General features: G+C 45.3%; 7 protein-coding genes and 1 long non-coding RNA gene across 14 annotated transcripts in view; 5 read left to right on the forward strand and 3 right to left on the reverse strand.

Moving 5' to 3' along the window:
- Positions 1–27,116, reverse strand: part of srp72 (signal recognition particle 72) — a 134,462-nt gene extending 107,346 nt beyond the window's left edge. Inside the window, exons 1-4 of one of the 3 annotated variants that reach the window (XR_011885306.1) lie at positions 26,917–27,116; positions 17,898–18,018; positions 14,602–14,725; positions 451–594 (exon numbers count right to left, since the gene is read on the reverse strand). Coding sequence is in view for 2 of the 3 variants with exons in the window: in XM_072252140.1 (XP_072108241.1) it covers positions 451–594; positions 14,602–14,725; positions 17,898–18,018; positions 26,917–27,013 (486 nt within the window). In the remaining variant the exon portion in view is untranslated. Of the gene's footprint in view, positions 1–450; positions 595–14,601; positions 14,726–17,897; positions 18,019–26,281; positions 26,372–26,916 lie in introns of those variants that run through there. The other 2 variants (XM_072252140.1, XM_072252142.1) reach the window with 2 other exon arrangements.
- Positions 27,012–47,268, forward strand: LOC140194836 (uncharacterized). Its single transcript, XM_072252110.1, has 5 exons — positions 27,012–27,045; positions 27,081–27,851; positions 35,884–36,863; positions 44,335–44,502; positions 47,103–47,268. Exons 1-3 carry the CDS (start codon positions 27,012–27,014, stop codon positions 35,961–35,963), a joined length of 885 nt encoding a protein of 294 aa, XP_072108211.1. The 3' UTR covers positions 35,964–36,863; positions 44,335–44,502; positions 47,103–47,268.
- A 1,804-nt stretch (positions 47,269–49,072) lies between these two features.
- Positions 49,073–61,378, forward strand: smim19 (small integral membrane protein 19). Its single transcript, XM_072252144.1, has 3 exons — positions 49,073–49,317; positions 55,965–56,089; positions 59,998–61,378. The coding sequence occupies exons 1-3, from the start codon at positions 49,223–49,225 to the stop codon at positions 60,054–60,056; spliced, it is 279 nt and encodes a 92-aa protein (XP_072108245.1). The 5' UTR covers positions 49,073–49,222; the 3' UTR covers positions 60,057–61,378.
- Positions 61,379–66,528: 5,150 nt separating this feature from the next.
- On the reverse strand, positions 66,529–115,739 carry LOC140194864 (uncharacterized). 3 transcript variants are annotated; one of them, XR_011885309.1, is made up of 4 exons: positions 115,474–115,739; positions 114,935–115,010; positions 83,816–83,991; positions 66,529–66,755 (listed from the first exon to the last, which is right to left on the reverse strand). It is a non-coding gene; the product is annotated as an uncharacterized lncRNA (long non-coding RNA). The 3 variants fall into 3 exon arrangements; XR_011885308.1 differs by having other exon boundaries at positions 114,935–115,739; XR_011885307.1 differs by lacking the exon at positions 114,935–115,010 and having other exon boundaries at positions 66,530–66,755.
- LOC140194862 (uncharacterized) lies at positions 75,109–94,019 on the forward strand. Its single transcript, XM_072252143.1, has 6 exons — positions 75,109–75,177; positions 84,875–85,155; positions 88,235–88,402; positions 90,780–90,879; positions 91,549–91,679; positions 91,793–94,019. The coding sequence occupies exons 2-6, from the start codon at positions 84,880–84,882 to the stop codon at positions 92,066–92,068; spliced, it is 951 nt and encodes a 316-aa protein (XP_072108244.1). The 5' UTR covers positions 75,109–75,177; positions 84,875–84,879; the 3' UTR covers positions 92,069–94,019.
- A 38-nt stretch (positions 115,740–115,777) lies between the features above and the next one.
- On the forward strand, positions 115,778–192,443 carry wdr32 (WD repeat domain 32). Its single transcript, XM_072252145.1, has 7 exons — positions 115,778–116,066; positions 116,164–116,277; positions 144,852–145,049; positions 169,969–170,171; positions 186,193–186,309; positions 189,991–190,136; positions 191,474–192,443. The coding sequence occupies exons 1-7, from the start codon at positions 115,825–115,827 to the stop codon at positions 191,840–191,842; spliced, it is 1,389 nt and encodes a 462-aa protein (XP_072108246.1). The 5' UTR covers positions 115,778–115,824; the 3' UTR covers positions 191,843–192,443.
- A 41,074-nt stretch (positions 192,444–233,517) lies between these two features.
- Positions 233,518–473,737, forward strand: LOC140194866 (diacylglycerol kinase theta). The gene is made up of 23 exons (XM_072252146.1): positions 233,518–233,921; positions 273,412–273,491; positions 291,524–291,626; positions 298,679–298,764; positions 306,036–306,161; positions 310,002–310,155; positions 311,964–312,050; positions 336,299–336,399; positions 342,942–343,159; positions 353,464–353,554; positions 355,980–356,034; positions 376,844–376,905; positions 383,333–383,483; positions 385,580–385,618; positions 389,465–389,580; positions 420,274–420,425; positions 435,705–435,853; positions 438,413–438,594; positions 442,671–442,771; positions 451,425–451,571; positions 453,453–453,564; positions 461,644–461,796; positions 468,902–473,737. The coding sequence occupies exons 1-23, from the start codon at positions 233,720–233,722 to the stop codon at positions 469,001–469,003; spliced, it is 2,769 nt and encodes a 922-aa protein (XP_072108247.1). The 5' UTR covers positions 233,518–233,719; the 3' UTR covers positions 469,004–473,737.
- Positions 473,738–514,399: 40,662 nt separating this feature from the next.
- The window catches only part of LOC140194867 (solute carrier family 49 member A3-like), a 75,527-nt gene continuing 13,210 nt past the window's right edge, over positions 514,400–576,716 (reverse strand). For 2 of the 3 annotated variants that reach the window (XM_072252148.1, XM_072252149.1), the window contains exons 2-10: positions 571,833–571,991; positions 552,408–552,627; positions 550,906–550,982; positions 550,671–550,808; positions 533,619–533,735; positions 532,275–532,427; positions 525,708–525,865; positions 519,934–520,043; positions 514,400–518,459 (exon numbers count right to left, since the gene is read on the reverse strand). In XM_072252148.1, coding sequence (XP_072108249.1) covers positions 518,320–518,459; positions 519,934–520,043; positions 525,708–525,865; positions 532,275–532,427; positions 533,619–533,735; positions 550,671–550,808; positions 550,906–550,982; positions 552,408–552,627; positions 571,833–571,991 — 1,272 coding nt within the window. In that variant the 3' untranslated portion in view covers positions 514,400–518,319. Of the gene's footprint in view, positions 518,460–519,933; positions 520,044–520,770; positions 521,280–525,707; positions 525,866–532,274; positions 532,428–533,618; positions 533,736–550,670; positions 550,809–550,905; positions 550,983–552,407; positions 552,628–571,832; positions 571,992–576,716 lie in introns of those variants that run through there. The other variant, XM_072252150.1, reaches the window with a different exon arrangement.

The raw sequence follows: 576,716 nt of genomic DNA on the forward strand, positions 1-576,716 counted from the left end.
AACATTAGAGCAGCGGACTGGATGTCAATCAAATGGAATAGCATAATGCCATAGATCCATTACCAAGCTACAGCCTCCCACAACCACCTTGCTACTCCTACCACATTGGATCCTGAAAGAGCTCCATCCCATCCTCTCAGTCTCTCCACCTCTATCAAGTGCACCATGCAAATGCATGGTCAGGCATTTTACACAAGAGCCTCTGAAATGTCATCATTCTTTCTGAAATATGGCTTCCCTCCATCAGGGTTAAGAAGACTTGACCATATTTCATGCTTGTCTAACATCTCTGCTCTCACCCCTTCTCCTCCCAGACAGAACAAAGATCAAAATGCTTTGCTCCTCAAGTTCATGCAAAAAAAAATTACACACAAAATCTCAGCATTAAACTATAAAAGATAGCAATAGAAAGCAATACAGTTCTTTAAAGAGGTAAATTCTCGTACTTACAGGGTATGAATCTTGCCAAGTGCTTAAAGCTGCCACAACTGCAGAAAGATTGGTTTTCCTTTCCTCTTCATAGTCATCTTGTGAATTCCGAATTAAATCACGATAAATTGTTAAGCAGTCTTCATACCGTTCCAATCTGTACAACTGAATTTGCAGAAGAGGTGAAGTTAACTATAGAAAATAAAGATGCTTTTATTCCAGTAAAGATCTCAACCTGATTTACTAAATAAATTTTCAAGGGATAGGAAGGCATTTGGTAAGAGTTGTGCTTATTCTCTGTCCCTATTTGCTCCTCAACAAGGGAGAAATCAAAAATCAACCATTTTGACAGGCCTGCAGCCACAACCAGACTAGAATAAATCATAGAGCACGAAAGCCCATTATATCCATCTTGGACATGTTAACCAGCCACACTAACCCATTTTCCTGCACTAGGTTCATTGCCTATTTCATTCTCTGTCTAAATAGCTCTTATAGCAATTAGATCTTAAGAAATGGGAGCAAAATTAGACTGTTCAGCACATCAAGTCTGCTCTGCCATTCCATCATAGCTGATTTATTATCCCCCAACACCATTCTCCTGCCTTCTCCCTGTAACCTTTGACATCCTGTCTAATCAAGAAACCTTCAACCTCTGCTTTAGATATACCCAATGACTTCACCTCCACAGCCATTTGTAGCAATGAATTTCACAGATTCACCATCCTATGGTTGAAGAAATTCCTCCTCATCTCTGTTCTAAAGGGACATCTCTCTATTCTGAGGCTATACCCTCTGGACCGGGACTCACCCACTATAAGAAACAATGTCTCCACGTTCACCCTATCTAGGCCTTTCAGTATTCGATGGATTTCAATGAGATCCCTCCTCCCCCACATTCTTCTGAACCCAAGCAAATGCAGGCCCAGAGCTATCAAGCTCGGCTCATGGGTTAACCCTTTCATTCCCAGAATCATTCTCATGAACCTCCCCTGGAACTTTGCCAATGCCAGTACGTATTTTCTCAAATAAGGTGCCCAAATCAGCTCATAATACCCAAGTGCTGTCAGACCAATGCCTTATAAAGCCTCAGCATCACATCCTTGATCTTGTAAGACCACAAGATAAAGGAGCAGAATCCAGCTATTTGGACCATCAAATCTGCTCTGCCATTTCATCATGGCTGATCCAAATTTCCTCTCAGCCCCAATCTCCTGCCATCTAATAGGCAGTTAGCTAAGAGTACCCCCATGGCCATTCCCCTCAGAAATAAATATACAACTGTGGACACTGTTGTGGGGGATGACCTCCCAGGGAAACGCCATGGAGAGCAGGTTATTGACAGTAAGCATGGGTCCGTGGTGCAGAAGGGAAAGATGAAGAAGGGAACAGTAGTGATAGGAAACTCGATAGTCAGGGAACAGACAGGAAATTCTGTGGACATCAATGGAACTCCCAGATGGCATGTTGCCTCTCAGGTGCCAGAGTCGGGGACATCTTGATTACACCCACAACATTTTGGAAAGAGTCAGAGGAGCCAGATGTATTGGTATATATTTGTACCAATGACATAGGAAGGGAAAACAAAGAGGTCCAGAAAAGAGAATTTAGAGAACTAGGTAGAAAGCTGAGAAGGGCCTCCAGGGTAGTAATTTTTGGATTGCTGCCTGTGCCATGCGCTAGTGAGGGTAGAAACAGGATGATTTGGCAAATAAATGCGTGGCTGAGAAGCTGGTACAGGGGGCAGGGCTTCGGGTTCTTGAATCATTTGGATCTTTTCTGGGGGAGGCATGACCCGTTCAAAAGTGATGGGTTGCACCTGAACCTGAGGGGAACCAATATTCTCACAGGCAGGTTTGTTTGAGCTGTCAGGGAGGGTTTAAGCTAGTCTGGCGGGGGGGTGGGGGGGGTGGGAACCAAAGTGAAGAGACTCAGGATGGTAAAAAAGCAAAAGAAAATGTGCAGGCAGATGATAGAACATAATGACAGTCAGCAGAGTGAGTATCAGTGCAGAATCAAAAAGGGTAGCAAATACAGTACTCAAAGTGTTATATCTCAATGCATGGTGTATAAGAAATAAGGTGGATGGTCTTGTTGCACTATTACAGATTGTCAGGAATGATGTGGCGATTACTAAATTGTGGCTGAAGGATGGTTGTAGTTGGGAGCTGAATGTCCAAGGTTAGAAACATAGAAAACCTACAGCACAACACTGGCCCTTCAGCCCAGAAAGCTGTACCGAACATGTCCTTACCTGAGAAATTACCTAGGGTTACCAAAAGCCCTCTATTTTTCTGAGCTCCATATACCTGTCCGGGGGTCTCTTAAAAGACCCTATCGTATCCGCCTCCACCACCGTTGCCGGCAGCCCATTCTCACCATTCTCTGCATAAAAAACCTATCCCTGACATCTCCTCTGTACCTACTCCCAAGCACCTTAAACCTGTGTCCTCTCGTGCTAGCCATTTCAGCCCTGGGAGAAAACCTCTGACTATCCACACGATCAATGCCTCTCTTTCGCTTTTAGAACAAAGCAAACATTAGTGGGAAGGCAGAGGATTGGTAAGCTTTTAAAAACCTACACAGAGCAACTAAATGAATCATTAAGAGGGAAAGCATGAAATATGAAAGCAAGTTAGCAAACAATATTAAAGTGTAAAGTAAAAGCTTTTTGAAGTATGTAAAAAATAAAAGAGGTGTGAGTGGCTACAGAACTGCTAAAAGATGAAGCAGAAGAAATAATAACAGGGACCAAGGAAATAGCAAATGAACTAAATAAGTATTCTGCATCAGTCTTCACTGTGGGAGACACTAGCAGTGTGCCAGATGTTGAAGGGTGTGAGGGAAAAGAAGTGGGTGCAGTTACTATTACAAGAGAGGTGTTCAAAAAACTGAAAGACCTAAAGGGACGTAAGTCACCTCAGCCAGATAAACTGCACCCGAGGGTTCTGAAAGAGGTAGCGGCAGAGATTGTGGTGGCAATAGAAATGATCTTTCAAAAATCATTGGACTCTGGCATGGTGCCAGAGGACTGGAAAATTGCAAATGTCAGTCCACTCTTTGAAAGGAGGAAGGCAGCATAAAAGAAATTATAGACCAGTTAGACTGACCTCTGTGGTTAGGAAGACGTTAGAGTCATTGGTTAAGGATGAGGTTATCGAGTACTTGGTGATAGAAGACAAGATTCAGGATGTTAACAGACCTGAACAGATTAGATATGGCAAAGTTATTTCCCATGGTTGGAGAGTCCAGGACAAGAGGGCACGAATTCAGAATCAAAGGATGTCCATTTAGAAATGAGATGCAGAGAAATTACTTTAATCAGAGGTGGTAAGTCTGTGGAATTTGTTGCCACGAGCAGCTGTGGAGGACAAGTCAGTGGGTGTATTTAAGGCAGAGATAGACAGCTTCTTGATTAGCCAGGGCATCAAAGGGTATGGGGAGAAGACAGGGGAGTGGGGATGACTGGAAGAATTGGATCAGCCCATGATTGAATGGTGGAACAGACTCAATGGGCCAAATGGCCTACTTCTTTTCCTATATCTTATGATAGGACAAAGTCTGCATGGTTTCCTTAAGGGAAAATCTTGCCTGATGAACCTGATGGAATTCTTTGAGGAGATTACATGTAGGATAAAAGGGATGCAATAGATGTTGTATATTTGACCTTTAGAAGGCCTTTGACAAGCTACCACACAAGGCTGCTTCCCAAGTTAAGAGCCCATGGTATTACAGGAAAGCCACTGACATGGTTAGGGCATTGGCTGATTGGTAGGGGGCAGCACGTGGGAATAAAAGGATCCTTTTCAGGTTGGCTGCCAGTGATTCGTGGTGTTCCACAGGGGCCAGTGTTGGGACCGCTTCTTTTTATGCTGTATATCAATGATTTAGATGATGGAATAGATGATTTTGTTGCCAATATAATTGGGCAAGAGAACAGCAAATGAAATACAACATTGGAAAATGCATGGTCATGCACTTTGGTGGTAGAACTAAATTTCCAGACTATTTTCTAAATGGGGAGCAAATGTAAAAGTCTGAGATGCAGAGGGACTAGGGAGTCCTTGTGAAGAACACATAGACACACAGAAAACCTTCAGCACAATACAGGCTGTGCCGAACATGTCCCTACCTTAGAACTACCTAGGTTTTACCCATAGCCCGCTATTTTTCTAAGCTCCATGCAGTCATCCAGGAGTCTCTTAAAAGACCCTATCATATCCGCCTCCACCACTGCCGCCAGAAGCCCATTTCATGCACTCACCACTCTCTGCGCAAGAAACTTACCCCCGACATCTCTTCTGTACCTACTTCCAAGCACCTTAAAAATATGTCCTCTCGTGCTAGCCATTTCAGCCCTGGGGGAAAGCCTCTGACTATCCACGCGATCGATGCCTCTCAATTATCTTGTACACCTCTATCAGGTCACCTCCCATCCTCTGTTCCTCCAAGGAAAAAAGGCCAAGTTCACTCAGCCTATTCTCATAAGGCATGTTCCCCAATCCAGGCAGCATCCTTGTAAGTCTCCTCTGCACCTTTTCTATGGCTTCCACATCCTTCCTGTAGTGAGGTGACCAGAATTGAGCACAGTACTCCAAGTGGGGTCTGACCAGGGTCCTATATAGCTGTAACATTACCTCTCAGCTCTTAAACTCAATCCCACGATTGATGACGGCCAATACACCATATTCCTCCGTAGCCACACAGTCAACCTGCGAAGCAGCTTTGAGTGTCCTATGGACCCAGATCCCAAGATCCCTCTGATCCTCCACACTGCCAAGTGTCTTACCATTAATAATATATTCTACCATCATATTTGACCTACAAAAATTAACCACTTCACACTTATCTGGGTTGAACTCCAACTGCCACTTCTCAGCCCAGTTTTGCATCCTATCAATGTCCTGCTGTAACCTCTGACAGCCTCGACACTATTCACAACACCCCCAACCTTTGTGTCATCAGCAAACTTCCTAACCTATCCCTCCACTTCCTCATCCAGGACATTTATAAAAATCACAAAGAGTAGGGGTCCCAGAACAGATCCCTGAGGCACATCTGGTCAGTGGCCTCTATGCAGAATATGACCTGTCTACAACACCACTCTTTGCCTTCTGTGGGCAAGTCAGTTCTGGATCCACAAAGCAATGTCCCCTTGGATCCTATGCCTCCTTATTTTCTCAATAAGCCTTGCATGGGGTACCTTGTAAAATGCCTTGCTGAAATCCATATGCACTACATCTACGGCTCTACCTTCATCAACGTGTTTAGTCACATCCTCAAAAAATTCAATCAGGCTTCTAAGGCACCACCTGCCCTTGACAAAGCCATGCCGACTATTCCTAACCATATTATGCCTCTCCAAATGTTCATAAATCCTGCCTCTCAAGATCTTCTCCATCAGCTTACCAACCACTGAAGTAAGACTCACTGGCCTATAATTTCCTGGGGGACCCCTACTCCCTTTCTTGAAAAAGGGAACAACATCCGCAACCCTCTAATCCTCCGGAACCTCTCCCATCCCCATTGATGATGCAAAGATCATTGCCAGAGGCTCAGCAATCTCCTCCCTCGCTTCCCACAGTAGCCTGGGGTGTAAGTCATCTCTACAACCGTCAAGGTCCTTTTCCATAGTGAATACTGAAGCAAAGTATTCATTAAAGTACCTCTGCTGTTTCCTCTGGTTCCATACACACTTTTCCACTGTCATACTTGATTGGTCCTATTCTCTTGCGTCTTATCCTCTTGCTCTTCACATACTTGTAGAATGCCTTGGGATTTTCCTTAATCTTGTCCGCCGAGGCCTTCTCATGGCCCCTTCTGGCTCTCCTAATTTCATCCTTAAGCTCCTTCCTGCTAGCTTTATAATCTTCTAGATCTCTAACATTACCTACCTTTTTGAACCTTTCATAAGCTCTTCTTTTCTTTTTGACTAGATTTACAACAGCCTTTGTACACCACAGTTCTCGTACCCTACCATAACTTCCCCGTCTCACTGGAACGTACCTACTCTGAACTCCATGGAAATATCCCCTGAACACTTGCCACATTTCTTCCATACATTTCCCTGAGAACATCTGTTTCCAATTTATGCTTCCAAGTTCCTGCTTGATAGCTTCATATTTCCCCTTACTCCAGTTAAACGTTTCCCTAACTTGTCTGTTCCTATCTCTCTCCAATGCTATGGTAAAGGAGATAGAATTGTGATCACTATCTCCAAAATGCTCTCCCACTGAGAGATCTGACACCTGACCAGGTTCATTTCCCAATACCAGATCAAGTACAGCCTCTCCTCTTGTAGGCTTATCTACATATTGTGTCAAGAAACCTTCCTGAACACACCTAACAAACTCTACCACATCTAAACCCTTCACTCTCGGGACATGCCAAACAATATTTGGAAAATTAAAATCTCCCACAACAACCCTGTTATTATTACTCCTTTCCAGAATCTGTCTCCCTGTCTGCTCCTCTATGTCTCTGTTACTATTGGGTGGTCTATAAAAAACACCCAGTAGGGTTATTGACCCTTCCTATTCCTAACTTCTACCCACAGAGACTCCATAGACAACCCCTCCATGACTTCGTCCTGTTCTGCTGCCGCGACACTATCTCTGATCAACAGTGCCAAGCCCCCACCTCTTTTGCCTCCCTTCCTATCCTTTCTGAAACATCTAAAGCCTGGCACTTGAAGTAGCCATTCCTGCCCCTGAACCATCCAAGTCTCTGTAATGGCCACCACATCATAGCTCCAAGTGCTGCTCCACACTCAAAGCTCATTCGCTGTAACACTCCTCACGTTAAAATAGACACCACTCAAACCATCGGTCAGAGCACGTCCCTTCTCTATCACCTGCCTATCCTCCCTTTCACAGGGTCTCCAAGCTTTCTGTATTTGTGAGCCAAACTCCTCTTCCCCAGTCTCTTCAGTTCGGTTCCCACCCCCCCAACAATCCTAGTTTAAACTCTCCCCAGTAGCTTTAGCAAACCTCCCCGCCAGGATATTGGTCCCCCTCGGATTCAAGTGCAACCCATCCTTTTTGTACAGGTCACACCTGCTTCAGAAGAGTTACCAATGATCCAGAAATCTGAATCCCTGCCCCCTGCTCCAATCCCTCAGCCACACATTTATCCTCCACCTCATTTTATTCCTATACTCACTGTCACATGGCACAGGCAGTAATCCTGAGATTACTACCTTTGAGGTCCTGCTTCTCAACTTCCTTCCTAATTCCCTGTAGTCCGTTTTCAGGACCTCCTCCCTTTTCCTACCCATGTCGTTGGTACCGATATGTACCATGACCTCTGGCTGTTCTCCTTCCAACTGCAAGATATCGTGGACGCGATCAGAAACATCACAGACCCTGGCACCTGGGAGACAAACTACCATCTGCGTTTCTTTCCTGCGTCACAGAATCGCCTGTCTGACCCCCTAACTATAGAGTCCCCTATCACTGCTGCAATCCTCTTCCTTTCCCCACCCTTCTGAGCCACAGGGCCAGACTCTGTGCCAGAGGCACGGCCACTGTTGCTTCCCCCAGGTAGGCCGTCTCACCCAACTGTACTCAAACAGGAGTACTTATTGTTAAGGGGGACAGCCACTGGGGTACTCTCTAGCATCTGCCTCTTGCCCTTCACTCTCCTGACTGTTACCCACTTTTCAGTCTCCTGGCATCCCGGAGTGACCACCTGCCTACAGCTCCTCTCTGTCACCTCCTCACTCTCCCTGACCAGACGAAGGTCATCGAGTTGCAGCTCCAGCTCCCTAACGTGGTCTCTAAGGAGCTGTAGCTCAATGCACCTGGTGCAGATGTGATCATCCGGGAGGCCGGGAGTCTCCAGGACCTCCACATCTGACACCGAGCACAGAACACCAGCCTCACACACGTACTTTGTCTGTATTCTGAACAGATAACCTACCTTGCCTCGACCTTTTATCACTGAAGCCAAAGCCTTCCTACTCTGTCTCCCTCTACTGCGTCGCCCGCTCTGTAAATCTGTCTTCTTTTTAAACTCTTCCTGCTGTTCTCACTGGCCAACCTTCACGCGCTTGTGCAGTCGTGCCTCGTTCAAACCTCAGAAGTTTAATTTGCAGGTAGAGTCGATGGTGAGGAAGGCAACTGCATTGTTCACATTCATTTTAAGAGGTCTAGAATACAAGAGCAGGGATGTGATGCTGAGGCTTTATAAGGCACTGGTGAGGCCTCACCTGAGTATTGTGTACAATTTTGGGCTCCTTATTTAGAAAGATGTCCTGGCATTGGAGAGGGTTCAGAGGAGGGTCGAAGAATGAATGGGTTATCATATGAGGAGCGCTTGATGGCTCTGGGTCTATACTCACGGGAATTTAGAAGGATGGGCGGGTGGGGGGGCGGATCTCACTGAAATCTTTCGAATGTTGAAAGGCCTAGTTGTGGAAAGGATGTTTCCCATGGTAGGGGAGTCTATGACAAGAGGGCACAGCCTCAGGATAGAGGGGGATCCATTTAAAACAGAGATGTGCATAAATTTGGTGGTGAATTTGTGGAATTGATTCCCACAGGCAGCTGTGGAAGCCAGATCACTGGGTGTAATTAAGGTGGAGCTTGATCAGTTCTTGATAGGACACGGCATCAAAGGTTACGGGGAGAAGGCTGGGAAGTGGGGCTGAGGAGGAGAAAAAAGGATGAGCCATGATTGAACGGCAGAGCAGACATGACGGGCCAAATGGCCTAATTGTGCTCCTGTGTCTTATAGTCTTATCCCCCCTTATCCCTCAGTGCCCTGACCAGTCAAAAAGCTATCAACCAAACACTTGGCCTCCATAGCTGCCTCTGGCAGAAAAATATCCACAGATTCACTACTCTCTGGCTAAAGAAATTCTTCCTCACCTCTGTTCTAAAAGGACGCCCTTCTATTCTGAGCTGTGTCCTCTGGTCTTAGACTCTCCTACCTTAGGAAATATTCTCTCCATATCCACTCTGCCAAGCTCCTTCACCATTCAATAGGTTTCAATAAGGTCACCCCTCATTCTTCTAAATTCCAGTGAATAGAGGCCCAGAGCCCTCAAACGCTCTTCAAATGACAAGCTGTTTAATCCTGGAATCATTTTTGGGAACTCCCTTTGAACCCTCTCCATTTTCAGCACATCCTTTCTAAGATAAGGGGCCCAAAACTGCTTACAATACTCCAAAAGAGGCCTTGCCAGTGCTTTATAAAGTCTCAACATTACATCCTTGGCTTTTATATTCTAGTCCTCTTCAAATGACAAGCCGTTTAATCCTGGAATCATTTTTGGGAGCTCCCTTTGAACCCTCTCCATTTTCAGCACATCCTTTCTAAGATAAGGGGCCCAAAACCACTCACAGTATTCCAAGTAAGGCCTCACCAGTGCTTTATAAAGTCTCAACATTACATCCTTGCTTTTATATTCTAGTCCTCTTGAAATGAATGCTAGCATTGCATTTACCCTCTTCACCACAGACTCAACCTGAAAATTAATTTTTCGGGAATCCTGCACAAGGACTCCCAAATCCCTTTGCACCTCAGATTTTTGGATTTTCTATTTAGAAAATGGTTAACCCTCTCATATCTTCTATCAAAGTGCACGACCATACATTTATTGACAATGTATTCCATCTGCCACTTCACTGTCCATTCTTCTAGTCCTTCTCAGAATCAAAATCAGGTTTATTATCACTGGCATGTGTCATGAAATTTGTTAACTTAGCAACAGCAGTTTGATGCAATACATAACATAGAAGAAAAATAAATAAATAACAGTATACCTATATTGAATAGATTAAAAATCTTGTAAAAAGCAGAAATTTTATATATTAAAAAGGTGGGGTAGTGTCCAAGGGTTCAATGCCCATTTAGGAATCGAATGGCAGAGGGGAAGAAGCTGTTCCTGAATCGCTGAGTGTGTGCCTTCAGGCTTCTGTATCTCCTACCTGATGGTAACAGTGAGAAAAGGGCATGCCCTGGGTGCTGGAGGTCCTTAATAATTGTCGCTGCCTTTCTGAGACACCGCTCCTTGAAGATATCATGGGTATTTTGTAGGCTAGTACCCAAGATGGATCTGACTCAATTTACAACCCCCTGCAGCTTCTTTCAGGCCTGTGCAGTAGCCACACCCCGCCCCCCATTCCAGACAGTGATGCAGCCTGTCAGAATGCTCTCCATGGTACAACTATAGAAGTTTTTGAGTGTATTTGTTGATATACCAAATCTCTTCAAACTCCTGGTGAAGTCTAGACGCTGTCTTGCCTGTCTAATTACTCAAAACTACCTGCCCCTCCAACTACCTTCGTTTTGTCTGCAAACTTTGCAACAGTCATCAACTCCATCATACAAATCATTGACACGTAGCACCAAAAGAATCAGTTTCAACACAGGAAGTTAAAAAAATACAAGGAGAATGGGATGAATGTAACATTAAGGTTAGTAGGTTAATCCATTGTTTCTTCAGGATTCTGGCAATCCTTCCAGAAACCAAGGAAATATCGGGAAGACTGGGTCCTCCTCATTGTTAGGCTTCCCGGGTTTTCTGCCAGCCCAATTGATTTCCTTCACCCAGTAGACATTCTGGGGGAACGTCATGCATAATCATCTTATTTTCTTGAGTAGACGCTCCTGGTCTGAAAGTTTTCACACGGGTAATCGAAGTAGAAAGAACTGCTCCACATTGGGAAGCATGATGGTGGCTGTTATTGTTGAGATTTAAATCCGTGCAGGTAGGTTTCTGATAGACACCATGTCCTAGGCTAGCATCTGGTTTTCATCGTATTAGAATGTCCAGGAACGGGAAGCAACCATTCTTCTGCATCTCCATTGTAACTTGAATGTTTGGATGTATTCTGTTCAGATGGTCAAGGAACTGTTGGAGTGCCTGGAGTCCATGAGGCCACACTACAAAGGTCACATGACATCGAGGTATCTGAAGAAGCATTTGGGGTGTAAGGGCGATGAACTCAGAGCCCTCTCCTCAAAGTCCTCCATGTAGAAATTGGCAACAGCTGGCAACAAGAACAATCCCATGGCCAATCCGTCTATCTGTTGATAGTAGTTACCCTTATAGAGGAAGTACGTTGAAGAAAGAGTGTATCCAAAAGGTCAATGGTACCCGTATCAAACTGTGACCACAGGAGGACCAAGCTGTCCTTCATGAGAAGTCTCGTGAACAGGGACACCATGTTGAAACTGACCATTATGTCCTCCAGGTTCAGACGGATGTTGGTTATCATTTTAACGAAGTCCGTCGACTTCTTGATGCGACGCTCACAGCCACCAACAAAGGGGAGCCGCATGGTTGTTAAACGCTTAGGGAGGTGGTAAGCCGGAGAATCTCTGCCACTGACGATAGGCCTCAGGGTGGAACCCTCCTTATGTATCTTAGGGAGCCTGGTAAGTCTTGGTGGTACTGACCCTGGGGCGTAAGACTATTGTGCTGTGCTAATGGCTTTTCGGACTGCCTGGTAAAGGAAGCCATTGAAGTAAAACTAGAGGAGAAAAATTTTAACAAAGATGAAGGTCTCGCCCCAAGTAAGAACTGAAATTCCACTGTAAGTAAGGTGGGAGAGCAGAAAACTGATTGGATGAGGACTAACCAATCAGGAGAGACAGACTACAGGGAAATAAATGGGAGGAGAAGATGGCGGCATGATGCAGCTCGTAGCAGCCACTCCGGTGGTGATGTCTGTTATCTGTCAAGTGGAGTGCCGTGCTCAATCCTGACTTGATGGAGACGGACGTGAGAGCACGGAGGAACATCAGGTGAAACTTCTGAAATGCCTGCGTCGCTGCCACTGCTACTCTGTGGTCCAGAATCTCCGGAGGGAAATCCCCGAGTCCTCGGCTTTGCTTGTTGCTCGGCGGCCGGGGTGGGGTCAAAGCGCTCAGCAGAGATGGTGCTCGGTGTCGGAGGGCTGGTCGGAGTCTCGAAGTTTTCGGACGGACTCAAGAGTCGGCTGCGGTCGGGTGCTTCCAATGAATCGGCAAGTTTGCAGCGCCTGGAAGTTCATGGCAGGGAGAGTTTCTCCCTTCTACTGTCTGCGTGAGCTGATGGGGCTATCAGGACTTGAGACTTCTTTTTTTACCGTGCCCATGGTCTGCTCTTTATCAAATTACGGTATTGCTTTGCACTGTTGTAACTATATGTTATAATTATGTGGTTTTGTCAGTCTTAGTCTTGGTTTGTCCTGTGTTTCTGTGATATCTTTCTGGAGGAACATTGTATCATTTTTTAATGCATGCATTTCTAAATGACAATAAACGAGGACTGAGTGTCCTCATAATCTAATCTAAAAAATAGCACCACACTAGACATGCCCAGGCATCATCCCTGATGAAGATGACGGAGTTTGTCATCGAAATGTCAGTTACAATTGACACTTGTACCTGGCCGGAAACCCAGCAGTTTATTCATCATACACGCTGTGAAAGCACTGGATCCATTTTTAATCTGAGCTACTTAAAGCAATGGCTCAATTACTCCAAATTAATCTAATCCCTCTTCCCCTGCACATTGACCATGTGCTCAATTCTCTGCAGGAGCGATTAGATTAACTTGGAGTAATTGATAGCATTCCTGTGCTATGCCAAGAGGCTTGGCAACGCATTCTAGCCCCCACCACTTTCTGTGTAAAAAAAATCTTGGCTTGTATATCTTTGTACTTGCCCCCCTCACCTTAAGTGCATGCCCTCTACTACTAGACATTTCAATCCTGGGGAAAAAAGATACTATTTATTCTATCTACACCTCTATTATAAACTTCTATCAAATCTCTCAGCCTCCACCACTCTAGAGAAAAGAGCTCCAGCTTAGAACATAGAATAGCACAGGGCCTTGGTCCATGATATTTTCATCAACCAAAATAAACCCACTCCATGATCGATCTAATCCTTCCCTCCTACATAGCCTCCTTTGGATCTGATTGAAACAGCACCCTCAGTCCCACAATCGAACGTGCATACTAAATGGGGAAAAAATGTAATGATCAAATCAGTATCAAATTGGACACCTACAAAGGCCTTCATGAAAACAATGGCCCTGGGTCTAATTTACTTCAATTTCTCGCTTAATTTAAATTCAAAAACCAAAATGACTTTTCAAAGGCAACAACTGTCTAATCTTCCACCCTAACTCTCTGTCAACTTGATGATGTTCCTCCAGCATTTTGTATGTGTTGCTGTTGATTTGGATGCTGTATTTAAACAAAAAGTAGTAGAGCAGTGAGGAGTGTGGGGAAGCAAAGGGCTCGGGGAATACAGGTCCAGAATTCATTGAAATTGCTGTCACAAGTAGATAGGTCATAAAGAAAGCTTTTGGCACAATGGCCTTCAGAAATCAAAATACTGAGTGCAGGAGATGGGACGTTATCACAAACAAGAGAAAAATTGCCATTGCTGGAAATCAAAGTAATATGCACAAATTGCAGGAGGAATTCAGCAGGCCAGGCAGCATCATACACTGGCCTGCTGAGTTCCTCCAGCATTTTGTGTAAACGGGATGTTATTTTGAAGTTGTCAGACTTAATTATCAGACTTGTTGTCAGACTTGTGAGGCTTAATTTGGAGTATCGTGTGCAGTTTTGGTCACCCACCTACAGGAAAGATGTAAATAAGTTTGAAAGAGTACAGAGAAAATTTAAGAGGATGTTGGCAGGTCTGGAAGACTTGAGTTATAAGGGAAGAATGAACAGTTTAGAACTGTATTCTCTAGAACTAGAACATAGAATATTGAGGGGAGATTTAAAAGAGGAATGCAAAATTATGAGGGGTATAGAAAGGGTAAATGCAAGCAGGCTTTTTCCACTGAGGTTGGGTGAGACCACAACTATAAGTCATGGGTTAACATTGAAAGGGAAATATGAGGGGAAACTCCTTCACTCAGAGGGTGGTGAGAGTGTGGAATGAGCTGCCAGTGCAAGCAGTGGATGCAATTTTGATTCCATCGTTTAAGTTTGGATAACTACGTGGATGGCAGGGGTATGCAGGGCTATGGTCCAGGCGCAAGTCAGTGGGACTGGGCAGTTTAAATGATTCAGCGTGGTCTAGATGGGCCGAAGCTCTACTTCTGTGCTGCAGTTTTCTATGACCCTAATATTGATTTTTAGTAGCAGTGTCAGTCACACATATTGTACAGGGACAACAGTAATTTCACTGTCAACATGGAAAAATATATTTAGATACCACTTGTGCATAAAGCTCCTTTAACTTGTTGGTCCTTTGCTCAACACTTTCGATGGTCTTCAATGCCGTTTCGATCCGATTCAGTCTGTATTCACAGTAAGCCTTCTCAAAGGCAATTACATCACTAAAGAGCAAGAGGAGATAACCAAGGTTAATTTTGATGGGCTCAGTGCTATATGTTTATCTTGAACTATTATTTTCACATTTAGAATTTCCATATCTCTCAACCATAATTTCTAAATCTGCTGAAATACATGTAGGATGCCCTGGCTGCAGTAACTAAGGACAGGAGACAGCAATTTGCCCCATAACAACCAGAACAGCTGCAGAAGACCTTTTAGTTCAAAGTACATTTATTATTATCAAAATATGTGCACGTTACACAACCTTGAGATTCATCTCCATAGGCGCAGCCACTAATCAAAGAAACCCAACAGAATCCATTCAAACAAAAGACGACAGAATGTGCAGAGGGAAAAAACCAAATCGTGCAAACCAGGGGTCCCCAACCTTTGTTGCACCGCAGACCAGTTTAATATTGACAATATTCTTGCGGACCAGCCGACAGGCGGGGGGGTGGGGTGTTCAAGTAGGGTTGCCAACTTTCTCACCCCCAAATAAGGAAAAAAGTAGCAGTCAAATACGGGACACATGTGTTTACCCCGAGAAAGACTACCATGACCATGAAGCCTTGCACAGGCACCTGTGGCAACATGCGTGACATGCGCATGCGTGTACGTGCCTTTTTTTTTATAAATGGGTTTTGGCTTAATCTTCCCGACCCTGTTCAGTGAAACTACACAGTACATATATTATTTCTACTTTATATAGGCTGTGTACTTATCATATCATTCCTGCCTTTACTGTATGTTAGTGTTATTTTAGGTTTTAAGTGTTACTTGGTATGATTTGGTAGGTTATTTCAAGTTCAACAGTGCGTGACAGGGAATGAGGAAAGCTGCAGCTGACTCGTATCATTTCATATCGCCAAATCATATCGTTTCCTCGCAGCCCGGTAGCACATGCTTTGCAGCCCGGTGGTTGGGGACCACTGGTGCAAATAAAAGTTAGCAAACTGCATTCAGGACTGAAGTTCATGAAAGTAAGTCACAGACTCCAAGCCAGGCATCACCGCAGTCCACTCAGAAGCCCACTAGTTCCAGGCCATGGCCTCAGTTCAGCTCACAGACGAGATGAACTGGCCTGTCCCTCACCTCTACCTTGACACCCTGACCTCTTCAATCTGGCCCAGCGTTTAAATCGCTCAAACCTCAAGTTAATCCCACTTCTACATTATAGCATTTCATTCGAAGCAGGAGTTAACCATTTCAGCCCTCAGCCTGTTCTGCTATTCATGAGGTTCACAGATGACCTCCCACTTCCATGACTTTTTCCTTTATTTCTTCATATTCCTCTATTCCCTCAATTTCCAAAAGCATATTCATTACCAATGTGAATGCCCTTGATGACTGAGCCTCTCCAGTTCTCCGGGATAAAGCATTCCAAAGACTCCTTACCCTCTGAAAAATGAAATTTCTCCTCAGTGCAGTTCTAAACCATCAACTCCTTTTTTCTGAACCCTGGCTGCCAATCCCTCAGTCATCGGAAACACTTACCTGGCAACTAACCTGTTGAAGACAAATCATTTTTCAAGTTTTAATGGACCAGCCTACTGTGAGGAGTTTGTTTGAACAGTGGGGAGCTGCACTCACTCTGGCAAGTACATATTTTTTAGGAACAGACACCAAAAGTGTTCAAAATACTTAGGTGCATACTCATCAAGACCAAAAATAATGAAATTCAAAGTACATATCAAGCATTCTTGAATAGCATGAAATGTACTTTAAGAGGTGCTCAAAACTCAAGATAAAGATTATAAAAGATTAGCTTTATTTGTTACATGTATAGTACACTAAACGATCAAAACACGCAGTAAAATGTGTCCTTTGCATCAATAAGACCATAAGATATAGGAGCAGAGGTGGGTCATTCGGCCCATCAAGTCTGCTCCACTATTCAATCATGGGCTGATCCAATTCATCCAGTCATCCCCACTCCCCTGCCTTCTCCCCATACCCTTTGATGCCCTGGCTAATCAAGAACCTATCTATCTCTGCCTTAAATACACCCAATGACTTGGCCTCCACAGCCACTCGTGGCAACAAATTCCACAGATTGACTACTCTCTGACTAGAGTAATTTCTCCTGGCTTTAGGGTGAAAGGGGAAAGGTTTAGGGGGAACATTAGGGGGAACTTCTTCAGTCAGAGAGTGGTGGGAGTGTGGAACGGGCTGCCATCTGGTGTGGTAAATGCAGGCTCACTCTTAAGTTTTAAGAATAAATTGGATAGGTACATGGATGGGAGGGGTCTGGAGGGTTATGGCCTGGATGCAGATCAATGGGACTAGCGGAATAAAGTTTTGACACAGACTAGAAGGGCCGGATGGCCTGTTTTCTGTGATGTAGTCTTCTACGGTTCTTCATCTCTGTTCTAAATGGACTTCCTTCAATCCTGAAATTGTGCCCTCTTGTCCTAGACTCCCCTACCATGGGAAATAACTTTGCCATATTTAACCTGTTCAGGCCTTTTAATATTCGGAATGTTTCTATGAGATCCCCCCTCATTCTCCTGAACTCTAGGGAATTCAGTCCAAGAACTGCCACACATTCCTCATATGGCAACCCTTTCATTCCTGGAATCATTCTTGTGAATCTTCTCTGAATCCTCTCCAATATCAGTATATCCTTTTTAAAATAAGGAGCCCAAAACTGCACACAATACGCCAAGTGTGGTCTCACGAGTGCCTTATAGAGCCTCAACATCACATCCCTGCTCTTATATTCTATACTTCTAGAAACGAATGCCAACATTGTACTTATCAACTTCACAACCAACTCAACCAAGAGGTTAACCTTTAGGGTATCATGCACAAGGACTCCCAAGTCATCTCTACATTTTGAATTTTCTCCCTATCTAAATAATAATCTGCCCATTTATTTCTTCCACCAAAGTGCATGACCATACACTTTCCAACATTGTATTTCATTTGCCGCTTCTTTGCCCATTCCCCTAAACTATCTAAGTCTCTCTGCAGGCTCTCTGTTTCCTCAACACTATCTGCTCCTCCACCTATCTTTGTATCATCGGTAAGGGTGTAGTCAGTGGGTTTGGCAGATTAACAGTCGGCATGGATAAGATGGGCCAAAAGGCCTGTTTCGGTTCTGTAGAGCTCTATGACTCTGACTCTAAATGCTGTGGAGTTTTGAATTTGCATTTCAAGGTATCTGCATCTTACCTGGAAAGCACCTTGGTGTGAGTGTGAATTATATTCAGTGCTTCTTTGAAATTTCCATTGTGCACCAGACAGACGACTTTACAATGCAGCGCAGTGACATCATCCTTGTCATCTTGCAGTACTACAATTAAAATTACACTTTAATTAGCAGTAATAAATTTACCATTATACCGATGTGTGAACAGAAAAAAAACAAACTAATTTACAGCTATTTCAAAATGCTATGGTAGTTAAAACTATACACCCCTAACTTTGCTAAAATTAAAATTTGTCATTTATCTCCTCGATGGACAATTGTAGGTTCCAATGAATCCATCTACACAGTCTCTGCAGAATGTAATATTCTTGCCAACTTTAGCCAATATATCTCTGTTACACTCAACAAGTTCAGTTTGTTGTCATCTGACTGGACATATTTTCAACCGAAGTAACAGCATTCCTCTGAACCACCGTGCACCCACACAACACATAATACAAGCTATAAACAAGTTAAAAAATATAATTAAAATACAAGTAGAAAAGCACAGCACAGGTAAACAGTAAACAGCTGACTGTCCGAGTGATGAGACCTCGGTGGTGGCAGGGTATTCATTAGTCTCACAGCCTGAGGGAAGAAGCTGTTACCCAGTCTGGCAGTCCCAGTCCTGACGCTCTTGAACCGCTTCCAGATGGTGATGGGTCAAAGAGATTGTGATATGCGTGGTGGGGATCCTCAACAGTGCTTCTGGCCTTTCGTCTAGAATGTAAATGTCACAAACCGTAGGAAGACCCTGGTGATCCTCTCACGTTTTTACTATCCTCTGTAGGTCTTGCAGCTTCTGTACCACACAGTGATGCAGACAGACGGGACTTTCTTGATGGTGATCCTGCAGAAAGTTTTTAGAATAGAGGTGGTGAACCTTGCACACCTCAGCCTTCTCAGGAAGTGTAGACGCTGCTGTGCTTTCTTGACTGCTGAGGAAGTGTTGTGGGTCCAGGTTAAATCACCTGTCATGTGCACATCAAGGAACTTTGTACTCTTCACTCTCTCCATGGCAGAGCCATTAATATGCAATGAAGGGTGGACGACCCGTGCCTTCCTGAAATCCTCAATCACCTCTTCTGTCTTGTCCACATTGAGACTCGGGTTGTTGTCCTCACACCATTTGACAAACCTCTCTACCTCCTCTCTGTGAGCTGACTTACCATTGTTGCCAATGAGGCCAACCACTGTATCACATCAGTGAACTTAATGATGTAAACTGAGCTTAATGATGTAATCCACAACCCTCCAATCCCCCGGAACCTCTCTTGTCGCCATTGATGATGCAAAGATCATCGCCAGAGGCTCAGCAATCTCCTCCCTCGCCTCCCACAGTAGCCTGGGGTACATTTCATCCGGTCCCAGCGACTTATCAAACTTGATGCTTTCCAAAAGCTCCAACACATCCTCTTTCTTAATGTCTATATGCTGAAGCTTTTCAGTCAACTGTAAGTCATCCCGACAATCGCCAAGATCCTTTTCCGTAGTGAAGACCGAAGTAAAATATTCATTAAGTATCTCTGCTATGTCCTCCACCATTCTTTCCATCTCATTGAAATATACCTATGCAGAATGCTACGCAAATATCCCCGAAACATTTGCGACATTTCTGCTGTATATTTCCCTGAGAACATCTGTTCCCAATTTACGCTTCCAAGTCCCTGCCTGATAGCTTCACATTTCCCCTTACTCCAACTAAACGCTTTCAAACTTCACCCCATCTAAATCTCTTGCTCTAAGGAGCTGCCAATCAATATTGGGGAAATTAAAACCTCCCATCACGACAACCCTGTTATTATTGCACCATTCCAGAATCTATCTTCCTCTCTGCTCTTCGATGTCCCTGTTACGATTGGATGGTCTATAAAAAACACCCAGTAGAGTTATTGACCCCTTTCTGTGCCTAACTTGCACCCACAGAGACTCAGGAGACAACCCCTCCATGACTTCCTCCTTTTCTGCAGCCGTGACACTATCTCTGATCAACAGTGCCACACCCCCACCTCTTTTGCTTCCCTCCCTGTCCTTTCTGAAACATCTAAAGCCTGGCACTCTAAGTAACCATTCTGGCCCCTGAGCCCTCCAAGTCTCTGTAATGGCCACAACATCATATCTCCAAGTGCTGATCCACGCTCTAAGCTCATCCACTTTGTTCATGATGCTTCTTGCGTTAAAACAGACACATCTCAAACCATTGGTCTGAGCGTGTCCCTTCTCTATCACCTGCCTATCCTCCCTCTCGCACTACAAGCCTTCTCTATTTGTGAGCCAATTGCCCATTCCTCTGTCTCTTCAGTTCGGTTCCCAACCCCCAGCAATTCTAGTTTAAAGTCTCCCCAGTAGCCTTAGCAAATTCCCCGCCACGATATGGGTCCCCCTGGGATTCAAGTGCAACACAACCTTTTCGTACAGGTCACTCCTGCCCCAAAAGAGGTCCCAATGATCCAGAAATCTGAATCCCTGCCCCTGCTCCAATCCCTCAGCCACGCATTTATCCTCCGCCTCATTCTGTTTCTATTCTCACTGTCACGTGGCACAGGCAGTAATCCCGAGATTACTACCCTTGTGGTCCTGCTTCTCAACTTCCTTCCTAACTCCCTATATTCTCCTTTCAGGACCTCCTCCCTTTTCCTACCACGACCTCAGGCTGTTCACCTGCACACCTCAGGAAATTGTGGACACAATCAGAAACATCCCAGACCCCGGAACCTGGGAGGCAAACTACCATCTGTGCTTCTTTCCTGCATCCAAAGAATTGTCTGACCCCCTAACTATCGAGTCCCCTATCACTGCTGCCTTTCTCTTCCTTTCCCTACCCTTCTGAGCCACAGGGCCAGACTCTGTGCCAGAGGCACGGCCACTGTTGCTTCCCCAGATAGGCTGTCCCTGCCAACAGTACTCAAACAGGAGTACTTATTGTTCAGGGGTACAGCCACAGAGGTACTCTCTATTACCTGACTCTTCCCCTTCCCTCTACTGACTGTTACCCACTTGTCTGTCTCCCGTGGCCCCAGTGTGACCACCTGCCTATAACTCTCCTCTATCACCTCCTCGCTCTCCCTGACCAGACAAAGGTCATCAAGCTGCATCTCCAGTTCCCTAACTCGGTCCCTTAGGAGCTGCAGTTCAACACACCTGGTACAGATGTGGCCGTCTGGGAGGCTGGGAGTCTCCCGGGCATCCCACATCCGACACCCAGTACTGAACACACATACTTCCAATTCCTATTTTTCACAAGTACCTTAGCTCGCCTTGACCCATTATCGCCCAAGCCCCGTTGAGCCAAAGCCCTCCCACTCTGACGCCAGCTCTATAAAACTGTCTTCTTTTTGAACTCTTCCCGCCCTTCTAACTCACCAACATTCACGCACCTGCGCAGTCATGCCTTGATCAAACTGAAGAAAAAATGCTCTCCATTTAAATTCTTCCTGCTGGTCTAACTCGCTGACGTCCACACACCTGCGCACTTCATGATTGTTGATGTCACTGTTGCTGATGGTAATGATTTAGGCCAGTTATTGGTACTCTCTTGGGCATCAGAACGATCCTGTCTGCTCTGAGCCTGCACGGACAGTGGACTGTTTCAGAAAGATATTAAAGATGTCTGTTAGGACCTCTGCTAGCTGGGCTGCACAGTTCCTCAGCATCTGACCAGGTATGTTAACCAGCCGGATAGCTTTGTCTGAGTTTACCCCCGCTAGGATCCTCCTCACCTCAGCTGCAGCCACAGAGGGTGCCTATTCCTCAAGAAGAGAGGGGACGTTTCCTTGACGCCACATAATTCAAGTCATCAAATTGTGCACAGAAAGTATTCAGCCTATCAGGAAAAGAAACAATGTAGCGGCTAACACAGAGAGTGGATTTACCATCAATTATGGTTAACATGGGCTGGCCGGTGATGTCGTGGCATTAGCACTGGACTTCGAGGCGGATGGCCCCGAGTTCAAGTCCAGCCAGGTCCCCAGTATCTGCATGGACGAAAGGCCTGGCGATCTACTTCCATATCCACACTATCCATAGGGTAGCCACGAGTCGAAGACGACTCGACAGCAATTAATAACAACATAGTTTAATCATAGCCATAGTCATAATCATACTTTATTGATCCCGGGGGAAATTGGTTTTCATTACAGTTGCACCATAAATAAGTAAATAGTAATAAAACCATAAATAGTTAAATAGTAATATGTAAATTATGCCAGAAAATAAGTCCAGGACCAGCCTATCGGCTCAGGGTGTCTGACCCTCCAAGGGAGGAGTTGAAAAGTTTGATGACCACAGGCAGGAATGACTTCCTGTGACGCTCTGTGTTGCATCTCAGTGGAATGAGTCTCTGGCTGAATGTACTCCTGTGCCCACCCAGTACATTATGTAGTGGATGGGAGACATTGTCCAAGATGGCATGCAGCTTAGACAGCATCCTCTTTTCAGACAGCACTGTGAGAGAGTCCAGTTCCATCCCCACAACATCACTGGCCTTACGAATGAGTTTGTTGATTCTGTTGGTGTCTGCTACCCTCAGCCTGCTGCCCCAGCACACAACAGCAAACATGATAGCACCGGCCACCACAGACTTGTAGAATATCCTCAGCATCGTCCGGCAGATGTTAAAGGACCTCAGTCTCCTCAGGAAATAGAGACGGCTCTGACCCTTCTTGTAGACAGCCTCAGTGTTCTTTGACCAGTCCAGTTTATTGTCAATTCGTATCCCCAGGTATTTGTAATCCTCCACCATGTCTACACTGACCCCCTGGATGGAAACAGGGGTCACTGGTACCTTAGTTCTCCTCAGGTTTACCACCAGCTCCTTAGTCTTTTTCACATTAAGCTACAGATAATTCTGCTCACACCATGTGACAAAGTTTCCTACCATAGCCCTGTACTCAGCCTCATCTCCCTTGCTGATGCATCCAACTATGGCAGAGTCATCCGAAAACTTCTGAAGATGACAAGACAAGACTATGTGCAGTAGTTGAAGTCCGAGGTGTAAATGGTGAAGAGAAAGGGAGACAAGACAGTCCCCTGTGGAGCTCCAGTGCTGCTGATCACTGTTGGACACACAGTGTTGCAAGCACATGTACTGTGGTCTGCCAGCCACAGTGTTGCACAGACGCTCAGTGCTGCATCTTGGAGGAATGAGTCTCTGGCTGAATGTACTCCTGTGCCCACCCAGTACATTACGTAGTGGATGGGAGACATTGTCCAAGAAGGCATGCAACTTGGACAGCATCCTCTTTTCAGACACCACCGTGAGAGAGTCCAGTTCCATCCCCACAACATCACTGGCCTTACGAATGAGGTAAATTGAGTGGAAAAGCAAATTGTGCAGAAGGTATGGAGAGTCTGCAGAGAGATATAGATAGGTTAAGTGAGTGGGCAAGAGTCTGGCAGATGGAGTACAATGTTGGTAAATGTGAGGTCATCCACTTTGGAAGGGAAAATGAAAGAGCAGATTATTATTTACATGCAGCATGCTGCTGTGCAGAGGGACTTGGGAGTTCTTGTGCAAAAATTGCAAAACGGTATGCAGGCTATCAAGAAGGCAAATGGAATGTTGGCCTTCATTGCGAGAGGGATTGAATTTAAGAACAGGGCGGTTACGCTGCAACTGTACAGGGTACTGGTGAGGCCGCACCTGGAGTACTGTGTGCAGTTCTGGTCTCCATACTTGAGGAAGGATATACCGGCTTTGAAGGCCGTGCAGAGGAGGTTCACCAGGTTGATTCCAGAGATAAGGGGGTTAGACTATGAGGAGAAATTGAGCCGCCTGGGACTGTACTCACTGGAATTCGGAAGAATGAGAGGAGATCTTATAGAAACATAAAATTATGAAAGGGATAGACAAGGTAGAGGCAGGAAAATTGTGGTACTGGTAGGTGAGACTAGAACTGGAGGACATAGCCTCCAGATTCAGGGGAGTGAAGAAGGCGAATGCGATGTTGGTATTCATTTCTAGAGGAATAGAGTATAGGAGCAGGGATGTGATGTTGAGGCTCTTTAAGGCACTGGTAAGACTTGTCCCCTTGTCCTCACCTACCACCCCACCAGCCTCCGGATCCAGCACATTATCCTCCACAACTTCCGCCACCTTCAACAGGACCCCACCACTAAGCACATCTTTCCCTCTCCACTTTCCACAGGGATCAGTCCCTCCACGACTCCCTGGTCCACACATCCCTCCCCACAGATCTCCCACCCAGCACTTATCCCTGTCAGCATAGGTGCTACATCTGTCCCTACACCTCCACACTTGCCATCATTCAGGGCCCCAAACAGTCCTTCCAGGTGAGGCAACACTTCACTTGTGAGTCTGTTGGGGACATCCGGTGCTCCTGGTGCGGCCTCCTCTACATCGGTGAAACCCGACGCAGATTGGGGGACTGCTTCGTCCAGCACCTCCACTCCGTCCGCCACAACAGACAGGATCTCCCGGTTGCCACCCACTTCAGCTCTGCTTCCCACTCCCATTCCGATATGTCCATACATGGCCTCCTCTACTGCCATGATGAGGCTAAACTCAGGTTGGAGGAGCAACACCTCAAATACCGTCTAGGTAGTCTCCAGCCCCTTGGTATGAACATAGAATTCTCCAACTTCCGGTAATTCCCTGCCCCTCCCTTCCCCCATCCCTATTTCACTCTGCCCCCTCCCCCAGCTGCCTATCACCTCCCTCATGGTTCCGCCTCCTTCTACTACCCATTGTGTTTTCCCCTATTCCTGCTTCACCTTTCCTGCCTATCACCTTCCTGCTTCCCCTCCCCACCCCTTTATCTTTCCCCTTACTGGCTTTTCACCTGGAACCTACCAGCCTTCTCCTTCCCACTCTCTCCCCACCTTCTTTATAGGGCCTCTGCCCCTTCCCTCTACAGTCCTGACGAAGGGTTCCGACCCAAAACATCGACTGATCTTTTCCACGGATGCTGCTCGACCTGCTGAGTTCCTCCAGCGTGTTGTGAGTCCAACATCCTTGTAAATCTCCTCTGCACCCCTTCTATGGTTTCATGTCCCTCCTGTAGTGAGGCAACCAGAACTGAGTACAGTACTCCAAGTGGGGTCTGACCTATGTTTCTTCTAAGCTATGCGTGCACACACACGTTTTTCAACCAGCGCACAAAGGAAATTACTGTGCACAAAAGGTCAGTTACCTAAAATAATGTAATTAATAATTATACTTCTTGACGAGAATCTTTTAGCTAACTGTTTCGGTTAACTAGTTAGTCAATTTTTGAAATACCACAATGCACGTCACTAACTTACGTCACCTCACCTTTCCTGTTCCAGTTTGTACAGCTGCATATTGCGCGAGGCAAAATGAACAAGATAAGAAAGCAGTATCTGTGAGATAATGTTTCGTGGAGTGAAAAAGTTAAAAGTTTTGCTAAGCCAACAACGTGAAGAAAACATCACCGTAGATACAAGTTCGCTGTTGACTTCTATAAATGGACTTTGTGTTCATTTAGAAGAAAGGTTTCCTGAAGAAGAGGTACAAGAATGGTCAGCTTTTGATTTCTCCGCAATTGCAAATTGTGACTTCACATTTGGCGATGAACAAGTTAATGCCTTATGTCTAAAATAGCATGATTTCCTAGCTGAGAAATACTGTAATAGTTAGACAGTTTAATGATTTCAAATTTTCCGTGCAAGAAAAAATTAAATCCAAACTGATTTCAAACTTTGCTCAAATGGTGGCATTTGTACTTCAAAATGAACAGTTTTGCGACCTTGCACAGTTGATGGACATTGGGGGAACCTTTCTTGCGTCTATTGTGGACTGTGAGCGAGGTTTTAGCCTAATGAATCAACTCAAAACAAGCTGAGAAACCGTTTAGGTGAATGTCATTTGGATATGTTAATGAGAATCAAAAGCTATCAATTGGATGGAAGTTCTATTAGTCCAGACAGAGTTTACAAAGGATGGGTAAATGCCAAAGACAGGAGAGAGGAAAAATACTGAGTGACTTAAATATACATGTTATTTTGTTTGTTATTCTGTGTAGTTTTATGTCAAATATTTTGTAAACCTACATAAACTGTGCCATGTGTGCATTCGGTGCGCACATACTTTTGTCACAGGAAAAAAAATTTGCACAACATAAGATTTTTGCACACACTGAATACTAAAAATTAGAGGGAACGTTGGGTCTGACCAGGGTCCTATATAGCTGCAACATTACCTCTCGGCTCTTAAACTCAATCCCATGATTGATTACGGCCAATGCACCATATGCCTTCTTAACCACAGAGTCAACCTGCGTAGTAGCTGAGACTGTCTTATGGACTTGGACGCCAAGATCCCTCTGATGCTCCACACTGCCAAGAGTCTTACCATTAATACTATATTCTGCCATCATATTTGACCTACCAAAATGAACCACCTCACACTTATCTGGGTTGAGCTCCATCTGCCACTTCTCAGCCCAGTTTTGCATCTTATCATGTCCCGCTGTAACCTCTGACAGCCCTCCACACTATTCACAACACGCCCAACCTTTGTGTCGTCAGCAAATTTACTAACCCATCCCTCCACTTCCTCATCCAGGTCATTTATAAAAATCACGAAGAGTAAGGGTCCCAGGACAGATCCCTGAGGCACACCACTGGTCACTGACCTCCATGCAGAATATGACACGTCTACAACCACCCTTTACCTTCTGTGGGCAAGCCAATTCTGGATCCAACAAGCAATGTCCCCTTGGATCCCATGCCTCCTTACTTTGAAGGCTCTACTTTCATCAATGTGTTTAGTCACATCCTCAAAAACTTCAATCAGGCTCCTAAGGCACGACCTGCCTTTGACAAAGCCCATGACTGAACGGCGGGGCAGACTGGACGGGCCGAATGGCCACGGTGTTACGGTTTCCGCAGAGGGACTTGGCCAGACTGGAGACCTGAGAGAAGACGTGGTGGACGGAGTACGATGTGCACTTCGGCACGCCGGCCCAGCCGCCAGCTGGGACATGTCACCACGGCCTCGCACCACCCACACCCGCCGCTTACTTCTGTTCAGGGACTTCAGAGCCCGGCTGTAGTCCGCAGTCTGCCCGCAACGATTCACTTCGGTCCACAGCGCCGTTAGCGAGCCGCCACCCGCCATGGCCAAAGCAACACCGGCAACCCCGGTCCTCTGTCAGGCCCAACTGCCCGGTACCGCCTGCGGACAGCACCACCACCGGCCACCGCCGCCGCCCGCGCCACCTGCCGGCCGGAGATTCGACAGCCGCCGCCGCCGCCCGCGCCACCTGCCGGCCGGAGAGTCGCCAGCCGCCGCCGCCCGCGCCACCTACCAGCCGGAGATTCGACGGCCGCCGCCGCCGCCCGCGCCACCTGCCGGCCGGAGAGTCGCCAGCCGCCGCCGCCCGCGCCACCTACCAGCCGGAGATTCGACGGCCGCCGCCGCCGCCCGCGCCACCTGCCGGCCGGAGAGTCGCCAGCCGCCGCCGCCCGCGCCACCTACCAGCCGGAGATTCGACGGCCGCCGCCGCCGCCCGCGCCACCTGCCGGCCGGAGAGTCGCCAGCCGCCGCCGCCGCCGCCGCCCGCGCCACCTACCAGCCGGAGATTCGACGGCCGCCGCCGCCGCCCGCGCCACCTGCCGGCCTGAGATTCGACAGCCGCCGCCGCCCGCGCCACCTGCCGGCCGGAGAGTCGCCAGCCGCCGCCGCCGCCGCCGCCCGCGCCACCTACCAGCCGGAGATTCGACAGCCGCCGCCGCCGCCCGCGCCACCTACCGGCCGGAGATTCGACAGCCGCCGCCGCCGCCGCCCGCGCCACCTACCGGCCGGAGATTCGACAGCCGCCGCCGCCGCCGCCGCCCGCGCCACCTACCGGCCGGAGATTCGACAGCCGCCGCCGCCGCCGCCCGCGCCACCTGCCGGCCGGAGAGTCGCCAGCCGCCACCTTCAACATTCCATCCCTTCTCCTGTACCCGATACGGTACTTTGTTTTATAAAGGCCAATGTGCCAAAACTTTTCTTTACGACCCTTTCTACCTGTGCTGCCACATTTAAGGAATTATGGACCTGATCTTCTGTTCTACCACACTGCTCAGTGCCCTACCATTCTACCTGACTGGCCCTACCAGAGTGCAACACCTCCCACCTGTCCGTGTTAAATTCCGTCCGCCATTTCTCCAGCAGATCCCTCTGCAAGCCGTGGTAGCATTCTCGCTGCCCACTACACCCCCAATCTTGCTGTCATCCGCAAATCTGCTGAGTCAGAATCAGGCTCATTATCAGCGGCATGTGGCGTGAAATTAAATTATCTCATAGTAATGCTGTTTCATTTGGCTGTCTGTGCAGTATTCACATGACAACGAAGCTTGTGCTTGTTTATCATCCAGATCATTGATCCAGATGACAACAGACCCAACACCAATCCATACAGCACTCCACTAGTCACCAGCCTCCAGACAGAGAGGCAGCCACCGACTACCTTTCTCGAAGGCACAAATTGGCAGGAGATGGGCAAGCCCATGTGACAGGGGGAAGCTTTCTTATTGAAAAGCTTCCCAAAGCATTTCACATCCTTTTAAGTATTAATTCTGCAGAATGTAGTTCTCACTGACCAGACCAACATTTTTCATTAGTTGCCCCTAAGAAGATGGCAGTGTGCCCCCATCTTGACTCACTGTATTCTTTGTTATGAAAGTAAATGAGGTATCTATCTATCACTGAAACATACTCCCGCACAACCTAACCATGCGCTGGGTGCGGCCTGCAAGCATGCAGTGCCAACACATATGCTCACAGTACAACGAATCCTACGGTGAGTACTTTCTGGGTTGCTACCATTCTTTAACTTTCTTTACAAATGTACACATTAAGGTAGGAATTTTAGTAGGTCATGTTAAGGTGGAATAATGCCTGTGCTGTAATACTCCCTCTAATTTTTAATGTCATCGCTAGACCTCTTCAGAGTTACGCAGCAGAGAACCAGTGCCCCTGCTCAACCTGTCCAAGCTGTGTCAGAATCGACAGCACATCACAGGCCCTTCAGCCCACAAAACAGTGCTGACCATGTAACCTACTCTGGAAACTACCTAGAATTTCCCTACCGCATAGCCCTCTATTTTTCTAAGCTCCACGTACCTATCTAAGGGTCTCTTAAAAGATCCTATCGTATCCACCTCCACCATTGTCACTGGCAGCCCGTTCCATGCATCCACCACTCTCTGTATTAAAAACTTACCTCTGACAATCCCCCCTGTACCTACTTCCAAGCACATTAAAACTGTGCCGTCCTGTTAGCCATTTCAGCCCTGGGAAAAAGCCTCTGACTATCCACACGATCAATGCCTCTCATCATCTTATACACCTCTATCAGGTCACCTCTCATCCTCCGTCGTTCCAAGGAGAAAAGGCTGAGTTCACTCAACCTATTCTCATAAGGCATGCTCCCCAATCCAGATAAAATCCTTGTAAATCTCCTCTGCACCCTTTCTATGGTTTCCACATCCCTCCTGTAGTGAGGTGACCAGAACTGAACACAGTATTCCAAGTGGGGTCTGACCAGTATCTTGTATAGCTGTAACATTACCTCACGGCTCTTGAACTCAATCCTGCAGTTGATGAATACCAACACACCATACACCTTCTTAACAACACTGTCAACCTGCGCAGCATCTTTGAGCGTCCAGTGGACACGGACCCCAAGATCTCTCTGATCCTGTGTTGCCTACCTGAGACAGTCCTAGTGACCTGTGTTTGGTTCATTTCTTTCTAAAGTATTCAAATATGATGACAGAACATAGTATTAATGGTAAGACTCTTGGCAGTGTGGAGGATCAGAGGGATCTTGGGGTCCGAGTCCACAGGACACTCAAAGCTGCTGCACAGGTTGACTCTGTGGTTAAGAAGGCATACAGTGCATTGGCCTTCATCAATCGTGGGATTGAATTTAGGAGCCGAGAGGTAATGTTGCAGCTATATAAGACCCTGGTCAGACTGGTCTTGGAGTACTGTGCTCAGTTCTGGTCGCCTCACTACAGGAAGGATGTGGAAGCCATAGGAAGTGTGCAGAGGAGATTTACAAGGATGTTGCCTGGATTGGGGAGCATGCCTTATGAGAATACATTGAGTGAACTTGGCCTTTTTTCCTTGGAGTGACAGAGGATGAGAGGTGACCTGATAGAGGTGTATAAGATGATGAGAGGCATTGATCGTGTGGATAGTCAGAGGCTTTTTCCCAGGGCTGAAATGGTTGCCACAAGAGGACACAAGTTTAAGGTGCTGGGGATTAGGTACAGAGGAGATGTCAGAGGTAAGTTTTTTTACTCAGAGAGTGGTGAGTGTGTGGAATGGTGATGGTGATGGAGGCGGATACGATAGTGTCTTTTAAGAGACTTTTGGATAGGTACATGGAGCTTAGAAAAATAGAGGGCTATGGGTAACCCTAGTAATTTCTAAGGTAGGGACATGTTCGGCCCAACTTTGTGGACTGAAGGGCCTGTATTGTGCTGTAGGTTTTCTGTGTTTCTATGTAAAGTCAAAGTCTAATTTATTACCTGAGTACATAAGTGTTACCACATGCAACCCTGAGAATCCTTTTCTGCGGGCATACTTAGCAAATCCATAGAACAGTACATGTAAACGTCAGGAACTATAAACTGTAAATTAACTGTGCAAATGAAGCTATAAATAAATAACTATAAATAACAAGGATGAATTAACAATATAACTGAGTCGTTAAATGAGTGTAGCTATCCCCCTTTGTTCAGGAGCCTGATGGTTGAGGTGTAGTAACTGTTCTTGAACCTGGTGGTGAGAGTCCTGAGACTCCTGTACCTCTAACTGATGACAGCAATGAGAAAGGAGCATGGCTGGGTGGTGAGGATCTGTGCAGGTGAGTATACAGGTAGAGTGAGTGTACAGTGAGTGAGTGAGTGTACAGGTAGAGTGAGTGTACAGTGAGTGAATGTACAGGTAGAGTGAGTGTACAGTGAGTGTGTACAGGTAGAGTGAGTGTACAGTGAGTGAGTGTACAGTGAGAGTGTACAGTGAGTGAGTGTACAGGTAGAGTGAGTGTACAGTGAGTGAGTGTACAGTGAGTGAGTGTACAGGTAGAGTGAGTGTACAGTGAGAGTGTACAGTGAGTGAGTGTACAGTGAGTGAGTGTACAGTGAGTGAGTGTACAGTGAGTGAGTGTACAGGTAGAGTGAGTGTACAGTGAGTGAGTGTACAGTGAGTGAGTGTACAGTGAGTGAGTGAGTGTACAGTGAGTGAGTGTACAGTGAGTGAGTGAGTGTACAGTGAGAGTGTACAGTGAGTGAGTGTACAGGTAGAGTGAGTGTACAGTGAGTGAGTGTACAGTGAGTGAGTGTACAGTGAGTGAGTGTACAGTGAGTGAGTGAGTGTACAGTGAGTGAGTGTACAGTGAGTGAGTGAGTGTACAGTGAGAGTGTACAGTGAGTGAGTGTACAGGTAGAGTGAGTGTACAGTGAGTGAGTGAGTGTACAGTGAGTGAGTGTACAGTGAGTGAGTGTACAGTGAGAGTGTACAGTGAGTGAGTGTACAGGTAGAGTGAGTGTACAGTGAGTGAGTGTACAGGTAGAGTGAGTGTACAGTGAGTGAGTGTACAGTGAGTGAGTGTACAGGTAGAGTGAGTGTACAGTGAGTGAGTGTACAGGTAGAGTGAGTGTACAGTGAGTGAGTGTACAGGTAGAGTGAGTGTACAGTGAGTGAGTGAGTGTACAGTGAGTGAGTGTACAGGTAGAGTGAGTGTACAGTGAGTGAGTGTACAGTGAGTGAGTGTACAGGTAGAGTGAGTGTACAGTGAGTGAGTGTACAGGTAGAGTGAGTGTACAGTGAGTGAGTGAGTGTACAGTGAGTGAGTGTACAGGTAGAGTGAGTGTACAGTGAGTGAGTGTACAGTGAGTGAGTGTACAGGTAGAGTGAGTGTACAGTGAGTGAGTGTACAGGTAGAGTGAGTGTACAGTGAGTGAGTGAGTGTACAGTGAGTGAGTGTACAGGTAGAGTGAGTGGGTATGAAAATGGGTACGGTAAAGAAATGGTTAACAAGTAGGAATGTATGCTGTTGGACAGATTGACCCTTGATACTAAGTAAGGCCCCTGGTATACCGGATGACATGCATGAAAACAAAGCTGATTTGCGTAAAAGCAATCAATTACCTTGTCTCTAGAAATGTTTTCTATATTGTTTGATTGTAAGTTAATAGGATGCATTGACCCTGGGGAGGCAGAGGCCGACTGTTGAAGGCCACCCAATTGTGGGACGTGCAGTGTGAGGGACGTATGTTGGCCTGATACGTGACCAGGGCTTGGAATTGGCCCAAGATGGGGTCGTGTAGGTGTCGGATTGGATGTTTAGCCCCTTCCAGCTGGACTGGGAGGGGGTGATAGGGCTACGAAAGTGGGCAAGTTCTTTCCTGGGCAGACCACTCGCCTGGGTCCCAGCTTTGGGCCGAGCAGCTGAACCGGCTCCAAGGGTCAGTCCACGGTCGATCGCCTGCCTCAGGGACCATGCAGACGTTGCTAAGTATACTCGGCGGTGTAGACTACCAGGGGTTGTTTAAGTTAGCCCTACCTATTAGTGGTGTAGGTAGTGCACAATATAAAGCATTTCTCGCAACTCTCTATCAGATCTAAAGAAGTTTGACAAAGATTTTTGATGACATGCCAAACCCCTGCAGACTCCTGAGAAAATAGAGGTGCTGTTGAGCTTTCTTCAGAATAATATTTATATGACGGGTTCAAGACAGGTCCTCTGAGATAGTGACACCAGGAATTTAAAGTTACTGACCCTCTCCACCTCTGATCCTCCGATGATTACCGGCTCATGGACCTCTGATTTCACTCTCCTGAAGTCTACAACCAATTCCTTGGTCTTATGGACATTGAGTGAGAGGTGGTTGTTATTACACCACTCAGCCAAGTTTTTATTCTCCCTCCTGTACGCTGATTCATCACACCCTTGATACAGCCCACAACAGTGGTGCCATCAGCAAACTTGTATCTGGTGTTGGAGCTGTACTGAGCCACACAGTCATGGGTGTAAAGTGAATAGAGTAGGGGGTTAAGCACACAGCCCTGCAGTGCTCCGGTGCTGATGGAGACTGTGGAGATGTTTTTGCCAATCCGAACTGACTCAGGTCCACAAGTAAGGAAATTCAGGATCCAATTGCACAAGTGGCTATTGAACCCAGGTCTTGGAGCTTACAATGTCCTGACAAAGGGTCTCAGTCCGAAACGTCGACTGTACCTCTTCCTAGAGATGCTGCCTGGCCTGCTGCGTTCACCAGCAACTTTGATGTGTGTTGCTTGGAGTTTACAGATTAGTTTTCAGGGGATAGCCCTTTTAAATTCTCACTGTCTACAATACCGATGTAAATGTCAGGAAGGTTATAATCTCATCTGTCTTTACTACTTCCTCAAAGATCATCACCAGAGGCTCAGCAATCTCCTCCCTCACCTCCCACAGTAGCCTGTGGTACATCTCATCCGGTCCCAGCAACTTATCCAAATTGATGCTTTCCAAAATCTCCAGCACATCCTCTTTCTTAATATCTACATGCTCAAGCTTTTCAGTCTGCTGCAGGTTATCAATACAATCACCAAGATCCTTTTCCATAGTGAATACTGAAGTAAAGTATTCATTAAGTACCTCTGCCATCTCCTCTGGTTCCATACACACTTTTCCACTGTCACACTTGATTGGTCCTATTCTCTCACGTCTTATCCTCTTGCTCTTCACATACTTGTCGAATGCCTTGGGGTTTTCCTTAATCCTGCTCACCAAGGCCTTCTCATGGCCCCTTCTGGCTCTCCTAATTTCATTCTTAAGCTCCTTCCTGTTAGCCTTATAATCTTCTAGCTCTCTATCATTACCTAACTCTCTGAACCTTTCTTTTTCACCAGATTTTCAACAGCCTTTGTACACCACGGTTCCTGTACCCTACCATAACTTCCCTGTCTCATTGGAACGTACCTATTCAGAATGCTACACAAATATCCCCTGAACATTCGCCACATTTCTGCTGTACATTTCCCTGAGAACATCTGCTCCCAATTTAAGCTTCCAATTTCCTGCCTGATAGCCTCATATTTCCCCTACTCCAATTAAACACTTTTCTAGCTTGTATGTTCCTATCTGTCTCTCCGATGCTATGGTAAAGGAGATAGAATTATGATCACTATCTCCAAAATGCTCTCCCACTGAGAGATCTGACACCTGACCAGGTTCATTTCCCAATACCAGATCAAGTACAGCCTCTCCTCTTGTAGGCGTATCTACATATTGTGTCAGAAAACCTTCCTGAACACACCTAACAAACTCCACCCCATCTAAACCCCTCGCTCTAGAGAGATGCCAATCAATATTTGGGAAATTAAAATCTCCCACCACGACAACCCTGTTATCATTACACCTTTCCAGAATCTATCTCCTTATCTGCTCCTCGATGTCCCTGTTACTATTGGGTGGTCTATAAAAAACACCCAGTAGAGTTATTGACCTCTTCCTATTTCTAACTTCCACCCACAGAGACTCCGTAGACAACCCCTCCATAACTTAAACACGAGGAATTCTGCAGATGCTGGAATTTCAAGCGACACACATCAAAGTTGCTGGTGAACGCAGCAGGCCAGGCAGCATCTATAGGAAGAGGTACAGTCAACGTTTTGGGCCGAGACCCTTCGTCAGGACTAAGTGAAGGAAGAGCTAGTAAGAGATTTGAAAGTGGGAGGCGGAGGGGGAGATCCAAAATGATAGGAGAAGACAGGAGGGGGAGGGATGGAGCCAAGAGCTGGACAGGTGATTGGCAAAAGGGATATGAGAGGATCATGGGACAGGAGGCCCAGGGAGAAAGAAAAGGGAGAGGGGGGGAGAAAATCCCAGAGGATGGGCAAGGGGTATAGTGAGAGGGACAGAGGGAGAAAAAGGAGACAGAGAAAGAATATGTGTATATAAATAAATAATGGATGGGGTACAAGGGGGAGGTGGGGCATTAGCGGAAGTTAGAGAAGTCGATGTTCATGCCATCAGGTTGGAGGCTACCCAGACGGAATATAAGGTGTTGTTCCTCCAACCTGAGTGTGGCTTCATCTTTACAGTAGAGGAGGCCGTGGATAGACATGTCAGAATGGGAATGGGATGTGGAATTAAAATGTGCGGCCACTGGGAGATCCTGTTTTCTCTGGCGGACAGAGCGTAGGTGTTCAGCAAAGCGGTCTCCCAGTCTGCGTCGGGTCTCTCCATAACTTCCACCTTTTCTGCGGCCGTGACACTATCTCTGATCAACAGTGCCACGCCCCCACCTCTTTTGCCTCCCTTCCTGTCCTTTCTGAAACATCTAAAACCTGGCTCTCTAAATAACCATTCCTGCCCCTGAGCCATCCAAGTCTCTGTAATGGCCACCACATCATGACTGTAAGTACTGATCCACGCTCTAAGCTCATCTGTTTTGTTCATAATACTACTCGCATTAAAAAAGACACATCTCAAACCTTCGGTCTGAGCATGTTCCTTCTCTATCACCTGCCTATCCTCCCTCACACACTGTCTCCAAGCTTTCTCTATTTGTGAACCAACCATCTCTTCCTCTGTCTCTTCAGTTCGGTTCCCACCCCCCAGCAATGCTAGTTTAAACTCTCCCCAGTAGCCTTAGCAATCCTCCCCGCCAGGATATTGGTCCCCTGGGATTCAAGTGTAACCCGTCCTTTATGTACAGGTCACACCTGCCCCAAAAGAGGTCCCAATGACCCAGAAATCTGAATCCCTGCCCCCTGCTCCAATCCCTCAGCCACACATTTATCCTCCACCTCGTTCTATTCCTATACTCACTGTCACGCGGCACAGGCAGTAATCCCGAGATTACTACCTTTGTGGTCCTGCTTCTCAACTTCCTTCGTAACTCCCTGTAGTCTGTTTTCAGGACGTCTTCCCTTTTCCTACCTATGTCTTTGGTACCAATATGCACCACGACCTCTGGCTGTTCTCCCTCCCACTGCAGGATATCGTGGACGCCATCTGAAACTTCCTGGACCCTGGCACCTGGGAGGCAAACTACCATTTGAGTTTCTGCAAAGATGAAAAGAACCTGATGGGATTTGTATAAGCACTCCTCAACAGTCAGAAGGATATGGTCTACAGATTACAATGCGAGCTAGAAAATGCATACCAAAGGGCTAGATTACAATAGTCATGGGGATTTCATTATGCAGGCAGATTCAGAAAATCGGGTTCGTGCAGGATTCCAGGAGGGGGAATTTGCAGAATGCCTATGAGTTGGCTTTTTAGAGAAACTTGTGGTTGAGCCTACTAGGGGACCAGCTCTTCTGGATTGGGTGCTGTGTAATGAACCAGAACTGATTAGAGCTGTGGTCCCCAACCACCGGGCCGCGGACCGGTACTGGGCCACAAAGCATGTGCTACCGGGCCACGAGGAAACAATATGATTTGGCGATATGAAACGTTATGAGTCAGCTGCACCTTTCCTCATTCCCTGTCACGCACTGTTGAACTTGAACCCCCCCCCATCGGCCGGTCCACAAGAATATTGTCAATATTAAACCAGTCCACAGTGCGCGAAAGGTTGGGGACCCCTGGATTAGAGAGCTTAAGGAAAAAGAACCCTTAGATGCAAGTGATCATATTATCAACTTTGTCCTGAAATTTGAGGAGAAGCTAGAGAGGTGTATCTGTATTACAGTGGAGTAAAGGGAATTACAGAGGCATGGGAGAGGAGTTGGCCGGAACTGATTGGTAAAGAACACTGGCAGGGATGACGGCAGAGCAGCAATGGCTGAGATTTCTGGGAGCAATTTGGAAGGCAAAGGATATATACAACCCAAACAGGAAGAAGCATCTAAAGGAAAGAACCCCAAGGCTTTCTACAAATATCTGAAGAGCAAGAGGATGAACTGTGTGAGAATATGACCAATCAGGTGTGATTGTGGAAATGTGGGCATGGAGTCGGAGGAGGTAGCGGAGGTACTTAATGAATGTCTTGCTTCAGTATACACCAGGGAAAAAGACCTTGGCAACTGTGGGGATGACTTACAGCACACTGAAACACTTGAGTATATACACATCAAGAAAGAGCAGGAGCTTTTGAAAACCACTGTTAGATAAGTCACCAGGACCAGATGAGATGTACCCCAGGCTACTGTGAGAAGTGAGGGAGGAGATTGCTGAGCCTCTGGTGATGATCTTTGCATCATCAGTAGGGACGGGAGAGGTTCCGGAGGATTGGAGGGTTGCAAATATTATTCCCTTGTTCAAGAAGGCGAGTAGAGACAACCCAGGGAATTATAGACCAGTGAGTCTGACTTCAGTGGTGGGCAAGTTGTTGGAGAAGAACCTGAGAGGCAGGATTTATGAGCGTTTGGAGAGACACAACCTGATTAGGGATAGTCAGCATGGCTTTGTCAAAGGCAGGTCGTGCCTTGCGAGCCTGATCAAATTCTTTCAGGATGTAAAACACATTGATGAAGATAGAGCAGTGGATGTAGTGCATATGGATTTCAGTAAGGCATTTGATAAGGTTTCTCATGCAAAGCTCCTTCGAAAAGTAAGGAGGCATGGGATTCAAGGAGACCTTGCTTTATGGATCCAGAACCAGCTTGTCCGCAGAAAGGAAAGGGTGGTTATAGATAGTTTGTATTCTGCATGGAGGTCGGTGATCAGTGAAGTGCCTCAGAGATCTGTTCTGGGACACCTCCCCTTTGTGATTTTTATAAATGACCTGGATGAAGAAATAGAAGAGTTGGTTAGTAAGTTTGCTGATGACACAAAAGTTGGGAGTGTTATGGATAGTCTGAAGGGTTGTCAGAGGTTACAGCAGGACATTGATAGGATGCAGAACTGGGTTGAGAAGTGGCAGATAGACTTCAACCCAGATAAGTGTGAAGTGGTTCATTTTGGTAGGTCCAATTTGAAGACCGAATATAATATTAAGCGTAAGACTCTTGGCCGTGTGGAGAATCAGAGAGATCTTGGGTTCCATGTCTATAGGACACTCAAAGCTGCTGTGCAGGTTGACAGTGTTGTTCAGAAGGTGTATGGTACGTTGGCTTTCATCAGCCATGAGGATTGAGTTCAAGAGCTGTGAGGTAATGTTACAGCTATATAAGACCTTGGTCAGACCCCACTTGGAGTACTGTGCTCAGTTCCGGTCACCTCACTACAGGAAAGATGTGGATACTGTAGAGAGAGTGCAGAGGAGATTTACAAGGATGTTGCCTGGATTGGGGAGCATGCCTTATAAGAATAGGTTGAGTGAACTTGGCCTTTTCTCCTTGGAGCGACGGAGGATGAGAGGTGAGCTGATAGAGGTGTATAAGATGATGGGAGGCATTGACCGTGTGGATAGCCAGAGGCTTTTCCCCAGGGCTGGAATGGCTAACAGGAGAGGGCACAGTTTTAAGGTGCTTGGGAATAGGTACAGAAGGGATGTCAGGGATAGGTTTTTCACACCAAGAGTGGTGAGTACGTGGTATGGGCTGCCGGTGGCAGTGGTGGAAGTGGCGACAGTAGGATCTATTAAGAGACTCTCAGATAGGTACACGGAGCTTAGAAAAACAGAGGGCTATGCCGTAGGAAAATTCTAGGCTGTTTCTGGAGTAGGTTACACAACATTGTGGGCCAAAGGGCTTGTAACATGCTGTAGATTTCTATTTGCTATGTTCTATGTTAAGACACAACCATGGCTACAAGAGAAGTCAAAGCCAACATAAAGGCCAAAGAAGGCATATAATAGAGCAAAAAACAGTGGGAAGTTAGATGATTGGGAAGCTCTTAAAAACAAGAGGAAATAAGTCATTAAAAAGGTAAAGAGAATACAAAAGTAAGCCAGCCAATAATATTAAAGAGGATACCAAAAGTTTCTCCAGATACATAAAGTATAAAAGAGGTGAGAGTGGATATTGGACGGCTAAAGATGATATTAGAGAGGTAGTAATGGGGCCAACAAAATGGTGAACAAGTATTTTGCATCAGACTTCACTGTGGAAGACACTAGCAGTATAGTGGAAGTTCCAAGTGCCGGGTCATGAAATGCGTGAAGTTACCATTACTGGGGAGAAGGTTCTTGGTGAAGCTGAAAAGTTTAAAGGTAGATAGGTCACCTGGACCAGATAGTGAACACCACGGGGTTCTGATAGAGGAGGCTGTCTCTAGATAGAGGAGCCCTTGTGCAGGATACCCTAAAGGTTAACCTCCAGGTTGAGTCAGTGGTGAAGATGGTAAATACAATGTTAGCATTCATTTCTAGAGCTGTAGAATATAAGAACAGGGATGTGATGTTGAGGCGCTATAAGGCACTCGTGAGACCACACTTGGAGTATTGTGTGCAGTTTTGAGCTCCTTATTTTAGAAATGATATACTGACTTTGGAGATGGAGTGGCCACTCTCCACTGAACATCGATGACTCCTCCGTAGAGATTGTTAAGAGCACCAAATTTCTTGGTGTTCACCTGGCAGAGAATCTCACCTGGCCCCTCCACACCAGTTCCATAGCAAAGAAAGCCCAGGCGCGTCTCTACCTTCTGTGAAGGCTGAGAAAAGTCCATCTCCCACCCCCCATCCTCACCACATTCTACAGAGATTGTATTGAGAGCATCCTGAGCAGCTGCATCACTGCCTGGTTCAGAAATTGCACCATCTCGGATTGCAAGACCCTGCAGCGGATAGTGAGGTCAGCTGAGAAGATCATCGGGGTCTCTCTTCCCGCCATTACAGACATTTACACCACACGCTGCAACTGTAAAGCAAACAGCATTATGAAGGACCCCATGCACCCCTCATATAAACTCTTCTCCCTCCTGCCATCTGGCAAAAGGTACCGAAGCATTTGGGCTCTCACGACCAGACTATGTAACAGTTTCTTCCCCCAAGCCATCAGACTCCTCAATACCCAGAGTCTGGACTGACACCAAACTACTGCCCTCTACTGTGCCTATTGTCTTGTTTATTATTTATTGTAGTGCCTGCACTGTTTTGTGCACTTTATGCAGTCCTGGGTAGGTCTGTAGCCTAGTGTAGTTTTGTGTTGTTTTATGTAGTTCAGTGTAGTTTTTGTATTGTTCATGTAACACCATGGTTCTGGAAAACGTTGTCTCGTTTTTACTGTGTGCTGTACCAGCAGTTATGGTCGAAATGACAATAAAAAGTGACTTGACTTGACTTGATTCAGAGAAGATTCACAAGAATGAATGCAGGAATGAAAGGGTTACTGTATGAGGAACGTCTGGCAGCTCTTGGGCTGAATTCCCTGGAGTTCAGGAGAATGAGGGGGGGATCTCCTAGAAACATTCTGAATGTTATTGAGGACCAGTGAGCCTTACGTCTGTGGTGCGAAAGCTGTTGGAAAATATTCTTAGAGATAGGATCTATAGGCATTTAGAGAATCATGGTCTGATCAGGGACTGTCAGCATGGCTTTGTGAAGGGCAGATCATGTCTAACAAGCCTGATAGAGTTCTTTGAGGAGGTGACCAGGCATATAGATGAGGGCAGTGCAGTGGATGTGATCTATATGGGTTTTAGTAAGGCATTTGACAAGGTTCCACACAGTAGGCTTATTCGGAAAGTTAGAAGGCATGGGATCCAGGGAAGTTTGGCCAGGTGGATTCAGAATTGGCTTGCCTGCAGAAAGCAGAGGGTCATGGTGGGGGGAGCACATTCAGATTGGAGGATTGTGACTAGTGGTGTCCCAAAAGGATCGGTTCTGGGACCTCTACTTTTCATAATTTTTATTAATAACCTTGATGTAGGGGTAGAAGGGTGGGTTGGCAAGTTTGCAGACGACGCAGATGTTGGTGGTGTTGTAGATAGTGTAGAGGATTGTCAAAGATTGCAGAGAGACATTGGTAGGATGCAGAAGTGGGCTGAGAAGTGGCAGATGGAGTTCAACTCGGAGAAGTGTGAGGTGGTACATTTTAGAAGGACAAACTCCAAGGCAGGGTACAAAGTAAATGGCAGGGTACTTGGTAGTGTGGAGGAGCAGAGGGATCTGGGGGTACATGTCCACAGATCCCTGAAAGTTGCCTCACAGGTGGATAGGGTAGTTAAGAAAGCTTATGGGGTGTTAGCTTTCATAAGTTGAGGGATAGAGTTTATGAGTTGCGATGTAATGATGCAGCTCTATAAAACTCTGGTTAGGTCACACTTGGAGTACTGTGTCCAGTTCTGGTCACCTCACTATAGGAAGGTTGTGGAAGCATTGTAAAGGGTACAGGGGAGATTTACCAGGATGCTGCCTGGTTTAGAGAGTATGCATTATGATCAGAGATTAAGGGAGCTAGGGCTTTACTCTTTGGAGAGAAGGAGGATAAGAGGAGACATGATAGAGGTGTACAAGATAATAAGAGGAATAGATAGAGTGGATAGCCAGTACCTCTTCCCTCGGGCACCACTGCTCAATACAAGAGGACATGGCTTTAAGGTAAGGGGTGGGAAGTTCAAGGGGGATATTAGAGGAAGGTTTTTTACTCAGAGAGTGGTTGGTGAGTGGAATGCACTGCCTGAGTCAGTGGTGGAGGCAGATACACTAGTGAAGTTTAAGAGACTACTAGACAGGTATATGGAGGAATTTAAGTTGGGGGGTTATATGGGAGGCAGTGTTTGAGGGTTGGAGCAACTTTGTGGGCTGAAGGGCCTGTAATGTGCTGTATTATTCTATGTTTTATGTTCTATGTTTAAGGCCTGAACAGATTAGATATGGGAAAGTTATTTCCCATGGTAGGGGATTCTAGGACAAGGGGGCATGGACTTCAGGATTGAAGGACATCCATTTAGAACAGAGATATGGATAAATTACTTTAATGAAAGGTTGATAAATCTGTGGAATTGTTGCCATGAGTGGCTGTGGAGACCAAGTCATTCGGTGCATTTAAGGCAGAGATAGATAGGTTCTTGATTAGCCAGGGCATCAAAGGGTATTGGGAGAAGGCAGGGGAGTGGGGCTGACTGGAAGAATTGGATCAGCCCATGATGGAATGGCCGACCAGACTCAATGGGCTGAATGGCCTACTTCTGCTCCTATATCTTGTGGTCTTATGGATCTTATGGTCTTATGGCTGAAGAGATTGTAGAGGTGTTAGTAATGATCTTTCAAGAATCACCATATTCTGGAATACTGGAAAATTGCAGATGTCACTCCACTCTTCTAGAAGGGAGGGAGGCAGAAGGAAGGAAACTATAGGCCAGTTAGTCTGACAGTGGTTGAGAAGAGGGAGTTGATTATCAAGGATGAGGCATGGTTTCCTCAAGGGAAAATCTTGCCTGATAAATCTGATGGAATTCTTTGAAGAAATATCAAGCAGGACAGATGATGTCGAATCGGTTGATGTTGTGTACTGATTTTCAAAAGGCTTTGAGAAGGTGCCACATGATTTGGATGATGGAATTGATGGCTTTGTTGCAAAGTTTGCAGTCGGTATGAGGATAGGTGGGGTAGCAGGTAGTTTTGAGGAAGTAGAGAAGCTACAGAAGGGTTTAGACAGGTTCGGAGAATGAGAAAATAAACGGCAGATGGAATACAGTGTCGGGAAATGTCTGGTCGTGCACTTTGGGAGAAGTAATGAAGGGTTGACTATTTTCTCAATGGTGAGAACATACTAAAAACTGAGGTGCAAAGGGGCTTGGGAGTCCGTGTGCAGGATACCCTAAAGGTTACGTTGAGTCTGTGCTGAGGAAGGCAAATGGGATGTTAGCAGTCATTTCAATAGGACTAGAATATAAAAGCGAGGGTGTGATGAAGTTTTTAAGGATATTGCGGATGCAGGGGTTAATGACCTTCAAGGACTTTGTTAGCATAAGTTGCATCCTTGTTTTTGCTTTGCGCAGCTGTGAGGTTGTGAAATAGCTAAACTACTTCTTTGTTCCAATCAATGACAGAACTGTCTGATTCTGTGGAGTAACAGATATGTGTGTCTGACAAACACTCCAAGGCTGACTGGCCCTCTGTGTCTTGTGGTTTGACAATCTTATACTAAGAGTTGGAAAACAACTCCACATATGGATAATGATGGCTTCTTTGAACTGAATAAACGTTGCTGTATGTAACCTGCTGACAGAGGTCCCTTACGAGCCACCAGAGACAGAGGGACACTGTCCCTCTGGTAACCTGCTGACAGAGGTCCCTTACGAGCCTCCAGAGAGAGAGGGACACTCTCCCTCTGGTAACCTGCTGACAGAGGTCCCTTACGAGCCTCCAGAGAGAGAGGGACACTCTCCCTCTGGTAACCTGCTGACAGAGGTCCCTTACGAGCTACCAGAGAGAGAGGGACACTCTCCCTCTGGTAACCTGCTGACAGAGGTCCCTTACGAGCCTCCAGAGAGAGAGGGACACTCTCCCTCTGGTAACCTGCTGACAGAGGTCCCTTACGAGCCACCAGAGAGAGAGGGACACTCTCCCTCTGGTAACCTGCTGACAGAGGTCCCTTACGAGCCTCCAGAGAGAGAGGGACACTCTCCCTCTGGTAGGCAGCTCCAGAGCCTCTCACCAGCTGAGTTCCAACAAATGAACTGGTGAAAAGCATAAAGAAGTTTGTGGCATGATTATTGGTCCAGCAAATTTAGGTTTAGAGATATACTATTGAGACTTTGTAAGGCACTGGTGAGGCTTCCGTTGAAGTGTTGTGAGCAGTTCTCAGCCCGTTATCTCAGACCGGACTCAATTTGCTCACTTCTATTGTCTATACAATCTGTTTTGTTTTTTTTCTCTGTGGGCACTGAGGCATTGGTGTTATTTTTTAAATTGCGTTCTTTCAAATTCCTTGCTTTACAATTGCCTGTAAACAAAAACACCTTAAAGTTTTATCATTTATACATTCTTTGATGATAAATGCACTTTGAAGCTTTGGATGTCCTGAAACTGGAGAGGTTTCAAATGGGGTTCACGAAAATGATACAGGATTGAATGGCGTCATATGAAGAGCGAACGCTCTGGGCCTGTACTCACTGGAATTCAGAAGAATAAGGGGTGTCCTTATTGAAACAGTGAATGGTGAAAGGTCTTGACAGAGTGGATGTGGAGAGGATGTTTCCTATGGCGGGAAAGTCCAAAACCAGAAAACACAATCTCAGAATACAGGGGTGTCCTGTTAGAATGGAGATGAGGAGGAATTTCTTTTGCCAGAGAGTGGTAAATCTGTGAAATTCTTTGCCACAGGCAGTTGTGGAGGCCAAGTCTTTATGTACTGTGGTGCTAGAAAGTTGGTGAACCCTATAGAATTTTCTCTATGTAAAGAGTTGTGAAGATTTGATCACATTTTATGTTATATTTATGTAGAAATAGAATTTGAACCTAAAGTGTGATCAAATCTTCACCAGATTCCTAGAACTAGATTAAGATTACCCAATTAGTAAATAACACAAAACTTGTTCATTTATCTTTTGAGTGCAATGAACCAATATTACATCTATTTGTTGGAAAAATTATGTGAACCTTCACTTTCAGTAACTGGTGTGACCCCGTTGTACATTTCCGGTAACTGTTGATCGGTGCTGCACATCTGCTTGGAGGAATTTTAGGCCATTCCTCCTTACAAAACTGCTTCATCTCCGGGATATTGGTCGGCTTCCTTGCATGAACTGCTTGCTTCAGGTCCTTTTCTACAGGATTAAGGTCAGGACTTTGACATGAATTTTCTTCTTTTTAAACCACACTTGTTGATTTACTCTTGTCTTTCAGATCATTGTCTTCCCGTGTTATCCAACTTCTATTAAGCTTCATTAAGTGACAGACTGCTACTCTGACATTGTCCTGTAAAATGTCGATGCAATTTGAATTCATTGTTTCTTCAATGATGGCAGGCTGTTCTGGCCCTGAGGCAGCAAAACAGCCTCAAACCATCAGGCCATAAGACCGGAATCTGACCCACCGAGTCTGCTCCATCATTCAATCATGGCTGAACCTTTTTTTATCTATCTCCTCCTCAACCCCAGTTCCCAGCCTTCTCCCTGTAACCTTTGATGCCATGTCCAATCAAGAATCTATCGATCTCTGCCTTTAAATACACTCAATGACCTGGCCTCCACAGCTACATGTGGCAACAAATTCCACAAATTCACCACCCTTTGGCTAAAGAAATTTCTCCAGATCTCTGTCTTGAAAGGGCGCCCCTCTATCCTGAGGCTGTGCCCTCTTGTCCTAGACTCTCCCACCATGGGAAACATCCTTCCCACATCTACTCTCTCTAGGCCTTTCAACATTCAAAAGGTTTCAATGAGATCCCTCCTCATCCTTCTGAATTCCAGCGAGTACAGACCCAGAGCCATCAAACGTTCTTCGTATGATAATCCTTTCATTCCTGGAATCATCCTTGCGAACCTCCTCTGGACCCTCTCTAATGCCAGCACATCTTTTCTAAGATGAGGAGCCCAAAACTGTTCACAGTACTCAAGGTGAGGCCTCACCAGTGCCTTATAAAGCCTCAGCATCACATCCCTGCTCTTGTATTCTAGACCTCTTGAAATGAATGCTAACATGGCATTTGCCTTCCTCACCACCGACTCAACCTGCAAGTTAACCTTCAGGGTGTTCTGCACAAGTCCCTCTGCATCTCAGATTCCTGGATTTTCTCTCTGTTTAGAAAATAGTCCACACTTTTATTTCTACTACCAAAGTGTATGACCAGGCATTTTCCAACATTGTATTTCATTTGCCACTTTCTTGTCCATTCTCCCAATCTGTCTAAGTCCTTCTGCATCCTAACTGTTTCCACAACACTACCTTGCCCCTCCATCAATCTTCGTATCATCTGAAAACTTGGCAACAAGGCCATCTATCCCATCATCTAACTCATTGACATACAGCATAAAAAGAAGTGGTCCCAACACCGACCTCTGTGGAACACCACTAGTCACTGGCAGCCAACCAGAAAAGGATCCTTTTATTCCCACTCGCTGCCTCCTACCAATCAGCCAGTGCTCTAACCATGTTAGTAACTTTCCTGTAATATCATGGGTTCTTAACTTGGTAAGCAGCCTCATGTGTGACACTCTGTCAAAGGCTTTCTGCAAGTCCAAATATACAACATCCACTGCATCCCCTTTATCTATCCTACTTGTAATCTCCTCAAAGAATTCCAACAGGTTCGTCAGGTAGGATTTTCCCTGAAGGAAAACATGCAGACTTTGTACTATCTTGTCCTGTGTCACCAAGTATTCCATCAGCTCATCCTTCACAATTGAGTCCAACATCTCCCCAACCACTGAGGTCAGGCTACCATGATGCTCCTTGCACCATGTTTCACAGTGGGATGAGGTTTCGGTGTTGGTGTACAGTGCCCTTTTTCCTCCAAACATAGCAATGTGCATTTCTGCCAAGAAGGTCAACTTTTGTCTCATCTAACCACAGAACATTGTCTCAGAAACATTGTGGAACTTGGGATGTGCAGCATTTTTTTTGAGAGCTGTGGTTCCTCTGAACACCATTCTTGTGATTTTCTTATAGTGGACACCTGAACAGAGACTTTAGCAATTTCTAGAGATTTCTGTGGGTCTATTAATGTTACCCTTGGGTTCTGTTTCACTTCCTTCAGCGTTGTACATTGTGCTCTTTCTGTGATCTTTGCAGGATGTTCTCTCCTATGGAGAGTAGCAACAATACTGAATTTCCTCCACTTGTAGACAGTTTCTCTTAGTGTGGACTGATGAACACTCAGGTCTTCATAAATGTTTTCTGTAGCCTTTTCCAGCTTCATGCATCCCTACAGTTCTTCTAAGGCCCTCTGAAAGTTGTTTGATCGAGGCATGGTGCGCGTAAACAGAGCTTTCTTGAGAAGAGCAGGCTCTGTCAGTAACCTGACTTTGTGTGTCTTTTGTATAGAACAGGGCACCTCTGCAACCCATACCTCCAATCTCATCTCATTGATTGGAACACCGGACTCCAAATAGCTTCTGTAGGAGGCATTACCCCAGAGGTTCACATACTCTTTTGAACCTAGACTATGAATGTTTACATGGTGTACTCAGTAATGATGAGAAGTAGTACAATTGTTTGTGTGTTGTTAGTTTAGGCAGATTGTGTTTGTCGATTGTTGTGATTTAGATGAAAATCAGACCACATTTTATGAGTAATTGATGCAGAAAGCCAGGTAATTGCAAAGTGGTCATAAGCTTTTTCTTGGAACTGTAACTCCACTTTTTATGAAATTGGTTACTCTAATTGATGATTTGTTTTGTGTGTTGCATGTTGCACCCTGACCAACGTACCACCACAAGAATCTCCTCCAGGAACTCTCCCAGCCCCTGCTACAGTATGATTTTCTTCCCCAATCTTGCCACACAGACCTCTCACTCTTGCAGGAACCGGTTCCCTCATTTAGATCCAAACCACCAGATCTTGTCCTCAGGACATCCCTGACTTCACCCCGTACTATCCCTGAAGGTGAGTCTATAAACCAGACCATTGTCACCGATACCGGGCAGGGAGTGGGATATTAGTGTAGTGGAACCGATAAGGTCGGGGGGGGTGGTGAGGAACAGAAGAGAGGAAGGTGGGGAAGTGGTGGGCGAGGGGAAGGTAGGGAGGGGGTGGTGAGGAGGGGATGGTGGAGAGGGGTGGTGGGGAGGTGAGGTGATAGGAAAGTGGGGAGTAGTCAGTGGGGAGGTGGAGAGCGGCGGGAGGGTGGGGAGGTGATTTGAAGCAGTCGGTGCTCCGAATGCTCTGGGGTGTCAGTCGGACCGTGTCGGGGTGGAGAGAGCTGATGGGGTGGATGGGGAGTAGTCAGTGGTGGGGTGGGGAGGTGGGAGAGGTGAGGGGGTGGGGAGTAGGCGGGAGGGTGGGGAGTAGACGGTGCTCTGAACGGACGGAGGTGGGGAGAGGGGGTGGGAGGGTGGGGAGGTGATGGGGAGTAGTCGGTGGTGGGGTGGGAGGGTGGAGAGGTGGGGGAGGGGGAGGTGAGGAGGGTGGGGAAGGGGTGGGGAGAGGTGGAGATGAGGGGGGTGGGGAGTAGGTGGTGGGGAAGGGGGAGGTGAGGAGGGTGGGGAGGTGGGGGGAGGGGGTGGGGAGGTGGGGGGAGGGGGGAGGTGAGGAGGGTGGAGAGGTGGGGGGAGGGGGAAGGTGAGGAGGATGGGGGAAGGTGAGGAGGGTGGGGAAGGAGGTGAGAGGGGTGCGGGGAGCAGACGGCGCTCCGAATGCTCGGGGAGTCAGTCGGACTGTGTTGGGGTGGGGAGAGGTGATGGGGTGGATGGGGAGCAGTCGGTGGTGCGATGGGGAAGGTGGGAAGGTGGGGAGGTGGGGGGAGGTGAGGGGGTGGGAGGGTGGGGAGATGGGGGGAGAGGGAAGGTGGGGAGGTGAGGAGAGGGGGTGGGGAAGGAGGAGAGGGGGTGGGGAAGGAGGTGAGGGGGTGGGGGAGGGGGAGGGGGAGGGGGTGAGGGGGGTGGGGAAGGAGGGAGGGGGTGAGGGGGGTGGGGAAGGAGGGTGGGGAGGGGGAGGGGGTGAGGGGGTGGGGAAGGAGGGTGGGGAGGGGGAGGGGGTGAGGGGGTGGGGAGGGGAGGGGGAGGGGGAGGGGGTGGGGAAGGAGGGGGAGGGGTGGGGAAGGTGGGGAGGGGGTGAGAGGGTGGGGAGGGGAGGGGGAGGGGGGAGGGGGTGGGGAAGGAGGGGGAGGGGTGGGGGGGAGCAGACGGCGCTCCGAATGCTCGGGGAGTCAGTCGGACTGTGTTGGGGTGGGGAGAGGTGATGGGGTGGATGGGGAGCAGTCGGTGGTGCGATGGGGAAGGTGGGAAGGTGGGAAGGTGGGGAGGTGGGGGGAGGTGAGGGGGTGGGAGGGTGGGGAGATGGGGGGAGGGGGAAGGTGGGGAGGTGAGGTGAGGGGGTGGGGAAGGAGGAGAGGGGGTGGGGAAGGAGGTGAGGGGGTGGAGGAGGGGGTGAGGGGGGGTGGGGAGGGGGAGGGGGTGAGGGGGTGGGGAAGGAGGGAGGGGGTGAGGGGGGTGGGGAAGGAGGGTGGGGAGGGGGAGGGGGTGAGGGGGTTGGGGAGAGGGTGAGGGGGTGGGGAAGGAGGGTGGGGAGGGGGAGGGGGTGAGGGGGTGGGGAGGGGAGGGGGAGGGGTGGGGAAGGAGGGGGAGGGGTGGGGAAGGAGGGGGAGGGGTGGGGGAAGGTGGGGAGGGGGTGAGAGGGGGAGGGGGTGGGGAAGGAGGGGGAGGGGTGGGGAAGGAGGGGGAGGGGTGGGGGTGGGGGGGAGCAGACGGCGCTCCGAGCGCTCGGGAGTCAGTCGGACCGTGTCGGGTGCGGACAGATTTCCACTGCCGGCGCAGTTGGATGACGTTGTAGTGGCCGGAGCCGATCCGGATCGGTTGCTGAGGCGGTGGAGAGCGGATTCTGCTCCAGCTCCGGCTCCGGGATGGATTACACGGTTCATGAGGCCTGGAACGACGCCACCAACGTTTATCTGATGGCCGGGCTGCTGAGCGTCGGGTTGCTGCTTTACGCGAGGAGGCGAGTCAGGCCCGGGCCCGGTCTGGGAGTGGGGGGACGGACGGGATCCGGGTTCCCGTCCGGGGTGGGGGTGATGGTGGGTTGGGGGGGTGGGATGATGGTGCGGGGGTGGGGGGTGAGGTGGGGGGTGGTGGTGGGGCGGGGCGGGATCGGGTTCCATCGGGGGGGGTGAGGGTGGGGAGTGGGGGGGTGGTGGGGAGTGGGGTGGGTGTGGAGGTGGTGGGGAGTGGTCAGGGGTGGGGTGATGGGGAGTGGGGTGGGTGTGGGGGTGGTGAGTGGTCGGGGGTGGAGTGATGGTGGTGGGGAGTGGGATGGGGGTTGGTCGGGGGGGTGGTGATGGGGTGGGGTGGGGGTTGGTTGGGGGGTGGAGATGGGGGTGTGGGGTGATGAGGAGTGGGGTGGGTGTGGAGGTGGTGTGGAGTGGTCAGGGGTGGAGTGATGGTGGTGGGGAGTGGGGTGGGGGTTGGTCGGGGGTGGTGATGGGGGGGTGGGGAGTGGGGTGGGGGTTGGTCGGGGGGTGGTGATGGGGGGTGGGGTGATGGGGAGTGGGGTGGGTGTGGGGGTGGTGAGGTGGTCGGGGGTGGAGTGATGGTGGTGGGCAGTGGGGGGTGGGGTTGGTCGGGGGGGGTGGTGATGGGGGGGTGGGGTGGGGGTTGGTCGGGGGGGTGGAGATGGGGGTGTGGGGTGATGAGGAGTGGGGTGGGTGTGGAGGTGGTGGGGAGTGGTCAGGGGTGGGGTGATGGGGAGTGGGGTTGGGTGTGGGGGTGGTGAGTGGTCGGGGGTGGAGTGATGGTGGTGGGGAGTGGGGTGGGGGTTGGTCGGGGGGGTGGTGATGGGGGGGTGGGGTGGGGGTTGGTCGGGGGGTGGAGATGGGGGTGTGGGGTGATGAGGAGTGCGGTGGAGGTGGTGGGGAGTGGTCAGGGGTGGGGTGATGGGGAGTGGGGTGGGTGTGGGGGGTGGTGAGTGGTCGGGGGGTGGAGTGATGGTGGTGGGGGAGTGGGGTGGGGGTTGGTCGGGGGGGTGGTGATGGGGGGGTGGGGTGGGGGTTGGTCGGGGGGTGGAGATGGGGGTGTGGGGTGATGAGGAGTGGGGGGTGGGTGTGGAGGTGGTGGGGAGTGGTCAGGGGTGGAGTGATGGTGGGGAGTGGGGATGGGGGGTTGGTCGGGGGGTGGTGATGGGGGGATGGGGTGATGGGGAGTGGGGTGGGTGTGGAGTGGTCAGGGGTGGAGTGATGGTGGTGGGGAGTGGGATGGGGGTTGGTCGGGGGGTGGTGATGGGGGGGTGGGGTGATGGGGAGTGGGGTGGGTGTGGAGTGGTCAGGGGTGGAGTGATGGTGGTGGGGAGTGGGGTGGGGGTTGGTCGGGGGGTGATGATGGGGGGGTGGGGAGTGGGGTGGGGGTTGGTCGGGGGTGGTGATGGGGGGGTGGGGTGATGGGGAGTGGGGTGTGTGTGGGGGTTGGTTGGGGGGTGGAGATGGGGGTGTGGGGTGATGGGGAGTGGGGTGGGTGTGGAGGTGGTGGGGAGTGGTCGGGTGGAGTGATGGTGGTGGGGAGTGGGGTGGGGGTTGGTCGGGGGGTGGTGATGGGGGGGTGGGGTGATGGGGAGTGGGGTGGGTGTGGAGTGGTCAGGGGTGGAGTGATGGTGGTGGGGAGTGGGATGGGGGTTGGTCGGGGGGTGGTGATGGGGGGGTGGGGTGATGGGGAGTGGGGTGGGTGTGGAGTGGTCAGGGGTGGAGTGATGGTGGTGGGGAGTGGGGTGGGGGTTGGTCGGGGGGTGATGATGGGGGGGTGGGGAGTGGGGTGGGGGTTGGTCGGGGGTGGTGATGGGGGGGTGGGGTGATGGGGAGTGGGGTGTGTGTGGGGGTTGGTTGGGGGGTGGAGATGGGGGTGTGGGGTGATGGGGAGTGGGGTGGGTGTGGAGGTGGTGGGGAGTGGTCAGGGGTGGAGTGATGGTGGTGAGGAGTGGGATGGGGGTTGGTTGGGGGGTGGAGATGGGGGTGTGGGGTGATGGGGAGTGGGGTGGGTGTGGAGATGGTGGGGAGTGGTCAGGGATGGAGTGATGGTGTGGGGTGTGAGGGTGGGTGTGGGGGTTGGTCGGGGGGGTGATGGGGAGTGGGTGTGGGGGTGGTTGGTGGGGGGGGGTCTGTGGATGGGGGGCTGTCGATCGACGGGCGTCGGTGGTGGGAGAGGCGCCGTGAAACGGGGCTGAGCAGAAGCGAGGTTTCGGCAGCGGTCAGCTGGGGGGATCCGAGCGCTTCGGAACCGGTTGTAACAGTCCGGGATACTGAGTCCTGTCCTGTCTGTAGTGACCACTTAGCCTGACCAGTGTCCCTACAGTACCTGTGTGTGTAGCAAACCCCGATCATCACCCGATCCATAATGGTTTCTGATGGTCTGAGCAGTGCCTTGTAAAGCCTCATCATTGTTTTTATATTCTTGTCCCCTCGAAATAAATGCCAACATTGCATTCTCCTTCCTTACCATTGGGTCAACCTGCAAATTAACCTCTCAGTAATCCAGCGAAAAGTCCCTTTGCACGTCAGATTGTTTTTAGAAATTCTCCCCGTTCAGAAGATATTTTGCGTCTTTATTTCTTCTACCAAACTGCATGACTCGCTGTCCTGCGCTCTGTCATCTGCTACTTCTTTGCCTTTTCTGCCAATCTGTCCGAGCCCGTACACACACAAAACGCTGCAGCAGCTCAGCAGGCCCAGCAGCGTCGATGGAACAAAACATCGAGCAAAAAGCTGAGCAGCAGATCTGAAAGGTGGGGGCAGGGAGAGAGAAACACAAGGTGATGGGTGAAAGCCAGAGGGGGAGGGATGAAGTAAAGAGCTGGGAGATTGATTAATGAAAGGGATAGAAACCATGAAAGAAAGAAGAGGGAGGGGGAGGCCCGGAGGGAGGTGATGGGCAGGCAGGGAGTATTCCAAAGTGGAGTATTCCGTTTGGGTAGCCACTCAGGTTGGAGGAACAACAGCTTGTCTTCTGTGTGGGTAACCTCCAACCTGATGGCATGAACACCAATTTCTCAAACTTCCGCTAATGCCTCCCACCCCTTCCCCTTCATTTCCCGTCCCCTTTTCCCTCTCTCACCTTGTCTCCTTGCAGCCAACCAGAAAAGGCTCCCTTTATTCCCACTCTCTGCCTCCTGCCAATCAGACACTGCTTTAGCCATAGAAACCATAGAAACTACAGCACAGAAACAGGCCTTTTGGCCCTTCTTGGCTGTGCTGAACCATTTTCTGCCTAGTCCCACTGACCTGCACACGGACCATATCCCTCCATACACCTCCCATCCATGTATCTGTCCAATTTATTCTTAAATGTTAAAAAAGAACCCGCATTTACCACCTCGTCTGGCAGCTCATTCCATACTCCCACCACTCTCTGTGTGAAGAAGCCCCCCCCCCAATGTTCCCTTTAAACTTTTCCCCCCTCACCTTTAACCTATGTCCTCTGGTTTTTTTCTCCCCTTGCCTCAGTGGAAAAAGCCTGCTTGCATTCACTCCATCTATTCCCATCATAATTTTATATACCTCTATCAAATCTCCCCTCATTCTTCTACGCTCCGGGGAATAAAGTCCTAACCTATTCAACCTTTCTCTGTAACTGAGTTTCTCAAGTCCCAGCAACATCCTTGTAAACCTTCTCTGCACTCTTTCAACCTTATTTATATCCTTCCTGTAACTTGGTGACCAAAACTGAACACAATGCTCCAGATTCGGCCTCACCAATGCCTTATACAACCTCATCATAACATTCCAGCTCTTATACTCAATACTACAATTAATAAAGGCCAATGTACCAAAAGCTCTCTTTACGACCCTATCTACCTGTGACGCCACTTTTAGGGAATTTTGTATCTGTATTCCCAGATCCCTCTGTTCCACTGCACTCCTCAGTGCCTTACCATTAACCCTGTATGTTCTACGATGGTTTGTCCTTCCAACGTGCAATACCTCACACTTGTCAGTATTAAACTCCATCTACCATTTTTCAGCCCATTTTTCCAGCTGGTCCAAGTCCCTCTGCAGGCTCGGAAAACCTTCCTCACTGTCTACTACACCTCCAATCTTTGTATCATCAGCAAATTTGCTGATCCAATTTACCACATTATCATCCAGATCATTGATATAGATGACAAATAACAATGGACCCAGCACTGATCCCTGTGGCACACCACTAGTCACAGGCCTCCACGCAGAGAAACAATTCTCTACTACCACTCTTTGGCTTCTTCCATTGAGCCAATGTGCAATCCAATTTACCACCTCTCCATGTATACCTAGCGACTGAATTTTCCTAACTAACCTCCCATGCGGGACCTTGTCAAAGGCCTTACTGAAGACCATGTGGACAATATCCACTGCCTTCCCTTCATCCACTTTCCTGGTAACCTCCTCGAAAAACTCCAATAGATTGGTCAAACATAACCTACCACGCACAAAGCCATGTTGACTCTCCCTAATAAGTCCCTGCCTATCCAAATGCTTGTAGATTCTGTCTCTTAGACTCCCTCCAATAACTTAACTACTACCGACGTTAAACTTACCGGCCTATAATTTCCCGGATTACTTTTCGATCCTTTCTTTAAACAACTGAACAACATGAGCCACTCTCCAATCCTCCGGCACTTCACCCATAGACAGCGACATTTTAAATATTTCTGCCTGGGCCCCCGCAATTTCAACACTAGTCTCCTTCAAGGTCCGAGGGAATACCCTGTCAGGTCCCAGGGATTTATCCACTTTAATTTTCCTCAAGACAGCAAGCACCTCCTCCTTTTCAATCTGTACAGTTTCCATGATCTCACTACTTGATTCCCTCAATTCCATAGACTTCATGCCAGTTTCCTTAGTAAATACAGACGCAAAAAGCCTATTTAAGATCTCCCCCATTTCCTTTGGTTCCGCACATAGCCGACCACTCTGATCTTCAAGAGGACCAATTTTATCCCTTATAATCCTTTTGCTCTTAATATACCTGTAAAAGCTCTTTGGATTATCCTTCAATTTGACTGCCAAGGCAACCTCATGTCTTCTTTTAGCCCTCCTGATTACTTTCTTAAGTATTTTCTTGCACTTCTTATACTCCTCAAGCACCTGATTTACCCCCTGTTTCCTATACATTTCATACAACTCCCTCTTCTTCTTTGCCAGAGTTGCAATATCCCTTGAGAACCAAGGTTCCTTATTCCTATTCACTTTGCCTTTAATCCTGACAGGAATGTACAAATTCTGCACTCTCAAAATTTCTCCTTTGAAGGCTTCCCACCTACCGATCACATCCACGCCAGAGAACAACCTGTCCCAATCCAAGCTTTTTAGAATCTTTCATGCAACACCATGGACTCATAGTTTGTAAAGCAGCCTCGTGTGGCAGCTTGTCAAAGGCTGTCTGAAAATCCAAGTTCACAACACCAGCCAATTCTCCTTTGCCTACCCTGCTTGTTATTTCCTCAAAGAACTCCAACAATTTGTCAGGCAAGATATTCCCTTGAAGAAACCATGCTAACTGCGACCTGTTTTATCATGTGTCTCCAGTTCAAAGGAGATGTGTATGGCAAGTTTTTATTTTATTTTATTTATGGCAAATATGTAGGTTTATCTTTATTATTTTATCCTAGTTGCACATAGGGATACGGGGAAAAGGCAAGAGATTGGGGCTGAGAGGAAAATTGGATTGTCCATGATGAAATGGCGAAGCAGATGCAGTCAGCTGAATGTCCTAATTCTTGTCCTATATTTTATGATCTTGTGTACAATACCTCCAATTATCCCCTCACTCCCTTCGTCCGTCTCATCACCCTCGTACCTCTAATTCTCCACTCACTCCGTTCCTCCGTCTCATCACCCTCGTACCTGTAATTATCCCATCACTCCCTTCCTCCGTCTCATCACCCTCGTACCTTTGTTCTACCCTCACACTCTGTAAGTGTGAAGTGGTTCATTTTGGTAGGTCAAATATGATGACAGAATATAGTATTAATGGTAAGGCTCTTGGCAGTGTGGAGGATCAGAGGGATCTTGGGGTCCGAGTCCATAGGACACTCAAAGCAGCTGCGCAGATGGATCTGTGGTTACGAAGGAATACGGTGCCTTCTTAACCACAGGTGTATAAGATGAGAGGCATTGATCGTGTGGCTAGTCAGAGGCTTTTTCCCAGGACTGAAATGGTTGCCACAAGAGGACACAGGTTTAAAGTGCTGTGGAGTAGGTACAGAGGAGATGTCAGGGGTAAGTGTTTTACGCAGAGAGTGGTGAGTGCATGGAATGGGCTGCTGGCGGTGCTGGTGGTGGTGGAAACGATAGGGTCTTTTAAGAGACTCTTGGATGGCTACAATGGAGCTTAGAAAAATAGAGGGCTATGGGTGAGCCTAGGTGGTTCTAAGGTAGGGACATGGTCGGCACAGCTTTGTGGGCTGAAGGGCCTGTATTGTGCTGTAGGTTTTCTATGTTTCTATCTCTAGTTCTCTCTCTTAACCACATATATGTGATGAACACTGTGGGGAATTTATACCATATCAGCAAACATGAGAAGTTGTCTAAGTATTTGAAAGATTTTGTAATGGATTTCTAAAAGGGTGAGTGGTTAAGTGACCTTATTACATTTATTACCTTGCTGATTTGAGAGCATTTCTTTCAGAAATAAAAGACAGATCATGAGAATATTCACTGTCCCTCCTGCTGGTAATTCCAGTGCAGAGCCCAACTTCTATGACAACCTACAGAAGGTTCGCTTGCGGCAGCAACTGGACATGTACTCAATCGGTAAGCACGTTAGGCAACCGGTTACATACCCGATTGATAAGCCTGTTAGTAACTGGACAGGTACCAGATTGGTAAGCATGTTAGCCATGTTAGTGAAACCATTTTAGTTTTGAATTGGATAATCTCAAGAGTCTGTGTGGATGTAGTAAATTAAGGAAGTAACAACAGAATAAATTATTTTTCACTCAGAGGCCATTCTTTGGTGTAACATCACTGATGTAACTAGCATTTGTGACCTGTGTCTACCTGTGTTTGGTTGCTTCCAAAACATTTTGACCTCTTGACTGTTCCTGAATTTAATCACTTGATCAGTGACAACTGTGCCCTCCTGCTGCTAATACCAGTCCAGAGCCCAGACTTTGGTGACAACCCCGCATTAGGGTTCACATATTTTTCAATTTCTGATGGAGGGAGTGAATCTTCCTTTGTTTTCTGTATTTTCACTTGTCTGCCAGAAAATGAATCTCAAGAAGGTATATGTTAGCATGTGTACTTGGATTTTAGTTCTCTGCCCCAGAGAGGGCATCACTGAGAGTATTTAAAGAGGAAGAAGATGAACAGTTGAAAGATGATTGAAGTGAAGGCTAACGGGAACTGGCCACACAGGATGAGTTTGGACCTGGTGAATTTAGTGAGCACATTGAGTGTTAGGGCCTTCTGAAGGGGCTGACTGATTAACTCCTGTCATATTTTCTTTCAGGTTCTGCCACTTCTTTACCCTTTTAAGATATTAAAGCATTCCTTATAACTATTTCTTTAGTCATCTCCCTCAAATCATACAAGGGACAATGCGGAAAGTGACTTAACGTCCCAGTTTAAATTCTGATTTTGTGGATGTAGCCCCCAGCATCCAGCCTCGTCCTCCTTGGGGGGTGGGGGGGGGGGTCTCTGTCACTCCTCTCGACTGCTGTCAGAGTTTCTGACCTGGGATTGTACGCCCACTCCCAGATTCACCTGCCTGTGCAGCAGGCCACTGCAAACCAGCTAGCCTGGATTTGCGTAATAAACTCCAGTCTGCAAAGCGATGTATCCAAGGCAATGTAGTTCTTTTGAACTTGATTTTAATCATTAATTACTCTTCAAAAGGGAAATATGTATTTATATTTTAAGAACAATTATACTTACTGATTGTGTAAGTTACAAAAAACAATGAGAATAAATTTTCCCTTTCTGGTCTTGTTTGTTCAGATCCATCTTGCATTTTTTGATAATTCCGCAGCATTTGGATATTTTCCAAATTGAACGTTTGAAATATATACAACTTGAGATGTAGTTAACAGAGTTATTCCTATATCTCTTGGTCAGCCACTCCCACATGGGAGGAGTTCCCATATTGTACAAGCAAAGTTATGAGGTGAAGTTCAGTTTAATTTCCTGCATGCTGCTGTGCTGGTGTGTGCTCTGCACTATCCCTCAGTAACGACCACAACAGTTCACTGTGCTGAGTGATTTGAATGAAAGCTGTTTGATCTGTTTCGCAGCAACAGTTCCAGATTTTAGTTAACATCCACTACATGCTGAATTTGACTTATTCCTTGCAGTGGAGGACAGTTTCGTTGTCCTACTGTCAGGCTGGAGTTTATCACCTCAGCAGTTCCTGCCTTGCTCTTCGTGGTGACCCCAGTTCTTTGCAGTTGTGACTTTTGTATTTTTAAATGTATATATAGTCGCTGTTGTGTTGGCGCATGGCCAAGTGGTTAAGGCGTTCGTCTAGTGATCTGAAGGTCGCTAGTTCGAGCTTTGCCTAAGGCAGCGTGTTGTGTCCTTGAGCAAAGCACTTAACCACACATTGCTCTGCAACGACACTGGTGCGAAGCTGTAGGGTCCTAATGCCCTTCCCTTGGATAACATCAGTATCGTGGAGAGGGGAGACTTGCAGCATGGGCAACTGCTGGTCTTCCATACAACCTTGCCCAGGCCTGCACACTGGAAACCTTTCAAGGTGCAAATCCATGGTCTGACGAGACTAATGGATGCCTATTACAGTCGCTATTGTGTAATGGTGTGTGGTGTATGCTGTGTTGGCCTTCATTAGTCAGGGGACTGAGTTCAAGAGCTGTGAGGTAATGTTGCAGCTCTATAAAGCTGGTTAGACCCCACTTGGAGTACTGTGTTCAGTTCTGATCGCCTCACTATAGGAGCGATGTGGAAGCTTTAGAGAGGCTGCAAGGGAGATAGAAACATAGAAAATAGGTGCAGGAGTAGGCCATTCGGCCCTTCGAGCCTGCACCGCCATTCAGTATGATCATGGCTGATCATCCAACTCAGAACCCTGTACCAGCCTTCCCTCCATACCCCCTGACCCCCGTAGCCACAAGGGCCATATCTAACTCCCTCTTAAATATAGTCAATGAACTGGCCTCAACTGCTTCCTGTGGCAGAGAATTCCACAGATTCACCACTCTCTGTGTGAAGAAGTTTTTCCTTATCTCGGTCCTAAAAGGCTTCCCCTCTATCCTCAAACTGTGACCCCTTGTTCTGGATTTACCAGGATGCTGCCTGGAATGGAGAGCATGTCTTACAAGGATAAGTTGAGTGAGCCTGGCTTTTCTCTTGGAGGCGAGGAGGACGAGAGAGAGCTGACTTAGTGGAGGTGTGTGAGATGAGAGGTATATGAGAAACGTCGTGTGGGACGGTCAGGGTCAGGGTTGGATTCCTGGGGTGACAATCGCCAACACTAGAAAACACCAACCTTTTGCATCATTTGCAAATGTACTAACCCACCCTTCCACTTTCTCAACAAAGTCATTTATAAAAAATCACAGGTCAGTCAAGTCTGTTGTCATTTAATTTTGTACATGTATATAACGTATATAACCATATAATGTATATAGAAATGAGACAACGTTTCTCTGAACCAGGGTGTAAAGCAGAGTAGTACACAGAACACACGATAACTTATGAAGGTACGGATAAAATCTACAGATGAATCACACATAAATAACAAACTAAAGTGTATTAATATTAAATATTGTAAGGTACAGAACAGATTAACCGGTGACACTTCGAATACAATGTGGTCAGTTGGGAGTTTAGAAGCGTAATGTCCCGGGGGAAGAAACTGTTTCTCATCCTGACCATTCTTGTTTATCTCCTGGCTGGTGGTAGAAGGCCAGAGGATGATGGACGGGTGGGATTCTTAATACTAAGGGCACTATGCACGCAGCACTCCTGATAAACGTTCCCGATGGATGGTAGGGAGACTCCTATGATCCTCACAGTCCTTTGTAGGGACTTCTGGTCGGATGCTCCACTGCTCCCATTCCAGATGGAGCTGCAGTTCATCAGGACGCTCCTATAAAACGCAGTTACGATGGGGTGTGGAAGCCGTGCTTGCCTCAACCTTCTCAGGGAGGGGAGGTGATGCTGTGCCGTCTTGTTCAGGGAGGTTATGTTATGGGACCGGGTGAGGTAATCTGTGATGTAGAGGTCCCAGAACACAACTGGTTACAGAGCTCCAGGCAGAATATCCTCCATCTACAACCACCCTCTCCCTTCTGCGGGCAATCTAATTCTGAATCCACGGAGCCGAATTTCTCTGGAACCCCTGCCTCCTGACCTTCTGAATGAACCTGCCAATGGCAACCTTATCAAACACCTTACTAAAATCATTATCCACTACATCCACTGTTCTATCTTCATCAGTCACACCCTCAAAGATTATAACTATGATCAGCTGCTAATTCTTTATTTGTAGTTGTCTATAATCTCAGCAAGTTTCTTTGTATTGGATCTTTGCTCTAGTCAACTAAGATTCTTCCCAAATCCAGACTTGTGATTTAACGTACCAATCTGCGAGCTGAAATAGACTTTTAATAAAATCTTTTTATATTTTACTAATAATTTCAAAAGCAAGGTAGTTCTGCTTTCATTTTAGGTATATTAACATGTTGTTTTGATCATTTCAGCACGCAAGTACGAGCAAGAGCAGGGACAGTTGGACAGCGTACAGCTTACAATGGAATGACACTTGCAGTGCCATCGTTGGTAGAAATAGAAGAATGTGTGGGACAGTTGCACGAGCTAGAAAACCCAATAAAGTGCTCTTTCAACGCCTGCAACTGGTGGGGAAATGCTGGGAATTGAACTTCAATACACACATCTACAGGACTAATAAACGAGAGACACGTTACTGCCCACCTCACTAAAAATATTTTTCCATCCTTCACGTCTAACAGCAATCATGTCAATTGTGAAAATTTTCTCCTGACAAATATGGAAAAGGGATTCAAGATCCCCAGTACGCTGGTGTTAATAGTTTTATGTAGAGTACCATGACCAACCCAAAGGTCTTGAAGTTTGTATTACTGGGTTACTGAGAATGTCTGTTTGTCTTTGAGGATTGAATTTGTTATGAATGACTGGATTGTTTTCAATTAGGAGTTAAATCAAGCAGTTCCAATATAAGATTCCTACATACAGAGCTTGGTTTAACATAAACAAAAATGTCTTGGTCAAAGTGCAACTTTGTTATAGAACATTCGGCCCACCATGTTGTGCTGACCTTAGAACCTACTCTAAAACTCCTCGGTAACTCTTCCCTCCCACATAATCCTCCATTTCTGCCTATCTAGAGTCTGTTAAATTTCCCCTGTGCATCTGCCTCTCCCGCCAACCCTGCTCTGTGTGCGAGCTACTCTGTGCATTTAAAAAACACCTACCTCTGTCATCTATTCTATCTTGTCAGACATGTTACTGGTACTTGGTATAACATTCTAATTCACCGTAAAAGTTAGAATTATATGACTTGTAAAAGAAGAAATAATCTTCACTGAATTGTTTTTAAATGAAAATATTCTGATCAATGGTCAGATAATTTTCTGTTTTTCCTTTTCGACAACTATTGATGTGTCCATGGGCATTTGTGGATTTGAGTGTCATTTTGCTGATAACTCCCTGCCTTTCAGCAGGGTTACCGGCTAATGAGCCAGGATGAGAAGTGCAATGTCAGCTCTATCTCTGCAGCCACTGGAATCGCAGACAAATGTAAATTAATTCAGGACTTGACGGACTTTGAATTAAGATATTTCTGATCAGTGTGCACGTCCTAGGGCAGGCATCTTCAGGAATTCGTGCATCAGTAATTTTTCAGCTACCTGAGGAGGTTGTTTTGATGGTAACTTGGGTTTGGTTGTGATTTATCCTAGGTTTGACCCCAAAAACAAATGGACAGCAACTCTGCTCCACAAATTACGTTTCAGTCAGTGTTAATTTGACTGGGTGAAAATTTATGCTTTGTTTGAAAATATCTGAAAATGTTATCAATAAAATATTTTAATTGACTCTCAATTAGAGTGTTAATATTTTTGTTTATATCATTGTTTTCTGATTTATGTAGGAGGAAGTGCCAATTATTTTTGTATAGGCAGTAGTTTTATCTGGACTTCACACATCAAAGATTAGATTCAACGGAGTTTACCTCAGCCAGATGCCTGGCGGTCAAAGAATTCTAATAGTCACAATTATAAGTCAACAATTTAGCTGAGAGAACTAAATGTCATATTTCCAAGTTTAACAGTGATATACAAAAACTGTGGAAGCTGAGTACTGAACAGTGTGTAAAGAGACTTGGAAATACAGAGATGCTGAGTGAGTGGTGAGAAAATAGCGGGAAGCAAAATTATTGGAAATGATTGAGAAGTTAGAAACATAGAAAACCTACAGCATAATAGAAGCCCTTCAGCCCACAAAGCTGTGTCGAACATGTCCCTACCTTAGAAATTACTAGGCTTACCCATAGCCCTCTATTATTCTAAGCTCCATGTACCTATCCAAAAGTCTCTTAAACGACCCTATCCCATCCACCTCCACCACCGTTGCTGGCAGCCCATTCCACACACCCACCGCTCACCACAGGATATGTGGTTCCCAAAGAGGATAAGTATTCTACAGGAAAGATGACACAAATGTGGCTAACCAGAGAAGTCAGAGCCAGCATAAACACCAAAGAGAAGCTGATGTTGGACACCATTTCACCAATTCAACCTTCCCTTGTTGCCCAATTAAAGCAACGAGGGAGATTGAAACGCCAACTGCCTGCCTTTTCATTGCTGGTGAAATCGCTCTGCTACAGAGAGGGATAATGCTGCCCAGGTTGCTGGAGAGATAGTAATGGGGACAAGGAAATGGTGATCGAACTGAATAAGTATTTTCAAAACTAGTAAATCTACAGCACATCACAGACCCTTCGGCCCACAGTGTTGTGCTGACCATGTAACCAAATCTAAAAGCTGCATAGAATTTCCCTACTGCATAGCCCTCTATTTTTCTAAGCTACATGTATCTATCTAAGTCTCTTAAAAGACCCTATCGTTTCCACCTCCACTACCATCCCTGGCAGCGCATTCCACGCACTCAACACTCTGTGGAAAAATTTGCCCCTGATATCCCCTCTGTACCTACTTCCAAGCACCTTAAAACTATGCCCTCTCATGTTAGTCATTTCAGCCCTGGGAAAAAGCCTCTGACTATCCACACAATCAATGCCTTTCATCATCTTATACACCTCTATCAAGTCACTTCTCATCCCCCGTTGCTCCAAGGAGAAAAGGCCGAGTTCATTCAACCTATTCTCATAAGGCATGCTCCCCAATCCAGGCAACATCCTTGTAAATCTCCTCTGCACCCTCTTTATAGCATCCACGTCCTTCCTGTGGTGAGGTGACCGGAACTGGACACAGTACTCCAAGTGGGGTCTAACTAAGGTCTTTATGTAGCTCTTATATAAAGTCTCACGTCTCTTGAACTCAGTCCCAAAGTTGATGAAGGCCAATGCCTTCTTAACAACACTGTCAACCTGCAGAGCAGTTTTGAGTGTCTAATGGACATGGACACCAAGATCTCGCTGATCCTCCACACTGCCAAGTCTTACCATTAATATTATATTCTGTCTTCAAATTTGACCAACCGAAATGAACCGCTTCACACTTTTCTGGGTTGGACTCCATCTGCCACTTCTCAGGCCAATTCTGCATCCTATTGATGTTGCACTGCAACCTCTAATTTTGCAACAGTCTTCACTGTGGGAGACACTCTCAGTATGGTGGAAGTTCCAGGTGTCAGGGGTCATGAAGTGTGTGAAGTTACCATAACTTGAGAGAAGGTTCTTGGCAAACTGTAAGTTCCAAAGGTAGCTAAGTCACCTGGTGTTGATGGTGTACACCTCAGGGTCCTGAAAGAGGTGGCTGAACAGATTGTGGAGGCATTAGTAATGATCTTTCATGAAGACTGGAAAATTGCAAATGTCAGTCTGCGCTTCAGGAAGGGAGAGAGGCCGAAGAAAGGAAACTATTGGCCAGTTAGTCTGACCTATGTGCTTGGGAAGATGTTGGAGTTCATTATCAACGATGAGGTTATCATGGTACTTGGAGACACATGATAAAATGGGCCGCAGGCAGTGTGGATTCCTCAAGGGAAAATCTTGCCTGACAAATCTGTTGGAATTCTTTGAAGAAAAAACAGACAGGATAGACAAGGGAGAATTGGTTGATGTTTTGTGTACTTGGATTTTCAGAAGGCCTTTGATAAGGTGCCACACATGAGGCTGCTTAACAAGCTTTGAGCCCATGGTATTACAGGAAAGATTCTAGCATGGACTAAGCAGTGGCTGATTGGTAGGAGGCAAAGAGTGGGAATAAAGGGAGCCTTTTCTGGCCAGCTGCCAGTGACTAGTGTTCCACAGGTGTCTGTGTTGGGTTTCATTCTTTTTACGTTATATGTCAATGATTTAGATAATGGAATTGATGGCTTTGTTGCAAAGTTTGCAGACAATATGAAGCTAGGTGGAGGGACAGGTAGGTTTGAGGAAGTAGAGAGGCTACAGAAGAAATTAGTTTAGGAGAATGGGCAAAGAAGTGGCAGATGGAATACAGTGTCAGGAAGTGTATGGTCATGCACTTTGGTAGAAAAATGAAAGGGTTGACGATTTTCTAAATGGAGAGAAGGCAAAAAATGGAAATGGCAAGAGACTTGGGAGTCCTTGTGCAGGATTCTCTAAAGATTAATTTGCATGTTGTGTCTGTGGTGAGGAAGGCAAATGCAATGTTAGCATTCATTTCAAGAGGACTAGAATATAAAAGCAAGGATGTAATGTTGAGACTTTATAAAGCACTGGTGAGGTTTCACTTGGAATATTGTGAGCGGTTTTGGGCCCCTTATCTTAGAAAGGATGTGCTGAAACTGGAGAGGGTTCAAATGAAGTTCATGAATATGGTTCCAGGATTGAATGGTTTGTCATATGAAGGGTGTTTGATGGCTCTGGGCCTGTATTCACTAGAATTCAGAAGAATGAGGGATGACCTCATGGAAACCTATTAAATGGTGAAAGGAATTGATAGAGTAGATGTGGAGAGGATGTTTCCTATGATAGGAAAGTCTAAGACCAGAGGACACAGCCTCAGAATAGAGGGGTGAAATTTTAGAATGGAGATGAGGAGGAATTTCTTAAGCCAGAGAGTGGTGAATCTGTGGAATCCTTTGTCAAAGGCAGCTGTGGAGGCCAAGTCTTTATGTATATTTAAGGCAGAGGTTGATAGATTCTTGATTGGTCAAGGCACGAAGGAATACGGGAAGAAGGCAGGAGACTGGGGCTGAGAGGAAACTGGATCAGCCACGATGAAATGCTTGGCAGTCTTGATGAGCCAATGGCCTTATTCTGCTCCTGTATCTTAGGGTCTTGTACAGAGAATTCTGAAAAATTCAGCACTATCTGAGCAGAGAAACATCCGGTGTTTCAGGACTGATAAAGTCACTTTGCAGATGATAAATGTTTAGGCAGTCGTCATGGAACTACAGCACAGAAACAGGTCTAGTCTCAGATGTACCTGTCAGGAACATATGCAGCTACAACAATGATTAGGAAGCTAAATAATACATAGGCCTTTCCTTCCAAATGCTGGTGAACGCAGCAGGCTAGGCAGCATCTGTAGGAAGAGGTGCAGTCGACGTTTCAGGCCGAGACCCTTCGTCAGGACTAACTGAAGGAAGAGTGAGTAAGGGATTTGAAAGTTGGAGGGGGAGGGGGAGATCCAAAATGATAGGAGAAGACAGGAGGGGGAGGGATGGAGCCAAGAGCTGGACAGGTGATTGGCAAAAGGGATACGAGAGGATCATGGGACAGGAGGTCCAGGAAGAAAGACAAGGAGGCGGGGAACCCAGAGGATGGGCAAGGGGTATAGTCAGAGGGACAGAGGGAGAAAAAGAGAGAAAAAAAAGGGGGAAAGAAGAAAAAAAATAAATATCGGATGGGGTACGAGGGGGAGGAGGGGCATTAACGGAAGTTAGAGAAGTCGATGTTCATGCCATCAGGTTGGAGGCTACCCAGACGGAATATAAGGTTTCTCTAACTTCCGTTAATGGATGGCATGAACATTTAGGTTCATTAACGGAAGTCAGAGAAACTTCCTCCAACACTCAGGTTGGAGGAACAACACCTTATATTCCGTCTGGGTAGCCTCCAACCTGATGGCATGAACATCGACTTCTCTAACTTCCATTGGTGCCCCTCCTCCCCCTTGTACCCCATCTGTTATTTATTTATTTATTCTTTCCCCCTTTTTACCTCTCTTTTTCTGCCTCTGTCCCTCTGAATATACCTCTTGCCCATCCTCTGGGTCCCCCCCCCTTGCCTTTCTTCCCGGACCTCCTGTGCCATGATCTTCTCGTATCCCTTTTGCCAATCACCTGTCCAGCTCTTGGCTCCATCCTTCCCCCTCCTGTCTTCTCCTATCATTTTGGATCTCCCCCTCCCCCTCCAACTTTCAAATCCCTTACTCACTCTTCCTTCAGTTAGTCCTGACGAAGGGCCTCAGCCTGAAACGTCGACTGCACCTCTTCCTACAGATGCTGCCTGGCCTGCTGCGTTCACCAGCAACTTTGATGTGTGTTGCTTGAATTTCCAGCATCTGCAGAATTCCTCGTGTGAGGGCAGGGATGGTTTCCAGAAGTCAGAAAAATCGATGTTCCTGCCATCAGAGACTTATGAAGGTGGTCTACAAATTACAGTGGGAGATAAAAAATAAAATGCATGTCAAAAGGGCAATGTTATGATAGTCACAGGGGATTTAAATATGCAGGTAGATTGGGAAAATTATGTTGGTGCTGGATCCGAAGAAAGAGAATTTGCGGAATGGCCATGGCTTTATTGCCCGTGGTGGGTTAAGACTGTAAAAGACATGTTGAGGTGAGTTTAACAGGGTGTCATTCGTTCATTAGCATAGCTAACGTTATTTAAACTAGCTGGCTAGCTGCTAAGGAGCTACTCTATTGCAGACATCCCACCTCTCCCGGAAGTTCCGCAAGTCTCCTGCAAATTGATGGTGCTACAGTTTTTGCAGGGTGGGATGTCTGTGTTTGTGTGGATGCTGCTGTGATGTGTCCCCCTGTTACAAATCATTCCCATGAAATATCAGGCAGTATCCAGATGCAATTAAATGGTTTAGCTTTATAATTCTTGATTTAACTAAAGGATTAGAAAAGAAAAACAAAAAGGAAAGGGCCCATTTTAATGAAACAGTCTTAATGTGCACAAGTTGGAGCTCACAGTTTCCCTTCCGCTGGTCCTCCATCGATTTCCCCTGGCTTTGTTGTCTCCCAGCCCCACTCCAATTCCACTTCTTTCTGGTGTCCACGACCTCTCCTTTCTGGCATCTTCTGTCTCCATCTTCTGCTGAACAAAAGATCCAGACCACCTCGGTCTCAGGCACACAACAAGAAAAAAACAGTCCCTTCATTGGATGACACTCATTGCAAAGCCCCCGTTATCTCCAGCCATAACGGAAACACTGCAGCTGCAGGGAAAGCATGACCATTAGCAGTGAAACCTTTCACAGGGCGTTGGTGCTGACATTGGCGAGGATTCAGCGGCGGTTCATGGGAATGATTCTGGGAATGAAAGGTTATCCTATGAGGAGTGTTTGATGGCTCTGGGTCTGTACTTGCTGGAATTTGGAAGAATGGGAGGTGGGGTGACATCTCATTGAAACCTATTGAGAGTTGAAAAGCCTGCGAACAGAGGATGTGGAGAGGACGTTTCTTGTGTTGGAGGAGTCTAGGACCAGAGGCAACAGCTTTTGAATGGAAGGGCATCCATTTAGAATGGAGATGAAGAGGAACTTCTTAAACCAGAGGGTGGTGAATCTGTGGAATTGATTGCCGCAGATGGCCGTGGGGACCAGGTCATTGGGTACATTTAAGGTGGAAGCTGATAGGTTCTTGATTAGTCAGGGCATCGAAGGTTACAGGGAGAAGGCAGGAGAGTGGAGTTGGGGGGGAAACGGTTCGTCCAGGATGGAATGGTGGAGCAGACTCGATGAGCTGAATAGGCTAATTCTGCTCCTATGGTCTTATGTGAGGTGTTGATCTTCCAGCCTGCGTACTGGCCTCAAAGTGGAATGGGTTGTTTGTGCTGTTTGTTTTTTTGCATGTTGGGTGCCTGATGGCCTTTTTCATGGGCTCTATTGGGTTTCTTTGTCTAATGGCTGCCTGTAACGAGACGAATCTCAGGTTGTATACACCATAAATTCTTTCATCACAAAAGTATTTTGGATTTTGGAGTGGAATTGAAATGGGTGGATGAACAGGAGGTCCTGCCTATCACAATGGACAGAGTGAAGGTGCTCAGCCTGCATCCAGTCTCACTGACGTGGAGGAGGCTACATTATGAGTACCGGTTCCAAGTAATGTTCCTGACAGACTCTCAGGTGAAGTGCTGCCTCACCTGGAAGGACTATTGAAAGCCCTGAAGTGAGAATGGAGGAGGTAGGTAAGTTCCAGGAGGGAAATCAGTGGAGAGTGACAAGTGAATGGTCTCCCATCCCCATGGCATAAACATTGATTCCTCTAACTTCCAAGAACTGCTCCCTGTGTTCTACTCGACCCCTTTGCTCTCCTCATTCTGACAGTCTGTCACTTCTTTAAGCCTCTTATTCCTATCCCCTCCCAGCTTCATCATTGTGCCCTGTCATTTCCCCTCCACCTACCTACCTTCCTCTCCGTCCGGCCTCACCCATCACCTCCTCTTTACGTCACTTTCCTCTCCGGTCAGATTCCTCCTTCCACAGTCCTCCGTATCCTGCACTTCCAGCTTTTCCCATCATCCTCACCGGTCACCTGCCATCTTGTACTCCACCCCCTCGTCCAGTTCCGACGCAGATCCAAATTCTCACCTCTTTCTTCCCCTCCATAGACACTGCCTGGCCTGCTGAGTTGCTCCAGTATTTATTTTGCCAAATTTACAGCATTTGCAGAACTCTGTGCCTGCTTGAGAAAACTGATCATTACTATGTAGATGGGACCAGTGAAGGCCAGTGGCGTGGAAAGTCAGTGAAAGCAGGTGATTTTATTAACACCAGTGGTGTGGCTGGGCTGGTAGATTTTATTAATATAATTTCTACCAGAAGAGATATAATGTGGTTGAGATGGTTCTCCCTGGAAAGAGGATGAGGTTTGTAAATTATGAGGGGCACAGAATAATGTAGATGATAACACACAAAATGCTGGCGGATTCAGACCAGGCAGCTTCCATGGAAAAGAGTACAGTCAACGTTTCGGGCCGCGGCCCCTCATCGGATCTACAGTAAAAAAGAGAAGTTTGTGCAAGATGGTGGGAGGAGGGGAGGAAGAAATACGAGGTGATGGATGAAACTGGGAGGGGGGAAGAGGCGATGTAAACAGCTGGGAAGCTGATAGGTGTAAGCGATGAAGAGCTGGAGGAGGGGGAACCTGACAGGAGAGGGTAGAGGACCATGAAAGAAAAGGAAGCTGCCGGAGCACCCATCCTACCAGATGGGTGTGTAAGGAGACGAGGTGGGAGAGGGGATGGGGAATGGTGAAAGGGGGGGGCAATTGCCAGAAGATAGAGAGATCAATGTTCATGCCATCAGGTTGGAGGCTGCCCAGACGGAATACAAGGTGTTGCTCCTCCAACCTGAGTGTGGTCTCACCGCGACAGTGGAGAATGATCCCTGCGGAAAGTGGGATCGCTCCCCATGCAATTCCCTTGTCCATCCATCCCTCCTGGCACTAATCCTTGCAAGTGGAGCAAGTCACCTGCTCCTTCACTACTATTCAGGGCCTCCAGCTGAGGTGGCACCGAGAGTCTGTTGGGGTCCTGTACTGTATTCGGTGCTCTGGGTGTGGCCTCCTGTATGTCGGTGAGTCTGTTGGCGTCCGATACTATTTTCGCAGACTGGAAGACTGTTTCTTCCTCTTCTCCCCCCGCATTCTTGCTCCAACTTCTATTTTTTTTCCCAGTCCTGTTGAAGGGTCTCGGCACGAAACATCCATAGTTTTACTCTTTTCCATAGATGTTGCCTGCCCTCCTGATTTCCTCCAGCATTTTGTGTGTGTTGTTTGGATTTCCAGCAACTGCAGATTTTCTCGTCAAGGTAGATGGTCACAGGCTTTTCCCTCGGAGTGGGAGTCTAAAACTTGAAAACTCATGTTTAAGGCGAGAGATGTGAAAGGGAGCTGAGTGAAGCAAACTGCTGGAGGAAATGGGTACAATTACAGCATTGGAAATGGACGAGGGAGAGCCGGTGGATGTAGTGTACCTGGACTTTCAGAAAGCCTGTAATAAAGTCCCACATAGCAGATTAGTGGGAATGGGTACAATTACAGCATTGGAAATGGACGAGGGAGAGCCGGTGGATGTAGTGTACCTGGACTTTCAGAAAGCCTGTAATAAAGTCCCACATAGCAGATTAGTGGGAATGGGTACAATTACAGCATTGGAAATGGACGAGGGAGAGCCGGTGGATGTAGTGTACCTGGACTTTCAGAAAGCCTGTAATAAAGTCCCACATAGCAGATTAGTGGGAATGGGTACAATTACAGCATTGGAAATGGACGAGGGAGAGCCGGTGGATGTAGTGTACCTGGACTTTCAGAAAGCCTGTAATAAAGTCCCACATAGCAGATTAGTGGGAATGGGTACAATTACAGCATTGGAAATGGACGAGGGAGAGCCAGTAGAGGTAATGTACCTGGACTTTCAGAAAGCCTGTAATAAAGTCCCACATAGCAGATTAGTGGGAATGGGTACAATTACAGCATTGGAAATGGACGAGGGAGAGCCGGTGGATGTAGTGTACCTGGACTTTCAGAAAGCCTGTAATAAAGTCCCACATAGCAGATTAGTGGGAATGGGTACAATTACAGCATTGGAAATGGACGAGGGAGAGCCGGTGGATGTAGTGTACCTGGACTTTCAGAAAGCCTGTAATAAAGTCCCACATAGCAGATTAGTGGGAATGGGTACAATTACAGCATTGGAAATGGACGAGGGAGAGCCAGTAGAGGTAATGTACCTGGACTTTCAGAAAGCCTGTAATAAAGTCCCACATAGCAGATTAGTGGGAATGGGTACAATTACAGCATTGGAAATGGACGAGGGAGAGCCAGTAGAGGTAATGTACCTGGACTTTCTGAAAGACTGTAATAAAGTCCCACATAGCAGATTAGTGGGAATGGGTACAATTACAGCATTGGAAATGGACGAGGGAGAGCCAGTAGAGGTAATGTACCTGGACTTTCTGAAAGACTGTAATAAAGTCCCACATAGCAGATTAGTGGGAATGGGTACAATTACACCATTGGAAATGGACGAGGGAGAGCCAGTAGAGGTAATGTACCTGGACTTTCAGAAAGCCTGTAATAAAGTCCCACATAGCAGATTAGTGGGAATGGGTACAATTACAGCATTGGAAATGGACGAGGGAGAGCCGGTGGATGTAATGTACCTGGACTTTCAGAAAGACTGTAATAAAGTCCCACATAGCAGATTAGTGGGAATGGGTACAATTACAGCATTGGAAATGGACGAGGGAGAGCCGGTGGATGTAGTGTACCTGGACTTTCAGAAAGCCTGTAATAAAGTCCCACATAGCAGATTAGTGGGAATGGGTACAATTACAGCATTGGAAATGGACGAGGGAGAGCCAGTAGAGGTAATGTACCTGGACTTTCAGAAAGCCTGTAATAAAGTCCCACATAGCAGATTAGTGGGAATGGGTACAATTACAGCATTGGAAATGGACGAGGGAGAGCCGGTGGATGTAGTGTACCTGGACTTTCAGAAAGCCTGTAATAAAGTCCCACATAGCAGATTAGTGGGAATGGGTACAATTACAGCATTGGAAATGGACGAGGGAGAGCCAGTAGAGGTAATGTACCTGGACTTTCAGAAAGCCTGTAATAAAGTCCCACATAGCAGATTAGTGGGAATGGGTACAATTACACCATTGGAAATGGACGAGGGAGAGCCAGTGGATGTAGTGTACCTGGACTTTCAGAAAGCCTGTAATAAAGTCCCACATAGCAGATTAGTGGGAATGGGTACAATTACACCATTGGAAATGGACGAGGGAGAGCCGGTGGATGTAGTGTACCTGGACTTTCAGAAAGCCTGTAATAAAGTCCCACATAGCAGATTAGTGGGAATGGGTACAATTACAGCATTGGAAATGGACGAGGGAGAGCCAGTAGAGGTAATGTACCTGGACTTTCAGAAAGCCTGTAATAAAGTCCCACATAGCAGATTAGTGGGAATGGGTACAATTACAGCATTGGAAATGGACGAGGGAGAGCCGGTGGATGTAGTGTACCTGGACTTTCAGAAAGCCTGTAATAAAGTCCCACATAGCAGATTAGTGGGAATGGGTACAATTACAGCATTGGAAATGGACGAGGGAGAGCCAGTGGATGTAGTGTACCTGGACTTTCAGAAAGCCTGTAATAAAGTCCCACATAGCAGATTAGTGGGAATGGGTACAATTACAGCATTGGAAATGGACGAGGGAGAGCCGGTGGATGTAGTGTACCTGGACTTTCAGAAAGCCTGTAATAAAGTCCCACATAGCAGATTAGTGGGAATGGGTACAATTACACCATTGGAAATGGACGAGGGAGAGCCGGTGGATGTAGTGTACCTGGACTTTCAGAAAGCCTGTAATAAAGTCCCACATAGCAGATTAGTGGGAATGGGTACAATTACAGCATTGGAAATGGACGAGGGAGAGCCGGTGGATGTAATGTACCTGGACTTTCAGAAAGCCTGTAATAAAGTCCCACATAGCAGATTAGTGGGAATGGGTACAATTACAGCATTGGAAATGGACGAGGGAGAGCCGGTGGATGTAGTGTACCTGGACTTTCAGAAAGCCTGTAATAAAGTCCCACATAGCAGATTAGTGGGAATGGGTACAATTACAGCATTGGAAATGGACGAGGGAGAGCCAGTAGAGGTAATGTACCTGGACTTTCAGAAAGACTGTAATAAAGTCCCACATAGCAGATTAGTGGGAATGGGTACAATTACAGCATTGGAAATGGACGAGGGAGAGCCGGTGGATGTAGTGTACCTGGACTTTCAGAAAGCCTGTAATAAAGTCCCACATAGCAGATTAGTGGGAATGGGTACAATTACAGCATTGGAAATGGACGAGGGAGAGCCGGTGGATGTAGTGTACCTGGACTTTCAGAAAGCCTGTAATAAAGTCCCACATAGCAGATTAGTGGGAATGGGTACAATTACAGCATTGGAAATGGACGAGGGAGAGCCGGTGGATGTAGTGTACCTGGACTTTCAGAAAGCCTGTAATAAAGTCCCACATAGCAGATTAGTGGGAATGGGTACAATTACACCATTGGAAATGGACGAGGGAGAGCCAGTAGAGGTAATGTACCTGGACTTTCAGAAAGCCTGTAATAAAGTCCCACATAGCAGATTAGTGGGAATGGGTACAATTACAGCATTGGAAATGGACGAGGGAGAGCCAGTAGAGGTAATGTACCTGGACTTTCAGAAAGCCTGTAATAAAGTCCCACATAGCAGATTAGTGGGAATGGGTACAATTACAGCATTGGAAATGGACGAGGGAGAGCCGGTGGATGTAGTGTACCTGGACTTTCAGAAAGCCTGTAATAAAGTCCCACATAGCAGATTAGTGGGAATGGGTACAATTACACCATTAGAAATGGACGAGGGAGAGCCGGTGGATGTAGTGTACCTGGACTTTCAGAAAGACTGTAATAAAGTCCCACATAGCAGATTAGTGGGAATGGGTACAATTACAGCATTGGAAATGGACGAGGGAGAGCCAGTAGAGGTAATGTACCTGGACTTTCAGAAAGCCTGTAATAAAGTCCCACATAGCAGATTAGTGGGAATGGGTACAATTACAGCATTGGAAATGGACGAGGGAGAGCCAGTAGAGGTAATGTACCTGGACTTTCAGAAAGCCTGTAATAAAGTCCCACATAGCAGATTAGTGGGCAAAATTAGGGCAGATGGTATTGGGGGCAGAGTACTGACATGGATTGAAAATTGGCTGGCTGACAGAAAACAAAGAGTAGCGATTAATGGGTCGCTTTCGGAATGGCAGGCGGTGACCAGTGGGGTACCGTAAGGTTCAGTGCTGGGACGGCAGCTGTTTACAATATACATTAATGATTTAGATGAGGGAATTAAAAGGAACATTAGCAAATTTGCTGATGACACAAAGCTGGGTGGCAGTGTGGAATGTGAGGAGGATGTTATGAGACTGCAGGGTGACTTGGACCGGCTGGGTGAGTGGGCAGATGCATGGCAGATGCAGTTTAATGTGGATAAATGTGAGGTTATCCACGTTGGTGGCAAGAACAGGAAGGCAGATTATTATCTAAATGGAGTCAAGTTAGGAAAAGGGGAAGCACAATGAGATCTAGGTGTTCTTGTATATCAGTCACTGAAAGCAAGCATGCAGGTACAGCAGGCAGTGAAGAAAGCTAATGGCATGCTGGCCTTCATAACAAGGGGAATTGAGTATAGGAGCAAAGAGGTCGTTCTGCAGTTGTACAAGGCCCTGGTGAGACCACACCTGGAGTACTGTGTGCAGTTTTGGTCTCCAAATTTGAGGAAGGACATTCTTGCTATTGAGGAAGTGCAGCGTAGCTTAACAGGGTTAATTCCCGGGATGGCGGGACTGTCATGTGTTGAAAGATTGGAACAACTGGGCTTGTATACACTGGAATTTAGAAGGATGAGAGGGGTTGTGATTGAAACATATAAGATTATTAAGGGATTGGACACGCTGCAGGCAGGAAGCATGTTCCTGCTGATGGGTGAGTCCAGAACCAGAGGCCACAGTTTAAGAATTAGGGGTAGGCCATTTAGAACGGAGTTGAGGAAAATCTTTTTCACCCAGAGAGTGGAGGATATATGGAATGCTGTGCCCCAGAAGGCTGTGGAGGCCAAGTCTCTGGATGCTTTCAAAAAAGAGATGAATAGAGCTCTTAAAGATAGCGGAATCAAAGGTTATGGGGATAAGGCAGGAACTGGATACTGATAGTGGCTGATCAGCCATGATCACAGCGAATGGCGGTGCTGTCTCGAAGGGCCAAATGGTCTACTCCTGCACCTATTGTCTATTGTCCATTGTCTATTTCTACAGGGGCACAATTGAGAGCATCATGATGGGCTGCATCACTGCCTGGTATGGGAACTGTACTTCCCTTAATCGCAGGACTCTGCAGAGAGTGGTGTGGACAGCCCAGCGCATCTCCAGCTGTGAACTTCTCACTATTCAGGAGATTTACAAAGACCGGTGTGTAAAAAGGGCCCGAAGGATCACTGGGGACCCAAATGACCCCAACCACGAACTGTTCCAGCTGCTACCATCCGGGAAACGGTACCGCAGCATAAAAGCCAGAACCAACAGGCTCCGGGACAGATTCTTCCACCAGACCATCAGACTGATTCATTCATGCTGACACAATTGTATTTCTATGTTATATTGACTGCCCGAATGTACATACTATTTTTTACAAATTACTATCAATTACACATTTGGGCAGCGAAGGGATTTTTACTCCTCGTAGATGAAGGATGTAAGAAATGAAGTCAAATCAATTCAAATGGATACGGACAGAAAGGTTTACAGTTCCGGAGGACGGGGGGGCCGGAGGAATTGACGGACCAGCTCAGGTCGGAATCTTGATCTGAACGGACAGGTCGTGCTGAAGCGGAAAGGTTACCTCATTTCCGGTTTGTGAGGGTCGTGTAAGTCGCCATGAGTCGGGCTTGGGCGGTGCTCGGAATCCGGGGGTGGCGGGTGAGTGTCGGGGGTCGGGGTCGGGCGTATCGCTGTGGTCGGGGTGGCGGGTGAGTGTCGGGGGTCGGGGTCGGGCGTATCGCTGTGGTCGGGGTGGGGGTGAGTGTCGGGGGTCGGGGTCGGGCGTATCGCTGTGGTCGGGGTGGGGGTGAGTGTTGGGGGTCGGGGTCGGGCGTATCGCTGTGGTCGGGGTGGGGGTGAGTGTCGGGGGTCGGGGTCGGGCGTATCGCTGTGGTCGGGGTGGGGGTCCAGTGTGTTGGGGGGTTTGGGGTGGCGGGTGAGTGTCTGGAGGGGGTGGGGGTCTGGGTGGGGGTGAGTGTGGAGCGTATCGCTGTGGTCGGGGTGGGAGTCCGGTGTGTCGGGGGGTTGGGGTGGGGGTCGAACGTCTCTGGGGGTGAAGTGTGTGAAGGGGATGGGGGGTTTGAGTGTGTTGGGGATAATTGGGGGGGGTTTGAGTGTGTCTGGGGGTGGGGGTAGGGTTGAGTGTGTGGAAGGGGTTGGGGATTGGGGGTCGAACGTGCCTGGCTGGGAGTGAAGCATGTGAAGGGGATGGGGGGGTTTGAGTGTTTCGGGGGGGTCGGGGTCAGGTGTATCACTGTGGTCGGGGTGGGGGTCGAGTGTGTCGGGGATTGGGGGGTTGAGTGTGTCGCAGGGGTTGGGGATTGGGGTCGAACGTCTCTGGGGGTGAAGTGTGTGAAGGGGATGGGGGGTTTCAGTGTGTTGGGGATAATTGGGGGGTGGGTCGAGCATGTTTGGGTGGTGGTACGTGGCTGGTGAGTATGCCCTGCGGTCGAGTGGGCAGTGCGTGTATACAGGGATCCAGGTTTGGGGTGAAAGCTGCGTGTAAATAATTATTCGATTGCATTGTTGTGAAAAGTAATCTGGTTCTTTAATTTGGTTGAGAGCATGTAAGATGTGGAAGATCTAGAGAGGGTGCAGATGAGACTTACCAAGATCCGTCTGGATTAGGGAGCATGTCTCATCAGGATAGGCTGATCGAGCGAGGGCTTTTCTCTTTGGAGTAAAGCACGAAGCGATGTACAAGACAACAAGAAGCATAGATTGAGTGGATGACCAGAGGCTGTTTCCCAGGGTGGAAATGGACATTACCCGGAGACATAATTTTAAACTGATTGGAGGAGAGTATAAGGAAATGCTAAAATTAAGTTCTTTTTGCACAGAGAGTGGTGGATGTCTGGAACACACTGCCAGGAGTGGTGATGGAGGCAGAAACATAGAAACATAGAAAATAGGTGCAGGAGTAGGCCATTCGACCCTTCGAGCCTGCACTGCCATTCAGTATGATCATGGCTGATCATCCAACTCAGAACCCTGTACCTGCCTTCCCTCCATACCCCCTGATCCCTTTAGCCACAAGGGCCATATCTAACTCCCTCTTAAATATAGCCAATGAACTGGCCTCAACTGTTTCCTGTGGCAGAGAATTCCACAGATTCACCACTCTCTGAGTGAAGAAGTGTTTCCTAATCTCGGTCCTAAAAGGCTTCTCCTTTATCCTCAAACTGTGACCCCTCGTTCTGGACTTCCCCAACATCGGGAACAATCTTCCTGCATCTAGCCTGTCCAATCCCTTTAGGATTTTATATGTTTCGATAAGATCCCCCCTCAATCTTCTAAATTCCAACGAGTATAAGCCTAGTTCATCCAGTCTTTCTTCATATGAAAGTCCTGCCATCCCAGGAATCAATCTGGTGAACCTTCTTTGTACTCCCTCTATGGCAAGAATGTCTTTCCTCAGATTAGGGGACCAAAACTGCACACAATACTCCAGGTGTGGTTTCACCAAGGCCTTGTACAACTGCAGTAGTACCTCCCTGCGCCTGTACTCGAATCCTCTCGCTATAAATGCCAGCATACCATTCGCCTTTTTCACCGTCTGCTGTACCTGCATGCCCACTTTCAATGACTGGTGTGTAATGACACCCAGGTCTCGTTGCACCTCCCCTTTTCCTAATTGGCATTCCTGCCCGTGGCCATCAAACTTTACAACTCCTCCCTTGGAGGGTCAGACACCCTGAGCCGATAGGCTGGTCCTGGACTTATTTCATAATTTACTGGCATAATTTACATATTACTATTTAACTAATTATTACTGTTCGATTACTATTTATTATTCCCCTGATTATTACTATATACTATTTACTAATAGTAGTATTACTATTACTATTTCTATTACTGTTTATTATTTATGGTGCAACTGTAACAAAAACCAATTTGCCCCGGGATCAATAAAGTATGACTATGACTATTGGCTGCCATTCAGATAATAATCTCTTTTGCCTGTTCTTGCCACCAAAGTGGATAACCTCACATTTATCCACATTAAATTGCATCTGCCATGAATTTGCCCACTCACCCAACCTATCCAAGTCACCCTGCATCCTCTTAGCATCCTCCTCACAGCTAACACTGCCCGCCCAGCTTCGTGTCATCCGCAAACATGGAGATGCTGCATTTAATTCCCTCCTCTAAGTCATTAATATATATTGTAAACAGCTGGGGTCCCAGCACTGAGCCTTGCAGTACCCCACTAGTCACTGCCTGCCATTCTGAAAAGGTCCCGTTTATTCCCACTCTTTGCTTCCTGTCTGCTAACCAATTCTCTATCCACATCAATACCTTACCCCCAATACCGTGTGCTTTAAGTTTGTACACTGATCTCCTGTGTGGGACCTTGTCAAAAGCCTTTTGAAAATCCAAATATACCACATCCACTGGTTCTCCCCTATCCATTCTACTAGTTACATTCTCAAAAAATTCTATGAGATTCGTCAGACATGATTTTCCTTTCACAAATCCATGCTGACTTTGTCCGATAATTTCACTGCTTTCCAAATGTGCTGTTATCACATCTTTGATAACTGACTCTAGCAGTTTTCCCACCACGGACGTTAGGCTAACCGGTCGATAATTCCCCGGTTTCTCTCTCCCTCCTTTTCTAAAAAGAGGGGTTACATTAGCCACCCTCCAATCCTCAGGAACTAGTCCAGATTCTAAAGAGTTTTGAGAAATTATCACTAATGCATCCACTATTTCTTGGGCAACTTCCTTAAGCACTCTGGGATGCAGACCATCTGGCCCTGGGGATTTATCTGCTTTTAATCCCTTCAATTTACCTAACATCACTTCCCTACTAACATGTATTTCGCTCAGAACCAAAGTAGTTATTCAATTGGTCTGCCATGTCCTTGCTCCCCATAATCAATTCACCTGTTTCTGTCTGTAGGGGACCTACATTTGTCTTAACCAATCTTTTTCTTTTCACATATCTATAAAAGCTTTTACGGTCAGTTTTTATGTTCCCTGCCAGCTTTCTCTCATAATCTTTTTTCCCTTTGAGGTGACTTTAAACTAGAATGGTTGGGGGGTGGGAATCAAATTAAAGAGGCTAGGCGTGAGGAGGTTAGTTCACTACAGGGGGATGGGAACCAGTGCAGAGAGACAGAGGGGTGTAAAGTGAGGGTAGAAGCAAAAAGTACTATGGAGAAAAGTAAAAGTGGCAGGCCGACAAATCCAGGGCAAGCATTAAAAAGGGCCTCTCTTCAGCATAATTGTATAAGGGCTAAGAGAGTTGTAAAAGAGCACCTGAAGGCGTTGTGTGTCAATGCAAGGAGCATTCGTAATAAGGTGGATGAATTGAAAGTGCAGATTGTTATTAATGATTATGATATAGTTAGGATCACAGAGACATGGCTCCAGGGTGACCAGGGATGGGAGCTCAACGTTCAGGGATATTCAATATTCAGGAGGGATAGACATGAAGGAAGGGGAGGTGGGGTGGCGTTGCTGGTTAAAGAAGAGATTAACGCAATAGAAAGGAAGGACATAAGCCGGGAAGATGTGGAATCGATATGGGTAGAGCTGCGTAACACTGAGGGGCAGAAGGCGCTGGTGGGAGTTGTGTACAGGCCAACTAACAGTAGTAGTGAGGTCGGAGATGGTATTAAACAGGAAATTAGAAATGTGTGCAATAAAGGAACAGCAGTTATAATGGGTGACTTCAATCTACATGTAGATTGGGTGAACCAAATTGGTAAAGGTGCTGAGGAAGAGGATTTCTTGGAATGTATGCAGGATGGTTTTTTGAACCAACATGTCAAGGAACCAACTAGAGAGCAGGCTATTCTGGACTGGGTTTTGAGCAATGAGGAAGGGTTAATTAGCAATCTTGTCGTGAGAGGCCCCTTGGGTAAGAGTGACCATAATATGGTGGAATTCTTCATTAAGATGGAGAGTGACATAGTTAATTCAGAAACAAAGGTTCTGAACTTAAAGAGGGGTAACTTTGAAGGTATGAGACGTGAATTAGCTAAGATAGACTGGCAAATGACACTTAAAGGATTGACGGTGGATATGCAATGGCAAGCATTTAAAGGTTGCATGGATGAACTGCAACAAATGTTCATCCCAGTTTGGCAAAAGAATAAATCAAGGAAGGTAGTGCACCCATGGCTGACAAGAGAAATTAGAGATAGTATCAATTCCAAAGAAGAAGCATACAAATTAGCCAGAGAAAGTGGCTCACCTGAGGACTGGGAGGAATTCAGAGTTCAGCAGAGGAGGACAAAGGGCTTAATTAGGAAGGGGGAAAAAAGATTATGAGAGAAAACTGGCAGGCAACATAAAAACGGACTGTAAAAGCTTTTATAGATATGTAAAAAGGAAAAGACTGGTAAAAACAAATGTAGGTCCCCTGCAGACAGAAACAGGTGAATTGATTATGGGGAGCAAGGACATGGCAGACCAATTGAATAATTACTTTGGTTCTGTCTTCACTAAGGAGGACATAAATAATCTTCCGGAAATAGTAGGGGACAGAGGGTCCAGTGAGATGGAGGAACTGAGCGAAATACATGTTAGTAGGGAAGTGGTGTTAGGTAAATTGAAGGGATTGAAGGCAGATAAATTCCCAGGGCCAGATGGTCTGCATCCCAGGGTGCTTAAGGAAGTAGCCCAAGAAATAGTGGATGCATTAGTGATAATTTTTCAAAACTCGTTAGATTCTGGACTAGTTCCTGAGGATTGGAGGGTGGCTAATGTAACTCCGCTTTTTAAAAAAGGAGGGAGAGAGAAACCGGGGAATTATAGACCGGTTAGCCTAACGTCGGTGGTGGGGAAACTGCTGGAGTCAGTTATCAAGGATGTGATAACAGCACATTTGGAAAGCGGTGAAATGATCGGACAAAGTCAGCATGGATTTGTGAAAGGAAAATCATGTCTGACGAATCTCATAGAATTTTTTGAGGATGTAACTAGTAGAGTGGATAGGGGAGAACCAGTGGATGTGGTATATTTGGATTTTCAGAAGGCTTTTGACAAGGTCCCACACAGGAGATTAGTGTGCAAACTTAAAGCACACGGTATTGGGGGTAAGGTATTGGTGTGGGGGAGAGTTGGTTAGCAGACAGGAAGCAAAGAATGGGAATAAGCGGGACCTTTTCAGAATGGCAGGCTGTGACTAGTGGGGTACCGCAAGGCTCAGTGCTGGGACCCCAGTTGTTTACAATATATATTAATGACTTGGATGAGGGAATTAAACGCAGCATCTCCAAGTTTACGGATGACACGAAGCTGGGCGGCAGTGTTAGCTGTGAGGAGGATGCTAAGAGGATGCAGGGTGACTTGGATAGGTTGGGTGAGTGGGCAAATTCATGGCAGATGCAATTTAATGTGGATACATGTGAAGTTATCCACTTTGGTGGCAAAAATAGGAAAACAGATTATTATCTGAATGGTGGCCGATTAGGAAAAGGGGAGGTGCAACGAGACCTGGGTGTCATTATACACCAGTCATTGAAAGTGGGCATGCAGGTACAGCAGGCGGTGAAAAAGGCGAATGGTATGCTGGCATTTATAGCGAGAGGATTTGAGTACAGGAGCAGGGAGGTACTACTGCAGTTGTACAAGGCCTTGGTGAGACCACACCTGGAGTATTGTGTGCAGTTTTGGTCCCCTAATCTGAGGAAAGACATCCTTGCCACAGAGTACAAAGAAGGTTCACCAGATTGATTCCTGGGATGGCAGGACTTTCATATGAAGAAAGACTGGATGAACTGGGCTTGTACTCGTTGGAATTTAGAAGATTGAGGGGGGATCTGATTGAAACGTATAAGATCCTAAAGGGATTGGACAGGCTAGATGCAGGAAGATTGTTCCCGATGTTGGGCAAGTCCAGAATGAGGGGTCACAGTTTGAGGATAGAGGGGAAGCCTTTTAGGACCGAGATTAGGAAAAACTTCTTCACACAGAGAGTGGTGAATCTGTGGAATTCTCTGCCACAGGAAACAGTTGAGGCCAGTTCATTGGCTATATTTAAGAGGGAGTTAGATATGGCCCTTGTGGCTACGGGGGTCAGGGGGTATGGAGGGAAGGCTGGGGCGGTGTTCTGAGTTGGATGATCAGCCATGATCATAATAAATGGCGGTGCAGGCTTGAAGGGCCGAATGGCCTACTCCTGCACCTATTTTCTATGTTTCTATGTTTCTAATTAAGCCCTTTGTCCTCCTCTGCTGAACTCTGAATTTATCCCAGTCCTCAGGTGAGCCACTTTTTCTGGCTAATTTGTATGTTTCTTCTTTGGAATTGATACTATCCCTAATTTTCCTTGTCAGCCACGGGTGCACTACCTTCCTTGATTTATTCTTTTGCCAAACTGGGATGACCAATTGTTGTAGTTCATCCATGCAATCTTTAAATGCTTACCATTGCATATCCACCGTCAATCCTTTAAGTGTCATTTGCCAGTCTATCTTAGCTAATTCACATCTCATACCTTCAAAGTTACCCTTCTATAAGTTCAGAACCTTGTTTCTGAATTAACTATGTCACTCTCCATCTTAATGAACAATTCCACCATATTATGGTCACTCTTACCCAAGGGGCCTCTCACGACAAGATTGCTAATTAACCCTTCCTCATTGCTCAATACCCAGTCCAGAATAGCCTGCTCTCTAGTCGGTTCCTCGACATGTTGGTTCAAAAAACGATCCCACATACATTCCAAGAAATCCTCTTCCTCAGCGCCCTTACCAATTTGGTTCACCCAATCTATATGTAGATTGAAGTCACCCATTATAACAGCTGTTCCTTTATTGCACGCACTTCTAATTTCTTGTTTAATGCCCAACCTCACTACTACTGTTAGGTGGCCTGTACACAACTCCCACCAGCGTTTTCTGCCCCTTAGTGTTATGCAGCTCTACCCATATCAATTCCACATTCTCCTGGCTTATGTCTTCCCTTTCTATTATGTTAATCTCCTCTCTAACCAGCAACGCCACCCCACCTCCTTTTCTTTCATGTCTATCCTTCCTGAATATTGAATATCCCTGAATGTTGAGCTCCCATCCTTGGTCACCTGGAGCCATGTCTCTGTGATCCCAACTATATCATACTCATTAATAACAATCTGCACTTTTAATTCATCCAGCTTGTTACGAATGCTCCTTGCATTGACACACAAAGCCTTCAGGCGCGCTTTTACATCTCTCTTAGCCCTTATACAATTATGTTGAAAAGTGGCCCTTTTTGATTTTTGCCCTGGATTTGCCGGCAAATTTTTGCTTCTACCCTCATTTTACACCCCTCTGTCTCTCTGCACTTGTTCCCATCCCCCTGCCACATTAGTTTAAATCCTCCTGAACAACAGTAGCAAACGCGCCCCCTAGGACATTGGTTCCAGTCCAGCCCAGGTGCAGACCGTCCTGTTTGTACCGGTCCCACCTCCTCCAGAACTGGTTCCAATGCCCCAGAAATTTGAATCCCTCCCCCTTGCACCATTTTTCAAGCCACGTATTCATCTGAATTATCCTATTTCTACTTTGATTAGCACGTGGCACTGGTAGTAATCCAGAGATTATCACCTTTGTGGTCCTACTTTTTAGTTTATCTCCTAACTCCCTAAATTCACCTTGTAGGACCTCATTCTGTTTTTTACCTATATCGTTGGTGCCTATGTGCACCACAACCACTGGCTGTTCACCCTCCCACCCCAGAATGTCCTGCAGCCGCTCAGAGACATCCTAGACCCTTGCACCACGGAGGCAACATACCCTCCTGGAGTCTCGTTTGCGGCCGCAGAAACGCCTATCTATTCCCCTTACAATCGAATCCCCTATCACTATAGCTCTCCCACTCCTTTTCCTTCCCTCCTGTGCTGCACAGCCACCCATGGTGCCATGTATCGAAAACAGTATATCTGTTTAGGAGGGAGATGACCTCAGGGGACTCCTGCACGAACTGCCTACTGCTACGCTGTCTAGTGGCCACCCATTCCCTTTCTGCCTGTGTAGCCTTTACCTGCGGTGAGGCCAACTCACTGAACATGCTAGTCACGACTTTCTCAGCATCGCGGATGCTCCAGTATGAATCCAGTCGCAGCTCCAGCCGCTCAGTGCAGTCTGCCAGAAGCTGCAGCTGGACACATTTCCTGCACACATAGTCGTCAGGGACACTGGAAGTATCCCTGATTTCCCACATGCTGCAGAATGAACAAACCACGGGGCTGATCTCAGCTGTCATGACCCACTCAATACGCTACAGCCTCGCCGCCTTCCTTGCTTCAAATAAAATACCGCTGCAGACCGTTCTCCTTTTAAAGGAACTTACCCGGCCTTACCTCACTTGGAGTGAAGCTCGTCCTCAGCCTCTGCTTGCCGAAGCCTCTCGAGACAAAGCCTTCCTACTCTGTCTCCCTCTACTCCCTCGCCCGCTCCGTCAAACTGCTCTCTTTTAAATACTCCCGCTGCCTCACGGGCCGACTTACACGTGCTTGCGCAGTCCTGCTCCGATCAACTGCCGAAGAAAATGACATTAATACATTAAGGGTATTTAAGAGACTCTTAAATAGAAAACTGTGGGGCTGTGATCACAGGACAGGTCAGATTGATCCTAGAGTAGGTGAAAAGGTAGGCACGTCATTGTGGGCCGAAGGGCCTGTACTGTGCTTTTCTATGAATGTAGGCTATTTACTACTAACTTCAGCACCAAACTTTTGGTTATTGAAAGTAGTGTTCTGACAAGTCAACAGTGCAAATTCTTCCTTGTCAAGTGCTTAGAGCTTCTAACAGAATTTGGAGAGTTGATTCACAGCTGACGTACCCTTATATAAATGTACTAGACTGCTACATTATGATACTGGGAATGGGAATGTCTTGTTGTACCTGTAGGCCAGACCCACTGGGGGCCATGGCACAGGAGATATTGAGGCCCTGGTTAAAAAAGAATAGGTGCGTAGCAGATAGGAACAAACGGGGTGCTTATGGACTATAAGAAATGCAAAAGAACACTTAAGAAAAACATCAAGAGGGCCTAAAAGAAGGCAACAGGTTGCCCCAGCAGACAAGGTGAAGGAGAATCCTCAGGGATTTTACAGATACGTTCAGAGTAAAAGGATTGCGAGGGGCAAAGTTGGTCCTCGGGAAGACCAGAATGGTAATCTATGCGTGGAACCAAAAAAGATGGTGGAGATGTTGGAAGATGGATTTTTTTGCATCTGTATTTACTCTGCAGATGGACACAGAGTCTATAGAAGTAAGGCAAAGCAACAGCGAGGACATGAACAGATTACAGAGGAGGAAATATTTGCTGTCTTAAGGCAATCGTAGGGAGGGAGGAGAAGATGGCAGCGCGATGCAGCGCGCGGCCGTTCCGAATGAATATCGTATGTGTTAACTAGGGGCCATGCACAATCCAGATTTGATGGAGACAGACGTGAGAAGCACGGAGGAACACCTGGAGAAACTTCTGAAATGCCCGCTTCGCTGCCACTGTGCGATCGAGAATCTCCGGAGGGGAAGGCCCCAAAATCCTCAGCTTTGCATATCGCCTGTTGCCAGGGCCAGGGTCGAAGCGCTCGGCAGAGATGGTACTCGGTGTCGGAGAGGTGGTCAGAGGCTCGGAGTTTTCGGACGGACTCGGAGTCGGACTGTGGTCGGATGCTTCCAGGATGGTGCATCGGCAAGTTGGCGGACTTTTTACCGCGCCTATGGTCTGTTCTTATCAAATTATGGTATTGCTTTGCACTGGTGTAACTATATGTTATAATTATGTGGTTTTTGATAGTTTTTAAGTCGGTTTGTCGTGTTTTCGTGATATCATTCTGGAAAAATATTGTATCATTTCTTAATGCATGCATTACTAAATGACAATAAAAGAGGACTGTGTGTCCTCATAATAACTGGGCTGGATAAATCCCCAGGTGTTCCCTCAGACTCAACAGGAGGCAAGTGCAGAAATTGCCAGGATCCTGACAGAGGTAGTTAAATCATCCTAAGTGACAGGTGATCTACCAGAGAACTGGAGGATAGTCACTGTTGTTTAAGAAAGGCTCTAAAATTAAGCCAAGAAATTATAGGCCAGTGAGCCTGACATCAGCTGTGGGAAAGTTATTAGTCATAGTCATAATCATATTTTATTGATCCCGGAGGAAATTGGTTTTTGTTACAGTTGCACCATAAATAATAAATAGTGATAGAAATAGTCATAGTAATATTACTATTAGTAAATAGTAATAGTCATGGAAATAATAAATAGTAATGGAATAGTAATAGAAAATAGTAATAAATAGTTAAATAGTAATATGTAAATATTAGGCAGTATTCTAAGGGACAGGATATGAGTATATTTGGGTAGACGGACTAATTAGGGATGGTCAGTATGGCTTTGTGTGTGGTAGCTCGTGTCTAACTAATCTTTGAGTTTTTGTGGAAGTTACGAGGAACGTTGATGAAGGCAAGGCACTGGATGTGGACATGAGTAAGGTATTTGAGAAGGTCCCATGTGGGAGGTTGGTCACTTGGCATTCGATATAAGGTGTAAATTGGCACAATGGGAGAAGCTGGAGACTGGTGGTAGATGGTTCCCTCTCTGACTGGTTTATGGAAGTTGGTCGTCTAAATGCTTTGGCATGGACTAGATGGGCCGAAGGACCTGTTTCTGTGCTGTGAGGTAGCATTGTTAGTAAAGGATGGAAAGTGGGTAATCCCAGTAAAAGATAGTGGATAAGAAATTAGAAATTTTTTTTGTTCTTGGGAAGCTGGAGAAGTTTGTACATTGTTGTTTTGGCATCCAAACAGTAGCAGTGATGTCATAAAAGGAATTCGAGATGTATGTACAAATTCAACTGTGATCAACATTGAGATTGGACTAAACAAATTAGCAATGTTGCAACATTTAATTTTAGATCTGTATGTTGAGGGGTCCAATAGGAAGAAGGCTATCCCAGACTGGGACTTTGTTAATCTTGTTGTGTGGGGTCCTTCAGAGAAGTTCTTCATTAAGGTGCAAAGTGGAGTGGTGCTACCTGAAACACGGCTCCTGAATTCAAATGAAAGTAAGAGTCACTGTGGCTGTGTATTCCTTCCCGCAGCAAAAACGCAAAAGGACAGGTGGCGTGGTAGTGTAGTGGTTAGCACCGTACAGGCGACCCGGGTTCGACTCCAGCCGCCACCTGTAAGGAGTGTGTACGTTCTGACTGTGGCCGCGCGGGCCTCCTCCGGCAGTCTAAAGACCTACCGACCCCTGTAAGGAGTGTGTACGTTCTGACTGTGGCCGCGCGGGCCTCCTCCCACGGTCCAAAGACCTACCGACCCCTGTAGGGAGTGTGTGTGTTCTGACTGTGGCCGCGCGGGCCTCCTCCCGCAGTCCAAAGACCTACCGACCCCTGTAAGGAGTGTGTACGTTCTGACTGTGGCCGCGCGGGCCTCCTCCCACGGTCCAAAGACCTACCGACCCCTGTAGGGAGTCTGTACGTTCTTACCGTGGCCGCGTGGGCCTCCTCCCACGGTCCAAAGACCTACCGACCCCTGTAAGGAGTCTGTACGTTCTTACCGTGGCCGCGAGGGCCTCCTCCCACGGTCCAAAGACCTACCGACTGGTAGTGTAAATAGTCCTGTGAGTCGGCTCGGATTAAAATTGGGGGATTGCTGGGCAGCATGGCTCGAAGGGCATATTCCGTGCTGTGTCTCAATAAAGAGAGGTGCCCAGCTATCCTTAGTAATCTTTGCAGGTATTTTAGTTTGTTCTGTTAAAGAAGTCCACACCTCTGCTCACTCCTGTGCAGCTTCATATTCTTTTGCTGAACAGTACAACCTCTTTTGCTTTTATCTCTGAGGTTACAGATTTTGACCAAACCACTCTTGCAACTCCTGTGTTAAACAGTTTGGCCTTTTCATCCCACGCTGCTTCTTCCGCATCAGAAGGAGAAACTGGTGTTCAGTATAATCTATTTTTGTTGCATTCCTTCACTTCCGTCTTGATTCTGAAGCAGTTGTCATAATTGTGAAGTTGTAATCACAAGCAAACATACAAGCACTTCACCGATTCTTTAAGGTCTATGAATTTCACAACATACTTGAGCAAATAAGAGCATTCTGACAGACTGCATCACTGTCTGGTATGTGGGGGTGACTGCACAGGACTGAAAGAAGCTGCACAGGGTTGGAAATCTAGTCATCTCCATCTTGGGCACTAGCCTACAAAGTATCCAGGACATCTTTAGGGAGCGGTGTCTCAGAAAGGCAGCGTCCATTATTAAGGATCTCCAGCACCCAGGACACGCCCTTTTCTCACTGCTACCATTAGGTAGGAGGGACAGAAGCCTGAAGGCACACACCCAGCGATTCAGGAACAGCTTCTTTCCCTCTGCCATCCGATTCCTAAATGGACATTGAACCCTTGACATTACCACACTTTTTAAATATGTATTATTTCTGTTTTTGCATGATTTAATCTATCAATATACGTATACTGTTATTTATTTATTATTTTTCTCTCTGCTAGATTATGTATTGCATTGAACTGCTGCTGCTAAGTTAACAAATTTCACAACACATGCTGGTGATAATAAACCTGATTCGGATTCTATTTCTTTGAGATTTTTTATTTTGTTCTAGGCAAAGGGTGTGTTAAATCTGCAATTTGTTTCAAAGGGGCAATTTATCCTGAAGTCTCATACGTTTATGGGAAAGTGTATTTATTTTCAAATTGCACTAACATGTCATTGAAATAACCTTTTTGCTCTTTTTCCCCACTCTAGTCTTTCACACTGGCATCAAGATGGACAAGAGGAGGGTCTGTTGCTTCCAACATGGAGTATAGTACAAAACCTGAGAACCCTTTACGCCCCATCAGCAGATACCCTGTTCCATATAAAAAGGACCTGCCATATGATATTGTTGAACTGATGGAGGAGGTGGAAACCAAGGTGGGCTTCCTGTTAATGTTCTATAAAAATAGTCAGAGACAATTTAGTCCTTCTATTCTAACATTGCTGAGTTATAGTTTCTGTTGGAGTTCTGGTCATCACATTACAGGAATGACGTGCAGGTTTTGGAGGGAATGCAGAAGAGGGCAACCACATTATTGCTTGTATTGCAGTGTATTAGCTAAAAGCAAAGGGTGGACAAATTTGGATTGTGTTTTTCTAGACTACTGAGTTTATAAAATTGAGATAGATGGGATTAGTTAATTGGTTGGCCTGGGAATAAGACCATAAAATATAGGAGCAGAAATAGGCCATTGGGCCCATTGAGTCTGCTCCGCCATTTCATCATGGGCTGATCCAATTCTTCTAGTCATCCCCACTCCCCTGCCTTCTCCCCATACCCTTTGATGCCCTGGCTAATTAAGAACCTGTCTATCTCTGCCTTAAATACACCCAATGACTTGTTCTCCACAGCTGCTCGTGGCAACAAATTCCACAGATTTACCACCCTCTGACTAAAGTAATTTCTCCGCATCTCTGTTCTAAATGGATGTCCTTCAATCCTGAAGTCGTGCCCTTTTGTCCTAGAATCCCCGACCATGGGAAATAAGTTTGCCATATCTAATCTGTTACAGGCCTTTTAACATTCGGAATGTTTCTATGAGATCCCCCCTCATTCTCCTGAACTCCAGGGAATACAGCCCAAGAGCTGCTAGACGTTCCTCATACGGTAACCCTTTCATTCCTGATGGGCCAAAGGGCCTGTTTTTGTACTCTTTCTGTTCCATGTTTTTAAAAAATCCTTGACGTACCAAATCTCTGCAAACTCAGATTGAAATACAGCTGCTGTCATCGATATGTTGTGTCCAGAGACACCCCTGAACTTACCTAGTAATATGGCCTCTCTCATCAGCCTGTCTGTATACTGTCTCAAGATTACCTCCTGGACATGCCTAACAAATACTCCCCTGTCGAGCCATTTGCACTGAGGTGCCGATCAGTATTAAAGAAGTTGAAGCCATCCATGACAACAACTCTGTTGTTTTTACCTTTACAAAATCTGTGTATTTATCTGCCGTTTGGTGCTCCTGTTGCTACTGGGGGCCTAAAGAATACTAGAAAAATTAAGCATTTAATTACCAAATGCATTAGTTTGGCAAAAATCTGTGAGAGAAGGGCCTGTGGGAGTGCTGAACAAGACGGGAGTCCGTGGTATTACAGGACAGGGACGGGTGTAGACGGCAGACTCTTTGCCTCCTGCCAGTCAGACAACCTCCTATCCAGGCTAGTACCTGTCCTGCACTACCATGGGCCTTGTTCGTGTTTAGCAACCAGATCTAAGGAGGGTGTGTTGGCTTGCAGAGGGTCCAGAAAAGGTTCAGGAGAATGATTCTGGGAATGTAAAGCTTAAGGTATGAGGAGCGTTTGATGACTCTGGGTCCATACTCACTGGGGTTTAGAAGAACGAGGGGGAATCTCAGTAAATGTATCAATTATTGAAAGATCTGGATAGAATAGATGTGGGGAGTTTAGGACGGAGGGGGCAGTGCCAGAAGAGAAGGATGTTCCTTTGAAACAGAAGGGCGAATTTCTTTAGCCAAGGGATAGTGAATCTGTGGAATTCATTGCCACAGACAGCTGTGGAGACCAAGTCATTGGATATATTTAAAGTGGAGGTTGATAGGTAATTGGTTAGTCAGGGAGTTCCTCCCTCTACCCTCGAATTCCAATATCCATTAACCAGTCATCAGTGTACTCTGCATTATCCTCAGAATTACACTTAACGGAAATGCCTTCTGATCCGAATTTCACAAATTAACTGCATTACATTAATCTAATCTGTTGACGACAAACTTGTAACTCTTAATGGAATTGTCCGTTTCCCTCTTCATCTGTTTATTCTGCCCATTCTATTATTATTTTGTAGATTTGGCTAACCACTTTCCATAGTAAATGTCACGTCACATTTCATTCCTCATTTCAGCAGCATTGGTTATGTCTTCCCCATTTCGTGTCTGCAAGTGCCCATTCTACCTGCACTTTTGCTTTACAATGAATTAAAGGACAATTGGGACGGCACTGGACAGCGAGGAGGGCCCCGTTGGGACACCACTGAACGTTGAGGAAGGTCCATTATTTTTTTGGTGATCTCACTATTATGTCCAAGGCAGTTGTTTGGTTGTCTGTTGTAGGAGATCTGCTGCCTCCTTCCGTTCACCATTTTCAGCACTTTGTTCACTGTTTCATTATTAAATTTAAAACATCTATTTCCTTATAATTTTTCCGTATAACCTAAAGTATTTTTTAGAATTTGTTTTTTCAGCTTTTAAGTTGTGTATAACCTGTGGGAATCTTCAATAATAATTTTGCTTCACAGGGTGGATTTTTGCCAAATATATTTAAAGCACTGTCGTATCGGCCTGTGGAATTCAGGGCGTTCTTTGCCTATTACAACGCTATAATGAACAAAGAGACAGGTAAATGGAATGGAAGACTTCAACTGGGAATCAGCGGATGAGCTTTTCCTGTGAGATTCCAGTGGTTACGTATTCACTTTGCAATGCTTCCAGTCTGTATTGGCATTGAGTGTTCTGTTGCTTACACGTTGATATGACTGGATTAGACAGATTCGAGGAGCAGTAGTCTAAGATTCAAGGGCAGTGGGGTACAAATCCACTGGGTCTTGGGTGTGGAGGCACTATAAATTAGTACAGTGGTTGTATTCAAATCCGTAACTGGATATGGAATGGAATTTAATATTTTTAGTAACTAATGAGCTGTGTCAAGTATTAACTGAAAGAATGGTTCATTGTTTTAAATAAGCATTAATTTGCTTTAGGGCAAATTATATAAATATTTGATATGGAAGACATGGGCAAGAACACTTGGGTTACTTTAGCAAAGAGCTGCACAGATACTGTAGATCTCTCTCCCTGGTGTTTATGTTTTAACAAAGATACGCCAGGTATTTGGTGAATACACCAGAATGGATTCTCCTCATTCCCATCCCAGCTAGAATAACATATGGCTTAAAGCAATAAATTAATATTTTAGAGAAAATTCGATAAGTTAATTTTTTTGATGAAATATGTTTGAAAGAAATGTTTTAAACTTTTTCCTGCCTTTCACCATGAATTTGTCTTTAGGAAATCTTAGTAAAGCAGATCGGGAGCTTATTATTGTGGCCACAAGTGCGAATAACCATTGTCCCTACTGCGTGATAGCGCACTGTGCCTTACATCGCCTTTATTCAAAAAATCCCACTCTGGCAGATCAGGTGAGTAAAGTATTTTGTCTGAAAATGTTTTTTTAAATTTTCTAACATCTATAAATGGAGCAGTTTGTAATTCTGATATTAAACCTGATTCTCCTCCAACCTGTAACTTTCAGGTCGTTGTGAACAGGCAGTCGGCTGATCTGGACGATCGACAGCGGGCCATGTTGGATTTTGCCCTTGTCGTGAGCAAAGCTGAAAACATCAGTGACCACCACCTGAGAAACTTGGAGAAGCATGGATTTGATAAAGAGGATGTCTGGGATATCGGCACAATAGCAGCGTTCTTTGCAATGTCCAACCGCCTGGCTCTTCTCATTGACCTGCGTCCAAATGAAGAATTTTATACATTAGGAAGATTGCCCAAGGAGAAAGGAAAAAAGGAGGGTTAAGAGAGCTGGTTTTGAGGTCTCTGATTTCACCCAGATGCTTATTTTGATAACAGCTCAGTATGTTTAATGAAGAGAACGTTTTGGAATCCTTGGCTTCGAGTCTTGCAAAATGCGATGTGAAAACTAGAAGAAAAAAGGATGATTGCTGTGCAAATCTGCAATTAATCCAGATCCAGGATGCCAAATGCAGTTTGTGAAAGTAGAAACATAACCATTTGCATTTATTGTCAGAGTATGATGGGTGATGGGATTGCATTCTTCTGTATCATAGACTAGTGTGTAAATTATATCAGTATGTCTAGAAACCTCCAAGTTCTAGAAGATAATCTCTAGAGTAATACAGTATTCTGGTCCTCAAGGTGAATCAAACTAATCCAAGAGTTCTTCACGTTATGGGTATGAATGGATAAACATTAAACCTTGTTGGTTCCCTTTTCGGGGTTTTGGAAATCTAAGCTAACCAGAGTGCAACTTTGGTTTGTTGAATTTCAGAGAAATTCTATTTAAATGAAATTCTAGTGCACAGATTTGATCTTAAATATGAAAGACAGCTAAAGAGGAAGTCTGATTCTTTTGATTGAAAAGAATCCCTTGTAATGGAAGAGAGTGAGAAATGGGGACACGAGAAACTCTGCAGGTTCTGGTAATCTTCAGCAACACTCGAGTGTCGGAAACGTTGACTCTGTTCATTTCCACAGGTGCTGCCCGACCTGAATTCCTTCTCAGTATAGTAGTTAGACTTTGTGTAAATAGTAAAAATAAAATCACTCTGAACGTAAGGAAGGGCTTGAGAGACATTGGTTTCGTTTTGAAGACTATGAAATGTTTTGATAGTGAACAGCAAGAGGTTTTCTGTGAATTAATAATTCACTCAGATCAAAGATATTATCAAATAAAAACAGAAAATTCCTTTTTTTTGGACTAAAGTAGCTACTTGTAAGAATGATAGCAGGGTAATATGCGACAGAAACAGGCCCTTCAACCCACAACTCTATGCTGACCACATCGCCTTCACTCTTAGTTCCAGTTGCCCGTGTTCAGCTGATAACTCTCCAAGACCCTCCTGTCCATGTATCTATCCAAATGACTCTTAGATTGTACCCACCTCAACCACTTTCTGTGGCAGCTCATGCCAGCTGGTCAGTATCCTCTGTGTAAAGAAATTCCCTCTTTCTTAGATCTATCCCCTCTTTATCTGTGCCCTCTAGTTTTGGATTTCCCAACCCTGGGGAAAAGACTTTGAGAAAATTGATATAACACATGAAGGAGAAGAGGTTTTAAAATGGGATTGAAGTCAAAAGTAGACCTGGAGCAACTTCTTAAGCCCGTCACCCTTATTGGGGCATAGACTGCTGAGAGCAGCTCACCAGAGGCTTCTGTCCTGGGCCACTCTTCAGGTCTTTTGAGGTATAGCCCATTGCAGATCCTTCCTCTCACAGGGATGGGGTCGTTGGAGCTTCTGTTGGCTGGGTTTTTACAGGAAGGGGTTGCTAGCCCTCCTTTCACAGCCGGGCTTGGCATGGTCCATGGTGGAATAGGTGTCAGTTAATGAGGAAGCTTTCGCAATTGAATTTAAAACATCAATTTTAACAAAACTCACTCATGTTGGCACCATAAATTTAAATCCAGTTTACTTCTAATTTTAATTCTAAGTGTGGAATAAACAAAAGAAAACCAGTGGAATGGCAGCCTGAATTGACACGGTTCCAATCAGCAGCTTATGAATGCAATGCAATTCATTATCGTTTATCTTCTGTATTTTTGTTCAGAAAATGTAGTTTTCAGTGAAAAACAAGAGGGCAAATCAATTAAAAACCACATTCAACAAAGGAAAGCAGCCCGTGCTGCATATGTCTCGTGTTCCTTCACAGGGTTTTTTTTGGTTAAACTGGTCTCAAAGGGAGAGAAAATGTTACAGAAACAAATAAGAAATAAACTTTTCTCAGGCTTCCTGCAGGGTACGTGTATTGATTTTAACCAATATTTCATAAGACATAAGAGCAGTATTAGGCCATTTCGCCTGTCAAGTCTGCTCCGCCATTCAATCATAGCTGATCCTTTTATCCCCTCCTCAGCCGAACTCCCTGGCCTTCTCCCCGTAACCTTTGATGCCATTTCCAGTCAAGCTCGACCTTAAATAAACCCAATGATCTGGCCTCCACAGCTGCCTGTGGTAATGAATTCCACAAGTTCAGCACCCTCTGGCTAAAGAAATTTCTCCAAATCTGTTCTAAATGGACACCCCTTTATTCTGAGGCTGTGCCCTCCTGTCCTAGACTCCTCCACTACTGGAAACATCCTTCCCACATTAACTCTGTCTAGGCCTTTCAACATTCGAAAGTTTCAGTGAGATTCGCCCTCTTCTAAATTCCAGCAAGTACAGACCCAGAGCTATCAAACATTCCTTGTATGAAAACCCTTTCATTCCTGGAATCATCCTTGTGAACCTCCTCTGGATCGTCTCCAATGCCAGCACATCTTTTCTAAGATGAGGGGCCCAAAACTGTTCACAATACTCAAGGTGAGGCCTCACCAGTGCCTTATAAAGCCTCAGCATCACATCTCTGCTCTTGTATTCTAGACCTCTTGAAATGAATGCTAACATTGCATTTGCCTTCCTCACCACCAACTCAACCTGCAAGTTAACCTTTAGGGTGTTCTGCACAAGGACTCCCAAGTCCCTCTACATCTCTTGAATTTTGTTTTTTCTCCCCATTTAGAAATTAGTCTGCATAAAGTGCATGACCATGTCACATCTTTCTGCTGATTTGATTCCATTTTTTACCAGCAGAGCCACACCACTGCCTCTGCCTACCTTCTTATCCCTCCGATATAAACATTTAGCTCCCAACTACAACCATCCTCCAGTCACTGTTCATCACACAATGACCACAACATCATACCTGACGAACTGTGACAGAGCAACAAGATCATCCACCTTATTTCTTGTACTCTGTGCATTGAGATATAACACTTTGCTACCCTTTTTGATTCTGTATCCCTAATGCACTGATACTCACCCTGCTGGCAGCAATTTCCTGACAGTCTGACTATGCTATTTTTCTCATGACAAACTCTGCCATCCTCATCAGGGATGATACCCGGGCATGTCTAGTATGGTGGCATTGACAGTATACCCTGCCGTCCATCCCTCCTGATCAGTTGGTCCTCATAAGGTCAGGAGAAATTGGCGGTAAGACCATCAGACATTGGAGCAGAATTGGGCCATTCAGTTGGCTCTGCTATTTCGATGGGGCTGATCCCAGATCCCATTCAACCCCATACACCTGCCCTCTCACCATAGCCATTGATGCCCGACTAATAAGGAATCTATCAACTTCCACTTTAAATATACCCACAGACTTGGCCTCCACCACAGTCTGTGGCAGAGCATTCCACAGATTCACCACTTCGCCTAAAAAAAATTCCTCCTTATATCTGTTCTAAAAAGCCACCCCTCTATTTTGGAGCTGTGCGCTCTAGTTCTGGATACCCCCACCAGAGGAAACATCCTCTCCACATCCACCCTATCTAGTCCTTTCAACATTCGATAGGTTTCAATGAGATCCCCCTGTGTTCTTCTAAATTACAGTGAGTACAGATGCTCCTCATATGTTAACCTCTTCATTCCTGGAATCATCAACATAAACCTCCTCTGGACTCTCCCATGCCAACACATCCTTTCTGGCATAACCGGTCCAAAACTGATGACAATATTCCAAGTGCGGCCTGAATATTGTCTTATAAAGCTTCAGCATTATCTCCTTGTTTTTATATTCTATTCCCCCTGAAATAGATGCCAACATTGAAGCTCCAATGTTTGAAACGTTTCTCCATTTAGATAAGAGCCTGCACTGTTGTTCCTTTTACCAAAATGCATTTCCCAACACTGCACTCTATCTGCCACTTTCTTGCCTCTTCTAATCTGTGTAAGTCCTACTGCAATCACATTGCTTCCTCAGCACAACCTACCCCTTGAACTGTCTTCATATCATCCACAAACTTTACCTCAAAGCCATTAATTCCACTATTTAAATCATTGACAAACAATGTGAAAAGTAACAGTCCCAATACTGACCCCTGAGGAACAGCACTAGTCACCGGCAGCCAAGCAGAAAAGGCCCCCTTTATTCCCACTCGCTGTTTGTCAGCCACTCCTCTAACTATGCCAGTACCTCCTCTGTAATGCCAAAGGGTTTTATTTTGTTTAGCAGCCTCATGAGGTATCTTATCAAATGCCTTCTGAAAATCTAAGTAAATGACATCCACTGCCTCTCCTTTGTGAACCCTGCTTGTTACTTCCTTGAAGAATTCTCACAGATTTGTCAGGCAAGATTTCCTTTGATGGAAACCATGCTGACTTTGACTTATTTTACCATTTGTCTCCAAGTGCCCCAAAACCTTATCCTTAGTAATGGTCTCCAACACTTTCCCAACCACTGAGGTTAGGCTAACTCACCTATAATTTCCTTTCTTTTGCCTTCCTCCCTTCTTAAAGAGTAGTGACATTTGCAATTTTTCAGTCCGCCGGGACCATGCCAGAATCAAGTGATTCTTGAAAGATCACGAACAATGGATCCGTTATCTCTTCAGCAACCTCTCTCAGGACTCTGGGATGTTGTCCATCTGGTCCAGGTGACTTATCCACCTTAAGACTGTTCAGTTTGCCTCGCACTTTTTCCTTTGTCATAGCAATGGCACTCACTCCTGCTCCCTGACACTCACGGACCTCTGGCACACTGCTAGTGTCTTCCACAGTGAAGACTGATGCAAAGTACCCATTAAGTTCACTTGCTATTTCTTTGTCCCCCATTACTACCTCACCAGCATCATTTTCCAGTGGTTCGATAATAACTCACCTTCCTTTTTACCCTTTATATAACTGAAAAATCTTTCAGTATTGTGTTTTATATTATTGGCTACTTTGTCCTCATATTTCATCTTTTCCCTTATAGCTTTTATAGTTGCCTTTTGTTGGAATTTAAAAGCTTCCCTATCACTCAATTACCCACTCATTTTTTGCTACCTTATATGCCCTTTCCTTGGATTTTATGCAGTCCTGAACTTCCCTTGTCAGCTACTGTTGCCAACCCCTGCCATCTGAGAACTTCTTCTGTATCTTGCCCCTTGTGAACTATTCCCAGAAACTTCAGCCACATCTGCTCTGCCATCATCCCCACCACTATCCTCCTCCAATCCACCTGGGCAAGCTCCTCTCTCATGCCTCTGAAATTCCCTTTATCACATTGCGATACTGATACATGCACTGTACGCTCAAATTGCAATGTGAATTCAATCATAATTAGCTCCCTCATAAAATCTGGATTAATACACGACACCCAATCCAAGATGGCTTTTCCTCAAGTAAGCTCAAGCACAAGCTGCTTTAAAAAGCCATCTTGTAGGCATTCAACAAATTCCCTCTTACGTGAACTGACACCAACCTGATTTTTCACAATCCCCCTGCATATTGAAGTCCCCCATTACGATTGTGACTTAAAAAAAACAGTACTTCTGTTTTTGTGTTTTTAAAATCTATCTAATATGTATACTGTAGTTGATTTACTTGTTTATTTATTATTATTTTTTTCTCTTCTATATTATGTTTTGCATTGAACTGCAAATTTCACTTCACATGCTAGTGATAATAAACCAGATTCCCCTTCTTCCACAAACACGAGGAAGTCTGCAGATGCTGGAATTTCAAGCAACCAGGGTCTCGGCCCGAAATGTTGACTGTACCTCTTCCTATAGATGCTGCCTGGCCTGCTGCGTTCACCAGCATTTTTTGTGTGTGTCCTCTTATCACATGCCCTTTCCAGCTCTCCTTGCAATCTCAACTCCACATCTTGGCTACTATTTGGAGGCCTGTATATGATTCCCATTCTGTTGTTTTACCCTTGCAGTTTCTTAACTCCACCCACAAAGATTTGACATTCTCTGACCCTGTGTCATCTCTTTCTAACGATGCAAATCCATCTCTTACCAATAGAGTCACACCACTGCCTATGCCTTCCCGCTTACCTTTCTGTATGTAACACCTTGATTAAGATTTTTACTGCAATGCTGCAGGTATTTCATTTTACAGCTCTGTAAGAGCAATCTGTGTCATAACCGGGGGGGGGGGGGGGGGGGAGGCCACTGGGAGCGGACCCAAATGCAAGACACAGACACTGAAGTACAAGGAACGGGACAGGAACACAGACTTGGTCTAGGACTTTGGCTAGGAAAGTGGGCCCATGACAAGGGACTAGGAACTAGGAGCCTGGGCTTGGACTCCGAGCCAGAGACTGGACAAGGACCTAGAACCTGGGTCTTGACTCGGGCTCAGACTCCAGAACTAGGTGAGGATGTGATGTGGCTACAGGACTGGACATGGCTTGGGTTCTTCGAGGTTCTCCTGGGAAGGATGAGGTACTGCACAGGATGAGGCACATGGACGGGACGAGAACCCAAAGCCTTGACTTGGTCTTGGGAGAACAGGAAACACAGAATCATGGTCTTGGGAGAACAGGAACATGGAGACATGGTCTTGGCAGAACAGGAACACAGAGACGTGGTCTTGAGAGAGACAGGAACACAGAGCCGGGACCCCTCATTAGGAACAGGTCTTGGGGCCAGGGCTCTACACAGAGTCAGGACCCCTCCTAGCGAGCAGGATGTAGGGCTGGGACTCATACACAGAAAACAGAGAGACGGTTTGCAACACAAGGTAGCGGCAAATGGCCAGACCTACCTAGAGAAGGCGTGGACACAGAGATGGTTCCCAAGTCAAGGTAGCGGCAAACAACTGGACCTACCTAGCGAAGGTGTGGGCACAGAGACGGTTCTCCACACAAGGTAGCGGCAAACGGCCAGACCTACCTAGTGAAGGCGAGGACACAAAGAGACAGTTCCAAACAACAAAAGGCAGTTCCTTATCTAGACACAGCAAGGCTCCGGTCTTGCTCCAACGGCAGAACTTGACAGCGATACAGGCAAGGACGCAGGCGAGGTTGCAGGCAAGGCTTCAGGCAACGGCTGCAGAAGGAAGGGGAAGGGAACAGTCCAGCAAATGAAGCTGAACCCAGGAGCTGTTTATGTAGCCAGCCCAAAATGAGAATTATGTGCCTCAATTAAGGCACAGAACAGGACAAAGGAAAACTGGAAAACTTGGAATATGGATCGATGGCCCGGACTGTGAACCGGAATACGGACTTCACAGACTGGACCATGACAGTAACCCCCCACCCCCCCCATGGGAGCCTCCTGGCGACCGAACAGGCTCTCCAGGACTAAGGACGACACAAGCGTGTGGGGGGGGGGCATTCAGTAGGAGGGAACCCAGGATGGAAAGAGTAAAACGACAGTGTCTGTGTCGCTGGGTCCATATTTGGCTGGAATGTTCTGTCATTACGGGGGGGCGCTGGGAGTGAACCCAAATGCAAGACTGAAGTACAGGAAAAGGGACAGGACTCAGACTGGGAGCTGGGACAGGAACACGGACTTGGACTAGGACTTTGGCTGGGAAAGCAGGACCAGGACTAGGAACTGGGAACTAGGAGCCTGGGATTGGACTCCGAGCCAGAACCTGGGTCTTGACTGGGGCTCAGACCCTGGAACTAGGCGAGGACATGGCGTGGCTACAGGACTGGACATGGCTTGGGTTCTTCGAGGCTTGGATATGGACTCCGAGCCAGAGACTGGGCAAGGACCCAGAATCTGGGTCTTGACTCGGGCTCAGACTCCAGAACTAGGCGAAGACATGACGTGGCTACAGGACTGGACAAAGCTTGGGTTCTTCGATGTTCTCCTGGGAAGGACAGTGTACTCCTGCACAGGACGAGGCACATGGACGGGACGAGAACCCGAAGCCTTGACTTGGTCTTGGCAGAACAGGAAACACAGAGCCTTGGTCTTGGGAAAACAGGAAACACAGAGCCTTGGTCTTGGGAGAACAGGAACACAGAGACGTGGTCTTGAGAGAGACAGGAACACAGGGACACGGAACACAGAGCCAGGCCCCTCCTTGGGAACAGGACTTGGGGCCAGGGCTCTACACAGAGTCAGGACCCCTCCTAGGGAGCAGGACGTAGGGCCGGGACTCGTACACAGAACACAGAGAGACAGATCCCAACATAAGGTAGCGGCAAATGGCCGGACCTACCGAGCGAAGGTGTGGACGCAGAGACGGTTCCCAAGTCAAGGTAGCGGCAAACGGCTGGACCTACCTAGTGAAGGCTTGGACACAAAGAGACAGCTCCGAACAACAAAAGGCAGTTCCTTATCTAGACACAGCAAGGCTCCGGTCTTGCTCTGGCGGTAGAACTTGACAGCGATACAGGCGAGGTTGCAGGCAAAGGCTTCAGGCGGAAGGAAGGGGAACAGTCCAGCAAATGAAGCTGAACCCAGGAGCTGTTTATGTAGCCAGCCCAAAATGAGAATCATGTGCCTCAATTAAGGCACAGAACAGGACAAGGGAAAACCAGAAAACCTGGAATACGGATTTATGGACCGGACCGTGAACCGGAATGTGGACTTCATGGACCAGACCATGACAGTGTGCTCTGCTTTCAGCCTGTTTTGGTTTGAGCTGAGAACAGGTAAGGGGTTTTGTTGTTCGAACGTGGTTTCAACCAAACAGGATGGTGGAATTGGGAGAAGGTTCCAGAGAAAACAGGGCAGGAGTCGGGAGAAGACTGAGGATGCTGTTCCTCTTGCATAAGGTGCTTTCTGCAAATGAATGGCTTCAAGGAAGAACCAATACTCCTGTGGGAGACCCGTTCAAGATGGATTTCGAGTGACATTCGGAAGGTGGTATGCGCCGTCATGCAGAGGGTCCAGTGCGCGAGTGACAGACAAGTTCAAGACGGGCTCCAACTTCTGCGCACATTTGACTGTTAATTGTAATGGCCCCATTTGTTTTTTTTCTTTAATAACTCTTTGGTTAAGTCAACATTTATAAATACACTCTTTTTATAATTGTATGCAGTGTACCATCTGTTATTTCTTGCCGATGGGCCATTGCGGGGGGAGGGGGGGTTGCTGTAAATCACACAGTATTCACACAAAATAGGGCTTGAGTGGGCAAGACACTCCAACCTGTAGAAACATAGAAAACATACAGCACAATACAGGCCTTTCGGCTCACAATGCTGTTCCGAACATGTCCCTACCTTAGAAATTACCTTGGGTTACCCATAGCCCTCTATTTTTCTAAGCTCCATGTAACCATCCAGGAGTCTTAAAAGACCCTATAGTATCCACCTCCACCACCATTGCCGGCAGCCCATTCCACACCCCCACCACTCTCTGCGTGAAAAACTTAACCCTGACATCTTGAGAAGTTGAGGGCGAGGATCTTGGAGGGTGATGGAGTACAATGTTGGTAAATACAAGGTCATCCACTTTGGAAGTAGAAATAATATTTCTGATTGTTATTTAAATGATGAAAGACTGCAACATGCTGTTACGCAGAGGAATTTGGGAGAGCTTGAACATAAATCACAAATGGTTGGTTTTCAGGTACAACAGGTTGTCAAGAAGGCAAATAGAACGTTGGCCTTCATTGGATTTAAGATCAGGGAGGTTACTCTACAACTGTACAGGGTACTGCTGAGGCAACGCCTGGAGTACTGTGTGCAGTTCTGGTCTCCTCGAGGAAAGATATACTGGCTTTGGGGGTGGTGTAAAAGAGGTTTACCAGTTGAGATTAGGGGAATTTGCCAATGAGGAGAGGTTGGGTCACCAGAGCTGAAACTTGTTGGAATTCAGAAGAATGAGGCGGGATCTTAGAGAAACATGAAACAATGAGAGGCAGAGATATGAGGGGCAGGGAAATTGTTTCCACTGGTGAGTGGGACTGGAACGAGCCTGAAGATTTGGGGCAATAGATTTAAGATGGAGATGAGGTGAAACTGCTTTTCCCAGAGAGTGATAGATCTGTGGAATTCTCTGCTCAGGGAAGCAGTAGCGGCTACACCATTCAATACATTTAAAACACAGTTGGAGAGATTATTGTACAGCAAAATTACGGGTTATGGGGAAAAGGCAGATAGGTGGAGCTGAGTCTATTATCATATTGAATTGCAGAACAGATTCAACGGGATAGATCAGCCATGATCTGTCATTCATGTTTTGGGGCACTCCTCTGGTTTTTGTGGATGTTTGCGAAGAAAAAAGCATTTCAGGGTGTATATTCTATACATTCCTCTGACATTAAATGTACCTTTGATTGTATTGAATGCCAGAACAGGCCAGACAGCTGACTCCTGCTCCTATTTTGTTCTAAATGTGCAAGAAATGGAATGGTCTTTAATTAGCCTGTTCCTGCTGTGTGCTGTGCTCAACCCTGGGAATAATGCTGCGCTTTCATGCCCTGCTTCATTTTGTTCATCTCTGTAAGATCGTTCTTCATTCTTCTATGATCCAAAGGAAAAAGTCTTAACTTGCTAGCCTCCCTCCATAATTCAATCCCTCAAGTCCAGGAAATGACCTTGTAAATCTCTCTGTACTCTTTCTAGGAAAATGGCATCTTTCCTGTAACTGGGTGACCCAAACCCAACACAGTATTCCAGCTGCGGTCTCGCCGATGACTTGTACTATAGCTGCAACATAATATTCCTCAATGACTGAATACTGTTCTGGGGGGCATGGTCTACCAGGGGAAAACTGCAGCAACCAGGTCTCCGGCATTGTGGCTTAGAAGGGAAGCGAAGATGAGAGTGATGGTGATAGAGAGATTCAATGGTTAGGAGAACAGACAGGAGATTCTCTGGATGGTACGTTTCCTCCCAGGTGGTGGGTTGGAGACATCTCAGATCGGGTCACAGCATTCTTAAGGGGGAGGGTGAGCAGCCAGAAGTCGTTGTACTTATTGGTACCAATGACATTGGTTGGAAAAGGGAAGATGTCCTGAAGAGCGAATATATGGAGCAAGATAGGAAGATTTTAAAAAAGGGCAGTAATCTCTGGATTGCTGCCTGTGGCATGCACTAGTGAGGGTACAAATAGGATGATTCGGTAGATGAATGCATAGCTGAGGAATTGGTGCAAGAGGCAGGGTTTCAGATTTCTGGGTCATTGAAATCTCTTCTGGGGAAGGTACGACCTGTACAAAAAGGACGGGTCACACATGAATTTGGAGGGGCGGGGTACCATTATCATTGTGGGCCAGTTTGCTAGAGGTATTGGGGAGGGTTTAAACGAGTTTGGCAGGGGGATGCGGATATAGGGAGTGACAGGTCAGAGGGTGGGTTAGTTGGTATGCAGGTAGATGTAGTGTATAGGGGGACTGTGTGGAAGAATAGGCAGTGGATCAGGGAAAATTGCAGTCGGTGGGTTGAGTTGAAGTGTGTTTATTTTAATGCGTGAATTATCAGGAACAAAGGTACTGAACTTAGAGTGTGGGTTGGTACATAGAACCATGATGTTGTGGCCAATACGAAGGCTTGGCTGTCACAAAGTGGGAATGGTTGTTGAATGTTGCAGGGCTTAGATGTTTCAAACTGTGGACACGGGGAGATGTAAAAGAGGTGAGTGAGTGGTGTTGCTAATCAGGGATAGTATCACAAAGGGAGCACGTTGAGAAAGGGTTGTCTACAGAGTCAGTGTGCGTGTGGGGAGGATTCTATAGATCCCCCCCCCCCATAGCAACAGACATTGAGGAACAGATTGGGAGACAGGTTTTTGGAAAGCTGCAAAAATAACAGGGTGTTGTCATAGGTGATTTCAACTTCCCCAATATTGACAGGTATCCGCTTATTGCTAGAGGTTTAGATGAGGACTTATTTGTTAGGTGTCCAGGAAGGATTCCTGACACATTATGTGGACGGGTTGACTAGAGAGGCCATACTGGATCTAGTACTAGCAATGAACCTGGTCATATTACAGATCACACAGTGGGTGAGCATTTCACAACTCCCTGACTTTTACCAGAGCCTTGAAGCAGATGTTATGGGGGAGTGGGAATTATGATGTGGTTATGCAGCGTCTTGGGAGTGTAAATTGAGAACAGATGTACTAAGGGAAATGCACAATGGAAATGTGAAGATTGTTTAGTGCAGTGGTTCTCAATCTTTTTTGGCTTGTGACCCACTAGTGACTTTCATTTACCTCACCCTCCATAGTCTCTATTAATTGCTTAAGTTTTTTTGTCAACTACACTAACTACTCTAATATGTGAACAATATTTATGTTTAATAAGATATATATTGTATGTTAAATTATGTTCCTGGGTATATGACAAATAAAACTATTTCAAAGCTGTGAATAGGGTACTTCATTTATAATATATGCCACCCACTGTAATATTCTTCCACCCAGCAATAGAATAGTGCATATTATTGTTAGCTTGGGTATTTAATAAGATTCTTCTGACTGATATAAACTGAATATCTGGGTGCAGTTTGGTTGGGGATAATCAAAGGTCACCTCTTTTCACAAGATTAAGATGATTATGAGTTTTTGATAGCAGGTGAAGAGCCTGACTAAAACCATGTTCAACTAGATAAGAGGTGGGATATCCAATTAAAACAACTTTTCTTTCTCCCAGGGCTGTGGAAACTGCACTAATCATCCGGAAAGGTTGCTTGCTGTGTTTGAATTTTGCTTGAGCAGTTAGATCACTCTGCAGCTCAATAAGACACTCCTGTAATGTGAAGTCAACATCATTCACGTTCACCCCAGATGGATCCACCACCCAATCTGGAATATGCATCTCCAGCAGGTCTCGGAATTGAAATTCCCCATCAGTGTGCAGTTGTTTCAAATGAGCAAGCATCAGAATCAGGTATATTATCACCGGCATATGTCGTGAAATTTGTTGATTTTCTGGCAGTAGTACACTGCAATACATTAAAATACTGTGAATTACAGTAGGTATATACTGTGCCCATAAAAAGTATTCATCTCCACTGCCCCACCCCCGGAAGTTTTTCATGTTTTATTGTTTAACAACATTGAATCACGGTGTATTTAATTTGGCTTTTTTGACATTGATCAACATAAAAAAACTCTTGTGTCAAAGTGCAAACAGATCTCTAGAAATTGATCTAAATTAATTACAAATATAAAACACAAAATAATTGATTGCATTAAGTATTCATCCCCTTCAAGTCAGTATTTAGTTGATGCACCTTTGGCAGCAATTACTGCCTTGAGTCTGTGTGGATAGGTCTCTATCAGCTTTGCACATCTGGACACTGCAATTTTTCCCCATTCTTCTTTACAAAACTGCTCAAGCTCTGTCTGACTGCATGGGGATTGTGAGTGAACAGACCTTTTCAAGTCTAGCCAAAACTCTCAATTGGATTCAGGTCTGGACTCGACTAGGCCATGCCAGGATATTAACTTTGTTGTTTTTACGCCATTCCTGTGTAGCTTTGGCTTTATGCTTGGAGTCATTGTCTTGCTGAAAAACAGATCTTCTCCCAGGTCGCAGTTCACTTGCTGACTGCACCAGGATTTCCCTGTATTTTGCTGCATTCATTTGATCTTCTACCTTCACAAACCTTCCAGGGCCTGCTGCAGTGAATGATGCAGCCACCACCATGCTTCATGGTAGAGATGGTGTGTTTTTGATGATGTGCAGAATTTTGTCTGATGGCCAAAAAGCTCAATTTTGCTTTCATCAAACCATAGAACCTTCTTCCAGCTGACTTCAGAGTCTCTCATATGCCTTCTGGCAAACTCTAACTGAGATTTCATGTGCATTTTTTCTCAACAGTGGCTTTCTCTCTGCCACTCTCCCATAAAGCTGCGACTGGTGAAGCTCCCGGGCAACAGTTGTTGTATGCACAGTCTCTCCTAACTCAGCCACAAAAGCTGTCCAGAATTGACATAGGTCTTTTGGTGGCCTCCCTCACATGTCCCCTTCTTGCCCAGTCACTCAGTTTTTGAGGACACCCTGCTCTAGGCAGACTGACAGCTGTGCCATATTCTTTCCATTTCATGGTAATTGACTTAACTGTACTCCAAGGGATATTAAGTGATTTGGAAATTTTCTGGTATGAAGCGAGATGCATACGTTAGAATGCTGTTCCTGGACTACAGTTCAGCAATCAACACCATAGTTCCCTCCAGACTTGACAGGAAGCTGAGAGACCTTGGCCTGCACCCCATCTTGTGCAGCTGGATCCTAGACTTCCTGTCAGACTGCCGGTGGGTGGTAAGGATAGGCTCCCTCACCTCTGACCCTCAACACAGATGCCCCGCAGGTTTGTGTCCTGAGACCCCTCCTCTACTCCCTTTACACCCACGACTGTGCTGCCACACACAGCTCCAATCTACTGATCAGATTCACAGGCGACACGATTTTGATCAGCCTAATGTCTAGTGGTGATGAGACAGGCTACAGAGGAGAGGTTGACACCCTGACACAGTGGTGCCAGGACAACCACCTCTCCCTCAATGTCCAAAAATCAAAAGAGCTGATTGTGGATTACAGGAGGAACAGAGACAGGCTCACCCCGATCAACATCAATGGGACTGCAGTTGAGAGGGTGAGTAGTTTCAAGTTTCTCGGTGTACACAACACTCGTGTGGACTGTACACACCAGCCTTGTGGCAAAAAAGCACAACAGCATCTCTTCCACCTCAGGCGATTGAAGTTGTTCAACATGGGCCCCCAAACCCTCAAGACCTTCTACAGGGCACCACTGGCAGCATCCTGACTGGCTGTATCACTGCCTGGTATGGGCACTGCAGAGAGGGCACGGACAGCCCAGTGCATCTGTGGATGTGAACTTCCCTCAACTGAGGACATTTACAGCAGCAGGTGCAGAGAGAAGGCCTGGAAGATCATCGGGGACATCAGTCACCCCAGCCATAACTGTTACAGCTGCTTCTGTCTGGCAAATGGTACCACAGCATTAAAGCCAGGACCAGCAGGCTACAGGACAGTTTCTTTCTACAAGCCATTAGACTTTTAAATTCACGTCTGTAGATTGTGATGGAGTCATAACACAAAGATTTTTATTCCCTCACGTTGTGGGATGGATGTGAGATTTAAATAAATTCTAAATTATAAATCTCCGGACGTGCTTTTAAATAATCTTCTCACAGAGCTGCTTGGAGTGTTCTTTTGTCTTCACACTATAGTTTTTGCCAGGATACTGACTCACCAGCAGTTGGACCTTCCAGAGAGAGGTGTATTTTTATTACAATCAGTTTTAACACCTTGACTGCACACAGGTCTCCAAAAACAGATCTTCATTTAACAAATACCAACTGGCTGCATCAGTGATGATTTGGTGTGTCATATTAAACAGAGTGAATACTTATGCAATCAATTATTTTGTTTTTTATATTTGTAATTAGTTTAGATCACTTTGTTTTCACTTTGACACAAAAGAGTCAGTGTCAAAAAAAGCCAAATTAAATCCACTGTGATTCAATGATGTAAAACAATAAAACATGAAAACTTCCAAGGGGGGAAGAATACTTTTCCTAGGTACTGTATGTACATTAAATAGTTAAATTAAATAAGTATTGCAAAAATAAAAAGGTAGAGAGGCAGTGAATTGCTCAGCGTGTGTACCTCCTTCCTGATGGTAGCAAAGCTTTTATAGATATGTGAAAAGGAAAAGACTGGTAAAGACAAATGTAGGTCCCCTGCAGACAGAAACTGGTGAATTGATTACGGGGAGCAAGGACATGGCAGACCAATTGAATAATTACTTTGGTTCTGTCTTCACTAAGGAGGACATAAATAACCTTCCAGAAATAGTAGGGGACAGAGGGTCCAGTGAGATGGAGGAACTGAGCGAAATACATGTTAGTAGGGAAGTGATGTTAGGTAAATTGAAGGGATTAAAGGCAGATAAATCCCCAGGGCCAGATGGTCTGCATCCCAGAGTGCTTAAGGAAGTAGCCCAAGAAATAGTGGATGCATTAGTGATAATTTTTCAAAACTCGTTAGATTCTGGACTAGTTCCTGAGGATTGGAGGGTGGCTAATGTAACTCCACTTTTTAAAAAAGGAGGGAGAGAGAAACAGGGAATTATAGACCGGTTAGCCTAACGTCGGTGGTGGGGAAACTGCTGGAGTCAGTTATCAAAGATATGATAACAGCACATTTGGAAAGCGGTGAAATGATCAGACAAAGTCAGCATGGATTTGTGAAAGGAAAATCATGTCTGACAAATCTCATAGAATTTTTTGAGGATGTAGATAGGGGAGAACCAGTGGATGTAGTATATTTGGATTTTTAAAAGGCTTTTGACAAGGTCCCACACAAGAGATTAGTGTACAAACTTGACGTCGGTGGTTGGGAAGTTGTTGGAGTCGATTGTCAAGGATGAGGTTACAGAGCACCTGGAGGCATATGACAAGATAGGCAGAACTCAGCATGGATTCCTTAAAGAAAAATCCTGCCTGACAAACCTATTACAATTTTTTGAGGAAATTACCAGTAGGCTAGACAAGGGAGATGCAGTGGATGTTGTATATTTGGGTTTTCAGAAGGCTTTTGACAAGGTGCCACACATGAGGCTACTTAACAAGATGAGAGCCCATGGAATTACAGGAAAGTTCATACGTGGATAGAGCATTGGCTGATTGGCAGGTAACGCAGAGTGGGAATAAAGGGATCCTATTCTGGTTGGCTGCCGGTTACCAGTGGTGTTCCACAGGGGTCTGTGTTGGGGCCACTTCTTTTTACATTGTACATCAACGATTTGGATTATGGAATAGATGGCTTTGTGGCTAAGTTTGCTGACGATACGAAGATAGGTGGAGGGGCTGGTAGTGCTGAGGAAATGGAGAGTCTGCAGAGAGACTTGGATAGATTGGAAGAATGGGCAGAGAGGTGGCAAATGAAGTACAACGTTGGAAAGTGTATGGTTATGCACTTTGGCAGAAAAAATAAACGGGCAGACTATTATTTGGGGAAAGAATTCAAAGTTCTGAGATGCAACGGGACTTGGGAGTCCTCATACAGGATTCCCTTAAAGTTAACCTCCAGGTTGAATCGGTAGAGAAGAAGGCGAATGCAATGTTGGCATTCATTTCTAGAGGAATAGAGTATAGGAGCAGGGATGTGATGTTGAGGCTCTATAAGGTGCTGGTGAGACCTCACTTGGAGTACCGTGGGCAGTTTTGGTCTCCTTATTTAAAAAAGGATGTGCTGATGTTGGAGAGGGTACAGAGAAGATTCACTAGAATGATTCCGGGAATGAGAACGTTAACATATGAGGAACGTTTGTCCGCTCTTGGACTGTATTCCTTGGAGTTTAGAAGAATGAGGGGAGACCTCATAGAAACATTTCGAATGTTGAAAGGCATGGACAGAGTGGATGTGGCAAAGTTGTTTCCCATGATGGGGGAGTCTAGTACGAGAGGGCATGACTTCAGGATTGAAGAGCGCCCTTTCAGAACAGAAACGCGAAAACATTTTTTTAGTCAGAGGGTGGTGAATCTATGGAATTTGTTGCCACGGGCAGCAGTGGAGGCCAAGTCATTGGGTGTATTTAAGGCAGAGATTGATAGGTATCTGAGTAGCTAGGGCATCAAAGGTTATGGTGAGAAGGCGGGGCAGTGGGACTAAATAGGATAAAATGGATCAACTCATGATAAAATGGCAGAGCAGACTCGATGGGCCGAATGGCCTACTTCTGCTCCTTTGTCTTATGGTCTTAAAGCTCACGGTATTGGGGGTAAGGTATTGATGTGGATAGAGAATTGGTTAGCAGACAGGAAGCAAAGAGTGGGAATAAACGGAACCTTTTCAGAATGGCAGGCAGTGACTAGTGGGGTACCACAAGGCTCAGTGCTGGGACCCCAGTTGTTTACAATATATATTAATGACTTGGATGAGGGAATGAAACGCAGCATCTCCAAGTTTGCGGATGACACGAAGCTGGGCGGCAGTGTTAGCTGTGAGGAGGATGCTAAGAGGATGCAGGGTGACTTGGATAGGTTGGGTGAGTGGGCAAATTCATGGCAGATGCAATTTAATGTGTATAAATGTGAAGTTATCCACTTTGGTGGCAAAAATAGGAAAACAGATTATTATCTGAATGGTGGCCGATTAGGAGAAGGGGAGGTGCAACGAGACCTGGGTGTCATTATACACCAGTCATTGAAAGTGGGCATGCAGGTACAGCAGGCGGTGAAAAAGGCAAATGGTATGCTGGCATTCATAGCAAGAGGATTCGAGTACGGGAGCAGGGAGGTACTACTGCAGTTGTACAAGGCTTGGTGAGACCACACCTGGAGTATTGTGTGCAGTTTTGGTCCCCTAATCTGAGGAAAGACATCCTTGCCATAGAGGGAGTACAGAGAAGGTTCACCAGATTGATTCCTGGGATGGCAGGACTTTCATATGAAGAAAGACTGGATGAACTGGGCTTGTACTCATTGGAATTTAGAAGATTGAGGGGGGATCTGATTGAAACGTATAAAATCCTAAAGGGATTGGACAGGCTAGATGCAGGAAGATTGTTCCCGATGTTGGGGAAGTCCAGAAAGAGGGGTCACGGTTTGAGGATAAAGGGGAAGCCTTTAAGGACTGAGATTAGGAAAAACTTCTTCACACAGAGAGTGGTGAATCTGTGGAATTCTCTGCCACAGGAAACAGTTGAGGCCAGTTCATTGGCTATACTTAAGAGGGAGTTAGATATGGCCCTTGTGGCTAGGGGGATCAGAGAGAATGGAGGGAAGGCTGGTGCAGGGTTCTGAGTTGGATGATCAGCCATGATCATAATAAATGGCGGTGCAGGCTCGAAGGGCCGAATGGCCTACTCCTGCACCTATTTTCTATGTTTTCTATGAGAACAAGGCACGATCTGGGTGGCGGGGGTCCTGAAGGACGGGCACTGCCTTTCTGAGGCATCACCCTTAGATACTATGGAGGCTGGTGCTCACGATGGCGCTGACTGGCTTTACAACTCTCTGTAGCTTTCTTGGATCCTGTGCAGTAGCACACCCCCCCCCATACCAGAAGGTGATGCAGCCAGTTAGAATGCATTCCACAGTACTTGTGTAGAAATTTTCCAGAATTTGTGGAGACATACCAAATATTCCCAAACCCCTAATGGAACGCTTTCTGATCCCTCTATGAGGATTGGTGTGTGTTCCTTCGTCTTACGCTTTCTGAAGTCCACAAACAGCGCTCTGGTCCTACTGACATTGGTGCCAGGTTGTTGCTACAACCCCACTGAACTAGCTGATATATTTCATTCCTGCACACTCTCTCGTCACGTCTGAAATTCTGCCAATAATGGTTGTATCGTCAACTAATTTACAGATGGCATTTGAGCTGTGCCAAGCCACAAAGAGGTTAGAGGTTAGAGGTTAGAGGTAGGCTAAGCACACATCCCTGAGGTGCACTAGAACTGATTGTCAGCGAGGTGGAGATGCTGTTTCTGAACCGCACAGACTGTGCTCTACCAGTTATCAAGTCGAGGATCCATTTGCAGAGGGAGGTACAGAGGCCTAGGTTCTGGAACTTTTCGATCAGAACTGTGGGAATGATGGTGTTATATGCTGAACTGTAGTCAATGAACAGCATCCTGACACAGGTATTTGTGTTGTCCAGCTGATCCAAGGCCGTGTGAAGAGCCATTGAGATCGTATCTGCCGTAGACCTATTGTGGTGATGGGCAAGTTGCAGTGGGGCCATGTCCTTGCTGAGACATGGCTTAATTCTAGCCATAACCAGCCTCGCAAAGCACTTTATCATTGTTGAGGTAACTGCTACTGGACGACAATGATTAAGGCAAGTTCAGCCTGCTCTTCTTGGATACCAGTATAATTGCCCATTTGAAGCAGGTGGAGACTTCTGACCATGGTAGGGAGAGATTGAAAATATCTTTGACCACTCCCGCCAGTTGGTTGGCACAGATTTTCAGAGCCTGTAGCCTTGTGAGGGTTCACCCTACTGAAAGACAGCCGGATGTCAGCCTGAGACAGATCACAGGGACACCAGTTGCTGCACGAATCCACATAGCTGTAGTTTTATTCTCCACTTCAAAGCGAGCATTGAGCCCATCTGGGAGTGAAACATCACATCCATTCATGGTGTTAGGTTTTCGTTTTGTGAAAAAAAGGGCTGCAAACCCTTCCAGAGTTGATGTGCATCCGATTTTGTCTCCAGCCTTGTTCAGAATTGTTCCTTAGATCTTGAAATAGCCAGCAGCAAGTCATACCTGGTTTTCTTGTACAGATGTGGGTCGTGAAACTTGAATGCCACCGATTTAGCCCTTAACAGACTACAATCATCCTGGTTCATCCACAGCTTTTGGTTTGGGAATGTACAGTAAGCTCTCGTAGGCACACACTCATCCACGCACGTTTTAATGAGGCTCTCGTAAGCACACACACACATCCATGCATGTTTTAATGAGCTCTCATAGGCACACACACATCCACACAGGTTTTAATGAAGACAGTGACTTTTGACAAAATAACAAGCAGGATAGGCTAGAGAATTGGTTGGTGTGTACTTGGATTTTCAGGCCTTTGACAAGGTGCCACACATGAGGCTGCTTAGCAAACTACGAGCCCATGGTATTACAGGAATGATTCTAGCATGGATAAAGCAGTGGCTGATAGGCAGGAGGCCAAGAATGGAAATAAAGGGAGTCTTTTCTGGTTGGCTGCTAGTGACTTAGTGGTGCTCCACGTGGGTCTATGTTGGGTCTGATTCTTTTTACATTATATGTCAATGATTTGGATGATGGAATTGATGGCTTTGTTGCAAAGTTTGCAGATGATATGAAGACAGGTCGAGGAACAGGTAGTTTTGAGGAAGTAGAGAGGCTGCAGAAGGACAGACAGATTAAAAAAATGGACAAAGAAATGACAGATGGAATACTGTTTCGGGAAGTGTTTGGTAGAAGAAATGAAAGGGTGACTATTTTCATTACCCAGTCCCACACATTCAAGACTTTTTGGCACAATTAACCAGAAAGTTAATTTTTTCCAAGGTCATTTTGCGAAAATTTTATTGCAAATTAGGGGCTACCATCAGGTGCCTGTGTGCTCAGAGGACATTCCCAAAACAACTGTGATAACCCCAATCGGCCTTTTTGAGTTTCTGCATATGCTATTTGGATTGAAAAATGCAACAGACTTTCCAATGGCTGATGGACTCTTATTAAAAGACTTAGGTTTTCTTTTAGTTTACGTAGACGACATACTTGTTGCCAGTGTGTCCAAATCCAAATACATATCCCATTTCTCTACGTTTTGAGTGCTTAAGCCAACATAGTTTGATTATTAACCCTGCTGAATGCCAGTTTGGGTTGTCAACCACTGACCTTCTCAGCCATCGCATCTCTGCAGAAGGTGCGAAACCCCTCCCATCAAAAGTAACCACTATTATAAACATCATACTGCCCTGCACTACAAAAAAACTACAAGGAGTTTTTAGGTAGGGTAAATTTCTATCACCACTTCATCCCATGAGCTGCTGAACTTGTGCTTCCCTTGTAAAAGACAACACCCCTAATCAAGTGCTTGACTGGTCAGTGGACACGACCGGGGCATTTGATAATACCAAACCAGCTCTCTCTAATGTGACCCGACTGCTGCAGCCGCTCCCCACTAAACCTATAGCCATTAATACGGACGCTTCAGACTGCGCTGTGGGTGCTGTGCATGAACAGTTGCTCAGAGCCCTGTGGTAGCTACTTGTCTTCAGCTGGCAGCTCTGTTCCCCCAAAAGGACGTTTGACTGTGAGCATCTCCATCTCTATCTTGCTGTCCACCATTTTCCTTCCAGGGCATCACCATTTCACAGCGTTCATTGACCACAAACCCCTTGTGCACACGATGGCCAAATTATCAGACCTCTGCTCTGCATGGCAACAACGCCAACCTGCCTACATATCGAGTTCGCAACTGATGTACAACATATCAAGGGGAAATATAATGCTGTGGCTGCTTGCCTCTCACGGCCAGCCATCGAGGCTGTACACACAGCGGCTGACTATGCCAGCATAGCAGCTGACCCAGAGGATCAGGCTTACTGAACAGCAGTCAGAGGGCTGTGGTTGGCTGACACTATATTCGGGACAGCTGGTGTTTCTGTCCTACATGATGCTGTGCAGGGCAAGGTAACTGGTGGAAACGTACATAATTCAAACCACCGACATTGAGTTGGGGTCTGAGGTGATGATGTTTTACGTAAAGTGTTTTAGAGTGCTTTGTGTGTAAGTTTTGGAGATCAAAAAATGTGTTATGAGTTTCATTAACATAAACCTACAACATTTCATTAAAACAGTAAACTTGTCACAAAGTTCCCGTGGACCCCAGTTTCTTTCTTGTAGCCCCAATGAAATCGGGCGTGGTCCCTCGGGGGAGGGGGGCATATGGCCCACGTTGAGAACCAATGGTTTAGGGAGCACTTGCAAGGGGATGTAGTAGATCTAGAAAGGGGGCACGACAAGGCCTTGGCGAATCAGATTAAAGAACAGGAAGATGGCCAGAGTGAGGGTAGGACTGATCAGAGATTGTAAAGGGAACATGGAGTTGGAGGAGGTAGGGAAGGATGGGGTGTCTAGGGAGGGGTAGCACCTCTGGTGGGGGGGGCCTGCCGTGCCCTTTTCAGGGCAGCTCATCCACCTTTGGTCCCCACCTGGCGCTCAGCTCTCACCTGTGGCTCCAAGTAGCTGTTAACACACACAGCGGCCACACCCCCCGGTAAACCATCTTGGCAGACGGGCCAAACCAGGTGAGGGTAGCCAGTGGGTCTTCTACCCTCGGTGAGGTAGGGGTTCTGCCTATCCCAGCGTGTGAAGTCTGGCCCTGGCGGATTGAGCGGAGGAGACCGATTAATGGTCCAATGGTCAAGAAGGCAGGCCAGCAGGTGTTGGTGGAGTGCTAAGAGCACAACAAGGCACTTAGATGTCCTGGTCATCCACATGGTGATTTCTTTAAACTCACCCGGTAGAAGGCAAAGGCGAACCACTACTGTAACACACATCGAAGTTGCTGGTGAACGCAGCAGGCCAGGCAGCATCTGTAGGAAGAGGTGCAGTCGACGTTTCAGGCTGAGGCCCTTCGTCAGGACTAACTGAAGGAAGAGTGAGTAAGGGATTTGAAAGTTGGAGGGGGAGGGGGAGATCCAAAATGATAGGAGAAGACAGGAGGGGGAGGGATGGAGCCAAGAGCTGGACAGGTGATTGGCAAAGGGGATATGAGAGGATCATAGGACAGAGGTCCGGGAATAAAGACAAGGAGGGAGGGGGACCCAGAGGATGGGCAAGAGGTATATTCAGAGGGACAGAGGGAGAAAAAGGAGAGTGAGAGAAAGAATGTGTGCATAAAAATAAGTAACAGATGGGGTACGAGGGGGAGGTGGGGCCTAGCGGAAGTTAGAGAAGTCGATCTTCATGTGTGTTGCTTGAATTTCCAGCATCTGCAGAATTCCTCGTGTTTGCGTTTTAAAAGCACTGCTATAACCCGCCGAGTAGATGACTGACCTCCCGATGTGTCAGGGCGGCGAGGGGGCAATCGTCCGCCGACTGGGAATTCCAGGTGCGACCTACCGACCAGGGACGGAGCGCGTCAAACGGGCTGATATACCAGAACGTGCCGGCGTTGATAAACAGAATATATGAGAACCCGCAGTGAAGACGGTGACAGGTAAGTCTCACTGAGCTCCCCTCTCCTCCGCCCTTCGTCCCGGGGCCGCACTGGGGTTTCTCCCCGGCATCCCGGTACTGAACTCCAGGCCGGAGCAGAGAGAGCGCGGACCGGAAGCGGGGCTGCCGTGCCGGAAGCGGAGTGGCGGACGGGAGTGGCGGACGGACGCGGAGGGCCCCCAAACGGCGATGAGCGCGGAGATTCGGCCCGTCCGCCCGCTGCTCGCCGGGGGCCGCCGTGGCCGAGCCGGCGTCTTCTCCTGGGTCAGGAGCCGTTCGCTTGGCCGCGGCCTCGGGCCGCTGGTGGACCCCAGCCGCGACACTTACTGCATCATGACCAGCCTGTACGGCTCGATGAACCCCGCCGACTCGGTGACGCTCGGCACCAAAACGCACGGAGCCGCCTTCAACCTGGAGTACTCGCCCGACGGGTGTGTCCCCAGCTTCAGCATGTTTAACACAGTTAATCCCAGCACCTCCGTGACCCAGGCAACTCGGTGCTAAACGCTTCCTCCTTCCTCTCCGCAGGTCAGTTTTGACGGTGGCATGTGAACAGACAGAAGTCCTTTTGTTTGACCCAGTTTCCTCAAAGCACATCAAAACTCTGTCTGAAGCCCATGAAGATTGTGTCAACAACATCAGGTCAGTTTATAGAAATTTTGTGATTATGGATATGTATATTGTTGTGTAAAGCCGGGCAGATTGGGCTCGCCAGCTCATCGAGCAGAAAGAACGCTCTGATCTCAAACCTCACTGCCTTGCGGCTATACGCACTCGTGGGGAAGGCATCGGGAGTAAATCCCGAGGAGAAATCGGGAACTGGAGCCCCCGAATGCAGCTCCTGCAGCGGCGCCGCTGGTGCCAAACCGTATCGGTCTTTGTGGTTCCTTTGGATTCATCAGCAGCGTGGAGAGGGAGAGTCTGCTGCCTGGACGATAACTTGCTCTCCAGATGCTGTACCGCAGTACTGTCCTGGCAGCGAGGACGCAGCAGCCCTGGACGACCCGAACCGACTGATGGCCCTCGTGAAAGCCTTTTCCTTTTAACGCTTGCGATTGGATAGTGACCTGGATTTTTGTAATCACAGATATTTATTTAAGAGATGTTTATGTTGTGCATGGTTATTGATATAAAACCAATTGAAACACTGGATTTGAGGACAGGTGACGAAATATAAGGCCAAAATTGGAGAGAGGTCACTGGAACTAAGTCACATCAAGTCAGGTTGATTGTCATTTAACTGTATATATGTATGTAACTTGTACAACCATTTAAAGCAGGTGAGGCTCGTCACCTTTGGACGGCAGCAGAAGGAAAACTCTGACTTTAAACTTCCGCTGCCTTGCGGCTACACCCGCCCATGAGAAAGGCTTCGGGAGTAAACCCCGAGGAAGAAATCCGGAGCCGGGTCCTTCCGGCAGTTTGATATTGCAGTGTGGCTGCGGTGAAAATAAATGATGTTGAAAGTTTAAGCAAATCCGCTGTTAGAAAGGTTGTGAGTGGTGGTAAAAATCTTCTGAGGTGTATATATTTCAATGCTAGGAGTATTGTGGGGAAGGCAGATGAGTTGAGGGCGTGGATTGACACATGGAATTATGATGTTGTAGCAATTAGTGAAACTTGGCTACAGGAGGGGCAGGACTGGCAGCTTAATATTCCAGGGTTCCGATGTTTCAGATGTGATCGAGGCAGAGGAATGAAAGGTGGGGGAGTAGCATTGCTTGTTAGGGAAAATATTACAGCAGTGCTCAGGCAGGACAGATTAGAGGGCTTGTCTACTGAGTCCTTATGGGTGGAGCTGAGAAACAGGAAAGGTATGGCCACATTAGTGGGATTGTATTATAGACCACCCAAGAGTCAACCAGACTTGAAGAGCAAATCTGCAGAGAGATAGCAGGCAACTGCAGGAAACATAAAGTTGTGGTGGTAGGGGATTTTAATTTTCCATACATTGATTGGGACTCCCATACTGTTAGGGGTCTAGATGGTTTAGAGTTTGTAAAATGTGTTCAGGAAAGTTTTCTAAATCAATATATAGAGGGACCAACTAGAGGGGATGCAATATTGGACCTCCTGTTAGGTAACGAGTTAGGACAAGTGACGGAAGTCTGTGTAGGGGAGCACTTTGGTTCCAGTGATCATAACACCATTAGTTTCAATTTGATCATGGACAAGGATAGATCTGGTCCTAGGGTTGAGGTTCTGAACTGGAAGAAGGCCAAATTTGAAAAAATGAGAAAGGATCTAAAAAGCGTGGATTGGGACAGGTTGTTCTCTGGCAAAGAGGTGATTGGTAGGTGGGAAGCCTTCAAAGGGGAAATTTTGAGAGTGCAGAGTTTGTATGTTCCTGTCAGGATTAAAGGCAAATTGAGTAGGAATAAGGAACCTTGGTTCTCAAGGGATATTGCAACTCTGATAAAGAAGAAGAGGGAGTTGTATGAAATGTATAGGATACGGGGTAAATCAGGTGCTTGAGGAGTGTAAGAAGTGCAAGAAAATACTTAAGAAAGAAATCAGGAGGGCTAAGAGAAGACATGAGGTTGCCTTGGCAGTCAAAGTGAAGGATAATCCAAAGAGCTTTTACAAGTATATTAAGAGCAAAAGGATCGTAAGGGATAAAATTGGTCCTCTTGAAGATCAGAGTGGTCGGCTTTGTGCGGAACCAAAGGAAATGGGGGAGATCTTAAATAGGTTTTTTGCGTCTGCATTTACTAAGGAAGCTGGCATGAAATCTATGGAATTGAGGGAATCAAGTAGTGAGACCATGGAAACTGTACAGATTGAAAAGGAGGAGGTGCTTGCTGTCTTGAGGAAAATTAAAGTGGATAAATCCCCGGGACCTGACAGAGTGTTCCCTCGGACCTTGAAGGAGACTAGTGTTGAAATTGCGGGGGCCCTGGCAGAAATATTTAAAATGTCGCTGTCTACGGGTGAAGTGCCGGAGGATTGGAGAGTGGCTCATGTTGTTCCGTTGTTTAAAATAGGATCGAAAAGTAATCCGGAAAATTATAGACCGGTGAGTTTAACGTCAGTAGTAGGTAAGTTATTGGAGGGAGTACGAAGAGACAGAATCTACAAGCATTTGGATAGACTGGGACTTATTAGGGAGAGTCAACATGGCTTTGTGCGTGGTAGGTCATGTTTGACCAATCTGTTGGAGTTTTTCGAGGAGGTTACCAGGAAAGTGGATGAAGGGAAGGCAGTGGATATTGTCTACATGGACTTCAGTAAGGCCTTTGACAAGGTCCCGCATGGGAGGTTAGTTAGGAAAATTCAGTTGCTAGGTATACATGGAGAGGTGGTAAATTGGATTAGACATTGGCTCGATGGAAGAAGCCAGAGAGTGGTGGTAGAGAATTGCTTCTCTGAGTGGAGGCCTGTGACTAGTGGTGTGCCACAGGGATCAGTGCTGGGTCCATTGTTATTTGTCATCTATATCAATGATCTGGATGATAATGTGGCAAATTGGATCAGCAAGTTTGCTGATGATACAAAGATTGGAGGTGTAGTAGACAGTGAGGAAGGTTTTCCGAGCCTGCAGAGGGACTTGGACCATCTGGAAAAATGGGCTGAAAAATGGCAGATGGAGTTTAATACTGACAGGTGTGAGGTATTGCACTTTGGAAGGACAAACCAATGTAGAACATACAGGGTTAATGGTAAGGCACTGAGGAGTACAGTGGAACAGAGGGATCTGGGAATACAGATACAAAATTCCCTAAAAGTGTCGTCACAGGTAGATAGGGTCGTAAAGAGAGCTTTTGGTACATTGGCCTTTATTAATCGAAGTATTGAGTATAAGAGCTGGAATGTTATGATGAGGTTGTATAAGGCATTGGTGAGGCCGAATCTGGAGTATTGTGTTCAGTTTTGGTCACCAAATTACAGGAAGGATATAAATAAGGTTGAAAGAGTGCAGAGAAGGTTTACAAGGATGTTGCCGGGACTTGAGAGACTCAGTTATAGAGAAAGGTTGGACTTTATTTGAGGGGAGATTTGATAGAAGTATATAAAATTATGATGGGTATAGATAGAGTGAATGCAAGCAGGCTTTTTCCACTGAGGCAAGGGGAGAAAAAAACCAGAGGACATGGGTTAAGGGTGAGGGGGGAAAAGTTTAAAGGGAACATTGGGGGGGCTTCTTCACACAGAGAGTGGTGGGAGTATGGAATGAGCTGCCAGATGAGGTGGTAAATGCGGGTTCTTTTTTAACATTTAAGAATAAATTGGACAGATACATGGATGGGAGGTGTATGGAGGGATATGGTCCGTGTGCAGGTCAGTGGGAGTAGGCAGAAAATGGTTCGGCACAGCCAAGAAGGGCCAAAGGGCCTGTTTCTGTGCTGTAGTTTCTATGGTTCTATGGCAGCCTCTGTGACGACACTGGTGCCGAGCTGTATTGGTGCTTGCCCTTCCCTTGGACTACATCAGTGACGTGGAGAGGGGGAACCTGCTGCATGGGCAACAGCTGGTTCTTCAAATCTTCCCGTCCTGGAGAGTACAGAGTCCATCAGAGGCACAAACCCATGATCCCCTGGGATCGACGGCTGCCTCCTACTATATAACCATATAATGTATATGACAACATTCCTTTGAACCTGGGTGTAAAGCAGAGTAGTACACAGAACACACGATAACTTATGAAGGTAGGGATAAAATCTGCAGATGAATCACACTTAAATAACAAACTAAAGTGCATTAATATTAAATATTGTAAGGTATGGAACAGATTAACCAGTGACACTTCAAATATGATGCAGTGGACTGGGAGTTCAAAAACCTGATGGCCAGGGGAAGAAACTGTTTCTCATCCTGCCCGTTCTTGTTTTTATTCAGCGTAGTCTCCTGCCTGATGGTAGAAGGTCAAAGAGGATACTGGATGGATGTGTGGGATCCTTGATAATACCAAGGGTCCTGTGTATGCACTCCTGATGGATGGTAGGGAGATCCCTATGAGTCTCTCAGCCGTTCTCACAGTCCTTTGTAGGGACTTCTGGTCCAATGCTCGACTGCTCCCATTCCAGATGGAGATGCAATTTGTCAGGATGCTCTCAACAGTGCTTCTATAAAATGCAGTTGAGATGGGGGGTAGGAGCCGTGCTTGCTTCAATCTCCTCAGGAAGTGGAGGTACTGTTGTTCCGCCTTGTTCAGGGAGGTGATATTAAGGGACCAGGTGAGGTCATCCATGATGTGAACTCCCAGGAACCTGGTGCACTTAACCCTGTCTACAGAGGAGCCATGTATTCACAGAGGGGGATGGTTCGTCTGCATCTTCCTGGACTCCACAATGATTTCCTCGGTGGTCTCCACATTCAGGCTTAGGTGGTTGTTCTCACACCAATCCACCAGTCGCTCCCTTTCCTCTCTGTACTCCGTCTCGTCATCGTTGTTGATGAGGCTAGCCACTGTTGTATCATCTGGAAAACTTGATGACATGGTTTCAGCTGGATGGTGTGACACAAGCATGCATCAGCAGCAGGCTGAGCACTCAGCCAATGCTCAGTAGGATGGAATGAGACCTGCTGCTGTCCACTGGACTGACTGGGGCCTTACTGTTAAGAATTCCAGTATCCAGTTGTAAAGTGAGATGTTGAAACCTAGTGAGGACGGTTTCCCCGACAGTTTCTGGGTATGATGGTATTGAACGTCAGACTGAAGTCTATAAACAGCAGTCTGGGATATGAGACCCCATTTTGCAGGTGGGACAGGACAGAGTGGAGGGCAGAGGCTATTCCATCATCAGTGGATCCATCTGAGCGATAAGCAAACTGGAAAGGGTCCAATGTAGCCAGGAGAAAGGCTTCTATGTGCTCCATGACCAGCCGCTCAAAGCATTTCATAATGGTTGATGTTACTGCCACCAGACGATGGTCATTTAGGCAGGTTACTGCCGCCACCTTAGGCACTGGAATGATGGTTACCTCCTTGAAAACTGAAGGGACAATGGATTGTTCCAGAAGGATGTTGATTACATCCGTCAGCACCTCCATCTGCTGGGCCGCACAGTCTTTCAGAATCTGACCTGGTATGTTATTGGGCCCCACAGCTTTGCGTGGGTTGACTGTGGCCAGGGTCTTCCTCACCTCAGCTTCAGCCAGACGGAGTGTCTGCTCTTCGATGGAGGGGTAACTTCTTCGCCAGCACTTTGTTCTGTGCATTGAACCGGGTGTAAAAGACATTCAGCCTGTCAGGTAGTGAAGCATGCTGGTCACTGATGCCCAGGGTAGCCTTGTAGTCTAATCCTCTGAATTCCCTGCCACACGCACCTCATGTCTCTGCTATCAAAGAAGTAGCTGTAAATGCTCCCATTTCGCCTTCCCGATGGAGTGGGAAGGCACAGTTCTTCATTCCCTGACAGCTGTCACATCCTCTGATCCAAACCAGCTTCACCATATCTGCGAGTGATGGGACAAGAGACTGGCATGAGAGATCTTGCCAAATGCAGAGAAAGATATTTTGCCGTTAACAATGGATGGATTCATTGTTGTAAGGAGTTACAACTCCAGACGGGGCCCAAGAGTGAGGAAGAGGCCAAAATGTGACCGATCGTGCTGACCCGTCCTCACAGTGTTGTAAGAATGGGTCAGTGCTGGACTGAGGCTGTGCCTGCAGCTAACCGGCTCCTGGGCCAGCTGCAGCGATGACCGGCATTGTGGCTGTGAACCCACTTTTCTCAACTTCAGTTCTAAATACTATTTGCTTACTTATTGTTGGCATGATTTGTTCTATTTTTTGCACATTGGGTGTTTGACCATCTTTTTTAATGGGTTGTTTTGGGTTTCTTTGTTTCATGGCTGCCTGTAAGGAGACGAATCTCAGATTTGTATATCGTGTACATACTTTGATAATACATGTACTTGGAATTTTTATATGTATGTACACATGGGAAGAAGGGTTATTGATAGAGTTGTGTGCCAGGAATCTGTCACAAGTACTTGGCCCCTCACTGGTGCTCCCACTGTGGTGAAAGTGATATTACAGCGTGGTGTGTTATGAACTGAGTTACAATGCAACGTGCCTTTGAGATATAATGCGAATGCATTTGTGTTCTTGTGCAGAATTGCAGTTGTATTTAAAGCTGTTTGACCCTGAATCTCCTTCTATTGACTGCTGAGTATTTCTAACAATTTTTGTCTTTAATATCCATCATCTTTGTCTTCGTGGTATCTAAATTGTTTTTGTTTTACTTTCGAGGTTTTGGAAACAATATTAGTATCTGATTAGCTTTTAGAACAATATTAAGGTGTACTTGAAAGAGTTTGAAAGTTATTTCCTTAATTGGTAAATCAGTTTTTTACTGTCACTTGTACAAAAGCTTTGTTTTGCATGACACCCATACAGATCTTTTCATTTCAACAATGCATTGAGGTAGTATATGGTAGCAGTAACAGAATCTATTAGGCTTAGAATGCAGAGCAGGCTCAAAGGCTACTCGGCTCAGATTCTGTTCCTGAGTCCTACATCTTAATGCAGAAGAGTGTTCCCGATACAGATAATGCACACTGCAGGCAGTGTGGTTGGCAAGATAGTGGCACATGACAATGTAGGCAGACAATAACTCCTGAGTCCTACGTCTTAATTCGGCCAGAGACTCATTCCACCAAGATGCAACACAGAGCATCATAGGAAGTCATTCCTGCCTGTGGCCATCAAACTTTGGAGGGTCAGACACCCTGAGCCAATAGGCTGGTCCTGGACTTATTTCCTGCATAAATAATTTACTTATTACTATTTAACTATTTATGGTGTTATTACTATTTATTATTTATGGTGCAACTGTAACGAAAACCAATTTTCCCCGGGATCAATAAAGTATGACTATGACTATGACTGTGACTAAGAGTGTTCCAGATACAGATAATGCACACTGCAGACAGACAATAAGGTGCAAGGCCTTAACAAGAAAGACTGTGAGCTCAAACCCCCATTATTTAATTGTTTAACAGTGGTTTAGAAATGGCCCTTGGGCTGGTACATGCTTTCAGGCTTTTTTAAATCTTCTGCCAGATTGTGGAGGGAAAACAGGATGTCTTGGGTATGTGGACTTTGAGAATGTTGGCTTCTTTACCAAGGCGGCTCGAAGTGGGGACAGAGTACATGCAGGGGAGTCTGGCTTTTGGTTAGTACTGAGCTCCCTGCAGTTTCTTGCAGTCTTGAGCAGTACAGTTGCCATAACAGGGTATAATACGCCTGGATAGGATGAAATTGGCCCAGCATTACTTTGAATAATATAGAAGAGCAGGGTGAGTCACCTTAATGACTATCATTCCATAGCAAAGGGTCAAATATTCATTTATTATCCAAGTATACAACTCTGAAATTCCTCCTCACCAGATAGCCAAGGAACCAGAAAAGACTGACATGTTGGAATGGGAATGGGACGTGGCATTAAAATGGGTTGCCACTGGGAGAGCCCACTTTTTCTGGCGGGTGGAGTGTAGGTGCTCGGTGAAGTGGTCTCCCAATCTATATTGGGTCTCATCAGTATACAGGAGGTCACACTGGGAGCACTGGGCACAGTATATGACCCTAAAAGGCTCACAGGTAAAGTGATATCTCACCTGGAAGGACTGTTTTGGACTCGGAATGGTAGTGAGGGAGGAGGTGTAGGGACAGGTGGAACACTTGTTTCGCTTGCAAGGATAAATGCCAGGATGGGGATCAGTGGAGAGGGACAAACAGCAAGGGAGTTGCATTGGGAGTGATCCCTGCGAAAAGCAGAAAGTGGAGGGGGAAGGGAAAGATACGCTTGGTGGTGGGAAATTGCTGGAGATGGTGTAAGGTATGGAGAATTATGCGTTAGACGAGGAGGCTGATGGGGTGGTAGGTGAGGACAAGAAGATCCCTATCCATGGTGGGGTGCTGGCAGAATGGGGTGAGCGTGAAAAAGAAGAGGTGTGGTTGAGGGCAGCATTGATGGAGGAAGAGAAGCCTTTTGTTTTGAAGAAGGAGAACATCTCCCTAGTTCTCAAATGAAATAGAAGCATTGAAACACAGAAAACCTACAGCACAATACAGGCCCTTCGGCCCACAAAGCTGTGCTGAACATGTCCTTACCGTAGAAATTACCTAGGGTTACCCATAGTCCCCTATTTTTCTGAACTCCAAGTACCTATCCAGGAGTCTCTTAAAAGACCCTATCGTATCCACCTCCACCACCGTCGCCGGCAGCCCATTCCACGCACTCACCACTCTCTGAGTAAAAAATTTACCCCTGACATCTCCTCTGTGTCTACTCCCCAGCAACTTAAACCTGTGCCCTCTTGTGGCAGCCATTTCAGCCCTGGGAAAAAGCCTCTGACTATCCACACAATCAATGTCTCTCATCATCTTATACACCTCTATCAGGTCACCTCTCATCCCCCGTCGCTCCAAGGAGAAAAGGCTGAGTTCACTCAACCTCTTTTCATAAGGCATGCTCCCCAATCCAGGCAACATCCTTGTAAATCTCCTCTGCACCCTTCCTATGGTTTCCACATCCTTCCTGTAGTGAGGCGACCAGGACTGAGTACAGTACTCCAAGTGGGGTCTGACCAGGGTCCTATATAGCTGCAACATTACCTCTTGGCTCCTAATCTCAATCTCACGATTGATGAAGGCCAATGCACCGTATGCCTTCTTAACCACAGAGTCAACCTGCACAGCTGCTTTGAGTGTCATTCAGAAAGCCTCATCCTGAAAGCAGATGTGGTGGAGATGGAGGAATTGAGAGAAGGGGATGGCATTTTTACAAGTAACAGGGCAGGAAGAGGTATAGTTCAGGTAGCTGTGAGAATCAGTGGGTTTATAATGGACATCGGTGGATAAGCTGTCTCCAGAGATAGAGACAGAGAGACTGAGAAAGGGGAGGGAGGTGTCGGAAATGGACCAGGTAAATTTGAGGGCAGGGTGGAAGTTGGAGACAAAGTTGATGAAGTCGACGAGCTCAGAATGGGTGCAGGAAGCAGCAGAAATGCAGTTGTCGATGTAGTGTAGGAAAAGTGCGGGATGGACACCAGTGTAGGCTGGTAACATGGACCATTCCACATAGATGACAAACAGACAGGCATAGCTGGGACCCATGTGAGTGCCTATGGATATACCTTTTGTTTGAAGGAAGTGTAATGATGAAGTATCTTGGGTAGTGATGAGTTTGAGTACAGAGAGGAAATTAAGAACCTGGTGGCATGGTGCGAAGACAATAACCTATCCCTCAATGTCAGCAAGACGAAGGAATTGGTTGTTGACTTAAGAAGGAGTAGTGGACTGCAAGACCCAATTTACATCGGTGGTGTGCAAGTGGAACAGGTCAAAAGCTTTAAGTTCCTCGAGGTCTATATCACAAATGACCTGACTTGGTCCAACCAAGCAGAGTCCACTGCCAGGAAGGCCCACCAGTGCCTTTACTTCCTGAGAAAACTAAAGAAATTTGGCCTGTCCCCTAAAACCCTCACTAATTTTTATAGATGCATCGTAGAAAGCATTCTTCTAGGGTGCATCACAACCTGGTATGGAAGTTGTCCTGTCCAAGACAGGAAGAAGCTGCAGAAGATGGTGAGCATGGCGCAGCACATGACACAAACCAATCTTCCGTCCTTGGACTCACCTTACACTGCACGCTGTCGGAGCAGTGCTGCCAGGATAGTCAATGACACGACCCACCCAGCCAACACACTTCTCATCCCTCTTCCCTCCGGGAGAAGGCTCAGGAGCTTGAAGACTCGTACGGCCAGATTTGAGAACAGCTTCTTTCCATCTGTGACAAGACTGCTGAACGGATCCTGACCCGGATCTGGGCTGTACCCTCCAAATATCCGGACCTGCCTCTCGGTTGTTTGCACTACCTTACTTTCCCTTTTCTATTTTCTATTTATGATTTATAATTTAAATTTTTACTATTTACTATCGATTTGTACTCCAGGGAGTGTGAAACGCAGAATCAAATATCGCTGTGATGATTGTACACTCTAGTATCAATGGTTTGGTGACAGTAAAGTAAAGTGGGAAGAGCCGAAGGAGAAATTATTCAGAGGGAGGACAAGTTCTGCCAGGTGGAGGAGAGTGGTGTTGGAGGAAAACTCGTTGGGTCTGGCATCCAGAAAGAAACAGAGGGCTTTGTGTCCTTAGTGGGAGAAGTAGGTGTATAGGGCCTGGACATCTGTAGTGATGATCTGGGCCAGGGAACTTGAAATTATTGAAAAGATCAAGTGCGTGTGAAGTGTCACGGATGTAGGTAGGAAGAGATTGGACTGGTGGGGTGAAGTTAAAACTGAATCGAGGTATGCAGATATAATTTCAGTGGGGTAGGAACAAGGCAAACAAAGGGGTCTACCTGGACAGGCAGGTTTGTGGCTCCTGGGTAGGAGGTAGAAACGAGTTGTAGGGTAAGGGAACTGTGAGGTTGGTGGCCATGGGTGGGAGACCCACAGAGTTAATAAGGTTGGTGATGGTGTGGGAGACAATGGACTGGTGCTCCTTGCAGCACCTATGGTGATGAAGTTTTTTGAGATGTTTGTTATGGCGAGAATCAACTCCTGCCTAAGCAAGGATCTGGATCCGCTGCAATTTGCCTGTCACCACAATAAGCCTGCTGCAGATACAATCTCATTGATTCTTCATGCAGTTTTGGATCACCTGGATAATACAAATACCTATGTTAGAATGCTGTTTATTGACTACAGCTCAGCGTTTAACACCATCATTCCAATAGCTCTGATCAAAAAGTCCCAGAACTTGGGTCTGTGTACCTCCCTCTACATTTGGATCTTAGACTTGCTAAGATCCAATCTGTACAGATTGGAAATAACATATCCACCTTGCTGACATCAACATTGGCATGTGTGTTTAGCCCACTGCCCTACTCTCTGTGTACCCGTGACTGTATGGCTAGACACAGCTCAAATGCCATCTATGAATTTGCTAATGATACATCTGTAACGCGCTGTAAAGATTCACAGCTAATGAAATGGCTTCTCTGTAATGTTCACTGCTGAGGTAATGATTGCTCTGTAGCAGCAATGTTTGGGTTATGACTGAAGATAACTCGACCGTGGTATGCATGTTAGCCAATCAGGAGATTGTTGCTCTGTTTTGTGGATCTGGAAGGAGACTTTTCGCGGTTTTTTTGTTGAGAGATGAAGAGGGAAGACGTGTGTGGAGAGGGCAGGTAGACCACCGGACGGTAGCGTAGGTCAGCGACACTCGGAGGAAGAATGGCGAATGAGTGAGCTCCAACTTGTATTTTTGACTTCTCATTAAAATGGGCCCTTTTTCTTAATTTCATTACCAGCCCTATATTCAGATTAAGATTCATAAAGTTCAAACATTTAATTGCATATGGTGTACGGTCTGATATTTTGTGGTGCGAGTTTGTAACTGGGTGGTACATCACACAGCATCCACAGAAAGGTGATTTCTCAGAGGCTGTTCTCCCCTGGACGGACAAGAGCTGGCCGAGCCCGAGGGTCATAGAAACATAGAAACATAGAAAATAGGTGCAGGAATAGGCCATTCGGCCCTTCAAGCCTGCACCACCATTCAGTATGATCATGGCCACATCTAACTCCCTCTTAACTATAGCCAATGAACTGGCCTCAACTGTTTCTTGTGGCAGAGAATTCCACAGATTCACCACTCTCTGTGTAAAGAAGTTTTTCCTCATCTCGGTCCTAAAAGGCTTCCCCTTTATCCTCAAACTGTGACCCCTTGTTCTGGACTTCCCCAGCATCGGGAACAATCTTCCTGCATCTAGCCTGTCCAATCCCTTTAGGATTTTATACGTTTCAATCAGATCCCCCCTCAATCTTCTAAATTCCAACGAGTATAAGCCTAGTCGATCCAGTCTTTCATCATATGACAGTCCTGCCATCCCAGGAATCAATCTGGTGAACCTTCTTTGTACTCCCTCTATGGCAAGGATGTCTTTCCTCAGATTTGGGGACCAAAACTGCACACAATACTCCAGGTGTGGTCTCACCAAGGCCTTGTACAACTGCAGTAGTACCTCCCTGCTCCTGTACTGGAATCCTCTTGCTATGAATGCCAGCATACCATTCGCCTTTTTCACCGCCTGCTGTACCTGCATGCCTACTTTCAATGACTGATGTATAATGACACCCAGGTCTCGTTGCACCTCCCCTTTTCCTAATCGGCCACTATTCAGATAATAATCTGTTTTCCTGTTTTTGCCACCAAAGTGGATAACTTCACATTTATCCATATTAAATTGCATCTGCCATGAATTTGCCCACTCACCTAACCTATCCAAGTCACCCTGCATCCTCTTAGCATCCTCCTCACAGCTAACACTGCTGCCCAGCTCCGTGTCATCCGCAAACTTGGAGGTGCTGCATTTAATTCCCTCATCCAAGTCATTAATATATATTGTAAACAACTGGGGTCCCAGCACTGAGCCTTGCGGTACCCCACTAATCGCTGCCTGCCATTCTGAAAAGGTCCCATTTATTCCCACTCTTTGCTTCCTGTCTGCCAACCAACTCTCTATCCACATCAATACCTTACCCCCAATACTGTGTGCTTTAAGTTTGCACACTAATCTCCTGTGTGGGACCTTGTCAAAAGCCTTTTGAAAATCCAAATATACCACATCCACTGGTTCTCCCCTATCCACTCTACTAGTTACATCCTCAAAAAATTCAATGAGATTCGTCAGACATGATTTTCCTTTCACAAATCCATGCTGACTTTGTCCGATCATTTCACCGCTTTCCAAATGTGCTGTTATCACATCTTTGATAACTGACTCTAGCAGTTTCCCCACCACCGATGTTGGGCTAACCTGTCTATAATTCCCTGGTTTCTCTCTCCCTCCTTTTTTAAAAAGTGGCGTTACATTAGCCACCCTCCAATCCTCAGGAACTAGTCCAGAATCTAACGAGTTTTGAAAAATTATCACTAATGCATCCACTATTTCTTGGGCAACTTCCTTAAGCACTCTAGGATGCAGACCATCTGGCCCTGGGGATTTATCTGCCTTTAATCCCTTCAATTTACCTAACACCACCTCCTGACTAACATGTATTTCCCTCAGTTCCTCCATATCACTGGACCCTTGGTCCTCTACTATTTCCAGAAGATTATTTATGTCCTCCTTAGTGAAGACAGAACCAAAGTAGTTATTCAATTGGTCTGCCATGTCCTTGCTCCCCGTAATCAATTCACCTGTTTCTGTATGTAGGGGACCTACATTTGTCTTAACCAATCTTTTTCTTTTCACATATCTATAAAAGCTTTTACAGTCAGTTTTTATGTTCCCTGCCAGCTGTCTCTCATAATCTTTTTCCCCTTCCTAATTAAGCCCTTTGTCCTCTTCTGCTGAACTCTGAATTTCTCCCAGTCCTCAGGTGAGCCACTTTTTCTGGCTAATTTATATGCTTCTTCTTTGGAATTGATACTATCCCTAATTTCCCTTGTCAGCCACGGGTGCACTACCTTCCTTGATTTATTCTTTTGCCAAACTGGGATGAACAATTGTTGTAGTTCATCCATGCGATTTTTAAATGCTTGCCATTGCATATCCACCGTCAATCCTTTAAGTGTCATTTGCCAGTCTATCTTAGCTAATTCACGTCTCATACCTTCAAAGTTACCCTTCTTTAAGTTCACACTACCATTACTGGCAGAATCTCATTTGGTGATGAAAAGACATACAAGAGCAAGACAGATCAGCTGGTTGGGTGGTGTCACAGTAACAACCTTCAACTTAACGTCAGTAAAACCGAATAGCTGATTGTGGACTTCAGGAAGGATTAGACGAGGGAACACACATCAGTCCTCATCGAGGGATCGGAAGTAGAAAGAGTAGAAATTTCAAGTTCCTGGGTGTCAGCATCTCTGAGAATCTATCCTGGGCCCAACATATTGATGCCGTTACAAAGAAGGTACAATGGCAGCTATTTCATTAGGTGTTTGAGGAGATTTGGTGTGGTGTGTCACCAAAGACACTTGCAAATTAACAGCTGTACCGTGGAGAGCATTCTAACTGGCTGCATCACTGTCTGGTATGGTGGGGTGGGGACCACTGCACGGGATTGAAGAAGCTGCAGTAAACTCCATCATGAGCACTGGCCTTCCCAGCATCCAGGGCATCCTCCAAGAGTGATGCCTCAACAAGGCGACAGCCATCATTGAGGACCCCATCACCCAGGACGTGCCCTCTTCTCATCGCTACCATCAGGAGGGAGGTACAGGAGTTTGAAGACACACACTCAATGATTCAGGAGCAGCTCCTTCCCCTCCGCCATCCGATTTCTGGATGAACATTGAACCCATGAACACTACCTCACTACTTTTTTTCTCTTTTTGCACTATTTTAACTTTTTAAATATACTTACTGTAAATCTACAGTTTTTAATTATGTATTGCAATTTACTGCTGCTGTTTACCAACAAATTTCAAGATGTATGCTGATGATATTGAACTTAATCTGATTCTGATAACCTGTTCAGACATTTGAAATCTAGTGCAGAGACTATTCTATATGGAAGGCGCATAGTCTAGCTTTTGTACTGACTATTCTGATGTGAATGGATTACTTCCATTCTTGTTGCAACGATGGATTTGGTGGAACCCGTGTGGCTGTTTCAAGACTGGATTCTACTCAGCATCAGAATAAGAAAGGTTTGATGTCCTGCTGATTGGGATTATAGTATTACATTTTCTTTGATGGAGGGTGTTTCCATTTCTCACCCTTTTTGAATTGTGACTCAGGACTCGCGCCACCAAGTTAAAGAACAGTTACTAACCCTCAACCATCAGGCTCCTGAACAAGAGGAGATAACTACACTCATTCTATTTCTGGCGTTCCCACAACCCATGGTCTTACTTTAAGGACTCTTTACCTGGTTGTTTCATGCTATTATTTTTTTTTTGCTACTTGTACTCAGACCCCACTTAATGCTGAGGATGTGTTCCTTGGAGGCAGAGTGCTATGCAAATCAGCACTATGCAAATCAGTGCTATGCAAATCAGCACTGTGCAGGGTCATTTACAACATTATGTAAATGAACATGTGTGCCTGCTTTAAAAATAGCAAACCTGAGATATATGATATATGATTTTATGTAAACACAGTAATTTGTGGAGTAACGAACATGCAAATAGGGGTAACCTGTACGTCCGTGCAGCGCAGCGACAGGAAGTGGGTGGTGTTTACATCTTAGGGGAGGGACCAGGCTGTGGGTTCTTCTCTAACTTTGGCTTCTTCTCTAACTTTGGCTTCTTTCCTCTCATGAATCAGTTATCAGTAGCAGGAAATCCTATAAAGAGCATCTCTCTTTGCCTTACTGTTTCGCTCCCATTATCGATGAACTGGTCCATGATTTGTGCGATCATGGTGATGCTAGTGCTGAGGAATTTCATGGTGAGGTTTCTTGCCTGCGTTTCCTCTTCTTCATCCGTGTCCTCAGATTCGCCAAGGATGCGTTGCTCAGCCAATTTTCGAAGCTCTTCGTTATTAAGGCTCTCACCATAAGAATACAGTCACAAGGATTAACGTCCTCTAATCCCACTTCATTGGCCAGCTCAACGACGTTTAGGGTGACTGGTTCCACCTGAAATCCTTGGATGTCATCGTATGCTTCCAGCCATAGCTTCTTCTGCACTTCGTTTATGCAGTTTGAAGTTACTTCATCCCAGGCTGCGCTGATACTGTCTAGTTTTCATGACATTGCCGTTTTTCCAAGATTGCCTGATAGATTGTTTGTCTTGACCTTTTGTTCCTCTACAGTTATTTGAATGTGCGATATTCCTCCTTGATCCATTGATTGGAGTAATGACGTGGTGTTGGGTGGAATGTAAACCACTTCTACAGGAATGTGGTTCCAAAGCATGTCAAGATTCTCAGGGTGGCCTGGGGCATTATCAAGCTTGAACAATGCTTTAGGTTCAAAGTTGTGCTCTTCACAATACCCCTTCACTGCTGGACGAAAATGTGAAACAAACCTATTTCGGAAAACATCAATCATCACCCAGACTTTCTTGTTTGATTTCCAAATCACTGGTAGACTTGACTTTAAAAGACCTTTCCTTGCTTGTGGTGTTTCAGAGTGATAACCAATCATAGGCTTTAACTTAAAGTCTCCTTTTGCACTGCCTCCGAGCAGGAGAGTTAGATTATAAGACATTCAGGCAGAATTAGTCCAGTTGGCCCCTCGAGTGCTCTGCCATTCAATCATACTGATCCTTTTTCCCCCCCTCCTCAGTCCCATCCCTGGCCTTCTCACAGAACAGAGAACACAGAAAACCTACAGCACAATACAGGCCCTTTGGCCCACAAAACTGTGCCGAACATGTCCCTACTTTAGAACTACCTAGGCTTTACCCATAGTCCTCTATTTTCCTAAGCTCCATGTAGCCATCCAGGAGTCTCTAAAAAGCCCCTATCGTATCCGCCTCCACCACTGCCGCCGGCAGCCCATTCTACGCACTCACCGCTCTCTGCATAAGAAAAAAAAACAACAATAACTTACCCCTGACATCTCTGTGCCAACTTCCAAGCACCTTAAAACCGTGCCCTCTCATGCCAGCCATTTCAGCCTTGGGGAAAAGCCTCTCACTATCCACACGATCAATGACTCTCATTATCTTGTACACCTCTATCAGGTCACCTCTCATCCTCCGTCGCTCCAAGGAGAAAAGGCCAAATTCACTCAACCTATTCTCACAAGGCATGCTCCCCAATCCAGGCAACATCCTTGTAAATCTCCTCTGCACCTTTTCTATGGCTTCCACATCCTTCCTGTAGTGAGGTGACCAGAACTGAGCACAGTACTCCAATTGGGGTCTGACCAGGGTTTTATATAGCTTGAATAAGGGAACATTACCTCTCGGCTTTCAAACTCAATCCCACGATTGATGAAGGCCAATACACCGTATGTCTTCTTAACCACAGAGTCAACTTGCGCAACTGCTTTGAGCATCCTACGGACTCAGACCCCAAGATCCCTCTGATCCTCCACAATGCCAAGAGTCTTGCCATTAATGCTATGTTCTGCCATCATATTTGACCTACAAAAATGAACCACCTCACACTTATCTGGGTTGAACTCCATCTGCCACTTCTCAGCCCAGTCTTGCTTCCTATCAATGTCCTGTTGTAACCTCTGACAACCCTCCACACTATCCACAACACTCCCAACATTTGTGTCATCAGCAAATTTACGAACCCATCCCTCCGCTTCCTTATCCAGGTCATTTATAAAAATCACAAAGAGTAGGGGTCCCAGAACAGATCCCTGAGGCACATCTGGTCAGTAGCCTCCATGCAGAATATGACCCGTCTACAACACCACTCTTTGCCTTCTGTGGGTAAGCCAGTTCTGGATCCACAAAGCAATGTCCCCTTGGATCCTGTGCCTCCTTACTTTCTCAATAAGCCTTGCATGGAGTACCTTATCAAATGCCTTGCTGAAATCCATATACACTACATCTACTGCTCTTCCTTCATCAATGTGTTTAGTCACATCCTCAAAAAATTCAATCAGGCTCGTAAGGCACAACCTGCCTTTGACAAAGCCATGCCGACTATTCCTAATCAGATTATGCCTCTCCAAATATTCATAAATCCGGCCTCTCAGGATCTTCTCCATCAGCTTACCAACCACTGAAGTAAGACTCACTGGTCTATAATTTCCTGGGCTATCCCTACTCCCTTTCTTGAATAAGGGAAAAACATCCGCAACCCTCCAATCCTCCAGAACCTCTTCCGTCCCCATTGATGATGCAAAGGTCATTGCCAGAGGCTCAGCAATCTCCTCCCTCGCTTCCCACAGTAGCCTGGGGTACATCTCATCCGGTCCCGGTGACTTATCCAACTTGATGCTTTCCAAAAGCTCCAGCACATCTTCTTCCTTAATATCTACATGCTCAAGCTTTTCAGTCCACTGCAAGTCATCCCTACAATCGCCAAGGTCCTTTTCTGTAGTGAATACTAAAGCAAAGTACTCATTAAGTACCTCTGTTATTTCTTCCGGTTCTATACACACGTTTCCACTGTCACACTTGATTGGTCCTATTCTCTCACATCTTATCCTCTTGCTTTTCACATACTTGTAGAATGCCTTGGGGTTTTCCTTAATCCTCTCCAACAAGGCCCCTTCTGGCTCTCCTAATTTCATTCTTAAGCTCCTTCCTGCTAGCCTTATAATAGAAACATGGAAAACCTACAGCACAATACAGGCCCTTCGGCCCACAAAATTGTGCCGAACATGTCCCTACCTTCGAAGTTACTAGGGTTACCTATAGCCCTCTATTTTTCTAAGCTCCATGTACCTATCCAAAAGTCTCTTAAAAGACCCTATCCTATCCACCTCCACCACCGTTGCCGGCAGCCCATTCCACGCACTCACCACTCTCTGAGTAAAAAAAAAACTTGCCCCTGACCTCTCATCTGTATCTAATTTTCTAGCTCTCTATTATTACCTAGTTTTTTGAACCTTTCGTAAGCTCTTCTTTTCTTCTTGACTAGATCTACAACAGCCTTTGTACACCACAGATCATCTCCTGGTAAACTTTGATGCCATTTCCAATCAGAAACCTATCAATCTCTGCCTTAAGTACACCCAACAACCTGGCCTCCTCAGGTGCCTGTGGTAACAAATTCCACTCTTTGGCTGAAGAAATGTTTCAACCGATCCTTTGCAGCCTGAAACCCAGGTGTACGCCTCTCTTCTCAGGAAGTGGAAGTACAAGAAGGCACTCTTCTAAAATAGGCCGGTTCATCCGCATTGACTGCAAGCTCGGGAGTGTAACTGTCCTTTTTGATTATGGCTTCAATGTTGCAGGGAAATCCTGGGCTGCCTTGCTGTCTGTACTAGCCGCTTCACCAGAGGTACATATGCTATGGAGGTTACTGTGCTGTTTAAGTCTATCAAACCGATCTCTGTTGGCTGTGAATGTTACCGGTGTATCAAGTTTTTCTTCTTGAATATGATTGAAGATGCTCCTTGCCTTTTCTGTCATTATCAGCTGGCTTAGGGGCATGTTTCATTGTGTGTGTTCATCCGTCCATATATTTTGCCTATTTTCCATTTTTTTTCAAACAAGTGAAATGAGTCACCTTCATTAATAACTTTGAGGTCGTCGTTGCAGAATCTTTTATCTTGTCTGCATTTTTTTATAATTGTCCTGATCATCGATGTAGTCAATTTAAAAGAGAAGCCAACATCAACCTGACACTCACCAGCTTCCAAACGCTGTATCACTTGCAGTTTAAATGCTAATGCTTTTCCTAGATATCTTTGATGCACTACCCTCACTGGAAGTTGCAGGCTGTTTTCCAGATATTCCGGCTGGAAAAAAAATGGGGAAAGTTGGCGAGGGAGCAAGAACGTTTACATATGCAGGGAGGGCAATGTGTGAACTGGCACGTGATTGGCTGTGAGTGGCTCAGAGCATATGTAAAGTGCTCTCATTGGCTGGTTGAATGTTTGCTGTCATGGCGTCCGCTCTTCAGAAGTTTTAAGTGTTGATTGGAGTGAATTTTTGTAATTTTTAAAAATTTCAATAAAGAGTTGAATAACCGTGTTGTAACAAATCAGCACTATGTGGGGTCTGAGTGTATTTGCATTTGCACAGTTTCTTGTTCATTGATCATGCTTACAATTACTGTTCTATAGATCTGCTCAGTATGCCCACAGGAAAAAGAATCTCACGGTTGTATGTGGTGACATGTATATACTCAGATAATACATTTTACTTTCAACTTTGAATTTTGGTATCGGATTATTGTGGTGGGTTTTAAGTTAATGTGTCCGGTTGATTTTTTTTTAAAGTTGGAGATGTGCTCTTGTGACGCGAAGTGAGAATATGTGAAATTTTGATTAGCTGCCAAGAGGCTGTAGGATTATGATAATTCAGCCTGTGGTGATTTGGATGCCTGTCTATATGGGTGATCAGTAATGGTGGAGAGAATCCACAGCTTTAAGTACCTGGCCATGAACATGTCAGATGACCTGTCCTGGGCCCAGTACATCGATGCAATCACAAGGCAGGCACCAGTGCCCTCCCTCCCTGAGAAGGTTAAAGACATTCAGTTGTCAGTGAACTTGCTCAATTCCAATGTGCAGGAGCTGAAGGAACTGCACATTGCTCTGTACCATCAGTAGTATTTACAGGAGGTGTTATCTCAACAGTAGCATCCTGCATTGTACTGCACAGTCTTCTCACACCTCCCGTCAGGCAGGAGTTCCATACCACCAGCTCACGAACAGATACCTCCCTTCAACCATTTGATTCTTCAATCAACCTGCACAATGTTAAATTAGCCTAGAGTCAGTAATATAAAGCAGGATACCAGAAGTTTTTTCAGTTATATAAAGAGTAAAAGGGAGGTGAGAATTGATATTGGACCACTGGAAAATGATGCTGGTGAGGTAGTAATGGGGTAGTAATGGGGGACAAAGCCCGAAATCTCGACTGTACGCTTTTCCATAGCTGCTGCTTGGCCTGCTGAGTTCCTCCAGCATTTTGTGTGTGTTGCTCGGATTTCCAGCATCTGCAGATTTTCTCTTGTTTCTGACTCACCAGTTGTTGGAACTTCCAGATACAGGTGTATTTTTACTAACAATCAACTGAAACACCTTGATTGCTCACAGGTCTTCAAAAACAGATCTTCATTTAACTGATTATGTGATTTCTAAAGCCAATTGGCTACGCCAGTGATGATTTGCTTTGTCATGTGAAAGGGGGAGTAAATACTTATGCAATCAGTTTTTTTTTGTTTTGTATTTGTAATTAATTTAGATCACTTTGTAGAGATATGTTTTCACTTTGACGTGAAAGGGACTTTTTCTGTTGATCGGTGTCAAAAAAAGCCAAATTAAATCCACTGTGATTCAATGTAGTAAAATAATAAATCATGAAAACTTATGGGGGGGGGTGAATACTTTTTATAGGCACTGCATGCTTCTCATCAGTCTGGGCATCAAATTATACAAACGGCAGAGTTATGTTGCAATTGTACAATATATCAGTGAGGCCACACTTAGAATATTGTGCTCAGTTTTGGTTACCCTGTTATAGGAAAGATGTGATTAACTGCAAATAGTGCAAATAAGATCTAGTCAAGTCAAGTCTATTGTCATTTATCTATATACATGTATCTAACGTATGTAATGTATATAGAAATGAGACAACGTTCCTCTGAACCAGGGTGTAAAGCAGAGTAGTACACAGAACACACGATAACTTATGAAGGTAAGGGTAAAATCTACAGAAGAATCACACTTAAATAACGAACTAAAGTGCATTCATTTTAAATATTGGAAGGTATGGAACAGATTAACCAGTGGCACTTTGAAGATGATAAGGCCGGGAGTTCAGAAGTCTAAGAGCTTGTGGGGGAGATTTACTAGGATGTTGCCAGGACTCCGACTGAGTTATAGGGAGAAATGAGACAGGTTGGTAAGTTGGTGGAATGAATTCGGCCTTTTCTCCTTGGAATGACGGAGGATGAGAGGTGACCTGATAGAGGTGTACAAGATAATGAGAGGCATTGATCATGTGGATAGTCAAAGGCTTTTTCCCAGGGCTGAAATGTCTAGCGTTAAAGGGCATTGTTTTAAGGTGCTTGGAAGTAGGTACGGAAGAGATGTCAGGGGCAAGTTTTTTTATGAAGAGCGTGGTGAGTGTGTGGAATGGGCTGCTAGCGACAGTGGTGGAGGTGGAAACGATAGGGTCTTGTAAGAGACTCCTGCATGGATACATGGAGTTTAGAAAAATAAAGGGCTGTGGGTAAGCTTAGGTAGTTCTGAGATAAGGACATGTTCGGCACAGCTTTGTGGGCTGAAGGGCCTGTATTGTGCTGTAGGTTTTCTATGTTTCTATGATACAACCATGGCTAACAAGGGAAGTCAACACCCACATAAAAGCCAGAGAGGCAGCAAAGATTAGTGGGAAGTTAGAGGATTGAGAAGCTTTTAAATACCAACATAAGGCAACTAAAACCCAGCACATCACACAAACCAATCTTCCGTCCGTGGACTCACTTTACACTGCACGCTGTCGGAGCAGTACTGCCAGGATAATCAAGGACACAACCCACCCAGCCAACACACTTTTCGTCCCTCTTCCCTCCGGGAGAAGGCTCAGGAGCTTGAAGACTCATACGGTCAGACTTGGGAACAGCTTCTTTCCAACTGTGATGAGACTGCTGAACGGATCCTGACCCGGATCTGGGCCGTACCCTCCAAATATCCGGACCTGCCTCTCAGTTTTCTTGCACTACCTTACTTTCCCTTTTCTATTTTCTATTTATGATTTATAATTTAAATTTTTAATATTTACTATCGATTTGTACTCCAGGGAGCACGAAGAGCAGAATCAAATATCGCTATGATCATTGTACGCTCTAGTATCAATTGTTTGGCGACAATAAAGTATAAACAAAATCATTCAGGTAAAAATACAATTTGAAAGTAAGCTAGAGAATTATAGAGAATACCAAAAGTTTCATGAAGTGTAAAAGAGAGGTGAGAGTGGATATTAGACAGCTGGAAAACAATGCTAGAGAGATAGTAATGGAGGACAAGGAAATGGCGGATGAACTGAATAAGCATCTTGCACTGTGGAAGACACTAGCGGTATAGTGGAAGTTCCAGGTGTTAGGGGGTCATGAAGTGTGTGAAAATACTATTACTAGGGAGAAGGTTCTTGGAAAACGGAAAGGTCTGAAGGTAGGCAAATCACCTGGACAAGATGGTGTACACCCAGAGTTCTGAAAGAGGTGACTAAAGAGATTGTGGAGGCATTAGCAATGATCTTTCAAGAATCACTTGATTCTGCAAGGGTCCTGAAAGACTGGAGAATTGCAGTCATCTCTTCACACCTTAAGAAGGGAGAGAGGCAGAAGAACAGTTAGTATAGGCCTTTGTTCCACCAAGATGCAGCACAGAGCGTCATAAGAAGTCATTCCTGCCTGTGGCCATCAAACTTTACAACTCCTCCCTTGGAGGGTCAGACACCCTGAGCCAATAGGCTGGTCCTGGACTTATTTCCTGGCATAAATTACATATTACTATTTAACTGTTTATGGTTTCATTACTATATAATTATTTATGGTGCAACTGTAATGAAAACCAATTTCCCCCAGGATCAATAAAGTATGACTATGACTAGTAGTTGGGAAGATGTTGGAGTTGATTGTTGTGGATGTTGTTTTGGGGTACTTGGAGGCACATGATAAAATAGGCCGTAGTCAGCTTGGTTTCCTCAAGGGAAAATCTTGCCTGACAAATCTGTTGGAATTCTTTGAAGAAGTAACAGGCAGGATAGACAAGGGAGAATCAGTTGATGGTGTGTAGTTGGATTTTCAGAAGACCCTTGACAAGGTACCACCCACGAGGCTGCTTAACAAGCTATGAGCCCATGGTATTACAGAAAAGATCCTAGCCTGGATAAAGCTGTGGCTGATTGGCAGGAGGCAGAGTGGGAATAAAAGGAGCATTTTCTGGTTGGCTGCTAGTGACTAGTGGTGTCCCACAGGGATCTGTGTGTTGTGACCACTTCTTTTAACATTATATATCAAGATTTGGATAATGGAATTGATTTTTTTGTTACAAAGTTTGCAGATGATGCAAAGACAGGTGGAGGGCAGGTGTTTTGAGAAAGTAGAGAGGCTGCAGAAGGGGTTAGACAGATGAGGAGAATGGGCAAAGAAGTGGCGAATGGAATACAGTGTCAGGAGGTATATGGTCATGCACTTTGGTAGAGGAAATGAAAAGATTACTGTTTTCTAAATGGAGAGAAAATTCAAAAATCTGAGGATTCCCTAAAGGTTATTTTGCAGGTTGTGTCTGTGTTGAGGAAGGCAGATGCGACGTTAGCATTCATTTCAATAGGACTAGAATATAAAAACAAGGGTGGAGTGTTGAGACTGTGTAAAACACCGTGAGGCCTCGCGTAGTATTGTGAGCAGATTTGGGCCTCTTACCTTAGAAGGGATATGCTGAAACTGGAGAGGTTTCAAAGCAGGTTCCCGAAACCTATTCCAGGTTTGAATGGCTTATCAACTGATGACCATTTGACTCTGGGCTTTTATTCACTGGAATTCAGAAGAATGAGGTTTCAATGAGGATGGTGAAAGACCTTGATAGAGTTGATGTGGAGAGGAGTTTTCCTATGACAGGAGTGTCCAAGATCAGAGGACACAGACTCAGATTAGAAGAGCATCCATTCAGAATGGAGATGTGGAGGAATTTCTTCAGTCAAAGAGTGGAGAATCTGTTAAGCAGCCTCATGTGTGGCATCTTATCAAATGCCTTCTGAAAATCCAAGTAAATTACATCCACTGCTTCTCCTTTGTCCACCCTGTTTGTTACTTCCTCGAAGAATTCTAATAGATGTAACCCTGAGGTTCGGCCAGCATACATTTTTGTCTCGGGTAAGACGGCCTCTAGCCCAGCCAAACTGAGAAATCTCGTTCGTGTGGATGCTACGTGATATGTTGCACGGTTACAAATCTGAACTGCAAAATATCAGACAGTACACCATATGCAATTAAAGGATTAAACTTTATAAATCTTAATCTGACTATAGGGTTAGTAGAGAAAATAAAAAGAAAAAGGGCCCATTTTAATGAAACAGTCTAAAGTACACGTTGGAGCTCACAGAATCATCCACTCAACCCCCATCGACCTCCCCTGACTGTCGCTCCGAGTCCACTCTGCCTGCTGGTCTACCAACTCTTTCCATTTGCGTCTTCTCTCTTCACCTCTCGCCAACAAGAGACCGCCAAATCCCTGCTCCCAGGCCCACAAGAAAGAACAACCCGCTTCTCATTGGCTAGCACACATTCCCAAACCCCTAGCACTGAAAAATTACAGAGAGGCCATTACATTAGCAGTGATACCTTACAGCACATTACACAGATTTGTCAGGCAAGATTTCCCATTACCGAAACCAAGCTGACTTTGACATAATCATTAGTACCCATGTACCCTGAAACCTCATTCTTAATAATAGACTCCAACACTTTCCTAACCACTGAGGTTAGGCTGATTGGCCTGTAATTTCCTTTCTTTTGTCATCCTCTCTTCTTAACGAGTTGACTGACTTTTGAAAATTTCCAGTCCTCTGGGACCGTGCCAGAATCAAATGATTCAAAGGTTTCAAAGGTACAGTTAATGTCAGAGAAATGTATACAATATACATCCTGAAATTTTTTTTCTTTGCAATGGTCCATGAAAGCAGAGAACTACCCCAGAGAATGAATGACAGTTAAATATTAGAAGCCCAAAGCCCCCCCCCGAGCACCCCCCCATGTGTAAACAGCAGCAAAGCAATGACTCCCCCTCCACCACCAGCAAAAAAAGCATTGGTCCCCCACCGAGCACTCAACCGTGCAGCAAAGCATCAGTAAAGACACAGACTTGCAATACCCCAAAGATTTCTCGTTCACCCAGTAATTCGACATACCACGGGCTCTCTCTCTCTCCCTATAAGGAAAAAAGAGGTGTTTCCTGAAAGATCATGACCAATGCATCCGTTATCTCTTCAGCAACCTCTCTCAGGACTCTGAGATGTAGTCTATCTGGTCCAGGTGACTTATTCACCTTAAGATCTTGTCAGTTTGCATTGCACTTTTTCCTTTGTAATGGCAATGGTACTCACCCCTGCTCCCTGATACACGCAGGCACCTGGCAAACTGCTAGTGTCTTCCACAGTGAAGACATGCCAAACCTTCAGTCTGACGAACTGTTGGAATTTTTTGAGGAGATTGCACGTAGGATAGATAAAGGGGATGCTGTGCATGTTATACATCTGGAATTTCAGAAAGCCTTTGACAAGGTGCCACACATGAGGCTGCTTACCAAATTAAGAGCCCATGGTATTACAGGAAAGTTACTGGCAAGGTTAGAGCTTTGGCTGATTGGTAGTAGGCAGTCAGTGGAATAAAAGGATCCTTTTCTGGTTGGCTGCCAGTGACTAGTAGTGTTCCGCAGGGGTTCGCTGCTGGGACCACTTCTTTTTGTGCTGTATATAAATGATGGTGTAATAGATGGCTTTGTTCCAAGTTTGCAGATGATACGAATATTGGTGGAGGGCAAGTAGTATTGAGGAAACGGATAGGCTGCAGTAGGACTTAGATTAGAAGAATGGGTAAGAAAGTGGCAAATGAAATACAATGTTGGAAAATTCATGATCTTGCACTTTGGTAGAAGAAATAAATGTGCAGATTATTTTCTGAACTGGGAGAAAAATCCAAAAGTATGAGATGCAAAGGACTTTGGGAGTCCTTGTGCAGAATACCCTTAAGGTTAACTTGCAGGTATAGTCTATGGTGAGGAAGGCAAATGCAATGTTAGCATTCACTTCAAGAGGTCTAGAATACAAGAGTAGAGATGTGATTCTGAAGCTTTATAAAGTACTGGTGAGGCTTCACTTTGAGTATTGTGAACAGTTTTGGGCTCCTCATCGAAGAAAAGATGTGCTGGCTTTGGAGAAAGTTTAGAGGAGAATCACAAGGATAATTCTGGGAATGAAAGGTTTATCATAGGTAACTCTGGTCTGTACTCGCTGGAATTTAAGGCTGATTTATACTTCTGCGTCAAATCGACACCGTAGTACGGCGTAGCTGCGAACCCTACACAGTGCTTACACGGATCCCTACGCTGTAGCCTGACACGCACCTCTGCCAAAATGTAACCACGCGTTGTGGCAACGCAGACTGCAAACACTGTGTGATTGGTAGCATCGCATCTCCTCCTACGCTGCAATAGCTTCCCATTGGGCGACTGAAGGGCAGGGAAGGAACTCTGGCTGCAATGCTTTCCATAAAGCTCTACAGACCTCCGAAATTATGGAGGACACATTTTGCTTTTATGAAAAAAGACGCTGGCTTTAAATTTGTTTACCCCAAGAAAGACTACTGTGACCATGAAGCCTTGCACGGGCAGGTGTGTGCGCATGCGTTACGTGCGCGAATTGCAGAATGATGCAGACACACCAACGCACAAGTATAAATGCTCACAACGGCGTTGCCCACTTGCGTAGATTATGGCGTAAGCTTGACGCACAAGTATAAATCACCCTTAAGAAGGATGGGGGGGGCGGATCTCATTGAAACCTTTTGAATTTTGAAAGGCCTAGACAGAGTAGAAGTAGAAAGGATGTTTTCCATGGTGGGGGAAGTCTAGGACAGGAGGCCACTGCCTCAGGATAGAGGGGAGTCTATTTAAAACAGAGATGTGGAGAAATTTCTTTAGCCAGAGGGTGGTGTACTTGTGGAATATGTTACCACAGGCAGCTGTGGAGGCCAGGTCATTTAAGGCAGAGATTGAGATGTTCTTGATTGGACATGGCATCAAAAGTTCCGGGGAAAAAGCTCGGGAGTGGGGCTGAGGAGGGGGAAAAACTGATCAGCCATGATTGAATGGCAGAGCAGACTCACTGGACTAAATGGACTAATTCTGCTCCTTTGTCTTATGGTCTTGTCTCGACAGAGAGAATGTGGAGAGGATATTTCCACTGCTTGTAGAGTCTAGGACCAGAGGACACAGCCTCAGAATAGAGGGGTGTCCTTTTAGAATGGAGATGAGGAATTTCTTCAGCCAAAGAGTGCTGAATCTATAGACTTCATTGCCACAGGGGGCTGTGGAAGCCAAGTCTTTACATATATTTAAGGCAGAGGTTGTTAGATTCTTGGTTGGTCAGGGCATGAAAGGATACGGGGAGAATGCAGGAGACTGGGGCTGAGAGGGAAAGTGGATCAGCCATGATGAAATGTCAGAGCAGACATGATGGGCCTAATAGTCTAATTCTGCTCCTGTATGTTATGGCCATATGGTAGATTCTAGAATCTGGAGCAATAAACCATTTGTGAAATAAATCCTGATGCAGTATTTCAACGTCATTAATTCCTTTCTTCCCAGAGATGCTGGTTGACCAGCAGATTGAGTTGCTTTCAGTTTGTTCATTCTGTAGTTTTGATCTGTATAGGATTGAGATGAGAATGTTATATTTTTGGGGTGTACCTGTCTGTGTGTGTGTGTGTGTGTGTGTGTGTCTGTGTGCGTACGTTTGTGTGTGTGTGTGTGTGTGTGTGTGTGTGTGCGTGTATGTGTGTCTGTGTGTGTGTGTACGTGTGTGTGTGTGCATGTGTGTGTGTGTGGACACACACAGTTTAGATTTTAATTAAAGACCACATTCAGTGAATGCTACACTGCACTGGTGTTTTATAATTGTTGTAATATCTGTGCGTTCTCTGCTTTTCCTTTAGGTTTCTTGACAACAGGCTATTTGCTACTTGTTCTGATGACACCACAGTGGCACTGTGGGACTTACGAAACCTCAACACGAAGGTTTGCACCTTGCATGGCCATACGAGTTGGGTAAAGAACATTGAGTATGATACTAACACAAGACTGCTGGTTACATCAGGATTTGATGGAAATGTAATCACCTGGGACACTAATAGGTATGTGTTTGCATATTTTTTGCTAACACTTTGGAAAAGTTGTGTTTAGCATGATTCTACAGGGAAGAATAAAAGAGAGTTGAGGGTAGATATAGGACCAATAGAAGATGACGCTGGAGATATTGTAATGGGAGACGCAGAGATGGCAGAGGAACTGAATGTGTATTTTGCATCAGTCCTCACAGTAGAAGAAGCCTGTGGTATACCGGACATTCAAGAGTGTCAGGGAAGTGAAGTACGTGCAGTGAAAATTACGACTGAGAAGGTGCTCAGGAAGCTTAATGGTCTGAGGGTGGATAAATCTCCTGGACCTGATGGACAGCATCCTCGGGTTCTGAAGGAAGTAGCTGGAGAGATTGAGGAGGCATTAACAATGATCTTTCAAGAATCGATAGATTCTGCCATTGTACTGGATGACTGGAAAATTGCAAATGTTACTCCGCTATTTAAGAAAGGTGGGAGGCAGCAGAAAAGAAACTATAGACCTGTTAGCCTGACATCAGTGGTTGGGAAGTTGTTGGAATCGATTGTTAGAGATGAGATTACGGAGAACCTGGAGGCACATGACAAGATAGGCCAAAGCCAGCATGATTTCCTGAAAGGAAAATACTGCCTGACTAACCTACTGCAATTTTTTGAGGAAATTACAAGCAGGGTAGACCAAGGAGAGGGTCCTAGGGTTGAGGTTCTGAACTGGAAGAAGGCCAAATTTGAAGAAATGAGAAAGAATCTAAAAAGCATGGATTGGGACAGGTTGTCCTCTGGCAAAGATGTGATTGGTAGGTGGGAAGCCTTCAAAGGGGAAATTTTGAGAGTGCAGAGTTTGTATGTTCCTGTCAGGATTAAAGGCAAATTGAATAGGAATAAGGAACCTTGGTTCTCAAGGGATATTGCAACTCTGATGAAGAAGAAGAGGGAGTTGTATGAAATGTATAGGAAACAGGGGATAAATCAGGTGCTTGAGGAGTATAAGAAGTGCAAGAAAATACTTAAGAAAGAAATCAGGACGGCTAAAAGAAGACATGAGGTTGCCTTGGCAGTCAAAGTGAAGGAGAATCCAAAGAGCTTTTACAAGTATATTAAGAGCAAAAGGATTGTAAGGGATAAAATTGGTCCTCTTGAAGATCAAAGTGGTCGGCTTTGTGCGGAACCAAAGGAAGTGAGGGAGATCTTAAATAGGTTTTTTGCGTCTGTATTTACTAAGGAAGCTGGCATGAAATCTATGGAATTGAGGGAATCAAGTAGTGAGACCATGGAAACTGTACAGATCGAAAAGGAGGAGGTGCTTGCTGTTTTGAGGAAAATTAAAGTGGATAAATCCCCGGGACCTGACAGAGTATTCCCTCGGACCTTGAAGGAGACTAGTGTTGAAATTGCGGGGGCCCTGGCAGAAATATTTAAAATGTCGCTGTCTACAGGTGAAGTGCCGGAGGATTGGAAAGTGGCTCATGTTGTTCCGTTGTTTAAAAAGGATCGAAAAGTAATCTGGGAAATTATAGGCCAGTGAGTTTAACGTCAGTAGTAGGTAAGTTATTGGAGGGAGTACTAAGAGACAGAATCTACAAGCATTTGGATAAACAGGGGCTTATTAGGGAGAGTCAACATGGCTTTGTGCGTGGTAGGTCATGTTTGACCAATCTGTTGGAGTTTTTCGAGGAGGTTACCAGGAAAGTGGATGAAGGGAAGGCAGTGGATATTGTCTACATGGACTTCAGTAAGGCCTTTGACAAGGTCCCGCATGGGAGGTTAGTTAGGAAAATTCAGTTGCTAGGTATACATGGAGAGGTGGTAAATTGGATTAGACATTGGCTCGATGGAAGAAGCCAGAGAGTGGAAGAAGCCAGAGAGTGGTGGTAGAGAATTGCTTTTCTGAGTGGAGGCCTGTGACTAGTGGTGTGCCACAGGGATCAGTGCTGGGTCCATTGTTATTTGTCATCTATATCAATGATCTGGATGATAATGTGGTAAATTGGATCAGCAAATTTGCTGATGATACAAAGATTGGAGGTGTAGTAGACAGTGAGGAAGGTTTTCAGAGCCTGCAGAGGGACTTGGACCAGCTGGAAAAATGGGCTGAAAAATGGCAGATGGAGTTTAATACTGATAAGTGTGAGGTATTGCACGTTGGAAGGACAAACCAAGGTAGAACATACAGGGTTAATGGTAAGGCACTGAGGAGTGCAGTGGAACAGAGGGATCTGGGAATACAGATACAAAATTCCCTAAAAGTGGCGTCACAGGTAGATAGGGTCCTAAAGAGAGCTTTTGGTACATTGGCCTTTGTTAATCGAAGTTTATGATGAGGTTGTATAAGGCATTGGTGAGACCGAATCTGGAGTATTGTGTTCAGTTTTGGTCACCAAATTACAGGAAAGATATAAATAAGGTTGAAAGAGTGCAGAGAAGGTTTACAAGGATGTTGCCGGGACTTGAGAAACTCAGTTACAGAGAAAGGTTGAATAGGTTAGGACTTTATTCCCTGGAGCGTAGAAGAATGAGGAGGGATTTGATAGAGGTATATAAAATTATGATGGGTATAGATAGAGTGAATGCAAGCAGGCTTTTTCCACTGAGGCAAGGGGAGAAAAAAACCAGAGGACATGGGTTAAGGGTGAGGGGGGAAAAGTTTAAAGGGAACATTAGGGGGGGCTTCTTCACACAGAGAGTGTTGGGAGTATGGAATGAGCTGCCAGACGAGGTGGTAAATGCGGGTTCTTTTTTTAACATTTAAGAATAAATTGGACAGATACATGGATGGGAGGTGTATGGAGGGATATGGTCCGTGTGCAGGTCAGTGGGACTAGGCAGAAAATGGTTCAGCACAGCCAAGAAGGGCCAAAGGGCCTGTTTCTGTGCTGTAGTTTCTATGGTTCTAGGAGATATAGTAGATGTGGTGTACTTGGATTTTCAGAAGGCCTTTGACAAGGTGCCGCACGTGAGGCTGCTTAGCAAGATAAGAGCCCATGGAATTACAGGGAAGTTACTAGCATGAGTGGAGCATTGGCTGATTGGCAGAAAACAGAGAGTGGGAATAAAGGGATTCTATTCTGGCTGGCTGCCATTACCAGTGGAGTTCCACAGGGATCAGTGTTGGGACCGCTGCTTTTTATGATGTTTGTCAATGATTTGGACTATGGGATTAATGGATTTGTGGCTAAATTTGCTGATGATAGGTGGAGGAGTGGGTAGTGTTGAGGAAACAGAGAGCCTACAGAGAGACTTGGATAGTTTAGGGGAATGGGCAAGGAAGTGGCAAATGAAATACAATGTTGGAAAGTGTATGGTCATGCATTTTGGTGGAAGAAATAAACGGGCAGACTATTATTTAGACAGGAAGAGAATTCAAAATGTAGAGGTGTAAAGGGACTTGGAAGTCTTTGTGCAAGATACTCTAAAGGTTAACCTCCAGTCTGAGTTGGTTGTGAAGAAGGCGAATGCAATGTTAGCATTCATTTCTAGAGGTATAGAGTATAAGAGCAGGGATGTGATGTTGAGGCTCTATAAGGCACTCATGAGACCACACGGAGTATTGTGTGTGGTTTTGGACTCCCTATTTTAGAAAGGATATACTGATATTGGAGAGGGTTCAGAGGAGGTTCATGAGAATGATTCCAGGAATGAAAGGGTTACCGTATTGGGAACGTCTGGCAGCTCGTGGGCTCTATTCCCTGGAGTTCAGGAGAATGGGGTGGGGGGGGGGCGGAATCTCATAGAAACATTCCTGAACAGATTAGATATGGCAAAGTTATTTCCCATGGTAGCGGAGTCTAGGACAAGAAAGCACAGTTTCAGGATTGAAGGATGTCCATTTAGAACTGAGATGCAGAGAAATTACTGTAGTCAGAAGGTGTTAAATCTGTGGAATTAGTTGCCACGAGTGGCTGTGGAGGCCAAACCATTGATTTATTTAAGGCAGAGACAGATAGTTTCTTGATTAGCCAGGGCATCAAAGGGTATGGGGTGAAGGCAGGGGAGTAGGAATGACTGGTAGGCAGGAAAGGTGAAGAAAGAATAGGAGAAAACACAATAGGCTTGGTTCCGCCTCCTTCTACTACCCATTGTGTTTTCCCGTATTCTTTCTTCACCTTTCCTGCCCATCACTTCCCTGCTTCCCTTCCCCCACCCCTTTATCTTTCCCCTTACTGGTTTTTCACCTGGAACCTACCAGCCTTCTCCTTCCCACCCTCCCCCCACCTTCCTTATAGGGCCTCTGCCCCTTCCCCCTACAGTCCTGACGAAGGGTTCTGGCCCGAAACGTCGACCGATCTTTTCTACGGATGCTGCCCAACCTGCTGAGTTCCTCCAGCGTGTTGGGAGTGTTGCTTTGACCCCAGCATCTGCAGATTATTTTGTGTTTTCTATATTAAGTACATGTTTGGCACAGCTTTGTGGGCCGAAAGGCCTGTATTGTGCTGTGGGTTTTCTATGTTTCTATGTTTTTCTATGTTTTTAAAACAAAGTCTTTGCCCAGCATTTTGTCAAACCTACACTCCACAATTGTAACTGTTCCTATGCCTTTATCAGTACTTAAAGTTCAAATGGACAAGTCATCAAGAATATAAATGTCTACCCCGCTCAACACACACGCATTGATTACCAGTAACCGAGTGGATTTGCACCACCTCTCAACTCCTGCAGTATCCATAATCACGTATTGTAATCACTTTACCGGCCAGCTTAGCACAGACTTAAACACACAACCCATTGGATCATTTCTCAGGACAATTACACAGCATCTAACAAAATTGATCCCAGACGATACCCCTGCGATGAAGCCCCCGGTTTCGTTGGCTGCGTAAATCTAGGGAAGACCCTCTCTGGCCCCGTCAAACTAGCCGGATTGAGGCACTCCCCCACCCCAAACCCCGGTTTGTGTGGGTGCTGTGTAATTCACTACCCTGTGGCTAATTAATGCCATCAAATAACCGACAGTACACTGCATACGATTAAAAGATAATCTTTATGATTGTTAATTTGACTGAAGGCTTAGTAAAGAAAAGAACAAAATAAAGAAAAGGGCCCATTTTGATGAAACAGTCATTAGTACACAAGTTGGAGCTCACGGTTTCTCCATAGTTACTGATCCTCAATTGAATTCACCCTTGCCTTCGTCGAATCACTGTCCTAGTCCAGGTCAAGTTCGACAGGCTCCTCTCTTGTGTCGTCCATCTTCATCTCCTCTTGAACAAAAACCCCAAGCCCAACGTTAGTGTCCCTCACCAAAGAAACTCCCCTTTCAATTTGACCATCCAAAGAGTAGTGGGAGACTGGAGGATTGGGAAAAGTTTAAAAAGCAGTAAAGAACAACTAAACAAGAAATAAGGAAAGGGAAGATAGAGTATGAAAGTAAATTAGCACAAAATATAAAAACAGATAGCAAAAGTTTTTATAAATATATAAAGCGGAAGAGGATGGCTAAAGTCAACGTAAGTACCCGGAAGATGAGAAGGGGAAATTGATATTGGGTGATAAGGAAATGGCTGAGGCATTGAATGACTATTTTGTGTCAGTCTTCACAGTGGAGGACATGTCTAATATGCCAAAGAAGGATGTTATGGACGAAATGGGAGGTGAGGACCTCGATAAAATCACTGTCACTAAAGAGATAGTGTTGAGAAAACTCGAGGGCCTGAAGGTAGATAAGTCCCCTGGTCCTGATGGGATGCATCCCAGGGTGCTGAAGGAATTGGCGGAGGTTATAGTAGACGCGTTGGTAATCATTTATCAAAACTCTCTAGACTCTGAGCAGGTCCCAGCAGATTGGAAGACAGCAAATGTCACGCCACTTTTTAAAAAAGGATGTAGGCAAAAGACGGGCAACTATAGGCCAGTTAGCTTAACATCTGTAGTCGGGAAAATGCTTGAAGCTGTCAGTAAGGAAGAAATAGCAAAACGTTTAGAAAGGAGTGGTTCCATTAGACAGATGCAGCATGGATTCAGAAAGGGCAGGTCCTGTTTGACAAACTTACTGGAGTTCTTTGAGGACATAATGAGTGCAGTGGATAGAGGGGAACAGGTGGACGTCGGATACTTGCATTTCCAGAAGATGTTTGATAAGGTGCCGCACAAGAGACTTATAAGTAAGATTCGGATGTATGGAGGCGGAGGAAGTGCATTGGCATGGATAGTGGATTGGTTAACCGATAGAAAGCAGAGAGTTGCTATAAATGGGTGTTTCTCAGGTTGGCAGTCGGTGGTGAGTGGAGTGTAGCAAAATTTGCTGATGACACTAAACTGAGTGGAAAAGCAAATTGTACAGAGGATGTGGAGAGTCTGCAGAGGGATATAGATAGGTTAAGTGAGTGAGCCAAGGTCTGGCAGATGGAATACAACATTGGTAAATACAAGATCATCCACTTTGGAAGGAATAATAGAAGAGCAGATTATTATTTAAATGGTGGAAGATTGCAGCATGCTGTTGTGCAGAGGGACGTGGGAGTGCTTGTTCATGAATCGCAAAAAGTTGGTTTGCAGGTACAGCAGGCTATTAAGAAGGCAAATGGAATGTTGGCCTTCATAGCTAGAGGGATTGAATTTAAGAGCAGGGAGGTCATGCTGCAACTGTACAGGGTACTGGTGAGGCTGCACCTGGAGTACTGTGTGCAGTTCTGGTCTCCATACTTGAGGAGGGATATACTGGCTTTGGAGGCAGTGCAGAGGAGGTTCACCAGGTTGATTCCAGGGATGATGGGGTTAACCTATGAGGACAGATTGAGTCACCTGGGACTATCTGGAGTTCAGAAGAATGAGAGGGGATCTTATCGAAACATACAAAATTTTGAAAGGGATAGATAAGATAGAAGTAGGAAAGTTGTTTCCATTGGTAGGTGAGACTAGAACTAGGGGACATTGCCTCAAGATTCAGGGGAGAAGATTTAGGATGGAGATGAGGAGAAACTATTTTTCCCAGAGATGTGGTGAATCTGTGGAATTCTCTACCCAGGGAAGCAGTTGAGACTTCCTCACTAAGTATATTTAAGAAACAGTTAGATAGATTTTTACATAGTAGGGGAATTAAGGGTTATGGGGAAAAGGCAGGTAGATGGAGCTGAGTTTATGGACAGATCAGCCATGATCTTATTGAATGGCGGGGCAGGCTCGATGGGCTGGATGGCCTACTCCTGCTCCTATTTCTTATGTTTGTATGTTGTAATTGGATGGCACCTATTTCTCCTTATCTCTTATCTTCAACAATAACCCAAACAAGCTGAAACCTGAGCAATCTGAAAACTAGCTGCTCTTACAGAACTGCCAAAGTGAAGTAAATACAGCATAATAGTAAAAATATGAACCAGGGCATTACGTATGTTTCTATAAGATCTCCTCTCATTCTTCTGAATTCCAGCGAGTACAGTCCCAGGCGACTCAATCTCTCCTCATCGTCTAACCCCCTCATCTCTGGAATCTACCTGGTGAACCTCCTCTGCACTGCCTCCAAAGCCAGTATATCCTTCCTCAAGTATGGAGACCAGAACTGCACGCAGTACTCCAGGTGTGGCCTCACCAGTACCCTGTACAGTTGCAGCACAACCTCCCTGTTCTCAAATTCAATCCCTCTAGCAATGAAGGCCAATATTCCATTTGCCTTCTTGATAGCCTGCTGCACCTGCAAACCAACCTTTTGTGATTCATGCACAAGCATTCCCAAGTCCCTCTGCACAGCAGCATGCTGCAATCTTTTACCATTTAAATAATAATCTGATCTTCCATTTTTCCTTTCAAAGTGGATGACTTCGCATTTACCAACATTGTACTCCATCTGCTAAACCCTTGCCCACTCACTTAACCTATCTATATCTCTCTGCAGACTCTCCATACCTTCTGCACAATTTGCTTTTCCACTCAATTTAGCATCATCAGCAAAATTAGATACACTACACTCAGTCCCCTCTTCCAGATCGTTAATGTATATTGTGAACAGTTGTGGGCCCAGCACCGACCCCTGCAAAACACCACTCAGCACTGATTGCCAACCAGAGTAACACCCAAGTATCCCAAATCTCTGCTTTCTATTAGTTAATCAATCCTCTATCCATGCTAATACATCACCCCCAACTCTACGCATCCTTATCTTATGGATAAGGCTTTTATATACCACCTTATTAAACGCCTTCTGGAAATCCAAGTAAGTAACGTCCATCTCTTGGGTGCCAGGGTCAGGGATGTCTCTGATCACGTGCACAGCATTCTGAAGTGGGAGGGTGATCATCCAGATGTCATGGTGCACATCGGTACCAATGACGTAGGAAGAAAGAGTGAGGAGGTCCTGGAGAGTGAGTATAGAGAGCTTGGTAGGAAGTTGAAAAGCAGGACCTCGAGGGTGGTAATCTCAGGATTGCTACCTGTGCTAGGTGCCAGTGAGGGTAGGAATAGGATGCTCTGGCGGATGAACAAGTGGCTGAGGAACTGGTGTAGGGGGCAGGGTTTCAGATTTCAGGATCATTGGGACCTCTTCTGGGGTAGGAGGGACCTGTACAAGAGAGACAGGTTACACTTGAACCACAGGGGGACCAATATCCTTTCAGGGAGGTTTGTTAGTGCTTTTGGGGAGGCTTTAAAGTAGATTTGCAGGGGGATGGGAACCAGAGTGCCAGAGCTGACAGTGTGGCTGGGGTGAAAATAAATGATGTTAAAAGTTCATGCAAAGTCACAAATAGAAGGGTTGTGTGTGGTGGTAATAATCTTCTGAAGTGTCTCTATTTCAATGCCAGGAGTATGGTGGGGAAGGCTGACGAGCTGAGGGCATGGATTGACACGTGGAATTATGACACTATAGCCATTAGTGAAACTTGGCTACAGGAGGGGCAGGACTGGCAGCTTAATGTTCCAGGGTTCCGATGTTTCAGATGTGATAGAGGCAAAGGAATGAAGGGTGGGGCGGGGGGCGGGGTTGGCATTGCTAGTCAGGGAAAATGTTACAGCAGTGCTCAGGCAGGACAGGTTAGAGGGCTTGTCTACCGAGGCCATATGGGTGGAGCTGAGAAACAGGAAAGGTATGACCACATTAATGGGGTTGTATTATAGACCACCCAATAGTCAGCGAGAATTGGAGGAGCAAATCTGCGAGATAGATAGTAGGGGATTTTAATTTTCCACATATTGATTGTGATTCCCATACTAAAGGTCTAGACGGGTTAGAGTTTGTAAAATGTGTTCAGGAAGGTTTTCTAAATCAATATATAGAGGAGTTGGTGCGTGGCCGAGTGGTTAAGGTGTCGGTCTAGTGACCTGAAGGTCGCTAGTTTGAGCCTTAGCTGAGGCAGCGTGTTGTGTCCTTGAGCAAGGCACTTAACCACACATTGCTGTGCGACGACACCGGTGCCAAGCTGTATCAGCCCTAGTGCCCTTCCCTTGGACAACATCGGTGGCGTGAAGAGGGGAGATTTGCAGCATGGGCAACTGCTGGTCTTCCATACAACCATGCCCAGGACTGCGCCCTGGAAACCTCCCAAGGCGCAAATCCATGGTCTCATGAGACTAGTGGATGCCTGTACAGAGGTACCAACTAGAGAGGATGCAATATTAGATCTCCTATTAGGAAATGAGTTAGGACAGGTGAGGGAAGTGTGTGTAGGGGAACACTTTGGTTTCAGTGATCATAACAACATTAGTTTCAACTTGATCATGGATAAAGATAGATCTGGTCCTCGGGTTGAGGTTCTAAACTGGAAAAAGGCCAAATTTGAAGAAATGAGAAAGGATCTAAAAAATGTGGATTGGGACAGGTTGTTCTCTGGCAAGGATGTGATTGTTAAGTGGGAGGCCTTCAAAGGAGAAATTTTGAGAGTGCAGAGTTTGTATGTTCCTCTCAGGATTAATGGCAAAGTGAATAAGAATAAGGAACCTTGGTTCTCAAGGGATATTGGAACTCTGATAAAGAAGAAAAGAGAGCTGTATGACATGTATAGGAAACAGGAAGCAAATAAGGTGCTTGAGGAAAAGTGCAAAAGAAAACTTAAGAAAGAAATCAGGAGGGCTGAAAGAAGACATGAGGTTGCTTTGGCCGTCAAGGTGATGGATAATCCAAAGAGCTTCTACAGGTATATTAAGAGCAAAAGGATAGTAAGGGATAAAATTGGTCCTCTTGAAGATCAGAGTGGTTGGTTATGTATGGAACTGAAAAAAATGGGGGAGATCTTAAATGGTTTTTTTTGCGTCTGTATTTTTACTAAGGAAACTGGCATGGAGTTAATGGAAATAAGGCAAACAAGTAGTGAGGTCATGGAACCTATACTGATTGAAGAGGAGGAGGTGCTTGCTACCTTGAGGCAAATCAGAGTAGATAAATCCCCAGGACCTGACAGGGTATTCCCTCGGACCTTGAAGGAGACTAGTGTTGAAATTGCGGGGGCCCTGGCTGAAATATTTAAAATGTTGGTATCTACGGGTGAGGTGCTGGAGGATTGGAGAGTGGCTCATGTTGTTCCGTTGTTTAAAAAAGGCTCTAAAAGTTGACATCTGTAGTAGGTAAATTATTGGAAGGAGTACTAAGAGATAGGATCTACAAGTATTTGGATAGACGGACTTATTAGGAAGAGTCAACATGGCTTTGTGCGTGGTAGGTCATGTTTAACAAATCTGTTAGAGTTTTGAGGAGGTTACCAGGAAAGTGGATGAAGGGAAGGCAGTGGATATTGTCTACATGGACTTCAGTAAGGCCTTTGACAAGGTCCTGCATGGGAGGTTAATTAGGAAGATTCAGATGCTAGGTATACATGGAGAGGTAGTAAATTGGATTAGACATTGGCTCGATGGAAGAAGCCAGGGAGTGGTAGTGGAGGATTGCTTCTCAGAATGGAGGCCTGTGACTAGTGGTGTGCCACAGGGATCAGTGCTGGGTCCATTGTTATTTGTCATCCATATCAATGATCTGGATGATAATGTGGTAAATTGGATCAGCAAATTTGCTGATGATACAAAGATTGGAGGTGTAGTGGACAGTGAGGAAGGTTTTCAGAGCCTGCAGAGGGACTTGGACCAGCTGGAAAAATGGGCTGAAAAATGGCAGATGGAGTTTAAAACAGACAAGTGCGAGGTATTGCACGTTGGAAGGACAAACCATCGTAGAACATACAGGGTTAATGGTAAGGCACTGAGGAGTGCAGTGAAACAGAGGGATCTGGGAATACAGATACAAAATTCCCTAAAAGTGTCATCACAGGTAGATAGGGTCGTAAAGAGAGCTTTTGGTACATTGGCCTTTATTAATCAAAGTATTGAGTATAAGAGCTGGAATGTTATGGTGAGGTTGTATAAGGCATTGGTGAGGCCGAAACTGGAGTATTGTGTGCAGTTTTGGTCACCAAATTACAGGAAGGATATTAATAAGGTTGAAAGAGTGCAGAGAAGGTTTACAAGGATGTTGCCGGGATTTGAGAAACTCAGTTACAGAGAAAGGTTGAATAGGTTAGGACTTTATTCCCTGGAGCATAGAAGAATGAGGGGAGATTTGATAGAGGTATATAAAATTATGATAGGTATAGATAGAGTGAATGCAAGCAGGCTTTTTCCACTGAGGCTAGGGGAGAAAAAAACCAGAGGACATGGGTTAAGTGTGAGGGGGGGGGGAGTTTAAAGGGAATATTGGGGGGAGGCTTCTTCACACAGAGAGTGGTGGGAGTGTGGAATGAGCTGCCAGAAAAAGTGGTAAATGCGGGTTCTTTTTAACATTTAAGAAAAACTTGCACAGGTACATGGATGGGAGGTGTATGGAGGGATATGGTCCAGGTGCAGGTCAGTGGGACTAGGCAGAAAAATGGTTCAGTACAGCCAAGAAGGGCCAAAAGGCCTGTTTCTGTGCTGTAGTTTCTATGGTTCTATGGTTCAAGAAGAACAACCTACCAGCCGTGCTTGCTTACATTGATTCTCGCAAAGCTTTTGACTCCATTCACCGAGGTAAAATGCTGAAGATCCTGAAAGCTTACGGAGTGCCAGACCATCTACTGGGAGCAACAGAGTCCAGCTACACCAAAACCATGGCGAAAGTTGTATCACCAGATGGAGAAACAGCAGTGTTTGAGCTCCTAGCTGGTGTGCTGCAAGAAGACACTCTGTCACCCTACATCTTTATAATCGTCCTTGATTACGCTCTGTGTTAAGCTACCAAAGATCATGACAAGCTTGGTTTTACCATAAAACCAGGGTTAACCAAAAGGGTCAGACCAGTTACGCTCACAGATCTCAATTTTGCAGATGACATAGTCCTGCTCTCTGACCAGATGGAGGAAGCTCAGCAGCTACTGACAAAAGTGAAAACTGAGTGCAATAAAGTTGGACTTCACCTAAACGCTAAAAAGACAGAGTACATGGCTTTTAACTGCGACGATGGTACTCTCAATACCGTAGAGAATGATACCATTAAGAAAGTCTTTGACTACAAGTACCTCGGGTCAAGAATGATGAATTTGGAGAAGGACATAAAGATACGGAAGGCGCTGGCGTGGAGGGCTATGAATGACATGAAGGAAATCTGGAAGTCGAACCTGACCAGAGGGCTTAAAAAGAGGATTTTCATAGCAGTCATAGAGTCCATTCTCACGTACGAATGTGAGACGTGGACACTCACCAAGACTATGCGAAAGACTCTAGATGGTTGCTATACACAAATGCTCCGGATGGCTCTTGACGTGAGTTGGCAACAGCACATGACGAACGTCGAGCTCTATAACGACCTACCGATGCTCACCACTAAAATCGAGGCGAGAAGACTGCAACTAGCGGGGCACTGTCTACGCCACCCCGAGCTACCTGCCAGTCTAGTCATCATATGGGAGCCCAAGCACGGGAGGATGAACCCTGGGTGCCCTCCCAAGACTATGGTCAACACGCTCCTAGAAGAAAGCGGCACGATTAATGTAGATGAACTGAACACACTGATGAGGGAGAGGGAGAAGTGAAGAGTCTGTCATCGTGCCCGACGCTGGCCCCCTAGGCCTGAGTTGACGTAGTAGTAGTAGTTCTATGGTTCTATCTGTTCTCCTCTATTCACTGCCCTTGTTATGTTCTCAAAGAACTCCAGTAAGTTTGTCAAACAGGACCTACCTTTGCTGAATCCATGCTGCATCTGCTTGTTGGATCCATTTCTTTTCAGATGCCTCACTGTTTCTTCTTTAATGATAGCTTCAAGCACTTTCTCAACTACAGATGTTAAACTGACTGGCTAAGATTTACCTGCCTTTTGCCTCCATCCTTTTTTGAACAGTGGCGTCACATTTGTCTTTTTCCAATCAGCCGGGGCCTGCCCAGAGTCCAGAGAATTTTGCTAAATCATCACCAGAGCCTCTACTATATCTTCTGCCATTTTTTTTAGTACCCTGGGATACATTCCATCAGGACCAGGGGACTTAGCTATCTTCAGGCCCTCATGTTCTAAATGAACATTGAATCCATGAACCCTCATTTTTAAAAATGTATATAATTTCTGATTTTGCTCTTTTTAATGTATTTAACATACATATAAATACTGAAATTTGTTAATTTTTCTTTCGATTTTATCATGTATTGAACTACTGCTGTTAACAAATTTCACGAAGCATCATAAACCTGATTTTGACTCTGATTCTGATTTGATCAAGGTGCTTCAGTGCTGAACTGAATCTCCAGCTGTGGCCTATGGACACTCAGTTAGTGCTGAACTGAATCTCCAGCTGTGTCCTACAGACACTCACCTCCTGCTGATCTGAATCTCCAGCTGTGTCCTACGGACACTCACCTCCTGCTGAACTGACGCATTGGCTGCGGACTCACTCTCGGGGAGTCTGCAGTTCATCATCTGTTTGTTATTTGTTTTCAATTGATTGTTTTGTACAATTTGTTTGTTTTTCACCCATTGGATGTTTGCTGGTCTCTGTTATGTGTTGCTTTATGAGCTTTGAACTTTGAACTTTAAAAACATTGACGATTTACTCCTCTGCACAGACGCTTCCTGACATGCAGTGTTCAGTGGATTGCTCTGTGACTCTGTAATGTGCCCACAGAGCTTGATGTCAATAGTAATTCTATAATACTATAATATGCACTGGAACATTATTAGTTACTATTTCTGTGAAACTAATTGTCAGTGGCCTGAATAAAAGAGAGTCCGAGAGTCTTATAGGCAGGGAAGAGACCTTTCAGCCCAGCTGATCTGTACAAGCCTTGCTGCCCACCAAACTAGTCCCATTTGCTTGTGTTTGGCCCATTTTCCTCCAAACTCCTCCTGTTCACATACTTGTCGAAATGCCGTCTGAATGGCTCGATGACTTTCTCTGGGAGCTGATTTCATGTGCTCGTGATTGTCCACTTGAAGAATTTGCTTCTCAGGTCTCTTAAACTATTGCACCTCTCATCTCCGATCTGTGCCCCCTAGCTTTTAGTTCCCTTCCTGAGGAACAGATGATATGTGTTCACTCTAACGCGCCTTCCCCCTCTGTAAAGTCAATCCTCCATCTCCAGTGTTCCAGGTTCCAGCCTGCCTAATCTCTCCCTATAATTCAGGCCCTTGAATCCTCATGGCATCCTCATAAATCTTCTCTGCATCCTTTTTAGTTCAATGATATCATTCCTATCATCAGACCAGAACTGTACACAATAGCGCAGGTGTAGCGTCGCCAACGTCTTGTACAATTATGGTAACACCACATCTTGTACAAGTACTTAGAAAGAGGTGACACAGAATCAGAAAATGTAGAATCAATGTCAGCAGAGTTAAGAACCTACAAAGATAAAAAGACCCTCATGGGAGTTATATCCGAACAGTAGCCAGGATGTGGGATACAAATTACAATGGGAGATGGAAAAGGCATTTAGTTAGGGCAATGCTACACTAGTCAAGAGGGATTTCAATAAGCAGATAGATTGGGTAAATTAGAAACAGAATGAGGTGGAGGATAAATGCGTGGCTGAGGGATTGGAGTAGAGGGCAGGGATTCAGATTTCTGGATCATTGTGATCTCTTTTGGGGCAAACGTGACCTGTACAAAAAGGACAGGTTGCACTTGAATCCCAGGGGGACCAATATCCTGGCGGGGAGGTTTGCTAAGGCTACTGGGGAGAGTTTAAACTAGAATTGTTGGGGGGTGGGAGCCGAACTGAAGAGACGGAGGAAGGGGCGATTGGCTCACAAATAGAGAAAACTTGTAGGCAGTGCGAGAGGGAGGATAGGCAGGTGAGAGATACACTCAGACTGATGGTTTGAGATATATCTATTTTAATGCAAGAAGCATCATGAACAAAGCGGATGAGTTTAGAGCGTGGATCAGTACTTGGAGCTATTATGTGGTGGCCATTACAGAGACTTGGATGGCTCAGGGGCAGGAATGATTATTTAGAGTGCCAGGCTTTAGATGTTTCAGAAAGGACAGGGAGGGAAGCAAAAGAGGTGGGGGCGTGGCACTGTTGATCAGAGATAGTGTCACGGCTGCAGAAAATGAGGAAGTTATGAAGGGATTGCCTACGGAGTCTCTGTGGGTGGAAGTTAGAAACAGGAAGGGGTTAATAGCTCTACTAGGTGATTTTTAGAGACCACCCAATAGTAACAGGGACATCGAGGAGCAGATAGGGAGACAGATTCTGGAAAGGTGTAATAATAACAGGGTTGTCGTTGTGGGAGATTTTAATTTTCCAAATATTGATTGGCAGCTCTCTGGAACGAGGGGTTTAGATGGGGTGGAGTTTGTTAGATGTGTTCAGGAAGGTTTCTTGACACAATATGTAGATAAGCCTACAAGAGGAGAGGCTGGACTTGATCTGGTATTGGGAAATGAACCTGGTCAGGTGTCAGATCTCTCAGTGGGAGGGCATTTTGGAGATAGTGATCACAATTCTATCTCCTCCACTATAGCATTGGAGAGGGATAGGAACAGACAAGTTAGGGAAACATTTAATTGGAGTAAGGGGAAATATGAAGCTATCAGGCAGGAACTTGGAAGCATAAATTGGGAGCAGGTGTTCTCGGGGAAATATACGGCAGAAATGTGGCAAATGTTCAGGGGATATTTGCGTGGCGTTCTGCATAGATACTTTCCAATGAGACAGGGAAAGGATGGTAGGGTACAAGAACCATGGTGTACAAAGGCTGTTGAAAATCTAGTCAAGAAGAGAAGAAAAGCTTACGAAAGGTTCAAAAAACTAGGTAATGGTAGAGATCTAGAAGCTTATAAGTCTAGCAGGAAGGAGCGTAAGAATGAAATTAGGTGAGCCAGAAGGGGCCATGATAAGGCCTTGGCGAGCAGGATTAAAGAAAACCTCAAGGCATTCTACAAATCTGTGAAGAGCAACAGGATAAGACGTGAGGAAATAGGACCTATCAAGTGTGACAGTGGAAAAGTGTGTATGGAACCAGAGGAGATAGCAGAGGTACTTAATGAATACTTTGCTTCAGTATTCACTATGGAAAAGGATTTTGGCGATTGTAGGGATCAGTGGATTGAAAAGCTTGAGCATATAGATGTTAAGGAAGAGGATGTGCTGGAGCTTTTGGAATACATCGTTGGATAAGACACCAGGCCCAGATAAGATGTACCCCAGGCTACTGTGGGAGGCGTGGGAGGGGATTGCTGAGCCTCTGGCAATGATCTTTGCATCATCAATGGAGACAGGAGAGGTTCCAGAGGATTGGAGGGTTGCAGATGTTCTTCCCGTATTTAAGAAATGGAGTAGAGATAGCCCAGGAAATTATAGACCAGTGAGTCTTACTTCAGTAGTTGTTAAGATGAGAAGCAGGATTTATGAACATTTGGAGAGGCATAATATGATTAGGCAAACACGACGAAATCTGCAGATGCTGGAAATTCAAGCAACACACACAAAATGCTGGTGGAACGCAGCAGACCAGACAGCATCTCTAGGAAGAGGTACAGTCGACGTTTCGGGCCAAGACCCTTCGTCAGGACTAACTGAAAGAAGAGATAGTAAGAGATTTGAAAGTGGGAGGGGGAGGGGGATATCTGAAATGACAGGAGAAGACAGGAGGGGGAGGGATGGAGCTAAGAGCTGGAAAGTTGTTTGGCCAAAGGGATACAAGGCTGGAGAAGGGAGAGGATCATGGGACGGGAAGCCCAGGGAGAAAGAAAGGGGGAGGGGAGCGCCAGAGGAAGATGGAGAGTAGGCAAGGAGTTATTGTGAGAGGGACAGAGAGAGAGAGAAAAAAAAAAGAGGAAAAAATAATAAATAAATTAAATAAGGGATGGGTTAAGAACGGGAGGTGGGGCATTAATGGAAGTTTGAGAAGTCAATATTCATGCCATCAGGTTGGAGGCTACCCAGACGGAATATAAGGTGTTGTTCCTCCAACCTGAGTGTAGCTTCATCTTGACAGTAGAGGAGGCCGTGGATAGACATATCAGAATGGGAATGGGATGTGGAATTAAAATGTGTGACCACTGGGAGATACTGCTTTCTCTGGCGGACAGAGCGTAGGTGTTCAGCGAAACGGTCTCCCAGTCTGCGTCGGGAATACGATTAGGAATAGTCATCATGGCTTTGTCAAAGGTATGTCATGCCTTGCGAGCCTGATCGACTTTTTTTGAGGATGTGACTAAACACGTTGATGAAGTTAGCGCAGTAGATGTTGTGTATATGGATTTCAGCAAGGCATTTGACAAGGTGCCCCATGCAGGATTTATTGAGAAAGTAAGGAGGCATGGGATCCAAGGGGACCTTACTTTGTGGATCCAGAACTGGCTTGCCCACAGAAGGCAAAGAGTCGTTGTAGACATGTCATATTCTGCATGGAGGTCGGTCACCAGTGGTGTGCCTCAGGGATCTGTTTTGGGACCCTTACTCTTTGTGATTTTTATAAATGACCTGGATGAGGAAGTGGAGGGATGGGTTAGTAAGTTTGCTGATGACACAAAAGTTGGGGGTGTTGTGAATAGTGTGGAGGGCTGTCAGAGGTTGCAGTGGGTCATCAATAGGATACAAAACTGGGCTGAGAAGCGACAGATGGAGTTCAACCTAGATAAGTGTGAGGTGATTCATTTTGGTAGGTCAAATATGATGGCAGAATATAATATTAATGGAAAGACTGCTGGCAGTGTGGAGGATCAGAGGGATCTCGGGGTCCGAGTCCTTAGGACACTCAAAGCTGTTACGCAGGTTGACTCTGTGGTTAAGAAGGCATACGGTGCATTAGCCTTCATCAATCGTGGGATTGAGTTTAAGAGCCGAGAGGTAATGTTGCAACTATATAGGACCCTGGGCAGACCCCACTTGGAGTACTGTGCTCATTTCTGGTCTCCTCAACTTGATCATGGACAAGGATAGATCTGGTCCTAGGATTGAGGTTCTGAACTGGAAGAAGGCCAAATTTGAAGAAATGAGAAAGGATCTAAAAAGCGTGGATTGAGACAGGTTGTTCTCTGGCAAGGATGTGATCGGTAGGTGGGAAGCCTTCAAAGGAGAAATCTTGAGACTGCAGAATTTGTATGTTCCTGTCAGGATTAAAGGCAAAGTGAATAGGAATAAGGAACCTTGGTTCTCAAGGGATATTGCAACTCTGATAAAGAAGAAGGGGGAGTTGTATGACATGTATAGGAAGCAGGGAGTAAATAAGGTGCTTGAGGAGTATAAGAAGTGCAAGAAAATACTTAAGAAAGAAATCAGGAGGGCTAAAAGAAGACATGAGGTTGCCTTGGCAGTCAAAGTGAAGGATAATCCAAAGAGCTTTTACAAGTATATTAAGAGCAAAAGGATTGTAAGGGATAAAATTGGTCCTCTTGAAGATCAGAGTGGTCGGCTATGTGCGGAACCAAAGGAAATGGGGGAGATCTTAAATAGGTTTTTTGCGTCTGTATTTACTAAGGAAACTGGCATGAAGTCTATGGAATTAAGGGAAACAAGTAGTGAGATCATGGAAACTGTACAGATCGAAAAGGAGGAGGTCCTTGCTGTCTCGAGGAAAATTAAAGTGGATAAATCCCCGGGACCTGACAGGGTGTTCCCTCGGACCTTGAAGGAGACTAGTGTTGAAATTGCAGGGGCCCCGGCAGAAATATTTAAAATGTCGCTGTCTACAGGTGAGGTGCCGGAGGATTGGAGAGTGGCTCATGTTGTTCCGTTGTTTAAAGAAGGATCGAAAAGTAATCTGGGAAATTATAGGCCAGTAAGTTTAACGTCAGTAGTAGATAAGTTATTGGAGGGAGTACTAAGAGACAGAATCTACAAGCATTTGGTTAGACAGGGACTTATTAGGGAGAGTCAACATGACTTTGTGCATGGTAGGTCGTGTTTGACCAATCTATTGGAGTTTTTCAAGGAGGTTACCAGGAAAGTGGATGAAGGGAAGGCAGTGGATATTGTCTACATGGACTTCAGTAAGGCCTTTGACAAGGTCCCGCATGGGAGGTTAGTTAGGAAAATTCAGTCGCTAGGTATATATGGAGAGGTGGTAAATTGGATTACACGTTGGCTCAATGGAAGAAGCCAAAGATTGGTAGTAGAGAAATGCTTCTCCGAGTGGAGGCCTGTGACTAGTGGTGTGCCACAGGGATCAGTGCTGGGTCCATTGTTATTTGTCATCTATATCAATGATCTGGATGATAATGTGGTAAATTGGATCAGCAAATTTGCTGATGATACAAAGATTGGAGGTGTAGTAGACAGTGAGGAAGGTTTTCAGAGCCTGCAGAGGGACTTGGACCAGCTGGAAAAATGGGCTGAAAAATGGCAGATGGAGTTTAATACAGACAAGTGCGAGGTATTGCATGTTGGAAGGACAAACCAAAGTAGAACATACAGGGTTAATGGTAAGGCACTGAGGAATGCAGTGGAACAGAGGGATCTGGGAATACAGATACAAAATTCCCTAAAAGTGTCGTCACAGGTAGATAGGATCGTAAAGAGAGCTTTTGGTACATTGGCCTTTATTAATCAAAGTATTGAGTATAAGAGCTGGAATGTTATGATGAGGTTGTATAAGGCACTGGTGAGGCCGAATCTGGAGTATTGTGTTCAGTTTTGGTCACCAAATTACAGGAAGGATATAAATAAGGTTGAAAGAGTGCAGAGAAGGTTTACAAGGATGTTGCCGGGACTTGAGAAACTCAGTTACAGAGAAAGGTTGAATAGGTTAGGACTTTATTCCCTGGAGCGTAGAAGAATGAGGGGAGATTTGATAGAGGTATATAAAATTATGATGGGTATAGATAGAGTGAATGCAAGCAGGCTGTTTCCACTGAGGCAAGGGGAGAAAAAAACCAGAGGACATGGGTTAAGGGTGAGGGGGGAAAGGTTTAAAGGGAACATTAAGGGGGGCTTCTTCGCACAGAGAGTGGTGGGAGTATGGAATGAGCTGCCAGACGAGGTGGTAAATGCGGGTTCTTTTGTAACATTTAAGAATAAATTGGACAGATACATGGATGGGAGGTGTATGGAGGGATATGGTCCCTGTGCAGGTCAGTGGGACTAGGCAGAAAATGGTTCAGCACAGCCAAGAAGGGCCAAAAAGGCCTGTTTCTGTGCTGTAGTTTCTATGGTTCTATGGTTCTAATGTGGAAACTATAGTAAGGGTGCAGAGGAGATTTGCAAGGATGTTGTCTGGATTGGGGAGGATACCTTATGAGAATAGGTTGAGTGAACTTGGCCTTTTCTCCTTGGAGTGGCAGAGGATGAGAGGTGTCCAAATAGAGGTGTATAAGATGATGAGAGGCATTGATCGTGTGGATAGTCAGAGGCTTTTTCCCAGGGCTGAAATGGCTAACACAAGAGGGCACAGTTTTAAGGTGCTTGGAAGTAGGTACAGAGGGGATGTCAGGTTAAGTTTTTTATGCAGAGAGTGGTGAGTGCGCAGAATGGGCTGCCGGTGACATTGGTGGAGGCGTATATGATCGGGTCTTTTAAGAGACTCCTGGATAGGTACAAGGAGCTTAGACAAGTAGAGGGCTATGGGTAACCCTAGGTAATTTCTCAGGTAAGTACTTGTTCAGCACAGCATTGTGGGCCGAAGGGCCTGTATTGTGTTGTAGGTTTTCTATGTTTCTATGTTTCTAAATCAGGTTGGTGCTGATTTTGGATCCAAATAGAGAGAATTTGTGGAATGCCTATGAGATTGCTTTTTAGAACAGCTTGTGGTTGGCCCACTAGGGGAAAGGCAATTCTGGATTGGCTGTTGCGTAATGAACTAAATTTGTTCAGGGGGTTATGGCAAAGGAGCCTTTGGGAGACAGTGATGGTAATATGATGGGATTCACCCTGCAATTTGAGAGGGAGAAGCTGAAGTCAGATATGTGAGTATTACTGTGGAGTAAAGGGATTTCTGGAGGCAGAAGAGAGGAGCTGGCCAAAGTTGATTGGAAGGAAACACTGGCAGGGATAACGGCAGAGCAGCAGTGTCTAGTTTCTGGGAGCAATTTGGAAGGTGCAGGATAGATACATCCCAAAGAAGAAATATTCTTAAGGCAGGACGACACAACCGTAGTTGACAAGGGAAATCAAGACCAACAGAAAAGCCAAAGAGAGGGCATATAATACACCGAAGATTAGTGGGAGTCAGAGGATTGGGAAGTTTTTAAAAACCAAGAAGGCAACTAAAAATGCCAGAAAGAGGAAAAAGATGAAATATGCCAATAATATTAAGGAGGATATCACAAGTTTTTTCAGATATACAAAGAACAGAGTTGAGACTTGATATTGGACCACTGGAAAATGATGCTGGAGAGGTAGTAATTATAGGCATCCGTTAGTCTCGTCAGACCATGGGTTTGCGCCTTGGAAGGTTTCCAGTGTGCAGGCCTGGGCAAGGTTGTATGGAAGACCAGCAGTTGCCCATGCTGCAAGTCTCCCCTCTCCGCGCCACTGATGTTGTCCAAGGGAAGGGCATTAGGGCATATACAGCTTGGCACCAGTGTCGTCGCAGAGCAATGTGTGGTTAAGTGCCTTGCTCAAGGACACAAAACGCTGCATCAGCTGAGGCTCGAACTAGCAACCTTCAGATCACTAGATGAACGCCTTAACCACTTGGCCATGTGCCAACACAATGGAAGACAAGGAAATAGTGGACATACTGGATAAGTATTTTGCATCAGTCTTCACTGTAGAAGACTCTAGAAGTATGTCAGAGGTTTGAGGGCATTGGAACAGAAGTGAGTGTAGTTGCTATTACTCGGGGGAATGTTCTTGGCAAACTGTAAGATCTGAAGGTGGAGAAGTTACTCAGGTCTGATGGGTTATTCCCTGGGGTTCTGAAAGAGGTAGCTGAGGCGCCCCCAACGGGATCCCACCACCAAGCACATTTTTCCCTCCCTCCCCCCACTTTCTGCTTTCTGCAGGGATAGCTCTCTTCACGACCCCTTTGCTCATTCGTCCCTCCCCCCAATCTCCCTCCTGGCACTTATCCTTGCAAGCATCACAAGTGTCACACTTGCCCCTACACCTCCTCCCTCACTACTATTCAGGGCCCCAACTGTCCTTCCAGGTGAGGGGACACTCCACCTGTGAGTCTGTTGGGGTCATCTACTATCTGGTGCTCCTGTTGTGGCCTCCTGTATCGATGAGACCCAGTGTAGGCTGGGAGTCCGTTTCGCCGAGTAGCTGCACTCTGTCTGCCAGAAAAAGTGGGATCTCCCAGTAGCCATGCATTTTAATTCCACTTCCCATTCTGACATGTCACTCCATTGCCTCCTCTACTGTTGTGTTGAGACCATGCTCAAGTTGGAGGAGCAGCACCTTATATTTTGTCTGGGTAGCCTCCAACCTGATGGCATCTACAACAATTTCTTGAACTACTGGTAATGCCTCCCCACCCTCCTCTCCATTCTGCATTCCCTTCTCCCTATCTCACCTTATCTCATTGCCTGCCCATCACCTCCCTCTGGTGCTCCTCTCCCCTCTTCTTTCTTCCATGGCCTTCTGCTCCCTCCTATCAGACTCCCCCCTTCTCCAGCCCTGTATCTCTTTCACCAATCAACTTCCCAGCTCTTTACTTCAGCCCCTCTCCCCCTCTCAGTTTCACCCATCACCTTGTGTTTCTTCTTCCCCTCCCCCCACCTTCTTACTCCAACTCCTCACCTTTTGTCTCCAGTCCTGATGAAAAGGTCTTGGCCCAACGCCAGCTGTACTCTTTTCCGTAGATGCTGGCATGCTGAGTTCTTCCAGCATATTCTGTGTGTTGCTTTGGATTTCCAGCATCTCTAAGTTTTCTCTTGTTTGCAATATTAGTGAAGTTTAAACCTCCCTCTAGGGCAGGGGTTCCCAACAATTTTTTTTGCTGCGGACCAGTACCACTAAGCATGGAGTGTGTGAACCCCAGTTTGGGAACTCCTGCAGGGTGGTTAAGTCAATGTTAGTGAAGTTAGAATCTCCCCCTAGAGCAGTGATTTCCAACCAGCAGTCTACAGATCCCTTGTTTAATGGTATTGGTCCATGGCATTAAAAAGGTTGGGAACCTCTGCTCTAATGCTTCCCAGTCAATATTAAAGAGCCACAGTCAATATTAGTGAAGTTAAAACCTCCCTGTAGAGAAGGGATTCCCAATGTAGGGTCTACGGATCCCTCAATTAATTGTATTGGTCCATGACATAAAAAAAGGTTGGGAACACCCTTGTCTAGAGTGTACCAGGCCCAGTGGGTGGCTCAGTCAATATTACTGAAGTTAAAATCTCCCTCTGATGCTACCCAGTCAATACTGGTGAATTTAAAATCTCACCGAGGAGCCTGACCAAGCCCAGTGGATGTCCCAGTCAATATTACTGAAGTTAAAATCTCCCACTGGAGCTACCCAGTCAATACTAGTGAATTTAAAATCTCACTCAGGAGCCTGACCAAGCCCAGTGGATGTCCCAGTCAATATTACTGAAGTTAAAATCTCCCACTAGAGCTGCCCAGTCAATATTAGTGAAGTTAAAGTCTCTCTCTAGAGTTACCGTGTTCATATTGGAAGTTAAAATCTCCCTCTCGAGAAGGGGTTCCCAAGCTGGGGTCCACAGACCCCTCAATTAATGGTAGGGGTCCATGGCATAAAAAACATTGGGAACCCCCTGCTCTAGAAGGAAATTAGGGATCAGGGAATACAGGTCGATAATTCATTGAAAGTAGCATCATGGATTGAGTGAACTATGGCTATTCTTTTTGGACCAAAGGATGGTGAGATCATGTACCAGATAAGAGGTATAGATAGAGTGGAAAGCCAGAGACTTTTCCCAGGGTGAAAATGGTTAATATGGGGGGTGGGGGTGGCTGAGGGGGCATAATTTTAAGGTGATTGGAGGAAAGCGTAGGGAGGATGTCAGAGGTAGTTTTTTTTACACAGGGAATGGTGGGGCTGTGGAACAACCTGCTGGGGTGGTGATAGAAGCGGATAGATTAGGGACATTTAAGAGACTCATAGGCTCATGGATGAAAGAAAAATGGAGGGCTATGGGGCAGGGAAGGGTACATTGATCTGAGAGTAGGTTAAAAGTCAGCACAACATCATGGGCCAAAGGGCCTGTACTGTGCTGTAGTTTTCTATGTCCTAATATCAAATGACTTGTGCAGTACTCATTGCCCTGAACAATGAAAGTCAGTTTTTTAATTGCCTTCTTTATCCACCCTAACTACCTGTGTTGCCAGTTTCAGGGATCTATTTATTGGACTCTAAGGTTTCCCTTTTTACGATATTCTCCTGGGTTCTTACTGACCTGGTTTAACTTGCCGAATTGCATCACCTTGCATTTGTCAGAGTTAAATTCCTTCTACCATTTGGCCCACTTCCCTCATCCCTCTAGTTTCAAAGTTACTCATTAAAACTCCATTCAGTGATGCAATGATTTGCAGAAATTCTGGAAGAATTGCTGATGCTTTAACAGGTTGAAGTGCTGTCCCTCTGTGGGAGTGGGAGCATCAACTTTGCAGAATGTTGTTCAAATAATTTGCTCTTGTGAGGCGATCTAATGCGTAGTTTGTAACAAATCTTTATCTGTAAAGATAATATTTTGACAGTTTCTTTCATTTTGTGTTTAAACAGATGCACAGAAGATGGCTGTCCACATAAAAAATTCTTTCACACCCGCTACTTGATGCGAATGCGCCTAACACCAGATTGTTCAAAGATGCTGATATCCACATCATCTGGTTACCTGCTAATTCTCCATGATCTTGATTTAACCCAGTCTCTAGAAGTTTCCATGCACCGTAGTTTCAGAGGCAAACGCTCTGCTTCAGGGACAGGTTAGTTCAGTAAAAATTTCACTTTAATTTCTTAAGGTTACAAGTGCTTTCAGAGAATCTGGTTTTGTGAATTTGTAATATGGATTTCAGATGTTCTAAATGTATGCCATAGTCATTAGAGAGTACAACCCTCTGAGTGAAGAAGTTTCCCCTCCAGTTCCCCTTAAGCTTCTCACCTTTTTCCCTTAACCCATCACCCGTGGTTGTAATCCCATAAGACTATAAGACATAGGAGCAGAATTAGGCCATTTGGCCCATCGAGTCTGCTTTGCCATTTCATCATGGCTGATCCAATTTTCCTCACAGCCACAATCTCCTGCCTTTTCCCTGTATTCCTCCATGTTCTGACCAATCAAGAATCTAAGAACCTCTGCCTTAAATATACATAAAGACTTTGTATCCACAGTTGCCTGTGGCAATGAATTCCACAGACTCACCACACACTGGCTAAAGAAATTCCTCCTCATCTCCATTCTAAAAGGACGACCCTCTATTCTGTGGCTGTGTCCTCTGGTCTTAGACCAGGGGTGTCAAACTAATTTTAGGTGCAAAATGCGACTTCATGCGGGTTGAATCAGTTGTGCATGCGCGAACGCCTTCGATTTTTCAACTTTCTCTCATGTGTCTCAGTCTCTGCTATAACTACAAAGTGTTTCACTTTACGAATTTCGTTTCTTATGAAGAAGATTGCCTAGCAAGCTAGCAGTCGTAAGCTACAAGAAAGTTGTGATGAGAGAGAGGAAAAACAATGCTATTTTGGTTAAGATCGTTTTGGGAGCCACACCCTTTCCATTAATAAACCATTTGAAATCGAACATTAGCAAACACAAATGTAGACCTAATGAAACAAATCGTAAATGTAGGCTACACAACTGCACCTAATGTTTATTAGCCTGCTTCCAGCAATCAAACTCAGACAATGAACACAGTTAGCCTCTAATTTTTATTGAAGTGATCACATTTACAATCATAGAATAGTCAGAAAATGAATGAATCACAATATTATGACACTCAATATTTCATAATGCATTTTGCTTACGTGACGCAGTGCATCGAACAGTGTCACTCATTTTTCACTTGTTGCTTCCAGACACCTGGCATCTCTTGGCTTTAACCAGCCTGTCAACATCAGGGACCAGTTTCTGGGCAGTTGTGATTTTCATAATCTCATTTAGATGTCTGTGTGTCAGCTGCGAGCGCAGTTTGGATTTGTTAATGTTCATTATGGAGAACGCCTGCCCACAGAGATAGGTTGTCCAGAACATGCAAAGGATCTTTGAGGCAAAGTCTGTCATCTTGGAGTATATTGATCCCAGGAATTGATAGAATGAGTCCAGACCCACAGTCTCAAATTTATACTTCAAAACCGAGTTACACTGAATTTCAATTAGTTCCATTTGGATTACTACGTTATCCACTGTTGGGATTCATGTTGGTGGATTGCCATATCGTCCTATTCTTAGACTCATTGGCACATGACAGAGGTCACAATTCAACATTACAACTCCTTACGTCCTGCATTTTATAAACCGTCAAACCATAAGACATAGGAGCAGAATTAAGCCGTTTGGCCCATCAAGTCTGCTCTACCATTCAATCATGGCTGATCCTTTTTTATCCTCCTCAACTCCAGTTCCCAGCCTTCTCCCCAGTAACCTTTGATGCCATATCAAATCAAGAACCTGTCAATCTCTGCCTTAAGTACACCCAACGACCTGGCCTCCACAGCTGCTCGTGGCAAGAAATTCCACAAATTCAACACCCTCTGGCTAAAGAAATTTCTCCACATCTCTGTTTTGAAAGGGCATCCCTCTATCCTGAGGCTGTGCCCTCTTGTCCTAGACTCTTCCACCATGGGAAACATCCTTCCCACATCTACTCTGTCTAGGCCTTTCAACATTCGGAAGGTTTCAATGAGATTCCCCCCTCACCCTTCTAAATTCCAGCTAGTACAGACCCAGAGCCATCAAACATTCCTCGTATGATAACCCTTTCATTCCTGGAATTATCCTTGTGAACCTCCTGTGGACCCTCTCCAATGCCAGCACATCTCTTTTAAGATGAGGAGCCCAAAACTATTCACAGTACTCAAGTTGAGGCCTCACCAGTGTCTTAAAAGCCTCAGCATCTCATCCCTGCTCTTGTATTCTAGACGTCTTGAAATGAATGCTAACATTGTACTTGCCTTCCTCACCACCGACTCAACCTGCAAGTCAGCCCAAGTCCCTTTGCATCTCAGGCTTTTAGATTTTCTCCCCGTTTAGAAAATAGTCCACACATTTATTTCTACTACCAAAGTGCATCACCGTGCAATTTCCAACATGCTATTTCATTTGCCACTTTCTTGCCCATTCTCCTAATCTGTCTAAGTCCTTCTGCGGTCTTCCTGTTTCCTCAGCAGTACCAGTCCCTCCATCAGTCTTTGTATCATCTGCAAACTTGGCAACAAAGCCATCTATTCCATCATCTAACTCATTGACATACAGCATAAAAAGAAGTGGTCCCAACACCGACCTCTGTTGAACACCACTAGTCACTGGCAACCAACCAGACAAGGATCCTTTTATTCCCAGTCGCTGCCTCCTATCAATCAGCCAATGCTCTAACCATGTGAGTAACTTTTCTGTAATACCATGGGCTCTTAACTTGGTATGCAGCCTCATGTGTGGCACCTTGTCAAAGGCCTTCTGAAAGTCCAAATTTACAACATCCACTGCATCCCCTTTATCTAAACTACTTGCAATCTCAAAGAATTCCAACAGGTTCTTCAGGCAGGATTTTCCCTGAAGGAAACAATTCTTACTATGTACTGTCTTGTCCTTTGTCACCAAGTACTCCATCACGTCATCCTTAACAATTGACTCTAACATATTCCCAACTACTGAGGTCAGGCTAACTGGGCTATAATTTCCTTTCTGCTGCCTTCCTCCTTTCTTAGAGTGGGGTGACATTTGCAATTTTCCAGTCCTGTATTTTCCAGTATGCAAAATACTCATTTAGTTCATCAGCCATCTTCTTGTCCCTCATTATTATTTCTCCTGCCTCATTTTCTAGTGGTCCTATATCTACTCTCATCTCTCTTTTATTTTTTACGTACTTGCCAAAGCTTTTACTATCTGTTTTGCTGTTATTTGCTAGCTTGCTTTCATATTTCATCTTTTCCCTTCTAATAATTCTTTTAGTTGCTCTGCAGGTTTTTAAAACCTTCCCACCAATTTTTGCTTTGTTGTGTGCCCTTTCTTTTGTTTTTACATTAGCTTTGACTTCCCTTGTCAGCCATAGTTGTTCTATTTTACCATTTGAGTATTTCTTCATTTTTGGAATACACATTTCCTGCACCTTCCTCATTTTTCCCAGAAATGCACACCGTTGCTTCTCTGCTGACATCCCTGACAGCCAGCAGTTCCTTCCAATTTACTTTGGCCAACTCCTCTCACACCACTGTAATTTCCCTTACTCCACTGAAATACTGCTACATCAGACTTTACTTTCTCCCTGTCAAATTTCAAATTGAACACAATCATATTGTGATCACTGGTTCCTAAGAGTTCTTTTACCGTAAGCTCCCTAATCACCTTCGGTACATCAGATAACAGCTGATCCAGTATAGCTGATCTCCTAGTAGGCCCAACAACAAACTGCTCTAAAAAGCTATCTCTTAGACATCCAACAAACTCACTCTCTTGAGATTCATTACCAACCTGATTTTCCCAATCGACCTGGATGTTAAAATCTCCAATGACTATCATAACATTGCCCTTTTGACTTAAAACAGCTGCGCAGGTTGACTGTGTGGTTAAGAAGGCATACGGTGCATTGGCCTTCATCAATTGTGGAATTGAATTTAGGAGCCAAGAGGTAATGTTGCAGCTATATAGGACCCTGGTCAGACCTCACTTGGAGTACTGTGCTCAGTTCTGGTCACCTCACTACAGGAAGGATGTGGAAACCATAGAAAGGGTGCACAGGAGACTTACAAGGATGTTACCTGGATTGAGGAGCATGTCTTATGACAATAGTTTGAGTGAAGTCGGCCTTTTCTTCTTGGAGCGACGGAGGATGAGAGGTGACCTGATAGATGTGTACAAGATGATGAGAGGCATTGATTGTGTGGATAGTCAGAGGCTTTTTCCCAGGACTGAAATGGTTGCCACAAGAGGACACAGGTTTAAGGTGCTGGGGGGTAGGTACAGAGGAGATGTCAGGGGTAAGTTTTTTACTTAGAGGGTGGTGAGTGCGTGCAATGGGCTGCCGGCAGCGGTGGTGGAGGTGGATATGATAGGGTCTTTTAAGATAGGTACATAGAGCTTAGAAAAATAGAGGGCTATAGGTAAGCCTAGTAATTTCTAAGGTAGGGACATGTTCGGCACAACTTTGTGGGCTGAAGGGCCTGTATTGTGCTGTAGGTTTTCTATGTTTCCAATGTCCTTTTACCCTTGCAGTTTCTTAACTCAACCCACAAAGATTCAGCATCTTCTGATCCTATGCCACATCTTTCTACTGATTTGATGCCATTCTTTACCAGTAGAATCACACCACCCCCTCTGCCTACCTTCCTATCCCTCCAATATAACGTGTAACCTTGGACATTCAGCTCCCAACTACAACCATCCTTCAGCCACGATTCAGTGATGGTCACAACATCATACCTGACAATCTGTAATAGACTTTTTTCCTGACTCACAATGTTCACTCTTCAGAACATTAACGTGTGAACCAGAGCTGCCCTTTCCCTTGCCTACTACTCTCTGTGGAAAAACAGAAACCTACTCAGCATATCTCCTTTAAACTTTCTCCCTCTCCCCTTAAAGCTCTGCTCTCTACTATTTGACAGTTCTACCCTGAGAAAGAAATTCGAGTTGTGTCTATCTGTGTCTTCCATAATTTGATGAACTTGTGTCAGGTCTCCCATCAGACTCCACCTACCCAAAGCAAACAATCCAAGTTCGTCCAGCCTCTTGTTATAACAAGTATTCTCCAGTCTAGGCAGGATCCAAGTAAAGTCTTCCCTCAGCTTCCATATCCTTCTTGTAATGGAGCAACCAGAATTGCACACACTATTCCCAAGTGCAGCCTCACGCACAACCTCCTGATATGATACATGATGCCCTGACCAGTGGACGCCAACGTGCCGTCTGCCTTTTCAGCCACTCTGACTCCTGCCGTTGCCACGTTCAGCAAGCTGTGGACTTGGATACTGGGATCCCTTTGCATACCAGTACTGTTCAGGGTTCTTATGTCTGCTTTCCCCTTGCATCTGATGTCCTAAAGTGCAACACCTCACACTTTCTTAGCTTAATCATCTCCCATTTTCCCATCTGTAACTGTGTCTAATCCGTATTCCCACTGTATCCTCCAGTAACCCTCCTCATTCCTGCAACTCCACTAATTCTTCATAACCTTCCACTTGCTAACTAATCTGTCTACATGTTCATCCAAGTCATTGATATATATCACGAACAACAGAGGTCCCAGCACTGATCCCTGTGGAACACCACTGGTCACAGGCCTCCAGTTAGACTTACATAGTCATAGTCATAGTCATAGTCATACTTTATTGATCCCGGGGGAAACTGGTTTTCGTTACAGTTGCTCCATAAATAATAAATAGTAATAAAACCATAAATAGTTAAATAGTATTATGTAAATTATACCAGGAAATAAGTCCAGGACCAGCCTATTGGCTCAGGGTGTCTGACCCTCCAAGGGAGGAGTTGTAAAGTTTGATGGCCACAGGCAGGAATGACTTCCTATGACGCTCTGTGCTGCATCTCGGTGGAATGAGTCTCTGGCTGAATGTACTCCTGTGCCCAACCAGTCCATTATGTAGTGGACAGGAGACATTGTCCAAGATGGCATGCAACTTAGACAGCATCCTCTTTCCAGACACCACTGTCAGAGAGTCCAGTTCCATCCCCACAACATCACTGGCCTTACGAATGAGTTTGTTGATTCTGTTGGTGTCTGCTACCCTCAGCCTGCTGCCCCAGCACACAACAGCAAACATGATAACACTGGCCACCACAGACTCGTAGAACATCCTCAGCATCGTCCAGCAGATGTTAAAGGACCTCAGTCTCTTCAGGAAATAGAGACGGCTCTGACCCTTCTTGTAGACAGCCTCGGTGTTCTTTAACCAGTCCAGTTTATTGTCAATTCGTATCCCCATGTATTTGTAATCCTCCACCATGTCCACAGTGACCCCCTGGATGAAAACAGGGGTCACCGGTACCTTAGCTCTCCTCAGGTCTACCACCAGCTCCTTAGTCTTTTTCACATTAAGCTGCAGATAATTCTGCTCACACCATGTGACAAAGTTTCCTACCGTAGCCCTGTACTCAGCCTCATCTCCCTTGCTGATGCATCCAACTATGGCAGAGTCATCTGAAAACTTCTGAAGATGACAAGACTCTGTGCAGTAGTTGAAGTCCGAGGTGTAAATGGTGAAGAGAAAGGGAGACAAGACAGTCCCCTGTGGAGCCCCAGTGCTGCTGATCACTCTGTCAGACACACAGTGTTGCAAGCACATGTACTGTGGTCTGCCATCAGAGCCCCCTGTTTTCTGTGCAAGACAATTCTTAATCTGAGTTATCGAGTCAATAAGACCATAAGATATAGGGGCAGAATTAGGCCATTCAGCCCATCGAGTCTGCTCTGCCGTACCATCATGGCTGATCCTGGATCTTACCCAACCCATAAGACCACAGTGTTCCTGCGGATCCATGCATTTCAATCTACACACCACACAGAACTTTGCAAGAACTGGGGAAGTTATGAAGAACGATGGTCAAGATTGTGTTTTTGGAATTAAGAAGAATGAGGGAGATTTAAATAAGATGAATATAGTTGTGAGACACCCAAAAATAACTGAGATCAACAGCATGACTTTCTTCAGCAAAAAAGGGACAGGAATTAATGTCACAGAAAAGTACACACAGAAAAAAAGCCCTTTGGCCCATCTAGTATGTGCCAAACCATTTAAACTGTCTATTTGAACGGTCTGCACCTGCTCTATCGCCCTCCATACCCCTACCATCCACGTACCTACCCAAACTTCACTTAAACATTCTGTCACGTACCCTGTGACGGGATAAAGAACCAGCAGAAATAGAAAACACTTTGGAGTCTGGTATTGCTGTTCACTAACACTTGTTTATTAGTAACTACGCAATACAGTAATATAAAATCAGATAATTCAAACAGATTAGTAATGGTTATATATGTGTGGAAATATAGAAACCAAGCTTCTTCAAGCCTACGAGTAAATAGATACAGTCTTACGGTGATAAGTAAAGTTCAGTTCAGTTCGTGGTATTGAGTTGAGTAGTGATGGAGAGAGAGGGGTGTTTAGTTCTTCAGGTGAGCTGATGCTGTCGATCTTCCCGTTGTCCTCCGAAACTTCCAAGTTAGCCAAACTTGACCAACTTAAGAGCACCGTCTTCAAGTGATAGTCTACCAACCCAGGCGAGGGTTAGACACACGGGTAGACTCCAGAAGGTCGCTTTTTCACGCACCAATAATCACAGATCGATTCCTCTCAATCGATCCTCAGTTCCACACTCGTGGGCACCTGAACAGGATAGTGGTAACTTCACCATACCTTAGTGCGTCTGCGTGTCCTCCGAAATCCTTTAGAAGTCACCGAATGTGATCACAACAAGGAGACCATCTTCTGTGGGTAAGTTATCAACCCAGGCGAGGGTTGGACACACTAACAACTTCCCACCTTGTCCACACTGCGAGAGCCACTGATCGATTCTCCTGATCGATCCTCTAAAAACCCACCTTTCTGTGGGCACAACAAAGCTCAGCCAGTGTCCAAAACCATGTGTCTGTCTGTCTACCAGCTGACCTTGTATTTATCTCTGCATGCTGAACACCAGCCGTCCATCATAGAGCTCCGCCTTGCTGTTCCCAAGGCAACTCACAGGCTTTCTGTTGCTCTGTCACTCACACACGCTCTCTGCTCTCTCTGCCATTTCAAAGGAACAGTCCGTATTGAATACTCCTTCAGATCTCGTCACAATTGAAATTCAGCTTGCATGCACCACGTACTCGTAACTCGTTCTGAGTGAAGAAGTTTCCTCTCATGTTCACCTCAAACTTTTTACCTTTCACCTGTAACCCATGACCTCTGGTTGTAGTCCTCTCCAACCTCAGTGGAAAAAGCCTGCTTGCATTTACTGTATCTGTACCCCTCATAATTTTGTATACCTCTGTCAAATCTCCTCTCAATCTTCTACATTCCAAGAATTTAAAAGGAGAGCATTTTTTCTTTAGCGGTTCGATCAAGGCATGACTGCACAGACACGTGGATATCAGCTAGTTAGACCAGCGGGAAGAATTTAAAAAGAAGACTGCTTTATAGAGCAGGCGTTGGGAGTAGAAGGAGACCGAGCAGGAGGGCTTTGGCTTAGTGGGGCTCTGGCAATAATGGGTCAAGGCAAGGTAAGTAACTTGTGAAGAATAGAAACAGGAAGTATATCTGCGAGGCCAGTGTTCTGTACTGGGTGTCAGATGTGGGATGTCAGGGAGACTCCCAGCCTCCCGGACGGCCACACCTGTGCCAGGTGCATCGAGCTGCAGCTCCTTAGGGACTGGGTTAGGGAACTGGAGATACAGCTCGATAACCTTTGTCTGATCAGGGAGAGTGAGGAGGTGATACAGAGGAGCTATGGGCAAGTAGTCACACCGGGGCCTCGGGAGACAGCTGAGTGGGTCACAGTCAGGAGCGGGAAGGGCAAGAGTCAGATACTAGAGAGTACCCCTGTGGCTGTACCCCTTGACAATAAGTACTCCTGTTTGAGTACTGTTTGGGGGAGGACGACCTACCTGGGGGAAGCAACAGTGGCCATGCCTCTGGCACAGAGTCTGGCCCTGTGGCTCAGAAGGGTAGGGAAAGGAAGAGGAAGGCAGTAGTGATAGGGGACTCTATAGTTAGGGGATCAGACAGGCGATTCTGTGGACGCAGGAAAGAAACTCGGATGGTAGTTTGTCTCCCAGGTGCCAGGGTCCGGGATATTTCTGATCGTGTCCACGATATCCTGAAATGTAAAGGTGAACAGCCAGAGGTCGTGGTACATATCGGTACCAACGACATAGGTAGGAAAAGGGAGGAGGTCCTGAAAACAGACTACAGGGAGTTGGGAAGGAAGTTGAGAAGCAGGACCACAAAGGTGGTAATCTCGGGATTACTGCCTGTGCCACGTGACAGTGAGTATAGGAATAGAATGAGGTGGAGGATAAATGTGTGGCTGAGGGATTGGAGCAGGGGGCAGGGATTCAGATTTCTGGATCATTGGGACCTCTTTTGGGGCAGGTGTGACCTGTACAAAAAGGACGGGTTGCACTTGAATCCCAGGGGGACCAATATCCTGGCGGGGAGGATTGCTAAGTCTAATGGGGAGAGTTTAAACTAGAATTGCTGGGGGGTGGGAACCAAACTGAAGAGACTGGGGAAGGGGCTGTTGGCTCACAAATGGAGTAGACTTGTTGGCAGTGTGAGAGGGAGGATAGGCAGGTGATAGAGAAGGGACGCGCTCAGACCGATGGTTTGAGGTGTGTCTATTTTAATGCAAGAAGCATCATGAGCAAAGCGGATGAACTTACAGCATGGATCAGTCCTTGGAGCTATGATGTTATGGCCATTACAGAGATTTTCCTTCTTTTTTCAATCTTTTTATTAAGTTTTAAGATTAATAAGCATAACAATAATAGTCATGATACATAGAGATCAGGATTACAATAATAACAGTTAACATGTACAAGCACGGATTCCAAGTAACAAATATAGTTTAACCTCTCAATCTCATAGTAACTGACCATGAAAAAGATATTTTATAAAGAAAGAAAAAAGAAACCCCCAAACTAAAAAAAACAAGTAAACCAAAAAAAAAGAAACAAAGCTTTGCTGTCATATTACATCGACTAAAATTATTATTTGTTGTTAACTCCGCTCCTCTATACATGAACAAAAAATTACTACAAAGGATTTAGAAAGGGTCGTTGCAGAGACTTGGATGGCTTAGGGGCAGGAATGGCTTCTTCCTGAGTACCAGGCTTTAGATATTTCAGAAAGTAGAGATAGCCCAGGACATTATAGACCAGTGGGTCTTACTTCAGTGGTTGGTAAGTTGACGGAGAAGATCCTGAGAGGCAGGATTTATGAACACTTGGAGAGGCATAATATGATTAGGAATAGTCAGCATGGCTTTGTCAAAGGTAGGTTGTACCTTACGAGCCTGATTGAATTTTTTGAGGATGTGACTAAACACTTTGATGAAAGTAGAGCAGTAGATGTAGGGTTTTTGGATTTCAGCAAGGCATTCGATAAGGTTCCCCATGTAAGGCTTATTGAGAAAGTAAGGAGGCATGGGATCCAAGGGGACATTGCTTTGTGGATCTAGAATTGGCTTGCCCACAGAAGGCAAAGAGTAGTTGTAAACGGGTCATATTCTGCGTGGAGGTCGGTGACCAGTGGTGTGCCTCGGATCTGTTCTGGGACCCCTTCTGTTCGTGATTTTTATAAATGACCTGGATGAGGAAGTGGAGGGATGGGTTAGTAAATTTGCTGATGACACAAAGGTTGGGGGTGTTGTGGATAGTGTGGAGGGCTGTCAGAGGTTACAGCGGGACATCGATAGGATGCATAACTGGGCTGAGGAGTGGTAGATGGAGTTCAACCCAGATAAGTGTGAGGTGGTTCATTTTAGTAGGTCAAATATGATGGTAGAATATATTATTAATGGTAAGACACTTGACAGTGTGGAGGATCAGAGGGATCTTGGAGTCCAAGTTCATAGGGCACTCAAAGCTGCTGTGCAGGTTGACTCTGTGGTTAAGAAGGCATACGGTGTATTGGCCTTCATCAGCCGTAGGACTGAGTTCAAGAGCCGATAGGTAATGTTACAGCTGGATGGGACCCTGGTCAGACCCCACTTGGAGTACTGTGCTGAGATCTGGTCACCTCACTACAGGAAGGATGTGGAAACTATAAAAAGTGTGCATAGGAGTTTTACAAGGATGTTGCCTGGATTGGGGAGCATGGCTTACGAGAATAGGTTGAGTGAACTCGGCCTTTTCTCCTTGGAGCGACAGAGGATGAGAAGTGACCTGATAGAGGTGTATAAGATGATGAGAGGCATTGATTGTGTGGATAGTCAGAGGCTTTTTCTCAGGGCTGAAATGGCTAACACGAGAGGGCATAGTTTTAAGGTGCTTGGAAGTTGGTACAGAGGAGATGTCAGGGGTAAGTTTTTTACGCAGAGAGTGGTGAGTGCATGGAATGGGCTGCCGGCAACGGTGGTGGAGGCGGATACGATAGGATGTTTTAAGAGGCTCCTGGACAGCTACATAGAAAAATAGAGGGGTAATTCTAAAATAAGTACATGTTCGGTACAGCATTGTGGGCTGAAGGGCCTGTATTGTGCTGTGGGTTTTCTATGTTTCTATGAATAAAGTCCTAACCTATTTAATCTTTCCTTATAACTCAGGTCCTTTAGATCTGGCAACATCCTTATAAGTTTTCTCTGTGTTCTTTCAACTTTATTTACATATTTCCTGTAGGTAGGTGACCAAAACTGCACACAATACTCCAAATTAGGCCTCACCAATGTCCTTTACAACTTGAACATAACATCTCATCTCCTGTGCTCAATACTTTGATTTATGAAGGCCAATGTGCAAAGTTTTCTTTACGACCCTATCTGCCTGTGATGCCACGTTTAGTGAATCGTGGACCTGTATTCCCAGATCCCTTTGTTCTACTACACTGCTCTGTACCCTACAGTTCACTGTGCAAGATCTACGTTGGCTGGTCCTTCTGAAATGTAGCACCTTGCACTTGTCTGCATTAAATTCCACCTGCCATTTTTCAGCCTGTTTTTTTCAGCTGGTCTCGATCGCACTGCAAGCCATGATAACCTTCCTCGCTGTCGAATATACCCCCAGTCTTGGTGTCAACCGCAAATTTGCTGATTCAGTTAATCTGGATCATTTATGTAGATGAGACACAACAGTGGAGCCAGCAATGATCCTTTGGCACTGCATTTGTCACGGGCCTACAGTCAGAAAGGCAATCATCTACTACCACTCTGGCTTCTCCCAAAAGTCAATGTCTAATCCAATTTACTACCTCATCTTGAATGTTGAGTGACTGAACCATTTTGACCAACCTTCCATGCAGGACTTTGTCAAATGCCTTGCTAAAACATCCACTGACTTGCCTTCATCAACTTTCCTGGTATCTTTGAAAAACTCTACTAGATTGGTTAGATATGATCTACAATTCACAAAGCCATGCTGACTATCCTTAATCAGTCTATGTCTATCCAAATACTTATATGTCCGGTCCTTTAGAGTATCTTCCAATAACTTTCTCATACTTTGTTGTCAGACTCACCAGCCTATAATTTCTTAGTTTATTTTTAGAGCCTATTTTTAACAATGGAACAACATTCGCTATCCTCCCATTGTCTGGTACCTAACCTGTCACTAAGAATGATCTAAATATCTCTGCTAGGATCCTGGCAATTTCTGCACCTGCAGGGTTAACCTATTTAAGTTTAAATAAATAGATTTAAGTCAATCAGTAGAAGGTTAGAAGGAAGTCAAATTTTAAAAAATGCTTAAAGAGTGATGAGGGTCTGCATTTTGCTATCTGATAACATGGTGGAGACAAGACGTCTTCAACACATTTGAAATCCTTGGATGAACACTGGACAAGTCACGGACTAGCAACTGAGAAATATATTTAACCTTAAGTCCATGGCTGGCAAAAATGGACTGGCAGGGACATGCTTAACTGAATTTTGCTAGCTGTGTCATGCCTCTTTGATTCCATGAAGAGAACCTGTCGTCATCCACATTATGAATATTATTATTAACTTGCATATTTCTTTTTTTTGCAGATTTCTCACATGAATGTTGATAGTACACTGGATTCTGGTTAATCGGGGCAGCTGCTTATCTGGGACAAGAACAAAAACTAATTGAGAAGATGGCTGTGATTCCCTTTGTTTATTTTGGACAGAATGCTGCTTAATTGGGGCAGGAGATTGTTGCAAAAGGTTTCTAACTTGTGTCAGATCCATGTACTTGTGTGGCTGTTCGACACTGCACTGTGCTTAGAGTGAACAGTTTTTAAATAGTATCAGTTGCGTGTGTTTGTGTTCAAAAAGCAGTGATTTTTGTCACTGATAGTTGGTGAGAAATAAGCAGTAAGACAATTCAGAACTGTTTTGCTCACTGCAGTTTCAAGCAATCAGGCTTGGGGATGCCAGAAAAGACCTGGAATAAAAATGAAACAATTTCACTACTTTAAGGTTGGGAACTGTGACGAATTTGAAAAGTATTGACAATCATCTTGAATTTATAATGAAAATGAAGATTTGGAGGATGCAATTGTTGACAGCATTGTATGAAGGCAGTCCATTATCTACACTGATTTTGGTCATTAACAGCCAGTCTAAAGAATGCACCCACTGGATGAATTCCTCCGTCGATAACTACATTTGGCTTTTGGTTAATTGGGGCACATTGGGACCATTGCATTTTGGCCCAATTTGCCAAAGTTTCATGGAAATAGTTAAAAAGGTATAAAAAAGACAAACTTCCATTTAATTAAGTAACAAATTATGTATTTAAATGAAATAAAGAACGAACTAGAACACCACCAGTACTATTGGTGGTTGTCAGTCATTTCTGACGATGACAGGAAAGCTGTGCAGTAGAGTTTTTAAAGTGGAAAAGCTGTTGCAGTGGGGCAGTTCGACTTTCCCGTCCTTAAGCCCAGGTCAGTGGTCTGAATTGTCATCACAACTGTGTCTTCATTGGTTGCAGTGGATGACCGTGCTACTTCTGTGCCTTGTCGTGCCTTTCGCTGTCCGGAGCTCTTCCTGACTCTTGGATCTGGCTGTAGATCCCATCTGCCCAGTCCTTCTCCAGGTAGGCAGGCTTATCCCTACCTCAGCAGGGCATGAGACCCGCTGGCAACCCTCTGCTGATTCGCCCGCCTGTTGAAGTGGCGTACCGGGGTGCGTCCGCTATCGCAGGCAAGCAGAGCCACAGTTAAGAGCTGAGTGTCCGAAGGTAACATTCAAGATGATAATCAGTACCTTAAAATTCTAAATAGTAGTGAATTTGTTTCATTTTTTCTGGCAGTTTCTGGCATCACCAAGCCTGAATGCTTGAAACCCGCAGTAAACAAAACATTTCTGAATTGTCTTGCTGCCTCGCTCTCACCAACTATCAGTGACGAAAATCACTGCTTTTCGAACACAAACACACACAGATGATGCTATTTCAATACTGTTTGCTGTAAGTATGGTGCAGTGTCCAACGGCCACACAAGCGCACGTGACTGACTTAATTAGAAAAGTTTGGCAACGGTCTCCTGCCCCAAGTAAGCAGCATAATATCCCAAATAAACAAAGAGAATCCCAGCTATTTTCTTGATTAGTTTTTGTTCTTTAATTGTCCCAAATAAGCAGCTTTGCTGACGGTCCAATTAACTGGAATCCACTATATTAGGAACTAATACACAATTTTATAGTATTGGTAGTGTTCCAATTTGTTCTGTATTACATTTAAATCCAAAATTTGTTACTCAGTTAAATAATAGTTTGTCTTTTTTCATGAAACTGGCAAATTGTGGCAGCCGCTTAATTAGAGGTGTGTAAGATGATGAGAGGCATTGAGATGTTGCATTTTGGAAGGACAGATCAAGGTAGGACATACACAGTAAATGGTAGGGCACTGAGGAGTGCGGAGGAACAAAGAGGTATGGGAGTTCACATACATAATTCCCTGAAAGTGGCGTCACAGGTATACAGGGTTGTAAAGAAGGCTTTTGGCATCCTGGCACTCATAAATCAGAGTATTGAGTATAGGAGTTGGGATGTTATAGCGAGGTTGCATAAGATATTGGTGGGGCCAAATTTGGAGTATTGTGTGCATTTCTGGTCACCTAACTATAGGAAGGATATCAGTAAGATTGAAAGAGTGCAGAGAAGATTTACTAGGATGTTGCCGGGTCTTCAGGAGTTGAGTTACAAGGAAAGATTGAACAGGTTAGGACTTTATTCCTTGGAGCGTAAAAGAATGAGGGGTGATTTTTATAGAGGTCTACAAAATTATGAGGGGTATAGACAGAGTAAATGTGAGTAGGCTCTTTCCACTTAGATTAGGAGAGATAAACACGAGAGGACATGGCTTTAGGGTGAAAGGGGAAAGGTTTAGAGGGAACATTAGGGGGAACTTCTCAACTCAGAGTGGTGGGAGTGTGGAACAAGCTGCCATCTGACATGGTAAATGCGGGCTCACTCTTAAGTTTTAAGGATAAATTGGATAGATACATGGATGGGAGAGGTCTGGAGGGATAGGGACTGGATGCAGGTCAATGGGATTAGCGGAATAAAGTTTTGGCACAGACTAGAAGGGCCGAATGGCCTGTTTTCTGTGCTGTGGTGTTCTGTGGTTCTATGGTGTGAATAGGCAGAGGCTTTTTCCCAGGGCTAAAATGGCTAACACGAGCGGGCACAGCTTTAATGTGTTTGGAAGTAGGTACAGAGGAGAAGTCAGGGCTAAGTTTTTTACGCAGAGAGTGGTGAGTGTGTGGAATGGGCTGCCGGTGGTGGAGGTGGATATAATAAGGTCTTTTAAGAGACTCCTGGGTAGGTACATGGAGCTTAGAAAAATAGAGGGCTATGGGTAACCCTCGGTAATTTCTAAGGTAAGTACATGTTCAGCACAGCATTGTGGGCCGAAGGGCCTGTATTGTGCTGTAGGTTTTCTATGTTTCTTTGTTCATTGGACCAAAATGTACTGGTCCCAATGTTTCCCAATTAACCAGAATCCTCTGTACGTTCATTTACTCGGTAAATCTGACGAATAGACCCTAAGACATCGGAACAGAATTAGGCCATTCAGCCCATTGAGTCTCCTCAGCTATAGGAGCAGACACATAAATTGGGACCAGCTGTTAACAGCTAATGTTTAAAATTTCTGTGTTTCATCTCTCCAGATTTGAATTTATCTTCTTGTAGCTTGCCTGGTTTACAGTCACAAAATCATCAGGTTGGTGCATCCTGGAGCTCTGAGAAAACTCCGTCTCAGGCTTGTGCGAGTGCAGATGGAAAAGGTAACGGAATCCATCATAATAATGTCCAATAACTTCAGATTGTAAGGTCTCACTGTAAAGATGAGGAGTTGATAAGCTTGAAGGGAACATGAGAGAAAACTTGATGTAACAAAACACGTTGCTGAAGGTAGAGCAGTGGATGTAGTGTATATAGATTTCACTAAAGCATTTGATAAGGTTTCCTGTGCAAGGCTCCTTCAGAAAGTAAGGAGGCCTTGCTTTGTGGATCCAGAACTGGCTTACCCACAGAAGGCAAAGAGTGCTTTGGATGATTCGTATTCTGCGTGGAGGTCAGTGACCAGTGTGATCTGGGACCCCTCTTCTTTGTGATTTTTATAAATGACCTGCATGAGGAAGTGGAGGGATGGGTTAGTAAGTTTGCTGATGACACAAAAGTTGGGGGTGTTGTGGATAGTCTGGAGGGTTGTCAGAGGTTACAGCGGGACATTGATAGATTGCAGAACTAGGCTGATGGGATTCAACCCAGCTAAATGTGAAGTGGTTTATTTTGGTAGGTCCAATTTGAAGACAGAATATAATATAACTGTTGGAAGTGTGCAGGATCTGAGAGATCTTGGGGTGCTGCGCAGGTTGACAACATTGTTAAGAAGGCATATGGTGTGTTGGGATTCATTGACTGTGGGATTGAGTTCAAGAGCTGTGAGGTAATGTTAAGGCTACATAAGACCTTGGTCAGACCCCACTTGGAGTACTCAGCCATGATTAAATGGCGGAGCAGACTCAATGGGCCAAATGGTATAATTCTGCTCCTAATTCAGGATCAGAGGGATCTTGGGATCCGAGTGCACAGGACACTCAAAGCAGCTGCGCAGGTTGACTCTGTGGTTAAGAAGGCGTAAGGAGCCAAGAGGTAATGTGGCAGCTATATAGGACCCTGGTCAGACCCCACTTGGAGTACTGTGCTCAGTTCTGGTTGCCTCACTACAGGAAGGATGTGGAAGCCATAGAAAGGGTGCAGAGGAGATTTACAAGGATGTTGCCTGGATTCGGGAGCATGCCTTATGAGAATAGGTTGAGTGAACTTGGCCTTTTCTCCTTGGAGTGACGGAGGATGAGAGGTGACCTGATGGAGGTGTATAAGATGATGAGAGGCATTGATTGTGTGGATAGTCAGAGGCTTTTTCCCAGGACTGAAATGGTTGCCGCAAGAGGACACAGGTTTAAGGTGCTGGGGAGTAGGTACAGAGGAGATGTCAGGGGTAAATTTTTTACTCAGAGAGTGGTGAGTGTGTGGAATGGGCTGCCGGCAATGGTGGTGGAGGCGGATACTATAGGGTCTTTTAAGAGACTTTTGACTAGGTACATGGAGCTTAGAAAAATAGAGGGCTATAGGTAAGCCTGGTAATTTTTAAGGTAGGGACATGTTTGGCACAACTTTGTGGGCCGAAGGGCCTGTAGTGCTGTAGATTTTTTTTAGTTATATGTTCTATGTTTCTATGTCTTTTGGTAATTATGGTCTTATAAGATGATGAGAGGCATTGATCATGTGGATAGCCAGAGGCTTTTTCCCAGGGCTGAAATGGCTGAGACGACGGGCCGTAGTTTTATGGTGTTTTTCACACACAGAGTGGTGGGTGCATGGAATGCACTGCCGATAGCGGTGGTGGAAGTGGATAGAATTGGGTCTTTTAAGAGCTTCTTAGATAGGTACATGGAGCTTAGAAAATAGATGGCTCTGTGCTCGGGAAACTCAAGGCAGTTTCTAGAGCAGGTTACGTGGTCGGTACAACATTGTGAGCTGAAGGGCCTGTAACGTGCTGTGATGTTCTATGTCCTGTATCTTGAGGCGATGTCCCCTAGTTCTAGTCTCACCTAATAGAGGAAACAACTTTCCTGCCTCTATCTTATCTTTCTCTTTCATAATTTTAAATGTTTCTGTAAGCTCTCCTCTCATTCTTCTGAATTCCAGCGAGTACAGTCCCAGGTGACTCAATCTCTCCTCATCGTCTAACCCCCTCACCTCTGGAATCTACCTGGTGAACCTCCTCTGCACCACCTCCAAAGCCAGTATATCCTTCCTCAAGTATGGAGACCAGAACTGCACACAGTACTCCAGGTGCGGCCTCACCAGGACCCTGTATAGTTGCAGCATAACCTCCCTGTTCTCAAACTCAATTCCGCTAACAATGAAGGCCATCATCCCATTTGCTTTCTTGGTAGCCTGCTGCACCTGAAAACCAACCTTTTGTAGTTCCGTACACTACATCTTACTGTAGACTTGCACAGCCTTCCTCACTATCCACAACACAAAATGTTTCTGTCACCTGCAAACATCTCCTACATTCATATCCAAATCATTAATATATATCACAAAGTCCCAGCAATGATCCTTGTGGTACACCACTAGGTGCGTACTTCTGATCAGAAAACTTCAGTCCATGCCTACGCATTGTCTCCTACGCCAAGCCAGCTCTGGATCCAGTTCACCAACGTGCTGTGGATACCACGTGTTTGAACCTTGTGCATGAGCTGTTCATTCAGTACTTTGCCTGATGCATTACTCAGGTCTTTAAAGACAACGTGTAGCCCCACCCTGTCTTCATCAGTGTCCTTGCTTGCGTCCTCCAGAAACCTCAATTAAATTAGTGGGACAGGATTTCTGAAGTTATATTTAAGGGCTTTTGAAATAATACTTGCTGAAAGCATGCGCAGCAGACTGAAGGACAGTTTCCAGCCCAGACAATTGCGTGGTTCCCTGGTATTGTAACATACACAAAATGCTGGAGGAACTCAGCAGGCCAGGCAGCATCTATGAAACAAGTACAGTCAACGTTTCGGGCCAAGACCCTTTGGCAGGACTGGAGAGAAAAAGCTGAGGAGTGGATTTAAAAGGTGGAAGGAGGGGAGAGAGAACCACCAGGTGACAGGTGAAAGCTGAAGGGAGAGGGTATGAAATAAGGAGCTGGGATGTAAGTTGGTAAAAGAGAGAAAGGCAATGGAAGAAAAGGGGGGAGCACCAGAGGGAGGTGGTGGAAATAAGAAGCAGCGAGATGAGGTGAGAGAGGGAAAAGGGGATGGGAAATGGTGAATGGGGGGTGCATTACCTGTAGTTTGAGAAATTGATGTTCATGCATCAGGTTGGGGCTACCCAAACAGAATATAATACGCTGTTCCTCCAGCCGCTTCCCTAGTATTGTAAGATGGATTATGATCATTGTGATCTGATTGTTTACCTGCACCGCACTTCCTCCTGTAACTGTTATACTTTGTTATTGTTTTACGGTAGTGTAACAGCGTGACACTATTCTAGTAAGGGCACCAGAACTCGCAGTACATGTTCGGCACAGCGTTGTGGGCCGAGGGGCCTGTATTGTGCTATAGTTCTCCTATGTTTCAATTCCAATACCGCCTAGTGGAAGTTTGTATGTCCTTCCATGGGTAGTTTCATCTGGGTCCTCAGGTGTCCTCTCACAGTCCAAAGGCGTACCGGTCAGCAGGTTATTGGTCATTGTGAATTGTCCTGATTAGGCCAGGGTTAAATGGGTGGTTTCTGGCCGGCGAGGCTCGGGGGGCTGGAATGGTGGGTTGTATGCTAAATAAGACTACAATACATTGTGTAACCTGATCTGTATGAACAGAATGCAAGACATTTTTTCACTGTATCTGTCAATACTTGTGACAATTATAAAATCAATTCAATTCAATAATTGTGTATTACAGGTGGATTTCCAAGCAATAGCCTTGAAGTTTTATCACCAGAGATTCCTGTGGAAAGAGACCGAAGAAGCTGTATCACATCTTTACAACTTCACCCTAAAGGCTGGGCTGCATTAATTCGGTGCACAAGCAGTAGTGATGATCAAGAGGTGAGTGGATTTAATAAGACTAACCGTGTACATCACAGTCACGTTGCCTGTGTTCAGCTTGGCACTGATTCCCCTGTCAATTTTCTAGTGGATCAGTAACGTGATCCACTGAATTACCCACCTCCACCACCCCCGTGTTAATGATGTAGCTCACCTGAGATTCTCAGTGCTATGGAATGCTACAATGTTGGGAAGAATTGTCAACTGATTGCCAGTCAGAGTAACACCCATGTATCCCAACTCTCTGCTTTTTATTCGTTAGCCAATTCTCTATCCATGCTAATACATCACCCCAAACTCTATGCATCCTTATCTTATGGATAAGTCTTTTTGTGGCACCTTATCGAACGCCTTCTGGAAATCCAAGTAAATAACGTCCATCTGTTCCCCTCTACCCACTGCCCTCATTATATCCTCAAAGAACTCCAGTAAGTTTGTCAAACAGGACCTGCCTTTGCTGAATTGTGGCTGTGTCTGCCTGATGGATCCATTTCTTTCCAGATGCCTCGTTGTTTCTTCTTTAATGATCGCTTCAAGCATTTTCCCAACTACGGATGTTAAACTAACTGGCCGAGAGTTACCCGCCTTTTGCTTACATCCTTTTCTGAACAGTGGCGTGACATTTGCCGTCTTCCAATCCACCGGGACCTGCCCAGAGTCCAAAGGATTTTAGTAAATTATCACCAAAGCCTCTGCCGTTTCTCTCAGTATCCTGGGATACATCCTACAAGTTTGCTCAGCACTACCTCTTTAGTGATAGCTATTGTATCGAGGTCCTCTCCTCTCATCACATCCATAATGTGTCGCTTTGGCATGTTAGGTACGTCCTCTACCATGAAGACCGACAGAAAATAGTCATTCAAAGCCTCTGCCATTTCCTCATTACCCAATATCAGTTCCCTCTTCTCGTCCTCCAAGGGACCTGCGTTCACTCAAGCCATCCTTTTCCACTTTATATAATTTTAACAACTTTTACTATCTGTTTTTATATTTTGTTCTAGTTTATTTTCATAATAAGACCATAAGACACAGGAGCAGAATTAGGCCATCTGGGCCCATCGAGTCCGCTCCGCCACTCAATCATGGCTGATCATTCTTTTAAATCTCCTCCTCAACCCCAGTTCCCGGCCTTCTCCACCAATTCTGCTTTGTTTATCCTGCTTGTTATTTCCTCGAAGAATTCCAACAGATTTGTCAGTATTTCCACTACTTTCTGATCTTCAGATTTTACTTTTGTCATTTAAGGACATGGTGAAGGGTTCAGAAAGTGAAACTTCTTGTTTTTCACAGCTGTTGCTTGCTCCGCTGACTGACCTGATGTGTTTATTTTTACCCAGTGGACCTGTATATATGAATTCCAAGACGGACCTCCAGTTCAGACAGCCTCTCCTCGTTGCTCTCTCTGCCTGACACACTACATTGAAGAAGCTAATGTTGGTCGTGGTTACATTAAGGAACTTTGCTTCAGCCCAGATGGGCGTTTGATTTGTTCCCCGTTTGGCCATGGAATACGCTTATTAGGGTTTGACAGCCATTGCAATGAACTGTGCGATTGTTTACCAAGAGAAGCCGTTTCACTGAAGGAAATTAGAACTATTTATTCGCACAGTGATGTCGTGCTTACAACGAAGTTCTCGCCCACTCATTGTCAGCTTGCCTCTGGGTGCCTTAGTGGCCAGGTATACTTCTACCAGCCCAAGTTTTAAATAATCTGGATTATTTACAGGTTGTATTGATAACAAAATGTTTTAATTACTGCAGATTGCAATTAATATTCAAGGTGTTTGATGATATCCTTAAGTACAAATCCATTCAATTTTCAGTGCATTGCAATAAACCAGTATTTGTTACTAGACTTAACAGCAAAGCTGATTTTCTGCAGTTAGCTCCAGTAAGGAATTGTCATTTCCTAATATTGTGTGATTTATAGCTGCTGCTAATGTAATATTATATCAGTATTTCATGTAAAACTTGTTAGCTTGGTTATTGTACATACAAACTTGCAAATGCAAATTATTTACTGAAAATTCAGATGGATAAGTTTGGATAAAAGCTCTGTTACATGGAGATAATAAATGTGACCTGCAGCTTCATTTCCTGTTTAAATGGAATTTAAGCAAAAATATTGACTAACGTTCCTGCAGCTATTTAGGGGTGCAGCAAGAGTAAATTATTTAAATTAATATGCAAATATACATTCCAAAATATTAAAATTTAAACACTGCTGTTAAGAGAACAGTGTATGAATATATAATATCACAAATTCACATGGCAACTGATTAAATTTTAATAAAGAAATTAACAAGATCCCTATTGTGCAGTTTCCTGTATTTGCAGCAAATTTGTAATCCCAATTTCTGGAACTTAATAGAGAAACTACAGGCTGTGAAAGGTAATTACAAGTAGACTTAGAAACTTGGAAAACCTACAGCACAATACAGGCCCTTCGGCCCACAAAGCTGTGCCAAACAATCCTTACCTGAGAAATTACCTAGGGTTACCCATAGCCCTCTATTTTTCTGAGCTCCATATACCTGTCCAGGAGTCTCTTAAAAGACCCTATCGTATCTGCCTCCATCACCATTGCTGGCAGCTCATTCCACACACTCACCGCTCTCTGAGTAAAACAACTTACCCCTGACATCTCCTCTGTACGTACTTCCAAGCACCTTAAACCTGTGCCCTCTCGTGTTAGCCATCTCAGCCCTGGGAAAAAAGCCTCTGACTATCCACACGATCAATGCCTCTCATTATTATACACCTCTATCAGATCACCTCTCATCCTCTGTCGCTCCAAGGAGAAAAGGCCAAGTTCACTCAACCTATTCTCATAAGGCATGCTCCCCAATCCAGGCAACATCCTTGTAAATCTCCTCTGCACCCTTTCTATGGTTTCCACATCCTTCCTGTAGTGAGGTGACCAGAATTGAGCACAGTACTCCAAGTGGGGTCTGACCAGGGTCCTATATAGCTGCCACATTACCTCTTGGCTCCTAAACTCAATCCCATGATTGATGAAGGCCAATACACCATACACCTACTTAATCACAGAGTCAAACTGTGTAGCAGCTTTGAGTGTCCTATGGACTCGAACCCCAAAATACCTCTGATCCTCCACACTGCCAAGAGTCTTACCATTAATAGTATATTCTGTCTTTCTATTTGACCTACCAAAATGAACCACCTCACACTTATCTGGGTTGAACTCCATCTGCCACTTCTCAGCCCAGTTTTGCATCCTATTAATATCCCGCTGTAACCACTGACAGCCCTCCACACTATCCACAACACCCCCAACCTTTGTGTCATCAGCAAACTTACTAACACATCCCTCCACTTCCTCATCCAGGTCATTTATAAAAATCACAAAGAGTAAGCGTCCCAGAACAGATCCCTGAGGCACATCACTGGTCACTGGCCTCCATGCAGAATATGACCCGTCTACAACCACTCTTTACCTTATGTGGGCAAGCCAGTTCTGGATCCACCAAGCAATGTCCCCTTGGATCCCATGCCTCCTTACTTTTTGATTGAGGTTACCATGAGGAACCTTATCAAATGCCTTGCTGAAATCCATATACACTACATCTACTGCTCTACCATTATCAATGTGTTTAGTCACATCCTCAGAAAATTTAATCAGGCTCATAAGGCACAACCTGCCTTTGACAAAGCCATGTTGACTATTCCTAATCATATCATACCTCTCCAAATGTTCATAAATCCTGCCTCTCAGGACCTTCTCCGTCAACTTACCAACCACTGAAGTAAGACTCACTGATCTATAATTTCCTGGGCTATTTCTACTCCCTTTCTTGAATAAAGGAACAACATCCACAACCCTCCAATCCTCCGGAACCTCTCCCGTTCCCGTTGATGATGCAAAGATTATCACCAGAGGCTCAGCAATCTCCTCCCTCACCTCCCACAGTAGCCTGGGGTACATCTCATCCGGTCCCGGTGACTTATCCAACTTGATGCTTTCCAAAAGCTCCAGCACATCCTCTTTCTTAATATCTACATGCTCAAGCTTTTCAGTCTGCTGCAAGTCATCCCTATAATCGCCAAGGTCCTTTTCCATAGTGAATACTAAAGCAAAGTATTCATTAAGTACCTCTGCTATCTCCTCCGGTTCCATACACACTTTTCCACTGTCACACTTGATTGGTCCTATTCTGTCACGTCTTATCCTCTTGCTCTTCACATACTTGTAGAATGCCTTGGGGTTTTCCTTAATCCTGCTCACTAAGGCCTTCTCATGGCCCCTTCTGGCTCTCGTAATTTCCTTCTTAAGCTCCTTCCTGCTGGCCTTATAATCTTCTAGCTCTCTATCATTACCTAGCTTTTTGAACTTTTCATAAGCTCTTCTTCCTGACTAGATATACAACAGCCTTTGTACACCATGGTTCCTGTACCCTTCCATCCTTTCCCTGTCTCATTGGAACGTACCTATGCAGAACTCCACGCAAATATCCCCCGAACATTTCTCACATTTCCTCTGTACACTTCCCTGAGTACATGTTTCCAATTTATGCTTCCAAGTTCCTGCCTGATAGCCTCATATTTCCCCTTACTCCAATTAAACGCTTTCCTAACTTGTCTGTTCCTATCCCTCTCCAATGCTATGGTAAAGGAGAGAGAATTGTGATCACTATATGCAAAATGCTCTCCCACCGGGAGATCTGACACCTGACCAGGTTCATTTCCCAATACCAGATCAAGTACAGCCTCTCCTCTTGTAGGCTTATCTACATATTGTGTCAGGAAACCTTCTTGAACACACCTAACAAACTCCACCCCCTCTGAACCCCTCGCTCTAGGGACATGCCAATCAATATTTGGGAAATTAAAATCTCCCACCACGACAACCCTATTATTACACCTTTCCAGAATCTGTCTCCCCATCCGATCCTTGAAGCCCCTGTTACTATTGGGTGGTCTATAAAAAACACCCAGTAGTGTTATTGACCTCTTCCTGTTCCTAACCTCCACCCACAGAGACTCCGTAGACAATCCCTCCATGTCTTTATCCTTTTCTACGGCCGTGACACTATCTCTGATCAACAGTGCCATTCCCCCACCTCTTTTGCCTCCCTCCCTCCCTGAGCCATCCAGGTCTCTGTAATGACCACCACATCATAGCTCCAAGTACTGATCCATGCTCTAAACTCATCCACTTTGTTCACAATACTTCTTGTATCAAAATAGACACATCTCAAACTATTGGTCTGAGCGTGTCCCTTCTCTATCACCTGCCTATCCTCCCTCTCGCACTGTCTCCAAGCTTTCTCTATTTGTGAGCCAACCTCTTGTTCCTCAGTCTCTTCAGTTCAGTTCCCACCCCCCAACAATTCTAGTTTAAACTCTCCCCAGTCGCCTTAGCAAACCTCCCTGCCAGGATATTGGTCCCCCTGGGATTCAAGTGCAACCCATCCTTTTTGTACAGGTCACACCTGCTCCAAAAGAGGTCCCAATGATCCAGAAATCTGAATCCCTGCCCTCTACTCCAATCCCTCAGCCACGCATTTATCCTCCACCTCATTCTATTCCTATACTCACTGTCATGTGGCACAGGCAGTAATCCCGAGATTACTACCCTTGTGGTCCTGCTTCTCAACTTCCTTCCCAACTCCCTGTAGTCTGTTTTCAGGACCTCTTCCCTTTTCCTACCTATGTCGTTGGTACCGATATGTACCATGACCTCTGGCTGTTCTCCCTCCCACTTCAGGATATTGTGGACGAGTTCAGTATCATCACGAGTCCTGGGAACTGGAGACAAACTACCATTCATGTTTCTTTGTCCTGCCCACAGAATTGCCTCTCTGTCCCCTCATATGGAGTCCCCAATTACTGTAGCCATTCTCTTCCCTTCCCTACCCTTCTGAGCCACAGGGCCAGACTCAGTGCCAGAGACACGGTCACTGTTGCTCCACCCACAACCCCCACCAGCCACTCAAAATGGAGTACTTGTTGTTAAGGGGGACAGCCACAGGACTGCTTTCCACTACCAGACACTCTCCCTTCCTTCTCCTGACAGTCACCCACTGACCATCTCCTGTGGCCCTGGGGTGACTACCTGCCTGTAGCTCCTCTCTGTCACCTCATCATTTTCCCTAACAAGCCAATGGTCATCGAGCTGCAGCTCCAGATCCCTAACTCGGTCTCCGATGGGCTGCAGCTCGATGCACCTGGCGCAGATGTGGCTGTCAGGGAGGCTGGAAATCTCCTGGATATCCCACCTCTGACACCCAGAACAGAAAACTAGCCTTGCAGTCATACCCACTATTCAAATTAGAGGAAAAAAGAGATAATGAAAATTAACTTACCTTGCCCAGGCCCGTCCTCGCCAATGGCCCGATGAGCCAAAACCCTACTACTCTGACTCACGCTACTCCGACGACTACTCTGCCGGGCAGCAACTCCCCTTTATCCTGGCATCTTCTCAGCCTGTTGTTGAGCTACTGTGTCTGTGCACTTCTCCCGATCAAATCTCCCGCTGAAAGAAACTCCTCGCTTTTTAAATCTTCTCGGTGGCCTTGCATGATGTCGAGTTTCTGTGTCTGCGTACTTCTCCCAGTTAGATCTGTATGTTCGCCGCCCCCAGCCTCAAGCCTTTGTCCTTTTCAAAGGTTCATCTTATTATCAAAGTGTGCACGTAAAATACAACTTGATATTCATCATCTCTGGATAGCCATGAAATACAAAAAAAACACGGGAGTCAATGAAATAAATTAACCCCCCACACACACATGAAAAGGAAAGAGAAACAAAACTTGCAAAGCCCAACCACTCCTTTGCATAAAAACACTAAAAGATCACCCACATAGCCAGAACGTCAAAAAACCCCAAACCCCAACCCCTCACAAAAAACAGCAACATCAAACCCCTAACCCCTTCTCCCACAAACAAAGAGCAGTGCCAACAGAACCAAACCCCCAACCTCCTCTCTCATACATAAAAACAAACCCATCTCCCACACAGAAAAACTAGCATTAACATCAGACTCCAAACTCCCAACCTCGCCCTCCCACAAAAACTATCATATCACCCGCCCAGAACCTCAACCCGCCAACTGGCAACAAGAAAGAAAACACTGAAAGCTGAAGAAAAGCAATATAAACTACATTGCAATAACCACATAAATCCCAGAATTTCAGAAATATCCTCCCACCAGAACTGGTTGGAGTGGCTGCTGGATCTGGGTCCTCCCACGCAGAGCGACCGCCACACCTCCAGCTCGGCTACCATCTGCTGTCAGCCCTTGGCCACCTCGCTGAGTGACAACTGATCTCCTCCACATTAGCCTTGACGTTTCAGTCTTCCTCGATGCTTCAAAATGGAGCTGGTCATGGCCCCAGGCTCCATCTCCGGACTTCTGCTCAAGGTACTCTTCTCACAGACCTCTCTGGGGACAGCAGAGCATCTGATCACTCAGTTGAACTCCAAACTGCACGTTACAAGCTCCAACAATCTGTAAAAGACAATCAAGACAAAAATAACAAGCAGAAGGCATAGAAAAAGTGAAATCATTGAAAGGATTGGTTATCGTTCCTTCCCGAGACCAGACTTTGACAAGTTGGAGACGTTCAGACCGGAACAGAGACGTTCAGACCAGAACAGAGACATTCAGACCGGTACAGAGACGTTCAGACCGGTACGGAGAACATTCAGACCGGTATCGAGACGTTCAGACCAGTAGAGAGACGTTCAGACCGGTACAGAGACATTCAGACATTTACAGAGACGTTCAGACCGGTACAGAGACGTTCAGACCGGTACGGAGACGTTCAGACCGGTACAGAGACGTTCAGACCGGTACTGAGATGTTCAGTCCACATTCAGACCGGTACAGAGACGTTCAGACCGGTACGGAGAACATTCAGACCGGTATCGAGACGTTCAGACCAGTACAGAGATGTTCAGACCGGTACAGAGATGTTCAGACATTTACAGAGACGTTCAGACCGGTACAGAGACTTTCAGACCGGTACAGAGACGTTCAGACCGGTACAGAAACGTTCAGACGTTTACAGAGACGTTCAGACCGGTACAGAGACGTTCAGACCAGTACAGAGACGTTCAGACCGGTACAGAGACGTTCAGACCGGTACTGAGACATTCAGTCCACATTCAGACCGGTACAGAGATGTCCAGACTGGTACAGAGACGTCCAGACCGGTACAGAGACGTTCAGACCGGTACAGAGAGCTTTCAGACCGGTACAGAGACGTTCAGACCGGTACAGAAACGTTCAGACGTTTACAGAGACGTTCAGACCGGTACAGAGACGTTCAGACCAGTACAGAGACGTTCAGACCGGTACAGAGACGTTCAGACCGGTACTGAGACATTCAGTCCACATTCAGACCGGTACAGAGATGTCCAGACTGGTACAGAGACGTCCAGACCGGTACAGAGACGTTCAGACCGGTACAGAGAGCGTTCAGACCGGTACAGAGACGTTCAGACCGGTACAGAGAGCGTTCAGACCGGTACAGAGACGTTCAGACCGGTACAGAGACGTTCAGACTGGTACGGAGACATTCAGACTGGTACGGAGATGTTCAGACCGGTACGGAGACATTTATTTTTCATTTTTAAAATATTTTTACTGATAGATAATCTTCTACAGCTTTAAAATGGTGTAAGATTACAACAAATTGAAATATATATATATACAGTTAATAAAGCTGAAGAAAAAAACTTATCAAAAAAGAAAACATATGATAACGAAAAAAATATTTTTATAAAGAAAAGAGAAAAGAGATCCCCAACTACTGAAAGAAAAAGAAAACCCAGTAACCACCAGAGAAAGAAAAAGATGAAAGAAGAAAATAGAGAGAAAGAAAACCGTTGGGAACCAGCTCCCGGAGCAATACGTCTGACAATCATCTATATAAATAAAGAAGAAAAATCGTCAACCGCCAATTCACATTTATATTAAATAAGATTCAAAGGAAACTATATAAATTAATTCAAATTAAATGATAATATTTGGCAAAAGAGCCTCATCTTCTCTCAAAATCGAATCGAGAATCGAAAGTTCTACTTCTAATTTTTTCCAAGCTAAGACATAACATTACTTGAGAAAACCATTGAATTAATGTAGGGACAGAGGTATCTTTCCATTTCAATAAAATAGCCCTTCTTGCCAACAATGTGACAATGCAATTACATTTTGGTCTGAAAATGAAATACCCTGAATATGATGTGGAACTATTCCAAATAAGACAGTCAATGTATTAGGTTGTAAATTAACTTTCAGAGCTTTAGAAATTGTAGAAAATAAAGATTTCCAAGAGGATTTTAATGAAGAACTTGACCAGAACATATGTGACAAAATGACTACTTCAGTTTTACACCTATCACAATAGTTATCTATGTTAGGAAATATTTTGGATAGTATCTCCTTTGTTAAATAATAGCGATGAACAATTTTAAATTGAATTAAACAGTGATTGGCACATATCGAAGAAGAATTAATCATGTTCAAAACTTGCAACCAATCTTCATTAACAAAGGTCATATTAAATTCTCTCTCCCAATCTTGTTTAATCTTTAGTGAGAGGTTATCTCTTTGTATTAAAAATAAATTATAAAATCTACCAATGGAACCTCTCACTAAAGGATTCATATATAAAATAGTATCCAACAAATCAGATTCTTGCTTATGTAAGGGGGTTTCGACTTTTATGTTACTGCGGAGGCTGATTAAAAAGGTGTCTTTGTTGTGATAATCTGGGGAATGCGGCTTTGTCGTGTTAAACACCGAGAAAGTTTGCGCTAGCAGCTTGTTTTTACTTTAGAGTGTGATAAGAGAGTGCTATTAACCAATTGGGATAGTTGTATTGGTTTTGGTGTATTTGAAGATACTGCATGCGCGGGGTTTGGGGTCAGAAGGCGGGAGAGCGAGACAGAGGATGGACGAGGTGCTGTGAGTCCACTAACGGGGTCGGACCCCGGGCGGGACGTTCAGCGAGGAGACGGAGACGGACTCGTGTGGAGCGTCTGGTCGACCACCGTTGTTGGTCCCAGGCGGCCGGTCGAGGTGGTCCGAGGGGGTCGCAGGGTGAAGAAGAAGGTCCTTGAGCTCCAACTGTTTTTGTGCATGAAGAGATTGAACTTTGATAAGTGTGCTGCCTTTTATTTTCCTTTTATATTTTATTCTCTTTTAATTATATAGTTCCAGTAATATCTATAAACTGTACATCATTTAATTGTATCTGGTGTATTGTCTGTTATTTGGGCGGGGTGGGGTAAATCACACAGCATCCACACAAACTATTACCCAGTTTGCCGGGGCCGAGGCTGTTTTCCTAGACGACAGCGAGCCAAGCGACCCTGAGGGTGGCCAGGGGGGCTATACTTATATGGAAACTTATTGATAAGTATTTTTGTAAAAATGTCTAACCTGAAAATATTGCAGGAAGTGTGTCTGGGAGGGAGAATATTTGCTAATTAACTCTTCAAAGGTCATCAATCGACCACCACAAAATAAATCTGCAAAAGTACAGATCCCATTATTTCTCCATAAGAGAAAAATGGGATCGGTTATTGATGGTTTAAATAGGAAAATTTTGATATAAAGAGCTAGACAATTTAAATTGTTTCAAATTAAAAGAGTTGTGAAACTGAAACCAAATCCGTAAGGACTGTTTAACAACAGGATAGAGTTTTAAATTTGGAACTTTAGCAAGTTGTAAAGGTAATGGAGCTCCTAATAATGATATTAAATGAAATTGTTTAATAGCTTTTAATTCCAAATCAATCCAAGCTGGCTTTTGTCTTATATCGAGCCAATACAGCCAAAAACATAATTGTCGAATACTAACAGCCCAATAATACAATCTTAAATTAGGTAGTGTAAGTCCACCATCTGTTTTAGATTTTTGTAAATGAAACTTATTAATTCTTGGTTTTTTATTATTCCAAATAAAGGACAAAATAATAGAATCAATTTGATCAAAAAATTTTTAGTTAAAAAGATAGTTATATTTTGAAAAATATATAAAAATCTAGGTAAAATCATCATTTTCACAGCATGAATACGACCTATTAAAGAAAGTGTAAGTGGGTTCCATCTAGAAAATAATTGTTTCATAGAGTCCATTAAAGGAACTATATTAACTTTATAAAGATATTTATATTTTTAGTAATGATAATACGTAAATATTTAAAAGAATTCACAATTCTAAATGGAGTATCGTTATATATGAAAACAGGAGCATTTAATGGAAACAATTCACTTTTATTTAAATTAAGTTTGTATCCAGAAATTTTTCCAAAATCATTTAATGCTTCCAAAAGATTAGGAATAGATTCTTCAGGGTTCGAAGTATAAACCAAAAGATCATCTGTGTAAAGAGAAATCTTATGTGTGGTCCCATTTATAGAGATACCACGAATATGTTTAGCTTCATGGAGTATTATAGCCAAAGGCTCCAGTACAAGATTAAATATTAAAGGACTTAATGGACATCCCTGTCTAGTACCTCGTGAAAGTGAAAAAAGGAGACCTGAAATTATTAGTAATAATAGTAGCAATAGAATTCTTATAGATCATTTGAATCCACTTATTGAAATTATTACCAAAGCCAATTTTTTCTAATACATTAAAAAGATATGTCCATTCAACTCCATCAAATGCCTTTTCTGTGTCAAGGGAAATAACACATTGGGATATCTTGGATAGTGATGAGTATATAATGTTCATCAATCTCCAAACATTGGAGGAAGAGTAACAGCCTTTAATAAAACATATTTGATTCGTAGAGATGATTTTAGTTAAAATATTTTCCAAACGGTTAGCCATTATCTTAGAAAGAATTTTTGCATCCACATTTAATAGCGAAATGTGTCTATATGATGAGCATTCAGTAGGATCTTTATCTTTCTTAAGGATTAAAGAAACAAGCTTCATAAAAAGGAGGTAAATTACCTTTCTCAAAAGATTCATGAAATATGAAAAAGGTATGGAGAAAGTAATTTTTCAAATTTTTTGTACAATCCTACCGAATAACCATCAAGTCCAGAAGCTTTACCTGATTGCATTGACAACACAGCTTTCTGAATTTCATGCTGAACAATTGGAGCATCAAGGATCTGTTGACCTTCAACAGTAATTTGAGGAAATTTAATCTTATGTAAAAAAGCCTTCATTTTGGAGGAGTCTGCAGGAAATTGAGATTTATAAAGATCAGAATAAAAATCCTGAAAAATATTATTAATGTCTTTGTGATTACTGACTATATCTCCATTATCTTTATGAATCATTAAAATTTGTCTTTTCGCTCTTGCTGCCCTTAATTGGGAAGGTAAGAGCCTATTATTTTTATCCCCAAAAATATAAAACTGACTTTTCAATTTAAGCAAATATCCTTCAGTAGGATAAGTTAATAATAAATTATACTGTGATTGTAATTCCACTCTTCTTTTAAACAAATCAACATTTGGAGAGATTGCACTGATGTTATCTAACTCTTTAATTCGTTTAGAAATTTTATCTAATTCCATTCTTGTCTGTTTCTTCAGCTTAGCTAAATGCGAAATAATCTGACCATGTAAATAAGCTTTTAATGTAACCCAAATTACTAACTTGGAGACATTTCCTGTATTATTAAAGAGAAAAAACTAAGTTTCAATAAACTCAACAAATTCTGAGCTTTGTAACAAATGTTCTGAAAAGCACCAAGGTGGTTTTGTAGAAGCAACATCTATCAAATCAAATATTGTTTAAGGGACCATGATCAGAAATAACAATTGCATCATATTCACATCTCTGAACATTAAATAGAAGTCGAGGGTCGACTATAAAATAGTCAATTCTCAAATATTTATTATGAACATGTCAGAAAAAGGAATATTCTCTATCACTAGGATGTCTCCAAATTTCAATTAAGTCATAATCAATTAAAAAGGGATTAATAAGTGATGCAGAGCGATGAGGGAGTTGATGTTTGGATGGTGACTTATCTATTAAGGGATTTAAACAAGTATTAAAGTCACCACCCATTAATAACATATATTAATTTAGATCAGCATTTGGTCCATATATATTAACCAAAACCATTTTCCTGTTGTAAATTGTTCCTTTAACAATCAAAAATCTACCATTGATATCAGATATAATATCCTCCTGATTGAAAGGAATATTGGAATCAATAAAAATGGAAACACCTCTAATTTTACTTTGAAAATTTGCACGAAACCGAGGATCCTTCCAAAATTTTTAAAAAATCGATTTTTATCACATAACCTGATATGCGTATCTTGTGCAAAAATTATATCAGATTGGAATCGGTTAATAGTTTTAAATGTTTTCTTACGCTTAATAGGATGATTCCAACCACGGACATTCCAACTTAAAACATGTAACTGTTTAAATATCAGCATGAGACTTTATATCTAGAGAAAGTAGATAGACACATGTCAGGATAAGGTAATCGAGAATGGCAGAGATAAACAACAAGAATAATAAATTGTGTACACTCCAGAATTCCATAATGGGGGTAGAAAATGAGAAAAGAAAAAAGGAGAAAACCCACCCAACCTACAAGGCCCAGGAAGGAGTCGATATCAATCCACGCAAGCCCCAAAGACTGCATAAGAAACAATTATAAACTCCACCTGCCTGAATAAAAGGTAAAAATGGAGAGAATAATCTCTGTCTCACTCTTCTGGATATACAACTCATTACAGTCGGCATACAGCTCATTACAATTGCGTTGAAAACAACAGTTATTAGAAACCACCTTCAGTTTTAAAAGTAACCTTCATAATATTAGATAAGGAAAAAAAAACAACAGAGATGTTCAGACCAGTAAACAGACATTCAGACCGGCACCGACAGCATTCAGACTGGTACAGAGACGTTCAGACTGGTACAGAGAACATTCAGAATGGTACAGAGACATTCAGACCGGTACAGAGACATTCAGACTGGTACAGAGTCATTCAGACCGGTACAGAGACGTTCAGACCGGTACAGGGACGTTCAGACTGGTACAGAGAACATTCAGAACGGTACAGAGACGTTCAGACCGGTACAGAGACATTCAGACCGGTATAGAGACGTTCAGACCGGTACGGAGACGTTCAGACTGGTACGGAGACATTCAGACTGGTACGGAGACATTCAGACTGGTACAGAGACGTTCAGACCGGTACAGAGAACATTCAGACGGGTAGAGAGATCATTCAGACCAGTAGAGAGAACATTCAGACCGGTACAGAAAAATTCAGACCGGTACGGAGACATCAGACCGGTACGGAGACATTCAGACCGGTACAGAGACGCTCAGACCGGTACGGAGACGTTCAGACCGGTACAGATACATTCAGACCGGTACGGAGATGTTCAGACCGGTACGGAGACATTCAGACCGGTACAGGGACATTCAGACCGGTACGGAGACGTTCAGACCTTTACAGAGACATTCAGACCAGTACGGAGACATTCAGACCAGTACAGAGACGTTCAGATCTTTACAGAGACGTTCAGACCGGTACGGAGACATTCAGACCAGTACAGATACGTTCAGATCTTTACAGAGACGTTCAGACCGGTACGGAGACATTCAGACCGGTACAGAGACGTTCAGACTGGTACAGAGACATTCAGACCGGTACGGAGATGTTCAGACCCGTACGGAGACATTCAGACCGGTACAGGGACATTCAGACCGGTACGGAGACGTTCAGACCTTTACAGAGACGTTCAGACCGGTACAGAGACGTTCAGACCTTTACAGAGACGTTCAGACCAGTACGGAGACATTCAGACTGCTACAGAGATGTTCAGACCGGTACAGGGACGTTCAGATGGTACAGAGACGTTCAGACCGGTACGGCGGCATTCAGACTGGCACAGAGACTTTCAGAGCTTTACAGAAATGTTCAGACTGGTACGGAGACGTTCAGACCGGTACAGATACATTCAGACCGGTACGGAGATGTTCAGACCGGTACGGAGACATTCAGACCAGTACAGGGACATTCAGACCGGTACGGAGACGTTCAGACATTTACAGAGACATTCAGACCAGTACGGAGACATTCAGACCAGTACAGAGACGTTCAGACCGGTACGGAGACATTCAGACCGGTACAGAGACGTTCAGACCGGTACGGAGACATTCAGACCGGTACAGAGACGTTCAGACTGGTACAGAGACATTCAGACCGGTACGGAGACGTTCAGACCCGTACGGAGACATTCAGACCGGTACAGGGACATTCAGACCGGTACGGAGACGTTCAGACCTTTACAGAGACGTTCAGACCGGTACAGAGACGTTCAGACCTTTACAGAGACGTTCAGACCAGTACGGAGACATTCAGACTGCTACAGAGATGTTCAGACCGGTACAGGGACGTTCAGATGGTACAGAGACGTTCAGACCGGTACGGCGGCATTCAGACTGGCACAGAGACTTTCAGAGCTTTACAGAAATGTTCAGACTGGTACGGAGACGTTCAGACCGGTACAGATACATTCAGACCGGTACGGAGATGTTCAGACCGGTACGGAGACATTCAGACCGGTACAGGGACATTCAGACCGGTACGGAGACGTTCAGACATTTACAGAGACATTCAGACCAGTACGGAGACATTCAGACCAGTACAGAGACGTTCAGACCGGTACGGAGACATTCAGACCGGTACAGAGACGTTCAGACCGGTACGGAGACATTCAGACCGGTACAGAGACGTTCAGACTGGTACAGAGACATTCAGACCGGTACGGAGACGTTCAGACCCGTACGGAGACATTCAGACCGGTACAGGGACATTCAGACCGGTACGGAGACGTTCAGACCTTTACAGAGACGTTCAGACCGGTACGGAGACATTCAGACCAGTACAGAGACGTTCAGATCTTTACAGAGACATTCAGACCGGTACAGGAACATTCAGACCAGTACAGAGACGTTCAGATCTTTACAGAGACGTTCAGACCAGTACGGAGACATTCAGACCGGTACAGAGACGTTCAGACTGGTACAGAGACATTCAGACCGGTACAGAGACATTCAGACCAGTACAGAGAACATTCAGACCGGTACGGAGACGTTCAGACCTTTACAGAGACGTTCAGACCGGTACAGAGACGTTCAGACCTTTACAGAGACGTTCAGACCAGTACGGAGACATTCAGACCGCTACAGAGATGTTCAGACCGGTACAGGGACGTTCAGATGGTACAGAGACGTTCAGACCGGTACGGCGGCATTCAGACCGGCACAGAGACTTTCAGAGCTTTACAGAAATGTTCAGACCGGTACGGAGACATTCAGACCGGTACAGAGACGTTCAGACCGGTACAGAGACGTTCAGACCGGCACAGAGAACATACAGACCGGTACAGAGACGTTCAGGCCAGTACAGGGACATTCAGACCGGTACGGAGACGTTTAGATGTTTACAGAGACTTCAGACTGGTACGGAGACGTTCAGACCAGTACGGAGACGGTCAGACCGGTACGGAGACGTTCAGACCAGTACCGAGACATTCAGACCGGTACAGAGACGTTCAGACCGGTACGGAGACGTTCAGACCGGTACAGAGACATTCAGAGCGGTACAGAGACGTTCAGACCGGTACGGAGACGTTCAGACCGGTACAGAGACTTTCAGACCGGTACAGGGACGTTCAGACGGTACAGAGACGTTCAGACCGGTAGGGAGATGTTCAGACCGGTACGGAGATGTTCAGACCAGTACGGAAAACATTCAGACAGGTACAGAGACATTCAGACCGGTACAGAGACGTTCAGACCGGTACAGGGGCATTCAGACCGGTACAGGGACATTCAGACCGGTACAGAGACATTCAGACATTTACAGAGACATTCAGACCGGTACGGAGACATTCAGACCAGTACAGATACGTTCAGATCTTTACAGAGACGTTCAGACCGGTACGGAGACATTCAGACCGGTACAGAGACGTTCAGACTGGTACAGAGACATTCAGACCGGTACGGAGACGTTCAGACCCGTACGGAGACATTCAGACCGGTACAGGGACATTCAGACCGGTACGGAGACGTTCAGACCTTTACAGAGACGTTCAGACCGGTACAGAGACGTTCAGACCTTTACAGAGACGTTCAGACCAGTACGGAGACATTCAGACCGCTACAGAGATGTTCAGACCGGTACAGGGACGTTCAGATGGTACAGAGACGTTCAGACCGGTACGGCGGCATTCAGACTGGCACAGAGACTTTCAGAGCTTTACAGAAATGTTCAGACCGGTACGGAGACGTTCAGACCGGTACAGATACATTCAGACCGGTACGGAGATGTTCAGACCAGTACGGAGACATTCAGACCGGTACAGGGACATTCAGACCGGTACGGAGACGTTCAGACCTTTACAGAGACATTCAGACCAGTACGGAGACATTCAGACCAGTACAGAGACGTTCAGATCTTTACAGAGACGTTCAGACCGGTACGGAGACATTCAGACCAGTACAGATACGTTCAGATCTTTACAGAGACGTTCAGACCGGTACGGAGAAATTCAGACCGGTACAGAGACGTTCAGACTGGTACAGAGACATTCAGACCGGTACGGAGACGTTCAGACCCGTACGGAGACATTCAGACCGGTACAGGGACATTCAGACCGGTACAGGGACGTTCAGACTGGTACAGAGAACATTCAGAACGGTACAGAGACGTTCAGACCGGTACAGAGACATTCAGACCGGTATAGAGACGTTCAGACCGGTACGGAGACGTTCAGACTGGTACGGAGACATTCAGACTGGTACGGAGACATTCAGACTGGTACAGAGACGTTCAGACCGGTACAGAGAACATTCAGACGGGTAGAGAGATCATTCAGACCAGTAGAGAGAACATTCAGACCGGTACAGAAAAATTCAGACCGGTACGGAGACATCAGACCGGTACGGAGACATTCAGACCGGTACAGAGACGCTCAGACCGGTACGGAGACGTTCAGACCGGTACAGATACATTCAGACCGGTACGGAGATGTTCAGACCGGTACGGAGACATTCAGACCGGTACAGGGACATTCAGACCGGTACGGAGACGTTCAGACCTTTACAGAGACATTCAGACCAGTACGGAGACATTCAGACCAGTACAGAGACGTTCAGATCTTTACAGAGACGTTCAGACCGGTACGGAGACATTCAGACCAGTACAGATACGTTCAGATCTTTACAGAGACGTTCAGACCGGTACGGAGACATTCAGACCGGTACAGAGACGTTCAGACTGGTACAGAGACATTCAGACCGGTACGGAGACGTTCAGACCCGTACGGAGACATTCAGACCGGTACAGGGACATTCAGACCGGTACGGAGACGTTCAGACCTTTACAGAGACGTTCAGACCGGTACGGAGACATTCAGACCAGTACAGAGACGTTCAGATCTTTACAGAGACATTCAGACCGGTACAGGAACATTCAGACCAGTACAGAGACGTTCAGATCTCTACAGAGACGTTCAGACCAGTACGGAGACATTCAGACCGGTACAGAGACGTTCAGACTGGTACAGAGACATTCAGACCGGTACAGAGACATTCAGACCAGTACAGAGAACATTCAGACCGGTACGGAGACGTTCAGACCTTTACAGAGACGTTCAGACCGGTACAGAGACGTTCAGACCTTTACAGAGACGTTCAGACCAGTACGGAGACATTCAGACCGCTACAGAGATGTTCAGACCGGTACAGGGACGTTCAGATGGTACAGAGACGTTCAGACCGGTATGGCGGCATTCAGACCGGCACAGAGACTTTCAGAGCTTTACAGAAATGTTCAGACCGGTACGGAGACATTCAGACCGGTACAGAGATGTTCAGACCGGTACAGAGACGTTCAGACCGGCACAGAGAACATACAGACCGGTACAGAGACGTTCAGGCCAGTACAGGGACATTCAGACCGGTACGGAGACGTTTAGATGTTTACAGAGACTTCAGACTGGTACGGAGACGTTCAGACCAGTACGGAGACGGTCAGACTGGTACGGAGACGTTCAGACCAGTACCGAGACATTCAGAGCGGTACAGGGCCGTTCAGACGGTACAGAGACGTTCAGACCGGTAGGGAGATGTTCAGACCGGTACGGAGACGTTCAGACCAGTACGGAAAACATTCAGACAGGTACAGAGACATTCAGACCGGTACAGAGACGTTCAGACCGGTACAGGCGCATTCAGACCGGTACAGGGACATTCAGACCGGTACAGAGACATTCAGACATTTACAGAGACGTTCAGACCGGTACGGAGATGTTCAGACCGGTACAGGGACATTCAGACTGGTACGGAGACGTTCAGACGTTTACAGAGACGTTCAGACCGGTACAGGGACGTGCAGACCAGTACAGAGACATTCAGACCGGTACAGGGACATTCAGATCGGTACAGAGACATTCAGACCTTTACAGAGACTTTCAGACCGGTACAGAAATGTTCAGACCGGTACATAGAACATTTAGACCGGTACAGAGACGTTCAGACTGGTACGGAGATGTTCAGACCGGTACGGAGACGTTCAGACCTTTACAGAGACGTTCAGACCGGTACAGAGAACATTCAGACTGGTACAGAGACGTTCAGACTAGTACGGAGACGTTCAGACTGGTACGGAGACGTGCAGACCTTTACAGAGAGGTTCAGACCGGTACAGAGACGTTCAGACCTTTACAGGGATGTTCAGACCGGTACAGAGATGTTCAGACCGGTACAGAGACATTCAGACCGGTACAGAGACGTTCAGACCGGTACAGAAACGTTCAGACCAGTACAGAAACGTTCAGACCAGTACAGAGAACATTCAGACTGGTACAGAGACGTTCAGACCGGTATGGAGACGTTCAGACCGGTACGGAGACATTCAGACCGGTACGGAGACGTTCAGACCGGTACAGGGACATTCAGACCGGTACGGAGACGTTCAGACCTTTACAGAGACGTTCAGACCGGTACAGAGAACATTCAGACTGGTACAGAGATGTTCAGACTAGTACGGAGACGTTCAGACTGGTACGGAGACGTGCAGACCTTTACAGAGAGGTTCAGACCGGTACAGAGACGTTCAGACCCTTACAGAGACGTTCAGACCTTTACAGGGATGTTCAGACCGGTACAGAGACGTTCAGACCGGTACAGAGACATTCAGACCGGTACAGAGACGTTCAGACCGGTACAGAAAGGTTCAGACCAGTACAGAAACGTTCAGACCAGTACAGAGAACATTCAGACTGGTACAGAGACGTTCAGACCGGTATGGAGACGTTCAGACCGGTACGGAGACATTCAGACCGGTACGGAGACGTTCAGACCGGTACAGGGACATTCAGACCGGTACGGAGACATTCAGATGTTTACAGAGACTTCAGACCGGTACGGAGACGTTCAGACCGGTACAGAGACGTTTAGACCGGTACGGAGACGTTCAGACTGGTACAGAGTCGTTCAGACTGGTACAGAGACATTCAGACGGGTACAGAGACGTTCAGACCGGTATGGAGACGTTCAGACCGGTACGGAGACATTCAGACCGGTACGGAGACGTTCAGACCGGTACAGGGACATTCAGACCGGTACGGAGACGTTCAGACCTTTACAGAGACGTTCAGACCGGTACAGAGAACATTCAGACTGGTACAGAGATGTTCAGACTAGTACGGAGACGTTCAGACTGGTACGGAGACGTGCAGACCTTTACAGAGAGGTTCAGACCGGTACAGAGACGTTCAGACCCTTACAGAGACGTTCAGACCTTTACAGGGATGTTCAGACCGGTACAGAGACGTTCAGACCGGTACAGAGACATTCAGACCGGTACAGAGACGTTCAGACCGGTACAGAAAGGTTCAGACCAGTACAGAAACGTTCAGACCAGTACAGAGAACATTCAGACTGGTACAGAGACGTTCAGACCGGTATGGAGACGTTCAGACCGGTACGGAGACATTCAGACCGGTACGGAGACGTTCAGACCGGTACAGGGACATTCAGACCGGTACGGAGACATTCAGATGTTTACAGAGACTTCAGACCGGTACGGAGACGTTCAGACCGGTACAGAGACGTTTAGACCGGTACGGAGACGTTCAGACTGGTACAGAGTCGTTCAGACTGGTACAGAGACATTCAGACGGGTACAGAGACGTTCAGACCGGTACAGAGACATTCAGACCAGTACAGAGACGTTCAGACCGGTACAGAGACGTTCAGACCAGTACGGAGGCATTCAGACCGGTACAGAGACGGTTAGACCGGTACAGAGACATTTAGACCGGTACAGGGACGTTCAGATGGTATAGAGACGTTCAGACCGGTACGGAGACGTTCAGACCGGTACGGAGGCATTCAGACCAGTACAGAGACGTTCAGACCGGTACAGAGACGTTCAGACCGGTACAGAGAACGTTCAGACTGGTACAGAGAACATTCAGACCGGTACAGAGACGTTCAGACCGGTACAGAGAGGTTCAGACCAGTACAGAAACGTTCAGACCAGTACAGAGAACATTCAGACTGGTACAGAGACGTTCAGACCGGTATGGAGACGTTCAGACCGGTACGGAGACATTCAGACCGGTACGGAGACGTTCAGACCGGTACAGAGTCGTTCAGACCGGTACAGAGACATTCAGACCGGTACAGAAACGTTCAGACCGGTACAGAGACATTCAGACCGGTACAGAGAACATTCAGAATGGTACGGAGACGTTCAGACCAGTACAGAAACGTTCAGACCAGTACAGAGAACATTCAGACCGATACGGAGACGTTCAGACCTTTACAGAGGCGTTCAGACTGGTACAGAGACGTTCAGACCGGTACAGAGACATTCAGACCGGTACACTGACATTCAGACCGGTACAGAGACGTTCAGACTGGTACAGAGAGCGTTCAGTCCGGTACAGAGACGTTCAGATCTTTACAGAGACGTTCAGACCGGTACGGAGACATTCAGACCACTACAGAGACGTTCAGACCGGTACAGAGAGGTTCAGACCAGTACAGAAACGTTCAGACCAGTACAGGGAACATTCAGACTGGTACAGAGACGTTCAGACCGGTATGGAGACGTTCAGACCGGTACGGAGACATTCAGACCGGTACGGAGACGTTCAGACCGGTACAAGGACATTCAAACCGGTACGGAGACGTTCAGATGTTTACAGAGACTTCAGACCGGTACGGAGACGTTCAGACCGGTACAGAAACGTTCAGACCGGTACAGAGACATTCAGACCGGTACAGAGAACATTCAGAATGGTACGGAGACGTTCAGACCAGTACAGAAACGTTCAGACCGGTACAGAGACGTTCAGACCTTTACAGAGACGTTCAGACCGGTACAGAGACGTTCAGACCGGTACAGAGAGCGTTCAGACCGGTACAGAGACATTCAGACCAGTACGGAGACGTTCAGACCGGTACAGAGACGTTCAGACCGGTACAGAGACGTTCAGACCGGTACAGAGAGCGTTCAGTCCGGTACAGAGACGTTCAGATCTTTACAGAGACGTTCAGACCGGTACGGAGACATTCAGACCGGTACAGAGACGTTCAGACCGGTACGGAGACGTTCACACCGGTACAGAGGCGTTCAGACCAGTACAGAGACATTCAGACCGGTAGAGAGATCATTCAGGCCGATACAGAGACGTTTAGACCGGTACGGAGACGTTCAGACCGGTACAGGGACATTCGGACCGGTACAGAGACATTCAGACCAGTACAGAGAACATTCAGACCGGTAGAGAGACATTCAGACCGGTACAGAGATCATTCAGACCTTTACAGAGACGTTCAGACCGGTACAGAGACGTTCAGACCGGTATAGAGACGTTCAGACCGGTAGAGAGAGCGTTCAGACCGGTACAGAGATCATTCAGACCGGTACAGAGACGTTCAGACCAGTACAGAGACGTTCAGACCGGTAGAGAGATCATTCAGACCGGTACAGAGACGTTCAGAACGGTACGGAGACGTTCAGACCGGTACAGAGAACATTCAGACCGGTACGGAGACATTCAGACCGGTACAGAGACATTCAGACCGATACGGAGACGTTCAGACCAGTACAGAGACATTCAGACCGGTACAGAGACGTTCAGACCGGTATAGAGACGTTCAGACCGGTAGAGAGAACATTCAGACCGGTACAGAGATGTTCAGACTGGTACAGAGATGTTCAGACTGGTACAGAGACGTTCAGACCGGTACAGAGAGCGTTCAGACCGGTACAGAGACATTCAGACCAGTACGGGGACGTTCAGACCGGTACAGAGACGTTCAGACCGGTACAGAGAGCGTTCAGTCCGGTACAGAGACGTTCAGATCTTTACAGAGACGTTCAGACCAGTACGGAGACATTCAGACCGCTACAGAGACGGTTAGACCGGTACAGAGACATTCAGACCGGTACAGGGACGTTCAGATGGTACAGAGACGTTCAGACCGGTACGGAGACGTTCAGACCGGTACGGAGGCATTCAGACCGGTACAGAGACTTTCAGAGCTTTGCAGAGACATTCAGACCGGTACGGAGACATTCAGACCGGTACAGAGACGTTCAGACCGGTACAGAGACGTTCAGACCAGTACAGAGATGTTCAGACCGGTACAGAGACGTTTAGACCGGTACAGAGAACATTCAGACCGGTACGGAGAACATTGAGGCCAGCACAGAGGAAATTCAGCTGGGGAGTAGATTTAAAAGGTGGGTGGAGTGGAGAGAGAAACACAAGGTGATTGGTGAAACTTGAAGGCAGACGGATGAAGAGCTGGGAAGTTGACTGGAGAAAGAGATACAAGGCTGGAGAAGGGGGAGTCTGGTAGAAGAGGACAGAAGGCCATAGAAGGAAGAAAAGCGGGAGGAGAACCAGAGGGATGCAATGGGTGGGCAAGGAGATAAGGTGAGAGAGGGAAAAGGGGTCAAATGGGGTGGGGGGGGCACTTTACCAGAAGTTTGAGAAATCAGTGCTCATACCATCAGGTTGAAGGCTACCCTGATGGTATATGAGGTGTTGTTCCTCCGACCTGAGTGTGGCTTCATCACGACAGTGGAGGAGGACATAGATAGACATATTGGAATGGGAATGGGAAGTGGAATTATAATGGGTGGCCACTGGGAGATCCCACTTTTTCTGGCGGACAGAGTGAAGTGGTCTCCCAATCTATGCCAGGTCCCACTGATGTACAGGAAGCCTCACCAGGAGCATTGGACACAGTATATGACCCTAACAGACGTGCAGGTGAAGTGTCGCCTCACCTGGGAGGACATGTTTGGGGCCCTGAATGGTAGTGACGGAGGAGTGTAGGGGCAGGTATAGCACTTGTTCCACTTGCGAGGATAAGTGCCAAGAGGAAGATCAGTGGGGAGGGATGAATGGACAACGGAGTTGGGTAGGGAGCGATCCCTGTGGAAAGCAGAAAGTGGGGGGAAGGAAAGATGTGCTTGGTGGTGGAATCCAGTTGGAGCTGGTGGAAATTTCGGAGTATCGTGTGCTGGACGCGGAGGCTGGTGGGATGGTAGGTGAGGACAAGAAGAACCGTATCCCTGGTAGGATTGTGGATAAGAGCAGACGTGCATAAAAAGGAAGAGATGTGGTTGAGGACAATGGTGATGGTGGAGGAAGGGAAGCCCTTTTCCTTAAAGAAGGAGGACATCACCTTCGTTCTGGAATGAAGTTAAGGACTGCATAAAAGCCAAGGAAAGGGCATATAAGATAGCAAAAGTGAGTGGGAAGTTGGATGATTGGGAGGCTTTTAAAATCCAACAAAAGGCAACTGGAAAAGTTATAAGAAGTGAAAAGGCGACATATGAGGATAGACTATGAAGCAGGATAGCAAACATTTTTTCAGTTTTCGAAAGAGTAAAGGATTGACAATGGACCACTGGAAAATCGTGGAAGCAGGGCTGCGCAAGCGTGTGACATCAGCTAGTTACAACAGGGAGAAGCGTTTAAATGGAGACAGTTATTTCTTCAGTGGTTTGATCAAGGCACAACTATGCAAGCGCGTGGTTGATTGGTGGGAAGAGTTTAACAAGAAGAGAGCTTTATAGAGCAGGTGTCAGAGTAGAGGGAGTCAGAGGAGGAGGTCTTTGGCTCAACGGGGCTTTGGCGATTACGGGTTGAGGCGAGGTAAGTTAATTGTGAAGAATAGGAATAGGTAGTATGTCTGTGAGGCTGGTGTTCTGTGCTGGGTGTCAGATGTGGGATGTCCAGGGACTCTCAGCCACACCTGCGCCAGGTGTGTCGAGCTGCAGCTCCTTAGGGACCGGGTTAGGGAACTGGAGATGCAGCTCAATGACCTTTGTCTGGTCAGGGAGAGTGAGGAGGTGATAGAGAGGGGCTACAGGCAGGTAGTTACATGGGGGCCTCAGGAGACAGAGAAGTGGTTAACAGTCAGGAGAAGGAAGGGCTGGAGTCAGATACTAAAGAGTACCCCAGTGGCTGTACCCCTTAAAAATAAGTACTCCTGTTTAAGTACTGTTGGGGGGGACAGCCTACCTGGGGAAGCAACAGTGGCCGTGCCTCTGGCACAGAGTCTGGCCCTGTGGCTCAGAAGGGTAGGGAAGGGAAAGGATGGCAGTATTGACAGGGGACTCTATAGTTAGGGGTCAGACAGGCGATTCTGTGGACACAGGAAAGAAACATGGATGGTAGTTTGTCTCCCAGATGCCAGGGTCTGGGATGTTTCTGATCGTGTCCACGATTTCCTGAAGTGGGAAGGAGAACAGCCAGAGTTCATGGTGCATATTGGTACCAATAACATAGGTAGGAAAAGGGAGGAGGCCCTGAAAACAGACTACAGGGAATTAGGAAGGAAGTTGAGAAGCAGGAGCTCAAAGGTAGTAATCTCGGGATTACTGCCTGTGCCATGTGACAGTGAGTACAGGAATAGAATGAGGTGGAGGATAAATGTGTGGCTGAGGGATTGGAGCGGGGCAGGGATTCAGATTTCTGGATCATTGGGACCTCTTTTGAGGCAGGTGTGACCTGTACAAAAAGGACAGGTTGCACTTGAATCCCAAGTGGACCAATATCCTGGTGGGGAGGTTTGCTAAGGCTACTGGGGAGAGTTTAAACTAGAATTGCTGGGGGGTGGGAACCGAACTGAAGAGACTGAGGAAGGGGCGATTGGCTCACAAATAGAGAAAGCTTGGAGACAGTGTGTGAGAGAGGATAGGCAGGTGATAGAGAAGGGACGCGCTCAGATGGACGGTTTGAGATGTGTCTATTTTAATTCAAGGAGTGTTGTGAGCAAAGTGGATGAGTTTAGAGCGTGGATCAGCACTTGGAGCTATGATGTTGTGGCCATTACAGAGACTTGGATGGATCCGGGACAGGAATGGTTACTTCAAGTGCCAGGCTTTAGATGTTTCAGAAAGGACAGGGAGGGAGGCAAAAGAGGTGGGGGCGTGGCACTGTTGATCAGAGATAGTGTCACGGCTGCAGAACAGGAGGAAGTCATGGAGGGATTGTCTACTGAGTCTCTGTGGGTGGAAGTTAGGAAGAGGAAGGGGTGAATAACTTTACTGGGTGTTCTTTATAGACCACACAATAGTAACAGGGATATCGAGGAGCAGATAGGGAGACAGATTCTGGAAAGGTGTAATAATAACAGGGTTGTTGTTGTGCAAGATTTTAATTTCCCAAATATTGCTGGCATCTCCCTAGACTGGGTGGTTTAGATGGGGTGGAGTTTGTTAGGTGTGTTCAGGAAGGTTTCTTGACACAATATGTAGATAAGCCTGCAAGAGGAGAGGCTGTACTTGATCTGGTATTGGGAAATGAACCTGGTCAGGTGTCAGATCTCTCAGTGGGAGAGCATTTTGGAGACAGTGATCACAATTCTATCTCCTCCACTATAGCATTGGAGAGAGATAGGAACAGACAAGTTAGGAAAGTACTTAATTGGAGTAAGGGGAAATATGAAGCTATCAGGCAGGAACTTGGAAGCATAAATTGGGAACAGATGCTCTCAGGGAAATGTACAGCAGAAATGTGGCAAATGTTCAGGGGATATTTGTGTGGCGTTTTGCACAGGTACATTCCAATGAGAGGGAAATTAGGGTACAGGAACTGTGGTGTACAAAGGCTGTTGAAAATCTAGTCAAGAAGAAAAGAAAAACTTACGGAAGGTTCAAAAAACTAGGTAACGAGAAATATCTAGAAGATTATAAGGCTAGCAGGAAGGAGCTTAAGAATGAAATTAGGAGAGCCAGAAAGGCCATGAGAAGGCCTTGGCGGGCAGGATTAAGGAAAACCCCAAGGCATTCTACAAGTATGTGAAGAGCAAGAGGATAAGACGTGAGAGAATAGGACCTATCAAGTGTGACAGTGGAAAAGTGTGTATGGAACCGGAGGAGATAGCAGAGGTACTTAATTAATACTTTACTTCAGTATTCACTACGAAAAGGATCTTGGCGATTGTTGGGATGATTTACAGTGGACTGAAAAGCTTGAGCATGTAGATATTAAGAAAGAAGATGTGCAAGATCTTTTGGAAAGTATCAAGTTGGATAAGTCACCGGGACCGGATGAGATGTGCCCCAGGCTACTGTGGGAGGTGAGGGAGGAGATTGCTGAGCCTCTGGCGATGATCTTTGCATCATCAATGGGGATGGGAGAGGTTCCGGAGGATTGGAGGGTTGTGAATGTTGTTCCATTATTCAGGAAAGGGAGTAGGGATAGCCCAGGAAATTATAGACCAGTGAGTCTTACTTCAGTGGTTGGTGAGTTGATGGAGAAGATCCTGAGAGGCAGCATTTATGAACATTTGGAGAAGTACAATATGATTAGGAACAGTCAGCATGGCTTCGTCAAAGGCAGGTCATGCCTTATGGGCCAGATAGAATTTTTTGAGGATGTGATTAAGCACATTGATGAAGGTCGAGTACTAGATATAGTGTATTTGGATTTCAGCAAGGTATTGGACAAGGTGCCCCATGCAAGGCTTATTGTGAAAGTAAGGAGACATGGGATCCAAGGGGACATTGCTTTGGGGTGTTACATATCTCATGGAGATCTTGTGACTTTCTTGTGAGAATGATGTAATGGTCTTTTGAAGGTCACCTGATGTAATCTTCCCGCCAGTGTGAGGTCACATGATGTATAAAAGGGAAGACCCCTGGTGCCGCAGTTAGTTTTCCAGCTAGAACGTCAATGAGATACTCCGTTCCACTGCGTATTTGCATTATGACGCAGATTTTATTTTAAATGGAGCTTTATGTTCTATTGTAAGATATAGAAGTACTGGGCCGGCAGTTTGACCAATCGCTGCCTGGTTTGTTAATGTATCTTTTCAGTAACATTGGAGAGTGAAGACGGGACCCTGAAGGGGACTTTCGACTGGTCTGGAAAGGATCGTCCATTATTGAATTCATTCAAGAAAGAGTGATTTGCATGAGATAGCCTCTGTTAAAAGTGGCAGAAAAGGCTGTGCAGGATCTATTCTACGGAGGAAGAGTCAGTGCCTTTAAAACCGTTTTATTTCCGTCGTCATGAATCCTGCGGACAAGGCGGGATCCAGCTGGGAGTGGCAGTGACGTTGTGTCTTCGAGGACTTCGTTACTTCGTGAAAGTCTCTCCTAATTGACTATTTAAATCTCTTGGACTTTAAAATTTACCATTCGAAGAACTGAGTTTGAATTTATCACTTTAAGAACTGGTTTCACATTTATCACTTTAAAAACTAGTACTGAGTAGCGGTTTACTGAATGGCCGCATAGCCGTTTGCTTCCGGTTAGGGTTTTCATTTTTCTTTCATTGTTTACCAGGGTTTAATAAATGCTTGTTTGTTTATAAGTCCTGACTCCATATATTCATTGTTGCTGATCACGTGACATTAATTGGGGGCTTGTACGGATACGTTCCGATTTTGAGTTTAAGTGCTTGTTTAATTATCAAACCTGGTTTGGAAAAGGGAATATACCTGATTCTTTTGTTTGATTGGGGTGTGAGTGGTATTCGGCAGCAATGGATGTTGACGAGTTTATGGAAAAACCAGACCCGGAGTTTTTAGTGAATGTGAGAAAACCTGAGGTGTCGGAGATTGCTAAAAGGTTGAACCTTAAAGGTATTACGAAGGGCACAACTAAGCCCATAATTCAGAGAAAAATCACGGAGCATTATGTAAGTTTGGGGGAGTTTGATGAGGAGGTGTTAGGGAGGTTTCCAATGAGTACGCTGGAAATGCAGTTACATCTTGAACAGATAAAGTTTGAGAAATTTAAAGTGGAAATGGCTGAAAGAGAGGCAATTAAAATATGGGAATAAACTAAGAGAATTTCAATAAAGAGAAGCTGAAAACCTGAGGAAATTTGAGCTGGAGATGGAGATATTAAAGATGGAATATCGATCTCCTGGTTCTAGGAAACAGTTTGTAGGAAGTTGTGAGGTTGTTTTGGCTCCTCCATTTAATGAGACAGAAGTGGACAAATATTTCCAGCATTTCAAAACTATTGCTCTGAGTTTAAAGTGGCCGAAAGAGAAATGGTCAGTGATGTTACAAAGTGTAATTAGAGGAAAGGCACAAAGCCTTTCCCTTTGTGCTTTAACCGCTTTAAGTGCTGAGCAAGCACTTGACTATGATACTGTGAAACAGTATATATTAAAGGCCTGTGAGCTAGTTCCAGAAGACTACAGAGAAAGATTCAGAAATTTGAAGAAACGTATGTGGAATTTGCCTGCGAGATATGTGTGTATTTTGAGAGCTGGGGTTCCTCTAAAAAGGTGAATGGGGAGTATAATAAATTAAAACAGTTCATTTTGCAGGAGGAATTTAAAAGAAGCATCCTTGTTGAAGTGAGGTCATATTCAAAATGAAAAGCACACTGCTACATTGCAGGAGATTGTTAAATTGGCTGATGAGTATACTTTAATTCATAAGAGTAAATTTTCTCCAGGTAGAACCTTTAAAAGGAAAAACAGCACAGAGAGTCAAAGTAAACCAGTAATTAAATCTGAAATTAGTGAGAAAGGTAAGGATGAAGGGAGACATGTGAAGGAAAGACATTTTGGTATTATTTGTAATTATTGTAGGAAACCTGGTCGCGTAATAGCTAACTGTTTTTGATTGAAGAAGAAGGAGAAGGAGGCAGTCCCAGAGGCTTGTGTGCAACATATTGAAACACCTGTAAAGCCACAGGGTTCGGAAAATACAAATGAGGTTTTGTTAGAGTCTGACCAAGTTAAGAGGGGATATGAACGTTTTATAACCGAAGGATTTGTATCCTTGAAAGAGGGATCCAATCCTGTACCAGTAAAAATACTTAGAGATACTGGAGCTTCTCAATCACTAATATTAGACAGTGTGCTAAAGTTTAGTGATGAGTCTGACATTGGTGTGATAAATTATATAAGAGGAGTTGGGAGTGCCCTTATGCCTGTACATTTACATAGAGTAAATTTAAGGTCAGGGTTAGTTACAGGCCCTGTTAAAGTAGGACTACAACCCAGTTTACCTGTGAATGATGTTGCTCTGTTGCTAGGGAATGACTTAGCAGGTGGACAAGTTTTTTCTAATGTACATTTGACAATAAATCCTATTCCTGAGGAACCACAGAGGGATTCTAACACAGATTCTTCCTGTGTTGTAACCCGAGCTAAGGCTAAAAAGACTGATGTACAGGATGAGGTTGTTACCCATGACAGTTCAACTCTGGATGCAAATTTTGAGGATGTGTCAGAAACTTTCTTACCTTCATTATATGATCAAGGTTCTTATGGTAAGTCTGACCATGAAGATTTGTCTTTATCTCAGAAGGAGATGATAGCAGAGCAGGGTAGAGATCATGAGATAGTTAAATTAAAAGAACAAGCTCTTCCAGCTAGTGACTTACTTCATGAAAGTGTCTCCTAATTGACTACATAAATCTCTTGGACTTTAAAATTTACCATTCGAAGAACTGTGTTTTAATTTATCGCTTTAAGAACTAGTACTGAGTAGCGGTTTACTGAATGGCCGCATAGCTGTTTACTTCCGGTTAGGGTTTTCATTTTTTTTCTCATTGTCTACCAGGGTTTAATAAATGCTTGTTTGTTTATAAATCCTGACTCCATATATTCATTGTTGCTGATCACGTGACAGTGGATCTAGAACTGGCTTGCCCACAGAAGGCAAAGAGTGGTTGTAGACGGGTCATATTCTGCATGGAGATCGGTCACCAGTGATGTGCCTCAGGGATTTGTCCTGGGACCCTTACTCTTCTGGATTTTTATAAATGACCTGGATGAGGAAGTGGAGGGATGGGTTAGTAAATTTGCTGATGACACAAAGGTTGGGGGTGTTGTGGATAGTGTGGAGGCCTGTCAGAGGTTACAGCGGGACATTGATAGGATGCAAAACTGGGCTGAGAAATGGCAGATGGAGTTCAACCCAGATAAGTGTGAGGTGATTCATTTTGGTACGTCCAATCTGATGGCAGAATATTATATTAATGGTAGATTTTTACATAGTAGGGGAATTAAGGGTTATGGGGAAAAGGCAGGTAGATGGAGCTGAGTTTACAGACAGATTAGCCACGATCTTATTGAATGGCGAGGCAGGCTCGATGGGCCTTATGACTCTTGGCAGTGTGGAGGATCAGAGGGATCTTGGGGTCCGAGTCCATAGGACACTCAAAGCTGCTGTGCAGGTTGACTCTGTGGTTAAGAAGGCATACGGTGCATTGGCCTTCATCAATCGTGAGATTGAGTTTAGGAGCCAAGAGGTAATGTTGCAGCTATATAGGACCCTGGTTAGACCCCACTTGGAGTACTGTGCTCAGTTCCTGTCACCTCACTACAGGAAGGATGTGGAAAGCATAGAAAGGGTGCAGAGGAGATTTACAAGGATGTTGCCTGGATTGGGGAGCATGCCTTATGAGAATAGGTTGAATGAACTTGGCCTTTTCTCCTTGGAGCGACGGAGGATGAGAGGTGACCTAATAGAGGTGTATAAGATGATGAGAGGCATTGATTGTGTGGATAGTCAGAGGCTTTTTCCCAGGGTTGAAATGGTTGGTACGAAAGGGCACAGTTTTAAGGTGCTGGGGAGTAGGTACAGAGATGTCAGGGGAAAGTTTTTTACTCAGAGAGTGGTGAGTGCCTGGAATGGGCTGCCGGCAACGGTGGTGGAGGCGGATACGATAGGGTCTTTTAAGAGATTCCTGGACAGGTACATGGAGCTCATAAAAATAGAGGGTTATGGTTAACCCTAGGTAATTTCTAAGGTTAGGACATGTTTGGCACAGCCTTGTGGGCTGAAGGGCCTGTATTGTGCTGTCGGTTTTCTATGTTTCTATCAGCAGTTGGAAATTGTTGGAATCGACTGTTAGGGATGAGATTACAGAGTACCTGGAGACACTTGACAAGATAGGCCAAAGCCAGCATGGTTTCCTAAAGGAAAATCCTGCCTGACAAACTTACTGCAACTCTTTGAGGAAATTACAAGCAGGGTAGACAAAGGAGATGCAGTAGATGTGGTGTACTTGGATTTTCCGAAGGCCTTTGACAAGGTGCCACACATGAGGCTGCTTAGCAAGATAAGAGCCCATGGAATTACAGGGAAGTTACTAGCATGGTTGGAGCATTAGCTGATTGGCAGAAAGCAGAGAGTGGGAATAAAGGGATCCTATTCTGGCTGGCTCCCGGTTACCAGTGGAGGTCCACAGGGGTCAGTGTTGGGACCGCTGCTTTTTACGATGTATTTCAATGATTTGGACTATGGGATTAATGGATATTTGGCTAAATTTGCCGATGATACAAAGATAAGTGGAGGAGTGGGTAGTGTTGAGGAAACAGAAAGCCTGCAGAGAGACTTGGATAGATTGGAAGAATGGGCAAAGAAGTGGCAAATGAAATACAATGTTGGGAAGTGTATGGTCATGCACTTTGGTAGAAGAACTAAATGGGCAGACTATTGTTTAGATGGAGAGAGAATTCAAAATGCAAAGATGGAAATGGACTTGGGAGTCCTTGTACAGGATACCTTAAAGGTTAACCTCCAGGTTGAGTCGGTGGTGAAGAAGGTGAATGCAATGTTGGCATTCATTTCTAAAGGTATAGAATATAAGAGCAGGGATGCGATGTTGAGGCTCTATAAGGCACTCCTGAGACCACACTTGGAGTATTGTGTGCAGTTTTGGGCTCCTTATTTTAGAAAGGATATACTAACATTGGAGAGGGTTCAGAGAAGATTCACAAGGATGATTCCAGGAATGAAAGGGTTACTGTATGAGGAACGTCTGGCAGCTCTTGGGCTGTATTCCCTGGAGTTCAGGAGAATGAGGGGGGAATCTCATTGAAACATTCCGAATGTTAAAAGGCCTGAACAGATTAGATATGGCAAAGTTATTTCCTATGGTAGGAGATTCTAGAACAAGAGGGCATGACTTCAGGATTGAAAGGTGTCCTTTTAGAACTGAGATGTAGAGAAATTACTTTAGTCAGAGGGCGGTAAATCTGTGCAATTTGTTGCAGAAGTGGCTGTGAAGACCAAGTCATTGGGTGTATTTAAGGCAGAGATAGATAGGTTCTTGATTAGCCAGGGCATCAAAGGGTATGGGGAGAAGGCAGGGGAGAGGGGATGACTGGAAGAATTGGATCAGCCCATGATTGAATGGCAGAGCAGACCTGATGGGCTGAATGGCCTACTTCTGCTCCTATATCTTATGGCCTTATTACTACCTCACCACCATCATTTTCCAGTGGTCCAATGTCAATTCTCTCCTCCCTTTTACTCTTTTAATATATATTATTTCTGTTTTTGCATGATTTTAATGTATTCAATATATGTATAGATTTAATAATAGATTTATTTATTTATTTTAAAATTCATTTTCTTCTGTATCATGTACAGTATTGCATTGAACTGCTGCTACTAAGTTAACAAATTTCATGACACATGCTGGTGATAATAAACCTGATTCTGATTCTGATGTGACTGTGCTGGGGGATCTCATTGAAACCTATCGAATGTTGAAAGGACTGGAGAGGGTGGATGTCGAGAGGATGTTTCCAATAGTGGGGGTATCCAGAACCATAGGGAACTGCCTCAAAATTGAGGGGCAACCCTTTAGAACAGAGAAAAGGAGAATTTTTCTTTAGCCAGAGAGAAGTAAATCTGTGGAATGCTCCACCACAGACTGTAGTGGAGACCAAGTCTGTGGGTATACTTAAGGCAGAAGCTGATCATTTCCTGATTGGTCGGGGCATCAAAGGATGTGGTGAGAAGGCAGATGTATGGGGTTGAGTGGGATCTGGGAATAGCTATGATGGAATGGCGGAGCAGACTCGATAGGCTGAATGGCCTCATTCTGCTCCTATGCTTTATGGATTGAACACCAAGCTGATTTTTCCAGTCCCCTTGTGTACTGAAGCCCCCCCATTACAATTCTGACATTACCCTTATTACATGCGCTTTCCAGCTCTCTTTACAATCTCAGGCCTACATTTTGGCTACTATTTGGAGACTTATATATGATTCCCATAATAGTTTTTTTACCCTTGCAGTTTCTTAACTCCACCCACAAAGTGCAGTTCTCTGTCCCTATGTCACCTCTTTCTAAATATGTAATTCCATCTCTTACCAACAGAGCCACACCACCTCCTATGCCTTCCTGCATGTCCTTTTGATACAAAGGATATCCCACGCTGTTAAGCTCTCAACTGTGACCTTTCAGCCACGAATCAGCGATGTACACAATGTCATATTGACCAATCTCTAACTGTGACATGAGTTTGTCCACGTTATTCCGAATGCTACGCACATTTAAATACAGCACCTTCAGTCCTGCATCCTTCGCCGTTTTGAATTTTACCTCAGTGGTACAATTTAACTCTTTGCTCTGTCTGCATTTGTACCCGATAACTGGCTTGTCCTTCCTTATGTTCATGTTACACCCATCATCTACTTGTAAACTTTCTGGCTTATCCTCAGCTCTATCATCCCCCTGCCATAACAGTTTAAATCACTCCCAACAGCTCCATGAAATCTGCTCACAAGAATATTGATCCCCCTCAGATTCAAGTGCAACTCATCCCTTTTGTGCAGGTCACTCTTGCCCCAGAAGAGGTCCCAATTATCCAGAAATCTGAACCCCTGCCCCCGCTCCAATTCTTCAGCTGGCATTTATCTACCACTTCATCCTATTCCTATCCTCACTGTCACGAGTTTCCACAGGCAGCTGTGGAGGTCAGTTCGTTGGCTGCATTTAAAGTGGAGATTGATAGGTTCTGTGTTGGCTATGGCACCAAAGGTCACAGGGAGAAGGCTGGGGAGTGGAGCTGAGGAGTAAAAAAAATGGATTAGCATTGGTTGAATGGCGAAGCAGACGCAATGGGCCAAATGGCCTAATTCTGCTTGTATGTCTTATGATCTAATGGTTTAATTTGAGGAGCTGGTGTACAAGGAGGTACTGAGACCTGGATAAGAGCATAAGACATAGGAGCAGAAATAGACCTCTTGATCCATCGAGCCTGCTCTACCATTCTATCTAGGCTGATTTATCAACCCTCTCATGACCATTCTCCAGCCTCCTCCCTATACCCTATGATGCCCTGATATATCAGCCTCTGCTTTGAACACACTCAGTGACTTGGGGGTCCATGGCAGAGAAGCAAAGAATTGGGGAAATCTAATTAAAACCTATCAAAATCTGTTGATATCTTTAAGCTTCAAAAATTGTAGAGAAAATTTACAAGGATGCTGCCAGGACTTATGGACCTCAGTTAAACCATAAGACAAAGGGGCAGAATATGGCCATTCAGCCCATCGAGTCTGCTCCACCATTCCTTCAGGGCTGATCCTTGATTCCACTCAACCCATGCACCTGCCTTCTCCCCATATCCTTTGATACTCTGACCGATCAGGAAACTATCTACTTCCGCCCTAAATATAGCCACAGACTTGGCCTCCACCGCAGTCTGTGGCAGAGTATTCCACAGATTCACTACTCCTTGGCGAAAAAAATTCCTCCTTACCTCTGTTCTGAAAGGTCACCCCTCAATTTTGAGGCTGTGCCCTCTAGTTCTGGATACCTCCACCATAGGAAACATCCTCTCCACATCCACCCTATCTGGTCCTTCCAGCATTCAATAGGTTTCAATGAGATCCCCCTACATTCTGCTAAGTTCCAGTGAGTACAGGCCTAAAGCTCCCAAACGCTCCTCATATGTTACCTCCTTCATACCCAGAATCATCCTCGTGAACCTCCTCTGGACTCTCCCCAACGACAATGCATCCTTTCTGAGATATGGGGCCCAAAACTGTTGTCAGTACTCCAAGTGCGGCCTGACTAGTGTCTTATAAAGCCTCAGCATTATCTCCTTGCTTTTATATGATCTGACCTTCTGTCAGATCAGCAGGAGGTTGTAAGAGTAGGCTCCCTCACCTCCAACCCTCTGACTCTCAATACAGGAGCCCCAGGGCTGCGTACTGAGCCCCCTCCTTTACTCCTTGTATACCCATGACTGTATCACCACCCACAGCTCCAATCTGCTGATTAAATTTGCCGACAACACTACATTGATTGGCCTTATCTCAAACGATAATGAGGTGGTCTGCAGGGAAGAAGTCATCACCCTAACACAGTGGTGTCAAGAAAACAACCTCTCCCTCAATGTCGCAGAAACAAAGGAGCTGTTGTGGATCGCAGGAGGAATGGAGATGGGCTAACCCCTACTGACATCAATGCATCTGGGGCCGAGAGGGTGAACAGCTTTAAGTTCCCCGGCATACACATCACCGAGGATCTCACGTGGTCTGTACATCCCGGCTGTGTTGTTTAAAAAGGCACAACAGCGCCTCTTTCACCTCAGACGGTTGAGGAGGTTTAGTATGGGCCCCCAAATCCTAAAATACTTTCTACAGGGGCACAATTGAGAGCATCCTGACTGGCTGCATCACTGCCTGGTATGGGAACTGTACTTCCCTCAATCGCAGGACTCTGCAGAGAGTGGTGTGGACAGCCCAGCGCATCTGTAGATGTGAACTTCCCATGATTCAGGATATTTACAAAGACCGGTGTGTAAAAAGGGTCCATAGGATTAATGGGGATCCAAGTCACTTCAGCCACAGACTGTTCCAGCTGCTACCATCCGGGAAATGGTACCACAGCATAAAAGCCAGGACCAACAGGCTCCGGGACAGCTTCTTCCACCAGGCCATCAGACTGATGAACTCATGCTGATTTGAATGTACTCTATATTACATTGACTGTTCTATTTATAATAAATTACTATGATTGCACATTGCATATTTAGATGGAGACATAATGTTAAGATTTTTACTCCTCATGTATGTGAAGGATGTAAAAAATAAAGTCAATTCAAGGAGGTGAAGCTGAGTAGTTATGGCACCCAATGGCAACTCCTTTGTTTGCATCTTTGAAAACAGCTCTATTTCCATCTTTAATATCTCTGTTTTTCCCTTTCAGGGTTCTTTTGAACACTGACCTGGAGTTACACGCTGATCACGGTTCTTTGCAGGAATGGGACCCGCTCTCAGGGTTCCACAATCGGCCACTATTCAGCATACAAAGGCTTGGCCTAAGATTTCAGCTTGGATTCAGAAGCCTGGGATCTCGAGGAACTGGAGACGAGCGGATCAAGGGTCGGTGTTGCCACAGGAGACCCGTGTGTCATTGGGAAAGTTGGAACATCTGCCGTGTACCTGGGGACCCGGGGTCCTTGTGATCTTCAGGCACAGAGTTCGGAAAAAGCGACGTAACGGACTTTTAACATCGTAAACCAGTGAGTTGTTTGTCATGTCTCCCCGCTTGTTGGAAAATGGAGAGAGAGAGAGAAAAACTTTTAGTATTCTGCTTCATATTATTGGTTAGTTTGCTATTGAATTTCATCTTTCCCCCTCTTATCACTTTTTTAGCTGCCTTTTAGATTTTAAAAGCTTCCCAATCATCCAACTACCCACTCACTTATGCTACCTTATATGTCCTTTCCTTGGCTTTTAAGCAGTCCTGAACTTCCCTTGTCAGTCATGGTAACCTACCCCTGCCATTTGGGAACTTCTTCCTCTGTGGGACAAATCTATCCTCTGCCTTGTGAACTATGCCCAGAAACTTCAGCCATCTCTGCTCTGTCATCATCCCTGCCAGTACCCTCCACCAATCCACCTGGGCAATCTCCTCTCTCATGCCTCTGTAATTCCCTGTATTCCATTGTGATACTGATACATGTGAGTTATGCCTGTTGCTCTCAAATTGCAGTATGAATTCAACCACATTATGATCACTGCCTCCTTCAGGTTCCCTTACATTAAGCTCCCTAATAAGATCACAACACCTGATTGAAGAGAGCCTTTTCCCGAGTAGGTTTAAGCACAAGCTGCTCTAAAAATCCATCTCGTAGGCATTCAACAAACTCCTTCTCTTGCAATCTGACACCAACCTGATTTTCCCAATCCCCTTGCCTATTGAGGTCACCCATTACAATTGTTACATGCCTTTACCAGCTCCATTTGTAAACTCAACTCCCCAAATATATGATTACCATAATGATATTTTTACCCTAGAAATTTCTTAATTCCAACCACAAAGATTAATAATTCTCAGACCCTCTGTCATCTCTTTCGAAAGATGTAATTCCATCTCTTACCAACAGAGCCACACCACCACCCATGCCTTCCTGCCTGTCCTTTTAATACAAAGTATATCCTTTGTATGGTGGGAGGAGAAGATGGCGGCGCAACGCAGCTCGCAGCGGCCACTCCGGTGAATGATATCTGTTATCTGTCAAGTGGAGTGCTATGCACAATCCTGATTTGATGGAGACAGACGTGAGAGCACGGAGGAACATCTGGTGAAACTTCTGAAATGCCTGCTTCACTGCTGCTGTTACTGTGCGATCCAGAATCTCCGGGGGGAAGGCCCCGAATCCTCGGCTTTGCCTGTTGCTTGGCGGCCGGGGCGGGGTCAAAGCGCTCGGCAGAGATGGTACTCGGTGTCAGAGGCTCGAAGTTTTCGGACTGATTCAGAGTCGGCTGTGGTCGGGTGCTTCCAGGATGCTGCATCGGCAAGTTTGCTACGCTGGAAGTTCATGGCAGGGAGAGTTTCTCCCTTCTACAGTCTGCGTAAGATGTTGGGGCTATCGGGACTTTGAGACTGTTTTTTTACCGTGCCCATGGTCTACTCTTTATCAAATTACGGTATTGCTTTGCACTATTGTAACTATATGTTATAATTATGTGGTTTTGTCAGTTTTAGTCTTGGTCTGTCTTGTGTTTCTGTGATATCACTCTGGAGGAACATTGTATCATTTTTTAATGCATGCATTACTAAATGACAATAAACGAGGACTGAGTGTCCTCATAATCTAATCTAATCTAATCTTTCGATGTTAAACTCCCAACTATGGCCTTCATTCAGACATAACTCAGTGATGCCCACATCATACTGACCAGTCTCTAATTGCACCACGAGTTTGTCCATCTTATACGCATTTAAGTACATCACCTTCAGTCCTGCATTCTTTACTCTTCGGAACTCTGCCTCTGTGATACTATTTACTTGTAAATGTGCTGGCTGATGCTCAGCTCTATCACCCTGGTTCCCATCACTTATAGGGAAAGGTTGGATAAAGTAAGACATTGCTGGCTGAACCAAAGGTGGTGATGAATCAGCAGACACTGTGTGGGGAGGATTGAAAATCTGGTTGAGTGGTGCCACAGTAACAACTTCTCACCAAAGGTCAGAGAAACCAAAGAGCTGATTATTGACTACGGGAGGAACACATTTGGGTCCATGAGACAGTGCTCATTAGGGCAACAGATGTGGAGAGGGTCAGTAACTTTAAATTCCTGGGTGTTATCACATCAGAGGTTTTGTCCTGGGACCAGCATGCAAGTGCCATTTCATAGAAAGAATGGCAACGCTTCCACTAGAGTTAGCAGTCATATGTTTAAAGTGAAAGGTGAAAGATTGAGGGAGAACCTGAGAGGGAACTTCACTCAGAGGTTCACCAATAATGAAGTGCTTTGAGAGACCGGTCCTCTCCCACATTAAAGTCACTATCCCTGCTACACTGGACTCACACCAGTTTGCCTATAAAGCAAACAGGTCCGTGGAGGATGCCATCTCATTAGCTCTTCACACTGTCCTAACACACCTGGAGGGAAAGGGCACATACGTGAGGATGTTGTTTGTTGATTACAGCTCTGTTTTTAATACTGTCATCCCCAGCAAGCTCATCTCCAAACTCCACCAGCTAACCCTCAGCTCGTCACTCTGCAACTGGGTCCTGAATTTCTTGTCAGAGCGTTCACAGGCAGTGAGAGTGGGCCCTCACCTGTCCTCCACTACTATACTGAACACTGGTACACCACAAGGTTGTGTATTGAGTCCCATACTCTACTCCCTCTTCACTTACGACTGTGTACCTGCATTTAAAACCAATACCATCGTCAAATTCGCAGACGACTCAACAGTGATTGGGTTGATCTCCAGCAGAGACGAACCAGCGTACAGAGCGGAGATACAGAACTTAGTGAGCTGGTGCTCAGAGAACAACCTGTCTCTTAACAGCAAAGAGTAAAGAGCTAATTATCAACTTTGGAAAGTCACGGGATGACGAGTATGCTCCAGTCTACATTAACGGAGACATAGTGGAGAGAGTGTCCAGTTTCAGGTTTCTGGGAATACACATCTCAGAAGACCTTACACGGTCCACTAACACCACTACAATAGTTAAGAAAGCACAGCAACGCTTGTGTTTCCTCAGGACGCTGAAGAAAGCTGGTCTACCTGAACAGATGCTGGTGACCTTTCACCGCTGCACCATAGAGAGCATCTTAACATACTGCATCTCTGTGTGGTATCTCAGTTGTACAGCAGCTGATAGGAAAGCACTTCAGCGGGTCGTCTCTAGTGCACAGAAGATCAAGGGGACACAGCTCCCAGCCCTGGAGGACACCTACAGCTCTCGCCGCCTGAGGAAAGCTACAAGCATCTGTAAGGACAATACACACCCATGCAATCATCTATTTGAACTTCTTCCATCTGGCAGACATTATAAGATTTTCTATGCCCGCACTTCCAGACTGAAAAATAGCTTTTTCCCCAGAGCTATAATTACAGTACTCTGAACCAATCGATCAAGCATCATCCATAAATTGTTATATTGCTACTTTAATACTGGTTTTATGGCTGTCCTGCATCTGAGTTGTGCTTTTGTACTGCTGGACGTTGCTTGTACTGGCTGGTTACTTGATTTTATTTATTGTTTATTTATTTTATTTGTTGTTTTATAGCATTGAGTACGAGAGTTGCAAACTCATTTTCGCTGTGTTGGTGCATGACAAATGACAATAAAGATATTTCAGTTTCAGGTTGCTGTGAGTGCAGAATGATCATGTTGCTCTGAGAACAGTTTAACACCAAAACCCTCAGCCTATTTACATCCAAACTAAACACGAAACCAATACAAACCAATCCCATCTCTCTGCAATTGGCCCAAAAACCAATCCCAACCCTCTGCAATTGGCCCAAAAACCAATCCCAACCCTCTGCATACTGTCCACAAACCAATTCCATCCATAAACTAACCCATTCTCTTTCCGCCTCTGAGCTATCTGTGACACCCCTGTCCGCGTCTCGGGCGTAATTAACCCCACATACCCCTGTCCGCGTTTCGGGCGTAATTAACCCCACATACCCCTGTCGCAGCGCAGGCGTAATTAACCCCACATACTCCATCCCCCATCCCCCTCCCTCTATCCCATTCCTCTCCCCTATCCCTATCCCCCTCCCCTATCATCCCTCTCCCCTATACCCCTCCCCCTCTCCCCAACCCCCTATCCCCCATCCCCTCCCCTATCCTCCATCCCCTCCCCCATCCTCCATCCCCTCCCCCTATTCCTCTCCCTATCACCATCCCCCATCCCAATCCCTTATCCCACTCCGCCTCCCTGATCCCCATCCCTTCCCCTATCCCCAAGCCCTCTCCCCTATCTCTATATCCCCATCCCTCTCCCCTATCCCCAATCCTTCTCCCCCTATCTCTATATCCCCATCCCCACCCCTATCCCTCTCCCTATCCTTAATTCCCCTCTCCCTATCACCATCCCACATCCCTATCCCTCCATCCCCAGACCCCTGTCCGCGGCTCAGGCATAATTAACCTCACATAGTCCATCCCCCAATCCCCCCTCCCTCTATCCCTATCTCCGATCCCTCTCCCCTCCCCATCCCGATCTCCCAGCCCTCTCCCCTCCTCTATCCCTCTCCCTAAACCCCCTCCCCCACCCCTATCCCCCCCATTCCCATACCCCTGTCCGCAGCTCAGGTGTAATTAACCCCCCATACTCCATCCCCCAAACCTCTATCCCTCATCCCTCTCCCCCTCCACATCCCTCTCCACCAAGCCCTATCCCCCCATCCCCTCCTCATATCTCCCTATCCCCCCTTCCTCTCCCCATCTCATTCCCTACCCCTCCCCATCCCCCTCCTCTATCCCTATTCCCCTCCACTATCCTTCTCCCCCTCCCCTTATCCACTATCCCTAATCCCCCTCTCCCTATCCCTTATCCCTGTCCCACTCTCCATCCACCTCCCCTATCCCCCTCCCACTAACCCCTATCCCCACTCCTCCCCCTATCCCCACCATATCCCTCCCCTATCCCCCTCTCCCCTCCCCCCTCTAATCCCTCCTCCTCTCCCTGTCCCCCTCCTCTCCCTCTCCCCCTCTCCCCCCTTCCCCCTCTCCCCCTCTCCCCCCCCCTCCCCCTCTCCCCTCCCCCCCTCTCCCCTCCTCCCTCCCCCCCTCTCCCCTCCCCCTCCCTCTCCCCTCCCCCCTCCCCCCTCTCCCCTCCCCCTCCTCCCTCCTCCCTCTCTCCCCTCCCCCTCCTCCCTCTCCCCTCCCCTCCCCCCCTCCTCCCCCCCTCCTCCCCTCCCCCCTCCTCCCCTCCTCCCCTCCCCCCTCCCCCCCTCTCCCCTCCCCCCTCCCCCCCTCTCCCCCTCCCCCCCTCCCCCCCTCTCCCCTCCCCCCTCCCCCCCTCCTCCCCTCCCCCTCCCCCCTCCCCCTCCCCTTCCCCCTCCCCCCTCCCCCCTCCCCCTCTCCCCTCCCCCTCTCCCCTCCCCCCCTCTCCCTCTCCCCTCCCCCTCTCCCCTCCCCCTCTCCCCTCCCCCTCTCCCCTCCCCCCTCCCCCCTCTCCCCTCCCCCCCTCCCCTCCCCCTCTCCCCTCCCCCCTCTCCCTCCCCCCTCTCCCCTCCCCCTCTGCCCTCCCTCTCCCCCTCTGCCCTCCCTCTCCCCCTCTGCCCTCCCTCTCCCCCTCCCTCTCCCCTCCTTCCCACCCGCTTCTCTCTCCCCGCCCTCGTCCCGCCCTCCCGTCCCAGAGCGCCGGCCGAGCCCCCGCCTCCAGCTTCCCGCTGGGCCCAGTCAGTGCGGAGCGGAGCCGGGTGTCCGGTGGCGGCGCTGCGGGCGGTGGACGGTGGAGCGGGATCGGGGCCGGGGCCGGGGCGGTCCCGGGCTCTGCCTGGGCGCGGTTGCCACACGGGGGGCTGGACCCCGGGCCGCCCCGCCCTCCAACAGCGCTGCCCGGGCGGGACGCAGGCGGATGGCGGAGAGCCGCGCTTCGCTCCCCCGTCTCCGGGAGCCGCAGGGTGGCGGCGGCCCCAACTCCAGTCCGCGGTCGGGCCGCGGCTACCGCCGGCATATGAACCACGGCCACCGCCTCAGGAAAGTGACCCTGACCAAGCCCACCTTCTGCCAGCACTGCACCGACTTCATCTGGGGGCTTGGCGGCTTCCAGTGCGATGGTGAGTCCGAGTCTGGGCGGGAGAGCAGGGCACGACGGCCCGAGCGGCGGCGACAGGCCAGAGACGGATGAGGGGCAGGGGACAGGCCGAGGGGCTAAGGGAGAGCAGGGGCTGTGCTGGGCTGAGGGGCTAAGGGAGAGCAGGAGGCGATGGGCTGAGGGGCATATGGAGCGAGAATAGGGGCTGATGGGCCGAGGGCAGGAGAGCAGGGAATATGATGGGCTGAGTGGCAGTAGTGTTGGGGAGCTGAGGGAGAGCAGAGCTTCTGATGGCTCGAATGGCAAAGGGAGAGCAGGAGGCGATGGGCTGAGGGGCATATGGAGCAAGAACAGGGGCCAAAAAGGCAGGAGAGCAGGGAATGGGATGGGCCAAGTGGCAGTAGTGTTGGGGGGCCGAGGGAGAGCAGGGCTTCTGATGGCAGGAGAGCAGGAGGCAATGGACTGAGGGAGAGCAAGGGGTACAATGGGATGAGTGGCAGATGGAGAGGGGAGGCGATGGGCTGAGGGGCAGATGGAGCGAGAACAGGGGCTGAGGGCAGGAGAGCAGGGCATGCGATGGGCCGAGTGGCAGTGGTGTTGGGGGGCAGAGGGAAAGCAGGAGGCGATGGACTGAGGGGTAGCAAGGGGTGCAATAGGATGAGTGGTGGATGGAGAGGGGAGGCGATGGGCTGAGGGGCAGATGAGGGGAGATCAAAGGGCGAGAGGCAAGCAGGGAGTACGATCGGCCAAGGGGCGCAGAGCGAGCAGGGAGCGGCAGGCTGGGGGGGCCAGTTGTAGATGGGCAGGATGGTGATTGGCCGGCGGCAGGGGGTGACGGGCCGTGATGGAGGGAGAGCAGGAGGTGACGGGCCAAGCAGCGGTGGGTAGTAAGCTAATGGGTGTGGGAGTAGGGAGTAATTGACTGAGGCAGCCAGAGAGCAGAAGTTGAGGGGCCAGTGGCCGGATTGCAGGAGCTGTGGGGGCATTGGGTTGGGGGGGGGGTTCAGGTGGGTCGCCCTGGGCCTGGCTTGCTTTTGGTTTCAACTCTTGCTGTAATTGTGCCGATGAGGAAGGAGTTCGCCCCTCCATCCACCATTCTTTCATATTTAATTCTTTATTTGGGCTTCACTCATTCTGAGATTAAAACGCCCTAAAAATGCACTTGGCGAGCGGAGCTGAGATCTGAAAAGTTTGAAGCAGGTTCTGAATGTTTTGCTGATCTGCTTTCTTCCTGTGTTGATGATTTGATTTCTGGAGGTCTGAATGATTGAATGTTGGAGGAATCCAGAGGACCAAATGGTCCTACTATTTGCGGTATGGCTCTGTGCCCTGTGGGTGTAAGGTATTCCTGTCCTAGAGGATGTTATTAATGAATACATTAAAGGTGGTAAAGAATCACATTGTGACCAGCAGGTAGAATCTTAATAACTGTCTAAGCTTCTCATGTGCTATCGCCTCCTAGAAGGGGGACCACACCACACTCAGCCTTCAGTGATTGGCAATGGTAAATATCTCCCTTAGTACTGGATGATGAAAATGGGGAGTCAGTGAGCATGTATGAAAGAGAATGATTTGCAAGACGAGTTAGTTTATTACTGTCACATTTACCATGGCAGAGAAAGGGCATGGCTAATTCATAATAAGGAGCAAGGTCATAATGAGCTGGTTTGTGAAGTCAAGGGTCCATCTTGTCGTATTACGGTCTGTTTGTATAATTGGTGTAGAAACTGTCCTTGAGCCTTGTGGTATGTGCTTTCAGGTTTTTGTATTTTCTGCCCGATGGAAGAGGGGGGAACAGAGTAAATCTGGGATGGGTGGGCTGTTTGATTATGCTGATTGCTTTACTGAGGCAGTGAGAGGCATGGACGGAGTCTATAGAGGGGAAACTGGTTTCTGTGATGTGCTGAGCTGCGTCTCCCGCTGTCTGAGTTTCTTGTAGTCACGTACTGAGTGGTTGCTATACCAAACTCTGATGAATCCAGGTAGCATGCTTTCTGGATAGTTGGACGTTTAGGAGCTTGCTGTGGAGCAGGTTGGTGTAGGACTTGGGTTTTTTGATGTTTAGATCAAGTCCCAGGAGCTTCTATGCTCTGGCAAAAGCTCCATTATGCACTGCAGATCCTCCTCAGAGTGAGCTATGGTGGCATTGTCATCTGCGTATTGGAGCTCCATGATGGAAGTAGTTGTCACCTTGTTCTTTGCCTAGAAGCTAAAGAGCCACCCATCTGTCCTAAAGAGAATCTGGACTCCTGGGAGGACTTGGCCAGTGAGGTGAAGAATGGTTGCAATGAAAACGACAACTAGAGTTGGGGTAATGATGCACCCCTGTTTGATCCCGGTCTCAACCTCAAAAGGTGATATTTCAGAGCTGCTGTTGCTGATGACTGTTGCAGTCATATCATTGTGTAAGAGCTGCTGGATCTTGAAGCACTTCTCTGAACAGTAGATCTACTGCCAGAGTAAAAGCTGGGCACCTGAAAGCCGGGTGAGTACCTTTCCTGTTGTGGAGCGGGGGCAATTGCATCTATTGTTTCCGTAGTCGGCCTTGTCACCCTTTTTGAAAGGGGTTCTGGAGTTCAGATGGGATCTTCTCCTGGTCCCAGATCTTGACAAGCAGATGATGAATATGATTTAAAGATCTGTATCACATTCCAAGAGGATTTTTGCTGATTTCCAACAGGCTCGTGGCCTTGTTGTTTCTTAATTTCTTGCAAGCTGTCTGCACTCTTTGATACCAGGAGGCTTACTCATGTCGTCCTTCTTGAGTCGTTGTGGGAGCTGGTTGATGACTTCAATGTCAACAGTGGTGTTACGAATAAGTATTTCCTGAAAGTGTTCCTGTCATCAAGAATTGATGGCATCATTAGCATGGATGCTGAAAAGGCATTTGATTCGGTTAATTGGAATTTTCTTTGCAGAGTTTTACATAGATTTGGTCTACATGACACAATTATTAAAACTATACAGGCACTATATGACAATCCTACTGCTAGGATTACAATCAATGGATATTTATCTAATAGTTTTACCCTAGAAAGGGGCACGAGACAGGGTTCTGCATGGTCACTGCTACTCTTCGCATTAATCTGGAACCATTAGCTCAATACATTAGACAAAATGAAGATATCAGGGGAATTACTATTAAAGGGACAGAGCATAAATTGGCCTGTTACGCAAATGACGTTTTGATCTATCTAGGGCAACCAACATACTCTTTACCTAAATTGATGCAATCCTTTGAACAATATGATCAATTATCAGGATACAAGATCGACATAGATAAAACCCAATTACTTTCATTTAACTATAGCCCACCAAGAGAAATTGAAAGTAGATATCCCTGGGCATGGCAAACAGAGTCTGTCAAATATTTGGGCATCATTATGCCAAAAGATTTGTCAAAATTATCAGAATGCAACTATCAGCCTATATATAAAAAAATTAAGGAAGATATAACAAGATGGAACCTAATTCCTTTTCTTGGTCTCAGTTCAAGGATTGAATCTATTAAAATGAATATACTGCCCAGACTACTATATCTCCTTCAGACCCTACCAATAGAGATTAACCAAAATCAATTCAATGAATGGAACAAGATGCTATCAAGATATATATGGCAAGGTAAAAGGCCCAGAGTTCGTCTCAAAACTTCGCTATTAGCCAAGGAAAAGGGGGGGGAGGGGCCTACCTTCTCTTAGAGATTATTATTTTGCAGCACAGTTGAGAGCTGTGATATGCTGGTGCAACCCATCATACGACGCTCAATGGAAAAACATTGAGGAGAGGATACTTTCTATCCCCATACAGGGAATTTAGGCTGATAACAACCTACAATGTTACATAAATAATATTGACAACCTGTTGGTGAAATGGACTCTTAAAATATGGAAAACTATTATAAAAGAATATAAACTAGAGGGAGTTTAAATGGTGTGCATCTGACTCAGATTTTATGCCAAATAAACTGGATGCTAGATTTAAGGATTGGACAGCTAAAGGAATAACAGCTATTTGCAATATAATGAAAGAAGGAACACTGTTCAGTTTTGAAATGCTCAAAGAGAAACACTTAACAGAAAAACAAGATCTTTACCGGTATTTACAGATGCGACAGTATGTTAATAGGACTGTTAAAAATGTAACCAAGGCAAGTACATGTTTGATAGAGTTATTTAGAAAAGCGTATAATTCAGACAACTGTACTAGAATCATTTCAAGCGTGCATAAGGGTCTGTCAAGTCTTAAAACACATTCGACTTCATACCTTAAAACAAAATGGGAGGAGGAAGGAGGGATAATAATATCTGAGGGAGAATGGACAATAATATGGAGGTATCAATGGAAGTGTACCAGTTCACAGAAATGGAGGGAGTTTGGTTGGAAAAACTTCATAAGATTTTTTTTACACCCTCTCAGAAATCCCATTATGATAGTAACCTCCCTGTTTGCTGGAGAAATTGTGGAAATCAAAATGAAAACCATTATAATATTTTCTGCGAATGCCCCGTTATCAAAGACTATTGGAGTGGGATACATAATGCCCTACAAGACATCTTTAAATTTGAAATACCCTTAGAAAGTAAGACCATATATTTTGGGTATGTACCTCAAGAATGGTTGAAAAGAGATAAATATTTAATGAATATACTGCTGGTGGCTGGTAAAAAGACCCTTACCAGGAAATGGTTGTCACAGGAGAGCCCAACTTTAAATGTATGGATGGAAATTACAATGGACATTTATAAAATGGAGACGATAACAGCATCTGTTAATCATAAGTTGTAACAATTTTATTCATACTGGAAAAAATGGTTTAACTACATAACACCTCATAGGCCTGATTTTATTCTCACAAATCAATGAATATGTTGTTAAAAAAAAAAGATCACTCCCTACTATGTACATAGTTTTCTCCTTTTGCTTGTTCTTTCTTTCCTCTCTTTTTTGTAAGTGTGTACCTCAGATAAATATTATGTGGAGATTTGTGGCAAATATATCTACATGATATATATGTACAATATCTGAAATACATCTTATGTTTGATGATGAACTTCAATAAAAAATAAATTACAAAAAAAAGAATTGATGACATCGTTGTCCTTTAGCAGCCTTTGCCCATCTTTGGAGTGAAGAGGGTTTAGACCATGATGGTTTGGGCCATACACTGCCCTTGTGGCAATAAAGAAACCCTTGATGTTACCAGAGTCGGCGATCTGCTATATTTCTAGGACCCTCTCAGTCCACCACTGATTCTTTATTGCCCTTACTCTACACTGGTCTATGGCCTTAGCTTTGGAGTGGGCTTCTCTTTCAGCCCTGCAGTTGATGCCCTTCTGCCAGGCACAGAAAGCTTCCTTTTTGTTGTCTATTAGCTCCTCCATTTCACTGACGCTTTCATCAAACCAATCTTCCTTTTTCCTAGTCTGGTATCGAATGATGTTTTTACGGGCGTCGAAGATGGTGGTGTTCGGTGTGGTCCAGTGTTCTTCAGTGTCTTTCAGAAAGGACACCCTGGAGAAGTTGTACCTGCGTTGTGTCTTTTAGGCTCTCGATGTTGAATCTGGGATGGCTCAGCTTCTTTTGCAATCCGCTCTTCTGCGTGATTTTGATGGTCATTTGTGAGCGAATAAGCCGATGGTCTATCCAGTCATCATCAGCACTGATCACAGATAGATAGATAAATAGACATACTTTATTGATCCCGAGGGAAATTGGGTTTTGTTACAGCTGCACCAACCAAGAATGGAGCATAAATATAGCAGTGCAAAAACCACAAACAAACAACAATATGTAAACTATGCCAGATGGAAATAAGTCCGAGACCAGCCTATTGGCTCAGGGTGTGTGACCCTCCACGGGAGGAGCTGCAAATTTGATGGCCACAGGCAGGAACAACCTCCCATGATGCCCAGTGTTGCATCTCATCGCTCTCGTATTCTTTACGGGGATGCATCCATGAAGATTTTACCTTATTTGTCTGGTGGAGCAGGGTATATTAGTGATGGTAAGTCATGTTCAGCACACTTACAGAGTAAGAGCCCTCCACTGGAGTTGATGTTGCCAGCACCTTCTTTCCCAAATGTGCCTTTCCTGGACATGCTGTTCCTTGAACTCTGGCATTGAAGTTGCCAAGAAGAATGGATTTTATCTTTCTTGAGAATATCTGATAGTATGTGGTCTAGGTTGGCATAGAAAGTCTCCTTAACATCGTTTGGTGAGTCTCGGATTGGAGCATAGGCTGTCACAGCTGTAGCCATTTAGCTGTTAGTGAGCTGAAGGTGCAAGTTCATGAGGTGTTCATTGATGCCAGCTGGCAATTTGGAGAGGTGACTGATGATGCTGTTCTTCATGGTGAACCCAGGTCTGTGGATTCTGGGTTCATCTGCTGGTTTCCCCTTCCAGAAAATGGTGTGTCCACCCTTCTCCTCCTTGGCCAATTGCACTTCAAAGAGGGCAGCAAGGTCAATTTGGAACTTTCAGCTCTCTTGAGATGATGGTTGTTGTACATCTTTCCGGATGATTGCTGGTCTCACTCTCTGTAGGTGTCCGCACATTCCAGGCTCCAAAATTCTTATGCTTTTGCTTCAGACCGCAGTGTGGTGATCCCACCGGACGCGGTAATCCAGCAGGAGTGAGGAGGTAGGCTATTTTTAAGGCATCTTTTCCAACCCCTTCCCCATGTAGGGTGAGCAGAGTGGGTCCTGAATAGGGCTGCTCAGTCATGGGGGTAGCTGCCGAAAAGCTCCATCTGCCTCAGTCCAAGAGCAAGACACTATATCTAACACACAGCACCCGTGTGGCTGGGATCCCAGACTTCACTCTCCTGCTGCAGTCACACTTCCTGATTGCCAGGAGGCTTTGCTCAGGTTGGTCAATTGGATTATCAAACCAGGAGAAACGCCCGTGTGTCAGGTCCTTTAACATGGGGAGACTGATGCACAAGCAGCCACCACATGATCCTTGACAGAGAAATGGAGACCAAGACGATCGGGGGCCCTCTTCCTCCACCTTCACAGCTGCTGTGATGGTCCTCATAGTTCCGAGACGCCTGAGACTCTACCATGATCTTCCACCTGCTCTGCCGTTGAGGTCTTGGTTGGACTGTGCTTTGTCGGGATCCTGCCCCTTGTCCTTACCACCATGGGTGACCCTGCCAGGAGCTAAGCTCCAGACGGCATCCCTCTCAGGTTCTCAGCATCATACAAGGTGGCGGTACCCCAGAGAGGAACACATAGAAATAACGTACTTAATAGACGTAGCCGTTCCAAATATACATAATCTACAGAAATCAGTAAGTGAAAAGCAACAGTAATATGCTGAATTAAAAGAGGAAATTGAAAGACTATGGAACATAAATGGGGTATATATTATCACAGTTGGAATATCTACAACTGGTACCTTTGCAAGGTAATGACACAACTGCAATAAACAATTAAGGCTACACAGCAATATCTCTGTAAGTCTCCAGAAAGCCACAATATTAAACACCACTAGAATAGTCCGAATTCCTAGCAATTGAGAAATGTCTGTGCTTGGCAAGACCATAAGACATAAGAGCAGAATTAGGCCATTTGGTCCATCGAGCCTGCTCCACTATTCAATCGTGGCTGATCCTTTTCTCCCCTCCCCAGCCCCACTCTCCAGCCTTCTCCCCCTGACTATTGATGCCGTGTCCAATCAAGAACCTATCAATCTCTGCCTTGTAGAATAAAGGGAACCTTATCTGGTTGGCTGCCAGTGACCAGTGGTGTTCCTCAGGGGTCAGTACTGGGTCTGCAACTTTTCACATTGTTTGTCAATGGTTTAGATAGTGGAATTGATGGCTTTGTGGCAAAGTTTGCAGATGATGTGAAGATAGGTGGAGGGGTAGGTAGTGCTGAGGAAGCAATGCGATTGCAGCAGGACTTAGACAAATTGGAAGAATGGGCAAAAAAGTGGCTGATAGGATGTTGGGAAATGTATGATAATGTATTTTGGTAAAAGAAGCAATAGTGCAGACTATTATCTAAATGGGGAGAAGGTTCAAACATTAGAGGTGCAAAGGGACTTGGGAGTCTTTGTGCAAGGCCCCCAGAAGGCTAATTTACAGGTTGAGTCTGTGGTAAAGAAGGCAAATGCAATGTTGTATTTATTTCAAGGGAAACAGAATATAAAAGCAACGAGATAATGCTGAGGCTTTATAAGACACTAGTCAGGCTGCGCTTGGAAAATTGTCAAATATTTTGGGCCCCATATCTCAGAAAGGATGTGTTGGCATTGGAGAGAGTCCAGAGGAGGTTCATGAGGATGATTCTGGAAATGAAGGGGTTAACATATGAGGCGCATTCGGCAGCTTTGGGCCTGTACTCACTGGAATTCAGAAGAATGCAGGGGGACCTTGACACCATCCAGTACAAGGCAGCCCACTTGATTGGTACCCCCTCCGCAGGTATCCAATCCCTTCACCATCGACGAACAGTTCCAGCAGTGTGTACTATCCACAAGATGCACTGCAACAACATGCTAAAGTTCCTAAGGCAGCTCCTTCCAGACCCATGACCACTACCACCTAGAAGGACGAGAACAGCAGATACCTGGGAATGCCACTACTTGGAAATTCCCCTCCAAGTCACTCACCATCCTGACTTGGAAAGATATCACCGTTCCTTCATTGCCACTGGGTCAAGCTCATGGAGTTCCCTCCCTAACAGCATTGTGGGTGTCCCTACACTTCAGGGAATGCAGCGGTTCGAGAAGGCTGCTCACCACCACCTTCTCAAGGGCAACTTAAAAAAAAACTACTGAATTTTGAAAGAACTAGATAAGGTGGATGTGGAGAGGATGTTTCCTATGGTAGGGTATCCAGAACTAGAGGGCACAGCCTCAAAATTGAGTGCCGACCCTTTAGAACAGAAGTGAGGAATTTTTTTTAGCCATAGTATTGCAAATTTGTGGAATGCTCTGCCACAGACTCTGGTGGAGGCAAGTCCATGGGTATATTTAAGGCAGAAGTTGATCATTTCCTAATTGTTCAGGGCATCAAAGGATATGTCGAGAAGGCAGGTGTTTGGGGTTGAGTAGGATCCGGGATCAGCCATGATAGAATGATGGGCTGAGTGGCCTAATTCTACTCCTATGTTTTTTGGCGTAATTCCGACTAGTTCGTGAGGCGAAATTTTCCTTTAAGGAAACCATGCTGAATTAGTCCTATCTTGTCCCGTGTCACCAGGTACTCCATAACCTCATCCTTAACAATTGAATCCGACATCTTCCCAATTACTGAGGTCAGGCTAACTGCTCTATAACTTGCAATTTTACAGCCCTCTGGCACCATGCCAGAGTCCAATAATTTTTGAAAGATCATTGCTAATGCCTCCATAATCTGTACCACTACCTCTTTCAGATTCCTAGGGTGCAGCTCGTCTGGTCTGTGCGACTTCTGTACCCTTAGGTCTTTCAGAGTTTTGAGCACCATTTCCCCTGTAATAGTAACTGCGTACTTCTTTTTCCTCACACCCTTCAACACCAGGCATGCTGCTAGTGTCTTCCACAGACCACGGGGGGAGGGGACGAACTGGAAGTATAAGGATGGAGATAAAGGGAAAGTGAGAAGAAGAAAAGTTAAGAAAGACAGCAGAATCAACAGAGCAGAAAGCTCAAGAGGGGATCGTACAGTATGGCCAAGTGAATTAGGAATTGATATGGGAGGTGAGGGGAGTAATGAATTAAAAGTATTGTATATGAATGCATGGAGTATAAGAAATAAAGTAGATGAGCTTGAGGCTCAGTTGGAAATTGGCAAGTATGATGTTGTGGGAATAACAGAGACATGGCTGCAAGTGGACAGGGCCTGGGAAATGAATATTCAAGATTATACGTCCTATCGAAAGGACAGACTGATGGGCAGAGCGGGTGGGGTGGCTCTGCTGGTGAAGAATGATATTCAGTCCCTTGCGAGGGGGGACGTAGAGTCAGTATGGATAGAACTGAGAAATTCTAAGGGTAGAAAGACCCTAATGGGAGTTATCTACAGGTCCCCAAACAGTAGTCTGGATGTAGGGTGTAAGTTGAATCAAGAGTTAAAATTGGCATGTTGCAAAGGTAATGCTACAGTTGTTATGGGGGATTTCAACATGCAGGTGGACTGGAGGAATCAGGTTGGTGCTGGACCCCAAGAAAGGGACTTTGTGGAGTCCCTCCGAGATGGATTCTTAGAACAGCTTGTACTGGAGCCTACCAGAGAGAACGCAATTCTAGATTTAGTGTTGTGCAATGAACCGGATTTGATCAGCGATCTCGAGGTAAAAGAACCGTTAGGAGGTAGTGACCATAATATGATAAGTTTTAATCTACTATTTGAGAGGGAGAAGGGAAACTCGGAACTGTCAGTATTACAGTTGAACAAAGGGGACTATGGTGCTATGAGGGAGGAGCTGGACAAAGTTCAATGGAACGATACCCTAGCAGGGATGGCAGTGGAACAGCAATGGCAAGTGTTTCTGGGAATAATGTGGAAGGTGCAGGATCAGTTCGTTCCAAAGAGGAAGAAAGATCCTAAGGGGAGTAAGGGGAGGCTGTGGCTGACAAGGGAAGTAATGAACAGTATAAAATTAAAAGAAAAGAAGTATAACATAGCAAGGATGAGTAGGAAGCCGGAGGATTGGGAAACAGACCCCCAAACAGTAGTAAGGATGTGGTCTACAAATTTCTCTCCACACATTAGGTGTTTGGTCTTTTTTATAGGTTCTTTTGGGTTTCTCTCTTTCATGCTTGCCTGTTAGGAGATAAATCTAAGGGTTGTATAATGTATACATAATTTGATAATATATGTACTTGTCATTTTGAACCTCCTGTCCATCCTCTCACCACCATCAGAAATTCTGCCAATATTAGTTGTTCTGAATGCCCTGCAAAATATATTCCTTTATTGAAGATGTGGTGTAAATTGTGTTGACATAATGTGCTGATGGGAGTGGTAGAAACACGTTATGGAAAATAGATCAGGGTTGTGGTTAGTCATGCCTCAGCTTGTTTGTCTTCAATGGCCACAACCTTACACAGACATACATGCAGTGACACACCCAATCAAAGGACACAAACAGGAGTCCGGACATACCTGAACAACAGGAATTCTGCAGATGCTGGAAATTCAAGCAACACACATAAAAGTTGCTGGTCCTGACGAAGGGTCTCGGCCTGAAAAGTCGACTGCACCTCTTCCTAGAGATGCTGCCTGGCCTGCTGCGTTCACCAGCAACTTTGATGTGTGTTGTCCGGACATAACCTGATCTGACATGTGTACAAACTCTGCAGAGGTGGGTAACTGGCAACCTGATTATAAAACTACCAATAATCATCACTGTTGTTGCAGAATTCTGGTTTTGTAGTTTAGAAAGAATAACAGTTAATGTAGAAAATGTGAGAAATTTTCATCAGATCAGACATCTGTGATCATGTTCTGCCATTTGACTGCCTGCTACAGGGAAGCATTGGAGTCAGTGCGTGAGGGCAATGTACAGTGAGTGATTGTCTTAGACCATAAGACATAGGAGCAGAATTAGGCCATCTGGCCCATTGAGTCTGCTCCGCCATTCAATCATAGCTGATCCTTGTTTTTTTTACTCCTCCTCAACCCCACTCCCCAGCCTTCTCCCCGTAACCTTTAATGCCATGTCCAGTCAAGAACCTATCAATTTCTGCCCTAAATACACCCAGCGACCTGGCCTCCACAACAAATTCCACAAATCCACCACCCTCTGGCTAAAGAAATTTCTCTGCATCTCTGTTTTGAAAGGGCGCCCCTCTATCCTGAGGCCGTGCCCTCTTGTCCTAAACTCTCCCACCATGGGAAACATCCTTCCCACATCTACTCTGTCTTGGCCTTTCAACATTCGGAAGGTTTCAATGAGATCCCCCTTCATCCTTCTAAATTTCAACGAGTATAGGCCCATAGCCAACAAACATTCCTCGTATGATAACCCTTTCATTCCTGGAATCATCTTTGTGAACCTCCTCTGGACCCTCTCCAATGCCAGCACATCTTTTCTAAGATGAGGGGCCCAAAACTGTTCACAATAATCAAAGTGAGGCCTCAAGGTGGCAGCCAACCGGAAAAGGATCCTTTCATTCCCACTTGCTGCCTCCTACCAATCAGCCAATACTTTAACCACGTTAGTAACTTTCCTGTAATACCATGGGCTCCTAACTTTGTAAGCAGCCTCATGTGTGGCACCTTGTTAATGGCCATCTGAAAGTCCAAATATACAACATCCACTGCATTCCCTTTATCTATCCTACTTGTAATCTCCCCAAAGAATTCGTCAGGCAGGATTTTCCCTGAAGGAAACCATGCTGGCTTTGTACTATCTTGTCCTGTGTCACCAAGTACTCCAGCACCTCATCCTTAACAATTGACTCTAACATCTTCCAAACCACTGAGGTCAGGCTAACTGGTCTATAATTACCTTTCTGCTGCTTTCCTCATTTCTTAAAGAGTGGAGTGACATTTGCAATTTTCCAGACCTCTGACACCATGCCAGAGTCCAATGATTTTTGAAGGATCATTTCTAATGCCACCACAGTCTCTACAGCTACCTCTTTCAGAACATAAGAAATAGGAGCAGGAGTAGACCATCCGGCCCATCGAGCCTGCCCTGATAAAGTTTAAGGGAATGGGGGATTCCCAGATCCCTGTAAACAATGAATTCAGTACTGACTATGTCTGTGACTGCAGTGTGTTTGAATAATGTCTCACAGCTGCCTCCTTTGGAGCAAGGTGATTAAAGTTCGCCCAGATCCACATAGATGTCTCTGGGCTTTTCACACCTTTTGATTTTGACAAAAAGCAGTACCTGCTGGAAATTAGACAGAACATTCCTTTCTTAATTAAAGCATAAACTTGACGGATGTTCTTATCCTTGTAATTAAGTTGTGGCTCCAGCAACCCAGGTAGGACATTCCTTTTTTAATTAATGTGGCTGGAGTGTCTATCAAATTGATTGTTCTCTGTATCAATAGTCCATTGACTTGACCGGAATGGTTATCAAACTGATTGTTCTCTGTATCAATAGTCCATTGACTTGGCCGGAATAGTTATCAAATTGATTGTTCTCTGTATCAATAGTCCATTGACTTGACCAGAATGGTTATCAAACTGATTGTTCTTTTGTATTGGTGGCCATATAACTTCTGACAATTCTGACATCGGGCAGTGAACTTGTAGAACCGCCGGGGAGATGAGGAAGGGTCTCTCCCTGATGTGGGGTCGGAGTTCACTCGCTGGCTGAGCTCGAAGAAATAAATGGGTGAAAAGATAAGTAACGATCTTTTTGTGCTGTCATTATTTCATCCAGTAAAGTTACGTTTATAGCCACGCCATTCAGTAAGATCATGGCTGATCTGTCTGTAAACTCAGCTCCATCTACCTGCCTTTTCCCCATAACCCTTAATTTCCCTACTATGTAAAAATCTATTTAACTGTATCTGAAATATATTTAGTGAGGAAGCCTCAACTGCTTCCCTGGGCAGAGAATTCCACAGATTCACCACTCTCTGGGAAAAACAGTTTCTCTTCATCTCCATCCTAAATCTTCTCCCCTGAATCTTGAGACAATGTCCCCTAGTTCTAGTCTCACTTACCAATGGGAACAACTTTCCTACTTCTATCTTATCTGTCCCTTTCAAAATTTTATATGTTTCTATAAGAACCCCTCTCACTCTTATGAATTCCAGAGAGTATAGTCCCAGAGAGATCCCTAGAGTGTAGTTCATCTGGTCCGGGTGACTTCTGTACCTTTAGATCTTTCAGCTTTTTGAGCACTGTCTCCTTTGTAACAGTAACTGCACCCACTTCTCTTCCTTCACACACTACAACATCAGGCACACTGCTAGTGTCTTCCACAGTGAAGACTGATGCAAAATACTCAAGTAGTTCATCAGACATCTCCTTGTCCCCTGTCATTATTTCTCCTGCCTTATTTTCTCGCGGTCCTATATCCACTCTCATTTCTCGTTTATTTTTAACATACTTGAAAATACTTTTACTATCAACTTTGATATGATTTGCTAGCTTGCTTTCATATTTCATCTTTTCCCTTCTAATGATTTTTTTAGTTGCTCTCTGTAGGTTTTAAAAAACTTCCCAATCCTCTATCTTCCCATTAATTTTTGCTTTGTTGTATGCCCTTTCTTTTGTTTTTACAATAGGTTTGACTTCCCTTGTCAGCTGTGGTTGTACTATTTTACCATTTGAGTATTTCTTCATTTTTGGAATACATATGTCCTGCACCTTCCTCATTTTTCCCAGAAACGCATTCCATTGCTGCTCTGCTGTCATCCCTGCCAGCAGCTTCTTCCAATTTACTTTGGCCAACTCCTCTTTCACACCACTGTAATTTCCCTTACTCCACTGAAGTACTGCTACATCAGAGTTTACTTTCTCCCTATCAAATTTCAAGTTGAACTCAATCATATTCTTTTACCTTAAGCTCCCTCATCGCCTCCAGTTCATTACATAACACCCAATCCATTGCAGCTGATCCCCTAGTAGGCTCAATGATAAACTGCTCTAAAAAGCCATCTCATAGGCATTCAACAAACTCACTCTCTTGAGATCTATTACCAATCTGATTTTCCTAATCGACCAGCATGTTAAAATCTCCCATGACTACCATAACATTGCCCTTTTAACTCACCTTTTATATTTGCTGTTGTAATGTGTAGTCATCCTCCCAGCCACTGTTGGGAGGCTTGTATATAACTGTCATCAATGTCCTTTTACCATTGCAGTTTCTTAACTCAACCCACGAGGATTCAACATCTTCCGATCCTATGTAACATCTTTCTACTGATTTGATGCCATTCTTTACCAGTATAGCCACACCACCCCCTCTGTCTACCTTCCTGTCCCTCCGATATAACGTGTAACCTTGGACATTCAGCTCCCAACTACAACCATCCTTCAGCCACGATTCAGTGATGGTCACAACATCATACCTGGCAATCTGTAATAGTGCAACAAGATCATCCACCTTATTTCTTATACTCCGTGCATTGTGACTTTGAGTACTGTATTTGCTATCCTTCCTGATTCTGTATTCTTAATGATTTGATACTCAGCCTGTTGGCTGCAACTAAATCCCATCACCTGCCTGCCCTTCCTGATAGTCTGGCTACATGCTATCTTTACTTTTTTACCATCCATCCTATCCTGAGTCTCTTCACTCCGTTCCCACCCTGAAAGTCTTGGACATGGTCTTATGGATATTTCTCTTGCAATCGCAAGGCCCTGTTAGACATTGGTAATGTAAAATACTGCAAGTGTGTTACTTTTGTTTATTGGTGAGATAGATGATGGGGGAGTTACATGGTCTTGGTTGTAGCGAGGACCTTTGACGAGGTCACAAACAGGAGATAATCTGCAGATGCTGGAAATTCAAGCAACACACACAAAATGCTGGAACAACACAGCAGGCCAGGCAGCATCTATGAAAAAATCCATGCTACAACTATACAGGATACTGGTGAGGCCGCAGCTGGAGGACTGTGTCTCCATACTTGAGGAAGGATATACTGGCTTTGGAGGCAGTGCAGAGGAGGTTCACCAGGTTGATTCTAGGGATGAAAGGGTTAACCTATGAGGAGCGATTGAGTCGCCTGGGACTGTACCCTCTGGAGTTCGGAAGAATGAGAGGAGATCTTTTAGAAACATACAAAAATTTGAAAGGGATAAGTAAGATAGAAGTAGGAAAGTTGTTTCCAGTGGTAGGTGAGACTAGAACTAGGGGACATTGCCTCAAGATTCAGGGGAGAAGATTTAGGGTGGAGATGAGGAGAAACTGTTCTTCCCAGAGAGTGGTGAATCTGGAATTCTCTGCCCAGGGAAGCAGTTGAGGCTTCCTCACTAAATATATTTAAGATACAGTTAGATAGATTTTTACGTAGAAGGGGAATTAAGGGTTATGGGGAAAAGGCAGGTAGATGGAGCTGAGTTTATGGACAGATCAGCCATGATCTTATTGAATGGCAGGGCAGGCTCGATGGGCCGGATGGCCTACTCCTGCTCCTATTTCTTATGTTCGTATGTAAAAAAGGGCAGTCAACGTTTCAAGCTGAGACCGTTTGGCAGGACTGGAGAAAAAAAAGATGAGTAAGTTTAAAAGCTGGGGATGGATAAGAGAAAGTCAAGGTGATGGGTGAAACCAGGAGCGGCAGGGTTGAAGTAAAGAGTTGGGAAGCTGATTGGTGGAAGAGATACAGGGCTGGAGAAGGGGGAGTCTGATAGGAGAGGACAGAAGGCCATGGAACAAAGAAAAGGGGAGAGGAGCATCAGAGGGAGGCGATGGGCAGGCAAGGGGATGAGGTGAGAGGAGGAAAAGGTGATTGGGATGGGGCCCATTACCGGAAGTTGAAGAAATCGATATTCATGCCATCAGGTTGGAGTCTACCCAGACGGTATAGACAGCGTTGTTCCTTCAACCTGAGTGTGGCTTCATGACGACAGTAGAGGAGGCCATGGATTGACATATCGGAATGGGAATGGGAAGTGGAATTAAAATGGATGGCCACTGGGAGGTCCCGCTTCTTCTGGCGGGTGGAGCGTGGGTGCTCAGTGAAGCACTCCCAATCTACGTTAAGTCTCACTGATATGCAGGAGGTAACACCAGGAGCACCGGACACAATATATGACCCCAACAGGCTCACAGCTGAAGTGTCGCCTCATATGGAAGGACTGTTTAGGGCCCTGAATGATAGTGAAGGAGGAGGTGTAGCACTTGATCTGCTTGCAGTGGAACCTGTCCCTACACCTCCTCCCCCACTACCATTCAGGACACTTCAGCTGTGAGTCTGTTGGGGTCATATACTGCGTCGGGTGCTCCTGGTGTGGCCTCCTGTATATGAGTGAGGCCCAATGTAGATTGGGAGAATTCTTCGCTGAACAGCTATGCTTCGCCTGGCAGAAGAAGTGGGACCTCCCAGTGGCCATCCATTTTAATTCCACTTTCCATTCCCATTCTGATACGTCCATCCATGGCCTCCTCTACTATCGTGATGAGGCTATACTCAGTTGGAGGACCAGCACCTTGTATCCTCTCTGGGTAGTCTCGAACAGGATGGCACGAACATAGATTTCTTGAACTTCTGGTAATGGGCCCCACCCCAGTCACCTACACCCCCCCCCACCTTCACCTTATCTCCTTGCCTGCTCATGGCCTCACTGTGGTGCTCCTCCCCTCTTTTCCTTCTTCCGTGGCCTTCTCTCCTCTCCTTTCAGGCTTCCCCTTCTCCAGCCCTGAATCCTTCTCACCAATCAGCTTCCCAGCTCTTCACTTCATCCCTGCTGCTCCCAGTTTCACTTATTTTCTTGAGTTTCTCTCTCCCCTCTCCCACCTTATACATCTCCTCATGCTTTTTTCTCTCGTCCTGACGACTGTACTCTTTTCCATAGATGCTGCCCGGCCTGCTGAGCTCCCCCAGCACTTTGTGTGTGAACCTTTGACAAGGTGCCACACATAAGGCCATGGTAAGAGCCCATGGTATTACAGGAAAGTTACTAACATGGTTAGAGCTTTGGCTGATTGATAGGAAGTAGCGAGTGGGAATAAAAAATCCTTTTCTGGTTGGCTGCTAGTGACTAGTAGTGTTCCACAGGGGTTGGTGTTAGGACCACTTCTTTTTATGCTGTATATAAATGATTTAGATGATGGAATAAATGACTTTGTTGCCAAGTTTGCAGATGATACGAAGATTGGTGGAGGGGCAGGTAGTGTTGAGGAAGCAGGTAGGATGCAGAAGGACCTAGATTAGAAGAATGGGCAAGAAAGTGGCAGATGAAATACAGTGTTGGAAAATACATGGTCATGTACTTTGGTAATAGAAATAAATGTGCAAATTATTTTCTAAACAGGGAGAGAATCCAAAAATCTGAGGTGCAAATGGACTTGGGAGTCCTTGTGCAGAACACCCGAAAGGTTAACTTGCAAGTTGAGTCGGTGGTGAGGAAGGCAAATGCAGTGCTTGGATTTATTTCAAGACGTCCGGAATATAAGAGCAGGGATGTGATGCTGAGGCTTTATAAGGCACTGGTGAGGCCTCACCTTGAGTATTGTGAACAGTTTTGGGCCACTCATCTAAGAAAAGATGTGCTGGCTTTGGAGAGGGTCCAGAGGAGGTTCACAAGGATGATTCCAGGAATGAACGAGTTTTTATACGAGGAGTGTTTGATGGCCCTGGGTCTGTACTCGCTGGAATTCAGAAGGATGAGGGGGGATGTCATTGAAACCTTTCAAATGTTGGAAGGACTAGACAGAGTAGATGTGGAAAGGATGTTTCCCATGGTGGGAGAGTCTGGGACAAGAGGGCACAGCCTCAGGATAGATGGGTGTCCATTTAAAACAGATGCAGAGAAATTTCTTTAGCCAGAGGTTGGTGAATGTGTGGAATTTATGATCACAGGCCGCTGTAGAGGCTAGGTGATTGGGTGTATTTAAGGTAGAGTTTGATAGGTTCTTGATTGAGCATAGCATCAAAAGTTATGGGTGAAGGCTGGGGAGTGGGGCGAAGGAAGGATCAGCCATGATTAAATGACGTACAGACTCGACGTGCCATATGTCCTAATTCTACTCCTGTGTCTTATGGACTAGGCCTCAAGCCGCGGGCTTGCTCGTTTAAGCTGTCCAGAGAGGAGATGCTGGAGTGGTGTACCATGGTGTCTGTGCTGGGTTGAGGGCTACCCTCTTCTGTCACTGCTGCCCTCCAGTGTGTGCTCAGTGGGAGACAGGGTGAATTGTGTGTATATGAACATTCATCTGTGGACTGTTGATAACGCACATGCAACATCATCTTACAGGACATGTCACTCATGGACGATATATGTATCTTTTGTGTTTGCCTGCTATCTGATATGTACTGTATGTGCCTTCTCCTGTGTCTGACTATCGGTGCTGTGTGACTATCAGTGCTGTGTGACTATCAGTGCTGTGTGACTATCGGTGCTGTGTTTGGCTATCGGTGCTGTGTGACTATCGGTGCTGTGTTTGGCTATCGGTGCTGTGTGACTATTGGTGCTGTGTCTGACTATCGGTGCTGTGTCTGACTATCGGTGCTGTGTGACTATCGGTGCTGTGTGACTATCGGTGCTGTGTGACTATCGGTGCTGTGTGACTATCGGTGCTGTGTCTGACTATCGGTGCTGTGTGACTATCGGTGCTGTGTGACTATCGGTGCTGTGTCTGACTATCGGTGCTGTGTCTGGCTATCGGTGCTGTGTGATTATCGGTGCTGTGTGACTATCGGTGCTGTGTCTGACTATCGGTGCTGTGTCTGACTATCGGTGCTGTGTGACTATCGGTGCTGTGTCTGACTATCGGTGCTGTGTCTGACTATCGGTGCTGTGTCTGACTATCGGTGCTGTGTGACTATCGGTGCTGTGTTTGGCTATCGGTGCTGTGTGACTATCGGTGCTGTGTCTGACTATCGGTGCTGTGTCTGACTATCGGTGCTGTGTGACTATCGGTGCTGTGTGACTATCGGTGCTGTGTCTGACTATCGGTGCTGTGTGACTATCGGTGCTGTGTGACTATCGGTGCTGTGTGACTATCGGTGCTGTGTCTGACTATCGGTGCTGTGTCTGACTATCGGTGCTGTGTGACTATCGGTGCTGTGTTTGGCTATCGGTGCTGTGTGACTATCGGTGCTGTGTCTGACTATCGGTGCTGTGTCTGACTATCGGTGCTGTGTGACTATCGGTGCTGTGTGACTATCCGTGCTGTGTCTGACTATCGGTGCTGTGTGACTATCGGTGCTGTGTGACTATCGGTGCTGTGTCTGACTATCAGTGCTGTGTCTGGCTATCGGTGCTGTGTGACTATCGGTGCTGTGTCTGACTATCGGTGCTGTGTGACTGTCGGTGCTGTGTGACTATCGGTGCTGTGTCTGACTATCGGTGCTGTGTGACTATCGGTGCTGTGTGACTATCGGTGCTGTGTCTGACTATCGGTGCTGTGTGACTATCGGTGCTGTGTGACTATCGGTGCTGTGTGACTATCGGTGCTGTGTCTGACTATCAGTGCTGTGTCTGGCTATCGGTGCTGTGTGACTATCGGTGCTGTGTGACTATCGGTGCTGTGTCTGACTATCGGTGCTGTGTGACTATCGGTGCTGTGTGACTATCGGTGCTGTGTGACTATCGGTGCTGTGTGACTATCGGTGCTGTGTCTGACTATCGGTGCTGTGTGACTATCGGTGCTGTGTCTGACTATCGGTGCTGTGTGACTATCGGTGCTGTGTGACTATCGGTGCTGTGTCTGACTATCGGTGCTGTGTGACTATCGGTGCTGTGTGACTATCGGTGCTATGTGACTATCGGTGCTGTGTCTGACTATCGGTGCTGTGTGACTATCGGTGCTGTGTCTGACTATCGGTGCTGTGTGACTATCGGTGCTGTGTGACTATCGGTGCTGTGTGTGACTATCAGTGCTGTGTCTGACTATCGGTGCTGTGTCTGGCTATCGGTGCTGTGTGACTATCGGTGCTGTGTCTGACTATCGGTGCTGTGTGACTATCGGTGCTGTGTGACTATCGGTGCTGTGTCTGACTATCGGTGCTGTGTCTGGCTATCGGTGCTGTGTGACTATCGGTGCTGTGTCTGACTATCGGTGCTGTGTGACTATCGGTGCTGTGTGACTATCGGTGCTGTGTCTGACTATCGGTGCTGTGTGACTATCGGTGCTATGTGACTATCGGTGCTGTGTCTGACTATCGGTGCTGTGTGACTATCGGTGCTGTGTGACTATCGGTGCTGTGTCTGACTATCGGTGCTGTGTGACTATCGGTGCTGTGTCTGACTATCGGTGCTGTGTCTGGCTATCGGTGCTGTGTGACTATCGGTGCTGTGTGACTATCGGTGCTGTGTCTGACTATCGGTGCTGTGTCTGACTATCGGTGCTGTGTGACTATCGGTGCTGTGTCTGACTATCGGTGCTGTGTCTGACTATCGGTGCTGTGTGACTATCGGTGCTGTGTTTGGCTATCGGTGCTGTGTGACTATCGGTGCTGTGTCTGACTATCGGTGCTGTGTCTGACTATCGGTGCTGTGTGACTATCGGTGCTGTGTGACTATCGGTGCTGTGTCTGACTATCGGTGCTGTGTGACTATCGGTGCTGTGTGACTATCGGTGCTGTGTGACTATCGGTGCTGTGTCTGACTATCGGTGCTGTGTCTGACTATCGGTGCTGTGTGACTATCGGTGCTGTGTTTGGCTATCGGTGCTGTGTGACTATCGGTGCTGTGTGACTATCGGTGCTGTGTCTGACTATCGGTGCTGTGTCTGACTATCGGTGCTGTGTGACTATCGGTGCTGTGTGACTATCGGTGCTGTGTCTGACTATCGGTGCTGTGTGACTATCGGTGCTGTGTGACTATCGGTGCTGTGTGACTATCGGTGCTGTGTCTGACTATCGGTGCTGTGTGACTATCGGTGCTGTGTCTGACTATCGGTGCTGTGTGACTATCGGTGCTGTGTGACTATCGGTGCTGTGTCTGACTATCGGTGCTGTGTCTGACTATCGGTGCTTTTTTTTTTTTTTAAATTTTTTTTTACAAAATTCTTTATTACAAATGTCGGTGCTATACAATATTTACAAACCCAGTGAATAACACATTTACTACACTACAAACAGACAATACATGTTAAACCAATATATTGCCATCCTCGTCAATGATGGCATTTACACCCCGCGGAGCCCAACGGTCCCGGAACATCTCGACGGTCGCCGTGGACTGTGCGTATTCCTTTTCAATGTTCACCCGGGCTCGAACATACCCCCTAAACATAGCCAGGCAGTCCGCCCGGGGAGAACCTCCTGCCACCCTTTTCCAGGAGCCACGGATGGCAATTTTCGCCAGCCCCAGGAGCAAGTTGACAAGGACATCCTCATCCCTCTGTGCCCCCCTCCTTACTGGATGACCATATATGAATAGGGTGGGACTGAAATGCAACCAGAAGGCGAGAAGCAGCCCACGCAAATACGCGAAAAGGGGCTGCAGCCTCACACACTCCACGTACATATGGTACACGGTCTCCTCCAGCCCGCAGAAGTGACACGCGGCTGGGAGATCCGTGTACAAACTAAAGAACTTATTGCAGGGCACCGCTTTATGCAGCACCCTCCAGCCAAGATCCCCAAGGTGCATGGGAAGGACTCCCTTGTAGAGGGACTTCCACTGGGGACCCCCCTCACCTCCAGGTGGAAAGACCGACCGCCATGGCGTGTCGGGACGGTGGACAAATGCTAGGAAGTGGAGGGTGTGGAGCAGCAGCCCATAAAGGTACCTCCTGCCTGCATCCCTAAATGGGATTGTGGGTGTTGATGAAAGACGGCTCAAGTTGTGTGGATTCGTCTCTCGGGTAAGGCTGCGGGGCCTGGGCCCGACGAGCAGCTCAGCCCGAGTCGTTCCACACACCTGAGCCGCACTGACATCCGTTGAGACAGGGCAAGGGTCGGCCAGGACCCCGCCCTCTGCCAGAGGAGGGGATTCCCGGCCTGAGGCAACCATGTTCCAGACTCTCAGTAGGTCCTGATAGAAGCCGGGCAGCCTCTGCAAAGCAGCACGGCTGACGCCCGCCGGTGGTAGCTGCATATCTTCAGCAAGACAGCAGCCCCTCTGGAGGAAGAAAGTCGCCAACACGTGCCACCTGGGAGGGTGCTCAGCGTACAGGAATCTCTGCAGCGTCCTGAGGCGGAGAGCTGCCAGTCGTGTGCGTACACACACCAGCGACTGTCCGCCCTCTCCTTCTGGGAGACTCAGAACCACTGCAGAGACCCAGTGCTTCCTGTTTCCCCAGAAGAAGTCCACTAGCTTCCTCTGCATTCTTGCGACAAAAGGGGCAGGGGGGGGCCAAGGTGACCATCCGGTACCACAACATGGAGGCCACCAGCTGGTTTATGACCACCACCCTGCCTCGATAGGAAAGCACCCTGAGAAGGCCTGACCAGCGCTCTAGCCGGGCCATGACCTTTGTCTCCAGGTCCTGCCAGTTCGCCAGCCAGGTCTCCCCAGAAGGACTCAGGTAGACTCCCAGATAGAGAAGACGTCTGGTGCTCCACTCAAAAGCTCTCATCTCCTCCGGCAGGGAGTCCACCTGCCACTGGCCTACTAAGAGTCCGGAACATTTCGCCCAGTTGATCCTGGCGGAGGATGCCGCCGAGAAAACATCTTGGCACTCGCGCATCCTCCGCAGGTCACAGGGGTCTGTCATCATGAGGAGTACGTCATCGGCGTAGGCCGAGAGGACGACCCCCATGTCCGGTTCGCGCAGAACCAGACCTGTCAGCCTTCGCCGAAGAAGGCTGAGGAATGGCTCGACACAGATCGCATACAGTTGACCGGACATGGGGCACCCTTGACGCACTCCTCTTCGGAAGTGGATAGGTCCTGTCAATGATCCATTAATCTTAACTAGGCACTCTGCGGCAGAGTACAGGAGCCGAACTCGGGCCATAAAGTGTGGTCCGAGCCCAAAAGCCTGCAGGGTGCCCACCAGGAAACTGTGGTCCACCCGGTCAAAAGCCTTCTCCTGGTCAAGAGAAAGAAACGTTGCCGGGGTCCCAGTCTCCTGGAGTAGGTGGATCAGGTCCCGTACTAGGTGGACATTGTCCTGGATGGAGCGGCCCGGGACTGTATAAGATTGGTCAGGATGGACCACCTGTCCAATTACCGAACCCAGACGGTTGGCCATTGCCCGGGCGAAGATCTTGTAGTCCACGCACAAGAGGGAGACCGGCCGCCAGTTCTTTAGCAGGCGGAGGTCTCCCTTCTTGGGCAGTAGGACCACAACAGCTCTCCGCCATGAGAGGGGCATTTCTCCGGTGGCTAGGCTGTCCCCTAGGACAAGGCTGTAATCATCCCCCAGGACATCCCAAAAAGCCTGATAGAACTCAACACTCAGTCCATCCAAACCAGGGGACTTGCCCCTCCGGAGTTGCCGAAGGGCAGTGGACAGCTCCTCCCGAGTCAGGGGGGCATCCAGACGCACTGCGTCCTCTGGGCTGACCTTCGGCAAATCCTCCCAGACCTCATTACACGCCTCTGCATTTGACGGATCAGGCGAGAATAAGGACCGATAGAATGAATGGACCTCGTTGTTAATTCCATCAGGGTCCGTGATGGAGGAGCCATCAGCAGCCAGCAGCTCCTCTAGCTGCTTTTGAACTCCCCGCCACCTTTCCAACGAGTAGAAGAAGGGTGAGCCACGGTCCAAATCCTGCAGCATTTGGATCCGTGACCTCACTTACGCACCTCGGGACTGCTGGAGCTGCAGGTTCCTTAGTGCGTCCTTCTTCTCCTGGTATTCCTGCCACAGCTGCTGGTCTCCAGCGGTCGGACCGAGGCGGGACTCCAGGTCAAGCAACGCTCTCTCAAGCCGCTCAACCTCAGAGCTCCGCCTCTTTGTCGACCCCCTAGTGTACTCCCGACATAAAAACCGGATGTGGGCTTTGCCCACATCCCACCATAGCCGTAGGGAGCAGAACTCTCTCCACCTCTCCTTCCAGGAGACCCAGAAAGCTCGGAACGAATCCCGGAACCGGCTGTCCTCCAGCAGCCGGTTGTTAAAATGCCAATACCCGGATCCCACCCGAGGGTGTAGTGGAATAAATTCCATCCACACAAGGTGATGATCCGAGCACGACACCGGCCGCATGGAGGACGCCGACACGCAGAAGATGTAGGCCCGAGAGATGTAAAAGTGGTCTATCCTGGAACCTCCTTCTCTAGACCTTCTCGAGAAGGCGCTAGAGTTGGGGTGAAGATTCCGCCAGCTGTCCACCAAGTCAAAGGAGCCGACTAGCTCCTTTAACTTTTTTGCCAATGCTGGGTCGCGTTGGAGGCCCGAGCGGTCCTCCGCCTCGAGGGTATAATTGAAATCTCCCCCGAGGATGATGCAGTCCCCAGGATCGATGGAGCTCAGCAGGGTGGACAGCTGGCAGAATAGGCGCGTGTGCATCATACCGCACCTGGGAGCATACACATTGATAAAATGCAATGGTACGCCATCCAGGCGCACAACCAGGTGGAGCAGACGGCCGGGCACAACGTCCTGGACTCTTTCAAATACTGGCTGGAAGGTCGGGGCCAACAGGATCGCCACCCCGCTAGAAATGGAGCTGAGGTGGCTCATGTAGACCCCGCCCCGCCACTCCAGGAGCCAAGCAGACTCGTCCCCAGGGATGGTATGGGTTTCCTGCAGGAAACTCACCGTATACCGCCCATCCCTGAGGGCTGAGAGATTGTTATGCCTGCGAAGAGGACCCCTGCTGCCGTTTACATTGAGACTAGCTATGGTAAGCTTCATGGCGGGAGCACACTAGGTCTCAGCAGCTGTGCCCATTTCGGTGAGAGCGGAGGCGCCCTCCACCACACTGTCCGGAAAGAAAGCAAGGTTATTTTTTGCCTTCCGGGCTCGAGCGGTACCAGCGACACCCTGTGACCCACCATCCCCCGTAGGAGCGAGGCTGCTTCTCCCTCTAATGTCCCTTACTAGGTCATCTAGGAAAGATTTTAGTTGCCGTCTGTCGTTCCCCGCCACCGCATTCCTCTTTCCCTTTCCCTTTCGTCCGAGGATGACTCGCAGGGACCTCACCAGCCTCGGCATGCTGGGCCAGCGTAGCGAGGCTAGTTGAGATTGGTGCTTGGCACCCTCAGAGGTGAGAATAAAATGCTTAATTTCCTCTACAGGTATCAATGGGGACTTCTCAGGAGGGGTGAGGATGTCCATTATTTCACTATCGAAAGAGTCCCCCTCCAACCCGTCACTGCAGACAGAATCCCCATCGGCCTCCCCGCATGTTCCAAAAGATGGCTGCGCTTGTGACCCATACCGCGCAGCGGGCACCTCGCTCTTACCTGCCTGCTCCACCGTCGCATCAGCCTCATCCACATTTGCGACAGTGGAGGGACAATCCCCAGGGACTCCCTGCAAGTCATTAATTGCTGGGGTCGACGTGCACAGAAAAACGCCCTCCCCAGGGGGCAGGCATAGAGGGGAACCCGGCACCTTTGGTCCAAGGGATTCACAAGCAGCCTGGTGCTGAGAATGAGAGAGCTTTGTCTCGTCTCCTCTTACATTATTCGGTACACTGGCCTCCAGAGGGGCGCTGACTTGTAGGTCCTGGGTGGAGGCCTCCAGGGCTGCCTCATTTGTGCAAACAGGGCTATCACAAGCTTTTTGCACAACCACACCATCTACTCCAGGACTGGTGGCTACATCTGGGGACTCAGGTTTAGAACCAACCCCTACCCGGATTCCCACCCCTTACTGGGACTCCCCTGCATCTACATCCCCTGCCCTCTTGCGGGAACGTTCCCTTCTCCTCTTCACACCGGAGGAGCACACAGGTGCAGGCTTCACCGATGGGGCGGCGCTTTATGTTTCCATCGCCCCGTCTGCTTGCGCACCTCCCCGAGCCCCACGCTCCACTTCAGGCGAAATGGGCGTGAGCTCTGCAGCCTCAAAGGCCCGCTTCTTACTGTGTTTGGATTTCCCCTTTGCCTTCTTACTCCGCACAGACTCCACCCCGTCCCCCATCTGAACCACAGGGAGAGGAGCAGGGACCGACCCAACCGTAGGAGTAGGGACAGGGGTAGGGGCAGGGTGAGGGGCTGGGGCAGGATCACGGGCGGGGGCAGGGTCAGATGCAGGCGCAGATGCACGTGCAGGAGTAGGATTAGGGGCAGAGGTAGCTGGGGCACTGGTGCCCGAAATGGGCTCCCTCGGGTTCAGGGCGGCAGGACAGTCCCTCCGAAAGTGCCCCACCCCCCTGCACGCATGGCACCGTGGGCGCTCGGAGCTCCAGTACACCTGATAATCCACTCCCTCGTGCCGGACAGTAAACCGGCCCTCAACATCGTCCTCCCTTTCCAGCTGCATGAATACCTGACGCCGGAAAGAGATTACGGTGCGGAGGGTGCGTCTCTTAAATTTGTGTCGGATGGCAGTGATCTCCGACCTTACTTGCCCTAAACGGGCCAGTGGGGGTAGCAAGTCCTCATTTGGAATGAAAGGCTTAACATGCCCAAGCACGATACGTTGCGTGGGGGCCATCACCAGCTCCATAGGTAAAAAGATGTTGTCTACCGTGACTCCCCTGCTTAGGGCCCTAGCTCTAGCTCTTCATTCGCCAGATAAAACACCACCTTTCCGAACTCCTTCTCGGTGGCCAGAATACCACCTTTCCCAACAAGGTCCTCCATTGCCTCCGTACACTTTTCTAGTGTCATTCCAGGGCGCAAAATACATTGCACCCCACGTTCCACCTTCACCGACCGAAACAGGGCGTTGTCCGAGGCCGGGGAGGCAGCCGCCCTTGCGTAACTCCCCGAAGGCCCGCGACTCCGTGGAGACCGGTCCGGCATGCTGGCGCTCTTTCCAGTCTGAGAATCCTACAGCGGTGCCGGTTAGAAGTCCTGGAACGAGTCGAATAACTGGCCGGGAAAGTTTGCAGTCGACAGTTCCTCGCTGGCTCGACGCCAGGAAAGGCTCCGTCGGACTTGCAGAGACCCAGGCCGGGAGAGGCCGAAACGTCCTTCCAGATGCTCCGGCACCAACACCGGACGAAAATCAGGAAAACAATGGAGGAGGAACGTTGCCCTGATGTCAATGAGGGGGAACGACGGCGTTTGCCTCCGGTTTTGGAGCGAACCGGCTTCCTGGCGAGTTGCCAGCGGCCGCAGCTGGGAGCTACGCAGTTAGCAGCCGCCAACAAACCCAGCCCAAACCGGCAGTAAAACTCCACACCGAGTTTCCACACCAGGCCCGTCACTCACTCGGTTGTCCAAGAGACTTTTAGAGCCACCTCCAAAGTATTCCACGAACTTTATCCAGTAGTTTTGCCTCGATTTCTCCCAGCTCAGTCAGCACAGCTCCTCTCTGTGTCTGACCCCGGTGCTGTGTGACTATCGGTGCTGTGTCTGACTATCAGTGCTGTGTCTGACTATCGGTGCTGTGTGACTATCGGTGCTGTGTCTGACTATCGGTGCTGTGTGACTATCGGTGCTGTGTGACTATCGGTGCTGTGTCTGGCTATCGGTGCTGTGTGACTATCGGTGCTGTGTCTGGCTATCGGTGCTGTGTCTGGCTATCGGTGCTGTGTGACTATCGGTGCTGTGTGACTATCGGTGCTGTGTCTGACTATCGGTGCTGTGTGACTATCGGTGCTGTGTCTGACTATCGGTGCTGTGTCTGGCTATCGGTGCTGTGTGACTATCGGTGCTGTGTCTGACTATCGGTGCTGTGTGACTATCGGTGCTGTGTCTGGCTATCGGTGCTGTGTCTGGCTATCGGTGCTGTGTGACTATCGGTGCTGTGTCTGACTATCGGTGCTGTGTGACTATCGGTGCTGTGTCTGACTATCGGTGCTGTGTGACTATCAGTGCTGTGTGACTATCAGTGCTGTGTATGATGATTGGTACTGTGTATGACTATGGGTGCTGTGTATGATGATTGGTACTGTGTATGACTATGGGTGCTGTGTATGATGATTGGTACTGTGTATGACTTGTTGCTGTGTATGATGATTGGTACTGTGTATGACTATTGTTGCTGTGTATGATGATTGGTACTGTGTATGACTTGTTGCTGTGTATGATGATTGGTACTGTGTATGACTATCGGTGCTGTGTATGATTGGTGCTGTGTATGACTATTGTTGCTGTGTATGACTATTGTTGCTGTGTATGACTATTGTTGCTGTGTATGACTATCGTTGCTGTGTATGATGATTGGTGCTGTGTATGACTATCGGTGCTGTGTATGATGATTGGTACTGTGTATGACTATCGGTGCTGTGTATGATGATTGGTACTGTGTATGACTATTGTTGCTGTGTATGATGATTGGTACTGTGTATGACTATTGTTGCTGTGTATGATGATTGGTACTGTGTATGACTATTGTTGCTCTGTATGATGATTGGTACTGTGTATGACTATTGGTGCTGTGTATGATGATTGGTACTGTGTATGACTATCGGTGCTGTGTATGATGATTGGTACTGTATGACTATCGGTGCTGTGTATGATGATTGGTACTGTGTATGACTATTGTTGCTGTGTATGATGATTGGTACTGTGTATGACTCTTGTTGCTGTGTATGACTTGTTGCTGTGTATGACTTGTTGCTGTGTATGATGATTGGTGCTGTGTATGACTATCGGTGCTGTGTATGATGATTGGTGCTGTGTATGACTATCGGTGCTGTGTATGATGATTGGTGCTGTGTATGACTATCGGTGCTGTGTATGATGATTGGTACTGTGTATGACTATTGTTGCTGTGTATGATGATTGGTACTGTGTATGACTATTGTTGCTGTGTATGATGATTGGTGCTGTGTGTGATGATTGGTACTGTGTATGACTATTGTTGCTGTGTATGATGATTGGTACTGTGTGACTATTGGTGCTGTGTATGATGATTGGTACTGTGTATGACTTGTTGCTGTGTATGATGATTGGTACTGTGTATGACTATCGGTGCTGTGTATTACACCTGGGCTCCAGAGGCACGCTGTTTTGCTTGGGTGGTTGAATGACAATTCAACTTGAAGGAAGAAACAGTCAATGTTTCAAGTTGATGATAAGAAATTGGAATCTGGAGCAACAGCCAGTGAGCTGGAAGAACAGAGTGAACAACATATGTCAGTGGGGAAAGGGATGATTATTAGTTTCATAGAGTAAGCCAACATACAAACAGGCCATTCAGTCCAGCTTGTCTATTCTGACCAAGACACCTACCTGAGATAATGACTTTCCAGCTCTGATTCCAGTTTAGTCATAGTCATACTTCATTGTTCCTGGGGGAAATTGGTTTTCGTTACAGTTGCACCATAAATAATATATAGTAATAGAAATAGTAATATTACTGTTAGTAAATAGTAAATAGTCATAGAAATAATAAATAGTAATAGAATAGTAATAGAAAATAGTAATAAATAGTTAAATAGTAATATGTAAATTATGCCACGAAATAAGTCCAGGACCAGCCTATCGGCTCAGGGTGTCTGACCCTCCAAGGGAGGAGTTGTAAAGTTTGTTGGCCACAGGCAGGAATGACCTCCTATGACGCTCTGTGCTGCATCTCGGTGGAATGAGTCTCTGGCTGAATGTACTCCTGTGCCCACCCAGTACATTATGTAGTGGATGGGAGACATTGTCCAAGATGGCATGCAACTTGGACAGCATCCTCTTTTCAGACACCACCGTGAGAGAGTCCAGTTCCATCCCCACAACATCACTGGCCTTATGAATGAGTTGGTTGATTTTGTTGGTGTCTGCTACCCTCAGCCTGCTGCCCCAGCACATAACAGCAAACATGATCGCACTGGCCACCACAGACTCGTAGAACATCCTCAGTATCGTCCGGCAGATGTTAAAGGACCTCAGTCTCCTCAGGAAATAGAGACGGCTCTGACCCTTCTTGCAGACAACCTCAGTGTTCTTTGACCAGTCCAGTTTATTGTCAATTCGTATCCCCAGGTATTTGTAATCCTCCACCATGTCCACACTGACCCCCTGGATGGAAACAGGGGTCACCGGTACCTTAGCTCTCCTCAGGTCTACCACCAGCTCCTTTACCTTTATCAATAGCTTCATGCTTCTCCAGGTGTTGGGCATGTGGCCAAGTGGTTAAGGCGTCCGTCTAGTGACTTGAAGGTCACTAGTTCGAGCCTCAGCTGTGGCAGCGTGTTTGTGTCCTTGAGCAAGGCACTTAATCACACACTGCTCTAGTGTCTGTGCGAGGAGTGGCGCCCCACACAGACTTCCAACCTGCACCTTGTAAGGCATGAAAATGCCCGACGCAGGCCTCTCATGGTCTGAGTCGACGTTTCCCCCCCCCCCCACACCCTCCTCTGTTCACCTGTATCTGCCCTCATCGGCTTTTCTGTCCATCTGTCTCCACCTATCCCCAATTTCCTTCTGTCTCCCAGTTCCACCCATCCCACACTCCTCTGCCGCTCCTTGGTCCATCAATCACCCACTTGCCCTGACTCACCACTACTTCTCCTTTCTCTATCACTTATGGGAACACCCATTTCCTTCGGCATTGCTAGATTGACACCATTCAAACCGTATATTGCTTTTATATTCTGTTACCATAAGACCATAAGACATAGAAGCAGAATTAGGCTATTCAGCCCATCGAGTCTGCTCCGCCGTTCCATCATGGGCTGATCCAATTCTTCCAGTCATCCCCACTCCCCTGCCTTCTCCCCATACCCTTTGATGCCCTGGCTAATCAAGAACCTATCTACCTCTGCCTTAAATACACCCAATGACTTGGCCTCCACAGCCGCTCGTGGCAACAAATTCCACAGATTTACTGCCCTCTGACTAAAGTAATTTCTCCACATCTGTGTTCTAAATGGATGTCCTTCAATCCTGAAGTTGTGCCCTGTTGTCCTAGAATCTCCTACCATGGGAAATAACTTTGCCATATCTAATCTGTGCAGGCCTTTTAATATTCAGAATGTTTCTATGAGATCCCCCCTCAATCTCAGAGGGATCTAGGAATAATGGTGCATAGTTCCCTGAAGGTGGAATCTCATGTGGATAGGATGGTGAAGAAAGCTTTTTGGATGCTGGCCTTTATAAATCACAGCATTGAGTATAGGAGTTGGGATGTAATGTTGAAATTGTACAAGGCATTGGTAAGGCCAAATTTGGAGTATTGTGTACAGTTCTGGTCACAGAATTATAGGAAAGATGTCAATAAAATTGAGAGAGTACAGAGGAGATTTACTAAAATGTTGCCTGGGTTTCATCTCCTAAGTTACAGAGCAAGGTTGAACAAGTTAGGTCTTTATTCTTTGGAGCGTAGATGGCTGAGGGGGGACTTGATAGAGGTGTTTAAAATTATGAGGGGGGTAGATAGAGTTGACGTGAATAGGCTTTTTCCATTGAGAGTAGGGGAGATTCAAACAAGAGGACATGAATTGAGAGTTAAAGGGCAAAAGTTTAGGGGGAACTTCTTTACTCAGAGAGTGGTAGCTGTGTGGAACGAGCTTCCAGCAGAAGTGGTTGAGGCAGGTTTGATGTTGTCGTTTAAAGTTAAATTGGATAGATATATGGACAGGAAAGGAATGGAGGATTGTGGGCCAAGTGCAGGTCGGTGGGACTAGGTGAGAGTAAGAGTTCGGCACGGACTAGAAGGGCCGAGGTGGTCTGTTTCCGTGCTGTAATTGTTATACGGTTATATGGTTTTCTTTAATCTTGCTTGCCAAGGCCTGCTCAAGGACAGGTGTGTAAAAAGGGCCTGAAGGATCATTGGGAACCCAAGGCATCCCAACCATGACCTATTCCTCCTGCAACCATCCGGGAAATGGTACTGCAGCATAAAAGCCAGGACCAACAGGCTCCGGGACAGCTTCTTCCACCAGGCCCCCAGACTGATGAACTCACGCTGACTTGAGTGTACTCGAAATTACATTGCCTGTTCTATTTATAATAAATTACCATGATTGCACATTTAATTGGAGACGTAACGTAAAGATTTTTACTCATGTATGTAAAGGATGTAAGAAATAAAGTCAATTCAATTCAGTTCATTCAGACCGGTACAGACAACATTCAGACCGGTACAGAGACATTCAGACCGGTACAGAGACGTTCAGACCGGTACGAAGACATTCATACCGGTACACTGACGTTCAGACCGGTGCAGACAACATTCAGACCGGTGCAGACAACATTCAGACCGGTACAGAGATGTTCAGACCGGTACACTGACGTTCAGACCAGTAGAGAGATCATTCAGACCGGTACAGAGAACATTCAGACTGGTAGAGAGAGCGTTCAGACCGGTACAGAGACGTTCAGACCGGTACAGAGAACATTCAGACCGGTAGAGAGATCATTCAGACCGGTAGAGAGATCATTCAGACCGGTAGAGAGATCATTCAGACCGGTAGAGAGAACATTCAGACCGGTACAGAGATGTTCAGACCGGTAGAGAGAGCGTTCAGACCGGTACACTGACACTCAGACCGGTACGGAGAACATTGAGGCCAGCACGGAGGAAATTCAGCTGGGGAGTAGATTTAAAAGGTGGGTGGAGTGGAGAGAGAAACACAAGGTGATTGGTGAAACTTGAAGGCAGACGGATGAAGAGCTGGGAAGTTGACTGGAGAAAGAGATACAGGGCTGGAGAAGGGGGAGTCTGGTAGAAGAGGACAGAAGGCCATGGAAGGAAGAAAAGCGGGGAGGAGAACCAGAGGGATGCAATGGGTGGGCAAGGAGATAAGGTGAGAGAGGGAAAAGGGGTCAAATGGGGCGGGGGGGCGCTTTACCAGAAGTTTGAGAAATCAGTGCTCATACCATCAGGTTGGAGGCTACCCTGATGGTATATGAGGTGTTGTTCCTCCGACCTGAGTGTGGCTTCATCACGACAGTGGAGGAGGACATAGATAGACATATTGGAATGGGAATGGGAAGTGGAATTATAATGGGTGGCCACTGGGAGATCCCACTTTTTCTGGCGGACAGAGTGAAGCGGTCTCCCAATCTATGCCAGGTCCCACTGATGTACAGGAAGCCTCACCGGGAGCACTGGACACAGTATATGACCCTAACAGACGTGCAGGTGAAGTGTCGCCTCACCTGCAGTAAAGACTACCTTTCAGACCATCTGTTTGTATGACTCCACATGTATATATAGATTTCTGTATTGACCCTTAAAGGAACGTACTTTCTCCCCAAGTGCCTTTAATATAGTTGTGCTATATTTTGTGATTCTCCTTTATCATATCTGCTGGGGATATCTTATGTCTCCAGTTTGCCCTTCTACTTTTCTTAAGTGTCTTCCTGTATTCGTTACGTTTTTCAAAGGTCTTGCTTGATCCCAGCTGCATACTAGACCCATCTCTTTTATCCTGGTCAGACCCTCAATGTCCCTCATGAACTAAAACACTCTGCTTTTGCTGGATTTGCTCTTCACTCAAACAGAAACATGCTGGCCCTAAAATGTTCATATCTCACTTATAAAAACTCAAAATTTCTATGTTCCATCACCTGCAAACAGACTGACTCAACTTAATTGAGTTTTGTTGTTGGGGGGTGGGTGAAGGGGAAGTGGCAAACATGGAGCTGAAGTCTGATGTGGAATTAGAACTGCAACTGGGAACTTGGCTCATGCTTGTGGCCTCTTTGTGCCTTGTTCTCATTGCTACCATCAGGAAGAAGGTACAGGAGCCTGACACACTCAACGGTTCAGGAACAGCTTCTTTCCCTCTGACATCCGATTTCTAAATGGACATTGAACCTTCATACCTCACTACGTTTTTATTTCTATTTTTGCACCACTTATTGAACTATTTTTTATATACACAAACTGTAATTCATGTTTTTCCCCTTTGTTATTATGTATTGCAGTGTACTGTTTACTGTAGGTCCCACATAGGAGGTTAGTGGGCAAAATTAGAGCAAATGGTATTGGGGGTATGGTACTGACATGGATAGAAAATTGGTTGGCAGACAGGAAACAAAGAGTAGGGATTAATGTGTCCTTTTCAGAATGGCAGGCAGTGACTAGTGGGGTACCGCAAGGCTTGGTGCTGGGACCGCAGCTATTTACAGTATACATTAATGATTTAGATGAAGGGATTAGAACTGTAACATTAGCAAATTTGCAGATGACACAAAGCTGGGTGGCAGTGTGAAATGTGAGGAGGATGTTATGAGAATGCAGAGTGACTTGGACAGGTTGGGTGAGTGGGCGGATGCATGGCAGTTGCAGTTTAATGTGGATGAATGTGAGGTTATCCACTTTGGTGGCAAGAACAGGAAGGCTGATTACTATCCGAATGGTGTCAAGTTAGGAAAAGGGAAAGCACAACGAGATCTAGGTGTTCTTGTTCCTCAGTCACTGAAAGTAAGCATGCAGGTACAGCAGGCAGTGAAGAAAGCTAATGGCATGCTGGCCTTCATAACAAGGAGAATTGAGTATAAGAGCAAAGAGGTCCTTCTGCAGTTGTACAGGGCCCTGGTGAGACCACACCTGGAGTACTGTGTGCAGTTTTGGTCTCCAAATTTGAGGAAGGACATCCTAGCTATTGAGGGAGTGCAGCGTAGGTTCACGAGGTTAATTCCCGGGATGGTGGGACTGTCATATGTTGAAAGATTGGAGCGACTGGGGTTGTATACTCTGGAATTAGAAGGATGAGAGAGGATCTGATTGAAACATATAAGATTATTAAGGGATTGGACGCACTAGAGGCAGGAAACGTTCCCGATGTTGGGGGAGTCCAGAACCAGAGGCCACAGTTTAAGAATAAGGGGTAGACAATTTAGAACGGAGTTGAGGAAAAACTTTTTCATACAGAGGGTTGTGGTTCTGTGGAATGCTCTGCCCCAGAAGGCAGTGGAGGCCAATTCTCTGGATTCTTTCAAAAAAGAGTTAGATAGAGCTCTTAAAGGTAGCAGAGTGAAGGGATATGGGGAGAAGGCAGGAAAAGGGTACTGATTGTGGATGGTCAACCATGATCACAGTGAATGGTGGTGCTGTCTCGAAGGGCTGAATGGCCTACTCCTGCACCTATTGTCTATTGTCTATTGTAAACACACCGAACTTAACGACATATGTTGGTGATATTAAACCCGATGCAGATTCTGCTAACTGTTCCAGGTTTTGACTTAAGGTTATTTACTGAAAGCAGTTTGGGTTCATTGCAGACTGAGTGTAAATATGGACAAACATGGCATTTGAATAAATGTGGCATCGAGGAGCCTTTGCTAAACTGGACTCCGTGGAAGTAGGGGTAACGGAATGGTATGCAGCTCCATGGAAGTTGTTTGTGATGGTTAGAGGTGAATCATCTCAGCCACAAGGGTTGCTCAGAGTAGTGTCCACAGCCATCAGCTGCTTCATCAGTGATCTTGCTTCAGTCATAAGGTCAGGAGTGGGGATGTTCACTGATGCCTGTGTGATAGTCCGCAGCGTTCATGCCTCCTCAGAGCGTAGAGCAGTGCACACCAAAGCAGCAAGACCTGGACAAGATCCCAGCCATGAGTGATGGATAGCAAGTAACAAAAATGCCACACTTGAGCCAGGAGTTATCATATCCAACATAACATCCTGCCATCACTGGTACCCCGCTATCAATATCCTAGGGGTTACTGCTGGAGAACCTCAGCAGGTCAGCCAGCATCCGTGGAAACGATCAGTCGACGTTTCGGGCCGGGGCCCTTCGTCAGGACTGTAGCGGGAAGGGGCAGGGGCCCTATACAGTCCTGTCGAAGGGCTCCGGCCCGAAACGTTGACTGATCGTTTCCACGGATGCTGCCCGACCTGCTGAGTTCCTCCAGCGTGTTGTGAGTGTTGCTTTGACCCCAGCATCTGCAGATTATTTTGTGTTTCCTAGGGGTTACCATTGACCTGAAGTAGCCTCGTACATAGTGTGGCAACAAGGGCACTTCAGAGGCTGTGAATCCGGCCAGGAGTAATTCACCTGCTTGTCACAGTAGCATTACAAGTACACAGCTATAAATATTAGAAGAGAAATAGAACTAATATCAGATGTTACTATAAACAGTCTAATAGGAGGGGTTATCACTTCCCCGGATATAGTTTCACTGATCATAGAGCCTTATTGCCAAGGGTAAAAATGACCTTATACAACACTGTTTGCAGCAGGGCAGTTGTCTTAGTCTACTACTAGAAGTGCTCCTCTCTTCAGTCAAGTTGGCATGCAGAGTGTTAGAAACATTGTCCTGAATTGCCGTGATTTTCCGTGGAGTCCTTTGTTCTACCACAGCTTCCAGTGTGTCCAGTTTGACTCCTTTAACAGAGCCAGTGTTTCTAATCAGTTTATTAAGCCTGTTGGCATCACCCGTGTTGATGCTATTGCCCCAGCACAGCACCACATAGAAGATTGTACTGGCAACAACAGACTGGGAGAACATGTGAAAGAGAGGCCTGCATACTCCAAAGAACCTCAAATCTCCACAGGAAGTCGAGGCAACTCTGACCCTTATACACAGCCTCTGTTTTGGTGCTCCACTCAAGTTCTTCAGCCAGGTGAACCCCAGGTACTTGTATGTCCTCATCACGTCCACCTCCTTACCATCAATGGTAACAGGGAGCAGTGCAGGCTCAGTCTTCCTGATGTCCATCACCATCTCCTTTGTCTTACTGATGTTGAGCTGCAGATGATTCAGCTTGTACCATTAGACCAGGGCCCTGTATTCATCCATTCATCCTCCCATCCTCCCTTTACACACCCAACTATTGCTGAGCCATCAGAGAATTTCTGCAGATGATGTGACTCAGTGTCATCTAAAGTATGAGGTATACAGGGTAAACTGTTTATTAAAAATTACATCAGGGTCTACATCAAATTGAAAAGAGAACAAGGAATGGTAGGTGGAAGTTAACTTGACAAGTGTGAGGTGAAACCAGGCATGACTTGCACAATGATTATTTATTTATTTATTGGTTGATACATGACAGGGCCTTTGAGTGTGTTGCCGAACAGAGAGACCAAGGGGTACAGGTATAGAGATCCCTGAAAGAAGAGACACAGGTAGATAGAGTGCAGAAGGCAAGAGTTGTTCATGCGTGCTTTCATTGGTCAGGACATTGAGTATCAGAGTTGGGACAGTGGTGAGACCACACACAGTATTGTGTACAGTTCTGGTCACCCAGCTTTTGGACGGATAGCATTCTGCTGGTGAAAGATTCATCATGATGTTAGCAGCACTGGAAGGGAGAGACTGGATAGGCTTTGTTTTTTTCCTGAAGCATAGGGGGCTGAGGGATGGCCCTTCAGAGGTTTATAAGATCATGAGAGGTATAAATATGGTGAATGAGCAGTCATTTTTCTCAGGGTAGGAGAGTCCCCTTTAAATATCTCCCCTCACCTCAAAGGGAACCTGAGGGGCAACTTTTTCATACAGTTGCCAGAAGTGATAGAGGTGCGTATAGTTACAAAGTTTGAAAGATATTTGGTCAGGTAGATGGCTGAACCTGGTGGATCTGAGGCAAATTCAGGAAAATGGGACAAGCTGAGATGAGTTGTGGAGAAGGTCCTGTTTCTGTGCTGCGTAACTCTGACTCTAAATCCACAACCTCTACCAGCTGGAAGGATCAGTGCCACAGTAGAGTGACGGTTAGCATGACACTATTGCACCTCGGGTGTCGCCTTTTGGGGTTCAAATCCACCGTCATCTGTAAGGAGTCTGTACGTTCTTCTCATGGAATGTGTGGGTTTTCTCTGGGTGCCTTGGATTCCTCCCACGCCCACAGACGTACTGGTTAGTAGGTTAATTGGCCATTGTAAATTGTCCTGTCATTAGGCTAGGTTAAATAGGGTTGCTGGGTGGAGCAGCCAGCAGGGCCTGTTCCGCGCTGTCTCTCTAAACAAATAAATAAAGCATTGGAGCACCACCTGGAAGTTGCCTTCCAAGCAGCACACCATCCTGACTTGGAAATAAATCACTGTTCTTTCACCATCGCTGGGTCAAAGTCCTGGAACTCCTTCCTCAATAGCATTGTGGACATAACTATACCTGAAGGGCAACGGTGGTTAAAGGAAGTGGCTTGCCACACCTTCTCATGAGCAGTTAAATGCCGGCTGAGCATACAAAGCCCACATCCCTTCAATGTATCAAACATCGGGACTGTTCAGCACTTCACACATATTGCTTGTTTAACTTCATGCTTCCAGCATTCTCAAAGTAAATTTCTTACCAAGCTACGAATTTGTCACCATATACTACCTTGAGATTCATTTTCTTGTAGACATTCACAGTAAAACAGCAAAACACATGAAAAACTACACACACCAAAGACTGACAAACAACCAATGTGCAAAAGAATTCTGAACTCTGCAATTAAGTAAATAAATAATACTGAGAGCATGAGTTGTACAGTATTGAAAGTGAGTCTATAGGTTGTGCAGTCAGTTTAGTGTTGAGTGAGTGAAGTTGCCCATGCTGGTTCAGGAGCCTGATGGTTGAGGAGGAATAACTGTTGCTGAACCTGGTGGTGTGGGACCTGAGGCTCCTGTGCCTCCTTCCTGAAGGCAGCAGTGAGGAGAGGCATGCCCTGGGTGGTGGAGCTCTTTGATGCTGGATGCTGCTTTCTCCCAGCACTCCGTGTAAAAGTGCTCAGCACTGGGGAGGGCTTTTCCTGTGCTGGACTAAGCTGTATCTACCATTTTCTGTAGACTTCTCCATACTTGGGCATCGGTGTTTCCATACCAGGTTGTGACGTAGTCAGAATAGTCTACAGTACATCTATAGAAGCTTGTCAGAGTTTTAGATAACATGCTGAATCTACTCAAACTTCTAAGCAAGCTGACAAGCTGCTGTGCTTTCTTAGTGGTGGCATTTACTGTTCATGGTGGTCCCAGGGCAGATCCCCTAACATGATGAGAACCAAAAAATAAGTTATGCCCATGATTACTAGAATATGCAGTACTTTATGCACGTTTCATTCACAGAGCAAGTTACCCACATTTGATCTTTGTTTCTTCTTTCACAGTTTGTAATTTCATGTGCCACGAGAAGTGCCTGAAGAACGTGAAGACTCTTTGTTCGTGTTTGGCACCGGACCTGGTAAAGGTAAGCAAGCTAGTGGCATAGCGAAGCAACGGAGGCTCACCATTCATTGACAAATGTACAGCACAGGTGGGGTCATTCAGTCCACTGTCCTTCAATGTCGAGATTACAGAATTTTCATCCAGATCCCACATGAACGCTTCTCAGACAAGGAATTCAACACCCAGCTCCCTCGAGTCCACGGGTTCAGTTCGCTGCTTGGATTTCCAGCGTCTGCAGGTATCCTCGTGTCTCAGTTCTGGCATGTTGTGATTCCTTGCTGGAGTGAGGCAGTCGCTGAATTGAGAATGAAGTTTCATTCTGATGAGTTCTATGCTTGTGAGGTGGTAGATCAGTGTTTCGGAAATGATTGTACACTGTAGGGTTTAAATTTTAAATACATTATAGACAGAGTGTTTCCCAATACATTATTTAAAAGAAACGTGGGTGTTCTTTACATTTAATTCATCTGGTTTCTGTTTCTGAATATTTTAATTGTGTAGCCACAAAATATACATGTACAGATCACGTGGATTAAACTGAAGAGAGTAGGAATTCCATTTTTAATGATTGGAATGCAATGCAGTGTAAATGTTTATGACTAGGAGAAGCAGATTAAATTCACTTTTAGCAACCATAAAACATAAAACCACAAAACGAAGACCATAAAACATAAGTGCAGAATTAGGCCATTCAGCCCATTGTCTACTCTGTCTTTCCATTATGGCTGGTTATTATCTCTTTTAACCCTATTCTCCCTGTAACCTTTACTGCACTGATTAATCAAGAACCTATCAATCCCTGCTTTAAATATTCCAAACGGCTTAGCCTCTGTAGCTACCTGAGGCAATGAATTCCACTGATTCACCACCCACTGACTAAAGAAATTCTTCCTCATCCCTGTTATGAATGGAGGTCTCCCTATTTTGAGGTTGTGCCCGCTGGTCCTAGACTCACCTGCTATAGGAAATATCTTCTTCACATCCACTCTATAATGACCTTTCAATATTTGATAAGTTTCAAAAGGATTCTCCACATTCTTCTGAATTCCAATGAATACAGGCCCAGATTCTTTAAGGTCGTTATAGCCAGGGGTGGTGGTGGGGAAAAGCTCCCATTATCTATTAAATGCTCCCAATTGCGTGTGCCTCAAACAGCCTCTGACAACCAAGTTCAGCTCCTGACCTTCATGTGTGGCTCAGCTACAAAGCCCAGTGGAACCATTTCTACTGTCAGGGGAAGGGGCAAAGGCTGGTTACTGGTGCCTTAAAACGAGTCGCTTTGGGCAGGCGGGGCTTGTCAACTGCAGTCGGCAGCTCATCTAGCAGAAGGAAAAAAAGTTAAGTATGTATGCAGAATGTAACTCTGAGATTCATCGTCTGCAGATAGCTGTAGTATACAGAAAACCATATAAGTAGTTGAAAGAAAGACATCAATCCCCCCTGCAGGAAAAGAAAAGGAAACAAAAACTGGGAAATTCCAAGCACCCCCAATCCCTCCTTCACACAAAACTAACATCACCGAAACTCCCAGCCTGCCAATCTGCAACAAGAAAGCATGAGCGAGAGCACAAGAAAAGATAGAACTGGGCCGGCTGGTGGTGCAATGACATCAGGGCCGGACCCAGGAGCGGAGGTTCCCGGGTTCGAAACCTGTCGGGTCCACTCCCGAGTACGCTTTCTATCCGTGCTGGGTTGAGTGTCGAGATCGCAACTCGACCTCATGAAATAAAGGGGAAAATACTGCGAAAATGTCTGTGTGAGGAGTGGCGTGCCACACAGTCTCTCTCTTTCGCTCTGCACCTTGTAAAAAGCCATGAACAGGACATCATCATGGATGCACACACGCAGGCACGCAGGCACACGCACAGGCACGCACCAAAAAAGGGGAAAATAGAACTGAAGGAGGCCAGTAGAAGACCATAGGACATAGGGGCACGCCATTCAATCATGGCTGATCCTTTTTCCCCTTCTCAGCCCCTCTCTGGCTGCCTCCCTGTAACCTTCAATGCTATGTCCAATCAAGAACCTATCAGTCTCTCCCTTTAATTTACCGAATGACCTGGCCTCCACAGTTGCCTGTGGTAACAAATTCACCACTGTCTGGCTAAAGAAAGTTCTCTGCCTCTCTGCTGTAAATGGATGCCTCTCTGTCCTGAGGCTGTGCCCTCTTGGCCCAGACTCCCCCAACATGGGAAACATTCTTTCCACATCTACTCCGTCTAGGCCTTTCAGCATTCAAAGGGTTTCAATGAGATCCCTCCCTTCCTTCTGAATTCCAGTGAGTACAGACCCAGAGCCATCAAACGTTCCTCGTATGATGAGATTAGATTAGATTATGAGGACACGCAGTCCTCTTTTATTGTCATTTAGTAATGCATGCATTAAGAAATGATACAATATTCCTCCAGTGTGATATCACAGAAACACAGGACAGACCAAGACTGAAAAACTGACAAAAACCACATAATTATAACATATAGTTACAACAGTGCAGCAATACCATAACTTGATGAAGAACAGGCCATGGCACAGTAAAAAAGTTCAAAGTCCCTCAAAAGTCCCACATCTCACGCAGACAGGAGAAGGAAGAAAACTCTCCCTGTCATGCCCAACCACAGTCCGACTCTGAGTCGTCCGAAAGCTTCGAGCTCTGATCAGCCCTCCGACACCGAGTACCGAGCACTTTCTCTATCCGAATGCTTCGACCTCAGCCTCGGTTGCCAGCAGCAGGCAAAGCCGGGGATTTTGGGGCCTTCCCTCCGGAGATTCTCGATCGCACTGTCGCAGCGGCAGCGAACCGGGCATTTCAGAAATTTCTCCAGATGTTCCTCTGCCTCTCACGTCTGTGTCCGTCAAATCAGAATTGTGTACAGTACCCTATTTAACAGATACGATATCATTTCACTGGAGAGCTGTGCGCGCTGTGTCGCGTCGCCATCTTCTCCTGCCGCCAGTCTGATAACCCTTTCATTCCCGGAATCATTCTTGTGAACCTCTTCTGGACCCTCCCCAATGCCAGCACATCTTTTCTTAGATGAGGAGCCCAAAACTGTTTACAATTCTCAAGGTTCGAAGCAAGAAGGCTGCAAATGGAAGGGCTAAGGATTTCCGGAGAGAAGGCATTTTACTGCTCGGGGTAAAGAGAGGCAAGACTGCATGAGTGCGTGATGTCAGCCAGTAGAGTGGGATAAGTTCAAAAAGAAGACCGCCATAGCCAGCGAGCAGCAGAGTGAGAGGGTAGCAGAGTGAATGGGCTTTGGCTCAACAGCCTTAGGCAGTAATAGGACGAGGCGAGGTAGGTTTACCTGTGTTAATTGTGGAAAGGAAGTATGTGTGTGAGGCCGGTGTTCCGTGCTCAGTGTCTGATATAGGAAGTCCCGCAGTCTCCCAGCCTCCTGGATGGCCATATTTGCACCCAGTGTGTCGAACTGTAGCTCCTAAGGGACAGCGTTAGGGAACTGGAGTTGCAGCTCGATGACCTTCATCTGGTCAGGGACAGCGAGGAGGTGATAGAAAGGAGTTATAGGCAGGTGGTCACACCGGGGCCATGGGAGACAGGCAAGTGGGTCACAGTCAGGAGGGGGAAGGGGAAGGGTCAGGTACTAGAGAGTACCCCTGTGGCTGTCCCCCTTGACAATAAGTACTCCTGTTTGAGTACTGTTGGGGGGGGGGACGGCCTACCTGGGGTAGGCGACAGTGGCCATGCCTCTGGCACAGAGTCTGGCCCTGTTGCTCAGAAGGGAAGGGAAAGGAAGAGGAAGGCAGTAGTGACAGGGGACTCGATAGTTAGGGGGTCAGACAGGCGATTCTGTGGATGCAGGAAAGAAACTCGGATGGTAGTTTGCCTCCCAGGTGCCAGGGTCCGGGATGTTTCAGATCGCGTCCACGATATCCTGGAGTGGGAGGGAGAACAGCCAGAGGTCGTGGTACATATTGGTACCAATGACATAGGTAGGAAAAGGGAAGAGGTCCTGAAAACAGAGCACAGGGAGCTAGGAAAGAATTTGAGAAGCAGGACCTCAAAGGTAGTAATCTCGGGATTACTGCCTGTGCCACATGACAGTGAGTATAGGAATAGAATGAGGTGGGGGATAAATACGTGGCTGAGGAATTGGAGCAGGGGGCAGGGATTCAGATTTCTGGATCATTGGGACCTCTTTTGGAGCAGGTGTGACCTGTACGAAAAAGGACGGGTTGCACTTGAGTCCCAGGGGGACCAATATCCTGGCGCGGAGGTTTGCTAAGGCTACTGGGCAGACTTTAAACTAGAATTGCTGGGGCGGGTGGGTACCGAACTGAAGAGACTGGGGAAGAGGCAGTTGGCTCACAGATAGAGAAAGCTTGGAGACAGTGTGAGAGGGAGGATAGGCAGGTGATAGAGAAGGGACGCACTCAGACCGATAGTTTGAGATGTGTCTATTTTAACGCAAGAAGCATTGTGAACAAAGCGGATGAGCTTAGAGCGTTGATCAGCACTTGGAGCTATGATGTGGTGGCCATTACAGAGATTTGGATGGCTCAGGGACAGGAATGGTTACCTAGAGGGCTGGGTTCTAGATGTTTCAGAAAGGACAGGGAGGGAGGCAAAAGAGGTGGGGGCATGGCACTGTTAATCAGAGATAGTGTCACGGCTGCAGAAAAGGTGGACGTCATGGAGGGATTGTCTACGGAGTCTCTGTGGATGGAGGTTAGGAAGAGGAAGGGGTCAATAACTTTACTGGGTGTTTTTTATTGGCCGTCCAATACTAACAGGGATATCGAGGAGCAGATAGGGAAACAGATCCTGGAAAGGTGTAATAATAACAGAGTTGTCGTGATGGGAGATTTTAATTTTTCAAATATTGATTGGCATCTCCCTGGAGCAAGGGGTTTAGATGGGGTGGAGTTTGTTAGGTGTGTTCAGGAAGGTTTCTTGATGTGTGCCAAGACATTTGACTGCTTTCCCTCCCTCTCCAAAATGTTGTGGACGTGATCTGAGACATCCCTGACCTTGGCACCTGGGAGGCAACATACTATTAGGTTCACGTCCACCGAATTTCCTGTCTGTTCCCCTGACTATTGAGTCCCCTATCATTCCCACTCCCTTCTTCTCCCTCCTTACCTTCTGCATCGCGGACCCATGCTGTGTGCCAGTAAAACCTGGTCTCTGTGCCATTCCCCTGGGAGGTCATCCCCCACAACAGTATCCAAAATGGTGTACTTATTATTGAGGAGAATGGCCACAGGGGTGCTCTGTGCTAACTGGCTATTCGCATTTCTATTCCTCCTGACGGTCACCCAGCTATTTCACCTCCTGCAACTTCAGGGTGACTACTTCCCTGTAACTCTCATCAAAGAATCTCTCACTAGCTCTTCTTTCAGTTAGTCCTGACGAAGGGTCTCGGCCCGAAACATCGACTGTACCTCTTCCTAGAGATGCTGCCTGGCCTGCTGCGTTCAACAGTAACTTTGCGTGTTGCTTGAATTTCCAGCATCTGCAGATTTCCTCGTGTTTCCCTGTAACTCTGATCAGTTACCTCCTCACTCTCCTGTGCAAGCTAAAGATCATTCAGCTGCTGCTCCAGATCCCTGACACGGTCTTCAAGGAGCTGTGGATGGATGTACTTCATGCAGATGTAGTTCTGTGGGAGACTCTGGGTCTCCCAGGACTCCCAACAACTGGCATGAAGAATGCACAGTGGTCATTTACCATACTAGGTACTGTATGAGGGAAAAAAAGGAGCCTTAATGTCACTTTACCCAGAGCCAATGCCTCTTCCAAGCTGAGCTACAGTTAGTTTGAACTGCAGTCCGATCTATAAATCTTAGAATTTTGATCGCATCACCGAGAGCATCTAGACCCAGTGGCCCCTCCAAAGAAAACAACTCGAGCCAGGGCCCCTCCGAGGGAAGCGACTGGAGCCAGCGGCCCCTCCGAGGGGCTTCAATCGATGAGAAATGTAGTCTATCATAGCCCTTCGTCTTGTCTCTCAGCTTCACCTCACAGTAGCTTGTGCTTGCATTTCTCTCCTGGAGTTTTCTCAGGGACGGCAGAATCAATCCAACTATAGACTGTAAATCACAGGCTGCAACAGTTTCAAAAAAAAGATAAAAGCAGTGAGTAGAAGATGTAGAAAAGCTGAAATTATTGACGATCTGGAAGCTGTTGCCTGAGGAATCGTTGTTCACTGGCACCATCTTGATCAGAAGGAAAACTCTGATCGCAAGCTTCCAGTGTCTTGTGGCTACACCCGCTCATGGGAAAGGCTTAGGGAGTAAACCCTGAGGGAAAAATCCGGAACCGGTGTCCCTAAGGCAGTCCTCTGCGGCGCTGCTGGTACCTAACTGTATTGGTCTCTGCCATTCCTTGGGGTTCATCAGCTGTGAGGAGAGGGGAGCGTGCTACATGGGTAATGGCTTGCTCTCCATATTGTACTTCCCAGGCTTGCTATCAATACACCTGGGGTACCACATGTCTATGGTCGACCCTGACTGACAGAGGCCTCACTCGCTCACTCACAGGCCCAAATGCTCCTCATACATTAACATTTTCATTCCAGAATCATTTTCCTAAGCCTCCTCTGCCAGCATATCTTTTCTTAGATAAGGGGCCCAAGACTGTTCACAATACTCAGCATCAACATTATATTCTTGCTTTTATATTCTAGTCCTCTCAAAATGAATGTTAGCAAGGATTTCTCTTAGCTTGTGAAATTCTTTCTGTTTGTGTAATCTGCTCAGCTGTTTGTTCAAAATGTGTATGATGTGAGTTTTATTGGCTGGGTTGTAACTCTTAAGAAAAATCTTCTTAGATTTCTTCTTTAGGCGGGAGGAGAAGATGGCAGCGTGAGGCAGCGCGCGCAGCTCTCCGGTGAAGTGATATCGTATCTGTTAAATAGGGACCGTGGACAATTCTGATTTGATGGAGACAGACGTGAAAGCACAGAGGAACATCTGGAGAAATTTCTGAAATGCCGGTTCGCTGCCGCTGTTACTGTGCGATCAAGAATCTTCCGGAGGGAAGGCCCCAAAATCCCCGGCTTTGCCTGCTGCTGGCGACCGAGGCTGAGGTGGAAGCGTTCGGATAGAGATGGTGCTCGGTACTCCGTGTCGGAGGGCTGATCGGAGGCTTGAAGTTTTTGGACGACTCAGAGTCGGACTGTGGTTGGGCATGGCAGGGAGAGTTTTCTTCCTTCTCCCGTCTGCGTAAGATGTAGGACTTTCGAGAGACTTTGAACTTTTTTACTGTGCCATGGCCTGTTCTTCATCAAGTTATGGTATTGTTGAACTGTTGTAACTATATGTTATAATTATGCGGTTTTTGTCAGTTTTTCAGTCTTGGTTTGTCCTGTGTTTTGTGATATCACACTGGAGGAATATTATATCATTTCTTAATGCATGCATTACTAAATGACAATAAAAGAGGACTGCGTGTCCTCATAATCTAATCTAATCATAATCTAATCTAATCTAAAGGTCGTCATAGTGATATCAGCACAGGAGAATGGCAGCTGAAAAACTAGATTGAATCTCATGTTGCCCATGTTTTTGCAGGCATTCTAACGACCTCTCCTACCAAATGCATAAGTGTTTCAGTTATATTTTGTAATATGAATGTATTTCCCATTTACTGTGGTTGGCAGTATATTTACCATCACGAAGCTGAGGAAAAGGTCATGGAAACACAGATTCAGTTTCCACATCCACTTTATCTAGGCCTTTCAATATTTAACAGGTTTCAAAGTTCAAAGTACATTTATATTGAATTGAATTGAATGATCTTTATTGTCATTATACATAGGTACAATGCAACTCTGTTTGGCTTCCTCTCAGGCAATTAAATAAAGCGGTAGATAAAAGCAAGACAGTAATAGAAAAACAGTATTAAATAGATAAGTAACAGACAATAAGCTGCAGCAGCACCAGAATATCACAGTAATGCACAAAGTGCCGTTAGTGCGAGTATTTGAGTCCTTGTGTGTGTATGCTCACAGTTTCAGTCATTGTTCTGTGGGAGTGGTGTGATGGAGGCCACAGCTCTGGGATAGAAGCTGTTCCTCAGTCTATTTGTTCTGGCTTTTAGTGTACTGAACCTTTTGCTGGCCGGCAGCTGGTCAAACAGGGAGTGGCCGGGGTGTGTGGTGTCTCTGATTATGCTGATTGCTTTCCTCCTGAGTCTGCTGGAATAGATGGTGTCCAGTCCTGGGAGCTCCATCCTGACAATTCGCTGGGCCGCCTTCACCATGCGATGCAGGTCTTGTCGCTCAGCGGCTGTGCAGCCGGCACACCACACTGTGGCGCTGTTGGTCAGGGTGGTTTCAATTGTGCTTCTGTAGAAGTTAAGCAACAGTTTTTGTGGGAGTTTGGCCTGTTTCAGCTTTCTGAGGAAAAAGAGTCTTTGTTGTGCCTTTTTTACAAGCAGCGAGGTGTTGGTGGTCCATGTCAGCTGTTTTGACAACATAACTCCAAGGAACCTTAGGTTTTCCACACTTTCCACTACCTCTCCATGTACATGGAGTGGGGTGTGTACTCTGTCCTTTGATCTCCAGAAGTCAATGATCATCTCTTTTGCTTTAGAAGTGTTAAGTATCAAAGTACGTATAGAGAATGCCCTGTGATTCATCTTCCTGCAGACAGTCATGAAACAGAGAAGCACCATAGAACCCATTTAGAGAAAAACCTCACCCAACAAAGGCCATCAAACACCTAATGTGCAAAAACAAACAAATCGTGCAAACAGCAAAAAGCAAGCAAGTAACACACAGAATATTAAACATCAGGGAGTAGAGTCCCCAGAATGGTCAGGACCCGCAGGCACTGAGTGAGTTAGTTCAGAGTTGTGTTGATGGCTGCAGGCCACAGTGCCCAGAGTCAGTTCTGCACTGAAGCACCTCAATCAAATCACGCAAATAGTTAGATTATGAAGACACGCAGTCCTCTTTTATTGTCATTTAGTAATGCATGCATTAAGAATATTTCCTCCAGTGTGATATCACAACACAGGACAGACCAAGGCTGAAAAAAGTAACAAAACCACATAATTATAACATATAGTTACAACAGTGCAACAATACCATAATTTGATGAAGAACAGTTCATGAGCACAGTAAAAAGTTCAAAGTCTCTCGAATGTCCCACATCTCACGCAGACGGGAGAAGGAAGGAAACTCTCCCTGCCATGCCCAACCACACTCCGGCTCTGAGTCGTCCGAAAACTTCGAGCTCTGATCAGCCCTCCGACACTGAGTACCGAGCACCATCTCTATCTGAGTGATTTGACCTCAATCTCGGTCGCTAACAGCAGGCAAAGCCGGAGATTCCGAAAGATTCACGATCGCGCAGTAATGACAGCAGTGAACGGGTGTTTCAGAAATTTCTCCAGATGTTCCTCTGTGCTTTCACGTCTGTCTCCATCAAATCAGAATTGTCCACGGCCCCTATTTAACGGATACAATATCGTTTTTCACCGGAGGGCTGTGCATGTGCGGCACGCTGCCATTTTCTCCTCCCGTAGTGAAAAAGAATAAATAAAAACACATGGAACGTGAACTGCAGAGTCCCTGAAAGTGAGTCTCCAGCCACAGGGCCAGTTCAGCACTGAGGACTAAAATTCAAGCCGCAGAGTCCCCAGCCACGAGCTGCTGAGGTGATCAGATCTTGCAGCATGGGACTCAAGACTCCTGTACCTTCTGCCGTCAGCAGCAAGAGGGAGACCGGTCAAAAGTAGGCAGACGGCACTGAATACCTGTTCATTTTCCACTCTCTTCCTCATTGATTTTAACCTTGCTGGACGGTTTAATTGGTGTGGAGTAATGGAACTGACCACGGGTTCATGTTCATCCATGAGAGATCGATGGTCGCCCTTGATCGACTCTGTTCTTGACTTCACTGAATCTCCCAGGAGACTGCAAATATGCCAGATTGCCAGATCATTTAGTCAGTTCAAAAATGCACCTTTAAAATGAAAGTTACAGGCTGCAGTAGTATGCGTTTTAGGAGAAGTATTTTAAAATAACGGTATCTAGTAGTTTTGTGAGCTGTCTGCAGGATGTCCCTGTTGGTCACTGGTAGCTTCTTGCTGGATGAGATGGCCCGTCATTCTTCTAAACCCCAGTGAGTACAGGCCCAGTGTCATCAAACACTCATCACACATTAACTCTTTTATTCCCAGAATCATTTTCGGTAATCTCCTCTGGTCTCTCTCCAATACCAGCACATCTTTTCTTAGATATGTGGTCCAAAACTGCTGCCATGTCCCTTTGCACCTCTGAATTTTGAATTTTCTCTCCATTTAGAAAATAGTCTATGCCTTTATAGATAATGAACCGGGTCAGGTCATAGATCTCTCAGTGGGTGAGCATCTGGGAGAGAGTGACCACCGCTCCCTGGCCTTTATAATTATCATGGAAAAGGATAGAATCAAAGAGGACAGGAAAGGCAAATTATGAGGCTATAAGGCTAGAACTTGCGGGTGTGAATTGGGATGATGTTTTTGCAGGGAAATGTACTATGGACATGTGTTCGATGTTTAGAGATCTCTTGCGGGATGTAAGGGATAAATTTGTCCTGGTGAGGAAGATAAAGAATGGTAGGGTGAAGGAACCATGGGTGACAAGTGAGGTGGAAAATCTAGTCAGGAGGAAGAAGGCATGAGGTTTAGGAAGCAAGGATCAGATGGATCTATTGAGGAATATAGGGAAGCAAGAAAGGAGCTTAAGAAGGGGCTGAGAAGAGCAAGAAGGGGGCATGAGAAGGCCTTGGCGAGTAGGGTAAAGGAAAACCCCAAGGCATTCTTCAATTATGACAGGGCATTCTTCAATTATGTCAAAGGATGACAGGAGTGAAGGTAGGACTGATTAGAGATAAAGGTGGGAAGATGTGCCTGGAGGCTGTGGAAGTGAGCGAGGTCCTCAATGAATACTTCTCTTTGGTATTCACCAATGAGAGGGAACTTGATGATGGTGAGGACAATATGAGTGAGGTTGATGTTCTGGAGCATGCTGATATTAAGGGAGAGGAGACGTTGGAGTTGTTAAAATACATTAGAACAGATAAGTCCCCGGGGCCTGACGGAATATTCCCCAGGCTGCTCCACGAGGCGAGAGAAGAGATTGCTGAGCCTCTGGCTAGGATCTTTATGTCCTCGTTGTCCACGGGAATGGTACCGGAGGATTGGAGGGAGGCGAATGTTGTCCCCTTGTTCAAAAAAGGTAGTAGAGATAGTCCGGGTACTTATAGACCAGTGAGCCTTACGTCTGTGGTGGGAAAGCTGTTGGAAAAGATTCTTAGAGATAGGATCTATAGGCATTTAGAGAATCATGGTCTGATCAGGGACAGTCAGCATGGCTTTGTGAAGGGCAGGTTGTGTCTAACAAGCCTGATAGAGTTCTTTGAGGAGGTGCCGAGGCATATAGATGAGGGTAGTGCAGTGGATGTGATCTATATGGATTTTAATAAGGCGTTTGACAAGGTTCCACACGGTAGGCTTATTCAGAAAGTTAGAAGGCATGGGATCCAGGGAAGTTTGGCCAGGTGGATTCAGAATTGGCTTGCCTGCAGAAGGCAGAGGGTGGTGGTGGAGGGAGTACATTCAGATTGGAGGATTGTGACTAGTGGTGTCCCACAAAGATCTGTTCTGGGACCTCTACTTTTCGTGATTTTTATTAACGACCTGGATGTGAGGGTAGAAGGGTGGGTTGGCAAGTTTGCAGACGACACAAAGGTTGGTGGTGTTGTAGATAGTGTAGAGGATTGTCAAAGATTGCAGAGAGACACTGATAGGATGCAGAAGTGGGCTGAGAAGTGGCAGATGGAGTTCAACCTGGAGAAGTGTGAGGTGATACACTTTGGAAGGACAAACTCCAAGGCAGAGTACAAAGTAAATGGCAGGATACTTGGTAGTGTGGAGGAGCAGAGGGATCTTGGAGTACATGTCCACAGATCCCTGGAATTTGCCTCACAGGTGGATAGGGTAGTTAAGAAAGCTAAAGGGGTGTTAACTTTCATAAGTCGAGGGATAGAGTTTAAGAGTCGCAATGTAATGATGCAGCTGTATAAAACTCTGGTTAGGCCACACTTGGAGTATTGTGTCCAGTTCTGGTCACCTCACTATAGGAAGGATGTGGAAGCATTGGAAAGGGTACAGAGGAGATTTACCAGGATGCTGCCTGGTTTAGAAAGTATGCATTATGACCAGAGATTAAGGGAGCTAGGGCTTTACTCTTTGGAGAGGAGGAGGATGAGAGGAGACATGATAGAGGTGTACAAGATAATGAGAGGAATAGATAGAGTGGATAGCCAGCGCCTCTTCCCCAGGGCACCACTGCTCAATACAAGAGGACATGGCTTTAAGGCAAGGGGTGGGAAGTTCAAGGGGGATATTAGAGGAAGGTTTTTTACTCAGAGAGTGGTTGGTGCATGGAATGCACTGCCTGAGTCAGTGGTGGAGGCAGATACACTAGTTAAGTTTAAGAGACTGCTAGACAGGTATATGGAGGAATCTAAGGTGGGGGCTTATATGGGAGGCAGGGTTTGAGGGTCGGCACAACATTGTGGGCCGAAGGGCCTGTACTGTGCTGTACTATTCTATGTTCTATGTTTATTCCTTTTTCCAAAATACATGATCATAACTCTTCGCTACACTATGTTCCATCTTCCACTTCTTTGCTCATTCTCCCAATAAGTCTAAATCCTTCTGTAGCTTCCCTGCTTCCTCAACACTATCTAACATTCCATCTATCTTTGTATTGCCTGCAAACGTGGCCATAAAGAAAATAAATTCTGTTATCCAAACTGTAGACATATAATGTCAAACGAAGGGGTCCTAATACCAACCCCTGTGGAACACCACTAGTCACTGGCAGCCAACCAGAGTAGGTTCCCTTTATTCCTACTCTGAAAATCCAAGTAAACAACATCCTTTGGCTCTCCTTTGTTTATCCTGTTATTTCCTCAAAGAATTCTAACAGATTTGTCAGACAAGATTTTTGCCTTAAGAAAACCCTGCTACTTGGTTGCCTTCTATTGGGTTTTAAAAGCTTCCCAGTCCTCTAATTTCCCACTAATTGTTGCTTTATTAAATGCTCTCTCTTTTGCTTTTATGCTGTCCTTGACTTCCCTTGTCAGCAGGGTTACCTCATCTTCCCTTTAGAATGCTTCTTCGTTTTTAGGACTTTGGGATGAATCAATCCTGCGCCTCCAAATCTCCCTCAGAAACTCCAGCCATTGTTGTTCCGCCATCATCCTTGCTAGTGTCTCCTTCCAATCAACTTTCACCAGCTCCTCTTTCATGCTTCTGTAATTCCCTTTACTCCACTGTAATACTGATACATCTGACTTCAGCTTCTCCCTCACAGACTGCAGAGTAAACTATAAATGTTCCTAAGCGTTCCTTACCTTAAACTCCCTCATCAAATCTGGTTCATTGTATATCACCCAATCCAGAATTGCCTTTCCCCTTGTGGGCTCAACCACAAACTGCTCTGAAAAACCATCTTGTGGGATCCAGCACCAGCCTGAATCCCCAATCTACCTGCATACTGAAATCCCCCATAACGATCGTAACATTGTTCTTATTATCCGCCTTTTCTATCTCCCATTGTGATTTGTATCCCACATTCTGGCCACTGTTCGGAGGCCTGTATCTAACTCCCATCAGTGTCTTTCTCCCAGATATTACTACGTTGGAGGTCCTGCTCTTCAGCCTCTTCCCTAACTCCCTATACTCACTGTGAGGGAGATTGAAAATCTGGCTGAGTGGTGCCACCACAACCTCTCACTCAGTGTTAGCAAGACCAAGGAGATGATTATTGACTATGGTAGGAGGATCTGGAGGTCTATGAGATAGTTGTCATCAAGGGACCAGGGGTGGAGAGGGTCAGCAACTTTAAAATCTTCAGCATTATCATTTCAGAGGCTCTGTCCTGGCTCCAGCACGTAAATGTTGTTGCAAAGAAAGCACAACAGTGTTTCTACTGTCTTAGAAATTTGTGAAGCTTCAGCATGTCATCTAAAACTTTGACAAACTTCTATAGATGTGCGATTGAGAGTATATTGACTGGTTGCATCACAACCTGGTATGAAATCACCAACGCCCTTCAATGGAGAAGCCGACAAAGGTAGTGGATACAGGTAATGTGATCACTGGAGTCAAGTAGCATGTTCTCCTGAGGGGTGGTTTATTGATGGTTACTCAGGAGGCTGATCCGGAACTGACACATTCTGGTGCAGTGTGGACACAGATAAGTGGTGGCTGTGTGGTTAGTGGTTGGGTTTTTGCTTGTTCGTTCTCTCCTTTCACAGCTGCCGTTTGTTCTCTGTGGCACAATGGAGATCACGTTCATGAAGCACAGCTCACTCTTGAACAGATTTCCTCCAGGTGCATCTAATTGAGTGCAATGCCCCAGTTTTTAGATGTAATGTTCAATTTCTTCAGGCTGATTTTGATGTCGTCTTTGAAGTGTTTTCTTTGTTCATTAGTGGCTCACTGGCCTTTGCAGCTGCAGGTAAAGGATCTGTTTGAGGAGATGCGAGTTTGGCACCTCAATGACATGACCTTTCCATCCAAGTTGGTGTTGTGTTATCGTGGTGGAGATGCTGATCATGTTGGCCTCCTTGAGTACACTGGTGTTAGTGTGTCTGTCCTTTCAGATGATCCTCAAAGTCTTACTTAAGGATCTGTAGTGGTATTGTTCCAGTGCTTTCACGTGTCTACTGTAGGTGGTCCATGATTCAGCTTCATACAGTAATATTGGAAGAATGACTGATCTATAGACCCAAGGCTTAGTTTGGGCATGTATGTCATGGTCTTCGAAGACTCTTTTCCTTACTCTTGCATAGGCTTCACTGGTCTTACTCGGGCAGTGCCTACTTTTGAACATGGGAGAGCCAGTCTCGGGCTTGTGCCAAAAGCTCCTCAGTGGCACAAGGCAACACCAGTGCAGAAGAGACTGCTCGTGGTGGAGGAGTTGAGAAGACAGGAGGAGGCAGAGCGAAACGACACCAACCTGATTTTCCCAATTCCCTTGCCTATTGAAGGCCCCCATTACAATTGTGGCATTACTCTTATTACATGCCTTTTCCAGCTCCCTTTGCAATCTTGACTCCACATCTTGGCTACTATTTGGAGGCCTATATATGTTTCTCATAATGGTTCTTTTACTCTTGCAGTTTCTTAACTCCACCTGCAAAGATACGACATTCCCTGACTCTATGTCACCTCTTTCTGAACAATGAGGTTTTGGGGTACTTGGAGACTAATGATAAAATAAGTCAAAGTCAGCATGGTTTCTGTAAAGGGAAATCTTGTCTGACAAACCTGTTAGAGATCTTTGACAAAGTAACAAGCAGGGTGTGGACAAGGGAGAGGCAGTGGATGTCATTTATTTGGAATTTCAGAAGGCGTTTGAAAAGGTGCCACACATGAGCAAGATAAAATCCTGTGGTGTTACAGGAGAGATATTGGCATGGATAGAGGAATGGCTGACAGGCAGGAGGCTGCAAGTAGGAATAAAGTGGTCCTTTTCTGGTTGGCTGCCAGTGACTAGTGGTGTTTCTCAGGCGTTAGTATTGGAACTGCTACTTTTCACACTTCGTCAGTGATTTAGATAATGGAATTGATAGTTTTGTGTCAAAGTTTGCCGATGATATGGAGATAGGTGGAGGGGTAGGTAGTGCTGAGGAAGCAATGTGATTGCAGCAGGACTTTGACAATTGGACGAATGGGCAGAAAAGTGGCAGATGGAATCCAGTGTTGGGAAATGTATGATAAAGCATTTTGGTAAAAGGAATGATAGTGCAAACTACCATCTAAATGGGAAGAAAATTCAAACATCGGAGATGCAGAGAGACCTGGTGCAAGACTCCCAGAAGGTTAATTCTGTGGTAAAAAAAAAGGCAAGTGCGAAGTTGACATTTACTTCAAGGGGATGAGAATATAAAAGCAAGGAGATAATGCTGAGGCTTTATAAGACACTAGTCAGGCCACATGGAGTGTTATCAATAGTGTTGTCCCCTTATCTCTTAACGAATGTGTTGTCATTGGAGAGAGTCCAGAGGAGGTTCACGAGGATGATTCCGGGAAGGAAGCTATTAACATATGGGGAGTGCTTGGCAGCTTTGGGCCTGTACTTACTGGACTTTAGAAGAATGCGGTGGGACCTCATTGAAACCTTCTGAATATTGAAAGGACTGGATAAAGTGGATGTGGAGAAAATGGTGAGGGTATCCTGAACTGGAGGGCACAGCCTCAAAATTGAGGGGCGGTCTGTTAGAAGAGGAGTAAGGCGGAATTTTTGTAGCCAGAGAGTAGTGGAGCTGTGGAATGCTCTGCCACACACTGTGGTGGAGACCGAGTCCGTGGTTATATTTAAAGTGGAAGTTGATAGTTCCCTGATTGATCAGAGCATTAAAAGTTATGGGGAGAAGATAGGTGTATGGGGCTGAGTGGGATTTGAGATCAGCTGTGATGGGATGGTGGAGCAGACTCGATGGGCCGAATGGCCTAATTCTTCTCATATGTCTTATGGTTTTATGGATGGTGCGTGGCCTTGCACCAGTTGAAGTTGAATAGCCTGTTGTCCATTCTATACACATTTGGGATTCCCTGTGGCAGGTTTTAAGCCAGTTGAGGTTGAGAAGTCTGTGTCCATTCTATACATGATTGCGATTCTCTGTGGCAGCTTTTGAGCTGGTTGAGCTTGAAAAGCCCTTTGTCCGTTCTATACACAGTTGGGATTCCCTGTGGCAGGTCTTGGCCAGTGAGATGACAGATGTCAGTAATAAAGATGGTTAATAGGGTGGGTGCAATGATACAGCCCTGTTTGGCTCCTGTCTTAACAGTGAAGGGTTCCTATTCAGCACCACTGTTGCTGAGTATTGTGTCTGACATGGCATCATGCAGTAGCCTGTAATTACTTGTCAGGGCAGGCATGTTTTGATAATATAATTCAAAGTGCATTTATTATCAAATATGCCAAAGAGCTTGGTGGTCTACTGCATCTCATGCATCTGACAAATCTATGAATGCCAAGTACAAGCGTTGCCTTTGTTCACGGCATTTTTCCTGTCATTTGTGTGCTGTGAAGATCATGTCTGTGCTTCCTTTAGGTGGGCGGAAACCACATTGTGAATCAGGAGGTACTACAGATAGTGGAAGGAATTAGTTGACATAGCTACGTGCAAGAACGAAGCTTGTTGTTGACACGAGGGAGATGCCTCTGCAATTGCCAGAATCTGCCTCGTCTCTCTTACTGTTAGACCAAACCCGAGGTCTGAAGGCATTTGTTTCTTTTCTGAGACCTTCAGGAGCAAGGCATGCATGTGGTACAAGATCGCTGGTCCACCTTCCTTAAGGATTTCTGGTGAGATCCTGTCAGGACCAGTGGCTTTGTTATTTTGCCGTGGGTGCAGCCTAGTCCTTCGTGGGTAAACCCCTCCCCACCATTGAGCAGATCTACACTCTGCAGGAAAGCAGCATCCATCATCAAGGACCCCCACCATCCAGGCCAAGACCCCTCCTCGCTGCCAACATCAGGAAGGAAGCACAGGAGCTTCAGGACCCACACTAGCATTCAGGAACAACCGTCAGGCTCTTAAACCAGAGGAGATAACTTCACTTACCCTTAACACTGAACTTTTCCCATAACATGTGGACTTACCTTCAAGGACTCTTCATCTCATGTTCTTGATATTTTTTGCTTATTTTATTGTTATTATTATTTACCGTGAATATCTGCAAGGAAGTGAATCTGAGGGTTGTATATGATGACATGTATTTTCTTTGAACTTTTCCAGTTTCTTGGGGTCATGTGCAGATTAGTTGCCATGCCAAGATGGGATTATTTTACCCCAAAGAAGAAGCAGTGTAAAGGGAGAATGATGAAGTACCCCTCCGCAGGTGCTGCTTGACTTGCTGAATTCCTCCGGCATTTTGTGTGTGTGTCAACATCTGTAGAATCTCTAGTGTCTGTTTGTTCAATTTTGAATTATTCAGATAATTTCTCACATTAAATTGTAATTGGGACTGTTTGATCTTATTGTTCTAGGCTGATTGATCTATTGTTCTTACCGTTCCAGGTCCCTGTGGCACATTGTTTGGGAGTTCCTGCTCATTACAAAAAGAAATTCTGCATTGTCTGTCGGAGACAGTTGGATGAAAGTCCTGCGATACGATGTGAAGGTGTGGGAATAATGTGGAAAATTATAATGTGTGACTGGGGCATTTTAATTAGCAAAGTTTGCTCTCAATTGGCCCGCTAGATTCTTTTCATCTCATGTATTTACAGTCTAGAAACAGATTGACAAGAATGCATCGCCTTGTTGTACATGACATTGACAGCAGGTAACCACATTCCCTATTCCCTATTACAGACTTTCCCATTCTTCTCTCCACTTCTCTCTGTCTCTGCAACATAAAACACACCTGGTTTTTGACTTCTTCAACCTCAACTTTCTCTCTCCACAGATGTTGCATGACCTCAGTATTTCCAGCATTTTCCATTTTTATTTGTGATTACAGACGCCTTGTCCTGATTTGATGTTCCTCCATCACTGGGTCAAAATCAGTAACTGTGTACCAGACCTAGCAACACCTTCAGCACCAGGACTACAGCAAGTCATTTTGATGGGCCACATCCTCAGCTTTAAGGGATTTATTTATTCTTTTGTTTGGTTCAATTGCCCAACTTGAATTGCCATTGGAAAGATGATGATGAAAGCACCACTTGCAGCTCTTCTGGGCAAGGTGCTACCGCAACGCTGTTGTTTTGGGATTCTAGGCTGTACACCTAATGATGATGGGTTGCCAGACCTGTTCCGTCTGTACTATTTAACATAGAATAGTACAACACAGTACAGGACCTTCAGCCCACAATGCTGTGCTGATTGTTTAATCAATCGAATAATCCTTTTCTCATGAATAGCCCTACATTTTTCACGTAGCCCTGTTTAATAGACTGTGGAGCTGCACAGCACAGTGGATGGTGTGAAGGAAGGAGTTTTGCATTGACAAGGGTCGTGTGGTGTAACCAGGGCTGTGATGGACAGATGCTTCTGTCACTGCTGCACCGAGGAGGATGAGCTCAGGTATTGTCGTTTGACTCACTGTCTGCCGCAGGTGGAGTGGACAGTTGTGTCCATCACTGGTGCCACCCAGAATATTTGGTGTTTAGTGCTGCCTCCAGGTATGGATCAGTTGTGGAAGGACAGTAGGTGACAGTTAGGAGAAAGTTTCCTTGTTCATCATTGAACTTATGCCGTGAGGCCTCATGGTATCTGGAGTCAGTGCTGACAACAGTTCAACATCCCTCCTGCCTGCACAGTGCAGTTCTGCCACCCTCTGTCAACCTGTCCTGCTGTTGGACAGGACATTCCTGGGGGGTGCAATGGAAAAGTTCAGTACATTTTCTTCCAAGTATGACTTTGCAAACATGACAATGTTGTTTGATGTGACTGGTGGACAATTCTTTCAATGTATAGTAGATAACAGCCTCCGGATGTTTGTGGAGTGGATTTTGCCAGGTTGGCAGGGCTGGCAGTGAGATTGCCACATCTGGATTTGGTACTACGGTCAATGCCAGATGTTTTGTGTGGTGTAATTCTTGCATGTTTGCCCATTTTGGTTATGGTACAGCTGATTGCCTGTTAGGGTGTGTAAGGTCTGATGAAATGGCTGGGAGGGAGGTGTGTCTGGAGTTATACTGGTGAGTCTGAGGAAGGATGGCAGGTCGAGGGTGAGTTCATTGTCAGGTGCACGAGTACATACATCCGCAGGCGCAATGAGAAATTTCCAGTGCCATCAGAAGCACATAGCAACTGGTACACCACATTAAAAGAAAAATATACATTAATTTATGCAGGAAGGAACACAGAGCAAAATAAATAAAGCCCATTGTAGTGCAAAGTGGTCGTAGTGTTGCTGTAGTAAGGTAGTGATTAGGGTTTTGTTGGTTGGTTCAAGACTCGAATGGTTGAAGGGAAGTAGCTCTTCCTGAACCTAGTGGTGTGAGACTTCAGGTCTCTGTGCCTCCTACCTGATGGTAGCTACAAGAAGGTGACACATCTGGACGGTAGGGGTCTTTGATGATGGATCTTGCCCTCTTGATGCAGTGTCTCCTGTAGATACTATTGATGATAGGAGAATCCACTATTCTCTGCAGCTTCTGGTTTTATACAGAGCATAGAACAGTACTGGTGTTGTATAAAGGTACTCCACAATCAATCCAACTCTTCCTTCTTACACAGCCCATGACCCACTTTATTACATGTGCCTATCTAAGGGTCACTCAAATAAGACCATAGAATATGCAGTGGTGCTAGAAAGTTCGTGAACCCTGTAGAATTTTCTCTATTTCTGCATAAGTATGACCTAAAATGTGATCAGATCTTCACGCAAGTCCTAAAACTACATAAAGAGAACCAAATTAAATAAATAACACAAAACAACATTATACTTGTTCATTTATTTATAGAGAAAAATGATCCAATATTACATGTATTTGTTAGAAAAAATATGTGAACCTTTGCTTTCAGTAACTGGTGTGACCCCATTGTACAGCAACAACTTTTTAAAAAAATTTTTATTTTTATTTGGATAAGGAATTCACAAGTATCATGAACTTTTTTCACATGTATAACCTTTTCCATTTTTTTTATATGTATAAAACTATAATTATTTATACATTCCTAAGTACACATTAAGATGATATAAAAAGAAATTAGATACTTAAATAGATAATTATGTGCAGTTGAAATTCTACTCTATAAGGCTAAGTAACGATATTAGTTGTTAAGAAAAATAGTAATAATGGTGGATTAATAATAATTTCCATATATCTCTTCTGGACCATTTCTTTCTGATCCAAAATATTGTATGTAAGCCTATGTAACTACCATTGTAGGTGTTTATACCCTAACTTGTTCATGTTTGCTCCTACCCCCAAACATAATTATCCAATCCCTATGTACTTACTTACTTAATTTTATCATTTTTTTTTTTATCCCTTTCCCAAATCTTTTCCTTTACTTGTGCTAATTCTCCATTTTCCAAAAAAAAAACACAAAAACAGTAAACATTTAGACCAGGGGTGCTTATGTTACTGTGTTGATGAGAAGAGCAGTATAAATCATTTGGAGAGTCATCTAAAGTCTGCTCACTTTGGGGTTATATATTCAATCCATTTATTCCAAATTTGATAAAAATTTTCTTTTTGAATTCTCAGAGAGTAAGTCATCTTTTCCATTTTAAATATTTCCAAGATAATTTCACAGCAACAACTTGAACCAAACATTTCTGGTAATCGTTGATCAGTCCTGCACAATGGCGTGAAGGAATTTTAGGCCATTCCTCCTTACAAAACTGCTTCAACTCTGGCATATTGATGGGCCTCCCTGCATGAACTGCTTGCTTTGGGTCCTTCCACAACAGTTCTACAGGATTAAGGTCAGGACTTTGACTCGGCCATTCCAAAACACAAATTTTCTTCTTTTTAAACCATTCTTTTGTTGATTTACTCTTGTCTGTTGAATCATTGTCTTGTTGCATTACCCAGCTTCTATTAAGTTTCACGTGATGGACTGCTACCCTGCCATTCTCCTGTAAAACGTCTTGATACAGTTTTGAATTCACTGTTCTCTCAACGATTGCAAGCTGTCCAAGGCTTGAGACAGCAAAGCAACCCCAAACCATGATGCTCCTTGCACCATGTTTCACAGTGGGATGAGGTTTTGGTGTTGGTGTGCAGTGCCCTTTTGCCTCCAAACATAGCAATATGCATTTCTGCCAAAAAGTTGGAGAGCAGTGGTTTCCTCTGTGGTGTCTTTCTATGAACACTATTCATGTTCAGTGTTTTTCTTACAGTGGACACAAGAACAGAGACTTTAGCAAGTTCTCAAAATTTCTGCAGGTCTTTTTTTCCCCTCTTTCGGTATTGCACGTTGTGCTCTCGGTGTGATCTTTACAGGGTGCCCACTCCTAGGGAGAGTAGCAACAATACTGAATTTCCTCCATCTGTAGACAATTTGTCTTATTGTGAACTGATGAACACTCAGGTCTTCAGAAATGCTTCTGTAGCCTTTTCCAGCTTCATGCATCTCTACAATTCTTCTAAGGTCCTCTGAAAGTTGCTTTGATCGAGGCATGGTGCACATAGGCAGAACTTTCTTCAGGCTCTGTTGGTAACCTGACTTTGTGTGTCTTATTTTCTAATGCAAGGCATCCCTACCACCCACACCTCCAATCTCATCTCATTGATTGGAACACCTGACTCCAAATAGCTTCTGTAGAAGGTTTTACCCCAGAGGTTCACATACTTTTTACCAACAAATACATGTAACATTGGATTATTTTTCTCAATAAATAAATGAATAAGTATAATGATTTTTGTGTTTTTTTTTTAATTGGGTTCTCTTTATTTCGTTTTAAGACTTGCGTGAAGATCTGATCACATTTTTTTTTACCTTTTCCATTTTTTTATATGTATAAAACTACAATTATTTATACATTCAGTACACATTGAGATGATATATAAGGAAAATAAACATTTAAATAGATAATTATGTACTGTGGTAAATCTAACCTATTAGGCTAAGTAATGAAATTAGTTGTTAAGAAAAATGGTAATAATAGTTTCCACACAACCCTTCTGGACCATTTCCACTGGTCCAAAATGTTGTATACAGGCCTATACACCAACCATTGTAGGTGTTTATATCCTAATTTGTTCATGCTTGCTCCTGCCTGCAGACATAATTATCCAATCCCTATGTACTTATTTACTTAATTTTTTCATTTTTTTTATCCCTTTCCCAAATCTTTCCCTTTACTTGTGTTAATTCTCTATTTTCCAAAAAAAAAACAAAAAAAAAAACCCAAACATTTAGACTAGGGGTGCTTACGTTAGCAATATTACTGTGTTGATGAGAAGAGCAATATAAATCATTAGGAGAGTCATCTAAAGTCTGCTCGCATTGGGGTTATATATTCAATCCATTTATTCCAGATTTGATAAAATTTTTCTTTTTGAGTTCTCAGGGAGTAAGTCAACTTTTCCATTTTAAATATTTCCAAGATAATTTCATACCAATCTTTTAATGTAGGTGGTATTGGATTTAGCCATTTTCTAGTGATTGATTTCTTACTTGCCGCTAAGAGGGCCTGCAGCAACTTTATATCTTCCTTCTGTTCAAGGAACAATACATGCCCCAAATAGAGCGTCTCAAAGTTCAAAGGTATCTGGGACCTAAGTACCTTAACTAATGTTCTATGAATACCTTCCCAAAATAGACTTAATTTAGGGCAATCCCAGAAAATATGAAAATGATTTGCCTCCTTGGAGCCGCACCTCCTCCAACACATCACATTTGTATCTTTATATTTTTCCTGATATGGAGTCTTGAAGTATCTTATAATGTTTTTCCAACAATGTTCTCTCCAAGTCAAAGAATTAGTCGAGGACCATTGAAAGCTGCAGATTTTCCCCCAAGCCTCCTCTGAAAGTACCAACCCCGCTTCTTTCTCCCACTTCTCTTTAATATACAGTGTATTTACATTTTTAGCATGGGAGAGTGCATTATATAGGCGAGAAACTGATTTACTAGGTATTGAACTGCAAGCCGGATTCAGAATCTTGAAAAATTCTAATTCTACTGTTGATAGGTCTGTATATCTACAACTCTGGTTCTGATCACATTTTAAGTAATATTTATGCAGGGAAAATTTTACAGGGTTCGCAAATTTTCTTGCACCACTGTAGGAACAAAAAAATTAGGCTGTTTGTGCCATTAAGTCTACTGTACCATTCCACCAGGACTCATTTATTTTCCTTCTCAACCCCATTCTTTACCTTTCTCTCCATAATCTTTGACTCCCTTTCTAATCAAAAACTTATCAACCTCTGCTTTAAATTTACCCAATGACTTGGCCTTCTCAGGCATCGGTGGCAGTGAATTCCACAGATTCATCACCTTCTGGCCAAAGAAATTCCCAGTTTTACCCCTATTATCTTTCTGGAACAGCAGAATAACCTCTGCAGTCCTCCAGTCCTCTGGTACTATTGTGGCTGGAGAAGATGGAGAACATGTCCTTGCATATTCAAGTTGCCATACCACATGTGTTTTCCCAATTGTTAGTGGCAACAGGATCCCAAAGGTGAACAAAATGTAGTAAGTAACATTATTTTCCCAGTGCTAGTTTGCACCATCCACACATTTGTAATATCTGTACAGTTTGGTCTTGCATTCTGAATCTAAGTGCCTGTCTCAGCGATCTGCAGCTTGATTGAGAAACCTGCCAAGCGTGCTAGATTTGATCTTAATCACTCAGTCGTATTGGGTCTTGGTTGTGCATTTCAGTCACTGACAACATTTACTTCATGTTTATTCCTAGTTCAATATCATAACAACTTGTTTTAGAAGTGCGTTAAATGAGTGAGACTGAGCTCAAAGAGCATTTAAATTTAGAGTGGGACACATGGTTTAGCAGGGGATTCATCCAAATTGTAAAAGTGTCATGGAAAATTGAAACCCCCTCCCTCAAAACTGTGTGACTGATGGAGGTCAGTTTTAAGACCCAGGTCCAATAAGGATATTGAGTGATGTGGATAAGAAATAACTAGCGGGAGAGAGGGTGCAGATAACCCCCAGGTTAATTGAATTGTAGGACAAGTTAAAAAGGGTAAATGGCCTCCTGCTGATCTTACCTCTCAATATCCTGAATTTCCTGTAGGATGTTTAATTTGAAAGGGTCTGAAGATAGAATTTTGTTCTAATTATTATTGGGATTCTGGATGATGTTCTTTCTGTCAAAATTGAGGCCTCCTGTTTCCTAGCCTGTGCCAAGAATCTTCTGACGATGGCAGGAATAGTCTAAGTGCTCAAAATGGAGTCCAGAAAAATTTCTGTGAATTACCTTTTCCAGGTTAAATCAGGCCTGGTGTGTTTTGATAAAAGGGCAGCAATCAGTAATATTAAAGATTATTCTTTTCTTAGAAGATTTCCTTGAGCTGCAGTTTTGGAAATTGTAGCATTTTTGAATATTATTCAAAAAAACTTCAGGTCATTGTTGCTGTGCAGACAGTATATTTAAAACAAATTGCACTCATCTGGGAAATGCATTGGTGAGTGAGAGAATAAGTGTGAAATGCTGATTGATAGAATACTGCTTTTCTGTTCAATACGATTGGTTAATTCAGGAGTCGTAATAACGCAGGTTAATGTTAATTCTTTAATTGACAGTGTGTGAACTACACGTCCATGTAGATTGCAGTCCTTTTGCTTGTAGTGACTGTCGGCGATGTCATCAAGATGGACACCATGAGCGGGTGAGTGAGGAAGGTTGCAGTTTACGTTTGTATTTCTATGGATCTATTTGTTGTATCAAACTTAGTGAATGGTGGTTAATTTTAATTGTATATAATAGGTAAGATGCAATGGCATTGTCCAGTTTCTGAACCATCCACCATTTTCTTTGCTAAAGATACTTTCCAAATTGTGGTTGTCATCGTCTCCAATCCCTTCACCTAACTAGTTCCCAAAGTTCAATTTTAGTTTCTTCAGCTGGCTTCCCGCAGTTGAGCCCACCCCAACCATCTGTGCATCCACACCACATCCCACCCACCCCAAACATCTCTCCAGTCCACTCCATATCCTACTCACCCCAAACTTCTCTTCAATCCACACCACATGCCACCCACCGCAAACATCTCTCCAGTCTACTCCACATCCCACCCACCTCAAACATCTCTCCAGTTCACTCCATATCCTACCCACCCCAAACTTCTCTTCAATCCACACCACATCCCAACTACCTCAAACATCTCTCCAGTCTACTCCACATCCCACCCACCCCAAACTTCTCTTCAATCCATTCCATATTCTACTCACCCCAAACTTCTCTTCAATCCACACCACATGCCACACACCTCAAACATCTCTTCAGTCTACTCCACATCCCACCCACCCCAACCATCTGTCCAGTCCACTCCATATCCTACCCACCCCAAACTTCTCTTCAATCCACACCACATCCCAACCACCCCAAACTTCTCTTTAATCCACCCCACATGCCACCCACCCCAAACATCTCTCTAGTCCACTCCATATCCTACTCACCCCAAACTTCTCTTCAATCCACACCACATCCCAACCACCCCAAACATCTCTCGCTATCTTATTAATTCGCAATTGTCCCCCTGAAAATCCTATCTACCCTTTCCCCTGCCATCATCTCGACCCATTCCTTGCCTTACCCTGAATCTTCACTTCTCATTCCCATCCATTTTCTCACTACTCTGATTCCCTCAACTCTTCATTCTGTCTTTTCCTTACTTCTTTCAGAACAGGAGCTGGTCCTTGAGCCCATCACATTTGTGTCTGTCATGATACCAGTCTAACTGATTTCAAAACCCTGTGCATGGTCAACATCCCTGTATCTCCTGCCTGCTCATGTATCTGTTTAGGTGACTCTCAAACACTGCCATCACATCTGCTTCCAGCATTTCCCCTGGATGCGTGCTCTAGGCACTGTTGTTCTGTGTTTAAAAAATGCTTGCCTCACAAACCTCCTTTATGCTTTCCCCTCCTTTCACCTTAAGGTTACGCTCTCTAGTATTGGACATTTCCACTCTGGGGAAAAATGCTGACTAGCTACTCTATCTGTGCATTTCATATCTTAGTTTTTGATGCTCCGGAAAAACAATGCAGGTTTGTCTAAATTATCCTTATAACAAGTCAAGTCAAGCCACTTTTTATTGTCATTTCGACCATAGCTGCTGGTACAGTACACAGTAAAAACAAGACAATGTTTTTCAGGACTATGGTGCTACATGAAACAATACAAAAACTACACTGAACTATGTGAAAACAACACAAAAACTACACTAGACTACAGACCTACCCAGGACTCTGTGTGTGTGTGTGTGTGTGTGTGTGTGTATTGGAAGGTTTCCAGGCGCAGGCCTGGGCAAGGTTGTGTGGAAGACCAGCAGTTGCCCATGCTGCAAGTCTCCCCTCCCCATGACACCAATGTTGTCCAAAAGAAGGGCATTGGACCCATACAGCTTGGCACCAGTGTCATCGCAGAGCAATGTGTGATTAAGTGCTTTGCTCAAGGACTCAACACGCTGCCTCAGCTGAGGCTCAAACTAGCGACCTTCAGATCTCTAGACTGACGCCTTAACCACTTGGCCACACGCCAGGACTGCATAAAGAGCACAAAACAGTGCAGGCATTAGAATAAATAATAAACAAGACAATAGGCACAGTAGAGGGCAGTAGTTTGGTGTCAGTCCAGGCGCTGGGTATTGAGAAGTCTGGTGGCTTGGGGGAAGAAACTATTACATAGTCTGGTTGTGAGAGCCCGAATACTTCGGTGCCTTTTGCCAGATGGCAGGAGGGAGAAGAGTTTGTATGAGGGGTGTGTGGGGTCCTTCACAATGCTGTTTGCTTTGCGGATGCAGCGTGTGGTGTACATGTCTGTAATGGCGGGAAGAGAGACCCCGATGACCTTCTCAGCTGAACTCACTATCTGCTGCAGGGTCTTGTGATCCGAGATGGTACAATTTCCAAACCAGGCAGTGATGCAGCTGCTCAGGATGCTCTCAATACAACCTCTGTAGAATGTGGTGAGGATGGGGGGTGGGAGATGGACTTTTCTCAGCCTTCGCAGAAAGTAGAGACGCTGCTGGGCTTTCTTTGCTATGGAGCTGATGTTGAGAGACACATGCCCTCTGATGCAGACAGCATCTTAGTGAACCTGTTCTGCACCATCTCCAAAGCCTCCATATCCTTTCTGTAATGCAGTGACCAGAACTGCACACAATACTCCAGATGGGGCTAGCCAAAGTGACTGGCCAAGTTTTATATGCAATGCCTCTACTGATAAAGGCAAACAAACATGTTGTATGCCTTCTCTGCTGCCCTATCCAATCTGAGGTTCTCACCTGCTTTAAAAAGATGACTATCATCCTAGTGCCAAGGGAAGAGAAGGCAACACACACAAAATGCTGACGAAACTCAGCAAATCAGTCAGCATCTGTGGAGAGGATTAAACAATCATCATTGTGGGCCAGGACTCTTCATCAGGACTGGAGAAGAAGCCAGAAAGGAGAGTGGGAAGAGGAGGAGGAGTACAGGGAAGCCAGCAGGTGATAGGTGAAGACAGGTGAAAGGTGGAGGGGAGTTGAAAGATGAGCAACGTGCCTCAATGACTTCTGCATGGTACCCCTGACATCCACCATCATGAAGTGCTTTGAGAGGCTTGTTTAGGCAGCATTAACTGCAGTCTCCCAGAGACCCTCAACTCACTGCAACTTGCCTACCATCGAAACAGCTGACACCATACAATCATCTCCCGAATCTCTAGACAACAAAGAAACCAAGGTTAGATTTCTGCTTATTGACTATCGTTCCACCTGCAACAGCATCAGCTGAAAACAAACTCATTTCCAAATTCCTGGACTTTGGACACTTAGCATTTCCTTCTGCAGCTGTATCCTTGACTTTCTGACCAATAGAGCACAATTAGTAATAATAGACAACATCAGTGCCCCGCAGGCTGAGACCGTAACCCCATACTACGCTCCCTGTACACAACGTGGCCAAATTCTGGACTAGCTCCGTTTATGAATTTGTGGATGACACTAACTTACTGGATCACAAACAAAGATAAGACAGAGAACAAGAAGGAGCGAGACAGTCTATAGTGGCATGACGCAAAGACAGCAACCTTCCCCTCAATGCCAGTAAAACAAGGGAGCCTGTCTTTGAGTTTAGGAGTAAACATCCCGGTCACTGTCAATGGCGCTAAGGTGGTGACGGTTGAGAGCTTCAGGTTCCTTGGTGTAAACATCATCGATAGTCTGTCTTGGGCCAAGTATGCAGACAATATGTGACATTGGAGCCTGTGACGTACAGTTTGGAGCTCGAGTGAAGGAGCAGCGCGACGCTGTGTTTGGAGACCTGCCTCACGGAGATAGAGACAGGGGCCATAAAAGTCCGAGAACACAAGCTGACGTGTGGAAAAGACCAGAGATGAGGCATGGGGTCATGAACAACTCCATCTTGAAGCGGTGAAGGAAAATTGAAGCGTCGAGGTAAATGCAGACGGGGTCAGTGATAACTCCCAGACAGGTGGTTGTCAGCCAGATCGGTGAGCTCGGTCTCGGATCAGCGGCATTCGGACTGGGGTCAGTGGTCACTCTTTACGGAAGGACCGAGCTCTGCTCTTATGCAGACAAAAAGTCGTTTTCCATATTCCGAGATTTATCTGATTACTGGGCTGTACTCTGTAATGGTTTCCTTCAGGTTTTTGGTGTCTTCTTTCTTGTGGCCAGTTGGTCGGTGGATGATCTGTTAGTTTTTGTGTGTGAGGGAGGGTTGGGGGTTTGGTGTCACTGCTGCCATTTTTTTTCTCTGAGTGACGGGGTCGGGAATCGGGTATTGTTACGTGTAGGGGGTTGGTGATTGTTACTGTGGCTGCTTTTTGGTGCAGGAGGAAGGAATTTTGGGGTTTGCGAGTTTTGTTTCTTTTCTGTGTGTGAGGAGGGTAGCTAATGTCTTTTCTTTCGTCAACACCCATGGTCTTTCTATATTTAATAGCTGTCTGGAGAAGAGAAATATCAGGGTGGTATCGTACGTGCATACTCTGACAATAAAATGAATCTTTGAACCTTTTAAGAAAGTTTCCTTATCAGTATGTGGAGGTCCCAACTTGAGAGAGCACTTACCAAGGATACCGGATATATAAGGATACCAGATTTAAGAAGCCTTTGTTTTCAAGAGATATTGAGGCTTTGGTAAAGAGAAAGGAGATGCAGATCAGGTATAGACAGTTAGGATCAAATGAGAATCCGTTTTAATATCACTGGCATATGTTATGAAACTTGCTGTTTTGCGGCAGCGGTACATTGCAATACATAACAATAAAAACTATAAATTGCAATAAGAAGTATCGATAAAAAGAGAATTAAGTAAAGTAAGTGGTGCAAAAAGAGAGGGGAAAAGTGGTGAGGTAGTGTACATGGGTTCATTGTCCATTCAGAAACCTGATGGTGGAGGGGAGAAGCTGTTCCTGAAGCACTGAGTGTGTGTCTTCAGGCTCCTGTACCTCCTCCTCAGTGGTAGCGATGGAAAGAGGACACACCTTGGGTAATGGAGGTCATTAACCTAGTGGGTACATTTAATAGAGCTGTTTGGGAGGGTTTAAACTGATTTGGCAGGGGGATGGGAACCAGAGTGATATGGCTGAGGAAAGGGAAAACAGAAATAAATCAAAGACAGTGTGCAACAGAGATTATAGAAAGAACAGGCAGGAGATGAGGTTTAATCACAGCCAGTGGCATGAGTTACAGGGCAACAGAGGTGTGGTGCAGTTAAAACAGAAAGCAACAAATACTGGACTGAAAATGTTATATTTGAATGCACACAACATAAGAAATAAAATCAACGATCCTGAAATTCAGCTACAGATTGGCAAGTATGACATTGTGGCCATCTCAGAAACTTGGCTGAAGGATGGCTGCCATTGGGAGCTGAACGTCCAAGGATATACGGTGTATCAGAAAGATAGGTTAGGAGGCAGAGGGGGGTGGTGTATAAAAAGTAATATTAAATCATTAGAAAGGCATGACATAGGATTGGAAGATGTAGAGTCTCTATGCATTGAGTTAAGAAATGGCAAGGGTAAAAGGACCTTAATGACAGTTGAATACAGCTGGGATGTGGATTACAAATTACAACAGGAGATAGAAAAGGCGCATCAAAAAGGCAATGTCATGATAATCGTTGGGGATTTTAACATGAAAGTGGATTGGGAAAACCAGGTCAGTACCATATAACAATTACAGCACGGAAACAGGCCATCTCGGCCCTTCTAGTCCGTGCCGAACTCTTACTCTCAGCTAGTCCCACCGACCTGCACTCAGCCCATAACCCTCCATTCCTTTCCTTTCCTGTCCATATATCTATCCAATTTAACTTTAAACAACAACATCGAACCTGCCTCAACTGCTTCTGCTGAAAGCTCGTTCCACACAGCCACCACATGGGAGGTTAGTTAGGAAAATTCAGTCGCTAGGTATACATGGAGAGGTGGTAAATTGGATTAGACATCGGCTCGATGGAAGAAGCCAGAGAGTGGTGGTAGAGAATTGCTTCTCTGAGTGGAGGCCTGTGACTAGTGGTGTGCCACAGGGATCAGTGCTGGGTCCATTGTTATTTGTCATCTATATCAATGATCTGGATGATAATGTGGTAAATTGGATCAGCAAGTTTGCTGATGATACAAAGATTGGAGGTGTAGTAGACAGTGAGGAAGGTTTTCAGAGCCTACAGAGGGACTTGGACCATCTGGAGGAGTGGGCTGAAAAATGGCAGATGAAGTTTAATACAGACAAGTGTGAGGTATTGCACGTTGGAAGGACAAACCAAGGTAGAACATACAGGGTTAATGGTAAGGCACTGAGGAGTGCAGTGGAACAGAGGGATCTGGGAATACAGATACAAAATTCCCTAAAAGTGTCGTCACAGGTAGATAGGGTCGTAAAGAGAGCTTTTGGTACATTGGCCTTTATTAATCCAAGTATTGAGTATGAGAGCTGGAATGTTATGATGAGGTTGTATAAGGCATTGGTGAGGCCGAATCTGGAGTATTGTGTTCAGTTTTGGTCACCAAATTACAGGAAGGATATAAATAAGGTTGAAAGAGTGCAGAGAAGGTTTACAAGGATGTTGCCAGGACTTGAGAAACTCAGTTACAGAGAAAGGTTGGATAGGTTCCCTGGAGCTTAGAAGAATGAGGGGAGATTTGATAGAGGTATATAAAATTATGATGGGTATAGATAGAGTGAATGCAAGCAGGCTTTTTCCACTGGGGCAAGGGGAGAAAAAAACCAGAGGACATGGGTTAAAGGTGAGGGGGGAAAAGTTTAAAGCGAACATTAGGGGGGGGGCTTCTTCACAGAGAGTGGTGGGAGTATGGAATGAGCTGCCAGACGAGGTGGTAAATGCGGGTTCTTTTTTAACATTTAAGAATAAATTAAACAGATACATGGATGAGAGGTGTATGGAGGGATATGATCCGTGTGCAGGTCAGTGGGACTAGGCAGAAAATGGTTCGGCACAGCCAAGAAGGGCCAAAAGGCCTGTTTCTGTGCTGTAGTTGTATGGGTCTATGGTACCACTCTCTGAGTAAAGAAGTCCCCCCTCATGTTACCCCTAAACTTTTGCCCCCTAACTCTCAACTCATGTCCTCTTGTTTGAATCTCCCCCCCCCATGGGAAAAGCCTATTCACGTCAACTCTATCTATCCCCCTCATAATTTTAAATACCTCTATCAAGTCCCCCCTCAACTTTCTACGCTCCAAAGAATAAAGACCCAACTTGTTCAACCTTTCTTTATAACTTAGGAGATGAAACTCAGGTAACATTCTAGTAAATCTTCTCTGTAAAAGAATCTTCTCTATAAAACTGACTGTTTTCTCATATAAAACAATCAGTCACCTGTTTGGAGCAATTTGATGTCAAATCATATTAAGATTACCTGAGCACTTCATCATTTCAACTTCTTTTGTTGATCTTGTGACTTTCCCCTCAGGAATCAAATCACCACCATTGGCGGGAAGGGAATCTCTCTCCTAGTGCTCGCTGTGATGTCTGTAAGAAGTCATGTGGGTCATCAGAGGTGTTATCTGGCATTCGATGTGAATGGTGTGGGATAACAGTAAGTGAACAGTTTGATAATGCTGCTTGATATTCATGTACCATAAAACACTGCAGAATTCCTTGATACCTACACTTCTGACACTGAATGCTAAACGTTAACTGAGAGGGTTTGCCTGTCATTTATAATTCATGCCAGAAATAGTGGCCTTTCACTGTTGTTGGCAAATAATGAATGATTTTTTTCCAGATCTTTGATGTGTGTTGAAACGTTCACGATCTACGTTAACAATCTGGAATAGGAGACTGAGTGTAGTTTATCTAAATTTGTTGATGATACTAAATTGAGTGGTAAAGCTAATTGTTCAGAAGATACGGTGTCTGCAGAGAGATATAGATAGTTTAAGTGAGTGGGCAATAGAGTACAATGTTGGTAAACGTGAGGTCATCACTTTGGAAGTTAAAATGGAAGATCAGATTATTACTGAAATGGGGTGACTGGAAGATTTGGCTCAGCCCCTGATTGAATGGCAGAGCAGACTCGATGGGCCAAATAGCCTACTTCTGCGCCTATATCTTATGGTTTTATGGATAAGGTGCCGTATAAAAGACTTATCCATAAGATAAGGATGCGTAGAATTGGGGGGTGATGTGTTAGCATGGATAGAGAACTGGTTAACTGATCAAAAGCGGAGAGTTGGGATACATGGGTGTTACTCTGGTTGGCAATCAGTGCTGAGTGGTGTGCCGCAGGGAAGAGATGAAATATGCGGGCAAACTGTCCCATAATATAAAGCAGGATTTTAAATGTTTTTTTTCAGTAATATAAAGAGTAAAAGGGAAGTGAGAGTTGATATTAGACCACTGGAAAATTACACTGGTGAAGTAGTAATGGAGGACAAAGAAATGGCAGATGAACTTAATGGGTACTTTGCATCAGTCTTCACTGTGGAAGACACTAGCAATGTGCCAAAGGAAAGAGTGCTAGGCAGACTGAATGGTCTTAAGGTGGATATGTCACCTGGACCAGATGGACTACATCCCAGAGTTCTGAGAGAGGTTGCTGAAGAGATAATAGATGCATTGGTCATGGTTTCAAGATTCACTTGACTCTGGCATGGTCCCAGAGGACTGGAAAATTGTAAATGTCACTCCACTCTAAGAAGGGAGGAAGGCAAAAGAAAGGAAATTATAGGCCAGTTAGCCTAACATCAATGCTTGGGAAAATGTTGGAATGCATTATTAAGAATGAGTTTTCAGGGTACATGGTGACTAATGATAAAATAAGTTAAAGTCAGCATGGTTTCTATAAAGGGAAATCTTGCCTGACAAATAGAGTTCTTCGAGGAAGTAACAAGCAGGACAAAGGAGAGGCAGTGGATGTCATTTACTTGTATTTTCAAAAGGTATTTGATAAAGTGCCACTCATGAGGCTACTTAACAAGATAAAATCCTATGGTGTTGCAGAAAATATACTGGTATGGATACAGGAATGACTGAGAGGCAGGAGGCAGCAAGTGGGAATAAAGGGGGCTTTTCTGGTTGATTGCCAGAGACTAGTGGTGTTCATCAGGAGTCAGAATTGGGACCACTGTTTTTCACATTGTTTGTCAGTGATTTAGACAGTGGAATTGATGGTTTTGTGGCAAAGTTTGTAGATGATATGAAGGTAGGTGGAGGGGTAGATAGTTCTGAGGAAGCAGTGCGATTGCAGCAGGACGTAGACAAATTGGAAGAATGAGCAAAAATGTCAGATGGAATACAGTGTTGGGAAATGTATGATAATGTATTGTGGTAAAAGGAACAGAAGTGTAGATTGCTATCTAAATGAGCAGAAACATCAAACCTCAGAGGTCCAGACGGACTAGGAGTCCTCATGCAAGACTCCCAGAAGGTTAATTTACATGTTGAGTTTGTGGTAAAGAAGGCAAATGCAATGTTGGCATTTATTGGAATAGAATATAAAAACAAGGAGATAATGCTGACCGTTTGTAAGACACTAGATAGGCTGGGCTTAGAGTATTGTCAACAGTTTGGGGCCCCATATCTCAGAAAGGATGTGTTATCATTGGAGAGTGTCCATAGGAGGTTCACGAGGATGATTGCAGGAATGAAGGGGTTAACATGAGTGTTTGGTAGCTTTGGGCCTGTACTCACTGGAGTTTAGAAGAATGCAGGGGGATTTCATTTAAAACCTACCAAATGTTGAAAGGACTAGATAAGATGGGTGTGGAGAGGATGTTTTCTATGGTGGGGGTGTCCAGAACTAGAGGGCACAGCCTCAGAATTGAGGGGCAACCTGTTAGAACTGGGGTACGGAAGAATTTTTTTCAGCCAGAGAGTAGTGAATCTGTGGAATGCCCTGCTTCAGACTGTGATGGAGACCAAGTCTGTGTGTGTATTCAAAGCAGAAGTTGATAGTTTTCTGATCAGTCAGGGCTTCAAAGGATATGGCTAGAGTGCTGGTGTATGGGGTTGAGTGGGATCTGGGATTGGCATGGTGGAGCAGACTAGATGGGCTGAATGGCCTAGTTCTGCTCCTGTGTCTTAAAGTATCAAGGATTTCTTTGGCCGTTCCCCTTTCCACATGGCTCACACAAAAGCATTGTCAGAACTTAAAAACATGAGCGGGCAAGTCACATACAGAACCACCCTTACCTTTTTTAAGTTAAGAAAATATGGTAGGCAGTAGAAATTAAAAACAAAATCAGAACTTGCTGGAAGCATTCAGTGTGCATGCAGCAACTGTGGTGAGAGAAACAGCTCAAATCAGTGATCCTTTCACCACTGTTTTGGCCGAATCAGAGGTGGTGATGAATCAGCGTATAGATTGAAAATCTGGCTGAGTAGTGCCACAACCAACCCTGACTCAATGTCAGTAGGAGCAAAGAGCTGGTCATTGATTTCAGGAGGAGTAAACTGAAGGTCCATGATTCAGTCCCTGTCGGGGGAATCAGAGGTGGAGAGGGTCACCAACTTTAAGTTCCTCGGTGTTAACATTTCAGAGGACCTATCCTGGGTCCAGCATTAAAGTGTCATTAGGAAGAAAGCACAGCAATACCTCTACTTCGTTAGAAGTTTGTGAAGATTTGGCACGTCATCTAAAAATCTGATAAACGTCTATAGATGTGTGGAGAAGAGTATATTGACTAATTGCATCACAGATTGGTATGGAAACACCAATGCCCTTGTACGGGAAAGCTTACAAAAAGTAGGCCCAGTCATCACGGTAAGGCGCTCTCCACCATTGAGCACATCTACACGGAGCGCTGTTGCAGGAAAGCAGCACCAATTATCAAGGACCCCACCATCTAGGTCATGCTCTCTACTCACTGCTACCATCAGGAAGGAGGTACAGGAGCCTCAGGACCCACACCACCAGGTTCACGAACAGTTATTACCCCTCAACAACCAGCTGCCTGAACCAAAGGGGACAACTTCTTTCAGCTTCACTCATTTAATACTGAACTGTTCCCACAATTTAAGGGCTCTTCATCTCCTTTTCTGGATATTTATTGCTCTTTTAAAATTATTTATGTTTTACCTTATTCGCACAGTTTTTTTTTTGCACTCTGGTTGTTTGTTGGGTGTGGTCTTTCATTGATTCTGTTGTGTTTTTTGTATTTACTGTGAATGCCCACAAGAAAATGAACCTTGGGGTTGTATATGGTGACATAGATGTACTTTGATAATAAATTTACTTTGAACTTCTTTTCCCTGTTCCAGATCAGAGAAAAGAGTCCAAGATTTGAAAAGTTCACTCTGTTTCTCCCACTATCAATGTTGCTTCACATCTTGTGTAGTTCTGGCATCTTTTGTTTTGATTTATGTTTTTAAATTTGGACAAAGTTTATCGTCTAAAAATGCTATGTGGCAAAAATGCCATCATTCTCTTTCTTAGGTTCATGCTGATTGCTATAGTGGCCTCACACTAGAATGCGATTTTGGAAGATTACAGAACATGATATTGCCTCCGAATTGTGTACACCTATCTGCACGCAATTTCAGCAAGTTCCACTGTTTTCGGATTGTAGAGAGTTCACAAATGGAGCAGGGTGAGTGGGGAGAATGAAATGAATTCATGCTGTTTTAGAATCCAGATTAGCAGAATAAAGTGCGCATGGTCAGACCGCACTTGAAATATTTTGAGCAGCTTTAGGCACCTTATCCAAGAAAAGATGTGCTGACATTTGAGAGAGTCCAGAATAGGTTCACGAAAATGATTCTGGAATGAAAGGGTTATGGTGTGAGGAGTTTTTGGTGGCTCTGGGCTTGTACTCGGCAGAGTTTAGAAGAATGAGGATGGATCTCATTGAAACCTATCGAACATTGAAAGGTCTGGATAAAGTGGATATGGAAAGGATATTTCCTATAGTGGGGTAGACTAGGAACAGAGGGCACAGCCTTAAAATAGAGGGATATCAATTTAGAATCGAGATGAAGAGAATTTTATTTAGCCAAAAGATGGTGAATCTGTGGAACTCATTGCCAGAGATGACTGTCCAGGGCAAGTCATTGGGTATATTTAAGGCGGAGGTTGATAGGTTCTTGATTAGTCAGGGCATCAAAAGATATGGGGAGCCAGCAGGAGAATGGAGTTGAGAGGGTTAATAAATCAGCCATGATGGAATGGCAGAGCAGACTTGATGGGCCGTATGGCAGAATTCTGCTCTTATGTCCTATGGTCTTACCTGATGATCTGAATGGTTCAAATGATTAGAGGGCAAGGGTTATAAAACTACAGAGTTCCACATTTGGGAATTATGGCTAAAAGATTTTATTAATGCTTAAGACTTGTATTTTAAGAAGATTGAACAGTATAGATTGTAGTATAAGGACACGATTATGAAAACTCAGCCAGTCAGAACTGACTGATGTAGTCACTTTTTAAATGTCAGTTGACATTAAAGTTGGCTTGTAGGTGCGGCAGGTAATCTGAAGGGTAAGTAGCCTTAAATAAAAATAAAAGATGCTGGAAACACCCAGCCAGTTGGGCAGTATCTATGGAGCGAGAAGTAGAATTAATGTTACAGGTCAAAAACCCTTCATCAGAAAATTGATTGTAAAAGAAGGGGCATTTGGTGAAACTAGAGCATACTGATGAGGCCACTGCTTGCAGTTTTGGCCTGTAGATTAGGGAGGATTTATTAGGAAGCATGTACTAGAGATGCAGAGGAGATTGGTATTGCGGATTCCTGCAATGAGGTATTGCACTTAAGCACAAATGCTGTGCAGGCTAGTTTAGAAGAATGGGAAGTGATGTTATTGAAGTACTTGAGATTCTGTGGTAGTTGTTGGGAGAACTTTTCTGTACATGGGGCTATTGAGAATTAGATGGGGATATGTTTCAGAGAAATAAGTTCCTTATTTGTGACTGTGATGAGGAGGAACTTCTCTAAAGTATCTTGAACCTTCAACTACTTAGACAAAGAGGAATTCAAGGAGTGTTTGGGGAAAGTGGATAGTGGTGCTGAGTCCAAGACTGGATCTGTCGTGTTCTCAGGCAAATTAACCTTCTCATGCAAGAGAGTGGTGGATGGCTACTTCAGTTGTTCAAGAAGATGTAATTTTACTGTTAACACATGTGATAATGCATTATTTAAAAAAAATACACCAATTTGTGACAGTTAATCTCGTGCAGTAATAGTGATTAATGGAAAGACCTAATAATGTCAGTAACAAAAAAAAACATTGGGAGAAGGGAGATCAATTACAGTGTTGGTTTGTGTGTGTGTGTGTGTGTGTGTGTGTGTATTTATGACAAGAGTTGTGTTTTTGTGAACTCGTGGCATTGTTGCAATGCAGTATTGCTGAACTCATCTTACTGTGAAATACTGTTGTTCATGGGCATGTCTTTCCATAGTTGAAGAGGACAGTGATGACGATGATGTGGCTACTGGAAACCATGGAACATATAAAGATAGCCAGTCTCCTTCCACGACTGATTCAGGTAAGGGATTTTGCGGGCACTCTCAATCCAGCTGACTGGTTTTGATGAGGCAATCAATTCTTTTATAATCTGAAGCGAAATATTTTTGTTCACTTTCAGAATGAGTGAGAGTTAGGGTGCTAATATTTTCTCCATGTTCCCTGTCATACGTTTCAAGGGTTTGGAGATCACATGAGTGGTTTTGTTTTTAATTAAGTCCCTTCCAACAGTACATCGCCAGATGATCAGACCGTAAGACCCAGGAACAGAATTATTCAAAAAGAATTGAACTGACCACTCAGAACTGATGGGAAAACCAAAATTCAAATGGAGGGTTGCTGGAAAATTCACTGGAGTGGGTTCAGGTCTGATAAGGATTAGTTTAAATTCAAACAACTTTTGGAAGAAGGTGTGCTAGGAAATTTAACTCTAACTCTTAAAAACAATACAGTGTTGGTATCCTGTGCGTGTGTGTGTTGGATAATGTCTCAGTCTACACATGATGATAAGAGACAGAGGACATTGAATAAGGCTGCCGTTGTAAGACCCAACAAGATCCAGCCTTTGGAACTAGTTTTTGAGATTTGGGAAAATGTCTGCTTTGCTTTTCGCCAGATTGTAAGGTCATTCAGCACAGAAACAGGCCCCTTGGCCCGACAACTCCTTGCCTCCCATCTGTCCAGCTAAACTTTTTCAATACTCCTTCAGGCCGCATTTGGAGTATTGGCGGCAGTTTTGGGCCCCATATCTCAGAAAGGTTGCGTTGTCATTGGAGAGAGTCCAAAGGAGGTTCATGAGGATGATTTTGGGATATGTTAATGGGGTTAATATATGAGTAGCATCTGGCAGCTCTGTGCCTATACTCACTGGAATTTAGAAGAATGTTTGGGGGGGGGGAGGATTTCATTGAAACTTGAAACCGAATATTGAAAGGATTAGATAGGGTGGATGTGGAGAGGATGTTTCCTCTGGTGGGGGTATCCAGAACTAGAGGGCACAGCCTCAAAACTGAGGGGTGACCCTTCAGAACAGAGGTAAGGAGGAATTTTTTTTAGCCAAAGAGTAGTAAATGTGTGGAATGTTCTGCCACAGATTTTGGTGGAGGCCAAGGCAATGGTTATATTTAAGGCAGAAGTAGATTGTTTTCTGATTGGTCAGGGCATCAAGGATATGGCAAGAAGGCAAGTATATGTGGTTGAGTGGGATCCAGAATCAGCCATGATGGAATGGCAGAGAAGGCTCGATGGGCTGAATGGCCTAATTCTGCTCCTATGCCTCACAGTCTTATGGTCATACAACGTATGCTTTACTTGACGTGTGGCAAGTATTTCAGGACAACTTCAGATTAGACCACAAGACTTAGGAGCAGAATGTACCCCACCGCAGACAAGATATACTGCAGGCTACTGTGGGAAGTGAGGGAGGAGATTGGTGAGCCTCTGGCGATGATCTTTGCATCATCAGTAGGGACAGGAGAAGTACCAGAGGATTGGAGGGTTGCAAATGTTGTTCCCTTGTTCAAGAAAGGGAGGAGAGATAACTCAGGAAATTATAGACCAGTGAGTGTGACTTCAGTGATGAACAAGTCGTTGGAGAAGAACCTGAGAGGCAGGATTTATGAATATTTTGAGAGACAGTCTGATTAGGGATAGTCAGGTTGGCTCTGTCAAGGGCAGGTCATGCTTTACGGGCCTGATTGAATTCTCTGAGGATGTAACAGAGCACGTTGATGAAGGTAGAGCAGTGGATGTAGTGTATATGGATTTCAGTAAGGCATTTGATAAAGTTCCCCATGCAGGGCTCATTCAGAAAGTAAGGAGGCATGGGATCCAAGGAGACCTTGCTTTGTGTATCCAGAATTAGCTTGCCCATAGAAGGCAAAGAGTGGTTGTAGATGGTTTGTATTCTGCATGGAGGTCGGTGACCAGTGGTGTGCCTCAGGGATCTGTTCTGGGACCCCTTCTCTTTGTGATTTTTATAAATGACCTGGATGAGGAAGTGGAGGGATGGATTAGTAAGTTTGCTGATGACACAAAAGTTGGGGATGTTGTGTATAGTCTGGAGGGTTGCCAGAAGTTACAGCCGGTTATTAATAGGATGCAGAACTGGGCTGAGAAGATAGCAGATGGAGTTCAACCCAGATAAGTGTGAAGTAGTTCATTTCGGTAGGTCAAATATGATGGCAGAATATAGTATTAATGGTAAGACTCTTGGCAGTCATAGTCATACTTTATTGATCCCGGGGGAAATTGGTTTTCGTTACAGTTGCACCATAAATAATAAATAGTAATAGAACCATAAATAGTTAAATAGTAATATGTAAATTATGAAATAAGTCCAGGACCAGCCTATCGGCTCAGGGTGTCTGACCCTCCAAGGGAGGAGTTGAAAAGTTTGATGGCCACAGGCAGGAATGACTTCCTATGACGCTCTGTGTTGCATCTCGGTGGAATGAGTCTCTGGCTGAATGTACTCCTGTGCCCAACCAGTCCATTATGTAGTGGATGGGAGACATTGACCAAGATGGCATGCAGCTTAGACAGCATCCTCTTTTCAGACACCACCGTGAGAGAGTCCAGTTCCATCCCCACAACATCACTGGCCTTACGAATGAGCTTGTTGATTCTGTTGGTGTCTGCCACCCTCAGCCTGCTGCCCCAGCACACAACAGCAAACATGATAGCACTGGCCACCACAGACTCGTAGAACATCCTCAGCAATGTCCAGCAGATGTTAAAGGACCTCAGTCTCCTCAGGAAATAGAGACGGCTCCGACCGTTCTTGTAGACAGCCTCAGTGCTCTTTAACCAGTCCAGTTTATTGTCAATTCGTATCCCCAGGTATTTGTAATCCTCCACCATGTCTACACTGACCCCCTGGATGGAAACAGGGGTCACCGGTACCTTAGCTCTCCTCAGGTCTACCACCAGCTCCTTAGTCTTTTTCACATTAAGCTGCAGACAATTCTGCTCACACCATGTGACAAAGTTTCCAACCGTAGCCCTGTACTCAGCCTCATCTCCCTTGCTGATGCATCCAACTATGGCGGAGTCATCCGAAAACTTCTGAAGATGACAAGACTCTGTGCAGTAGTTGAAGTCCGAAGTGTAAATGGTGAAGAGAAAGGGAGACAAGACAGTCCCCTGTGGAGCCCCAGTGCTGCTGATCATTCTGTCGGACGTACAGTGTTGCAAGCACACGTACTGTGGTCTGCCAGTCAGGTAATCAAGAATCCATGATACCAAGGAAGCATCCACCTGCATCGCTGTCAGCTTCTCCCCCAGCAGAGCAGGGCGGATGGTGTTGAACGCACTGGAGAAGTCAAAAAACATGACCCTCACAGTGCTCGCTGGTTTGTCCAGGTGGGCGTAGACACAGTTCAGCAGGAAGACGATGGCATCCTCAACTCCTAGTCGGGGCTGGTAGGCGAACTGGAGGGGATCTAAGTGTGGCCTGACCATAGGCTGGAGCAGCTCCAGAACAAGTTTCTCCAGGGTCTTCATGATGTGGGAGGTCAATGCCACCGGTCTGTAGTCATTGAGGCCGCTGGGGCGCGGCGTCTTCGGCACAGGGACGAGGCAGGATGTCTTCCACAATACAGGAACCCTCCTGAGCCTCAGGCTCAGGTTGAATACATGGTGAAGTACTCCACATAGCTGAGGGGCACAGGCTTTGAGCACCCTGGTACTGACACCATCCGGTCCTGCAGCCTTGCTTGGGTTGAGACGTTCCAGCTGTCTTCTCACCTGTTCAGCCGTGAAGCCCACCGTGGTGGTTTCGTGTGGGGGAGGGGTATAGTCGTGTGAGCAGAGTGGAGGATCAGCGAGATCTTGGGGTCCGTGTCCAGAGGACACTCAAAAGCCTGTGCGCAGGTTGACAGTGTTGTAAAGAAGGTGTATGGATTGATGGCTTTCATCAACTGTGGGACTGAGTTCAAGAGCCGTGAGGTAATGTTACAGCTATATAAGACCTTAGTAACACCCCACTTGGAGTACTGTTCTCAGTTCTGGTCACCTCACTACAGGAGGGATGTGGATGCTATAGAGAGTGCAGAGGAGATTTACAAGGATATTGCCTGGATTAGAGGGTGTGCCTTATGAGAATAGGTTGAGTGTACTTGGCCTTTTCTCCTTGGAGCGATGGAGGATGAGCGGTGACCTGATAGAGGTGTATAAGATGATGAGAGGCATTGATCGTGTGGATAGCCAGAGGCTTTTCCCCAGGGCTGAAATGGCTAACATGAGGGGTCATAATTTTAAGGTGCTTGAAAGTAGGTACAAGGGGGATATCGGGGTGGGTTTTTTTACGCAGAGAGCGGTGAGAGTGTGGAATGCACTGCCAGCGATGGTGGTGGAGGCGGATAGGATAGGGTCTTAGACAGGCACATGGAGCTTTGTAAAATAGAGGGCTATGCGCTGGGGAAATTCTAGGCAGCTTCTAGAGGAGGTTACATGCTCAGCACAGCACTGTGGGCTGAAGGGCCTGTAATGTGCTGTAGATTTCTATGTTCTGTGAGTCTCTCCGCCATTCCATCATGGCTGATTTATTATCCCTGTCAACCCCATTCTCCTGCCTTCTCCCCATAACCTTTGACACCCTGACAAATCAAGAACCCATCAACCTCCACTTTAAATATACTCCATGACTTGGTCTCCACGGGTTTCTTGGCAATGAATTTCACAGGTTCACTGCCCTCTGGCTAAAGAAATTCCTGCTCATCTCTGTTCTAAGTGGATATCCCTCTATTCTGAGGCTGTGCACTCTGGTCCTAGATTCTCCTGCTATAGGAAACATCCTCACCACGCTATCTAGTCCTGTAAGTATTTGATAGATTTCAATAATATCTCTCCTCCCCACCCCCATTTTTCTTAACTCCAACAAGAACAGGCCCAGAGCCATCAAACACCCCTCACACATATTAACCCTTTCATTCCTGGAATCATTCTTGTGACCATCTCCATTGCCAGCTCGTCCTTGCTTAGATGAACCATGAAACGCTCCTTGTACACTGAAACTTTCATTCCTGGAATACTTCTCGTGAACCTCCTCTGGAGCCACTCCAATGCCAGCACTTCTGTTTTGAGATAAGGGGCTCAAAACTGCTCACAATACTCCAAGTGCAGTCTGACCAGTGCCGTATAAACCCTCAGCATTACATCATTTTTTTAATATTCTAGTCCTCTCAAAATTAATGCTAACATTGCATTTGCTTTCTTTACACCAACTCAACCTGCAAGTTAACCTTTAGGGAATGTTAGAGAATTTAGTACTGGTCAAACACAAAGTAGGCAAAGACTAGCTACCACCTTTATTTTGTGAATTCATGGGGAGCCGTCCCTTCATGGGAAAATGAATCTACCAATACGAGGTTACGATTCAAATTTATACTGCAAATCTAATCACACTGTGTCAGCAGGTCTACAGACACCATTTCCACAATTCACACAAAATTTGCCTCAACACAATTGGTTTCTCATTGATCAGAGTACATACAAGCCATTGCCTTTCAGACAGGGTTCAGCTTTCACTCATTAATGACATGATTTATTGTTAGTTAGTAAGACAGTCCCATACTGCTTCTTATCATGATATCCCCATCAAAGATTATGGGGAGAAGACCGGGAAATGGGTTGAGGAGGAGGAAAAAAAGGGTTTAGCCATGATTGAATGGTGGAGCAGACTTGATGGGCCAAATCACCTAATTCTGCTCCCATATGTTGTGGTCTTATGGTCTTGTATCCCCATGATTCTGTTAACCCTTAGTCCTCAAGTATAATTTTTCCTTCATAGTACTCCTATAGGACTCTCAAGTCCTTTTGCACCTCTGAGTTGTTAATTTTGTCCCCGTTTACAAAATTGTCAACACCTTTATTTCTTCTACCAAAGATGACCATACATTTTCCTACCGTATATTCCACCTGCCACCTCTCTGCCCATTCCGTCAGTCCTTCTGCAGAATCTTTGCTTCCTCAACACTACGTACTCTCCAGCTAACGTTGTATTGTCCGCTAGAAAAGGATCCTTTTATTCCCGCTCCTGCCTCTTGCCAGTCAGCCAATCTTCCGTCCATGCTAGTATCTTCCCTGTAATACCATGGGGCTTTTGTTAAACAGCCTGATGTGTGCCACCTTGTCAAAGACCTGAAAATCCAAATAAACAACATTCACTGATTCTCCTTTGTCTATTTTGCTTGTTATTTCTTCAGAGAATTTTCAGATTGGTCAGGCAAGATTTCCCCTCAAGGAAACCATGCTGATTTTGGCCTATGGAGCACTTGGTGACACAAGACAGGATGAAGTCAGCGTGGTTTCCTTAAGAGAATATCTTGCCTGTTGAAACTGTTGGAATTCTTTGAGGAGATTACAAGTAGGAGAGATACAACTCCTCCCTTGGAGGGTCAGATACCCTGAGCCAATAGGCTGGTCCTGGACTTATTTCCATCTGGCATAATTTACATATTGTTATTTAATTATTTATGGTTTTACATTGCTATGTTTATACTCTATTCTTGGTTGATGCAACTGTAACGAAACCCAATTTCCCTCGGGATCAATAAAGTATGTCTATCTATCTATTTGGAATTTCAGAAGGCCTTTGACAAGGGGCTCACGTGAGGCTGAGGTAGTAGAAGTAAATGTGCAGTCTGTTTTCTAGCGGGGAGAAAATCTGAAAAGCTGAGATGCAGAGGGACTTCGAAGTCCTTGAGCAAAACGCCCTAAAGGTTAACTTGCAGGTAGAGTCAGGCAAATACAGTACAGGTCCACAATCTGTTTTCTGAAATCCTTGGGGCCAGTTGCATTTTGGAATTCAGAATTTTTCGGATTTCAGACACCCCCCCGCCCCCCCCCCCCACCAATACCAAAAAACAGGTATGCTCAAGTCCCTTATTTAACCTGTCTCAGTGCGGTGGAGTTTAGGACCCATCGGTGCACCAAACCTACGCACATCCTCCCGTGTACTTTAAAGCATCTCTAGATTACTTATAATACCTAATACAATGTAAATGATATGTAAGTAGTTGTTATACTGTATTGTTTAGGGAATAATGACAAGAAAAAAATTTATTTCCAACAAAAACATTCAATAAAACATAAAAATATACAGCCTCAAACAAACACATGGCAAATGACTTATTGGAATAAATGTAGAACGTCACTGTCACTATAAAACTTCAGTAACTTGTCTTTCTGTTTATTTAAATCATACACAGTGGTAGTTCCGACGCTATTTTCTTCAATAAGACGCCGCACAGACACACCACGACTAAGCTTCTGCAATAACTCCACTTTCTGCGTTATTGATAAAGATAGATGCTTCCTTCTCTTTTTCTCATTGTTACCCGTAGGGGTATCTGCAGCTCTTTTTGACATTTTCACTGTGAAATTAAACACAAAGTCAACAGTGAACACAAAATATCAGCGAACAGCAAATGCACATGTAACCAGTAGGAGTGCAGAGCCAAAAGTGACGTCTGGCGGCCTCTGCTAGTGCTGCCACGTCACACCTAAGTGACGTCAGCTGTTGGTGAGAAAATCTTCGTTTTCGGAGCTTTTTGGATTTCAGAATTTTGGGTAGTGTGCACCTGTAAAACGTTAGCATTCATTTCAACAGTTCTGAAATACAAGAGCAGGGATGTGGTACTAAGGCTTTATAAAACATTGGTGAGGCCTCATTTTGAGTATTGTGAACAGTTTTGGGCTCTTTATCTAAGAAAAGATGTACTGGCATTGGAGACGGTCCAGAGGAGGTTCACAAGGATGATTCCAGGAATTAAAGGGTTATCATATGAGAAACGTTTGATAGCTCGGTGTCTGTACTCGCTGAAATTTCGAAGGAAGAGGAGAGATCACATTTAAACCTTTCAAATGTTGAAAGGCCAAGATAGAGTAGATATGGAAAGGATGTTTCCCATGGTGGGAGAGTCTAGGACAAGAGGGCACAGCATAAGGATAGAGGGATGTCCATTTAAAACAGAGATGTAGAGAAATTTCTTTAGACCATAAGACATACAAGCAGAATTAGGCCATTTGGCCCGTCGTGTCTGCTCCACTATTCAATCATGGCTGATCCTCTTTTCCCTTCCTCAACCCCATTCCCCGGACTTCTCCCCGTAACCTTTAATGCCATGTCCAATCAAGAACCTATCAATCTCTGCCTTAAATACATCCAACGACCTGGCCTCCACAGCTGCAAATTCACCACCCTCTAGCTAAAGAAATTCCTCCTCATCTCCATTCTAAAAGGGTGCCCCTCTGTTCTGAGGCTGTACCCTCTGGTCTTAGACTTTCCCACCATAGGCAACATCTTCTCCACGTCCACTCTATCAAGGCCTTTTAACATTCGATAGGTTTCCATGAAGTCATCCCCTCATTTTCTGAATTCCAGTGAATACAGGCCCAGAGACATCAAATGCTCTTCATATGACAAGCCATTCAATCCTGGAATCATTTTTGTGAACTTGTTTTAAACCTTCTCTAGTTTCAGCACATCCTCTCTAAGATAAGGAGCCCAAACCTCAGAATCAGAATCAGGTTTATTATCACCGGCATGTGACATGAAATTTGTTAACTTAGCAACAGCAGTTTAATGTAATACATAATCTAGCAGAGAGGAAAAATAATAATAAACAAACTAGTAAAACGAATATTGAATAGATTTTAAAAAACATGCAAAAACAGAAATACTGTATATTAAAAAAAGGTGAGGTAGTGTCCTAGGGTTCAATGTCCATTTAGGAATCGGATGGCAGAGGGGAAGAAGCTGTTCCTGAATCGCTGAGTGTGTGTCTTCAGGCTTCTGTACCTCCTACCTGATGGTAACAGTGAGAAAAGGGCATGCCCTGGGTGCTGGAGATCCTTAATAATGGATGCTGCCTTTCTGAGACACCGCTCCCTGAAGATGTCCTGGGTACTTTGTAGGCTAGTGCCCAAGATGGAGCAGACTAGATTTACAACCTTCTGCAGCTTCTTTCGGTCCTGTGCAGTAGCCCCTCCGTACCAGACAGTGATGCAGCCTGTCAGAATGCTCTCCATGGTACAACTATAGAAGTTTTTGAATGTATTTATCGACATGCCATATCTCTTCAAACTCCTAATAGCCGCCGTCTTGTCTTCTTTATAACTACATTGATATGTTGGGACCAGGTTCGATCCTCAGAGATCTTGACACACAGGAACTTGAAGCTGCTCACTCTCTCCACTTCTGATCCCTCTATGAGGATTGGTATGTGTTCCTTCATCTTACCCTTCCTGAAGTTCACAATCAGCTCTTTCGTCTTACTGACGTTGAGTGCCAGGTTGTTGCTGAGGCACCACTCCGCTAGTTGGCATATCTCACTCTTGTACGCCCTCTTGTCACCACCTGAGATTCTACCAACAATGGTTGTACCATCAGCAAATTTATAGATGGTATTTGAGCTATGCCTAGCCACACAGTCATGTGTATATAGAGAGTAGAGCAGTGGGCTAAACACACACACCTGAGGTGCGCCGGTGTTGAACGTCAGTGAGGAGGATATGTTATCACCAATCCACACAGATTGTGGTCTTACGGTTAGGAAGTTGAGGATCCAATTGCAGAGGGAGGTACAGAGACCCAGGTTCTGCAACTTCTCAATCAGGATTGTGGGAATGCTGGTATTAAGTGCTGAGCTATAGTCGATGAACAGCATCCTTACGTAGGTGTTTGTGTTGAGGGTTACCAGTGCTTTATAAAGTCTCAACATTAAATCCTTGCTTTTATATTCTGGTCCTCTTGAAATGAATGCTAACATTGCATTTGCCAGTCACTATTAGGGAAGTTGAAGTCATCCATGACAACACTGTAATTTTTGCACCTTTCCAAAATCTGCCTCCCAATCTACTCCTCAGTCTCTTTGTTGTTATGGCGGGGGGTGTTTGTCCATGGAATACTTCCAACAGAGTGATTACTCCCTTCCTGTTTCTGATTTTAAGATCTTAAGACATAGGGGCAGAATTAGGCCATCATGGCTGATCCTTTTTTTAATCTCCTCCTCAATCCTGGTTCTTAGCCTTTTCCCTGTAACCTTTGATCACATGTCCGATCAAGAAACTATCAATCTCTGCTTTAAATACATCCAATGACCTGGCCTCCACAGCTGCATGTGGCAATAAATTCCACAAATTCACCACCCTCTGGCTAAAGAAATTTCTTCGCACCTTTGTTTTGAAAGGGCACCCCTCTATCCTGAGGCTGTGCCCTCTTGTCCAAGACTCTCCCACCATGGGAAACATCCTTTCCACATCTACTCTGCCTAGACCTTTCAACATTCAAAAGGTTTCAGTGAGATCCCCCCTCATCCTTCTAAATTCCAGCGAGTACAGACCCAGAGCCATCAAACGTTCCTCATATGATAACCCTTTCATTCCTGGAATCATCCTTGTGAACCTCCTCTTGACCCTCTCCATTGCCAGCACATCTTTTCTAAGATGAGGGGCCCAAAACTGTTCACAATACTCAAGGTGAGGCCTCACCAGTGCCTTATAAAGCCTCAGCATCACATCCCTGCTCTTGAAATGAATGCTAACAAGGCATTAGCCCTCCTCATCACTGACTTAACCTGCAATTTAACCTTCAGGGTGTTCTGCACGAGGACTTCCAAGTCCCTTTTCATTTCAGGTTGTTGAATTTTCTCCCTGTTTAGAAAATAGTCTGTGCATTTATTTCTACTACCAAAATGCAGGATCATGAATTTTCCAACATTGTATTTTATTTGCCACTTTCTTGCCCATTCTCCTAATCTGTCTAAGTCCTTCTGCAGCCTTCCTGCTTCCTCAACAGTACCTGCTTCTCTTTGATACCAAAGATGATACCAGTCTTTGTATCATCTGCAAACTTGGCAACAAAGCCATCTATTTCATCATCTAACTCATTGACATACAGCATAAAAAGAAGCGGTCCCAACATCGACCCCTGCGGAACACCACTAGTCACTGGCAGCCAACCAGAAAAGGATCCTTTTACTCTGACTCTCTGCCTCCTACCAATCAGCCAATGCTCTAACCATGTTAGTAACTTTCCTGTAATACCATGGGCTCTTTACTTGATAAGAAATTTCATATGTGGCACCTTGTCAAAGGCCTTCTGAAAGTCCAAATGTACAACATCCACTGCATCCCCTTTATCTATCCTACTTCTAACAGGTTCGTCAGGCAGGATTTTCCCTGAAGGAAACCCTGCTGACTTTGTCCTATCTTGTCCTGTGTCACCAAGTACTCCATAACGTCATTCTTAATTGACTCCAACATCTTTCCAAACACTGAGGTCAGGCTCACTGGTCTACAATTGCTTTTCTGCTGCCTTCCTCCTTTCTTAAAGGGTGGAGTGACATGGAGCCCTCTGACACCAGGCCAGAGTCCATTGATTTCTGAAAGATCATTGCTAATGTGGTGTCTGAAAAGAGGATGCTGTCCAAGTTGCATGCCGTCTTGGTCAATGTCTCCCATCCACTACATAATGTACTGGTTGGGCACAGGAGTACATTCAGCCAGAGACTCATTCCACCGAGATGCAGCACAGAGCGTCATAGGAAGTCATTCCTGCCTGTGGCCATCAAACTTTACAACTCCTCCCTTGGAGGGTCAGACATCCTGAGCCAATAGGCTGGTCCTGGACTTATTTCCTGGCATAATTTTACATATTACTATTTAACTATTATGGTTCTATTACTATTTATTATTTATGGTGCAACTGTAACGAAAACCAATTTCCCCCGGGGTCAATAAAGTATGACGACCACTACTACTACTACTACTAATGCCTCTACAATCTCTAACACTACCTCTTTCAGAATTCTGGGGTGCAGTTCATCTGGTCCAGGTGACTTATGTACCCTCAAAATGCTGGACAAACTCAGCAGGCCAGGCAGCATCTATGGAAAAAAGCACAGTCTATGTTTTGGGCCGAAACCCTTGGCAGGACTGGAGAAATAAAGCTGAGGAGTAGATTTGAAAGGTGGGGGGGGGGGGTATCAATCACCCCTGCTGTGGACCACTTCTACAAAGAAGGGATCCGTATGCTCCACGATTGCTGGACTAAGTGTGTACATGTAGGAGGGGACTATGTTGAAAAATAAATGTGCTAGGTGTTAAATTGACTCCTTCTACCTAGGCCACGAACTTATCAATCACCTCTCGTATAACACTTTGAGTACTGTATTTGCTACTCTTTCTGATTCTGCATCCCTAGTGCACTGATACTCACTCTGCTGGCTGCAGTTATGCCCTATGATCTGCCAGCCCTTCATGTCAGTCTGACTGCACGCTATCTTTGCTTTTTTACTATCTGTCCTATCCTGACAGAGTCCCTTCATTTCGTTTCCAACCCCCCTGCCAAATTAGTTTACACCCTCCCCAACAGCTCTAGCAAACCTGTCTGCAAGAATATTGTTTCCCCTCGGGTTCAGGTGCATCCCGTCTCTCTTGTACAGGTCACACCTCCCCCAGAAGAGATCCCAGTGATCCAAGAACCTGAAGCCCTGCCCTCTGCATCAGCTTCTCAGCCACGCATTTATCTGCCAAATCGTCCTGTTTCTACCCTCACTGGCACATGACAAAAGTAGCAATCCAGAAATTACTTTAGCCAGAAGGTGGTGAATTTGTGGCATTTGTTACCATAGGTAACTGCGGATGCCATATCAGTGGGTGTATTTAAGGCAGAGATTGATAGGTTCTTGATTGGACATGGTGTCAAAGATTATGGGGAAAGGGCTGGGTAGTGGGGCTGAGGAGTTAAAAGAAGAAGGATCAGCCATGATTGAATGGGGAGCAGATTGATGGGCCAGATGGGCTAATTCTGCTCCAATGTGTTTTAGTCTTATGGTCTATTTTATCATGTGCCTTCAAGTTCTGTGAAACCTGATCCTTAATAATGGAATTGAACATCATCCCAACCACTGAAGTCAGGTTAACTGGCCTATAACTTCCTTTCTTCTGCCTCCCTCCCTTCTTGAAGAGTGGAGTGACATTTGCAATTTTCTAGTCCTCTGGCACCATGCCAGAGACCAAAGATTTTTGAAAAATCAATCCTAACGCCTTCACATTCTCCACTGCTTCCTCTTTCAGAACCTTGGGGTGCAGTTCATCTGGTCTGGGTGACTTACCAACAATACCTTCAGACCTTTCAGGTTTACAAACATCTCCTATCTGATACCAACTGCAGTCACTTTTGCCTCCTGAACACTTGTAATTCTGACATACTGCTGGTGTCTTTCACAGTGGAGACTGACACAGAATAGTTCACCTGCGGTTTATCTGTCTCCCATTGTGGCCTCTCCAGTGTCCTTTTCCAGCGGTGCAATGTCCACTTTCACATTTATTATATGCCCTCTATTTTGCAATCAGCTGATTGCTGTGTTATTAATCTGTACACGTCATCAGTTGTTCGGTGTTAACAGAAATATTAAGTGGTACCTATAAGTAACTGGACCACTGATGCCCATTTTAGGCTTTGTCCTCGCCATTCAGCTTCCGAACTCATTGCAGAATTGATCCAAGTGTCAATAATTGAATTCCATAGGTGAGGTGGGATAGATGCCTTTGTCAGTAATGAACCATTTGTCCAGTGTAGCATCAAAAACCTACTGTAAAACTGAACGGTTCAGAATGAAAGAGAATGATAACTATTGGCTGGAGTCCAACCTCACTCAGAGGAAGATGGCTGTTGGGGTCAATCATTGGGGGCCCATGTGTTTCAGGCTTCTTTATAACATCACCTCAGACCACTACTTCAATGGTTACATAACCAATTATCTTACCTCCATTATCAAATCCAAAGTGAGAGAATTAACCTACTTGAAGTGTAAATAAATGTTCGTACATGTTCGGCACAGCATTGTGGGCCGAAGGGCCTGTATTGTACTGTAGCTTTTCTATGTTCTAAATATTCCTTCCCTCCCGCATGGCCCTCCATTTTTCTGTCATCCATGTGCCAGAGGGTCGTGAACACAGCCCAGCACATCACACAAACCAATCTTCCGTCTGTGGACTCACTTAACACCGCACGCTGTTGGAGCAGTGCTGCCAGAATAATCAAAGATACGACCCACCCAGCCAACACACTTTTTGTCTCCCTTCCCTCCGGGAGAAGGTTCAGGAGCTTGAAGACTCGTACAGCCAGATTTGGGAACAGCTTCTTTCCAACTGTGATAAGACTGCTGAATGGATCCTGAACTGGATCTGGGCCGTACTCTCCAAATATCCAGACCTGCCTCTCAGTTTTTTTGCACTACCTTACTTCCCAATTTTTTATTTTCTATTTATGATTTATAATTTAAATTTTTAATATTTACTATCGATTTGTAATCCAGGGAGTGTGAAGTGCAGAATCAAATATCGCTGTGATGATTGTACGCTCAATTGTTTGGCGACAGTAAAGTATCTAAGAGTCTCTAATATGTTCCTAATGTATCTGCCTCTACCATCACCCCTGACAGCATGTTCCATGCACCCAGCACTCACCGTGTAAAAAAAAACTTCACCTCTGACATCCTACCGACACTTTCCTCCAATCTCCTTTAAAATTATGTTCCCTTGTTATTTGTTATTTCCACTCTGGGAAAACGTCTCTGACTATCCAATTTATTAATGCCTCTCATCATCTTGTACACCTCTATCAAGATGCCCAAATTTAATTGAATATTTTAAATTAAAATATATTAAAAATCATCATTTTAAAAAGGAAAATTAAATAGTTAAAACAAGTTTTTAATATTTTCCTCTTGCTTCTTAGACCATAAGATACAGGAGCAGAATTAGGCCATTTGGGCTATCGGGTCATGACTGATGCAATTTTCCTCTCAGCCCCAATCTCCTGCCTTCTCCCATATCCCTTCATGCCCTGACCAGTCAAGAATCTAGCAACCTCTGCCTTAAATATACATAGAGACTTGGCCTCCACAGCTGCCTGTGGCAAAGAATTGCACAGATTCACCACTCTCTAGCTAAAGAAATTCTTCCTGATCTCCATTCTAAAAAGACATCCCACTTCTCTAAGGCTGTGTCCTCTAGTCTTAGGCTCTCCACGTCCACTCAATCAAGACCTTTCACCATTTGATAGATTTCAATGAGGTCTCCCCACATTCTTCTGAATTCTAATCAATACAGGCTCAGAGCCATCAAATGCTCTTCTTATGACAAGCCATTCAATCCTGGAATTATATTTGTGAACCTCCTTTGAACTTTCTCCAGTTTCAGCATATTGTTTCTAAGATATGGACCCAAATCTGCTCACAATATTCCCAAGTGAGGCTTCACCAGTGCTTTATAAAGTCTCTACCTTACATCCTTGATTTTATATTCTGGTCCTCTTGAAATTAATGCTAACATTGCGTTTACTTTCCTCACCACAGACTCAATCTGCAAATTAACCTTCAGGAAATCCTGCACAAGGACTCCCAACTCCCTTTGCACTTCAGTTTTTTTTCTATTTTCTCTCCACTTAGAAAATAGTCAACCTTTCATTTTTTCTACCAAAGTGCATGACCATACACTTCCTGACACTGTATTCCATCTGCTATTCCTTTGCCCATTCTCCTGATCTAATGTCCTTCAGCAGCCTCTATTTCATCAACTACCTGCTTCTCCACCTACAACAAAGCAAAAATTAGCGGGAAGGTAGAGGATTGGGAGCAGACTCTATGGGCCAAGTGGCCGAGTTCTGCTCCTGTGTCTTATGGTCTTACCTTCATATAGTCTGCAAACTTTGCAACACAGCCATGAATTCCATCATTCAAATAATTGACATGTAACGTGAAAAGGATCGGTCCACTAGTCACCGGCAGCCAACCACTTTATTCCCACACTTAGCCTCCTGCCAGTCAACCACTACTTTATTCATGCTAAAAGGTTTCCTGTATTTCCACAGGCTTGTAGCTTGTTAAGCAGCTTTGTGTGTGGCACCTTGTCAAAGGCCTTCTGTAAATCCAAATACACAACATCAACTAATTCTCCTTTGTCTACCCTACCTGTTGTTTCTTCAAAGAATTCCAACAGATTTGTTAGGCAAGATTTTCTCTTGAGGAGGCCACGCTGACCTTGACCTATTTTATCATGTGCCTCCATGTACCTAAAGACTTCATCCTTGATAGTGGACTCCAACATCTTCCCAACCACTGAGGTCAGACTAACTGACATATAGCTTCCTTTATTCTGCCTCTTTCCCTTCTTGAAGAGTGGAGATAATTTGAAATTTTCCAGTCTTTCGGAACCATTACAGAAGCTAGTGATTCTTGAAACATCATTACTAATGCCTCCGCAATCTCTTAGCCATCTCTTTCAGAATGCTAGGTGTACACCATCTGGTCCAGGTGACTTACCTATGTTCAGACTTTTCAGCTTTCCAAGAACCTTCTCTCTAGTTATGGTAACTTCACACACTTGGAAGTTCCACCATACTGCTAGTGTCTTCCACAGTGAAAACTGATGGAAAATACTTATTCAGATCTTTCACCATTTCCTTGACCCCCATTACTACCTCTCCAGCATCGTTTTCCACCTTTCTGATATCCACTCTCGCCTCTCTTTTATGCCTTATTTATCTGAAGAAATTTTGGTTATCCTCTTTAATATTTTTGACTAGCTTACTTTTGGATTCCATCTTTACCTTCTTAATGACTTTTTTGTTGCCTTCTATTGGTTCTTAATCCTTTGTCCTTTTAATTCCACTGAAGTAAATTGGTTTCAGATTATGCTTTCGGCTGGACATGCCTGGCCCGATACTGATCCGTGCCTGTGAGACTGGGCAGTACGATGGGAAGAGCAGCTGTAGACTGTATTCCTTGGCCCGATACTGATCCGTGCCTGTGAGACTGGGCAGTACCATCAGCTGGATGGGAAGACCAGCAACAGACTGCGTTCCTCAGCTTGATGCTGATCGGTGCCATTGGGATTGGGCAGTTTGATGCGAAGAGCAGCTGTAGACAGTGTTCCCACGCCTGATAACTGATCTGTGCCAGTGAGATTAGGCAGTACCATTAGTCATAGTAGTCATAGTCATAGTCATACTTTATTGATCCCGGGGGAAATTGGTTTTCGTTACAGTTGCTCCATAAATAATATATAGTAATAGAACCATAAATAGTTAAATAGTAATATGTAAATTATGAAATAAGTCCAGGACCAGCCTATTGGCTCAGGGTGTCTGACCCTCCAAGGGAGGAGCTGTAAAGTTTGATGGCCACAGGCAGGAATGACTTCCTATGACGCTCTGTGCTGCATCTCGGAGGAATGAGTCTCTGGCTGAATGTACTCCTGTGCCCACCCAGTACATTATGTAGTGGATGGGGAACATTGACCAAGATGGCATGCAACTTGGACAGCATCCTCTTTTCAGACACCACCGTCAGAGAGTCCAGTTCCATCCCCACAACATCACTGGCCTTACGAGTGAGTTTGTTGATTTTGTTGGTGTCTGCTTTCCTCAGCCTGCTGCCCCAGCACACAACAGCAAACATGATAGCACTGGCCACCACAGACTCGTAGAACATCCTCAGCATCGTCCGGCAGATGTTAAAGGACCTCAGTCTCCTCAGGAAATAGAGACGGCTCTGACCCTTCTTGTAGACAGCCTCAGTGTTCCTTGACCAGTCCAGTTTATTGTCAATTCGTATCCCCAGGTATTTGTAATCCTCCACCATGTCCACACTGACCCCCTGGTTGGAAACAGGGGTCACCGGTACCTTAGCTCTCCTCATTAGCTCAATGGGAAGACCAGCAACAGAGTGTGTTGACAGATTTGACTTTAGCTTCACAACTGTTGGCATTGCAAGCAAGTGGTCAGTTTCTTTCTGTCCCTCACCTTTCCCAGGTCATCAACGTACAAATTCCCCCTAGTGTTAGTAATTAATGTGAATATTCTCTCTGAACAAGATGCATGATTGGTCATAGGAAGCTTAAGTAATTTTCATTCCGTCAGTGATTATTATTTTGATTAAACCTATCATTATTGGTGTCAGATTTAATATTATTTAGTATTGTGCCAAATTGATATGTTTATTAGATATACAACACAGACATCAGGTGAGAGGTACACATACGTTTAACTACAAAATGAAAGCATTCACAATTTCCGCAGTTGATCATGAGACGGTTCATCTCAGACTTGTGGGACAAACACAGCATTTCTCTGCATCCCAGACAACGCATCCCTTTTTGTGTGTTCATCCGACATTTTCATGACATTATTCTCCAAGATCCATTGCAGTGAGGGCTTCCCTTTCTGTGTGCATCCTAGACAGGCCGCGCTTCCTCTTTCTGTAAACGTCCCAGACAGGCCCCGCTTCCTCTTTCTGTAAATGTCCCAGACAGTCCCCTCTCCTTCTTTCTGTAAATGTCCCAGACAGTCCCCTCTCCCTCTTTCTGTAAACGTCCCAGACAGTCCCCTCTCCCTCTTTCTGTAAATGTCCCAGAGGGGGCCCCTCCGTTACTGTGTGTGCCCCTCACAGGGAGCCCCCTTTTCCGCGTGCATCCCACGCTGGGTCCCCCCCTTTTCCACATTTATCCCAGGCGGGGCCCCCGCTTTTCCTCGTGCGCCCCAGGCAGGCCCCCCCTTTCTACATGTATCCCACGCTGGGCACCCCCCCCTTTTCCACATTCATCCCAGGCAGAGGCCCCCCTTCCTGCATGTGTCCCAGGGAGGGGCCCCCCTTCCTGCGTGTGTCCCGGGGAGGGGCTCCCCCTTCCTGCGTGCGTCCCGGGGAGGGGCCCCCCTTTCTGCGTGCGTCCCGGGGAGGGGCCCCCCTTTCTGTGTGTGTCCCGGGGAGGGGCCCCCCCTTCCTGCGTGTGTCCCGGGGAGGGGCCCCCCTTCCTGCGTGTGTCCCGGGGAGGGGACCCCCCTTCCTGCGTGCGTCCCGGGGAGGGGCCCCCCTTCCTGCGTGCGTCCCGGGGAGGGGCCCTCCTTCCTGCGTGCGTCCCAGGTAGGGCCCCATTTCTGCGTGCGTCCCAGAGTAGGGCCCCATTTCTGCGTGTGTCCCAGGGAGGGGCCCTCCTTCCTGCATGCGTCCCAGGGAGGGGCCCTCCTTTCTGCGTGTGTCCCGGGGAGGGGTCCCCCTTCCTGCGTGTGTCCCGGGGAGGGGCCCCCCTTTCTGTGTGCGTCCCAGAGTAGGGCCCCATTTCTGTGTGTGTCCCAGGCAGGGCCCCCCTTCCTGCGTGCGTCCCAGAGAGGGGCCCCCCTTCCTGCGTGTGTCCCAGGGAGGGGCCCCCCTTCCTGTGTGCGTCCCATCCTATTTCTTCTGGTCTCAAATGAGACCATACCATTTTCAATGTGATCCATTTCATGCATCTTTGTTGCTTTGTGGTGGGATTATCAGTTGCTATTAGTATTTGTTTATGATTGTCACACATCCGAGATACAGCGAAAAACCTGTCTTGTATACTGTTCATACAGGTCAGATCACCGCACCGTGTATTGAGCTAGAACAATGTAAAGCTATAATAATGCAGAAAAAAGTGTAAAAGCTGCTGAGAATGTGCAATGCAGTTACCGAATGAAGTGCAAAATCATAACAAGCTGGATTGTGAGATCAAGAGTCCGTGTTACCGTGCTAAGCAACCCTTGAATAGTCATATAACAGTGGGGTAGAAGCTGTCCTTGAGCCTGGTGGGACGTGCTTTCAGGGCTTCTGTATCTTCTGCCTGATGGGGGAAGGGAGAAGAGCGAATGCCTGGGATGGATGGGGTCTTTGATTCTGCTGGAGTATGAGTAGAGTGCACGGACACGAGGTTGGCTCCTGTGACGTGTCCACAACTCGCAGTTTCTGCAGTCGCGTGCAGAGCAGTTGCTGTACCGAGTGTGATGCCTCCCTAATATGGCTGCAGTTTCATCTCCATTTTCTGTTTGGACCTGTTGTACAGCATCCCAGCCTTTGTTACTTCAGTCAGGGAACTGACTACTTCTCACAGTTCGTACACAGATCTCATTCCCTGTGTGGCCATATCTCTTCATTTATTTGTTTCCCTGTAACAGCCTGTGTCTTGAGTTACCTCTTAGTTCCATAATAACAGCCAGTTCCTCTGCTTACCGTTCAGTCATTGGATGCCATTAGAGATGTCGAGGGATAGCCTCATTGTTTCATATCTCACCACAATCAATTATACCAGTGAGATCTGAGTCTTGGTACAATGTCCCGGCTGGTGTAGCTGGCAGAATATTATTGCCTGTCCCATGCCAGTTTGGTTCATCCTATGATCAATCAATCCTGGTGATCTGCTCCTTGAATTAAATCAATATTGATTGTCATAGTTGTGTCTTAATTTTTTTTGTGATCTGGGCATTATTTGTTGTTGCTCCTGAATCTATCACATAGTAGAAATGTACAATGTGTGTTGGCTGAATATCCTTCCTGTTTCTAAAAAAAAATTTCAAGCTGTTGTTGTTTAGCAGGGAGCTGACTGTATTAAAATGCACCATCAGGAAACATCTTGTCCGACTTAGCAGATAGCCCTAGTCAGCTTGTGGAAAATCCTGTGCATGCACCTTGCTGAGTGCTTGATAATACGAAAGCCAAATATGATGCTGATAAAAATCTAGTCAGGAAGAAAAGAAAAGCTTACAAAAGGTTCAAAAAACTAGGTAATGATAGAGATCTAGAAAATTATAAGGCTAGCAGGAAGGAGCTTAAGAATGAAATTAGGAGATCCAGAAGGGGACATGAGAAGGCCTTGGTGGGCAAGATTAAGGAAAACCCCAAGGCATTCTACAAGTATGTGAAGAGCAAGAAGATAAAACGTAAGAGAATAGGACCAATCAAGTGTGACAGTGGAAAAGTGTGTATGGAACCGAAGGAAACAGCAGAGGTACTTAATGAATACTTTACTTCAGTATTCACTACGGAAAAGGATCTTGGCAATTGTTGGGATGACTTACAGCGAACTGAAAAGCTTGAGCATATAGACATTAAGAAAGAGGATGTGTTGGAGCTTTTGGAAAGCATCAAGTTGGATAAATCATCAGGACAGGATGAGATGTACAGGCTACTGTGGGAGGTGAGGGAGGAGATTGCTGAGCCTCTGGCTCTTTGTATCATCAATGAGGACGAGAGATGTTCCGGAGGATTGGACGGTTACAAATGTTGTTTCTTTATTCAAGAAAAGGAGTAGAGATACCCCAGGAAATTATAGACCAGTGAGTCTTACTTCAGTAGTTGTTAAGTTGACGGAGAAGGTCCTGAGAGGCAGGATTTATGAACATTTGGAGAGGTATAATATGATTAGGAATAGTCAGCATGGCTTTGTCAAAGGCAGGTGGTGCCTCATGAGCCTGATTGAATTTTTTGAGGATGTGACTAAACACATTGATGATGGTAGAGCAGTAGATGTAGTGTATATGGATTTCAGCAAGGCATTTGATAAGATACTCCAAGCAAGGCTTATGGAGAAAGTAAGGAGGCATGGGATCCATGGGGATTTTGCTTTGTGGATCTAGAACTGGCTTGTCCACAGAAGGCAAAGAGTGGTTGTAGACGGGTGATATTCTGCATGGAGGTTGGTGTGCCTCAGGGATCTGTTCTGGGCCCCCTACTCTTCGTGATTTTTATAAATGACCTGGATGAGGAAGTGGATGGATGGGTTAATGTACTTGCTGATGACGCAAAGGTTAGGGGTGTTTTGTGGATAATGTGGAGGGCTGTCAGAGGTTGCAGCGGGACATCGATAGGATGCAAGACTGTGCTGAGAAGTCTGCTATAACGATCTGTTAACTATTACCAATCTCCAAAACCAGGGAGTAAAGTGATATGTATAAACTTTTCAGATTTGTTTAATGGTTGCAGATTGGTGTTAGAGATGAATTTCATTATAGTGTTCTTGCCGATTCTGTTCGTCTATTTAAATTATTTTTTTTTTTATTAATCCTTTTTTTTAAATTTTCAATAGAGAAAAGGAAAAAAAAACCCCCCAAAGAAAACCCACCGTGCAACTAACTAAAAGCAAAGCAAAGCAATGGGCTAACTTGAAACCAAACAGAGTTAAAAAACTTAAAATCACGTCCTCAATCCCGACCTCCATTAAAAACAGTAAAAAAAAACGAAGGGTATATATTACATTAAATGAAAATATTGAATAAAAGATCTCCAGGTCTGTTCAAATTTAAATGAAGAGTCATAAAGGTTGCTTCTAATTTTCTCCAAATTCAAGCATAATATCGTCTGAGAAAACCAAAAAAAGGTAGTTGGGGCATTAAGCTCTTTCCAATGTTGTAAAATACATCTTTTCGCCATTAAGTAAGAAATGCAATCATTCTACGGGCTGAAGGAGAAAGATTACTGGAAATTTTAGGTAGTCCAAGGATAGCAGTAATAGGGTGAGGAGAGATATCTATATTCAATACCTTGGAAATAATATTAAAAATGTCTCTCCAAAAAGTTTCCAGAGTAGGACAAGACCAAAACATATGAGTTAAAGAAGCTATCTGCCCCGGACATTTATCACAAAAAGAATTAATATGAGAATAAAAGCGAGCTAATTTATCTTTGGACATATGTGCTCTATGAACAACTTTAAATTGAATTAGGGAATGTTTAGCACAGATAGAGGAAGTATTGACTGATTGTAAAATCTGCCCCCAATCATCCACGGAAATAATAGATCCCAATTCTTGTTCTCAATCTGACCTAATCTTATCAAATGGAGCTTTCCTAAGTTTCATAATAATATTATAAGTAATAGCCGATGCACCTTTCTGACATGGATTAAGGTTAATTATAGTATCTAAAATGTACGTAGGAGGAAGCATTGGAAAGGAAGAAAGTATAGTACTTAGGAAATTTCTAACTTGTAGATATCTAAAATGTATTCTTGATAAATTATATTTATTAGATAATTGTTCAAAAGACATAAGGGAACCATCTAAAAACAAATCCAAAAACTGTGAAATACCCTTAGTCTTCCAAATTTGAAAAGCACGATCTGTGAAAGAGGGAGGAAAAAATATGTTACCTAAAATAGGAATCGCTAGCCCAAATTGGTTAAGATCAAAAAATTTTCTGAATTGAAACCAAATACGTAAGGTATATTTAACTATCGGGTTAGACACCTGTTTAAGGCGTTTCAAATCAAAAGGAAGAGAGGAACCTAAAATAGAGCCAAGTGTATAGCCCTGAACAGATTGTAATTCCAAGGCTACCCATTTAGGAATGGATAGTATATCCTGGTCAAGTAACCAAAATTTCATATGTCGAATATTAATTGCCCAATAATAGAATCTAAAGTTAGGTAATGCTAAGCCTCCATCTCTCTCAGCTTTCTGTAAATGTACTTTACCCAGTCTCGGGTTTTTATTTTGCCAAATAAATGAAGAAATTTTTGAGTCAACTTTATCAAAAAAAGATTTTGGAACAAAAGTTGGTAATGCCTGAAATATATATAAAAATTTTGGCAAAAAAAACATCTTAACTGCATTAATACGACCAATCAAAGTTAAATATAAAGGAAACCATTTAGATGAAAGTTGAATAATATGGTCAATTAAGGGTAAAAAGTTAATCTTAAATAAATCTTTGTATTTACAAGTAATTTTAATCCCAAGGTATGAAAAATAATTATTAATCAATTTAAAAGGAAAGTTATGATATAAGGGAAGTTGTTTATTAATCGGGAAAAGTTCACTCTTACTAAGATTTAATTTATAACCTGAAAAAAGACCAAATTGTGCTAATAGCTCTAAAACAGCAGGGATGGATTTTTGGGGATTAGAAATATATAAAAGTAAGTCATCAGCATAGAGTGATATTTTATGGGACTTTAAGCCCTGAGTTATCCCAGTAATATTTGGAGATTCTCGAATGGCAATTGCAAGAAGTTCTAATGCAATATCAAATAATAAAGGACTAAGAGGACACCCTTGTCGAGTACCTCGAAAAAGAGGGAAAAAAGGTGAGCTTAAAGAGTTAGTACAGACCGAGGCCACAGGAGAATGATGGTAACAATTTAATCCAGGATATGAATTTCGAGCTAAAATTAAACATTTCAAGCACCTTAAATAAATAAGGCCATTCTACTCTATCAAAAGCTTTCTCAGCATCTAAAGAGATAACACACTCAGGAACATTTTGTGAGGGGGTATAAACAATATTTAACAGTGTACGAATGTTATAAAAAGAGTAACGACCTTTAATAAAACCTGTTTGGTCTTCCGAAATAATAAAAGGAAGTACTTTTTCTAATCTATTTGCTAATAACTTAGAAAAAACTTTAGAATCTATTCTAGTCTATTTGATAATGTTTCTGTTCTGTTTTATTGATGTTGCCTTTATTTAGGTAAACAGACCTTAAAGATATTTGATGGAAATGACACTGTGAAGCGGAATCAATTTCGACTGATTACTGTTCCACGAATTTCAAAATCAGAAGAAGTAGTGGTAAGTCCGTTCAAGAATCAAACCTCAATTAGGAAGGTGAACTTTCACTTAAAATTTAGATGATTTTGCTCACATAACTTTTATAATGAAATTGTGCTATTTGTAGAAGCCCTTTCAGGCATTTTTCCTTCATCTTTAGCAGCAGGTGAGGTTCTAGAGGTTGGAATGTGGTATTATTGTGTAAAAACGGGTGGCAAAAGCAGGCCAGTGAAGCCTGCTACCTGCGTACAGACAGAACCTAAAGAGCACGGCTCCAGAGATCGGGACAACCAAAAGGTGGTCACGGGAGGCTGAGGAATGGTTACAGGATTGCCTTGAGTCAGTGGACTGGGCCGTGTTGAAGAACTCATCTGAGGACCTGAATGACTACACAAGGTTTGTTACAGATTTTATTCAAACAGCTGTGGATATGTGAGTCCCTGCAAAGTTGTTCAGGGTTTTCCCCAGTCAGAAGCCCTGGATGGACAATGAAATCCAGAATCTGCTGAGAGTCAGATCAGAGGCATTCAAATCTGGAGATCAAGAATGCTACAAGAAGTGCAGGTATGATCTCCGGAAAGCCATCTCTCGGGCGAAGTGGAGAATCCGGGCTAGACTGGAATCAATGAGGGATGCTCGACAGCTGTGCCGGGGTTTGAAAGCCATAACTCCCTACAAAGCTAAATCTTGTGACATGGGGGACAACAGAGCTTTGCTTCCGGATGAGCTCAATGCCTTCTATGCTCGCTTTAACCACCAGATCAGAGAGGAACCATCATGCACCCCCATGTCTCCTGGTGATCCTCTGGTGTCAGTATCTGAAGATGATGAGTGGGCTGCCTTCAAGAGAATGAATCCAAGGAAAGCATCCGGCCTGGACGGAGTACCTGACTGAGTACTGAGGAGCTGTGCTGACCAACTGGCTGGTGTATTCACGAATATCTTACACCTCTCACTCCGGCTGTGTGTGGTACCCACCTGCTTAAAGCAGGCTTCAATCATACCAGTGCCCAAGAAGAGCATGATATCCTGTCTAAATGACTGTCGCCCATCCTCAGTGATGAAATGCTTTGAGAGGCTGCTGTTGGAGCCTGAAAACCTCCTTGAACAATTGGATCCTGGATTTCCTCACTTGTCGACCCCAGTCAGTTTGGATTGGCAAGAACATCTCCTCCAGAATATTCTTCAACTCAGGAGCACCACAGGGATGTGTACTTAGCCCCCTGTTCTACTCGCTTTACACCTATGACTGTGTGGCTCAGTACAGCTCCAACACCATATACAAGTTTGTTGATGACACCACTGTTGTGGGTTGTATCAAAGGTGGTGATGTATCAGCACACAAGAGAGAGAGAGATTGAAAACTTATTTGAGTGATGTAATAACAACAACCTCTCACTCAATGTCAATACGACCAAGGAACTGATTGTAGACTTCGGGAAAGGGAAACCAGAGATCCAACATCGGAGGTTAAAAGGTGCAGAGGGTCAATGACTTTAAATTCTTGGTGTCACCATCTCAGAGGACTTGTTCTGGACCTGTCATATAAATATAACTGTGAAGAAAGCATGACAGCACCTCTCCTTCCTCAGGAGTCTGTGGAGGCTTGGCATGTCATCGAAAACGTTGGCAAACATCTATAGATATGTGGTGGGAGGTGTGCTGGCTGGCTGCATTACAGGAACACCAGTGCCTTTGTACGGAAATCCTACAAAAGGTAGTGGATTTGGCCCAGTACATCACGGGTAAAACCCTCTCAACCATTGAGCACATCTACATGAAACAACGAAACATAGAAAACCTACAGCACAATACAGGCCCTTCGGCCCACAATACTGTGCTGAACATGTACTTACTTTAGAAATTACCGAGGGTTACCCATAGCCCTCTATTTTTCTAAGCTCCATGTACAAAACATTACCATAGAAAAGCAGTGTCCATCACAAAGATCCTCACTCACCCAGACAATGCTGTTTTCTCGCTGCTGCCATGTGGTAGAAGGTACAGGAGCCCCAGGACTTGTACTTCCAGGTTCAAGACAGTTACTACCCTTCAACCTTCAGGCTCTTAAACAAAAGGGAATAACTACACTCATTTAAGGACTTCGTTAAATTGTTATTTCATACTCGTTATTTATTGCTATTTATTTATATCTGCATTTGCTCATTTTGTTTACAGTTAACAGTTCCTGATGTTTACAGTTACTGTTCTATAGATTTGCTAAGTATGCCCGCAGAAAAAGAATCTCAGGGTTGTAGGTGGTGACATGTATGTACTCTGATAATAAACTTTACTTTGGACTTTGAACTTTGGTGGTAAATTGTTGGAGGGGATTCTGAGCAATAGGATCTACCAACATTTGGAGATTAAGGACAGTCAGCACTGCTTTGTGCTTGGGAAGTTGTGTCTGACAAATTTATTGTTCTTTGAAGAGGTAACCAAGAGGGTAAGTGAGGGTAGGCAGTGGCTTTGGGTCAGGGATGTCTCTGATCGCGTGCACAGCATTCTGAAGTGGGAGGGTGATCAGCCAGATGTCATGGTACACATCGGTACCAATGACGTAGGAAGAAAGAGTGAGGAGGTCCTGAAGAGTGAGTATAGAGAGCTTGGTAGGAAGTTGAGAAGCAGGACCTCGAGGGTGGTAATCTCAGGATTGCTACCTGTGCCACATGCCAGTGAGGGTAAGAATAGGATGCTCTGGTGGATGAACACATGGCTGAGGAACTGGTGTAGGGGCAGGGTTTCAGATTTCAAGATCATTGGGACCTCTTCTGGGGTAGGAGGGACCTGTACAAGAGAGACGGGTTACACCTGAACTACAAGGGGACCAATATCCTTGCAGGGAGGTTTGTTAGTGCTTTTGGGGAGGGTTTAAACTAGATTTGCAGGGGGATGGGAACCAGAGTGCCAGAGTAGCCCTGGAGGACACCTACAGCTCTCGCTGCCTAAGGAAAGCTACAAGCATCTGTAAGGACAATACACACTCATGCAATCATCTGTTTGAACTTCTTCCATCTGGCAGACGTTATAAGATTTTCTATGCTCGCACCTCTAGACTGAAAAATAGCTTTCTCCCCAGAGCTATAATTGCTCTGAACCAATCAATCAAGCATCATCCATAAATTTGTTATATTGCTACTTTAATACTGGTTTTATGGCTGTCCTGCATCTGAGTTGTGCTTTTGCACTGCTGGACATTGCTTGTACTGGCTGGTTACTTGATTTTATTTATTGTTTATTTACTTTATTTGTTGTTTTATAGCATTGAGTACGAGAGTTGCAAACTCATTTTCGCTGTGTTGGTGCATGACAAATTGTACTGTGCAATGACAATAAAGCTATTTCATTTCAGATAGTAGAGTGGGGGTGAAAATAAATGATGTTAAAAGTTCATGCAAAGTCACAAATAGAAGGGTTCTGTGTGGTGGTAATAATCTTCTGAAGTGTCTCTATTTCAAGGCAAGGAGTATTGTGGGTCAGGCTGACGAGCTGAGGGTGTGGATTGACATGTGGAATTACGACACTATAGCCATTAGTGAAACTTGGCTACAGGAGGGGCAGGACTGGCAGCTTAATGTTCCCAGGTTCCGATGCTTCAGACGTGATAGAGGCAGAGGAATGAAGGATGGGGGTGGTGTTGGCATTGCTAGTCAGGGAAAATGTTACAGCAGTGCTCAGGCAGGACAGATTAGAGGGCTTGTCTACCGAGGCCATATGGGTGGAGCTGAGAAACAAGAAAGGTATGACTACATTAATGGGGTGTATTATAGACCACCCAGTAGGCAGCGAGAATTGGAGGATCAAATCTGCAGAGAGATAGCAGACAACTGCAGGAAACATAAAGTTGTGATAGTAGGGGATTTTAATTTTCCACATATTGATTGTGACTCCCATACTGTCAAAGGTCTAGACGGGTTAGAGTTTGTAAAATGTGTTCAGAAAAGTTTTCTAAATCAATATATCAATGTACCAACTTGAGAGGATGCAATATTAGATGATCTATTAGGATTGGGGCAGGTTGTTCTCTGGCGAGGATGTGATTGGTAAGTGGGAAACCTTCAAAGGAGAAATTTTGAGAGTGCAGGGTTTGTATGTTCCTGTCAGGATTAATGACAAAGTGAATAGATAAGGAACCTTGGTTCTCAAGGGGTATTAGAAGTCTGATAAAGAAGAAAAGAGAGATGTATGACATGTATAGGAAAAGGAGCAAATATGGTGCTTGAGGAGCATAAAAAGTGCAAAAAAATACTTAAGAAAGAAATCAGGAGGGCTGAAAGAAGACATGAGATTGCTTTGGCAGTCAAGGTGAAGAATAATCCAAAGAGCTTCTACAGGTGCATTAAGTGCAAAAGGATTGTAAGGGATAAAATTGGTTCTCTTGAAGATCAGAGTGGTCGGCTATGTATGGAACCAAAAGAAATGGGGGAGATCTTAAATGGGTTTTTTGCGTCTGTATTTACTCAGGAAACTGGCATGAAGTCTATGGAATTAAGGGAAACAAGTAGTGAGGTCATGGGACCCATACAAATTGAAGAGGAGGAGGTGCTTGCTACCTTGAGGCAAATCAGAGTAGATAAATCCCCAGGACCTGACAGGGTATTCCCTCGGACCTTGAAGGAGACGAGTGTTGAAATTGCAGGGGCCCTGGCACATATACTTAAAATGTCGGTATCTATGGCTGATGTGCTGGAGGATTGGAGGGTAACTCATGTTGTTCTGTAATATAAAAAAGGCTCTAAAAGTAATCCGGGAAATTATAGGCTGGTAAATTTGCCGTTGGTCAAACTTATATAAATTATTGGAAGGAGTACTAAGAGATGGGATCTACAAGTATTTGGATAGACAGGGACTTATTAGGGAGAGTAAACATGGCTTTGTGTGTGGTAGGTCATGTTTAACAAATCTATTAGAGTTTTTCGAGGAGGTTACCAGGAAAGTGGATGAAGGGAAGGCAGTGGATATTGTCTACATGGACTTCAGTAAGGCCTTTGACAAGGTCCCGCATGGGAGGTTAGTTAGGAAAATTCAGTCGCTAGGTATACATGGAGAGATGGTAAATTGGATTAGACATTGGCTCAATGGAAGAAGCCAGAGAGTGGTAGTAGAAAATTGCTTCTCTGAGTGGAGGCCTGTGACCAGTGGTGTACCACAGGGATCAGTGCTGGGTCCATTGTTATTTATCATCTGTATCAAAGATCTGGATGATAATGTGGTAAGTTGGATCAGCAAATTTGCTGATGATACAAAGATTGGAGATGTAGTGGACAGTGAGGAAGGTTTCCAAAGCTTGCAGAGGGATTTGGACCAGCTGGAAAAATGGGATGAAAAATGGCAGATGCAGTTTAATACAGACAAGTGTGAGGTATTGCACTTTGGAAGGACAAACCAAGGTAGAGCATACAAGGTAAATGATAGGGCATTGAGCAGTCGAACAGAGGGATCTGGGAGTACAGATACAAAATTCCCTAAAAGTGGCGATATAGGTAGATAGGGTCGTAAAGAGACCTTTTGGTACATTGGCTTTTATAAATCAAAGTATTGAGTATAAGAGCTGGAATGTTATGGTGAGGTTGTATAAGGCATTGGTGAGGCTGAATCTGGAGTATTGTGTTCAGTTTTGGTCACCAAATTACAGGAAGGATATAAATAAGGTTGAAAGAGTGCAGAGAAGGTTTACAAGGATGTTGCCGGGACTTGAGAAACTCAGTTACAGAGAAAGGTTGAATAGGTTAGGACTTTATTCCCTGGAGCGTAGAAGAATGAGGGGAGATTTGATAGAGGTATATAAAATTATGATGGGTATAGATTAAGTGAATGCAAGCAGGCTTTTTTCACTGAGACTAGGGGAGAAAAAAACCAAAGGACATGGGTTAAGGGTGAAGGGGGAAAAGTTTAAAGGGAATATTGGGTGGGGCTTCTTCACACAGAGAGTGGTGGGAGTGTGGAATGAACTGCCAGATGAAGTGGTAAATGCGGGCTCACTTTTAACATTTAAGAAAAACTTGGACAGGTACGTGGATGAGAGGTGTATGGAGGGATATGGTCCAGGTGCAGGTCAGTGGGACTAGGCAGAAAAATGGTTCAGCACAGCCAAGAAGTGCCAAAAGGCCTGTTTCTGTGCTGTAATGTTTTATGTTCTATGAAAAAATAAGCATGAACCATTACATTTCACAATGTAATATTTTTACAGAACTGGTCAATGTTGCCCCCGATGTTGACTTGTACCCATTTTAGAGCAGATCATATTTTCAAGCTTTCAAGTTTAGGAATGATTAGATTTAGGGATACAGCATTGTAACAGGACATTCCATCCCAACAAGCCTGTGCTGCTCACTTACACTGATGTAACCATTTAACTAACTAACCAATCTGGCTTTGGACTGCGGGAGAAACCCACGTGATCGTGGGGAGAGCATGCCAACCCTTTACGAAGAGCAGCAGAATTGAACGCGGATCACTGTACACTCACCACTACACTAGTACCTTTGTGGCAATGAGAGTGTGATGTGGGAGTTCTTGACTTTGGGTAAATGATAACTTGTTTCTGTGGATCTGTTTCATAGGAAGCTGCACTGAGAACATATTACATTCCCGATAATCCTCAGGACTATGAACTTCAAATGTTGACCCAGGACTCCTCGTTTGATGACATCAACAGTAATGGAGGCCAGATGGACAATCGGAAGCTGCCAGTATTCCGGGACACTATACCTGAAGCATGGGTGTTGCGTGCAAAGCCAAATGCGTCCGAAATAGTCCAAATTTATCCTGGATGGTTGAAGTAAGTTGTTTTCTTCAGTATGCAAAATGATAGGTCTGGTCAGCAGGTTGTGATTCTAAATTGGAGAAAAGACAATTTTTATGGTATCAGAAAGGATCTGGCAAGTGTGGATTGGGATGTGCTGTTTTCTGGCAAAGGTGTACTTGGTAAGTGGGAGGCCTTCAAAAGTGCAACAGGTTATGCTGTATGTATTTCATTTAGCAATTCTGTGCGAACAGTCTGTTTTGCTTTCAGCCTGTCTGGGTTATTACTGAAGGTAAGGGATGATGAAGAATGTGTATCATCTACTTAGGATGATGGAACTGGGGGGAGGTTTTTCTGGTGAGGGACACTAAGGTTGGGCGTGGGGCTTTTGTTTGGTGGGAGATGGAGAGAGAAGACGCTGGAGAGAACAGGTCGTAGGATTCGACCCGGAGTGGGATCGTGACTTGATGAAGGCAGGGGCTGAGATCGATTAAGGATCAGTGAATATGGTGAAACGTTGAGCTCCATTGGGCACACTTGACTGTTTAATTAAAATGGGACCTTTTTTTTTTCTTTACTAAACCTTCAGTTAAGATTCATAAATATTATTCCTTTAATCGTATGCAGTGTACCACCTGTAATTTCCTGGCACTAATTTGTAACAGGGTAGCAAATTACACAGCATCCACACAAACCAGGGTTTGGCTGGGAGAGCCGTATCAATGTCATGAGTTTGGCAGGACCCGAGAGTGTCTTCTCTAGAATTACGCAGACACGGAAACCGGGGGCTTCACTTGGTTTTCATGAGATATGGAGGCTCTGGCTGAGAGATAAAGGGAGGCTCATTGCAAGTATAGGCAAGTAAGAATGAATAAGAAATGCAAGAGGACACTTAAGAAAGAAATCAGGAGGGCCAGAAGGAGGCATGAGGTTGCCCAAGCAGACCAGGTGAAGGAGAATTCTAGAGACTCTACAGATAGGTTAAGAGTAAAAGGATTGCAAGGGACAAAATCGGTCTTCTCCAAGGTCAGAATGGTAATCCATGCGTAGAGCCAAAAGAGATGGGGGCGATCTTAAATGAATTTTTGCACCTGTATTTACTCAGGAGATGGACACAGAGCATACAGAAGTGAGACAAAGTAGCATCGACTTCATGGACCTTACACAAATTACAGAGGAGGAGGTGTTAGCTGTCTGGAAGCAAATTAAGCTGGATAAATCCCCAGGGCCTGAGAAGATGCTCCCTAGGACCCTAGGGGAGGCAGGTGCAGAAATTGCATGGGCCCTACCAGAGATATTTAAATCATCTTTAGTGTCAGATGAGCTTCTTATAGGATTGGAGGATAGCTAATGTTGCTCTGCTCTTTAAGAAAGGCTGCAAAATTAAACCAAGAAATTGTAGGCCAGTGAGCCTGACATCAGCAGTTGGAAGGTTATTGGAAGGTATTCTAAGGGATTGGACTAACCAGGGTAGGTCTCACATAGTGAATCTTACACAGGTCATTGAGTACATTAGAAAAAAGGGATTTGAGAATACAGGTCCATAATCCAGTGAAAGTTGCAGCACAGGTATATAGGGTTGTAAAGAAAGCTTTTGGCACATTGGCCTTCATAAATCAAAGTAGTTAGTACAGGAGTTGGGATGTTATTTTGGAAGTTGTGTAAGATGTTGGTGAAGCCTGTGTGCAGTTTTGGTCACCCACGATCAGGAAAGATACAAACAAGACCATAGGACATAAGAGCAGAATTAGGCCATTCAGCCCGTCGAGTCTGCTCCACCATTCTATCATGGCTGATCCCGGATCCCACTCAATCCCATAATTCTCGCCATATCCTTTGATGTCCTGACTAATTAAGAAATGATCAAGTTCCACTTTGAATATACACAAGGACTTGCCCTCAAATGCACTCTGTGGCAGAGTATTCCAAGGATTCGCTAATCCCTGGCTAAAAAAAATGCTCCTTATCTCTGTTTGAAAGTTCGATCCTAATTTTGAGGCTGTGCCCTCCAGTTTTGGGTACCTCACCATAGGAAACATCCTCCTCACATCCACCTTATCGAGTGCTTTCAACATGCAGTAGATTTCAGTGAGATCCTCCCGCATTCTTCTAAATTCCAATATATACAGGCTAAAAGATACCAAATGCTCCTCATATGTTAACCCATTCATTATTGAAATCATCCTCGTACATTCAGCCAGAGACTCATTCCTCCGAGATGCAGCACAGAGCGTCATAGGAAGTCATTCCTGCCTGTGGCCATCAAACTTTACAACTCCTCCCTTGGAGGGTCAGACACCCTGAGCCGATAGACTGGTCCTGGATTTATTTTGTAATTTACTGGCATAATTTACATATTACTATTTAACTATTTATGGTTCTATTACTATTTATTATTTATGGTGCAACTGTAACGAAAACCAATTTCCCCCGGGATCAGTAAAGTATGACTATGACTATGTAAACCTCCTCTGGATTTTGTCCAGTGACAATGCATCCTTTCTGAGATAAGGGGCCCAAAGCTGTTGACAATACTCCTAGTGTGGCCTGACTAGTGTTTTATAAAGCCGCAACATTATCTTCTTGCTTTTATATTCTATTCCCTTTGAAATAAATGCCAACATTTTATTTGTCTTTTTTACCACAGACTCAACCTGTAAATTAACCTTCTGGGAGTCTTGCACCAGGACTCCCAAGACATTATTCCTGTGACCAAAGTGCATTATCATACATTTTCCAACGCTGTATGCCATCTGCCAATTTTTGCTCATTCTTCCAATTTGTCTAAGTCCTGCTGCAATCACACTGCTTCCTCAGTACTACCTACCCCTCCACCTATCTTTGTATCATCCACAAACTTTGCTACAAGGCCCTCAAATCCATTATATAATCATTCATAAACAATGTGAAAAGCAGCAGTCCCAATACCTGACAAACACCACTAGTCACCGGCAGCCAACCAGAAAAAGTCCCCTTTTATTCCCACTCACTGCCTCCCGCCTGTCAGCTATTCCCCTATCCATGCCAGTATCTTTCCTGTAACACCATAGGATTTTATCCTGTTAAGCAGCCTCATGTGTGGCATCTTATCACATGCCTTCTGAAAATCCAAGTAAGTGACATCCACTGCCTCTCCTTTGTGCACCCTGCTCGTTACTTCCTCGAAGAACTCTAACAGATTTGTCAGGCAAGATTTCCCTTTACAGAAACCATGCTGACTTGCACTTGTTTTATCATTAGTCTTCAAGTATCTTGAAAACTCATCCTTAATAGATAGATAGATATACTTAATTAATCCCGAGGAAAATTTGGTTTCGTTACAGCCGCACCAACCAAGAATAGAGCGTAAATATAGTAATACAAAAAACCCCAACAATCAAACAACAAAATGCAAACTTGCCAGATGGAAAATAAGTCCAGGACCAGTCTATTGGCTCAGGGTGTCTGACCCTCCACGGGAGGAGCTGCACGTTCGATGGCCACAGGCAGGAACAACCTCCCGTGCCGCCCAGTGTTGTATCACGGTGGAACATGGCCAAGTCCAACAGTAAAAAGTTCAATATCCAGTCTGCAAACGCGTTCCTTGATCGTAATATACCCCGGATTGCACCATCTGTTGTTAACCAGATCAGTAAGCACCCAGCTCCTTTACGCTTACCGCTATCAGCACCTTCCCAACCACTGAGGTTAGGCTAACTGGCCTATAATTTCCTTTCTTTTGCCTTCTCTTATCCACCTTAAGACCTTTCAGTTTGCCTGGCACTTTTCCCTTTGTAATAGCAATGGCACTCACTCCTGCTCCCTGACACTCGCGGACCTCTGGCACACTGCTAGTGTCTTCCACAGTGAAGACTGATGCAAAGTACCCATTCAGTTATCTGCTGTTTCTTTGTCCTCCATTACTACCTCACCAGCATCATTTTCCAGTGATCAACCCTCACCTCCCTTTTACTCTTTTTATAACTGAAAAAACTTCTGGTATCTTTTAGAATGATTGGCTAGTCTGCCCTCATATTTCACCTTTTCCCTTCTAGTTGCCTTTTGTTGGATTTTAAAAGCTTCCAAATCATCTGACTTCCCACTCACTTTTGCTACCTTATATACCCTTTCCTTGGCTTTTATGCAGTCCTTAACTTCCCTTGTCAGCCATGAATTGCCTACCCCTGCCAAATGAGAACAACAACTTCTGTTGGACATGTTTATCTTGTGCCTTGTGAACTGTTCCCAGAACTATAGCCATCTCTGCTTTGCCATCATCCCTGCCAGTATCCAGGTTCTGGGTCAGTCTGTACCTCTTGTCCCAGAGGCAGCAGGTGATTCCGATGGATAATCTTGAGAGGCCCATTCCCATTCTCTGGTTTCACCCGGAAAGCTAGTATGTTTGGCATCTGACTCTCCACCACAGAGGGCGTAGACATCCAGCGGTCAGCCAGCTTATGCTTCCCAGGTAGCCCCAAGTTCTTTATGAGGACTCGGTCTCCCGGCAGGAGCTGGGAGAACCTTACCTTTTGATCATACCTCCTCTTATTTACTTGATTCTGCTTGGGAGCCGCGACCTCAGCTAATTCATAAGTCTCTTACAGCTGTCTTCTCATATCAGACACATACTTAAGATAAGTCTTCTGTGGTATGTCTTCCTCGCCAGTCCCAAAACAAAGGTCGATGGGCAACCTCACCTCGCGTCCAGATAATATGGCAAGTACCCGGTAGCTTCATTTCGTGTACAGTTGTAGCAGTGGACCAGATGTCCAGTATGTTGACTCCACTTGTTCTTTTTGCTGATCTCCAAGGTCCCGAGAATGTCTAGCAAGGTCCGATTAAACCTCTCAGGCTGGGGATCACCTTGCGGGTAATAAGGAGTAGTCCTCGACCTCTCGACTCCGAGCATGCTCAGTAACTCCTGTATGAGCCTACTCTCGAAATCCCGTCCCTGGGAAGGCCATAATAAATGAAATACTTCTCCCTCAGCTACAGAAGCCTGAAGGCCCACAGTTAGCGATTCAGGAACAGCTTCTTCCCTCTGTCATCCGATTCATAAATGGACATTGAAGCTTTGGACACTACCTCACTTTATTTTAATATACTGTTTTTGCACATTTTTCTTAATCTATTCAATATACGTATACCGTAGTTGATTTACTTGTCTATTTATTATTTTTATTTTATTTATTAATATTTTTTCTCTGCTATATTATGTATTGCATTGAACTGCTGCAGCTAAGCTAACACATTCCATGTCACATGCCGGTGATAATAAACCTGATTCTGATTCATTAACACTTTGGCCACTGTGGACACCCTCTGGTCCTTGGTAGGGAAAGCTTGCGCGTATCTGGCGTAGTGATCCATGATGACTGAGACATGCTGGCATCTGGCTCTATTGACAGGAGATCCATAGCCACCAGGTCAAGTGACCCTGCTCTGCAAGTGGGACAACTGAGCGGCCCTTACAGGCAGCGTCTTCCTCCGCATACATCAAATGCACTTGCAGTATTCTTCGACCTCTGGCGTCATCCGAGGCCAGTAGAACCTTGAATCCATAGGTCTTGTCACCACCCCAAATGTCCAGAATCATCATGAGGTGACTTCAACACAATCCCCCAATACTTCTCAGGCAGAACCAGCTGGGAACGCCGAGGTCGGTTCGGAGGTGATGTGACCCGGTATAGGATCTGGTTCCTCAGCTCCAACCTGGGCCATTCTCTCAGTAATGGAGGCACCGCAGCGTGTTTCGTCTTCTCTGCCTGAGCCATGTCTCTCTTTTCGACCACTGACCAAATGGTACCGATGCCCGGGACATCTCACTGAGCGGCTGCCACTTCCCCAGGACCCAATTCAGGTATCTAGTTTGTCTTCAGAGCAGTCAGGTTACAGTAAACTTGTGGAATGGCGTCATCAGAAGCTCCCAGTTGATCCACTGCTCGATCTTGCCCTTGCTTTCCATCTGCCTTCACCATGATGGCAAACTGACACATGCCCTTCACCCCCGGGACAGGAACGCTCTCCCACTCCTCATCCCTGACCAGTCCTTCATGCGCACGTCGGGACAAATCATCGGCATCAATGTTCCTACTTCCCAGCCGGTACTTCAGGCTGAAATCAGAGGCAGACAACGCCGCCAACCACCGATGGCCTGTGGCAATTTCGCCGAGGTCAGGATACAAGTTAGGGGATTGTTGTCCACCCTCACCGCAAACTTGGCACCATAGAGGTAGTCACTCAGCTTATCCACCACAGCCTATTTCAATGCCAGAAACTCCAATTTGTGCATGGGATAGTTTTTATCAGAGGGTGACAGACTCCGGCTGACAAACGCAACAGGTAGGGTTATGCACTTTGGCTGAAGAAATAAACGGGCAGACTATTATTTAAATGGGGAGAGAATTCAAAGTTCTGAGATGCAACGGGACTTGGGAGTCCTCGTACAGGATACCCTTAAGGTTAACCTCCAGGTTGAGTCGGTGGTGAAGAAGGCGAATGCAATGTTGGCATTCATTTATAGAGGAATAGAGTATAGGAGCAGGGATGTGATGTTGAAGCTCTATAAGGCGCTGGTGAGACCTCACTTGGAGTACTGTGGGCAGTTTTGGTCTCCTTATTTAAGAAAAGATGTGCTGACGTTGGAGAGGGTACAGAGAAAATTCACTAGAATGATTCCAGGAATGAGAGGGTTAACATATGAGGACCGTTTGTCCGGTCTTGGACTGTATTCCTTGGAGTTTAGAAGAATGAGGGGAGACCTCATAGAAACATTTTGAATGTTGAAAGGCATGGACAGAGTGGATGTGGCAAAGTTGTTTCCCATGATGGGAGAGTCTAGTACGAGAGGGCATGACTTAAGGATTGAAGGGTGCCCATTCAGAACAGAAATGCGAAGAAATTTTTTTATTTAGAGGGTGGTGAATCTATGGAATTTGTTGCCACGGGCAGCAGTGGAGGCCAAGTCATTGGGCGTATTTAAGGCAAAGATTGATAGGTATCTGAGTAGCCAGGGCATCAAAGGTGATGGTGAGAAGGCGGGGTAGTGGAACTAAATGGGAGAATGGATCAGCTCATGATAAAATGGCGGAGCAGACTCGATGGGCCGAATGGCCGACTTCTGCTCCTTTGTCTTATGGTCTCAACCCTGTGCCCTGATCCTGATACAAGACACCCCCAACTCCTGTCTGCTGGCATCTGTATGCAGTAAATACGACAATCGGGGGTCTGCAAAAGCAAGCACAGGCGCCTGGGTCAGCATCTCCTTCAGCGACTGAAAGGCCTCTTCACATTTTGCATCCCACCTTGGTCCAAAAGGCTCTGAAGGGCTAAGATACTCTTTACCCTCCTCTCCTTTTGTCCTCCTCCCTTTCTTCCCCAAAGAAGGGTAACCACACAGAAGCTGATTCAACGGGTGACTTAGTTTCGTGTTGCCCCTCATGAACCTCTGATAGTAACCACAGAACTCAAGGAACGAGCACAAAGCGCTCACAGTCTGGGGCCTTGGTCATGTGGTCTCCGCCTCTATCTTAGACTGATCTGTAACTACTCCATCCGTGAGACTATGTGCCCAACATAGCTGACACATGCCTTACAGAACTTGCACTTGTCCAGGGAAAGTTTTAACCCTTAAGCTTTCAGGCGGCCCAGCACCTTCGGCATCCTCGCTTCATGTTCCTCCAAGGTGGACCAGAGCATTATGAGGTTATCCAGGTACACGAACACCTCAAGCAAGTTCATATCCCCCACCGTTTTCTCCATGAACCGCTGGAAGGTTTCAGGAGCTCCGATATGCCCTGGGGCATTCTTTCGAACTGGAAGAATCCCAGTGGACATATAAATGCCGTCTTCTCTTTGTCAGCCTCACTCATGGGGATCTGGTAATATCTACTCCTCAAGCCCAGCACACTGAACCACCGCACCACTCAGACAGGCCAATGTGTCTTCGATCCTTTGGACCGTATACTGGTCGGGGACAGTACACCTGTTCAGAGTCCTATATTCACACATATCCATACCTTCCCATTCTTCTTCCTGGTCATGTCAGTACCTCCAGTTGAACTCTGTCATTTTGTGTGTCTCCCCCTAGCTGTCAGTCTATGGTTTTGTATGGCCATGTGCTCCTGTCCCCACTCCTGCTCTACTCCAGGCCCCTGTATTACTGAGTACTCCGTCTCTCATGTTTCTCATTATTACCTGTATTGCTGCCACCTGTGTCTCATTGTGCTCCACCTATCATCTGCCTCTCTGTTTATTGCTCAGTGTATTTCAGTCCTGTGTTTTCACCTGTTTGTTGTCAGATTGTGCCAGTGAATTTTCCTCAGCCTTTCCAGCATTTGTATCTGAACTCTGTCCGTCTGAACATCGACTCTGCCTGTTTCCTGGTTCTGGTTTTTGGATTTCTCTGGATGTTTTGATCTCTGTCTGAACTTTGACACTGACTTTGTTTGCACCTTGGGATTTGTTACTCGTTTAATATCACTGTGTGCACAGTACTGGATCTGTGATTGGATCCCTGCTCCAGCATCCTGACAGGCCACTACTGCTGGGGACACATAGGGACTTTTGGTCTCACTGATGATCCCAGCTTCCTTCATCTTACTTAAGTGCTGCTGAATATCTTCCACATCTGCAGGGGCCAGTCGCCACGACCTCTCTGGGAACGGGCTGTCCTCGGTCACCCGGATAGGATGATGAGTGCTCTTGGAACAACTCACATCAAACTCGTCAGTGGAAAAGACACCTTCCAGCTTCAACATCTTCTCTACCAACCTGCTTTTCCAACCCACAGGAACCGGGGAGTCCCCGAAGTTGAATGACTCAGCGGTCAACTTTCCCCCTGCACCCGGGAGGCAACAAACCATGCGGGTGTCCTTCTCACGTCCACAAAATCTCCTGTCCGCTCCCCTGACTATAGAGTCTCCAATGATGACAGCTCTCCTCTTCTCTGTCCCACCCTTCTGCACCATAGGGTCAGACTCAGTGCCAGAGGCCCTGCCACCGTGGCTCACACCTGGTCGGTCATCCCTGCCAACAGTATCCAGGATGGTAAACTTATTATTCAGGGGAATGGCTACAGGAGTGCTCTGCACTACCTGTCTGCTCACCTTCGCTTTCCTTCCTCTGACTGTCACCCAACGACCTGCTTCCGACAGCCTAGGTGTGACTACCTCCCTGTAGTTCTCATCTATGACTGCCTCATTCTCCCTTATGAGTCGAAGGTCATCCAGCTGCTGCTCCAGATTCCTTACACGGTCTTCCAGATCGCCCAGCCGTATGCACTTCTGGCAGATGTGACTCTGCGGGAGAGGGGCGTTCCCCCAAGACTGCTACATCTCACATGAGAGGCACATCACCGTCTCAGGAGACTGCAAAGACTAACTGTGAGCTAGCTTGTCCTCCGCCTCTTCTCGTCGAAGCCTCTCGAGTCAAAGCCTCAAAGCTCCATTCCTTCACTGGCCCACTCACTCACTGGCCGCTCCGCTTGAGCTACCCCTTTATTTATCTGTTTGAGCTTTTCAAAATGCTTGGTCACCTGACCTCGATTGCCTAATCAGCTGCTTTCTGCTGAGTCTGAGCTGTTCAAATCTTGATTGTCTAATCAACGGCTTTCTGCTGATCTATTCAAATCTGATTGACTTGATTGCACAGACCAACTGCCAAAACTGCCAGAATCTCTCGAGTCAAAGCCTCAAAGCTCCACTCCTTCACTGGCCCACTCACTCACTGGCCGCTTTCCACAGGAAAGATGTAAACAAGGTTGAAAGAATGCAACAAAAATTCACGAGGATGCTTCCAGTTCTGGTGGACCTGAGTTATAAGGATAGATTGAATAGGTTGGGACTGTATTCTTCAGAACATAGAAGATTGAGAAGAGATTTGATAGAGATACACAAAATTATGAGGGGTATAGATAGAGTAATTGCAAAGAGACTTTTTATGCTGAGGTTCAATGGGACTACAACCAGAGGTCATGGGTTAAGGCTGAAAGGTGAGAAGTTTAAGGGGAGCATCAGGGGAAACTTGTTCATTTAGCGGGTCTTGAGAGGCAGGTCGATGGGAGTAGGCAGTTTAAGTTGTTTCAGCATGGACTAAATGGACCAAAGTGCTTATTTCTGTGTTGTACTTCTCTATCACTCTATGATTCTATGACTCTGATGCAATATAGAAGGTTGCTTGGTTCCCATTTCTAAATGTTCAGCTTGAAAACATTGTAAATGGGTGAGAAACAATAAATTAATTTTGTTTCAGTCAGTTCGGTTTCATTAGTGTTATTGTCAGTATTCATTATAAAATAATCTATATGAAGGCCTGTGGTTGATTTATATCAATGTTCATCTGTTAGTTTACCTGTATTTCAGGTTTGGAGTGGCCTACATCTCTATTCCTATAACTATCGAGACGACGGTAAGGGCAGTTCTCCAGGAGGTGCTTTTACAACTGGGACGACAGGTCAGTTCTGATGAGAAACATTCATGTTTTTACTTTGCTGAATGAAATCACAAACAAGGTCGACCTGAGGATAGCAAATGTCTCCCTGAGAATAGAAAATGTCTCCCTGAGGATTAAAAATGTCTACCTGAGGATTAAAAATGTCTTCATGAGGATAGCAGATGTCTCCCTGAGGATAGTAAGGTCCACCTGAAGAAAGCAAAAGTCAAAGGTCTACCTCAGGACTGTACCAATTGTAATTCTTTGCTGCTGCTGTTAAGTCAACTTGTTTTTTTAAATCATATTTTTATTTCATGATAATCTCAAACACAGTTATATATTTTTGAAAATTCAGTCAAATGACAATAAAAACAATTGCAGATGCTGCAAATCCAAAATAAAAGCAAATGCTTGGCACGTGGCCAAGTGGTTAAGGCGTCCGTCTGGTGATTTGAAGGTCACTAGTTCCAGCCTCAGCTGTGGCAGCGTGTTTGTGTCCTTGAGCAAGGCACTTAACCACACATTGATCTAGTGTCTGTGCGAGGAGTGGCGCCCCACACAGACTTCCAATCTGCACCTTGTAAGGCATGAAAATGCCCGACGCAGGCCTCTCATTGTCTGAATCGACATTCCCTCACCCCCCCCACCCAGAAACACTCATCAGGTCAGGAAGAACCTGTGGAAAATTAAAATTAATTAATGTCTGAGGAGGAAGGTCATTCAGCAGAATTGGGATAGGGAGAAAAGAAGCTGCAGAGAGGGTCGGGAGAAGAGTGTCTCATGTGTGGTACAGCCAGCTCTGGGGGGTATCGTGTAGGATACAATCAGCACTATGGTGGGGGGGGTCTTGTGTATGGTACAATCAGCTCTGGGGGGGTATTGTGTAGGATACAATCAGCTCTATGGTGGGGGGGTCTGCAGAGAGGGTGGGGAGGTAGTTTCTGGTGTATGGTACAATCAGCTGCGGGGGGGTGGGGAGAGTGTGTCTCCAGTACAGTACAATTGGTTGCAGGGAGGGTGGGGAGAGTGTGTCTCCTGTACAGTACAATTCGCTGCAGGGAGGGTGGGGAGAGTGTGTCTCCTGTACAGTACAATCGGCTGCAGGGAGGGTGGGGAGGCAGTGTCTCGTGTAGGGTTCAGTTAGCTGCAGGGAGATTGGGGAGGGGGATGTGTCTGGTTTAGGGTTCAATTGGGTTTCTGTCGTGGAGGCTGTAAACAAGATGATGTGTGAATCAGTGACTGGGAGCAGGGAGTGGGAGTGTAGATAAAAAAACGGGGGAGAATGGAACAGTTGTGGAATGCAGCACAAGATAACATATCCAACAGGTCAGGCCGAACATATCCTCCACTTTTGCAGAGCAAAATCAGAGTGTACAAGAAAATTTAATAAGCTGAACCATTACCTCTCATAGAGATCAAAGTGCCTGAGGGTAAAATTCCGCATTAAATCCAAATGTGCAGTTATACGAGTTTGTGTAAGGTCTCATTAATGAATATAGAGCCCACAAACTGATACTGGCACCCTGTGGACTCTGTAGAGTAGGTCAGCAACAGAGAGTTGCTACTCCTGGTCAGTGTAGAGGAGATCTCAGTGTGAATACTGAATGGGTCACCCCTGTGGACTGGTGTGTCATGGGAGACGGAAGATCGAAAGCAACGAGCTGGCTGCTGGCGGTGTGCCCAGAGACCCGAGTTCTTTGGGCACAGAGCTCGGAAGGAGCGACACAACGGACTTTTAACACCATAAATCAGCGAGTTGTTTTGTTATGTGTTCCCTCTTGCTGTGAAATGGGGACACCTCTTTTTCCCTTAATAGGGAGGAGGAGAGAGAGAGAGGGCCTGTGGTGTGTCGAAATGCTCGGTGAACAAGTAGTCTTTAGGGTACTGCAAGTCTGTGTCTTTATTGGTGCTTTGCTGCACACTTGAGTACTCGGTGGGGGGGTGCTGATGCATTTTTGCTGATGGGGGGGTCGTCACTTTGCTGCTGTTTACACGTGGGAGAGGGGAGCTGGGGGGCTGGATTTGGGGTTCTAACACTTAACTCATTCATTCTTTGGGGCACTCCTCTCTTTCCATGGATGGTTGCGAAGATTAAGTATTTCAGGATGTATATTGTATACATTTCTCTGATATTAAATGTACCTATTGAAACCTCTGTCGAGCCGTCACCCGATGTGTGGAGGAAATCACACTGAATACTGAATGGAACATCCCTGTGAACTATAGAGCTGTCACCCGATCAGTGTAGAGGAAATCTCACTGAATACTGAATGCACTGCATTAGATTGGAAGATGTTAACAATAACGGTATTCATTGACCAACAGACCTGGTCTGACCTGCTGGGTTTTTATAGATTTTCCTTTATTGATCTGTGATAACTTAATTTCAGAAGAAGATTAATATTTTCAGCCAGAATGTGACTTGCTTGCACTGTTTTGTTTTCAGGATGAAAATATTGAAGATTTTCAAGTAGTAGAGATCCTCATGGGTTGTAAACAGGGTAAGGTTTTAAGAGTTGATTTTACCACAGCAATTTGGAGAAAAGGGCTGCCTTCTTGTGTTGTTATTTCCATAGCACACAGAGTATAAACAGGCTATTTGGCTCAACCAGTCCATGCTAGCATTTATGTTCCACTCAAGCTTCCTTGCATCTTTCACAGTTAGTGAATTTTCCAGTACAGAAATGAAGTCTACAGCCTACCATAGCCATACCAATTTATAGCACATCTACACCGCATAGCCATATAACAATTACAGTACGGAAACAGGCCATCTCGGCCCTTCTAGTCCATGCTAAATGTCACCTAGTCTCACCGACCTGCACTCAGCCCATAACCCTCCATTCCTTTCCTGTCCATATAACTGTCCAATTTAACTTTAAACAACAACATTGAACCTGCCTCAACTACTTCTGCTGGAAGCTCGTTCCACACAGCTACCACTCTCTGAGTAAAGAAGTTCCCCTTCATGTTACCCCTAAACTTTTTGCCTTTAACTCTCAACTCATGTCCCCTTGTTTGAATCTCCCCCACTCTCAATGGAAAAAGCTGATCGACGTCAATTGTATCTATCCCCCTCATAATTTTAAATACCCTCTATCAAGTCCCCCCTCAACCTTCTACGTTCCAAAGAATAAAGACCCAACTTGTTCAACCTTTCTCTGTAACTTAGGTGATGAAACCCAGGTAACATTCTAGTAAATCTTCTCTGTACTCTCTCTAATTTGTTGACATCTTTCCTATAATTCGGTGACCAGAACTGTACACAATACTCCAAATTTGGCCTCACCAATGCCTTGTACAATTTCAACATTACATCCCAACTCCTATACTCAATGCTCTGATTTATAAAGGCCAGCATACCAAAAGCTTTCTTCACCACCCTATCCCCATGAGATTCCACCTTCAGGGAACTATGCACCATTATTCCTAGATCCCTCTGTTCTACAGCATTCTTCAATGCCCTACCATTTACCATGTATGTCCTATTTTGATTAGTCCTACCAAAATGTAGCACCTCACACTTATCAGCATTAAACTCCATTTGCCATCTTTCAGCCCACTCTTCTAACTGGCCTAAAACTCTCTGCAAGCTTTGAAAGCCTACTTCATGATCCGCAACACCACCTATCTCAGTATCATCTGCATACTTACTAATCCAATTTACCACCCCATCACCCAGATCGTTAATGTATTGACAAACTCCATTGGACCCAGTACAGATCCCTGAGGCACACCACTAGTCACCGGCTTCCAATCTGACAGACAGTTATCCACCACTACTCTCTAGCGTCTCCCATCCAGCCACTGCTGAATCAATTTTCCTACTTCAATATTAATACGTAACGATTGAACCTTCCTAACTAAACTTCCATGTGGAATCTTGTCAAAGGCCTTACTGAAGTCCATATAGACAACATCCACTGCTTTACCTTCGTCAACTTTCCTAGTAACCTCTTCAAACATTTCAATAAGGTTTGTCAAACATGACCTTCCATGCACAAATCCATGTTGACTGTTCCTAATCAGACCCTGTCTATCCAGATAATTATATATACCATCTCTAAGAATACCATGATGTTGAACTTACAGGCCGATAATTGCTAGGTTTACTCTCAGAACCCTTTTTAAACAATGGAACAACATGAGCAATACGCCAATCCTCTGGCACCATCCCTGTTTCTAATGACGTTTGAAATATTTCTGTCAGAGCCCCTGCTATTTCCGCACTAACTTCCCTCAAGGTCCTAGGGAATATCCTGTCAGGACCCAGAGAATTATCCACTTTTATATTCCTTAAGAGTGCCAATACTTCCTCTTCTATAATCATCATAGTTTCCATAACTTCCCTACCTGTTTCCTTTACCTTGCACAATTGAATATCCTTCTCCTTAGTGAATACCGAAGAAAATAAACTGTTCAAAATCTCCCCCATCTCCTTTGGTTCCACACATAGCTGTCCACTCTGGTTCTCTAAGGGACCAATTTTATCTCTCACTATCCTTTTGCTATTAATATAACTGTAGAAACCCTTTGGATTTATTTTCATCTTACTTGCCAAAGCAACCTCGTATCTTCTTTTAGCTTTTCTAATTTCTTTCTTAAGATTCTTTTTACATTCTTTATATTCCTTGAGCACCTCATTTACTCCATGCTGCCTATATTTATTGTAGATATCTCTCTTTTTTCCGAACCAAGTTTCCAATATCCCTTGAAAAGCATGGTCCTCTCAAACTATTAACCTTTCCTTTCAACCTAACAGGAACATAAAGATTCTGTACCCTCAAAATTTCACCTTTAAATGACCTCTATTTCTCTATTACATCCTTCCCATAAAACAATTTGTCCCAATCCACTCCTTCTAAATCCTTTTGCATCTCCTTAAAGTTAGCCTTTCTCCAATCAAAAATCTCAACCCTGGGTCCAGACCTATCCTTCTCCGTAATTATGTTGAAACTAATGGCATTGTGATCACTGGACCCGAAGTGCTCCCCAACACATACCTCCGTCACCTGACCTATCTCATTCCCTAACAGGAGATCCAACACTGCCCCTTCTCTAGTTGGTACCTCTATGTATTGCTGCAAAAAATTATCCTGCACACATTTTACAAACCCCAAACCATCCAGCCCTTTTACAGTATGGGCTTCCCAGTCTATGTGTGGAAAGTTAAAATCTCCCACAATCACAACCTTGTGTTTACTACAAATATCTGCTATCTCGTTACAAATTTGCTCCTCCAATTCTCGCTCCCCATTAGCTGGTCTATAACGCACCCCCATAAGTGTTACACCTTTCCCATTCCTCAATTCCACCCAAATAGCCTCTCTAGACGAGCCCTCTGATCTTTCCTGCCAGAGCACCGCTGTAATATTTTTCTGACAAGCAATGCAACACCTCCACCTCTTGTCCCTCCGATTCTATCACATCTGAAGCAACAAAATCCAGGAATATTTGGTTGCCAATCACACCCCTCCTGCAACCATGTTTCACTAATAGCTTCAACATCATACTTCCAGATGATAAATCCATGCTGTAAGCTCATCCACCTTTCTTACAATGCTCCTAGCATTAAAACAAATGCATTTAAGAAATTTTCCACCTCTTACTCTCTGTTTATCACTAACAACTTTACTATCTCCTTTTTCTTCCTTCTCCCCTACATCTGTTCATACACTCTGGATCCCCTCCCCCTTGTATCTAGTTTAAATCCACTGGAGCGTCTCTAGCAATCCTACCTGCAAGAATATTTGTCCCCCTCCAGTTCAGATGTAAACCGTCCTGCCAGAACAGGTCCCACCTTCCCTGGAAAACTGCCCAATTATCTGTAAATCTGAAGCCCTCCCTCCTGCACCATGTCTTCAGCCACGTGTTGATCTGCGCTATCTTACTATTTCTAAACCTGCCTGCACGTGGCACTGGTAGCAATCCTGAGATTGCTATCCGAGAGGGCCTGTCCAGCAACTTGATGCCTAACTCCCTGAACTCACCTTTCAGGACCTCCTCACTCTTCCTACCCACGTCATTGGTCCCTACATGAAGCACGACATCTGGCTGCTCACCCTCCCTCTTGAGAATTATGATTACTATCTCCAAAATGCTCTCCCACTGAGAGATCTGACACCTGACCAGGTTCATTTCCCAATACCAGATCAAGTATTGCTTCTCCTCTTGTAGGCTTATCTACATATTGTATCAAGAAACTTTCCTGAACACACCTAACAAATTCCACCCCATCTAAACCACTTGGTCTAGGGAGATTCTCTAGAGCTGTCTTCTTTTTAAACTCTTCTCGCTGTTCTCAGTCACTGACCTCCACGCACTTGCACAGTTGTGCCCCGATCAAACAGTTGAAGAAATAACCTTTCCAGTTCCCAAGAACTGTCTTTCTAGTAGTGGTAATTAGTTTCATACACTTTATGACCCCGACCCCTGACACCTGAACCTTCTACCATATTACTCGTGTCTTTCACAGTGAAGATTGATGCTAAATACTTATTCAGTTCATCCGCCATTTCGCTGTCCCCATTATTCCTTCTCCAGCATTGTTTTCCAGCAGTCTGATATCCACTGTTCTCTCTCTGTTACACATTATGTATCAGAAGAAACTTTTGGTATTCTCTTTAGTATTATTGGCTAACTTACTGTCGCATTCCGTCTTTACCTTAATGAATTTTTTCATAGTCTTTGTTGGTTTTTAAAAGCTTCCCAATTTTCCACTAATTTTTGCTCTTTTGTATGCCCTCTCTTTAGCTTTTATGATGGCTTTGACTTCTCTTTTTACCCATGGTTGTGTCATCTTGCCTTTAGAATACATACTCCCTTTTGGGGTATATATATCTTGTGCCTTCCGAGTTGCTTCCAGAAATTCCAGCTATTGTTGCTCTGCTGTCATCCTGTCATAATCATCCCTATTATGATTACTTGTTCCTAAGGGTTCTTTTACCTTGTCTCTCTCATCAATTCTGGTTTGTTGCAGAACACCCAATCCACAATAGTTGATCCCCTAGTGGGCTCTACCATGAGTTGCTCGAAAAGCATCTCGTAGGGACTCTAGAACAGTGGTCCCCAACCTCCGGGCCGCGGACCGATACTGGGCCACGCAGCACGCAGGGGTGCAGTGGTAGCTGGAGCGCACCCAGCACATCTTTAAGAAAAAGGCCGAAATAAACAAGCTAATTGTTTGTAATTAGGTGCCGCCCAACACGTAAATGTCGGCCCAGATGAGAGGCGATTGTCGATTTCACTTGCTCTACGCGATGTTCACTCCTCTTTCCAGGGTGCTGGAGGCTTTAGCTGTTCCATTGTTTGGTCAATTTAAACGCCAGCCCAGACAGGCTGAAAAGACAGGGTTGTCAGGATCGAGGTGACATGTTGAATCTACACAAACTTCTAATAAAGTATAGGCGCTGCCGTACTTTCTTTGTAATGACAGTTACGTGCTGGTCCCAGGACAGATCCTCTGACACGTTTCAGAGAGAGAAATGTCGATCCTTAATGCTTAAGAATTTAAAGTTATTGACCCTCTCCACCTCAGTTCCTCCAATGAAGACTGGCTTCTGGGCGGCACCTAATTAATTAGCTTGTTTATTTTGGCTTTTTCCTTAAAGATGTGCTGGGTGCGCTCCGGCTACCGCTGCACCCCTGTGTGCTTTGTGGCCCAGAGGTTGGGGACCACTGATCTGGAAGTTCCCATTCCCGGAATCCGGCACCAATGTGTTTTTCCAAATCTACCTGCATATTGAAATCCCCCGTGACTATTGTAATATTGTGCTTTTGGCATGCGTTTTTTACCTCCCATTGTAATTTGTAGACCACGGTTTGGGGGTCTGTCTGCAACTCCCATCAGGGTCTTTTTACCCTTGCAGTTCCTTAGCTGAATTCACATTGATACACCACCTTCCAACTGTCTGTTCACTCTTTCTAATCATTTGATTTCATTTTTTATTAACAACACTGCTCCCTCTGCCTTCCTGCCTGTCCTTTCGATCCAATGTGTATTAAGCTTCCAGCTCTAATCTTCTTTCAGCCATGATTCAGTGAAGCCTCCAACATCATACCTGCCAATCTGCAGCTCTGCTGCAAATTCATCTACCTTATTCGATATGCTACGCACATTGAAATATAATACCTGCAGTCATCCTTTTCGATTTTGTCTGCCTTTTACTTTTCAACTCAACCTGTTGACAGCTATTTTTCCCTATCAACAGCCTCTCCTCAGTACACATTGCCTCTGTAAACCAACTACCTCATCTTCAGCACTATCATCCACCTTTCCTGCAATACTTCTTGCATTGATATACATGCAGTTTAGGATACTAATTGTACCAACCTTTAGATTCTGAACTTTGTCTGAGGTCTTACCAACCTCCACAACCTCTCCACCTACTGTTGTGGCACTCTCGTCCCCATTCCCTGTAACTCTAGTTTAAACCTCATCAGGCAGCATTAACAAACCTTCCCACTAGGATATTAGTCCCCCCCTCCAGTTCAGGTGCAAACTGTCTATTCTATATAGATCCCATCTTCCCTGGAAAAGAGCCCAATGATCCAAAAATTTTATGCCCTCCCTCCTACACCAACTGCTTAGCTACGTGTTAAACTGTATAATCTTCCTAGTTCTGGCCTTACTAGCACGTGGCATGGGTAGCAGTCCTGAGACCACAACCCTGCAGTCTTGTCCTTTAACTCCCTAAACTCTTTGTGCAGAACCTCGTCGCTTGTCCTACCCACGTCATTGGTATGTGCATGGAACACAACTTCTGGCTGTTCACCCTACCACTTAAGAATGCTGCAGATTCATAGAAACATAGAAAACATAGAAAATAGGTGCAGGAGTAGGCCATTCGGCCCTTCGAGCCTGCACCACCATTCAGTACGATCATGGCTGATCATCCAACTCAGAACCCTGTACCTGCCTTCCCTCCATACCCCCTGATCCCTTTAGCCACAAGGGCCATATCTAACTCCCTCTTAAATATAGCCAATGTACTGGCCTCAACTGTTTCCTGTGACAGAGAATTCCACAGATTCACCACTATCTGTATGAAGAAGTTTTTCCTCATCTTGGTCCTAAAAGGCTTCCCCTTTATCCTCAAACTGTGACCCCTCGTTCTGGACTACCCCAACATCGGGAACAATCTTCCTGCATCTAGCCTGTCCAATCCCTTTAGAATTTTATACGTTTCAATCAGATCCCCCCCTCAATCTTCTAAATTCCAACGAGTATAAGCCTAGTCGATCCAGTCTTTCATCATATGAAAGTTCTGCCATCCCAAGAATCAATCTGGTGAACCTTCTTTGTACTCCCTCCATGGCAAGAATGTCTTTCCTCAGATTAGGGGACCAGAACTGCACACAATACTCCAGGTGTGGTCTCACCAAGGCCTTGGACAACTGCAGTAATACCTCCCTGCTCCTGTACTCAAATCCTCTCGCTATAAATGCCAGCATACCATTCGCCTTTTTCACCGCCTGGTGTACCTGCATGCCCACTTTCAATGACTGGTGTATAATGACACCCAGGTCTCGTTGCACCTCCCCTTTTCCTAATCGGCTACCATTCAGATAATAATCTGTTTTCCTGTTTTTGCCACCAAAGTGGATAACCTCACATTTATCCACATTAAATTGCATCTAGCATGAATTTGCCCACTCACTTAACCTATCCAAGTCACCCTGCATACTCTTAACATCCTCCTCACAGCTAACACTGCCTCTCGTGTCTTCCGCAAACTTGGAGATGCTGCATTTAATTCCCTCGTCTAAGTCATTAATATATATTGTAAACAACTGGGGTCCCAGCACTGAGCCTTGTGGTACCCCACTAGTCACTGCCTGCCATTCTGAAAAGGTCCCATTTATTCCCACTCTTTGCTTCCTGTCTGCCAACCAATTCTCTATCCACATTAATACCATACCCCCAATACCGTGTGCTTTAAGTTTGCACACTAATCTCCTGTCTGGGACCTTGTCAAAAGCCTTTTGAAAATCCAAATATACCACATCCACTGGTTCTCCCCTATCCACTCTACTAGTTACATCCTCAAAAAATTCAATGAGATTCGTCAGACATGATTTTCCTTTCACAAATCCATGCTGACTTTGTCCGATCATTTCACCGCTTTCCAAATGTGCTGTTATCACATCCTTGATAACTGACTCCAGCAGTTTCCCCACCACTGATGTCAGGCTTACTGGTCTATAATTCCCCGTTTTCTCTCTCCCTCCTTTTTTAAAAAGCGGGGTTACATTAGCCACCCTGCAATCCTCAGGAACTAATCCAGAATCTAAAGAGTTTTGAAAAATTATCACTAATGCATCCACTATTTCTTGGGCTGCTTCCTTAAGCACGCTGGGATGCAGACCATCTGGCCCTGGGGATTTATCTGCCTTTAATCCCTTCAATTTACCTAACACCACTTCCTTACTAACATGTATTTCCCTCACTTCCTCCATCTCACTGGACCCTCTGTCCCCTACTATTTCCGGAAGATTATTTATGTCCTCCTTAGTGAAGACAGAACCAAAGTAGTTATTCAATTAATCTGCCATGTCCTTTCTGCCCATAATGAATTCACCAGTTTCTGACTGTAAGGGACCTACATTTGTCTTAACCAATCTTTTTCTTTTCACATATCTATAAAAGCTTTTACAGTCAGTTTTTATGTTTCCTGCCAGCTTTCTCTCATAATCTTTTTTCCCTTTCCTAATTAAGCCCTTTGTCCTCCTCTGCCGGTCTCTGAATTTCTCCCAGTCCTCAGGTGTGCTGCTTTTTCTGGCTAATTTGTATGTTTCTTCTTTGGAATTGATACTTCTTTGGATTCGATCCGAGTTATCCCAGACCCTAGCACCTGGGAAGCAACCTCCGGAAATCTCGTTCTCAACCACAGAAACTCCTGTCCGTTGCCCTAATAACCAATCCCCTATTACTACAGGGGTAATATCTTATCCTCCTTCCCCTTCTGAGTCACAAAGGCAGATTCAGTGCCAGAGGTCAATACTCTGACCTTCCTCTGTTAGGTCACCCCCCCTCCCCCCCAACAGTATCGAAAGTGATATACCTGTTGTTGAGAGGATGGCACAGGGGTACTCTGTGGCCCTGGGAAAAAATGTCTGGCTGTTCACTTGATCTGTGGCTCTGGTCTTGTACACCTCGAACTTGTATATTTTGGGTTAATATTTTCCTCTGCAAAACCAGGAAGGCAACTCTATTCTTCTGTTCAAATCCTTTTGCAATCAAAGCAAATATTCAGTTATCTAATTGTTTGCTGTGCCTGCATTTCAGTAGTATGACATGTATACAAGGAAGTTCAGGTCCCTGTCAGCATTGAACACCATGGCAAGTGACTGGACAACTCTGTGATACAAAAGCTTCAGAGGCATTGGTGGATTATCCAGAAAAGATTTTTTTATGGACAATGATAGAATTAGGAAATTTAATAGAAAGATATTGCTGGAAAATTGAATACAAAAGTAGGAGGACTATTTTTCTGCTGTTCTCTATACAGCATTGATTTTAGTTAAGGAAAGAATGTTGCTGGATTGGGGGCAGAGTGGCAGATTGTCTTGTGAGGAAAACTTGGACAGTCCACACGTGTCTGATTTGATTGAAGATTTTATTTGTATGAGGTATGTTAACTGGAAGGCTGTTGTACATTTAAGATAAATACAATTTTTTTCCAGAGCACTGTTAGTCTTTCGAACTCTCTTAAATGGTGATAGAGCAGAATATTAGAATACTTAAAGGCCGAGGGAATTGTTTCTCTAAATGAGCCTGTGTCTGAAAGGTTACCATGGGATTTACAGAAAAAGTTAGAGGCAGATCAACGATTCTCAGTGTCACAATCAGATCAGTGATGGTCACAGGTAGATCAGTAATGGTCAGATGGACTGAGGGTCAGTGTTACATTTAGATCAGTGATGGTCAGATGGACTGAGGGTCAGTGTTACAGTTAGATCAGTGATGGTCAGATGGACTGAGGGTCAGGATTACAGTTAGATCAGTGATGTTCAGATGGACTGAGGGAGAGTGTTACAGTTAGATCAGTGATGGTCAGATGGACTGAGGGTCAGTGTTACAGTTAGATCAGTGATGGTCGGATGGACTGAGGGAGAGGGTTACAGTTAGATCAGTGATGGTCAGATGGACTGAGGGAGAGGGTTACAATTAGATCAGTGATGGTCAGATGGACTGAGGGTCAGTGTTACAGTTCGATCAGTGATGGTCAGATGGACTGAGGGAGAGGGTTACAGTTAGATCAGTGATGGTCAGATGGACTGAGGGAGAGGGTTACAGTTAGATCAGTGATGGTCAGAGGGACTGAGAGAGAGGGTTACAATTAGATCAGTGATGGTCAGATGGACTGAGGGAGAGGGTTACAGTTAGATCAGTGATGGTCAGATGGACTGAGGGAGAGGGTTACAATTAGATCAGTGATGGTCAGATGGACTGAGGGTCACTGTTACAGTTAGATCAGTCATGGTCAGATGGACTGAGGGAGAGGGTTACAGTTAGATCAGTGATGGTCAGATGGACTGAGGGAGAGGGTTACAGTTAGATCAGTGATGGTCAGAGGGACTGAGGGAGAGGGTTACAATTAGATCAATGATGGTCAGATGAACTGAGGGAGAGGGTTACAGTTAGATCAGTGATGGACTGAGGGTCAATGTTACAGTTAGATCAGTGATGGTCAGATGGACTGAGGGTCAATGTTACAGTTAGATCAGTGATGGTCAGATGGACTGAGGGTCAATGTTACAGTTAGATCAGTGATGGTCAGATGGACTGAGGGTCAGTGTTACAGTTAGATCAGTGATGGTCAGATGGACTGAGGGAGAGGGTTACAATTAGATCAGTGATGGTCAGATGGACTGAGAGAGAGGGTTACAATTAGATCAGTGATGGTCAGATGGACTGAGGGTCAGTGTTACAGTTAGATCAGTGATGGTCAGATGGACTGAGGGAGAGGGTTACAGTTAGATCAGTGATGGTCAGATGGACTGAGGGAGAAGGTTACAGTTAGATCAGTGATGTTCAGATGGACTGAGGGAGAGGATTACAGTTAGATCAGTGATGGTCAGATGGACTGAGGGAGAGGGTTACAGTTAGATCAGTGATGGTCAGATGGACTGAGGGGGTCAGTGTTACAGTTAGATCAGTGATGGTCAGATGGACTGAGGGAGAGGGTTCCAGTTAGATCAGTGATGGTCAGATGGACTGAGGGAGAGGGTTACAGTTGGATCAGTGATGGTCAGATGGACTGAGGGAGAGGGTTACAATTAGATCAGTGATGGTCAGATGGACTGAGGGTCAGTGTTACAGTATGATGGTCAGATGGACTGAGGGAGAGGGTTACAGTTAGATCAGTGATGGTCAGATGGACTGAGGGAGAAGGTTACAGTTAGATCAGTGATGTTCAGATGGACTGAGGGAGAGGATTACAGTTAGATCAGTGATGGTCAGATGGACTGAGGGAGAGGGTTACAGTTAGATCAGTGATGGTCAGATGGACTGAGGGAGAAGATTACAGTTAGATCAGTGAAGGTCAGATGGACTGAGGGAGAGGATTACAGTTAGATCAGTGATGGTCAGTGGACTGAGGGTCAGTGTTACAGTTAGATAAGTGATGGTCAGATGGACTGAGGGTCAGGGTTACAGTTAGATCAGTGATGGTCAGATGGACTGAGGGAGAGGGTTACAGTTAGATCAGTGCTGGTCAGATGGACTGAGGGAGAGGGTTACAGTTAGATCAGTGATGGTCGGATGGACTGAGGGAGAGGGTTACAGTTAGATCAGTGATGGTCGGATGGACTGAGGGAGAGGGTTACAGTTAGATCAGTGATGGTCAGATGGACTGAGGGTCAGTGTTACAGTCAGATCAGTGATGGTCAGATGGACTGAGGGAGAGGGTTACAGTTAGATCAGTGATGGTCAGAGGGACTGAGGGAGAGGGTTACAGTTAGATCAGTGATGGTCAGATGGACTGAGGGAGAGGGTTACAGTTAGATCAGTGATGGTCAGATGGACTGAGGGGGTCAGTGTTACAGTTAGATCAGTGATGGTCAGATGGACTGAGGGTCAGGGTTACAGTTAGATCAGTGATGGTCAGATGGACTGAGGGTCAGTGTTACAGTTAGATCAGTGATGGTCAGATGGACTGAGGGAGAGGGTTACAGTTAGATCAGTGATGGTCAGATGGACCGAGGGTCAGTGTTACAGTTAGATCAGTGATGGTCAGATGGACTGAGGATCAGTGTTACAGTTAGATCAGTGATGTCAGATGGACTGAGGGTCAGTGTTACAGTTAGATCAGTGATGGTCTGATGGACTGAGGGGCAGGGTTACAGTTAGATCACTGATGGTCAGATGGACTGAGGGGCAGGGTTACAGTTAGATCAGTGATGGTCAGATGGACTGAGGGTCAGTGTTACTGTTAGATCAGTGATGGTCAGATGGACTGAGGGTCAGTGTTACAGTTAGATCAGTGATGGTCAGATGGACTGAGGGGAAGTGTTACATTTAGATCAGTGATGGTCAGATGGACTGAGGGTCAGTGTTACAGTTAGATCAGTGATGGTCAGATGGACTGAGGGTCAGGATTACAGTTAGATCAGTGATGGTCAGATGGACTGAGGGAGAGGGTTACAGTTAGATCAGTGATGGTCAGATGTACTGAGGGTCAGTGTTACAGTTAAATCAGTGATGGTCAGATGGACTGAGGGAGAGAGTTACAGTTAGATCAGTGATGGTCAGATGGACTGAGGGAGAGGGTTACAATTAGATCAGTGTTGGTCAGATGGACTGAGGGTCAGTTTTACAGTTCGATCAGTGATGGTCAGATGGACTGAGGGAGAGGGTTACAGTTAGATCAGTGATGGTCAGATGGACTGAGGGAGAGGGTTACAGTTAGATCAGTGATGGTCAGATGGACTGAGAGAGATGGTTACAATTAGATCAGTGATGGTCAGATGGACTGAGGGTCAGTGTTACAGTTAGATCAGTGATGTTCAGATGGACTGAGGGAGAGGATTACAGTTAGATCAGTGATGGTCAGATGGACTGAGGGTCAGTGTTACAGTTAGATCAGTCATGGTCAGATGGACTGAGGGAGAGGGTTACAGTTAGATCAGTGATGGTCAGATGGACTGAGGGAGAGGGTTAAAGTTAGATCAGTGATGGTCAGATGGACTGAGGGGGTCAGTGTTACAGTTAGATCAGTGATGGTCAGATGGACTGAGGGTCAGGGTTACCGTTAGATCAGTGATGGTCAGATGGACTGAGGGTTAGTGTTACAGTTAGATCAGTGATGGTCAGATGTACTGAGGGAGAGGGTTACAGTTAGATCAGTGATGGTCAGATGGACCGAGGGTCAGTGTTACAGTTAGATCAGTGATGGTCAGATGGACTGAGGGTCAGTGTTACAGTTAGATCAGTGATGGTCAGATGGACTGAGGGAGAGGGTTACAGTTAGATCAATGATGGTCAGAGGGACTGAGGGAGAGGGTTACAGTTAGATCAGTGATGGACTGATGGACTGAGGGTCAATGTTACAGTTAGATCAGTGATGGTCAGATGGACTGAGGGTCAGTGTTACAGTTAGATCAGTGATGGTCAGATGGACTGAGGGTCAATGTTACAGTTAGATCAGTGATGGTCAGATGGACTGAGGGTCAGTGTTACAGTTAGATCAGTGATGGTCAGATGGACTGAGGGAGAGGGTTACAATTAGATCAGTGATGGTCAGATGGACTGAGAGAGAGGGTTACAATTAGATCAGTGATGGTCAGATGGACTGAGGGTCAGTGTTACAGTTAGATCAGTGATGGTCAGATGGACTGAGGGAGAGGGTTACACTTAGATCAGTGATGGTCAGATGGACTGAGAGAGAAGGTTACAGTTAGATCAGTGATGGTGGGATGGACTGAGGGAGAGGATTACAGTTAGATCAGTGATGGTCAGATGGACTGAGGGAGAGGGTTACAGTTAGATCAGTGATGGTCAGATGGTCTGAAGGGGTCAGTGTTACAGTTAGATCAGTGATGGTCAGATGGACTGAGGGGGTCAGTGTTACAGTTAGATCAGTGATGGTCAGATGGACTGAGGGAGAGGGTTACAATTAGATCAGTGATGGTCAGATGGACTGAGAGAGAGGGTTACAATTAGATCAGTGATGGTCAGATGGACTGAGGGTCAGTGTTACAGTATGATGGTCAGATGGACTGAGGGAGAGGGTTACAGTTAGATCAGTGATGGTCAGATGGACTGAGGGAGAAGGTTACAGTTAGATCAGTGATGTTCAGATGGACTGAGGGAGAGGATTACAGTTAGATCAGTGATGGTCAGATGGACTGAGGGAGAGGGTCACAGTTAGATCAGTGATGGTCAGATGGACTGAGGGAGAAGATTACAGTTAGATCAGTGATGGTCAGATGTACTGAGGGAGAGGGTTACAGTTAGATCAGTGATGGTCAGATGTACTGAGGGAGAGGGTTACAGTTAGATCAGTGATGGTCAGATGGACCGAGGGTCAGTGTTACAGTTAGATCAGTGATGGTCAGATGGACTGAGGGTCAGTGTTACAGTTAGATCAGTGATGGTCAGATGGACTGAGGGAGAGGGTTACAGTTAGATCAATGATGGTCAGAGGGACTGAGGGAGAGGGTTACAGTTAGATCAGTGATGGACTGATGGACTGAGGGTCAATGTTACAGTTAGATCAGTGATGGTCAGATGGACTGAGGGTCAGTGTTACAGTTAGATCAGTGATGGTCAGATGGACTGAGGGTCAATGTTACAGTTAGATCAGTGATGGTCAGATGGACTGAGGGTCAGTGTTACAGTTAGATCAGTGATGGTCAGATGGACTGAGGGAGAGGGTTACAATTAGATCAGTGATGGTCAGATGGACTGAGAGAGAGGGTTACAATTAGATCAGTGATGGTCAGATGGACTGAGGGTCAGTGTTACAGTTAGATCAGTGATGGTCAGATGGACTGAGGGAGAGGGTTACACTTAGATCAGTGATGGTCAGATGGACTGAGAGAGAAGGTTACAGTTAGATCAGTGATGGTGGGATGGACTGAGGGAGAGGATTACAGTTAGATCAGTGATGGTCAGATGGACTGAGGGAGAGGGTTACAGTTAGATCAGTGATGGTCAGATGGTCTGAAGGGGTCAGTGTTACAGTTAGATCAGTGATGGTCAGATGGACTGAGGGGGTCAGTGTTACAGTTAGATCAGTGATGGTCAGATGGACTGAGGGAGAGGGTTACAATTAGATCAGTGATGGTCAGATGGACTGAGAGAGAGGGTTACAATTAGATCAGTGATGGTCAGATGGACTGAGGGTCAGTGTTACAGTATGATGGTCAGATGGACTGAGGGAGAGGGTTACAGTTAGATCAGTGATGGTCAGATGGACTGAGGGAGAAGGTTACAGTTAGATCAGTGATGTTCAGATGGACTGAGGGAGAGGATTACAGTTAGATCAGTGATGGTCAGATGGACTGAGGGAGAGGGTCACAGTTAGATCAGTGATGGTCAGATGGACTGAGGGAGAAGATTACAGTTAGATCAGTGAAGGTCAGATGGACTGAGGGAGAGGATTACAGTTAGATCAGTGATGGTCAGTGGACTGAGGGTCAGTGTTACAGTTAGATAAGTGATGGTCAGATGGACTGAGGGTCAGGGTTACAGTTAGATCAGTGATGGTCAGATGGACTGAGGGAGAGGGTTACAGTTAGATCTGTGATGGTCAGATGGACTGAGGGAGAGGGTTACAGTTAAATCAGTGATGGTCAGATGGACTGAGGGAGAGGGTTACAGTTAGATCAGTGATGGTTGGATGGACTGAGGGAGAGGGTTACAGTTAGATCAGTGATGGTCGGATGGACTGAGAGAGAGGGTTACAGTTAGATCAGTGATGGTCAGATGGACTGAGGGTCAGGGTTACAGTTAGATCAGTGATGGTCAGATGGACTGAGGGTCAGTGTTACAGTTAGATCAGTGATGGTCAGATGGACTGAGGGAGAGGGTTACAGTTAGATCAGTGATGGTCAGATGGACCGAGGGTCAGTGTTACAGTTAGATCAGTGATGGTCAGATGGACTGAGGGTCAGTGTTACAGTTAGATCAGTGATGTCAGATGGACTGAGGGGCAGGGTTACAATTAGATCAGTGATGGTCAGATGAACTGAAGGTCAGTGTTACAGTTAGATCAGTGATGGTCGGATGGACTGAGGGAGAGGGTTACAGTTAGATCAGTGATGGTCAGATGGACTGAGGGTCAGTGTTACAGTCAGATCAGTGATGGTCAGATGGACTGAGGGAGAGGGTTACAGTTAGATCAGTGATGGTCAGAGGGACTGAGGGAGAGGGTTACAGTTAGATCAGTGATGGTCAGATGGACTGAGGGAGAGGGTTACAGTTAGATCAGTGATGGTCAGATGGACTGAGGGTCAGTGTTACAGTCAGATCAGTGATGGTCAGATGGACTGAGGGAGAGGGTTACAGTTAGATCAGTGATGGTCAGAGGGACTGAGGGAGAGGGTTACAGTTAGATCAGTGATGGTCAGATGGACTGAGGGAGAGGGTTACAGTTAGATCAGTGATGGTCAGATGGACTGAGGGGGTCAGTGTTACAGTTAGATCGGTGATGGTCAGATGGACTGAGGGTCAGGGTTACAGTTAGATCAGTGATGGTCAGATGGACTGAGGGAGAGGGTTACAGTTAGATCAGTGATGGTCAGATGGACCGAGGGTCAGTGTTACAGTTAGATCAGTGATGGTCAGATGGACTGAGGGTCAGTGTTACAGTTAGATCAGTGATGTCAGATGGACTGAGGGTCAGTGTTACAGTTAGATCAGTGATGGTCAGATGGACTGAGGGGCAGGGTTACAGTTAGATCACTGATGGTCAGATGGACTGAGGGGCAGCGTTACAGTTAGATCAGTGATGGTCAGATGAACTGAAGGTCAGTGTTACAGTTAGATCAGTGATGGTCAGATGGACTGAGGGTCAGTGTTACTGTTAGATCAGTGATGGTCAGATGGACTGAGGGTCAGTGTTACAGTTAGATCAGTGATGGTCAGATGGACTGAGGGTCAGTGTTACAGTTAGATCAGTGATGTCAGATGGACTGAGGGTCAGTGTTACAGTTAGATCAGTGATGGTCAGATGGACTGAGGGGCAGGGTTACAGTTAGATCACTGATGGTCAGATGGACTGAGGGGCAGCGTTACAGTTAGATCAGTGATGGTCAGATGAACTGAAGGTCAGTGTTACAGTTAGATCAGTGATGGTCAGATGGACTGAGGGTCAGTGTTACTGTTAGATCAGTGATGGTCAGATGGACTGAGGGTCAGTGTTACAGTTAGATCAGTGATGGTCAGATGGACTGAGGGGAAGTGTTACATTTAGATCAGTGATGGTCAGATGGACTGAGGGTCAGTGTTACAGTTAGATCAGTGATGGTCAGATGGACTGAGGGTCAGGATTACAGTGAGATCAGTGATGGTCAGATGGACTGAGGGTCAGTGTTACAGTTCGATCAGTGATGGTCAGATGGACTGAGGGAGAGGGTTACAGTTAGATCAGTGATGGTCAGATGGACTGAGGGAGAGGGTTACAGTTAGATCAGTGATGGTCAGAGGGACTGAGAGAGAGGGTTACAATTAGATCAGTAATGGTCAGATGGACTGAGGGTCAGTGTTACAGTTAGATCAGTGATGGTCAGATGGACTGAGGGAGAGGGTTACAGTTAGATCAGTGATGGTCAGATGGACTGAGGGAGAAGGTTACAGTTAGATCAGTGATGTTCAGATGGACTGAGGGAGAGGATTACAGTTAGATCAGTGATGGTCAGATGGACTGAGGGTCAGTGTTACAGTTAGATCAGTTATGGTCAGATGGACTGAGGGAGAGGGTTACAGTTAGATCAGTGATGGTCAGATGGACTGAGGGAGAGGGTTACAGTTAGATCAGTGATGGTCAGATGGACTGAGGGGGTCAGTGTTACAGTTAGATCAGTGATGGTCAGATGGACTGAGGGTCAGGGTTACAGTTAGATCAGTGATGGTCAGATGGACTGAGGGTTAGTGTTACAGTTAGATCAGTGATGGTCAGATGGACTGAGGGTTAGTGTTACAGTTAGATCAGTGATGGTCAGAGGGACTGAGGGAGAGGGTTACAATTAGATCAATGATGGTCAGATGGACTGAGGGAGAGGGTTACAGTTAGATCAGTGATGGTCAGATGGACTGAGGGAGAAGGTTACAGTTAGATCAGTGATGTTCAGATGGACTGAGGGAGAGGATTACAGTTAGATCAGTGATGGTCAGATGGACTGAGGGTCAGTGTTACAGTTAGATCAGTGATGGTCAGATGGACTGAGGGGGTCAGTGTTACAGTTAGATCAGTGATGGTCAGATGGACTGAGGGTCAGGGTTACAGTTAGATCAGTGATGGTCAGATGGACTGAGGGTTAGTGTTACAGTTAGATCAGTGATGGTCAGATGGACTGAGGGAGAGGGTTACAGTTAGATCAGTGATGGTCAGATGGACCGAGGGTCAGTGTTACAGTTAGATCAGTGATGGTCAGATGGACTGAGGGTCAGTGTTACAGTTAGATCAGTGATGGTCAGATGGACTGAGGGAGAGGGTTACAGTTAGATCAGTGATGGTCAGAGGGACTGAGGGAGAGGGTTACAATTAGATCAATGATGGTCAGATGAACTGAGGGAGAGGGTTACAGTTAGATCAGTGATGGACTGATGGACTGAGGGTCAATGTTACAGTTAGATCAGTGATGGTCAGATGGACTGAGGGTCAATGTTACAGTTAGATCAGTGATGGTCAGATGGACTGAGGGTCAGTGTTACAGTTAGATCAGTGATGGTCAGATGGACTGAGGGAGAGGGTTACAATTAGATCAGTGATGGTCAGATGGACTGAGAGAGAGGGTTACAATTAGATCAGTGATGGTCAGATGGACTGAGGGTCAGTGTTACAGTTAGATCAGTGATGGTCAGATGGACTGAGGGAGAGGGTTACAGTTAGATCAGTGATGGTCAGATGGACTGAGGGAGAAGGTTACAGTTAGATCAGTGATGTTCAGATGGACTGAGGGAGAGGATTACAGTTAGATCAGTGATGGTCAGATGGACTGAGGGAGAGGGTTACAGTTAGATCAGTGATGGTCAGATGGACTGAGGGGGTCAGTGTTACAGTTAGATCAGTGATGGTCAGATGGACTGAGGGGGTCAGTGTTACAGTTAGATCAGTGATGGTCAGATGGACTGAGGGAGAGGGTTACAGTTAGATCAGTGATGGACTGAGGGAGAGGGTTACATTTAGATCAGTGATGGTCAGATGGACTGAGAGAGAGGGTTATAGTTAGATCAGTGATGGTTGGATGGACTGAGGGAGAGGGTTACAGTTAGATCAGTGATGGTCAGATGGACTGAGGGTCAGTGTTACAGTTAGATCAGTGATGGTCAGATGGACTGAGGGAGAGGGTTACAGTTAGATCAGTGATGGTCAGATGGACTGAGGGAGAGGGTTACAGTTAGATCAGTGATGGTCAGATGGACTGAGGGAGAGGGTTACAATTAGATCAGTGATGGTGGGATGGACTGAGGGAGAGGGTTACAGTTAGATCAGTGATGGTCAGATGGACTGAGGGTCAGTGTTACAGTTAGATCGGTGATGGTCAGATGGATGAGGGTCAGGGTTACAGTTAGATCAGTGATGGTCAGATGGACTGAGGGAGAGGGTTACAGTTAGATCAGTGATGGTCAGATGCACTGAGGGAGAGGGTTACAGTTAGATCACTGATGGTCAGATGGACTGAGGGAGAGGGTTACAGTTAGATCAGTGATGGTCTGGTGGACCGAGGGTCAGTGTTAGAATTAGATCAGTGATGGTTAGATGGATGAGGGTCAGGGTTACAGTCAGATCAGTGATGGTCAGGTGGACTGAGGGAGAGGGTTACAGTTCGATCAGTGATGGTCAGATGGACTGAGGGAGAGGGTTACAATTCGATCAGTGATGGTCAGATGGACTGAGGGAGAGGGTTACAGTTAGATCATTGATGGTCAGATGGACTGAGGGGGTCAGTGTTACAGTTAGATCAAGGATGGTCAGATGGACTGAGGGAGAGGGTTGCAGCTCGATCAGTGATGGTCAGATGGACTGAGGGAGAGAGTTACAGTTAGATTACTGATGGTCAGATGGACTGAGGGAGAGGGTTACACTTAGATCAGTGATGGTCAGATGGACTGAGGGTCAGTGTTACAGTTAGATCTGTGATGGTCAGATGGACTGAGGGGAAGGGTTACAGTTAGATCAGTGATGGTCAGATGGACTGAGGGTCAGTGTTACAGTTAGATCAGTGATGGTCAGATGGACTGAAGGAGAGGGTTACACTTAGATCAGTGATGGTCAGATGGACTGAGGGTCAGTGTTACAGTTAGATCAGTGTTGGTCAGATGGACTGAGGGAGAGGGTTACAGTTAGGTCAGTGATGGTCAGATGGACTGAGGGAGAGGGTTACAGTTAGATTACTGATGGTCAGATGGACTGAGGGAGAGGGTTACAGTTAGATCAGTGATGGTCAGATGGACTGAGGGAGAGGGTTACAGTTAGATCAGTGCTGGTCAGATGGACTGAGGGAGAGGGTTACAGCTCGATCAGTGATGGTCAGATGGATTGAGGGAGAGGGTTACAGTTAGATTACTGATGGTCAGATGGACTGAGGGAGAGGGTTACAGTTAGATTACTGATGGTCAGATGGACTGAGGGAGAGGGTTACAGTTAGATCAGTGATGGTCAGATGGACTGAGGGTCAGTGGTACAGTTAGATCAGTGCTGGTCAGATGGACTGAGGGTCAGTGTTACAGTTAGATCAGTGTTGGTCAGATGGACTGAGGGAGAGGGTTACAGTTAGATCAGTGATGGTCAGATGGACTGAGGGAGAGGGTTACAGTTAGGTCAGTGATGGTCAGATGGACTGAGGGAGAGGGTTACAGTTAGATCAGTGATGGTCAGATGGACTGAGGGAGAGGGTTACAGTTAGATCAGCTATTGTTTTATGGACTGATAGACCGCGGCAGTCGTGATTTTACCGTAGACAGCATTCAGACCTACTCCTGCACTGATCCCTGTCTATGAATGGTGATAAATTACCTTCAGTTCAAGTGACCAAAGTAAATAATATTTTCAGGGGATTCTGCCTTCATTGTGTCATTGATGGGGTTGATGGAAAAATATAATTCTGTCTGGAAAAAATTCTCACCACATTTCTCTTTAGTGCAGAGCATGGTGCTGAACCAGACTGAAACGATGCTGCGCAGAATTCATGATCTCAGGAGGGTAAGCTATTGATTAATAGTGTGCTTTGCTTTGTGGTTGATATGTCCTTTCACCATTTGAAAATTCAGTCAGCATTCTCCAAAATAACCATTTCCACTTATGAAATCTGTATTCAGGAAGTATGAAGAGAGTTTGCTATATTTCTATGGGACCTTGGTGAGAGGGTATGTATAGTTGTGTATACAGTATAACGAGAGTTTGAAATTCTGTAGACTGTGGTGAAACTGTATGTAAAGTTGTGTATACAGTATAACAAGAGTTTGTAATTCTATAGATGGTGGTGAGACTGTACGTACAGTGGTGTGTAAAGTATAGCGAGAGTTTGTATTTCTATAGACCGTGGTGAGACTGTGCGTATAGTTGTCTAAACAGTATAACGAGAGTTTGTAGTTCTTAAGACCGCGGTGAGACTGTAGGTATAGTGGTGTATGCAGTATAACGAGAGTTTGAAATTCTATAGATGTTGGTGAGGCTGTACGTATAGTGGTGTGTAAAGTATAGCAAGAGTTTGTAATTCCATAGACCACGGTGAGACAGTATGTAGAGTTGTGTATACAGTATAACGAGAGTTTGAAATTCTATAGACCATGGTGAATACACCACTATACATACAATCTCACCAGGGTCTATAAGAATACAAACTCTCGCTATACTGTATACACCACTATATGTACAGTCTCACCACAGTCTATAGAATTACGAACTCTTGTTATACTGTATACACCACTATACGTACAGTCTCACCAGGGTCTATAGGAATACAAACTCTCGTTATACTGTATACACCACTATACGTACACTCTCACCAGGGTGTATAGGAATACAAACTCTCATTATACTGTATACACCACTAGATTAGATTAGATTCAACTTTATTGTCATTGTGCCGAGTACAGATACAAAGCCAATGAAATGCAGTTAGCATCTAACCAGAAATGCAAAGGATAGTGTTATTTACAAAATAACTGCGAATAAAAAGTAAGTGCTACAGCACACAAATATAAAAGTACTGAGACAGTACAATACGGATGCAATACTGCTTAGCGCTGTGATGTGAGGTTCAGCAGGGTCACAGCCTCAGGGAAGAAGCTCTTCCTGTGCCTGCTGGTGCGGGAGCGGAGGCTCCTGTAGCGCCTACCGGATGGGAGGAGAGTAAAAAGTCCATGGTTAGGGTGAGGTGCATCCTTGATAATGCTTTTCGCCCTGCCCAGGCAGCGTTTATGGATATAGGGTGCAAGTTGAATCAAGAGTTAAAATTGGCATGTCGCAAAGGTAATGCTACGGTTGTTATAGGGAATTTCAACATGCAGGTAGACTGGGAAAATCAGCTGGTACTGGACCCCAAGAAAGGGAGTTTGTGGAGTCCTCCGAGATAGATTCTTAGAGTAGCTTGTACTGGAGCCTACCAGGGAGAATGCAATTCTGGATCTAGTGTTGTGTAATGATCCGGATTTGATAAGGGAGCTCGAGGTAAAGGAGCCATTAGGAGGTAGTGACCATAATATGGTAAATTTTAATCTACAATTTGAGAGGGAGAAGGGAAAATCGGAAGTGTCAGTATTACAGTTGAACAAAGGGGACTATGGAGCCATGAGGGAGGAGCTGGCCAAAGTTGACTGGAAAGATATCCTAGCAGGGATGACAGTGGAACAACAACGGCAGGTATTTCTGGGAATAATACAGAAGGTGCTGGATCAGTTCATTCCAAAGAGGAAGAAAGATTCTAAGGGGAGTAAGGGGCGACTGTGGCTGACAAGGGAAGTCAAAGACAGTATAAAAATAAAAGAGAGGAAGTATAACATAGCAAAGATGAGCGGGAAGCCAGAGGATTGGGAAACTTTTAAAGAGCAATTGAAGATAACTAAAAAGGCAATACAGGGAGAAAAGATGAGGTACGAAGGTAAGCTAGCCAAGGATATAAAGGAGGATAGTAAAAGCTTCTTTAGATATGTGAAGAGGAAAAAATTAGTTACGACCAAAGTTGGGCCCTTGAAGACAGAAACGGGTGAATTTATTATGGGGAACAAGGAAATGGCTGACGAGTTGGACAGCTACTTTGGATCTGTCTTCACTAGGGAAGACACAAACAATCTCCCAGATGTAATAGTGGCCGGAGGACCTAGGGTAACGGAGGAACTGAAGGAAATTCACATTAGGCAGAAAATGGTGTTGGATAGACTGATGGGGCTGAAGGCTGATAAATCCCCAGGGCCTGATGGTCTGCATCCCAGGGTACTTAAGGAGGTGGCTCTAGAAACCATGGACGCATTGGTAATCATTTTCCAATGTTCTGTAGATTCAGGGTACACAAGGTGTTGTATCTAAATGCATGGAGTATAAGAAATAAGGTGGATGATCTTGTTGCAATATTACAGATTGTCAGGTATGATGTTGTGCCCATCAGTAAATCGTGGCTGGAGGATGGTTGTAGTTGGGAGCTGAATGTCCAAGGTTACACGTTATATCGGAGGGATAGGAAGGTAGACAGAGGGGATGGTGTGGCTGTACTGGTAAAGAACGGCATTAAATCCTTGTGGGTTGCGTTAAGAACTGCAAGGGTAAAAGGATGTTGATGGCAGTTGTTTACAGTCCTCCAACCAGTGGCTGGGAGGTGGACCACAGGTTACAACGGGAAATAGAAAAGGTGAGTCAAAAGGGCAATGTTATGGTAGTCATGGGAGATTTTAACATGCAGGTCGGTTGGGAAAATCAGGTCGGAAATGGATCTCAAGAGTGAGTTTGTTGAATGCCTATGAGGTGGCTTTTTAGAGCAGTTTGTCATTGAGCCTACTAGGGGATCAGCTATACTGGATTGGGTGTTATGTAATGAACTGGAGGCAATGAGGGAGCTTATGGTAAAAGAATCTTTCAGAACCAGTGATCACAATATTATTGAGTTCAACTTGAAATTTGATAGTGAGAAAGTGAAGTCTGATGTAGCAGTATTTCAGTGGAGTAAGAAAAGTTACAGTGGTGTGAGAGAGGAGTTGGCCAAAGTAAATTGGAAGGAGCTGCTGGCAGGGATGACAGCAGAGCAGCAATGGAATGCGTTTCTGGGAAAAAGAAGAAAGGTGTATTCCAAAAACACAGAAATGCTCAAATGGTAAAATAGTACAACTCTGGCTGACAAGGGAAGTCAAAGCTATTGTAAAAGCAAAAGAAAGGGCATACAACAAAGCAAAAATTAATGGGAAGATAGAGGATTGGGAAGTTTTTAAAACCCTACAGAGAGCAACTAAAAAATTTATTAGAAGGGAAAAGATGAACTATTAAAGCAAATAGCAAATAATATCAAACTGGATAGTAAAAGCTTTTTTCGAGTATGTTAAAAATAAAATAAAAGAGAAACGATAGTGGATATAGGACCGCTAGAAAATGAGGCAGGAGAAATAATAACAGGGACAAGGAGATGGCTGATGAAGTAAATGAGTATTTTGCATCAGTCTTCACTGTGGAAGACACTAGCAGTGTGCCTGATGTTGTAGTGTGTGAAGGAAGAGAAGTGGGTGCAGTAACTGTTACAAGAGAGCATGTGTTCAAAAAGCTGAAAGAACTAAAGGTAGGTATGTCACCCAGACCAGAGGAACTGCACTCAAGGGTTCTGAAAGAGGTAGTGTTGGAGATTGTAATAGCATTGGAAATGATTTTTCAAGAATCATTGGACTCTGGCATGGTGGCAGAGGACTGGAAAATTGCAAATATCACTCCACTCTTTAAGAAAGGAGGAAGGCAGCAGAAAGGAAACTATAGACCAGTTAGCCTGACCTCAGTGGTTGGGAAGATGTTAGAGTCGATTGTTAAGGATGAGGTGATGGAGTACTTGGTGACACAGGACAAGATAGGACAAAGTCTGCATGGTTTCCTTCAGGGAAAATACAGCCTGATGAACCTGTTGGAATTCTTTGAGGAGATTACAAGTAGGATAGATAAAGGGGACGCAGTGGATGTTGTATATTTGGACTTTCAGAAGGCCTTTGACAAGGTTATGCAGGGAAATTATGCTGCAAATGAAAAGGGTACTGGTGAGGCCGCACCTGGAGTATTGCATGCAGTTCTGGTCTCCTTACTTGAGGAAGGATATACTAGCTTTGAAGGCGGTGCAGAGAAGGTTCACCAGGCTGGTTCCAGAGATGAGGGAGTTAGACCATGAGGAGAGATTAGACAATAGGTGCAGGAGTAGGCCTAGGACTGTAGTTGCTGGAATTCAGGAGAATGGGAGGAGATCTCAGAAACATATAAAATTATGAAAGGGATAGAGAAGACAGAGGCAGGAAAGTTGTTTCCACTGATAGGTGAGACTAGAACTAAGGGACATAGCCTCAAGATTCGGGGGAGTAGATTTAGGATGGAGATGAAGAGGAACTGCTTTTCCCAGAGGGTGGTGAATCTGTGGAACTCTCTGCCGAATGAAGCAGTGGAGGCTACCTCAATAAATATATTTAAGACAAGGTTGGATATATTTTTGCATCGTACGAGAATTGATGGTTATGGAGAAAAGGCAGGTAGTTGGAGATGAGTCCATGGACAGATCAGCCATGACCTTATTGAATGGTGGAGCAGGCTCGATGGGCCAGATGGCCGACTTCTGCTCCTATTTCTTATGTTTTTATGTTCTTATTCAAGTTTGCTGATGAAACTATTTGTTGTGAGCCAAATCAAAGGTGGTGATATCAGCACACAGGTTCAAGTCTGAAAATTTGGCTGACTGGTGTCATAACCTGTCACTCAATGTCAGCAAGACCAAGGAACTTGATTGTATTCTTCATGAGTGGGAAACCAGAGGTCCATGAGGCAGTCCTCGTCAGAGATCGGAGGTGGAGGGAGTTCGGAACTTTTAAATTCCTGGGTGTTACTATTCCAGAGGATCTCTCGTGGACCCAGCAGTTAAGGGCAATTGCACTGAAAGCATGGCAGTGCCTCTACTTCCTTGGGCGTCAGCGGAGATTGGGAATGACATCTGAAACTTTGATGTGTTGTGGAGTAGGATACCAGCATCCGTCATCAGAGATCCCCACTACCCAGGTGATGCTCTCTTCTCATTGCTGCCGTCAGATAGATAGAAGGTGCAAGAGTTTTGGAACTTGCACCACCAGGTTCAAGAACAGTTACAACCCCTCAATCATCAGGCTCCTGAATAAAAGTGGATACCTACGCTCATTTGCCACATCATTGAGATGTTCCCACAGCCAATGATCTCACTTTAAGGACTCTTTGTGTTATTATTTCGTGTTCTTGTCATTTGCACAGTGTTGTTTTCTGGCTGATCTTTCACTGATTCTGCTGGAAGTACTGTTCTATAGATTTGCTGAGTATGGCCACGGGAAAATGAATCTCAGAGTTGTTTATGGTGTTATATCTGTACTTTGATAATAAAATTTACTTTGAACTTTATATTTAAAGTGGATGCTGGTCAGGGGATCAAGGTTACGGAAAGAAGTCAGGAGAACGGGGTTGAGACAGATAACAAATCAGGCATGAAGAGTGAATTTATTTAAATCTTACATCCATTCCACATATGAGGGAGTTAAAATTGTTGCGTTATGATTGTCGCGATGTACAGGCATGTGAATTTATAAGTCTAATGGCTTGTAGAAAGAAGCTGCCCCGTAGCCTGTTGGTCTGTTTGCCAGACGGTAGCAGCTGAAACAGTTTATGGTTGGGGTGACTGATGTCTCTGATGATCTTCCAGGCCTTCTTTCTGCACCTGCTGTTGTAAGTGTCCTCTGCTGAGGGAAGTTCACATCCACAGATGTGCTGGGCTGTCCATACCACTCTGCATGATGGAATGGTGTGCAGACTCAGTGGGCGAAATGGTTCAATGCTACTCCTACGTCTTTATGGTCTTTTTACTATTTGTTATGAGTATATAATCACTATATATAATGAGTATGGAAGTTGTCCTGTCAAAGACCAGAAGAAGCTGCAGAAGATCGTGAACACAGCCCAGCACGTCACACGAACCAATCTTCCATCCTTGGGCTCACTTTACACCGCACGCTGTCGGAGCAGTGCTGCCAGGATAATCAAGGACACGACCCACCCAGCCAACACACTTTTTGTCCCTCTTCCCTCCGGGAGAAGGCTCAGGAGCTTGAAGACTCGTACGGCCAGATTTGAGAACAGCTTCTTTCCAACTGTGATAAGACTGCTGAACGGATCCTGACCCGGATCTGGGCCGTACCCTCCAAATATCCGGACCTGCATCTCGGTTTTTTGTACTACCTTACTTTCTATTTTTCTATTTTCTATTTATGATTTATAATTTAAATTTTTACTATATTTACTATTGATTTGTACTCCAGGGAGCGCGAAGTGCAGAATCAAATATCACTGTGATGATTGTACGCTCTAGTATCAATTGTTTGGCGACAATAAATTAAAGTAAATAATCAGTGATATTTCCTTTTGATATCATTGTGCTCTCCAGATCTCTATTCGTCAGATGAATCAGACACGGTTCTATATCACAAGGAAGCAGAACACAGTGGTGCGGGTGAACCTGCTGCTCATGGCTCTTCCACTGCACTTGTCTCAGGACAAGTACTTCTCACTGCTGAGCAGTTACTTAGAGATCAAAAGTAAGTGCAAGAGAGCCATATGTGCTGAAGGATGAAGATCAGGGGTTGATTTGTTTGTTTTTACACTATATGTAAATGATGGAGTTGGTTGGAGTTGAAAAAGATTAATTTTGAAGATACAGTTCCTATTGATGTACAGGTGCACTGACTGATGGAAATCCTGATTAAACCCCAAAAGCAGTAATCTTGTATCTCTTCAATCACTTGTAAAGGCAGTGAGAGGGGTTCTGGATACAGAGTACAGATGCAATAGTCAACAATCCACAAACTGCATGTTCGAGCCGAATCTTCAAGCAATTGAACATTTAACGTGGTTACCGGTGGGTCAGGATAGAGTCAAAGAACAATACAGCACAGATACAGGCCCTTAACAGTCCATACTAACCACAGTGCCCACCAGCAAGTCCCAATTTCCTGCGTTCAGCCCATGTCACTCTAAGACCCTCCCCCCACGTACCTGTCCAAATACTTCCTGAGTGATAATGTTATACTTACCTCAACCTCTTCCTCTGGGAGCTCATTCCATCCGTTGTGTGACAATGTTGTTCTTCACGTCGCTTTCAAATCTTCCCCTTCACACCCTAAACCTATGACCCTAGGTTTGTCTCCCCTACCCTGAGGAAAATACTGTTACCATAACCACATTAAGTATGCCTCTCAGAATTTTAAGCATTTTGTAACGCCCTGGTTAAGATTTTACTGCGAACGTTGTAGGGTATTTTGTTTAATGGTTTTCTGTAGAAGCAGTAGGTCCTGCTGGTAGTGTTTGGGTTACCGTTAAAGGTAAGGGGATTGTGATATTCTGATCAGGAATGTCATGTCATCCAAGCAGAAGGTTCTAGAGAAGACTGATTTTTGTGATGGACACTGGGGTGGGTTGAGGTGGGTTATGGAGAGAGAAGAAGCTCAAGAGAACCGTCTGTAGGACTCGATCCAACAGGAATGTGGAAGAAGCTGCCAGCAGAAGTGGTGGATGTGGGTTCAGTTTCAACACTTAAGAGCAGTTTGGACAGGTACGTGGATGGGAGAGTTGTGGAGGGCTAAGGTCCAGGTGCAGGCAATGGGACTAGGCAGAGTAAAGGTCTGGCATGGACTAGATGGGCTGAAGGGCCTGTTTCTTTGCTGTATTGCTCTATGACTATGCCTTTAAAAACAATAACAGAATGTAAAATATAGTGTGAGAATTAACCAAGGTGCCTTTTCACTCTCAGCTTGTTACTTATATTAATTGACTATACATCACTTATTTGCCCTCATAGTGGGAAAATATTTTCTACCTTTATTTTCTTGCATGGACTCCTCACCACAGAAGCCATCTTGAGGCAATTCTTAATTCTCCATTCATGCCCCCTTCCTCAATCATACCCATTTATTGCCCTGCCCATCCTGATTGATTTCCTGACCTGCCACACAAGTTCCAACAGCCCCTTCTTGTGTCTACACCTTCTGCTTCAATTATTCCGTGTGTTGCGAGGCTGGAGTTTGTTCTGCATCGTACTCCAGCATTCCTCAATGAAAGTGCCTGTAAAGTTTGGGATTTACATGGGAATGCACAAGCCAGAACTTTCTGGGTGAACTGAACGATCAAATTTGTGGTTTACAGAAGCTGAAGAGAAGGAGCTGGTTGAGATTTACAGCAATGACCCCAGGAAGCTGCTCCTCATTCTGCTTCTATGTCTTATTGTCTTATGATTTTGCACGGGATCACTGAGCCCGTTCTGCTGAACGGACATTGTTGGATTCCAGGGAAGCTAAGGGAGAAATTAGCCCCATCTCTTACTTGATTGTTTTTGGTGTAGTTACTCCAGAGGATGAATTTATTCTCTCCTAAAGCACTGATGGTGTCCTTTGCTCCCGGTGTCTCATTATGTACCCGAACAGTTTTAAAAGTTTGTAAAGGTAATTCTTAAATAATTACATTTTTAATGTGACAAGCAAGATTTTGGCCTATATTTCCACTTTTTATTTAATTGCACCTTGAGTATTTAAACCCTGCCATAAATGTTTTATTCTAGTATTGTGTAATCTGTTTTCCGAGGTATTTGTTATGAATCTTTATACAAAATTAATTGAAGTTAATCTGTTTATTTCACCAGGAAATGTGGTGTCAATAAGTTATGTTTACGTGGATCAAGGTAGGTTAGTGTTTTATTTTAAAAGCACGTTACCTAAATAAAGTTTAAATATTGAATTGCATTCAAGCATTCAGTATTGGTTGCAACATTTCCATGATAAACATTTTTACTGTTCAGAAATCCCACACTTCACATCAGGCTCTCCAGGTGCTGATTCTTACATCCCTTCCCACCTATATTTCAGCAGTGTGCCTGTGTTCACACAACCGCACAATTCACAGCTGAAAGTACATGTATTATCAAAGTACACATATGCAACGATATACTACCTTTAGGTGTATTTTCTTGCAGACATTTACAGAATAAAAGAAGTACAATAGAATTTATGGAAAACTGTACATAACCAGATGAAGACTGACAAACATCCAGTCTTTCCTACCTGACTGGCAGACCACAGTTTCTGCAGCTTCTGAGCTGTGTGTCAGACACTGGGGCCCCAAAGGGGATTGTATTGGCTCCCTTCTTGTACCTCGGTCTTTAGATACAACACTGAGTCATGTCATCTGCAGAAATTCTCTGATGGCTCAGCAATAGTTGGGTGTGTAAAGGGAGGATGGGAGGATGAATGGATGAATACAGGGTCCTGGTCTAATGGTACAAGCTGAATCATCTGCAGCTCAACATCAGTAAGACACGGGAGATGGTGATGGACTTTAGGAAGACTGAGCCTGCAGTGCTCCCTGTTACCATTGATGGTGAGGATGTGGTGAGGACCCTCACGTACCGGGGGATGCACCTGGGTGATGGACTTGAGTAGAGCACAACACAGAGGCTGGGGAGAGGAAGGGCAAGAGACACCTCTACTTCCTGAGGAGACGGAGGTCCTGTGGAGTATGCAGGCCTCTCCTTCACATACTCTACCAGTCTGTTGCTGCCAGTAGAGCTGCTGTCTTGTGCCAGCCCTCCATGTAGGTGTGCTCAATGGCAGGGAGGGCTTTAGCCATGATGGAATGGGCCATATTGACTACTTTTTGTAGAATTTACCATTTAAGGGCATTGGTGTTGCCATACCAGGTTGTGATGCAGCCAGTCAATATACTTTTCACCACATACCTGTAGGTGTTTGTCAAAGTTTTGGATGTCATGCTGATTCTTAGCAAGCTCCTGTGGAAGTAGAGGCACTACCATGGTTTCATCACCGTTGCACTTATGTCCTGGGCCCAAGACAGGTCCTCCAAAATAATAACACGAGGAATTTAAAGCTGCTGCCCCTCTCTGCCTCTGACCCTCCGATGAGGGGTCTTCAAGTTCAGAGTCAGGTTTATTGTCACCGGCACGTGACATGAAATTTGTTAACTTAGCAGCAGTTCAATGCAGTACATAATCTAGAAGATAATGGCAGGTTCATGGCAGCTATAGGCAAGCAGGAACAAATGAGGTGCTTGTGGAGTATAAGAAATGCAAGAGAATGCTTAAGAAAGAAATCAGGAGGGCTAAAAGAAGGCATGAAGGTGCTCTAGCAGACAAGGTGAAGGAGAATCCTAAGGGATTCTACAGATAAATTAAGAGCAAGAGGATTGCAAGGGACAAAATCAGTCCTCTGGAAGACTAGAATGGTAATCCATGTATGGAGCCAAAACAAATGGGGAAATCTTAAATGCGTTCTTTGCATCTGTATTTACTCAGAAGATGGATACAGAGTCTATAGAAGTGAGGCAAAGTGACAGAGGAGGAGGTGTTTGCTACCTTGTAGCAATAGATGATTAAATCCTCAGGGCCTGTCAAGGTGTTCTCGTGGACCCTCGGGGTGGCAAGTGCAGAAATTGCCAGGCCCCTAGCAGTGATATTAAAATATCCTTCGCGACAGGAGAGGTACCAGAGGATCAGAGGATAGCCATTGGTGTTCTGCTGTTTAAAAACGACTGAACAGAAACCAGGTCATTAGAGGCCGGTTAGTCTGTCTCCGTTGTGGGGAGGTTTTTAGAAGGTGTTCTGAGAGACTGGTTATATAGGTATTTGGATAGTCTAAATGACTTTGTGCGTGGTAGGTCATGCATAACGAACTTATAGACCTTTTTCAAGAAGTTACTAGGAAACTGGATGAAGGCAGGGCAGTGGATGTTGTCTACATGGACTTTAGCAAGGCATTTGACAAGGTCCTGCATGGGAGGTTGGTCAAGAAAGTTCAGTCACTCAGCATTCAGGAGGAGGTAGTAAATTGGATCAGACACTGGCTTTGTGGGAGAAACCAGAGAGTGGTAGTAGAGGGTTGCCTCTCTGACTGGAGGCCTGTGACCAGTGGTGCTGGGTTCTATGTTGTTTTGATTCTATATCAGTGGTCTGGATGATAATGTGGTTAACTGGATCAGCAAACTTGTGGATGACAGCAAGATTGGGGATGTAGTGGACGAGGATGGTTATCCTGGCTTGCAGAGGGACCTGCATCTGCTAGAAAAATGGCAGATGGAACTTAGTGCAAACAAGTGCGAGATTTTGCACTTCATTAGGACCAGTCAGCGCAGGTCATACACAGTGAACGATCGGGCACTGAGGAGTGTGGTAGAACAAAGCAATCTGGGAATACCAGTATATAATTTGTTGAAAATGGCGTCACAGATATATAGGGTCGTAAAGAAAGCTTTTGGCACATTGGCCTTCATAAATCAATGTATTGAGTACAGGAAATGGGATGTTACGTTGAAGTTGTATTAAGACATTGTTGAGGCCTAATTTGATGTGTATTGCACAGTTTTGGTCACCGACCTACAGGAAAGATGCAAGTAAGGTTGAAAGAGTACAGAGAAAATTTACAAGGATTTTGCCGGGTCTGGAATACTTGAGTTAGAAAGAAAGATTTGAACAGGTTAGGACTGTATTTTTTAGAACGTAGTAGGTTGAGAGGAGATGTGATATAGGATACAAAATTTATGAAGGGTATAGATAGGGCAAATGCAAGCAGGGTTTATCCACTAAGGTTCAGAGGGACTAGAACCAGAGATCATGTGTTAAGAGTGAAAGCTGAAAAGTTTGAGGGGAACATGAGGGTCACTCAGGGTCATGAGAGCGTGGAATGAGCTGCCAGCACAAGTGGTGCATGTGAGCTCAATTTCAACGTTTAACGGAAGTTCCTGAAGGTACATGGACAGAGAGGTCTGGAGGGTTATGGTCCTGGTACAAGTCAATGGGAGCAGGCAGTTTAAATGGTTTCAGTGTGGAAGAGATGGGTCAAAGAGCCTGCTTCTGTGCTGTACCTTTCTGTGACTGAAGAAGTTTGGCATAGGCCCCCAAACCCTCAAGACTTTCTACAGGGCACCACTGGCAGCATCCTGACTGGCTGTATCACTGCCTGGTATGGGCACTGCAGAGAGGGCACGGACAGCCCAGTGCATCTGTGGATGTGAACTTCCCTCAACTGAGGACATTTACAGCAGCAGGTGCAGAGAGAAGGCCTGGAAGATCATCGGGGACATCAGTCACCCCAGCCATAACTGTTACAGCTGCTTCTGTCTGGCAAACGGTACCACAGCATTAAAGCCAGGACCAGCAGGCTACAGGACAGTTTCTTTCTACAAGCCATTAGACTTTTAAATTCACGTCTGTAGATTGTGATGGAGTCATAACACAAAGATTTTTATTCCCTCACGTTGTGGGATGGATGTGAGATTTAAGTCTAAATTCTCTGTTGTTTCATGAAGAGGCATGTTGATGGGGCGTAAAGGCTGAACTTTAATCTCTGCCTTTCATGAAGAGGCCACGTTGACTGGGTTTGCTGTAAATGTGTCATGTTTTGTTTTTTTTGTTTGGGGTACCGGTGCGATGGTAATATTTGAGGATCTCCGTGCCCATGGCTGGCTGTGCTTCAGCAGTATTAGATTGGTCCTGACTCCAGCTCCTCCTGTGTTTCAGGTGCCGTGGCTCTGGAACTATCATGCTTCACCGAAGCAGAGAGGATATATATGCTTGTTAAAGACACTACCATCGATAGCAAACAACTCTCTGCAGTTATAATCCCTGACATTCAGGTAAATATCGCAGAACCATGTTATAAAAGGGCCAGAGGGAAATGAATCTGTGGAGTACATTGCCACTGACAACTGTGGAGGCCAAGTCATTAAGTATATTTAAAGCAGAGGTTGATGGATATTTGATTAGCCAGAGCGTGACAGATTACAGAAAAAAGGCAGGAGAATGCGAATGGGACAGATAATAAATCAGTCATGATGGAATGGCAAGCAGACTTGATGGGCTGAGCGGCCTATTTCTGCTCTGATGTTTTATGGTATTATAGTCTAAAATGGCTGAAGGGCAGGGGGTGGGTCAGTGACAAATCAGGGAGTGGCTCAGTGACAAATCAGGAAGTAGCTCAGTGACAAATCAGGGAGGTGTCTCAGTGACAAATCAGGAAGGTGTCTCAGTGACAAATCAGAGAGGTGTCTCAGTGACAAATCAGGAAGGTGTCTCAGTGACAAATCAGAGAGGTGTCTCAGTGACAAATCAGGAAGGTGTCTCAGTGACAAATCAGGAAGGTGTCTCAGTGACAAATCAGGGAGGTGTCTCAGTGACAAATCAGAGAGGTGTCTCAGTGACAAATCAGGGAGGTGGCTCAGTGACAAATCAGGGAGGTGTCACAGTGACAAATCAGGGAGTGGCTCAGTGACAAATCAGGGAGGTGTCACAGTGACAAATCAGGGAGGAGGCGTCACAGTGACAAATCAGGGAGGAGGCGTCACAGTGACAAATCAGGGAGGTGTCTCAGTGACAAATCAGGGAGTTGGCTCAGTGACAAATCAGGGAGGCGTCTCAGTGACTAATCAGGGAGTGGCTCAGTGACAAATCGGAGTGGCTCAGTGACAAATCAGGGAGTTGGCTCAGTGACAAATCAGGAAGTAGCTCAGTGACAAATCGGTGACAAATCGGGGAAGTGTCTCAGTGACAAATCAGGAAGGTGTCTCAGTGACAAATCAGGGAGATATCACAGTGACAAATCAGGGAGGTGTCACAGTGGCAAGTCAGGGAGGTGTCTCAGTGACAAACATTTGGGAATAAAAGGATCCTTTTCTGGTTGGCTGCCAGTGACCAGTTGTGTCCTGCAGGGGTTGGTGTTGGGACTGCATTTTATGCCGTATATCAATGAATTAGATGATGGAATTGACGCCAACGATGGTGGAGGCGGATACGATAGGGCCTTTTAAGAAACTCCTGAATAGGTACATGGAGTTTAAAAAAAAATAGAGGGCTATGGGTAACCCCAGGTAATTTCTAAAGTAAGTACATATTCGGCACAGCATTCTGAGCCGAAGGGTTGTATTGCGCTGTAGGTTTTCAATGTTTCTATGAGACTTCACGGTAACAATTCAGCGAGACGTCACTGTTACAATTCAGGATGATGTCACGGTAACAATTCAGGATGTCACAGTGACAATTCCAGATGATGTCACGGTAACAATTCAGGATGACGTCACGGTAACAATTCAGGATGATGTTACAGTAACAATTCAGGGAGACATCACGGTAAGAATTCAGGATAAAGTCACGGTAACAATTCAGGGAAACAGTGTCAAATCAGGGAGGTGGCTCAGTGAGAAATCAGAGAGATGTCTCAGTGATAGATCTGGAAGGTAGTTTGGTGACAAGTCACAGAGGTGGTACCATGGGAAATCAGCGAGATGTCACAGTGAGAATCAAGCAGATGTCACAGTAACACATCTGAGACTGTCAGAGTGACGCATTTGGGAGGTGGCATAATGTCAAATCAGGCAGATGTCTCGGTGATAACTCGGGGAGACGTCTCAGTGACAAATCAGTCAGACGTCTCAGTGACAAATCAGGGAGGTGTCACAGTGACAAATCAAGGAGTGGTGCAGTGACAGATCAGGGAGGTGTCACAGTGACAGATCAGGGAGTGGTGCAGTGACAGATCAGGGAGGTGTCACAGTGACAGATCAGGGAGTGGTGCAGTGACAGATCAGGGAGGTGTCACAGTGACAGATCAGGGAGTGGTGCAGTGACAGATCAGGGAGTGGTGCAGTGACAAATCAGGGAGGTGTCACAGTGACAAATCAGGGAGTGGTGCAGTGACAAATCAGGGAGGTGTCACAGTGACAAATCAGGGAGTGGTGCAGTGACAGATCAGGGAGTGGTGCAGTGACAGATCAGGGAGTGGTGCAGTGACAGATCAGGGAGGTGTCACTGACAAATCGGAGTGGTGCAGTGACAGATCAGGGAGGTGTCACAGTGACAAATCAGGGGGTGGTGCAGTGACAGATCAGGGAAGTGTCACAGTGACAGATCAGGGACGTGTCACAGTGACAAATCAGGGAGGTAGTACCATGGGAAATCAGCGAGATGGCACAGTGAGAAACAGGGAGGTGCCACAGTGCCAATTCAGTGAGGTGCTCAGTGACAAATCAGGGAGGTGACACGGTGAGAAATTAGGGAGGTGGCACATCGACAAATCAGGGACTGGCACAGTGAGAAATCCAGAAGTTGACACAGAGATAAGACAGGGAGTTGGCAGTGAATTCCAACTGCTGCAGTGACAATGCAGCCAACAGTAATATCAACAAATGCTGATTTGAATGATTCATTGGAGACACTTGGATCAATGTTCCAGATTACTGTTCAGGCTGACTGCAACAGCAAAGTTTTCTAACTGTCCCCCTCATGGTATGTTCCCCCCGCAGTTACACCCCTTCCAGAGTGTGATCCTCAGTACTGCCCTTCCCAGTGTGACCATCACTCAGTACCACCCCCAACCCCCACAGTGTGACTCCCTCAGTACCACCCCCCACCCCCACAGTGTGACTCCCTCAGTACCACCCCCCACATTGTGACTCCCTCAGTACCACCACCCACCCCCACAGTGTGACTCCCTCAGTACCACCTCCCACAGTGTGACCCTTCCTCAGTACCACCCCTCCCACAGTGTGACCCTCCCTCAGTACCATCCCTCCCTCAGTGTGACCCTCCCTCAGTACCACCCCTCCCACAGTGTGACCCTCCCTCTGTACCACCCCCCCCTACAGTGTGACCCTCCCTCGGTACCACCCCTCCCACAGTGTGACCCTCCCTCAGTACCACCCGCCCACAGTGTGACTCTCCCTCAGTACCATCCCTCCCTCAGTACCATCCCTCCCTCAGTGTGACCCTCCCTCAGTACCACCCCTCCCACAGTGTGACCCTCCCTCAGTACCACCCCTCCCACAGTGTGACCCTCCCTTGGTACCACCCCTCCCACAGTGTGACCCTCCCTCGGTACCACCCCCCCTCAGTGTGACTTCCTCGGTACCACCCCCCCTCAGTGTGACTCCCTCGGTACCACCCCTCCCACAGTGTGACCCTCCCTCAGTGCCACCCCTCCCACAGTGTGACTCCCTCAGTACCACCCCTCCCACAGTGTGACCCTCCCTCAGTACCACCCCCCCTCAGTGTGACCCTCCCTCAGTACCACCCCTCCCACAGTGTGACCCTCCCTCAATACTGCCCTCCCGCAGTGTGACCCTCCCTCAGTACCACCCCTCCTCAGTGTGACCCTCCTTCAGTACCACCCCTCCCACAGTGTGACCCTCCATCAGTACCACCCCTCCCACAGTGTGACTCCCTCAGTACCACCCCTCCCACAGTGTGACCCTCCATCAGTACCACCCCTCCCACAGTGTGACCCTCCCTCAGTACCACCCCTCCCACAGTGTGACTCCCTCAGTACCACCCCTCCCACAGTGTGACCCTCCCTCTGTACCACCCCTCCCACAGTGTGACTCCCTCAGTACCACCCCTCCCACAGTGTGACCCTCCCTCGGTACCACCCCTCCCACAGTGTGACCCTCCCTCAGTACCACCCCGCCCACAGTGTGACCCTCCCTCAGTACCACCCTGCCCACAGTGTGACCCTCCCTCAGTACCACCCCTCCCACAGTGTGACCTTCCCTCTGTACCACCCCTCCCACAGTGTGACTCTCCCTCAGTACCACCCCACCTCAGTGTGACTCCCTCAGTACCACCCTCCACCCCCACAGTGTGACCCTCCCTCGGTACCACCCCCCCCCCCCACAGTGTGACCTTCCCTCTGTACCACCCCCCCCTACAGTGTGACCCTCACTCAGTACCACCCCCCACAGTGTGACCCTCCCTCAGTACCACCCGCCCACAGTGTGACTCTCCCTCAGTACCATCCCTCCCTCAGTACCACCCCTCCTACAGTGTGACCCTCCCTCAGTACCACCTCCCACAGTGTGACCCTTCCTCAGTACCACCCCTCCCACAGTGTGACCCTCCCTCAGTACCATCCCTCCCTCAGTGTGACCCTCCCTCAGTACCACCCCTCCCACAGTGTGACCCTCCCTCTGTACCACCCCCCCCTACAGTGTGACCCTCCCTCGGTACCACCCCTCCCACAGTGTGACCCTCCCTCAGTACCACCCGCCCACAGTGTGACTCTCCCTCAGTACCATCCCTCCCTCAGTACCACCCCTCCTACAGTGTGACCCTCCCTCGGTACCACCCCTCCCACAGTGTGACTCTCCCTCAGTACCACCCCTCCCACAGTGTGACCCTCCCTCGGTACCACCCCTCCCACAGTGTGACCCTCCCTCGGTACCACCCCCCCTCAGTGTGACTTCCTCGGTACCACCCCCCCTCAGTGTGACTCCCTCGGTACCACCCCTCCCACAGTGTGACCCTCCCTCAGTGCCACCCCTCCCACAGTGTGACTCCCTCAGTACCACCCCTCCCACAGTGTGACCCTCCCTCAGTACCACCCCCCCTCAGTGTGACCCTCCCTCAGTACCACCCCTCCCACAGTGTGACCCTCCCTCAATACTGCCCTCCCGCAGTGTGACCCTCCCTCAGTACCACCCCTCCTCAGTGTGACCCTCCTTCAGTACCACCCCTCCCACAGTGTGACCCTCCATCAGTACCACCCCTCCCACAGTGTGACTCCCTCAGTACCACCCCTCCCACAGTGTGACCCTCCATCAGTACCACCCCTCCCACAGTGTGACCCTCCCTCAGTACCACCCCTCCCACAGTGTGACTCCCTCAGTACCACCCCTCCCACAGTGTGACCCTCCCTCTGTACCACCCCTCCCACAGTGTGACTCCCTCAGTACCACCCCTCCCACAGTGTGACCCTCCCTCGGTACCACCCCTCCCACAGTGTGACCCTCCCTCAGTACCACCCCGCCCACAGTGTGACCCTCCCTCAGTACCACCCCTCCCACAGTGTGACTCTCCCTCAGTACCACCCCGCCCACAGTGTGACCCTCCCTCAGTACCACCCTGCCCACAGTGTGACCCTCCCTCAGTACCACCCCTCCCACAGTGTGACCTTCCCTCTGTACCACCCCTCCCACAGTGTGACTCTCCCTCAGTACCACCCCTCCCACAGTGTGACCCTTCCTCGGTACCACCCCTCCCACAGTGTGACTCCCTCAGTACCACCCCTCCCACAGTGTGACTCTCCCTCAGTACCACCCTGCCCACAGTGTGACCCTCCCTCAGTACCACCCTGCCCACAGTGTGACCCTCCCTCGGTACCACCCCTCCCTCAGTACCATCCCCCCTCAGTGTGACCCTCCCTCAGTACCACCCCTCCCACAGTGTGACTCCCTCAGTACCACGCCTCCCACAGTGTGACTCCCTCAGTACCACCCCTCCCACTGTGTGCCCCTCCCTCAATACCACCCCCCCTCAGTGTGACTCCTCAGTACCACCCCTCCCACAGTGTGACTCCCTCAGTACCACCCCTCCCACAGTGTGACTCCCTCTGTACCACCCCTCCCACTGTGTGCCCCTCCAATACCACCCCGCCTCAGTGTGACTCCTCAGTACCACCCCTCCCACAGTGTGACTCTCCCTCAGTACCACCCCTCCCACAGTGTGACCCTCCCTCAGTACCACCCCTCCCACAGTGTGACCCTCCCTCAGTACCACCCCTCCCACAGTGTGACCCTCCCTCAATACCGCCCTCCCGCAGTGTGACCCTCCCTCAGTACCACCCCTCCCACAGTGTGACCCTCCATCAGTACCACCCCTCCCACAGTGTGACTCCCTCAGTACCACCCCTCCCACAGTGTGACCCTCCCTCAGTACCACCCCTCCCACCGTGTGACCCTCCCTCGGTACCACCCCTCCCACAGTGTGACCCTCCATCAGTACCACCCCTCCCACAGTGTGACTCCCTCAGTACCACCCCTCCCTCAGTGTGACTCCCTCAGTACCACCCTCCACCCCCACAGTGTGACCCTCCCTCGGTACCACCCCCCCCCCCACAGTGTGACCTTCCCTCTGTACCACCCCCCCTACAGTGTGACCCTCCCTCAGTACCACCCCCCCTCAGTGTGACCCTCCCTCAGTACCATCCCTCCCTCAGTACCACCCCTCCTACAGTGTGACCCTCCCTCAGTACCACCTCCCACAGTGTGACCCTTCCTCAGTACCACCCCTCCCACAGTGTGACCCTCCCTCAGTACCATCCCTCCCTCAGTGTGACCCTCCCTCAGTACCACCCCTCCCACAGTGTGACCCTCCCTCTGTACCACCCCCCCCTACAGTGTGACCCTCCCTCAGTACCACCCCTCCTCAGTGTGACCCTCCTTCAGTACCACCCCTCCCACAGTGTGACCCTCCATCAGTACCACCCCTCCCACAGTGTGACTCCCTCAGTACCACCCCTCCCACAGTGTGACCCTCCATCAGTACCACCCCTCCCACAGTGTGACCCTCCCTCAGTACCACCCCTCCCACAGTGTGACTCCCTCAGTACCACCCCTCCCACAGTGTGACCCTCCCTCTGTACCACCCCTCCCACAGTGTGACTCCCTCAGTACCACCCCTCCCACAGTGTGACCCTCCCTCGGTACCACCCCTCCCACAGTGTGACCCTCCCTCAGTACCACCCCGCCCACAGTGTGACCCTCCCTCAGTACCACCCTGCCCACAGTGTGACCCTCCCTCAGTACCACCCCTCCCACAGTGTGACCTTCCCTCTGTACCACCCCTCCCACAGTGTGACTCTCCCTCAGTACCACCCCACCTCAGTGTGACTCCCTCAGTACCACCCTCCACCCCCACAGTGTGACCCTCCCTCGGTACCACCCCCCCCCCACAGTGTGACCTTCCCTCTGTACCACCCCCCCCTACAGTGTGACCCTCACTCAGTACCACCCCCCACAGTGTGACCCTCCCTCAGTACCACCCGCCCACAGTGTGACTCTCCCTCAGTACCATCCCTCCCTCAGTACCACCCCTCCTACAGTGTGACCCTCCCTCAGTACCACCTCCCACAGTGTGACCCTTCCTCAGTACCACCCCTCCCACAGTGTGACCCTCCCTCAGTACCATCCCTCCCTCAGTGTGACCCTCCCTCAGTACCACCCCTCCCACAGTGTGACCCTCCCTCTGTACCACCCCCCCCTACAGTGTGACCCTCCCTCGGTACCACCCCTCCCACAGTGTGACCCTCCCTCAGTACCACCCGCCCACAGTGTGACTCTCCCTCAGTACCATCCCTCCCTCAGTACCACCCCTCCTACAGTGTGACCCTCCCTCGGTACCACCCCTCCCACAGTGTGACTCTCCCTCAGTACCACCCCTCCCACAGTGTGACCCTCCCTCGGTACCACCCCCCCTCAGTGTGACTCCCTCGGTACCACCCCTCCCACAGTGTGACCCTCCCTCAGTGCCACCCCTCCCACAGTGTGACTCCCTCAGTACCACCCCTCCCACAGTGTGACCCTCCCTCAGTACCACCCCCCCTCAGTGTGACCCTCCCTCAGTACCACCCCTCCCACAGTGTGACCCTCCCTCAATACTGCCCTCCCGCAGTGTGACCCTCCCTCAGTACCACCCCTCCTCAGTGTGACCCTCCTTCAGTACCACCCCTCCCACAGTGTGACCCTCCATCAGTACCACCCCTCCCACAGTGTGACTCCCTCAGTACCACCCCTCCCACAGTGTGACCCTCCATCAGTACCACCCCTCCCACAGTGTGACCCTCCCTCAGTACCACCCCTCCCACAGTGTGACTCCCTCAGTACCACCCCTCCCACAGTGTGACCCTCCCTCTGTACCACCCCTCCCACAGTGTGACTCCCTCAGTACCACCCCTCCCACAGTGTGACCCTCCCTCGGTACCACCCCTCCCACAGTGTGACCCTCCCTCAGTACCACCCCGCCCACAGTGTGACCCTCCCTCAGTACCACCCCTCCCACAGTGTGACTCTCCCTCAGTACCACCCCGCCCACAGTGTGACCCTCCCTCAGTACCACCCTGCCCACAGTGTGACCCTCCCTCAGTACCACCCCTCCCACAGTGTGACCTTCCCTCTGTACCACCCCTCCCACAGTGTGACTCTCCCTCAGTACCACCCCTCCCACAGTGTGACCCTTCCTCGGTACCACCCCTCCCACAGTGTGACTCCCTCAGTACCACCCCTCCCACAGTGTGACTCTCCCTCAGTACCACCCTGCCCACAGTGTGACCCTCCCTCAGTACCACCCTGCCCACAGTGTGACCCTCCCTCGGTACCACCCCTCCCTCAGTACCATCCCCCCTCAGTGTGACCCTCCCTCAGTACCACCCCTCCCACAGTGTGACTCCCTCAGTACCACGCCTCCCACAGTGTGACTCCCTCAGTACCACCCCTCCCACTGTGTGCCCCTCCCTCAATACCACCCCCCCTCAGTGTGACTCCTCAGTACCACCCCTCCCACAGTGTGACTCCCTCAGTACCACCCCTCCCACAGTGTGACTCCCTCTGTACCACCCCTCCCACTGTGTGCCCCTCCAATACCACCCCGCCTCAGTGTGACTCCTCAGTACCACCCCTCCCACAGTGTGACTCTCCCTCAGTACCACCCCTCCCACAGTGTGACCCTCCCTCAGTACCACCCCTCCCACAGTGTGACCCTCCCTCAATACCGCCCTCCCGCAGTGTGACCCTCCCTCAGTACCACCCCTCCCACAGTGTGACCCTCCATCAGTACCACCCCTCCCACAGTGTGACTCCCTCAGTACCACCCCTCCCACAGTGTGACCCTCCCTCAGTACCACCCCTCCCACCGTGTGACCCTCCCTCGGTACCACCCCTCCCACAGTGTGACCCTCCATCAGTACCACCCCTCCCACAGTGTGACTCCCTCAGTACCACCCCTCCCTCAGTGTGACTCCCTCAGTACCACCCTCCACCCCCACAGTGTGACCCTCCCTCGGTACCACCCCCCCCCCCACAGTGTGACCTTCCCTCTGTACCACCCCCCCTACAGTGTGACCCTCACTCAGTACCACCCCCCACAGTGTGACCCTCCCTCAGTACCACCCGCCCACAGTGTGACTCTCCCTCAGTACCATCCCTCCCTCAGTACCACCCCTCCTACAGTGTGACCCTCCCTCAGTACCACCTCCCACAGTGTGACCCTTCCTCAGTACCACCCCTCCCACAGTGTGACCCTCCCTCAGTACCATCCCTCCCTCAGTGTGACCCTCCCTCAGTACCACCCCTCCCACAGTGTGACCCTCCCTCTGTACCACCCCCCCCCTACAGTGTGACCCTCCCTCGGTACCACCCCTCCCACAGTGTGACCCTCCCTCAGTACCACCCGCCCACAGTGTGACTCTCCCTCAGTACCATCCCTCCCTCAGTACCACCCCTCCTACAGTGTGACCCTCCCTCAGTACCACCTCCCACAGTGTGACCCTTCCTCAGTACCACCCCTCCCACAGTGTGACCCTCCCTCAGTACCATCCCTCCCTCAGTGTGACCCTCCCTCGGTACCACCCCTCCCACAGTGTGACTCTCCCTCAGTACCACCCCTCCCACAGTGTGACTCTCCCTCGGTACCATCCCTCCCTCAGTGTGACCCTCCCTCGGTACCACCCCTCCCACAGTGTGACTCTCCCTCAGTACCACCCCTCCCACAGTGTGACTCTCCCTCGGTACCACCCCTCCCACAGTGTGACCCTCCCTCGGTACCACCCCCCCTCAGTGTGACTTCCTCGGTACCACCACCCCTCAGTGTGACTCCCTCGGTACCACCCCTCCCACAGTGTGACCCTCCCTCAGTGCCACCCCTCCCACAGTGTGACTCCCTCAGTACCACCCCTCCCACAGTGTGACCCTCCCTCAGTACCACCCCCCCTCAGTGTGACCCTCCCTCAGTACCACCCCTCCCACAGTGTGACCCTCCCTCAGTACCACCCCTCCCACAGTGTGACCCTCCCTCAATACTGCCCTCCCGCAGTGTGACCCTCCCTCAGTACCACCCCTCCTCAGTGTGACCCTCCTTCAGTACCACCCCTCCCACAGTGTGACCCTCCATCAGTACCACCCCTCCCACAGTGTGACTCCCTCAGTACCACCCCTCCCACAGTGTGACCCTCCATCAGTACCACCCCTCCCACAGTGTGACCCTCCCTCAGTACCACCCCTCCCACAGTGTGACCCTCCCTCAGTACCACCCCTCCCACAGTGTGACTCCCTCAGTACCACCCCTCCCACAGTGTGACCCTCCCTCTGTACCACCCCTCCCACAGTGTGACTCCCTCAGTACCACCCCTCCCACAGTGTGACCCTCCCTCGGTACCACCCCTCCCACAGTGTGATCCTCCCTCAGTACCACCCCGCCCACAGTGTGACCCTCCCTCAGTACCACCCCTCCCACAGTGTGACTCTCCCTCAGTACCACCCCGCCCACAGTGTGACCCTCCCTCAGTACCACCCTGCCCACAGTGTGACCCTCCCTCAGTACCACCCCTCCTACAGTGTGACCTTCCCTCTGTACCACCCCTCCCACAGTGTGACTCTCCCTCAGTACCACCCCGCCCACAGTGTGACCCTCCCTCAGTACCACCCCGCCCACAGTGTGACCCTCCCTCAGTACCACCCTGCCCACAGTGTGACCCTCCCTCGGTACCACCCCTCCCTCAGTACCATCCCCCCTCAGTGTGACCCTCCCTCAGTACCACCCCTCCCACAGTGTGACTCCCTCAGTACCACGCCTCCCACAGTGTGACTCCCTCAGTACCACCCCTCCCACTGTGTGCCCCTCCCTCAATACCACCCCTCCCACAGTGTGACTCCCTCTGTACCACCCCTCCCACTGTGTGCCCCTCCAATACCACCCCGCCTCAGTGTGACTCCTCAGTACCACCCCTCCCACAGTGTGACTCTCCCTCAGTACCACCCCTCCCACAGTGTGACCCTCCCTCAGTACCACCCCTCCCACAGTGTGACCCTCCCTCAGTACCACCCCTCCCACAGTGTGACCCTCCCTCAATACCGCCCTCCCGCAGTGTGACCCTCCCTCAGTACCACCCCTCCCACAGTGTGACCCTCCATCAGTACCACCCCTCCCACAGTGTGACTCCCTCAGTACCACCCCTCCCACAGTGTGACCCTCCCTCAGTACCATCCCTCCCTCAGTGTGACCCTCCCTCAGTACCACCCCTCCCACAGTGTGACCCTCCCTCTGTACCACCCCCCCCCTACAGTGTGACCCTCCCTCGGTACCACCCCTCCCACAGTGTGACCCTCCATCAGTACCACCCCTCCCACAGTGTGACTCCCTCAGTACCACCCCTCCCTCAGTGTGACTCCCTCAGTACCACCCTCCACCCCCACAGTGTGACCCTCCCTCGGTACCACCCCCCCCCCACAGTGTGACCTTCCCTCTGTACCACCCCCCCTACAGTGTGACCCTCACTCAGTACCACCCCCCACAGTGTGACCCTCCCTCAGTACCACCCGCCCACAGTGTGACTCTCCCTCAGTACCATCCCTCCCTCAGTACCACCCCTCCTACAGTGTGACCCTCCCTCAGTACCACCTCCCACAGTGTGACCCTTCCTCAGTACCACCCCTCCCACAGTGTGACCCTCCCTCAGTACCATCCCTCCCTCAGTGTGACCCTCCCTCAGTACCACCCCTCCCACAGTGTGACCCTCCCTCTGTACCACCCCCCCCTACAGTGTGACCCTCCCTCGGTACCACCCCTCCCACAGTGTGACCCTCCCTCAGTACCACCCGCCCACAGTGTGACTCTCCCTCAGTACCATCCCTCCCTCAGTACCACCCCTCCTACAGTGTGACCCTCCCTCAGTACCACCTCCCACAGTGTGACCCTTCCTCAGTACCACCCCTCCCACAGTGTGACCCTCCCTCAGTACCATCCCTCCCTCAGTGTGACCCTCCCTCGGTACCACCCCTCCCACAGTGTGACTCTCCCTCAGTACCACCCCTCCCACAGTGTGACTCTCCCTCGGTACCATCCCTCCCTCAGTGTGACCCTCCCTCGGTACCACCCCTCCCACAGTGTGACTCTCCCTCAGTACCACCCCTCCCACAGTGTGACTCTCCCTCGGTACCACCCCTCCCACAGTGTGACCCTCCCTCGGTACCACCCCCCCTCAGTGTGACTTCCTCGGTACCACCGCCCCTCAGTGTGACTCCCTCGGTACCACCCCTCCCACAGTGTGACCCTCCCTCAGTGCCACCCCTCCCACAGTGTGACTCCCTCAGTACCACCCCTCCCACAGTGTGACCCTCCCTCAGTACCACCCCCCCTCAGTGTGACCCTCCCTCAGTACCACCCCTCCCACAGTGTGACCCTCCCTCAGTACCACCCCTCCCACAGTGTGACCCTCCCTCAATACTGCCCTCCCGCAGTGTGACCCTCCCTCAGTACCACCCCTCCTCAGTGTGACCCTCCTTCAGTACCACCCCTCCCACAGTGTGACCCTCCATCAGTACCACCCCTCCCACAGTGTGACTCCCTCAGTACCACCCCTCCCACAGTGTGACCCTCCATCAGTACCACCCCTCCCACAGTGTGACCCTCCCTCAGTACCACCCCTCCCACAGTGTGACCCTCCCTCAGTACCACCCCTCCCACAGTGTGACTCCCTCAGTACCACCCCTCCCACAGTGTGACCCTCCCTCTGTACCACCCCTCCCACAGTGTGACTCCCTCAGTACCACCCCTCCCACAGTGTGACCCTCCCTCGGTACCACCCCTCCCACAGTGTGATCCTCCCTCAGTACCACCCCGCCCACAGTGTGACCCTCCCTCAGTACCACCCCTCCCACAGTGTGACTCTCCCTCAGTACCACCCCGCCCACAGTGTGACCCTCCCTCAGTACCACCCTGCCCACAGTGTGACCCTCCCTCAGTACCACCCCTCCTACAGTGTGACCTTCCCTCTGTACCACCCCTCCCACAGTGTGACTCTCCCTCAGTACCACCCCGCCCACAGTGTGACCCTCCCTCAGTACCACCCCGCCCACAGTGTGACCCTCCCTCAGTACCACCCTGCCCACAGTGTGACCCTCCCTCAGTACCACCCCTCCCACAGTGTGACCTTCCCTCTGTACCACCCCTCCCACAGTGTGACTCTTCCTCAGTACCACCCCTCCCACAGTGTGACCCTTCCTCGGTACCACCCCTCCCACAGTGTGACTCCCTCAGTACCACCCCTCCCACAGTGTGACTCTCCCTCAGTACCACCCTGCCCACAGTGTGACCCTCCCTCAGTACCACCCTGCCCACAGTGTGACCCTCCTTCGGTACCACCCTGCCCACAGTGTGACCCTCCCTCGGTACCACCCCTCCCTCAGTACCATCCCCCCTCAGTGTGACCCTCCCTCAGTACCACCCCTCCCACAGTGTGACTCCCTCAGTACCACGCCTCCCACAGTGTGACTCCCTCAGTACCACCCCTCCCACTGTGTGCCCCTCCCTCAATACCACCCCCCCTCAGTGTGACTCCTCAGTACCACCCCTCCCACAGTGTGACTCCCTCAGTACCACCCCTCCCACAGTGTGACTCCCTCTGTACCACCCCTCCCACTGTGTGCCCCTCCCTCAGTACCACCCCTCCCACTGTGTGCCCCTCCAATACCACCCCGCCTCAGTGTGACTCCTCAGTACCACCCCTCCCACAGTGTGACTCTCTCAGTACCACCCCTCCCACAGTGTGACTCCCTCAGTACCACCCCTCCCACAGTGTGACTCTCCCTCAGTACCACCCCTCCCACAGTGTGACCCTCCCTCAGTACCACCCCTCCCACAGTGTGACCCTCCCTCAGTACCACCCCTCCCACCGTGTGACCCTCCCTCGGTACCACCCCTCCCACAGTGTGACTCCCTCGGTACCACCCCTCCCACAGTGTGACCCCCCCCCTCAGTACCACCCCCCCACAGTGTGACCCTCCCTCGGTACCACCCCACCTACAGTGTGACCCTCCCTCGGTACCACCGCTCCCACAGTGTGACTCCCTCAGTACCACCCCTCGTACAGTGTGACCCTCCCTCAGTACCACCCGCCACAGTGTGACTCCCTTAGTACCACCCCCTCTCAGTGTGACCCTCCCTCAGTACCACCCCTCCCACAGTGTGACTCCTTCAGTACCATCCCTCCCACAGTGTGACCCTCCCTCAGTACCACCCCCCCACAGTGTGACTCGCTCAGTACCACCCCTCCCACAGTGTGACCCTCCTTCAGTACCACCCCTCCCACAGTGTGACTCCCTCAGTACCACCCCCCCTCAGTGTGACTCCCTCAGTACCACCCCTCCCACAGTGTGACTCCCTCGGTACCACCCCTCCCACAGTGTGACCCTTCCTTGGTACCACCCCTCCCACAGTGTGACTCCCTCGGTACCACCCCTCCCACAGTGTGACCCTTCCTTGGTACCACCCCTCCCACAGTGTGACCCTCCCTTGGTACCACCCCTCCCACAGTGTGACCCTCCCTCAGGGTTGCTGCTTCCACTGCGCTCTCTCGGGAGCACGCCGACCGCGTAGTGGCGCTCTATAACACCCTATTTGTGTTTTTGCTCCAGTCTTAGCAACTGGAAATCAAAGAGCAATTTTAACAAAATTCAGGGATACAGCTGTATTAACTATTTTGCTTTCAGCAAATATATTTGCTGATGATTCTACAGAAACCTGACGTGTAATTGCGAATGGTGAAATTTACTGTGCTGGGGGAGGCGGCCCATTTTTTATTGCGATAATCCAGTGCTGAAATATATTTTATGCGTGATGAGAGTCGAACCAAAATGAACTTCTTTTACCATGAGAAGTCGCACAAAGAGAGTGGTACGTTAATGAGGTAACCTCATGATCTCGGTACAGCACAGATTCTTTGCAGCATTACTGCTGTGTCCTCGTATTGATGTATTGAAGAAAGCCTCACCGTTATTTTGCATGGAAGCAGCCAGAGCAACGAGATGGTTCTGACCATTGGTCTGTTTGTGTCTTGTCTGAATGTAAAGAAAAGGAATGGATGGTGTCCTGTGTATTGGGTTGTCGTGTTCTGTGTTCTATATAAAATCATAAGACACAAGAGCAGAATTAGGCCATTTGGCTCATCAAGTCTGCTCTGCCATTTCACCATGGCTGATACATTTCCCTCTCAGCTCCAGTTTTCTGCCTTCTCCCCGTATCCCTTCATGCCCTGACTAATCATGAAACTATCAACCTTTGCCTTAAATATTGTCAGTGGCTCGTGGCTACAAACCCCACCGCTCTCTGGCTAAGTAAATTCCTTCTCATCTCTGTTCTAAATGGATGCCCCCTTTATTTTGAGGCTGTGCCCTCTGGTCTTGGACTTCTCCACCATTGTAAGCTTACTCTCCACATCCACCCAATTGAGGCCTTTCAATATTCTATCGGTTTCAATGAGATCCCACCTTATTCTTCAGAATCTTACAGGCCCAGAGCCTCCCAGCGCTGTTCATATAGTATGCCTTCCAGTTCCAGAATCATTTCATGGAATCTCCTTTGAACCCTCTCCAATGTCAGCACATCCTTTCTTTGATAATGGGACCGAACTGCTCACAATACTCCAAGTGAGGCCTTGCCAGTGCTTTATAAAGTCTCAACATTATATCCTTGCTTCTATATTCTGGTCCTCTTGAAATGAAAGCTAACACTGTATTTGCCTTCCTCATAACCAGCTCAACCTGCAAATTAACCTTTAGAGAATCCTGGACAGAACTCCCAAGTCCCTTTTGCATCTCAGATTTTTGAATTTCTCTCCATTTGGAAAATATTCTACCTTTTTGTTTCTTCTACCAAAGTGCATGACCATACACTTCCCAACACTATTCCATCTGCCACTTCTTTGCCCTTTCTCCTAATTTAAGTCCTTCTGTAGCTTGTCTGCTTCCTCAACATTACCTGCCCCTCCACCTGTCTTCATATTGTCCACAAACCTGGCCGGAAAGCCATTAATTCCTTCATCCAAATCATTGAGATATATGGTGAAAAGAATCGGTCCCAATACCGACCCCTGTGGAACACCACTCATCACCAGCAGCCAGACAGTTCCCACTCTTTGCCTCCTGCCATTTAGCCAGTATCTTCCTTGTAACACCCAGGGCTCTTAACTTGTAAAGCAGCCTCATGTGTGGCACCTTGTCAAAGGCCTTCTGAAAATCCAAGTACACAATATCCACGTACACAATATCCACCAATTCTCCTTTTGTCTGTCCTGCTTGTTATTTCCTCAGAGAATTGCAATAGATTTTCAGGTAAGATTTTCCCTTGAGGAAACCATGCCGTCTACGGATCATGTTGCCTCCAAGTACCCTGAGATCTCATCCTTAATAATCGACTCCAACATCTTTCCAAACACTGAGGTCAGACTAACAGGCCGAAGTGTTTGAGCTGCTCCGTTAAATAGCATTGTGGGAGAGATCAGAAAGGGAGACTGTGTTTTGATCAATGACCTCATCATGCCTCTCCATCAGCTTAACGTGCAATGTGACTGTTCAAACTTGTGCGCTATTTGAAGTGGTAGGTTGTGTCATTGCAGAGAGTGGAACTGAGGCAGACCAGTTGAACGGACAAGTTGAAAGAGATGAGCAGACTAGATCATGTGAGAGGAATAGTGAGAAGATACGGTCACATTCCTGACGTGGCTTGCAAACAGAAACGTTGTCGGTGTCAGGAGGGGGGTCACTCACAGCAAGACGTACAACTCGTGTGGTTGTTCCAGTGGACTTTATGCACAGAGAGATGAAGCAGACATGGGCCTGTTTAGAGTCATAGAATTACAGTACAGCACAGAAACAGGCCCTTTGGCCCATCTAGTCCATGCCAAAACCATTTAAGCTGCCTACTCCCATTGACCTGCACTGGGACCATACCCCTCCGTATCCCTACTATCCATGCAGTTATCCAAACTTCTCTTAAATGTCAAAATTGAGCTCACATGCACCACATGCTGGAAGCTCATTCCACACTCTCACCACCCTCTGTGTGAAGAAGTTTCCCCTAATACTCACTTTAAACTTCTCACCTTTCTCACTTAACCCATGACGTCAATTTGTAGTCCCACCCAACGTCAGTGGAAATGGCCAGCTTACATTAACCCTATATATACCCCTCAAAATGTTGTATCCCTTTATCAAATCTCCTCTCAGTCTTCTATAGCCTAAAGAGTACTAGACTAACCTATTCAATCTTTCCTTATAATTCAGGTCCTCCAGACCCAGAAACATCCTTGTAAATTTTCTCTGCACTCTTTCATCCTTGTTTACATCTTTCCTGTAGGTAGGTAACCAAAACTGCATGCAATACTCCAAATTGGGCCTCGCCAATGTCTTATACAACTTCAACATAACATCCCATCTCCTGTACTCAATACATGGATTTATGAAGGCCAAAGTGCCAAAAGCTTTCTTTATGATCCTGTTTACCTGTGACACCACTTTCAAAGAACTGTGGACCTGTATTTCCAGATCCCTTTGTTCTACCACACTCCTCCGTGCCCTGCCGTTCATGACCTACCCTGGTTGGCCCTACCAAAGTGCAGAACCTTGCACTTGTTTGCATGAAATTCCATCTGCCATTTTCAGCTCATTTTTCCAGCTGATGCAGATCCTTGTGCAAGCCATGATAGTCTTCCTCACTGTCCACTACATCCCCAATCCCGGTGTCATCCGCAAATTTGTTGATCCAGTTAACTATGTTATCATCCAAATAAAAGGTTTCAAAGGTACATTTAATGTCAGAGAAATGTATACAATATCCATCCTGAAATGCTTTTTCTTCCCAACCATCCACAAAAACAGAGTGACCCAAAGAATGAATGACAGTTAAATGTTAGAACCCCAAAGCCCCCCCCCAGTTCCCCCCTCCCACACGTAAGCAGCAAAGCAATGATCCCCCTCCCCGACCAACAAAAAAAAGCATCGGTACCCTCCACCGAGCACACAAGCGTGCAGCAAAGCAGGAATAAAGATACAGACTTGCAGTACCCCAAAGACAACTCATTCACCCGGTAATTCGACATACCTGAGGCGCTCTCTCTCCCCCTAATAAGGGGAAAGAGATGTCTCCGTTTCACAGTGAGAGGGGAGACATAATAAACAACTCACTGATTATGATGTTAAAAGTCAGTAGAGTTGCTTTCTCTGAGCTGTGTGCCCAAAGAACTCGGGTCTCTGGGCACACAGCCAGCAGCCAGCTTGCTGCTTTCGATCTTCTGTCTCCCACGACGCACCGATTTTCTGCAGAAACACTGACCTTCGGTACACCCCCTCCAGAGCCACAAAATCCCGGAACTCCGAAGGCGAGCTAATCTAGGCATATAGAATAACGGCCATCATTGATATAGATGACAAACTAACAAAGGACCCAGCACTGATCCCGGCAGCATACCACCAGTCACAAGCCTCCAGTCAGAGAGGCAACCCTCTACTACCACTCTCTGGCTTCTCCCACAAAGCCAAAGTCTAATCCAATTTAATACCTCATCCTGAATGCTGAGTGACTGAACCTTCCTGACCAGCCTCCCATGCGGGACCTTGTCAAATTCCGTAATACACAATATGGGTAAAGGATCTCATCTCTTGAAATGCTCTGTATTGTGGTAGTCCACAGTTGGGGAGACACAGCAGAGTTCAAGTCCATTAAAGCTGGTATGTGAATTGGGAAATCCGATCAACCAGTTGTAATCGTTCCAGTGACTCCAGAAATGCGTGAGTTTCTGGGAAAAATGAGGAAGGTGCAGGATAGATGTATTCCAAAAACAAAGAAATACTCAAATGGCGAAATAGTACAACCATGGCTGACAAGGAAAGTCAATGCTAATTATAACCCTCGGTTTGGCTAGCGGCTTAATCTAGGGAAAGTCAGCCCCCGGCCCTGCCAAATTTAAGAAATCTTGTTTGGGTGGATGCTGCGTGATGTGTTCCTCTGTTACAAATCAGTACCATGAAGTAACAAACAATACACAATATGTGATTAAACGATTGGGCTTTATAATTCTTAATTTGACTATACGGTTAGTAAAGAAACAAAAATAAGAAAAGGGCCTCTTCTCATGAAACAGTCTAATGCACAACTTTAGAGCTCACGGTTCCGTCCATTTGTTTCCTGTCGACCTCCTCCGAACGTAGCCGACCCTCGGACCCTCGCTCCAAGTTCACTCCGTCCGGCGGTCTGCCAGCTCTCTCCGTTTGTGTCTTCTCTCCTCATCTCTCCCCGACAAAAAACGCGAAATCCCTGCTCCCAGACCCACAAGAAAGATCAACATGCCTCTCATTGAGCACACATTCCAAAGCCCCGTTATCTCCAGTCATAACCCAAACATTGCTGCTACAGAGAAACCATTACTTCAGCAGTGAAACATTACAGAGAGGCCATTACATTAGCAGTGAAACATTACAGAGAAACCATTACCTCAGCAGTGAAACATTACAGAGAGGCCATTACATTAGCAGTGAAACATTACAGCGCGTTACATAATGTAAAAAGAAAAGAGAGGGCACATAACAAGGCAAAAATTTGCGGGAAGATCGAGGATTGGGAAGCTTTTAAAAACCTACAGAGAGCAACTAGAAGAATTATTAGGAGAGAAAAGATGAAATATGAAAGCAAGCCAGCAAGCAATATCGAAGTGGAGAGTAAAAGCTTTTCAAAAGTTTCAAAGGTTTTAAAGGTATATTTAATGTCAGAGAAATGTACACCCTGAAATTCTTTTTCTTTGCAACCATCCACAAAAACGGAGTGCCCCAAAAAATGAATGACAATAAAATATCAGAACCTCAAAGCCCCCCTCAGCTCCTCCCACCCATGCGTAAGCAGCAGCAAAGCTTTTTCAAGTAAAAAATATAAGGAAGATGAAAGTGGATATAGATTGCTCGAAAATGAGGCTGAAGAAATAATAACAGGGACAAGGAGATGGCAGATGAACTAAATGAATAATTTGCATCATGCTTAAACAGAGAAACATAGAAATCTACAGCACATTACAGGCCTTTCAGCCCACAATGTTATGCCGACTACGTAACCTACTCTAGAAACCACATAGAATCTCCCGACTGCAGAGCCCTCTATTTTTCGAAGCTCCGTGTACCTATTTAAGAGTCTCTTAAAGGGCACAGTTGTATCTGCCTCTACCAGTGTCACTGCCAGTGATGTCCACCCACCCACCAATCTCTGTGTGGAAAAACTTACTTCTGACATCCCCTTCTTCCTACTTTCAAGCACCTTAAAACTATGACCTCTCATGTTAGCCATTTCAGCCTCGGAAAGAAAGCCTCTGGCTATCCACACGATCAATGCCTCTCATTTATACACCTCTATCAGGTCACCTCTCATCCTCCGTCGCTCCAAGAAGAAAAGGCCAAGTTCACTCACCCTATTCTCATTAGGCATGCTCTCCAATCCAGGCAACATCCTTGTAAATCTCCTCTGCACTCTCTCTACAGTATCCACATCTTTCCTGTAGTGAGGTGACCAGAACTGAACACAGTACTCCAAGTGGGGTCTAACTAAGGTCTTATATAGCTATAACGGCTCTTGAACTCAATCCCACGATTGATGAAGGCTAACACACCCTACACCTTGTTAACAATACTGTTAACCTGCTCACCAGCTTTGAGTGAACTATGGACACAGACCAAGATCTCGCTGATCCTCCACACTGCCATGAGTCTTACCATTAATATTATATTATATCTTCAAACTTGACCTACTGAAATCAACCATTTCCCACTCATCTGGGTTGAACTCCATTTGCCACTTTACACTTCAGTTCTGCACCCTATTGGTGTCCCACTGTAACCTCTGACAGCCCTCCAGACTATCCACAACACCCCCAACCTTTGTGTCAACAGCAAGCTTACTAACCCACCCTTCTACTTCCTCATCCAGGTCATTTATAAAAATAATGAAGAGGAGGGGTCCCAGAACAGATCCCTGTGGAACACCACTGGTCACCAACCTCCATGCAGAATACAAACCACCTGTAACCACCCTTTACCTTCTGCAGACAAGCCAATTCTGGATCCACAAAGCAAGGACTTGGGTCCATGCCTCATTATTTTCTGAATAAGCCTCACATGGGGAACCTTATCAAATGCCTTACTGAAATCCATATACACTATATCCTCTGCTCTACCATCATCAATGTGTTTTGTTACATCCTCAAAATATTCAAGGCTCATAAAGCACAACCTGCCCTTGACAAAGCCATGCTGACTATCCCTCATCAGATTATGTCTCTCCAAATGCTAATAAAACCTGTTTCTCAGGATCTTCAACAACTTGCCCACCACTGAAGTAAGACTCACTGGTTTATAATTTCTTGGGTTATTGCTACTCCCTTTCTTGAACAAGGGAATAACAGTTGCAGCCGTCCAATCCTCTGGTATCTCTCCTGTCCCTGCAAAGGTCATCACCAGAGGCTCAGCAATCTCCTCCCTCATTCCCTACAATAACCTGGTCATCTGGTCCAAGCGACTTATCTAACTTAATACCTTTCAAAAACTCCAGCACAACCTCTTTCTTAATGTCTATACTCTCAAGCTTTTCAGTGTGCTGTAAGTCATCCCCACAATTGCCAAGGTCCTTTTCACTGGTGAATACTGAAGCAAAGTATTCATGAAGTACCTCCTCTACATCCTCCGGCCCCATGCACATGTTTCCACTCTCACTCCTGACTGGTCCTATTCTCACACAGCTCGTCCTGTTGCTCTTCACATACCTGTAGAATGCCTTGGGGTTTTCCTTAATCCTGCTCACCAAGGGCTTCTCATGGCCGCTTCTTGCTCCCCTAATTCCATTCTTGAACTCCTCCCTGGCATCCTTGTACTTTTCTGGAGCTCTAACAGTACCTAATTTCTTGAACCTTTTGTAAGTTGTTCTTTTCTTCTTAACTAGATTTTCTGCATACTTTGTACACCATGGTTCTTTAACCCTACCATCCTTTCCCTGCCTCAATGCAACATACCAATGCAGAATGCCTTGCAAATGTTCCCTGAACATTTGCCACATTCCTGCCGTGCATTTCCCTGAGAACATCTGCTCCAAATTTATGTTCCCAAGTTCCTGCCTGATAGCATCATATTTCCCCCTACCCCAATTAAATGTTTTCTCAACTTGTCTGCTCCTTTCCCTCTCCAGCGCTATGGTAAAGGAGGCAGAGTTGTGATCACTACCTCCAAAGTGTTCTCCCACTGAGAGATCTGACACCTGACCAGGTACATTTCCCAATACCAGATCAAGTACAGCCTCTTCTGTAGTTGGCTTATCTACATATTGTGCCAAGAAACCTTCCTGAACACACCTAACAAACTCTACCATCGAAACTCCTTGCTCTAAGGAGATGCCAATCAACATTAGGAAGGTTAAAACCACCTATCACAGCAACCCTATTATTATTGCACTGTACCAGGATCTGCCTCCCTATCTGCTCCTCAATGTCTCTGATACTATTGGGTGGTCTTTAAAAACACCCAGTAGAGTTATTGCCCTCTTCCTGTTTCTGGCTTTCACTCGCACTGACTCAGTAGACAATCCCTCCATGACTTCCTCCCTTTCTGCAGCCGTGATACTGTTGCTGATTATCAATGCCACTCCCCCACCTCTTTTGCCTTCCTCCCGGTCCGTTTTGAAACATTGAAAGCCCAGAACACTCAGCAGCCATTCTTGCCCCTGAGTAATTCGAGTCTCTGTAATGGCCACAGTGTCATAGTTCCACGTATTGATCCATGCCATAAGTGCGTCCACCTTGTTTAAAATACTCCTTACATTGAAATAGAGACATCTCAAACCGTCTGCCTGAGTGTATCCTTCCTTACAAACTCTCTAAAAGCTGTCTCTACTTTGCACCAACCGCCCCATCCTGTGCCTCTTCACTTCGGTTCCTGCCCCCTGCAAATCTAGTTTAAACCTTCACCAATACCATTAGCAAACCTCCCTCCCAGGATATTGGTTTCCCTCCAGTTCAGGTGCAACCCGTCCCACTTGTACAGGTCACCCCTTCCCTAGAAAATATTCCAATGATCCAAGAACTTGAAACCCTGTCCCCTGCACCATCTTCCCAGCCACTCCTTCATCTGCGATATCTTCCTGTTCCGACCTTCGCAAGCTCATGGCACTGGGAGTAATCTGGAGATTACCACCTTTGAGGTCCTGCTCTTCAGCGTCCTTACTAACTCCCTGAACTCACTTCTACCCCTCTCTTGCCTGTGTCATTGATATCAACGTGTACCATGACCTCTGGCTGTTCACACTCCCCTTCAAAAATATTATGCAACCGCTCAGAGACATCCTGGACCCTAGGACTCAGGGGGCAACACACTATCCTGGTGTCTCTTTTCTGCCACAGAATCTCCTGCCTCTCCCCCTAACTATTGAGTCCCCTATGACTATTGTTATGCCTGACTTCACCCTACCCTTCTGAAGCTCAGAGCCGACCACAGTGCTATTGGCCTGGCTGTGGAGGACACCAGCAGGGTGCCAGATGTTGAAGGGTGTGAGGGAAGAGACGTGGGTACAGGTACTATTACAAGAGACAAGGTGCACAGAAAGCTGAAAGACCTAAGGGTACATAATTCACCCAGACCAAATGAACTGCACCCTACGATTCTGAAAGACGTAGCGGTAGAGACTGTGGAGGCATTGGTAACGATCTTTCAAAAATCATTGAACTCTGGCATGGTACCAGAGGATTGGAAAATTGCAAAGTCACTCCACTCTTTCTGCTTCTAAGTGGAAAGGAAAATGGGGAGAAAATCCAGGAACCTGAGATGCAGAGGAACTTGGGAGTCTATGTGTACAACACCCTGAAGGTAACTTGCATGTGGAGTTGGTGACGAGGAAGGCAATTGCATTGTTCGCATTCATTACAAGAGTTCTTCAATACAAGAGCAGGGATGTGATGCTGAATCTCTATAAGGCACCAGTGAGGCCTCATGTTGAGTATTGTGAACAGTTTTGGGCTCCTCGTCTCAGGAAACAATGAACTGGCATTGGAGAGGGTTCAAAAGAGATTCACAAGGAGGATTCTAGGAATGAAAGGGTGATGAGGAATATTTGATGGCTCTGGGTCTGTACTCGCTGGAATTTAGAAGGATTGGGGTGGGGGGGAATCTCATTGAAACTTTTGTGACAGGGTAGTTGTGGAAAGGATATTTCCCATGCTAGGGGAGGCTAGGACAAGGGGGCACAGCCTCAGGATCGAGGGGTGTCCATTCGAAACAGAGATGCGGAAAAATTTCTTTAGCCAGAGAGTGATGACTTTGTGGAATTTGTTAACCACAGGCAGCTGTGGACGCCAGGTCATTGGGTATATTTAAGACAGAGATTGATAGGTCATGATTGGACATGGGGTCAAAGGCTATGGGGCTGGTGGGGGGGGGCCGGAGGATCAGCTATGATTGAATGGCGGAGCAGACTCAATGGGCCAAGTGGCCTAATTTTGCTAGTCTTTCTTATGGTCTTATATTGCAAATAGAAAGCATAACAAGTAGTGAGGTCGTGTTGATGTCCATTCAGAAATCTGATGGTGGTGGGAAGAGGCTGTTCCTGAAATGCTGGCTGTCTGGCTTCAGGATTCTGTACCACCCCTTTGATAGTAGAAATGAGAAGAGGGCATGTCCTAGGTAATGGAGGGTCCTTAATGATGGATGTTGCCGTTTTGAGTCATCACCTGCTGGGGAAGTGTCGATGATGGAGTTAGATGAATTTACAACTTTGTGCAGCTTTTTCAATCCAGGGCAGTGGCCCCTCCATTCCAGTTAGAATGCTCTCCATGGTACATCTGTAGAAACCTGTGAGTGTCTTTGGTGACATACTCAGTCTTCTCAAACTCCTGATGAAATATAGCTGCTGTCGTGCCCGTGACATTAAACATTAAAGGAACTAGAATAGGTATGTTGCAGGGCTTTCATTGTGAAATTTTTCATTGATAATCGTTTTTTGAGGAAAAAGTAAGCAAGTACAATCCAGGGAATAAAAAGAAATTTTCTCCTTTAGTTAAATTATCTGTGAGCAAGTTTACAATTTGATTTTAAGTTGAAATTGTTTAAAGAAGTGGCAACTAAGTGGTATTGTCTAACTTCAAATGATAGCTACAGAAACTTTGCAAGATGTTTAAGTGAATGATACAAATTCCAAGGATCCCATGCCCATTATATTCCCAGGAGACAAATGAACTTTTATTTATGATTTTTCAATTGAAAAGTTGCATCATTGTGACTTCTTGTTTTCTGTTCTACCATTTTCTTGTCATCAGCTGCTTTCCCAAGCGATACCTGGTAAGTGTTGGTTTGTAGGTTCTAGACGAGGGAGCTATGTATGTCTGTAATGTCTGCCTTAGATGGTGTAGAACATGTACGTCTATTGTTGGATCTGTCCACATGAAATGTTCCTTTTGAAGGGAGCTGAGCAGTTTCACCAACAGACTCCTGACATCTGAAGATCAGTTGAAGAAAGTACTTTGTGAGTGGATTAGAGGGCAAGACCTCTGGCCCTGACTTCATGAACTGTATGGTGACAATGCTATAAACCTCTGATCAGCATTCATTTAATAACCAGGTTAATAGCAACAATACATTTATTCTATTGTATTCATATCTCCATTAAACAGAACCTCCAGTATTTATATCCTGGGGCACCGCAGTCGCACGATGCTATTGCCGCTCAGGGTGTTCTGCAGTTCTGAGTCCCATTCTGGTGCTGTCTGTGAGGAGTTTGTACACTCTCCCTGTGAACCGTGCTCTCGTTTCCTCTCACACTCCACACATGTACTAGTTAGTAGCTTAACTGTCCCATGATTTATCTAGTGTTAAACAGGTGGGTTTCTGGGCAGTGTGGCTCGTCTGGCTGAAAGGGCTTATTCTACGCTCTGTCTCTAAATAAAATATCAAAGCATAAGCAATATTTAAACATACACTGTTGCCTCTGCCAAAACTTAACTGGACCAGATAGTGTAGGTACTAGAGCAGAACAAAGCTGGTGAGTGATTCACCCCGAGCTTTCAGAATCAGAATCAGATTTAATATCACTGATGTATCTTGTGAAAATTGGTGTTTTGCAGCAGCAGGACGTTGCACTACATAATTATAGAAACACTGTAAATTACAATCAGAAATTTACATATTGTTACATAAGTAGTGCAAAAAGAGAGCAAAAAATAAATAGTGAGTGTACATGGATTCATTGTCCATTCAGAAATCTGATGGCGGAGGGGAAGAACTTGTTTCTGAAATGTTGAGTGTGTGTCCGGAGGCGCCTGTGCCACCTCCGTGACGGTAGCGATGAGAAGGGATCCGGCATGGTGGGGTCCCTAACGACGGCTGCTGTCCTCTCGCGGGATTGCCTTTTGAAGCTGTCCGTGATGGAGTTTTCACACAGCACATGAGCAGCAGAGGGTGAAATGTCCTGCACTTGTATGTGAAGCCTCATGGTGCTGAACAGAGGAGTCCATTGATGAGAAATGCATCGAGCCGATAAATAAGCATTACTTTCACCACTTCACAGTAGCTGTGTTGTGTGCCTTGTACCTTGTTGCAACCGCTACCAGTCCACAACCTGTACGAGACCATTTGGTCCATGGACTCGGAATCCTGCAGTTATCACATCAGTCACATTCCTCATTCTTTCCCCTAAATTATTCTGCCCATCAGCTCAATCCCTGATTGAATCTGTTTCCATCACCCTTAAAGGGGATGAGTTTCACATTATAACTATTCTTTCGAAAATAAGATCCTTCCTTTCTCTCATTCCTTTGATGACATTTATAAACATTTGTTCCTGAGTCTTTGAATTCTCCACTGTGTAACAACATTCACACTATTCTCCTTTCTAAACCAGTCATAATCCTATACAACTTTTTAATCCTCCTCTCTCCAAGGAGAAGAGGCCCAGCTTTCCAAGCTGACTTTATATTGGAAATTGTCCAACTGGGAATGATTATTGTAAATAAAACACTCTGGTTTCCTTGGCTGCGTACGTCTAGGGAAGACAGTCTCTGGCTCTGACAAACGTGTGAGATCGCGGCACAATTCCACCCCAAACCCCCGGTTTGTGTGGATGTTGTGTGATTCATTACCCTGTTACAAATGAGTGCCACGGAATAACAGACGGTACACAGCACACAATTAAAAGATTTAGCTTTATAATTCTTAATTTGACTAAAGGGATAGTAAAGAAAAGGGCCCAGTTTAATGAAATGGTCTAATGTGCATAAGTTGGAGCTCATGGTTTCCCCAAGTCACCGATCCTCAATCAATCACCCCAGGCTTCAACAAATCATGCGACCTCTTCTCTTCGGTGTCTTCTCTCTTCGTCTCTCTCTCTCTAACAAAAGCCCCAAGCTAAACCTTAGTGTCCCTCACCAGAGAAACCTCCCCTTAATCTAACCAACCTAACTGGATGGCACACAATCCTCCTATCTCTTAGGCTCAAGCCGAAGCAGCCCACACAGAACAGCGTAACAGTAAAAAAATATGAACCAGGGCATTACATAAATTTTTGCTCTGCACCCTCCCCTGACCACAGTTGTTAACTGGCTTTTACTAGCGTTGCAACTCAACTTACTGAGTCATTCCAATATTTTATGTTTTTATTTCAGATTTCCAGTATTTGAAGTGTTTTATTTTTAATTACTGATAACATTTCTGTTTTAACAACCAGTACTCTGTGTAATTTGAGGTAATTTTATTTTTGTTTGACTGTAGTAATTGAGTAGCATCTATGTGACAAGTCATTTAACTGCTCTTTACCTCACACACAAGCTCACCGGACTGAGGCTTTGGATCCGATTTGAAGTACACCAAGGTTCGTGTCACTGTCCTTACAGCACCTACTGGTGGTTGAATCGCTGCAACAAACAGTCAGCCGCAGCAGCTCTATGGGGAGAGAGGAATTGTCCACAATGATAAGACAAGAAATGATGTATTGTTTGTCCTGGTTTACTGTTTACCTGTGCTGCACTCAACCTGCATTTTAACTGATATTTTATTCACTGATTTATGGTAATATTTTGTTTTATGTGTGGATGCACGGTGGTCTGGAGGAATGTTGTTTCATTTGGTTGCACGTGTGTACAGTCAGATGACAATACACTTGAACCTGATTTCATCAATTACTTAAGAATGTCGAAAGTATCGTCAGTAAGTTATCAGATGACATTAAGATGGTGTTGTAGACTGTGAAGAAAGTTATCAAAAATTACAGGGCTCTTGATCGGCCTTGACCTGGATAAGAGCGGATGTTATATGTTGGAAAGTGAAATCCAGGTAATGAATGGACCGGCCCTGGGGAGTGTTGTAGCACAGAGGGACCTTGACTTACAAGCACATGGTTCCGTGAATGTGGTTAGCAAGGTGATGAAGAAGGCTTTCGGCCATGACCTTCACAGGTCAGGGTATTGAGTATAAAAATTGAAAAGTTATGCTGTGGTTGTACAAGGTGCTGGTGAAGTTGCACTTGGAGTATTGTTCAGTTTTGTCACCCTGCTACAGGAAAGATGATATTAAACTAGAAAGAGTACAGAAAGGATTTACAAGCCATATCGTCAGGACTTGAAGGACTGAGTTATACAGAAAAGTTGGACAGGCTGGGACTTTATTCGTCAGAGCGTTGGAAACTTTATAGAGGTTTGTAAAATCTGGATCGTGTGAATGCAGTTGGATTTCTTTTCCCAAGATTGGAGAATTAAGAACCAGAGGGCATGTTTAAGGTGAGAAGGTGGGGTACCACGGTAGCATAGCGGTTGGTACAACAATATTACACCTTGGGGCAACGGAGTCCGAGTTCAATTCTGGAGTTGTCTGAGGAGTTTGCATGTTCTCCCCTAAACTGCGTGGGTTTCCTTCAACAGTCCAGAGACGTACCGGTTAGTAGGTGAATTCATCATTGTAAATTGCCCTGTGATTAGATTGGTGAGTTGCTGGTCATCGTGGTTCTTTGGGCTGGAAGGGTCTGTTTCACGCTGTTTCCCTAAATAAAATAAATAAAAATGTAAGAGGAAATTGATGGGCAACTTTTACACAAAGGCTGGCATCTATGTGGATTCAGCTGCCAGGGGAAAGTTGCAATAACAACTTTTCAAAGACAGTTGGTCAGGTACCTGGACTGCAAAGCTTTAAAAGGTTATGGGCCAAATGGCATTTGCTTCTGTTGGGTGTCATGGTTGGTATGGCCCAGTTGGGCTGATGGGCCTGTATCCTCACTGTGTAACTCGAAGTTTGTCCACGTGGGCTTGAGCAAGGCGTTTGACAAGGTCCCACATGGGAGGTTGGTCAAGGAGGGTCAGTCACTCAGCATTCAAGATGAAGTAGTCATAGAGAAGTACAGCACAGAACAGACCCTGTGACCCATCTAGTCTATGTGGAAAACCATTTAACCCGCCTAATCCCGTTAACCTACACTGGGACCATAGCTCTCCATATCCCTCCTATTCATGTACCTATCCAAACTTCTCGTAAACATTGAAATCAAACTCGCATGCACCACTTGTGCCGGCAGCTCATTCCACACTTTCACGACCCTCTGAGTGAAGAAGATTCCTTTCATGTTCCCTTTAAACCCTTCGCCTTTCACCTTTCACCTCTGTACGTAGTCCCACCCAACCTCAGTGGCAAAAGCCTGCTTGCATTTACCCTATCTATACCCCTCATAAATTTGCATACCTCTGTCAAACCTCCTTTCAATCTTCTAAGTTCCAAAAAGAATAGTCCTAACTTATTCATCCTGAATGCCAAGTGACTGAACCTCCTTGACCAGTAAACTGGACTAGGCATTGGCTTTGTGGGAGAAGCCAGAGAGTAGTAGTAGACGATTGCCTCTCTGACTGTAGGCCTGTGCAAGTGGTGTGCCGCTAACTCGATTTCAATATTTAAGAGAAGTTTGGATAGCTACATGGATGGTAGGGGTATGGTCCCTGTGCAGGTCAATGGAAGCAAGCAGTTTAAATGGTTCTGCATGGACGAGGTAGGCCGAAAGGCCTGCTTCTGTGCTCTACTTTTTCCATGACTGTATAATATGATGTTTGACTGTAATTCCTCCTCTCCCCCCACCACAGATACTGCTCGACCTGTTGAGTCCCTTCAGCCAATTGATTATTGCTCCAGGTTCCAGGTCTCCTAATGTTTAATTTTCTTAAACATTTATCACTAAAATAGAAAGACCTTTTGGGATGTACCAAACATGAATTGTGTGAATCAGTTACGTTTTATGTGCTTAATGTTTCCCCAGTGGTGTAAGCTGGTGATTTGTCAGCAAATGATTCTCACTCAAACTTGTGCAAAGTGATCATTCATTTTACTTGTTATGTCCAAGAAATAATGTGTGTTTTGAGTTTGGTTCACAGTTCCTGACAGTCACTATGGTCTTTAGCCACTTATCCTCACTGTACAGGTTTGGAATCCATGAATATTTCTGACAGAGACATTAATAACTTGCTTTATTTTCAGGTCTCACAGCTGCCCCTAGATTCCTACCCTCTCCTTTTGTTTGTGAATCCAAAAAGTGGCGGACTGAAAGGCCGAGAGCTGCTGTACTGTTTCCGGAAGCTTCTGAATCCTCATCAGGTCTTTGACCTTACAAATGGAGGGCCTTTGTCTGGGTAAAGTATCAGTTTGTAGAGGATATCTTTGACAAACAAGGAAATGGAATTGTTAAAGATATATAACGTGCAATGAGGGTATGAAATTGTAAAGATATTTGTGTGTGGTATGAAGTTATTTATTGATCTTGTACAGAATGCAAGTTGTCATCATCTTCACAGTGCACATTAGACAGAGATCTCAGTCACCCCACCAGTTGGAGTGGCTCGAAGACAAAGGGCAATTAGGCAAGTTGGCCTATTGTGTCTCTTCTGCCATTTCATCATGGCTGATTTATATTCCCCTCAGCCCCTGTCTTCTCCTTTGATGCCCTGACTAATCAAAAACCTATCAATCTCTGCTTTAAATATACTCAATGACTAAGCCTCCACAGCAGCCTGTGGCAACAAATTCCACAGATTTACCACCCGCTAGCTAAAGAAATTCCTCTTCACCTTTGTTCTAAATGGACATCATGCTATTCTGAGGCTGTGCCGACTGGCCTTAAACCCACCCACCATAGGAAAAATCCTCCTCACATCTACTCTATCGTAACCTTTCCATATTCAATAGGTTTCAATGAGATTCCCCCCACCATTCTCCTAAACTTGTGAGTACAGGCCGAAAGCTATCAAATGCTCCTCAGAATCAGAATCAGATTTATTATCACCGGCATGTGACGTGAAATTTGTTAACTTAGCAGCAGCAGTTCAATGCAATACATAATATAGCAGAGAGAGAAAAAAATAATAATAAATACAATAAAAATAATAATAATAAACAAATAAATCAATTATGTATATTGAATAGATTTTTAAAATGTGCAAAAACAGAAATACTGTATATTTTTTAAAAAAGTGAGGTAGTGTCCAAAGCTTCAATGTCCATTTAGGAATCGGATGGCAGAGGGGAAGAAGCTGTTCCTGAATCGCTGAGTGTGTGCTTTCAGGCTTCTGTACCTCCTACCTGATGGTAACGGTGAGAAAAGGACGTGCTCTGGGTGCTGGAGATCCTTAATAATGGACGCTGCCTTTCCGAGACACCGTTCCCTAAAGATGTCCTGGGTACTTTGTAGGCTAGTACCCAAGGTGGAGCTGACTAGGTTTACAACCTTCTGCAACCATTGTTGGGATCATTCTCGTGAACCTTCTCTGGACCCACTCCGATTCCAGCAAGTCTTTTCCTAGATAAGGGGCATAAAAACATCTCACAATGCTCCAAGTGTAGTCTGACCAATGCCTTATAAAGCTTGCTGTTATATTCTAGTCCTCTCAAAATGAGTGCTAACATTGCATTTGCCACTGACTCAACATGCAAGTTAACCATCAAGGAATCCTGCACAAGGACTGCCGAGTCCCTGTACACCTTCTACTTTTGAATTTTGTTCCTGTTTAGAAAATAGTCTACACCCTTATTCCTTCTACCAAAGTGCGTGAACATATCTCAATTGTGGGAAAGTTATTGGAAGGTATCCTGAGGGACCAAATATATAAGTATTTGGACAGACGAGGACTGATTAGGGATAGTCAGTGTGGCGTCATGCTTGGTAGGTCATGCCTAACCAATCTTATAGAGTTATTCAAGGAAGTTACCAGAAAAATGGACGATCTTGAAATTCAGCTACAGATTGGCGAGTATGATATTGTGGCCGTCTCTGAAACTTGGCTAAAGGATGGCTGCCATTGGGAGCTGAATGTCCAAGAATATACAGTGTATCAGAAAGATAGGTTAGGAGGCAGAGGGGGTGGTGTGGCCCTCTGTATCAGAAATAATATTAAATCATTAGAAAGGGATGACATAGGATCGGAAGGTATAGAATCTCTATGGATTCAGTTAAGAAATAGCAAGGGTAAAAGGACCCTAATGGCAGATGTATACAGGCCTCCAAACAGCAGCCGGGATGTGGATTACAAATTACAGCAGGAGATCAGAAGGGCAATGCCATGATAATCATTGGGGATTTTCCCATGAAAGTGGATTGGGAAAACCAGATCAGTACTGGACCTCGACAGAGAATTTGTAGAATGTCTAAGGGATGGCTTTTCAGAACAGCTTGTTGTTGGGCCCACTAGGGGATCAGCTGTGCTGGATTGGGTGTTGTTCAGTGATCCAGAGGTGATAAGAGAGATTAAGGAATCCTTATGGTCAAGTTCACTTTAAAATTTTAGAAGGAAAACTAAATTCCAATGTGTCAGTATATCAGTGGAATAAAGGAAATTACAATGGCATGAGGGGGGAACTGGCCAAAGTTGACTGGAAAGGGACACTAGCAGGAAGGACAGCAGAGCAGAAATGGCTGGAGTTTCTGCGAAAAATAAGGGAAATGCAAGAAGAAATAAAAAGAAATTTTCGAATGGACGAAGGACACTACGGTGGCTGACAAGTGAAGTCAGAGCCAAAGTAAAAGCAAAACAGAGGGCATACAAGGAAACCAAAGCTAGTGGCAAGATAGAGGATTGGGGAGCTTTTAAAAACTTGCAGAAGGAAACTAAGAAGGTCATTAAAAAGGAAAAGATGAATTATGAAAGGAAGCTGGCGACTAATATCAAAGAAGATACTAAAAGCTTTTTTAAGTATTTAAAGACCATAAGACAAAGGAGCAGAAGTCGGCCATTCAGCCCATCGAGTCTGCTTCGCCATTCTCCCATTTAGTCCCACTCCCCCGCCTTCTCACCATAACCTTTGATGCCCTGGCTACTCAGATACCTATCAATCTGTGCCTTAAATACACCCAATGACTTGGCTTCCACTGCTGCCCGTGGCAACAAATTCCATAGATTCACCACCCTCTGGCTAAAAAAATTTCTTCGCATCTCTGTTCTGAATGGGAGCCCTTCAATCCTCAAGTCATGCCCTCTCATACTAGACTCCCCCATCATGGGAAACAACTTTGCCACATCCAAACAAGAGGAATTCTGCAGATGCTGGAAATTCAAGCAATACACATCAAAGTTGCTGGTGAACGCAGCAGGCCAGGCAGCATCTCTAGGAAGAGGTACAGTCGATGTTTCAGGCTGAGACCCTTTGTCAGGATTAACTGAAGGAAGAGTTAGAAAGAGATTTAAAAGTGGGAGGGGGAGGGGGAGATCCAAAATGATAGGAGAAGACAGGAGGGGGAGGGATGGAGCCAAGAGCTGGACAGGTGATCACGTTCCAAGAAAGGATATATGGCTGTGATAGCGAGTCTGAGTCAAAATGTAGTCGAAAAGTTGAAGAGCAGAAGAAATTACAGATGGGGAGCAGTGAGACCGAAGAAACTTGTTTGCATTTTTAAATTCACTACTGCGAAGCCTCTTCCGGTGATGCCTACACTGAAGAAGTTTCACAGTGAACTAAATCATGTTATGATCACTGTCTCCTAAGGGTTCCTTCACCTCAATCTCTCTAATCACCTCCGGTTCATTACACAATACCCAATCCAGTACAGCCGATCCCCTAATGGGCTCAACAACAAGCTGTTCTGAAAAGCCATCTCGCAGACATTCTACAAATTCTCTCTCTTGAGATCCAGTGCCGACCTGATTTTCCCAATCCACTCCCATGTTAAAATCCCCCACAATTATCAATACACTGCCCTTCTTACCAAAAAAACCACACCACCCCCTCTGCCTACCTTCCTATCCTTCCAATACACCGTGTATTCTTGGACGTTCAGCTCCCAGAGACATGTATCCTTTAGCCACGTCTCAGTGATGGCCACAATATCATACCTGCCAATCTGTAGCTGTACGACAAGATCATCCACTTTATTCCTTATGCTGCGTGCATTTAAGTATAACACCTTAAGACCAGTATTTGGTACTTTTTGCTTTGATTGCACTACAACTTGATTGCACTGCAACTCATCCCAATGGCTGCAAATTTGCCCCATCACCTGCCTGTCTTTCCTGACATCTTTACTGCTCACTATCTTAGATTTATTTCTGTTTTCTCCTTCCTCCGCTCTGTCATTCCGGTTCCCATCCCCCTGTGAAATTAGTTTAAACCCTCCCTAACAGTTCTATTAAACTTTCCCGCCAGGATATTGGTCCCCTTGGGGTTCAGGTGTAACCTGTCCATTTTGAACAGATCATACTTCCCCCAGAAAAGAGTTGAGGGTAGGACCAATAGAAAATGACGCTGGAGATACTGTAATGAGAGATGCAGAGGTGGCAGAGGAACTGAATGCGTATTTTGCATCAGTCTTCACAGTGGAAGATGTCTGCAGTATACCAGACATTGAAGAGTGTCAGGGAAGTGAAGTATGTGCAGAGGAAATTACGACTGAGAAGGTGCTCAGGAAGCTTAGTGGTCTGAGGGTGGATAAATCTCCTGGACCTGATGAAATGCACCCTTGGGTTCTGAAGGAAGTACCTGGAGAGATTGGGGGGCATTAACAATGAACTTTATACATGGCCTATCAGCAGCGTCAACAGAGCTCTACCAAGAGGGATTCCTCGCAGGTCGGTGGTGGTTATTTAAAAAGGGAGCTTCAAGAGCATTTGTCCATTGTACGTGGCCTACCAACAACGTCAACAGAGCTCTACCAAGAGGGACTTCTCGCACTATCAGGGCGGCCATTGTCGGGAGTAGGCCTGTGGCAAGAGTAGAAGCGACAGGCTTTGGCTCAGAAGAGGCATCAGCTCTGTGTAAAGCATCTGTTAAGGTTTCCTTTTTATCTCTTTTCCCCCTCTTACTGTACCATTTAAATGGCTGTGGTGTGCTCTTCATGACAGATGTTGGAGAACTGGGAGACCCAGAGTCTCCCGGTTAACTACGTCTGCCTGAAGTGCATCTGGCTGCAGCTCCTTGAAGATGGGGAGAGAATTCAAAATGCAGAGATGCTAAGGGACTTGGGAATCTTTGTGCAGGATACCCTAAAGGTTAATCTCCAGGTTGAGTCGGTGATGAAGAAGGCGAATGCAATGTTGGCATTCGTTTCCAGAGGTATAGAATACAAGGGCACGGATGGCACGGATGTGATGTTGAGGCTGTATAAGGTACTTGTGAGACCACACTTGGAGTATTGTGTGCAGTTTTGATCCTCATTTTAGAAAGGATATACTGACATTGGAGAGGGTTCAGAGAAGATTCATGAGAATGATTCCAGGAATGAAAGGGTTACCGTGTCAGGAAGATCTGGCAGCTCTTGGGCTGTATTCCCTGGAGTTCAGGAGAATGAGGGGGGATCTCATAGAAACATTCTGAATGTTAAAAGGCCTGAAGAGATTAGATATGGCTAAGTTATTTTCCATGATAGGGGAATCTAGAACAAGAGGGCACAACTTCAGGTTCGAAGGTCGTCCATCTAGAACTGAGATGCAGAGAGATTACTTTAGTCAGAGGGTGATAAATCTGTGGAATTTGTTGCCACGAGCGGCTGTGGAGGCCAAGTCGTGGGGTGTATTTAAGGCAGAGATAGATAGGTTCTGATTAGCCAGGGCATCAAAGCATGTGAGGAGAAGGCAGGGGAGTGGGGATGACTGGAGGAATTGTCTACATGGACTTTAGTAAGGCATTTGACAAGTATCACATGGGAGGCTGATCAAGAAGGTTCAGTCACTTGGCATGCAGGATGAGGTAGGTAGTAAATTGGATTAGACACTGGCTTTGTTGGTGAAGTTAAGAATGGTAGGAGAGGGTTGCCTGTCTGACTGGAGGCCTGTGACCAGTGGAGTGCCACAGGGATCGGTGCCGGGTCCTTTGTTGTTTGTCATCTGTATCAATGATCTGGATGATAATGTGGTGAACTGGATCAGTAAATTTGTAGGTGAGACCAAGATTGGGGGTGTAGTGGAGAGTGAGGAAGGCTGTCATGACTTGGAGAGGGTTCTACATCAGCTGGGAAAATGGGCTGAGAAATGGCAGATGGAATTTAATGCAAACAAGCGCGAGGTTCTGCACTTCGGTAAGACCAACCAGGGTAGGTCTTACACAGTGAACAGCCGGGCACTGAGGAGTCTGGTAGAACAAAGGGATCTGGGTATACAGATATATAATTCGTTGACAGTGGCATCACAGGTAGATAGGGTCGTAAAGAAAGCTTTTGGCTTGATTAATCAATGTATTGACTACAGAAGGTGGGATGTTATGTTAAAGTTGTGTAAGACATTGGTGAGGCCTGATTTGGAGAATTGTGTGCAGTTTTAGACACCTACCTACAGGAAGGATGTTGAAACAAGGTTGATTTTGGTCCCTTAATCTGAGGAAAGACATCCTTGCCATAGAGGGAGTACAGAGAAGGTTCACCAGATTGATTCCTGGGATGGCAGGACTTTCATATGAAGAAAGAATGGATGAACTGGGCTTGTACTCGTTGGAATTTAGAAGATTGGGGGGGATCTGATTGAAACGTATAAGATCCTAAAGGGATTGGACAGGCTAGATGCAGGAAGATTGTTCCCGATGTTGGGGAAGTCCAGAACGAGGGGTCACAGTTTGAGGATAAAGGGGAAGCCTTTTAGGACCGAGATTAGGAAAAACTTCTTCACACAGAGAGTGGTGAATCTGTGGAATTCTCTGCCACAGGAAACAGTTGAGGCCAGTTCATTGGCTATATTTAAGAGGGAGGTAGATATGGCCCTTGTGGCTACAGGGGTCAGGGGGTATGGAGGGAAGGCTGGGGCGGTGTTCTGAGTTGGATGATCAGCCATGATCATAATAAATGGCGGTGCAGGCTCGAAGGGCCGAATGGCCTACTCCTGCACCTATTTTCTATGAAAGTGTGCAGAGAAAATTTACAAGGATATTGTCGGGTTTGGAGGACCTGAGTTGTAAGGAAAGATTGAATAGGTTTACACTGTATTCGTTAGAACACGGAAGATTGAGAGGAGTTTTGATAGAGGTATACAAAATTACTTGTAGACCACAGTAGTGTTTGTGGGTCTGTACATAACTCCCATCAGGGTTTTTATACCCTTGCAGTTTCTTAACTCTACCCAAAAATATTCTACACTCTGTCAACTCAATGATTAGATTTCATTTTTCCCAGCAGAGCCACACCACCCCCTGTGCCTACCGGTCTGTCCTTTGGATACAATGTGTATCCTTAAATGTTAAGTTCCCAACTGTGATCTTCTTTCATCCACAACTCAATGATGCCCACATCATACATGCCAATCTCTAATTCCACTACAAGATCATCTATCTAATTCCATAAACTATATGCATTCAAATATAAGACCTTCAGTCTTATATTGATCACCCTTTGCTATTTTATCCCCCATGTTACACTTTTGCCCTATCAATTGTCTGTCCTTCCTCAGAGTCTCACTACACACCGTTTGTAGTTGTATACTAACTGCCCTACTCACTGGTTCCCATCTCCTTGCCAAATTAATTTTAACCCTCCACAACCTCTCTAGCAAACCTGCCTGCAAGAATATTGCTCCCCCTTGGGTTCAGATGTAACCCATCCTTTTTGTACAGGCCATACCTTCTCCAGAAGAAACCCCAACGATCCAGAAATCTGGGAGGTTTGCTAAGGCGACTGGGAAGAGTTTAAACTAGAATCGCTGGGGGGTGGGAACCGAACTGAAGAGACTGAGGAAGAGGCGGTTGGCTCACAAATAGAGAAAGCTTGGAGACAGTGTGTGAGGGAGGATAGGCAGGTGATAGAGAAGGGACGCGCTCAGACCAGTGGTTTGAGATGTGTCTATTTTAACGCAAGGAGTATAGGGAACAAAGTGGATGAGCTTAGAGCGTGGATCAGTACTTGGAGATATGATGTGGTGGCCATTACAGAGACTTGGGTGGCTCAGGGACAGGAATGGTTACTTAGAGGGCTGGGTTTTAGATGTTTCAGAAAGGACAGGGAGGGAGGCAAAAGAGGTGGGGGCGTGGCACTGTTGATCACAGACAGTGTCACAGCTGCAGAAAAGGTGGACGTCAGGAATAAGGGTGGAGGTTAGGAACAGGAAGGGGTCAATAACTCTACTGGGTGTTTTTTATAGGCTGCCCAATATTAGCAGGGATATTGAGGAGCAGATAGGGAAACAGATCCTGGAAAGGTGTAATAATAACAGAGTTGTTGTGATGGGAGATTTTAATTTCCCAAATATTGACTGGCATCTCCCTAGAGCAAGGGGTTTAGATGGGGTGGAGTTTGTTAGGAGTGTTCAGGAAGGTTTCCTGACACAATATGTAGATAAGCCTACAAGAGGAGAGGCTGTACTTGATTTGGTATTGGGAAATGAACCTGGTCAGGTGTCAGATCTCTCAGTGGGAGAGCATTTTGGAGATAGTGATCACAATTCTATCTCCTTTACCATAGCATTGGAGAGAGATAGGAACACACAAGTTAGAGAAGTGTTTAATTGGAGTAAGGGGAAATATGAGGCTATCAGGCAGGAACTTGGAAGCTTAAATTGGGAACAGATGTTCTCAGGGAAAGGTACGGAAGAAATGTGGCAAATATTCAGGAGATATTTGTGTGGAGTTCTGCAAAGGTACGTTCCAATGAGACAGGGAAGTTATAGTAGGGTACAGGAACCATGGTGCACAAAGGCTGTAGTAAATCTAGTCCAGAAGAAAAGAAAGCTTAGGAAAAGTTCAGAGAGTTAGGTAATGTTAGAGATCTAGAAGATTATAAGGCCACCAGGAAGGAGCTTAAGAAGGAAATTAGGAGAACCAGAAGGGGCCATGAGAAGGCCTTGGCGGACAGGATTAAGGAAAACCCCAAGGCATTCTACAAGCGTGTAAAGAGTAAGAAGATAAGACATGAAAGAATAGGACCTATCAAGTGTGACAGTGGGAAAGTGTGTATGAAACTGGAAGAGATAGCAGAGGTACTTAATGAATACTTTACTTCAGTATTCACTATGGAAAAGGATCTTGGTGATTGTAGTGATGAGTTGCAGCGGACTGAAAAGCTTGAGCATGTAGATATTAAGAAAGGGGATGTGCTGGAGCTTTTGGAAAGCATCAAGTTGGATAAGTCACTGAGACCGGATGAGATGTACCCCTGGTTGGAGGCAGGGGATGAGATTGTTGAGTTGCTGGCGATGATCTTTGCATCATCAATGAGAACAGGAGAGGTTCTGGAGGACTGGAGGGTTGGGGATGTTGTTCCCTTATTCAAGAAAGGGAGTGGAGATAGCCCAGGAAATTATAGACCAGTGAGTCTTACTTCAGTGTTTGGTAACTTAATGGAGAAGATCCTGAGAGGCAGGATTTATGAACATTTGGAGAGGTATAATATGATTAGGAATAGTCAGCATGGCTTTGTCAAGGGCAGGTCATGCCTTATGATCCCGATTGAATTTTTTAAGGATGTGACTAAACATATTGATGAAGGAAGAACAGTAGATGTAGTGTATATGGATTTCAGCAAGGCATTTGATAAGGTACCCCATGCAAGACTTATTGAGAAAGTAAGGAGGCATGGGATCCAAGGGGACATCGTTGCACTTGAATCCTAGGGGGACCAATATCCTGGCAGGGAGATTAGCGGGGGCTACTGAGGTGACTTTAAACTAGAATGGTTGGGGGGTGGGAATCAAATTAAAGAGGCTAGGCGTGAGGAGGTTAGTTCACTACAGGGGGATGGGAACCAGTGCAGAGAGGCAGAGGGGTGTAAAGTGAGGGTAGAAACAAAAAGTACTATGGAGAAAAGTAAAAGTGGCAGGCCGACAAATCCAGGGCAAGCATTAAAAAGGGCCACTTTTCAGCATAATTGTATAAGGGCTAAGAGAGTTGTAAAAAAGCGCCTAAAGGCTATGTGTGTCAATGCAAGGAGCATTCGTAATAAGGTGGATGAATTGAAAGTGCAGATTGCTATTAATGATTATGATATAGTTGGGATCACAGAGACATGGCTCCAGGGTGACCAGGGATGGGAGCTCAACGTTCAGGGATATTCAATATTCAGGAGGGATAGACATGAAGGAAGGGGAGGTGGGGTGGCGTTGCTGGTTAAAGAAGGGATTAACGCAATAGAAAGGAAGGATATAAGCCGGGAAGATGTGGAATCGATATGGGTAGAGCTGCGTAACACTAAGGGGCAGAAGACGCTGGTGGGAGTTGTGTACAGGCCACCTAACAGTAGTAGTGAGGTCGGAGATGGTATTAAACAGGAAATTAGAAATGTGTGCAATAAAGGAACAGCAGTTATAATGGGTGACTTCAATCTACATGTAGATTGGGTGAACCAAATTGGTAAAGGTGCTGAGGAAGAGGATTTCTTGGAATGTATGCGGGATGGTTTTTTGAACCAACATGTCGAGGAACCGACTAGAGAGCAGGCTATTCTGGACTGGGTTTTGAGCAATGAGGAAGGGTTAATTAGCAATCTTGTCGTGAGAGGCCCCTTGGGTAAGAGTGACCATAATATGGTGGATTTCTTCATTAAGATGGAGAGTGACATAGTTAATTCAGAAACAAAGGTTCTGAACTTAAAGAGGGGTAACTTTGAAGGTATGAGATGTGAATTAGCTAAGATAGACTGGCAAATGACACTTAAAGGATTGACGGTGGATATGCAATGGCAAGCATTTAAAGGTTGCATGGATGAACTGCAACAAATGTCATCCCTGTTTGGCAAAAGAATAAATCAAGGAAGGTAGTGCACCCGTGGCTGACAAGAGAAATTAGGGATAGTATCAATTCCAAAGAAGAAACATACAAATTAGCCAGAGAAAGTGGCTCACCTGAGGACTGGGAGAAATTCAGAGTTCAGCAGAGGAGGACAAAGGGCTTAATTAGGAAGGGGAAAAAAGATTATGAGAGAAGACTGGCAGGCAACATAAAAACGGACTGTAAAAGCTTTTATAGATATGTAAAAAGGAAAAGACTGGTAAAGACAAATGTAGGTCCCCTGCAGACAGAAACAGGTGAGTTGATTATGGGGAGCAAGGACATGGCAGACCAATTGAATAATTACTTTGGTTCTGTCTTCACTAAGGAGGACATAAATAATCTTCCAGAAATAGTAGGGGACAGAGGGTCCAGTGAGATGGAGGAACTGAGCGAAATACATGTTAGTAGGGAAGTGGTGTTAGGTAAATTGAAGGGATTGAAGGCAGATAAATCCCCAGGGCCAGATGGTCTGCATCCCAGGGTGCTTAAGGAAGTAGCCCAAGAAATAGTGGATGCATTAGTGATAATTTTTCAAAACTCGTTAGATTCTGGACTAGTTCCTGAGGATTGGAGGGTGGCTAATGTAACTCCACTTTTTAAAAAAGGAGGGAGAGAGAAACCGGGGAATTATAGACCGGTTAGCCTAACGTCGGTGGTGGGGAAACTGCTGGAGTCAGTTATCAAGGATGTGATTTCAGCACATTTGGAAAGTGGTGAAATGATCGGACAAAGTCAGCATGGATTTGTGAAAGGAAAATCATGTCTGACGAATCTCATAGAATTTTTTGAGGATGTAACTAGTAGAGTGGATAGGGGAGAACCAGTGGATGTGGTATATTTGGATTTTCAGAAGGCTTTTGACAAGGTCCCGCACAGGAGATTAGTGTGCAAACTTAAAGCACACGGTATTGGGGGTAAGGTATTGGTGTGGGTGGAGAGTTGGTTAGCAGACAGGAAGCAAAGAGTGGGAATAAACGGGACCTTTTCAGAATGGCAGGCGGTGACTAGTGGGGTACCGCAAGGCTCAGTGCTGGGACCCCAGTTGTTTACAATATATATTAATGACTTGGATGAGGGAATTAAATGCAGCATCTCCAAGTTTGCGGATGACACGAAGCTGGGTGGCAGTGTTAGCTGTGAGGAGGATGCTAAGAGGATGCAGGGTGACTTGGATAGGTTGGGTGAGTGGGCAAATTCATGGCAGATGCAATTTAATGTGGATAAATGTGAAGTTATCCACTTTGGTGGCAAAAATAGGAAAACAGATTATTATCTGAATGGTGGCCGATTAGGAAAAGGGGAGGTGCAACGTGACCTGGGTGTCATTATACACCAGTCATTGAAAGTGGGCATGCAGGTACAGCAGGCGGTGAAAAAGGTGAATGGTATGCTGGCATTTATAGCGAGAGGATTCGAGTACAGGAGCAGAGAGGTACTACTGCAATTGTACAAGGCCTTGGTGAGACCGCACCTGGAGTATTGTGTGCAGTTTTGTTCCCCTAATCTGAGGAAAGACATCCTTGCCATAGAGGGAGTACAGAGAAGGTTCACCAGATTGATTCCTGGGATGGCAGGACTTTCATATGAAGAAAGACTGGATGAACTGGGCTTGTACTCGTTGGAATTTAGAAGATTGAGGGGGGATCTGATTGAAACGTATAAGATCCTAAAGGGATTGGACAGGCTAGATGCAGGAAGATTGTTCCCGATGTTGGGGAAGTCCAGAACGAGGGGTCACAGTCTGAGGATAGAGGGGAAGCCTTTTAGGACTGAGATTAGGAAAAACTTCTTCACACAGAGAGTGGTGAATCTGTGGAATTCTCTGCCACAGGAAACAGTTGAGGCCAGTTCATTGGCTATATTTAAGAGGGAGTTAGATATGGCCCTTGTGGCTACGGGGGTCAGGGGGTATGGAGGGAAGGCTGGGGCGGTGTTCTGAGTTGGATGATCAGCCATGATCATAATAAATGGCGGTGCAGGCTCGAAGGGCCGAATGGCCTACTCCTGCACCTATTTTCTATGTTTCTATGTTTTGTGGATCCAGAACTGGCTTACCCACAGAAGGCAAAGGGTGGTTGTAGACGGGTCGTATTCTGTATGGAGGTCAGTGACCAGTGGTGTGCCTCAGGGATCTGTCCTGGGACCCTTACTCTTCGTGATTTTTATAAATGACCTGGATGAGGAAGTGGAGGGATGGGTTAGTAAATTTGCTTATGACACAAAGGTTGGGGGTGTTGTGGATAGTGTGGAGGGCTGTCAGAGGTTACAGCGGGATATTGATAGGATGCAAAACTGGGCTGAGAAGTGGCAGATGGAATTCAACCCAGGTAAGTGTGAAGTGGTTCATTTTGGTAGGTCAAATATGTTGGCAGAACATAGTATTAATGGTAAGACTCTTGGCAGTGTGGAGGATCAGAGGGATCTTGGGGTCCGAGTCCACAGGACGCTCAAAGCAGCTGCGTAGGTTGTCTCTGTGGTTAAGAAGGCATACGTCAATTGTGGGATTGAATTTAGGAGCCGAGAGGTAACGTTGCAGCTATATAAGACCCTGGTCAGACCCCACTTGGAGTACTGTGCTCAGTTCTGGTCGCCTCACTACAGGAAGGATGTGGAAGCCATAGAAAGGGTGCAGAGGAGATTTACAAGGATGTTGCCTGGATTGGGGAGCATGCCTTAAGAAAACAGATTGAGTGAACTCGACCTTTTCTCCTTGGAGCGACGGAGGATGAGAGGTGACCTGATAGAGGTGTATAAGATGATGAGAGGTATTGATCATGTGGATAGTCAGAGGCTTTTTCCCAGGGCTGAAATGGTTGCCACAAGAGGACACAGGTTTAAGGTGCTGGGGAGTAGGTACAGAGGAGATGTCAGGGGTAAGTTTTTTACTCAGGGAGTGGTGAGTGTGTGGAATGGGCTGCTGGCAACGGTGGTGGAGGCGGATACTATAGGGTCTTTTAAGAGGCTTTTGGATAGGTACATGGAGCTTAGAAAAATAGAGGGCTATGGGTAAGCCTAGTAATTTCTAAGCTAGGGACCATGTTTGGCACAACTTTGTGGGCCAAAGGGCTTGTACTGTGCTGTAGGTTTTCTATGTGTCTGTGTTTCTAAATCTGAAACCTTGTCCCCTGCACCAGTTCTTCTGCCACATACTCGTGGAAAATTCCTATCTTTACTCTCACTGGCGTGTGGCACAGGCAGCAATCCACAGATGACTACCCTGGAGATTTCAGCTTTCTACCTAGCTCCCTATATTCTCTCTTGAGGAGCTCCTCGCTTTTCCTGTCTCTGTCACTGGTACCAATATGTACCACAACTTCTGACTGCTCACCTTCACCCTTTAGAATGCCTTGGACCTGATCTGAGAGTCAGAGAAAAGTATAGCACAGGAACAGACCCTTCGGTCCATCTAGACCGTGCTGAACTATGTAAACTGCCTACTCCCATCAGCCTGCACTGGGACCATAGCCCTCCATGCCCCTACCATCCACGTACCTATCCAAACTTCTCTCAAACATTGAAATTCAGCTTGCAGGCACCAGTTCATTCCACACTGTCATGACCCTCTCAGTGAAAATGTTTCTCCTTCGTGTTCCCCTTGAACTTTTCAGCTTTTAGTCTTAACCTATGACCTCTGGTTGTAATTCCTACCGAACCTCAGTAGAAGAAACATGCTTGCATCTACCCTATCTATACCCCTCATAGTTTTATACTCCTCTATCAAATCTCCCCTCAATTTTCTTATGTTCCAAAGAGTAAACTCCCTGACCGTGACACCTGGGTGACAGGCACAATGGACAGATGTATTGCCCCTTTTGCCATCTTATTCTTTGTTTTCATTGAGTAATGGATTTCAAATGTCTGTAAACGCTTTGGAAAAATTATGTTCAATATTGCTAATTTAAGGATGAAAGTATGTGGACTGCCCCAGTACACCCATACCCTCTGGTGTATTTCCTGTTAACACAAACCAAGCATTTCACTCTATGTTTCAATGGATATGTGATAAATAAATTGGAATCTTCAATCTAAAAGACTCACCTTCTGCTCAAAGGAGAATCACAGTTATACATAGAACAGGAACAGGTCCTTCGACCCACCTTCATGCCAAACCGTTTAAATTGCTTACCCCTATCAACCTGCACTGGGATCAGAGCCCCCCATACCCCTCTTCCCGTGCCAAGATGAGGCCACCCTCAGGGTGAAGGAGCAACACCTTATATTCTATCTGGGTAGCCTCTGCCTGGACATGAATATCGACTTCTCCTTCCAGTAAAAAAAAATCCTCCTCCTCCCCTTCTGTTCCCTGCTCTGGCCTCTTTTGTCATCTCACCTGCCTATCACCCTCTCCTAGATCCCCTCCTCCTTCCCTTTCTCCCATAGTGAACTCTCCTTTCCTTTTAAATTCCTTCCTCTCCAGTTCTCTACCTTTCCTACCCATCTGGCTTCACCTATCACCTTATAGCTATCTTCCTCTCCTCTCCCCCACCTTTTTATTCTGGCTTCTTCCACCTTCCTTTCCAGTCTTGAAGAAGGGTCTTGGCCTGAAACGTTGACTGTTTATTCATTTCCATAGATGCTGCCTGACCAGCTGAGTTCCTCCAGCATTTTGTGTGTGTTGCTTTGGGTTTCCAGCATCAGCAGAATCTCTTGTGTTTATGATTTTCTGCCAGTCTGCCTCTTCATATCTTAACACACTGCTATCATCTATAAACAGCTTGCATCCAGAAACTTCTTTTTTTCCACAGGCTACACACATTCCGACAAGTTCCGCATTTCCGGATACTGGTTTGCGGGGGAGATGGGACAGTTGGTTGGGTTCTGGGAGTGCTGGAAGACATTCGACACAAGCTGGCCTGTCCGGTGCCTCCTGTCGCAGTGTTACCTCTGGGAACAGGTGAGGCTCTTGGGAGGGCTGTAGGAGTGTGGGTGTGAGGAACACAACGCTTTTCTGCCATTCACGCGACTGCCTGTAAGGAGTTTTATGTTAGACCAAAAGATATAGGAACAGAAGTAGGCCATTCGGCCCATTGAGTCTGCTCTGCCATTCAGTCATATTCCCTGCATTCCTATCTGGGTCTCCTCTGAGAGCGCCAGCTTCCTCCCACATTCCAAAGACATACGTGTTTTGATTGGAGAAAAGCTAACTTTGAGGAGATGTGAAAGGATTTAGAAGGAGTGGATTGGGACAATTTGTTTTATGGGAAGAATGTAATAGAGAAATGGAGGTCATTTAAAGGTGAAATTTTGAGGGTGCAGGATCTTTATGTTCCTGTTAGATTGAAAGGAAAGGTTAAAAGTTTGAGAGAGCCATGGTTTTCAAGGGATATTGGAAACTTGGTTCGGAAAAAGAGAGGGATCTACAATAAATATAGGCAGCATGGAGTAAATAAGATACTCGAGCAATATGAAGAATGTAAAAAGAATCTTAAGAAAGAAATTAGAAAAGCTAGAAGATACAAGGTTAGTTTGGCAAGTAAGGTGAAAATAAATCCCAAGGGTTTCTACAGTTATATTAATAGCAAAAGGATAGTGAGGGATAAAATTGGTCCCCTACAGAATTAGAGTGGACAGCTATGTGTGGAACCAAAAGAGATGGGGGAGATTTTGGACAATTTCTTTTCTTCAATATTCACTAAGGAGAAGGATATTGAATTGTGTAAGGTAAGGGAAACAGATAGGGAAGTTATGGAAACTATGACGATTAAAGAAGAGGAAGTATTGGCACTTTTAAGAAATGTAAAAGTGAATAAGTCTCCGGGTCCTGACAGGATATTCCCTAGGACCTTGAGGGAAGTTAGTGTAGAAATAGCAGGGGCTCTTATGTTATTAGAGGTCTAAATAGAGACACATGGTTATTATATTGATATTTATTTCTGCCATGTTTGTTTTTTATTTTATGGATAATTTTATGTTTTGTAAGCTATAATTTACATAATTTCAACACTGACTCAAGGGTTCGGGGAAAAGTTTGTCAAAGAATTTAATAAAATTTAAATCATAAAAAAAAGAATGGGAAGAAGGCAAAGGGAAGGAAATTATAGGCCAGTTAGCCTATCCTCAGTGGTTGGGAAAGAGTTGGAGTCTATTATTAAGGATGAAGTTTCGAGGTACTTAGAGACTTGATAAAATAAGTCAAAGTCAGCATGGTTTTTGTAAAGGGAAATCTTGCCTGACAAATCTGTTAGAGTTCTTCGAGGAAGTAACAAGCAGGGTGGACAAAGGAGAGGCAGTAGATATCACTTACTTGGGTTTTCAGAAGACATTTGATAAGGTGCCACACATGAGGCTGCTTAACAAGATAAAATCCCATGGCAATACAGGAAAGATACTGGCATGGATAGAGGAATAGCTGACAGGCAGGAGGCAGCAAGTGGGAATAAAAGGGGCCTTTTCTCCTTGATTGCCAGTGACTAGTGGTGTTCCTCAGGGGTCAGTATTGGAACCGCTACTTTTCACGTTGTTTGTCAATGATTTGGATAATGGAATTGATAGCTTTGTGGCAAAGTTTGCAGATGATACGAAGATAGGTAGAGGGGTAGGTAGTACTGAGGAAGCAATGTGATTAAAGCAGGACTTTGATAGATTGGAAGAATAGGCAAAAAAAGTGGCAGATGGAATACAGTGTTGAGAAATGTATGATAATGTATTTTAGTAAAAGGAACAATGGTGTGGACTATTATCTAAATGGGGAGAAGGTTCAAACATCAGAGGTGCATAGGGGCTTAGGAGTCCTTGTGCAAGGCCCCCAAAAGGCTAATTTACAGGTTGAGTCTGTGGTAAGGAAGACAAATGCAATGTTGGTATTTATTTCAAGAGGAGTAGAATATAAGAGCAAGGAGATAATGTTGAGTCTTTATAAGAGACTAGTCAGGCCGCACTTGGAGTATTGTCAACAGTTTTGGGCCCCATATCTCAGAAAGGATGTGTTGTCATTGGAGAGAGTCCAGAGGAGGTTCACGAGGATGATTCCAGGAATGAGGGGATTAACATATGAGGAGCATTTGGCAGCTTTGGTCCTGTACTGGAATTTAGAATAATGTGGATGGATCTCATTGAAACCTACTGAATGTTGAAAGGATTGGATAGGGTGGATGTGGAGACGATGTTTCCTATAGTTGGGGTATCCTGATCTACAGGGCACAGCCTCAAAATTTTGCGGTGACCCTTTAGAATTTTTTAAGCCAGAGTGTAGTGAATCTGTGGAATGCTGTGCCACAGACTGCGGTGGAGACCAAGTCTGTGGGTATATTTAAGGTGGAAGTTGATCATTGCCTGATTGGTCACAACATGAAAGGATATGGTGAGAAGGCACGTGTAGAGGGTTGAGTAGGAGCCGGGATCAGCCATGATGGAATGGCCTGATTGTGCTCCTATATCTTATAATCTTATGGTGCAAACCGGGGATGAAATGAGCCATTTCTACACTGCTGTGTCCCTACCTTCCTTTCTAAAGGCAATGACTTGGCAAGGGTGTTGCGATGGGGAGCTGGCTACACCAATGAGGATCCCTTCTCCATTCTGCTGGCCGTTGATGAAGCAGAAGAGGTTCTCATGGATCGTTGGACAATCCTCCTCGATGGCCAAGGCTTTACTGATGACAGAGATGGTGGTGCCCCTGAAATGGAACCACCAAAGGTATTTGTAAAGAGAAAAGCCATTTGAATAAGAACCCTTGTGAGATTCAACATGGTGTAGTAGGAATTATTGATCTTAGAAATGGTCGCAAAGGGTGAGGTGGGCCTACGCCACCCTTCACCAGTCACATGGGTAGAATGCAGTGTTATCTTTGTGTGTGCTCTGTTCTAGAACACTCCGCGGGGCCCAACCATTCACTTTGTATGTCCTGCCTTGGTTTAACTTCTCTAAGAGCATCACTTTGTACTGCCGTTCATTTGCCAACTTTCAGAGTTAATCAACGTCCTGTTGTAACCTTAGACAGCCTTCTTCACTGTCCACCATACCACCAAGTTTAGTGTCATCTGCATACTTAATAATCATTCTCATCTTACCCATTAATGTATATGACAAACAACAGCTCCAGTCGCTGTTCACACCAATGGTCACAGGATTCCAATATGAAATATTCCACTGCCACTTTCAGACTTCCACCACGAAGCATATTTTGTATTTAATTAGCAAGCTCAACTCTGTGGTCTACAGTTGGGGACCAAGTGGCACCTTGTCAAAAGCTGTCCTAGAGTCCATGTACATGAATTATATTGTCCTGTCTTCTTCAGTCCTTTTGCTCACTTCTTCAAAAGCAAACTTAATGAAATTCGTGAGAAGTGATTTTCCACACACAAAGCCATGCTGACCATAATACATAGCAACAAAATTAGGCCATGCAGCCCATCGAGGCTGCTCACCCATTCCATCATGGCTCATTCCGGATCCTACTCAACCCCATACACCTGCCTTCTCGCTATATCCTGTGATGCCCTAACCGATCAGGAAATGATCAATTTCCGCCTTTAGCATACCCATGGAATTAGAATCGACCGCAGTCTGTGGCAGAGCATTCCACAGATTCACCACTCTCTGGCTAAAAATATTCCTCTTTCCCTCCATTTGTAAAAGGTTGACTCTCAGTTTTAAGGCTGTCCCCTCTAATTCTGGATACCCCCACTATAGGAAACATCCTCTCCACATCCACCCGATCTAATCCTTTCAACATTTGGTAGGTTTCAATGAGATCCCCCACATTCTTCTAAATTCCAGTAACCAAAGCTGCCAAATGCTCCTCATATGTTAACCCCTTCATTCCTGGAATCATCCTCATTAACTTCCTCTGGGCTCTCTCCAATTACAACACATCCTTTCTGAGATATGGGGCCCTAAACTATTGACAGTACTCCAAGTGTGGCCTGACTAGTGTCTTATAAAGGCTCAGCATTATCTCCTTGCTTTTATATTCTATTCCCCTTGAAATAAATGTCAACATTGCAATTGCCTTCTTTACCACAGACACAACTTGTAAATTAACCTTCTGGGAGTCCTGCATGAGGACTTCTGAGTCCCTCTGCATCTCTGATGTTTGAACCTTCTCCCCATTTAGATTATCGTCCACACTACTGTTCCCTTTACCAAAATGCATTATCATACATTTCCCAACACTGTATTCCATCTGCCACTTTTTTGCCCGTTCCTCCAATTTGTCTAAGTCCTGCTCCAATCACATTGCTTCCTCAGCTCTAGCTAACCCTCCACCTATCTTCGTATCATCCGCAAACTTTGCCACAAAGCCATCAATTCCATTATCCAAATTATTGACAAACAATGTGAAAAGTAGCGGTCCCAATACTGACTCCTGAGGAACACCACTAATCACTGACAACCAACCAGAAAAGGCCCCCTTTATTCCCACTCACTGCCTCCTGTCTGTCAGCCATCGGCTGTACATGCCAGTAACTTTCCTGTAATGCCATAGGATTTTATCTTGTTAAGCAGCCTCCTGTGTGGCACCTTATCAAATACCTTCTGAAAATCCAAGTAAATGATATCTGCTGCCTCTCCTTTGTCCACACTGCTTGTTACTTCCTCAAAGAACTCTAACAGATTTGTCAGGCAAGATTTCCCTTTACAAAAACCATGCTGACTTTGACTTATTTTATCATTAGTCTCTAAGTACCTCGAAACCTCATCCTTAATAATAGACTCGAACATTTTCCCAACCACTAAGGGTAGGTTAACTGGCCTATAATTTCCTTTCTTTTCCTTTTCTCCCTTGTTAAAGGGTGGTGTGGCATTTGCAATTTTCCAGTCCTCCAGAACCATGCCAGAATCAAGTGATTCTTGAAATATCCGTGAAATGCATCTGTTATCTCTTCAGCAACCTCTCTCGGGACTCTGGAATGTAGTCCATCTGGTCCAGGTGACTTATCCACCTTAAGACCTTTGAGTTTGCCGAGCATTTTTTCCTTTGTAATAGCAATGGCACTCACTCCTGCTCCCTGACACTTACAGACCTCTGGCACACTGCTAGTGCCTTCCACAGTGAAGACAGATGCAAAGTACTCATTAAGTTCACCTGCCATTTTTTTGTCTCCCATTACTACCTCACCAGTTTCATTTTCAGTGGTTGAATATTAACTCCCACGTTCCTTTTACTCTTAAAATAACTGAAAAAACTTTTGGTATCCTACTTTATATTATTGGCAATCCTTATCTAAGAGTCTCTTAAATGTCCTTAATGTATTAGCCTCTACCACCACCCTGACAGCTCATTCCACACACCCACCTTTCTCTGTGTAAAAAAAAACTTACTTCTGACATACCCCGTCCCCCCAAAACTTCCCTTCACTCACCTTAAATGAATTTCCTCTTGTTTGCCATTTCCATCCTGGGAAAAAGTTTCTGGCTATCTTCTCAAAATAAAACTCTTACCATCTTGTACACTTCTATCAAATCACCTCTCATCCTCCTCCACTCCAAAGAGCCTGGTTCACTCAACTTTTCCTCCTAAGACATACTCTTAGCCAGGCAGCATCCTAGTAAATCTCCTCTGCACCCTCTCTAAAACTTCCACATTCTTCCTGTAATGTGGTGACCAGAGCTGAACTTTATACTCCACAAGGGTGATCTAACCAGGGTTTTATAGAGTTGTCGCATTCCCTCGCAGATGTGGAACTGAATCCCAACTCCCAACTAATGAAGGCCAGCACATCATACACTTTCTGAATCACCTTATCAATTTGTGTGGCAAGGCTGAGGGGTCTGATGAACGGTTCAATGATGGGGCAAGTGAAGTTGAGTGAAATTGTCCCCTCTGGTTCAGGAGCCTGATCATAGAGGGGTACTAACTGTTCCTGAGCCTGGTGTTGTGAGTCCTGAGGCTCCCGTACCAATGGTGCAGTGAGAAGAGAGTGTGACGGTGGGGGTCCCTGATGATGGATGCTGCTTCCCTCTGACATTTTGTGTAGATGTGCTCAATGGTAGGGAGGCCTTTACCCGTGCTGGACTGGCCGTATTCACTACTTCTTGTAGGATTTTCTGTTCAAGAGCATTGGTGTTTCCATACCAGGTTGTGATGCAGCCAGTCAATATATTCTCCACCAAAAATCTATAGAAGCTTGTCAAAGATTTAGTTGTCAACCTGAATCTCCACCAACTTCTGAGGAAGTAGAGGCACTGCCGTACTTTATTTGTAATGCAACTTACGTGCTGGGCTCAGGTCATATCCTTACACCAAGGAATTTAAATTGCTGACCCTCTCCGCCTCTGACCTCCCAATGAGCACTGGCTCGTAGAATTCTGGTTTGCTCCTCCTGAAGTCCTTGGACTTGCGTCATAGTCATACTTTATTGATCCCAGGGGAAATTGGTTTTCGTTACAGTTGCACCATAAATAATAAATAGTAATAAAACCATAAATAGTTAAACAGTAATATGTAAATTATGGCAGGAAATAAGTCCAGGACCAGCCTATTGGCTCAGGGTGTCTGACCCTCCAAGGGAGGAGTTGTAAAGTTTGATGGCCACAGGCAGGAATGACTTCCTATGACGCTCTGTGCTGCATCTCGGTGGAATGAGTCTCTGGCTGAATGTACTCCTGTGCCCACACAGTTAATTATGTAGTGGATGGGAGACATTGTCCAAGATGGCATGCAACTTGGACAGCATCCTCTTTTCAGACACCACCGTGAGTGAGAGGTTGTTGTCGTGGCACCAATCTCCCTTTCATTTGCTGATTCCAACATGTTTTATCATTGGCAGATTGTACAGATGAACAACTACTGTGGAATTGGGATTGATGCGGAACTCAGCCTAGACTTCCACCAAGCGAGGGAAGAAGACCCCGACAAGTTCAACAGCAGGTTAGTAATCTCCTGATTTCCAGACTGGCCTGGCTCCCGGTGATTAGTAGGTACATCCATGTCAAACCCAGTTCAGTGCTGCCAGCAGGCCAATTCCAACAATCCAACAACACAGGAAACCGCAAGGAAAGGGTCAGCTGGTGTTGGGGGCACATATGTGGATGGTCACAAAAATAGAGAGTCTGAAATTACAGGTCAGCTGCTGTAATCTTGTTAGTTTCAAGATCCTTGAAATCGTAAGTATCTTTGTATTATAAAGAATGATAAAAAAGTAAAATTATAGAACATTTTAAGAACAGCTTCTTCCCCTCTTATCATCACATTTCTGAACAGTCCATGAATAGACCTCACTGCTTTACTCTCTCTATTTTTATGTTTTTCTTTGTAAATTATGGTAATATTTTGTGGCTTGCATTATACTGCTGCTGCAAGACAAGAAATTTCATGACGTATGTCAATGATAATGAACCAGATTCTGAAAAGTGCCCTTACTGTAAAAAGATTATGTGTTAAAGCTGCTTCAGCGACTTGGCCACAAAATGCAGTCCATTTTTCCCCAGAGCTGTTGAGGGAGGCCTGTATTACTGGCAACAGTACAAAAGAGTGCACCTGAGGAGCTTTGTGTTGTACTGAGGGAATCATAGACTAAAACAGCAGAGAAGCAGACCCTTGACCCACCTTGTGCCAGGAAAACCCATCTAAATTATCCGAGCTGTCAAGATTTGGTCCACGGCCTTCTCTGCCAAGGCAATTGAAGTGGCTGTCAACATACAGAATGAAGCAGATGGAACAATAGGGGGAGGGTTCCCGGTGGGAGGAGTGTGTGGGTGATTGGCAGATGGAACAAGGGGGGAAGGTTCCCGGTGGGAGGAGTGTGTGGGTGATTGACAGATGTAGTTAGCGGAGTAAACACTATGGCGGGCCTATGGGTGCGTGCAGGTGGAACTGCGTAGGTAGGGTAAGAAAGAAGAGACTAACTGGAGCAGTTTTCCTGAAGTTTTTTCAAAGGAAAATAGAAGGTGGTGAGATCAGGGAGTCTATGTTCAAAGTCTAGGGCACATTGATATAGGAGTAAGATTAGGCCATTTGTCCCATTGAATCTGCTTCACCATTTCATCATGGCTGATCTAATTTTCTACTCAGCCCCAATCTCCTGCCTTCTCCCTGTATCCATCCTTTCATGCCCTGACCAGTCAAGAATCTAGACCGATATATAGATACTTTATTGATACCAAAGGAATTTACAGTGTCACAGTAGCTTTACGAGTGCACAGATATTAGAAGAGAAGTATGAAAGAATAAAAAATAAGTTACCTCAAACAGTCTAACAGGAGGGGTTATCACTTCTCTATAATTCATTATAGAGCCTAATAGACAAGGGTAAGAATGACCTCATATAGTGCTTTTTGGAGCAGCACACTTGTCTTAGTCTGTTACTAAAAGTGCTCCTCTGTGCAGCCTATGTGGCACGCAGAGGCTGAGAAACATTGTCCAAACTTGCCAGGATTTTCTGTAGGGTCCTTTGTCCTAACACAGCTTCCAGTGTCCAGTTTGACTCCAATAACAGAGCCAGCCTTTCTAATCAGTTTATTGAGCCTGTTGATGCTATTGCCCCAGCACCCCACCACATCAAAGATTGTACTGGCAACAACAGACTGGTAGAACATGTGAACGAGAGGCCTGCATACTCCAAAGGATCTCAGTCTCCTCAGGAAGTAAAGGCGACTCTGGCCCTTGTACCCAGCCTCTGTGTTGTTGCCGCACTCAAATCCATCAGTCAGGTGCACCGCCAGAGTGTTTCCTCCACACACTCCCCTCCCACTTCCCTCTATTGTCCATCACCATCTCCTTTGTCTTACTGATGTTAAACTGCAGATGATTCAGTTGTATCATTTGACAAAGTCTACCACCAGGGCCCTGTATTCATCCTTCCATCCTCCCTTTATACACTCAACTATTGCTGAGTCATCGGAGAATTTCTGCAGATGACATGACTCAGTGTTGTATCTAAAGTCCGAGGTATACAGGGTAAACAGGAAGGGAGCCAATATAATATCAACCAAAGCCTTAAATAAGCATCAAGACTTGGCCTTCACAACTGCCTGTGGAGAAGAATTCCACAGATTCACCACTCTCTGGCTAAAGAATTCCTCACCTCTGTTCTGAAAGGATGCCCCTTTATTCTGAGGCACCTCAGATTTTTGTTTTGTATTTTCTTTCCATTTAGAAAATAGTCGACCCTTTCATTTCTTCTGCCAAAGTGCATGGCCATACACTTCCTGACAATTTATTGAATCTGCCATTTCTTTGCTCATTCTCCTAATCTGTCTAAGTCCTTCTGTAGCCTCTTTACCTCCTCAAAACTACCTCTACCTCCACCAATTTTCATATTGTCTGCACACTTTGTAACAAAGCCATCAATTCCACTGACAAAATCATTGACAGACAGTGGAACACCACTAGTCACTGGCAGCCAGCCAGAAAAGACTCCCTTTATTCCCACTCTTTGCCTCCTGCCAATCAGCCCCTGCTTTAACCATACTAGAATCTTTCCGGTAACACTTGTGGGCTCGTAGCTTCTTTAGCAGCATCGTGTGGCACCTTATCAAAGACCTTCAGAAAATCCAAGTACATAACATCAACCAATTTTCCTTTGTCTATCCCGTTTGTTATTTCCTCAGAGAATTCCAACAGATTTGTCAGGCAAGATTTTCCTCTTGAGGAAACCATTCAACTCAAGTTTAATTGTCATTTAACCATACTTGAATACAGCTAAACAAGACAGCATTACTACGGGGTAAAGGTGCAAAAACAAATTCCCAACAATCACACACAGCAAGGGCACACATGATCACAAACCATGCTGACTGTGGCCTATTTTATCATGTACCTCCAAGTACCCCGAGACCTCATCCCTAATAATGGACTCCAACATCTTCCCGACTGCTGAGGTCAGACTAACAGGCCTACAGTTTCCTTTCTTCTGCCTCTCTCCCTTCTTGACAAATGCAGTGATGTTTCCAATTTTCCAGTCTTCCAGAACCATTCCAGAATCCAGTGATTCTTGAAAGATCTTTACTAATGCCTCCACAATCTCTTCAGTCACCTCTTTCAGAACGCTAAGGTGTACAACATCTGGTCCAGGTGACTTATCTACCTCCAGTCCTTTCAGTTTCTTAGGAACCTTCTCTCTAGTTATGGTAAATTAACACACTTCATGCCCCCTGATACCTGGAACTTCCAGCATACTGTTAGTGTCTTCCACAGTGAAGACTGATGCAAAATACTTATTTAGTTCATCCACTATTTCATTGTCCTCTATTAAAGCATCATTTTCCGGTGATCCGATATCCACTGTCTATGCCTCTCTTTTACTCCATGTATCTCACGAAACTTTTGGTATCCTCTTTAATATTATTGGCTACCTTACTTTCATATTCCATCTTTGTGACTTTTTTTAGTTGCCTTCTATTGGTTTTTAAAAGCTTGCCATTCCCTTAACTTCCCACTAATGTTTCATCATTTATGCCCTCTCTTTTACATTGGCTTTGACTTCTCTTGTTAGCCACAGTTGTGTCATCTTTCCTTCAAAATGCTTCTTTCTCCTTGGGAAGTACATATCCTGTGCCTTCCGCAGCTCTGTCGTCATTCTTGATATCAAGGAGGAGGTGGTGTTGGGGCTGTTGAAGAGCATCTCTAGGACTTGATGGGACCTATAACACAGAGATACAGAGCAACACACAAAATGCTGGAGGAGCTCAGCAGGTCAAGCGGTATCTATTGAGAGGAATATACAGTTGACTTTTCAGATCAAGACACTTCATCAGGACTGGAAAGGAAGGGCACTGAAGCAGAATAAGAAGGTGGAGAGAGGGGGAGGAGTACAAACTGATAGGTGAGACCAGCTGTCGGGAAGGTGGCTGGGTAGGGGAGGGGTTTGAAGTAAGAAGCTATGAGCTGATAGACAGAAGAAGTAAAGGGCGAAAGAAGAAGAAGTCAGGTAAAAGAGAGTGGACCATGGGAGAAAGGGAAGGAGGAGCCACATCAGTGAGAAGTGAGGATAAGAGAAGAAGTGGAGGGGAACCATAATGGAGAATGGAAGAAGAGAGAAGAGGGAGGAAAGAAATTATCAGAAGTTGAAGAAATCAATGTTCTCATGTTATCAAGTTGGAGGATTTTTAACCAACAATCAGTGCATTGTCCTCCAATTCCAAGTGCCCTAACTGGGTGAGACCTTCAAACACTTTCTGAATCCATATGGACCTGTTGCAAGGACGTAGCTGGGGACGAACCCAAGTGCAGGACACAGGCGCTGAGGCAGAATCGTGAGGCGTTAGCGCTGCCACGAGTCTATACACAGAGACCAGGGTCACGTAGAATATCCAGGAAACAATGCAGAGCTTAGAACTGACAGTTCTCAGGAATCAGGAAACAAGGTTACTCACACTAGAGTCGACCAACAAACTGGCAGCTCCTTGTTGTGATCACAGGGTCTTTATCCTGCATTTTCTGATGGGAAGCAGGTGTGTGTAGTTAGTGGAATCTGGGAATGATTGGAAATTCAACGAGGGGATTGAGGCCCAATTCCTGAGGTAACTAGCAAGCTGGTGGATTGAGGCCCAATTCCTGAGGTAACTAGCAAGCTGGAGGACCATATCACCAGATCCTCTGGGATTTTCCTAGAGTCCTTCTCTTGATCAAACCACCAGTGTGTTATTGATCCATTATTGCAAGCCACCAGTGTGTTATTGATCCATTATTGCAAGCCACCAGTGTGTTATTGATAAACATGAGGCAGTCTGACTCTCCTGGTCTTGAAGAGGGGTGTCGGCTCAAAACATCAGCTGTTTTTAGATTTAGATTTTTTTTAGGTTATGAGGACACACAGTCCTCTTTATTTGTCATTTAGTAATGCATGCATTAAGAAATGATAAAATGTTTCTCCAGAATGATATCACAGAAACACAAGACAAACCGAGTGAAAAACTGACAAAAACCACATAATTATAACATATAGTTACGATGGTGCAAAGCAATACCGTAATTTGATGAAGAACAGACCATAGGCACAGTAAAAAAAAGTCTCAAAGTCTCTCGAAAGTCCCATCATCTCATGCAGACGGTAGAAGGAAGAAAAAAAAATCTTCCTGCCGTGAGCTTCCAGCACCGCAAACTTGTCGATGCAGCATCCTGGAAGCACCCAACCACAGCCGACTCTTGAGTCCGTCCGAAAACTTCGAGCCTCCAACCTGCCCTCCGTCACCGAGCACCATCTCCGCCGAGCGCTTCGACCCCGACCCCGGCAACAGGCGATAGGCAAAGCCGAGGATTTGAGGCCTTCCCCTCCGGAGATTCTCGATCGCATAGTAGCAGCGACAGCGAAGTGGACATTTCAGAAGTTTCTCCAGATGTTCCTCCATGCTTCTCATGTCTGTCTCCATCAAATCAGGATTGTGCACGGCCCCTAGTTAACACATACGACATCATTTCAGAGCAGCCACCCGCGCTGCGTCGCGCCGCCATCTTCTCCTCCCCCATATTCATTTCCATAGATGCTGAGTTCCTCCAGCAGTTTGAGTGTGTTATTGATCCTGCTACTATTTATTCCTGTTGAATCTTCCACCATGCCTGCATCAAAGTCCGAACTGAGACTCAGCGACTCATCACTGAAACCTTACAGGAATGTTGTCTTTGTGAAATTAGTGTTTAAAAACATCAGTGATATTATTGGGCAGCCAATATTCATTGTCTTATTTTTTTGGTCTTTCTTCCGTAATCAGTGTGACTGCCCAAATTGGGTGGCAATGGAGCTGAATTCTAGTAAGGATCTTTCCATTTCTGCACTTCCCTGTCATTTGCCTAGACTAATTGTTAATCCTCTTATTAGACATACTCTGGGAATGTGGGCTCAGTTCAGAAAATATAATGGCCTTCATGGTCTCTCTCTCTCTAACCCTATTTTACACAATCATCTTTTCCTACCTTCCATGCGGGATTCAACATTTCATGATTGGTACAGAAAGGGTATTAGGCGCTTTGAAGATCTTTTCATAGGTAATTGTTCTGCAACTTTTCATCAACTGTAAAGTTTAACCTACCTAATACTCATTTCTTTAGGTATCTTCAAATTAGACATTTCATTAACCTTTTAATATCAAACTTTCCTGAGATGCCTGAGAAAAACGTGGACCTGTTTCTTTGTATTAATCCATTGGGTAAAAGTTTAATACCTGCTATTCGGGATAAGTTGGTGATCTTGAGACGTGACCCCTTCGATAAAATTAGAACTGCCTGTGAGCATGATTTAAATATTTCCTTATCTGGTGCGGTTTGGGATTCAATTCTTAAGTCAGTTAACTCAACCTCTTTATGTGCTCGCCCCTGCCTTTTGCGGTTTAAGGTGGTACACAGGGCTCATATGTCTAAAATAAAGCATCGCCGTTTTACCCTGACATCCGTCCCGTTTGTGATAAGTGTAAAGGGGGCAAGGCTTCTCTTATCCATGTACTGGGCCTGTCCTAGTCTAGAGAAATTCTGGAGAGAAGTTTTTTCAACTCTATTCCATAGTCTTAATTGCCATTTAGAACCTAACCCTCTGATTACTCTTTTTGGCACCTTGGGCGAAGTGGACATGCACTTGAGTCCGACTAAACGTCGAACATTATCTTTTGCCTCTCTCTCGGCTGGACGGTTAGTTCTTCTTAGGTGGAGAGATGCTGCCCCACCCACTCATGCTCAATGGCTTAGTGATATTATGTCCTGTTTAGACCTCGAAAAGATTCATTATTCACTTCTTAATTCGGACATAAAGTTTCATAAGGTGTGGGGACCTTTTCTTGAATACTTCCATAACTCCTCTTCAGGATAAGTTTATCCTTTGTCTGTACTACAATCCCCTACCTTCAGCTTTTTTTTCCCTGTAAGTTTTACGGTTTTTGTTGTGAATTACATTATAGTTTTGGTAGTCGGCATTATATTTTTTTTATATACACCCTATCCTCATTATATGCGAGGGATACGTTCCTCGAAGTTGATGTATAATGTGAAAACGCATAATGTGAATAATTATTTAAATGGAGAAAATAGGAATGCGTTCCAGAGGGCTTCCTAAATATGTTTTATCTGTAATTTATTCACATTTTTATACCAGTACGACACAAAAGCAGTAATACAAGACAACATTTATATTATATTTAATCAATTTAAGGTAATATTCAATGTAATAAATCATAGAACGTTAACATCTGAGGGTGTACAGTACTCACCAACAGTGGCAGGTTTGTTCGCTCTAGGAGATGAGTGGCTGTTGTGGTGTCGGGCAGCTTTACATGGATAAGGTGGATGGTTGTGGTCGTCAGGATAATATCAAGCATAGCAAGGGGTGAAGGAAGATTCACAGAACGCTTAGAACTGCCGGCAGCAGCAGATTACAGCGATTGGCATAAAGTGGTGAGGGTTGTTTGCTTGGCAGCATTTTGTTTTTCAGCATAAATTTGCTTGTTGGAAAGAAGTGTTGACGGCAGGGAACGACTGAAATGCTGATTCCGTTCTAAACGTGGGTCCACGTCCATCGCCATTTGTGACAAGTGTTCCGACTTCCACCATTCCCTCACCTTTGTTAAACTCCCGGGACTTTCAAAATTGTCTGTTGCTTGTGGCATCTGAGAGATAGTTCGCGGTAAAAAAAATACGTACGCCTTGAATGTGGATCACACCGGTCGAGTGGTTGGTTAGGCGGCAGGAAACGCACTGTTATGTTGGGATGAATGCTGTCCAAATGTGTAGGATGGGCTGGCGCATTGTCAAGCAACAAAAGAACTTTAAAGGCAAGATTCTGTTCCCGACAGTAGCGCCCCAGAGCTGTGTTACCTTCAGCTGATGCCGCACTGTTTATAATTTCCAACTTTTTTTCAAGTGTTAAAGCGGTTCTCTGCCGCTCGGCTGATGGCCCAGGACATGACATCGGACGCTTAGGAGGCATAGTTAAATATTTCAAGCACAAAATTACTGCACCATAGGTAAAAGCAACAGAAGTTTAAGATCGTGCATCCACACCTTGCCAAAACCAATGCGAGAGTGGCAGGAGAGAGAGTGTGAGGCACGCGCACCTGACTTGTATTGGCGGGAAGGCAGTGCTCCTCGCATAACTGAATCCGCATAGTCTGAAGACGCATATAACGAGGATAGGGTGTATATTTACAGCTCTGTGGGGTTGAATGTTCTGATTAATTTTTCTTTTATACATAGAAATGGTTAGCCTGCGGTTTTACAATGGGAGGGTGGGGAGGACACTAATTTTATAAAATTTTGTTTTGGTTGCTTTTTCTTTATTGTTATGAATTATATATTGGACATGTTTGCACTGTATAAATCTCCATTTTGTAGATGGGTTTTTTCTGTCGCTGTATTGTAGAAACGCATTAAAAAATTAATTTTTAAAAACTCAGTGGAATTTCCTGTCACCCTGAGCCTTGCTGCAGGTACAGAAATTCTCTGATTCACCTGCTGTTTGCCTCCTTCTGCTGCGGGAGCTGGTGTGAAGGGTGGGAGTGGGGTTAGGGGTTTTGGGCTGGTGGGTTAGGGACAACAGCTGACTTTTATTGAAATAACTTCTATATATATTTGTCTTCTTGCTTTTCATTTTTAATCACAGGTTCCACAACAAAGGAGTCTATGTAAAGGTTGGCTTGCAGAAGATTAGCCACACGCGAAGTCTACACAGGGATTTAAAGCTTCAAGTAGATGACAAGGAAGTGGAACTTCCAAATATTGAAGGTCTCATCTTTCTTAACATTCCCAGGTCAGCATCTAGACTGAGCTCGGAACCCTGATATTATGGTTCACTCCTCTCATCTCGAACGAAGAGACATTTAAATTAGATTTTGGATGTTGCAATTTATTTGATTTTTAAGTATCTCAGTAATTTCCAGCATTGCTATAACTTCTGCAGAAGCATCCATTTCCTTTGGTTGTGTCCGGCGAAATACTGAAGCTATTGCTTTACTTTGTCCCTACGGGTTGCACTTGTCAGCCACAGATTCCATCCCTCTCTACACTCATGGTCTCAGATGGAATTAAATTAAACCACGTCTGAGCCAGAACTGAACTTCCATGTGCACTCGGAGATCCAGAAAAGGGTTAAAATGAGCAAAAACATATTCATGCCACATGGTCGGAATCTGTAAGAGACAGGAACCATTGTGGCCATCACTAGGAATAAGATAAGTATGTGGTAAAGTGCAGAGAAATGGATGTTGGTAGTTGTTCTGATGGAGAACCAGTTCAGACGGTGAGCTGAATAGCCTATGTTGTACCTATTCCATAGTTCTGTTGGCCTCATGTGACATGGGACGTTTTTCTTTGCCAACTTGCTGGTCTGTAGGCTTTTGTTATGGTAGTTTAAATAATCAATACTTAATGAGTGCTAATCCTATCAATAATTAATCATTGATATTCAATGCAGCTAGGTCCCAGTAACTGATAGATGAGTACCAGGGGCAGGAGTACGATCCCTGGTCCTTCAAGCCTGCTCCACTCCCCAGGGTCACAATTGACCTTCTGTCTCCCTCAGTGTCATTTACCAACATTCCCGCGATCACTAACATCCCCATCTCTCGATCAGTATGTTGAATGAACTCGGTTTCTGGGACTCAACAGCCTCCAGGAGTGGGAATTTGATGTTGCCTGAGTGAGGGCATTCCGTCATAAACAGCGTACCTGTTGTGTTACAATCTGGGCCCCCTGGTCCTCTTCTCGTCGGGTAGGGAAATACTCTCCCAGCGTCTCACCTGTCAAGTGTATAAAGTCTATTATAAATTTAGATGAAATATCCTCTCATTCTTCTAAACCTCTGGGGAATACAGTCCTTGTCCATCAACCCAGCACTCCTGGAACCAGTATATGAATCATCACTCCTCTATGCCAAGTGCTTTCCTGCTTAGGTAAGGAGAGTACAACTTTGCATAATGCTGAAGGTGTGGTGTCCCCAAACCTTGAAACAACTCCAGCTAGACTCCCTGAATCAAGCCCTCTTATAATACAGACCAACATTTACCTTCGAGCACTTGTCACGTCCATGTGTTGGATTTCATTGGTATGTACCTGCACACCTGGGACCATCTGGGCATCAACTTTATTTACCACATACCATTTAACAAGTATTCTGCTTTGATAGTCAGTACATTGGGTGAACCTCTAATTTTCTAATACATTAAAATATCTCCTGTTCTCAAGCACCTATCTCTTTATGTTCTCCTCCATACTCAATGTTCTTGATGGTGGAATAAAATATTTCACACGTGAAGTCTCCTGCTTATGAACTTGAATTAAATATCCCAGGTTCTTCCTCCTATTATAAACTATTTTGAAGAAAATCCTTGTCCTCATGTGGAATTGCGGAGAAACCTGCTCTGAACGTAAACCTTCTTTCCAAGGGACATTTGTAGACTGAAAAAACTCCAAATTAATATCTTTGGATATAGAATTATCATCACAATACTGCCAGTGGTTGGAAAACTTTATGATTCTGTATTTTATAGATGCAGCTAAATTGTATGTTTTTGCCAGACTCGATCTCTGTAATCTGAAGACTCTGTAAAATGAATTCATGACGTTTACAGATGAACACTGCAGGAGTGGTGTCACAAGTTGGTTAACAGGCTGCTGATGTGATTGTCCACAGCTGGGGATCTGGAGCTGACCTGTGGGGCAGTGACAGTGACAGCCGCTTTGACAAGCCCCAGATTGATGACGGAATGCTGGAAGTGGTTGGAGTCACTGGTGTCGTTCACATGGTAAGCACGAAAACAGGAGGATGTTGCAGGATTTCTATTCAAACACAGAAGGAAATCTGCATCTGGGAAAGGTGTTTGCTTGTTTAAGGGAGAATAGCCAGAGGAAAGTTACTTTACCATCTGAAACTGCCAAATTGGAAATGAGCACTCACCAAGGAGAAGGGCATGGAGGATGGAAACATCGAAAACCTACAGCACAATACAGGCCCTTCAGCCCACAATGCTGTGCCAAACATGTCCTTACGTTAGAAATTACCTAGGGTTACCCATAGCTCTCTATTTTTCTAAGCTCTATGTACCTGTCCAGAGTCTCTTAAAAGCCACCTCCACCACCGTCACCGGCAGCCCATTCCACGTACTCACCATTCTCTGCATAAAATCTTACCCCTGACATCTCCTCTGTACTTGCTTCCAAGCACCTTAAAATGTGCCCTCTCATGCAAGCCATTTCAACCTGGGGAAAAAGCCTCTGACTATCCACACGATCAATGCCTCTCATCATCTTATACACCTCTATCAGGTTACCCCTCATCCTCCATCGCTCCAAGGAGAAAAGGCCGAGTTCACTCAACCTATTCTCATGAGGAATGCTCCCCAATTCAGGCAACATCCTTGTAAATCTCCTCTGCACCGTTTCTATAGTTTCCACATCCTTCCTGTAGTGAGGCGACCAGAAATGAGCACAGTACTCCAAGTGGGGTCTGACCAGGGTTCCAATTAGCTGCAACATTACCTCTCGGCTGTTAAACTCAATCCCACGGTTGACGAAGGCTAATGTACCATATGCCTTCTTAACCACAGAGTCAACCTACGCAGCAACTTTGAATATCCTATGGACTTGGACCCCAGGATCCCTCTGATCCTCCACACTGACAAGAGTCTTACCATTAATACTATATTCTGTCATCATTCTGACCTACCAAAATAAACCACCTTACACTTATCTGAGTTGAACTCCATCTGCCACTTCTCAACACAGTTTTGCATCCTATCAATATCCCGCTGTAACATCTGACAGCCCTCCACACTACCCACAACACCTCCAACCTTTGTGTCATCAGCAGATTTACTAACCCATCCCTCCACTTCCTCATCCAGGTCATTTATAAAAATCATGAAGAGAAGGGGTCCCAAAACAGATCCCTGAGGCACACCACTGGTGACCGACCTCCATGTGCTAAATATGACCTATCTACAACCACTCCTTGCCTTCTGTGGCAAGCCAATTCTGGATGCACCAAGCAATGTGCCCTTGGATCCCATGCCTCCTTACTTTCTCAATAAGCCTTGCATGGGGTACCTTATCAAATCCCTTGCTGAAATCCACATACAGTAGATCTACTGCTCTACCTTCATCAGCGTGTTTAATCACATCCTCAAAAAATTCTATCAGGCTCGTAAGGCATGACCTGCCCTTGACAAAGCCATGCTGACTACTCCTAATCATATTATGCCTCTCAGGATCTTTTCCATCAACTTACCAACCACTGAAGTAAGACTCACTGGTCTATAATTTTTTGGCCTATCTCTACTCCCTTTTTTGAATAAGAGAACAACATCTACAACCCTCCAATCCTCTGGGACCTCTCCCAACCCCATTGATGATGCAAAGATCATTGCCAAAGGCTCAGCAATCTCCTCCCTCACCTCCCACAGTAGCCTGCGGTGCATCTTGTTTGGTCCCGGAGACTTATCCAACTTGATGCTTTCTGAAAGCTGCAGCATTTCCTCTTTCTTAATATCTACATGCTCAAGCTTTTTAGTCCACTGTAAGTCATCCCTACAATTGCCAAGATCCTTCTCCATAGTGAATACTGATGCAAAGTATTCATTAAGTACCTCTCCTATCTCCTCCAGTTCCATAAACACTTTTCCACTGTCACACTTGATTGGTCTTATTCTCTCACGTCTAATCCTCTTGCTCTTCACATACCTGTAGAAAACCTTGGAGTTTTCCGTAATCCTGGTCACCAAGGCCTTCTCATGGCTCCTTCTGGCTCTCCTGATTTCATTCTTAAGCTCTTTCCTGCTAGCTTTATAATTTTCTAGATCTCCATCATTACCTAGTTTTTTGAACCTTTTCTTCTTGACTAGATTTTCAACAACCTTTGTACACCATGGTGCCTGTACCCTACCATCCTTTCTCTGTCTCATTGAACGTACCTATGCAGAATGTCACACAAATATCCCCTGAACATTTGCCATGTTTCTGCTGTACATTTCCTTGAGAGACTCTGTTCCCAATTTATACTTCCAAGTTCCTGCCTGATAGTTTCATATTTCCCCATACTCCAATTAAACGCTTTCCTAACTTGTCTGTTCCTATCCCTCTCCAATGCTATGGTAAAGGAGAGAGAATTGTGATCACTATTTCCAAAATGCTCTCCCTCTGTGAGACCTGACACCTGACCAGGTTCATTTCCCAATACCAGATCAAGTCCAGCCTCTCCTCTTGTAGGCTTATCTACATATTGTGTCAAGAAACCTTCCTGAACACATCTAACAAACTCCACCCCATCTAACCCCTCGTTCCAGAGAGCTGCCAATCAATATTTGGAAAATTAAAATCTCCCACAACGACAACCCTGTTATTATTACACCTTTCCAGAATTTGTCTCCGTATCTGCTCCCCGATGTCCCTGTTACTATTGGGTTGTCTATAAAAAACACCCAGTAGAGTTATTGACCCCTTCCTGTTTCTAACTTCCACCCACAGAGACTCAGTAGGCAATCCCTCCAGGTCTTCCTCCTTTTCTGCAGCCGTGACACTATCTCTGATCAACAGTGCCACGCCCCCACCTCTTTCGTCTCCCTCCCTGTCCTTTCTGAAACATCTAAAACCCGGAACTCTAACCATTCCTGCCCCTGAGCCATCCAAGTGAGATCAATGTGGGTTATGCTCATAGTGTAGGAAATGTTGAGGTCAATAAGGAGGTGGTAAGGGGTCTACTGAAGGCCATTAAGGTGGATAAATTCCCAGGGCCTTATGGAATCTATTGCTGACTATTGAGAGAGGAGATTGGTAGGGCCTGGACAAAGATCTCTGTCCTCTCTGGGCACAGGCAAGACCACAGAAGACTGGACAGTTGCCAATGTTGTTCCTTTGCTCAGCAGGGCAATAAGAATAGTGCAGGAAATTATAGGCAGCATAAGGAAGATATTTGAAAGCATTCTTAGGGTTAGGACTGTACATTTGGAAAAGGATGAACAATTTCTAGATACACAGCATGGCTTTGTACAGGCTAAATCTTACAAACTTGATTGAGTTGTTTAGGCAGGTGATGAAGATGATTGATGAGGGTAGGGCAGTGGATGTTGTCTACACAGACTTCAGTAAGATATTTCAACAAGTCCTTCATGGTAGGCTCACTGAAAACATTAAAATGCATGGGGTCCATAGTGACAGTAGAATCGGCTTCAGAACTGGCTTTGCCATAGAGGCAAGAAGGTAAACAGTTCTGGTGGTCACACTATAGGAAAGATGTTGTGCTGTAGATATTACAAAGGAGATTCACCAGATGTTATCTGGATTGGAGCACTTTAACCATGGGCTGAGATTGGACGCACAGGACTTTAACCATGGGGAGAGATTGGACACACAGGACTTTAACCATGGGGAGAGATTGGACACACAGGACTTTAACCATGGGGAGAGATTGGACACACAGGACTGTTTCAATTGGAGCACTTTAACCGTGGGGAGAGATTGGACACACAGGACTTTAACCATGGGGAGAGATTGGACACACAGGACTGTTTTTTCCTACAGTGAATGAAAGACCTGATCGACACCTGAAAGACCTGATATGTCAAAATAAGTTTTTTTTTTAAAAGTGAGTTAGTGTTCATGGGTACAATGTTCATTTAGGAATCAGATGGCAGAGGGGAAGAAGCTGTTCCTGAATTGTGGAGTGTGTGCCTTCAGGCTTCTGTTCCTCCTTCCTGATGGTAACAGTGAGAAAAGGGCATGCCCTGAGTAATGAGGGTCCTTAATAATGGGTGCTGCCTTTCTGAGGCATTGCTCCTTGAAGATATTTTGGATTCTACAGAGGCTAGTACCCAAGATGGAGCTGACTAATCTTACAACTTTCTGTAGCCCAAGTATTTTGGTCCCATGCAGTAGCCCCCCACCCCCCATATCAAACAGTGATGCAGCCTGTCAGGGTGCTTTCTACGGTACATCTATAGAAATTTTGAGTGTTTTAAGTGATTTACCAAATCCTGACTCCCTGAGGAAGGGTCTTGGCCCGAAATGTCGACGATACTCTTTCCCACAGATGCTGCCTGGCCTGCTGAGTTCCTCCAGCATTTTGTCTGTGTTGCTTGTATTTCCAGCATCTGCAGATTTTCTTTTCTCTGCTAGTCATACCTGTTTTTTTTGGGTCGCCAGACTTGTGAATGCCACAGATCTAGTCCTCAGCAGATGACGTACCTCCTGGTTCATCCACGGCTTTTGGTTTGGGAATGTACAGTAAGTCTTTGTGGGCACACACTCAACCACACAGGTTTTAATGAAGTCGGTAACAACGGCAGCATACTCATCCAGGTTCAAAGATGAATCCCTGAATACAGTGCAGTCCACCGATTCAAAGCAGTCCTGTAGGCGCTCCTGTGCTTGGATTTTCAGAAGCCACACATGAGGCTGTTTAACAAATAAAGAGTCCACAATATTACAGGAAAAGATTCTAGCAAGGATTGATTGGGATGAGGCAAAGAGTGGGAATGAAGAGAGCCTTTTCTGGTTGGTTGTCGGTGACTAGTAGTGTTCCACAAGGGTCTATGTTGGGACCAATTCTCTTTACATTATGTGTCTGTGATTTGACTGATGGAATTGTTGGCTTTGTTGCAAAGTTTGCACATGATATGAAGGTAGATGGAGGGGGCAGGTAGTTTTGGGAAAGTGGAGAGGTTACAGAAGGAGAGAAAATACAAAAAAAAATGAGGAGCAAAGGGACTTGGGAGTGCTTGTGCAGGACTCCCTGAAGATTAACTTGCAGGTCGAGTCTGTGCTGAGGAAGGCAAACGCAATGTTAGCATTCATTTCAAGAGGACTAGAATATAAAAGCAAGGATGTAATGTTGAGACTTTATAAAGCACTGGTGAGGCCTCACTTGGAGTATTGTGAGCAGGTTTGGGCCCCTTACCTTAGAAAGGATGTGCTGAAACTGGAGAGGAGTCAAAGGAGGTTCACAAAAATGATTCCAGGATTGAATGGCTTCTCATATGAAGGACCTATATTTACTAGAATTCAGAAGAATGAGAGCTGACCTCATTGAAACCTGTCAAATGGTGAAAGGTCTTGACTGAGTGGATGTGGAGAGGATGTTTCCTATGTGGGAGAGTCTAAGACCAGAGGACACAGCCTCAGAAGGGAGGTTGGTCCTTTTAGAATAGAGATGCGGAGGGGAGCGGTGAATCTGTCGGATTCTTTGCCACAGGCAGCTGTGGAGGCTAAGTCGTTCTGTACATTTAAGGCAAAGGTTGATAGATTGTTGTTTGGTCAGGGCATGAAGAGACATGAGGAGAAAGCAGGAGATTGAGGCTGAGAGGAAAATTGGATCAGCCATGATGAAATGGCGGAGCAGACTCGATGGGCCAAATGGCCTAACTTTGCTCCTGTATCTCATGGTCTATGGTCTTATGTTGGAAAGCTTTTGGATCCTTAACAATGAAAGATGAAACATTTAACGGGAATCTGAAGGGGAAACTTATTCAGTGGTGAGTGCGTGGAATGAGCGGTCAGTGCAAGTGATGCATGCACGTTAGATTTCAACATTTAAGAGAAGTTCTTGGATGGAAGGGGTATGGAGTCTATAGTTTAGCTGCAGGTTGATGGAACTCAGTAGAATAACAGTTCAGCATTTATTAGATGGGTTGAAAAGCCTGTTTCTGTTCTGTAGTCTTCTGTGACTCTGTCTTAAGAGCAGTTGAATTTCAGTTACAGAACAACATTTTCCAAACTTCCAGTTAGAATTTGTTTCTTTTGTAAGACCACAGAATGGGAAGGAATTTTAGAACAATGCCAATTATTTTAGGAGTAAACCTAGAGGAAGACCTCGGCTTATGTACATCAAAAGCATAGCCAGCTGGCTACACATCGAGGAAATGGGAGTCATCCAAAGAATGAAGGATAGATCTATATGGAAAACCATGGTCACCAAAGTCCGCATCGGATATGGTACCTGGAGAGACAGACAGAAAATCTGACTTCTCATCAGAACCTTGCTCATTACCCACAGATACTTCACCGTTTTATTTCGTTGTTCGAATTGAGTGGAATTGAATGAAAGTTGGCTTGAAAGTTAATATATTTAAAGCCTAGAAACAATAGAAAACCAATAGCACAGTACAGGCCCTTTGGCCCACACGTCCTTACCTCAGAAATTGCCTAGGGTCACCCATAGCCCTCTATTTTTCTGAGCTCCTTGTACCTCTCCAGGAGTCTCTTAAAAGACCCTATCATATCCGTCTGCACCACCGTCGCTGGCAGCCCAATCCATGTACTCACCACTCTCTGCGGTTAAAAAAAAAACAACTTACTCCTGAAAACTCCTCTCTACCTACTTCCAAGCACCTTAAAACAGTCCTCTCGTGCTAGCGATTTCAGCCCTGGGAAAAAGCCTCTGACTATCCACACGATCAATGACTCTCATCATCTTATACACCTCTATCAGATCACCTCTCATCCTCCGTCGCTGAAAGGCCAAGTTCACTCAACCTATTCTCATAAGGCACGTTCTCCAATCCAGGCAACATCCTTGTAAATCTCCTCTGCACCCTTTCTATGGTTTCCACATCCTACATCTTACATTCCAATGAGCAAAGACAAGAAGTTTAAACAGTATTTCTTTTAAGCCCATCGCCCCTACGGCGGTACGGGCTACCGACATCAGCCCACCAGAGTCCCCCGTCATTGGGCAATATTTCAAGTTGTCCCCGGGTGTGGGCCATCTTCTGAGTATCCTCCGTCTCCCAGGGATAGGGTTTGACTGCCAGTGATGAGTGGTCTTACTCAGGGACCACTACTTTTCACATTGTCTGTCAGTTATTTAGATAATGGGATTGAGGGCTTTGTGGCAAAGTTTGTGGATGATACGAAGATAGGTGGCGGGGTAGGTAGTGCTGAGGAAGCAGTGTGATTGCAGCAGGACTTAGACAAATTGGAAGAATGAGCAAAAAAGTGGCAGATGGAATACAGTGTTGGGAAATGTATGATAATGCACTGTGGTAAAAGGAACAATAGTGCAGACAATTATCCAAATGGGGAGAAGGTTCAAACATCAGACGTGCAGAGGGACTTTGGAATCCTCATGCAAGACTTCCAGAAAGCTAATTTACAGGTTGAGTCTGTGCTAAAGAAGGCAAATGCAATGTTGACATTTATTTCAAGGGGAATAGAATATAAAAGCAAGGAGATAATGCTGAGCCTTTATAAGACACTAGTCAGGCCACACTCAGAGTATTGTCAACAGTTTGGGGCCCCATATCTCAGAAAAGATGTGTTATCATTAGACAAAGTCCAGAGGGGGTTCATGAGGATGATTCTGGGAATCATGGGGTTCACATATGAGGAGCGTTTGGCAGCTTTGGGCCTGTACTCACTGGAATTTAGAAGAATATGGGGGGATCACATTGAAACCGACTGAATGTTGAAAGGATTGGATAGGGTGGATGCGGAGAGGATGTTTCCTATGATGGGGGTATCCAGAACTAGAGGGCAACCTTTTAGAACAGAGTTAAGGACTTTTTTTAGCCTGTGGAATACTCTGCCACAGACTGTGGTGGAGGCCAAGTCCGTGGGTATATTTAAAGCAGATGTTGATAGTTTCCTGATTTGTCTTTCGAGCTTCCGTTGGTGTTTCTGTAGCTCTGGATTTTTACAGGATGGCGTTGCTAGCGTCACATCCAGTTTTCTTCCTTTCGCAGCCAGGCTCGGGTCTGTCCCTGGGGAAGTTAACTAAAACGTAATTGCAGAAGTTGCAAGGGTTTGTATGTGTTGCTGATGAAGTCAGAAGACTGGATGTTCTGTCTGGTGAGTGTATAACTGATATGTAAACACTGCAAATTCTCACTCCTCAGGGACAGGTTCAAAGTGGCCTGCGATCTGGAATCCGGATTGGTCAGGGCACCTATTTCCGCGTCACCCTGCTCAAATCTATCCCTGTGCAAGTGGACGGAGAGCCCTGGATTCAGTCCCCGGGGCACATCATCATCTCTGCTGCAGGGCCAAAGGTAGGTGTGGGCAAGGCATTGGGCTCAAATGTCTACTCTCTGTCTTTCCGCAGGTACCTCGGGAGACAGCTGAGTGGGTCACAGTCAGGAGGGGGAAGGGGAAGAGTCAGGTACGAGAGAGTACCCCCGTGGCTGTCCCCCTGAACAATAAGTACTCCTGTTTGAGTACTGTTTGGGGGAGGACGACCTACCTGGGGGAAGCAGCAGTGGCTGTGTCTCTGGCACAGAGTCTGGCCCTGTGGCTCAGAAGGGTAGGGAAAGGAAGAGGAAGGCAGCAGTGACAGGGAACTCTATAGTTCGGGGGTCAGACAGGCGATTCTGTGGATGCAGGAAAGAAACTCGGATGGTAGTTTGCCTCCCAGGTGTCAGAGTCGGGGATGTTTCTGATCACGTCCACGATATCCTGAAGTGGGAAGGTGAACATCCAGAGGTCGTGGTACATATTGGTACCAATGACATAGGTAGCAAAAGGGAGGAGGTCCTGAAAACAGACTACAGGGAGTTAGGAAGGAAGTTGAGAAGCAGGACCTCAAAGATAGTAATCTCGGGATTACTGCCTGTGCCACGTGACAGTGAGTATAGGAATAGAATGAGGTGGAGGATAAATGTGTGGCTGAGGGATTGGAGCAGGAAACAGGGATTCAGATTTCTGGATCATTGGGACCTCTTTTGGGGCAGGAGTGACCTGTACAAAAAGGATGGGTTGCACTTGAATCCCAGGGGGACCAATATCCTGGCAGGGAGGATTGCTAAGGCTACTGGGGAGAGTTTAAACTAGAATTGCTGGGGGGTGGGAACCGAGCTGAAGAGACTGGGGAAGAGGCTGTTGGCTCACAAATAGAGAAAGCTTGCAGACAGTGTGTGAGGGAGGATAGGCAGGTGATAGAGAAGGGATGCGCTCAGACTGATGGTTTACAAGAACTATCATGAACAAAGTGGATGAGCTCAGAGCGTGGATCTGAGGTATGATGTGGTGGCCATTACAGAGATTTGGATGGCTCAGGGACAGGAATGGTTACTTCAAGTGCCAGGCTTTAGATGTTTCAGAAAGGACAGGGCGGGAGGCAAAAGAGGTGGGAGTGTGGCACTGTTGATCAGAGATAGTGTCGCGGCTGCAGAACAGGAGGAAGTCATGGAGGGATTGTCTACTGAGTCTCTGTGGGTGGAAGTTAGGAACAGGAAGGGGTCAATAACCCTACTGGGTGTTTTTTATAGATCACTCAGTAGTAACAGGGACATCGAGGAGCAGATAAGGAGACAGATTCTGGAAAGGTGTAATAATAACAGGGTTGTCGTGGTGGGAGATATTAATTTCCCAAATATTGATTGGCATCTCCCTAGAGCAAGGGGTTTAGATGGGATGGAGTTTGTTAGGTGTGTTCAGGAAGGTTTCTTGGCACAATATGTAGGTAAGCCTACAAGAGGAGAGACTGTACTTGAACTGGTATTGGGAAATGAACCTGATCGGGTGTCGGGTCTCTCAGTGGGAGAGCATTTTGGAGATAGTGATCACAATTCTATCTCCTTTACCATAGCGTTGGAGAGGGATAGGAACAGAGAAGTTAGGAAAGCGTTTAATTGGAATAAGGGGAAATATGAAGCTATCAGGCAGGTACTATAAGCATGAATTGGGAACATGTTTTTAGGGAAATGTATGACAGAAATGTGGCAAACGTTCAGGGGATATTTGCATGGAGTTCTGCGTAAGTACATTTCAATGAGACAGGGAAAGGATGGTAGGGTACAGGAACCATGAGCAGGCTTTGGCGAGCAGGATTAAGGAAAACCCCAAGGCATTCTATAAGTATATGAAGTGCAAGAGGTTAAGACGTGGGAGAATACGACCAAACAAGTGTGACAGTGGAAAAGTGTGTATGGAACCGGAGGAGATGGCAGGGGTACTTAATGAATACTTTGCTTCAGTATTCACTACGGAAAAGGATCTTGGCAATTGTCCGGATGACTTACAGTAGATTGAAAAGCTTTAGCATATCGACATTAAGAAAGGGGATGTGCTGGAGCTTTTGGAAAGCATCAAGTTGGATAAAACTCCGGGACCAGATGAGATGTACCCCAGGCTACTGTGGGAGGCGAGGGAGGAGATCGCTGAGCCTCTGGTGATGATCTTTGCATCATCAATGGGGAATAGGGGAGGTTCCGGAGGATTGGAGGGTTGCAGAAGTTGTTCCCTTATTCAAGAAGAGGAGTACAGATAGTCCAGGAAATTATAGACCAGTGAGTCTTACTTCAGTGGTTGGTAAGTTGATGGAAAAGATCCTGAGAGGCAGGATTTATGAACATTTGGAGAGGTATAATATGATTAGGAATAGTCAGCATGGCTTTGTCAAGGGCAGGTCGTGCCTTACGAGCCTGATTGAATTTTTAGAGGATGTGACTAAACATATTGATGAAGGTAGAGCAGTAGATGTAGTGTATATGGATTTAAGCAAAGCATTTGATAAGTTACTCCATACAAGGCTTATTGAGAAAGTAAGGAGGCATGGGATCAATGGGGACCTTGCTTTGTGCTTTGGCTTGCCCACAGAAGGCAAAGTGTGGTTGTGGATGGGTCATATTCTGCATGGAGGTCAGTGACCAGTGGTGTGCCTCAGGGATCTGTTCTGGGACCCCTTCTCTTTGTGATTTTTTATAAATGACCTGGATAAGGAAGTGAGGGATGGGTTATTAAATTTACTGATAACACAAAGGTTGGAGGTGTTGTGGATAGTGTGGAGGGCTGTCAGAGGTTACAGCGGGACATTGATAGGATGCAAAGCTGGGCTGAGAAGTGGCAGATGGAGTTCAACCCAGATAAGTGTGAGGTGGTTCATTTTGGTAGGTCAAATATGATGGCAGAATATAGTATTAGACTCTTGGCAGTGTGGAGGATCAGAAGGATCTTGGGGTCCGAGTCCATAGGACACTCAAAGCAGCTGCACAGGTTGTCTCTGTGGTTAAGAAGGCGTACGGTGTATTGGCCTTCATCGATCGTGGAATTGAGTTTTGGAGCTGAGAGGTAATGTTGCAGCAATATAGGACCCTGGTCAGACCCCACTTGGAGTATTCTGCTCAGTTCTGGTCACCTCACTACAGGAAGGATGTGGAAACCATAGAAAGGGTGCAGAGGAGATTTACAAGGATGTTGCCTGGATTGGGGAGCATGCCTTATGAGAATAGGTTGAGTGAACTCGGCCTTTTCTCCTTGGAGCGACGGAGGTTGAGAGGTGACCTGATAGAGGTGTATAAGATGATGAGAGGCATTGATCGTGTGGGTAGTCAGAGGCTTTTTCCCCAGGACTGAAATGGCTAACACGAGAGTTTTTAGGTGCTTGGAAGTAGGTACAGAGGAGATGTCAGGGGTAAGTTTTTTTACACAGAGTGGTGAGTGCGTGGAATGGGCTGCCGGCGACTGTGGTGGAAGCAGATACGATAGGGTCTTTTAAGAGACTCCTGGATAGTTACGTGGAACTCAGAAAATAAAGGGCTATGGGTAACCCGAGGTAATTTCTAAAGTAAGTACATGTTCGGCACAACATTGTGAGCCGAAAGGCCTATTTTGTGCTGTAGGTTTTCTATGTTTCTATACACAGCCTGACCTTCGGAGCTGTCCAATCATTTTCTGTCATCGAGTCAGAGAGAAGTACAGCAGTGAAACGGGCCAGTCAGCCCATCTAGTCCTTGCTGAAAACTGTTTGAACTGACTTCACCCATCACCCTGCACAGGGACCATAGCCTTCCATATACCTACTATCCATGTACCTATCCAAACTTATTTTAAAAGTTAAAATCGATCTCTCTTGCACCGTTTGTGCTGGCAGCTCATTCCACACTCCCATGACCCTCTGAGTGAAAAAGTTTCCCTTCAAGTTCCCTTTAAACTTCTCACCTTTTACCCTTTACATATGACCTCTGATTGCAGTCCCACCTAACTGTGGAAAATGCCTGTTTATATTTACCTTATCTATACCCCTCATAATTTTGTATACCTCGATCAACTCTCCTCAGTCTTCTGTGTTCTAAAGAATACAGTCCTCATCTATTCAGTCTTTCCTCATAACTCAGGTCCTCCAGACCTGGCTACGTCCTTGTAAATTTTCTCTGCAACTATTATACAACTTCAACATAACATCCCATCTCCTGTACTCAATACATTGATTTATGAAGGCCAATGTTCCAAAAGCTTTATTTACAAACCTATCTACCTGTGACGCCACTTTCAAGAAATTATGGACCTGTATCCCCAGATCCCTTTGTTCTTCCACACTCCTCAGTGCCCTAATGTTCACCGTGTAAGACCACCCTGGTTGGTCCTATCAAAGTGCAAAACCTCGCACTTGTCTGCATTAAATTCCATCTGCCATTTTGCAGCCCATTTTTCCAACTGATGCAGATCCCTCCACAAGCCATGATAGCCTTCCTTACTGTCCACTATACCCCCAATCTTGGTGTCATTCGCAAATTTGCTGATGCAGTTAACCACATCATCATCCAGATCATTGATATAGATTCCAAACAAAGGATACAGTACTGATCCCCGTGGCACACCACTAGTCACAGGTTGCCAGTTCAGCGAGGCAACCCTCTACTACCACTCTCTGGCTTTTCCCACAAAGCCAGTGTCTAATCCAGTTTACTATCTCGTTCTGAATGCTGAGTATTGAACCTTCTTGACCAGCCTCCCGTGTGGGACCTTGTCAAATGCCTTACTAAAGTCCACGTAGACAACATCCACTGCCTTGCCTTCATCCACTTTCCTAGTAACTTCCTCGAAAAACTCAAAAGTTTGGTTAGACATGACCTACCACACACAAAGCCATGCAAACTATCCTCAATAAGTCCATGTCTAACCAAATACTTATATGATCCCTTAGAACACATTCCAATAACTTTCCCCACTACTGATGTCAGACTCCCAAGCGTTTAATTTCCTGGTTTCTGTTTAGAGCATTTTTTAAACAGCAACACAACATTGGCTATCTTCCAATCCTCTGGTACCTCTCTTGTCACTAAGGATGTTTTAAATGTCTCTGCTAGAGACATAGTAATTTGTGCACTTGTCTCCCATAGGGTCCAAGGGGAATTCCTTGTCAGGCCCTGTGGATTTATCCATCCTGATTCATCTCAGGGTAGCAACCCCCTCGTCTGTAATCTGTACAGAGTCCATGGAGTTGATGCTGCAATGCCTCACTTCTGTAAACTCCTTCATCCATCCCCGAATAAATACAGATGTAAAGAATACATCTAAGATCTTCCTCATCTGTTTTGGCTCCACACATGGCTTACTGTTCTGGCTTCCAGAGGACCAATTTGTCCCTTGCAATCCTTTTGCTCTTACACTGTTCCTCAAACGTCAACTCTCTCTCTTTGCACAGATACAGCCTGACCTATTGAGTGGTCCCACCATTTTCTGTCACTAATGTAGGTTTATTGATTTCGAGATGGAGCACAGAACCAGCCCTTCCAGCTGAATGAGCCACACTACCAGCAACCCCTGATTTAACCCCAGCCTAATCACTGGACAACTTACAATGACCTACTAACTTACTAACCGATACAACTTTGGAATGTGGGAGGAAACAGGAGCACCCAGAGGAAACCCACACACACACACGTGCGTGCGTGGCAAGGATATGCAAATGCTTGCAGAGGATGGCGGGATTGAACTCTGAACCCTGATGCCCCGAGCTGCAGGAGTGTTAGGCTAACCACTGTACCCAACAATTTGATCCTGAGTATAAGCCAACATTGAGTAATGTGTTACAATGCAGGCCAGCTGCTTGCAACGTTGTACAAGGTTGCTGGTCTTTACCGAGGGTGGTAGTGAGAGGTAGGGAGCTTGCGATCCTGTGATGGTGCATGTAAGTGGGGCAAGGTTCGGGAACCAAAAGACTTAAGAGCAGAATTAGGCCATCTGGCCCATCGAGTCTGCTCCACCATTCAATCATGGCTGATCCTTTTTCTTCTATCTCCTCCTCAACCCCAGTTCCCAGCCTTCTCCCTGTAACCTTTGATACCATGTCCAATCAAGAACCTATCAATCTCTGCCTTAAATACACCCAACCACCTGGCCTCCACAGCTACATGTGGCAACAAATTCCACAAATTCACCACCTTCTGGCTAAAGAAATTTCTCTGCATCTGTTCTAAATGAACACCCCTCTACCCTGAGGCTGTGCCCTCTTGTCCCAGACTCTCCCACCGTGGAAAACATCCTTTCCACATCTACTCTGTCTAGGCATTTCAACATTCAAAAGGTTTCAATGAGATCCCCCCTCATCCTTCTAAATTCCAGCAAGTACAGACCAAGAGCCATCAAACGTTCCTCATATGAAAACTCGTTCATTTCTGGAATCATCCTTGTGAACCTCCTCCAGACCCTCTCCAATGCCAGCACATCTTTATTTAGATAAGGGGCCCAAAACTGTTCACAATTCTCAAGGTGAAGCCTCACCAGTGCCTTATAAAGCCTCAGCATCACATCCCTGCTCTTGTATTCCAAACCTCTTGAAACGAATGCTAACATTGCATTTGCCTTCCTCACCACTGACTCTACCTGTAAATTAACCTTCAGGGTGTTCTGCACAAGGACTCCCAAGCCCGTTTGTATCTCAGATTCCTGGATTTTCTCCTCATTTAGAAAATAGTCTCCAAATTTATTTCTACTACCAAAGTACATGACCATGTATTTTCCAACTTTGTATTTTATTTGCCACTTTCTTGCCCATTCTCATAATATGTCTAAGTCCTTCCGCAGCCTATCTGTTTCCTCAATACTAGCAATCTTCATATCATCTGCAAACAGCAACAAAGCCATCTATTCTGTCAACTACAAACAAGAGAAAATCTGCAGATGCTGGGAATCCGAGCAACACACACAAAATACTGGAGGAACTTAGCAGGCCAGGCAGCATCCTTGGAAAAAAAAGTACTGTCAATGCTTTGGGCCAAAAGCCTTCGGCTGGTCCTGCAGATATTTCGTGTCCCTCCGTTCCCAACATATTCATATCCATACATAAAGTCTCTTAAAAGTTGCTAACATACCTGGCAGTCTGTTTGCTCTGAAGGAAATTCTGTTTTACACAAATTGCGATATTTTTTTCCCCAGGTTCATATGTTGAAACGATGTAAACAAAAGCAGAAGAAGCAAGCTGGGGCTTTCAAAGATTCAAGAGCAGAGAGTTTTCCTCCTCCTGAGGTGGGCAACTGAAAAATAAACATACTTTACCAGCTCATTTCAACATCTGGAGATAGAAATCAAGATTTAATTGCTGAGTGACTTAAAGTTTGGAGCAATTTGCATTGTAATAATTTAGAGATTTATTTGCTAATTTCTATTGGAAATTTGCTGTGATTGTCTGATGTCTCCAGCCAGTAGCCCAGAAACACTGAATTATCAAGTAAATGATTGATGTTCCTCGTTCACTAAACTGAAGGGTAGAATAATTATTGCAGTAATCAGTTCTATGTATGGAAAGGAAATGCTTCAACCTTTGCCCCTTCAGGAACATGCTCTGCTCTGTTATCATGAGCAGCTCTTCACAATGATTTTTCTCATCTCTTCTGACCTCCCCAGCATAACGGCCAGGAAAATATTGCCAAACAATTAGCAGAACGTACGTTTTCACAATTCTTCCTACTTGTCTCTTATTTTGGGAAAAAAGCTCAAATCATTTCTAAAATTTTCATTCCAGACCTACACAAAATTCATTTAAGAGATCACAAGATTCTTGTAAGTGTTCATATTCTTTTGGTAGAACATTTAAAATACTTGTTTACCTCGGATTATTTTGTTATTTGAACTGATAATATTAATTAATGGTGTAGACTTATTCATACTTTAGTGAACTTTGAAAAAGAAATGTTTGCAGAGAGAAAATAGTTTTATACAGAAATAATATTTATGTTTGAGGGTGATAGATATTCAGGGATGCATTGTTAATATGTAGCCACAGTAACACACATTGATTAGCACCACATTATTGTAATGCAGTTATTGTTCAAAAAATGGATTGAGCACAGAACTAATCATAACCATTCAATGCAGCAATGGGTAAAGGAGTGAATAATGGTTCAGAACAACATTGCTTTAGATTTAGTGAAACTGAATATTCTCACTTGAGAGGCTACAGAACAGCTCATTCCAAACACCTATTTATTTTTCCAAAAGCTTAGTTTTAAAATGTTTTAAATTATAATATTACAAATTTTCCTCCTGGTTTGTCTGAGGACACTGGTTGTAAGTAATCCTTGCCAAACCTTTCGAAACAGCATGACTTAAGGGCATATCAATCTGATTGTTTCAGTCGGTGATTATAGCCAGTATAGGTGACCCTATCATATGATCACATGTCACGTGACAAAGGATATTCTGTCCTACGCTAGCTCAGAGGTATGCTCTCCCTCAAGGGGATATAGGTGGAATGATGCAGTTCCCTATTTTTTGAATACTATTTGATACTTGTATAACATACTAGAATAACCTGTTCAAAATGTCCCAGTACTGTTACTGACAGATTGAAACCTTACTTGTTCCAAAATTCACTTGTCACCCCCTGTGCTAGACGAACACCTGACTTTACTGAGCAAGGAGCTTTGGTGGTGAAACCTCCAGCTATTACTCGCAATAAAAGACAATTTTTCCTGCTGGTAACACTGTGTCTGAAGTGTACGTGTAAAGGGAACACTCACGAATTACCAGCAGCCAAAGTGTCCTACCTAACTTTTAGTAGAAAGGAAACCCAGTGAGTGAAGAACACAGCTGTTTTCACAATGAGCCACAGTATGGAAAGAACACTTTCCCTGGTATGCATCAAGAAAAGGAAGAGTTTTGACCATGAATTCATCTTGTGCTTACAGTGCGTGGTTGTGGTATCATGCATCTCTTCCTATAATTAACACTCATTACATTAGTTTTATTCAGGGAGTGATAGTCAAACATCATCGTTGTTCCAGAGAATATTAATGCGGTGAAGTACCAGATACAATTCCATCTACAATAATACATTGTCATATTCCATTCTCAGTGGAATTTTTGTTTGTTTGCCAACCAGTGGGGAAAAGTAGTGAAGAAAGGATTTTGTCTAATTCTCATGAACTGAATCGGATAGACATGAATCTTGTCATCTAATACCATTGGAATTGGTTTATTTTTTATTGCATGTCTTAATCTCTTCGTTTTCTTCCCTCTTACCATGACATTGCTAAAATATTCAACAAAAAGTTAATTAAACTCCTTTGCTGAAATAGAACAGGAAATAATCTAGATTGTTCATTCTCCTGCTCCACAATATTTTTGAACAGTTTTTGGTTTTTAATCCTCAGACCTTCATCATCAGCCATATCTTGTGTTCGAGTTCCTTTGGCATGGTGGCAAATGCATACACTATTAAGTGCTTTACAAATCTTTCATAATGACAATGGGGAGGGTGGTTTTCCGTTAGCAATGCAGCTCTGTTTTAGTTGTGTGCCTGGTGCTTCTACCGAAAGGAAATGGCAGCCATTGGAAGATGGGAAACTTTCTGGGTCCCAAATTGTTTACATGGTGAAGTTTTAGAGTTCTATTTTGATAATGCTAAGAGTTTTTAAACAAAATTAAATGCATATTTGTACCTTTTTGATTTGACAGAACCAATTCTATTTTATTATGATGCTTAGAGTTTTGTGGATTGTTAAATGTTAATATTTTAGGTATCTTGGGAATTATATTTATGTTGCATTTATATATTAGTAACCATAGAGGCAAGTACAAGGGTATTGAATGGGTTGTGTTTTGAGCAGCATATCATACATTTCTGCACACTGACTTGTGACCACAGAACGTCACAGATTGACTGCCTGTTTATGAGTTTCAGGATTTACACTTCCTTCCCTGGAGAGGAAAAGAAAATGTTTGTCTCTTTTACTGGCCAAAGCTGCAAGGTGTCTGGGTGTATTAAAGCAGTGTTTTATTCTAGGGCAATATTTAATAATCTCACAAAAACTATTTTGATTTATCAGTCTGTGCCAATGTCACTTATTAATTAGTTAAATTAATTGTGTGGGGCTGCATAACCTGGAATGGTTGAGTTTAGAAACATAGAAAATAGGTGCAGGAGTAGGCCATTCAGCCCTTCGAGCCTGCACCGCCATTTATTATGATCATGGCTGATCATCCAACTCAGAACCCCGCCCCAGCCTTCCCTCCATACCCCCTGACCCCCGTAGCCACAAGGGCCATATCTAACTCCCTCTTAAATATAGCCAATGAACTGGCCTCAACTGTTTCCTGTGGCAGAGAATTCCACAGATTCACCACTCTCTGTGTGAAGAAGTTTTTCCTAATCTCGGTCCTAAAAGGCTTCCCCTCTATCCTCAAACTGTGGCCCCTCGTTCTGGACTTCCCCAACATCGGGAACAATCTTCCTGCATCTAGCCTGTCCAATCCCTTTAGGATCTTATACGTTTCAATCAGATCCCCCCTCAATCTTCTAAATTCCAACGAGTACAAGCCCAGTTCATCCAGTCTTTCTTCATATGAAAGTCCTGCCATCCCAGGAATCAATCTGGTGAACCTTCTTTGTACTCCCTCTATGGCAAGGATGTCTTTCCTCAGATTAGGGGACCAAAACTGCACACAATACTCCAGGTGTGGTCTCACCAAGGCCTTGTACAACTGCAGTAGTACCTCCCTGCTCCTGTACTTGAATCCTATCGCTATAAATGTCAGCATACCATTCGCCTTTTTCACCGCCTGCTGTACCTGCATGCCTACTTTCAATGACTGGTGTATAATGACACCCAGGTCTCGTTGCACCTCCCCTTTTCCTAATCGGCCACCATTCAGATAATAATCTGTTTTCCTATTTTTGCCACCAAAGTGGATAACTTCACATTTATCCACATTAAATTGCATCTGCCATGAATTTGCCCACTCACCCAACCTATCCAAGTCACCCTGCATCCTCTTAGCATCCTCCTCACAGCTAACACTGCCACCCAGCTTCGTGTCATCCGCAAACTTGGAGATGCTGCATTTAATTCCCAAGTTTAAATATAAACTTTACAAAAATCCTATTGGCCAATGGTGCAGTTACTGAAGCTGACTCCAGCAGGCAACAGTGTTTTGTTAGTGCCTTGTTTGTGCTGCTTGCTTTCTGGCTGAGGCCAATAAATGACACGCAAAGGCAGAAAGAAAATGACAAGCTTAAAATATTGGCCAACCCTGAAACATCGAGTGTCTTTTATAGAATTTCTTTTCTTTTACTAACTTCCAGCATTAAACAGTGGATACTGACAGTAAAATTTGTTTCTCCACTGAACCGGGCGATTGTTACTATCGTCCTCCAAAGGTCACTTTAGAATTTCAGTTACTAGCAGGTAATGGTGAGAAATTATTTTATAGCATTTTGCGAAGATGTAATGATTTGCTTATGTGCCTGTTTTTGCCACATCAGTGTGATGGGAACCAAATTACCCTCGACAATCCAAACACCAAGTAATAAAATGTTAAAACTCAACAATTCCTTAATCAAAATGCTGGTGTTTGGATACACTATTACTGGAATCTACTTCAGCTATCATTTTGTTAAAATCAAGCAGGCAATGCTCAATGGTACTGAGCATTTGAGTTGCAAATATTGATTACCTCTAATATCCTTTTCCAACGTGCTTTGTGTAGTGTCAGTCTTCAGGTTTGTTTTACGTGGGAGTGCTTCCTGTCGGTGATGTGTTCTGCTGAACATAGATCTTACACTGTAAATATTGATCGAATTCTCAGATTCTCATCATTCCACCATCGACTGCTCAGTTAGAATTCCCATCATTTGATGTGTATTGCATCAACTGTGTATATGTTGAAATGAGTTCATGTTGTAAAGAAATTGCACTGTTATATACTGTATAATCCCTTCTGAATGTAATTCTGTGTTCAGTAAGAAATCTATTGAAAGAATAAAATCAGACATTCCAATGAAATAGTTAACGAATGTACATTTTCATTTACCTGTTGCACATGTTGAATCGTCAAATGTGTACTTTTGACATCTATATTATTGTCTGCATCTCAGATGATACCCAGTCACCACGTGGCCAAAACCTTTTCCTTCCATGTTAGGAACAACAAAGGGGGCAGAAGGACACCTCGGGGAGAGTGAGGGAGTAGAGGGACACCTCGGGGTGAGTGAGGGGGTAGAGGGACACCTCGGGGAGAGTGAGGGAGATCAGGACACCTCGGGGTGAGTGAGGGAGTAGAGGGACACCTCGGGGTGAGTGAGGGGGTAGAGGGACACCTCGGGGTGAGTGAGGGGATCAGGACACCTCGGGGTGAGTGAGGGAGTAGAGGGACACCTCGGGGTGAGTGAGGGGGTAGAGGGACACCTCGGGGTGAGTGAGGGGATCAGGACAGTACAGTTGGAAGAAGTGTGAGCCCATGGACGTTGATTGTCGGTACACATAGCAGAATATTGTTAACTGGATAGTTGGTGGTCATTGAAGTGCTGTTGTATTCCGGTTGCTCAAAGCGAATGCACCATATTGACCCGGTTAAAGATAAAGATTAACAACAAGGTCGTGGCGAGCAACGTGCATAAAATGTTGGCACCAGCAATGGAAATGAATGAACAGCTGACATTTTGGGCCAAACCCTTCATCATAAGTGGAAAGGAAGGGGGAAGATGCCAGAATAAGAAGGTGGGGGGGGGCGGGGAGGAGAGAAGGACAAGCTGGATTGGGATTCCCAGCCTGGGGACGTGGACCCCTTGGTTAATGGTGGGAAGCCATGACGTTCGAGGTTGGGCAACTCCGACGGAAGGTGATGAGTGAAGGAAGGTGGGTGTGGGAGGAGGAAATTAAGTTGGAAGCTGATAGGTGATAACTGCAAAAGATAAAGGGCTGGAGGAGAGAGGAGAGAGGACCATGGGATAAAGCAGAGGCGGCGATTCCCTTTTTGTATTTGCATATTGGTTGTTGTCCATCCTGTTGGTGTGGTCCTTCATTGATTCTATTGTGTTTCTGCAAGAAACAAACCTCAGGGTCGTATATGGTGGCATATATGTTCTACGATAATAAATTTACTTTGAAGATACACTTCCATCTGCCACTTTACCCATTCACCTCATCTATTTATTTATTCATTGAGGTAAGTGCAGAATAAACCCTTCTGGCTCTTATAGCAATGCTGCTAGGCAACACTCCCCCCCCCCCATTTAAATCTCGCCTTAACACGGGACAATTTACACTGTCTGTGGAGGGTATCCAGAGCACCCAAGGGAAACACACATGGTCACATGGGAAACGTACAAACTGCTCGCTTACTGCGGCTCAAGTCTGTGTAAGTCCTTGTTTCCTCAACACTACCTTGCCTTTCACCTATCTTCACATTCCACACAAACTCGGCCATAAAGCCATCAATCCCATTATCCAAATCAGTGACATCAGTCCCAGCACCAACCTCTGTGGAACACCACTAGCTACCTTCAGCTAACTGGAAAACATAGAAACATAGAAAATAGGTGCAGGAGTAGGCCATTTGGCCCTTCGAGCCTGCACCGCCATTTATTATGATCATGGCTGATCATCCAACTCAGAACACCGCCCCAGCCTTCCCTCCATACCCCCTGACCCCTGTAGCCACAAGGGCCATATCTAACTCCCTCTTAAATATAGCCAATGAACTGGCCTCAACTGTTTCCTGTGGCAGAGAATTCCACAGATTCACCACTCTCTGTGTGAAGAAGTTTTTCCTAATCTCAGTCCTAAAAGGCTTCCCCTCTATCCTCAAACTGTGACCCCTCGTTCTGGACTTCCCCAACATCAGGAACAATCTTCCTGCATCTAGCCTGTCCAATCCCTTTAGGATCTTATACGTTTCAATCAGATCCCCCCTCAATCTTCTAAATTCCAACGAGTACAAGCTCAGTTCATCCAGTCTTTCTTCATATGAAAGTCCTGCCATCCCAGGAATCAATCTGGTGAACCTTCTCTGTACTCCCTCTATGGCAAGGATGTCTTTCCTCAGATTAGGGGACCAAAACTGCGCACAATACTCCAGGTGTGGTCTCACCAAGGCCTTGTACAATTGCAGTAGTACCTTCCTGCTCCTGTACTCAAATCCTCTCGCAGGAGCAGGGAGGTACTACTGCAGTTGTACAAGGCCTTGAAAAGGCTCCTTTATTGCCATTCTTTGCCTTCTGCCTCTCAGCTAATCTTCTATCCATGCTAGTACCTTTCCTGTAATACCATGGGCTCCTATCGAGTTAAAGAGTCTCATGTGCAGGCACCTTGTCAAAAGCCTTCTGAAAATCCAAGTAAACAACATCCTCTTTTGTCTATCCTGCCTATTATTTGTTGAAACAAGTCCAACAGATTTGTCAGGCAAGATTTCCCCTTAAGGTAACCATGCTAACTTTGACCTCTTTTGTTAAGAGCCTCCAAGTACCCTAAAACTTCAACCTTAATAATCCAACATCTTCCCAACCACTGAAGTCAGCCCTATAATTTCCTTTCTTCTGCCTTCCTCCCTTCTTAAAGAGTGAAGAGAAATTGCAATTTTCCAGTGCTCCAGAACCATTCCACAATTTAGTGATTCTTGAAAGATCATTAGTAATGCCTTCACAATCTCTGACGCTACCTTCTTCAGAGCCCAGGGGTGTATAATCATCTGGTCCAAGTGACATCTACCTTCAGACCTTTCAGCTTCCCAACCACTTCACCTTCAGCAATAGCTATGTACTCACTTCTGCCCCCCAACACTCTCAAATTCCTGGCACACTGCTGGTGTCTTCCACAGTGAAGACGGATACAGAATACTTACGTTCATCTGCCAGTTCTTTGTTCCCATTATTACCTTGCCGGTATTATTTTCCAGTGGTCCTCTATGCACTCGCATCTCTCTCATCTTTATAGATCTGAAAAAGATTTTTGGTATCCTCTTACAAATTATTGGCTCAACTTGATATTTTGTCTTTTCTCTCCTTACGGCTTTTTAGTTGCCGCCTTTTGGTTTTGTAAAGTTTCCTAATCCTCTAAATTCCCACTAATTTTTTCCATATGTCCTCTTTTATTTTATGCTCTCTTTGACTTCCCTTGACAGCCCTTGCCTCTTCCTCCCTTTAGAATAGATCTTCTGTGGGATGTATCAATCCTGCACCTTCCCGTTTGCTCCCAGAAACAACAGCCATTGTTCTGCCATCATTCTTGCTAGTGTCCCTTTCCAGTTAACTTTAGCCAGCTCCTCGCTCATGCCTCTAATTCCCTTTATCGCCACTGTAATACTGACACATCTGACATTATATTCTCAAACTGCAGGGTGAATTCTATCATATTATGATCACTGCATCCTAACTATAGCTTCCTAAGGAAGCTAAAGCACGATCTCCTCCCTCATCACCTGCTGATCAACTTCTATTGGACAACTATAGAGAGCCTCCTGACGTATTGCTGTGCAGTGTGGTTTGCCAGCTGCGCAGAACAGAACAGGAAGGACTTGCAGTGGGTGGTGAGGGTAGCAGAGCGGGTTATTGGCACAACATTACCCTCCCTCAGAGACATTTATACTGGCAGACTTCAAAAGAAGGCTACTTGTATTTCAAAGGATCCCACTCATCCTGGACATCACCTGTTTTCCCCTCTACCTTCTGGGAAGAGATACAGAGCATTAAGGACGAACACAAAGAGACTCCTTAACAGCTTCTACCCACAAGCAGAGAAATGTATAACACCCCCTTCCCTTCTCCGGCCCCCCCTCGGCGGCAGCTCAATGCATCCATTTCCAGGAATGGCAGGTGTGCAACAATCCTACCCCACCATCCATATATTATTAATTTTGGACTGCACTCCTGAGGTTTTAAAGTTTATTTTATGTATATATTCTTTGTCATGCTGCAAAACGTTGAGCTGCTAAACTGTGTTTCATTGCTCCACAACAATGACAATAAAGATATTCTATTCTATTCTAAACTGTAAGGGTAAAAAGACCATGATGGGAGATGCATACAGACCCCCAAGCAGTAGTAATGATGAGGCCCACAAGTTACAATGGGAGATAGAGATTGCATGCCAAAAGGGCAATGTTACAATAGTCAAGGGGGACTTCAATATGCATGAAGATTGGGAAAATCAGTTTGGTGTGGATTCTGGGGGAGGAGTGGAACTTATAGCGTGCAGAAGAGATGGCTTTTTAGAGCAGCTTGTGGTTAAGCCCATGAGAGGATCAGCTATTCTGGATTGGGCGTTGTGCAATGAACTGGAATTGATTAGAGAGTTTAAGGTAAAAGAACATTTATTATAATGTGATCAAATTCCCCTGAAATTTGAGAAGGAGAAGCTAAAGTCAGATATATCAGTATTACAATGAAGTAAAGGGAATTACAGAGGCATGAGAGGGGAGTTGGCCGGAATTGATTGGACAAGAACACTGGCAGGGATGATGACAGAGCAGCAATGGCCGGAATTTCTGGAAACAATTCGGAAAGCACAGGATATATACATCACAAACAGGAAGTGGCATTCTAAAAGCAACATGACACAACCATGGCAAACAAGAGAAGTTGAAGCCAACATAAAAGCCAGAGAAGGCGTATAATAGAGCAAAAAATAGTGGGAAGTTAGAGATTTATGAAACACTTAGAAACATAGAAAATAGGTGCAGGAGTAGGCCATTCAGCCCTTTGAACTTGCACTGCCATTCAGTATGGTCATGGCTGATTATCCAACTCAGAAACCTGTACCTGCCTTCTCTCCATACCCCGATCCCTTTAGCCACAAGGGCCATATCTAACTCCCTCTTAAATATAGCTAATGAACTGGCCTCAACTGTTTCCTGTGTCAGAGAATTCCACAGATTCACCACTCTCTGTGTGAAGAAGTTTTTCCTCATCTCAGTCCTAAAAGGCTTCCCCTTTATCCTCAAACTGTGACCCCTTGTTCTGGACTTCCCCAACATTGGGAACAATCTTCCTGCATCTAGCCTGTCCAATCCCTTTAGAATTTTATACGTTTCAATAAGATCCCCCCTCAATCTTCTAAATTCCAACGAGTATAAGCCTAGTCGATCTAGTCTTTCATCATATGAAAGTCCTGCCATCCTAGGAATCAATCTGGTGAACCTTCTTTGTACTCCCTCTATGGCAAGGATGTCTTTCCTCAGATTAGGGGACCAAAACTGCACACAATACTCCAGGTGTGGTCTCACCAAGGCCTTGTACAGCTGCAGTAGTACCTCCCTGCTCCTGTACTCGAATCCTCTTGCTATGAATGCCAGCATACCATTCGCCTTTTTCACCGCCTGCTGTACCTGCATGCCCACTTTCAATGACTGGTGTATAATGACACCCAGGTCTCGTTGCACCTCCCCTTTTCCTAATCGACCACCATTCAGATAATAATCTGTTTTCCTGTTCTTGCCACCAAAGTGGATAACCTCACATTTATCCACATAAATTGCATCTGCCATGAATTTGCCCACTCACCTAACCTATCCAAGTAACCCTGATTCCTCTTAGCATCCTCCTCACAGCTAACACTGCCGCCCAGCTTCGTGTCATCTGCAAACTTGGAGATGCTGCATTTAATTCCCTTGTCTAAGTCATTAATATATATTGTAAACAACTGGGGTCCCAGCACTGAGCCTTGCGGTACCCCACTAGTCACTGTCTGCCATTCTGAAAAGGTCCTGTTTATCCCCACTCTTTGCTTCCTGTCTGCTAACCAACTCTCCACCCACACCAATACCTTACCCGCAATACCGTGTGCTTTAAGTTTGCACACAAATCTCCTGTGTGGGACCTTGTGAAAAGCCTTTTGAAAATCCAAATATACCACATCTACTGGTTCTCCCCTATCCACTCTACTAGCTACATCCTCAAAAAAATTCTATGAGATTCGTCAGACATGATTTTCCTTTCACAAATCCATGCTGACTTTGTCTGATGATAACTAAAAAAACTAATTAAAAACTAACAGAAGACAACTAAAAAGTCATTAAGAAGGTAAAGATGGAATATGAAAGTAAGTCAGCCAAGAAATTAAAAAGGATACCGAAAGTTTCTTCAGAAACATTAAGTGTAAAAGAGAGGCGAGAATTAGGGCTGCTGGAAAATGATGCTGGAGAGGTAGCAATGGGGGACAACGAAATAGTGGATGAACTGAGTATGTTTTGGCATCAGTCTTCACCGTAGAAGACACTATCAGTATTGTGGAAGTTCCAGGTGTCATGGGACATGAAGTGTGTGAAATAACCATAACTAGAGCGAAGGTTCTTGGAAAACTGAAAAGTTTGAAGTGTCATAAGGGCGGTGGCTGGGAACGGACCCATGTGCAAGACACAGACAGTGAAGTACTAGGGACAGGACTAGGATACAGGGCGATGGCAAGGACATGGACAGGAAAAACCAGGAACCTGGAACAGGCCTGAACAAGAGAGCTAGGAGCCTGGGCTTGGACTCCGAGCCAGAGACTGGACCTGGGTCTTGCCTCTGGCTCAGACCCCAGAACCAGGCAAGGACGAGGCTTGGCAGGCAGGCGGGACTTGAGGCTTGAGGCTGCAGGCAGGAGATTTGAGGCGAAGCGAGGAGAGGCTGCAAGCAGCAGACTCGAGGCGAGGCGAGGCTGCAGGCTGGAGGCAGGAGACTTGAGGTGAGGCGAGGCTGGAGGCTGGAGACTTGAGGCGAGGCAAGGCGAGGCAAGGCTGGAGACTTGATACTTGGCTCCTCCAGGGCTGGGCACAGATCTCCTGGGCAGGGTGCGGATCACCACCGGACAGAGGCAAGGGACAGGAAGGGACAGAACCAACCCCAGGTAACGGCAAGACGGCCTGGCTTACCTGGGCAGAGGCAAGGGACAGGAAGGGAGCTAGGAACAGGGTGGCTCCAGGACAAGACTGCAGGCAAGACGAGTCGAGGGTTTCAGGCGAGGAAACAGAAGGCAGAGGAAGGGATAGAAGGAGTAAGGACAAGAACAATCCGGCAGCCACGCCCTGGTCTCTGGAGGTATTTATCCAGCCAGCCCCAACGAGAATCAGCCGCTCAATTAGCTCAACAAGGACAGAAACAGGGTAGAAAGGAAAACCTGGAGCAAGGGTCGGTGGACCGGACCGTGAACTGGAATACGGACTTCACGGACCGGACTATGACATGAAGATGGATAAGTCACCTTGACCAGATGGTGTACATACCAGAGTTCTAAAGGAGGTGGCTGAAGAGATTGTGGAGGCATTAGTAATGATCTTTCAAGAATCACTAGATTCTGGAATGGTTCCAGAAGACTGGAAAATTGCAAATGTCACTCCACTCTTCAAGAAGGGAAAGAAGCAGAAGAAAGGAAACTATAGGCCAGTTAGTCTGACCTCAGTGATTGGGAAGATGTTGGAGACTATTATTAAGAATGAGGTCTCAGGGTACTTAGAGGAACACGATAAAATAGGCTGTAGTCAGCATGGTTTCCTCAAGGGAAAACCTGTTGGAATTCTTTGAAGAAATTATGATAGACAAAGGAGAATCAGTTGATGTTGTGTACTTGGATTTTCAGAAGGCTTTTGACTAGGTGCCACACATGAAGCTGCTTAACAAGCTATGGGCCCATAGTATTGCAGGAAAGACTCTAGCATGGATAAAGCAGTGGCTGACTGGTAGGAGGCAAAGAGTGGGAATAAAGGAAGCCTTTTCCAGCTGGTGACTAGTGGTGTTCCACAGGGGTCTGTGATGGGACCGATTCTTTTTTACATTATATGTCAATGATTTGGATAATGGAATTGATGGCTTTGTTGCAAAGTTTGCAGATGACATGAAGACAGGTTCAGGCCATGTAGTTTTGAGGAAGTGAAGCTACAGAAGGACTTTGACAGATTAGGAGACGTGCTAAGAAATGTCAGATGGAATACAGTGTTGGGAAGTGTATGGTCATGCACATAGGAAGAACTGAAAGTGTTCACTGTTTTCTAAATGGAGAGAAAATATAAAACACTGGGTCGCAGAGGGACTTGGGAGTCCATGTGCAGAATTCCCTGAAGATTAATAAGAACATAAGAAATAGGAGCAGAAGTAGGCCATTCAGCCCATCGAGTCTGCTCCGCTATTCAATCATGGGCTGATCCAATTCTTCCAGTCATCCCCACTCCCCTGCCTTCTCCCCATACCCTTTGATGCCCTGGCTAATCAAGAACCTATCTATCTCTTCCTTAAATACACCCAATGACTTGGCCTCCACAGCCACTTGTGGCAACAAATTCCACAGATTTATCACCCTGTGACTAAAGTAATTTCTCTGCATCTCAGTTCTAAATGAACGTCCTTCAATCCTGAAGTTGTGCCCTTTTGTCCTAGAATCCACTACCGTGGAAAATAACTTTGCCATATCTGATCTGTTCAGGCCTTTTAACATTGGGAATGTTTCTATGAGATCCCCCCTCATTCTCCTGAACTCCAGGGAATACAGCCCAAGAGCTGCCAGACCTTCCTCATACAGTAACCCTTTCATTCCTGGAATCATTCTTGTGAATCTTCTCTGAACCCTCTCCAATGTCAGTATATCCTTTCTAAAATGAGGAGCCCAAAACGGCACACAATACTCCAAGTGTGGTCTCACGAGTGCCTTATAGAGCCTCAACATCACATCCCTGCTCTTATAGAAACATAGAAACATAGAAAATAGGTGCAGGAGTAGGCCATTCGGCCCTTCGAGCCTGCACCACCATTCAGTATGATCATGGCTGATCATCCAACTCAGAACCCTGTACCTGCCTTCCCTCCATACCCCCTAATCCCTTTAGCCACAAGGGCCATATCTAACTCCCTCTTAAATATAGCCAATGAACTGGCCTCAACTGTTTCTTGTGGCAGAGAATTCCACAGATTCACCACTCTCTGTGTGAAGAAGTTTTTCCTCATCTCACTCCTAAAAGGCTTCCCCTTTATCCTCAAACTGTGACCCCTCGTTCTGGACTTCTCCAACATCGGGAACAATCTTCCTGCATCTAGCCTGTCCAATCCCTTTAGGATTTTATACATTTCAATAAGATCCCCCCTCAATCTTCTAAATTCCAACGAGTATAAAGATATATTCTATACATTTAGAAATGAAAGCCAAAATTGCATTCGCCTTCCTCACAACCGACTCAACCTGAAGGTTAACCTTTAGGGGGTATCCTGTGCAAGGACTCCCAAGTCCCTTTGCATCTCTGCATTTTGGTATAATAATAGTCTGCCCGTTTATTTCTTCCTCCAAAGTGCATGACCATACACTTTCCAACATTGTATTTCATTTGCCACTTTTTTGCCCATTCCCCTAAACTACCTAAGTCTCTCTGTTTTCTCAACACTACCCACTCCTCCACCGATCTTTGTATCATCAGCATATTTAGCCACAAATCCATTAATCCCATAGTCCAAATCATTGACATAAATTGTAAAAAGTGGCTGTCCCAACATTCACCCCTGTGGAACTCCACCTGTAACCGGCAGCCAGCCAGAATAGGATCCCTTTATTCCCTTTCTCTGTTTTCTGCCGACCAGCCAATGCTCCACCCATACTAGTAACTTCCCTGTAATTCTATAGGCTCTTATCTTGCTAAGCAGCCTCATGTGCGGCACCTTGTCAAAGGCCTTCTGAAAATCCACGTACACCACATCTACTGCATCTCCTTTGTCTACCCTGCTTGTTATTTCCTCAAAGAATTGCAGTAGGTTAGTCAGGCAAGATTTTCCTTTCAGGAAATCATGCTGGCTTTGGCCTATCTTGTCCTGTGCCTCCATGTACTCCATAATCTCATCCCTAACAATTGATTCCAACAACTTCCCAACCACTGATGTCAGGCTAACAGGTCTATAGTTACCTTTTTGCTGCCTCCCACCCTTCTTAAATAGAGGAATAACACTTGCAATTTTCCAGTCATCCAGTATAATGCCAGAATCTATCGATTCTTGAAAGACCATTGTTCATGCTTTTGCAATCTCTCCAGCTACTTTCTTCAGAACCTGAGGGTGCAGTCCATCAGGTTCAGGAGATTTATCCACCCTCAGACCATGAAGCTTCCTGAGCATCTTCTCAGTCGTAATTTTCACTGCACAAACTTCACTTCCCTGACACTCTTGAATGTCTGCTATACTGCAGATGTCTTCCACTGTGAAGAATGCAAAATTCACATTCAGTTCCTCTGCCATCTCTGAGTCTCTCATTACAATATCTCCAGCGTCATTTTCTATTGGTCCTATATCTACCCTCAACTCTCTTTTACCCTTTATATACTTCAAAAAAGCTTCCTTTCATAATTCGTCTTTTCCTTCCTAATGACCTTCTGCGAGTTTTTGAAAGCTCCCCAATCCTCTATCTTGCCACTAGCTTTGGCGTCCCTGTATGCTCCCTTTTGCTTTTACTGTGGCTCTGACTTCACGTGTCAGCCACCGTAGTGTCCTTTTTCCTTTGGAAAATTTCTTCCTATTTGGAATATATCTATCTTGCACTTCCCTCATTTTTCACAGAAACTCCAGCTATTGCTGCTCTGCTGTCCTTCCTGCTAGTGTCCCTTTCCAGTCAACCTTGGCCAGTTCCCCCCTCATGCCATTGTAATTTCCTTTATTCCACTGAACTACCAACACATTGGAATTTAGTCTTTTTCTTAAATTTCAAAATAAACTCGATCATATTGTGATCACTGTTCTTTAAGGACTCCTTAACCTTAAGCTCTCTTATCACCTCCAGATCATTGCTCAACATCTGGAACACTGCTAGTGTCTTCCACAGTGAAGACGATGCAAAATACTCATTTAGTTCATCATCCTTCTCCCATTATTATTTCTCCCGCCTCATTTTCTAGTGGTCCTATATCCTCTCTAATTTCTCTTTTATTTTTAACATACTTGAATAAACTTTTACTATCCATTTTGACATTCTTTGCAAGCTTGCAAAGAATCTTTTCCCTCCTAATGATTCTTTTAGTTGTTTTCTGTATGCTTTTAAAAGCTTCCCAATCCTCTACCTTCCCATTTATTTTCTGTTTTGTTGTATGCCCTCTCTTTGACTTCCCTTGTCACCCACGGTTGTACTGTTTTGCCATTTGAGTATTTATTTATTTTTGGAATACATCTATCCTGCACCTCCCTCATTTTTCCTAGAAACTCACGCCATTGCTGCTCTGCTGTCATTCCTGTCAGCATCTCCTTCCAATTTACTTTAGCCAACTACTTTGCCAAATTAGTTTAAACCGTCCCCAACAGCTCTAACAAACCTGCCCACAAGAATATTTGTCCCCCTTGGGTACAGGTCGTATCTCCCCCCACAAGAGGTCCCAGTGATCCAAGAACTTGAAGCCGGGCCCCAACTGCTCAGCCTCTCATTAATCTGCCAAATCATCCTGTTTCTACCCTCACCGGTGCGTGGCACAGGCAGCAATCCTGAAATTACTACCCGGGAGGTCCTGCTTCTCAGCTTCAAGAAGGGAGAGGGGCAGAAGAAAGGAAAATATAGGCCAGTTAGTCTGACCTTAGTGGTTGGGAAGATGTTGGAGTCGATTATTAAGAATGAGGTCTTAGGGTACTTGGAGGCACATGATAAAAAGGGAAGATCTTGCCTGACAAATCTGTTGGAATTCTTTGATAAAATAATAAGCAGAATAGACAAAGGTGAATCAGTTGTTGTGTACTTGATTTTCAAAGGCCTTTGACATGAGGCTGCTTAACAAGTCATGAAAATGACTTACAGGAAAAATATTTGCATGGATTAGGCATAGGCTGATTGGCAGGAGGCAAAGAGTGGGAATGAAGGGAGCCTTGTCTGGTTGGGTGCTGGTTACTAGCGGTGTTCCACGAGTCAGTGTTGGGACCAATTCTTTTTATGTTAAATGTCAATGATTTGAATGACAGTATTGATGGTTTTGTTCCAGTTTGTGGACAACATAAAGATAGGTGGAGGGGCAGGTAGTTTTGAGGAAGTAGAGAGGCTACAGAAGGACTGGATGGATTTGGAGAATGGCAAAGTGGCTGATGGAATACCGTGTTGGGGAGTGTATGGTCATGCACTTTGGTAGAAGAAGTGAAAGGGCTATTTTCTAAATGGAGAGAAAATACAAAAATCTGAGGTGCAAAGGTACTTGGGACTTCTGAAATTTCATGGTGAATTCTATTATATTATGATCACTTACTCCTAAGGGTTCCTTTACCTTAAGCTCTCTAATCAATTCCAGTTCATTGCACAACACCCAATCCAGAATAACTGGTTCCCCAGTGGGCTCTACCACAAGCTGCTCCATCTTGTAGGCATTCTTCAAACTCCCCTCTCTTAGGATTCAGCACCCAACCGATCTTCCCACATTGTAATCCCCCATGACTATCATAACTTTGCCTTTTTGACCATTTTCCTGTTGTAATTTGTAGCCCACATCCTCACTACTGTTTGTGGGGATGTATATATCTCCTATTATTTTCTTTTTACCCTTGTAATTCCTTTGCTCTACCCACAGCGATTCTACACCTTCCGATACTATGTCACCTCTTTCTAAAGATTTGATTTCTTTTTTTTTCACCCACAGAGCCATTCCAACTCCTCTGGCTGTCCTTTTGATACAATGCGTATCGTTGGACATTAAACTCCCAGCTATAATCTTCTTTCAGCCATGATTCAGTGATGCCCACAATGTCATACACATCAGTCTGTACTGTACTACAAGTTCATCCACCTTATTCCATATATTGGAATCTTCAGAAGTTTTCGGATGACTCTGCCATAGTTGGATGTATCAGCAAGGGAGATGAGGCTGAGTACAGGGCTACGGTAGGAAACTTTGTCACATGGTGTGAGCAGAATTATCTGCAGCTTAATGTGAAAAAGACTAAGGAGCTGGTGGTAGACCAGAGGAGAGCTAAGGTACCGGTGACCCCTGTTTCCATCCAGGGGGTCAGTGTGGACAAAGTGGAGGATTACAAATACCTGGGGATACGAATTGACAATAAACTGGACTGGTCTAAGAACACTGAGGCTGTCTACAAGAAGGGTCAGAGCCGTCTCTATTTCCTGAGGAGACTAAGGTCCTTTAACATCTGCCGGACGGTGCTGAGGATGTTCTACAAGTCTGTGGTGGCCAGTGCTATCATGTTTGCTGTTGTGTGCTGGGGCAGCAGGCTGAGGGTAGCAGACACCAACAGAATCAACAAACTCCATTCGTAAGGCCAGTGATGTTGTGGGGATGGAACTGGACTCTCTCATGGTGGTGTCTGAAAAGAGGATGCTGTCTAAGTTGCATGCCATCTTGGTCAATGTCTCCCATCCACTGCATAATGTACTGGGTGGGCACAGGAGTACATTCAGCCAGAGACTCATTCCACCGAGATGCAACACAGAGCGTCATAGGAAGTCATTCCTGCCTGTGGCCATCAAACTTTACAACTCCTCCCTTGGAGGGTCAGACACCCTGAGCCGATAGGCTGGTCCTGGACTTATTTCATAATTTACTGGCATAATTTACATATTACTATTTAACTATTTATGGTTCTATTACTATTTATTATTTATGGAGCAACTGTAATGAAAACCAATTTTCCCCGGGATCAATAAAGTATGACTATGACTATATTGTGTGTCAGTCCTGTATTCACCCTTTTCAATTTTGTCTGCCTTTTACATTGCATTTCATCCTGTTGACTGCAATATTGCCGTGTCATCAGCCTCTCCTTGCTAGGAGTCTCTACACACTTTCTCTGTCTGTGACCCAACTACTCCAGCCTCTGCCCCACCAATCTGGTTCCTATCACCTGCCAAATTAGTTTAAATCCTCCTGAACAGCTGTAGCAAAGCTGCTCACAAGGAATCGGTCTCCCTCAGGTTCTGGTGTAACCTGACTCCTTTTGTACGGGTTGTCACTTCTCCAGAAGTGATTCCAATGATCTATAAGTCTGAATCCCTGTACCCTGCATCTGTTCCTCAGCCACGCATTCATCTTCCAAATCATCCTATTCCTGCCCTCACTGGTGCGTGGCACAGGCAGCAATCCAAATTACTACCCTGGAGTTCAGCTTTCTACCTGGCACCCTAAAATCTTTCTTCAGGACCTCCTCACCTTTCCTACCTACAGTATATCATTGGTGCGTATAGTTACCATTGCTTCTGGCTGCTCAACCTCTCCCTTTAGAATGCTGCAGAGCCAACCAAGGCATCCCTGGCCCTGGCACCTGGGAGGCAACATACCAGCTGGTGTCCCTATTGTGTCCATAGAACCTCGTCTCTATTCCTCTGCGCAACCTATCACCACTGCAATCCTCTTCACCACTGTATTCTCTCCTGAGGCTCAGTGCCAGATACCCAGTCCTGCATCTCCTCCGCCCCCAGCAGTATCCAAAGTGGTACATTTATTACTGAGGGGAGGGGTGCAGCCACTCTGCACTGGCTGTGCATTTCCCTTCCTTCTCCTGACAGTCCCCCTGTTACCTGCCTCCTACAAACGAGGGGTGACTACCTCTCTGTAGCTCCTGTCACCTCCTCATTCTCCCATATCAGTTGAAGGTCATCGAGCTGCAGTTCCAGTTCCTTAACAGGTTCTCTGAGGAGCTGCAGCTCAGGGCACCAGGTGAAAATGTGGTTATCCGGGAGGCTGGAGTCCCCCTGACTTCCCACATCCCCCACACACAACAAAATATTGCTTCTCATTGCACTGAATGTCCCCTAACAGACGAGGAATGAAGAATAAACAGGCTGAAGAAGAAACTTATTGGATACTTACCATGCTGATCTCACTGAGTGAAGTTTGATGAGCCACAGCCACTCACTGCACTGGCCCACTCACGCAGTGGCTGCTCCGTTCTCACCTGCCTTGTTCACATTTGCTCTTTCTAATGAATCCTGTTCACTGACCGGGTGCAACCCAACTCGGAAAAATTGCCGCAAGGTGCTGCCTTTTTGATCTTCAGCCGCAAACCGAAGGGGAACCAATATCCTTGCAGGCAAGTTTGCTCGAGCTGTTCGGAAGGGTTTAAACGAATTTGGCAGGGGGATGGGAACTAGAGTGATGGTGCTGAGGATGTGGTAGCTGATTTACAAACAGAGGCAATGTTGTAGTTAGACGGATGATCGGGCAAAATTTCAGTCAACAGGATGAGTTGCAACGGAAAAGGCAGACAAAATAGAAGGAGGTGAATAGAGAACTGCAGGTGTTAGATTTGAATACACGCAGTATACAGAATAAGGTAGATGAACTTGCAGCACCGTTACAGATTGACAGGAATGATGTTGTGGGCATCACTGAATCGTGGCTGAAAGAAGATCATATCTGGGAGCTTAGAGTCAAAGGATACAGATTGTATCAAGAGGACAGGCAGGCAGGCAGAGCGGTAGCATGACTCTTTTGGTAAAAAATGAAATAAGATCATTTGAAAGAGGTGATATAGGATCAGAAAGTGTTATTTACAGACCCCCAAACAGTAGTAAGTACGTGGTCTACAAATCGCAACGGGAGGTGGAAAATACACGCCATAAGGACAATCTTACAATAGTCATGGGGGATTTCAATGTGCAGTGGCATGCAAAAGTTTGGGCACCCCCTGGTCAAAATTTCTGTTACTGTGAATAGTTAAGTGAGTAGAAGGTGAACTGATCTCCAAAAGTCATAAAGTTAAAGGTGAAACATTCTTTTCAACATTTTAGTAAGATTAGTGTATTATTTTTGTTTTGTACAAGTTTAGAGTGAAAAAAAGAAAAGGAGCACCATGCAAAAGTTTGGGCACCTTAAGAGATTTGAGCTCTCAGATAACTTTTACCAAGGTCTCAGACCTTAATTAGCTTGTTAGGGCTATGGCTTGTTCACAGTCATCATTAGGAAAAGCCAGGTGATGCAAATTTCAAAGCTTTATAAATACCCTGACTCCTCAAACCTTGTCCCAACAATCAGCAGCCATGAGCTCCTCTAAGCAGTTGCCTAGCACTCTGAAAATTAAAATAATTGATACCCACAAAGTAGGAGAAGGCTATAAGAAGATAGCAAAGTGTTTTCAGGTAGCTGTTTCCTCAGTTCATAATGTAATTAAGAAATGGCAGTTAACAGGAACGGTGGAGGTCAAGCTGAGGTCTGGAAGACCAAGAAAACTTTCCGAGAGAACTGCTCGTAGGATTGCTAGAAAGGCAAATCAAAACCCCCGTTTGACTGCAAAAGACCTTCAGGAAGATTTAACAGACTCTGGAGTGGTGGTGCACTGTTCTACTGTGCAGCGACACCTGCACAAATATGACCTTCATGGAAGAGACATCAGAAGAAAACCTTTCTTGCATCCTCACCACAAAATTCAGCGTCAGAAGTTTGCAAAGGAACATCTAAACAAGTGTGATGCATTTTGGAAACAACTCCTATGGACTGATGAAGTTAAAATAGAACTTTTTGCCGCAATAAGCAAAGGTATGTTTGGAGAAAAAAGGGTGCAGAATTTCATGAAAAGAACACCTCTCCAACTGTTAAGCACGGGGGTGGATCGATCATGCTTTTGGCTTGTGTTGCACCCAGTGGCACGGGGAAAAGTTCACTGATAGAGGGAAGAATTAATTCAATTAAATACCAGCAAATTCTGGAAGCAAACATCACACCGTCTGTTAAAAAAGCTGAAGATGAAGAGGATGGCTTCTACAACAAGATAATGAACCTAAACACACCTCAAAATCCACAATGGACTACCTCAAGAGGTGCAAGCTGAAGGCTTTGCCATGGCCCTCACAGTCCCCTGACCTAAATGTCATCGAGAATCTGTGGATAGACCTCAAAAGAGCAGTGCATGCAAGACGGCCCAAAAATCTCATAGAACTAGAAGCCTTTTGCAGGGAAGAATGGGCAAAAATCCCCCAAACAGGAATTGAAAGACTCTTAGCTGGCTAATGAAAACGTTTACAAGCTGTGATACTTGCCAAAGGGGGTGTTACTAAGTAATGACCTTGCAGGGTGCCCAAACTTTTGCTTTGGGTCCTTTTCCTTTTTTGTTATTTTGAAACTGTAAAAGATGGAAATAAAGAAGTAATCTTGCTCAAAATATTAAAGAAATGTGTCATCTTTAACTTTATGCCTTTTGGAAATGAGTTCATCTTTTACTCGCTTAGATATTCACAGTAACAGAAATTTTGTCTGGGGTGCCCAAACTTTTGCATACCACTGTAGATAGATACTTTCTTGGTCCCAAAGGAAATCAGTGTCACTGTCGCATTACAAGTGCACAGATATACAAATATTAGAAGAGAAGAAAGAAAGGATAAGAAGAACTGACCTCAAACAGTGTAACAGGAGGGGGTCGTCACTTCCCCGGCTGTAGGCTGACTCATTAGAGCCTAATGGCCTAGCATAGGAATGACCTCATGGAGCAGCAAGTAGTCAATGTGCAAACAGATTGTAAAAATCAGGTTGGAGCTGGATTCCAAGAGGGAAATTTCTAGATTGTCTCCATAAGGCTTTTCAGAGCAGCTTGTGGTTAATCCCACGAGAGGGTGTTGTGCAATGAACCAGAATTGATTAGAGAGCTCAAGATCAAAAAACCCTTTGGGGAAGTGACCATAATATGATCAAATTCACCCTGAAATTTGAGAAGTAGAAGCTAAAGTCAGATGTATCCGTACTGCAGTGGAGTAAAGGGAATTACATAGACATAGTCATACTTTATTTATCCCGGGGGAAATTGGTTTTTATTGCAGTTGCACCATAAATAATAAATAACAGAGGCATGAGAGAGGAACTGGCCAAAATTGATTGGAATGGAACACTGGCAGGGATGATGGCACAGCAGCAATGGTTAGAATTTCTGGAAGCAATTCAGAAGGCACAGGATATATACATCCCAAAGAGGAAGAAGTATTCTAGAGGAAAGATGACACAACAGTGGCTGTGAGAGTCAAACATAGCCAACATAAAATACAAAGAGAGGGAATATAATAGAGCAAAGATTAGAGGATTGGTAAGCTTATAAAAACCAACAGAAGGCAACCTAAAAGTCATAAAGAAGACAGGCTAGCCAATAATATTAAAGAGGATACCAAAAGCTGCTTCAGTTTCATAAAGTGTAAAAGAGAGGTGAGAGTAGATATCAGGCTGCTGAAAAATGATGCTGGAGAGGTAGTAATGGGGACAAGGAAATGGTGGATGAACTACATAGGTATTTTGCATCGGTCTTCACTGTTGAAGACACTAGCAGCATGGTGAAAGTTCAAGAGTGTCAGGAGGCAGAAGTGTGCAAAGTTGCCATAAATGAGAAGGTTCCAGGGAAACTGAAAGATCTTAAGGCAGATAAATCACCTCAGCAGATGGTATATACACCACAGGATTCTGAAAAAGTTGTGGAGGCATTAGTAATGATCTTTCAAGAATCACTGGATTCTGGAATGTTTCTAGAGGGCCGTGTTAGAGTGAGTTTTTGGGTAGATGACTCTGGCCACCAATCTTCTGTTTGACAAAGTACTGTGGATTGAGTTCATAACAATGCATTTCCTAAAAGCTGTGAATACCAGATGCTGCTGATGCTGTAGTTTGACCAGATGCCGTAGTGTTGAAGCCAGTATTATCTATACTTTATAAATATGAATTGTCCTCTATGTTAACATGTAAAATACCAAATAAATGTATTGTGGATTTAACTTGTCACGTACCCCATGATGGGTTAAAGAACCAGCAGAAATAGAAAACACTTTGGAGTCCAGTATTGCTATAAACTACTAATATTTATTAGTAACTACGCAATACAGTAATATAAAATCAGATATATAAAACAGGTTAGCAATGATTAGATATGTATAAGTGTGGAAATATATGAAAACCTAGCTTCTTCAAGTCTAGAGGTAAATGGATACAGTCTTACGGTGATGAGTAAAGTTCAGTTCAGTTCGTGGTATTTAGTTGAGTAGTGATGGAGAGAGAGAGGGGGAGAGATTTGAGTCTTCAGGTGAGCTGACGCCGTCGATCTTCCCGTCGTCCTCCGAACTCCTTTAGAGGTCACCGACTGTGACCACAACAAAGGGGACCGTACTTCTGTGGTGGAATTATCAACCCAGGTGAGGGTCGGACACACGACTAACTCCCCACCGGTCACACCCTTTTCACACTGCGAGAGCCACTGATCAATCCTCCAAAACCCACCTTTTCTGTGGGCACAACAAAGCTCATCCAGTGTCCAAAACCATGTGTCTGTGAGTCTATCATCTGACCTTCTATTTATCTCACCATGCTGGACACCAGCTTTCCATCAAGTAGCTCCTCCCTCCTCTCTCTGTAGAACACAGAAGCTGGCAGTGTCCTTGCAAAAGTGTAAACATGCTGCAGAGAAACCATAACACCATCTCAAAACAGTCTTCACCTCTCTCTCTCTTAATAACAAGGTGCTTGTGTTGAACAATTCTCTCTCTTTTTAAAGGTATAGTCCATAAAAAATATGACCCCATTGGGTACATAACAAACTTGCATTCCTAAAGGCTGTGAGTACCAACCCAGACATGTTGGCGTCAGGAGGAAAGGATGAAGTCAGAAGGTGTGATGTTTTGTATGTAGCTTCAAAAGAAAGCATTGTATATAACTTTGTAAATAGGGATTGCCCTTTGTGTTTAGCATATAAATATCGAGCCCACATTGGGCTAGCAGACCTTTCTACCGAAAACATCTCTGTTTGTATGATGCCTGCTGTACCTTCTTTTGTCAAATAAAGAAGCTGCTTTGTATCTACCAGTATCTCTGTCTCTCCAGTGATTTCATCCATGCCACAACAGGCCAGAAAGTTGCAAATATCACTCTACTCTTCAAGAAGGGAGAGAGGCAGAAGACAGAAAATTATAGACCAGTTAGTCTGAGCTGTGTTTGGGAAGATGTTGGTGTCAGTTGTTAAGATTGTCGTTTCGGGGAACTTGGAAGCATATGATAAAATAACTGTCGTTTCCTTCTGTGAAAATCAGGCCCCACAAATCTGTTGGAATTCTTTGAAGAAGTTACAGGCGGGATAGATAAAGGAGGATGGGTTGATGTTGAGTACTTCGATTTTCAGAAGGCCTTTGACAAGATGCCACACATGAAGCTGGTTATGAGCCCATGCTACTACAGAAAAAATAGAGCATTTGATAGGGCATTGGCTGATGGGCAGGGAGCAAAAAGTCGGAATATAGGGAGCCTTTACTGGTTGGCTGCTGGTGGCTAGTGGTGTTCCATAGCAGTCTGTGTGGGAGTGATTCTTTTTACATTGCATGGATGATGGAATTGATGGCTTTGTGGCCAAGTTTTCAGATGATACAAAGGTAGATGGAGGGGCAGGTAGTTTTGCATTTCTTGCACTCCTCAAGAAGCTCATTTGTTCCTACCTGCCAGGCACCTCCTTCTTCTTAACCAGGACCTCAATATTTTCGAAAACCAATATACCCTAAATCTGTCATCCTCGCCTTTTATTCTGACAGGGCCAAACAAACTCTGTACTCTCAAAATTTCACTTCTGAAGATCTCCCATTTACGATGTACATCTTTGCCAGAAGACAACCTATCCCAATCCACACTTGCCAGATCTTTTCTGATACTATCAAACTTGGCATTTCTGGAATTTAAAATCTCAATCCCAACACCACACCTGTCCTGGTGCATTGGGGTTGACAGTTTTGGATTTGAGGACCAGACCTTTCCTTTTCCATAATTACCTTGAAACTATTTGTGAGTCCATATCCAGGAATTCTTCACAAATAATTTTCACTAATCTTGTTCTACCTGTGTTCACTTTCACCAGATATTTGAACCATGTCAGGGAGTTTGCCTCAGAATCAGTTTAATATCACTGGTACATGTCATGAAATAGAAACATAGAAACATAGAAAATAGGTGCAGGAGTAGGCCATTCGGCCCTTCGAGCCTGCACCGCCATTCAGTATGATCATGGCTGATCATCCAACTCAGAACCCTGTACCTGCCTTCTCTCCATACCCCCTGATTCCTTTAGCCACAAGGGCCATATCTAACTCCCTCTTAAATATAGCCAATGAACTGGCCTCAACTGTTTCCTGTGGCAGAGAATTCCACAGATTCACCACTCTCTGTGTGAAGAAGTTTTTCCTAATCTCGGTCCTAAAAGGCTTCCCCTTTATCCTTAAACTGTGACCCTTCGTTCTGGACTTCCCCAACATTGGGAACAATCTTCCTGCATCTAGCCTGTCCAATCCCTTTAGGATTTTATACATTTCAATAAGATCCCCCCTCAATCTTCTAAGTTCTAACGTGTATAAGCCTAATTCATCCAGTCTTTCATCATATGAAAGTCCTGCCATCCCAGGAATCAATCTGGTGAACCTTCTTTTTACTCCCTCTATGGCAAGGATGTCTTTCCTCAGATTAGGGGACCAAAACTTCACACAATACTCCAGGTGTGGTCTCACCAAGGCCTTGTACAACTGCAGTAGTACCTCCCTGCTCCTGTACTCGAACCCTCTTGCTATAAATGCCAGCATACCATTCGCCTTTTTCACCGCCTGCTGTACCTGCATGCCTACTTTCAATGACACCCAGGTCTCGTTGCACCTCCCCTTTTCCTAATCGGCCACCATTCAGATAATAATCTGTTTTCCTGTTCTTGCCACCAAAGTGGATAACCTCACATTTATCCACATTAAATTGCATCTGCCATGAATTTGCCCACTCACCTAACCTATCCAAGTCACCCTGCATCCTCTTAGCATCCTCCTCACAGCTAACACTGCCGCCCAGCTTCGTGTCATCTGCAAACTTGTAGATGCTGCATTTAATTCCCTCATCCAAGTCATTAATATATATTGTAAACAACTGGGGTCCCAGCACTGAGCCTTGCGGTACCCCACTAGTCACCGCCTGCCATTCTGAAAAGGTCCCGCTTATTCCCACTCTTTGCTTCCTGTCTGCTAACCAATTCTCCACCCACACCAATACCTTACCCCCAATACTGTGTGCTTTAAGTTTGCACACGAATCTCCTGTGTGGGACCTTGTCAAAAGCCTTCTGAAAATCCAAATATACCACATATACTGGTTCTCCCCTATCCACTCTATTAGTTACATCCTCAAAAAATTCTATGAGATTGTCAGACATGATTTTCCTTTCACAAATCCATGCTGACTTTGTCCGATGATTTCACCACTTTCCAAATGTGCTGTTATCACACCTTTGATAACTGACTTTAGCAGTTTCCCCACCACCAATGTTAGGCTAACCGGTCTATAATTCCTTGGTTTCGCTCTTCCTCCTTTTTTAAAAAGTGGGGTTACATTAGCCACCCTCCAATCCTCAGGAACTGGTCCAGAATCTAAAGAGTTTTGAAAAATTATCACTAATGCATCCATTATTTCTTGTGCTACTTCCTTAAGACTCTGGGATGCAGACCATCTGGCCCTGGGGATTTATCTACCTTTAATCCCTTCAATTTACCTAACACCACTTCCCTACTAACATGTATTTCCCTCAGTTCCTCCATCTTACTGGACCCTCTGTCCCCTACTATTTCCGGAAGATTATTTATGTCCTCCTTAGTGAAGACAGAACCAAGGTAATTATTCAATTGGTCTGCCATGTCCTTGCTCCCCATAATCAATTCACCTGTTTCTGTCTGTAGGGGACCTACATTTGTCTTAACCAATCTTCTTCTTTTCTCATATCTATAAAAGCTTTTACAGTCAGTTTTTATGTTCCCTGCCAGTTTTCTCTCATAATCTTTTTTCCCCTTCCTAATCAAGCCCTTTGTCCTCCTCTGCTGAACTCTGAATTTATCCCAGTCCTCAGGTGAGCCACTTTTTCTGGCTAATTTGTATGTTTCTTCTTTGGAATTGATACTATCCCTAATTTCCCTTGTCAGCCACGGGTGCACTACCTTCCTTGATTTATTCTTTTGCCAAACTGGGATGAACAATTGTTGTAGTTCATCCATGCGATCTTTAAATGCTTGATATTGCATATCCACCATCAACCCTTTAAGTGTCATTTGCCAGTCTATCTTAGCTAATTCACGTCTCATACCTTCAAAGTTACCCTTCTTTAAGTTCAGAACCTTTGTTTCTGAATTAACTATGTCACTCTCCATCTTAATGAAGAATTCCACCATATTATGGTCACTCTTACCCAAGGGGCCTCTCACGACAAGATTGCTAATTAACCCTTCCTCATTGCTCAATACCCAGTCTAGAATAGCCTGCTCTCTAGTTGGTTCCTCGACATGTTGGTTCAAAAAACCATCCCGCATACATTCCAAGAAATCCTCTTCCTCAGCGCCCTTACCAATTTGGTTCACCCAATCTACATGTAGATTGAAGTCACCCATTATAACTGCTGTTCCTTTATTGCACACATTTCTAATTTCCTGTTTAATGCCATCCCCAACCTCACTACTACTGTTAGGTGGCCTGTACACAACTCCCACCAGCGTTTTCTGCCCTTTAGTGTTATGCAGCTCTACCCATATCGATTCCACATCTTCCCGGCTTATGTCCTCCCTTTCTATTGCATTAATCTCCTCTCTAACCAGCAACGCCACCCCACCTCCTTTTCTTTCAGGTCTATCCCTCCTGAATATTGAATATCCTTGAATACTGAGCTCCCATCTTTGGTCACCCTGGAGCTATGTCTCTGTGATCCCAACTATATCATATTCATTAATAACAATCTGCACTTTTAATTCATCCACCTTGTTACGGATGCTCCTTGCATTGACACACAAAGCCTTCAGGCGCTCTTTTACAACTCTCTTAGCCCTTATACAATTATGTTGAAAAGTGGCCCTTTTTAATGCTTGCCCTGGATTTGTCCGCCTGCCACTTTTACTTTTCACCTTACTACTTTTTGCTTCTACCCTCATTTTACACCCCTCTGTCTCTCTGCACTGGTTCCCATCCCCCTGTTGTGAACTAACCTCCTCTCGCCTAGCCTCTTTAATCTGATTCCCAACCCCAAATCATTCTAGTTTAAAGTCACCTCGGTAGCCCTCGCTAATATCCCTGCCAGGATATTGGTCCCCCTAGGATATGTTTCCTCTATCTCCTTGCATATTTTTCTGAGAGGCACGAGAGCAGAGCTTGCCCAGGTGAATTGGAGGGGGATACTGGCAGAGCAGAGATGGCTGAGGTTTGGGAATAGTTCACAAGACACAGAATAGGTAGGTCCCACAGAAGTAGTAGTTCTCATATGGCAGGAGCAGGCAACCGTGGCTGACAAAGGAAGTTAAGCATAAAAATCAAAGCCTGGCTGAGCAGTTATCCCGATCTGCTTGGGAAATGGTAAGAGAACGAGAAAGCAGGGGACGGGAGGAGGACGTGAGAAGGATATTAGGAAGAAACTGTGAGTTCACCAAAGACAGTCTTCACCCCCTCTAGAAGAGCCATAAGGTTTGGCTAACTTTGGAAGTACTGATAAACCAAACAGAAGCAAAAGTAGACGGTGATATACTTATCTCGAGAAATATGTATTATAATGTGGTTTTTATATTACTCAATTTTTTAAAAAATTCATTCATTCACTCCTTTTTCCCCACCTAAATGAGAATATATACATGGGAGGAATACACAGGGAAATCATTTCTGTGTTAGGAACATAGATTTTTTTTTAACTTACTTCTATAGGTACTGCAGCGGGGGGCCAACCCACAGGGAGGAAGGGCTATCCCCCATGGCTAGACGTTTCTTCTAGCCCAACCCAGGGTCATCTAGAGACCCCAGCCTTGGAACCACACCTTCGTTACCTTTTTTTCATTCTTTGCGTTTCTTGGCTCTTATTTGTTCAGGGAGTAGATCGATTAAGTTAAGTTCTGCAAATTTCAATGATATACTAACAGATAATTACACATGGCTAAGGACAAAGTAAAGTTCTTTTCTTTCAATGTCAATGGGCTGTTAAATCCAATCAAACACAGTAAAATTCTATCAAAAATGAAAAAGACCATGTAGTATATTTACAGGAAACTCACTTACGTGATAATGAGCATGGAAAACTAAAGAGAATGGGCTTCACTAATTTGTTTTTATCCTCATATAAATCAGGACATAGGAGAGGAGTTGCTATTCTCATCTCAAGCAAGCTAAATTTTGAAAAAGTATTCGAAATAGGAGATAAGGAGGGCAGATATAATCTGGTAAGGGGGAATATAGACAGAAATCCAGTTACTTTATTGAATATATACGCACCCCCAGGAAGTGATATTAGTTTCTTCCAGAAAATTACTAATATTATGGTAACGGAAACAGAAGGTCTCCTGATATGTGGGGGAGACTTAAATTTACAATTACAACCAAAGTTAGACTCTTCCAATAGAAAAACTTATGAAACAAAGTTCTTACATAAGAAAATCAACACTCTTTTTGAGGTTGTTGGTCTAATTGATATATGGAGGGACCTTTTCCCTGACAGAAGGGATTACACTCATTATTCTGCCCACCCCCCATTTCGTATATAAAAGAATGGACTATCTCATAACACTTGGAAAAGATAGAGACAAAATAATCACCTGTGGAATTGAGACAATAGATGTACGCAACCATGCACCTATACAGTGGCATGCAAAAGTTTGGGCACCCCGATCAAAATTTCTGTTATGTGAATAGCTAAGCGAGTAAAAGATGAACTGATTTACAAAAGGCATAAAGTTAAAGATGACACATTTCTTTAATATTTTAAGCACAAATATTATTTTATTTCCATCTTTTACAGTGTCAAAATAACAAAAAAGGAAAAGAGCCCGAAGCAAAAGTTTGGACACCCTGCATGGTCAGTACTTAGTAACACCCCCTTTGGCAAGTATTACAGCTTGTAAATGCTTTTTGTAGCCAGCTAGGAGTCTTTCAGTTCTTGTTTGGGGGATTTTCACCCATTCTTCCTTGCAAAAGGCTTCTAGTCCTGTGAGATTCTTGGGCCGTCTTGCATGCACTGCTCTTTTGAGGTCTATCCACAGATTCTCAATGATGTTTAGGTCAGGGCCATGGCAAAACCTTCAGCTTGCACCTCTTGAGGTCGTCCATTGTGGATTTTGAGGTGTGCTTAGGATCATTATCCTGTTGTAGAAGCCATCCTATTTTCATCTTTGGCTCTTTTACAGACGGTGTGATGTTTGCTTCCAGAATTTGCTGGTATTTAATTGAATTCATTCTTCCCTCGACCAGTGAAATGTTCCCAGTGCCACTGTCTGCAACACAAGCCAAAAGCATGATCGATCCACCCCTGTGCTTAACAGTTGGAGAGGGGTTCTTTTCATGAAATTCTGCACCCTTTTTCTCCAAACATACCTTTGCTGATTGCGGCCAAAAAGTTCTATTTCAACTTCATCAGTCCACAGGACTTGTTTCCAAACTGCATCAGGCTTGTTTAGATGTTCCTTTGAACCTTCTGAATAGAACTTTTTGGCCGCTACTCTTCAAATTATATCTGGAACCATTAACTCAATACATCAGACAAAATGAAGATATCAGGGAATTACTATTAAAGGGACAGAGCATAAATTGGCATGTTACGCAAATGACATTTTGATCTATCTAGGGCAACCAACATACTCTTTACCTAAATTGATGCAATCCTTTGAACAATATGATCAATTATCAGGATACAAGATCAATGTAGATAAAACCCAACTACTTTCATATAACTATAGCCAACCAAGAGAAATTGAAAGTAGATATCCTTGGAAATGGCAAACAGAGTCTGTCAAATATTTGAGCATCATTATGCCAAAAGATTTGTCAAAATTATCAGAATGCAATTATCAGCCCATATATTAAAAAAAATAAGTTAAGATATAACAAGATGGAACCTAATTCCTTTTTCTGGTCTCAGTTCAAGGATTGAATATATTAAAATGAATATACTGCCCAGACTACTATATCTCTTTCAGACCCTACCCATAGAGATTAACCAAAATCAATTCAATGAATGGAACAAGATGCTATCAAGATATATATGGCAAGGTAAAAGGCCTGGGGTTCATCTCAAAACTTCGCTATTAGCCAAGGAAAAGGGGGGGAGGGGCCTACCTTCTCTTAGAGATTATTATTTTGCAGCACAGTTGAGAGCTGTGATATGCTGGTGCAACCCACCATATGACGCTCAATGGAAAAACATTGAGGAGAGGATACTTTCCATCCCCATAAAGGCAATTTTGGCTGATAACAACCTACAAAGTTACATAAATAATATTGACAACCTGTGGGTGAAATGGACTCTTAAAATATGGAAAACTATTATAAAAGAATATAAACTAGAGAGAGACATTGCAATTCTTAAATGGTGTGCCTATGACTCGGATTTTACGCCGAATAAACTGGATGCTGGACTTAAGGACTGGACCGCTAAAGGAATAACAGTTATTTGCAATATAATGAAAGAAGGAACACTGTTCAGTTTTGAAATGCTCAAAGAGAAACACTTATTAGAAAAATAAGACTTTTACCGGTACTTACAGATGCGACAGTATGTTAATAGGACGGTTAAAAATATAACCAAGGCAAGTACATGTTTGATAGAGCTATTTAGAAAAGCATATAATTCAGACAACGGTAGTAGAATCATTTCAATCGTTGTATAAGGGTTTGTCAAATCTTAAAACACATTCATCTTCATACATTAAAACAAAATGGGAGAAGGAAGGAGGGATAATAATATCTGAGGAAGACTGGACAATAATATGGAGGTATCAATGGAAGTGTACCAGTTCACAGAAATGGAGGGAGTTCGGATGGAAAAACTTGATAAGATATTTTATCACACCCTCTCAGAAGTCCCATTATGATAGTAACCTTCCTGTTTGCTGGAGAAATTGTGGAAATCAAAATGCAAACTATTATCATATTTTCTGGGAATGCCCCGTTATCAAAGACTATTGGAGTGGGATACATCAGGGGTCCCCAACCTTCTTTGCACTGTGGACCGGTTTAATATTGACAATATTCTGTGGACTGGCCGACTGGGGTGGGGGGGTAGGGTTTGCAACGGACAAGAGTAGCAGTCAAATACATTGTTTACCCAAAATAGACTACAATGACCATGAAGCCTTGCTCGGGCACCAGTGCACATGTGTGCGCCTGCCGATTTCTTTCCCTGCAAATCGTTTTTGGCAATTCTGTTCGGGGGGGGGGGTAATCACGACCGGAATATGGGTGATAAGTGGCTAATACACTCAATTTTGTTTCTAAAAGGGATTATCTAATGAATTTAATATTAAACACACTGCGCATATTTTCCTTCCATGAATATAGTGATAAGTCAATGATCAGGGAAGGACAGGGGAGCTTGAAGTAAGTGTTGAATGAACTTCCAGTAGAAGTGGTAGAGGCAGGTTCGATATTATCATTTAAAGTTAAATTGGATGGGTATATGGACAGGAAAGGAATGGAGGGTTATGGGCTGAGCGCAGGTCGGTGGGACTAGGTGAGAGTAGCATTCGGCACGGACTAGAAGGTCAGAGATGGCCTGTTTCCGTGCTGTAATTGTTATATGGTTATATAAGTAAGTCAATAGCATCATAACATTTTAAGTAACGTTTGGATATTAAACACACAGCACATACTTTCCCCGTATGAACGTATAAAATCATTGCAACACACCAATATCGCTGAATCAGTGGGAGCCCTGGGCTTGTTTCCCTGCAACAACACGGTCCTATCGAGGGGTGATGGGAGACAGCGAGACTCGAAGGGGGTTCCTTATGTCCAGTCTATTTCGCAATTTAGTTTTTGTTGCATTCATTGCGGAGATATGTTGGAAATGGAAGCAACGTTTTCAGTGCTTTCGTGGCTATCTCAGGATATTCAGCCTTGACTTTGATCCAGAATGCCGGCAGAGATGTTATGTCAAACATACTTTTCAGCCCGCCGTCATTTGCAAGCTCGAGGAGTTGATCTCCTTCCCATGCTGACAAGGATGACGTGCGGGTCATGACCTCGCGTGCGTTTGAGCTCAACAGTGCGTGACAGGGAATGAGGAAAGGTGCAGCTGGCTCATATCACCAAATCATATCGTTTCCTCACGGCCCGGTAGCGCATGCTTTGCGGCCCGGTGGTTGGGGACCGCTGGGATACACAATGCCCTACAAGATATCTTCAAATATAAAATACCCTTAGAGAGTAAGACCATATATTTTGGGTATGTACCTCAAGAATGGTTGAAAGAGACAAATATTTAATGAATGTACTGCTGGTGGCTGGTAAAAATATATGATATATATGTACAGTACCTGAAATACATCTTATGGAAATGTTTATTTGATGATGAACCAATAAAAAGTAAATTACCAAAAAAAAAGCATAAGAATCATGGAAAGGGCATACAAGGTAGCAGGAGTGGGAAGTTGGATGATTGGAAAGCTTTTAAAATCTAACAAAGGGCAAGTAAAAATGCTATAAGGCGGCGAAAGGTGAAATATGAGGGCAGACTAGCCAATATTATAAAGCAGGACACCTAAATTTTTTTTTCACTTATACAAAAAGGGAGGCGAGAGTTGATATTGGACCACTGGAAAATGACTTAGGAGTTCTTGTGCAAGACTCCCAGAAGGTTAATTTACAGGTTGAGTCTGTGGTAAAGGCGGCAAATGCAATGTTGGCATTTATTTCAAGGGGAATAGAATATAAAAGCAAGGACGTGGTGCTGATGCTTTCTAAGACACAGGTCAGGCTGCATTTGGAGTATTGTTTCACGTACCCCGTGACAGGGATAAAGAACCAGCAGAAATAGAAACCACTTTGGAGTCCAGTATTGCTATAAACTACTAATATTTATTAGTAACTATGCAATACAGTAATATAAATGTAGATAAATCACACAGGTTAGCAATGATTATATATAAAAGTAAGTATGGAATATGTATGTACGAAAAACGAAGCTTCTTTAAGTCTAGGGGTAAAAAGATACAGTCTTACGATGTTGAGTAAAGTTCAGTTCAGTTCATTTCGTGGTATTTAGTTGAATAGCGATGGAGAGAGAGTGAGTTGAGTCTTCAGGTGAGCTGACGCCGTTGATCTTCTCGTCGTCCTCCGAAATCCTTTACAAGTCACCAACTGTGACTTGAACCGGGGGACCGGTTTTCCTGTGGTGGAGCTGTCACCCGGCAAGGGTGGACACATAGACAACTCCCCACCAGTCAACCCCTTCTTCACCGATGGAATAGCAATTTGGATCGATCCGCCTGATTGATCCTCTAAAACCCACTTTCTCTGCGGGCACAACAATGCTCATTCAGTGTCCAGATCATGTGTCTGAGGTCTGTATCATCAAGTTGCTGGTGAACGCAGCAGGCCAGGCAGCATCTCTAGGAGGAGGTACAGTCGACGTTTCAGGCCGAGACCCTCCGTCAGGACTAACTGAAGGAAGAGTGAGTAAGGGATTTGAAAGTTGGAGGGGGAGGGGGAGATTCAAAATGATAGGAGAAGACAGGAGGCGGAGGGATAGAGCCAAGAGCTGGACAGGTGATAGGCAAAAGGGGATACGAGAGGATCATGGGACAGGAGGTCCGGGAAGAAAGACAAGGGGGGGGGGACCCAGAGGATGGGCAAGAGGTATATTTAGAGGGACAGAGGGAGAAAAAGGAGAGTGAGAGAAAGAATGTGTGCATAAAGATAAGTAACAGATGGGGTACGAGGGGGAGGTGGGTCCTTAGCGGAAGTTAGAGAAGTCGATGTTCATGCCATCAGGTTGGAGGCTACCCAGACAGAATATAAGGTGTTGTTCCTCCAACCTGAGTGTGGCTTCATCTTTACAGTAGAGGAGGCCGTGGATAGACATGTCAGAATGGGAATGGGATGTGGAATTAAAATGTGTGGCCACTGGGAGATCCTGCTTTCTCTGGCGGACAGAGCGTAGATGTTCAGCAAAGCGGTCTCCCAGTCTGCGTCGGGTCTCGCCAATATATAAAAAGCCACATCGGGAGCACCAGACGCAGTATATCACCCCAGTCAACTCACAGGTGAAGTGTTGCCTCACCTGGAAGGACTGTTTGGGGCCCTGAATGGTGGCAAGGGAGGAAGTGTAAGGGCATGTGTAGCACTTGTTCCACTTACACGGATAAGTGCCAGGAGGGAGATCAGTGGGGAGGGATGGGGGGGACGAATGGACAAGGGAGTCGTGTAGGGAGCGATCCCTGCAGAATGCAGAGAGAGGGGGGGGGAGGGAAAGATGTGCTTAGTGGTGGGATCCCGTTGGAGGTGGCAGAAGTTACGGAGAATAATATGTTGGACCCGGAGGCTGGTGGGGTGGTAGGTGAGGACCAGGGGAACCCTATTCCTAGTGGAGTGGCGGGAGGATGGAGTGAGAGCAGATGTACGTGAAATGGGGGAGATGTGTTTAAGAGCAGAGTTGATAGTGGAGGAAGGGAAGCCCCTTTCTTTAAAAAATGAAGACATCTCCCTCGTCCTAGAATGAAAAGCCTCATCCTGAGAGCAGATGTGGCGGAGATGGAGGAATTGCGAGAAGGGGTTGGCGTTTTTGCAAGAGACAGGGTGAGAAGAGGAATAGTCCAGATAGCTGTGAGAGTCAGTAGGCTTATAGTAGACATCAGTGGATAAGCTGTCTCCAGAGACAGAGACAGAAATATCTAGAAAGGGGAGGGAGGTGTCAGAAATGGACCAGGTAAACTTGAGGGCAGGGTGAAAGTTGGAGGCAAAGTTAATAAAGTCAACGAGTTCTGCATGCGTGCAGGAAGCAGCGCCAATGCAGTCGTCGATGTAGTGAAGGAAAAGTGGGGGACAGATACCAGAATAGGCACGGAACATAGATTGTTCCACAAACCCAACAAAAAGGCAGGCATAGCTAGGACCCATACGGGTACCCATAGCTACACCCTTAGTTTGGAGGAAGTGGGAGGAGCCAAAGGAGAAATTATTAAGAGTAAGGACTAATTCCGCTAGACGGAGCAGAGTGGTGGTAGAGGGGAACTGATTAGGTCTGGAATCCAAAAAGAAGCAGAGAGCTATGAGACCTTCCTGATGGGGGATGGAAGTATATAAGGACTGGACGTCCATGGTGAAAATAAAGCGGTGAGCGCCAGGGAACTTAAAATCATCGAAAAGTTTAAGAGTGTGAGAAGTGTCATGAACATAGGTCAGAAGGGATTGAACAAGGGGTGATTTCTGCATACCTTGACACTGTTTTATCACCAGGTTCCCCTGGTCCTCACCTACCACCCCACCAGCCTCCGGGTCCAACATATTATTCTCCGTAACTTCCGCCACCTCCAACGGGATCCCACCACTAAGCACATCTTTCCCTCCCCCCCTCTCTCTGCATTCCACAGGGATCGCTCCCTACGCGACTCCCTTATCCATTCGTTCCCCCCATCCCTCCCCACTGATCTCCCTCCTGGCACTTATGCGTGTAAGCGGAACAAGTGCTACACATGCCCTTATACTTCCTCCCTTACCACCATTCAGGGCCCCAAACAGTCCTTCCAGGTGAGGCAACACTTCACCTGTGAGTCGACTGGGGTGATATACTGCGTCCGGTGCTCCCGATGTGGCCTTTTATATATTGGCGAGACCCAATGCAGACTGGGAGACCGCTTTGCTGAACACCTACGCTCTGTCCGCCAGAGAAAGCAGGATCTCCCAGTGGCCACACATTTTAATACCACATCCCATTCCCATTCTGACATGTCTATCCACGGCCTCCTCTACTGTAAAGATGAAGCCACGCTCAGGTTGGAAGAACAACTCCTTATATTCCGTCTGGGTAGCCTCCAACCTGATGGCATGAACATCGACTTCTCTAACTTCCGCTAATGCCCCACCTCCCCCTTGTACCCCATCTGTTATTTATTTTTATACACACATTCTTTCTCTCACTCTCCTTTTTCTCCCTCTGTCCCTCTGACTATACCCCTTGCCCATCCTCTGGGTCCCCCCCCCCTGTCTTTCTTCCCGGACCTCCTGTCCCATGATCCTCTCGTATCCCCTTTTGCCAATCACCTGACCAGCTCTTGGCTCCATCCCTCCCCCTCCTGTCTTCTCCTATCATTTTGGATCTCCCCCTCCCCCTCCAACTTTCAAATCCCTTACTCACTCTTCCTTCAGTTAGTCCTGACGAAGGGTCTCAGCCTGAAATGTCGACTGTACCTCTTCCTACAGATGCTGCCTGTCCTGCTGCGTTCACCAGCAACTTTGATGTGTGTTGCTTGAATTTCCAGCATCTGCAGAATTCCTGTTGTTCATGTGTCTGAGGTCTGTATCATCTGACCTCTCATTTATTTCACCAGGCTGAGCATCACCTGTCAGTCAAAGAGTCCCTCCCTCCTTTGTCTGCAAAGGAGTGCACAAGCAGCCAACAAGTCCTTGAAGAAATATCAACAATCTGCCTTTGGTCACCATAGCAACTTCCGAGCTGCTCGGTGCTGTCTCCAACTCCAAACTCAGTAGAAATCCAAAGTTACTTCCGATGCCTTAAAGTGACAGTCCAATTGTTAATCTTCGTTCTCTCTCTTTTCAAAAGCAATATATCGGTGGTAAATAAGTCTGTCTCTCTCTCCTTTCCAAACAAGCCATCAATGATAAATGTCTCTCTCTGTCTCTCTTCAAACAGTTAATAGGGGCACTCCTGGATCCGTTCACAATTGTCAACAGTTTTGGGCCCCATATCTCAGAAAGAATGTGTTGTCATTGGAGAGAGTCCAGAGGAGGTTCAAGAGGATGATTCTGGGAATGAAGGGGTTAACATGTGAGGAGCATTTGGCAGCTTTGGCCCTGTACTCACTGGAATTCAGAAAAATACGGGGGGGGGGGGGATCTCTTTGAAACCTTTTGAATGCTGAAAGGACTAGGTAAGGTGGACGTGGAGAGGAGGTATCCAGATTTAGAGGGCACAGCCTCAAAACTGAAGGGTGACCTTTTAGAACAGAGGTAGGGAGGAATTTTTTAAAATCCTGTGGAATGCTCTACCACAGACCACAGTGGAGGCCAGGTCGTTGAGTATAGTTAAGGCAGAAGTTGATTGTTTCCTGATTGGTCAGGACATCAAAGGATATGGGCAGCTGTACAGGGTTGAGTGGAATCCAGGATCAGCCATGATGGAATAGCAGATAGGACGATGGGCTGAATGGCCTAATTCTGCTCCTGTGTCTTGTGGTCTTATGACAACAGAGAACATTAGCCCATGCAGGTTATTGCCCACCAGTATTGGAGCCAGGCATTCACAATCCCAATTCTGATCATCAAATCAAGCTTGAAGTTTATGATGTGTTACAGGGGATAAGACCAGGTGGAGGCACTTCAATAACAAGACAGAAATTGCCCATCTCCAAGTGAGGGCTTCAATTGTCAGGGTACTGGGAATAGAAAACACATTCATTCACATTTTAAATCTCCAATTCAAACGGATAGCTGACATCAGAATGGCCAGGCTGATTCTCTTGCTGAAGGGAACAGTTCAGACTCAGATCTGTGTTCAGCAGCTAACTTTCAGAAACAAAAAACATGCATCTTTAACTCCATATCAGGGGTCGGCAACCTTTTTGCCTCTGTGGGCTGGATCACGTATTAATGAGCGGACGGTGGGCCAGATAAATGCCAGAAAAACTTGAAATATGGGAATTACCCATTTAAATACATCTAGTTACGTTTTGCCTCAAATTAATGAATAACGCATGCTAGAAAATCATTTGTGCTTAACCAAGGATGCCAATTAGTAATCAAAGAACTCAGTTTAGTTGCAATTTATTTCAATCAAGGCATAGTTTGAATCTATTAAAAGGACACAAAGAATCTTTAAACATAAAACGTATGAACACGATGCATTGAATGGTGGTAAATTAGGAGGAGGAAAAGATGGCGGTGTGAAGGCAGCGCGCGCGGCCTCTCCGTTGAATGAATGATATCTGTAATCTGACAAGTAGGGGACAGTGCACAATTCTGATTTGATGGAGACGGATGTGAGAACACGGAGGAACATCTGGAAAACTTCTGAAATGCCCGCTTCGCTGCCGCTGCTACTGTGTGGCAACCGGAATCTCCGAAGCAGAAGGCCCTGAATCCTCAGCTTTGCGTGTTTCAGCGGCTGGGGCGAGGTCGAAGGTGCTCGGCAGAGGATGGCGCGCGGGAGGCTGTATCGGAGGGGCTGGTCGGAGGCTTGAAGTTTTCGGACGGACGGACTTGGTGTTGGCTGCTTCCAAGGCATCGGCAAGTTGACTGTGCCTGGAGATTTATGGCAGAGAGTTTCTTCCTTTTGCCGCCTGCTATCGGGGACTTTGAGACTATTTTTACCGTGCCCATAGTTTGTTCTTCATTAAATAATGGTATTGCTTTGCACTGCTGTAACTATATGTTATAATTATGTGGTTCTGTCAGTGTTAGTCTTTGGTTTGTCCTGTGTTCTGTGATATCACTCTGGAGAAACATTGTATCATTTCTTAATGCATGTATGCATTTCTAAATGACAATAAAAGAGGACTGAGTGTTCTCATAATCTAATCTAATTAAGTATAATAAAAAAGAAAATTTAATGCCAACAGTCGATAAATCAATGTGAAACTTGAGGCTGGTTGTTGCTTGAAAGCTTCTCAATATTGGGTGTCAGACTTGTTGATGCCAAGAGCAAGACGTTATCCAGATGGGCATCAGTCAACCTTGTTCTCAAATGGTTCTTGGTGTGCTTCATTTTTGAAAACAATTGCTCACACAGTTAAGTGCTGCCAAACAATGATGCCATCTTTTCTGCATGGTCCACTAAGTTAGGATATTCCCACTTGGATGAATATATTTTCTACAGAAGTCAGGCACTGACACATCTTCAGGATGAAATTTTGATCTCAATATGTCATCACACTGCATCTCAATCAACTCCATTTGAAAAATTTCTGATGCAGTGTCCACTTCCACATCAAATGGAGTAGGAAACAGCTTGAACTCATTTGCATGAAAGCGTAAATCAGCAAAATGAGATGAAAACTCTTTTCTCAATTCTTGGACCACATTCACAAAAATGCCTGGATCTTGTGCTTTACTTTTTTGGAAAGTGGGAAAATGTGCACAATTTCCTTTGTGAAGCTGGTGCTCCCACAATTGCAGCTTTCTACAGCGGGTCTTGTAATGTCGCCTGCTATTTGCCACCTTCTTCACAGCAACATTTTCTAGGCAAATGAAGCAAACTGGTTTCCCAGCTTGCTCGATGAAGAAGTAATCTAGTGTCCATCGTCGGAGTGGACTGAGTCAGAGTGGGACGGCTTTGGCTCAACAGGCTTCGGCGAGAACAGGCAGAGGCCAGGGTAGGTTCCGGAAAGTTTTTTGTTCAGATTGTTTAGAGTAGAGAGAATGCCAGGCAGGATGTTGGAATGCTCCTCTTGCAGGATATGGGAAGTCAGGGAGCCCTCCGGTGTCCCTGACAACGACACCTGTAAGAAGTGCATCGAGCTGCAGCTCCTGACAAACCGCGTTAGGGAACTGGAGCAGGAGCTGGATGACCTGCGGATCATTCAGGAGACTGAGGAGATTATAGATAGTAGCTACAGGGAGGTAGTTACACCAAAGGAGCAGAGGACAGGAAATTGGGTCACTGTCAGGCGAGGGAAGAGGAAAGGGCAGGCAGAGCAGGGTTCCCCTGTGGCTATTCCCCTCAACAAGTATACCGCATTGGATACAGTTGGGGGGGATGACTTACCTGGGACAAGCTGCAGTAGCCGGATCTCTGGCACTGAGTCTGGCTCTGCAGTGCAGAAGGGAGGGTGGAAAAAGAGGAGAGCGGTAGTGATAGGGGACTCGATAGTTAGAGGTACAGATAGGAGGTTCTGTGGTCATGACAGAGAATCCAGGATGGTTTGTTGCCTCCCGGGTGCCAGGGTCAAGGATGTCTCTGATCGATTGCATGACATTCTGAAGTGGGAGGGTGACCAGCCAGATGTCATGGTGCACATCGGTACCAATGACGTAGCAAGGAAGAGTGAGGAGGTCCTGGAGAGTGAGTATAGAGAGCTTGGTAGGAAGTTGAAAAGCAGGACCTCGAGGGTGGTAATCTCAGGATTGCTACCTGTGCTAGGTGCCAGTGAGGGTAGGAATAGGATGCGCTCTGGAGGAGGAACAAGTGGCTGAGGAACTGGTGTAGGGGGCAGGGTTTCAGATTTCAGGATCATTGGGACCTCTTCTGGGGCAGTTGGGACCTGTACAAGAGAGACAGGTTACACTTGAACTATAGGGAGACCAATATCCTTTCAGGGAGGTTTGTTAGTGCTGTTGGGGAGGCTTTAAACTAGATTTGCAGGGGGATGGGAACCAGAGTGCCAGAGCTGACAGTGTGGCTGGGGTGAAAATAAATGATGTTAAAAGTTCAAGCAAATCTGCTAATAGAAAGGTTGTGAGTGGTGGTAAAAATCTTCTGAGGTGTATATATTTCAATGCTAGGAGTATTGCGGAGAAGGCGGATGAGTTGAGGGCGTGGATTGACACGTGGAATTATGACGTTATAGCAATTTGTGAAACTTGGCTACAGGAGGGGCAGGACTGGCAGCTTAATATTCCAGGGTTCCGATGTTTCAGATGTGATAGAGGCAGAGGAATGAAAGGTGGGGGAGTAGCATTGCTTGTCAGGGAAAATGTTACAGCAGTGCTCAGGCAGGACAGATTAGAGGGCTTGTCTACTGAGTCCTTATGGGTGGAGCTGAGAAACAGGAAAGGTATGGCCACATTAGTGGGATTGTATTACAGACCACCCAATAGTCAACGAGAATTGGAAGAGCAAATCTGCAGGGAAATAGCAAGCAACTGCAGGAAATATAAAGTTGAGGTGGTAGGGGATTTTAATTTTCCATATATTGATTGGGACTCCCATACTGTTAGGGGTCTAGATGGCTTAGAGTTTGTAAAATGTGTTCAGGAAAGTTTTCTAAACCAATATATAGAGGGACCAACTAGAGGGGATGCAATATTGGATCTCCTGTTAGGAAACCAGTTAGGACAAGTGACGGAAGTCTGTGTAGGGGAGCACTTTGGTTCCAGTGATCATAACACCATTAGTTTCAACTTGATCATGGACAAGGATAGATCTGGTCCTAGGGTTGAGGTTCTGAACTGGAAGAAGGCCAAATTTGAAGAAATGAGAAAGGATCTAAAAAGCGTGGATTGGGACAGGTTGTTCTCTGGCAAAGATGTGATCGGTAGGTGGGAAGCCTTCAAAGGAGAAATTTTGAGAGTGCAGAATTTGTATGATCCTGTCAGGATTAAAGGCAAAGTGAATAGGAATAAGAAACCTTGGTACTCAAGGGATATTGCAACTCTGATAAAGAAGAAGAGGGAGTTGTATGGCATGTATAGGAAGCAGGGAGTAAATAAGGTGCTTGAGGAGTATAAGAAGTGCAAGAAAATACTTAAAGAAATCAGGAGTGCTAAAAGAAGACATGAGGTTGCCTTGGCAGTCAAAGTGAAGGATAATCCAAAGAGCTTTTACAGGTATATTAAGAGCAAAAGGATTATAAGGGATAAAATTGGTCCTCTTGAAGATCAGAGTGGTCGCCTATGTGCGGAACCAAAGGAAATGGGGGAGATCTTAAATAGGCTTTTTGCGTCTGTATTTACTAAGGAAACTGGCATGAAGTCTATGGAATTAGGGGAAACAAGTAGTGAGATCATGGAAACTGTACAGATCGAAAAGGAGGAGGTCCTTGCTGCCTTGAGGAAAATTAAAGTGGATAAATCCCCGGGACCTGACAGGGTGTTGCCTCGGACCTTGAAGGAGACTGGTGTTGAAATTGCAGGGGCCCAGGCAGAAATACTTAAAATGTCACTGTCTACAGGTGAGGTGCCGGAGGATTGGAGAGTGGCTCGTGTTGTTCCGTTGTTTAAAAAAGGATGGAAAAGTAATCTGGAAAATTATAGGCCGGTAAGTTTAATGTCGGTAGTAGGTAAGTTATTGGAGGGAGTACTAAGAGACAGAATCTACAAGCATTTGGATAGGCAGGGACTTATTAGGGAGAGTCAACATGGCTTTGTGCGTGGCAGGTCATGTTTGACCAATCTATTGGAGTTTTTCGAGGAGGTTACCAGGAAAGTGGATGAAGGGAAGGCAGTGGATATTGTCTACATGGATTTCAGTAAGGTCTTTGACAAGGTCCCGCATGGGAGGTTAGTTAGGAAAATTCAGTCGCTAGGTATACATGGAGAGGTGGTAAATTGGATCAGACATTGGCTCAATGGAAGAAGCCAAAGAGTGGTAGTAGAGAATTGCTTCTCTGAGTGGAGGCCTGTGACTAGTGGTGTGCCACAGGGATCAGTGCTGGGTCCATTGTTATTTGTCATCTATATCAATGATCTGGATGATAATGTGGTAAATTGGATCAGCAAGTTTGCTGATGATACAAAGATTGGAGGTGTAGTAGACAGTGAGGAAGGTTCTCAGAGCCTGCAGAGGGACTTGGACCAGCTGGAAAAATGGGCTGAAAAATGGCAGATGGAGTTTAATACAGACAAGTGTGAGGTATTGCACGTTGGAAGGACAAACCAAGGTAGAACATACAGGGTTAATGGTAAGGCACTGAGGAGTGCAGTGGAATGGAGGGATCTGGGAATACAGATACAAAATTCCCTAAAAGTGGCGTCGCAGGTAGAAAGGGTCGTAAAGAGAGCTTTTGGTACATTGGCCTTTATTAATCGAAGTATTGAGTATAAGAGCTGGAATGTTATGATGAGGTTGTATAAGGCATTGGTGAGGCCGAATCTGGAGTATTGTGTTCAGTTTTGGTCACCCAATTACAGGAAGGATATAAATAAGGTTGAAAGAGTGCAGAGAAGGTTTACAAGGTTGTTGCCGGGACTTGAGAAACTCAGTTACAGAGAAAGGTTGAATAGGTTAGGACTTTATTCCCTGGAGCGTAGGAGAGTGAGGGGAGATTTGATAGAGGTATATAAAATTATGATGGGTATAGATAGAGTGAATGCAAGCAGGCTTTTTCCACTGAGGCAAGGGGAGAAAAAAAAACAGAGGACATGGGTTAAGGGTGAGGGGGGAAAAGTTTAAAGGGAACATTAGGGGGGGCTTCTTCACACAGAGTGTGGTGGGAGTATGGAACGAGCTGCCAGACGAGGTGGTAAATGCGGGTTCTTTTTTAACATTTAAGAATAAATTGGACAGTTACATGGATGGGAGGTGTATGGAGGGATATGGTCCGTGTGAGCTCAGTGGGACTAGGCAGAAAATGGTTCGGCACAGCCAAGAAGGGCCAAAGGGCCTTTTTCTGTGCTGTAGTTTCTATGGTTCCATGGTTCTAAGTGTCTTGGAAATTTCGGCACTCAGTGTCTACCTTCCTGCATTTTGCATTCATTGCCATTGGAATGTTTTTCTTTGATTTTATTTCGAAATGCTAATTATTCAACAAGTATTGTAGCTCATGTAAATATCTGGATATTTAGCGTGGATTTCTTGTTAAAACACAGTGATGCTGTTTCTGTTTACAAATTTGAACGATCCCATCTGAAAACCTGTGTGTGCACAGACAGTATCTAATACATATTAATAAGGTAGTCTGCCTTCCCGTCATTCGTACATACCAGTGTTTGGTTTGGAACAAAACGGAACCTGGGGCCAGTGTAACAAGACGCCATACATGCCCATCAGTGTGGTCCCGTGAAACACTCAGAATAAGGAAAAAATCGCTTGCGGCCCGGTCAAAATACCTTTGCAGGCAGGTTACCTACCCCTGCTATATTAACCTGTTTCTTCAGAAATAGATGACTAAAATGTATAGACTAAAACAAAATTAGCAGCAAACTGATTATTTTATTCATTAATGTAACAAAATACCTTATTCTTTACCCCAGGATGAGTTCTCCACGTCAGTAGCTTACACACCTTTCGTTCCACTCCCCAAACTCAGATTGCCCATCACCATTGAGAAGGTCCTCACATCTCGAGGAGTAAGGAGCCTGTCTGTACATGAAAAAGCTGCAAACACACTGGATAAACGTGCTGGTCCCAGTAATTGAGTGATTTACAGTGCTGAATTGTCCTACCAAGCTCGGCGATCAGGGTTCAACTTGTGCAGATTCCACAGCTGAATAACCTTGCTCAGGTCAGGCGAATATCTATGAACTTTACAGATAAGGAACTACAAAGCCCAGGCAGGGCACAATGACAGGTGAAAAGATTTAAAGCAAACTATGCAAAAAGCCACACGTACAATGTCAGTACTAGCTGAACAAACTAAGGCAAAGCAACCAGTTTGGAAAATACATTTGAAATGCACGTTGATAATTGAACAAGGTCTGTACGTAATCATAGTAGCCAGAGATTTTCAAATCGACATTGTATTGATTTAAATGAACGACCACACAAAACATCTGGCTTCTGCCCCCTTCCTTTCCAGTCCTGGCCCAAAACATTGACTGGTTCACTACACGCCACAATTTTGCCTGACTTGCAGAGTTCTTCCAGTTTGTGTGTTGCACCAGATTTCCAGCATTGCTTGAAATCTCATTACTGATTTGAAGATAATGTCACAGTGATTATTCCATGCTGTTTATTATTTATTTCTTTAGCAATACAGCATGGAACAGGCTGATTAACCCTCTCCTAATCATGGGACCGTTTACAATGACCTATGACCTACCCCGTACATCTTTGGACAGTAGGGGGAAACTCACACATTCCACAAGGAGGATGTACAGATACTCCTTACAGAAGATGTCAGGATTGAACTTCAAACTCCAGAACGTGCTCAGCATGCACAGAATAAAAATTTGCTTCCTCACACCAACCATGTGCACAGATCACTTTAACACATGGTCAGGAAATTAAACAAAAGTAAACAGAGATGTTTGATATCTGAACTAGAAACGAGACAGGGCTGGAATGAAGGGTCTTTAACCTGAAATTAGGCAGTGGCTTGGGGGGGTGGGGGGGGTGGCGTCAAAGATGATCTAGAACAAGTAGGAATAAATTTCAAACTGATGGAATTAGTAACAGTGCACACATCACCTGTAGGGCACAATATGTCCCACTTGAGGGCAGCTGTGAGGTTGGATAGAGTCAACAAATAATCTGTTTGCACAAAACTCTCCAAAGACAAACACTGATTCATTGGACATATAATCCCTGGACACTCAGCATGAGAACAGAACAATGAAGAGAGGCTGTTCCAGTCACTGAAACATCTTGGCCATTCTACAAGATCAAAGTTCAACTTGTGCCCCACCTACTGCCCTACCCAAATGGTTCCACAAGAACATTAAATATGACAGGTTTATTTTCTAATTATAGGCAAGTGGAATTTCAGAAACAGGCGGCTCTCACAAATGCAGATGGCAAAACAAGGCCCTGTCCTAATGCTGGAAAACAGATGTAGGAATGAGGGGAGGGACCTCTTGTTCCACTGTAACCTCTCCAAACGTGGAAACGTGGTCACAGCACCGTACACACGGGTACGGAAAATCCCTTCAGCACATACCATGCCAGAATGCTTGTAACCATATCAAATGTATACCTATTGCTACCAAATGAATTATTTGTGATTTAATCTACCATCTCTTTTTCAGGCAGTCAATGGCAGATGAAATTGCCAAATGATATTTTCCAGCTCCTGCCTGGTTCTTAACCCCTCTGGCAGCAGAAGCATTTTATAAAAATGTTGTCTGGAGCCCTGAAGGTTCTTAAACATGGATTAACTCTCCTTTCAGCATGTGGAAAGTGATCCAAGCTCCCCATATCCACGAGGTCCCTCATTCCCTGGATCACATCCTTCCAAACAGCAATGTCCCAATTTGAACCAAGCCAGGAATTCATAGAGCTGGTAGAAGTAGGAGTGCGCAAAAGCAACCTGAAATAATGGTACTGAACGAGTTACTGGAAAACCACAGGACAGACTCAACACACACTTCAAAAGGGAAGGGTAATAGGGCTAAATTGATTCTCATGGGAACACTGTATAATCTAATGCAATTTTGAAAACTTTAGCCACTATCCAAACCAACTTGGGATAGAAATGGGAATAAGAAACTAATCCTTATTGTCCTGTGCATTTTCCACACTGTACCTGGCACCATAACCACGCCTGGCACAGTGACCGCGACTGGTGCCATAACACCTGGCATGGTGACTGCGACTGCCACCATAACCACGCCTGGCACAGTAACCGTGACTGGTGCCATAACCACGCCTGGCACAGTAACCACGACTGGTGCCATAATCACACCTGGCATGGTGACCGTGCCTGGAGCCATAACCACACCTGGCCCTACGACTGCACTTGGCACCATCACGACATCTGCACCATGACCATGCCTGGCGAATGTAAAATGGAACCCCGATCAACAGTTAAATGCAATGAGGTGGCAGGAAAAACTATCAACTACCATTCATCAAAAGCCTCAAACTAATCCACAACCTTTTGGAAGAACTACTGAAGTGCAGAAACGATAAATTATTTACACGTAGTTACCTCCATCTGAGAATATTGCAAGCAATGAATGATCCAGTTGTTCCTGCAACCTTGCAAACATCACAAATAACGTTGGGCTCTAAAGACCAATGAAACCAATCCATTCATTCTCCCTCCGTGACTCTACGCACACATCACGTACTGATGTCTGAAGCCACGGTCTTCTGAGTCAGAGCTAAATATCAGTCCAGCTGATATTTCCAATGTCCGATATTTCAATACAGCTGCAAAAACACTAATAATTAACTCAGCTATGCTGCTTTATCAATAAAGAAAATCTCTTGCTCTCTCCCCACCTTTGACTGACCCCGGTTTTCTCCCTTTTTTTCTGGACTTTCAAATTCCTCAGTATTTTCTTTGCAAAACATTTTGTAAGTGTTTCCTCTGGCTCCTGCACCTCCTGCCCAATGACTGTAGTCAATATTTACAGAAGGTACTTCTACTGAAGGAACCCAGCCTTGTCTAACCAGTCCTCACTCGGTGACAGTGTGTCCCGAGTTTCTGCCCTCATGTGTTTACAGAGCAGACTCGATGGGCTGAATGGCCTAATTCTGCTCCTATGTCTTATGGTCTCACTGTGTGCACAAGGATTAAAAGAGAGTGTGCTCAACTCCTCTCCCCTCTGCATTATTGCACCCTGCCAGCTGGTACAGGACATGTTGGGAGCATTATCTGAGTGAGCATCTCGTCACTTTACTAATTACATTCTAATTCCTACTTTAATCCTTTGTTTGTTCATTTACATGTGTTTGTTTCCAAAGAGCCAGCTTGAATTCTTCACAATTTTGCCTCCCAGAACTGGTGCTTTGTCTCACGGATGTGCAGGAATCATTTTCAACACAGAAGACGCAGTTGGCACATACCAGGCAGCTTGTGAGATGCCATATTCTCAACCAGAGTCCAAATGCATGATCAACTATTTCACAAAACCTATTCTCATTCACAATCCCAAATACCAAAGGATAGTTTCAAATATTAACAGAAATCAAATCTGGCTTTGTCACAAAACTTTGTACATTTAAGAAAAATCGACATACAAAAATATGTTAAAAAGAGTGAATTAGAAAAATCAAAGGTAAAGAAAAAAGACCTGGGTTAAACATACATTGATTAGGAAATATTAGTGTTTGCCAGTGTCCATGTGGTTCATAAAATCAGTTCAATATTATTTTCACAAATATGTCAATAAAATCTCCCTAAAATAATTATTCTACTGGCCACCAAGAAATGGATGGTCCCTGTAAACATGTGATTACTCAGTTGCACGTCCATTGAGAAGGGAAGTCTGCTCACTGCAGTCTTCAGCACTGACTCGCTTGTATGCTGTGTGGAAGAAGAGAGCAAAGCAGCAGGCCTCCAGACTACAGACAGCAGCCATTACCAACGTAGGAACTGTTGAGAGAGAAATAACAGTCACCTTCTGTACAGATGCTGCATCACTTTATGGACATACAATCATATGTATATAAGCTATCTCATATATTTATATTTATTCCATTTTTATTGTGTTCTTCAGCTAAGTGTGTTTTTTGTGCTGAATTGGATTCACAGGAACAATTATTACGTTCTCCTTTACACTTGTGTACTGGAAATGACATTGTTGATGCTTGTAAAGTATTATCCACAGCAAATCACTGCTGATTATAAACTGTGACAGGAGCAGCAGCACTCACTGTCTGGGAAACCCACGGCCCACGCTACGGCATGACGACTTCCACCCGCCCCAACCTCACGCTGAGACATGCTGATCCCCGTGACATGGTGAGACATCAGCCTCTCCCCCTCCCTGCCTCACACCGCAGCGAGACATCGCGTACCCCCACCACATACTCCATAACAGCCGGGCAGGGCAATGTCACATGGAAGTGTCAGGGGAGACGGAGGAATGAGCGACTGTGGTTCAGAGATCCCTCCCTGAAGGAGGAAACACAAGTGGATGGGACGGTACAGACAGAATACAGGATATCAGGTGTGATTAGCAGGACACCGTAGTAACAAATAAACTTGAATCGGATTGAACTCAATTAAAGAGAGCCTTTTCTGGTTGGCTGCCAGTGACTAGTGGTGTTCCACAGGGGTCTGTGTTGGGACCACTTCTTTCTACATCATATGTCAATGATTTAGATGATGGAATTGATGGCTTTGTGGTTAAGTTTGCGGATGATATAAAGACCAATGGAAGGGCAAGTAGTGTTGAGGAAGTGGTGAGGCTGCTGAATGACAGACAGATTAGGAGAATGAGCCAAAAGTGACAGATGAAATACCCTGTTGGGAAGTGTATGGTCATGCAGTTCGGTGGAAGAAATAAAGGTGTAGACTATTTTCTAAACTGGGAGAAAATTCAAAACTTGGAGGTGCAAAGGAGAGCTCGTGTAGGATTCCCTAAAGGTTAATTTGCACGTTGAGAAGAATACCAATACAACGTTGGCATTCATTTTAAGAGGACTAGAATATAAAAGCAAGGATGTAATGCTGAGGCTTTATAAAGCACTGGTGAGGCCTCGCAGTATTTTGAGGAGTTTTGGGCCCCTTATCTAAGAAAGGATGTGCTGACATTGTAGAGGGTTCAGAAGAGATTCACAAGAATGATTCCAGGAATGAAAGGGTTAATGTATGAAGAGCTACATGTTAACACCCAGCAAGTTCCACACCACAGATCACAGTGAAACTTTTGTAGGTTTCTTTGAGCTTTCAGTGATCACAAACCCCTTGCCACTGGGTGGAAAACCTGGACTATTCCTCACCTTTTACCCAACAGCTCTCTATTTATCCACCAAATCAATTCCTCCCAGTTGGCAAAGTTGGAAAAGCCTCTCCTCTAAATAAATTATCTCTCTGTTTTTGAGTAAGAAGCAGATGTACTAACTTGTCCAGTCGAGTGTTGCTCCTACACCAACTTGACATGCAGAACCATCACTGGTCAGTGGCTGAGCAAGTGCAGGCAAAAAGAGAATAAGCAGAGCACCTTGAAGCTGTCTGTGAACGGAGAGGCGGAGAGAGGTTAGACCCAGTATTCCTTGGAGCCGTCTGTGAAAGCAGAGGTGGTTAGACCCGATACGCCTTGGAGCTGTCTGTGCAAGGAAAGGCGGAGAGAGGTTAGACCCGATAGTGCACTACAATCAGATACTTGTTTACAAATGGAAGACAGTGTTAGGTTATTTGAAAATCCCATTCTGCAAGTGAAACACCATAGCCACTCTGTGCCATGCATACCTGCCTGGGGCTGGGCTGGATACAGGCATCTCGACACTTACTTGACTGAAAGAACCTTGGACCCAACAACAAATCCGATCTGAAATCTGAATTATGTGTCCTGATGAAGGGTCTCAGCCTGAAATATCAACTGTTTATTCCTCTCCACAGATGTTGCCTGATCTGCTGAGTTCCCCCAACATTTTGTGTGTGTTGCTCTGCATTTCCAGCATCTGCAGAATCTGCATTCAAACGAACTATCACTGCTTAAAACCGATGGGAACAACACCGATTGTGGTCGGAAGGGCCCACGGAGGATACCTCGGTGGAAGCGCGGGCGTAGATCAGGATACAAGTGCGTGTAAGGAAACAGGGTTTTAAACTCCCTGTACCAACTATCTCGCTGGTGAACATGCAGTCTCTGGTGAATAAAATCGATGATCTCAGAACTATGGTGCTGAATCAGAGGGACATTAGGATTGTGTGTGTCCTTTGTTTCACAAAATCCTGGGTAACCCCTTCCATACCAGATGCAGCGATTCAGATCGATGGGTTTACTAGACACCGTCAGGATAGATCTATAGGGTCTCTCAAAAGCAGAGGTGGAGGAGTACGGCTCATGATCAACTCCTCTTGGTGAGCAAATATATCAGTGCTGTCCCAATTCTGCTCACCAGACCTGGAATATCTAGCAGTAAAGTGCCGTCCTTTTTAACTACCATGAGAGTTCTCTGGGGTCATTTTGGTAGCAGTTTACATTCCACCTCAGGCCAGTGTCAATCAGGCTTTAGATGAACTGAGAAATGTTGTCTATATCAATAATCCAGATGATAATGTGGTAAATTGGATCAGCAAGTTTGCTGATGACACGAAGATTGGAGGCGTTATGGACAGCGAGGAAGGCTTTCAAAGCTTGCAGAGGGATCTGGACCAACTGGAAAAATGGGCCAGTAAATGGCAGATGGAATTTAATGCAGACAAGTGTGACGGGGTCCTGAATTACCCCTGTGAACTGTGCTTCTGTAAAGAGAGAGAGGGAGTTATTTAACACCGACATCTTGTTTTTAAGAGAGAGGGAGAGAGTCGAAGACTGCTCACAGTCCCAAGGACATCGCCTGCTTGCACGTTCTTACAGACAGAGAAGGGAGGAGCTGTTTGAATGGCAGTTGGTACTCAGTACGGGGAGATAAATAGAAGGTCAGATGATAGACCTGAGACACATGGTTTTGGACACTGAATGAGCTTTGTTGTGCTCACAGAAAAAGTGGGTTTTGGAGGATCGATCAGTGGCTCTTGCAGTGTGGAGAAGGTGTGACCGGTGGGGAGTTATTTGTGTGTCAACCATCGACTGGGTTGATAGCTCCACCACAGAAGAACGGTCCCCTTTGTTGTAGTCACAGTCGGTGACTTTTAAAGGATTTTGGAGGACAATGGGAAGATCAACGGCATCAGCTCACCTGAAGACTCAAATCTCTCTCTCTCCATCACTACTCAACTCAATACCACGAACTGAACTGAACTTTACTCATCATCGTAAGACTAACTATTTACCCCTAGACTTGAAGAAGCTAGGTTTTCATATATTCCCACACTTACTGATATACTTACTTATATATAGTCATTGCTAATTTGTTTGATTTATCTGCATTTATATTACTGTATTGCGTAGTTACTAATAAATATCATTAGTTAGTAGCAATACTGGACTCCAAAGGCGTTTTCCATTTCTGCTGGTTCTTTAACCCGTCACAGGGTACGTGACACAAGTGTGAGGTGTTGCATTTTGGAAGGACAAATCAGGGTAGGACATACACAGTAAATGGTAGGGCACTGAGGAGTGCGGAGGAACAAAGAGGTATGGGAGTTCAGATACATAATTCCCTGAAAGTGGCGTCACAGGTAGACAGGGTTGTAAAGAAGGCTTTTGGTATCCTGGCACTCATAAATCAGAGTATTGAGTATAGGAGTTGGGATGTTATGGGGAGGTTGTATAAGACACTGGTGAGGCCAAATTTGGAGTATTGTGTACAGTTCTGGTCACCTAACTGTAGGAAGGATATCAGTAACATTGAAAGAGTGCAGAGAAGATTTACGAGGATGTTGCTGGGTCTTCAGGAGTTGAGTTACAGGGAAAGATTAAACAGGTTAGGACTTATTCCTTGGAGTGTAAAAGAATGAGGGGTGATTTTTATAGAGGTCTACAAAATTATGAGGGGTATAGACAGAGTAAATGTGAGTAGGCTCTTTCCACTTAGATTAGGAGCGATAAATACGAGAGGACATGGTTTTAGGGTGAAAGGGGAAAGGTTCAGGGGGAACATTAGGGGGAACTTCTTCACTCAGAGAGTGGTGGGAGTGTGGAACGAGCTGCCATCTGACATGGTAAATGCGGGCTCGCTCTTAAGTTTTAAGAATAAATTGGATAGATACATGGATGGGAGAGGTCTGGAGGGTTATGGACTGGGTGCAGGTCAATGCGACTAGAGGAATAAAGTTTTGGCACAGGCTAGAAGAGCCGAATGGCCTGTTTTCTGTGCTGTAGTGTTCTATGGTACTATGGGATCAACATGCACGAAACAGCGCACCCTAACACCTTCACCATCGTTTTGGGAGATTTTAACCAGGCCAGTCTGAAAAAAATCACTCAGCAACTACCATTAACACTTGCAATACAAGAGGAAAAAAAACACTGGACCATTGCTACACCACCATCAAGAATGCCTACCGTTCTATTCCACGCCCTCACTTCGGGAAGTCTGATCACCTGGCTGTACTTCTACTCCCTGAGTGTAGGCAGAGACTGAAGACTGCAGCACCAGCAGTGAGGACCAAGAAGGTTTGGACAAGGGAAGCACAGGAGCACCTACAGGACTGCTTTGAATCGGTTGACTGGACCTGGATGAGTATGCTGTAGTTAATCCCGACTTCTTTAAGAACTTTGTGGTTGAGTGTGTGCCCACAAAACTTACTGTACATTCCCAAACCAAAAGCCGTGGATGAACCAGGAGGTACATCGTCTGCTGAAGACTAGATCTGTGGCATTCAAGTCTGGCGACCCAGGCCTGCACCAGAAAACCAGGTCTGATTTGTGGAGGGCTATTTCAAGGGTGAAGAAACAATTCTGAATGAGGTTGGAGGCGACACCGGATGCACGACAACTCTGGCAGAGTCTGCAAGACATTACTTCCTACAAAGTGAAACCCAATAGCACAAATGACAGCGATGCTTCACTACCAGATGAACTCAATGCCTCCTATGCCCACTTTGAAAGGGAGAACACAATTACAGCTGTGAAGATCCCTGCTGCACCCGGTGACCCTGTGATCTCCATCTCAGAGGCCGATGTTAAATTGTCTTTAAAGAGAGTGAACCCTCGCAAGGTAGAAGGTCCCGATAGAGTACCTGGTAAGGCTCTGAAAACCTGTGCCAACCAACTAGCGGGAGTATGCAAGGACATTTTCAACCTCTCACTGCTACGGGCGGAAGTTCCCACCTGCTTCAAAAAGGCAACAATTATACCAGTGCCTAAGAAGAATAATGTGGGCTGCCTTAATGACCATCACGCAAGAGTACTCGCATCTACAGTGATGAAATGCTCTGAGAGGTTGATCATGACTAGACTGAATTCCTGCCTCAGCAAGGACCTGGACCCATTGCAATTTGCCTATCGCCACAATAGGTCAACAGCAGACACAATCTGAATGGCTCTTCACATGGCTTTAGACCACCTGGACAACACAAACACCTCTGCCAGGATGCTGTTCATCGACTATAGCTCAGCATTTAACACCATCATTCCCACAATCCTGATTGAGAAGTTACAGAACCTGGGCCTCTGTACCTCCCTCTGCAATTGAATCCTCGACTTCCTCACTGGAAGACCGGCGCACCTCAGGGGTGTGAGCTTAGCCCACTGCTCTACTCTCTATATTCACATGACTGTGTGGCTAGGCATAGTTCAAATACCATCTATAAATTTGCTGATGATACAACCACGGTTGGTAGAATCTCAGGTGGTGATGAGAGGGCGTACAGGAGTGAGATATGCCAACTAGTGGAGTTGTGTCACAGCAACAACCTGGCACTCAATATCAGTAAGACGAAAGAGCTGATTGTGGACTTCAGGAAGGGTAAGATGAAGAAACACATACCAATCTTCATAGAGGGATCAGAAGTGGAGAGAGTGAGCAGTTTCAAGTTCCTGGTTGTCAAGATCTCCGAGGATCTAACTTGGTCCCAACATATCGATGTAGTTATAAAGAAGACAAGACAGCAGCTATACTTCATTAGCAGTTTGAAGAGATTTGGCATGTCAAGAAATACACTCAAAAATTTCTATAGTTGTACCGTGGCAGCATTCTGACAGGCTGCATCACTGTCTGGTACGGAGGGGCTACTGCACAGGACTGAAAGAAGCTGCAGAAGGTTGTAAATCTAGTCTGCTCCATCTTGGGCACTAGACTACAAGGTACCCAGGATACCTTCAGGGAGCAGTGACTCAGAAAGGCAGCGTCCATTATTAAGGACCTCCAGCACCCAGGGCATGTCCTTTTCTCACTGTTACCATCAGGTAGGAGGTACAGAAGCCTGAAGGCACACACTCAGCGATTCAGGAACAGCTTCTTCCCCTCTGCCATCCGATTCCTAAATGGACATTGAATCTTTGGACACCACCTCACTTTTTTAAAAAAATATACAGTTTTTGCACATTTTTAAAAAATCTATTCAATATACGTAATTGATTTACTTGTTTATTTATTATGATTATGATTTCCTCTCTGCTAGATCATGTATTACATTGAGCTGCTGCTGCTAAGTTAACACATTCCACCTCAGGTGCCGGTGATAATAAACCAGATTCTGATTCTGAAGGGCCTGTTTCTTTGCTATGTGACTATAGCCTTCTAGTTCTTTTTGTATTTACCACAAAAATGCCAGTGCAATCTCCAAAAAACAGTGAGAAGATAACAACTACCTTTCCAATCAGAAACTATTGTTAAATTGATAACTGGAACAATGTCAGTGGAGAATCTTTGCTTCCTTCTCCCTGCAATCCAGGACATGCCATCTTCTCATTGCTACCATGAGAGAGGAGGTACAGGAGCTTCAAAACACACACCCCACATTCACCCAGAACATGCCTTCTTCGCATTGCAACCATCTGGGAAGGGGTATAGGAGCCAGAAGACATACACTCAATATTTATCATGTGAAAATGTATGAAAAGTAAACCATCGAAAGAATGCAGCACTCCAGAACCAGTTGGTCACTTGGTAAAATTTTTGCTGATTTTTTGCTCATATGGGTCACAAGTCTCAAAAGGACGACAGCAAAGGTGTATGTGCTCTGAATTATAATGTTTGACAGTGTAGTTTCTGATTATACAATCCAACGGTCGAGAGAGAGTCGTGGAAAACTGATCTAAATTTAAATGCAATTATTAATTACCCAGAGACAAAGATGAGTCCAGCAGATGTTGCTTCCCCCACAGGGTACGAACATTCCACGGCAAGCTCCATGCCCACTGGATACATAGAGAAGCCAAGGAAGCCGAACAGTGAACACATGAGGGCCAGCAGGAACTTCTGTCCGTGCATTCGAGAGACCTGCAGGGGCACAATATCAACACAGTGATGTTCTGAGAACTTCCAGAGCATTCACTACAATCCCCCCCTTAACCAACCTAGTCAGAACAATCCAATCCATCCTTTCACTCACAGATAGGTAAATATCTGGGAGATGAATAGCTTCTAAATCCACCTGTCATGTTAGTATACAGCACACATAGTTGTACTTGAACCTTGAATCACTGCCCACCTGTACCTGCTGCCCACGAGGAGACTTCGCCAGTAGAAGGGGAACCAGACCTGCACGCACGGCCACCACAGATCAGAACCTGGATCTCGCTCATGGGTACAATAATCCAAAGTTGGCATGGAACTTACCTTATCTTCCTGTCTGAATCTGTGAATATTCAGGTCAGTGCTCTCAGCACCAGATATGGGAATCTGCTAACTTAATGCCACACCGATCCTAACTCTGGGCTTTTTAGTTTTCATTCCCAGATGAGTGACAAATGTGTTGTGTTAAATCACAGGAAGCCTTGAGTCATACTAAGCATCACAAACTGTGTATTATTCTCCCAGCTATTTGGATAATTAGTTTCCCCAGGAGAGGGGTGGCACTCCTGTCTGACAGATTCCAGCCCCACTCAAGTCCCCCCCACCATGTTCACTGGCATCTGACTAGCCTCCCTCCAGTAAATGGCCAACCCTGATTATCTCCTGCCCCCAATACCTCACGAAGGGTCTCGGTCTGAAAGGTCGACTGTACCTCTTCCTAGAGATGCTGCCTGGCCTGCTGCGTTCACCAGCAACTTTGATGTGTGCTGCTCTCATTTTTAAAATGTTCACTTGTCCTCGTGTATAAATGCTTCTTGTGCCTGGGCAGTTCTTGCTCCTGCAGACATGGCATTTGACCAGTGTTGCTCCGCAGAGCGAGTTTAAACACTCTGGGCCAACCAGAGGGGAAACAAACCACTATAGATTTCTGCTCCAGCATCTTTCAAGTGAAAGGTATTGAGGGTAATGGTGTAGTACAGTTAGTTCTGATTAATTGGGCCATCAGTTCGTCAGGGCAGCTCTTAAAGAACAACAATTCAAGGAAATAGCCAGCATTCCCTTCATATATTTGGATCACTATGCCGTTTAATTGGGATGGGAGACTATTCCTGAGAAGTTTCTAAATATCGTTAGTCGTGTGCACTTGTGTGGCTGTTAAGTCACAATACTGTGCTGAGAACAAAAACAGCTTTAAATTGAAGTGTCAGGTGCATGTCCTTGTGTTATGATATTATTTCGGCCGATGGATGCGGATTCAAAAAGCAGTGATTTTTAAATAATTTTGTTTTTTTTAAGACTTCATGTAGGAAGACAATGAAGTCAGTCTATAACCTACATACATTGGACGGCAGTTTATATTGATCTCCATCAGTTTTCCGTGTTTTCTTTCTTTTTGCCAAATGGCAGGCGGACGATACATTAGTTTTTGTGCAAGGAGGGAGTTGGGGATATGGGGTCTGATGATCGTGTTGGTGTTTGCCTGTGTGGGAGGTCTGTGAGAGAGGGGGTTGGGAGTTCGATGGCATTGTCGCTGTTCTTTTCTGTGAGGGAGGGGGTTTGGTTTGAGGTCTGCAAGTTTTGTTTCTTTTTCTTCTTCATGCAGGGAGGGGGTGGGGGTTAATGTCTTTTCTTTCAAAAACCCCCGTGGTCTTTTTGTATTCAGACCATAAGATATAGAAGAAGTAGGCCATTCAGCCCATTGAATCTGCTTCCCCATTCAATCATGGGCTGATCCAATTCTTCCAGTCATCCCCACTCCCCTGCCTTCACCCCATACCCTTGGATGCCCTGGCTAATCAAGAACCTATCTATCTCTGCCTTAAATACACCCAATGACTTGGCCTTCAAAGCACTCACGGCAACAAATTCCACAGATTTACCACCCTCTAACTAAAGTAATTTCTCTGCATCTCTGTTTGAATTGGGTGTCCTTCAATCCTAAAATCGTGCCCTCTTGTCCTAGACTCCCCTACCATGGGAAATAATTTTGCCATATCTAATCTGTTCAGGCCTTTTAACATTAGGAATGTTTCTATGGGATTCCCCCCTCATTCTCTTGAACTCCAGAGAATACAGCCCAGGAGCTGCCAGATATTCCTCATACGGTAACCCTTTCATTCCTGGAATCATTCTTGTGAAACTTCTCTGAACCCTCTCCAATGTCAGTATATCCTTACTAAAATAAGGAGCCCAAAACTGCACACACTACTCCAAGTGTGGTCTCATGGGTGCCTTATAGAGCCTCAACATCACATCCCTGCTCTTATATTCTATACCTCGAGAAATGAAAGCCAACATTGCATTCGCCTTCTTAACCACTGCCTCAACCTGGAAGTTAACCTTTAGGGTATCATTGAAACATAGAAAATCTACAGCACAATACAGGCCCTTCAGCCCACAATGCTGTACCGAACATGTAGAAATTACCTAGGGTTACCCATAGCCCTCTATTTTTCTAAGCTTCAAGTACCTATCCAGGAGTCTCTTAAAAGACCCTATCGTATCCGCCTCCACCACCATCACCATTCCACACACTCACCACCCTCTGCATAAAAAACCTATCCCTGACATCTCTGTACCTGCTTCCAAGCACCTTAAAACTGTGCCCTCCGGTGTTAGCCAATTCAGCCCTGGGGAAAAGATCCACACGATCAATGCCTCTCATCATCTTGTACACATCTATCAGGTCACCTCTCATCCTCTGTCGCTCCAAGGAGAAAAGGCCGAGTTCACTCAACCTATTCTCATAAGGCATGCTCCCGAATCCAGGCAACACCCTTGTAAATCTCCTCTGCACCCTTTCTATAGTTTCTACATCCTTCCTGTAGTGAGGTGACCAGAACTGAGCACAGTATTCCAAGTGGGGTCTGACCAGGGTCCTATATAGCTGCAACATTACCTCTCGGCTCCTAAACTCAATCCCACGATTGATGAAGGCCAATGCACCATATGCTTTCTTAACCAGAGTCAACCTGCGCAGCTGCTTTGGGTGTCCTATGGACTTGGATCCTAAGATCCCTCTGATCCTCCACACTGCCAAGAGTCTTCCCATTAATTCTATATTCTGCCATCATATTTGACCTACCAAAATGAACCACCTCACACTTATTTCGGTTGATCTTCATCTGCCACTTCTCAGCCCAGTTTTACATCCTATCGATGTCCTGCTGTAACCTCTGACAGCCCTCCATACTATCCACAACACCCCCAACCTTTGTGTCATCAGCAAATTTACTAACCAATCCCTCCACTTCCTCATCCAGGTCAATTATAAAAAATCACGAAGAGAAGGGGTCCCAGAACAGATCCCTGAGGCACACCACTGGTTGCCGACCTCCATGCAGAATATGACCTGCCTACAACCACTCTTTGCCTTCTGTGGGCAAGCCAGTTCTAGAACAACAAAGCAATGTCCCCTTGGATCCCATGCCTCCTTACTTTCTCGATAAGCCTTGCATGGGGTACCTTATCAAATGCCCTGCTGAAATCTATATACACTACATCTACTGCTCTTCCTTCATCAATGTGTTTAGTCACATCCTCAAAAAATTCAATCAGGCTCGTAAGGCACAACCTGCCTTTGACAAAGCCATGCCGACTATTCCTGATCATATTATCCCTCTCCAAATGTTCATAAATTCTGCCTCTCAAGATCTTTTCCATCAACTTACCAACCACTGAAGTAAGACTCACTGGTCTATAATTTCCTGGGCTATCTCTACTCCTTTTCTTGAATAAGGGAACAATATCTACAACCCTCCAATCCTCCGGAACCTCTCCCGCCCCCATTGATGATGCAAAGATCATTGCCATAGGCTCAACAATCTTCTCCCTCACCTCCCACAGTAGCCTGGGGTACATCTCATCCGGTCCTGGCGACTTATCCAACTTGATGCTTTCCAAAAGCTTCAGCGCATCCTCTTTCATAATGTCTATATGCTCAAGCTTTTCAATCTGCTCTAAGTCATCCCAACAATCACCAAGATCCTTTTCCGTAGTGAATACTGATGCAAAGTATTCACTAAGTACCTCTGCTATCTCCTCCGGTTCCATACACACTTTTCCACTGTCACACTTGATTGCTCCTATTCTCTCACGTCTTATCCACTTAGTCTTAACATACTTGGAGAATGCCTTGGGGTTTTCCTTAATCCTGCTCGCCAAGGCCTTCTCATGGCCCTTTCTGGCTCTCCTAAATTCATTCTTAAGCTCCTTCCTGCTAGCCTTATAACCTTCTAGATCTCTATCATTACCTAGTTTTTTTTAACCTTTCGTAAGCTTTTCTTTTCTTCTTGACTAGATTTTCAACAGCCTTGGTACATCACAGTTCCTGTACCCTACCATCCTTTCCCCGTCTCATTGGAAAGTATCTATGCAGAACGCCACTCAAATATCCCCTGAATATTTGCCACATTTCTGTCGTACATTTCCAAGAACATCCGTTCCCAGTTTATGCTTTAAGTTCCTGCCTGATAGCTTCATATTTCCTTTACTCCAATTAAATGCTTTCCTAGCTTGTCTGTTCCTATCCCTCTCCAATGCTATGGTAAAGGAGATAGAAATGTGATCACTATCTCCAAAATGCTCTCCCACTGAAAGACCTGACACCTGAACAGGTTCATTTCCCAACAGCAGATCAAGCACAGCCTCTCCTCTTGTAGGCTTATCTACATATTGTGTCAGGTATCCTGCACAAGGACTCCCAAGTCCCTTTGCATCTCTGCATTTTGAATTCTCTCTCCATCTAAATAATAGTCTGCCCATTTATTTCTTCCACCAAAGTGCATGACCATACACTTTCCAACATTGTATTTCATTTGCCACTTTTTTGCCCATTCCCCTGAACTATCTAAGTCTCTCTGCAGGCTCTCTGTTTCCTCAACACTACCCACTCCTCCACCTATCTTTGTATCATCAGCAAATTTAGCCACAAATCCATTAATCCCATCATCCAAATCATTGATATACATCGTAAAAAGCAGTGGTCCCTATACCAATCACTGTGGAACTCCACTAGTAACCAGGAGCCAGCCAGAATAGGATGCCTTTATTCTCACTCTCTGTTTTCTGCCGATCAGCCAATGCTCCACCCATGCTAGTAACTTCCCTGTAATTCCATAGGCTCTTCGCTTGCTAAGCAGCCTCATGTGCGGCACCTTGTCAAAGGCGTATTGAATGGCTATCTGGGGAAGAAGAATATCAGAGATGTATTGTACATGCATACTTTGACAATAAAATGAATCTCTGAACGTTTCTGAGATGTCTGCACTGGTTTGGTTCATTTACAGTCAGTCAATCGAATGAGCACACACTGAATGAATTCCTCCATCGATAACTACTAGGAACTAGTACACAGTTTTATAGTGCTGTAGTAGCATTGGTAATGTTCTAATTTCGTGTCTATTTCATTTAAATACATAATTTGTTACTTGATTAAATGGTAATTTGTCTATTTTATACCTTTTAACTATTTCCATGAAACTTCGGCTAGTTGGGGCAGCCGCTTAATTGGGCCAAAATATACTGGTCCCGATGTGTCCTAATTAACCAGAATCCACTGTACTGAGTATTGAGGGTAGTAGGGAATTACTGAGTATTGGGAGTATTAGGGAAGTACTGAGTATTTTGGGTATTTAGGGTATTAGGGAAGTACTGAGCATTGAGGGCATTAGGGAAGTATTGAATATTTGGTGTATTAGGGAAGTATTGAGTAATGAGGGTATTGGGGCATTAGGGAAGTATTGAGTAATGAGAGTATTGAGTATTAGGGAAGTACAGAGTATTGAGGGTAATAAGGAAGTACTGAGTATTGGGAGTATTTGGCAGTATTAGGGAAGTACAGAGTATTGAGGGTATTAGGGAAGTACTGAGTATTGAGGGTATCAGGGAAGTACTGAGTATTGAGGGTATTAGGAAAGTACTGAGTATTGAGGGCATTAGGAAAGTACTGAGTATTGAGGGTATTAGGGAAGTACTGAGTATTGAGGGTATTTGGGAAGTATTGAGTATTGGGAGTATTTGGGGTATTAGGGAAGTACTGAATATTGGGGCTATTGGGTATTAGGGAAGTTCTGAGTATTGGGAGTATTAGGGAATTACTTGATATTGGGGTATTAGGGAAATACAGAGTATTAGGAGCATTTGAAGGTATTAGGGACTATGGAGTACTGAGAGTATTTAGGAATTACTGAGTATTGGGGTATTAGGGAATTACTGAGTACTGGGGTATTCAGGAAGTATTGAGTATATGGAGTATTTGTGGGTATTAGGGAAATATTGAGTATTGGGGTATTAGAGAATTACTGAGTATTGGGGTATTCGGGAAGTATTGAGTATTAGGAGTATTTGGGGGTATTAGGGAAATACTGAGTATTGAGGTATTGAGGATACTTACTAGTGCAAAGCCAATACAGGCTAAAGCAGTGAGACAATAGTAAATTTTCGTAGTTTCCATAAAATGTCTTGTTTTATCCACGTATAATCCAAGCAGGAATGCACCCACAATGCCAAACACAATAAACAAGGCTCCACAGATCCCTGCAAAACTCTGTCACAAAGAGGAGAAATGTCATTATATAAACCAGTCAGGAATTATACTCATAACGGAAGAATCTTCCACACACTTGTAATGCACCTCTGCTCAGTCTGATCTAATCCCAGTTACTGCCCAACCATCCCACAAACCCAGTGACTGCAGAAGAGAGACCACATCCACAGGCTCTGACAGGAGTAGGGAGAAAGGGTCGTGGGGGAGGGGGAGTTTGAGTGGTTGTGGGGGAGAAGGGGGAGGGTTCTGGGCAAGGGGTGCTGTGGATGTGGGAGGGGGCGAGAGACGGGTGTGGGGGTGAGAGATGGGAGGGAGATTGTATAGGGACAGTGGGGGAGGGGGAGTTGGTTGTGGGGGAGGGAGGTTGTGGGCCAGGGGAAGGGGTGTTGTATGGGGGCAGTGGGGGAGGGGGGGTTGGTTGTGGGGGAGAGACGGTTTCCTGGGGGTGGGGGGAGGAGACAGGTTCCTGGGGAACCATGGGGGGAGGAAGGGGGGCCGTGGGACGATGGAAGGAGTCATGAGGTGGAGCAGATTGTCATGAGGGAGTGAGGGTTTGGAAAAAAGACCATCAGCCATTCCTTTCCTCTCAATAGTGGTTGTTGAGTCTAGTGTCCAGGTAGAGAGATCCGTGAAGCAATCAAAGACACAGATAGTAACATACAGTGTCTCCAGCAGCAGTTATCAGCCAGAGTGGAGCCTGAGCTCCACACCTCACAGAGGAGTTGCATCATTTGATAGGGTGGGTAAGAAGCCGTATGGTGTGTTAGTTTTTCTTAGGCAGGGGATTGAGTCAAGTGCTGCAAGATTTGAGAGTCGTGGGCGCGTGAAACACCCTGCTAGGGGTGATGGTAGATTCAAGTACATTAGGGACATTTAAGAGGCATTTAGATCGACAAATGGGTGACAGGAAAATGGAGGGCCATTTAGGAGGGAAGAGTTAGACTGACGTTAGGGTAAGTAAAAGGGTCGTTGCTACATTGTAAACCAAAGGGCCTGCACAGTGCTATGATGTCTATGTTCTACGTTCCACCTCTTGATGTAAATGTTCAGAATATTGACGCAGACCTGATATTCTCCAACAATAAACAATCACTCATCATTTTTCAAGTGTAAATGCCAGTTTTGTTCTGGGAGAAGTTGATGTTTTAGGGGAAAAGAAGCAATTAGATGAATTGTAAACTATGGACTTACATTTGAGTATCCCCGGACACATACAATCTGCTGTAAGAGTGCAGAGAAGGCCGTAAACACACCGACTCCTCCCCCAAAGCAGATCATCATGATCATGTATGCCTTGTTCTTCAATAACTGCAATTTAAGAATCAAAGAACAGATTAGAACATAACTAAAAATCTATATCTTCAATGCCTACATCAAATGTTCAAACAGGCAGATGACATAGGTCTTTAGACAGTTGAGTCAGCTTAGCCACCTCAACATGGTCAATCCATTTTACCACTCAACCCCATCCTTCTGCCTTCTCCCCTTAACCTTTCATACCTTGAATTATCAAGAATTTATCAACCTCCACTTTAAATACACCCAAAGACTTGGCTTGTACAGCCACCTGTGGCAACCAATTCTGTACATATACATCTCTCTGGCTAAAGAAACTCTTCATCTTCCTTCCAAATGGATGTTCCTCAATCCTGAGCTGTACCCTCTGGTCCTAGACTCCTCCACCACAGGAAACATTCACATCATATCCATTCTATCAAGACCTTTCAACATTTGATAGGTTTAAAAGAGATCTGCCCTAACTCTTCTAGATTCCAGCAAGTAAATCAGAATCAAGTTTATTGTCACCGGCGTGTGACACGAAATTTGTTAACTTAGCAGCAGCAGTTCAATGCAATACATAATATAGGAGAGAAAAAAAATAACAATAATAAACAAGTATATCAATTACGTATATTGAATAGATTAAAAAAGTGCAAAAAAATAGAAATACTGTATAAAAGTGAGGTAGCGTTCAAAGATTTAACGCCCATTTAGGAATCAGATGGTAGAGGGGAAGAAGCTGTTCCTGAATCACTGAGTGTGTGCCTTCAGGCTTCTGTACCTCCCACCTGATGGAAACAGTGAGAAAAGGGCATGACCTGGATGCTGGAGGTCCTTAATAATGGACGCTACCTTTCCGAGACAACGTTCCCTAAAGATGTCCTGGGTACTTTGTAGGCTAGTACCCAAGATGGAGCTGACTAGATTTACATCTTTCTGCAGCTTCTTTTGGTCCTGTGCAGTAGCCCCTCCATACCAGACAGTGATGCAGCCTGTCAGAATACTCTCCATGGTACAACTATAGAACTTTATAGAACAATAGAAGTAAATTCCCAAAAGCGAAAAAAATGCTCCTCATACAATAACCCTTTCACAACCAGACAGATTCTCCTTAAACTCCTCTGAACCCTGTCAGCACACCTTTTCTAACATAAGGAGCCCAAAACTGCTCACAATACTCCAAGTGAGGCCTCAAAAGTGCTTTATAAAGTCTCAACATTACATCCTTGCTTTTATATTCTAGTCCTCTCAAAATGTTTGCTAACATTGCATTTGCCACTGACTCAACCTGCAAGTTAACCCTCAGGGAATCCTGCATGAGGACTCCCAAACCCCTTGGCACCCCGGATTTCTAAATTTTCTCCCCATTTAGAAAATAGTCTACGCCTTTAGTCCTACTACCAATGTGTATGAAAATGCACCTCCCAATTCCATCTGCTACTTTGTCCATTCCTCTAATGTGTCAAAGTCCTCTCAAAGTTCAAAGTAAATTTATTATCAAAGTACATATATGTCATAGATTTATTTTCTTGTGGGCAACCTCCCTGATTCCTCAACACTACCTGCCCCTCCATCTACATTCATATTGTCTACAACCTTGGCCATCAATTCCGTCATCCAGCTTGCACCATCCTGCCAGTGTCTTCTACAGTGAAGACAGATGCAAAAAACTGATTCAATTTGTCTGTCATTTCCTTGTCCCTCATTATTACCTCTCCAGCATTGTTTTCCAGTAGTCCGATATCAACTCTTGCCTCTCTTTTGCACTTTATGTATACAACATAGAATAGTACAGCACAGTACAGGCCCTTTGGCCCACATTGTTGTGCTGACCCTCAAACCCTGCCTCCCATATAACCCCCCCACCTTAAATTCCTCCATATACCTGTCTAGTAGTCTCTTAAATTTCACTGGTGTATCTGCCTCTACCACTGACTCAGGCAGTGCATTCCACACACCAACCACTCTCTGAGTAAAAAAACCTTCCTCTAATATCCCCCTTGAACTTCCCACCCCTTACCTTAAAGCTATGTCCTCTTGTATTGAGCAGTGGTGCCCTGGGGAAGAGGCGCTGGCTATCCACTCTATCTATTCCGCTTATTATCTTGTACACCTCTATCATGTCTCCTCTCATCCTCCTTCTCTCCAAAGAGTAAAGCCCTAGCTCCCTTAATCTCTGATCATAATGCATACTCTCTAAACCAGGCAGCATCCTGGTAAACCTCCTCTGTACCCTTTACAATGCTTCCACATCCTTCCTATAGTGAGGTGACCAGAACTGGACACAGTACTCAAAGTGTGAAGTATCTGAAGAAACTTTTAGTATCCTCTTTAATATTATTGACTCATCTCCACCAACAAACTAGAATCGCTGGGGGGTGGGAACCGAACTGAAGAGACTGAGGAAGAGGAGGTTGGCTCACAAATAGAGAAAGTTTGGAGACAGTGTGAGAGGAAGGATAGGCAGGTGATAGAGAAGGGTCACGCTCAGACCGAAGGTTTGAGGTGTGTCTATTTTAACGCAAGGAGTATTGTGAACAAAGTGGATGAGTTTAGAGCGTGGATCAGCACTTGGAGCTATGATGTGGTGGCCATTACAGAGACTTGGATGGCTCAGGGGCAGGAATGGTTACTTCAAGTGCCAAGTTTTAGATGTTTCAGAAAGGACAGGGAGGGAGGCAAAAGAGGTGGGGGCGTGGCACTGTTGATCAGAGATAGTGTCACGGCCGCAGAAAAGGTGGACGTCATGGAGGGATTGTCTATGGAGTCTCTGTGGGTGGAGGTTAGGAACAGGAAGGGGTCAATAACTCTACTGAGTGTTTTTTATAGGCTGCCCAATAGTAACAGGGATATCGAGGAGCAGGTAGGGAAACAGATCCTGGAAAGGTGTAATAATAACAGAGTTGTCGTGATGGGAGATTTCCCAAATATCGATTAGCATCTCCCTAGAGCAAGGGGTTTAGATGGGGTGGAGTTTGTTAGGTGTATTCAGGAAGATTTCTTGACACAATATGTAGATAAGCCTACAAGAGGAGAGGCTGTACTTGATTTGGAATTGGGAAATGAACCTGGTCAGGTGTCGGATCTCTCAGTGGGAGAGCATTTTGGAGATAGTGATCACAATTCTATCTCCTTTACAATATCATTGGAGAGAACTAGGAACAGACAAGTTAGAAAAGTGTTTAATTGGAGTAAGGGGAATTATGAGGCTATCAGGCAGGAAATTGGAGGTTTAAATTGGAAAGAGATGTTCTCAGGGAAAGGTATGGAAGAAATGTGGTAAATGTTCAGGGGATATTTGTGTGGAGTTCTGCACAGGTACATTCCAATGAGACAGGGAAGTTATGGTAGGGTACAGAAGTGTACAAAGGCTGTAGTAAATCCAGTCAAGAAGAAAAGCTTACAAAAGGTTCAGAGAGCTTGGTAATGTTAGAGATCTGGAAGATTATAAGGCTAACAGGAAGGAGCTTAAGAATGAAATTAGGAGAGCCAGAAGGGGCCATGAGAAGGCCTTGGCGGGCAGGATTAAGGAAAACCCCAAGGCATTCTACAAGTATGTTAAGACCAAGAGGATAGGACATGAAAGAATAGGACCTATCAAGTGTGACAGTGGGAAAGTATGTATGGAACCAGAGGAAATAGCAGAGGTACTTAATGAATACTTTACTTCAGTATTCACTATGGAAAAGGATCTTGGTCATTGTAGTGATAACCTGCAGCAGACTGAAAAGCTTGAGCATGTAGATATTAAGAAAGAGGATGTGCTGGAGCTTTTGGAAAGCATCAAGTTGGATAAGTCACCAGGACCGGATGAGATGTACCCCAGGTTACTGTGGGAGGTGAGGGAGGAGATTGCTGAGCCTCTGGTGATAATCTTTGCATCATCAATGGGGACGAGAGAGGTTCTGGAGGATTGGAGGGTTGCGGATGTTGTTCCTTTATTCAAGAAAGGGAATAGAGATAGACCAGGTAATTATAGACTAATGAGTCTTATCTCAGTGGTTGGTAAGTTGATGGAGAAGATCCTGAGAGGCAGGATTTATGACCATTTGGAGAGGTATAATATGATTAGGAATAGTCAGCATGGCTTTGTCAAGGGCAGGCCGTCCCTTATGAGCCTGATTGAATTTTTGGAGGATATGACTAAACACATTGATGAAGGAAGAGCAGTAGATGTAGTGTATATGGATTTCAGAAAGACATTTGATAAGGTACCCCATGTAAGGCTTATTGAGAAAGTAAGGAGACATGGGATCCAATGGGACCTTGCTTTCTGGATCCAGAACTGGCTTGCCCACAGAAGGCAAAGTGTGGTTGTAGACGGGTCATATTCTGCTTGGAGGTCAGTGACCAGTGGTGTGCCTCAGGGATCTGTTCTGGGACCCTTACTCTTCACGACTTTTATAAATGACCTGGATGAGGAAGTGGGGGGATGGGTTAGTAAGTTTGCTGATGACACAAAGGTTGGAGGTGTTGTGGATAGTGTGGAGGGCTGTCAGAGGTTACAGCGGGACATTGATAGGATGCAAAACTGGACTGAGAAATGGCAGATGGAGTTCAACCTAGATAAGTGTGAAGTGGTTCATTTTGGTAGGTCAAATATGATGGCTGAATATAGTATTAATGGTAAGACTCTTGGCAGTGTGGAGGATCAGAGGGATCTTGGCGTCCGAGTCCATAGGACGATCAAAGCAGCTGCACAGGTTGACCCTGTGGTTAAGAAGGCATACAGTGTATTGGCCTTCATCAATCGTGGGATTGAATTTAGGAGCCGAGAGGTAACGCTGCAGCTATATAAGACCATGGTCAGACCCCACTTGGAGTACTGTGCTCAGTTCTGGTCGCCTCACTACAGGAAGGATGTGGAAGCCATAGAAAGGGTGCAGAGGAGATTCACAAGGATGTTGCCTGGATTGGGGAGCATGCCTTACGGGAATAGGTTGAGTGAACTTGGCCTTTTCTCCTTGGAGCGACAGAGGATGAGCGGTGACCTGACAGAGATGTATAAGATGATGAGAGGCATTGATCATGTGGATAGTCAGAGGCTTTTTCCCAGGGCTGAAATGGTTGCCACAAGAGGACACAGGTTTAAGGTGCTGGGGAGTAGGTACAGAGGAGATGTCAGGGGTCAGTTTTTTACTCAGAGAGTGGTGAGTGTGTGGAATGGGCTGCCGGCAACGATGGTAGAGGCAGATACGATAGGGTCTTTTAAGAGACTTTTGGATAGATACATGGAGCTTAGGAAAATAGAGGGCTATAAGTAAACTTAGTAATTTCTAAGGTAGGGACTTGTTCAGCACAACTTTGTGGGCCGAAGGGCCTGCATTGTGCTGTAGGTTTTCTACGTTTCTATGTAACCCGTCTTTTCTCCATTACACTTAATTCTCCCACTTAGCAAAAATCTAAAACAAGAGCAAATTTGCAGATGCTGGAAATCTGAGCAACACACACAAAATGCTGGAGGAACTCAGTAGATCAGGCAGCACCTATGGAAAAACTTACAGTCGATGGTTCGGCACAGAACATAGACTGTACTTTTTTCCATAGATGCTCGCTGGTCTGCTGAGTTTCTCCAGCATTTTGTGTGTGTTATGCAAAAATCTATCCAACCTTGTCTAAAATATAAAAAAATATATAATATACTGAGGTAGCCTCCACTGCTTCATTGGGCAGAGAATTCCACAGATTCACCACTCTCTGGGAAAAGCAGTTTCTCCTCATCTCCATCCTAAATCTACTCCCCCGAATCTTGAGGCTGTGTCCTGGAAACAACTTTCCTGCCTCTCTCTCTTATCTACCCCTTTCATAACTTTACATGTTTCTATAAGATCTCCTCTCATTCTTCTGAATTCCAGCAAGTACAGTCCCAGGCAACTCAATCTCTCCTCATAGTCCAAAACCTCTCCTCTCTGGAATCAACCTGGTGAACCTCCTCTGCACTGCCTCCAAAGCCAGTATATCCTTCCTCAAGTATGGAGACCAGAACTGCATGCAGCACTCCAGGTGTGGCCTCACCAGTACCCTGTACAGTTGCAGCATAACCTCCTTGCTCTTAAATTCAATCACTCTAGTGATGAAGGCCAACATTCCATTTGCCTTCTTGATTGCCTGCTGCACCTGCAAACCAACCTTTTGTGATTCATACACAAGCACTCCCACGTCCCTCTGCACAGCAGCATGCTGCAATTTTTTACCATTCAAATAATAATCTGATCTTCCATTTTTCCTTCTAAAGTAGATAACCTCGCATTTACCAACATTGTACTCCATCTGCCAGACCCTTGCCTACTCACTTAACCTATCTATATCTCTCTACAGACTCTCCATATCTTTCCATATATTTGCTTTTCCACCCAATTGAGTACTATCAGAAAACTTAAGATACACGGAACGTCCCCCTTCCAGATCGTTAATGTATATCATGAACAATTGTGGGCCCAGCACCGACCCCTGCGACACACCGCTCACCACCGATTGCCAACTAGAGTAACACCATGTATCCCAACTCTCTGCTTTCTATTAGTTAATCAATCCTCTATCAATGTTAATATATCAACCCCAGCTCTATGCATACTTATCTTACAGATAAGTCTTTTATGTGGCACCTTATCAAACACCTTCTGAAAATCAAGTAAATAATGTTCATCTGTTCCCCTCTATCCACTGCCCTCGTTATATCCTCAAAGAACTCCAGTAGGTTTGTCAAACGGGACCTGCCTTTGCTGAATCCATGCTGCGTCTGCCTGATGGATCATTTCTTTCCAGATGCCTCGGTAGCATTTTCCCAAGACAAATGTCAAGCTAACTGGCCTTTTGCCTACATCCTTTTTTGAACAGTGGCATGACATTTGCCGTCTTCCAATCCACCGGGACCTGCCCAGAGCCCAGAGAATTTTGGTAAATTATCACCAAAGCCTCTACTATAACCACTGCTGTTACTTTCAGTACCCTGGGATGCATTCCATCAGGACCAGGAGACCTATCTATCTTCAAGCTCTCAGGTTTGCACAGCCCAATCACTTTAGTGATAGCTATTGTATCGAGGTCCTCACCTCCCATCGCATTCATAACCTCTCTCTTTAGCATGTTAGATGTGTCCTCCACCGACACAAATATTCATTCAAAGCCTCAACCATTTCCTTATTATCCAATATCAATTCCCCCTTCTCATCCTCCAACTAGCCACCCTTTTCTGCTTTATATAATTATAAAAGCTTTTACTATTTTTATATTTTATGCCAGTTTATTTTCATAATCTATCTTCCTTTTCTTTATTACATGCTTAGTAATTCTTTGTTGCTTTTTATAGTTTTCCCAGATTTCGAGTTTCCCGCTACTCTTGGTTACTCTTGGTACACACGAGCTTTTAGTTTGGTGCCTTCTTTTATTTCCATAGTTATCCAAGGCTAGCTCTCTCCACCCATACTGTTCTTGTTTTTAACTGGAATACATTTTTGTTGCGCGTTGTGAAAAATCTCTTCGAAAGCCTTCCACTGTTCCTCAACCGTCCCACCATATAGAGCCAAATCTTCCCTCGTCCCATTGTAGTTTCTATTGTTTTGGCATTATACACAGGTTTTCAATCAAACTATTGCACCCTCCATTTGTATGAGAAACTCAATCATACTGTGATCACTCTTTCCAAGAAGATCCCTAACTACAAGAGCACTAATTTTACCTGTCTATGCACAGGACCAGATCTAAGATAGCACGTTCCCTTGTAGATTCAGTGACATGCTGTACAAGAAAGCCATCACGGATGCATTTTATGACAGCGGTCCCCAACCACCGGGCCGCAAAACATGTGCTACCAGGCCGCGGGGAAACAATATGATTTGGCGATATGAGTTAGCTGCACCTTTCCTCATTCCCTGTCACACCCACTGTTGAGCTTGAACGCATGCAAGGTCATTACCCACGCATCATCCATGTCAGCGTGGGAAGGAGATCAACTCCTCGAGCTTGCAAATGACGGTGGGCTGAAAAGTATGTTTGACATAACATCTCTGCCGGCATTCTGGATCAAGGTCAAGGCTAAATATCCTGAGATAGCCACGAAAGCACTGAAAACGTTGCTTCCATTTCCAACATATCTCTGCGATGAATGCAACGAAAACTAAATTGCGGAATAGAATGGACATAAGGAACCCCCTTCGAGTATCACTGTCTCCCATCACCCCTCGATAGGACCGTGTTGTGAAAACAAGCCCAGGGCTCCCACTGATTCAGCGATATTGGTGTGTTGCAATGATTTTATATGTTCATACGGGGAAAATATGTGCTGTGTGTTTAATATCCAAACGTTACTTAAAATGTTATGATGCTATTGACTTATATAACCATATAACAATTACAGCACGGAGACAGACCATCTCTGCCCTTCTAGTCCGTGCCGAATTCTACTCTCACCTCGTCCCACCGACCTGCACTCAGCCTATAACCCTCCATTCCTTTCCTGTCCATATACCTATCCAATTTTTCTTTAAATGATAATATCAAACCCGCCTCAACCACTCTACTGGAAGTTTGTTCAACACTTACTTCAAGCTCCCCTGATAATTGACTTATCCCTATATTCATGTGAGGAAAATATGCGCTGTATGTTTAATATTAAATTCATTAGATAAACCCTTTTAGAAACGAAATTGAGTGTATTAGCCACTTATCACTTATATTCCGGTCGTGATTAAACCACCCCCCCCCACTCCCGAACAGAATCACCAAAAACGATTTGTAGAAAAAAAAATCGGCAGGTACACACATGCGCATTGGTGCCCGCGCAAGGCTTCATGGTCATGGTAGTCTTTCTCTCGGTAAACACAACGTATTTGACTGCTACTCCTGTCTGTTGGCAACCCTACCCTGCCCCCTCACCCCCAGTCAGCCGGTCCGCAAGAATATTGTCAATATTAAACCGGTCAACAGTGCCCTGTTCTATGAAGTCCTCCTCAAGACTGCCTCGACCAACTGGATTCACCCAATCTACGTGCAAGTTAAAGTCCCCCATGATAACTGCTGTCCCATTCTTACATGCCTCAGGTATTTCGCTGTTTATTGCTTGTCTCACTACAGTTATTATTCGGTAGCCGATAGACAACTTTCATCAGTAATTTTTTTCCTTTTGGTATTCCTAATCTCTACCCAGATGGTTTCAACATTCTGCTCCTTTGCCTTCCCTTGTCAGCCATGGTTGTACTATTTTGCCATTTGAATATTTCTTTGTTTTTGGAATACATCTATCCTGCACCTTCCTCATTTTTCCCAGAAACTCCTACCATTTTTGCTCTGCTGTCACCCCTGCGAGCATCTCCTTCCAAATTACTTTTGCCAATTCCTTTCTCATACCACTGTAATCTCCTTTACTCCACTGAAATACTGCTGTCAGACTTTTATTTCTCCCTATCAAATTTCAAGTTGAATTCAATCATATTATAATCACTGCCTCATAAGGGTTCTTTTACCTTCAGCTCCCTAATCACCTCCAGTTCATTACATAACACCCAATCCACTGTAACTTGTGGACCAAATCTTTACTACTGTTTGGGGTCTGTACATAACTCCATCTGGGTCTTTATATCCTTGCAGTTCCTTAGCTCTATCGACAACGATTCAACACCTTCTGACCCTATGTCACTTCTTTCTAATGATTTAATTTCATTTTTTACCAACAGAGCAACACTGACCCCTCTGCCTTCTTGCCTGTCCTTTTGATACAATGTGTATCCTGGGACATTAATCTCCCAGCTATAATCTTCTTTCAGCCATGATTCAGTGATGCCAAGAACATCATACCTGCCAAACTGCAACTGTGCTGCAAGTTCATCTACCTTATTCCGTATACTGCGTGCATTCAAATATTACACCTTCAGACCTGCATTCACCCTTTTCAATTTTGTCCGCCTTTTACGTTGCATCTCATCCTGTTAACTGCAAATTTGCCCTATCGTCAGCCTCTCCCTGCTACAAGCCTCACTGCACAGGTGTTAGAAGAGATTGTACAGTAGTTCAAGTTTATTGTCATTCAACCTGACGTATGTAAACTGCCAAGCAAAACGTTCCTCTGGTCCAAGGTGCACATCATACGCATGACAGACAGATAGACAGACACACAAAGTACGTTGCCACAGATAAATTAAGAAATAATAAGGTGCATTTATGATACAATTACAATGCTAAGTGCTGCAGGTAATCACAGAACTGGCAGTGCCAGGGTAGCAACCTTTGGATTGCTGCCTGTACCACACGCCAGTGACAGTAACGATCGGGTGACTTGGCAGACAAATACGTGGCTGAGGATCTGGTGCAGGGGGAGTCAGGGTTTCACATTTCTGGTTTATGGGGATCTCTGCTGGGGAAGGTAGGACCCGTAAAAAGGGACAGGCTACACCTGCACCCAAGGGGGACCAATATCCTTGCAAGTAGGTTTGCTGGAGCTACAGGGGAGGGTTGGCAGGGATGGGAACTGGAGTGACAGCCCTGAATATGGGGCAGTGTGTTGTGAGACTGTCAGGAAGGACAGAGAGATGATAGGGCAAAATTGCAGTCAGTGAGATGAATTAGAGTGCAACAGAGGGACAAAATTGAAAAGGGTGATGAATACAGGACTGAAGGTGTTACATTTGAATACATGTAGAAGATGGAATAAGGTAGATGATCTTGTAGTTCAGTTAGAAATTGGCATGACTTATGTTCTCACTTTCTGGGACTCTTCACATTATGGTCTCAATATTTATTGCTTCTATATTTATTGTTATTATTATTTATTTCTGTTTGTGTTTGCAGTTTGTTGCCCTTTGCACAAATGTGGAATTCTGAATTGATGTGGCCTTTCACCATTTTATTATGCACTTACTGAGTATGCCCACAAGAAAATGAATCCCGGGTTTATACTGTGAAATCTGTTTCGAAGTTTGAACACACACTTAAATACAACGGCACAGGTGAAGAGTGGATGGAGAATTGTTCATCTTTCTACTCCAATCCATATGCACCAGGTAACACTGTTGCTGACATAAGCAGACATCAGGGGCAGCACAGCAGCGTACAGTTAGCACACTGCCTTACGGCACCCGCGATCACCGATCGGGGTTTGATTTCCTTCCACATTCCAAACACGTACAGTCAGCTACTGCCGAAGTGTAGCGACACAAAGCAACTGCCCAGCACAATACTCATTGATTTGAGATGACGCAAATGACTCATCTTACAGTATGTTTCAAAGTTCATCTGACCAATGAAGTTAACCTTTACATCACTGGAATTGTTGACACACTGGGAGGAGCATTTACATATCAGTTCTAAACACTACCACCTCTTGCTCATTGTACTTACACAAACTATAACTCTCTTCAACACAGGCCGGACTGAGACAGGGTGAATAATTGGTGTAGAGATAAACACAGGCCGGATTGAGACAGGGTGTCTGATTGGTGTGGAGATAAACACAGGCCGGACTGAGACAGGGTGAATGATTGGTGTAGAGATAAACACAGGCTGGATTGAGACAGGGTGAATAATTGGTGTAGAGATAAACACAGGCTGGACTGAGACAGGGTGTCTGATTGGTGTGGAGATAAACACAGGCCGGACTGAGACAGGGTGAATGATTGGTGTAGAGATAAACACAGGCCGGATTGAGACAGGGTGTCTGATTGGTGTGGAGATAAACACAGGCTGGACTGAGACAGGGTGAATGATTGGTGCAGAGATAAACACAGGCCGGATTGAGACAGGGTGTCTGATTGGTGTGGAGATAAACACAGGCCGGACTGAGACAGGGTGACGGATTGGTGTGGAGATACCCATTAGATTCATCTGCCATTTCTTTGTCCCCCATTACTACCTCACCAGCATCATTTTCCAGTAGTCCAATATCAACTCTCATTTTCCTTTTACTCTTATATAATTGAAAAAACTTAATCAGGGCATTGAGTATAGGATCTGGGACATTACATTCTGCTGTAGACATTGCTGGTGAGGCAGCATTCGGAATATTGTGTACAGTTTTGGTCACTCTCTTATTGGCTAAATTGGAAAAGGTATAGAAAAGAGTTATGAGGGTGTTGCCAGGACAGGAAGGCCATAGTTACAGGAAGAGATTGACCAGACTAGATCTTCATTCCTAGTCTTTAAATTATGAGAGGCATCGATAAAATGGACGATAATATTCTTTTCCCAGGATAGGGGAGACCAAAACTAGGGATCGTAGGTTTAGGGCGAGAGGGGAAGGATTTAAGAAGAGTCTGAGAGTCAACTTTTGGATGTTGAGGATATGGGACAGGCTGCCAGATGAAGTAGTTAGAAACACAGAAAACCTACAGCACAATACAGGCCCTTTGGCCCACAAAGCTGTGCCAAACATGTCCCTACCTTAGAAATTACCTAGGGTTACCCATAACGCTCTATTTTTCTAAGCTCCATGTTTCTTTTCTTCTTGACTAGATTTTCAACAGCCTTTGTACACCACGGTTCCTGTACCCTACCATCCTTTCCCTGTCTCATTGGAACATACCTATGCAGAACTCCACACAAATATCCCCTGAACATTTGCCACATTTCTGCTGTACATTTCCCGAGAACATCTGTCCCCAATTTATGCTTCCAAGTTCCTGCCTGATGGCTTCATATTTCCCCTTACTCCAGTTAAATGCTTTCCTAGCTTGTCTGTTCCTATCCTTCCCCAATGCTATGGGAAAGGAGATAGAATTGTGATCATTATCTCCAAAATGCTCTCCCACTGAGAGACCTGACACCTGACCAGGTTCATTTCCCAATACCAGATCAAGTACAGCCTCTCCTCTTGTAGGCTTATCTACATATTGTGTCAAGAAACCTTCAATATTTGGGAAATTAAAATCTCCCACCATGACAACCCTGTTATTATTACACCTTTCCAGAATTTGTCTCCGTATCTGCTCCCCGATGTCCCTGTTACTATTGGATGGTCCATAAAAAACACCCAGGAGTTATTGACCCCTTCCTGTTTCTAACTTCCACCCACAGAGACTCCGTAGACAATCCCTCCATGACCTCACAGACATACTTCCTATATCTATTCCTCACAGGTAACTTACCTCGCCTCGACCCGTTATCGTCAAAGCCTGAAAGAGCCAAAGCCCTCCCACTCTGATGCAGTAGGCACACGTGAATCATTTAGGAAGCACTTGGATAGGTTCATGGAGGGTTGGAGCAGAATTTGGGAAACTTGGACCAGCTGGGCACTGTGGTCAGCATGGACTCACAGCGCAGAACAGCCTGTATCCAGGCTGTATTGCTCTGACGCTATCTGCAAAACACCGATTAGGCCACACTTGGAGAATGGCATGCACTTCCAGTCACTGTACAATGGGAAGGATGAGACTGGACAGGAGAGAGAGTGACCTGCATGTTAGCTAGATTGGAGGGTTTTAAGTTATGGTGAGAGATTGGATAGACTGGGTTTGTTTTCACTGGAGTGACGGAGTCTAAGAGAGGATCTGACAGAGGTACATGAGATAGCTAGACTATCTTTTCACAAGGTTTAGGTTTAAGGAGAGAGGAAGGAGTTTTAAAAGAGGTTTCGAGGAATAAATTTTGTTTTTTCACAGAAGCACACTGCCAGCAGAGACGGTACAATCAGAAAGAAAGTCGGTATGTTTAAGAGGCACTTAAGTATCTGTCTAAGGATGTGGTCCTAATGTAGACGAATGGGACGAGTATAGATGAGCAGAAAGGTGCGGAGAAATGTCTGATTCTGTGTTGTACAACTATGACAAAACACTGAGGAATGTATCAACTGTAGGGAGAGAAATAGAGCTAAGGCCAATAACCTTTCCCAAATTATAGTTAAAAATGCAGCAAACATGCTTGTACAGGCTTAGGACAGAAAATCAGGTAGGCCGTCTACACTACAATCACAAGCATGCCTCAGATGGAGCACTGTGTATGGTTCTGACTCTCACACTTCGGCAAGCAACTGAGGCTCCAGGAGTGACCTACAAGGGACGTTGCCAGATCAGGATAGAGACAAGAAAAACTGACCAGGCTGGGCTTACCTTTATTGGGTAAACTTAATTGAGATGTAGAAGGGACCAGGACTGGGTAAAAGGAAAACCGTCCTTTCAAAGAGGTCAACAGCTAGAGGACAGAGTTCAAAGTTCAAAGTAAGTTTTATTATCAAAATACAGATATGTCACCATATATAACCCTAAGATTAATTTTCCTGTGGGCATACTCAGCAAATCTATAAGAAAATAATAACCATAACAGGATCAATGAAAGATCAACCAGAGTGCAGAAGGCAACAAACTGCAATGCAAATATAAACAATAACGATAATGAGAACATGATATAATGTGCTAAAGAGCCCTTAAAGTGAGATCACTGGTTGTGGGAACATTTCAGTGATGGGGCAAGTGAGTGTAGTTATCCCCTTTGTCCAAGAGCCTGATGTTTGAGGAGCAATAACAGTTCTTGAACCTGGTGGTGCGGGTCCTGAGGCTCTTGTACCTCCAACCTGATGACAGCAAGAAGGGGGCATGGTGTGGTTAACGTTTCATGTTTCATGGTGTGGTTAACGCTTCATGTTCCATGGTGTGGTTAACGCTTCATGTTCCATGGTGTTGTTAACGCTTCATGTTCCATGGTGTGGTTAACGCTTCATGTTCCATGGTGTGATTAACGCTTCATGTTCCATGGTGCGGTTAACGCTTCATGTTCCATGGTGTGGTTAACGCTTCATGTTCCATGGTGTGGTTAACGCTTCATGTTTCATGGTGTGGTTAACGCTTCATGTTCCATGGTGTGGTTAACGCTTCATGTTCCATGGTGTGGTTAACGCTTCATGTTCCATGGTGTGGTTAACGCTTCATGTTCCATGGTGTGGTTAACATTTCATGTTCCATGGCGTGGTTAACATTTCATGTTTCATGGTGTGGTTAACGTTTCATGTTCCATGGTGTTGTTAACGTTTCATGTTTCATGGTGTGGTTAACGCTTCATGTTCCATGGTGTGGTTAACGCTTCATGTTCCATGGTGTGGTTAACGCTTCATGTTCCATGGTGTGGTTAACGCTTCATGTTCCATGGCGTGGTTAACATTCCATGTTTCATGGTGTGGTTAACGTTTCATGCTTCATGGTGTGGTTAACGTTTCATGTTTCATGATGTGGTTAACGTTTCATGTTTCATGGTGTGGTTAACGTTTCATGTAGGTGTGCTCAATGGTTAGGAGGGTTTCACCCGTGATGTACTGAGCCAAATCCACTACCTTTTGAACAATTTTCCATTCAAAGGAATTGGTGTTTCCATACCAGGCTGTGATGCAGCCAGTCAATACACTCTCTACTGCACATCTATAGAAGTTTAATTCTCTACAGTCTTGCGGTTTATAGATTGTGAAAAAAACATTTCACTCAGTGGACCGGGGACCTGGAATTCATCCAGTCACTTCTGTGCCTAGCACCAGTGTATGGACATACAGTACAATAAATCTACAGAACATATACAAGCTATCTTACATTTATATAGTTATTGTCTTCTTTATCTTACTGTGTGTTTTTGTGTTGTAGTGGATCCAGAGTAGCAATTATTTTGTTCTCCTTTACGAGAAAATGACATTAAACAACCTTGAGAATTGAACAGCCTCACAGCATGGACTCATAAACCCTCACAACTCGAAAGGTACTTGGTTGAGTGCCAGTAAATCTGTAACGTTCAGATGTATAGAAGAGTGACGGGTAAGGTAGCCACTATGACTATGAATGTTGCTCTCCTATGCCATACATTTTTTCTATTAATTGTATAAAGTTGAATTGATTAGACCAGCCCATTTATTAAAGGGAATATCAGGTTTAAAGGGCCTTTGGACTATTGCTAATTTCCTCACTTTTTCCACCGGTTTGTCGGTGAGACTGATGGCAGAGGAACCGTGTGGCCTCAGTTGTAGCACAGACGAGGCATCGTGCCGTAGGGCCGCCTGTTGCAGCCGCCCAGGAGGTGGCGCAGCCTGGCATCCATGTTGGATCAGGGGCAGGTAGCACCTATCGGAGCTGTCTTCCAGTGTTTGTACAGAGGAAGACAAGCTGGATGGTGTTCGTACGGAGGAAGACAAGCTGGATGGCGTTCGTACGGAGGAAGACAAGCTGGATGGCATTCGTACGGAGGAAGACAAGCTGGATGGCATTCGTACGGAGGAAGACAAGCTGGATGGTGTTTGTATGGAGAAAGACAAGATGGATGGTGTTTGTACGGAGGAAGACAAGCTGGATGGTGTTTGGAGGAAGACAAGCTGGATGGTGTTTGGAGGAAGACAAGCTGGATGGTGTTTGGAGGAAGACAAGATGGATAGTGTTTGGAGGAAGACAAGATGGATGGTGTTTGGAGGAAGACAAGATGGATGGTGTTTGTACGGAGAAAGACGATGGATGGTGTTTGTACGGAGAAAGACAAGATGGATGGCGTTCGTACGGAGGACGACAAGCTGGATTGTGCTTGTGCGCACTACTGCGGGCTTGTTCTTGACAACAACATCCATCTACAGAACATGTCACTCAGGGGCGGACTGTAGTACGTTTAGTTTGCGAGACTGCATATTTACCACCTTCTTATATGTGTTATATATGCCTTATGCTGGGTATGACTATTGCTACTGTGTTTTGCATCTTGGCTCTGAAGAAACACTGTTTCATTTGGTGGTATTCATGGGCATTCATGTATGCTTGAATGATAATTAAACTTGAACTTTAGAGGAGAGAACAGTTTGTGTCTCAGGTCTAGAAGCAGATAGAAGAACTTTCCCTGATTCTGGAGGAAGGTAATTGATCCAAAACCAAACCTCTAGCATTCATTTTTCATTTCGGTTTCCACTGTTGTGTGTGTTTTCACACTGTTTAATACATTTAACATAACAGTATTACAAGTGATGTTGGTGGACTGCAGTAGCCGTAAGAGAGTCAAATAAAATCAGAGTTAAAGATTGCTTACCATCTTTATTCCTGTGAGAAAGGGCTCTGAGGTAGAGTTGGCAGCACCTGCAGAAGGGGGCGTCGGTGGCACCTTCTCACGAATCCCAAGTGTTGTAAAAAGACAGGCAATCACTGCCGGTACTATGTAGACTCCCAGCTGCAAAGGAAGACATTGGGAAATTTCTCACCTGGAACATGACTGCATGCACTCCAAATTAAAATGTTCAAGGGAGTAACGATCTGAATGTCCTTACCAGCATGGGCATTGAAGATGGTTCGTTCATCAATAGAGGAGAAAGGATGTTGGCAAACAGAATACCCAACGGATTGGCTAGATCGTCGGGAAGAAACCAAATTGCCAATAATTGTACAAGATAGTTACCACCTCAAGTCAATTTATTCTTCATTATTAGCAGGAAGTTTATATTTGGAGATTTTATCCACTAAATCAAGCATTAATCTAACTAAATCAATGACTTATTCCCATGAAAGAGAAAGAAAAGCCACTTAAAAGGTAAATTATTCATTTAAAAACAGTTCTTCTTGTGGAATACATAGCAGTGCGAGACATTGATAATACTCACTCAGGAATCACAAGCTCTCAGTCTCAAACTGCTCAAGGTCAGCAGGAAACTCCATTTACTTTATGCAGTTGTGGTTCTGACCAAAGATTCGAGAAAGCCAACCTTTGGTCAGAACCATGACTGCAAAGATTAGGGCTCCACAGTAGTATAACAGTTAGCGCAACCTATTATAGGTCAGGGTGTTGAAGTTCAGAATTGATGTCATTCAATTCTGAGTTCAATTTGTGGAATTTAAGGTAGAGACTGATAGGTTCTTGACTGGACATGGCATCAAAGGTTACAGGGAGAAAGCTGGGGAGGGGAGAAAAGGATCAGCCATGATTGAATGGCGGAGCAGACTCGATGGGCAAAATGGCCTAATTCTGCTCCTATGTCTTATGGTCTTCTGCAAGGAGTCTGTACGTCCTCCCCTGGAATGTCTGGGTTTTCTTCCAGTGTCTAGCTTGCCCCACACTCCAAAGGCTAGTAGGTTAGGTTAGTAGGTTAATGGGTCATTAGCACTTGCCCTGTGATGAGGCTGGGGTTAAATTAGGGGTTGCTGGCGGCTCGGCTTGAAGGGCCAGAAGGACCTGTTCTCTAAATAAAAACGGCAACATTAGGGGTCAAATTCTACTCGAAGGCTGAAAGCAAGGAGAAAGTTGGAGAAGCTGGCTGGCAAGGCAAGTTTGTAATTTTTACTCCCCTGGTACCATTAGAAAATGCTCAGACATAATCACTGGGTTTTCAAAGCTTTGACAACCTCCTTGCTCTCAGTCACCCCAATAAAACCAAGGATCAAAGGGGCTATTATCACACACTAATGGAACTGGAAGCTGTTTGGCTAATCATTGCCCTCAGTGGAATATAGAATGGAAACCACCAGTGTGTTTTTTATTTATTGAAAGCTGGATTGGTGTTCAACTCCACCAGACCTGGCTGCGGGAGGAGGAGAGCTAGCAATGGTGCGAGCAGCCCCATCCCATAAAAACCCAAAACTAGAGGGAAAACCAACAGAAGCTCCAAAGGCATCATCCCAGGGAAAGGAAAGGTACACCAAGAAAATAGGCTACACCTGGAGATAACTTGACAGACTGGCCCATGACACAGGACTCTGGCGAACTGCTGTCAGTGGCCTATGCCCCAGTAGAGGAGGTGGGCTTAACTCAGTATTCATTTTAATGCAAGCTACTCACCCATCGACGAAATCATGTTTGCTGTAGCTCTCTGTTGCTCTGGAAACCAAAGAGCTGCCAGCTTTGTTGGAGCAAAAAGGACGAGAGGCTGTGCAAATGCTCCAAAAGTCTGACCGAGCAACAGGAGTGGAAATTTCCAGCTGTCTTTGGGTACGAAGAACGCAACACTCAGCAACTGCACTACGCAGCCAGTCAGGTTCAGCCAGGAGCTCAGGATCAACTGCAGTGCAGAAGATGAGAAACGATTATTCAGGTTCACCTACCGTTTTTACGTCCATATACAGTGGATTCTGGTTAATTGGGCCATCGGTTAATCGGGGCAACTGCTTATTTGAGACAACTCTGAAAGAACAAAAACTAAAACAAGGAAATCGCTGGGATTCCCCTTGTTTATTTGGGACACTCTGCTGCTTAATTGGGACAGAAGATTGTTGCTGAACAGTTTCTAAGTAGCGTCAGTAACGTGCAGTTGTGTGGCGATAAGGCAATACACCGTGCTCAGTGCGAGCAATTTTTGAACAGCATCCATTGTGTGTGTCTGTGTTCAAAAAGCAGCGATTTTTGTCACCGATCATTGGCGAGAGAGAAACAATAAGACAATTCAGAGCTGTTTTGCTCATCGTGGTTCAACCATTATACAAAGTACTGTTACATTTGTTCTGTGCTTCATTTAAATACACAATTTGTTACTTAAACTACTGTTTAACTGTTTTTAAAATACCTTTTCAACTATTTCCACGAAACTTCAGCTAATTGAGGCAGCTAGTTAATTGGACCAAAATGTACTGGACCTGATATGTCCCACTTAACCAGAATCCAATATATATTCGAAAACTTCTTCATCAACTTGAATGAAATCTGATATCTGTATTGGTGTTAGTATTTTTTAAATTAACTCAGTCATGTTGACTCTGTGGAAAGGCGCTACTGTGAATTTTATAGTCATACAGAAGTACAATCATGTTGATGACTCTGTGGAAAGATACTACTGGAAACTTTATAGTCAGAGAGAATTAACAGGCCCTTCTGCCCATCTAGTCCATATGGAAACAACGTAAACTGCCTACTCCCATGGAACTGCACCCAGACCAAAGCCCTCCATACCTCCAGCATCCATGTACCTATCCAAACTTCACTTAAATGTTGAAATCGAGTTTGCATGTATCACGTGCTGGCAGTTTGTTTCACACTCTTACAACAAGCTGAGTGAAGATGTTTCCCCTCATGTTCCCCTTAAACTTTTCACCTTTCACCCTTAACTCGTGACCTCCAGTTGTAGTCCTACCCAACCTCAGAAGGAAAAAGCCTGCTTGCATTTGCCCTACTTTACCTCTCATAATTTTGTAAACCTCTGTCAAACCTCCTTTCAATATTCTACAATCTAGGGAATAAAGTCCTAACCTATTCAATCTTTCCCTTTAACTCAGGTCCCCCAGTCCCGGCAACATCCTTGTAAATTTTCTCTGTACTCTTTCAAACTTACTTGCATCTTTCCTGTAGGTAGGTGACCAAAACTGTACACAATATTCCAAAATAGGCCTCAACAACATCTTATACAACTTCAACATAACATTCCTGCAAGTCTGCGCAGGCGTGTGACATCAGCCAGTAGAGTGGGAAAAGCTAAAAAAAAAAAAAGGCAAGGAATCTTCAGCGGTTTTAGATTCGAAGCAAGAAGGCTGAGAGTGGAAGGGCTAAGGATTTCCGGAGCGAAGGCATTTTATTACTCGGGGTAAAGTGAGGCAAGACTGCGTGAGCACGTGATGTCAGCCAGTAGAGTGGGATAAGTTCAAAAAGAAGACTGCCATATCCAGCGGGCAGCGGAGTGAGAGGGTAGCACAGTGATAGGGCTTTGGCAGTAATGGGACAAGGCGAGGTAGGTTTATCTGTGTTAATTGTGGAAAGGAAGTATGTGTGTGAGGCCAGTTTTCTGTGTTTGGTGTCCGATGTGGGAAGTCCCGCAGTCTCCCAGCCTCCCGGATGGCCACATCTGCACCCGGTGCGTCGAGCTGCAGCTCCTAAGGGACCGAGTTAGGGAACTGGAAATGCAGCTCGATGACCTTCGTCTGGTCAGGGACAGTGAGGAGATGATAGAAAGGAATTATAGGCAGGTGGTCACACCAGGGCCACGGGAGACAGACAAGTGGGTAACAGTCAGGGAAGGGAAGGGGAAGAGTCAGGTACTAGAGAGTACCCCTGCACAATAAGTACTCCTGTTTGAGTACTGTTGGGGGAATGGCCTACCTGGGGGAAGCAACAGTGGCCGCACCTCTGACACAGAGTCTGGCCCTGTTGCTCAGAAGAGTAGAGAAAGGAAGAGGAAGGCAGCAGTGACAGGAGACTCGATAGTTAGGGGTCAGACAGGCGATTCTGTGGATGCAGGAAAGAAACTCGGATGGTAGTTTGTCTCCCAGGTGCCAGGGTCCGGGATATTTCTGATCACGTCCACGATATCCTGAAGTGGGAAGGTAAACAGAGGTCGTGGTACATATTAGTACCAATGACATAGGTAGGAAAAGGGAAGAAGTTCTGAAAACAGACTACAGGGAGTTGGGAAGGAAGTTGAGAAGCAGGCCCGCAAAGGTAGTAATCTCGGGATTACTGCCTGTGCCATGTGACAGTGAGTACAGGAATAGAATGAGGTGGAGGATAAATGCGTGGCTGAGGGATTGGAGCAGGGGGCAGGGATTCAGATTTCTGGATCATTGGGACCTCTTTTGGGGCAGGTGTGACCTGTCGAAAAAGGACTGGTTACACTTGAATCCGAGGGGGACCAATATCCTGGCGGGGAGATTTGTAAAGGCTACTGGGGAGACTTTAAGCTAGAATTGTTGGGGCGTGGGAACTGACCTGAAGAGACTGGGGAAGAGGAGGTTGGATCACAGAGAAAGCTTGGAGACAGTATGTGAGGGAGGATAGGCAGGTAATAGAGAAGGGACATACTCAGACTGACAGTTTGAGATATCTCTATTTTAACGCAAGGAGTATTGTGAACAAAGCGGATGAGCTTAGAGCGTGGATCAGTACTTGGAGCTATGATGTAGTGGCCATTACAGAGACTTGGATGGCTCAGGGACAGGAATGGTTACTTCAAGTGCTGGGTTTTAGATGATTCAGAAAGGACAGGGAGGGAGGCAAAAGAGGTGGCGTCGTGGCACTGTTGATCAGAGAGAGTGTCACGGCCGCAGAAAAGGTGGACGACATGGAGGGATTGTCTATGGAGTCTCTGTGGGTGGAGGTTAGGAACAGGAAAGGGTCAATAACTCTACTGGGTGTTTTCTATAGACTGTTCAATAGTAACAGGGATATCGAGGAGCAGATAGGGAAACAGATCCTGGAAAGTTGTAATAATAAGAGTTGTTGTGGTGGGAGATTTTAATTTCCTAAATATCGATTCGCATCTCCCTAGAGCAAGGGGTTTAGATGGGGTGGAGATTGTTAGTTGTGTTCAGGAAGGTTTCTTGACACAATATGTAGATAAGCTTACAAGAGGAGAGACTGTACTTGATTTGGTATTGGGAAATGAACCTGGTCAGGTGTCAGGTCTCTCAGTGGGAGAGCATTTTGGAGATAGTGATCACAATTCTATCTCCTTTACAATAGCATTGGAGAGAGATAGGAACACACAAGTTAGAGAAGTGTTTAATTGCAGTAAGGGGAATTATGAGGCTATCAGGCAGGAAAGTGGAAGCTTAAATTGGAAACAGATGTTCTCAGGGAAAAGTGTGGAAGAAATGCGGCAAATGTTCAGGGGATATTTGTGTGGAGTTCTGCACAGGTACGTTCCAATGAGACAGGGAAGTTATGGTAGGGTACAGGAACCGTGGTGTACAAAGGCTGTGGTAAATCTAGTCAAGAAGAAAAGAAAAGCTTACAAAAGGTTCAGAGAGCTAGGTAATGTTAGAGTTCTAGAAGATTATAAGGCTAACAGGAAGGAGCTTAAGAAGGAAATTAGGAGAGCCAGAAGGGGCCATGAGAAGGCCTTGGTGAGCAGGATTAAAGAAAACCCCAAGGCATTCTACAAGTATGTGAAGAGCAAGAGGATAAGATGTGAAAGAATAGGACCTATCAAGTGTGACAGTGGGAAAGTGTGTATGGAACTGGAGGAAATAGCAGAGGTACTTAATGAATACTTTACTTCAGTATTCACTATGGAAAAGGATCTTGGTGATTGTAGTGATGACTTGCAGCAGACTGAAAAGCTTGAGCATGTAGATATTAAGGAAGAGGATGTGCTGGAGCTTTTGGAAAGCATCAAGTTGGATAAGTCGCCGGGACCAGATGAGATGTACCCCAGGCTACTGTGGGAGGCGAGGGAGGAGATCGCTGAGCCTCTGGCGATGATCTTTGCATCATCAATGGGGATGGGGGAGGTTCCAGAGGATTGGAGGGTTGCGGATATTGTTCTCTTATTCAAGAAAGGGAGTAGAGATAGCCCAGGAAATTATAGGCCAGTGAGTCTGACTTCAGTGGTTGGTAAGTTAATGGAGAAGATCCTGAGAGGCAGGATTTATGAACATTTGGCAAGGTATAACATGATTAGGAATCACAGCATTGCTTTGTCAAGGGCAGGTTGTGCCTTACGAGCCTGATTGAATTTTTTGCGGAGGTGACTAAACACATTGATGAAGGAAGAGCAGTAGATGTAGTGTATATAGATTTCAGCAAGCCATTTGATAAGGTACCCCATGCAAGGATTATTGAGAAAGTAAGGAGGCATGGGATCCAAGGGGACATTGCTTTGTGGATCCAGAACTGGTTTGCCCACAGAAGGCAAAGAGTGGTTGTAGACGGGTCATATTCTGCTTGGAGGTCGGTGACAGGTGGTGTGCCTCAGGGATCTGTTCTGGGACCCTTACTCTTCGTGATTTTTAGAAATGACCTGAGTGAGGAAGTGGAGGGATAGGTTAATGCTGGTGACACAAAGGCTGGGGGTGTTGTGGATAGTGTAGAGGGCTGTCAGAATTGCAGCGGGACATTGATAGGGTGCAAAACTGGGCTGAGAAGTGGCAGATAGAGTTCAAGCCAGATCAGAGTGAAGTGGTTCATTTTGGTAGGTCAAATATGATGGCAGAATACAGTATCAATGGTGAAACCCTTGGCAGTATGGAGGATCAGAGGGATCTTGGGGTCCGAGTGCATAGGATGCTCAAAGCAGCTGCGCAGGTTGACTCTGTGGTTTAGAAGGCATACGGTGTATTGGTCTTCATCAATCGTAGAATTAAATTTAGGAGTCGAGAGGTAATGTTACAGCTATATAGGACCCCAGTCAGACCCCACTTGGAGTACTGTGTTCAGTTCCGGTCACCTCACTACAGGAAGGACGTGGAAACCATGGAAAGAGTGCAGAGGAGATTTACAAGGATATTGCCTGGATTGGGGAGCATGCCTTATGAGAATAGGTTGAGTGAACTCGGCCTTTTCTCCTTGGAGCGACGGAGGATGAGAGGTGACCTGATAGATGTGTACAAGATGAGAGGCATTGATCGTGTGGATAGTCAGAGGCTTTTTACCAGGGCTGAAATGGTTGCCACAAGAGGACACAGGTTTAAGGTGCGTGGGAGTAGGTACAGAGGGGATGTCAGGGTTAAGTTTTTTTTTTTTTTTTAACGCAGAGAGTTGAGAGTGCGTGGAATGGGCTGCCGACAACGGTGGTGGAGGTGGATACAATAGGGTCTTTTAAGAGACATTTGGATAGGTGCGTGGAGCTTAGAAAAATAGAGGGCTATGGGTAACCCCGGTAATTTCTTTTTTTTTGTAATATACTTTTTATTGAAGTTCATCATCAAACAAACATTTCCATAAGATGTATTTCAGATATTCTACATATATATCATTTAATCATATTTGCCACAAATCTCCACATAATGTTTATCTGAGATATACACCTATAGAAAGGAGAGGAAAGAAAGACCAGGCAAAAGGAGAAAACTATGTACATAGTAGGGAATGATCTTTTTTTTTAACAACATATTCATTGTCTTGTGAGAATAAAATCAGGCCTATGAGGTGTCATGTAGTTGAACCATTTTTCCCAGTATGAATCAAATTGTTCCAACTTATGATTAACAGATGCTGTTATCGTCTCCATTTTGTAAATGTCCATTGTAATTTCCATCCATACATTTAAAGTTGGGCTCTCCTGTGATAACCATTTCCTGGTAAGGATCTTTTTACCAGCCACCAGCAGTATATTCATTAATATTTATCTCTTTTCAACCATTCTTGAGGTACATACCCAAAATATATGGTCTTACTATCTAAGGGTATTTCACATTTAAAGATGTCTTGTAAGGCATTATTTATCCCACTCCAATAGTCTTTGATAACGGGGCATTCGCAGAAAATATTATAATGGTTTGCACTTTGATTTCCACAATTTCTCCAGCAAACAGGGAGGTTACTATCATAATGGGATTTCTGAGAGGGTGCAAAAAAATATCTTATCAAGTTTTTCCACCCGAACTCCCTCCATTTCTGTGAACTGGTACACTTCCATTGATACCTCCATATTATTGTCCATTCTCCCTCAGATATTATTATCCCTCCTTCCTCCTCCCATTTTGTTTTAAGGTATGAAGTCGAATGTGTTTTAAGACTTGACAAACCCTTATACACGCTTGAAATGATCCTACTACTGTTATCTGAATTATATGCTTTTCTAAATAGCTTCCTTGCCTTGGTTACATTTTTAACCCTCCTATTAACATACTGTCGCATTTGTAGATATTGATAAAAGTCTTGTTTTTCTAGTAAGTGTTTCTCTTTGAGCACTTCAAACTGAACAGTGTTCCTTCTTTCCTTATATTGCAAATAGCTGTTATTCCTTTAGTTATCCAGTCCTTAAATCTAGCATCCCGTTTATTCAGCGTAAAATCCGAGTCATAGGCACACCATTTAAGAATTGCAATGCCTCTCTCTAGTTTATATTCTTTTATAATAGTTTTCCATATTTTAAGAGTCCATTTCACCCACGGGTTATCAATAGTATTTATGTACCTTTGCAGGTTGTTATCAGCCTAAATTCCCTGTATGGGGATGGGAAATATCCCCTCCTCAATGTTTTTCCATTGAGCGTCATATGGTGGGTTGCACCAGCATATCACAGCTCTCAACTGTGCTGCAAAATAATAATCTCTAAGAGAAGGTAGGCCCCATCCCCCCTTTTCCTTGGCTAATTGCAAAGTTTTGAGATGAACTCTAGGCCTTTTACCTTGCCATATATACCTTGATAACATCTTGTTCCATTCATTGAATTGATATTGGTTAATCTCTATTGGTAGGGTCTGAAAGAGATATAGTAGTCTGGGCAGTATATTCATTTTAATAGATTCAATCCTTGAACTGAGACCAAGAAAAGGAATTGGGTTCCATCTTGTTATATCTTCCTTAATTTTTTTATATATAGGCTAATTGCATTCTGATAATTTTGACAAATCTTTTGGCATAATGATGCCCAAATATTTGAAAGACTCTGTTTTCCATGCCCAGGGATATCTACTTTCAATTTCTCTTGGTGGGCTATAGTTAAATGAAAGTAATTGTGTTTTATCTATGTTGATCCTGTATCCTGATAATTGAACATATTGTTCAAAGGATTGCATCAATTTAGGTAAAGGTTGCCCTAGATAGATCAAAATGTCATCAACGTAACAGGCCAATTTATACTCTGTCCCTTTAATAGTAATTCCTCTGATATCTTCATTTTGTCTGATGTATTGAGCTAATGGTTCCAGATATAATGCGAAGAGTAGCGGTGACCATGCACAACCCAGTCTTGTGCCCCTTTCTAGGGTAAAACTATTAGATAAATATCCATTGATTTTAACCCTAGCAGTAGGGTTGTCATATAGTGCCTGTATAGTTTTAATAATTGTGTCATGTAGACCAAATCTATGTAAAACTCTGTAAAGAAAATTCCAATTAACCGAATCAAGCGTCCACGCTTATCACTATTGCTTAGATTTTATTTTTTTGTGTATGATCCATAATGTGAAGTGTCCTTTGTATATTGTTTTGTGTTTGGCATTGTTGTATAAAACCTGTCTGATCCTTATGTATCACTGTGGGTCGAAACTCTTCTAACCGTTTGGCCATGATGGAGGTAGATATTCTATAATCTACATTAAGAACGGATATTGGTCTAAATGACCCACATTCCATTTTATCCTTGCCTTCTTTCGGTATAGCTGAGGTTATCACTTCCTTCCAGCTGGGTGGCATTTGTGCCTTTTTTAGAGCCCAGTTCAGTGTGGGGAGTAAGACAGGAATGAACTCATTTTTAAACTCTTTATACCACTCTGTCATATACCATCTGATCCTGGTGACTTGCTTAATTTACGCCTACTAATTGCAGTGTTTAGTTCAACTTCAGTTATGTCAACAGTCATTGTTCTATTTTGCTCTTCACTTAAAGTGGGTAACTCTAAAGAATTCAGGAAGTGTCAATTTGGGTTATGCTTCCCTCTGGAACTTTGGAATATAGAGTTTTGTAAAACACTTCAAAAGCTTCTTGAATTTCACTTAGCTCATTTTTTATCATTTTTGTTCTTGGATCCCTAATTCTATGAATTGTATTTTTTGCTATTTTTTTCTTCAGTTTCCACGCCAGTATAAACATAGACTTAGATCCACTTTCATAATGTCTCTGTTTCCTGATATCTTGCGTAGCCAAACTATTAATTTCATTCTTAATTTTTTTTAATTTTCTCTCATGTATCCTGTGCCAAATTCAATTTGTTTTTTTCCAGTTCCTTCAGCCTATTTTGTAATTCCTCTAATGTTTTATTTCTTTTTTTTTCTTATATGAAGACGTTGCTATAATTTTCCCTCTTAAGACAGCCTTCAGAGTATCCCATAGAATGGGAGGTGAAACCTCTCCATTATCATTCAATTCTAAGTAAAGACCAATTTCTTTTTTAATTTGTTCCTTAAAGTAGGGATCATTGAGTAGACTTGAATTTAGTTTCCAAATAGTATTCTTTGGTTGTAGGTCAAACTCAACAGATAAATATATACACATCTATTGTCCCAATTCCACAGGTGTTTATTTTGTCTTTTCCAAATATTATGAAATAGTCTGTTCTTGTATATACGGAATGGGGCGGGGGGCAGAATAATGAGTGTAATCCCTTCTGTCGGGAAAAGGTCCCACCATATATCAATGAGACCAACATCCTCAAAAAGAGTGTGTTGACTTTCTTATGTAAGGACTTTGTTTCATAGGTTTTTCTATTGGAAGAGTCTAACTTTGGTTGTAATTGTAAATTTAAGTCTCCCCCGCATATCAGGAGACCTTCTGTTTCCGTTACCATAATATTAGTAATTTTCTGAAAGAAACTAGTATCACTTCCTGGGCATGTGTATATATTCAATAAAGTAACTGGATTTCCATCTATATTCCCCTTTACCAGAATACATCTGCCCTCCTTATCTCCCGTTTCGAATACTTTTTCAAAATTTAGCTTGCTTGAGATGAGAATAGCAACTCCTCTCCTATGTCTTGATTTATATGAGGATAAAAACAAATTAGTGAAACCCAAGCAAAACACATCAAAGTTGCTGGTGAACGCAGCAGGCCAGGCAGCATCTCTAGGAAGAGGTACAGTCGACGTTTCAGGCCGAGACCCTTCGTCAGGACTGCCCTGATGAAGAGTCTCGGCCTGAAACGTCGACTGTACCTCTTCCTAGAGATGCTGCCTGGCCTGCTGCGTTCACCAGCAACTTTGATGTGTGTTGCTTGAATTTCCAGCATCTGCAGAATTCCTGTTGTTTTAGTGAAACCCATTCTCTTTAGTTTTCCATGCTCATTATCACTTAAGTGAGTTTCCTGTAAATATACTACATGGGCTTCTCTTTTTTCATTTTGGATAGAATTTTACTGTGTTTGATTGGATTTAACACCCCATTGACATTAAAAGAAATGAATTTTACTTTGTCTTTAGCCATGTGTATTTATCTGTCAATATATCATTGAAATTAGCAGAATAAAACATAGTTATCTACTCCCTGAACAAATAAGAACCAAGAAACGCGAATAATAAAAAAAAAGGCAACGAAGGTGTGATTGCAAGGCTGGGGTCTCTAGTAGATGACCCTGGGTTGAGCTGGAGGAAGCGTCTAGCCGTGGGGATAGCCTCTCTTCCCTGTGAGTTGGGGGCCCCCATTACAGTACCCATTAAAGTAAGTGAACAAGTCTATGTCCCTTACACAGAAAAGATTTCCCTGTGTATTCCTCCTATATATATTCTCATTTAGGTGGGGAAAAAGGAGTGAATGAATGAATAAAAAATATTGAGTAATATAAAATCCACATTATAATAAGTATTTCTTGAAATAGGTATAGCACCATCTATTTTTGCTTCCGTTTATCTTACCAACACTTTTAAAGTTAGCAAACCTTATGGCTCTTCTGGAGGGGGTGAGGGCTGTCTTTGGAAAACTCACAGTCTCTTCCTGATATTCTCTCGCCCTCCTCCCATCCCCTGCTTTCTCGGTTCTCTTACTATTTCCCAAGCAGATCGGGATAACTGCTCAGCCAGGCTTTCCCTTGGTTTGATCACGCTGACGGGCAGCCCTCTGTTCCTCATGTCTGTAGTCGCCTCTTCCACTGTCTGATCAGTTGCATGCCATCTTCATAAAACACCCGCAGTTTAGCAGGGTATGGAATTTGGAATCTAATCTTTCCTTGCTTTAATATTCGCTTTACTGCAGAGTATTCTTTACATTTCTGCAGGACCGCCGGGGGGTAATCTTGATCGAAATATATTAATTTCCCGTCCAAAAACACCCTCTTCTTACCCCAGGCCCTTCGGAGAATCTCCGCCTTGGTATTGTAGCGAAGGAATCTAATTACTATTGAGCGTGGCTTATCTTCTCTGTCTCCAGTAGGCCTCAGGACGAGCGCACGATGCACCCTCTCAGTCTCAAGCTCCATATTGGAGGGAATCTCTAGCGCGTCCTGCAGCAACTTTCCTACAAACTCCATCATAGACAAACCCTGCGCTCCTTCGGGAACATTGTATATCCTGATATTTTTCCGTCGTGATCTTCCCTCCTGGTCAATCAGTTTACTTTCTTGTTGATTTAATATTTTTATCGTCTTACTTAGTATCCGTACAATGTCTTGCACGTGATCTTCCACCTTCTCAATTCAAGTCCCTGCCACCGCTATTTTCTGATTGACGTTGGTGAGCTCTGACTATATCATTAAGTTGCTGTTTTATATCTTTTTGGAATCCCCGTATCGCTTCCAGAACTTTTATCATATTTGCCACTTCGCCTGAACGAGGCCCATCGTCAGCCTCGCTAGCACGTGTTCGGGTTGGAGAGCCGTGCGTTGTACCTCTCTCGTCCATCGACTCCACAGTGATGCTTTTTTATAATCTTCATTCTTGCCCCCCTTGTCAATTCACATATTTTCAAAAGATCTTGTATTTGATGGATTAACGGGGCAATATATGTGTTTTTCCGGAGGAGCTATTGATTTAAGCTGCCATTCTGGACGATGACGTCACCGGAACCTCAACCCTAGTAATTTCTAAGGTAAGGACATGTTTGGCACAACTTTGTGGGCCAAAGGCCCTGTATTTTGCTGTAGGTTTTCTATGTTTCTATTCCATCTCCCGGCCAATGTGCCAAAATCTTTCTTTATGACCTTCTCTGCCTGTGACACCACTCTGCCTCTGCCTGTGACACAATTATGAACCTGCATTCCCAGATCCCTTTGTTCTACCACACTCTCAGTGCCCTACTTTTCACTGTAACTACCTTGGTTGGTCCTACCAAAGTGCAAACCCTCGCACTTGTCTGCATTAAATTCCATCTCCCATTTTTCAGCCCAATTTCCAACAGATGTAGATCCCTCTGCAAGCCATGATAGGCTTGGCAGACTCACCAGCTTATCATTTCCTGGTTTATTTTTAGAGCCTTTTTAAACAGCAGAACAACATTGACTATCCTCCAATCCTGGTACCTCACCTGTCGCTAAGGATAATTTAAATATCTCTGCTAGGGCCCTGGCAAATTCTGCACTTGCCTCCCGTAGGGTCCAAGGAAACGCTATGCCAGGCTCTGGGGATTTATCCACCCTGATTTATCTCAGGACCGCAAGGACTTTTTCCTCACTAATCTGAACAGAGTCCATGAAGTGATGCTGTTGTCTCACTTGTATAGACTCTGTGTCTGTCTCCAGAATAAATACAGACAGAGATCTCCCCGATCTCCTTTGACTCCATGCATAGATTACCATTCTGATCTTTCAGAGGACTAATTTTGTCCCTTGTAATCCTTTTGTTCTTCACATACCTATAGAATCCCTTTGAATTCTCCTTCACCTTGTCTGCTGGAGCAACCTCATGCCTTCTTTTAGCCTTCCTGATTACCTCCTTAAGTGTTCTCTTGCATTTCTCGTACTCCACAAGCACCTGATTATCCCTCTTATGCACCTCCTTTTTTCTCTCTTAACCAGGGCCTCAATATCTCTTGAAAACCACATTTCCTTACTCTTGTTCTGACAGACATATACAAGTTTTGTACTCTCAAAGTTTTGTTATTGAAGGCCTCCTGCTTTCCAAGTACACCTTTGTCAGAAAACAGCTGTCCCAATCCACACTTGCCAGATCATTTTCATTTGATGCCATCAAAATTGGCCTTTCTTCAATTTATAATCTCAACTGGCAGAGCAGATCTGTCCTTTTGCATAGTTACTTTGAAACTAATGGCATTGTGGTCACTAGATGCAAAGTGTTGCCCTAAACAAACTTCTGGCAGATGTCCTGACTCATTCCTTAATAGCAGATCAAGTATTGCACACTCTCTTGTTGAGACTTCTATGTACTGATTAAGAAAACTTCCCTGAACACATTTGACAAACCCTATCCTATCTAGTTCTTTTACCATATGAGAGTAAATATGTGCAAAATTAAAATCACCTACTATAACAACCTTATGTTTCTTACAACAGTCTGCGATCTCCCTCCAAGTTTGTCCCTCTTGTCTATCTAATCCATGCCAAACTATTAACCAACCCCTGCGGAACCCCAAAGTCACTAGTCACTGGCAGCCAACCAGAAAAGGATCCTTTTATTTCCACTCACTGCCTCCTTCCAATCAGCCAATGCTCTAACCATGTTAGTAACTTTCCTGTAATACCATGAGCTCTTAACTTGGTAAGCAGCCTCATGTGTGGCACTTTGACAAAGGCCTTCTGAAACTCCAAATACACAACATCCACTGCATCCCCTTTATCTATCCTACTTGTAATCTCCTCAAAGAATTCCAACAGGTTCAAGAGGTAAGATTTTCCCTGAAGGAAAACATGCTGATTTTGTTCTACCTTCCTGTGTTACCAAGTACTCCATCATTTCATCATTAACAATTGACTCCAACATCTTCCCAACCACTGAGGTCAGGCTAACTGGTCTATAATTTCCTTTCTGCTGCCTTCCTCCTTTCTTAAAGAATGGAGTGACATTTGCAATTATCCAGTCCTCTGGCACCATCAAATGATTTTTTAAAGATCATTTCTAACGCCACCACAATCTCTAACACTATCTCTTTCAGAACCCAAGAGTGCAGTTCATCTGGTCCGGGTGGCTTATGTACCTTTAGATCGATCACCTTCAATATGTGGCAAACTGCTAGTGCCTTCCACAGTGAAGACTGATGCAAAATATTCATTTAGTTGATCAGCCATCTCCTTGGCCCCCATTATTATTTCTCCTGCCTCATTTTCTCGCGGTCCTATATCCGCTCTCATTTCTCTTTTATTTTTAACATACTTGAAAAAGCTTTTACTTTCCACTTTGATGCTGTTTGCTAGCTTGCCTTCATATTTCATCTTTTCCCTTGATTCTTTTAGTTGCTTTCTGTAGGTTTTTAAAAGCTTCCCAATCCTTTATCTTCCTGCTAATTTTTGCTTTGTTGTATACCCTCTCCTTGGTCTTTATATTAGCTTTGACTTCTCTTGTCAGCCACAGTTGTACTATTTTGCCATTTGAGTCCATCTATGTTTTTGGAATACATCTATCCTGCACCTTCCTCATTTTTCCCAGAAACGCATGCCATTGCTGCTCTGCTGTCAACTCTGCCAGCATCTCCTTCCAGTTTACTTTGGCCAATTCTTCTCTCATATCACTGTACGTTCCTTTACACCACTGAAATACTGCTATGTCAGACTTCCTCCCTATCAAATTTCAAGTCCTAACCTAAAGTCCTACAATGCACAAAGCCATGTTGACTATCCTTGTTGACTTCCTGCGGTCCTCTTGCTGACTTTCAAGTTTAATTATCTTTCAACCATGAATCTCGCCAAACCAAAGAATGTTCCTCTGGCGCCAAGGTGAGAAACATATTACCAATACCAAATAGCACATATGGTTACGATTTTAGAAAAACAGTCACTAAGAAAATAAAGTAAAATATACATATAGCCCAAGTCCTTGAGTGGCTAACTGTAGATTGACCTGGTCTAGCTTGTTCTTCCACTGAGCTAACACCAGAGAGCTGTACAGAGAGGAGAGGCCAGCCCCCAACCCAACACAATTTCAGCATGCACAGCAGAGGCCACAATTCTCTCCCCTGGGTGGCTGCAAAAGGTCAGTGCATCCAAGACAACGCTGTGGCCGAGGCCTAGTCCTCCACTTCCATTGACAGTTCATTCCACACTCCCTCCACCTTTTGAGTGAAGAGGTTTCTCTTCATGGTCCCCTTAACCTTTTCAGTGGACAAAGCCTGCTTGCATTTACCCTATCGGTACCCCTCAGTTTTGTATACCTACTCACATTCAATTTGTTTATATCACTAATGGAAAAGGTCGGAGCACCAAAGCCGCACTGCGTGTGGTACAGGAGCAGAATGAGGCCATTTGAATCCTCTCCACCATTTTATCATGGCTGATCTATTTTCCTTCTCAACGCCATTCTCCTGCCTTCTGTCCATAACCTTTCTCGCCCTGACTAATCAAGAACATATCGACCTCCGCTTTAAATATACCCAATGACTTGGCCTCCATAGCCACCTGTAGCAATGAATTCCACATATTCAGCACCCTCTGGCTAAAGATATTCCTCTTCATCTCCGTGCTAAAGCCATGTCCCTCTTTGCTGAGTCTGTCCCCTTGGGACTTGCACTCCTCTACCATCCTCTCCACAATATCCAAGCCTTTTAACATTCGATAGAGTTCAATGAGATTCTCCTCCCCCACCCCCCATCCTTCTGAATTCCAGTGAGTACAGGCCCAGAGCATCAGTCACTCCTCACAGGATGAGCCTTTCATTCCTGGAATCATTCTCGTGAGCCTCCGCTAAACCCTCTCCAATGTCAGACAAGGGCCCCAACACTGCTCACAATACTCCAAGTCAGGCCTCACCAATGCCACATAAAACCTCAGCACGACATCTTTGCTTTTATATTCTAATTCTCTTGAAATGAATGCTAACATCACATTTGCCGTGCTGACCACCAACTCAAACTACAAATTAACCTTTAGGGAATTCTGCACGAGGACTCTCAAGTCCTTTTGCACCTTGGATTCCAAGAATTTTCTTGCTGTTTAGAAAATATTCTTTGCTTTTAACTCTTCTACCAAAGTGCATGATGATACTGTATTCCATTTGCCACTTCTCCATTCACACGAATGATTCCAGGAATGAAAGGATTACTGTATGAGGAACGTCTGGCAGCTCTTGGGCTGTATTCCCTGGAGTTCAGGAGAATGAGGAGGGGATCTCATAGAAACATTCTGATCGTTAAAAGGCCTGAACAGATTAGATATGGCAAAGTTATTTCCCATGGTAGGGGATTCTAGGACAAGAGGGCACAACTTCAGGATTGAAGGACATCCATTTAGAACAGAGATGCGGAGAAATTACTTTAGTCAGAGGGTGGTAAATCTGTGGAATTTGTTGTCACAAGCGGCTGTGGAGGCCAAGTCATTGGTGCATTTACGGTACAGAAAGATAAGTTCTTGATTGGTCAGGGCATCAAAGGGAATGGAGCGTGGCCAACTGGTTAAGGCGTCGGTCTAGTGATCTGAAGGTCGCTAGTTCGAGCCTCAGCTGAGGCAGCATGTTGTGTCCTTGAGCAAGGCACTTAACCACACATTGCTCTGCAATGACACCGGTGCCAAGCTGTCGGCCCTAGTGCCCTTCCCTTGGACAACATCAGTGGCGTGGAGAGAGGAGACTTGCAGCATGGGCAACTGACGGTCTTCCATCCAACCTTGCCCAGGCCTGTACCCTGGAAACCTTCCAAGGCGCAAATCCATGGTCTCATGAGACTAATGAATGCCTATACAAAGGTACAGAAGGGAAGAAGGGGAAGACTGGAAGATTTGGATCAGCCCATGATTGAATGGCAGAGCAGACTCGATGGGCTGAATGGCCTACTTCTGCTCCTATACCTTATGGTCTTATTGGTCCATTCTTCTAATCCTTCTGCAGTGTCTACTTCAACACTATCTGTACTTTCACCTATCTTCATATTGTCCACAAACTTGGCCATAAAGCCATCAATTCAGTCATCAAAATTATTGACATACAATGTAAAGAGCAGTCCCCACACAGGGCCTTGTGGAACACCACTAGTCACCAGCAGCCAGTCAGAAAAGGCTCCCTTTATGCCCACTCTTTGCCTCCTGTCAATCAACCAATGCCTAATCCATGCGAGTATCTTTCCTATAATTCCATGAATTCCATGAATTCATTCCTGGAATTGTTCTCATGAGCCTCCTCGGAACCCTCTCCAATGTCAGCACATCCTTTCTTAGACAAGGGCCCCAAAACTGCAACAATACTCCAAGTAAGGCCTCCCCAGTGCCATATAAAACCTCAACCTCACCTATAATTATCTTGTTAAGTAGCGTCATATGTGCCAACTTGTCAAAGGCCTTCTGACAATCCAAGCACACAACACCCACCAATTATCCTTTGTCTGCCTTGCTTGTTATTTCCTCAAAAAATTCCAACAGATTTGTCAGGCAAGACTTTCCCTCAAAGAAACCACGCTATGGCCTATTTTATCATGCGCCTCCAAATATCCCAAAACCTCATCCTGAACAATCAACTCCAGCATATTCCCAACCACTGAGATTAGGCTAACTGCCTTATAATTTTATTTATTCTGTCTTCATCCCTTCTTGAAGAGTGGAGTAACATTGCAATTTTTCAGCTGTCTGGAACCACTCCAGAACCTAGTTTCTTGAAAGACCATTACTAATGCCTGCACAATCTCTTCAGCTAACTCCTTCAGAACCCTCAGGTGTAGTCCATCTAGTCCAAGTGACTTATCTACCTTCAGGCCTTTCGGCTCCCCAACCACCTTCTCCCCAGTAATAGCAACTGCACTCACTTCTGCCCTCAATACTCTCAAACTGGCAAACCACTAGTGTCTTCCATAGTGAAGACTAATGCAAAGTACTTCTATTCATTCCCCATTTGTTTGTCCCCCATTGCTACCTCTCTAGTATCATTTTCCAGTAGACCAATATCTACTCTTGCCTTTCTTTTACTCTTTATGTAACTGAAAAAAACTTTTGGTATCCTCTTTAATATTGTTGGGAAGTTTACTTCCATATTTCACCTTTCCCCCTTTGTTCCATTGCCTTGTGTAGGTACATCAGTTCCAGGCATCCAATGGACTCCTATCACCATCAGGTTTTCGCATCCAGTTACCTTGCTCACGTGGGACCCCATGTGCCTTAACCTCCTAGGCCAACCCACCAGCACAAACACACTGAATGGGTCAGGGTGGCATCTTGGTGGAGTACTGAAGGATTGTCATGCATCACAGAGCAGGTTCTAAAGCAAGGATCTGCGTGATCACCTATACCATCCTGACCTTTTCACCACGCACCAAAATAAATCATTATCTCACTATATCCATAATACTTTATTGACAGGAAAAAGACACTGTTTTATTTCTGATTTGTCTCTTCATTTAACCCTTTCCTGTACTTTGAGTGAGTTTGAATTGGGACCATGTGCGTGACTGAGGTTAACAGTGTAACAGTGAAGGGAAAAAAGTGGATATTTATTCATTAAACAAAATAATTTCCCAAATAAAGTATCTCGTCACCAATTGTAGCTTAAGAACTCTAAATGTTAACAAAGTGGGATTTAAATTCAGAAAATATGAGGCGTCCCAGGGCAGTTCCAATATAGCAAACATGGTCATACATTAGACGGTGCACTGAACAACACAACGGTATTGAGCGGTCTGTGTAACACTGTCACAGTGCCAGCACACACCCGTGTCATTTCCACTGCTGCCTGTAAGGATTTCATACATTCTCCCCATGACTGCACAGGTTTCCTCTGGGTGTCATAGAATCACAGAAACAGGCCCTTCAGCCCACCTAGGGTGCCCCGCCTTCCTCCCTCCCACATCACAAAGACATCCGGGTTCGTCAGTTAATGGGTCACACTGATGTAACTGGGTGGCGTGGGCTCGTTGTGCTGGAAAAGTGTACTACTGTGCTGTATCTCTAAATAACAGCAAATAACAACCTGATAACATTCAGCAGGAGCAGCTAAGGAAGTAAAGAAAGCCAGTATTAATCTGATGCCAGTCATCAGATGCAAGTCAAATAGGATAGCAGAATATAGTATTAATGGTAAGACTCTTGGCAGTGTGGAGGATCAGAGGGATCTTAGGGTCTGAGCCCACAGGACACTCAAAGCAGCTACGCAGATTGACTCTGCGGTTAAGGCGGCATACAGTGTATTAATCTTCATCAATTGTGGAACTGAATTTAGGAGCCAACAGGTAATGTTGCAGCTATATAGGACCCTGGTCAGACCCCACTTGGAGTACTGTGCTCACTTCTGGTCACCTCACTACAGGAAGGATGTGGAAGCCATAGAAAGGGTGCAGAGGAGATTTACAAGGATGTTGCCTGGATTGGGGAGCATGCCTTATGAGAATAGGTTGAGTGAACTCGGCCTTTTCTCCTTAGAGCGACGGAGGATAAGAGGTGACTTGATAGAGGTGTATAAGATGATGAGAGGCATTGATCCTGTGGATAGTCAGAGGCTTTTTCCCAGGGCTGAAATGGTTGCCACAAGAGGACACAGGTTTAAGGTGCTGGGGAGTAGGTACAGAGGAGATGTCAGGGGTAAGTTTTTTACTCAGAGAGTGGTGAGTGCGTGCAATGGGCTGCCAGCAACGGTGCTGGAGGCGGATACGATAGGGTCTTTTAAGAGACATTTAGATAGGTACATGGAGCTTAGCAAAATAGAGGGCTGTGGGTAACCCTAGTAATTTCTACGGTAGGGACATGTTCGGCTCAACTTTGCGGGCCAAAGGGCCTGTATTGTGCTGTAGGTTTTCTATGTTTCATCTTCTACTGAAGATAGAGTGCAACTACTTCAGCAGGCATCTCAAAACTGTCTATAAACAAACAAAATTATTTACGGTCAAACTTACTGAGGTTTTAAGTCCAAGTGTGTCCAGTATCCACGTAGACCCAAAGCCGAATGGAATTCCGACAACGAGGTAGACCATGGATAGCCAATTGACCTGGTCCATGGATATGTGGAAATAGCGGGCAGTCTGATCCGCGACTGGGGCAAACGTCAACCAACACTGGAACCAACAACAGGTCAAAGTGGAAAGAGTTTTCACAACTAATAACTGTACCATTACCATGATTAACACACAATTTATAGAACAAGATTTAACGCAGTTCCTTTCAATTAACACCAGGAAGCATTACACTGGGCACAGAAGGAGCTGCTACCTAGCCTGCATGGTAATGGCTGGAATGGTTCGTGCCCTGGCGATCACCAGTCGGGTTTCAGTTCCCATCTCTGTTCGTAAGGAGTTTCTACATTCTCCCTGTGACCGGATGGGTTTCCATTCAGTGCTCCAGTTTTCCACCACGTTCCAAACAGGTACCGGTCTGTGTCCGAGAGCTGTTGGTGAGCAATGTTGAGTGGGCTGCCCAACACAATTCTCACTGATGTGATTTGACGGAAACAATGCACTTCACTGCGTGTTTCAATGTGTTTCGACATACTAAACTAAACTTTATAACCCGCTGAGTTCATAACAGTTCCGGGCAACAGAAATCCAGCTAATCAATGTCTCCACGCTCACACCATAAACTCTAAGTTGAACCATTTGCATTCACTCCACCGAGCCATTCCAGACAGTCATACTCCACTTAAAATGAACTTCCCATGACTCTGACTTCAATGTCAACCATGAAATACCAAGATGACAGGTTCGTTAAGAGCTGTTGGGGAGGGTTTAAATTAATTTGGCAGGGGGTGGGAACCCGAGTGAAAGGACTCGGGATAGGACGATGGTGAAAAAGTAAAGATAGCGTGCAGTCAGACTGTCAGGAAGGGCAGGCAGCTGACTTAGTTGCAGCCAACAGGCTGAGTATCAAATCATTAGGGATGCAGAATCAGAAAGGATAACACATACGGTACTCAAAGTGTTGTATCTACAAACGTTGTAAATGCACATGGTATAAAAATTAAGGTGGATGATCTTGTTGCAATATTACAGATTGTCAGGTATGATGTTGTGGCCATCACTGAATCGTGGCTGAAGGATGGTTGTAGTTGGGAGCTGAATGTCCAAGGTTACACGTTATATCGGAGGGACAGGAAGGTAGACAGAAGGAATGGTGTGGCTGTACTGGTAAAGAATGGCATCGAATCAGTAGAAAGATGTGACATAGGATTAGATGATGTTGAATCCTTGTGGGTTGAGTTAAAAAACTGCAGGGGTAAAAGGACATTGATGACAGTTATATACAGGCCTCCCAACAGTGGCTGGGAGGATGACTACACATTACAACGGGAAATATAAAAGGTGAGTCAAAAGGGCAATGTTATGGTAGTCATGGGAGATTTTAACATGCGGGTCAGTTGGGAAAATCAGGTTGGTAATGGATTTCAAGAGAGTGAGTTTGTTGAATGCCTTTGATGGCTTTTTAGAGGAGCTTGTTGTTGAGCCTATGAGGAGATCAGCTATACTGGATTGGGTATTATGTAATGAACCAGAGGTGATTAGGGAGCTTAAGGTAAAAGAGCATTTAGGAATCAGTGATCACAGTATGATTGTGTTCAACTTGAAATTTGATAGGGAGAAAGTAAAGTCTGATGTAGCAGTATTTCGGTGGAGTAAGGGAAATTACAGTGGTATGAGAGAGGAGTTGGCCAAAGTAAATTGGAAGGAGCTGTTGCCAGGGATGTCAGCAGAGCAGCAATGGAATGCGTTTCTGGGAAAAATGAGGAAGATGCAGGACATATGTATTCCAAAAATGAAGAAATAGTCAAATGGTAAAATAGTACAACCACAGCTGACAAGAGAAATCAAAGCTATTGTAAAAACAAAAGAAAGGGCATACAACAAAGCAAAAATTAGTGGGAAGATAGAGGATTGGGAAGTTTTTAAAAACCTACAGAGAGCAACTAAAAAACTCATTAGAAGGGAAAAGATGAACTACGAAAGCAAATAGCAAATAATATCAGAGTGGATAGTAAAAGATTTTTCAAGTATGTTAAAAATAAAAGAGAAATGAGAGTGGAAATAAGGCCACTAGAAAATGAGGCTGGAGAAATAATAACGGGGGACAAGGAGATGGCTGATGAACTAAATGAGTATTTTGCGTCAGTCTTCACTGTGGAAGACAACGGCAGTCTGCCTGATGTTGTAGTGTGTGAAGGAAGAGAAGTGAGTGCAATTACTGTTACAAGATAGAAGGTGCTCAAAAAGCTGAAAGACCTAAAGGTATATAAGTCACCTGGACCAGATGAACTGCACCTTAGGGTTCTGAAAGAGGTAGCGTTAGAGATTGTGGTGGCATTAGAAATGATCTTTCAAAAATGATTCAATGGTGTCAGAAAGACTGGAAAATTGCAAATGTCAGTCCACTCTTTAAGGAAAGAGGAAGACAGTAGAAAGGAAATTATAGACCAGTTAGCCTGACCTCAGTGGTTGGGAAGATGTTGGAGTCAATTGTTAAGGATGAGGTGATGGAGTACTTGGTGTCACAGGACAAGATAGTACAAAGTCAGCATGGTTTCCTTCAGGGAAAATCCTGCCTGACGAACCTGTTGGAAGTCTTTGAAGAAATTACAAGTAGGATAGATAAAGGGGATGCAGTGGATGTCGTATATTTGGACTTTCAGAAGGCCTTTGACAAGGTGCCACACATGAGGCTGCTTACCAAGTTAATGGCTCATGGTATTACAGGAAAGTTACTAACATGGTTAGAGCATTGGCTGATTGGTAGGAGGCAGCGACTGGGAATAAAAGGATCCTTTTCTGGTTGGCTGTCAGTGACTACTGGTGTTCCACAGAGGTCAGTGTTGGGACCGCTTCTTTTTATGCTGTATATAAATGATTTAGATGATGGAATAGATGGCTTTCTTGCCCAGTTTGCAGATGATACGAAGATTGGTGGAGGAGCAGGTAGTGTTGAGGAAACAGGTAGGATCCAGACATGGGATCAAAGATTACAGGGAGAAGGCTGGGAACTGGAGTTGAGGAGGAGAGAAAAGAAAAGGATGGTGGAGTAGATTCGATGGGCCAGATGGCCTAATTCTGCTCCTATGTCTTATGGAGAAGAGCCTGCAGATGCTGCAGTCTGGAGCTACGAACCGCTGGGGAATTCAGCTGGTCGAGTTGAGCAGGAGGGAAACGGAGAAACTGCATTTGTGGCTGACATCCTGATTCAGGGCTGAGTGTAGAGGAGTGACAGTCGCTGTAAAGGGGCGAAGGAGGGGGCGGAGAGGTGAGAGGTAGAACCAGATGAGTCGGAAGTCAGGAGGAGGAGGGGAGGGAGATGGAAGAAGGGAAGATGGAGAGAGAGAGAGAGAGAGAGAGAGAGAGAGAGAGAGAGAGAGAGAGAGAGAGAGAGAGAGAGAGAGAGAGAGAGAGAGAGAGAGAGACAGAGGTCAGAAAGCGATGGGTGCAAACAGAAGGCTATGCTGAGGACGGTGAAGAGTGGAATCACCAGGGGGCTGATATGCTTGGGAATAGAACACCCAGGTGGTGTGTTGGTGATGGTCAGATGGAACCAGGTGAGTAGGGAGATGATAGACAGTTGGAGGCAGGAAGGTGGAGGGAGGGAGGGGTGGGGCACGGACTGGGAGGTGAGAGGTGGAACCAGGTGAGTAGGGAGATGACGGACAGATGGAGACAGTTGGAGGCAGGAAGGTGGAGGGAGGGAGGGGTGGGGCATGGACTGGGAGGTGAGAGGTGGAACCAAGTGAGTAAGGAGACAGGTGGAGCAGGGGAGGGAGATGGCAGAATGAGATGATGGACAGATGGAGATAATTGGAGGCAGCGAGGTGGCCTTGGACACAGAGACCTATTGCACCCGCCCAACAGAGAGGGCAGAGGCCGCTGCTGGGCATGGGCATACTGGGCTGGGGGCTATCCCCTAACGTTGGTGCAGCCCTGCAGCGTTCACTCTGTTATTGTTTTACCTTGTACTCAATGCATTGTGTAATGAATTGATTTGTATGAACAGGATGTACGACAGGTTTTTCACGGCACTTCAGTACATGTGACAATAATACACCAATTTACCATTTCCACCTGGCATGTGTCTCCCCAATGACTGCTCAAAGGCTCATTTCTCAGTCAAGTTGTGTACAAGTCTTCTGGTAACACAGCAGCACTTTTGGACGTAGCAGCCTCTCGGGGGCTGACCAGAAGTGTTTTTGTCTTTTTGAAACATCACTTTTCCAATCGCAAGATAATGTTAGACATCACAACAGCAAGCTGTTCGCTGGCAGAGCACAACTTGGTGCGGGCCGTATTGCTGTGTGCTACAGGAAGGCATCGGAGTCCGTGCACAGAGGTGGTGGGTGTGGCACAGCGTCCATACTGGGTCGGGGAATGTCAAGCAGCCCCTCCTCTTGTTGTTGCCCTCTGGTGGTCGGTCGGTGGAATGACAGCCTGCCTGTGTACTTTCAGCTGTAAACTGCTTGTTCTTGTCAATAATACCAGATTGATTCCTGGGATGGCAAGACTTTCATATGATGAAAAACTGGATCGACTAGGCTTATACTCGTTGGAATTTAGAAGATTGAGGGGGGATCTGATTGAAACGTATAAAATCCTAAAGGGATTGGACAGGCTAGATGCAGGAAGATTGTTCCCGGTGTTGGGGAAGTCCAGAACGAGGGGTCACGGTTTGAGGATAAAGGGGAAGCCTTTTAGGACTGAGATTAGGAAAAACCTCTTCACACAGAGAGTGGTGAATCTGTGGAATTCTCTGCCACAGGAAACAGTTGAGGCCAGTTCATTGGCTATATTTAAGAGGGAGTTAGATATGGCCCTTGT

This window comes from Mobula birostris, chromosome 3 (assembly GCF_030028105.1).
Source record: "Mobula birostris isolate sMobBir1 chromosome 3, sMobBir1.hap1, whole genome shotgun sequence".
NCBI classification, from domain to species: Eukaryota; Metazoa; Chordata; class Chondrichthyes; order Myliobatiformes; family Myliobatidae; genus Mobula; species Mobula birostris.

Bases quoted from the DNA above. Each gene is read 5' to 3' on its own strand.
- wdr32 (XM_072252145.1), top strand. From the start codon at position 115,825: ATGAGCGCGGAGATTCGGCCCGTCCGCCCGCTGCTCGCCGGGGGCCGC. The intron at 145,050-169,968 runs GTATGTGTTTGC...GTGTTTAAACAG, and splicing joins ATCACCTGGGACACTAATAG to ATGCACAGAAGATGGCTGTC. The intron at 186,310-189,990 runs GTAACGGAATCC...TGTGTATTACAG, and splicing joins TGCGAGTGCAGATGGAAAAG to GTGGATTTCCAAGCAATAGC.
- LOC140194836 (XM_072252110.1), top strand. From the start codon at position 27,012: ATGGCCAAAGCAACACCGGCAACCCCGGTCCTCT. The intron at 27,046-27,080 runs GTCAGGCCCAAC...GCCTGCGGACAG, and splicing joins ACCGGCAACCCCGGTCCTCT to CACCACCACCGGCCACCGCC. The intron at 27,852-35,883 runs GTACTTTGTTTT...CTCCCACTGCAG, and splicing joins CTTCTCCTGTACCCGATACG to GATATCGTGGACGCCATCTG.
- LOC140194866 (XM_072252146.1), top strand. From the start codon at position 233,720: ATGGCGGAGAGCCGCGCTTCGCTCCCCCGTCTCCGGGAGCCGCAGGGT. The intron at 312,051-336,298 runs GTAAGGGATTTT...GCCTTTATTTAG, and splicing joins TCCTTCCACGACTGATTCAG to GTAAACAGACCTTAAAGATA. The intron at 385,619-389,464 runs GTAGGTTAGTGT...CCTGTGTTTCAG, and splicing joins TTATGTTTACGTGGATCAAG to GTGCCGTGGCTCTGGAACTA.
- LOC140194862 (XM_072252143.1), top strand. From the start codon at position 84,880: ATGCACAATCCAGATTTGATGGAGACAGACGTGAGAAGCACGGAGGAA. The intron at 85,156-88,234 runs GCAAGTTGGCGG...TCCCCACTCTAG, and splicing joins GCTTCCAGGATGGTGCATCG to TCTTTCACACTGGCATCAAG. The intron at 91,680-91,792 runs GTGAGTAAAGTA...TGTAACTTTCAG, and splicing joins ATCCCACTCTGGCAGATCAG to GTCGTTGTGAACAGGCAGTC.
- smim19 (XM_072252144.1), top strand. From the start codon at position 49,223: ATGGATTACACGGTTCATGAGGCCTGGAACGACGCCACCAACGTTTAT. The intron at 49,318-55,964 runs GCGAGTCAGGCC...CATTTCTTTCAG, and splicing joins TTGCTGCTTTACGCGAGGAG to AAATAAAAGACAGATCATGA. The intron at 56,090-59,997 runs GTAAGCACGTTA...TGATCATTTCAG, and splicing joins ACTGGACATGTACTCAATCG to CACGCAAGTACGAGCAAGAG.